Here is a 479,665-nt window from a genome sequence, read left to right as displayed (position 1 = left end):
ACACAGGGCCGTTTCTAGGTGTTTTGCCGCCCTAGGAGAAAATTGAAAAATGCCCCCCCTCCCTTCACTACCATCACTCTCTCCCCCTTTCATCCAGGCTAGAAGAATTAATGCATCAGATATTCCCAAACTCATGTTTTTTGCCGCCCTCCGCCTTTTGTCGCCCTAGGCGGCCGCCTAGTCTTGCCTAATGGTAGAAACGGCCCTGGCCCCACAGGAACTGGCGATACTTTCCCATGGCCCATACCACGGCCAACATCTCTTTCTCGATCACACTGAACTTTTGTTCCGAGGTCGTCCGTGTCCTGGACGCGAAGCTGATCGTCTCCGTCACACCTCCTTGTCTGTCTTGCATGAGCACCGCTCCTACCCCTTTTTCGCTTGCGTCTGTCATCAATATCGATCTACCTAGGGGATCGTACCCATGCAGCGGGATCGCCTGGCTGATTTCCTGTTTCACCGTGTCAAACTCTTCTTGCGCCTCTTCCGTCCATGCAAACGCCGTCTTTTCCCTCGTGAGTTGTCTCATATTGTGTGTTTTCGTGGCGAAGTGGTGGACAAACTTACTATAGTATTCCGCCATCCCTAGAAAGGACCTTACTTCTTCTTTGGAGGTTGGCGGGGGCGCGTCATAGATAGCCTTCACATTCCCTTTCTTCGGTGTTATCCCTTGTTCTCCAATTTCATGCCCCAGGTATGTGACTGATGTCATTCCGAAATGACATTTCTCCCACTCTGCCGTCAGTCCGTTTTCCTCCAAGATCTTTAATACCGCTTCCAGCTTCTCATTGTGGTCTTCAAGCTCCTTCCCCATTACTAGGATATCATCTTGGAAGTATTGTACCCCCTCTATACCCTTGAATATCCGGGCCATTAGCTTTTGGAAAACTGCCGCCGCTGATGCTAGTCCAAAGACATGCGGCAGAACTGATAGCATCCAAACGGAGTTATGAATGACGTCAGTTTCTTGCTCGTGGGGTGCAGAACTACCTGGTGGTATGCCGATTTTAGGTCGATGGTGGAGAACCATTTCACGCCTTTCGTGCGGGCCAGCATTTCCTCTATGCGTGGTAACGGGAATTTTTCTACCACGATGCATTTGTTGAGTTCTCGGAGGTCCACACATAAGCGCACCTTGCCTGACGGTTTCATGGCCACCACCAGTGGCGCCAACCATTCTGCGCTGTCGATCGGTTCAATGATTCCTTCTTCCTCCAGTCTGTGTAGCTCCTGTTGCACTGCCTCTCTCACAGCGATCGGTATTTCTTACTTTGTGTGTAACGGGGCTGACGTTCTCCTTGAGAACGATTCTGTGGGTAAATTTCTCTAGTTTACCGATCTTGCCGCCAAATATTTTTGGGTGTTCGCACCGCCATCTCGCTGCCGTCGACCATTCTCCATCTAACGTCACTAGCACTTGGGTGTCTCCTCCCGGATTCAGTTGTATGCCCAACTCTCCTTGGTCCATCCACCCGAGGACTGATGGTCCCTTCTCCGCGACGTATAGTTTGCACTGGGCGCTGCGTTCTTTGAACTGGAACAGCAGTCTCCTGAATCCTACCATTGGAATGGGTTCCCCCGTGTAGGTGACTGGTCGTATGTCGGGCGGTTCCAGATGTGAGCCAAGTGTGGGTTTGAATCTCGCGTTCCACACGGATCTTTGGACGATCGTGTAGGGAGACCCCGAGTCCGCTACTATGGTGATTTCTACTCCTCCAATGTGCATGTCGCACTGGGGCTTGCGCGCTCTTTTCCCGTCGATGCCCAGTACTTGGTCTTCCACACATAGGACTTCATCGTCTTCCTCCTGACCTTCTTCTTCCTCTCCTATGTCCTGCGCCACGAATTTCACCGCGCGTTGTTTCCCTTTCCTTCGACACACCTTCTCGTAGTGGCCGACCAGGCCGCAGAATGCGCACTTGGCTCTGAAGGCGGGGCACCGTTTGTCGTGCGCCGCGTGGTTCGGGCTTCCGCACCTGTAGCACCTCGACGTTCCTTCCTTTTCTTGCTTCCACGGTTGTCCCGGTTTTCCTTTCCCCTTGTTTGTTCCTTTGTACTCTCCTGGCGCCGTTTTTCCTCTTCCATACTGGTCCGCGTCCTCCACCTTATTTATCGTGAGTCTCGGGACTTGGTCTCTCTTTGCTGCTTCTGCGCAGCGCTTAGTTAGTTCTGCCCTTTTCACGATGGCTATCACGTCTTTTAGCGTCGCATCTACACTCGCCCACAATTTATCTTGCACTGTCTTGCTTGTCGTATGCATTACTATTTGGTCCTTAATGAATTCGTCGTGTAATGCACCAAATTTACATGCGATCGCTAGTTTTCTCAGCGCCGCCACGTAGTCGTCTATCGTTTCCCCCGCTTCTTGCTTCCTCTGCTAGAAATTGTAGCGGTCGATGGACGTGCAAACTGCGGGTCGATAGTGGTTGTCCAAATCTTCAATGGCGTGTTTGAATACATCGGTGTCCGCTGCTGGTCGGGTGACCGATGTTAAGTTTTGGAACACCCGTATGCCTTCTGGTCTCAGATTATGTAAGAGTATCCTCTTCCTCCTGGCGCTGGAGAACGCCTCCTCGTTCTCGTCTTCCAGTGCTTCGAGGTAATTTTTGAAGTACTCCCTCCAGTCTTCCCATTTCATTTGGGGCTCCCCTGGCCTTGGTAGGAACGGGACTGGCGTCGTTAATGCTGATGCCTGTGCATTCATCTTGGCTTCCGCCTGTTTCCTCGGACTGCCTGGCGCTTCCGTCCTCTCCCCCTTTCTTCGGGTCGTCGGGTTCTCGTCGGAGATGCCTGCGCTGTCTCCACCCGCTTCCGCCAGGGTCTCTGCTGCGCCTCGCTACGGTTCACCCGCTTACGCTTCTGTGCCTCTGGTCGGCACACTTACTTCTCACGTGCCTCCCTCTGGCGTCCGTCTGCCACTGCCGCGCTCTCCCGGTGTGCTGGTGTCCGTCCTCTACCTCCCTGGTCTGCTCGCCTTTTGGGACGTCGTCCCCTCCGGCTCTCCTGCTGGTTGGGGGCTCTTCACTCACTGGGGTTCAACAGGGTCCGCTCTGTCCAAGCCTCGTCGCCACTGTAATGTTGCAGGGTACCCCCAATGATATGCTGGAGGCAGGACTAGTGTATAAGTACCTTTATTGCAGTACTAGGTATCACACATCCGACAGAGCGCCGGGCAACAGGCTCCGATCGCTTCTCTCGCTTCGCGCTAACTCGCGCATGCGCAGTAGCGTCCAATATGGCCGCTACGCGCATTTCCACGGTTACGTAGTGCGCGTCAACTAGACCGCGACACTACACATAACAATCAACGGAGAACTCAGGACGTTTGTCAGCCTTATACTGCCATCTACTGGACATATGCATCCTAACAAGGCTTGCAGAATGCACGTTTTTATTAGACTTTAACAAAGTGCACGGGCATCATCTTCACTTGATGTATTCACAAGGAGAAACTAACGAGTTCGTTTTATGATGAGGGCTTCTTCATTAAATATGAACATTAGTCAGAGGATATAATTTTACTCTATACAGCCTCTATAGGTTACAATATAAAATATGTGCGTTTAATAATAATGCTCATAACTTAATTCCCAATTTGTTTTTTAGGTCTCGCCTGACCTAGAGCATGCGCTGGTCTGGCGAGACTTATTGAGAGGGCTCCAAAAAGTGCTACCAGGCCAGCCTAGAGCTACAGTGCATGTGCGCGGGCGCCGCTTTTACCGCGATCATATTCACTTTCGCGGCGGCACGGCCGCTTGGCATAGCCAATAGGTCTCGCTTTTGGGACCTTATAAGTATTTAGTTATGCAACTGTTGCATGGTTAAACACTTATAAGGTCCCAAAGGTGAGACCTATTGGCTATGCCAATGCTTGTTTGCTTTTGCTTCACTGGTTTTCGACTTAGATGTGGCTGTGGGCCTGCTATTCAGACCCACAGCCCAGCTGTTCTCTCTCTAAATTAATACTATGTACTTTAGGTACATAACCCATTTGGTAAGGATCACCTTATTGGCCCCTGTACAGTGTACCTTAGGTACCCAGGGCATAGGTGTACCCTAGGCCTACCAGGGGCTGCAGCATGTATTATGCCACCCCTGGCTGGCCTTCCATTATGACACAACTGGCTGATCACTCAGCTGGGGCAAGGTCGTGTAATCACCCCTTGCTTGGGTATAGTATCCCTATACCTGCCTTATATATAGACACATGGGTAACCTGTAAGCCACTCCTATGGCAGGCCTTAACAATCCTGAAGGCAGAGTGCTTGGTAACATGTGAGATGGTGCTCTAGCATGAGCTGAGCGTGTCTGCAGCTTTCGGACCCATGTCCTTATAGCTGTTCTATGATATCGCCTACCATATACTCTTAAAGTGCCTTATAATCCTCGCGGTTATGGTAACTATGGTTTGGCTTTATCAAAACATGTCGTGTAAGGTGTCTAACACTTTGGAATACTACCCCCATACCATTTCTGGCAATGAGGATAGTATTCCCCCCTTCTAGAGGGAGAAGACATGTTGAACCCTACGTACCCGGTTAAAGTTAACCCGAGCCCCAGCATCACAAAATGGATGCTGCTGCCACAGACACAAGTCTGACCTCCTGCTGCTGGGAGACCTTGCTGCAAGGGAGGCTTGGACAATAGGTTTCCTGCCTTGGGAGGTGCTAGCACCACCCCAGACAGGACTTAGTGTATTGGGGCAGGGAGGGATGAAAGAAACGAGACACTGCCTGGGACACACAAGGTGTCCCATGCATAATCCGGTTCAAACCAGTGCTGGGGCACTCCAGCCCCAGTCCTGGTGCGAAACTGGACAAAGGGAAGGGGGTGTAACCACCCCCCTCCCTGGTCCCAACCATAGGAGGGACCTAGCAGGTAACCCATCCCCCCAGATTAGTATAAGAGTGGCAGCTGAGTCCCTAGGACTTTGGATTATCCTGAAAACTGCAACTTGAACAGAAACTCTGGACCTTCGACTACGGAAGAAGACTGAAGAATGTCCCTTGTGGCCAAGGAGTGACCGCCCTGGGCAACCAGGCACCATCCAGTTACCGCTGCTTGCTTTGCGACTGATCCTATGAGGGACGACTGCAGAGACTGACCAGCGCCGTGACTTCCAGACACCTCTGAACGAGATCCACATCTACAGCAAAGCTGAGACCCGTGGAGGCGACGAGGGACGTGGGACCGGCGACCTGGGAAAAGTGGCTAGTAACTGACTAGCGCGACTTCTTTGGCTTCCTCGAGGCTGTGCTTGGGGAATTGAGAAGCCCCAATACCGAGCACCATCTGCAAAGAAGACCAGCTCCCCACACTTCACGTGTTCCGCGTGGGGCCCTTCTGCACCTGAGCTGCTCGACGCGTTGTCTTGTAACTGGTCCGTTGGCTAGTGACCTCTACGACGACAAACCTTTTGTTTTGCTTTGCTGGTCCAGCTCCTCCAGACTGGCACACGCTCCCCTGTGAAAGGGAAGCACCTCAGGCCTTCCTGGTCTGCAACAGAAGCGAATCCTTCATCCTGCGTGGGTTGCGCTTGCCAAGGCTTGTTGGGTCCTAACTCGACATCGATGCCGCCAACAGCAAGAGCCTTCGTGGGACAGCTCGTATCCTGGTTCTGGTCGTCCTCGACGCCTCCTGGTACCCGTGGCTGCTGCGACAAGCTTCACCTCTTCACCTGCATCTTCACGACATCGCCTGGTTCCTTCCTGGTCCCTTTCCGGCTCCTGGCTGGTGACCTAGACTCTGTCCTCTCTGCTTGCAGGTATCCCTATTCTTGATTCCAACCTTGGAATCCACCGGACACTCTTCACTGACTGCCTGTCAGCACCTTTTCTTCAGGCATCCATAGGAGTCGACAGAGAAACCCGACACAGGTTCACACCTATGCACCCGCAGCCTGTGAGCTAGGTAAACCGAGTACTCCGGTGCTCACAAGGGTATTAACTATCCTAGGGTCTAGTTTCAAAGTCTCTAACTCCTAGCTCATTCCGAAGTGTCCTAAAACTCTTAATTTCTAACTACTACTATTTCTATCGACTTTAACGCATTACGCGTAAGTGTTTCCACACTGCACCTGAATCCCGTGGGCCTCCCACTTCCTAACTCTTGGTAGGGTAGTGTAGCCCCAGCGATTCCCTAGGCCCTGGGCCTACTCCCTATTCGTGACGTGGTACTTATACCACTTTCTTAGTATTGTGTTTGCGTGGCCCCTGGGCCTAACTGTATTTTTCCTGTGTAACTTAATGTATGCTATTTAAGAGATTGTTTGTACTTAGACCTCTGAACTCATAAAGAGTGCTGAGGGTATATGCTAGAATAAATACATTCTACTTTTATATATACCTGTTGTGGTGTCCTTTCATTTGGTATTCAAGGGATTATAATGGTATAACAGCTGGCTTCACATGCCATACAGAGTTTAGCCTAAGACTGCTCTTGTCCATGCTACCACTAGGATAGCTGGTCTATAAGGTTGACTTTACAACCAATCACCATAAGGGTTGTTTGGACTGATACAGGGTGTACACTAGAACTAGTGACATCATATATCAGGCCAACTTCTCACATTGGTGAGCAGCGGTTGGGATCTGAGCTTGCTGTTGTGATACCATTGTGATCTTGTGATATCAAATTGAAAGATCACATTAGGTACTGTAAGGTACATATAAAACAATATCTTAGAATACTTAAGTTCTACTGAACTTAGTTGTTGTAGGTTGAAGGGCCTAGCACACCCTGACTACAACTACTAGAGAGGTTTTAGTAGATACAACTAGTGTAGGTAGGTGCACACACCACACCCTCACTAGAACATGTCTCTGAGAGGAGATCAAGATGATTCTCTCTCAGGAGAGGTAAATCCTAGAAGGATACCCTCTAGATATGATACCCTAACGTTTCGGGAGATGAGACAATTGTGTACCTCTGGAAAGTTAAAACAGGGTTCCAACCCTACCCTCATTTATCTAGTGGAGATTTTAGAAGAGTATGATGCTCAGAAAGCCTCCCAGGATGGTACCTTAGGTACCAGTGAGGGTCTACCCTCTACAGGAGACTCCCCTCACCGCACAGATGAGTCAGGGACTTCAGAAGATGAGGTAGACAGCCAGGTATTAGTTGGGAGACATAGGCAGGCTAACTTAAGCCTACACGGGAGTCAGAATGGGGTCCCCCCATTCAGACCCCCAGGTGGACTTAACCACAGAGAGAGGAGAGGAAGATCCCCTTCAAGGGAATCTATCCACTCCCATATCTCTAATAGCTCCAATGCCTCTTCTCATAGGCGGATGACTTCTCCCCAGAGAAGAGAGCATAAGGCCAGAATGAGGGAAGTTAATCTGGGGATTGAAAGGGAAGAACTTGCCCTTGCCAAAGAGAAACTTGCTCTGGCCAGAGAGCAAAAGTTACGTGGGTTAGAACCCACTGGTGGCAGCATTATCCCTAAGGATAGAGACAGGGCCTATGATAATAGAAACCTGAGCAAGATTGTCCCTCCCTACAAGTGTGGGGATGACATCCACAAATGGATAACTGCTTTGGAGAGGGCCTGCAGAGTACAGCAGGTACCCCAGAGTCAGTGGGCAGCTATCTTGTGGCTCTCCTTCTCTGAGAAAGGTAGAGACAAGCTCCTCCAAGTTAGTGATGAGGATGCTAATAATTACACTGTCCTGAAGAGTGCTCGGATTGATGGGTTTGGCCTAACCACTGAACAATACAGGTTGTTGTTCAGGGATACCCAGAAGACACAGACTCAGGACTGGACTGACTTTGTAGATTGTGCCACTAAGGCTTTGGAAGGCTGGTTATTGGGTAGTGGGGTTAAGGACTATACGGGATTGTATAATTTGATCATGAGAGAGCAAATCCTTAACAACTGTCAAAACCAGCTGCTGCATCAACACTTGATTGACTCTGAGCTGACTTCTCCCCAAGAATTAAGAAAGAAGGCAGATAGATGGGTCAGGACAAGAGTTAAGCAGAAATCCCAGAACCAGGGCGGTGATCAGAAAAAGGCAGACCAGAAGGGTAATGAGCAGAAAACAAAAGACCAGAAGTCTTCACCAGGCCCCCAAAAGGCTCAGGGGGAGGGTGGTCCCAAAAAGGATAAAAAGAAAGATGGCCAAAAGAAACCTTGGTGCAACTATTGTAAGTCAAATTCCCATTGGTTTAGTGAATGCACCAAAAAGGACAAGCCCCCAACCACCATTGCCCCTAAGGCAACTGTACCCCCTAGTCCAGCTGTAAGTGGTGGTTCCCAGCAAAAGGGTGTAATAGGGTTAACCCTGGGAACTGAAGTGGATCCTGGCCTAGTCAGGATACCAACTCAGGCTGTTCTGATCTGTGATGGGGACATAGCTTTGTCCTCTACTGTGGGTCCCAGTAACCTGGGCAAGTACAGACAGACTCCTTTTATCAACCATAGAATGGCTCAGGCCTACAGGGACACAGGGGCTAGTGTCACAATGGTGACACCTGCCTTTGTGGACCCTGGACAGATCATGCTAGGTGAGAATTACCTAGTGACCAACGCTAGAAATGCCACTACCTCCCATAGTGTGGCAATTGTTAACTTCTCCTGGGGAGGGGTAACTGGCCTTAAGAAAGTTGTGGTGAGTTCAGACCTTCCTGTAGAGTGTCTGTTGGGAAATGACCTTGAAACTTCAGTTTGGTCTGAAGTGGAGTATAGGACCCATGCAGAAATGCTGGGAATAGATGCACATGTCCTTGCTGTGACCAGGTCACAGGCCAAAAAGTGCAACACTGAACAAGTGCTGGATCCTGGGACAATGAACCAGACACAACCCAAGAGAAAGAGCAGTAGGGTTAAGGCTGTGCCTTCCCCCCTACCTCAGGTGGAGGATCAGCCCTCACAGGAGGATGATTCTGAGAGCCCTGAAGGAACTGTCCTAGAAGAACTGGAACCTGATCAGGTTGAGTTTCTTGGGACAGGGAGACCTTCAAGGGCAGATCTGAGGCAGGCACAATTGGACTGCCCCTCTCTTGAACCCCTCAGACAGCAGGCTGCTGCTGAGGCTGCAGGGAATGCTCAAGGTACCCATAGAGTGCATTGGGATGAAGGGCTGCTGTACTCAGAGGCTAGAGACCCCAAGCCTGGTGCTTCCAGGAGGTTGGTCATACCATTGAGTTTCAGAGGCTTCCTTCTTACCTTGGCCCATGATATTCCCCTTGCAGGACACTTAGGCCAGAACAAGACTTGGGACAGACTTGTCCCTCACTTTCACTGGCCTCACATGTCAGAGGATACCAAGGAGTTTTGTCGCTCCTGTGTCACCTGCCAAGCCAGTGGCAAATCAGGTGGCACCACAAAGGCCCCCCTTATACCACTACCTGTGGTGGGGGTTCCCTTTGAGAGAGTGGGGATAGACATTGTTGGACCGTTGGACCCCCAAACAGCACCTGGGCACAGATTCATACTGGTGATAGTGGACCATGCCACCAGGTATCCAGAAGCTATACCCCTGAGGACCACAACAGCTCCTGTTGTGGCAAGGGCCCTACTTGGAGTGTTCTCCAGAGTGGGGTTCCCAAAGGAGGTTGTTTTTGACAGAGGTGCCAACTTCATGTCAGGATATTTGACTGCAATGTGGAAGGAGTGTGTTGTCAACTACAAATTCACTACACCCTATCACCCACAATGCAATGGGCTTGTGGAAACAACAAGACCCTAAAAGGGATTATACAAGGTTTACCAGAAAAGCTTAGGCGAAGATGGGACATCCTTTTACCCTGCCTTCTGTTTGCTTACAGAGAGGTCCCACAAAAGGGGGATGGCTACAGCCGTTTGAGCTTTTGTTTGGGCATCCTGTAAGGGGACCCCTGTGTCTAGTAAGGGAAGGATGGGAGAGACCTCTCAGACAACCCAAACTAGATATAGTGGATTATGTACTTGGCCTCCACTCCAGGATGGCAGAGTATATGAAGAAGGCTTCTAAAAACCTTGAGGCAAGCCAAGAACTCCAAAAAGCTTGGCATGACCAAAAGGCTGTGCTGACTGTGTACCAGCCAGGGCAGAAAGTGTGGGTGTTGGAGCCAGTGGCCCCAGCAGCACTCCAAGACAAATGGTCTGGACCCCACACTATTGTTGAACAGAAGGGAGAAGTCACCTACTTGGTGGACCTTGGGACTCCCAGAAGCCCCCACAGGGTGCTTCATATCACCAGGTTAAAGGCATATGTCGACAGGGCAGACATGGGCTTACTCATGGCTACAGATGAGGGGCAGGAGGAAGAGAGTGACCCTATCCCAGACCTGCTGACTCAGAACCCTGATGATGGTTCAGTGGATGGTGTGGTCTTTTCAGGCAGCCTCACTGATCATCAGCAACAGGACTGCAGACAAGTTCTACAGGCCTATAGACATATGTTCTCACTGACCCCAAGTCAGACAAACTGGTGCACCCATGAGGTGGACACTGGTGACAGTCTGCCTGTGAAGAGTAAAATCTACAGGCAACCTGACCATGTCAGGGACTGCATAAAAGTTGAGGTACAAAAGATGTTGGAGCTGGGAGTCATTGAACCTTCAGAGAGCTCTTGGGCTAGTCCTGTAGTTCTTGTGCCAAAACCTCACACCCAGGATGGTAAGAGAGAGATGAGTTTTTGCGTAGACTACAGAGGTCTCAATGCTGTCACTAGGACAGATGCTCACCCAATACCTAGGGCAGATGAGCTCATTGACAGATTGGCAGCTGCCAAGTTTTTGAGTACATTTGACCTAATAGCTGGCTACTGGCAAATCAGGCTTGCTGAGAGTGCAAAAGCCAAAACTGCTTTCTCAACCCCATTATCAATTTGTGGTAATGCCCTTTGGTTTGAAGAATGCACCTGCCACTTTCCAAAGGTTGGTGAATCAAGTCCTTACAGGCCTGGATGACTACTGTCCAGCTTATCTTGATGATATTGCTGTCTTTAGCTCCACCTGGGAGGATCACCTGGTCCACCCGAGGAGTGTTTTAGAGGCCCTGCAAAAGGCAGGCCTCACTATCAAGGCCACCAAGTGCCAGATAGGGCAGAGCAAGGTTGTGTACCTGGGCCACCTAGTAGGTGGGGGTCAGGTTCAACCACTGGAGAGCAAGATCCAGACCATAAAGAACTGGACTCCTCCAATTACCCAGACACAGGTCAGAGCTTTCTTGGGCCTGACTGGGTACTACAGAAAGTTTGTTAAGAACTATGGGTCCATTGTGACACCACTTAATGACTTGACCTCTAAGAAAATGCCAAAGAAAGCTCAGTGGACAGTAAGCTGTCAGAAGGCATTCGATGACCTGAAGCAGGCCATGTGCACTGCACCTATTCTGAAAAGTCCAGACTACTCCAAAGAGTTCATTGTCCAGACAGATGCTTCTGAGTTGGGTGTGGGAGCTGTTCTTTCACAACTGAATATAGACCAGCCCATTGCTTTTATTAGCAGAAGGCTGACCCCTAGAGAGAAACGTTGGTCAGCTATTGAGAGGGAGGCCTTTGCTGTGGTTTGGGCCCTGAAGAAGCTGAGGCCATACCTGTTTGGCACTCACTTCAAGATTCAGACAGGCCATAAGCCCCTCTTGTGGCTAAATCAGATGAAGGGTGAAAATCCCAAACTTCTTAGGTGGTCCATTTCCCTACAGGGGATGGACTTCACAGTGGAACATAGACCTGGGACTGACCATGCCAATGCAGATGGACTCTCCAGATATTTCCACTTAGAACATGAAGACTCAACTGGTCAAGGTTAGTTTAATGTCCCTAAGTTTGGGGGGGGGGGTTGTGTAGGAGAGTAGGGTCTGCTTTCTATGGTCACCCCCATTTTTTGCTTTTGCTTCACTGGTTTTCGACTTAGATGTGGCTGTGGGCCTGCTATTCAGACCCACAGCCCATCTGTTCTCTCTCTAAATTAATACTATGTACTTTAGGTACATAACCCATTTGGTAAGGATCACCTTATTGGCCCCTGTACAGTGTCCCTTAGGTACCCAGGGCATAGGTGTACCCTAGGCCTACCAGGGGCTGCAGCATGTATTATGCCACCCCTGGCTGGCCTTCCATTATGACACAACTGGCTGATCACTCAGCTGGGGAAAGGTCGTGTAATCACCCCTTGCTTGGGTATAGTATCCCTATATCTGCCTTATATATAGACACATGGGTAACCTGTAAGCCACTCCTATGGCAGGCCTTAACAATCCTGAAGGCAGAGTGCTTGGTAACATGTGAGATGGTGCTCTAGCATGTGCTGAGCCTGTCTGCAGCTTTCGGACCCATGTCCTTATAGCTGTTCTATGATATCGCCTACCATATACTCTTAAAGTGCCTTATAATCCTCGCGGTTATGGTAACTATGGTTTGGCTTTATCAAAACATGTCGTGTAAGGTGTCTAACACTTTGGAATACTACCCCCATACCATTTCTGGCGATGAGGATAGTATTCCCCCCTTCTAGAGGGTTAAGAAATGTTGAACCCTACGTACCCGGTTAAAGTTAACCCGAGCCCCAGCATCACAAAATGGATGCTGCTGCCACAGACACAAGTCTGACCTCCTGCTGCTGGGAGACCTTCCAGCAAGGGAGGCTTGGACAATAGGTTTCCTGCCTTGGGAGGCGCTAGCACCACCCCAGACAGGACTTAGTGTATTGGGGCAGGGAGGGATGAAAGAAACGAGACACAGCCTGGGGCACACAAGGTGTCCCATGCATAGTCCGGTTCAAACCGGTGCTGTGGCACTCCAGCCCCAGTCCTGGCGCGAAACTGGACAAAGGGAAGGGGGTGTAACCACCCCCCTCCCTGGTCCCACCCATAGGAGGGACCTAGCAGGTAACCCAGCCCCCCAGATTAGTATAAGAGTGGCAGCTGAGTCCCTAGGACTTTGGATTATCCTGAAAACTGCAACTTGAACAGAAACTCTGGACCTTCGACATTCGACTACGGAAGAAGACTGAAGAATCTCCCTTGTGGCCAAGGAGTGACCGCCCTGGGCAACCAGGCACCATCCAGTAACCGCTGCTTGCTTTGCGACTGATCCTACGAGGGACGACTGCAGAGACTGACCAGCGCCATGACTTCCAGACACCTCTGAACCAGATCCACATCTACAGCAAAGCTGAGACCCGTGGAGGCGACGAGGGACGTGGGACCGGCGACCTGGGAAAAGTGGCTAGTAACTGACTAGCGTAACTTCTGAGGCTTCCTCGAGGCTGTACTTGGGGAAATGAGAAGCCCCAATCCCGAGCACCATCTGCAAAGAAGACCAGCTCCCCACACTTCACGTGTTCCGCGTGGGGCCCTTCTGCACCTGAGCTGCTCGACGCGTTGTCTGGTAACTGGTCCGTTGGCTAGTGACCTCTACGACGACGACGAACCTTTTGTTTTGCTTTGCTGGTCCAGCTCCTCCAGACTGGCACACGCTTCCCTGTGAAAGGGAAGCACCTCAGGCCTTCCTGGTCTGCAACAGAAGCGAATCCTTCATCCTGCGTGGGTTGCGCTTGCCAAGGCTTGTTGGGTCCTAACTCAACATCGACGCCGCCAACAGCAAGAGCCTTCGTGGGACAGCTCGTATCCTGATTTTGGTCATCCTCGACGCCTCCTGGTACCCGTGGCTGCTGCGACAAGCTTCACCTCTTCACCTGCATCTTCACTACATCGCCTGGTTCCTTCCTGGTCCCTTCCCGGCTCCTGGCTGGTGACCTAGACTCTGTCCTCTCTGCTTGCAGGTATCCCTCTTCTTGATTCCAACCTTGGATTTCACCGGACACTCCTCACTGACTGCCTGTCAGCACCTTTTCTTCAGGCATCCATAGGAGTCGACAGAGAAACCCGACACAGGTTCACACCTATGCACCCGCAGCCTGTAGGCTAGGTAAACCGAGTACTCCGGTGCTCACAAGGGTATTGACTATCCTAGGGTCTAGTTTCCAAGTCTCTAACTCCTAGCTCATTCCGAAGTGTCCTAAAACTCTTAATTTCTAACTACTACTATTTCTATCGACTTTAACGCATTACGCGTAAGTGTTTCCACACTGCACCTGAATCCCGTGGGCCTCCCACTTCCTAACTCTTGGTAGGGTAGTGTAGCCCCAGCGATTCCCTAGGCCCTAGGCCTACTCCCTATTCGTGACGTGGTACTTATACCACTTTCTTAATATATGGTTTGCGTGCCCCCTGGGCCTAACTGTATTTTTCCTGTGTAACTTAATGTATGCTATTTAAGAGATTGTTTGTACTTAGACCTCTGAACTCATAAAGAGTGCTGAGGGTATATGCTAGAATAAATACATTCTACTTTTATATATACCTGTTGTGGTGTCCTTTCATTTGGTATTCAAGGGATTCTAATGGTATAACAGCTGGCTTCACATGCCATACAGAGTTTAGCCTAAGACTGCACTTGTCCATGCTACCACTAGGATACCTGGTCTATAAGGTTGACTTTACAACCAATCACCATAAGGGTTGTTTGGACTGATACAGGGTGTACACTAGAACTAGTGACATCATATATCAGGCCAACTTCTCACAGATGCCTAAAAGGGTGAATGGGTGGAAGGGTGAGTAACTGGGTGAATGGATGAGTAAGTGAAAGGATGGCTGGATGGGTGAAAGGGTAAATGGCTGATGTATAAATGGATGGATGGGTGGAAGAGTGGATGGATGAGTGTACGGATGGATAGGGTGAAAGGATGGATGGATGGATGAGTGAGGGTGGATGGAGGGATGGATGAGTGAAATGATGGATTAAGGATACATAATGGATAGGTTTGCAAATCGTTGAATATTTGTGGATATGGATGGGCACACAGAAGGAAGGACATGGTGAAATGAATGAATAGTAAAAGACTGAATGATGGATGAAAGAATAGTTACACCTTGTAGCTCCCATTATCCTAAACACATTGACTTTAACATTTATATGAGTCATTGCCTTTATATAATATGTGTGTGATGTAACGCACTCCGACATCCTGCCGTACGGACTTCAGATGAGTAGCACTAAAAAAAGAAATTAAGTACACATGAGAGAGGGTCTATGTGAAGATGATGGGCACCATTGAAGGGTGGTAGCAAGGCCGGTCTGGCTGGACCTGGGAGGCTGGAAAGTTGGAGGGGCGTTTTTTTTACTCGGGGCTGGCACTGCAGGGTTCCTTGTAGATCCAGCAGTTTTTAGGCAACAATAAAAGCGGTATCACTTTCATTCAGGTGTGGTTCACCAGTGTATGGTGACTAATGTACCTGTTGGAGCAAGATGGGAGTTTTGAATCATCTAAGGTATCACAGAGGGTTGTTGGGAAAAAATCCTTTAAGCAGTGCAAATCATTTAATCACCACATCTGCAACAAAAGGGAGTACAAAAAGGTTTATTGTACATGCCAGGCTAATTCAGCTGGGAGAGTGATGTGCTATGAACGAAGCACAAGTCAGTGTCAACTAACATACACTTCAAGTCTACTTCTTATAATACTAATTTTGACCTAGATCCATATTTAATACAATGTTCACAATAGAAAAAGCTTCCTGCTTTTCCGTTATGTCCCTCCCAGATTACATACATGTATTTAAAGAACAGCTCTTTCATGTTTGTGACTTCTCATGCCAAACTAACAGACTACAATGGAAAACATTCTTGCTGCTCTGAATTTCCTGTTAAATATCCTAGGCAGGACCATCTCAGCTCGAAAACAATAAAGAGGAAAAAACACTTAAACCAAACTGCATTGAGACCTTTTTTGAAAGCAGGCTCTAGGTTATTGCCAGATACAAGTGCACCTTTAACATGCACGTTTAAACAGCATTATACCCTTTTTCGGTCTTTTCATAATATTTCACAGTGTGTGGGCATGTGACAGATAAAACTGAATAATTGGGTCCTAAATCTAAATTAGGGTTTTGATTCCTTTCATTCCCCTCTCTAGTCGATTCTTCGACTACTTCTTCACTACCTCTGTGCATTTCTTCCAATTCTATATTTTGCATCTCTTTATTTCTCCTTATAGGGAACATACCTCCCACTTTAGCTGTAACCCTCTTGCAACATGCTAAGATAACCTGAAATACTAGGCACATCAATAGCAACAGAACTATTATAGGCAACAGGGCCTTAGACAACCCCGACATCCAGGACAGCACCCAATCAAACCAGCCAGTGAACCACTCATCTGGAGCACCCCCCTCTTTCTTCATCTGTGCATGCAAATTATGCAAAGTCAATATGGCCTGAGTTAGATTTCCTTCATCTTCATAATTCGCCGGTATGAAAGTACAGCATACTGAATTAAATTTTTTACATACTCCTCCTTCGATTGCTGTCATTAAGTCCAAAACATATCGGTTTTCCATCACCATAAGTCTGATTGAACGCAGCTCTTCTTTAATTGCATTAAAGCCATCTTCGGTAGCATTTATGGCTTTCATCAGCTCCCAGCGGGTGATCTGAACCCAGCGAGCAGTTGTTTTTGCTTGAAACATAGGTATCAGACTTCCCAAAAATGTTTGGGCGTCATTGAACAACCTATACTCTTTGGGCACATCCTGCCACACTGAAGTTCTAAAGTACTCAGCCATCCTTTTTCTTCTGTGATTATGCAGCAAAGTTGATGCTTTACTCATGGAATGCAAATGCAAATTTTGTATTTCTTTTGCTGGTATTACGATAGATGGAGTATGTAAAGTCACCAGAGAGCAGATTCCGCTCCAGTCGGGGGGTAATTGAGTGTATATTCGAGCTCCACACTGCCAGAAAAAATCCATTAAGCAGGAGGTACCGCCCTGCATATCGGCATAGTAAATAGTTGAACTGCAATTGAGATTCCGTCCCACTTTAACAATCCCATTTCCCTGAAAGCAAAGAGAAAATCTCATTAGTTTCACAGCCAGCTTAGGATGACGTTTAGTTCCAGTCCATGTGTATCTCTGGAAGTTTTCATCCCATACTTGCTGACATGATGCTTTTGTATCATCAAATCTCAAATGATTTTTTGTTTCTGTGCCATTCCATAAAGATATGGCACTACATGAAAACCTAGCTCCATTAAACCATTTATTATTGGCAAATACTGATGCCTCAATACTTAATACTGGCCTGGCTGCGCAATCTGGGGGCAGTGGTTTGGCAGAATAATTATTACAGGTGGATGGTGGATTAGATCTCCCTAGAATACTTCGTTCCAATACGTCTTCCTCCCAATTTGCATAACTATATTTCTGCCCTGCTCGTTTCTTTCTGGATATCTCTTTCATTATCTCTGTTTTACCTGTCAAAATTTGCAAAATTTCAGGGGTTGTATCCAATCTGGTTGTATTAACTCTGACTGTCATAGGACTAACATGCGTTGGCTGTAACTGTGCTTTTATCCTACACAAGAAAAGATGCAATAAACACTTTGTCATATTAACAGGCACTTCTTAGGATACACTAAAGGTGGTGTTTCTATGGCATGGGGAATAAGAGAACATACATAACAACTATCATTTTGTGTATTGGTACCTATATCATGCATGCTTTTGTACCACAAATTTTCAAGTAGAGAATCATGTAGAGGATGTATATCTGTTTCATTGAAAACAGCTCTACCAAAGCATAATACTTCTTCCCTATGGGTGGGATCTTTTGCATCTACATAACACATAATACAATAGCAAATTATCAGATTAATAATCATAACCACTGAACTCATTATTATACTATGAATAATATAATTTAACTGTCTCTCCATTGTATAATTTGTTCTTGGACCATTGCCTCCTCCCCTCTATGTGGGAGTGAGGCCAAAGATGGAATAATGTCCGTTACGTGCACCCAGTTCCGCATCCCCTCCACTTTTACTGCTGTTGGCATGCTCTGTGTTATTTGGTAGGGGCTTAGAAACTTGGGATCCTTCCATGTTCTCACAAAGTTGCGCACGAAGACCCAGGAACCGATGCTGATGGCTGTAGACAAGGGCAGGGGTGGTGCAGTACTGTTGGCCTGTTGCAGCTGAACCTGTTTAGAAAAAACCTGTACAGCTTTTGTTAAGGCAGACATGTATGCATTCATTTCTTGCCAAACACTTTCTGTTGCAGACTTGGTATCAGAACGAATCATTTGATTTTGTTTAAAAGAAAAATTAGAATGCCTACCTGTTATGACTTGGTAAGGGGTCAAATGATGATCTTTTGAAGGGGCATTTCTCAATGCATACAGAGCAAGGGGAAGGCAGTAAAGCCAATTCTTTTTCAGTGTCTCACAAATTTTTGACACTTTGATTTTCAATAAGCCATTCATCCTCTCAACAATCCCATTACTCTCTGGGTGGTAAACTGAGGTAAACTGGTGTTCCACTCCTAATAGTGTAGTAATTTGCTGAAATACTGTGTTAGCAAAGTGTTTTCCATTATCGCTGCGTATCGTCGCCGGGACCCCCCACCTAGGTATGACCTCTCTCACCAGGAATTTGGCTGCTTGGTCAGCATCACACCTAGAGCAAGGTCCTGCTTCAATCCATCACGAAAATGGACACACCACTACTAACAAATGCCTATATCCATTACATTTTTGTATGATATCTACAAAATCTATGTGTAACTCTATGAAAGGACCTATTGGTCTTGGAATGGAGGATGAAGGCATTTTTGGTGACCTCTTATTAGAGTACTGATAACACACATGACATGAAGCTAGAAATACATCAACTAATGGTCCTAGATTAGGGATAAACCAGCTTTTATTCAATTCATCCATCATTACTCTTTTAGAATTGTGTGTTGGTAAATGAAGTTGTCGAAGGGCTGTTATAAGTAGTGACTGAGGCATTATAACTTTACCTGATGTTGCTGATCTATAAAGAAGATCTGGAAATCCAGTCACTCCCTCCCTTGATTTCCAGAGATCTTTCTCATGTTGTGGTGCTGCATTTTGAATGTCTAATAATGCCTCTGTAGAAATATTCTCATAGTGTTGTATCTCAAGCTCATAATCTGCATCTAAAGTGTGCATACTGCATGTTTTCATTGCATATAAACTAGCTTCCTTTGCTGCTTTATCAGCAGCTTCATTTCCCTTAGACACCAAATCTGTTCCTTTTGTGTGTGCTTGGCACTTAACCACTGCTGCTTGACATGGTATTTGCAATGGAGCAATAAGGTCAGCTAAAAGATGTTGGTGCGCTACTGGTGTCCCATCAGATTTAAGAAATCCTCGCCTTTCCCATCTCTTCAGCCCTGAGTGAACTGTGGAAGCTACATATGCTAAATCAGTGTATATTGTTACTGGCTGACCCTGACAAGCCTGTAGGGCCGTTATCAATGCTTTTAATTCACTTGGGCTGAGTCTTGGGATGGCAAGGGTAAGAGGTGCAATGTGTGTAAGGTATAATCAGTAGGTGTAGAAATAGCCTCAACAACAGCTGCACCTGTATGTCTTTTACCTGTCTCCTGGTCTATCCATGAGGAACCATCAATAAACAATTGTCGGCCATCAGACAAGGGGTCCTCATGTGCTAGGTGATCGTTCTCCTCCAATGTTGCACTACAGTCATGATCAGTGGGCTCTAGTGGGTGCACTAAAAAAGTTGCAGGATTGACTGAGTGTACTCGCTCAATGCAGATAGAAGGGTTTGACCGTATTACTTCATAACCTGTTGCTCTTTGAGTGGTCAGTGTACTTTTACTTTTCTGCAGCACAGCAAATGGAGAGTGCTCAACATACAATGTTACAGGGCATCCTGCTGTAATAGTACTACTCGTTTCTACTGCAAAAGCTGCTGATGCAAGGGCTCGCTCACAAGGAAAGTGACCTTTCATTACTGGAACTAATAGTCCACTAAAATAGGCGACGGGTTTATGAGTAAGGACTGATATAATGGAATCCTCTGTGGCAACAGAAAACAGAAACAATCTCTTTGTATAGTCTGGATTTGCTAGCACTGGGGCTGAAGCAATTGCTTCTTTCAATGTCTGAAATGCACTTACACTGTCATCACTCCACTGTATGCCTGTGTTGTCAGTTTTAGCTTGCTTCATTGCATATAATAGGGGTTGTATGATGGTAGCATAATCAAATACCCACTGACGTACAAAATTACAAAGGCCAAGATATTTCTGCATGTCTTTTACTGTCTTGGGCTGAGGCCGATCGTATAGTTTGTATTCTAGAACCTGCTATCTTTTTGCCTTCCGCGGACAACACTTGGCCCAAATACAGCACTTTTGCACAAACTGTAATATTTTCCTGTCCACTTTGTATCCCTTAGTAGCAAGTAGGGTTTGGAGATTGACCGTGTCCAAAACACATTCAGATTCTGTTTTACTGCATATTAATAAATCATCTACATAGTGCAAAACTGTACTGTCTGAAAATTTAACAAATCATCTCACAATACTCTATTAAACACAGATGGAGACTCACAATAGCCTTGTGGGAGTCTAGAGTGCTTGATTTGTTCACCATCAAAACTGAAGGCTGTCAAATAATGACTGTCAGGATGTAGAGGTATGTTAAAAAAAACATTCTTTAAATCCACCACAGAAAACCATTTGCTGTTACTTGGTATATTAGTCAATATCACAGATGGGTCTGGCACTATGGGGTACTCTGCTAATACTATTAAGGGGGCGAAAATCCTGAACCATCCTCCAAGTATTACCTGTAGATTTTTTCACAGGATAAATTGCTGTATTACAAGGCGATGGACAGGACTCCCTGATCCTTCAGTCTTTGTATTGCCCCTCTAATACCGTCTTTTGCTTCTTTAGACAGTGGATACTGTTTTACACGTGACAATTGTGCACCTGGCTTCAACTTTATCTTAAATGGTTCTGCAGATAGTATCAGTCCTACCTCATCTGGAGCTGATGTCCAGAGACAAGGTGGGACTGCTGCAAGTGCTTCAATATCATTGGAGGGGGATGGCACAACTGGTAACATGGTCTGTGCACAGGAAACCCGTACTAACAAGGGTGCAGTGTGTGTATAAACTATTTCAGTCCTGCTGGGATCGTCTGAAAAGATTCTGAATCAGAAATGTCCTGCGGTCTCAGACCAGGCATAAGAAAAATCAGGACCTTCCAAATTCCTCAATCATTATCTGATGCCACCAGAGCGCCCCACCTTCTGGATATTTCCATGTACTCAAGATAAAGGGTATTCACCTGTCCTAGTTCATCACCACCAGCTTGTCTCCTGAAAATTAATCTTGGTGGTAATTCCATCCATCTCCCTAAAAGTATTTCCTCTGTTTTCACAACCGTAAGTACTGCATCTGCTAGCAGTTTATAATGCACGGCTCTGCCCTTCCAACCACATTTTCCTCTGGTATTCTTAGTAAATGTATCCCACTCCTGCCACCCCTATGGGCACATGTGTTGTGTATGTAATGCGCTGTACTTCACCAGAGAAGCCCTGCGTATCCATGCTGGCAGAGGACAATGGAACATTTCCTTCTGAGAGGCAAGATTTTGTTGCCCCTGTATTAACCAAAAAAGCATACCTCCTTCCCATTATAATAATTTCTATCATTGGTTCTTCCTCTGGGTCTATTGTCCTAGCTACCACAGTACTATTGGGATTCCCTGGTGCGTCCCATCAGGCGGTATGATAAAAGGGGTTTCCACCTTGAACAATCACTCCCCCTTGTCCTTGACTCCCTGTGCTCACCAGTGCAGTAGTCTGCACCTGATGCTGGCCTCCTGCCTGCACAACAGGTGCTGGTGCCCTTTGAATAGGTACGTTAGCAAATTGCTGTTGTGGCATATAAACCTGTGGTAGTGGAGTTATTTGCTGTTGAGGATAGGGGGCATACTGATATGGACCATATTGAGGCGCTGGCCCTGACGGGTTCACATGTTGTGTCTTCTCCTTCTTCTCCCTATTCCTATCACTCCCTGTGCTTCATCACTCTTCTTAAAGCGGCATTCAGCAATAAAATGTCCAATATTACCGCAGTAATGGCATTTAAAATGTCTTCTTCCTTGCATCTGTCTCCCCTCTCTTTGACCCCTTCCTTGCTCCCTGTTTGCAACAGGAACCTTCACAGTCATTTCTTTTCCTGTCTTTTCCCTCTCATTTTTCTGTATTTTTTGTGTCACCAGTTTAGCTTGGGCTCTGTCACTTTGGTCTTTACTCCTCCTTTCCTTTTCTTCCTTTTTTCTACAGAAATGTATAATATGTGCTTGTATTTCTGCCCAGGGTTTTACATTTAAAGCCACAACCGGATCTAAATGGTCTTGTATATCTCCTGGTAGACCCTGTTTTAAAACATTGTAGAATAATTTACAACTACCTCCCATGTCTACAGGTCCTACATCTGCTTCCTACTTTTTCTTCATCATTTTTATGTAGTCTGCACAGGATTGTCCTGGAGACATAGTTGTGTCTCAATGCCCCAATATCTGGTCGGTCTGGGTACCTATTCCTTAATTCAGTCCACACTCTAGAGCGCACAACTCCAAAAGCAGACCCATCATGTTTTCCTTTAGTAATAGTTACTCCTTGTATCCCTGCACTTCTGTTATGTTGTTATGTTGTTATGTTATGTTAAGTGTTTTATAAAGCGCTCAAATCACCCTGGGGCATCTCGGCGCTGCCTAGCAGTAGTATTGTGAGGATTAGAAAAACCAAAATAAAGAAAGGATAAGTCAGTTAGAACAAGAACCCTTTCAGCTGTTTCCTGAAAATGCTGTAGTTTGTAATTTTGCGCAAAGCTGGGGGGAGCTCATTCCAATATCTAGGCGCAAGATATAAGAAGGCTCTACACCCAGTGCGGGTGAGACTAATTCGAGGAACCTGCAGGAGATCCAGGGTGCTGGATCTGAGTTTCCTACCGGGAGAATATTTTGAGAGTTTCTTTCGCAAGTAAAGGGGGCCTCTTTCATTCTCCGCATTATATGTGAGACAACAGATTTAAAAAAAGGATCTCTTCTTCACTGATAGCCAGTGCAGTTCCCTGAGCAATGGAATCGAGGTGGAACCTGCAGGATGATTTAGAATCATTCTAGCTGCGGTGTTCTGTACTACTTGGAGTTTGGCCAGTAGGGTCTCTCCCACTTCCGCCAACAAAGCATTACCGTAGTCTAGACGACTAATTACCATTGCCTGGACTAGGGTCCTGCGGTGGGGAGTGGGCATGTAGGGAAGGATTTTTCGAAGTAGCAGTAGGCTATAGTAGCATGAACTGGTGGTGGCCGCGATGTGATTCTTCATGGTCAGAGCCCGGTCCAATTTTAGACCTAAGTTTTTTACTGATTGTTTGGGAGTGGGGGCTGTGCCCAACTGAGCAGGCCACCAATCGTCCGACCAGATGTCCGTGGCTTTACCCATTAACATAACCTCCTGTTTTTTCTGGGTTCAGCTGGAGACAGTTTCATTATACTATCCACCTCATCCCCTACTATGGAGCCCAAAAGGCTCTTTACATCCCCAAGAGCTCAAGGTATCCCAGCTGTTGCATTTTCAAATGCTTTTATCCATTTCCCTGCTCCTTCATGTAATGGAGGCAGGCCCTTTTTTAGATTTTCTTTATCCATGTGTTGCCATGGAACATATTCGAAAGTAACAAGGACCCCCTGATAGTTCCAATTCCTAGGACAGGGTAATATATATTGAAGAGTAACAACCTAGGCAATCAAGGAGTGGTAACATTAATGAAATATGTGTCTCTGAGTTAAAATTGACAAAATCTAGCAATGAATGGAATATAAACAGTAAAGAAACATTTTAGTTTTTTTTTTAAAAATATACATTTATTCATATGTTGAATGTGAATGACATAAATATTAAAACACAATTATTGTTCTTAATACAAATACATAATATGATAATTACAGTCCTGAATTAATTTTTATATAAAAAAAGCAAACAATTATGTTGCAAAGCTGTTTGTTTATCGACGCGCGTTTCGGCGTAGTGAACGTCTTCGTCAGGAAAGAGCCACAATTGCTGTGTTTCAAAGTTGAATGATTGAGGTTCAGTGGATTTAAAATGTCTCCAAGGGGACGGTTACCTTACTAATTATATGTCAATCAAACCAGAATGTATTGGTTATTGATTGGTCAGGTAAAAGGTAGAGCTTCTTTCTCACATTATTTGAGTGGATGATTATAGTTGATGATCCAGTCTCACTTAGATGTAAGGAACTTATCGAGCGAACAATTTTTATCACTGTATTAGAGTGGCGAGCATATCTCATGTGGGTATTGGTTGGCAAGCAGGTTTGATATAACCTCAATGAAGGTCTTGTCTTAGCGGTAAAGTTTTCCCTCACTGGATAGCGGCACGTCCTTCGATAGCAGGCAAAAAGAACATGGAACATAGACAGGCTGTGCTCCCTGTGTCTTATACACCAGTGGTATCTGCATTACAGCGGTATTCATGTCACCATGTCCCTCATAAGGTGTGTCAGACCTTAAAGCATATTTCTTCCACACACACAGACTTTGTTGCATGTAATCATAATCCCACTCTGGAGCCCCATAACCTTGAAAAATACATAAATCAGCCATATTTATCAATGCAGGGTCAAAGAATCCTGCTTTTGGCCACACTTTCATCTGTGGCATCATGCCTGCTGTCCATCCTGCAAGGTTATTAGTAAATGGGACAACATTATACCAACTATTTTCTCCCTTTGGTACTATTTAATTGGGTGTCAAGTCACTGTTTCCTTTCCTTTCTTTTCTCTGTATAAAACGTGTCATTCCCTGCATATTTCGTACATGAAGGGATCTTACTTCAGCTGGAGGGGAACTTTGTCCTAACTCTATCATACTCTCTGCACGAAATGGATGCCCAGACCTTGTTGTACTACTGGGAAACACATGCGCTCCTCTTAATTGTTCTCTAAAAGCACTTTGTTCCTCTTCTTCTATTTATTTCAGCATTTCTGTTCTCAGCCTCTTGGCACAATTCCATGCGTTCCCGGTCAAGAACCCTTCTAGTTTCAATCTCCACTGAGTTTATTTCTTCCTCATCTTTCTCATCCTCTCCTGTCACATTCTTGATTTCTAGATCATATCCTATGTCCCTTACAACTGGCTTTGCATCTAGTTTAAATGATATGGAATTACATATATTTGAACAGTCATCAGCAATAAGGCTTAGTCACTTAATTGTATTCTGTATTCCCTTTACAGTGGTGGTCATGGCACGATAACCCTTGTCCTCTTCCTGATATATTTTTGATTATGCCCCTAAATCAAACTTCACCTGTGGGGTGCTAGTATAATATCCATTTCCCTCACTTGAGTTTTGAGCAATCTTGCTAGCCCATTCTAATATATCTTTTGACTTTATCCATGGTTGTCTTGTCTTAATTTTACTGAAATGTCTCCTGTTAAGGACACTGTTTCCTCATATACTTTTTCAGGTTTAAGAGGGTCTTTATTAATTGTTTGAGCAAAATCAACCTCCCCCATTTTTAATAAGTCATCAACCTTTGGTGTAACTTTGTTTATGTCAGTCAAAGGAAATATTATCGGATCTGTATAGCCTAAAGCTGGAACATCAGTGTCCACTGAGTCTATTGAGGTAGTGGATTCCTTATCTTCCACTGACAATGATGGCTACATACCCTGACGGCATAAGGGCCCTTTAATTATCTCAGAATATGTCGGGGGTGGTGCTGTGGCTTCTACATGGGAATCCTGACTGAATATCTTCCACATGTCCAATGATGCTAATCGTTTTGTTCTCTTATCTCCTTTATATGCCCCTAAGATATATGATATTACTTGGGCTATCACTGTATTATCAAAAGAGCCATCTGGTAGCCATGGAACCAGGGAAGTCTTTGTGCCTTCTGCCCATTCCTGACAATGTCTTTTTATTCTGTCAGAGTCTCCTGGAAATGTGGAAATCATATGGCCTAAAGGAGTCCCTTTGTCTCCCTGCCTCCCCTTGGAAGATTTCTTAAAGGCATGACCTCACAATTTTCCTTTTAATCTACTAAAAAACTTCTGTCCTAATGTAGTTCACACTAAAAAACAGTTGGTACCTCTGATAATGCAAGAGAACTTATAATCTATTACACATGATAGAACAATCACAAATCTACATTATATTTATATATACATATATATGTTTAGAAAAACAACTCACTTAACATATTAATACAAAATGTCAACTTTTCCTCTTTATCTGACGTTTTCCTAATTCAAACTGTCAGGATAAACCTCTTAGATAATTCCTATTTCTCTAATAATTCCCAAAGGGAAAGAAAAACAGTCTGCCAAGTTTAACTAAATAAACCTCTATTTCTCTGACAATTCCTAAACAAAAGGTCTGTCAGGATCAACAAAACACATTTAATTCTCTCTCTCTGACGATTCCTAAACAAAGGTCTGCCAGGATTAACTAAATACACATCTCCGTTTGTAACAGTTGTGGATCAATACACAAGGATTCGACGATTGCCCTTTTTTCCTACCTTATCTGGCCGCTGCAGACATTCCCCAGACCGGTACCCCTGTCATCCAAAAAACAGATCTTTCGTATCAACGGGCGTCTGTCATCCTCCTCAAATTGTGCACGACTAAATTAGTTGTCCGAAGGGTCTCCGAAGGGACCCCGAAGGGGAGCCTCCCCAGCGGCAGGCAGGAGCAAAGAGGATCTCTTGGCTGGCTCTGCCACGATGTCGGTAAAAAATCCTTTAAGCAGTGCAAATCATTTGATCACCACATCTGCAACAAACGAGAGTGCAAAAAGGTTTATTGAAAATGCCAGGCTAATTCAGCTGGGAGAGTGATGTGCTATGAGCGAAGCACAAGTCAGTCTCAACTAACATACACTTCAAGTCTACTTCTTATAATACTAATTTTGGCCTAGATCCATATTTAATACAATGTTCACAATAGAAAAAGCTTCCTGCTTTTCCGTTATGTCCCATCCAGATTACATACATTTATTTAAAGAACAGCTCTTTCCTGTTGTTTGTGACTTCTCATGCCAAACTAACAGACTACAATGGAAAACATTCTTGCTGCTCTGAATTTCCTGTTAAATACCCTAGGCAGGACGTTCTCAGCTCGAATACAATGAAGAGGAAAAAACACTTAAACCAAACTGCATTGAGAACTTTTTTTGAAAGCAGGCTGTAGGTTATTTCCAGATACAATTGTGCAACTTTAACATGCACGTTTAAACAGCATTATACCCTTTTTCTGTCTTTACATAATATTTCACAGTGTGTGGGCACGTGACAGACAAAACTGAATAATTAGGTCCTAAATCTAAATTAGGGTTTTGATTCCTTTCAGGGTTAAAATGCCTGCTGCAAAGAATATGTACCATGCATATCAAAGAATAGTATTTTAAAGATCTCAGTGGGTTACTACTTTTGTCACTGAGATTCTTTTGTTGCATGGTGCAGGTTACAAAGTTATGTTTTCTTCCCAGTCTTTCATTATCCTGATGTTGCTAAAAAAGGTTTGTTAGGGTAGGAATACATTCTTCTCATTAAAGTTAACCCTAATCACGGTGTTATGTTCTGAATCCTGAGTTTGGGCTTCTTCAGATCAAGCACTCTTAAAAATGCCTATCAGTATAGGTGACATGTGCATCCTACATCTTGTAGTGCCCTTTGCCTTATGTAACATGTTCTATACACTGATTTACACACGTGTGATTCATTGTCTCTGTATGTGTGTGTGATAAAAAGAGCTCTGACATCTTATACTGGTATGAGAAGGACTATAAAGCAAATAATATACAGGTGAGAGAGGGGCTGTGGAGAGATAAGAGGCACTGTTGCTGATAGTTAGGGAATCATTGAAGAGCCCCATCATGGGTACAGATTCTGTGACACATAAACACATACTAGTAGTGCGTGTGCGCATACACACAGCTATCACTAGCAGCCTTGAAAATGCTACATAAGTTACAGAGATTCAAAGAATCATATACACATTATGGTACTTAGCATGATTCCACTTTGAAGATTGATTTGGGCTAAAAAAGCATACTTAAACTTCAAATTTATGGCATTTTTAGGCTTCGTTACATAAGAATGCTAACTCTTCATAGCTACCTGGATCTGTGGGACATTGGATGTCTATAAAATCAAAGCGGAGTGGATGTGGGTTTATAGCCAGAGCTGCTGACTTTGTAACTGGGTAGTCGGGTTTCAATCCTGGCCATGGCGTAACACCCAATGATCTTGGACAAAATAATCTAATTTATCCATGTGTAATGTAATAAATCTGGCCCTGTGTAATGTAACTGGTGCTCATTTAAAGTGTTCCAGTGCCCAGAAGCTGAGCTTTCCCAGTGTAAAACTGTGAAAAAATAACATTTTAAAAGTAATTATTGGCACTCATTCTTACCAATGTCAAAGTGGTGTCTCAACCAATAGAGTCTTTGCATTGGCACAGGAAAGATTTATATTTTGAATAAAATTTTTTTTAAAAGGTACAGTGTGGTGGTACGGAGTATCCCAGGAGCCCTCCTTGTTCCTTTAAAGATGCCATTCAGCAGCACACGTATGAACTCTTTTTGATGCAGTAGAATTCGTTATTTTTCCCAGTGCTTTGTCGCCCTGGCCATCAGTCTGCAATAAGGCCTATGAGCAAAGGCCAGGGCTCCATGAAAATTATGCATCCATACTTTAACAGTAAAAAAACCACAATTAAGACCTCTGGAGTTGAGAATCAAAGACAGTGCAAGTTTCTCACAGTGGCTGTCAGTGGGTCCTAAAATTGTTCCATCCAAATATATGTGTTGTAAGTTCTGGGATGGACAAGGGTCTTTTGGGGTGTCACATACAAAGAAGGCTAAGCAACATTGTGCTTATGATAAGGCAGATCACACCTAAAGTTCTTTTATTTAGGCAAATATAAGCGTCCCAGGTTGGAAGAAATTAGCAAAATCAAAAGCAGTTCTGGGGAAGAGGTGTTATACGAGGTGGGAATGGGTGGACTATCAGGGTCTGACTCTCAAGCAGATACACTCCTGGAGACAGAAATCCGACACTATGGTTCAGACACACATACTGTTTCCTAAACCAGAGACATGGTGAGGTAGGGGGTGGGGATGAGGCATTGGGGAGTTATGGTGTACTTAGTCCAACTGTTGACCTGTATTTTTCTGCTTGTGTTGGCACTACTGTTTGGTCTTAGCACAACGAAAATTGCCATGTCATTACTAGAGAGACGATGTATATGTGACTCATTTATGGCTGAAAATGTAATAAAAAGTGTTGTAGGAAACAAATAGCACGGCACCCAACACATAGACACAGGGCTTACTTACAATAAACATGATGAAACTGGAAGAAAAGCCAAAAGAGAGTTGAAAAGAAAAGCAGGCATTAGAGCATATAACATACTCCCTGCCTGCTTTTCTCTGGCTCCGCCTGGCTCTGTGGTGAAATATTGAGGATGGAACAGATGTGTGTGGCGGTATTTCAAATTTTTGTAATTTTACTTGAGTTAGGTCTGCCTTTGATACAGCATAAACTGTCTCACCACTCTATTGCTTTTTGTTTTTTTAATCACACACAACACACATGGATGGAGGGGCTTTTGGTGAACAGGCTTCAGCCTTTGGTCATTGACATTTTGCTTCTGCCCACCACAGCATACAGCATGGGACAATGGGTCAGCCAACTTTACCCATTAACTGCCATTAATTTGAGTGACTGCACAAAGTCTGTGCATATTGTTCACATCTACCTAAAATTAGTTAATTTCTCTTCACTCACAAACCTGGTTGAAGTGGGTGTTTTATTTGTTAGAAATTGTGTTACTGACTGACTGGAGTGTGAGCCCTAGTCAAACAACAACCACAATCCTAGTCAGGTCAAGGCACATGCAAACTCCAAATAAACTTGTGCTCAGCCCCCTGGTAGCTTGGCACAGAAGAGCCAGCCTTACTTCGAGGTAATGTAGAAAGTATTTGTGCAACACTTCAAACAGTAAAACAGTGAAAACACCACAAAAAAAGATCCCACACCAGGTGAGAAACATGGAGCTTAATTAAATAAATAAAACAAGACCAAAACAGAACAGCAAAAATTCAATCAGTAGAATCGAAGTTAGAAATTTTTTAAGAATAAACTACAATATAGCGCCTAAAAGCCAACCGGGGCTATCTGGTTGCGCTGGACGGGGTCAAAGTCAAAACATCAGGCAGACAGCGATACTTCGGGGGTCGGATACAGTCCCAGATTAATTCCGCTGAAGTTTTACCTTCTTAAGTTTTGTGCCAAGAATCCCATTTACGTCAGATAGGGCCACAGGGAGCTAAGAGAGTGTTTCTGGTGGTGGTTGGTGTGGCGCAAGGAGCATGCTGGGCGCACTGGACGGGCCGGATGGAGCCTTGCCTTGGCAGCATTCCGCGGTGATCGATGCTTGCTGTGTGAAGAGACCAGCCGGCGGCAGTTTATGCTGATTTGCGGTGCGAGCTGCGTGGTCCGGTGCAAACGGGCTCAAAAACTCAAGACCTACACCGAGGGTCCCTGAGACTCAAATCAGGGGGCCAGCAGACTAGCCCTATAAGTCACTCTGGGATCCTGGGTTCAACATGAAGTTGCAGGTCCACTTCATCTTCCCCAGGAAACAGGGCAACAGGCAGCAAACCAGCACATCAGGGCAGCAGCTACTTCAGAATGGCAGTCTAGAAGAATTACAGTTTCAGCAGCACAGCAGTCCTTCTTCCTGGTAGAGGTAGAGTATCCACAGGTCCAGAAGTGTACTGAAGTGGTGGTGTCTGAGATCTTTCTTTTATACTCTGGTGCCCTGGGTCTGGACGGTGGGAAAAGCTTCTAGACAGTAGCTTTGAAGTGCATGGAATCTCAAACCTCCCCTACCTTGGCTTCAAGCTGGCTGAAGTGACAATGTAGGGTAGTTAAGCACTTTTGGGCTGAGGCACGGCACAGCCTATTCAAGTGTAAGTGGGACTGTGCTCAGCTACTCCCGCCCATCCTGCTAGTGATGGCCCATTTAGGCATACATAAGCACCCCATTGTGTGTGGCTGTTAAGAAAGAATACACAAAGTCCAACTGCCAACTACAACTACACCCAGTCATGTGATCACAGACAGGCTGCAGGGACCAAATGGCTAAAGCAAGAAAATTCAAAATTTCTAAAAGTGCCATTTTCAGAATTGTAATTTAAAATCCGACTTCACCATGAATTAGGATTTTAAATTGTGATTCTAGAGACACCGAACTTAAAGGTGTTATCTCTTCTCAGTTGGAAATTACACTTATTAAATGTAATGAGGCAACTCCAATATTACCCCATGGGAAGATAGGCCTTGCAGTACTGAAAAACGACTTTAAGTGTTTTTCACTACTAGGACTTATGAAACTTAAATGACATGTCCAACGTTTAAAATACAATGCACCTTGCCCTCTGGGCAGCCCAAGGCCTACCTTAGGGGTGACTTATATGTACTAAAAAGGAAGGTTTGAGCCTGGCAAAGAGTTTTTTGCCAGGTCAACATGGCAGTTTTAACTGCACACACAGGCTCTGCAGTGGCAGGTCTGAGACAGGTTTAAAGGGCTAATTAAGTGGGTGGCACAATCAGTGGTGCGGGCCTACTAGTAGCATTTAGTTTACAAGCCCTGGGCCCATTTAGTGTACAATAATAGGGACTTATAAATAAATTCAATATTTCAATTGGGGACAAGCCAATAATACCATGTTTAAGGAGTGAGCACATGCACTTTAGCACTGGTTAGCAGTGGCAAAGTGCTCAGAGTCCTAAGGCCAACATAAATAGGTCCAGCGAAAATGAAAGAGGAGAGGCAAAAAGCTTAGGGGAAGACCAACCCAATGCTGACAGGTCTAACATTATTTTCTGTATTACTATCAACTTTAATAACTTTAACTGGGCAGAAGCCCAGTGTCCCAGGCCTGAACGTATCCTCAGGATCGAACCAATGCTCTTAGGGGTCCACCTCTCATCAGCCCCAAGTCTGGATATAGATATGCACGCAAACTTTAGGATGGTCAAGCAGGGGAAGGGAAGGATGGGGACAGCGGGGAGGGAGACCTGTGAATACAAGAGAAAAGTTCAGCAGCCTGGACACTTCATATAAAAGAGCTATCCCTACTCCCACTATACTTAGATGGACCCAAACTTCCACTGACCTGTAAAGAAAGAAAATGCTGCTGTGCTGACAGGGGTGCGGAGCAGGTAATCTCAATTCCTTACACATATACTGTAAGACACAAAAAACATATGAGGCTACCACTCTAGCATACCTGTCTAACATCCAGACTTCTATAGCGTGTGGCACTCACTTCCTATATCTCAACACCTACCCTTGATATAAGTGTAAAAAGGCTTCTAGCACTGAAGGATCACCTGCCTTGGACCACCACTGTGGAGGTAAAAGCAGAAGGAGCAAAATACTTTGAGTCACAAAAGTCATGAACATGAGGTGCAAGAAAACACATAAGCACGACCGGCAGACTGTGACCTGTGATGTTACGCAATCCAAATATCGATATCCAGTAAACATAAATGCATCAACAAAAAAACAGTGTTGAGAGTTCGAGATCACTTTCTTAGTATCTGTAGCCCAATCCTTAATGGAGGCTACCAGGTTCTTCCCTGCATGAGCCCCCGTCCTGGACTCACCAAGAGGGAAGACAATGATGAGAACCCCCTCAAAGAGGTGATAGCAAATGAATTACTGTGCCAATGTTAATATAAGCAAAACAACTACCACTTCCCTCGCATGAGTCCTGTCATCAAAATGAAACATTAGCAAAGACTCGCCAACGTAGGGAAATTATGGTAATGAGCACTGACACCAGTCGTGCTCCCAGCAAGTACAGGATACGCCCTCCTTGTACTCCAATTAGGCTAAAGGAAATAAGCGGAGCCCAATGGCACCCTTACCCGACCAGGGAAACTCTTCTATATGCTGTAAAAGGCCAGCGTACAAACTGGACATCAAGGAATAATCGGCAGTGTCTCCTGTCGATTCCTCGCCTCATCCCCGGTCTCAAAACATCATGTGTGGCGGTGCGTTTGACGTCAGACGTCCGCCGAAGCTGCTGGGAAGTGTAGTTCTCCCGCGAGCCGCGATCTTCAGGTGCCCGGAAGTGCCTCGTTCCTGTGTCCCCTGACACCCAGTTAGATGGTGATTTATTTCTCAGCACCTCTTAGCCAAGACCAAGACCTCTAAATTTTAACAATATATGTGTGTATATCTATATATATATCTATACATATATATCTATATATATTTATCTATCTATCTATCTATATATATCTATATATATATATATCTATATATATATATATATATATATATATATCCTTAAAAGCGAAGCTCCTTCTGGACAGCTGGCCCCCATGGAAAGTGGCGTACACGCCAGCGGAGCGTGCTGGCAATTATCAATCCAAAAATCCACAGTAGGTACGCTCTCAGTCAAAGAAAACAGTCCTCACGAGTAAATGCGACTATGCTTTATTCCACACAACGCGTTTCAACTGCATCCGCAGCCTTGCTCACGTGAATATGGTACGCTGGCACAAAACAAACATTAAGTAATCACGGACATCGCGTCATAGTCAGGAGACAAATAAACATTAAGGAAGGACATTGTCTGTGGAAATCTTGGCAGCCATATTGAAGTGGCTAAACTATACATTACAATTGTCCAAAGGTCAAATGACAGTGCGTAAATCGTGTACAGTGTGATGTGTAACCTCACATGATAATGATGCGTGAATATAGTCTCGTGACACAAAGGGTAACATAAATTAACTGCATACAGCGAGAAACTAACCAATCCAAAGTGGAATGATGAGTCATAACTCTCTTCTCAAAATATTGAGCTCAGTCAAGTGCGAGTCAAATTAAAGAAAAAGCAGTAAAGCTTTGGATAGACAAAAAGTGAAGGCACAGTGCTCGACTTCGACTACGTAGCAAAGATCAGAGAGGTGTTAAATGCTCTGCACATCTATCCAACTTAAAGAGAAATTCCTAATGAAAAATAAACAATGGCTAAGCAAATGCTGCATCATAATGTTTGGGTCTTGTACTAATACTCCTTAGTCAACATAGTCTCGAGATAAAGACAGTTCTACAAGGGAAAACAGATTTGCAAGCGAAAATACAACATATCATATTGTGCAAGGTGCACCAAGATAAACTCTCTGTTGATTGAGATAGATCCAATGGTCTTAGTGGTGAAAAATATACAGTTGAATACGATACCAATTTGACACCCAGAGGATCTTCGTACTTAGAGGAGAGAGAGTACAACGTGGGTACCCTCCACAGCTGTGATCAATGCAAACTGTCCGTGAAATCATCCTGAACATCAGATGCGCCAGATGTGATCAAATTAGTGATAACAAAAAAGTGAAGTCGAAGAAAAGGTTCAGCTAGTACTTTCCGCAAAGAATATACTAGTGGTCCCTACCAGAGAGAAATCACTCAACTTTTAACATGCAGCACCACGTTTGTTATATATGCAATAGAATGTCCCTGTGGACTGTATTACATTGGCAGCACCACTCTTATGGCTAAAAAGAGAATCCTTGAACACAAGCGAGCGATCACTAATAAAGATCCGAAGTATCCAGTGGCTCGCCATTTTCAAGAAAGATACTTCTTGAACTCCTCGTTACTTAAATATTTTATTTTTGAACAGATCCGGACAGATCACAGAGGAGGTAATAGAACACTCAGACTCAGGCAAAAAGAGTCTAGGTACATCATAGATTTACAGACTAGAGCCCCAGGTGGCATGAATCAGGATGAAGAACTTTCGATACACCTTAAGAAAGAGTAGACTGCATCTCGCTTCTTGTGACTCTGCTATTTCTCTGTTCCTGCTCCTAGTTTCTCTCCTTCATTTTTCTTGCATTTCATACTGTTTTTCAGGACGTGGGATTTAATGCCTAGCATTGGGTTCATGTGAGAAGTTATGTTTTGTGGAGCCTCCTCCATCCTTGTAACATGTGCATTAGGAACTGTGTTTTTAACAATTTTTGACATTTCAATGTGTAATGTTATTTTATTTTATTTTGTTTCCTTTGCAGGAGGGAAGGAAGGTACCTAACCACTGCACGGGTTGCCTAACCTTTTCTTCGACTTCACTTTTTTGTTATCACTAATTTGATCACATCTGGCGCATCTGATGTTCAGGATGTTTTCACGGACAGTTCGCATTGATCACATCTGTGGAGGGTACCCACGTTGTACTCTCTCTCCTCTAAGTACGAAGATCCTCTGGGTGTCAAATTGGTATCGTATTCAACTGTATATTTTTCACCACTTAGACCATTGGATCTATCTCAATCAACAGAGAGTTTATCTTGGTGCACCTTGCACAATATGATATGTTGTATTTTCGCTTGCAAATCTGTTTTCCCTTGTAGAACTGTCTTTATCTCGAGACTATGTTGATTAAGGAGTATTAGTACAAAACCCAAACATTATGATGCAGCATTTGCTTAGCCATTGTTTATTTTTCATTAGGAATTTCTCTTTAAGTTGGATAGATGTGCAGAGCATTTAACACCTCTCTGATCTTTGCTACGTAGTCGAAGTCGAGCACTGTGCCTTCACCTTTTGTCTATCCAAAGCTTTACTGCTTTTTCTTTAATTTGACTCGCACTTGACTGAGCTCAATATTTTGAGAAGAGAGTTATAACTCAGCATTCCACTTTGGATTGGTTAGTTTCTCGCTGTATGCAGTTAATTTATGTTACCCTTTGTGTCACGAGACTATATTCACTCATCATTATCATGTGAGGTTACACATCACACTGTACACGATTTACGCACTGTCATTTGACCTTTGGACAATTGTAATGTACAGTTTAGCCACTTCAATATGGCTGCCAAGATTTCCACAGACAATGTCCTTCCTTTATGTTTATTTGTCTCCTGACTATGACGCGATGTCCGTGATTACTTAATGTTTGTTTTGTGCCAGCGCACCATATTCACGTGAGCAAGGCTGCGGATGCAGTTGAAACGCGTTGTGTGGAATAAAGCATAGTCGCATTTACTCGTGAGGACTGTTTTCTTTGACTGAGAGCGTACCTACTGTGGATTTTTGGATTGATAATTGCCAGCACGCTCCGCTGGCGTGTACGCCACTTTCCATGGGGGCCAGCTGTCCAGAAGGAGCTTCACTTTTAAGGATTAAATAGAGGACAGCAACGCACCGGCCGTGAAGTTTTCCACCGAGACGGAGATCAGCACTCTTACACATGGTTGTGCACCTGAGACTACGTAGAGGTAAGCCCGTGTGAGAGTTTTCCGTCCCTAGCGTCTATTGAGGTGAATGCGCATTGGAGAATGTACGTGGCAGCTTTATATACCGGGGCAGCGGGGACCCTCACCGGGTGGTTACCATCTATGTAAAACGGCACGAAATCGGGATTTGGACAGGTTTTGAATTGGTTTCTGTGTAGAGTTAAAACAGACAGTATCTGTTGAGGCGCGCGGTGATGGATCTTGTCACCGACACGCTTTCCCGTTTGCATTTCTTTCCTCGGAGGTTCCCACACAGAGCTTTGTTTACACATTCATCCAGGCCTTTTGGGATAGTCCTGCAGAGGTCTCTTAGCATACGGATGCAGATTTTCACTGTGATCTAATACTCTACACTCTTACCAGCCGCATCAGAACCGAACAACGAATTCCTGTGTTTGAGTGCTTTAACATTAGGAAATAGTCATATATTTTACAGAACTTATTTCAAGGCAGAAAGAACCCGATATCTAGGAATCAGGGGGTCAAAGAAGCATACTCTCCTAGTATACCATCTTTGGTGCGACTAGCAGGTGCACGATGGAGGAGGAGGCAGAAAGAAGAGCGGCAGCTCTTACTTTATTTGCAAGAAAGCCGGGGCAAAAAATACAAATGAATAGTGTTAACGCCGAAACCAGATCTACAGAAGAGAAACTTAGGAAGATTGAAAAACTCAAAAGGGTCGAGATATCCAAATGGTGGGAGGCCATCTCATTACAAAATTACGTCGACCAAGAGATGGCACCTAGAGGTCTGAGAATTTTCATCACTCCCTCTTATGAAAAACCCAATCCAAAAATGTTGGAGGAATGGTCTCTTAATTCAGCACTAAGCTCCAGACGCATGTTGGAGATACTGATCAAATATGCCTGGAGTGACCGGGAAAGTTTACTACAGGAAATCAAAGATTTACAGGATGACCTTTTGAAAACCATGGAAACAGACATCTATAATAAGGCCATGGCTAACATCAAGGAACGATTGACAAAGCACGAAGAAGATATTAAGGGACGGAAACAGAGGAAATTAAACAGAGACTATGCAGATTACGAGAGTGGCAGAACACTAACATTTAGCCGCAAATATGACCATCTATATAAAGACAAGGAAAGCGTGACAACTACCAATGTTGAGGTTACAGAAGGGGACATATCTGGGGCCTCTACTGCCAGTGAAATGGAATCTGATGTGTCAAGAGGAGAAACCTCAGGGGAAGAACGCAATACACGAGCGATCACTTTTTTAGACGAATACAGGACAATGCGTCAAACACGACAAACAACGAGAGAGACAGAAACAACAAAACTGAGAGGGCAGAGAGGACGAGGTCGGGGTCGAGGCAGAGGCCGAGGAGACGGAGGAACAGACGCCTGCGAATCCGACAACAGTGGCAGAAGAGGCAGAGGAAGGGGCCGCATGGGAAGCAACAAGATGCGCTCCAAAAAAACATACTAATGGACCAAACTATGGTTAATAAAACTATCATTAATCTATCTAAAAGACACTTAAGTGATGTAGAAAAGTATACATTATGTTTAGGACTATCCTTTTGCCCCTCCACCAGATTCAACTATGTGGAAACTAGAATAGATCTTTTTAAATATGTGAGAAAGCTGAAACTTAGGAAGTGGCACACATTACGACGACAAAGACCCATGGTAGAGTTGAGTACAGATGTACAAGAAAAGGAAAATGATCTTAACATTGGGGATATGGATACACTTACTACCATGTTTGAGCTTCATATTGACAACGTCTCTAACACAGCTGAGACCTATGAGATAGATGTCTTAACCACAATGGGTATAACACATGACTCTGCGGCATCCACAGATTTTAGACCACCTTCTACCTTTCTACCCACCCTATCACATGACGGCATTGACACATTTCATGACAATGTCACCAAGGCCCTTATTGATTTGAGATACAAATCACACGATAGCAAGAAGTACAATAACAACATGACATACAAACAAAGACAGCTGCTCAAATCACTAGCTGATGACAAAGACATAGTGATACGACCTGCGGACAAGGGCGGGAATATAGTCATACAAGATAGGCAGCAATACATCACAGAGGCCCTTAGACAACTTGATGATGGTGCATCTTACATGCAAATCACCAAAGAAGTATACAATGACAGCATCATTACCATATGGGATAAACTGGCCATTTGGAGGGACAAGGGAATCCTGGAGTGGGAGGAGTATTTTTATCTAAAAAGAGATTTCCCCGAGATACCGGTACTTTACCTGTTACCTAAGGTTCACAAGAATCCTGAGATACCACCTGGCCGGCCCATTGTGTCATCCATAGGCAGTGTGGCCGAACACATATCTAAATACGTAGACTTTTTTCTCAGGGAATATGTCATCAAACTCCCAAGTTACGTAAGAGACACTAAGGACTTCCTTAGCAAACTAGAAGCTATTAAGTGGGAGAGTGGTTTTCTTCTCATAACTTTGGATGTACAGTCTCTGTACACGATCATTGACCACCAGCAAGGTCTGGCAGCCTGTGCACATTTTCTTAAACAAAGAAACATGAAATATTGGGAACACAATCTCATGATTATTGAAATGACGGAATTTTGCCTTACTAATAACATCTTTGTATTTGATGGCATTCTCTACAAACAGCTGGTCGGTACTGCAATGGGTCCGTGTCTAGCTCCTAGCTTTGCAAATCTGTTTATGGGCCTCTGGGAAGAAGAACTATTCTCTGGAGTAGACACCATAAAAAATCTGAACAAGATAGAACTTTGGCTCAGGTATATAGATGACTTGTTCATCATATGGAAAGGCAGTTTCACAGAGGCCAAGGAATTCATTGAAGAACTCAATAAGAACAATCGCAGTATACACCTTACAGGTGATATCAGCGACAGTAAGGCTGAGTATCTGGATGTTAAAGTGGAGATCAGTCATAACAAAATACACACTTCCCTTTTCCGTAAAACCACTGCTGGGAACAGCATCCTTCATGCCCTCAGCAGCCACCCAGAAAACCTCAAGTGGAGTATCCCTTATGGGGAGCTACTGAGGGCAAAAAGAAATTGCAGCAGCACAGTTACTTTTGACAAAGAGAGTGCAGAGATGATTGAAAGGTTCAGACTGAGAGGTTATCCCACGTGGGTCCTTAAGAAAGCTATTGAGAGAGTAGCAGACATTGAAAGGAAGGATACTCTGACAGAAAAAACATCCAATCCAGAAGACACCATGGATGTGGACACCAGGATGATCCTTACTTTCAACTCTGAATCAGACAGCATCAAACGGATTTTAGCACAAAATTGGAACACACTAAAAAATGATGGGAGTATTGGCAATACAATCAGGGATAGACCCAATATCACCTATAGAAGGGGTAGGAACCTTAGGGACCAGCTTGTACACAGTGATATCACTCAGATACATGACAGAAATATACAGAATCTTAGAGGTTTCTTCCCGTGTGGACATTGCAAAGCGTGTTCAGCTAGTACTTTCCGCAAAGAATATACTAGTGGTCCCTACCAGAGAGAAATCACTCAATTGTTAACATGCAGCACCACGTTTGTTATATATGCAATAGAATGTCCCTGTGGACTGTGTTACATTGGCAGCACCACTCTTATGGCTAAAAAGAGAATCCTTGAACACAAGCGAGCGATCACTAATAAAGATCCGAAGTATCCAGTGGCTCGCCATTTTCAAGAAAGACACTTCTCGAACTCCTTGTTACTTAAATATTTTATTTATGAACAGATCCGGACGGATCACAGAGGAGGTAATAGAACACTCAGACTCAGGCAAAAAGAGTCTAGGTACATCATAGATTTACAGACTAGAGCCCCAGGTGGCATGAATCAGGATGAAGAACTTTCGATACACCTTAAGAAAGAGTAGACTGCATCTCGCTTCTTGTGACTCTGCTATTTCTCTGTTCCTGCTCCTAGTTTCTCTCCTTCATTTTTCTTGCATTTCATACTGTTTTTCAGGACGTGGGATTTAATGCCTAGCATTGGGTTCATGTGAGAAGTTATGTTTTGTGGAGCCTCCTCCATCCTTGTAACATGTGCATTAGGAACTGTGTTTTTAACAATTTTTGACATTTCAATGTGTAATGTTATTTTATTTTATTTTGTTTCCTTTGCAGGAGGGAAGGAAGGTACCTAACCACTGCACGGGTTGCCTAACCTTTTCTTCGACTTCACTTTTTTGTTATCACTAATTTGATCACATCTGGTGCATCTGATGTTCAGGATGTTTTCACGGACAGTTCGCATTGATCACATCTGTGGAGGGTACCCACGTTGTACTCTCTCTCCTCTAAGTACGAAGATCCTCTGGGTGTCAAATTGGTATCGTATTCAACTGTATATTTTTCACCACTTAGACCATTGGATCTATCTCAATCAACAGAGAGTTTATCTTGGTGCACCTTGCACAATATGATATGTTGTATTTTCGCTTGCAAATCTGTTTTCCCTTGTAGAACTGTCTTTATCTCGAGACTATGTTGATTAAGGAGTATTAGTACAAGACCCAAACATTATGATGCAGCATTTGCTTAGCCATTGTTTATTTTTCATTAGGAATTTCTCTTTAAGTTGGATAGATGTGCAGAGCATTTAACACCTCTCTGATCTTTGCTACGTAGTCGAAGTCGAGCACTGTGCCTTCACCTTTTGTCTATCCAAAGCTTTACTGCTTTTTCTTTAATTTGACTCGCACTTGACTGAGCTCAATATTTTGAGAAGAGAGTTATAACTCAGCATTCCACTTTGGATTGGTTAGTTTCTCGCTGTATGCAGTTAATTTATGTTACCCTTTGTGTCACGAGACTATATTCACTCATCATTATCATGTGAGGTTACACATCACACTGTACACGATTTACGCACTGTCATTTGACCTTTGGACAATTGTAATGTACAGTTTAGCCACTTCAATATGGCTGCCAAGATTTCCACAGACAATGTCCTTCCTTTATGTTTATTTGTCTCCTGACTATGACGCGATGTCCGTGATTACTTAATGTTTGTTTTGTGCCAGCGCACCATATTCACGTGAGCAAGGCTGCGGATGCAGTTGAAACGCGTTGTGTGGAATAAAGCATAGTCGCATTTACTCGTGAGGACTGTTTCCTTTGACTGAGAGCGGACCTACTGTGGATTTTTGCATATATATATATATATATATATATATATATATATATATATATATATATATATTACCTACTGGCGGTCGCCAGTAGGTAGTTATAGTTAGGACCACGTTTCCATAGGAAAACCTCAACATTCTATTTTGAATAACTTTGGCGCCGGTCGACGAATCCTCGCGAATTTCTCAAAATAGGTGGGGCGCTACGCTCCGCTCCTACCCTGAAAGTCTCGGGGGGATTCGTCAAGCGGGGGCTGAGATAAAAGGGGGGTCCCAAAACGCGTTTTTCCCATGCATTTTTCCATAGGACCTTTAGAACGAGCTACAGCCCGAACGGCTGAACAGAATTACTAGAAATTTGGCAGAGAGGTAGTCCCTAGGTCAAGGAAGTGCCTTTTGTAGGTTTGGTGTAAATCTGTTCAGTAGATTCTGAGAAAATAGCCTTTAAATCAATATATATATCTGAGCCCGCTTACGGTACGCTTACCGTACGCTTACCGTACGCTTACCGTAAGCTTACGGTGGCGTGCGCGAGCGCGATTCTGATTGGCTCTTAGATCTTAGTCCGCCATTTTGTCTCTCGCACTGAGTGTTGTTTATCAAACATGATGGCCAAAAACATGTTACGGGGCTGTTTTGACAACTCCCTCCCACATAGTCATGTTGAGGGAGTCCCCAAACATCCCCCAAGAGCAAAACGGTTTTATTTTTTTTTCGGCAATTTCGCGGGGTACGCTTACCGTACGCTTACCGTACGCTTACCGTAAGCTTACCGTACGCTTACGGTAAAAAAATAAAAATAAAAAAAACACTATCCACACTTACCCCACCCCCTGTGCTTTTGGTGGCCGCAGGCCACCAAATGTGCAGGGCTTATTAATAGAGAAAAAAAACGTAATTTTGGCAACATGAAATTATAAAATCGAAATAAAAAAAACACTATCCACATTGACCTCACCCCCTGTGCTTTTGGTGGCCGAAGGCCACCAAATGTACAGGGCTTATTAAAGTTGATAAAAACCGTGCACGGAACGAACTGCGTTAAGTGGGCGCGCACGCCACAAATGGCGTAAAGTAACTTAGCATTTAAAAAACCGTACAAATTCACTGAAAAAACCATAGGTTTCACACACGTTATAGTTAGGAAATAGCATTTAAAAAACCTTGCTAATTCACTGAAAAAACCATAGGTTTCACACATGTTATAGTTAGCTGGACATTTTACTGATAAAAAACCAATGAAATTCCCCCGTTATAGTTACTGTAGGCAACTATAACTCACGCGACCGTAATCCTCTGCTGATGCACCCAGGTGAGGCAAGTCACAGGGCTCCCCTCCTAAGGCTTTTTGAGCCCCAGGGACCACCACCTCCCCATGGCTTTATCTTCATAAATGGAGGAGGGCCACACGGACCCCCCCATGGCATTTGTTGAAGCCTCTGGGACCACCACTTCCCCGGGGAATTATTTTTTTAGAAGGAAGGGGCCGTACAGACCGCCCTCCTGGGCTTTGTAGAATGGCAAAGTAAGCACTGATGATATCTCAATAACCTCAAATGGCACAAAACATGTCTCTGTGTCTGGGGGGTGCTGGCTGGGTGGGGGGCATGGCTTGATAGATTGACAGAAAAGTGAGACTGTTCTTCCTGAGTGTCCCATGTTGTAAGAGTTTTGTTCCTGGTCTGATTCCAGGTGATATACCGGTGGTCTCTCAAATCGTCTGATGTGGGTGGGATTGGGTATTGCTCATCCACGATTCGCTCAATATGTGCCCTGTTTGAAATGGCCGCTCGTGTAAAGTACCTGCATATTGAAGCTGAGTGTGGAATTGGAGACAAAACAGTCTTGCTCTTTTAGGTTTAAATCTTTTATTAAGTTTTATAAACAGACAAACAATGCCACATTGAGGTGTACGCTTTGTCATGGACAACAAATAGCCTTGTGCAATTAGCAATTAGCATATGAACTCAAATCAAATACAAAAAAAAAAGTCTAAGGAAAAACATACCCTACCCTCGTTTACTGTAACGTCTGTAGTTCTGTCTGGTAGGATAATAACCGTAGGTATTATGGGCACGTGAGTTCACGGAATTCTGGTGTAAGTAATGTCAGGAACAGCTGCCAAAAATCCCCAAACGCTGAACCTTTCCCTGACAGTGTAAGGGTTATTTTCTCCATCCCTAGTACGTGCCAGAAACGTTGGGGCCATCCTGTGTGAGTGGGGGATCGGGGATTTCTCCAATGAATCAACATATTCTGAACAGCCGATCCGAAGGCAATCGCAATCTGGCGACCTCTCCTGGACTTAAGGGGCTACGTTAATACGTTTGGTTCCCCTAGAAGTGCGTAGGCAGGGTGACTTTGCAGTTGAGTATCTAGATACTTATCAATCTCATCCAGTATCTGAGACCAATACTGTTGTGTTTGCATTGCCACAAGATTTGAAACAGTGTTCCCTGTTTTCCACACCCTCGCCAGCAATCTACACTTTGTTTGGGGTCTATCTTATGAATTTGCTCTGGAGTGTAATACCAATAGGTGACAACTTTCGTCAGTGTTTCAGTCAGTCCCGTATTGCTCGCTGTTTGTCGTGCCCTATGGTATACCCCCTCCCACTACTTGCCGCTCAGCTCCCATCCCAGAACCCTCTCCCAGCGTGCGTGGCTTGCATTGTATGAGTGTGTATGTCGTGTCATTAACATCTTGTACAGGTCCGAAATTAGCCTCTTGTCCAATGTCCTAGTTATAAGCCATTTTTCGTAGGGTGTAAGATGTCTCTGTGCGCATGGCCTATAATGTGGCTGTGGTGCCCAGTGTCGAAGATGCAAATAGCATAGCCTTTCTGACTCAGGGATCCCGTAATCAGATTTGACCTGCGTAAAAGAAAGTACCCCCTTTATGTCGAAAAGATGTCCTAAGGCCCGGCACTCCGAGGAGCACCAATGCGCAAAAGCCGTCTCGCCCATCCCTGGGCTGAACAGGGTGAGATAGGAGGGGAAGGAGGTCAAATTATTTTTAATGCTGGTCTGGTCCCATGCTGCTAGTGTTCTGTGCATTATGTTGGATGCGTATAGATTGGGAGGCCTATGTAACTTTTTAAGAAAGGGGATCTTCAGCAAAGACGTACCCGCCACTGCCTGATCCTGAAACAACCAATGCTTCTCAGACTCAGTGTGGTTCCACTCCACTAGGTGACGTAGTTGTGCTGCGTAGTAATAGAGCTGGAGGTCAGGGATCCCCCAGCCTGCCCTCGCCAGGTGGCAGGAAACTGATGGTTTTCTTTATACACGGTTTGCGGTCTTGCCAGATGAAATGTGAGATCTCCGTCTGCATCCGATGTAGCGGACCTCAGGGGAGTCGCAAAGTGAGTGTTTGAAATAGATATAATTTTTTTTTGCCAGGACCGTCATTTTAATTGAGGCTAGTCTCCCTAGCAATGAAATAGGATAGTGTTTCCACTGACACAGGTTTGAGCAGACCTGGGTAAGTAGCATGCAATAGTTAATCAAAGCTATTGTTTGTAATGTGGGCGCCAACTGAATTCCCAAGTATGGATCTGTGCCACTCGTCCACTGTGTGGGGTGTTGGCTCTGCAGACTGGTCTGAACTTGGGGTGGCAGGGAGAGATTAAGCGCAACAGACTTCTCAACCTTAACCTTAAATTCAGAGGCCTTTGCAAAGGAGTCCAGCTCCGCAAGGAAGGCTCCCAAAGCAGTAGCTGGATCGGCCAGTGTTACCAGCATATCGTCCGCAAATAGGCTATTAGTGTGTACATCCCCTCCAAACGGGACCCCCGTAATATATGGGTGCGTTCTAACTCTTTGCGCCAAAGGTTCCATATATAATGCACCTCTCTCTTGTGCCTCTACCTATGGGAAAGGGCTCAATGCATGCCCGTTGATTCTGACTGTCGCTGTGGGAAGGCAATAGCAATTTAATATTTGTGTCCTCACTTTCTCGCTGAGGCCGACAAGCGACAACACCTGTTCAAGATATGGCCAATGGACCCTGTCACAGGCCATCTCTGCGTTGATGTTGAGGAGCATGTACTCTCCCTGAGTTCTTGAGGCCTTCTCAATAATATGTAGGACGCGCTTAGTGTTGTCACTGGTCTGCCGCTGGGGAATAAAACCCGCCTGATCGGGGTCAATCAGGCCTGGCATGTATGTGGCAAGCCTGTGCGCCAGAATCCCTGTATATAGTTTCAGATCTATATTCAGGAGAGATATAGGGAGGTATGAACCACAGCTGGTCTTGTCTTTCCCCAGTTTAGGGATGACCATGACTGCCGCCTCCAGAATTGAAGTTGAAATTACCCCTGGAGTTGCAAATGTGTTGAAGAGACTGGTCAGTGGAGGGGCTAACACCGAACAAAGTGTTTCATAAAAGGCTGCCGTATAGCCATCCCGCCCGGGGGATTTGGCCATTTTAAGTAGCGAGATTGCTGCTATCACCTCCTCTGCTTGTATTTCTTTTTCTAGGTGTTCTGCTTGTTCTGAGGTTAGTGTGGTCTGTCCCGAGTATAGGCATAAAATTCCCTGAAGGTCTCAGCTATAGCTGCGTCGTCCGAAACTCTGTTCGATCTTGGTCAATGGCCGCTAGTTGTGCTTGGACTGCGTTTAGTTGACAGTCCTCTGGTGCATTTTCTCCAGCTCTCTTATCCTCTGAGCTAAGTCATCTCTTTTCTTTCTGCGGTCAGCGTTATCCACCGCCGAGATTGCGATTAGTTCACCCCGATCACCGCTTTGAGTGGCTCCCACCATGTTGACATGCGTGTATCTGGATTATCATTGTGTAGGAGGTAGTCGTCGATGGAGCACTGAATTTGTGCAACTATGTCTGGGCGTTGTAGGAGTGTGTCTCGAAGACGCCATTGTCGCACGGTGCGGTGGACAGGTGGAAGTACCAGTGTGGCCACAACTGGAGCGTGGTCTGATAGGGACACCACCAGGATTTCAACTTCTGGAGCATCCTAGAGCCTATTAAGTAGTCGAGCCTACCTTAGGTTTTGTGAGCATTTGAGAAAAAGGAGTATTCTCTGAGGTGGGGTGGTGGCATTTCCACAAATCCACCAAGCCCAGTTCTCTCATCCTGTCTAGCCCTTCTGTTGAGAGCGAGCCTGTCTGGCCAAAGCGCTGTGCTGATCTATCAAGGGTGTTAACGAGTACTATATTGAGGTCTCCCCCCAAGAGTGCGTTCAGTCGTTGCTGTTGCCTCTGTCAGGGCCTCATGAAAAAATCTCTCTTGACCCTCGTTTGGTGCCTAAAGTGACCCAATAATTAATGTTTGACCCCCTATTGTAAACTGATAAGATAACAGCCTCTCTCTGATTTCTGTCACTTTATGGACCAACCTGCCTTGGAAGGACCGGGATACAAATATAGCGACCCCTGCAGTTTTAGTGGGGCCAGGCGAGAATAGCTGTGTGGGAAACATACAAGATTTAAGCCGGTGGCAGTCGCGTGCAAGGAGGTGTGTCTCTTGTAAGAGGCAAATGTCAGCTTTGGAGCTTCCCAAATATGATAGAATCGCACTAAGTTTTATCGGGTTATTGAGACCTCTCACATTTAGTGTGAGTATCTTGAGGTTAGTGAGGGACATCGAAGGGCCTAGTGGCAATATTTATAGCTAAAGGTCTAAGGCTAAGCCGTTGTGTTTGTTTGTTGCCATGATCTCTAGGGAACCCCTGTAACTTGTTGTGAGACCACGTTGTGCAATCATACAGTGAACGAGGGACCCTAGTGAACAAAAACCCCCTTTGAACTAACAAAACATGCATGCAGGTAAGTAGTAAGAGTTCGAGGAATAGTCCATCAGCCATGTGTGACAGGCAGGAAGTCTTTATGGGGTCCATAGTGTGGCCAAGTGCTGGGTCTCCGCCCTGCCCGCTGCCAGCCCTTGCATAATGAAAAAGGGGTTAACATCCGACTGCGTGCTCACGAAGCCTGTGTCTTTGCCAGGGCCACTGGAATGGACTCCAATGCAGCTTGTTGCCCTTTCGTGATCTCTGCTTGGTCAGATCTTTTCGAAGGTCGTCTGTGGCCTTGATGCCACCATCGTAGGGTTTGATCGCCAGTGCCAGATGTAGAGCTCTCCCTTTCTTCATCCTCTTCAGGGAGTTCCACGCACAACAAACGACTTGCCTCCGAAAGTGATCTAAGCTGGTGGAGTTTACCATCCAGTCGGAGGATGAGCCGGAACGGGTGACCCCAAGTGTATGGAATGGCTTGCTGGCGAAGGTGCGCAGTAATTGATTGGAAATCTCTTCGCTTTTGTAGAGTAAGCATGGTGAGATCTTGGTACAGTACTGGTGTCTGATCCCTGAAGGTGATAGGGTGCATGGACCTAGCTTTGCGGACGATCTCTTCTTTTGTTTGAAAGTCCTGCACACAGACTAATATGTCTGCCGGTGAGGCTTTGTTGGGACTAGGCGGGCCCACCGTGTGTGCTCTGTCCAGCCTGATATCTGTGTTGGGAGGGATAATGAGGATGTGATTGAATAAGTCCCTCATGAAGGTGAAGATATTGCTTCCTTCCGCATTAGTTTTCACCCCCCTGATCCGAATGTTGTGTCAACGGGAACGGTTTTCAAGATCCTCTAGATGTGCCTGTAGGTTTATGTGTTGATCGTGGAGGTGAATTACCTCTTGCTGTAAGGCCGCCATTTCAGTTTCTCTGTTGTCTCCTTTATCCACCAGCGTGGCCACACTTTCCACATTTGCGTCAACATTCCTTCTAATGTCTTTAAAATCGGATTTTAGGTCGCACTTGACCGTTTGTAAGTCTTCGCAGGGCACCGTGAACAACGACTCCAGAAAAGCGCGGGTCACTGGTTCCTCCTTCGTGCTCTCCACCTGTGTTTTAGTTGCTTCTCTGCACTGGGATGCTCCATTGCGCTACCTCCTTGGGGGCGCATGAACAAATCTTTCAGTGTTTTGTCTTTCTTTCCTCGAGTGGAGGTCATGGTCCCGTTCCAGTCCAGGCTGTTGTGTCCTTATGATGGTAGATTAAGTGCTGGTTCTGCATGCTGTTCACCCCAGCTAGTCCAGGTAGCTGCTTGTCACGACGCCACTGCGTGCTATGGCCTAGTATTGGCCTTCCTCACAGGCTCTTTCCCGGGGCCTTTTCGGTCCACTGCGTGTCGCGGGACTGCCCAAGTCTAGGGCGTGAGAGTACTGGACGTGCCTTCCAAGCACGCCTTTGCTCCAGCATCTGTGGGGATCCGCTGTTTTCTGCGTTCTTGGTTGTCCGTACCCTCCTCTTCGACTCCCTCCCAAGGAGTAATGCGTCGCAGCCTAAGCTCTCTGAGCTTGGTTGATCCCGCAGCTTTGGAGGTATTGCCCCGGGATCTCTAAGTGCACAACGGTCGCACTCAGTACCCTCAAAGTGGATCCAGAGGGTGACTATCGACTGCCGTGGTGCTGGTGTATCTGGGCTTCTCCAACTTCCGGCTCCCAAGGACCACGCTTATTTGAGCCCTGCTGCGGGTGCCCTGAGACGGCCTCAGCTACGTGGTGGAGGGGGCTCAGACACGGACTGCCTCTGGGGTCGCCCCTGGGTCGCAATGCCAGACTGTCCTCCTCCCTGTGCCCTAAAAGGGCTGTGGCTGCCACGAGGGGATCAGGGCCTATGTCTTGGTGGTCTTCCCATTGCTGTGTAGTCCCGCCTTCCCCCTAGCTCGGGCTTCTGCTGTGTTTGCTTCGTGCTGATCACCTCGCTGGTGTCAGGATGGGCCATTCTCTCCCCGATGTATCCTAGACTGCTCACCGGGCCAGTTGACCACTCACTCTCGCCCCACAGGCTCGGTCAACATCCGCGCCTCTTTCCCCCAGGCGATCATCTTTATTGTCTCCCTTGCCACGGTAGCGCTCAGTGCGCCTCGGGCCTTACCGGAATCAGCGAATCATGCCTTCTTCCTTCTTCTGTGTGGGCCCATTTGTGTAGCGCAGCTAGGTCGGGCACCGGTTCTTCCACATCAGTCCAGGCTGCGGGGTTTCAGGCTACGCAAGCCCGTGGCCACGCCCACTCCAGCTACAGCGTTTGTTCCAGGCTGCTCCACTCCCCAGCGAGCGCTCTGCTTTGCCGTTTCTGCCCCATCAATGTCGCCCAAACTGCTCCGGGCTTGCCTGGGGAGGGAGTTCGGCAGAATTCATCCCTTTGTGCCCAGCATGCACCATGGGAATCGCAATTTTGGCCAGACGGCAGCGGCTAAGGAACCAGCATTCCATCTTGCCGCCATCTTGGCCACGCCCCGTCTGGCTCTTTTAGAAGTTGAATGCCGGTGGGTGGTCCTCGTACAGCTGGGTGTTTGGAGGGGTTCTTTTTTATTCCAATCCTCCTCTTTGTCATTATTGACACCTTCCTCAAGCTGAACAGACTATGCGCCTTGGAAAGTAGCTTGTATTGTTGCTTGAATGGTAGCTTGTACGGAAGTTTCCAGCTAAGTTGGGGGGTGCCTGCTTTTCGTGGACTAGTTGAAGGGTCCCCCTTTTTATGTGCTTCAACCTGCTGAGTTGAGGCAGATATCATTTGTTAAAGTGCGGGCCAGGAGTGTTCCAGAGCTTCATTTCCTCTACTCCCTCCCCTTATGGCCTTTGGTTACCCCCACAAGACCAAAACAAGTGAGCATGATAGAAATGAGCTCTTACAGTTCCCGTCCAGTATCCTCATCCCAGGGAAATGCAAAAGCTGAGCACAGTTTTTCCACAAATTAGTTGGATTTATTTGTGCCTCCTATATGTTTGCAATGTGAGGGAATAACAAACTCCTGGGTCCTTTTGCTGAGTCCTTGCTCGGTCCTTTATTGGAACAAATAAGGAGCTGGAGCTAGGCTGAAGGGATTACAGACAGCAGAGGCAGGGAGCTCACCAGGACCACAAGCCGCACCAAGGCCGAGCTGGGCCACATCCGTGGGCCAGGGCTCTACCCAGGACTCAGCCCGTGCTGCGGGATCTAAACCCACTGCTACCTCACCACAGGTCACCCCCTTCTGCCTCTATTTTCCTGAGTCTGTAACCAGGTCCTTGACCCTGCTGCCTGCACTCTGTGATCGGCTGTCGACAATCAGGGCGGGGTGGTGGTGGTAACAGTGCAATCTTATTGCGGGGGTAAAAGAAAGCCTGGGGCAGAGATGGACAGGGCAAGCAAGCAAGCGCGGGTACAGGAGACACCCAGGCACCCATCACAGCTCATGCTCGCTCAGGCGTAGGCGGTGGAAGCTGGGTGCCAGGGAGCATGAGAGCACCAATGGTGGGGGTACTGCTCTGCCCCCACCAGCAATAGCCGCCAGCGACCAGCTCACAGATTCATGCCCGATTCCTGCAGCTTTGTTCAAATGAGCTGCGGCCCATGCACCACGCTGCTCCACTCACTCGCCGAACTAATCAGCCCAGCCCACTGCAACTGAGGAGAGACAGCTTCACACCTGCAGTACAGTGTCTCATACTTCAGCCCAGTACTGGCACTTCCAGAAGGACTGCTGTGCTGCTCTGCAAGAAGTACTTCTACTCCGCTGCCTGACTAAAAAGGACTGGACTTGCATCTTGAACTCATCACCACCAGAGTAACTCCAAGGGATAGATAGCGGGCCTCCTGATCAGAGGCTCAGGAACAAAAAAGGCTCCTCCCACCTTGAACTCAGCACCTGGACTCTAGCTAGCTCCTGGGAGTCCTACCCCCCAAGTGGTGACACTCTAGTCCTGGACCCTTGCAAGGGTGCCTGAAGGTGCTCTACCAACCCAGCTGTGTTTCTGTGTACCGAACCGACACAGCACAACGCATCTCCTCGTAGCCGCTTCAGAACTGCCACAGTGTAAACCCATCCCTGATGCAGAACCTTGTATTGCAGCTTCCTCGAAACTGCCACTGTACAACATATCTTCAATGCAGGCCTTCGCGTCTCAAGCCCCTCGTCAACAGCATCCTCAATAAACGATGCTGAACTTTGCATCGCAGCCCCGCAGTTTCTTCGGATTCGCCGCTGTGTGACACATCCTGGGTGCCAGACTTCACATTGCAAGCCCTTCATCAATGGCATCCTCGCCGATGAAACAGGACTCTGCATTGCAGCCCAGCAGCTCCTCAAAACCATCACTGCACAATCCATCCTTTACGCAGGATCTCACAACGCCCCGCAAACCAATATTTAAGGTACTTTATTCAGCTGGCCTAACTTGGCCCCTCCATCCAGCCGGTACTCCATCGCAGTCGGCCTAAATTTGTGACTTTGTCCCAGTCCAGCGCAACCAGATACCCACTATTGGGTCTTTGTTTTTCTAGGCACTATTTTCACTTAGATCTTTAAAATTGCATATCTACTGATTGGTTTTTTGTCGTTTGGTTTCAAATAATTTATTAAATTGTACTTTATTTTTCTAAATTGGTGAGGGATTTTTCTTGTGTTGTGTTTCCACTTTACTATTGTTCGGAGTACTAAATAAATACTTTACATACAGCCCAACTGCTTTGTGCCATGCTACCAGAGGGTTAAACACAGGTTAATTTGATGTGTGTTTCTGTTTCACTCTGACAGAAATTGGGCTGCTGCTTGAGTAGGGTTGTACCCCCTTTAACCAGTAACCCAATTTCTTACACTATGGGGTCTATTAGGATGGTGGTCGGAAAAGCACTCCAACCGCCATGGTAGCGAGGAAACACCGCCCGCTAGGACTGCGGCATATCTGCCGGACTAATTAGTATGTTTCGCAGTCGAAATCCGACCACGGTGGTACGATCGCGGCTTTTACCATTGTGGCTGTTGCTGCTGCCAGCAGCACTGCCGCTATCTCCAACAAAGGCATGTTCAGCATATAACTGCACTGCGTGACAGGCACTGCACAGTGCCTGCCACCTGGTTCAGGGACATGTAGGGGGGTACCATGGATGCCTCCCAAGTGCACCCACACCCCCCCAAACACATTGTGGGCACGCAATGGGCCCCCGGAGACATTCTCCGCATGGCTTTCCATGGCAGTTCCACCGCTGCGGAAAGGCTGGTTACCACCGGAATCATAAGCATGCCGGCGGAGCCTGGCCCTGCACCGGCCCCATTTCAGCATTCCAGCTCCACACGCCAGGCAAGTGTGCGGACTGCTACCGGCGGAAAAGTGGCGGGTGGAAAATCTCACCGCTGCGGTCTTCACCGCCATGCTAATGGGACCGGCAGTTTTCTGGGTTGAGATCGCGGGTGGATGATTGCAGCCGGCCTGGCGTGGCCATCCGCCGCCATCCCAATAGACCCCCATGTATCTACTCAGGGGCCTGACTGGAATTGATGTGAAACACACAGCTAGGGAGGCCACACTGGTTCTCCTTGGGTGGTGAAGATAGTGCATGGGGATAGAGGTCTACTGTAGATGCAGTGGCAATGTGCTTACCATGAGGTCTCCCAGTTATATGGGCACAGAGACCACAAGGTGGTGCTGAGGTTGAGGCGAGCACAAAAAGTGCTTCATTTTGAGATAGCAGCTGCGGTCCTCACAGCCTAGACTTTGTGGGACTGGTGGTGGCAAAAGCATAATTTATAGTAAAGGGGCATACCATTTTATCTGTATCTTTAAGTGGGTGACGCTTACTGACTTCTATCTAAAAGGTTCCACCAATCTCCATTAACCAGGGTTTTTCACTTACATCTTTGTGAGTTTGGAGAGAAAGGTCTATGTACACAGTGTGTATGTTGCAGAATGAGTGTTGAGCTTGAGAGAATTGCCTGACAGTGTTGGGAGAATCCATTTTGAATTTCCCATATGCATTTGGTAACACACAGATGAAAAGCTTACTAAAAGTAAGCATGAGTCTTTGCTGACTTTGGAGCCTCTAAATTTGCATTGTGTCTCTCTTCTAAGTGCCATGCTGTAGAGGATACATTATCCTGTGGATGGGGGTTGAAGATTACTTTGTTTGTAGTTGCCTAAAGTTACTGCCAGAGCACTCTTAGCTCTGTTCCTGTTTTTGCATGATGTGAATTCATGAAGGATTTGCCATGTTGTCTAGCCCCTAATACGCATCTTTATTGGAACATGTTGGAACCAGCTTAGTAAGGCCCAGCGGTGTGGGCTTTAGAGGAGTCCCCTAAAATCTGAACTATGCTAGAAGGCTGATTGGTCAGCCCGTGGGCTAAATATTGGCCAGCTTATCCACTACATCATACCAGGATTCCTCACTAAGCAAGGAAGAAGCTATACACCAGTATAGTTGAGGAATTGCTGACTTCTAGGCATAGAATACAATGACTGCTTGCCTCCTACCAGGAAAGGGTATGGGTTTGCTTTAGAATTCCTGCTAGAAGTACTGCTGTGCTGCCTTAAAGGTGCGTCAAGCTAGCTGGATCAGGGGTTGTGCCCTACAGAGTTGAGCTTGCCTGCCCATCTTCCCTGGAAGCTTGAGAGTTGTTGCACCATATGGGGTATCCCAGAACAAGAGGTTGCCATGCCCAGCTGGTGTGCAGAAGGAAGAATTGCTATCAAATATTTACATTGCCTTTAGGAAGGATCTTCACTTGCAGTGTGTTTGGCGTTGCACTCTTTACCAGAACTCCCCACCACAGGGTCAATCTGTTGTCTAGTTGCAGAGATGTCAGTGTCCAACCGGTGTCAGGTTCTATCCCTGGAGGTGTGATCACTGACCCTCATGGGGAAATTCTAACTGCTGGTATCTGAAATATTGGGGTTCTTCCTTAAATTCATCAAATGGTAAGTACTACCATGTATGTGCAGTTGGACCATGTTTAGTTCCCGAACATTGTGCTATAACATCTTAGGCACGGGGCACTGGACTTTGTCCTTACATCACTTCACCCCTTCCTCCTCCTTCTGTCATCTGATTAGCAACGGCAAGTCTGGGTGGGCTCATCTGCCCTTATTAGGAGATGGGCATCTGTTCGAATCTGAGTGGCTTCTGTGAGAAGGCACTGAAACCTAGTAACATCTGACAGTCCCTTTACACTGGACACTACCTCTCCACCTTCCTCTTTGGGTCTAATCAACATTGCCAAGTCTGGGTGGGCTTTTCTGGTCATTTTGGGAGGTGGGCATTGGTTAGTCCAGGAGTGTAAAGGTGCAGGAACCTTGTGCCATCTGCAGTGCTTTGAAGTAGTGTGTTATCAATTGAAATACACTGATACCCTCTTGCGTGAGAATTAGCAACTGGTGTTGCAAGGATTCTGCTAGCAAGCAGAACTGTGCCTTGGGATGTCAGGATGACAGAATGTAGGGATTGTGTCTTTCTACCATGTCAGTGCCTAGCAGCCCAAATCCGGGCTAGCTCACAGTGCCTCACCTGAACTCCTAACCTTTCCAGAGCAGCAGGTGATTTTGGCAAACCTAGAACACAAACCTCTAGTCCCCAAGGGAACCTTGGAAACAGATCATCACCTTTCATATCTCACTCATGCATGCTTACGGTAAACAAAGGAAAGACACAATGAAAGTTCACAATACCTTTATTAAAACTATTGTAGTCTATTATGAAGCAGATGTGCTGCAACTATTAGACAAATACAACTAAGCAAAGTAATCAACATTACTAGCAGACTGTATACAATGAACAACCTAACTATGGAAAATTATCTGTCTGTCTAGGCCTATTCTTACTGTCGAAACAAAGGGATAAATTAGTGATCTCTTGGATTAGCAACAGACCCCATACCTGCCGTGCGTTCGTACCAGAACAGGTCTCTCTGACGGAATTCTCCTCTCTGCCTACAAAGGGATAAAACACAGTTTATATGATAAAACCATTGTGTTCAAAAGCTGCAGCTGTGCCAGCGTATTATGTCAAATATATTAGAAGCCGTTGCTGATTGAGCAGAAAACAGTACAAAATGGTATTATGTATTCTAAACATACTTGTACAAAATGTGCAGACAGAATCCCAAGAAGAGTCACTGCATAACAAAACAGGGTATTTGTAAAAAAATGCCACAAAAATAAAAATGTTATGTTGTGCAAGCAGAAGCAGCCTAAAACATCTAATACATGAAACTAAGGGAGAACCAAAGTGGGCCCAAAGGGGACATCACTACATCCCCTCCTTGGTCGGTAAAGTAACTTAGCGACTACTAAAACAATAAAGTCACAAACTAAGCAAATTCAATGCGATGCTAAAAAGCATAATCAAATATATTAGTTTAATATAAAATAAAACAGAAAATGTTGAAAAGGTGGCCAAATTAGGTAGCGGACGGGCACACAAGATTAATGTTTAGTGAATCCAGAATGGATTCCATCTCCGCAGAAGATGATTCTGCGATTTTGCCCCAAGAACAGATATGATCCCCATTATTACTAGTCGATGCTCAGGAAGTAGTCTGTAGTCCTGCATCAGTGTTATTAAAGTCAATGTTCGGAAGTCCTGGTGCTGAAGGGGGTGCTAAGTGGCGCACGAGCAATATGGCCACACTGGTGTGAGGCTCCTGCAGCTCAGTACAATAATCCGCTAGTTTATCCTGCACCAGTGATCCTACTATGCATCCTACCGCATTGCTGTGGTAACTTTGTCCCAGAGACCTGACGGTGTAAGTTTGAAGAGGGTGGCGCATTGCTGACTGCCTCCATGACACCTCCCTGTGGACACCGCAGGAGGAGACTGCCTTGCCTAGAGCCTCTGACGGGCAGAACTCGGCTCGCGAGGGCTGCGGTGCTCACGTGGCAACTAGGCCCCATTCCTGACTCGGCTGCCTTTTCACAACAGGGGTGAGTGCATCCTGCTTTGCCCCCAGCGTGCGCTCGGAGATTCCTTCCCCTGTCTGCCCAAAGAGGCGAAGGCTGGGACGACCCTCTGATTCGACCCTGGGGCTCCGAATATCGGAACGCGGCGCACCGTAAGCCGCCATTGCAATTTGCCGCAAGATTGTGGGCGCGCTGACCCTGCTGACAGAGTTCAGTCGATCGAAGCAGTGAAGTGAGCCCCTGGCAGACACAACACGTGGCCAACTTCACTGCCACTTACAGATCCTGCAGCCCTTCACTGCTACGCTGCCACATTGCTCCGGGGGGTGCCGGCGACGACACAGAGATGCGCACCACTGTGTAGGCGCTTCTACATCGAACCATACAACTCACCTCTTGGCGGTTACCTTCGGCGACTTGGTCGGCCCAGCTGCGCCGGTTGCTCCTTGCCCAGCCTGCAGTACTGGGGACCCCGAGAAAGTGCGCACGCTTGCACATTCGGCTCCTGAGGAGGCCCCTCTTCCACCATCACCGCTGCGCTGCCACCCGCTCCGGGCACTACTGGCTACCACTGATCTCGGACTTGTCACACCTGTGCCTCAGCGGAATGGTTAGACAGTGGGTACCCGACTGAAGGTGATCCTGCCTTACATCATCCTGCTGCATTGCGTAGCACCAGTGACCGTCAACCGCGGCCTACCGGACACCCTGCACCACTTCACATCGACTGACGGCGGGGCCTGCCTTCGCGACCCTGAACCTGCCCCAACCACACCGTGGATGACTTCGCCGCTAATTTTGATAAATACCTCTCGGATGCTGCCACAGCTTGCATAATTTGTGTCCATCACCACAGTGGGACTGCACCCCGCCGATGCTTGCCTTCCCCGCACTGCTTCTCTGCTGTGGCGCACTCTGACTTGTGGCCGTTGTGAGGCTCTGCACTCCTTCCTGCTGCCACTACCTGGAACTGCCGGGTAGGACGCTTACACTTCCCGCACCGCGCACTAGGTGACCCATTGCCACTCGTGCATCAGCTGGCATCGCTTTAACTGTCACCGTATCCTCAACATGGGGAAAGCAGACATCAAACAAACCTCGCTGACCTTTGAAACAAAGAGGAGCAGCCGCCTACAAGAGGAGGGACTTATTTTGGGTACTAAATCAGGATCACCTCTAGACCCTTGCCCTCCTGCCATCCTCAATCTAATCCCTGAAGCTGTTTCTCCCGCCTTGACAAATATTTGTAATGCTATGTTTACGACGGGCATTTACCCGCAAGTCTGGAAGGAGGCTATTATTAAACCTCTCCTCAACAAACCTACCCTCGATCCCCTCCTTCCTGCCAGTTACCGACCCATTGCATGTCTTCCATTCCCAGCAAAAACTTTTGAAAAAATCATGAATACACAACTTTCAAAATTTATTGATAACAACAACCTACTGGACGACACCCAATTTGGGTTCAGACAGGGTCACGGTACAGAGACCGCATTACTAAAAGCTGCAGATGAAATAAGGATGACACTGGACAAGGGAGGAGCAGCTGTACTAATACTGTTGGATCTTTCTGCAGCCTTCGACACGGTCAATCATACAATTTTGATTGACCGTGTCTCAGCCATAGGAATTCAAAATAAAGCGAAACAACTTCTTGCAGCTTTCCTTGCCGATCGTTCACAAAAAGTAAAAATGGGCCACTTCATCTCCCACACCTTCACCCTTCCATGTGGCGTCCCACAGGGCTCATCGCTAAGTCCGACACTATTTAACATTTATGTTTCGGACTTAGCGAGGGTAATAAAATCTTACGGAATCGCCCTTACTACATACGCGGACGACACACAATTGGTGCTATCGGTACATAGTGACGGTCCATCGGTTGCTGCAAACTTTCAAGAGGGAATGCGGGCTATCAGTTCCTGGATGTCATCAAATTCTCTCAAACTGAATTCTGATAAAACAGAAGTGATGACATTCGGGAAACTGGAGCCTGTTTGGTCCCCTCAATGGTGGCCACCTGAGATGGGAGCTCCTCCTCAACCAGTAACTAAGGTTCGCAACCTTGGAGTTCTTTTTGACGATAAATTGACTTTTGTCCACCACGTCAACTCTGTGGTCTCCTCATCTTTTTTTATTTTGAAAAAGATCAAAAAGTTACTGCCATACCTCCCCCCTTCAGCCGGCAAAACTCTAATCAGTACTCTGGTTTTTTCTAAAACGGATTATTGCAATGCCCTTCTTATGAATGCCCAGGAAAAGGTCTTAAACAGACTACAGCTAGTCCAAAATGCTTCAGCCAGAATTTTACTGGGCATTCCTAAGTTTACATCTATTTCACCATACATTAGGCATCTACACTGGCTCCCAGTCAGAAGCCGGACAAAGTTCAAGGCATTATGTATTGCGTACAAAGCAGTCAACAACGTTGGCCCACAGTTCCTCAGAAGAGCTTTCCGCCCGCTTGAACACTCTAGAACACTCCGCTCCTCCTCCGCTCACTTGCTCAAAGTTGCGCGAACCAGGAAGGTTAACTGGGGTGACAGATGCTTTACGGTCTCCACAGCTAAACTTTGGAACACATTGCCCTTTCATGTCAAAACTGCTCCTACCCTTTTGAGTTTTAGGAAGAATCTAAAAACTTGGCTCTTTTCACCATGATTTACTTGCTGTAGCACGGTTTCCGTTTCTTGAGCGCCGAGACACCCCTGGGTATTTGCGCGCTTTAAAAATTGCACAAACATAAACATAAACATAAACAGGGTTCAGAGGAGGATAGAGATGAAACTGCTCCGGGTAACGATCCCCTCGCAGGAGTCATGACATGAAATCCCTTCTTCTAAAGATGCGGCAAAGTCTAACTGCTATCTCAGAAAAAATGGACGCAATGACCAACTGGATGGATGCCATTGTCCACAAGTTAGATGGTCATGACGAGCGCATCAGAGAAACAAAACGCCGTATTTCAGACGTGGAAGACAACACCTCCAACATCCAGATGCATGTGGCACAAATGGATAAACTGCTTAAAATTATTGCTGTGAAAAACGAAGATCTTGAAGGGTGCAGTAGGAGGAACAATATACATGTTCTTGGCATTCCCGAAAGCACCAACAAAGACAGGATGGAAGAATACATAGAAAGACTTTTACAGGACACAATTGGCGCTGCATCCTTTTCTTCCCAATTTATAGTCGAGAGGGCGCACCGATCGCTCGGGCCCAGACCACCACCAGGAAGCACGCTGCGCCCCATCATTGCTCGGCTCCTAATTTACCGGGACCGAGACGTTGCCCTCAAGGTGGCTTGGGAAAAACGCCAACTCACATTTGAAGGAAACAAGTTCACTCTCTATCCAGATTTCACAGCAGCAGTGCAAGAGGAACGGTGTAAGTTCATCCCTGCTAAGCAAAAGCTCCGTCAAGCCCAAATTGATTACGCTCTTCTATAGTATTTCTTTACTAACCCGCAACAGGTGGAAGACTTCCTGAAATGCCTTAAACGCCACAACAACTCCTCCGCCTCTCCGGATGCATCACCGAGATCGACTTCTCCAGCCACAGAATAACTGGTACCTGCGACATGCCGTTGCAACCCATGTTACACTTGAAGCACCAGACCGTCACAGCACCATATGAACTTGATGCACGGATCCGTTACACTGGGACACCTGTCACTACGAACCAGATAAGTGGAACACTGGGGCTAACTGACACTTGGCACCGAGTGCCCTCGCCCTCGATGAGTGTGGTCTATCCATCGTTCTGATACTCTGAGGGCAGGGAGTGAGCGTGCATGAGCCTAGGAGTTCCCCCCCTGAGGGTGCTCCCCCCTTGCTTCTTGCTGCAGACCTGTATGTAGACTGTTCTTGGGATTGTTGGGTTTGCCGGGGGGGAATGTTTCTTCTGGCATGTTTGGGATGCTTCAGTGGGTGGAGGTGGGAATGGGATTGTTTACAAAGGTTCATTCAGCACATGCAACGCAACATGAAAGACAGACACATTATTGGTTTTCTACCCTCTGTACAGAAGTAGTAAGGCCACGGTGCCATGCATTAGATACCACCATGCCACATGGCTAGTCCATCACCTCAACAGAATCTACATATCCTTACCTGGAATATTAGGGGATTAGGAGATCAGAGAAAGAGATGTCAGGTTTTAACATACTTAGATTGTCACCAAGTACATGTCGCAATGCTCCAAGAGACTCACCTCAGTCTCAAACACAACAACACCTTAGCTCACAAATGGCCGGACCACAGAATACTTACCTCCTACTCCTCATACTCTAGGGGAACGGCTATACTCATTAAAAAAAACCTCCCTTTGCCGTAGCTAGTTCAGTACAAGACCAGCACGGACGATACTGCATTGTGTGGGTTAGACTGGGCACAGACTCGATCACTTTAGCATGCTGTTATGGCCCCAATGTCAACACCCCAGAATTCTTTGCCATGCTTTGGGGGAAAATCATGGAGGTTGATTCCACCCACGTCATATGGGGGGGGTTTCAATGTCGCCCACAATCCCGCTGAGAATAGGTCCAATCCCGGGCCGCCCACTACAATAGATCACAAAAAGTGATTCACGATATAGTGACTGACAAACAATTGTTGGACACATGGTGCCATGTTCATCCTCACGCCACTGAAGGCACACACTTCACTGCACAGTTTGCATCCTGGGTCTGCTTAGATTACTGCCTTCTTTCCCGTGGCCTGGGCCCGTCGATAATAGCTGTCATGCACTCAGCGCGAACATATTCTTACCACTCTCCTGTAAAACTAACGCTCACCCCCCGGGATATGGTATCCCATGCAGCATTTGGAGAATGTCGCCCCTTACGCTGCTTGATGAAGTGTTCCACAATGAACTAGGACAGGAAATTGCCGATTTCTTCCAGAGAAACAGGGGTTCTGTAGATTGCGTCAAAACAATCTGGTAGGCCTTTAAGGTCAGGACCTGGGGGTTTTGTATCTCGAACAGTTTTGAAGTCTTACGAGACATCCAGCGGACATTGCAGAAACTGGAGGCTGAGCTCAAGGGGCTAGAGACTAAGCTCTCTAGAGGCGCTGATGGACAGACCCAACGTGAAAAGCTCTCAGATTACACCAGCACAGCAGACCGGGAGACAAAATTCAGGGGAAAATATTGGGTGACCCGAAGGTATGGTGAGGGCGGGCGCCATGGAAATGCTCTTGCAGAGTCGATATGGAAGCCTCGCTTCTCTAATTATGTCTTGGAGGTTGAGGGTCCTGGGGAAGTGCTATATAGAGACACTGCTGATATACTTAACATATTCGCTATGCGCTACTCTTTATTATATACTTCAAGCAGGCGGGACTCCATCGACCTTGACGGCTACCTTGACAACGTGGCTTTGGGATGGTTGGGCGACACGCAGAGGAAGTTCCTGTGTGCCCCCTTCGAATTGGATAAGATACAAGAAGCCATTATGCATATGAAGTCCGGCAAAGCCCCTGGCCTAGATGGACTCCCCATCGAATTTTACAAAGCATACATAAATCAGTTAGCCCCATTCTAAAAGAGGTATATGAGGATGCTCTGGAGACAGGTACACTGCCGCCCACCATGAGAGAGGCGCTTATCACCTCTCTCCTAAAATCTGGGGATTCAGCGGTTCAATGCGACTCGTATAAACCACTGTCACTCATCAATTGCGAAACCAAAGCAATAGACTGAGCCTGCTAATGGACAAGCTTGTCCTTCCCGCTCAAGCGGGCTTCATTTCTGGGCATGCAACCACACACAATCTGCGTACATTCTTCTCCATATTACACAACGTGGATCCCGACCTGGCGCTGGTGGCGGTCTTTTAGACGCCACAAAGGTGTATGATTCGGTTCAATGGGATTACCTACTAGGGATTCCTCAGTGCATGGACTTCCCTCCACTGTTTCTCTCATGGATAGGTTTGCTATATCGACTCCCTACAGCCAAAGTCTTGATTAATGGCTGATTGTCTTCAGCATTCCCCATTACTAGGCGCACTAGACAGGGGTGCCACCTTTCCCTGTACCTAATACTCTAGCTGTTAAGGATTGCTTTAAGTCACGGTTCATCCTGTCTACATCCGAATTTCCCTTGGTACGGTATAGAGAAGAGTAATGCCCAGGAAAGCCATAGTATCCCTATACACTTTCGAGGTGAAAGCAGGGCCTTGGTCTGAATGGGATGTAGTCTATGCATGTGTTCCGATAAAGACTTGCAAATCTTTTACAACAGTGTGAGCATCAGCCGAATGTTGTGGCCTCACCCAGAGGCACCTTGAGCAGGAATCAACTGCAACTGGGATACATTTACAAAGCTCCATCTGAATTAAAATGACCACAATGGTCCATAAATGCAGGCAAAAGTTTTGTTTGAAATCAACAGACGTGTCTGTGGTGGACGTGCCAAGGTGGAACTTTTAATTTGTTGATAAATGTCACAAAAAAGGACATATTTCTTGGCCTGTTTATATAAGCCATGCCACCAATAACGTTGCTGTAGCAACGAAATTGTGGCTGCCACAAAGGCATGAGCAGAAGCAACACCTTCATGCACAGCTATCATTAAAGCAAGTCTGAGGTCTTGGCTGGAAATCACACGATCACCAACTCCTGAAATAGTAACAATGGGAACCTTTTGTTCACTTAAATGGTATGTATAGTTAGATGGAATGCCTTTAGGCAAAGGGGTGCATCACATGTAGCAGTAACGGCAGCTAATCATCCACCCTCAAATGAGAACGGGTAAGCGCAGGAACTGTTGCAGTCACAACTGAAAATTTGGCCGCTTCATAATCCAAGGAACACACTGCAATGTGTGGTCCCGCATATGTCTGCAGCAACCTATCTTTTAGGTCTGCCATCTTTGCCTAAAGCGTTTAATGCATTATAGTGTTGCCTTTAGAATCTTTGAATCCATTTTGGCGCCAATAATGCAAATTGTCATTAAAAGACTGAAAACAATATTACAAATCACACACTATATTTATGGGGAATTGAGGATCTGTATGTTCTAGTGTTAGAAGTAAAGCTTTCAGTTCAGCCAACTGTGCAGTACAGTCCCCCAAGTACTGTGTGTGATTTTTTTGTGGTTGGAATATTCCATTCAACATCACAACAAGAGCAGTGGTGCATGCAGCCGAATATTGGTTCTTAGTACCTAAAGCAGGTTGTGCTGAACTATCAGTATTAACAATATATTTATACTGCTCAAGAGGCAAAACATTGCTGGGCATTGGATAAACATGCTCATATTGAAGAAATTCTTGTGTCTGTAAAGACGGGTCAAAGTCTACATCAACAGCAGTTAAGAATGTTGCCCATTGTATCCTTCTAGGATGGATGGCTTTAGCATTAGGAACGCTGGCTTTCGTGACAGCCTCCAAGGCTGGAATGGGATTCACAACAATAATGTGTTTCCCCGATGCAACTGGCCTTTCTTTTAGTATAGCCATCTACACCCCAGTCAAAATATTTTCAGTGGATTCAAAGTGCATCTCAGCAATGGAATATAAATGTGATTTATATGCAATCAACACTGTTTTGCCTTATTAAAGGTGATCTATGTAAAACCAATGGTACCAACAACAAAGGGGATAACCAAGTGTGTAGTATTGACATGTGTATGTAAGTGTTGTGTGGCACGTAAGTCAGATTGTGATGATCTGAGTATATCTCTATGTTCTGATGTCCAAAGTGTGCTGGAAAAATCAGGATGAATTAATTCATATAATGCGTTGTGCATAATCAGTTATATATGGTCTGCCAAAATTAAGGAATTCTAAAAAGGATTGTATTTGGGGGTTGAAGTAGAGAACACTTCTCTAGGAAGTATAATGCAAGGCTTTTTCTCTCATGGGTAAGTTTGTATCCTAGAAACAGGACCCTAAAAAATGCTATATTAGATTTCTTAAAATTGAACTTGAAGCCAAATTCAGTACATCCCAATTTTATGAGATCCACTCTGGCTAAATGCGTGTTTAACTCATTGTCCGTCAAGCAGATATCAACTACATAGGTCAATCTGTTTGGGTCAATATCATGTAGAATTGATACAACACTATCTGTAAACAGTTGGACTGTTCTTATACCCCGTGGAGAGTCGAGAAAAGTGCTGTTGAAAGCCTAGCACCAAGAAGGCAGTCTAATCTCTGCTTTCAGGTGCTATATTTGGCAGAAAAATCCATTGGAAATATCCAGGGTTATTTTGTATTTTTTAAGGACCATATTAATGATAAGTGCCATATTGTGTGTTTTTTGTATTGAAAATGTGCATATATGACTATTTAAATGTCTATAGTCTAAGACAATACAATATGAAGGTTCCGGTTTTAAGACAGGAAAAAAAAGGATTATTCATTTAGGAGACACATTGTTCAATTACTCCCTGGTATTCTAGCTGAGAGAGTATTTCTCTAACAGGTTCCTTAGCATCCCATTTTATTGGGTATTGTGGTTGCGCTTGTGGGCTGGACCTTACAGATATTACAAGATAAGGAAAATCCTTGTCCCAGCCGACATGATTGCAATATAAAGCTGGGGCTAGTGCAAGAGCCAATTCTGTGGAATATGGTTGTTTGACCTCATCCGGGACAGGCACAGAAAATTATGGTAGTATTACATCTCACCTTGTGAACATGTTCGTAAAAATTTCCCGGGTCCAATCAACCTTTGCTAAGAAAATGTCGATTGATAAAATTAAATTTTCTCAGAATATTGCACGAATAGTGCGCTGTATATCACCCTAAATTTGTATGTCTAAATCATATAATCTGTCTGGGGTTTTAGCTGTTATGCACTAATAAGTTGTTTTCACTGCCTAAAAACTCCTGGAGATTCCAGCACACTATAGTGACCTCTGCTGCGCTGTTGAGGAGAGTCACCACCCACCTTTAATTCATTCTTTGTGGCAAACTTTGTGGTTAAAGCCGCAAATTTCTATTTTTGAAATTGGGGCCTAAATTGAGGAGGTTTCTCCTTCTCTATCGTCACGTCAAACGAGCTTTATGAGCCCTTTTTTTGTTTCACGTATTCTTCTTGTCTGCGTTCTAGTAGTGTTTCTCAGATGAGTCCTGAAAGGAACGAGAAGGACAAGTATAAGAAAGCTGATACCTATCAGGTGCTTTCAATTGTGTGCGATCATGCAAACTATAGCATCTGTCAGACTGCTTCGGTGGCAGAGATCCTCTCCTAGACTTAGCCTTCTCTACATTTCGGTTTGTCCCATCATTTTAAAAAAAACCTCCAGTTTCTACTTGGCAGTATCCTTGATGGAACTGGGTGTGCCAAACTCTGTTTTAATTGATCTGGTTCTCAAAGTATAGCGATCTATAGAAGTATAACCTTCACCAATAATTATAGGTAGCTCACGTTCCTGATTGACTGATGAAATCTGTGCAAGCCGTTGGTGTATACCCAGAGAAGCTGCTTTGCCTTTAACGTTAAACAGAATCATTGAGACCACGGGAAAGTTTCCATTAATTTCATCCCCAAATTCAGGGCAGCAGCTGCCCCATGTTTGTTCTGTATTTGTTTTAACCCTCCGGCAAAACTGACATGGACGGAGTACCATGCATGATTGTATGGACACCAGCAAAGGCTGTGTCACCTATTTGGGGAACTATCCCATGGGGTAAGCACATACTCACTGTCTTGTGGTCCAGTTAGGGAAAGCCAGGCTTCAATTTGGTCTATTTTTTGGGCTAGCGAAAAAGGAATTTCCTCAAGGTTCGCAGGAATTTTACCCATAATTGAATGTAAAATTACAGGACTTATTGTAGGTTCTGCAAGCAACTGCAGTTGCCCTGCTAGGCCTGCCCTAGCTAGGACAGCCATCAGGGTGTGTGAAACAAATTGAGTTAAGCGTCTATATAGGCAAACTATACCATTATATAACTGCAAAAGCTCATTAGCATTGAGATTTTGTAAATTAGGAGGAAAGTGGGGAAAGAAGATGGCGGGTAGATCCTGTTGCGCAGTCCGACTTCACCCCGTGTCTCTGTGCTTACCGCCATCATCCGAGCGGCGATCCAGAGGCAGAGTGCCAAGCGCTGGATCTTGGACGGTGTCCTGATGCTTGTGCAGATAGTTAGCGCGCGCGGACACTTTTGTTCGTCTGCGCGGATGTTGCAGCTTTGCAGCTGGCAAATATACATCCATTTACACTCTGCTGCTTGATTGCAGCTTTACCTGACTAAAGCTTGGTGTCAGGAGCTTGCCAAGGCTGAACAGAAGGGCAGTGCCCCCCGGGGAGGCCGCAGAGCTGGAGAAGGGCTATGTCCCATCTGGAAATATGAGGAGCACAGATAGAGGGGTTAAAGGAGTGAACTTAGCAGCTAAACCGTTGGATACAGCACACTCACAAGTAGGACAACCTATTTTAAAACTGCAGGAGCAGTGAAAGATCTAATGGAAGCTGCGTCTATAGAACCATTACCAGGACAAAGAGCTGAGCATAGACAAGCCAACTCTGGAATCTGAAGAACCCTCATACCAGCAATTTGGTAAAGCTAATCCACCATTTCTCCCTCCCAGAGTGCCTTCACTGGGGTTCGGCAAAGCACAAACTGTACAGGATGCTCAATCAGAGGCTTTTGGAACTACTGCATGTACACCAAATGTAAGTACTGTTTCTTAGTATTCTGGGGCAAGCCAGTGGGGGGAGATCACTTGAATGACATTGGGCAGCCATACCGTGCTGCCAATGAGGAGATAGAGTATTAATCTCTGGAGATAATGCAGGGACGTCAAAATGCTGCTACATAGATGTACATGTAAAGATAACTGGGGATAACTGCTGCTATCCTAAATAATCCTTAAATTAAAAACATGGAATAAGTTACACTCACTATTGTTGGACGAGTAAATATTAATAAAATTAATATTCTTCCAAAATTTCTATCCTTGTTTAGGGCAATTCCATTGACAGTCCCGGATTCAATTTTTTTAGACAACTGGAGGGCGCTATTGGAAACTTTATCGGGGGCTACAGGCGCACAAGATGAGCCATCTGATTACTAAAACTCCCCTACAAGAAAGGAGGGCTTTCATTCCCAGATTTTAAACTTTATTTCTGGGCTGCTTTTACGGGTGGCCTGCGGAGTTTACTAACCCTAGACAAATCATCACTCTGCTACCGGCTCCCTCTTGAGGTAGAGGTCAGGGTTTTGTTTTATCGGTTAGGGGACCCCAACTATTACAAAAGGGTCCGCTTTAATGTACTTAAAGATGTTATCAGCATTTGGAAGGGGATTTGTAAAAAATACACTATTGGTTTTATTAATAAAGATACCCCGATTGTTTTTTACATTTGCTTTTATTGAATTTTTCACCGCAACAGCAAGCAGTTAATACAGAATTAAAGGTACTCAGTAGTCATCAAATCAACAACCCTCGTTAGTTAGTGGTTACACTGTACATTGTCATCTTTATCAAGTGACGCCTGTTTATACGCTCTCCAGGTTAGCTCCCGCTAGCCATATACGATTATTGCGACTTATGACTCATTAAGGGTTCATCATTGGCTACTAACCAAGGTGTGTCTGTGACACTTAAACCAAGTAATATAACAAAAATTAAGCCAACCTATTCCCCACCTCCCTCCTGGCCCACCCGCGTCCCCCGGTGTGTCCTAACTAAGGTTATTCTATGAAATACAGTGCAACATTTTACTCAGCATTGCTCAACATGAAAATGTGAACACAGTACATGCTAGCCCCTAATTGTTCTGAGTCAGTAATCATTTAGCGTTATTTACAGTGAATCTCATACTGCCCATGTGGCTCAGGGTGACACCGCTTGCACATTCAAAATCGAGCTTGCATCTGAACCTGCCTCTGGCAAGCCTTATCACCATTAGTCTGCTTGGCAGCTTGAAGCCGGACTGTACTTTCGCTCGTTGCCCATTTAGTTAATTCCGCTTTCCACCTCTTGACATTGGGGCCTTGTGCGGCCTTCCAGTGTGCTGTGATATCCCTTTTGGCCAACAACAATCCAAAATCTAAAAACATGCTTGTTACCTTCGTTTTGGTCGTGTGTGGAAACCAGTGAAGTAAACATGTACCCATGTTAGGCTCTATTCATCATTCCGTGACCTCACAGAGCAGCTTGACCACTTCTTCCCAATATGTTCCTAGTTGTGGACAATCCCACATCATGTGGTTAAACTCCGCCCCCTCTAGATTACAGTGTGGGCACTTTGCGGTGTCTATGTTAAAATACTTATTAATCCCGGCAGGAGTGAGGTATGCCCTGTGTAGTATAAAGAAGTAAACCAGTTGGAATCTGGCATTTCTGGTGCTTTTCCACACTCTTCTAACTAGTTGAGCCCATGTCTTCTCAGGAATCTCCTTACCCAGATCCACCTCCCACTTCCGTTGCAGGTTCCGTAGCTGTTGCTGGAGGATAATAGAGGACAATATGTGTCGTGGGATCCAGCGTCCATAAGGGCCGTCTGGACCCCTAAACTCCAGTGCCCGAGTAAGCCACTGCAGCTGGGCCACCGAGTAATATAATTCAAAATCCGGCACAGCTAATCCCCCATCAGCCCTTAGGCGCATCATCGTATCTAATGCAACCCGCCTTCTTCTAGTCGCCCATAGAAACCCCCGACCATTGAGAGGATCTGTCTAAAAATTGATCCTGGGATCCAAATTGGCAATGTCCTAAAGTAATACAACAAACGGGGAAGCGCTACCATTTTCAATAGCGCCACTCGTCCAGCCACCGAGAGCGGCAAGGTGCCTAGAAAATGCTAAGCTACCACAGAGCTCTCGCACAGCTCTGCCTATATTACCATCTAACAAATCAGCAGGTGCATGGTAGATGTTGGTACCCAAGTAAGGCAAACAGCGAGACTCCCACCTTATGCCATTAGTGTGAGAGGGGCCAGCGTCCGACGGGGCTGCCGGGAACAGGCAAGTCTTCGTCCAGTTCACCCCAAGTCCTGAAACCCTTCCAAATTTGCGAAGGAGGGTCGTCGCAGGATCTAGGGCCTCCATTGTATTAGCTAGAAACATAAGTAAATCATCTGCATAGAGTGAGATATACTGCGCAACCCCGCGTAAGTCAAGCCCAGTGTATCGCCGTCCCAGTCTGGCATGTGCCGCTAATGGCTCTATGACCAGTGCAAATAACAAGGGGGAGAGCGGGCACCCCTGTCATGTCCCGCGCCCTACTGAGTAAGAGGAGGAAAGCAGGGCCCCCGTCCATACCCAAGCTGTTGCCGATTTCTATAGAATTTCTGTTCACCCCATGAAGGCATCTCCAAGACCGAATGTGTGCATAACTTGGAACAAATATTCCCAGTCCAGGCTATCAAACGCCTTCTCAATATCTACCGATAGGATGGCGGCGGAGGTAGTAGAACAAGAGTCCTCCCCCATAATACGGAGCAGACGCCGCACACTGATGGCAGTATTCCGAGTTGGGATAAATCCCGCTTGGTCTTGGTGGACCAGTTGTACCATGTGTGGAAGCAGTCGAGTTGCAAGAATTGTACATAGAATTTTATAATCGGATGTAAGCATGGACAAGGGGCGATAGGCTGTTTTATCTGAGGGGCTATTCCCGGGTTTCAGCAACAGAATAATGACAGCCTCTCGGGTAGTTTAGGGGCCAGTAGGTCAACGTAAGTCGAATAAAACTCCATTGGCAACCCATCCATTCCCGGCATTTTGTTACGCGCCATATGTTTAACCGCACTCCGAACTTCACCCAGCGTGATCTCCTATCCTAGTAGATCAGCCTCTGTCCTTTCTAGTTGGGGTAGTACTAGATCTGCCAAGAATTAACCTATGGAGTCCCCATTAACCCGCAACTTGCTCCGATACAACTCTGTGTAGTATTCCAAAAACAGCCTATTAATCCCCTGTTGAGTGTACACCGGATCTCCCGTCGGGGAATCCAGCTCTAGTATGGGCGTACCTCGGGACGGATTGGCCAACCATGCCAGCAGTGTGCTTGCTTTTTCTTGTTCCGAGTATTTCTTATGGTCAAAGCAACGCAGCCTCTCTGCTTGTACTGCCACCTCCTCTTTAGCATCTGAAACGTCCCCCTGTTCATCAGGGCACTCGGGCGGGCTCTTTCTGCGGCTCGCAAGCGCTGTTCTGCTGTGTCTATGTCCTGTAATAACGTCTTCCGTACCCCACCATATTAGTTATACACAGTCCTCTCACTACCACTTTAAAAAGCGTCCCATTCAATTGCCGTTGACGACGACGTTCCTTCATTTTCAGTAAAGTATTGAGTGATTCCTGTCCCGATCTCTTCGTGAAAGACCTGGTCTTTCAGCGCCTCTGGACGCAATCTCCAGGTAGGAACCACAGGCCGCTCCTGAGCCCACTGGAGTCTCAACAATAACGGATTATGATCCGAAAGTGTTCTCGTGAGATATTCACTGTGTCCCACCTTAGCTTGTATGTCTGGAGTGCATAGTATCGCATCCAGCCGCACATGCAATTCATGCAGCGCCGAGAAAAAAGAATAATCTCATTCTCCCGGGTGCTGCGCGCGCCATGTGTCTATCACCCCCCATCTATTCTGCTAGTCTAGTCTAGCTTTGGAGATTCTGTGTGTGGGTGCCTCAGGCAATCGGGGGTGAGATCTATCCATGACTGTATCAGTTATAGAATTAAAATCACCACCCATAATTACCGGGCCAGTCAAATATGGAGCTAACTTACCTGATAGGTGGTTAAAAAAGGCCGCCTGATCCACGTTGGGAGCATATACACTACATAGCATCACATCTTTACCATTACGGTGACCCGCTACTACCACAAATCTCTCCTCTGGGTCCACTAAATGCTGTGTTGGCTGAAAAGGGACCCCTGCCCTAATCCATATCAGCGCACCCCATGCAAATGCAGAGTATGTTGTGCAAAAAATGTGCCCTTTCCATTGGCGCTTCAGTGCCAACCCTTCAGCGCAGCTAATATGTGTTTCTTGGAGAAAAGCAATCTGGGCCCCCTTCGCACCAAATAAGCATGCACCCTATGGCGTCTCAGCATTGTATGTAACCCCCTAAAATTCAAAGATACCCCGATATGGGACAATCCTCCTTTTCCCTCTATTTGCCAGGATCCAACTTGTAGGGTTTGGGCTCATTGCGGGATCGTAACAATGGGCAAACTATTCGACCCAAATGGCCTTCAGTCTTTCTCTGATTTGCCAATTGCCTTCGAGCTCCCTCGCCACTCCTTCTTTAAATACCTGCTAGTTAGGGACTATATGTGGGCGGGCTGCGAATATATGCATGACGGTAAAAGCTCAGAGCTCTCTTCATACTATTTTAAACCCGGTATTAAACCTACGATTAATATGACTTATCAGGTGTTTTCACAGCATGCGACAGAAGGCATTCCGCTATTAGCGGCAAAGTGGAGCAGGCGTCTCTAGTCTGAGGTTTTTGGCCGAAGAGATACAGGCGTCCTTAGATCTGTTAGATCACTCCGTACACTCTGTCAATCTTAAGATACAACAGTTGCGTCTAATATGTTTTTTATATTATACCTCAGACGTAATTTTAAAATGGGGAGCAACTGCTTCCACAGATATAACTAAATGTCTTAAGTGCAATCTTTTTGTTGCAGATGTCTTGCATACGTTCGACTCTGTCCTTGCCTACAAAAATTCTGGGAAGGGGTGATGAAGTTTATGTCCATAAGTTTGGGATACCCAGTACAACTATCAATAAAGAGAGAATGATGGGTGTTACATATGATAATGAGAGAGGCATTCAGAGAGCTGTGCCAATGTGTTATGTCTAAAAAGTTAGGTGCTGTTGCTGATCGAGCAGAAAACAGTAAAACACAGTGGTATGTATTGTAAATGTCCTTGTATGAAGTGTGCATACGGAATCCTAAGAAGAGTCTCTGAATACTAAAACAACATGTACAGTGTATTTCTTAAATATTGTCACAAAAACAAAAATGTTATGTGTGGTTCTGCAAGTAGAAGCAGCCTAAAATATCTAATACCCGAAACTAAGGGAGAACCAAAGTGGGCCCAAAAGGGACATTAGTACACTTGGTGTATATGGCCTCTAAATTGAACTCTTTTTTGGGAATGGCTGAAGGAGTTTGCCGAAAGTGTTTGTGATCCAGACACTATATTTGGGAGCTACTATTGAAAAACATAGTCCATAGTTTAATGTGATGACAAATTGTAGCATAAAGATCTTCAGAGCAATAACATTTAGACTCTGATCTCCAGCAAGGAAGGGCTGGAGAATTCTGGTTCTATTTGTTGATCTTCTTCAGCATGCACTCCTTTACTGGCCACTCAAATAATGCCCTCCTCTGTCAATCCAGGCCTTCCCTCCATAGCTAATATCGCCATTCTCTGGGTCACAAATCACTTGGTTAACTCCACAAATTTTCTTCAGATGATGCTTAAACCAGAGATTTTACATCTCACACAACTCTCTCTATTCAACCCATCAATTTCTGCATTCATCTTTGTCCTGCTTCAATTAGCTACTTTCCTACCCCTCTCAGTGCCCAACTCGTGCAACTCAAGGATACCTCGGCATGTTTCACATTCTCAATGCGTGCTTGAAAAGAGCTGCCACTTTATGTCCCTGGTGCCCTTAACCCGAAGTATCCTCCTGCAAGCAATTTTCTTCTGTGCCTCATATGACCTCTAACTTTTCAATACAGCTAAAACAATTTTCATTTTTGAGTGACCATTTCTGGGGCAAGCAAGAACATAGGTACCCATTCCTTCAAGTTATCCTCCCTTTGTGGCATTTCCTTCTGTGTATCATCAACTGCCCCCTTTCACTACTACCACCCTAAATGCCCTTTATGTTTACCCCTGGGAGGGCAATACAAAAACAAATAGAGCTCCATTTTCTAAGTAAGCCCTCCATGGGCCTCTTTCTTTCATACTGCATAGGGCATCTTTAAATACCCCTGTCACAACTACCCTTTTTGTATGTCCACATAGGAAAATTATAAATATGGAGGTTCCATTTCTCCAAGATTTCCCGTATGTGTGCCTTCCTTCTGTGGATTGCCTTACCTTAAAGACAGAAATCGCCAACCACTTTTTTTTGGTGAATTGGTTTATTTATGTTGTGATCAAGTGGGGAAGAGAGAAGCTGAGATACATTCGGCTTTCGTCCAATAGAGGTATAATCAAAGGTGAATGAATCACTAATCTTGTGTGTCACCAGGGTCTGGGCTTCTAGTTGTCTTAAAAACCCTCATTCACGAACAAACTGTAGGTGCGCTCAAAACCAATCATATTGCAGCGTTGTGATTGGTCAAGGGAGCCTGGCTGTACTTCCTGTGCCTTTCTGATGAGGAGAGCAGAGACGCGGCAAAGGATGTTTTCTTTTTTTATTATAATTTTTTTTTTAAAGGCTTGTTTTTATTTTCTACGAACAAAGTAGGACAGAGGTCCAAAATGACACCGCGTTAAGCCTACAACCCATTTAGGGCCGGCCGCGTTTCACCCAAGACTCCCCGAGAATCTGCAGAGGCATGAAGAGACAATTTTAAACACAGCATGTCGCCTACAACCCTTGGTGGGCCGGCCGCGTGACATTGTATATATAGCAATATTAGGGTGGTGTGCGAAGTCTTAGGAGCTTTTTAGTACAACAATAAGAACAGAGAAAACACAGGCCTGAGACCCATCTAAAGTGGATAGTGATGAAGGAGTAGAAAAAATATCAGAAGAGAGGGAAGTAGGCAACAATAAAAGCAACTAGGCAGGCGGGCGGGTATACGCACACAGCAGTGCATGGTGTTGAGAGCACATATTTTGAGGCCTGTCACAGGGGACGTCCTCCAGTACTGGTATAGTTACGCAAAAAGTCTATTGGGGTCCGATGGAAGTATGGCATCTTCAAACATTCGTAACGCTCTAAGCTTGGAAGGTATATAACGCGCATGCTCTATTTTGCAAAGATATTGGACTAAGGGTCGCCAAACAGCAGTGAAGCGGGTGTCGCGCGATTGCAGCCGCGCTGTAAAAAGTTCCATGGTTATGACATGCCATAAGCGTGTGAACCATGCAGTGATTGGGGGAGGTTCCGTTTTTTAGGTCTCGCCTGACCCAGCGCATGCGCTGGTCTGGCGAGACTTATTGAGAGGGCTCCAAAAAGTGCTACCAGGCCAGCCTAGAGCTACAGTGCATGTGCGCGGGCGCGCGCGCCACACTTTACCGCAATTACTTACACTTTCACGGCTGCTTTGACGTTTGATCGTGATCGCGATCACTTTCACTTTCGCGGCCGCTTTGCATAGCCAATAGGTCTCGCTTTTGGTACCTTATAAGTATTTAGTTATGCAACCTTTGCATGGCTACACTTATAAGGTCCCAAATGCGAGACCTATTGGCTATGCCAATGCTTGTTTTCAGTACAGCGCTATAAGTTGTTTAGCCGCCCCTGGCATATGTAGTGCTATAGTCCAGTCGCTGCGGGTGAGTGCCTTTAAGTTGGTTGGTTTAAGGCCCAAAAGGATCGTGGTTGCAGACTCAGGCCGGGGGAAGCCCAATACCTCCTTAATATGACTAAGGACTTCCTTCCAGAGCAGGGTCAAGAGCGGACAAGTCCACCAAATGTGAATGAAATCCCCAGAAGCATTCAAACATCTCCAGCACAAGAGGGACACGGCAGGGAACATTTTGTGCAGTCGGATAGGCATATAATACCATGGTGTCATAATTTTATAGGCATTCTCCCTTTGCAGAATGCTGCGATAGACTCTAGGGATAGCCCGCCAAAGGCGACTACACTGTGACGGTGTGATGTCCGTGGTTGACGCTGATTGCCATTGACGCTGATACGAATGTGCATTTAGTATTGGAGGGTGCTGTAAGATCTGGTATGTCTGAGAAATAAGGCCTTTCGATTCATCGAAGGATCGGACAAGTCGCTCAAAGGGGGTGAATGGTCGAACAGCAGCCTGTTGTATCTCAGGTGAGATCACTGAAGAAAGTGGGGCGGATTACCCACCCCACACCGGACGCACAGCCTTCAAGTGTATGACAGAAATGCCAAATTATTCAAGTTCATCCCAAATGTTTATTTCTGGATAAATCATTCAATATCTTCTGTTATTCTTAATGCACATGTTGGACACACTATGTACAACTTTAAATATATTAGATAATATTAAGAAACATGACTGTTAGGTAATTTGTAACCTAACAGTCATGTTTCTTAATATTGTAGAGAACCCCTGACGAAGTGCCAGGAAGGCACGAAATGCATTGGGTGATGCAAATTATCTAATCGAGGAGTACCTATGCAATTGTCCATGCTACAGAATAAGGCTCGTTATGGCATGTCTATAGCATTAAGGATTTAAAGTTGTACATAGTGTGTCCAACATGTGCATTAAGAATAACAGAAGATATTGAATGATTTATCCAGAAATAAACATTTGGGATGAACTTGAATAATTTGGCATTTCTGTCATACACTTGAAGGCTGTGCGTCCGGTGTGGGGTGGGTAATCCGCCCCACTTTCTTCAGTGATCTTTCTGCTACGTGGCTGGGCAGTCCACGTTTCCGGGCTAGCACGCTTAAAAATGAAAAAAATGATAAACTTGAATGATTTCGAAACTCGAATGAATTGGTGTGCACTCTGTCACCATCCTTGTATCTCAGGTGAGGACACCCAATGCCGCAACTGGGCATATTGTAGTCTCGCGCTCAGCGGAAGACAAAAGTCCTCCTTGCACTGTGCAAATGCCTTAAGCGTTCCCCCCTATACAGGTCTCCGATCACTCTGCATCCCCCTTGTAGCCAGTTGACCGAACGTGTCCGAATGGAGGGCCGGAGGGAATAGTGGGTTACCAGCAATTGGGGTATGAGGGGAGGGGAAGGTTGTTAACCCCTTACGCACTGCTACTTTGTCCCATATATCCAGAACCATTTTAGTAGGTACCGCAATATAGGCACTGCGTGAGGGTGCCGTACGATGGTGCCACGCAAGGTCCCATATGGAGCGTCCAGTTACCGTCCTGTCCATATGGAAACAGATCTTTTCATTTAACAGCTATCCACTCCGAGACAAAGCGGAGATGCGACGCCCAATAATAATCAAAAAGATTAGGGCACGCTAGCCCCCATCTGTCCCGTGGCGACATGAGGGTCTTCTGAGAGAATCGCGGCCTGCGTCCGCCACAAATAAAGCGAGTGAAGTCCCGCTACAGACCCTGTATTTGGTGTTGCGGGATAGGGGTGGGAAGACATTGAAATAAATACAAGATTTTAGGGAGTATCGACATTTTCACGGCGTTAAGCCTGCCCAACCAGGAGAGAGATAGGGATTTCCAACCCCGTAGATCCTCCAAGACGGTTCTCTTGCATTCACGCCAATTGACCTGGGTCCATGAGCCCAAGGAGTGGGTCAATTGAAGCCCTAAGTACCTGATGGATTCCATGGCCCAAGCGTTTTCAATACTGGTATCTCCTCCTTCGGGATCGTAAGATTCAAAGCCCAAGATTTGCCGTGGTTAATTTTAAGGCCGGAAGCCTGCTCAAAGGACTGTAGCAGATTGTGAAGCGCCGGAAGGGAGGTGTGTGGACGCAAGAGGGTGAGAATAAGATCATCCGCGAAGAGCGCCACCTTGTTCTGCCTGCCTCCAAGAGAAATGCCATGTATGTCCGCATTCTGTCTTATCATTTCTGCTAAGGGCTCTACCACCAGGGCAAAGAACAGGGGTGACAAGGGGCACCCCTGCCATGTACCCCTGTGTATGGAGAAAGGATCTGTGAGTTGTCCATTAACCCGAAACCGAGCTTGCGGGGATAGATATGGGGCCATGATCATGGATATCATGTTCCGGCCCAGTTCGATCTTTTGCAGCACCGCGCAAAGAAAACCCAAGTCTACCCGATCAAACGCCTTCTCCGCGTCAAGCGAGAGAAGGCAGGCTGGTATAGTCCAGTGCTGTGCTTTCCCCACCAGGTGTGCGATTCTACGCACATTGTCCGCTCCCTGCCTATTGCAAATGAAGCCAACTTGATCTGGCTCCACTAGGCCCGGCATATGGAGGTCCAAGCGTCTGGCGAGCATTTTAGTGTAGATTTTGAGGTCCGTATTCAGCAAAGCGATGGGACGATACGAGGCACACATTGCGGGATCTTTACCCGGTTTGGGTATAAGAGCTATTTCAGCCATACCCATGGAGGGCGTCAGCCCTTCCGTGTCCGAGAAGGAATTGTAGAGTCGCAAGAGATGTGGCTGGAGTTCTGGTAGGAACATACGGTAGAATACCAGTGGCAGGCCATCTTGTCCTGGTGTCTTCCCAAGAGGGAGATCTTTCAGCGCTGCCATCAATTCCTCTGCCGTAAGGGGATCTTCCAATTGTTTGGCATGATGTGGGTGATTTGGAGTCCAGGGGCATTGGTTCAAACTATCATCAATATGGTCTGGGTAAGCCGGTTCCGCCGCATAAAGGGCAGCATAATAGTCCCTAAAGGCCTCGCATTTAGCTCGTTCCGTGATGGCCCAGTCTCCATCTGATGCTCGGATATTTGCTATGTGCTGTGCGTGTCCTCAAGTGCTTCACCAACAATCTGCCCACCTTGTCTCCCACTCAAAATATCTTTGTTTTAAGGCTAGCAGGGATCGTTCAGCTTTATTGGTGCGCAGGGCGCGGAGTTGGCCCCGAAGTTTAGCAAGCCGCCTCCTACCCGCGAGCAAGGGGTGGCCTTGGTCTTGCTTCTCCAGCGTCTTAATGTCCTTGGAAAGGCTATCCCCCAGACGGCGGGCTTCCCTCACCTGTGCGATCGACAAAGAAGTGATGTGGCTGTGGATTGTAGCCTTAAAGGCATCCCACACCACAGAAACGGGGGTCTCAGGGAGAGCATTGGTTACGAAATATGAGTCAATAGCGGTCTGTATGCTCTCCACATCAGTCGGGTCACACAAGACATGAAGCGGCAAGCGCCACCGCGGAAGGCGGGCAGAGCAAGCGGCCGAATCCTGTAAGAGAAGCTCCACGTGGGCATGGTCAGATAGCGATATATCAGACATAGACGCCCCCAACGTGTCCCTCATGATGTCGTGCGAAATAAAAAGATAATCAATACGCGAGTACGATCGGTGAACGTGGGAGTAGTACGAGTAATCCCGCACCTCCAGAGAGTAATATCGCCATACGTCTAGCAGGCCCAGGTCTGTTATCTGTTTCCAGAGTGCAGAGGACATGGCCCCCGTCCCGTTGGAGGAAGCTTCGCTACGGTCCATCGCAGGATCCCACACCAGGTTAAAGTCTCCCCCCAAAATTAGAGAGGAATCGCCACATGGCACATGTTCCCGTAAAAGTGTGCAGAGATAGGAGTCCTGCATCTGGTTCGGTGCGTAGACATTGCACAATATAAGTAAGCGTCTCCCCACCCTCACCCCTGCCCTGATGAAGCGTCCATCTGGACTGCGAAAGACTTTGAGGTCCCCTGCCTGATACCAGATCTTTATAAAATAGCCACTCCAGCTGTTTTAGTAGTTGCTGTGGCCCAGAATTGGGGGGGGGGGGTAGCTTGGATGCGCCATGCGGGGGTTATCGACATGCAATAGGTGGGTCTCTTGCAAAAAAATAATGCTTGGGTTATGTTGCCGTATGTAGCGCCACACCTGTTGCCGCTTATTGGGAGAGTTCAGCCCCTTGACATTAAGGGTTAGTACCTTTAAGGGACCGGGAAGAGCCATGGATATAACGGATCTCGAGTGAGTCTATCATGCCACCTCATCAAGGGTATCAGGGAGATGTAAAGGAGATACAGGAGTGTGCAGTCCCTAGCAACAAGCGCGCATCGCAGCTTTGGGGTCGCCCGACCGCCATACCTAGTGAGCAAGAAAGAGGGAGAGAGAAAGCGCAGACTAGTGGGAAAACAGAGAATATAAAGATGTGCAACCGATTCCGGCCAACCGGGCCACATTGTCCTGTTCCAGTCGCGGGCTGGCCTACACCCTAAGATTCGGATAAGCCCAGAGACGTCACTCTCTCAGGAACAGAGGAGGCTGCTCTCTAGGTCTTTCAGGCAGAGTGCTCTGGCATCAGCTACAACATACTAACCTGTTGCTGCAGAACGCTCCGCCGAAGGCACAAGTGTGGTGTTTTATCGATTATTGCTGCCATTTCGTTTTTATCAGCCGAGTGCTGGAGGTTATTTTAAAATTGGCTTTACTGTGTTCTGCCCAGTTACTTGCACCTTAAAAATATAATCACATCGCTATTAGCGATACTTCATTGTTCCAGGGCCATCCACCGGGCGCCATCTTTGTTAGCGCTCTAGTGGCTAATCCTATTTAAAGAGGGGAATGCAAGCGCGCGCGATAACGAGACGATCAACATACTAACCTGTTGCTGCAGAACGCTCCGCCGAAGGCACAAGTGTGGTGTTTTATCTATTATTGCTGCCATTTCGTTTTTATCAGCCGAGTGCTGGAGGTTATTTTAAAATTGGCTTTACTGTGTTCTGCCCACTTACTTGCACCTTAAAAATATAATCACATCGCTATTAGCGATACTTCATTGTTCCAGGGCCATCCACTGGGCGCTATCTTTGTTAGCGCTCTAGTGGCTAATCCTATTTAAAGAGGGGAATGCAAGCGTGCGCGATAACGAGACGATCAACATACTAACCTGTTGCTGCAGAACGCTCCGCCGAAGGCACAAGTGTGGTGTTTTATCTATTATTGCTGCCATTTCGTTTTTATCAGCCGAGTGCTGGAGGTTATTTTAAAATTGGCTTTACTGTGTTCTGCCCACTTACTTGCACCTTAAAAATATAATCACATCGCTATTAGCGATACTTCATTGTTCCAGGGCCATCCACCGGGCGCCATCTTTGTTAGCGCTCTAGTGGCTAATCCTATTTAAAGAGGGGAATGCCAGTGTGCGCGATAACGAGACGATCAACATACTAACCTGTTGCTGCAGAACGCTCCGCCGAAGGCACAAGTGTGGTGTTTTATCTATTATTGCTGCCATTTAGTTTTTATCAGCCGAGTGCTGGAGGTTATTTTAAAATTGGCTTTACTGTGTTCTGCCCACTTACTTGCACCTTAAAAATATAATCACATCGCTATTAGCGATACTTCATTGTTCCAGGGCCATCCACCGGGCGCCATCTTTGTTAGCGCTCTAGTGGCTAATCCTATTTAAAGAGGGGAATGCAAGCGCGTGCGATAACGATACGATCAACATACTAACCTGTTGCTGCAGAACGCTCCGCCGAAGGCACAAGTGTGGTGTTTTATCTATTATTGCTGCCATTTCGTTTTTATCAGCCGAGTGCTGGAGGTTATTTTAAAATTGGCTTTACTGTGTTCTGCCCACTTACTTGCACCTTAAAAATATAATAACATCGCTATTAGCGATACTTCATTGTTCCAGGGCCATCCACCGGGCGCTATCTTTGTTAGCGCTCTAGTGGCTAATCCTATTTAAAGAGGGGAATGCAAGCGCGCGCGATAACGAGACGATCAACATACTAACCTGTTGCTGCAGAACGCTCCGCCGAAGGCACAAGTGTGGTGTTTTATCTATTATTGCTGCCATTTCGATTTTATCAGCCGAGTGCTGGAGGTTATTTTAAAATTGGCTTTACTGTGTTCTGCCCACTTACTTGCACCGTAAAAATATAATCACATCGCTATTAGCGATACTTCATTGTTCCAGGGCCATCCACTGGGCGCCATCTTTGTTAGCGCTCTAGTGGCTAATCCTATTTAAAGAGGGGAATGCCAGCGCGTGCGATAACGAGACGATCAACATACTAACCTGTTGCTGCAGAACGCTCCGCCGAAGGCACAAGTGTGGTGTTTTATCTATTATTGCTGTCATTTCGTTTTTATCAGCCGAGTGCTGGAGGTTATTTTAAAATTGGCTTTACTGTTTTCTGCCCACTTACTTGCACCTTAAAAATATAATCACTTCGCTATTAGCGATACTTCATTGTTCCAGGGCCATCCACCGGGCGCCATCTTTTTTAGCGCTCTAGTGGCTAATCCTATTTAAAGAGGGGAATGGAAGCGCGCGCGATAACGAGACGATCAACATACTAACCTGTTGCTGCAGAACGCTCCGCCGAAGGCACAAGTGTGGTGTTTTATCTATTATTGCTGCCATTTCGTTTTTATCAGCCGAGTGCTGGAGGTTATTTTAAAATTGGCTTTACTGTGGTCTGCCCACTTACTTGCACCTTAAAAATATAATCACATCGCTATTAGCGATACTTCATTGTTCCAGGGCCATCCACCGGGCGCCATCTTTGTTAGCGCTCTAGTGGCTAATCCTATTTAAAGAGGGGAATGCAAGCGCGCCGCGCGCGCCGATGGCGCGCCGGAGGCAAGCACGTCTTTGCCCGTCCGCCCTTCGGCCGCGCTTAGCGCCAGTAATGCTGCCCTAAACTGCACAGGCAGAATTTATTATTCCAGAGATTCACTACTCAACATTGGTAATAGGCAGCGGGGGGAATATCAGCAGGCCTTTACATGTGGTCTGATCAACAGCAGGTCTCTGATAAAGCACTATCAAGAGATCAGTGACCTGCTGGAAGATCTGGACCTTGATTTATTGTTCATAACAGAAACCTGGGTAAACCCAGACTCCTCGGTGGAGCTGGGATTCGCGTGACCTGCTGGCTACAAGATCCTCCAGAAGCCACGCCTGACGGGGAGAGGAGGAGGGGTAGGGATAATCTTTATGGAGAAGTGGGACTGTGCCCCATTACAGATTAAAGATGTAGTAGGATATGAAATCTTGGGCTTCACCTTACAGGAGTTTAAGGGGAGAATGCTGACTGGCCTGGTCTGCTATAGGCCCCGGGCCTGGACTCCAACCATCAGGCCCTACTGGACACTATTGTCGCCTTAGCATCACCGCATTCTAGATTGTTGTTTTTGGGTGACTTTAATCTCTGGGAGACAGGGAGTTTAGGGAATCATTTGCAAGCCCTGAGTCATACCTGTGAGAATTGCGGCCTTCACCAGCTTATAGAAAAACCAACTCACAAGGGAGGGCATATGCTCGACCTAGTTTTTGCTAAACAGTCTGAAACAGAGGTACTCAGCATACTACCGCTAAGCTGGACTGATCATTGTTTAATACAATTTAGTCTGACTATACCAGGAGATAAGCCGGCAGGAAAAAACCAAACCACCTCCCGTTGGGGGAGAGACTGGGCGAAACTCTCCTAAAAGGGCATAGCCCCTCTTTTTTCAAGACAGAACCTGTTCAATCCAGAGGAGGCGCCTGAGGAAAACTATAATAGATATAGTAATTCCATTAATAAAGTGTTGGAGGGATGTATCCCAAGAAAAAAGCTCAGGATGAGGAGAACACCTTCGGCCCCTTGGTTCAGTGAGGAGCTGAAAGTGCTGCGTTCAGCTCGCCGACAGGCTGAAAGAAGCTGGCGTAGGTCGTACCTAGAAACAGATAAAAAAGCTCTAAAATTAATACAAGCTCAATATAAGCTGGCTATCAGGGAGGCCAAATCGAAATTCTACGCTAGCTCCATTTTGCAGGCATCTAATGGAACTAAGGCCCTCTTTAACATCATAAGGGATCTCAGTAATCCCGGGTGTTTGGCCAACAGAGTCCAGCCATCACAAAATCTGTGCAACGAAATTGCCACTTTTTTCATCGATAAAGTCACTAACATTGTGGGTGGGTTTGATCAGAATGTAATCGAAATTCCTCTGATTATTGAAGATATCAGGAGGGACACCTCTTTGAACTATTTTCAACCCCCCACGGAAGACTCCTTTAACAGCATAGCTCAGGAGATATCGTCCGGGTCGCCCCTCGATCCCCTTCCTCACAAGATCTGGAAGGAGTACGGCCCCGACTTATTCCCGGATCTGTGGCAAATTTGCTGCCAATCCCTGAATGAAGGAGTTGTACCAAGTTGTTGGAAGCAGGCGATAGTCACCCCCCTATTGAAAAAACCATCCCTACATCCATCGATGCCAGCTAACTTCCGTCCCATATCCATCTTGCCATTCCCGGTCAAAATCTTGGAAAAAATGGTCAGTAAATCCTTGTCTAACTATCTGGAAGAAAATCTTCTTCTGGACAGGGACCAGTTTGGATTTCGGCCAGGGCTGTCAGGCCCAGCTTCGCAGGATCCGGTTGCAGCAGAATAATGGTCCACCTCCAGATATGACCCACACCCAACCACTATAGGGAACTGGGTGTGCGAAAGATCAGGCGGGGGATAGGAAGGGAAGGGACAGCAGTGGAGTAAAAGGATCTGAAACAACAAAACAGACAGGAATAACGTACATATAAATCACTACTCTCAATATAGTCTCACTAGTACACCAGCCTTGACCAAAGGTCACAATCCCTGTAGCCCGCCGGCTACCAATGCCCTCTGGGGCCTAATAACCCAAAGAAGAAAAACCGAAAACACGCACTTCCAACAACAGTGCTGACTTAATTTTAGCGAGTTTACTCCCTACTCCCCCAGTAGTCCCGCTCCAAAGTCATGAACTGAAGATCCACTGGAGATGATGCTCTCCCTCGCTGTGACCCCTATAGTCTTTCCCTATGCTCTTGCGCCCCGGGTCAGCATTACTGACCAGCCAGTTCCGGAGACCCTGCTCCAGGCAACCTGTTCCCCCGCGAGCTAATGTCTCGTGAATGGTCCTCCTGGTTTACTCACCGAGGAACTATCCACCTACGGCTCTTGCTCCGGTCTATTTCAGAGTAGACGGCGCCCCGCCGAGGTTCCCTCACCTGTCGGCCGACGCCTCTGCTGAAACTCTCAGTCCTCCGATAGTGCGTGCCACGCTATGAAACTCCCGTGACCTGTACGGGCTCGTCTCAGGGGCTGCTCGCACCAACGGCTTGCTCGTCTTGCTCGTCTTCAAGGGCGGTTCGCGTCCTCCGCTCACACCCTCTTCTCTCCGTTCTGCTCAGCGCCGTATCTCCAACGGCGATTCGCGTCCTCTCTCCTCCGCTCGCCGCCAAGGAAGAGTGAATTTCCAGTGTCCCCAGAATTACGCGCAGCTTCCTGTGCGCCCGCGCTTCCTTTATCCGGTGAGTTCCCCGAGGCTCCTGGGTAATGTAGTTCTTGGGTGGCGCGGCTCGGTCGGATCCTGACAAGGGCATGGGACGGAAACCGCCCTGACAACCGTGTTGGATAAACTTCGAATGCGAGCTGACAGTGGAAGCTCCTCAGTATTGGTGCTGTTGGATATGTCGGCTGCATTCGACACGGTTAGTCATGCGGTCCTGCTGGCAAGACTGGAAGGCTTGGGGGTGATGGGCCGTGCCTTGAAATGGTTACAGTCCTATCTGGCTGACCGTCAACAAGCAGTCACCTTGACGCCATTTGTCTCCCCTTGGTCCTCGGTATGCCATGGAGTACCTCAGGGCTCGGCAATCAGTCCAATTCTCTTCAATGTTTACTTAGGGCCCCTGATCCCCATAATAAAATCTTATGGGATTGAAGTGGTCAATTATGCGGACGATATTCAACTGCTGTTCTACACTGAAGGAGAGCATGCAGTCTCTTTGAGCTCTTTCCAGACATGTATGTGGCAGGTCTCTGACTAGCTGAAGGCCAATTCGTTACAGCTGAATGCTGGGAAAACGGAGCTATTGCACTGCTATGCAGCTAAAATGTCCAAACATCTTATGGGCGAGTTCAGGCTTAGGCCAGAGGACGCCCCCATAGCTGCAGCAAAAACAGTTCGCAATCTGGGGGTCATGATGGACGAAGACCGTCAGATGCAATCTCAGGCCAACAAAACAATCAGCACCTGTATCGCCCTGATGAGAGCTCTTCGTCAAATTCTCCCGCTACTTCCAAGCGAGACCAGGTCCTTGGTGGTCCAGAGCGTGATCCTGAGCAGACTAGACTACTGTAACTCCCTGTATCTGGGTGCTCCCCAATACATTGTGCAGGGATTCCAAGGAGTACAGTCTATGGCAGCTAAACTAGCCCTCATGGTCTATAAAGCCCTACACAACATAGGCCCGCTACCTATACGAGAGCGATTTTCCTGGTATGAACCAAAAAGACTTCTCCGGTCCACTAGCCAAAAGCCTGGCATCCGTTGCCAGAGTAAAACTAGCAAGGATGGGAGGAAGGGCTTTTAGCACGGCGGCAGCCCGCCTTTGGAATAAGATTCCCCAAGATCTGAGACAGGCCAAATCTCTGCTGGACTTTAGGAAAGATCTTAAGACCTGGCTATTTCACCAGGAATAGGTAGCATCGCCTCTGACTAGTGGCTGCTCGTTCTATATGCTTCATGTCATCATGGTCTCTAAGCGCCAGGATACCCGTGGGGTGGCAGACGCGCTATACAAAAACTTATACAATACATTACGAAAGAGGAGCTGGGGGATACATGAGCCATTGATCAGGGAGGTGGAGAATCCGGGCCTGACTCTGGTTTGTCCCCATCCAAGGACCGTATGTGCTCTATAATGTCCTGTTTGGCCTGCAAGGACGCTTGTTCAGTGAAGGGCGTTGAGCGTCTGTGCCGGTGCATGGTCGACCAGGTCGGCTTGGCAGGCACCCGTGTAGAAGGAGAATGGCGAGTGGGGCTGGTAGGCCGTGACGAAGAAAGTCGGAGCAGTTGAGCCGCATCACTGTAGGATCGAATCACCCTGCGCTTGGACTCCCACGTAAAAATAAGAGCAAATGGGTGGCCCCACTGATAGGGGATGTTCATGCTCCGCAATTTGTCCGTCACGGGTTTAAAGTCACGGCGATGGCGCAGGGTAGTGGTTGCCAGGTCCTGGAAAATCTGGATTTTGTGCCCCTAGTATGTAAGATCTGGCTTGGCTTTCCCTGACCGAAGTATTGCTTCTTTTTCAGTAAAAAAGTGGACCCTGGTTAAAATATCCGGAAGGAGGCCCGACCTGCCCGCGGGCCCGGAGACGCGATGAGCGTGATCCAAAGCCAGCAGGGAGGCATCATCATCTCCCCACACTTCGTGTAGTAGCCGCGCCGCATAGGTCATAATGTCCTTACCTTCTGCTCCAAGTGGAACCCCCCGAATGCGGAGATTATTCCGGCGGTTTCGATTTTCCAGGTCTTCCTGCTTTAGTTGTAATTCTATGTGTTGGTCTTCCAGAATGGCTAAGCACTGCCAAAGCTGCTCCTGGTCTTCTGTACGGGCATCAACCGTCTTCTCCAGCCCATCTACACGGTCGCCCAAATCCGTGACTTCTCTCCGGAGTTCCTGAACACAGGAGTGCACTTCGGTCCGCAGGGAGCCAATCTCGGTCTTCAATTCTGACATGAAGGAAGCCATAAAAGCCTGTGTCACCGGCGGTGAGTCCCCCCCTGCCTGCGGGGCCCCCTCAGCAGGTGCGGACAAGCCCACCTTGCCCCACATCGCCGCCACCGAATTGTCCTTGGTTGTCGGCCCTGGAGCGTCTTTGCCCCTGTTAGTGCGTGTCATTTTTAGGCTGTAGTCAGTCAATCGGCTTCTAATCCCTGAGGGTATGAAGAGACCACCCACAGTGCCTGCAAATCAGGGGTCCCAATGGGAGCACCACCCCCCACCACAGGGCCCCTCAGAGGCAACCGGCCCCACCGCAGGCCCAGGCGAACCAGGCAGTTCAGAGTACAAGATCCCAACACACAGGTTGTCGCAACAGGTCCACAACTACCATCCGTGCACATGTTCAGCGTCCCCCGTCTACCCTGTAGCACTCCCTCACCGATCACTTCAGCCCCACTGTAAAGAGTGGTCAGGCCCCCCAGACGCAGTACAACGCCCCAGCCGCGTCTCGCGAGAAGCACCCAGGGGGGGCCAAGGGCGCGCAAGGTCTGTCACCTCATCACAGGATTGGCGCTATGTGTGTGGTGTGGCAGCCCCTCTAGTGGCCCACCAGCAGGATGGGAGGGGCCCAAGGTTTTACAAACAGCGCGGGCAAGGTCACAGGGAGCGAGTTAACATCAACATCTATACTGCCTGGTGTCGCATCGTAGAGATAGTCAGTAGGAGGTCAACGGGAAGACTGGCAAGCAGCAGGGCCCATCCCAGCCTAGTCCGCAGCGTGCCAGCTCAACTCCAGGCCAGGTGCAGAATGAGAGGGCTCCACAGGGCTATGAGATGCAGGTTACCAGAAGGGAGGAACACAGGGCGCACCAGCAGGAAGGGACCCCACCATCCGCACCCTCTCTCGCGCCGCAAGGTTGCTCTATCGATGTCTAGCAGCAGATCACTCAGGGAAGGCGCGTCAGCCCACCTCCAGCAGACTCCCGGGCCTTCTTCCCGTCCCTTGTCAGCTCCAGAGGGACCGCGGAGGCTCAAGGCGTTGGGCCGGGTGGTGTAAAGGGCTGTAGTGCTGCACCGGGCAATGCGAGTGCCAGCCCCCGGGGCCCTCACAAGGCCCGCAACATTGCTTCAAGGCCGCATTCCCCACTGTGCTCCAGTTACTCACAGTCTCCACCAGCAAGATGCAGGCAAAATGGTGGCCGCCACCGGAGCCGGCCCCTGAAGGCCCGAGACACACCTGGGCTGTCACAATCGTCGCCGTCGCCCTCCAGCCAGGATCAAGCGCCGCCGCCTCTCCCCAGGCTGCCCGGAGGTCACGCCGGATCTGGTAGAGCAATCGGCCGGGCTTCCAAGCTTGCAGATGCGTCCCCGGCCCAGCAGGCAAAATGGCGGCTCAGGATCCTCCACAGAGGCGCCGACTGTTCACCCGCTCCGGGCCGGCTGGGCTCACCCTCCAGACCAACAAAGGCGTCCCCGCTGCTTCGCCGTCACTGCTCAAGTCGCGTAGCAGCAGGAGGTCCCGGAGCGATCAGATGCAGCTGACATCGCATCCCACGGAACCTCCGCTCTGGACGCAGCAAAATGGCGGGCGCTCCGATCACCGGCCAGGTCGCTGGAGCCTCACCACTGCTGTTGCCGCTCCTGCAGGGTCCTCTGCTCCGCCACGGGTGCCCTCCGCCATCGGCTGCCAAGACACCCCCAGAGTCGGTATTGGTGGGCCCCCAGCTCCGCAGGAATAGCTTTATTGATCCGCGGCCCGCCGGAGCACTCCGAGCGTGCGTCCTACTGCATAGCCAGCAAGACCACGCCCCATTATAGTTTTTTTAAAGTGTGCACCGTCTTTCCCTCCATCTACCACCCTTCACACCTCCCGCATGGCCGCACCAGCCCACCCACCCGCGAACCATGCCGGCCGCCACTGCACCCAACTCTATATGAAAATCCTGTCAGACAAAAACATCCACCACTTAAATAGCACTCCCTCCATGGTTCAATCCTGGCTGACCAACAACCATCTTAAGCTCAACCTCAACGAAATAGAACTCCTTTCCCTGGCTCAACAACCTCACCGCATTAAACTGCAAACTATATGAAATAAAGGAAAGGGCACAGAAGGTGTGAATACAACAGCATTTATTTAGGTTCCAAGGATACACCTCAGCCTCCACACTTGGCTTTACTCAGTGCCTGTTCTAACCGCCTTTCTTTCAATAACCTACATTCCAGCACCATGGAAACCAGTGCATCAGTTCCATGTTCCACAGGCAGAGCATCCCACACTCAGAGACAAGCACAGAGGCAAGTGGGATGCTAACCACACTACACATTACAGCATAGAAACGTTACCACACACCTCCCTCTTCTTAACACAACAGATAAAGAATTACAATATGGAGAAAAACAATAAAATCAAACAAATTCCCTCAGATATTCAGGTCTCCTTAACGAGCAGGAACTTCTCCTCACCTCACTTTCACTAGTAACTACTGTTACTTTTTTTTACTCAACGCACATCTTATCACCAACCGTGTTTTCCTCAGACACTACAGACCCACTCCTGATCTTCACCACTCTTCCCAGGATCCACATCTTATGATCTTCAGTTCTTACAGCATTCCCAAACACCTTAATGACCTTCAGTGGGCCTGCAAACTTTGACTGAGACTTCGAGAAGCCTAAACGGGGATTCCTGATCACATCCCCAACCTGAATCACTGTCTGCTTTACAGCCTTGCGACTATCATACAAAGCTTATCTTTCAGATTCCTTCTTGCTCGCTCTCATTTCTTTTGTTTCTACATTAAAATCCACACTCACTTCCTGTCCCCCTTTGACATTCCCAGGAGGGACAAATCAACATGTTCGCCTTCCTCCTCTTAAACAATTCAAATGGTGAGATCCCTGTAGTGGTGTGTGGCATCATCCTATAATTCTTTCTTACCTAAAATGTCTATCTTCCCGCACATATTACTTGCCACAGCCCTTTGTATGGTTTCCTTTAAAACCTTGCTCAGTCTCTCCACCTTACCATTTGTTTTGGGGTGGTAAAGGGCAGACCTCTTGTATTTAATGCCTCTGTCACCGAGGAAATTTCTCCATCTCACGTGACACCTGCTGAACACCATTGTCTGTTAAAATAGAGGAAGGAAACCCTTCTCTTTCAAAAACCTGTTTCAGAAAACTTATCACATCACCTGTTTCCACTGAGTTGGTTATCTCCACCTCAGGCCACCTTGAATACATGTCAATTAAAACAATAATGTATTTATATGTGCTGGAGCGTCTTATCATACCAACATAGGCTCAACTCTGCATGTAAGAGTTTTCCAGCACTGGCACATTTCACACATTCTCTCACACCTCTCTTGACCTGGATGGCTATCCGCGGCCACCAGTACATTAGCCGGAGTCTCTCCTTGGTTTTTGAGATCCCAAGATGACTCTCATGTGCTAGCGAGATTATTCTTTCCCTCAAGTAAAACGGAGGAACTAATCTGATCCCTTTCAAAAGTATCTCACCATGTAAGGACAGCTCATCTTTAACCTTCCAAAATCCTCACAATATATTGTGATCCTTCTCATGAATACTCCACTTGTTCTGATCCTTCTCATGACCACTCCAATTGTTCTTCATTCTATGTAACACCTTCTGAATCACATCATCCTTCCTCAACTCCTCTAACAATTCTTCTTCCCTCTCTGATCACTCACACTTCGAAATCCTCATCCTCAGCTCCCACATCATCTTGAATAGCACTGTCTACCAACCATGAACAACAATCAGCAATGCTATTTTTGACACCAGGTACATACATCATACCAAATTGAAATTCTTGCAAAGCAACAACCCAACGTCTAATTCGTCTAGAAATGGCATCTAACCTCTTTTTTCCAAATAATTCTTTGAGAGGCTTGTGATCCATTTTTATCATAAACGTGTTGCCTCAAACAAACTTTCTTCATTTTTGCACAGCCCAGAACACCGCCAAAGCCTCCTTCTCGATAACTGAGTAATTCAACTCCCCATTCTTCAGCCCTCATGAAATGAAAAGAATTGTACTCTCCACACAATTATGTTTCTGTAATAATACTGCACCAAGCCCTTACGCAGTGGCATCAGACATGATAATCGTTTCCTAACCAAGCTCAAAACATTGTAAACATTAAGCACTCCTAAGATTCTGTTTCATTTCTTTAAACTCCATTTGACATGCCTCATTCAATTTGAAAGTGGTACCGTTTTTAACTAACAACCTCATATTCTTAGTCTTCTCAGAAGAATTGCTAACAAATTTATTGGAATACTCGGTCTCAACCCAATATTGTGGGCCATATGTATGAAGCCAAATTGTGATCGCAAACGCTGAAATTCACAGAATTTCAGCGTTTGCGATCGCAATTTAGGCAGTGTGCAATGTAGCACACAAAAACCCACTTGCAAAATAAGGAATCACAAAATTTGGGATTCCCTATTTTGCAAATGCATTTAAGGAATCCCAAATTGCGATTCCTTAAATCAAAGGTCTTCAAACTTTTTTAGGTTGAGCCCCCCCCCCAGCTGAATTTGTTTAGATGTTGGGCTCCCCCACCACCTGTCAGCAATTTCTGGAATCTGGTACACTACATAATCGACCCCCATCCGCATATCCCGTACCATATCTGGCAAATAAATGATTGAACCTACTACATCCACAGCCACTTAGAAACATTAGCTCAAAACTTTACTGCTTGAAGCTTAACAATGGGATTGTACATCTCAGTAGAACAAAACAAATTACAATCTCGTTCAGCACATTAATCCTTGCACATAATGTTCATATCGTTAGATTTGTGAAACCATTTCTATATATTTTATTAAAAAGGAGAAAGAAAGAGAGATTATTGGTTCCTTGCTATATAGATCACTATGGAGTACACCGGTTTTACGGTTCAGGAAGTTCTAAACTTTCCCTTCTTGGAGGTTTAGGTGCCTTATTATTGCATGTTGTTTGGTATGCTGCAGCTTTTTCTACATATTGATGCTTTTAACTAGTCTGCTTTCCCTGATTCCTCAATTTTTCCACCCGTGTTCTGCTGCTGGGCCTGGGCTACTAAAAACTCTGCTGCCTCTGCACACCCTAAGCCTGGTCTTTTGATGTTAAATTTGCATTATGCTAGCTTGCTCTCCATGGCCTTTCTGCCCTACATTGCTGTGAAGAGGAACTGGACTACAGTGGACAACATAGTCAACACTGTCTCACTGAGCTTCAATGCTGACTGGGCGTACTTTTCTAAATAACTGAAATGCATGCTCCTAACCCTTCCTGTTACCACTGTCCAGGAGCTCCAGCCTGCCCTATCCTTTTAGGTGGTTAGACCTTGATGCTTGTTAGGAAATCTCAGACTCACACGTCCCTAACATTATTGAAAAGCTATGCCTCCAAATGCACATTCCTCTGGAAGAACAAATAATACAGCAGTGCTACCAGGCATTTTCGTGCTCTCTTCACCTTTACCTAAAAACAGAAGAGCTGTTGAACAAACAGGGATTAGCACCCTTCCCATTGCAAGAAGACTAACCCTGTGAGTGAACCTCAAATTCACCTATTACAAAAAAGGAGATGCCTTATCTCATGGCAAAAAGCAAGATGACACCACTTAAATGTCTTAAATGTATCGCTTGTGGAGTTCCTTACTGACCAGCCTTTCTTAATTACTACCACGGATAATGCACGTTAAAGTAAAGGTTGCACTCCACTCCTGACTGAATCTACATACACCCAAGTGCTCAACGTCTGTGACCAACTAGTAGTTGACCCGCTCTTTCCCCAGAAGGCCTGGCTACTCACCTCTGGCTACTCCATTTCCAGGCCTTACTCCTCTGCTACCTTCATATAGTGGCTTCTGCTGCTTCCCATGGGACCATGAAGGGCAGTGACTACCAGGGCTACAATCAGTTTTTGCCCTGTCAGGCCTCCTGCTGTACTACCTGCATTTGGAGTACAAACATTCAGCAGGCATAGGTGCTTTGGTGATAGAAAGGTTATACACAATTTTCAATATTATTCATCGCCCGGGCTACTTAGCTTTTGGGAAAGTAGCTACAACTAAAGGAAAAAGGCCGACCTAGTGGGGGATTACAAATCTGGGTCAGGCAGCACTCATCTATTCATATTAGGGAAATGCACTTGATGACGGGGACACCATGGCCTTAAAAGTAATGAGGGACGGTGAGCTGGCCTTTATTTTAATTAACATCTATTCGTGAGGGCTAGCGGGGGGCAGACCATCTCCTACCATTCAGCACTTGGACTCTTTCCTTGACGAGTTGGTAGGCCCCAAACCATTGGTGATTATGGTCGATTTTAACTGCACTTTCGAGCCCCTACGGTTCGAAGATGGCAATCTTAGTGCAAAAGAGGACTCTAATTGGGGTGTTCCATGTTTGTCCATGGCTCCCATTAAAAAGTGGACCGAGGCGGCCCTCCAACTTAAAAGTTTTTCGTTGGGGTGGGGCTTGAGAGCTTCAAATGGGAGAACACTATCAGATGGTAATGGCAGTAATACCTTCTCTAATGGGAAGAGTGGCAGCAGGATTGACAACATACTCTGCTGGATATGGTAGTGATCAACAGACCAGAGAGTGAACATGATCCTTTATCTATGAGGTTAGCAATTAAGTCATTAGCAAGTACTAGTCCCCCTCGGGATATGATGGAAGGCGATATTGTGCTAACAAACGACCTACGTCGATTGAAGTGGGCCCTAATATCTGAAAACGAAAGCACTCAAAGTCTATTCCGAAAAACCCTTAACGATACTCTTGTGACCCTCTCAGCCTTTAACCCCCTAGAAGAACCTCCTCAGTGTCTAATGGGAGAACATGAGGCTCTCTTTGTTAAACTGAAATTATTATTTACCTCTAAAAGGAAGGAAAGCAGACCTACCCTATCCCACTCAGCTAAATGGTATGACCAAGATTGTTCAGCAGCTTTTAAAACACTATCCCTAGCGATCAAATCAAATGATATTCAGGCTATTAGAACAGCTAGGGCCATGTATAAAAAGGTGCTTCTTAAGGCAAAGCAGAACTTTGATAAGGATAGATGGGAGGAGTTAACTAAAGCTTCCCATGAGAAGAATTGGTTGAAATTTTGGCACTTAATAAAATGGGGTAGTGGGGTATTTGAGCCTACCCCCATAACAATGTCCCCCCCGATCAATGGGTTTCTTATTATCAAGCCCAGTTCACGTGTCCCTTAACCTCAGTGTCTGGCTACAACGATATAGCAACTACGGAGGTTTTAACTTTTGGCCTGGTGGAGATTGAGGCAGCCATAGAAACAGCACCGGCAGGTCGGGCTCCCGGTCCGGATTGTATTCCTACGGATCTTTTTAAATCAGATAAGAAAAACTGGGCCAATTACATTTTTATTTTGATTAATGCTTTGGCAAGGGGTGCACCGCTGCCTGTTTTCTGGCAAGGTGCGGAAATTATCCCATTTTTTAAAAAGGGAGATCGTTCTTGTCCTTCTAATTATAGACCTATAAGTCTAATTGACTCCTTACAAAAAATTGTGGCTAGGACCATATTATTTAGAGTCTATGAGTGGATTATGAGTCCCAGGTAATATCAATTTATCAAGCTGGTTTTCGGCCATATGTTAGCACAATTGACCAGGTATTTAGGTTTACAATGATTTATTGGAGAACGGTTATTTTATCGGGGGGGACTTTGTTTGCAGCTTTTGTAGACTTAAAATCTGCTTTTGATTTAGTTCCCCGTAGCAAGTTGTGGGATTCCCTCAAGGAGGCAGGCATGCCTTTGGCGCTCCTTTCCCTCATTGTTAAACTTCACACCTCTAACTACGCACAAGTTAGATGGGGACAGCAGGGTGAGTTAACTGACAAATTCCCTGTAAATAGGGGCGTAAGGCAGGGGTGCGTTTTAGCACCCACACTGTTTTCCTTGTTTATAAATAGGGTTATTTCCTACTTTGCAGATTATCCAACCGACGCTTCTTCCTTAGACGGTTCTAAGGTCCCACTTCTTATGTTTGCAGACGATATGCTTATATTGTCTAAGACAAAATCGGGACTGCAGATCGGGACTGCAGCGGGCCTTAGACAGATTTACGGTCTTTTGTAACATTCATGATCTGGTTATCAATGTTAACAAGACCAAGTTCATGGTGCTGCATAAAAATAAGAAAATTAAGAGCAAAGTGTCAATGAATGATATACCCCTAGAACAAACTGACACATTTACATACTTGGGGATCACCATGGGCAGTAGGTTGTCTTGGAAGCCACAAATAGAACTACTTGTACTCAAACACAATCAATTAGCAGGTGCATTATTGAAAGAACATAGAGCTTCGCACACTAAACCAGTGGGGCCTGTTATCGCCCTGTATAAAGGGAAAATAAGAGCATCCATCATTTACGGGGCGGAGATGTGGGGCTTTGATAACTTATCCCCCCTAGTTATAGCCCAAAATAAGTTCTTGCATTCATTGTTCGCCCTCCCCCAGTCAACAATGATTCAGCCCTTATTGTTAGACTTGGGTTGTAGGGCGTTTGATGACGACGCTGGATTTAGACCTCTCTCCTATTGGAGAAGGCTGTGGACTACACCCGAGCTATTATCTTATGCTAATGCTATATGGTACATTAAGGACTTAGACAAGCACAGAAGAATAGTCTGGCTCCAACATATCAAAAATGGCCTGTGTGACATGGGGCTGGGCCAGTTGTGGCTAGATCCTAGGGGTAATAAATTTCCCAATAAATTAGATTATAAAGCCCTATATTGGGAATCTAGGTTTAGGAAATTATGGTCGGTGACAAATAGCAGTTCACTCTCTGGCCTTTTTTTGGAGCACAAGTGTATAAGTAGCTTTGAACCCTATTGGAATTTCATTTCCAGACCAGACGACCGCAAATTATACCATCAATTTAGAGTGGGGACCCTTCCTCTCAATTCTTATAGGCACAAATGGAAGGGTGGTCAGGACAGGTTTTGTCCCATCTGTATAACACAGGAAGAGTCTATCACCCATGTTCTCTTTGTGTGCCCTGCCTTTGCTCATCCGAGACATATATGGCTTAAGCCGATATGCTCTAACTTAGGTACTAGATCGCATGAAATAGCTTTGCGTATCTTGAGAACTAATACCCGAGAGGATATAGTTATCGCAACGGCCACATTTCTTAGTTGGTCATGGGCTATACGCAGGACCATTGAGAAGAGGATTATTCCCCAAGAACTTTCTACTCATGATACTTAATTGTTAATTGGCCCTGTTCTTGATTTCTTCCTATTTCTCTTCATCTTTACTATGTTATGGAAAAATGGAAAAGTGGTTTTGCTGGTTAAATTTGTTTTAGTTGTGCTCTTTTGGGCTGGACCCAGTTAGAGTTATTTATCATTTGCAAGGATTTTAGATTTTGTATCTTTCTTTATTATTAATTGTACTTTTTATTTTTTTATTTGCATTTTGCTGTAGTATATCTTTTATGATGTAATATTCGAATAAAGATTTTTTGATGATGATGATGATGAATTTTCAATACCTCATTGAAAAGATGGGTTGGCAGTCACCATTGTCCTCTGCTAAAATGACTTGGGTGTGCATGTAGCACAGCTGTTGGGCATACCTCTTATATCTGCTTGGAGGGCAAAAGCCAGACCACCAGAACTTTGACCCCAGTGGCAACACAGGAAGAGACATCACATGACCTTTGACAAAGTGACATCATGTCTTTGCTACTCAACTAAACGGCTATCATTTTATCGACCTCAGAAACATGTATGGCTGAGTGGACCTACAGGGAATCGAAAATATGACCATGGGATCAAAGACATTTCTGAGATAAAGAATGGGGCTGGTACAGCAGTCAGAAAAATACACAGAAGTACATTTTCATCATGTAACTGCGCTAGGACACCTGCACCTTTTCAGTTACAATTCTGAAAAACACAGACGGTGGATAATTAGCAAAAGAATACACAAACTTGTTCAATGGCGGCGTTTAAAATTCTAGTGATCACTTGAGTGTTTTCATCCACTGGGCTCTGATCTGTATTTACAGATTTCTATATCTCAGCCATTTGATCGGGAGAGATGAGGCACAGAGTAACTCATTTTACCTTTTACTTAAATAGAAAACCGGCAGGCTCACTGTGGGTATACACGTGTGCTGTTTTTGTGCGGAAGAGGGCACCTTTTCTTACCCTTCGGAATTGCTGTCATGTCTTAACAACACAAGGGCAGCCAATGTGTCCTGGACGCAGAGGCGCTACTAGGGCCAAAGTTTGGGGGGGGGGGGCTAATTATTCCAGCAATAGGCAGAGTAGAGGTGCAGGGGCTCTAAGAAGTAGTGAATAAAGAACAAAGCGTCATTAACAAGCAATTGGTCTTTAAAAGACCTGTGAAGTACTCGGGTGCGGCTGTGTGTGTGCCCGGGAAGCTGTCTCAGCCGGGCTGACACACACATTAGGGGGGAGTGTTGTAGCAATTTGAGCTTAATGGGCGTTGCACGCTTGCCTGCATGTCAGTGTCTGAGAGGCAGGTTTGGACCAGACCCCATCACATTGTCAGTCGCTGAGAGAGCTGAAGACAGTAGGAAAACATTTGGCTTTAAATTACAAAAGAATGGCACGTCGCAAATGTACTTGCAACATGGGACAGTGGGAAGGTAAGATTTTAAGGTGGAGCGCGCCCCCCTCAAGATGATGTCGTGTCACCCCAGGGGGGCGCGCCCCACAGATTGAAGAACTCTGCCTTAAATGCAATGTAGGAAGCACCCAAGTTGTGTGATTTTAGCTTAAGGAATCGCAAATTACCACCAAGTTGAGGTTGGTGGTAATTTGTGATTTCTTTGAAAAATTAACTTTTTTGCATTTTTCAAAGTGCCATGTGGCGCACATACATGCCCTTAGGGCATGAATGTGCGCCACATGTGCACACATGCTTATTTCAGGGGTGCAACCGGGTGTCCTATTGACACCCTTGCAACCTTGAAATTGCATTATCAATTTGCGATTCTCTAATTGGGAATCACAAATTGAGAATGTCTTCCCATTCATTCCTATGGGCCTTCTAGCCCATAGGAATGAATGGGAAGGTATTCCTTATTTGCGAATCTCAATTTGTGATTCGCAAATAAGGAATATGTAGGATTCGCAAAATATTTAGCAAATCCTACATACATTGCATTTTGCGATTCTCTAATAGCGATTCCCTAAAAATCGCAATTTGAGAATCGCAAAATGCATTTTTCATACATATGGCCCATAATCACTTTTTCCTTAGACACCGAACTTGCTAAACTGTCAATGGTGTCTACCAACTCCTTCTTTGGTTCAATGCCCTTTGATGTTATCTTGTGGGCAAGGTAATTGATTTAATCTAAATGAAATAACACTTTACAGTCTTTAAAGTCAAACCCCGCTCTTTCAGCCTGCGAAGAACTTCACACAATCATTCATGCTTTTCCACATTCACACCATACACCAGAACATCATCTTGGTATATCTTGATGCCTCGTACCCCTTTCCATTCATACCACCCTTTTTTTATTTCTTCAACACATGCTAAACTGTGTTCATAAGTTTTCACCGAGTTCACCACCTCAGTAGGTGAGGGATTGTCCTTTTGCCAAAATACTCATTACTTTCACTAGGTGTGAGATAAGTGTTGAAATATTCCCTGCCCTCAAAACCCAAGCAATGTAGTAGTAGAGACATCTTTCGCTCAGCACTTAGAGAAGTGCAGCAAACTCTTGCATAATGAGCAAATATAGACTTCCACTCCCTCAACAATATTGGTAGTTCACCAGGGCTCATCAGAAAGGAGGAGGCGTTACATTCTGCATGATGTCTCACCTTAAAGCTGTACTTAAATGTGCAAAAACCTACTAAAAGCACAAAAACATTTCCTGGTAAAAAACACCGAAAATAGAGTGCAGATAGGAATGCATGACGGTGTGACCATCAACTAGCACAATCTAATTTGTGGTAAGGTGTGCGCATCACCGAGCATAATGTTTACCGTACTACAAGCCAGAGAGAGAAGCCGCAGGTAAGCTTTTGACAGGAGGGCTTGTGTCAAAATATAGCTGTGCGCATCACTGAGCACTGTGCATACGAAATATCGATGAGCGCAGAAGAAATATGGATGTGCACGTGTATTGCTCTGCCTTTCAGATAATACAAAATCTCCCACACTGTGGCTCAAACATGGCGAAGATGGACACATAAAACAAAACAACACCTAGAAAGGGGCTTACTTTACAAAGTGCAAAGACTCTCTTTTTAGAATAAAGCTTGGGATTTTCTTTATGCAATGCTACCTAACAGAAATGCTTTCCCAGATGTCAAATGAACCACATTCAAATGTATATAGATATATTTATATTTATAAGCAAGCAATATTAACACACTTGCTAAATGCAACAGTTAAATGCATGGATAATAATATGAAATACAAGCAGCAAATAATGAGATAAAACTCAAGCAAATATTATGGGAGGTCCTGCAAGAGATCAGAAAGATATTTATACACTAAATGCATCGAATGATTACTTTGGATGTGCACTCTGAGTCGCTCACACATCACAAAGAAAACACCTCAAGTGACCACAGCCACTGGAACCTTGCATCACAATGGCACTAGTCAGAAACAAATCACCTCACCTGATCGTTCACTCGACATCCTTGACAACTCAAGTTGGGGGAGCCCGTTACAGCCAGGTAATGGACTCTCGATCAGGACTCAAATCCAGATTCTTGTGGCAATACGTCTATTCCACAAGTGAACTCTCAAGCTGGCTGTCAACAACCCTCAGCTTTATAGTCTCAAAACACACTAGAAGGTTCAAGGGTCTTCCCCTCTGCGCCAAGGAAACTTACTGGAACTGGCCAGCTTGCAGGCAAGCATTCCATGGCAAGAAGGAGCTCCCACGTCCTCTCTACATTCTCACATGTTCCAGACTTTGTCTTGATGAAGCTTACCAAAGCTTTCCAGGGTACATTAAACGACCTCTCACAAAACAATCCTTGAGTGTGATTAACCCAAGCAACTTGCAAACACTCTGGGGGCCTGTCTCTGCATGCAGAAAAGCTCAAGCAAGGCAAAGTCAGAATTCAGGATGACATGAGGCCATGTCAAAGCCAATAGTAAGAACTTCAGAATACTTGATCTCTCAATGTACAACACAGTACACATTTGTGCACCACTGCCTATAGCATCACATACTTCATCTCTCAATGTACAACACAGTGCAGATTTGTGCACCACTACTCATAACACTACACTTCGAGACCAAAAAGTGCATTCCACACCTCTCTCTCTCTCATGCCTTCAAATGCCCATCCCACACATTCTGTTATTGGCAAGCTGTTCTACTGTGACAGCTCCCACAGTAATACTGTAAGATTACAAGAACAAAACCTTCAAGAGAAACAAGGCATATGCAGGACATCGTACATTCAGGCTAGGATAAAATAACATACCAAAGTCAATTAAAATGATGGTAGTCAAAGGTCATCACGTGGTGCCAGACCACAAGAGTGCCTCTGGCACAACAGCGTGCCACTGGGCCCTGTGCACAGAACAAATGCCCACTGAATGAAACAACAACTAGTGAACCTGTCAATGAGCTCCTCGTACAGCTGGAATCGCTGTGCACCTGAATGAAAAGCTTCCCAACTTCCTAAAATGGCATTAGTAGGCTTGGTAAAGTAAACAATCTGGATGGCTTCCGAAGTGGATTGAGCTTGTTCTTCCATGTCGTAATGCAAAATCCTATTGTTGGTAGACATGGTAACATAAACAGTCCGGCCGGTTTCCGAAGTGGATTGACCTTGTTCTTCCACGTCGTGACGCAAAATCCTGAGCCCAGAGAAGATGAGTAGCCGCAGCGGAGAATTCGAAAAATGAACCGTTGACCGGGCTCATGATAGAAGACAGATGTCACGCAGATACTTGCTCCTGCTGACTCACCACGTGAACGCAGAGGTAAATAATGTTCGCTTGTGCTGTCACATGAATGTACAAAGAACGCAGCTCAACCGAACAGCTTCACTTGTTCCCCCCAAGGAAACGGCAAATGGGCATCCGTTATTCATATAAATCCACCCTATTTGAGGACTCAAAACAGTGCTTGCAACCAGCCGCGGTGCGTCCATTGGGGCGTAGGGGCGTAGCCCCACCAGCCCTGCTGCTTGGACCCGCGGCTGCCCTACAGTTAAATAATTTAAATAAATGTTTTACCAAATTATTTACTGCGCAGCACCAAAATTATTCCGGCGGCGCCGGCAGCACCCGACTTTATCGGGAGTGTGCAGGCGGGGGCGGGCTTGAATGATGATTGACAGCCTGACAGGTCTTTAAAAAAACGGTTTTTTTCCCCCCGCATGTATGCTTCGGGCAGCAACTTGCCCGAGCATGGCGAGCATGCGCACCCAGGCCGGCCCCATTAGCTAGTAGGGGGGGGGGGGGGGTGCAGGACCTGCTGGCGGCAGCGCTGGCAGCAAAAGGGCGACAGGGCGAGCAGTCACTGTGCCCTCCAAGCCAATCCTGGCGCTGCATGCAGCGCCACTGCGCCAGGATTGGCCGGTCACCGCGCAGCACAGCAGGGGCAATCCATATTGGATGCCGAGCGTGACGTAAGGTAAGCGCGTGCTGCGTGCGTCGGATGACTCGGATCCGGTAACGGTCGGGTTCACTTCACTCTCGTGCGCGTCGCCTGAGCCTCGTGGTCGTGACTCGTGGACACGCTGCAGCATCGGGCCTGCTGCTCCATCTCTTCACGCCTGGGGGGACACACACAGGTAGGATCGGTAATTCTTCAACATGTCAGGATGAGTTTAGGCATTTCGTAATTCTGTTTTGTGGTTTTATACATCCAGTGCCTTAATCTTTATGCTGCCGCCGTGCCATTAGTTCAGTGATGATTTTAAGAATCAGTACTTTTAATTGTGTATCCTCCTTTTCTGTCATTTCTTTTTCTCTTTCTGCTCCCCTCCATATTAGCTTTCTCTGTTCGCAGGTTTCACATTATCTCGTTAGTCTAACTCTTCAGGGCATTTTGTATTCAGTGTGTGCACCCCTCATTCTCTGATTTTGTGAGTGTGGAGTTCTGGGAGTTAACCCTGTATATTATTATAAGTCTTTTATTGCCTCATACAGCTCTTTACCTCTTATACCTGTCCCCAGGGGGGGAAGGTGGGTTGCATTCTTCAGAGGTAGGTAGTGGAATTTGACTGTCCAGGGGTAGTTTCTTGCTCTTCCCATGTGCCCCTTTGGTCTTAGACTTTGAATCCCCTACATTTGCCCACTTTCTCACCTCCTGTATCTCTCGGGCCTCACTGTCACGTAATGTATTTGCGTGTTATTATATATAAAAACGTTTACTTATTGTTTTATTGTATGTTCCATGGATGTATCTTGCACTCTTCAAGGCAGCACTCTAAGGTTCCAGAACCATAGCGGTGGTGTGGAATTCTCTGGAGCCAGTTCCTGAAGAAGGGTTGGAGTGTTTACTACTAATAGCTCTAGCCCTGGTAGTACTGTTCCTGAATAAAATATTGGAAAATACTTCTGCTTGGATGAAGCTTACTTTACGCTCGCCCTTCTGGATGTGGGCCTGCTGCCACGCTCCAGACTCGTCTTTCCTTAGGTCCCTTGACCACACAAGCTTCTGCATGCGGCGATGCGAAGGGGTACTTTGCTTTAGTTGTTTATGTGCAGCTCTTGATGGCTTGCAAAACTTCACTGTGCTTTGTTGCAGGCATTTTCATCCCCACTGTGTTTTGTCGCAGGCATTTTCATCCCCACTTTTTGTTGCAGGCATTCTCATGCCCACTGTGTTTTGTTGCAGGCATTTTCATCCCCACTGTGTTTTGTCGCAGGCATTTTCATCCCCACTGTGTTTTGTCGCAGGCATTTTCATCCCCACTGTGTTTTGTCGCAGGCATTTTCATCCCCACTGTGTTTTGTTGCAGGCCTTTTCATCCCACTGTGTTTTGTTGCAGGCCTTTTCATCCATCCCCACTGTGTGTTTTGTTGCAGGCATTTTCACCCCCACTGTGCATTGTTGCAGGCATTTTCATCCCCAATGTGTTTTGTTGCAGCAGGTGTTTTCATCTTCGATCTGTCTTTGAAGGCCCACCCTGCTATGGGCATAGAACGTCAACAAAACGCGTCCATCTTAAGGGGTCTGACCTCACCTTCCCTCACCTTTTAAATGCATTTAACATGAATAATAACCCCGGGACAAGGCATTCCTTGATAGTTTAATTGCACATGGGCTTGCCGTGGCCCTGCGAAATGTTAATTAACTTTCACAAACTGCCCTCCACGTATTTGAAGTTCTTTTCTTTGAGTCGGCCAAACAATTTAAAAATCCACTGGTTTCCACATTTAAAATGAGAGTCCGAGCTATTGTTTACTTGCTGACTGGAATTTCGCTAAAACCTTTGTTTAAGTGGCATTTACACGCACTTAGGCATAGATCGAAGGGCTGGGATCTGTCCTGCTGCAAGTGTCAGCTCCATTTGTTGCAACACTTTGCTGTGTCCCATTAGAAATATTTGACTTGGCCCAGCACAAGAAAAAAGCTTTTGTGGTCGATCTTGGGCGCTGACATCATGCCTCTCTGTGGCATCAATGCCTGTCCTTACATGCTGGGGAAAGTGCTGAAAAGAACAAGTATTTATTGTAATTGAAACTCTCGTGTTCGCTTTAATAGAGAGTTGTATTTTGCTTGTTAAAACGTTTGATAGCCAGCTCCAGGACACTAGAGTGGGAATACTGTGTAGTACCACAGCTCCCACACAGCTCTCATCAGTCACAACAACAGCACCGATCACTCCAGTATCATTAGTCTCATAAGTTATATCACTCAAATTACACACATAGTTCACAACGCTCACTTATTTCACATCACTCACAGTACTCACAACATTCACACCCCTCACATGCATCAATGACATCATCACATCCCGCACTCCATTGACATCGCTCACGGTGCTCATATCAGTCACGGAAGGCACATCCCAGACATCATGCTCACTGTCCACATCACTCACTGCTGTCAGAACACACATCACTCACTTCAACTGCACTACGTTAGATGTCCCAGACTCTACACCCTTCTGTGTTGGAGCCTCCCTGGATCTGCATTCTCTTTCAGTGTCCAATTGCCTGCTTTGTTACTGATTCTGGTGGAACACTTTTGATGTATGGGAAAAAGTGGTGTAAAAAACAAGACACCAATCAAAATGTGCCTATTTCCCATTGACACTGAGAACACAGCTTTTCAGAAGCACAAAGACTAGGGTTGCCCTGTCTGTTTCCTCTGTGTGTTTGTTTGCTCTACTAACTAGATTGGGTCTCTCCCCATTATCCCTAGCCACTTTTCTAGAGTAGTGATGAGGTCACAGAACAGACCGTCCTGCAGAGTTATGACACCCGCTGCAAAGGTTAAATATTTGGTACCTAGGGGTCAGACGCAGACTTGCCTCTTCAGGGACCTTACAATGAGAATGATGTCTGGACCTCAGAGGATGCAGGTTTTTGCACTCAATTCATTCCTTCTAATCTGGTAACTGTTTCTAGGGCAGTGATGGGACCTCTTTCCCTGGCAGTCACTTTCTCCTTATTTTCAAAGCCTCCAATAGATTCATCTGATGTCTAGAACGTTTTATATCATCTCGCCCTTTCTCTGTCTCTTGATTGGTGCAAGTGTATAAATATATAAATATGTGTGCGTGGAATGGGATGTGCCGGTATTTCCCTCACAAGCATTTTTGGTAAAAATGTCTGGCAAAATATAATGTACTTATCAAGTCTCTTCAGTGCACAAATTACATAAAGTTGTGTAATGAGAAATTTCAAGTAATGTCAGGAATGTAGCGTAAATCAACATTTGGCAGTCACACCACTTTTGCCAGCATTATTAAAATTTCTCCCTGGCCTAGTTACGGTTCAGTGAACACAAAACTGAAAACGTCCTGAAATTCACCAGTTATGGTGTGCAACATACAATGCACACCATTACTCATCCCTCCACTATATTTTAAACTCTTTGTTTGTAGGCAGCTTTTTAAAGAAAATATTCCTGGACAGTACTGAACATGGCAGTGGGTATGAGTTATTTTGTAAATTCTGCCATGCACACTGTAATTGGCACATTTCATGGCTTTTTCAGTTTTGTGTTCGCTGGACCAAAACTGATTCTTAACTGTGGTATTTCTTCAGCGAAGTTAATGTGTTTTTATGACGTACTACATGCGCTCCTGAGAGTTTTGCTTAAGACTTGATATAATCGACAGAAAACTAACCTTTCTAAACATGTGACTTGAAGCTCGGGGCAGGGAGAGGCCGAAGCTGCAGGGTATGAGCAGGCTCTGAAAAGGGAAAGGGGCGGTGAGAGGTGTGGGACGGAATAAGGAGACAAGGTAGGTGAGTGAATAAACCAAACTGAAAGCTAAACTTGAAATCAAACTGAAAGGCAGTTAAGAGCAAAAGGCCGCTTGATTGGAACAGGTGTGCAGCAGAAACGTGTCATTTATCGTGCATTATATTAAAGAAACCCCGCCTCACAAATGCAATTTATAACAGTGGGGACTCCCCACTGCTCTTGCCCATGACACTGGAGAGGACACTCTGGGGCTGAAAGTGCCTGCCACTTCGAGCGGGGTCTCACTGCGTGGGCCGCTATCAGGCATTTGTGACATCTTGACAGAAGCGTTCGTTTATATTGCGGAATGTTGTGATCGTCAGCTTCATTAGGAAAGCATTTAACAATCACAGGAGATGATTTTTATAAACCTGCTGTTCTGCTGACTGGGGGATAGCACTATCACAGCACAATTAAGTTTCAAATGGGCTTTGAGCAACGATGGCTAATATAATTCAGCCCCGGCAGTAGACTGTTGCATTATAGAATCATTTATCATTTGAGCGGGAATTCTGACAGTGCTCAAATGTTGAGGCCTCGATTAAACTGTCTGCTCTAACATAGTCTTCTGGAAACAAGTGCACTCTTCTCCAGGTGATGTCTGAGGGAGAAGTTAAGACAAAAACAATTGGGCGCTGCAGTAGTTTAATCAATGTATTAAATGAGCCCTGTGCAGAGAGATCCTTTTGTTAATTGCAGTTTCTAAGTTAAAATCCTAACATACAACAGACAGCTATTAACTGTCATCTAAGAGCTGGATGCAAACTGCAAGGAAAAAATTGGAGCGTTATGTTTTTTCCCCACAGTCTTTGTTTCATTACCCTACTGTTTCAAAAATAAATTGTTATCTTTTCATTTTCAGCACCTGACAACCTGAAACATTACCGCATTTTGGGGCAATTTTCCAGCAAACAACAAGAGGACCCCAACCTCCTTTGCTGCTCTCTCACCCGACCCCGGCTACAACCCAGCAAACACCAGTGTTAAAGGTAAGGCAACTGATGCTATATATTTTTTTACATCGTAGTTAGAGCTATGTATGTCATGTGGTCACTCTCAAGGCCCTCAAGCAGTGTCTTTCAGTGCCTCCAGCAACCACTATGGCACAGAGAGGCAGGAGGCAGTACGGCTCTATTTTTAGCAGTCATTTGAGATGTATTAGGATAATGCACAAGATATATGTATAATGTATTTATACTGAAATTTGATATTATTGCACTGCACCTTATACGTTGTACTTTGATTATTGACAGGTTTCTTTAATATATATATATATATATATATATATATATATATATATTGGTAAGGCCAGCAACACCCGACACCCCATCATGAATACAGTACAAGAGCTGATTACAAAGTCATTCCAGTCACGGCCACTTGAACAAAAACTGAAGTTAAAACAATTGGGACCTCATCAGCCTGAAATAAACCTACAGCAAACTACCCAGGACAGAGGAAAAATGTCAAAACGTACATTCTCAAATGCCTGGTACACAAAAGCTGATTGGCTTACAGGCTGCCCTATACGCAATTCTCTGTTCTGCTTCCCCTGCTTGCTGTTTGGCGGTGACTTTTCTTGGACACGGCAAGGAATGGTCGACCTGAAGCACATCGCTGAAAAAATAAAGAAGCATGCGCTCACAAGAAATCATCTGGAAAACCTGACAAGACTGGGAATGTTGGGGGAAGACGCACCAATTGAGCAGCAGATAAATGATGCGTATCGCAAATCCATTCAAAAACACAATGAAGCTGTTGATAAGAACAGACAAAATCTATCCAAGATCATTGATTGCATTCGTTTCTGTGGTGCTTTCGAACTGGCATTGCGAGGCCATGACGAATCAGAAACTTCCTCAAAACCTGGGATCTTCCGAGGCCTAGTGGATTTAATGTCAACCATAGACCAGGATTTGGAAAGACATTTAGCACATGCTACAGTCTTTAAGGGCACCTCTAATACAATACAAAATGAACTCCTTGACTGTATGCTCGAAATTATAAGAAGCCATATTGTGCAAGAGTTGCGAAACACAGACTTTGTGGCTATTCAGGCTGATGACACCACTGATGTGTCCACTCAAACACAGTCCGTGTTAGTGTTTCGGTACCTTGACAGTGACAGAAACATTGTGGAAAGATTTTATGGCTTCACGCATTTAAGTGACTCTAGTGCAGCAACCATCACTGAAGCAATACTGTGTCAACTGGACTTAATTTTCCCGGACCTGCCTCAAAAACAAAAGCTTACCGCACAAAGCTATGACGGTGCATCCGTAATGAGTGGGAGCCTTAGTGGAGTTCAGAAGAGAATTCGAGATGTGTACCCTAATGCTCATTTTGTGCACTGTTACGCCCACCAACTCAATCTTATTATGCAACAGGCGGTATCAAAGATCAGAGACACACGAGTTTTCTTTCAGGATATCGGAGGCATAGCAGCATTCTTCACACGTTCCCCCAAAAGAACAGAAGCCCTTCATGAGATTGTGGACAAAAGCGTACCAAGGGGATCCTCAACTCGTTGGAACTTTCACATTCGTACAGTCAACTTAATCTTTGAACAGAGGGAGGGCCTTGAGAAATGTTTTGTCGCCATAGCATCCAGAGCAGACTTTGATCACACAAGTCAGAATGAAGCCCATGGCTTTATTAGAACACTACAAGACAAAGAGTTTCAGTTCTTACTGTTTTTATTTCATGACATAATGATTCCTGTTGATGTGTTATACGATCAGTTGCAAAGAAAAGACCTAGATACTGTCTCTGTGAAAGCCAATACATCTGCATTTGTACAACAGATTATGAAAGTGAGAGATGGGGTTGAAGATTTAGAGAGCAAACTGCCGGAGCATTCTGTTTTTGCAAACCGCAGACAAAACATCACCTCTCTGGTTCGAATTGGAAAGGAGATATGTGACATTGTAATTGTGCAGGCGAAAGAACGTTTTTCGTTCACAAAACATTTGGTGAGTGCGACTTTATTGCAAAGTAAAGAGTTTGCACAATATGATGAATCCTTCCCTGAGCGTGCTCTGAATCAGGCTGTGGAAGCATATCCTATGCTCAAAAAAGAGCAGCTGAGAACTGAGTTAACTGTACTCTACGGAATGCCTGTGTACCGGAAGGCCACAAGCGCCTTGACTTTGCTGAGTTTAATTCATAAACTGCATATGGAAAACTCACTTACAGAGACAGTGACTTTACTAAAAATTGTGATTACGACTCCAATGACATCAGTAGAAGCTGAACGATGTTATTCAGCCTTAAAGCGCATAAAGACATTCCTCAGGAACACCATGCTAGAGGAAAGACTAAATGCTTTGGCGATGCTATCTGTAGAGAGCAAGCTAGTCCAAAAGATACCGGACTTCAACATGAAAGTAATTGACAAGTTTGCTACACTGAAAGACAGACGTGCGGATTTCATATACAAAAAGTGAATGCTGCTACTTGTTTGAATACAAAAAATTCTGATTGAGGTAAGAAATGCATTGTTATCTCTGTTTTTAAAAGTTTTGTAGTGTTTGTTCTATTTGGAGACTACACAGATTTGCTCACCTTTGTTCACTGGCCGGACCTGTCTCCCGCAGGGTGAACGATTCGTTGCTTGTGTTGCCTATCAAACCTTTCCCCTTGGCAAATTGCGAAAACCTTTATACCATTTATATTTGGGGTACTTGCGTGGACCTATGTGAAGTGTGTGTACAAAGTTCAGCTCAACCAGAATCACGGTAACAGCGCATTGCGCTGCCTCTTTTATATTCAGTATATTGTAAGACTGTTTTTCTTCCCCCGCCTTTCCTTGTTTTGTTTCCCTGTTTTCCCCTTGCTTGCCATTCGTTACTCTAGAGTCTAATATTCAGTATGTTGTAAGACTGTTTTTCTTCCCCCGCCTTTCCTTGTTTTGTTTCCCTGTTTTCCCCTTGCGTGCCATTCGTTACTCTAGAGTCTAATAGAATCGGAAGGCCGTAGGGGAAGACTGTGGACTTTTCTTCAAGTTCCTGACTCTCCTGCGGAACGAGCCTGGCAACCATTACACTGCTGTGCAACTTCTTCTACTCTTAGAGCTGAGATTTCCATGAGTCTTATAGTCTGAATTCAGCACCTGAGCATAATAGGACAGAATGTATGAAGCTCTGTGGAAATACTGAATAAGCAGCTACCTATGTTATGCCATCTATTAATGTAATAACTGCACTTTCACAATTGCTTTATTAACCTTCCTGCTTTCTCAAATTTGCTTGAAAATGCACGATTTTTCTTATTTTTTTTCAAAATTTTCTTGGGGGGGGGTAACCCCCACAAACCCCCCTTTTGGGGTTCGGGATCGCTCGCTGCGCTCGCTCGCTACGGTGCTGTATGCTAATTCGTTTGCGCCCCACCACTTTAAAATCTCACCCACCGCCCCTGCTTGCAACACAGCAACGGGAATAAAGATCCAATACAAACACTATCTCCCTGCGTCCCAAACAAAGGAGGGTATTTCCAGATTAGTGCACATTAACTCCACCATAAACTCCCAAAACCAGTTACCACATCAAAGCGTCCTTTAAGTAGGGTAGAGGTCTCAGCTAGATACAGGGCCAAACACACACCCAGTAGAGTCTTGAGCAAACCTGAGCACTGATTCTTAGAAGTCCAGGCTTGTAATTCCAACGTCCAAGGCAGAATATGGTTCATTGAAGACTGTGAGTTGAAGTGCTCCTGGCAGGGTTATCCACTCCAAGTCATCGCCAATGAAAAAAAGTCCAGGGCACAGAAGGTGTGAATCCAACAGCATTTATTTAGGTTCCAAAGATACACCTCAGCCACCACACTTGCCTCTGCTCAGCGCCTCTTATAATGTCCTTCCTTTCAAATACCTACATTCCAGCATGATGAAAACAAGTGCATCAGTTTCATGTTCCACAGGTACAACATCCCACACTCAGAGACAAGCATAGAGGCAAGTGGGATGCTAACCTAAGTACGCATTCCGACACTATCCATTTCCAACTCTGTCAAATCTCTGGGGATTACACTTGACAGACAACTGAGAATGAAAGAGCATAGTAATACATCTGCTAAAAGTGCCTTCTACGTGCTGAAACACCTTAAAAAGTCCAAACCCTTCAGCCCTGTCGAAGACCTAAAAACTGTGGTGCAATCTTTAGTCCTCCCCAAGCCAGACTATGGTAATGCAATGATTATGGGTGCCTAAAAGCCCCTTTGAAAGCCATACTCCATGCAGCAACTAGACTAGTGTTGGGTACTAGAGTCACTATGAACACATCACTTCCACTCTAAAGAAACTCAACTGGCTACCAATCGAGGCTAGAGCTATACTCAAAACTGCTTGCTTAACCCACAAAACTCTCTACACAGAAAACCCAGTCGACATGGGAGCAGGGTCAAGACTGATTTGCATATGGCTAGGTTTAAACTGGAATGGCATAGGGAGCAAAAAAACTATTGGTTTACACCCAGATCTCTCTACTGGGGTGAATGTTTGACATTGATCAACGTTTTGTCCATCAATTGTTCTATTTGCATTTGTCACCACGAGTGGGATGGGTATGCCCAGACGTGGGTCCCGTGCTCTCCGTGCCACTGGAGACACGCTAGCCTGACTGATGAGGAGTGAATCCTCGAAACCGGTCCTAGGATGCTTGTTTCTGGTCCAGGGAGGACCTGGCCTAGCAGCCTGGGATGGGCTGTTCGCATTGGAAGCAGGGTCAAGACTGATTTTCATATGGCTGGGTTTAAACTGGAATCACATGGGGAGCTAAAAAAAACATGGATTTAGGCTCAGATCTCTGTACTAGGGTGAATGTTTGACATTGTTCAACATTTTGTCCATCAATTGTTCTTTTTGCATTCCCTTGCAACAAGTGATGTTTTTGAGCAATTTGATTTTTGAGGTATTGCTAATCAAAAGAAATCAAAAGAGATTTCTTTGAAGCTCCAACAATCTACTCTTGATACCGCCAAAATTTAAGAAAGAGAAACCTTGCACCTGCTCCTTCCCCCGGGAACGCTCCCAAAATCTGGAAATCACTGCCTCAGGATTTACAAAACAATCATTCATTTCCTCACTTTAAGAAACTGAAACATCTTCTCTTCAACAAATATCTAAACCCTCCCCCTTAAAAAATCTGACTGGTCTATTTGCTCCAACCCTCCCCCTCTAAATACATTGGAGCATCATTACCTCGGGGAAAACTGTGCCTCTACTCTCCTCACCTTCTCAACACCCTACCTTAGCTACCTCAGAATCTATATCATCCTTCCAGACTAGTATCCACCATAAATTTCCTTTATGTATTGTTGTTTTTCCTTTATCTACTCCGCATGTAACTTGTGCACTTGCTACTGTGCTAAATCTGTAAAGCGCTATATATGTATGCTGTATCTACCTCAAATACCGTCATAAATATTATATATATATATATATATATTGAATAATATACCGTTTCTACTGCAAACACTGTCTAGCTATACTACAGTCTGTCGTAAATTTCCTTTATATATTGTTATTATGTATTTGTATATACTCTGCATGTAATTTATGCACTTGCTGCTGTGCTAACTTTGTGAAGCGCTTTATACATATATACTGTATCTACCTCAAAACTGTATCGCCAACATATCCTGATGTCTTCCATATACTTGGTTTACATACTGTCACTATCTAGTTATATTTACTCCAAATGTAACTCATGGGATTTTTGCTATGCCAACTCTGTGAAGCACACTGATACCTTCAGGTTAAGTTTGCGCTATACAAAACTCAATGAATGAAAAAAAAAATCTAAGCGGTTGCTCACTCCCAACCAGTGGATATTCTAATGTTAAGGTCCTGGTGGGCTTGGTCAGTGGGACCATTACAGACTTGTCCAAATTTATTGTTACTCCTGACCACCTCCCATTGTATTATTTCATCAATGATTGGGTTTAGAGTTTTTGCTGACTCTCTGACTAGTAGTAAGATATTGTTTGCACAGAATGGCGAGGGAACTTAATGCCTCCCTTGCCAGGATATTCTTGTAGAATGTCCACCAAGGATTCCACTGCTAAGGTGAATGATATTGGGGACAGCAGACAATCCTGTCATGTCTTGCGCTCTATAGGTATCACTTCGGATAGTACCCCATTCAATTTTATCTTAGCGGTCGGTAGATTATATAGCCCCGGACCCACCTCACCAGATATCCTCCCATTCCCATCCTCTCCAACCTGGTGAGAAGGAAAGGCCATTCAACAGAGCCGAAACCCTTGGCCGCGTTGAAGAACACCACTGCAGCCCTATTGTCTGGGTTTATTTTGTGCGTGATTGTGAACAGTGCTCTTCAGTTGTCTGCTGTAGACCTACCAGGAATAAACCACGATTGGTGCAGCAGTATTGATCTATGAAGCAGTGGCAGCAGTTGTGTCACCACAATTTTAGTTACTATCTTGTTATCGATATTTATTAAGGATAGTGGGTGGTACAATTTGCATTTTTACGGCAGTTTGCCTGGTTTTAGAGGAGTGGTCACCACCACTTCCACATTGTTGGTGGTAGGGATTCCACCTCCAAAACCTCTTCATATACCGCCAACAGGACCAGGGCCAGTTCCTCAATAATATTCTTTTTAGAATTCTCCTGTAAGGCCATTACTTCCAGGCACTTTGTTATTCTTAAATGTTTTGATAGTGCCTCGTACCTCTGCTAGCATGAGCGGTACGCACAGGGTCTCCAATTAAGTGGTTTTCACCCAAGCCAACTTTGCTCACTATTAATATTGATTAATGTCATCAGCACAATGCGCTCATCTAGATTTGTACAGGTTAGTAGTCAGTAAATTATTGCGTAATTGCAGCAGTCTGTGACTTGAAGGTACCATCTGGTGCCTCTATAGAGACTGCTGTGGACATTGCCCAACTCGGTCTGGTAAGCCTGACGAGCGTATGTTCCGGTCAATCCCCCTTCCCATATGATCTTGCCACTGCTTATTTGGCGAGGAATTGCAGCTTTTTATCTGCCTCAACTCTATATTCCTGTATCTTGGTGTGTAAATAGTGTGGGCTTTTGAGGGATGTCCCGCTTACAGTGAATTGTTTCAAGGATTTAGAACTCATTCTCTAGTTTGGCCAATGTGTGCGTGATCAATTTTAATATGCCATGCACTTTGGCAATGCATTCCTCCCGGATAACAGCCTTTAAGGCCTCCCATAATGTACTAGAAGTATCTACTGACCTGTGTTCTCTTTGTAATAGTCTGTGATTACCTGTCTAATCTCTAGCAGCATGTTAAAGTGTAAGTGCCATGTGCTACGCGTTTGGTCCAGTATTGTCAGTCTTAGCATGATTGGAGAATGGTCAGAGTAGGTGCGGGCCAGGTGTTTCATGTTTGACATCCAATCAGAAAGGATTGTTGATCCCACCAGTAATCTAGCCTAGAGGCCAATCCAGTGGCTGATCTGTAGCATGTGTAACGCCGCTCCCCCGATTACGTAATCTCCAGAGATCAACCAACTCATGGACTGTCTCCCTCGCCCTAGGGTGCACCTCCTTCTGCCTCCGGTACTATCCAGCGTGGGGTATAGTATCACACTGTGATTCCCTCTCCACAGAAAAATTGAGGAGTCTGATTGTTGTACTTTAATAGCAAGTTATGAAAAGAAGTCAGCATCATCATAGTTAGGGCCATATGAATTGATTGCTGTCACTTTATGTGCGTTCAGGCATCCTTGGATAAGTACGTATCTGTCGTCTGGATCCACAATTTCCTGTAAGTAGTGTAAGCCAGTCTCCTACAAATGAATATTGCTACACCTCTAGTGCAGGCTGAGTAAGAGGCGAAGGATGGACTCAAGGGTTTGTGTCAGAATCTCACTTTGTTTTCCGCAGGAGCGATAGGAAGCCATGATTGTAGCTCCCAACTTCACCCTCGGCCAAGGCAGCCCAACAACAGTCAAAGAAAACCCTGATCAACGGAGACGAGGGGAAGGGAAGAGAAAGAACAAGTATCCCATGAAGACTGCTGTGGTGCGACTGTCTACCTTGGGCTTATTCAAGATTCCTCCTAATATGAAACAATAGAAGAGAAAGAGGATGTAAGCGACATCGCTAGAATGAGTGAGTGTCCATATACATATGGTTCTTTGTGTGAAGTTATATACCTGTGTGATTCTCCTCTTCCGAATACCAGTAGAAAGTAAATGGCAGCTAAATTATGCTTTGATATCTAAAGAAAGAGCTAGAGTACATGTATGTATATATAGATATGAAAAGAGCAACAGATGCGATTAGAACATGTACTTTCTATATAAAGGCATACCTTAGATAATACTGTTCAGGTCGTAAGAAGGCTCATAGTACTGACTAGAAATTTACACAAAACAAATAAATGAGAAAAATGCATACATTCCAACATGTATTACTTTTCTAGTCAGAAAACCATTATGTCAAAATATAGAGCTTAAAAAATATTGCACAAGGAACAGTGTTAAACTTATTTCTATACATCATGTCTCTGCTACTAAACTAAACGGCTATCATTTTATCGACCTCAGAAACATGTATGGCTGAGTGGACCTACAGGGAATCGAAAATGTGACCATGGGATCAAAGACATTTCTGAGATGAAGAATGGGGCTGGTACAGCAGTCAGAAAAATACACAGAAGTACATTTTCATCATGTAACTGCGCTAGGACACCTGCACCTTTTCAGTTACAATTCTTACAATTCTGAAAAACACGGACGGTGGATAATTAGCGAATACACAAACTTGTTCAATGGCGGCGTTTAAAATTCTAGTGATCACCTGAGTGTTTTCATCCACTGGGCTCTGATCTGTATTTACAGATTTCTATATCTCAGCCATTTGATCGGGAGAGGTGAGGCACAGAGTAACTCATTTTACCTTTTACTTAAATAGAAAACCGGCAGGCTCACTGTGGGTATACACGTGTGCTGTTTTTGTGCGGAAGAGGGCACCTTTTCTTACCCTTCGGAATTGCTGTCATGTCTTAACAACACAAGGGCAGCCAATGTGTCCTGGACGCAGAGACGCAACTAGGGCCAAAGTTTGGGGGGGGGGCTAATTATTCCAGCAATAGGCAGAGTAGAGGTGCAGGGGCTCCAAGAAGAAGTGAATAAAGAGCAAAGCGTCATTAACAAGTAATTGGTCTTTAAAAGACCTGTGAAGTACTCGGGTGCGGCTGTGTGTGTGCCCGGGAAGCTGTCTCAGCCGGGCTGACACACACATTAGGGGGGAGTGTTGTAGCGATTTGAGCTTAATGGGCGTTGCACGCTTGCCTGCATGTCAGTGTCTGAGAGGCAGGTTTGGACCAGACCCATCACATTGTCAGTCGCTGAGAGAGCTGAAGACAGTAGGAAAAGTTTTGCTTTAAATTACAAAAGAATGGCACGTCGCAAATGTACTTGCGACATGGGACAGTGGGAAGGTGAGATTTTAAGGTGGAGCGCGCCCCCCTCAAGATGATGTTGTGTCCCCCCAGGGGGGCGCGCCCCACAGATTGAAGAACTCTGCCTTAAATGCAATGTAGGAAGCACCCAAGTTGTGTGATTTTAGCTTAAGGAATCACAAATTACCACCAAGTTGAGGTTGGTGGTAATTTGTGATTTCTTTGAAAAATTCACTTTTTTGCATTTTTCAAAGTGCCATGTGGCGCACATACATGCCCTTAGGGCATGAATGTGCGCCACATGTGCACACATGCTTATTTCAGGGGTGCAACCGGGTGTCCTATTGACACCCTTGCAACCTTGAAATTGCATTATCAATTTGCGATTCTCTAATTGGGAATCACAAATTGAGAATGTCTTCCCATTCATTCCTATGGGCCTTCTAGCCCATAGGAATGAATGGGAAGGTATTCCTTATTTGCGAATCTCAATTTGCGATTCGCAAATAAGGAATATGTAGGATTCGCAAAATATTTAGCAAATCCTACATACATTGCATTTTGAGATTCTCTAATAGCGATTCCCTAAAAATCGCAATTTGAGAATCGCAAAATGCATTTTTCATACATATGGCCCATAATCACTTCTTCCTTAGACACCGAACTTGCTAAACTGTCAATTGTGTCTACCAACTCCTTCTTTGGTTCAATGCCCTTTCATGTTATCTTGTGGGCAAGGTAATTGATTTAATCTAAATGAAATAACACTTTACAGTCTTTAAAGTCAAACCCCGCTCTTTCAGCCTGCGAAGAACTTCACACAATCATTCATTGTGCTTTTCCACATTCACACCATACACCAGAACATCATCTTGGTATATCTTGATGCCTCGTACCCCTTTCCATTCATACCACCCTTTTTTTATTTCTTCAACACATGCTAAACTGTGTTCTTAAGTTTTCACCGAGTTCACCACCTCAGTAGGTGAGGGATTGTCCTTTTGCCAAAATACTCATTACTTTCACTAGGTGTGAGATAAGTGTTGAAATATTCCCTGCCCTCAAAACCCAAGCAATGTAGTAGTAGAGACATCTTTCGCTCAGCACTTAGAGAAGTGCAGCAAACTCTTGCATAATGAGCAAATATAGACTTCCACTCCCTCAACAATATTGGTAGTTCACCAGGGCTCATCAGAAAGGAGGAGGCGTTACATTCTGCATGATGTCTCACCTTAAAGCTGTACTTAAATGTGCAAAAACCTACTAAAAGCACAAAAACATTTCCTGGTAAAAAACACCGAAAATAGAGTGCAGATAGGAATGCATGATGGTGTGACCATCAACTAGCACAATCTAATTTGTGGTAAGGTGTGCGCATCACCGAGCACAATGTTTACCGTACTACAAGCCAGAGAGAGAAGCCGCAGGTAAGCTTTTGACAGGAGGGCTTGTGTCAAAATATAGCTGTGCGCATCACTGAGCACTGTGCATACGAAATATCGATGAGCGCAGAAGAAATATGGATGTGCACGTGTATTGCTCTGCCTTTCAGATAATACAAAATCTCCCACACTGTGGCTCAAACATGGCGAAGAAGGACACATAAAACAAAACAACACCTAGAAAGGGGCTTACTTTACAAAGTGCAAAGACTCTCTTTTTAGAATAAAGCTTGGGATTTTCTTTATGCAATGCTACCTAACAGAAATGCTTTCCCAGATGTCAAATGAACCACATTCAAATGCATATAGATATATTTATATTTATAAGCAAGCAATAATAACACACTTGCTAAATTCAACAGTTAAATGCATGGATAATAATATGAAATACATGCAGCAAATAATATGAGATAAAACTCAAGCAAATATTATGGGAGGTCCTGCAAGAGATCAGAAAGATATTTATACACTAAATGCATCGAATGATTACTTTGGATGTGCACTCTGAGTCACTCACACATCACAAAGAAAACACCTCAAGTGACCACAGCCACTGGAAACTCGCATCACAATGGCACTAGTCAGAAACAAATCACCTCATCTGATCGTTCACTCGACATCCTTGACAACTCAAGTTGGGGGAGCCCGTTACAGCCAGGTAATGGACTCTCGATCAGGACTCAAATCCAGATTCTTGTGGCAATACGTCTATTCCACAAGTGAACTCTCAAGCTGGCTGTCAACAACCCTCAGCTTTATAGTCTCAAAACACACTAGAAGGTTCGAGGGTCTTCCCCTCTGCGCCAAGGAAAGTTACTGGAACTGGCCAGCTTGCGGGCAAGCATTCCATGGCAAGAAGGAGCACCCACGTCCTCTCTACATTCTTACATGTTCCAGACTTTTTCTTGATGAAGCTTACCAAAGCCTTCCAGGGTACATTAAACGATCTCTCACAAAACAATCCTTGAGTGTGATTAACCCAAGCAACTTGCAAACACTCAAGCAAGGCAAAGTCAGAATTCAGGATGACATGAGGCCATGTCAAAGCCAATAGTAAGAACTTCAGAATACTTGATCTCTCAATGTACAACACAGTACACATTTGTGCACCACTGCCTATAGCATCACATACTTCATCTCTCAATGTACAACACAGTGCAGATTTGTGCACCACTACTCATAACACTACACTTCGAGACCAAAAAGTACATTCCACACCTCTCTCTCTCTCATGCCTTCAAATGCACATCCCACACATTCTGTTATTGGCAAGCTGTTCTACTGTGACAGCTCCCACAGTAATACTGTAAGATTACAAGAACAAAACCTTCAAGAGAAACAAGGCATATGCAGGACATCGTACATTCAGGCTGTTATAAAATAACACACCAAAGTCAATTAAAATGATGGTAGTCAAAGGTCATCACATGGTGCCAGACCACAAGAGTGCCTCTGGCACAACAGCGTGCCACTGGGCCCTGTGCACAGAACAAATGCCCACTGAATGAAACAACAACTGGTGAACCTGTCAATGAGCTCCTCGTACAGCTGGAATCGCTGTGCACCTGAATGAAAAGCTTCCCAACTTCCTAAAATAGCATTAGTAGGCTTGGTAAAGTAAACAATCTGGATGGCTTCCGAAGTGTATTGAGCTTGTTCTTCCATGTCGTAATGCAAAATCCTATTGTTGGTAGACATGGTAACATAAACAGTCCGGCCGGTTTCCGAAGTGGATTGACCTTGTTCTTCCACGTCGTGACGCAAAATCCTGAGCCCAGAGAAGATGAGTAGCCGCAGCGGAGAATTCGAAAAATGAACCGTTGACCGGGCTCATTATAGAAGACAGATGTCACGCAGATACTTGCTCCTGCTGACTCACCACGTGAACGCAGAGGTAAATAATGTTCGCTTGTGCTGTCACATGAATGTACAAAGAACGCAGCTCTCCCGAACAGCTTCACTTGTTCCCCCCAAGGAAACGGCAAATGGGCATCCGTTATTCATATAAATCCACCCTATTTGAGGACTCAAAACAGTGCTTGCAACACAGCAACGGGAATAAAGATCCAATACAAACACTATCTCCCTGCGTCCCAAACAAAGGAGGGTATTTCCAGATTAGTGCACATTAACTCCACCATAAACTCCCAAAAACCAGTTACCACATCAAAGCGTCCTTTAAGTAGGGTAGAGGTCTCAGCTAGATACAGGGCCAAACACACACCCAGTAGAGTCTTGAGCAAACCTGAGCACTGATTCTTAGAAGTCCAGGCTTGTAATTCCAACGTCCAAGGCAGAATATGGTTCATTGAAGACTGTGAGTTGAAGTGCTCCTGGCAGGGTTATCCACTCCAAGTCATCGCCAATGAAAAAAAGTCCAGGCCACAGAAGGTGTGAATCCAACAGCATTTATTTAGGTTCCAAAGATACACCTCAGCCACCACACATGCCTCTGCTCAGCGCCTCTTATAATGTCCTTCCTTTCAAATACCTACATTCCAGCATGATGAAAACAAGTGCATCAGTTTCATTTTCCACAGGTACAACATCCCACACTCAGAGACAAGCATAGAGGCAAGTGGGATGCTAACCTAAGTACGCATTCCGACACTATCCATTTCCAACTCTGTCAAATCTCTGGGGATTACACTTGACAGACAACTGAGAATGAAAGAGCATAGTAATACATCTGCTAAAAGTGCCTTCTACGTGCTGAAACACCTTTAAAAAGTCCAAACCCTTCAGCCCTGTCGAAGACCTAAAAACTGTGGTGCAATCTTTAGTCCTCCCCAAGCCAGACTATGGTAATGCAATGATTATGGGTGCCTAAAAGCCCCTTTGAAAGCCATACTCCATGCAGCAACTAGACTAGTGTTGGGTACTAGAGTCACTATGAACACATCACTTCCACTCTAAAGAAACTCAACTGGCTACCAATCGAGGCTAGAGCTATACTCAAAACTGCTTGCATAACCCACAAAACTCTCTACACAGAAAACCCAGTCGACATGGGAGCAGGGTCAAGACTGATTTGCATATGGCTAGGTTTAAACTGGAATGGCATAGGGAGCAAAAAAACAATTGGTTTACACCCAGATCTCTCTACTGGGGTGAATGTTTGACATTGATCAACGTTCTGTCCATCAATTGTTCTTTTTGCATTTGTCACCACGAGTGGGATGGGTATGCCCAGACGTGGGTCCCGTGCTCTCCGTGCCACTGGAGACACGCTAGCCTGACTGATGAGGAGTGAATCCTCGAAACCGGTCCTAGGATGCTTTTTTCTGGTCCAGGGAGGACCTGGCCTAGCAGCCTGGGATGGGCTGTTCGCATTGGAAGCAGGGTCAAGACTGATTTGCATATGGCTAGGTTTAAACTGGAATGGCATAGGGAGCAAAAAAACAATTGGTTTACACACAGATCTCTCTACTGGGGTGAATGTTTGACATTGATCAAAGTTCTGTCCATCAACTGTTCTTTTTGCATTTGTCACCACGAGTGGGATGGGTATGCCCAGACGTGGGTCCCGTGCTCTCCGTGCCACTGGAGACATGCTAGCCTGACTGATGAGGAGTGAATCCTCGAAACCGGTCCTAGGATGCTTGTTTCTGGTCCAGGGAGGACCTGGCCTAGCAGCCTGGGATGGGCTGTTCGCATTGGAAGCAGGGTCAAGACTGATTTTCATATGGCTGGGTTTAAACTGGAATCACATGGGGAGCTAAAAAAAAACATGGATTTAGGCTCAGATCTCTGTACTAGGGTGAATGTTTGACATTGTTCAACATTTTGTCCATCAATTGTTCTTTTTGCATTCCCTTGCAACAAGTGATGTTTTTGAGCAATTTGATTTTTGAGGTATTGCTAATCAAAAGAAATCAAAAGAGATTTCTTTGAAGCTCCAACAATCTACTCTTGATACCGCCAAAATTTAAGAAAGAGAAACCTTGCACCTGCTCCTTCCCCCGGGAACGCTCCCAAAATCTGGAAATCACTGCCTCAGGATTTACAAAACAATCATTCATTTCCTCACTTTAAGAAACTGAAACATCTTCTCTTCAACAAATATCTAAACCCTCCCCCTTAAAAAATCTGACTGGTCTATTTGCTCCAACCCTCCCCCTCTAAATACATTGGAGCATCATTACCTCGGGGAAAATTGTGCCTCTACTCTCCTCACCTTCTCAACACCCTACCTTAGCTACCTCAGAATCTATATCATCCTTCCAGACTAGTATCCACCATAAATTTCCTTTATGTATTGTTATTTTTCCTTTATCTACTCCGCATGTAACTTGTGCACTTGCTACTGTGCTAAATCTGTAAAGCGCTATATATGTATGCTGTATCTACCTCAAATACCGTCATAAATATAATATATATATATATATTTAATAATATGCCGTTTCTACTGCAAACACTGTCTAGCTATACTACAGTCTGTCGTAAATTTCCTTTATATATTGTTATTATGTATTTGTATATACTCCGCATGTAATTTATGCACTTGCTGCTGTGCTAACTTTGTGAAGCGCTTTATACATATATACTGTATCTACCTCAAAACTGTATCGCCAACATATCCTGATGTCTTCCATATACTTGGTTTACATACTGTCACTATCTAGTTCTATTTACTCCAAATGTAACTCATGGGATTTCTGCTATGCTAACTCTGTGAAGCACACTGATACCTTCAGGTTAAGTTTGCGCTATACAAAACTCAATTAATGAAAAAAAAAATCTAAGCGGTTGCTCACTCCCAACCAGTGGATATTCTAATGTTACGGTCCTGGTGGGCTTGGTCAGTGGGACCATTACAGACTTGTCCCAATTTATTGTTACTCCTGACCACCTCCCATTGTATTATTTCATCAATGATTGGGTTTAGAGTTTTTGCTGACTCTCTGCCTAGTAGTAAGATATTGTTGGCACAGAATGGCGAGGGAACTTAATGCCTCCCTTGCCAGGATATTCTTGTAGAATGTCCACCAAGGATTCCACTGCTAAGGTGAATGATATTGGGGACAGCAGACAATCCTGTCATGTCTTGCGCTCTATAGGTATCACTTCGGATAGTACCCCTTTCAATTTTATCTTAGCAGTCGGTAGATTATATAGCACCGGGCCCACCTCACCAGATATCGTCCCATTCCCATCCTCTCCAACCTGGTGAGAAGGAAAGGCCATTCAACAGAGCCGAAATCCTTGGCCGCGTTGAAGAACACCACTGCAGCCCTATTGTCTGGGTTTATTTTGTGCGTGATTGTGAACAGTGCTCTTCAGTTGTCTGCTGTAGACCTACCAGGAATAAACCACGATTGGTGCAGCAGTATTGATCTATGAAGCAGTGGCAGCAGCTGTGTCACCACAATTTTAGTTACTATCTTGTTATCGATATTTATTAAGGATAGTGGGTGGTACAATTTGCATTTTTACGGCGGTTTGCCTGGTTTTAGAGGAGTGGTCACCACCACTTCCACATTGTTGGTGGTAGGGATTCCACCTCCAAAACCTCTTCATATACCGCCAACAGGACCAGGGCCAGTTCCTCAATAATATTCTTTTTAGAATTCTCCTGTAAGGCCATTACTTCCAGGCACTTTGTTATTCTTAAATGTTTTGATAGTGCCTCGTACCTCTGCTAGCATGAGCGGTACGCACAGGGTCTCCAATTAAGTGGTTTTCACCCAAGCCAACTTTGCTCACTATTAATATTGATTAATGTCATCAGCACAATGCGCTCATCTAGATTTGTACAGGTTAGTAGTCAGTAAATTATTGCGTAATTGCAGCAGTCTGTGACTTGAAGGTACCATCTGGTGCCTCTATAGAGACTGCTGTGGACATTGCCCAACTCGGTCTGGTAAGCCTGACGAGCGTATGTTCCGGTCAATCCCCCTTCCCATATGATCTTGCCACTGCTTATTTGGCGAGGAATTGCAGCTTTTTATCTGCCTCAACTCTATATTCCTGTATCTTGGTGTGTAAATAGTGTGGGCTTTTGAGGGATGTCCCGCTTACAGTGAATTATTTCAAGGATTTAGAACTCATTCTCTAGTTTGGCCAATGTGTGCGTGATCAATTTTAATATGCCATGCACTTTGGCAATGCATTCCTCCCGGATAACAGCCTTTAAGGCCTCCCATAATGTACTAGAAGTATCTACTGACCTGTGTTCTCTTTGTAATAGTCTGTGATTACCTGTCTAATCTCTAGCAGCATGTTAAAGTGTAAGTGCCATGTGCTACGCGTTTGATCCAGTATTGTCAGTCTTAGCATGATTGGAGAATGGTCAGAGTAGGTGCGGGCCAGGTGTTTCATGTTTGACATCCAATCAGAAAGGATTGTTGATCCCACCAGTAATCTAGCCTAGAGGCCGATCCAGTGGCTGATCTGTAGCATGTGTAACGCCGCTCCCCCGATTACGTAATCTCCAGAGATCAACCAACTCATGGACTGTCTCCCTCGCCCTAGGGTGCACCTCCTTCTGCCTCCGGTACTATCCAGCGTGGGGTATAGTATCACACTGTGATTCCCTCTCCACAGAAAAATTGAGGAGTCTGATTGTTGTACTTTAATAGCAAGTTATGAAAAGAAGTCAGCATCATCATAGTTAGGGCCATATGAATTGATTGCTGTCACTTTATGTGCGTTCAGGCATCCTTGGATAAGTACGTATCTGTCGTCTGGATCCACAATTTCCTGTAAGTAGTGTAAGGCAGTCTCCTACAAATGAATATTGCTACACCTCTAGTGCAGGCTGAGTAAGAGGCGAAGGATGGACTCAAGGGGTTGTGTCAGAATCTCACTTTGTTTTCCGCAGGAGCGATAGGAAGCCATGATTATAGCTCCCAGCTTCACCCTCGGCCAAGGCAGCCCAACAACAGTCAAAGAAAACCCTGATCAACGGGGACGAGGGGAAGGGAAGAGAAAGAACAAGTATCCCATGAAGACTGCTGTGGTGCGACTGTCTACCTTGGGCTTATTCAAGATTCCTCCTAATATGAAACAATAGAAGAGAAAGAGGATGTAAGCGACATCGCTAGAATGAGTGAGTGTCCATATACATATGGTTCTTTGTGTGACGTTATATACCTGTATGATTCTCCTCTTCCGAATACCAGTAGAAAGTAAATGGCAGCTAAATTATGCTTGGATATCTAAAGAAAGAGCTAGAGTACATGTATGTATATATAGATATGAAAAGAGCAACAGATGCGATTAGAACATGTACTTTCTATATAAAGGCATACCTTAGATAATACTGTTCAGATCGTAAGAAGGCTCATAGTACTGACTAGAAATTTAGACAAAACAAATAAATGAGAAAAATGCATACATTCCAACATGTATTACTTTTCTAGTCAGAAAACCATTATGTCAAAATATAGAGCTTAAAAAATATTGCACAAGGAACAGTGTTAAACTTATTTCTATACCTTAGAAACAAGTAAATACATTAATTTAGCTTTTTTGTCCACAAGTTTATCAGAAGCTAGAGTTTATCATATGGAATCCACTTCCAGATAAGTACATAACAATGCCACTTTTAAAATAAGATATTTGCAAAGAGCACGTTACCCCCAGCTGGTTATTTACTGAGCATCAATACGTTAATGGTGTCTCTCTTGTTCTTGTCTTTTACAGGTGTCCAGAGACTGCGGAGATGAGGGCAGCCGTGGAATACTCCAACTAAAAAACATACGAATGAGAAAAATGCTACATACATGAAGAACCGGAGGAACCCGGAAGCAAAGGAGAACGAACCAGATGGCAGAAAGAACAACATAAACGCCAAGCAGCTTCCTGTTCGCCAGAGCCCGTCTGTATTCGGCGTGTGTTGCTCCTGTGACGTGCTCCGCTGCTGTGCCGTGCACGGCTCCTGCCGCTTTCAGTAGGCATGACAGTTTGGCTACATTATGCTTGCGGGCACTAACCAGGTGTGTCTCCTGTGGGCATAGTATATCAATTGTGTGGTGCATAGTGTATGCCAGTATTTGGCAAGTCTTTTGGGGATGGTTTAGACTGGACATTCCAGGTAATCAATTGAACCCTTTGGCCTCTAGTAGTGGCCTCTAGTTCTCTGCATTTTATTCCACTGGTAACACAACACATGAAGTGTGCGGGGTTTCCTCAGGTGTTGCTTTATCTGATAGTTTACTGTATCAGACAATAGGAACAATGACCACGTTACTCTTATCCCTCTGCCACCCACACTGAATCTCAACCGGGGTTTTACTCTCTCTGGTTTCTTTTTTAGCATGTTTCTTCAAGCATTCAATAAAGATTTGGACCTTCCCGACCCACGTAAAAGGCAGTTGTGCGTGGTACATCATGGAGTGGCATATGTCTAAGCCAATTAGTGTTTTCTTGACATTGATAAATTTACGTCGTGCCTCCTCCACCATCATGGTGAAATCTGGAGAGCCATTGTACATCAGATCCCCTTTTTCTCTGGCCAGCTGTAGGTTTCTACCTAAATCTATAGCCGGGCTTTCCAAGGTTCCAGATATGGGTCGTGGGGCGAGCGAACGATGCGCCCACTCCACTATGTACATGCAGGATAGGTTCTCTCAGCCAAATAGTGAGACCAGCTTAAATCTTCCATCGGTCAAGTTTCTGTTGTCTCGGGAATTCCCATGAGTCAGACGTTGCCCCTTCGGGACTGGGCCTTCCAGTACTCATTGCGGAGTTTAAGGTTCTTGATTGCACTTGCTATTTCTTTCTGGGCCTTGGAAAGCTTAGCAGTCATCGTCCATATCCGAGACCTCTGTTCCACAACATCAAGGCGACCCACGCTTGTCAAGACTCTATTTCATCCCTTAAGGCAGCTCGTTAGGGCGTTGCTTTTCCCGTCTATGGACCCCAAGCTGCTGCACATTTCTAGCAGTAGGGATCTAGTATCTAGCTCCTCTGTCTCCATCTCAGCCACCTCTGCGGTACGAGTATCTCCCCCCTCTGGGCCCTTATCTGGCACTCTGGAGCATTCTTTGGCCTCAAAATGAAGCTGCAACTGGTTATGTACTTCCTCTGACAACAGCACTTGGTGGCAAACAGTGCACGCGAGCAGTATGTGTATTATGGTGTCTTACTAAGCGCAGGTCAGACTTTGCTCAAGCGTGTCTCCCATCATGCTTATTTATCGGTCACTTCTCTTTCCACCACTTCTCCTGATCCTATATTTTACTATTTCGTTGCCCAATTTTGAAAACACCCTCCTGCTCTTTCGCCCCCCTCCCTCCCCCGGCCGATCAGAATTGCAACTTGTCTTTGGGACATTTTGGCCCCTCTCTGTACTCTGTCGGTCTGCTGGTCTTTGAGCAATTCAGTCTCCGAATGAATAACCACGTGTTCTTTAGATTTGATAAATTCAGTATTCGGCTCTCAGCCACTCACCAGTTTACTGCTTTTCACTATGGATCGTTTAGTTCTTTCCCTGGACACTCTTGGTAGACAGCATTCAGAATCAGAATAAGCTTTATTCGGAAAGTTAATTTCTATCCATAAAAGCATGTACAATTTAACAGATCGTCTTAAACATTTAAAAACAGATCGTTTTTTAAAAATATATTTACACACCATATGCCAACATAAACTCATTTACAAGGCTCTAATTAATATTAATACAGAATATAGCAGCAAGTAGACACAAAAGGACAACATATCATTTTAATAGTTAAAGAATTAAAATGATGAGTGGGCAATGACGATGATAAAAATACAGAACATTAATCCCATATTTAGCATTCATTTTCCTGGGGCAATGAGATTAGATTACAGCTTTAGAACAAAAGGAAGAAGCAAGCACCCCCTACTGCATTGTTATGATGCTTAGGGGGATAAATCCAAAACAACGTTTGGTTTTGTTTGTCTAACGTTCTACTTTTGTCCTTGTCACAATGGACCTGAATCAATATTATTTCGACATTTGATCAAACTTTTTAAAAAAGCTATAATATTGTAGTTTAAGCAATCATTATCGAGACATTGAAGGGCCAGAAATGCTGGGCGACATTGGCGGATACCCCAAATTTTGAGTATTGGTTTTATCCATTTCCTTCTGAAATCTTCCTAAAATTTACAGAATAAAATTGCATGGATAGTTGATTGCGTGGAGACAGAATCACATGGGCAGTGTGGTAGTTCATTTGACCAATTATTAACAGTTGGGAATGTCACCAGCCTATGAAAAATATTCAATCGAAAGCGAGTGAGAACAAATCGATCATATCTTTTATCAGATTTATATAGGTACGATTGCATGCCAAATGAAGATGATATCATGAGATTTTGGCGAACAGACGGTTTTGTAGCTTCACTCGCAAATCTCAGGCTCTCCATGTGATACCAACAGCGTTTCTTAAAATCTTTCCTTGAGATAGGTAACATGGAAGGAGGATTATTAAAATATTCAGGGTTGCCAATGTCTGTCAAAAAAACCTTCACATATTTGATCCATTTTATGTCGAGACAGTGGTCCAATTTAAGGGCGTCCAGAAGGACTGCCTGATTAAGGCGGTTTGACTCAGACTTCCAAATACGATGCCAGAGAATTGGGGGTTGGATTTTTATAATATCCGTAATATATAAAACTCCCAACTCAGCATGGCAAACGTGAGTGGACGTAGAAGCCGGAACCGCCAATAAGTATCTAAGGAAAGCATTTTCCACTTTTTGCAATTCGGAGACATTCCGATGGCCCCATATCCCTGCCCCATATGTTGCTACACTTGTACATTTTGCCTTATATATTTTTATCAGTTCCAGGGGCGGTCTTCTTCCTAATTTTTGGGCAAAATTAACAAGGGCGGTTGTGGCTCTAACAAAAAGAAGTTTTCTTGTTGTAATTGCTTGGCCCCATAGGCCCTTGTCATCTATGAGGATTCCTAGATATGAGTAAGTGGATGTAGTAGCCAGTTTGCTTCCATTTAAATAAACTTCTTTACTCTTTTTGCTGCCTTTCCCACATTTCATCACGAAGGTTTTTGAGGCATTGATATTTAAATCAATGTCTTGCATATAATTGTTGTACGAGTCCAAAGCCTGTTGAAGGGCTAAAGGGGTCCTGGCTAAAATGACAGCATCGTCCGCATATAGCAATGCTGGTATGCGTCTTGGGGCCTGATCTTGTTGGACCTGGGGAACGTCCTGGCTTCCTTCTAATAAGGCCTTCTCAAGGCCATTAGTGTATAATGTGAAGAGAAATGGAGCCAAGACGCACCCCTGTCTTACCCCTCTAAGAACTTTAAATGAAGAGGTGCATTCACCAGCTCTGCCAAATCGGACTCGCGCTGTGGCGTTACTATATAGGGCCTTCAGAAAATCTATTAGTGAGTCTTCTACTTGCATTTCTTTTAGTGTATGCCATAGTTTCCCATGAGAAACGCAGTCGAAGGCCGAAGAGAGATCGACAAACGCTAAATAAATTTTCCCTCTTTTCGCTCTCGTGTATTTACCCATCAAGATCGCCAGGTTGAGCCCCTGGTCTATTGTCCCCAGACCTTCCTTAAAGCCGAACTGTAGGTCGGACAATACGTTCTTTTCTGTGGCCCAAGATTGTAACCTTGTGAGAAGAATCCTTCCTGCTACTTTACCCAGTGAATCTAGGAGTGAAATTGGTCTGTAGCAAGAAGGATCCTGTCTGTTGCCCTTTTTAAAAATAGGGACCATGATGGATTCTGACCAGCTGTTAATAAGGCCTTGTGAAGAGGTTGCGTTAAGGACGCGAGTCAGAATTGGGGCCCATAGATCTGTATTATATTTATATATATCTACGGGGACCCCGTCAGGTCCTGGGGCCTTAGAACCTTTACTTTCTTTTAATGCATTTAAAACCTCATCAAGTGAGAAGGATATCTCTATGGGGAAGGAGATGTTATGTACGTATGCTGATGGTGGTGGGAGGGCTGTCGTGTCTATTGGCTCTTGAAGGCCAAAAATTTTTGTGTAATGACTCACCCATTGCGCCTCATCTATCGCTATCTCTATAGAGGGAGAATCATCGGAGAGAAGGAATGGGGACCTGATTACTCTCCAAAATGCCTTGCTATCATTCTGGTTGCTAGCCCTATGTAAATCTTCCCACAAGGAATTTTTTATTGACTTTTTCCTAGTCGCGAGAGCTTGGTTATATAATTTCCTTGCCTGTTGCACTCCTAGACCAGCTCCATCCCTATTGTGTATTGCTTTTTTTAATATATGGTGGGCATTCGTACAGTTGCTATCAAACCATCTTGATTTTTGAGGGTCACCATTTTTCCTCTCGACGGACAAGGAACTTTTTATTATTGCTGTGATATGATTAAAACTTTCAAGAATTAGCGAGGGCGCAGAGTTCTCATTCAGAGAGGAGAGGATATGCGGTAGGGCTTTAGCCACTACAGAATGTGTGATAGTGTCTGGATCGACTAATTCCCATTTCAATGAATACCCATTCATCTTATCCATAATAAGATTTGGATGGGTGTAATGTAATTTATTCTTTTTATACTTTTTATTGGGAGTGGAATTCTTCTTCTTAATTGTTAGAGTTTGTGGAAAGTGATCGCTTATGACTATCTTGTGGGTGGTAAAGTGCTTTACCCTGTTCCCAAGGTTATTTGATGCCAGAATATAGTCTATCACCGAACCTGTCCCATTCCCATTATAGGTCGGTGAAAAGGCAATTTGTGGATTTGCTAATTCATTTGCGAAACTCAAGTTCAACATGAGTATGGTCTCATTCAGGGCACTCCCAAGAATATTATGTGGGAAGTGAGTTAAGTTGCAATTTTCCTCATCATTCAAGCCGCATATATAGTTATTGTTGTTAGAGCACAAATTAATATTAAAATCCCCTCCCCAGATGATTTGAGTATTACCTGGATTAGTCATCTGGATCTTGTATACCATTTGTCTGAGTTGATCGATGACTTCAGCTTCGTTCTCTTTAGGGATATTATTATAAAAATTCACAAATGTTAGGGTGTCGTTCCTATCCATAGTAAGAGTGAGGATTTGATAATAGGGGTTAAGTGGCTCAAATATAAATTTTTTCACTATTATTAGATTGGAGACATATATACATAAGCCTCCCTTAGCCCTTCCGTGGATTGAAGGAGAGGCTGGTGTGTGAAATGTTTTAAAGCCATTAATATTAATAGCTTTTTTCGACCAGGTCTCTTGGAGACAGAGTATGTCCGTATTCTTAACAAAATCAAGAAACATATCGTTATGCAATTTGGAGTGTAGACCCCATATATTCCAATATGTAATATTTATGTCTTCTTCCTCTTTTCGGGATAAAGGATTGTTATCCTCCCTAATATAGCGAAAGGCAGGACTAATCGACTGCGTTACACCATTCTGTATTTGACCCTGTGGACAATTAGCTTTAACTGCTGGTTCGATCTCAGACTCAGGTAAGCCCCTATGGGGGGAAATAGATAAGCTGGTGTCAGGATTCCCAGCCTGAATCGTTGTTCTTGTTATTGTTGTTAGGGGTAGTCAATCTAAGTCCTCTAGGGAGGTAAGTGCGCTGAAACGGTTGTGTGTGGAAATGTTAAAAATCTGGCTGGGCATAAGCTGGTGGTAGGTTGGTTTCATTGATTCAGGAGGAGGGTGATAGAAGAAGCCCAAGGGAAGTATCTTGATTCCTGGATCAAGGATGTTTTTGGGCGCTAACCCCAAAATTATTTTAACCAACCAGGGAGAACGAAAGGTCAATACCAAACAATCACCAGTAAGTGTTTTCCTAGAGCTTCCCATCCATCCTATTCTGCGTATCATTTTAAATTCTTCGAATAATATGCGAGTATCGCCCATTCTGTCCCCCAGCCAGTGTAGTGCTTTATTCCTTAATGATTCACAGGTCTCCTGGTCATTAGATCGTAAATGAGGAACGTCACCCAGGATCACTGTGTAAGGAGTACAGGCTGGAGGGAGATCCAGATGTATAGAGGATGGTGTCTTTAAGGATGTTAATTTGATAGCCGGTGTGGTCTGTTTGTTGATAGTAGAATGGGACTCAGGGACTGGTTTTTGTTGTGTATCTTTAATCCTACTTTGATTGCTGCTTACAGTAGTGGAGGTTTCGTCTATGGGATCAGTATGAAGTGGGAATTGTCGTAGTTTCCTAATTATATTCAGGCCGTCTCTAATGGTCTTAGGGCTGGGAGATATAGTACTCTTATCTTCATTACAGGAAAGGAGTTTTGCCACATGTGTCTCAATCCTGTCTAATCTAGATCCGATAGCCTCAACTGCACCTCTCACAAAAGAATCTAAGCTGTTTAAAGATGAGAGGATGCTGGTCAGATCATGCCCCTTAATATGTTCATTAATAGTGTTTACTGCTGTTGGAAGTATCGAAGGAGTTTGCAAAGAACTAGTAACTGAGTCTTGGTGTTTTTTCTTTGTATTAATCTCCTTTCCTTTACGTATCCTTGATTTACCAATCTCCCTAGTGCCCGGTCCACACTTCCCCGGCTGTTTCTCAGCCTTATTTAGGCCCTTTGTCCCCTTTTCTTGTTGTAGCGTGGTTATGTCGCTATGGTTGTGCGCTATAATGTCACTGATGTTATGTTGAACACAGCCATTAATTGCTGTTCCGGACTCAACCGTCGCAAGAGGGATGGAAATTTGAATGGGAGTGGATAGACCGACCTCCTCTCTATCTTCTCTGATTGTCAATGAGCCTGCTGCTAGGGTTTGTTCGACTGTGGTAATTTGTTTTTCAATTGCCCCCATGGCCCCGGTCAGATATGTTAAGAGTGATTGTTTTTAGGTTTCTTAATATCCATGCCCTCCGATGGCTCACAGCTCGGTGCTTTCCTTTTGCCCATACTCTAGGGTGCCCTTTTTTATTTTTTTTTATTTTAAAACTTAACTGCCGGCAGACAATACAGTAATTACTTCATTAAAATCAGTCCAAAACAGTTAAATGAGGGTCAGTCAGTATATGCCGTGTCCAGAGTTATCAATACATAATAGATAATACCTGTGAGTTTACTTTAATCCAGTCGCTGCGGGCACAATGGGCAAGATATTAACTGGGGCCACGATGAAGGGCCCGGTCCGGTCTCACACGGGCACAGACGGGCAAGGACGGGCCCGCCCTTGGCCCGGGCGCCACCCGCGCGCGTCCCGCGCCGCGTTGTGCCTGCTTGATTTATATCTACACTGGGCGCAGGCTGATGAGGTCACAGGCGAGCGCCCAGCGCTAAGGCTGCTGGGTGAGGTAGTTCTCAAGCCGTTTCCCTCACGGCGTTTTGGTGTTTGCTGGCGGGCTCGTGTGTACTCCCACAGAAGCCGTTCCCCTCTTGGCCGCGTTTGGGAAGATAGCAAAGGTTCAGGCAGGGTTCTCTGGTCCTCTGGTTGCGCGTCCATAGACTCCAGCAGATATTATTTCCCAGTACATTCTGTCCACCATCTCCTTTTTTGGTGTCAGTTTTTTCCCAAGTAGTGCTGTTTCTTTTGTGCTTTTCTCCTCTGTTTCTTTCCTATAATTTCATATTCTTCTCCTTAAACCCATCTAGTGATCTGTTCACTCACACCGTCTGGCAGACAGCATTCATTTCCTGGAAGAGTTTGGTGCAAGCATACCAATCTCTTTCTTGTTTCAGCAACTTGCTCACCACAATTATCCTGTAGCAAATGGCTGAAGCAGAATTCTAGACAAAATTATCAGACCTTGGCTGTCAAGGTTTTATTCCAAACTCACAGGATCGGCTTGTTGCTCAAATGGGTCCACCTCTCAATCGTCACACTCTTTGAGCTATAATAGCGCAGAGGGTTGGGATGATTAAGCGAGGAAAGGAAAGGATTGGGACGGCAGGGAGGGAGACCTTTAACACAAGAAACACATATTATAGGAATGTTCTGAATCCAATCACTATTTCACTATTCTACTCAACCATAAAACATAATGCTATAGCTACCGGTAAAGGAAAATAACATGAAGCCTTGCCTGTATTCTTGTTGGAGGACACCTTATCACCTGAAGGCCCTCTAAAAGTAAGAAAACACCAATCAACATATAGTGGACAAAAACATGTGGAAGAACCATACACAAACACTTGCACCAATCGTTACCCACCACAATGCTCAAATGATCTGGCGTCACAGGGGAGGTTGAGTAAATGACTCACACCACTATCCCCTGCTGAGAAGAAAAACAAAAGAACAAACATAAAGCAATTATGATGACATCTCTTCCAAAGTTAATATTCCGTTATAGGTATTAGTAGTTCATGCCAATCGCAATCCTGACTGTTCACTGACAGCCCAATCATCCATGTAGTATTTCCAAATGTAGACTGTCACGTAATCAATAATCCAAAAGTCAACAGAACAAGTCTTACGATAAAATTATATTCTTCAGAGTGTATCAATCAGACATTTGGGCACCCCACCTCTGTTTTGTGGTTCATGGTCTACACATGGACTCCGGTTTTTGTTAAATACATTTAGCAAGTACATTCGTTAAGAATCAGAATGAGGATTACTCAGCACAAGAACAGTGACTATGTCACCCTTACCTCCCTCGAAGGGTATTAACAAGATCAGTCTCTCCTCTCCGATACTCGCTCCTGCTCCTGCGCGGTCCAGAATACGCAGCGAGGGACGAACATAAGAGCCCAGTATTAGAGCTTCCGGGTAACGAGTGTCGTCACCTACGCGCGCCGACAGGAACAGGAAGAATGATGGGAGGTGTAGTTCGCGCAAGAGACGGAGACGCTTCCCACTGCATAACCGTCATCTCACGCAACAAGCCTCACCAAGCTGTCCGGATAAAGGAAGTGTGACAGTATATCCCCCTCCCCGGATATGCTGATGAAGACTCGGTTTACCTGGAAACCTCACATGAAATCTTTGAATCAATCTGGGTGCATGAACACTCCTTGCTGATTTCCACAAATTTTCCTCAGCACTATACCCTTTCCATGAAATCAGATACCACAAGGACGAACCCCTCCTTTTGGAATCCAAGATCTTTGATACTTTGTATTCGGGTTCACCATCTACCCATAGGGGAGGAGGCTTCTTCTTCACTGGTGTGTAGGAGGGATTTAGCAATGAAATGTGGAGCACTGGATGTATTTGCATGGTTTTTGGCAGTGCAAGAAGTACAGAGACAGGATTGATACATTTGTTCACCCTATAGGGTCCAATATAGCGAGGGTTGAAGATGCTGTACCTACGGAACCTAATATTATTTGTGGATAACCAAACCACGTTGCCTGGTTTGTATGGAGGGTTTTCCCTGCGGTGTACATCTGCGTGTTTTTTGTAAAGCACTTTAGATTTCAGTAGATTCTGTTGCGTGTTTTGTATGATGAGTTGTATCTGTCTCACCCGGTCACATACTTCAGGCAGCTTATGATCCATCCCTGGATGTATCAAGGGCAGAAACCGGGGATCGAACCCATAATTACTGTAATATGGGGTGTATTTAGTGGATTGGTGTGTGGCACTATTGTATGCTGTTTCTGCTACCTACAGGAGGTCCAGCCAATCATCAGTATTGTCTTTCACATAACAACGTAGATATTGCTTTAACGTTTGATTCAAACGCTCGGTCTGACCATCGGTCTGTGGGTGGAAACTGATGGACTTTGCAGACTTTATCTGTAAGGCATTACACCACACCTTCCAAAAATTAGCAGTAAACTGTGAATCACGGTCAGATACAATAGTGGATGGCACGCCATGTAATCTTACGAAATGACAAAGAAGTAATTTGGCTAATTGTCCAGAAGTAGGTACAGTCTTGCATGCAATGAAATGTCCCATTTTTGTGAGCCTGTCAACCACAACCAAAATCACAGTGTGCCCTTGATCTTTAGGTAACCCCACTATGAAATCTAAAGATATAGTATTCCATGGAACAGTCGGTGTAGGCAAAGGTTGTAACAGTTCTTGTGTATTACTATGATCTGATTTTGCTTTTGCACATGTTTCACATTTTTTTTTATGTTCTTTACAACATCTGTCCTTACAGAAGGCCACCAGAAGTATCTAAGGACCCTGTCTAAAGTTTTATCCATACCATTATGACCTGCACTAGGAACCACATGACACCAGTGGAACACTCTCTCTTGTAACTCTTTCGTAGAGATCAACATCTGCTTCTGTCTAATGGGCACACCTTGTCTCATTTTCCATTGAGGATGCTCCTTGAACCATTTTTGCCATGTAGGAGTTGTACTTGCACGAGCCACAGACCTTAAGAATTGTTCTGAGTGTATGACGCCTATGACTTGATCCGGCGACAAAATGGAAAGAGGGTGGTTATTTTCCAAACTGCAAGCAGTTTCTTGTCTGGTGAGAGCATCTGCTTTCCCATTCTCCGAGCCAGGTCTGTAAGTGACAATGTATTCAAATTCAGAGAAAAAAAGCATCCAACGCAGTTGTCTAGGAGACAGCATGCGTGCAGACCTCGTAAACTGCAGATTCCTATGGTCTGTATACACTGTTACCGCCTGTTTTGCTCCCATTAAGTGATGCCTCCAAGTACTAAAAGAATCCTTTATTGCTAATAGTTCTTTCTCAGCAATGGTGTACCGTATCTCTGCCTCATTCAATTTACAAGACATGTATGCTATGGGATGGAGTTGACCTGTTATCTCGTTTCTCTGAGACAAGATTGCCCCAACTGCCATATCGGAAGCATCGGCTTCTACTAAAAAAGGATTCTCTGGATTTGGATGGGCTAACACTGGGGCGGACGTAAAGGCTCCTTTCAGTTGAGAAAAAGAGGATTCAGTTTCTTCAGTCCATTCGAATTGAGTATTTTTCCGTAATAACCTAGTTACAGGAGTCACTATCTTCGAGAAGTGCTGTATAAATCTCCTATAAAAGTTAGCGAAGCCCAGGAAACATTGCACATCTCTCACATTGACTAGACGTGGCCAGTCCTTAACTGTTTGTATTTTACGGTCAGACATTTCCAATCCTTTAGGTGAGATTATACCACCTAAGAATTCCACCCCTTGTACATGGAATGCCCACTTACTTAATTTGCAATATAGCCCATTGCTACGTAAGGCTTGTAAGACCAAACAAACATGTTGAAAATGCATTTGTACAGAATCGGAATATATCAAAATATCGTCAATGTACACCACCGTAAACGCATCCAGATACTCCCGCAACACCTCATTAAAAAAAAAAAGAAATGACGCGGGAGCATTGCACAGTCCAAATGGCATCATCATATATTCAAACAACCCAAAACGAGTGCGAAATGCCGTCTTCCACTCATCCCCCTCTCTCATCCGGACCAGGTGACATGCCCCTTTTAAATCCAAACGTGTGTCGATTTGAGCCTTCTTCACCTGGTCTAGTGGAACGGGGATTAAGGGTAACGGATATCTGTTCTTGATGGTAATGTGGTTCAGAGCTCTAAAGTCAATGCAAGCGCGTTTCTCACCATTTGCTTTCGGTATAAAAAATAAAGGGGAAGCTGCAGGAGATTTGGAAGGTCTTATAAAACCATTCGCCAGGTATTGGTCTAAATATGTTTTCAGATGCTCATTTTCTGATTCAGTTAGATCATAGATTCTGCTACATGGTATTACGGCTCCTGGCATTAGATTTATCTGACAGTCATATGATCTGTAAGGGGGCAACACATTGGCTTGTTTCTCATTGAACACATCCTGATATTTTTCATACATTTTAGGCAATTGAGTGTTTTTTTCTGCTGTAGTTGCTATGTGGAGTAAGGAGGCTAGGGCCTGTACCGGAAGATCTCTGCGACCTTGGCAGCAGTTTGCTTTACACCACTGGCTGTCAAAAAGAACGGTCTTGGTAACCCAATCAATAGTAGGATTATGCTTCATCAACCAGGGTAATCCCAAAATAATCCCATACTGTGGTGCACATATTATGTTGAAGATCAATGATTCGAAATGAAGACGAGTACTACAAATTTCCAACGATTCTGTGGAGAGACTAACTGGTCCCGTTGCAAGTTCTCTACCATCGATGGCCAAAACAGTCTCGGGTGTATGTTTCTCAACTAAGGACAACTGCAAGGTGGCAGCTAACTCTTCATCCATAAATCAACTAGCCGCCCCAGAATCTATCATGGCTTCCATATCTCTCCACCCACCCTTTAACTTTATCTGAATGGGGATCCTAAAGTGTTCTGTCTTAAATAAACCTTTTTCCTGTGTTGAAGGGATTACTAACCCGCTCAAAAAGCCCCCTCCTCTGACCTTTGAGCATTCTAATTTTCCGACTTTGGAAGCACAGGAGTAGCCCCATTACCAAAACCTGTTTTATTCTTGGGTTTAACCATGCAATCTCTGACATAATGGCCCTTCCTGCCACAATACATACAAAGCCCATGATTTCGCCTTTGTTTGCGTTCCACTGATGTTAAAAAGGCCCTAACTGTTCCTATTTCCATAGGTTCTGGAACACCTACTGTACTAGGTTTAGGAAACTTGGCTTTCTCATCTAGGAAGAAACATACCATTTCTTCTCCGTTCGTTCCTACGCTCATTCATCCTACTGTCTAGTCTCAGAGCGAGATTAATAAGATCAGTACATGTGGTAGGCTGAGGATCTACTTGTGCTTTCACATCCTTTTATTTATTTATTTTTAATATTTTTATTAACATTTTCAATTTTCAACCATATCTGCAATACCATATGATTTCCTCATTACATATCTTACATCTTCAAAGTTTCAGCCATTTTTCATACATCAAGGATCTGTGCAAAATTATCTGAACATTTCGCAACCGACTCTTTATCCGCATCAAACTGTAGATTCTTACTTTCATCTGTATACACCTTGGCTAGTCGGAGTTGTCTGATGACGTTACTTCGTGTGGGGGATCACAAATATTACCCCGATATTCATTCCACTTCCCCCAAATCCGAGTCCATTTTTTGGGACATCTCCTATGCACGTATACTGCTTTTTTCGTTACCATTAATTCGTCCATACCATTACACCATTTTCGTAGTGTCGGGACTTGCCTGGCCCCCCACAGCTGCGCGATATTTCTTTTTGCTAATGCCATACCAAGCGTTACCCACGTTTGCGCTGCCTGATTGAGGTCTGTGGCCTCGCAGATGTTTAATATGCATCGCTTTGGTTCAGGTGCCACCATTATGTCAGTGACCTGCGAGATTGTGCGCATTATTGCTTTCCAATAGTTATTAATTTCAGCGCATACCCATAGTATGTGCCAGAAGGTGCCCGGTTCCCCACATTGTCTGAGGCAAAGCGGTGTATCTGCTCTGTGTAATTTATATAGGAGTGTCCTGGTGTAGTATGTGCGATGTAGCACCTTCAGTTGTACCAATTTAAATCTAGCTGAAATCGCCACCTCTCTTGGGGACGCTAACGCTGCCTGCCAGTCCGTCTCATCTAGCTCGCCCACGTCCGTCTCCCATCTAGTTTTCAGGGTTTCTGTCGAATCTGGTTGGTTATTTATGATTTTTTTGTAGGTAAGTGAGATGGCTTTTCCGATCATATGATCAGTAAGTAGTCTGTCCTCGAGGGGTGATGATTCTGGTAACTTCGTGCCTTGCGGGATTAGTGCCGTCAGTGCATGCCTGATTTGCAGGTATCTGAATGTCTCTGTGTCTGCCAAACCATAGCTTTGTTGCAGTTGTGTGAATGGGACAACCTTCCCCTTTTTCCATAGGTCCCCCACCTTTGAGATGCCTATAAGGTCCCATTGTCTGAATCCCTTCGTGTTTCTTAGCCTGCCTAGTTTTTTTGTGTCCCAGAGTGGTGTTGCCTGCGTCAGGACTCCCTCCCATCCCATGTCCCTTTGCACTTCGTGCCAGATCTTAATTGTATGCGCTGTAGGACCTGTAAGATTTTTAGTTTTATTCCTGTTGTAGAGCTCTCCCATGATATTATCTGTTCCCAGGAGATTTCTATCCATGCGGGACGCCGGGTCTACCTGGTCAGCGTGAATCCATTGATTTATTACTGCCAGTTGGGAGGCCCAATAGTATACTTTAATGTTTGAGAGCGCTATTCCTCCATCATACCAGCATTTCACCAGTTTGTGCATCGCAATACGTGTCGCCCTACCATCCCATAACAACTTGTTTACTTCGTTATTGACTTCTTTGAAGTATGATGGATGGACCGGAAATGGTGTATTTTGTAGGGCATACAAAAACCTAGGGAGTGCCATCATTTTAAAGAGGGCTGCTCTGCCTAGCAAGGTGAGTGGCAATGTACGCCAGCACTGTACATCTCTACGAAACCGCTCCAGAGGCTTCATAAGATTTTCCGCTATGAAGCGCGTGTCCTGGTACGTTACATAAATGCCTAAATATTTAAACCCTTCGGTCGCTATCCTGACGTCACAGTCATGCGGAAGTCAAGGCTGATCGCCCGAGAGTATGTAGATATGTGATTTCGTCCAATTTATAGTGTATCCAGACACCCGCCCGTAAGCTGCACAAATATCCATCAGGCATTTTAAGGAGCGGGCTGGTGAGGCCAGGTAAAGCAGTATGTCGTCAGCATATAATGATATACGGTCCTCCCACCCCAGCACCCATTTAAGCCCACGGATTACTTGATCTTGTCGTATCCATGCCGCCAAGTGTTCTAAAACTATTGAAAATAAGAGCGGTGACAATGGGAATCCCTGCCGTGTCCCTTTTGCCAGTGGGAAGGTGTGTGAGATTCGCCCATTGGCCACCACTTGTGCCAGTGGCTTTGTGTAGAGCAATTCCACCCATTTTATGAATTTGGGTCCGAATCCTAGATGGTGCAGCACCGCGAACAAAAATGGCCACTCCACCATGTCGAACGCCATTCGCGCGTCCAGCGACAGGATTATAGCGTCTTCTCTAAGTAGGGATTTTCGTGCCATGACACTGTGTAAACGTCTCAAGTTCTGGGCCGTGTTCCGATGTGGCATAAACCCCGATTGGTCCGGGTGAATCACTGTTCCCAAATACGGCTGCAGCCGCATTGCAAGCACCTTAGCTAATATCTTAGCTTCTGCATTAATCAGGGATATGGGCCTGTACGACATGCAACTGTGTGGTGGTTTGCCCGGCTTGTGTATCGCTACTATCGTAGCAAGGCGTTGGTCTCTAGGAAGTTCCCCCTGCTCTAAGCTATCTTTGTACATGTTAAGTAGGTGGGGTGTCAAAACAGCAGTCATATGTCTAAAGAGCTCCAATGGAATTCTGTTAGGTCCCAGGGCCTTACCCGTGAGGAGTGCTAGTATTGCCTGAGTCATTTCCTCTTGCGTGAGGTCCGCTTCCAGTGCTTGCACTGCTGTTTGGGTTAGTGTTGGCATTTTGATATCTTTCAGAAAGGCTCTATTTTCGTTGATTGTGGCCGTGGCTGTCGGAGTATACATGTGTTCATAATGGGTTGCCAGTGCATCTACTATGTCTTGGGGATCTGTGATTGTTGCTCCACTTTGTGTGTCTAGTTGCGCTATCCATCTACTTGCTTTGTCCTTTTTATCTAACCAAGCCAGAAGTTTGCCTGCCTTGTCTCCCTGCTCATATACTGTGTGCTTTGTTGTCTGGAGTCTAGATTTTGCCTCTTCCCATACAAATGTCTTATACTCTTGTTGTGCCAGCTGGAGCCCGTGTGTGGTTGCTGCCGTAATGTCGGAGGCATAGTCTGCCTCTGCCCTCTCCAAGTTCTCTTCTAGCGACTGTAATTGTTGGTGTTGTTGTTTCTTGTGGTGTGACAATGATGATATTGCCTGGCCACGTAGGACCGTTTTATAGGCTTCCCAGAGGGTCGTTGGTGATTCCACCGTGTGTTCGTTATCTATAAAATATCGTTTTGTGGTTGTAATGAGTTGTTTCTTAATCTCCTTGATTGCTAAGTAGTGTGGGTACAGTGGGAAAAGCCTGCGTCTACCTGGGATGCCTGATGCATAGGTCAGCATTACTGGTGAATGGTCCGATATTCCCCTGGGCATGTGTGTCACTTTCGTTATCTGTTCCATCCCTAGCGTCAGAGTAAATATATAGTCTATTCTGGACTCACTGTTGTGTACACCTGAATGGAAGGTATATTGGCCATCTTGTGGGTACCTAGCCCTCCATGCGTCTGTTAGGCCGATTGCATTAATAAAGTCCTTCTGCTTGGCACTTGAGCTGCTGGGTCCTCTAGGGGGTCGCCTGTCTATAGATGCGTCGATGACTGCGTTGAAATCTCCCCCTATAATCGTTGCTCCTTGCGGGAGCGAAAGCAGGAATGTGCCTAGGTCTGGGAGCGCGGAACTATGTAGAGAAGGCGGGATATACACCAATACCAAGTTATATCGCCTCCCTTCCTACTGACATGTAACTGCTGCAAACCTGCCTTGGTTGTCTGACCAGGTCTTTTGCACTATCAGTGGGCATCGTTTCTGGATCAAGACTCCCACCCCCGAGATCCGGAGGTAAAGTCTGAATGGACTGCCATTTTATTGCCCCATCTGTCCAACGCTTTACACGCGGAACCCACCAAGTGCGATTCCTGTATCAGTGTCACCGCTGGTCCTTTCCTTTTAATGTACTGTAGTACTAGCCCCCTCTTTATCTTGTCCCTCAACCCGTTTACATTCCACGACATCACCGTAAGGTGCTTAGTATTACTGGTATCTTCTATGTTGTGTGGGTTGTCGGCTGCCATTAGTGACTGTTATATACTTGGCCCGTGTTGCATGACTGTCTTGCATGTAGGCTTCACGGAGAATGTAATGAGTGAGGTCGATGTAAATGATTACTCGTCGTTTGGTATGCATTTGAACCAAATGAAACAACAACCCCTGTAAACACCCCTTGCCCAACCCACCCACCTCCCTGCGTCCCTGCCCGGCGGATTCTAAACTACCCACCACCCCAACTGAGCAGAGTGCTTAATCCCCGTAACTTTGTACTTGCGTGCCATGGGGGGAGACGCCATTGGCGACCAGTCCTAGTCTTCCCCTCAGAAGTACATTATGTCCACGGCTGTAAATACGTCTCTGTCTTCTGTCTCATGGGTTTCTTTTTACAGCTTCCCTCAGTACGTCACCACCTCCAGACACTGGGGAGTCTTTATCTCAGTTCAGGTGCAGAAGAGGCAGCCCGATTCCAGACCCCAGGGCCACTTCCTCGGGGCAAGTTCTGACCGCCATATCACTGCCTATGTCCGTTATGCTTCACTGGTATCCTCTTGTATGTTGTTGTTTCGTGTACTACAGGCCGCCCCTTTTCCTGATAGGTCTCATTCCGCCGTCCCTTCCATGGATTGTCCGGGTCTCTGTGCCGATCCGCGGTGTCCTTTAGTCTTGCGCCATCCCTCCAGCCATTCTGTTGCCTCCACCGGCGACGTGAAGAACCATGTCTTTCCCTCCGCCTCTACCCTCAGTTTTGCGGGGAAAAGCATTGCGTATTTAAGTTCTCTCTTCCGGAGCTCTTTCTTTACCTCCAGAAAGTCACGTCATTGCTTTGTTACTAGCGCTGTGTAGTCCGGGTATATTTCTACTTTGCTATCCTCAACTTGGAGTGGGGGAGCTACCCGCGCTGTCTGCAGGACCGCGTCTCGATCGCGGAAGTTGAAGATTCGCGCCAGTATGGGTCGCGGTGGGGCTCCCGTGTTGGGCATCCCACCCGGCACTCTGTGCGCACGTTCCACCGAGAAAAAACTGGACAATCCTCGAGGTTGGAGCTTATTTTTAACGAGGTCTTCCACAAAGAAGTCCAGCGCCGGACCGCGTATGGTCTCTGGCACTCCCACTAGGCGTATGTTATTGCGCCGTGAGCGCCCTTCTTGGTCCTCAAGTTTCGCCTCTAATTGTTGCTGCTGTCTTTCCAGAGATCTTACTCTTTTTTGCAGTGTCACTGTCTCCGTGGACAATGCCGCCGTCGTGTCCTCTACCATTTTCAACCTGTCATTGATTTTAGACTCGTCTGCCCGTAGCAGTGTGATGTCCGTGGATATTGTTCCTATCGATGTTTGCATTTGCGTCAGTGTGCGCATTACATCGTTCAAAGTTATTTCTTTAGGTTGGCCTGAGTGCGCTTCATCCTCCCTTTTCCGGTGTGTCTCCGGGGTCCGCGGTCTATCTCCACGGTAGGCATATTTTTCTAATTTTGCTGCTTGTGTCCCACGTTGGCCTCTTCCCCCCATGGTGGCCTGTCCTGTCGGTCAGCGTAGTGGATAGGCGGTAGGGAGTTCGGTAGTCGCCGCTGCCAGACTGCGCAGGGAGTTTCTGCGCTTGGCCTTTCGGTTTTCCCTCCTCCCACCGCCGCCTTCCGTGCAGGGTGTCTTATCTTCGATATGCCCCCACCAGAACCGGCGTCTTATTACCGTATTTAGTAGCACCTTGGCAGCCCGGAGTTACTGCAATGTGGCTCTGTGGTCTGTTTCCCTTTTTGTATGGGCAGGTCTTCTAGGGGGGGCTTAGCGTGTAAACCAACTTGCTTCTGCAACCCCTCTTCCACCGTTCATTATGCGTCACCCTCGTCCGGCTTCTCTGTGCCGCTACGCCACTCTTCTGATGCTTTAATTGGTGGGGTGCTACAGGGCAGTACCAAGTCACCACCGATGTCTCAGTCTGTGCCGGACCGGCCCGAGCTCAGGGGCAAGCAGAGACCATGGCATGGGGAGCAGCATCAGGGTCCGGACCATAGGGCTCACCCCCTCTTTCGAGCACACTTTCTCCGCAGTCCCAGGGGAATTCGAGCTCCTATGTTCCTTCCTCTCCAAATTATCTCTGCAGCCCAATACGCTCAAATCGGCCTCTCCCTGCTTCTTCCCCCTCGTGTACCTCGTTCCGATGTCTGGTATCCTCCTGGGCAGTCACGTCGCTTCCAGGCCCAGATTCAAATCTGTAATCCCTTCAGCGGTGCCCGGAGGGGGGCCGCGCGCCTCACGTCTCTGGGCCGAAGCCCGGCCGTTGTCGACTTTTTTCGCCGCTGCCGCTTTGGTGTTTCCCCCTTCCGGTCTCTTCCTCGCGCGCCGCTCGACTCTACTTTAGTCCCCGGTCGCGGCCCTCGGAAGTAGGCCACGCCCGCAGTCCTGTGAACGCGGTCCTTTCGGCGGTTGCGATGGCCCCCAGACGACTACCGATTACCGCCGAGACCTTCCGATGGCAGGCTCTGTATTTCCCTTTTGCCGTGGTAGCGGATTAGTGCCAGGATTTATGGGGAGAGACGCTGGTTAGCGCGGAGCTCTCCTAGGCTGCGGCCATTGCTGTCGGCTGCAAGCCACGCCCCCGTGCTTTCACATCCTTGAGGTCATCTCGTAACTCTTGATGAAACAATGCTGCTCTTTTCTCCTCAGGCCATCTAGTTTCTGAGATTAAGCACTGAAACGTATTTAGATACACTACTAAATCTTTGTTACCTTGTTCCAACTCTAATAACTCTTTATCTGCTGATAGGCTATGGGCTCGTCTGTCAAAAATGTTCTCAAACTCCTTTCTGAATTCATCCCAATCATACAAAAGCGAATCGTCATTACGTACCAACGGAACAGCCCACAAGGCTGCATCCCCGGCCAAATACGAAATCAAAAAGGCTACTCTAGCTTGATTTGTAGGAAACACCCGGGGTTTACAAGTAAAATGTAACAACACCTGCGTCATAAACACTTGCACCATAGTCTCATCTCCTGTAAACCTTTCCGGGGCCGCCAATGGTATAGGTGTGGGGATTTCTACCGACACAGGTGATGCTGCTTCAGCTAAAGTACCCGAAGGCCAAGAAGCACCACCAAACCCTTTTCCTGTACTTATATCGATAGGATTTTTCTGAAGTTTATCTCCCAGGTCTTGTAAGGTTGTTGCTTCTGCTCTAGAAGCTGTTAACTCCTGCTGAACTAAAACTAAGGTGGCCATTATATCCTCTAAGGTGGCCATCTTTAACTCAATACCGATCAGGAGAGAATAAATTCTTGGGCTGCGTATTCTGTCAAGGTTTTATTCCAAACTCCCAGGATCGGCTTGTTGCTCAAATGGGTCCACCTCTCAATCGCCCCACTCTCTGAAGCTATAATAGCGCAGAGGGTTGGGATGATTAAGCGAGGGAAGGAAAGGATGGGGACTGCAGGGAGGGAGACCTATAACACAAGAAACACATATTATGGGAATGTACTCGCACCAATCGTTAGCCACCACAATACTCAAATGATCTGGCGTCACAGGGGAGGTTGAGTAAATGACACACACCACTATCCCCTGCTAAGTAGAAAAACAAAAGACCAAACATAAAGCAATTATGATGACATCTCTTCCATAGTTAATATTCTGTTATAGCCATTAGTAATTCATGCCAATCGCAATCCTGACTGTTCACTCACAGCCCAATCATCCATGTAGTATTTCCAAATGTAGAGTGTCACGTAAATCAATAATCCAAAAGTCAACAGAACAAGTCTCACGATAAACTTAGATTCTTCAGAGGGTATCAATCAGGTATTTGGGCAACCCCACCTCTGTTTTGCGGTTCATGGTCTGCCCATAAGACTCCGGTCTTTGTTAAATACATTAAGCAAGTACATCCGTTAAGAATCAGAATGAGGATTACTCAGCCCAAGAACGGTGACTATGTCACCCTCACCGCCCTCGCAGCGTATTAACAAGATCAGTCTCTCCTCTCCGATACTCGCTCCTGCTCCTGCTCAGCCCAGAATACGCAGCAAGGGACGAACACAAGAGCCCGGTATTTGAGCTTCCGGGTATAGAGTGTCGTCACCTGCGCGCGCCGACAAGAACAGGGAGAAAGATGGGAGGTGTAGTTTACGTGAGAGATGGAGACGCTTCCCACCGCGTAACCGTCATCTCACGCAACAAGCCTCACCAAGCTGTCCGGATTAGGGAAGTGTGACATTGGCTCAACTCTGCGAGGCCTGATTTTCTTTCGAACTTGCCACCACGAAGAAGCACAGTAAGCAATTAAAGCATATTTTGGACTGGTTGTACATGCCACAAATTATAGCAAATAGTTATTGCATCTTAAACCAATAAAAAATTTTAATTATAGTAACAATGGCTTCAAGTAACTTGTACAGAATCAAACCACTGAGATGTTCTCCATCTTTAACTCACTTTCTGCCTCCACAGTAGCATCGAGCACAATAGTACCTTCTTTGAAGCTTTACTTTGGTTTCTCTAATTTCAAGATTGACTTATCTCTAACAGGACACGTTTCAATCACCCTCTCACACCCCCATCCAGTCACATACAAGGACTTCATCGCCTGCAACTGACCTTTCTCTTCCACATCTCTTGACTACTTTGCCCCTATTTCTAGTGAGATAATTGTAGGCAAGATTATGCCCATCAGTTCTAGCTCCTAAAAACACCCTTGCCTCAGGATAGAGCATTTAGTCAGGTGGTAGCACATAAGATCACTGAGTTATGCAGTCTTTCCCTCTCTGAAGGGTCTGTTTTCTCCACCTGGTAAACAGCTATGACCATTCCTGCTAAAATGAACCTAAGTTCAATCCATCCATGATGGCCAACTTTCATTCTATAGCACTACTGTCCTTTCAGTCTAACCGCATGGAAGCAGTGGCTAATTCCTAATTGGCAGTCTTTTTGGAGGACTGCACATTTCTTGATGCTATCCAGGTTGACTTTCACCCATCACATACCAAAGGCGATCCTAAGCCTTGTTCTCAATAACATCAGGCCGATTCTCGACCAGGGCGGTTCTGCTTCCTTTGTCCTGCCTGACCTTAAGACTGCCTTCAATATGATCTCCTACACCATCTTTCTAGATTGCTGTCTCTGGAAGGATAGATTGCATCTTGGAGTTGCTGTAGTCATTCCTTACTTTTGAGCCATCTCTATTTCTTGAATTGTGTCAGAAATCTGTAGGGGGCACAACACCAATTCCTGTTGTATTTAAAATGGCTTCCTTGACTCATTTAATTCATTCTTTTGGAACTTGCAGTAGTTGCTTGTGCAGATGACAGACAGTTTCGGTAACTGGGGTTATTACCCACCATCCTCTGACGTTTAAACAATGTCTCTGCTCCATTGCAGCATAAAAGGATGCCAATTCCCCACAGCAAAAGTCAAACAGAACATAGATCTTGGTTTTTGGGCGCAACATACTAGTGTGGTCAAATGCGTGCGACCCAACATATCTGCCCCCAAACCATTTATGGGAAGAATTGCTGGCATTTCAGGTCTGTTTTCAACAAGCAGCTTAACTTTACAAGGTCTGGAGGCAAAATTGCTTTGTCTTGCTTTTTACGCCTCAAAGTGTAGAGGATAATTCTTCCTTTGCTTCCTTCCGTTTTCAGAAAGATCATAGTCCGTTTGATGATTACATTGAGGCTGGAATATTGCAGTTATTTTCTTTTGGGTATGCCACCTTATCTGGCTAAAAAGCTCCAACTTACTTAGAACTCAATATGCCTAACCTATTCTAGGCCTGAGTTTCACATTCCGTCTCATCTTGTGGCCCTTCACTGGTCAGAGAGTGGGTCCTATTGAAAAACATGAGTATGGCTCAGAAAGCTTTTAAAAAAAAAATCATGCCCCATTTTCAAGAGCTTCTCCAATTTTATGCACCTGGCATGCCATTAGATCGGCTTCTGCTTTCCTCTGTGCCACCCTTTGTTTTCACAAGATGCATAAAAGCAGATGAGTCTTTTCTTCTCCGGTTTCTAAAATCTGGAATAACCTTCATCTTGACTTGAGAGATTTGGGGTACCATCTACAATTCTGTAAGAAACAAAGGGCTTGATTATGAGTCCGGTGGTGCAGGAGTGGCAGTCCACCGTTTTGCCAATAAGGATGTTCACTGTTCAGATATGCTAAGCACAGTCCCGCCATGAAAAGGCTTACTGAGTAGCAACAAAGGGGGCTCTACAGGGCCCCCGCCGTGGGGAAACATTCAAGAGGGCACAACATGTGCCCCCCCTGTCGGTATCCCCACAACGTTTCAGCAGGGCATTGACGTCCACGTCCATGCCGTGCTGGAACTTTTGTGCCGTTTCCATGGTGGTGCCTGTATTCCAGGCACTTCCATGGGAAAGGCAAAGGATTGCCAAGCGTATCACGAGTTGAACTCTTGTAACACAAGTTCAACTCATGACACGGCCAGCGGTCTTTGCGCGGAGTCGGCGCAGGGAAGCTGGCGTTGAGCCTGCGCAGCTGTGCAAAATTCGTAATGGGGCCCTTAGACTCATTTATTCTTTATATCATACAAATGCCTGTAGGTCGTCAATCTAGTGCATCTCCCCATTCTTCAGTGCCAGGACAAGTGGTACTAGGTAGCAGAGTGGTCTATTAAATGAGTAAGGAGTATGGTGGCGAGGAAGCGAATAAGTTTCAGCAGCTGATGGAATTGTTTTTTGCTTAAATAGTGAGCACTGGAGAAGGAGAGGAAGGTAAGCTAAAGTCATTATCCTACTCAAGCAAGCCCTTTAAAGATTTTACATGGTTTGGGAGTGGTAAGGAAGCAGAAACCAATAAAATGGAGCCAGGCGAGTTAGTGTGAGGCAAGATGAGTGGATTGAGAGAAGGGGGTATAGGCAAATAAGAGTTGAGGGCTGCGAGAAACATGGGGGGCAGAATGAGAGGGTTCAATAGGATGGAAGAACTGAATTAGAGAAAATGAAAGGTGGGAAGCAGAGGGGTGTTTGGGGTTATTGTAAGCACTGATGTGCTGATGAATGGGGTCTCAGTCAATGTGGGAAGGTGATAGATATTATATTACGGGAAAGGAAATTTTGCATTCCAAGATGAAATTAGGGTAAATTACATACAGATTGGAGATGGGGCGAGAGAGGAGACAGCCGCGAGTTAGTGAGAAATGATTTGAAAAGAGTGTAGCAGAACTGGGAGTATGATTAGTGACGTGGGAAAGGGCACTGATGTGGTGGGGGAAGGTTAGTATGAGTGAGATGTGAGGTTGTTACTTTGCTAAAGAAGTGTGCGAGATAACAGCATTGAACGTGTAGGAAGGTATTTGAGTAGGTATGATTTTTATTTATTTTTCTGATTTCCGTGTCCTAGGAGGTCAGCATGCTATATTTTGTAATATTTCTGTCTGGCTGTTGATATACTTTCTGATTTGTTTGCTAGTGATATATGATGTTTATGTCAGGAGTAGCAGACAAAATTAGCTGCGATAGACCAATGTCATTCTTCACCAACTCGCCATAACGATGAAGTAGCTTCTCGCCTCTGTAATTTGGTACCTGCATATTTGCTTCTAAGATGCGTAATAATATACTCTAGTATTTTTTCATCAAATGTTCCTTCTCTTAGCTAGGGATATGTGTGTTTCTGAGAAGCTTTACCCCCATACGTTCTCGTCCTGTTGGCGTCCAATAGCACCGTCGGTGTCCGCTCCCATTGTGCCTCCTATCCTTGTCGCCAATATTTTTGTGTCTCAATGACTACTCTAATCCAGTGACCTTTAAGCGTTTTTTCATGTAGTAATCCACAGTAACTGAAGGCAGGTCCTACACTGCTCATGCCTGGAGTCTTCTCTGGAACAGAACACTCCATGCATCAACAAGACCTCATTCCACAATGACAGTCAGGGCCCGCCTTTAGCATGGTGAGCTGAACCCAGACCCAGGGTCCCAATTTTCTCAGGGGCGCATGGAGCTATGTGCATTAAGGTTATTCCAGGAGCAGCACCCTTCTCATCTTGCCTCAGCCTTGTCCTAGCCCCTGCCTGTTCGTTCCTATATGATTTGCCAGTTTAAAGTGGTGTTAGTCCTTCATTATTATACTGCGGACTATGCTTTTAACGCTCCTTTAGCCCCCTTCTTTGCCCTCCCTTCACTCACTGACCCCTGCTGGTACACATCAACAAAACCATCATTTGCGTGAGGCAGCTAAGCTATCGGTGATGTAGGTGAGCTAGGGGGGATCCGGGATGTTTGTGTTCATGAGCAAGTCTCTGCTCATCCGGGTACTGACCAGTGAACACAAAAGGGGCCCCCTACTACCTCATTTAATTCACGACAATCAGCAAACGCACCAGATTTCTCTCCGCCCTGGTCGCTATCTTAACAAAGGCTGGTTATGACAATAGTAATACAAATAACAGCACATTTCATAACCGAATGTAATACAAATCATAACACACAACAGTGACTAAGGCATTTTGTGCTGTGGTGTGACTACTGGCACTAAAATGTGTTAGTCTAACCCCTGATGCGTGGTACTTGGCAGAGCTGGCAACTGTTTACAGTGAAACTTGTTTTCATTGTAAGGTGCTTCAACAACTTTGGGCAATGTCTACACCAGATAAAAATGCACGCCTAAATAAGTAAATAGATGAAGGCTTTAAAATACTTACGTTACCAAACATTTCTAAAAAACGATTCCTATGAGGCTAACCAAATAGTGTTTCATGAAAGGGCAGATTGGGGAGTGTGGGCCACTTTTTAGGTTGAGCCTAGACAGCGCTTGTGCCGTCTCTTCAAGACATGCTGTATTCAGTTTTTGGGCTTAGACCCCACCCACGGCTTCTCATTGGTTTGTTTTAGTGCCCTTTAAAAATCCTTGCTTTCAAGTGGGTATTTGTTGCCATTTGTCCCAACTTTTCCTTGTTTGTTCCCTCCCATGGAGCATGCCCCCAGGACTTGTAGCCTTCCACTTGTGTGCATGTAGGCTGCTGCTACGCCCTACTTTTTTCTTTTGTTTCTGCAGCCTGAACGGGAACTCTCTATGGTCGCACAGCTGCTTCCCCAGCGCAATTGAAAACAGGCCTGGTCATGTTCCCTGCTCTGCCCCCATACGAACACCGTTTTCTCTAATTATACCACCCTGCTTTTATAATTGGCTGCAGACGGGGAAAGGCGGGGGCAACGGCGGCTAAAATAAAACAACCCCAGGGATGTGGAATTCCAATAGCCCGACACCCAGGACATATTGTTTGGGTTCAAGGGCAACAAGATTTCATGTGTATTTTGTCCTTGGGACAAGTAGGCCCAACCCCGTGCAGTACAAACCCTTTGGCTGCCAGTTTGTAGTACCACATTATGGATCCAGGAAGAGCACTGTCTGCAGTTATTGTAATATTTTTGCCTATATGTTATTGCTGTTCAAACCTTGTATTTATGGTTCATTAATTGAAAGCCTTTAATGTTAGGGGGAGCGCTCTAAGTAAATGTTGTAAGCTCTGACTACTATACGGACAGTGGTTCCAGTATAAAAATGCGTTTCAAAGTTTAGCAATATAAGGCTATCTATAATGATCCCAGAATGCTCTCTTATTTGATGAAAATATTTGCAGAAGCTTGAAAGCAAGATTGATGATTCTTTGCATTCAAAATAAAATGTTCATAAAAAATGAAAACAGGAAAAAAAACCTTTAGCTAAACTACTGTAAAATTTCAGGTACCATTTCTTTGCAGCATCATTTAGTAACATGTGTTTATGAATGCTAGTAGTTCCCAAAAATATTCAAACAAAAATAAACAAGCGTTGGCAAAGCCAATAGATCTGAAATTGGTGGTCAGCTTTTTAGTTTTGTCAATGTGTAAATTGTTTTGGCATGGTTTTTGTAAAATTTTATTATTGCGGGAGCTGCCGGGCCCTCGCCATTATAACAAACATTGGCAAAAGCAAAAATTGTTTTTGGTATCAAAAAGCACACACTGCCACAGTAGTTACCGGCACTGAACAAAACGACTTTGTGTGCCGATATGCTCCATGTGAAAGAGCAGAATGCTGTCACTCACAGTGAAGCCAGCTGATAGAGAGAGACAGAATTTTAATAAACAGAAAAGGTCATGGTCAATGCCAGATCAAATTAGGGGCCCAATTATTAAAAAAAGTCTCAAACGTGCACCAATAGTATATGTTCTTGCACTAAGTGCAGCTATACGGCTTTCATGAATTTACAGAAGTAGGACAAGAAATAGTACTCCTAAAAAATATCTGTGAAAAAACAAGTTACTTACCTGTGCACTGTGGTTCTTCAGTATTGATATCTTTCATAGATTCACATGCTTGCATCTTCCCCGTCGTCATTGTGGGAGTCTCACGGTATTTAAAATATAGCAGTATATAAGAAAATTCATATAAAACTAATGCAAAGGGAACCAAATTTTTGTTAACCCATTGTCCTCTTTATAAGACCCAACTATCAGCCAATGAGACGCCAACCCTGAGACCACAATCCCCTGCAGAGCCACCATAACTCAGATTTCAAGCACAAGTGTGAGTCCAAGCTTCCCATCATGAGGTAAAAGTGGTTCGCCTTAAAACGGGGATGCGGGCGGGCCGCATGGGAATCTATGAAAGATATCAATACTGGAGAACCACAGTGTACAGGTAAGTAACTTGTTTTTTCTCCAGCATTGAATCTTTCATGGATTCCCATGCGGCCCGCCCGCATCCCTGTTTTAAGGCGAACCCCTTTTACCTCATGATGGGAAGCTTGGACTCACATGCTTGAATCAGAATAGTAAGCAATACATAGCTTTCAGAAAAGTGTTTTAAGGGCATGACCCCTTTTCTCCTTATGACCAAATAACCACTTTTTACAACCTACAAGTGGAAGAAAACAGCAGTTTGTCTGTCAAAAAAGTTAAAATATCAAAGACTAATTATACACTTAACTATCTACATAAGCAATCGTAACACATATTTATGTACATACAGTCATACAAGCCTGAAGAAGTACCTTACTGAGATAGTCGACGGAGCACAGCTTGTCCCACCGCCGAATCTCCTTTCCATGCTGTAGCCAAACAGTAGTGCCTGGTAAAGGTATGAAAATTCGACCATGTTGCCGCCCGACAGATGTCCGGGAGCGAACCTTCCGCAAACAATGCAGCAGAAGTAGCCATCTTCCTTGTCGAATGGGCCGACACCTTAGAAATCAGTGAACTTCCTGCCTTCTCGTGGCAAAAGGCAAATGCTGAAGATAATCATCGGGATATACTGTTTCTAGAAAAAGCACACCCCTTCCTGGGAGGGACAAAATCAATGAGTAATTGGTTTAATTTTCAAAATGTCTTTGTTCTTTCAATGTAAATTCTCAAACAACACCTGACATCTAGCGTGTGAAGGGATCTTTCCGCTAGAGACTTTGGCTCCTGAAAGTATGTAGGTAGAACAATTGGTTCATTCAGATGGAATGAACTCTGGACCTTCCGAATGAACGTTGGATTCGTTCTCAGCACCACCTTATCCCTCTTGAATTGCATAAAAGGTAAAATGCCTGTATTTCACTTACTCTCCTGGCCAATGTTAGGGCCAGCAATAGTGCAGTTTTCCAGGACACGAACTTTAACTCAGCCTTATGGATAGGTTTGAACAGTGACTTCATCAGCTGTGCGAGAACCGTGTTGAGTTGCCAGGGCATCGCTGGATGCTTTATTGGTGGGAATACTCTGAAGAGTCCTTTCACAAACTCCTTCATTACTCTGGCAGACTAAAGAAATACCTTCTCCGGTGTTCTCTGGTCCCTCGAGATCGCAGCCAAATGCACCTTAAGAGATGAATGGGCTAAGCCTGTTTTGGCTAGATGCAGAAAATACGGCAGTATTTGATCCAGCGTTGACTGTAAAGGGTGTAAAGAGTGATCCAAACACCACTGGCAGAACCTCTTCTATTTTGCAGCATACGTTTTATTGGTGGAAATTGCTCGAGTGACTGAGAATATCTTGGCAGTCTTGAGGAATATTCAGGGATTGAAATTCCTGGTCATGAGGTTCCAAGCTGACAAATTCAGAGAGCCTATCTGTGGGTGCACCACTTTCCCCTTGCTCATGGCTATCAGATCGTTCACAGGCAGAAATCGAATATGAGGGTATACATACATTCGTCGAAGTTCCGTGAACCAGAACTGTCTCGGCCATGCCGGTGCTAAGAGGATCAGATGACACAGTTCTGATTTCATCTTGCGTAGCACTTTGGAATTAGAGGGCATGGCGGAAATGCATAGGCAAACATGCCCGTCCATCGTAGCTGAAGAGTATTCCTCCATGAACCCTTTTGAGGGAATCTGCTTGCAAACCTTTTGCATTTCTTGTCTTCTCGTGCTGTAAATAGGTCCAAACCTGGAGTTCCCCATAGTTTGAATATTTGCAGAATCCTATTGCGATCTAACTCCCATTCATGGCATATGCTTGTAGACCTGCTTAGGAAGTCTGCCCACATGTTGTGGACTCCTGGAACATGTTATATCTGCAGAGGGATATTGTGTTTTAGAAGCCACTGCCAAATTTCTTGAACTTGAAAGGATAATGTTTGTGACCTTGTTCCTCCCTGTTCGAGCAGGTAAAACATAGTGGTAGAGTTGTCCTTTTTCACTAGAACTGGGGAATCGTGGATTCTGGTGAGAAATGCTTGTAGACCTAAAAACACAGCTTTTAGTTCCAGCAAATTGATGTGCATCAGAGCCTCCTGAGAGTTCCAGTGACCCCGAATTTCCAGGTCTTGTAGATATGCTCCCCACCCCTGCAAAGATGCGTCCGTTGTCATTATGAAACTGGGAGGCTTAGGCTCGAATAGTAGTCCTGTAAAAAGATTCGTTCTTATCCCCCTCCATGACAGAGCTTTCCTTATTTGTGGAGTGAAAGAAACGAGATCCTCGAATGATCCTTGAGCCTGTAAGCATTGTAGGTCGAGTTGTTCCTGAAGAAGCCTCATGTGAAGCCGACAATTTGGAATCAGTGGAATGCAGGATGAGAGCATCCCTAGCATAGATTTGTACATCCTCACTGAAACTGACTCTTTTCTTTGTGTCCGAGACACCAACTTTAAGATTTTTTTAATGCGTTCTTCTAATGGGCATGCCTTTGCCTCTCTTGTGTTCAGTACTGCCCGAGAAACTGTAGAGTTTGTGACGGTACCAGGGAGGATTTTTCCACATTGACTCTTAGACCTAGTGTTTTGAATAGCTGACGACAAGCTCTTAAGGAGTTTTGAGCTGAGTGGTATGTAAGTCCTTTTACTAGCCTGTCGTCGAGATAAGGATAGACTTGGTGTCTTTGCTGCCACTGGCGCCATGCACTTTGTGAACACCCTCGGCACTGACCGGAGACCAAAGGGCAATACTTTGAACTGATAGTGGCACCCCGCCACCTCGAACCTTAGATAGCGTTGATGTTTGACAAGAATAGGGACATGAAAGTACGCATCCAAGAGATCTAATGATGTCATAAAGTCTCCTCTGTTTAGCATTAGGAGAATCTCTTGTAGTGATAGCATTCTGAAGAGTTGCTTTTATATATACTTGTTCAAACCCCTTAGATCCATTACCTGCCTCCATTAGGTACTTTGTTTTTTCTTTATTAGGAAAAAATGCGAGTAGAATCACTTTCCACAATGTTGCTGAGGAACCTCCTCTATCACCCCCCTTCAGTAGAAGATCTGAGATCTCCTTCTTTAGCAAGGTCAGATGCCAAAGTTCTTCTTCTGGCCGCCTGTTGTTGGTAGGGCACATTAGGTGATCTATACTGCTGCTGATTTACATACTGGTAATAACCCTGTTGCTGGTAAGGTTGGTATCTATAGGAGTGAAAAGACAGCCTTTGCTTGTATTTGCCTCTTCCTCCTCTACCTCGAAAGGCCTTAAACCGCTGCTGTTGTAGTGTCCCTAGTGAGCGTGGCATGTCCGTATCAGCCATAATCTCTTGAAGAGCATCATCTATATGTTTTCCAAAGAGATTTACACCATTAAAGGGCCTGTCGACAATCTTAGCTTGAATCTCCAGACGAAAAGAAGTAGCTTTAAGCCAGCCTTGCTTTCGTAAAGTGATTGCTCCTGCCATCTGTCTGAATGCCACTGATGAGATGTCCATGGCTATATCAATCATCTCAGAGGATGCCCTAGCTCCCTCTTGTAGTATCTGCCTCTCCTGTTCTTTCTTATTGTCCGGAAGATAATCTAGGAAAGGTGCCAAATCGGACCACATTTGCCTGTGGTACCAACCCAATATGGCTAACACATTTGATGCCTTAATGGAAGTGGCAGCTATCACTGCAAAACGTGTTCCTGTACCATTCAGCCTTCTACCATCCTTATTGGGAGGAGCAGAACATGTAGTCGCAGGATTCCTAGAGCGCCTCTGGGCTGCCTGCATGACAACAGACTCGGGGCTTGGAGGACCGATTAGACATGCCGGAGACAATTCCGGAGCCTTATATTTCTTCTCCATTCTCCGAACTGCTGCAGGTACTGAAGCCGGACTTTTCATAATTTTTATACTTTCTTCCCAGATGTAGTTCACCATTGGAATGGCCCATATTGATTTCCTAGCGGAATCCTTACGATCATATAGAAAACAGTCCGCCTGTTTCACGGGACGAGGTAAGTCAAACCTCTTTGAGGCCCGCTTCAGCAGTTCGTGAAACCCTTCAATGTCTTCCGGCTGAGAATTCGCTGGGGGAGGTGAGGGAGAAGGAGAGGATGGTGCAACATACTCGTCCCATTCATCGCCCACAAGCACCACATCCTGTGTCAGCTCTCCCTCTTCTGGCTGGTCCTCCACATCACTCTCTATATAGTCATCTCTGATGGCTATTACTCTTGGAGGTATTGCCTTCTGTGCAACCAGTGGCGGCTGTGTAGTCCCGGAAGAAGGTGCACCCTGCTGCTGACTCGGGGTGTTAGGCACAGGAGCATTAGCTTCTGGGAAGCGTTTGTAATAGTCATTAATCATGTGTCTCAGGTACGTGATCAGCGAGATTGGCAATGATATGGTATCTTCCCGGGGTGGCAGAAGATTATCCTCCTCTTCCTCAAAATCCTAACTCTCCTGAAAAGATTTGTACCTATGCGATTTTGGAGGTGGGTGATCTTTATGGTTTAAATCTTTTATTAGCATTTTGAACAGAAGGGCAGACAGATACAGCAGCAAATTGAACACTTCAGGGAGACAGCTCCCCGGTAGCTAGTGACACATAGTTTACTGCAAGTGATGCATTACAAGCCCAAAAGAGGAAAAGTAAACCCTGCCCTAAAGAACCCTCCCCCTCTAGAATCCCCCAACTCCCCCACCCCGTCCACACTCACTCAATGACAAAAATTGCACTAATAGAGATAGTTGGCTGTTGTCCTTATGCCGTGTGTTGGTCCGGCTTAGGGGCCTCAGTGAGGCGCAGGAGCCTGAGATATTTTGGGCAGGTAATTTTGTTGAATTCCTGTGAGAGTAAAGACACATATGGTTCCCATAACGCCTGAAATTCCACCCCCTTCCCTGTAAGAGACATAGATATCCTCTCCATACCTAATATTTGCCAAATTTTATGCAGCCAGTTTGTGTGGGTATTCGTTGTTCCCCAATGGGCGAGAATGGCCTGAGCCGCCGCGCCCAGCGCCATACCAATCTGTCTGCCACGGACAGACTTTAGGGGGTAAGTCAAAGGATTTGAAAGGCCCAGCAGCACATAAGTGGGAAAACGCGGGAGCTGCGTGTCTAGATACTTGTCTATGTCATCGAGGACTCATGTCCAGTAATGCTGGATGCACGGGCACTCCCACAGGAAGAGTGCCAAGGTCCCTTTGACCCTGCAACTCCGCCAACATCTGTTGCTGTGTGAGGGTTTGATTGTGTGTATTCTAACTGGTGTGTAGTACCAATGTGAGGTCATCTTAGTCAGTGTCTTTTATAAACTATTATAACATCCAATGTAATTAACTGCATCTTATTCAACACTAGGTCCATGCCAAAGCATAAACATGAACTAGAGCAGTTAATATCAGAGACTAGTCCTGACCTGGTATTCCTTACTGAAACCTGGGCATCTGCTTCTTCGGCACCAGACTGGAATATTGCTATCCCTCCTGGATATTCACTGGTCCAAGTGGAAAGGAAAGAAACGGTTGGAGGTGGTATCGCGCTCATCTATCGCTCCCACCTTAAAATTAATTTCAGACAAGAACCTACAGTGGAGGCTGAAGCTATGTCATTTAATGTCAAATATAATAACTCAGAACTTCTCTCTGGTCTACTGATTTATAGACCACCAGGAGCAAGAGCTCCTTTTACTAAATCCCTACAAACTTTTCTGGAATCCTGCTTTGATACTCCAACCTTCACTGTTCTAGGTGATTTTAATTTTTATTTAGAGGAAAACAATAACTCAGATTCCTCAATTCTGATAATCTGGCAGGTTACGGGTTGAGGCAAATTATATCTAAACCCACACACCTAGCCGGGCATACCCTAGATGGGATTTTTACAAATAATGACCATATTGAAGTGAAAGACATACAGCGTGTTCCTTGGTCGGATCACGCTGTAATCTATTTTAAAGTTAATTCACTATTATCTGTGAATGGTCGGAGAGATCGCCCTTTGTCAGCAACAGCCCGTCCTTGGAACGATATACAAAGTGATGACCTAGCTAAAATTTTGATAAGTAGACTCCCCACCATGGAAGATAGCAATGGAGGGGCCACCAATTTTGATCTATGGATCAATAAGGCAGTTGATGAGCTGGCCCCAGAGAAAATAATACAATCTAAGAGACGATTAGTTACCTCACCATGGTATACGGCAGAGATAAAGCTTTCCAAAATTAAATGTTGACGACAGGAACGCATCTGGAGATCTGATTACAGTCCTGAACATAGGAAGGAATATAATCGAACATTGGAGGAATATAAATCTTTAATTAAATTGGCCAAAATGACATATTTTACAAATAAAATTCTAGAGGCTAAAAATTCCTCCAAGGAACTATTTTAAAATAGTTTCCTCCCTAACTAAGAGCCCATATGATACAATTTTTCTTCCAGACCAAAATGTCATTGATAAATTGGCTCTTTTCTTTCAGCAAAAGGTTCAACTAGTCTATAACGAACTTCAAAATTTAAAGGTTAACCCTGTAAACGATATAGGAGAACCAACTGAAGCCTCTGAAACTCTGAACTGTTTGTCCCATTTCTCTCCGCTAAGGGAAAAACAGGTCATTGACCTATTAACATCAAATCAAATCAGGCTCACCTCTTGATCCTTGCCCTCCCCGTATATTTCATCTGGCTCCTACGGCGATAACTGCTTCCTTAACTTCTCTGCTAAACGAAGTAATTAGATCTGGAGTTTTTCCTATCAGATAGAAAAAGGCCTGTATAAGGAGGAGTGCATGATCCAATGCCTCAGTTGAAAGTAATGGAAGCGTTCTGCTTCTGGGAACCCAAAGATGTCCCGTACCTGGGAGAATGTTAGCAGGCCCTCCACATCAAAGAAATGACCCATGGAGCGGCATCCTGCCTCTCTCCAGACTGCGAAATTCGAGGCCGTCAATCCAGTCGTAAAATCCGGGTTCTCACAGAGAGGGGATAGTGGAGACGGGTAAGTGGTCAGGCCTAGTTTAGTACTGGTGCTATCTAAGGCAGTTAGTGTTACCCGGGTTACCGAGAATACGTACAAACTCCTGGGTCTGTGTGCCTTGGGGAGGAACGGAATCTTTCAGAGATCGGTGCCCGCCACGCCTTATCCTGGAAGAGCCAGGGCTTCTCCGATTCCAGGCGACTCCACTCTACTAAATATCTCAGTTGTGTCGCTTTAAAGTAGAGTAGTAGGTCCGGGATTCCCAGCCCTCTGGCCTCTGGAAGGAGGTAACTCAGAGACCGCTTCATTCGCGGCTTCCGACCCTGCCAGATGAACTGCGCTAATTCTGACTGAAGTTTAGCAAGCATACCCCGTGGGGGGGGGGGGGGCAAGAGGCATGGTTTGGAAAAGGTATAGTATTTTGGGGAGGGCCGTCATCTTACAAGCCGCTATCCGACCCAGCCAGGAGATGTTAAGGTGTTTCCACCTCCCCAGGTCGCTCCGTAGCTGCCAGGGGAGTGCCCCGTAGTTACTATCTATTGTTGCTGATATTTAATTGGCTAAGGTTATCCCTAAGTACAAGATAGTCTTCGAGGCCCATTCCAATGGATATTGGGCCCCAAGAAGGTCCACTGTGCCCTGAGGGACCAAAAGGTTGAGTTCTTGAGATTTTGTGATGTTGATTTTGAACCCTGAAGCAGTTCCAAAGGTCTGCAGTTCCTCCAGGAAGGCCGGGAGGGAGACGGTTGGGCACTCCAGAGATGCCAGGACATCATCGGCATACAGGCTGATAATGTGTCTATCACCGCCGAAGGGGCACCGCCGAAGGGGACCCCGGCAATGTCTGGGTGATCCCTGACCCTCTGTGACATGGGCTCCATATACAGAGCGTATAATAGGGGAGAGAGTGGGCAGCCCTGATGGGTACCTCTATGGATGGAAAAGGTGTAAGAGGTAAAACCGTTGATCCGAACTGTCGCTGTAGGGGCGCAATAACAATTAAGAATACGAGCCCTGCATCTGTCCTCTATCACTTGGTTGAGGTGTGGCCAGTGGACCAGGTCGAACGCCTTCTCGCTGTCGACCACCAGGAGCATATATTCCCCCTGGAACCTGTTCGCCTTATCAATAATGTGCAAAGCTCTCTTGGTGTTATTGCTTGCTTGCCGATGAGGGACGAAGCCCGCTTGATCCAGGTCCACTAGGAGGGGCATGTAATCATTTAGTCTGTGGGCGATGATGCTCGTAAATAATTTAAAGTCAATGTCTAAGAGGGAAATGGGCCGGTAAGAGCTGCACCGTTGCTTGTCTTTCTCAGGTTTGGGTAGGACAATTATCGAGGCTTTTAACATTTCAGGAGGAACGGACCCAGGATCTGAGAAGGAATTGAATAATTTTGTAAGAATAGGGGCTAATGTGGGGCAGAAAGATTTATAAAGGACTGTTGACAGCCCATCGGGGCCCGGGGACTTGCCCAGCTTGAGGCACGCTATCGCTAATATTACCTCCTCTATGCGAATGTCCTCGTCCAGGATTGTGGCCTGATACGAGGTGAGAGCCGAGGTCTTAGCACCTTTCAGGGAGTAAGAACCAGCTTCTGGATCGAGCTGCTGGCTGTCATACAGGCACTCATAAAAAATTTGAAGGCATTCGCTATGCCTGGGCCCTCTGTGACCAAAGTCCCTGTAGGTGAGAAGATCTCAGAGATGCCTTGCCAAGCGCCTTCCCCATTTGTCTCCACCGACATAATAGGAATGACACAGGCAAAGGGCGGAGTATTCTGCCCTGTCCAGGCCCAGTGCCACAAGTTGAGCACGGGCGCTGGACAATTGGCGCCACACTCTCGGGACGCTCGTCTGCTGATGTATGCGTTTGAGTTCCTATACTCGTCCGGTGAGGTCCTCCCTCTTAGCCTTGCGCATTTGATTAGCTGCAGAGGCTATATCTATAAATTCCCCTCTGATGACGGCTTTGAGTGCGCCCCAAAAAGTGGTTGGCGATGTTTCAGGGGTAGCATTGTGATGGAGGAAATCGTCGAGAGTGTGCTGGCTTTTGCTTTCTAACCTCCGTGCTGTGCAGTAGGGAGTCCCGGAGTCGCCAGGATCTGGGGTGGGTGTGTGGTCAGGGGCATGGAAAGAGATAGCGTCACCGCCCCGTGGTCTGACAGCACAGCTGTGTGTATCTCAACCTCCTTAGTGAGTGAAAGAAGCTCCCTAGTGCCTAAGAAGTGGTCCAGCCTGGCGTACGTTTTGTGCGCATGAGAGTAGTAAGAGAACTAAGAGAATGCTATTGACTGTGGGTGTTTGGCCCTCCATAAATCCACCACCCCTAGTTACTCCAGACGTATCAGACCATCCGCTGACAGCACCCCCGCCTGGCCGTACCTTAGCGCTGATCTGTCCCGTGAGTTATCGAAAACCAGGTTGAGATCTCCCCCTACTAACACTAGTTGATCCCCCGATCCCAGTGCCTTGTCCAGTGCTCTCTGCAGGAACTCTTCCTGTTTCTCATTAGGGGCATATAAAGAGCCGATCCCAAGTGACCTGTTTGCAAAGGTGAACCTGTACAATAGTAGGCGCCCCCTGATTTTGTTTATCTTCTGGTCAATTGCCCTGGAGAAAGAGTTGCTCACCAGAATCGCTACTCCTACCGAATAAGTAGGGCTTGACGAAAAAAGATTCTGCGGGAAGGCCCTGGACTTCAGCCTATGACCGTCTTCGGCAAGGAGATGAGTCCCTTGTAAAAGGCATATGTCTGCCCGTGAAGACTCTAGAAAGCTAAGAATGGCCCGCCGCTTAATTGGATTGTTGTGCCCACTGACATAGAGTGACAAAACTCGGATGTCCCCGCTAGTCATGTATGAGGTAAAGTAATTACGGCCCTACCTGTCCCTGGGTGCCCCCCGTTCCCTCCATGCTCCTCAAACACCAATGTACCTAGAGGAATCCCTACAAAGTGTGCAGATAAAATAGCCCCTGTGTAGGTGAGTGTGGACCCCAATAAAATCCCTCGCCAAAAAACCCAACAACAGTGGAAAAAATTGGAAAGATGGACAGATATCTAGTCCTGTGGTATGACAAAACCACATGGTGAGTCCAATGGGGGTTGGAATGTGGTCAAAGGCACGACTACCCCCTTCCACCGCCCCCCGCTAGGTGTACATATCATAGAAACCGGGACCCAATTTAGGCGGCAACAATTTTAGCCAAAGTGGAAGGGACGGCTTCGAGGGTCGCCTGCCGACCCTTAGCCATCTCTTCAGGGTCCGGTTTAGCCGGGGTCCGGCGGCGCCGACTCTCTACCAGCCACTCTTTTTCATTTTTTGAGACCACGGTGGCGTGCCTTCCGGACTCTGCTCCTCTGGAAGTGCTCTATCTAGCACGAGGCAGGTCTCCGCCACCGGAAAATTGAGCGGAAGGGGTGACCCCCACGAGTAGGAGATGCCAAGACCTCGGAGGTGTGCCATCGGCAGACGGAATGACCGGCGCTTCTGCAGGGTGATAGCTGCAAGGTCTTGAAAGAGAGTTGGGGAATGGTCCTGGAAAACAATGGGGTGAGAACTGCGTGCTTTCTTAAGGATCTCCTCCTTCACCTGAAAGCCATGCACACAGACCAGGATGTCTGGTGGGAAGGAAGAGTTCTGCCTAGGGAGGCCCACCTTGTGTGCTCTCGGGGACTGCGGAGGGCCCCCAGGATGAGCTCATGGGCAAAACCAAAAATTTCATCCCCCTCTGCCCCGGATGTCACTCCCCTAATTTGCACATTGTTCCTCCGGGAGCGATTTTCCAAATCCTCCAGGTGTGCCTGTATGTCTATATGCTGCTCCTGGAGTCGGATGAGTTATTGCTGAAGAGTTTGCACCGCCTCCTCTCTGCTCCCTTCCTTCTCCTCCAGATCCGCGAACCATTCCCCCAGAGCGTCAACGTCTCGCCGTGTCTCCTTAAGTTCCTGCGCAAATTCGCTCTTAAGGGAGTGGAGTTCATCCCTCAGGGAGGTAAACAGTGCCTCCATAAACGACCGAGTCTCTGGTTCCTCCGCATTGTGCTCGAGCGGATGACCCAACCCTCCAGGAGGCATGGCCGCTTCCTCCGTCCCACTCCCCCCGGGTCGGGAGAGAAGATCCTTGATCGTGCGGTCTTTCTTGAGACATCCGGCCGCCATGGTGGGGAGATTGTTTCTAACACCTGCCTGATATCACCCAGTCCGTCATGTCGCAGGTTGTGTGCGCCAGTACCAACAGCACAAACACTCCAGGCCCCCCGGCCATGGAAAGAGATCGCGAGGCGGCCAATCACCCCAGCTCACCACCGTGTAGGCTCCACCTGGGGGGACCACCGACAGCGCCGGAGCGCGGCAAGACCAGGCCGTGTGGGTGTGTCTTTCGGACGGTAGCGCTGCTCCCTCTGCACGGCCCAAAATCGGCCTCTCATCGCGCCAAGGGGGGGCCCACTGCTCCACCGGCCTTCCCACGCCTCCCAGCGGCAGCTCTATCACACCCTGGGCTGAAGTGGCCGTCAAAAACTAGGGGGGGAGGAAGCACGTGCAGAAGGCGCAGCCCACTGGCTGGATTCTCCCAGGATTTGAGGCCTCGTTCTGTCCCCCGCTTCAGGCTATCATAGCCCCGCACCCAGGCCGCGAGCAATGGGGTAGAGCGCCATTCCCCAGGGCGTGAACTCGACTCCTTCTTGCAGGTAAGGGGGCAAGTAGGCGCCTGGACACCACTGCATGCGGCCCACCTCAAACTCCGGCAGCCGTCCCGGCCTTCCCAGTAGCATGCTAGCTCCTAGGGCCCCACTGGGCCGCACTCCACAAACTCCGCGCCACCAGCAGGACCGACCACAGGAGCGCGCTAATCAGGCCGATCTGCCCGCCGGTAGGGACCCCAGCAAAGCTCCTCACTCACCCAAGGGCTCTGCCGGTGGATCCAAAGCCCATCAGGAGTATCCGCAGTCGAGGGTTTCCTCTGCTCCTGCTGGAGCAGGGTTTATATTTTAAAACCAAATACCTGTTTCATTTTCGTATGTCATTATTAAAAGTACTACTGATTAATTAGTAATCACTAAAGGTTTGTCGTGTCTTGTCTAACCAACCTTATTAACAGAAGAATTACACGTGGGAATGCAATTGCATGGCTAAAATAATAAGTGAACTAAGTTAGTATGCAAACTGACAGAATAGATGTTGCTTATGTGATGTTATTGTGTTATGCGCTTAAAATAAATATGCATTAATGGCTTTAGATGTCGCAAATGGCTAGATAAATACACACACATAAGGGTATTAGCAGGGGAATAACACTGTTTAATTATTTCCATGTAGTAATTATGATTTTATGTCTTTTCCGCTTAAGTTGACCATTGTGGCCTGCTATAAAATAGCCACCAACCGCAGCCTACATTCGAGTAGATGAAAATATGAAAAGAGGCTTTGCACTGACTGCGACCCTGTCCTCTGTGCGACCTGAAAAGCCATGTTCATGACGGCAAATCTGGGAGTGGAGCCAGATGCCCCTGAACGTGAAGAAATGTTGCAACTTTGAATCCGACCCAATGAACTTATAATGGTCCCATGGATGAGATACATTTTTTGCCCTGAGAGACATCCGTGTTTGTTGCGAATTAGCTATGGACTTCTAATTTCTATTCAGAATTTGAAACTTATAATACATGAGAAAATTAAAGGATGTTTCCTAATGTACCAAGATGCCATATTTTCCACCAATCGAATGTCTTGAAAGTTATGTTTGCAACATTTGGAATGTAAATTTTGGTATAAATATTAGTAGACTAGAGAGGTCTAGCGCCACTTCTTCTCGAATCAATGATCAGAGGTCCCGACGCTGACGGAGAGGACGGGGACTCTACATGACGGCATAGAAATCTTTAATAATTGCTGAGGACCAGTTCTGACTTAGAAAACGACTATTAGCCAGAATAGGTAAATATGACAAAAATGATCTTGCATTTATTTGGCTTTCCTTACAATTTGATTTAGATAAACAATATTCTGTTTGAATTACTGTGTCGGGTGGTTATTTCATTGATATGTTTATTGAATATTTAGAGTGTTAAGTTTTATTACCAAACCTATGTACAACTAGATGATTCGATTGACCTCAGGGTACATGCAGATTGGTTAGAAACAGAAAGGTTTCCCTTTTATATGGCACGGATAGAGTGGTAGGATGAATGTTGGTGTTATGGGCCCCACCAGCGTATGATGTGTGTGTGTGCGTGTGACTGTGAAATCATTCCGTCCGTGGAAGTAGAGGGGATTCGGAAGCTCCGATCTGCACCACTCCCTCCGGCGCTGGAGAGTCTCTCCACCCTGGCCGGTTAGCTTCTATGGCCACTCAGGGAAACGCTTTAATTATGCTGCCCGCCTGGTGCCCAAAGGGCTGCTGCGGTGCTGTGGTGCGGGGGGCGCAATGCGGCTGGGCCCCATGGACGCGGCCCGCCCCCGGGAATCAGGCCCCTGAGGCCGCGATGCTCGCGCAGATGCGGCCCCGCTCTAGGCACGCGCATCACGACTGCCGCACCTCCAGCACCTCGCTGCGGGCCGCAGGACTCGGCCACAGCTCTCTGGCGGCTCCACTTGCATCCGCCACTGCTCCAAAAGACAGGGAACCCTCCGGTGCTCTGTATGCCCTGTCTCGGGCCGGAGAGCGCTGTGCAGGACGGCGGACTTGCCTCGGCTCCATCGTGGCCATGCCCCCTCGGTGGGCGATCTTTAAAGGAGAATCCTGGCATTTTACCTTGAGCTGCGATGGACTATAAGCAGGCCTAAATGAACCTTCCTCCTCTGATTCCTGCATTTCCAATAAAAGTGAAGGAGGAAGCAGCGAGATTTAACTCCACGATGCCAACTCTGATGACATCTTTCCTGATTCCAGGATCATGGAGCTCTTTTTTCTCTCCGTTGACGAGGCCATCGATGGTGGCATCCTTTGTATTGTTATCGTCGTTGACAAGCCTTGCATCGTTGGCGATTTGAATACCATGGTCGACGAGGTTGTCGTCGGCGAGCATGTTTCATCATCAGCGGTGCCTTAGTTGGTGTCGTTGACGGCACTGTCGTCGACGGCACTGTCGTCGACGATATCGTTGTCGGGCGGCAGTCGATGAGGCAGTCGACATTGTAAGGGTTGTAACTCCTGTCGTCGTCGACGCCGTCATCGATGTTGCCGTCGTTGACACAGTCAGTGAGGGACTGCCTGTCGTCAATTTCGCTGCCCTCGCCGACGAGTCCGTCGACGGGGTCTTTTTTCTTACAGATGCTTTAAAGGTGTATGTGGCACTGAGGAAGATGATTCAGACTTCCTATGAGAAGTGCTCACAGAGGACAGAGAAGCCGGCAATTTGTCCTTGGTCTTACAGACTTTTGGCTTCTTGTTGTCAGTTTTAGTTTTAGCAGACTTCAGCTTTCTTTTACGCTCTGGGGTAGAATGAGCCTCTCCAACGTCCGAACCAGATTCTGGGCTGGATTTCTTCTTCTGTAGCCACAGAAGTAAACGTGCTTCTCTGTCTTTTAATGTCTTAGCAGAGAAAGTCCTGCAGTGTTTACAATCCCTGGGTACATGGTTGGAATGTAAGCAGTATAGGCAGTCTTTGTGGGGGTCCTCAGAAAACAGTCTAGCCTTCACACAAGATCTGCAGGGTCTAAATAATCTCTTTTTAGAGCCCTCAGACATTTTTCACAATATGAAGAAACAATACCTCTTCCTTTCCAGAGAGTTCGGAAGTCGAAACAGTAGGGTCAAAAGTTCACCAACAGAGAGAACTGCTCAGAGCTCAGGGAGACTCCATCTCACACGATGTGCGGTTAGAAATCTGAGGTATGGTGGCTCTGCAGGGGATTGTGGTCTCAGGGCTGGTGTCTCATTGGCTGATAGTTGGGTCTTATAAAGAGGACAATGGGTTAACAAAAATGTGGTTCCCTTTGCATTGGTTTTATGTGAATTTTCTTATATACTGCTATATTTTAAATACCGTGAGACTCACACCATGACAACGGGGAAGATTTAGGCATGTAAAACTATGAAAGATTCAATGCTGGAGAACTGCATTTTGTATGTGTAGATTTGCTCATGCGAAAATCTGAGTATTTGCAAGTTCACTTTCCCTCCAACCACTTTTTTCCCAACTCTGGAAGAAGGTTACGCCATTTTCAGGAGTACATTTCCAATATTTCTCAGTATGGGAAAAGATTAGAGAAGAGTTGTTGAACACCCTTAAAACATGCAAGTTAGTAGGTTTGCCCAGACTCAAAAGGGCATTCTAACCCTGGATCTATTGCTTACCACTACTGTAGGAAGGTGGATATCTGACTATGGTTACCCCCAACTTTTTGCCTAGTGCCTAGCTGGTTTTTCGACTTAGTTGGCCTGAGATCCTGCCATCCAGGGTCTCAGGCTGTCTGCTCTCTCTTTAAAATGGACTCCATGTACCCTAGGTACATAACCAATTGGTAAGGATCACCTTATTGGACCCTGTACAGTGTACCCTAGGTACCCAGGGCATAGGTGTACCCTAGGCCTCCCAGGGGCTGCAGCATGTATTATGCCACCCCTGGTCTGGCCTTCCAATCAGACACAACTGGCTGATCACTCAGCTGGGGCAAGGTCGTGTAATCACCCCTTGCTTAGGTGTAGTATTCCTATACCTACCTTATATATAGACACATGTGTACCTATCAGTCACTCCTATGGCAGGCCTTAACAATCCTGGAGGCAGAGTGCTTGGTAACATGTGAGATGGTGCTCTAGCATGAGCTGAGCCTGTCTGCAGCTTTCGGAACCATGTCCTTATAGCTGTTCTATGATATAGCCTACCATATACTCTTAAAGTGCCTTATAATCTTAAACGGTTATGGTAACTATGGTTGGGCTGTATCAAAACATGTCGTGTAAGGTGTCTAACACTAGGGAATAATACCCCCATGCCATTTCTGGACATGAGAATATTATTCCCCCCTTCTAGAGGGAAAGACATGTTAAAATCATACTTCAACTGTTAGCCTCTGACCAAAGCCTCAGCATCACAAAATGGATGCTGCTGCCACGACACAAGTCTGACCTCCTGCAGCTGGGAGTGATCCCAGCCAGGGAGGCCTGGACAATAGGTTTCCTGCTTGGGGAGGTGCTAGCACCTCCCCAGACAGCCTTTAGTGTATTGGGGCAGGGTGGGCTGAAAGGAATGAGACATGCCTGGGGCACACAAGGTGTTCCTTGCATAGTCCAGTTCAAACCGGCGCTGGGGTACTCCAGCCCCAGCTCTGGCGCGAAACTGGACAAAGGGAAGTGGGTGTAACCACCCCCTCCCAGGTCCCACCCATAAGGCGTGACCTAGCAGGTATCCCAGCCCCCCCAGATTAGTATAAGAGTGGGAGTTGGGCCTCAAGACTTTGGATTATCCTGAACCTGCAAAACTGAACAGAAACTCTGGACCTTCGACATTCGACGAAAGAAGAAGACTGAAGAATCTCCCTTGTAGCCAAGGAGTGGCTACCCTGTGCAAACAGGCACCATCAAGAGACTACCCTTTGCTTTGCGACCGTTCTACGAGGAACCGACTGCAGAGCCCGACCAGAGCCTTGACTTCCAGACTTCTCCGACCCTCATCCACATCTGCAGCAGAGCTGAGATCCGTGGAGGCGACGAGCGACGTGGGACCGGCTACCTGGGAAAAGTGGCTAGTAACTTACAGCGCAGCTTCTGAGGTACCCTCGAAGTTGTGCACTGGGGATTGAGAAGCCCCAACCCCAAGCACCATCTGCACCGAAGATCAGCCCCCCACACTCCACGAGTCCTGCGTGGGGCTCTTCAGCATTTTCCTGCTTGCCGCATCTGTCCGGTTGCTTGCCCGCTGGCTAGTGGCCTTTGTGACGACGCACCCTGAAATCTTCTGCGCTGGTTTGGCTCCTCCAGACTGGCTCCCGCTTCTCTGCAAAGAAGAAGCACCCCAGACCTTCCTGGTCTGCACCAGAAGCAAGTCCTTTGTTCTTCGTGGGTTCCGCTTGCCAAGGCTTGGTGAGTCCTAGTCCAACTTCGACGCCACCGACAGCAAGAGCCTTCGTGGGACAGCTCGCCTCCTGGTCCTGGTCGGCCTCGACGCTTCCTGGTCCTCCTGGCTGCAGCGACAAGCTTCACCTTCACCTGCAATCTTCACGACATCGCCTGGTTCCTTCCTGGTTCCACGTGGTCACTGGCTAGTGACCTTGACTCTGTCCCTTCTGCTTGCAGGTTTCTTCTCTTCTTGATCCCAGCCTTGGGATCCACCGGACACTCTTCACTGACTGCCTGTCAGCATCTTTCTTCAGGCATCCATAGGAGTCGACGACGAAAACGACGCATCTTCACCCCTATGCACCCGCAGCCTGTGGGCTAGGTAACTTGGGTACTCCGGTGCTCATCAGGATAGTGACTATCCTAGTGTCTAGTTTTCAAGTCTCAACTTCCTAGCTACTCCGGAAGTGTCCTAAATCTACCGTTTTCTAAACTGTACTATTGCTATTGACTTTTACGCATTACGCGTGAGTGTTTCCACTCTGCACACGAATCCCGTGGGCCTCCCACTTCCTAACTAACGCTAGTGTAGGGTAGCCCCAGCGATTCCCTAGGCCTAGGCCTATACTATTTCCGTGACAGTGGTTCTTATACCACTTACTTAGTATATGGTTTGCGTGGCCCCTAGGGCCTAACTGTATTACTTACCTGTGTGACTTACTGTATGCATTAATAAGACTGTGTTGTACTTACCTCTAATCTCATAAAGAGTGCTGAGGGTTTGCTTAGAATAAATACACTTTATTTTATATATATATCTGTTGTGGTGTCCTTTCATTTGGTATTCAAGGGATTATATATGGTATCACAGCTGGCTTCACATGCCATTCAGAGTTTAGCCTAAGACTGCTCTTGTCCATGCTACCACTAGGATAGCTGGTCTATAAGGTTGACTTTACAACCAATCACCGTAAGGGTATTTGGACTGATATAAGGTGTACACTAGAACTAGTGACATCATACATCAGGCCAACTTCTCACATTGGTGAGCAGCGGTTGGGATCTGAGCTTGCTGTTGTAATACCATTGTAATCTTGAGATACTAAATTGAAAGATCACACAGATATTGTCTAGGTACATATAACATAGATTATTATACTTAAGTCCTACTGGACTTTGTAGTTGTAGGTGGAAGGGAGTAACACACCCTGACTACAACTACTAGAGAGGTTTAGTAGATACAACTAGTGTAGGTAGGTGCACACACCACACCCTCACTAGATCATGCCTCTGGGAGGAGATCAAGTAGATGCTCTCTCAGGAGGGGCAGGTCTGCAGAAGACCCCCTCTAGGTATGATACCTTAACATTCCAGGAGATGAGACATTTGTGTACCTCCAGAGGAATAAAACAGGGTTCCAACCCTACCCTTAGACAGCTAGTGGAGCTTCTGGAGGCCTATGATGCTGGAAGAGCTGCCAGGGATGGTGCCATAGCTGTAGATAAGGGTCTACCCACCACAGATGAGTCAGATGGGACTTCAGAGGAAGAGGTAGACAGCCAGAGCCAAGTAAGGAGACTTAGCCAGGCTAACCTAAGTTTACATGGGAGTTTGCATGGGGTCCCCCCATACAGACCCCCAAGTAGGCTTTCACAGAGAAGCAGGAGGGACAGATCCCCTTCAAGGGAATCCATCCACTCCCATGTTTCTAGCATCTCTAATGCTTCCTCTCACAGGGGAATGACTTCACCTGAGAGAAAGGAGCATAAAGCCAGAATGAGGGAAGCTAATCTGAGGATTCAGAGGGAAGAAATTGCCCTTGCCAAAGAGAAGCTTGCTCTGGCTAGAGAGCAAAAATTGTGTGGGTCAGAACCCACTGGTGGCAGCAACATTCCTAGAGATAGGGATAGGTCTTATGACCATAGAAACCTAAGCAAGATAGTCCCCCCATATCAGAATGGGGATGACATCCACAAATGGATGACTGCTTTGGAGAGGGCCTGCAAAGTACAGCAGGTACCCCAAAGTCAGTGGGCAGCTATCTTGTGGCTCTCCTTTTCTGACAAAGGTCGAGACAAGCTCCTCACAGTCAGTGATGAGGATGCAAACAATTACAAAGTCCTGAAGAGTGCTCTGATAGATGGGTTTGGCTTAACCACTGAGCAATATAGGTTGTTGTTCAGAGACACCCAGAAGACACAGACACAGGACTGGTCTGATTTTGTGGATTGTGCCACTAAGGCTTTGGAAGGTTGGTTAAATGGCAGCAAGGTGCAGGACTATACAGGATTGTACAACTTGATTATGAGGGAGCAGATCCTTAGTAATTGTCAGAACCAGCTTCTCCATCAACACCTGGTAGACTCAGATTTGACCTCTCCCCAAGAATTGGGAAAGAGGGCAGATAAATGGGTCAGGACCAGGATTAGGCCTAAAAATCAGGGTGGTGACCAAAAGAAAGATACCACCAAGCCTCAAGAGAAGGGTGGGGATAAAGCAAAAGAGAAATCTTCCTCAGAGCCCCAAAACTCCACACAGGGTGGTGGGTCCCAAGCTCCCTCCCCTACCACAGTTAAAAAGCCTTACTGCCATGTGTGTAAAACACCTGGGCATTGGAAAACTGACAGCAGTTGTCCACAGGCTAAAAACAAAACTGTTCCTCCAACTACTCCTGTCACACCACCTATTACTGTCAGCAGTAATCCCCCAGGTGGTGGGAGTGCCCCCAAAAATTTGGTTGGGTTTTCTTGGGGAACACAGGGGGATCCTGGCTTAGCCAATTCCCCTACAGCAGCTACTCTTGTCTGTGATGGTGGCATGGGGTTTGCCAACTTCACTGCCTGTCCCAACACTTTGGGTAGGTACAGACAGGAACCCTACATCAATGGTAGAAAAGCTGAGGCCTACAGAGACACTGGAGCTAGCATCACTATGGTGGCCCATAGGCTAGTTCCCTCTGAACAGCTTTTGCCTGGTTTCTCATACCAGGTAACTAACATTGATGGCAAACAGAACAGTCATCCCATGGCAGAGGTATGTCTCAGCTGGGGAGGTGTCACTGGCCCTAAAAGGGTGGCAGTGTCTCCAACCTTGCCTGTGGACTGCTTGCTGGGGAATGACTTAGAACTCTCAGCTTGGGCTGGAGTTGAACAAGACACCCATTCTAAAATGGTAGGCCTTTCCAAAAAGGGTAGTGGGGTTGTGCCAGTCACAACCCCTGTCCAAGTAGCTTTCCTCCCTGAAAAGGTTGGAAGGGCAGTGGTAGCCACAGCCCAGGCACAGACAGACTTCCCTGTAGAAATTGGCAGAGCTGTGACAGTCACAGCTCAAACACAAACTGAGTGCCTTCCTGAAAAGGTTGGCAAGGCTGTAATGGTCTCAGCCCACACTCAGACTGATATAGGTGTAGTGAAGCCTGAAACTATGGATCACTCCACACAAACAGAGAGTAGTGGGGAGGAAGAAAAGTCTCCCTCTCCCCAGACATTAGGAAAAGGTCAGCCTCCTCAGGTATCTGACCTCACCCCTTGTGAAGGAACTGCCCCAGAGGTAGCCAGGCCTGGCCTGGCAGAGCCTCTGATGTCAGTGGCCCCTTCCAAGGTGGGACCCAGTCTGGTGCAGGTAGCCTGCCTCTCTCTACCCTGCCTCAGTCAGCCCAGGGCTGCAGAGGTCAGGGAGGCCAGTGGACCCCAAGAGGGCCCCTGTCCACAAGAACCCCCCCCCCATCAAAAGAATGAGGATTGCCTGGTTAGTTGCCCTAGCCAGGTGATGGGTAAAAACATTCCTGAGGGATCCCCTTCACAGGTAGTTAGGGACCTCCCCCAGAGGGATTCTGTTGGGCACAGGCAAACATGGGACCTTAGGGCCCCAAACCTGACCTGTCCCTCCAGTAAGCCCACAAAAGGGACCCAGCCTCCAGCTTTAGGTAGCCAGAGGCTGACCCTGAGAGCACAGTGCAACTCAGTTAGAGAAAGAAAGGCATCCATGGTGGAGGATGATTGGAGGAAGCTGAGGCCTCACTTTAAGGACACTCACTTCAGTACTCCATCTCAACACCAGCCTTTTACTTTGCAAAGACACACCAAAGGTAGAGATTCCCTATGGTGGAGACCCTATGATATCCTTAGGATGAGGGATTGCTTAGTGGACCATGAGACAGGGGGTAACCATGCCAGTGCTGGTTCTTCCTTATATGGCCACTCAGGCAATAGAGGCTTACCTTGTCAAGGCCAGCCTTATCTCCTTTCGTTTGGGGGGGGGTTGTGTAGGAAGGTGGATATCTGACTATGGTTACCCCCAACTTTTTGCCTAGTGCCTAGCTGGTTTTTCGACTTAGTTGGCCTGAGATCCTGCCATCCAGGGTCTCAGGCTGTCTGCTCTCTCTTTAAAATGGACTCCATGTACCCTAGGTACATAACCAATTGGTAAGGATCACCTTATTGGACCCTGTACAGTGTACCCTAGGTACCCAGGGCATAGGTGTACCCTAGGCCTCCCAGGGGCTGCAGCATGTATTATGCCACCCCTGGTCTGGCCTTCCAATCAGACACAACTGGCTGATCACTCAGCTGGGGCAAGGTCGTGTAATCACCCCTTGCTTAGGTGTAGTATTCCTATACCTACCTTATATATAGACACATGTGTACCTATCAGTCACTCCTATGGCAGGCCTTAACAATCCTGGAGGCAGAGTGCTTGGTAACATGTGAGATGGTGCTCTAGCATGAGCTGAGCCTGTCTGCAGCTTTCGGAACCATGTCCTTATAGCTGTTCTATGATATAGCCTACCATATACTCTTAAAGTGCCTTATAATCTTAAACGGTTATGGTAACTATGGTTGGGCTGTATCAAAACATGTCGTGTAAGGTGTCTAACACTAGGGAATAATACCCCCATGCCATTTCTGGACATGAGAATATTATTCCCCCCTTCTAGAGGGAAAGACATGTTAAAATCATACTTCAACTGTTAGCCTCTGACCAAAGCCTCAGCATCACAAAATGGATGCTGCTGCCACGACACAAGTCTGACCTCCTGCAGCTGGGAGTGATCCCAGCCAGGGAGGCCTGGACAATAGGTTTCCTGCTTGGGGAGGTGCTAGCACCTCCCCAGACAGCCTTTAGTGTATTGGGGCAGGGTGGGCTGAAAGGAATGAGACATGCCTGGGGCACACAAGGTGTTCCTTGCATAGTCCAGTTCAAACCGGCGCTGGGGCACTCCAGCCCCAGCTCTGGCGCGAAACTGGACAAAGGGAAGTGGGTGTAACCACCCCCTCCCAGGTCCCACCCATAAGGCGTGACCTAGCAGGTATCCCAGCCCCCCCAGATTAGTATAAGAGTGGGAGTTGGGCCTCAAGACTTTGGATTATCCTGAACCTGCAAAACTGAACAGAAACTCTGGACCTTCGACATTCGACGAAAGAAGAAGACTGAAGAATCTCCCTTGTAGCCAAGGAGTGGCTACCCTGTGCAAACAGGCACCATCAAGAGACTACCCTTTGCTTTGCGACCGTTCTACGAGGAACCGACTGCAGAGCCCGACCAGAGCCTTGACTTCCAGACTTCTCCGACCCTCATCCACATCTGCAGCAGAGCTGAGATCCGTGGAGGCGACGAGCGACGTGGGACCGGCTACCTGGGAAAAGTGGCTAGTAACTTACAGCGCAGCTTCTGAGGTACCCTCGAAGTTGTGCACTGGGGATTGAGAAGCCCCAACCCCAAGCACCATCTGCACCGAAGATCAGCCCCCCACACTCCACGAGTCCTGCGTGGGGCCCTTCAGCATTTTCCTGCTTGCCGCGTCTGTCCGGTTGCTTGCCCGCTGGCTAGTGGCCTTTGTGACGACGCACCCTGAAATCTTCTGCGCTGGTTTGGCTCCTCCAGACTGGCTCCCGCTTCTCTGCAAAGAAGAAGCACCCCAGACCTTCCTGGTCTGCACCAGAAGCAAGTCCTTTGTTCTTCGTGGGTTCCGCTTGCCAAGGCTTGGTGAGTCCTAGTCCAACTTCGAGGCCGCCGACAGCAAGAGCCTTCGTGGGACAGCTCGCCTCCTGGTCCTGGTCGGCCTCGACGCTTCCTGGTCCTCCTGGCTGCAGCGACAAGCTTCACCTTCACCTGCAATCTTCACGACATCGCCTGGTTCCTTCCTGGTTCCACGTGGTCACTGGCTAGTGACCTTGACTCTGTCCCTTCTGCTTGCAGGTTTCTTCTCTTCTTGATCCCAGCCTTGGGATCCACCGGACACTCTTCACTGACTGCCTGTCAGCATCTTTCTTCAGGCATCCATAGGAGTCGACGACGAAAACGACGCATCTTCACCCCTATGCACCCGCAGCCTGTGGGCTAGGTAACTTGGGTACTCCGGTGCTCATCAGGATAGTGACTATCCTAGTGTCTAGTTTTCAAGTCTCAACTTCCTAGCTACTCCGGAAGTGTCCTAAATCTACCGTTTTCTAAACTGTACTATTGCTATTGACTTTTACGCATTACGCGTGAGTGTTTCCACTCTGCACACGAATCCCGTGGGCCTCCCACTTCCTAACTAACGCTAGTGTAGGGTAGCCCCAGCGATTCCCTAGGCCTAGGCCTATACTATTTCCGTGACAGTGGTTCTTATACCACTTACTTAGTATATGGTTTGCGTGGCCCCTAGGGCCTAACTGTATTACTTACCTGTGTGACTTACTGTATGCATTAATAAGACTGTGTTGTACTTACCTCTAATCTCATAAAGAGTGCTGAGGGTTTGCTTAGAATAAATACACTTTATTTTATATATATATCTGTTGTGGTGTCCTTTCATTTGGTATTCAAGGGATTATATATGGTATCACAGCTGGCTTCACATGCCATTCAGAGTTTAGCCTAAGACTGCTCTTGTCCATGCTACCACTAGGATAGCTGGTCTATAAGGTTGACTTTACAACCAATCACCATAAGGGTATTTGGACTGATATAAGGTGTACACTAGAACTAGTGACATCATACAACAGGCCAACTTCTCACAACTACCTTTAGCCACAGGATGTAGATCTGTGGAAACGTGGCAACATAAGGGGATTGCAAGTGTACAGACACTACTATGGTATGAGGCCTGGCATAATCAGAGAGGCTATAGCAGAGCTCTTATATACTGAGATTGCTGCCATAATTTGTCACCCCAGTGCATGGCACACAAGGGACAAGTGGATTTTGTTACAGGACAAGTAGATTTATGAAACACCCTGCCACATGGACAAGTAGATATTTTATTAAATTCCACAAATGTACATGGCTGGTACAGTCAGTGAAGTCAAAGCACAGACATAACAGTGCGACAACACAGGGAGACAGCAAGGCAACCCATGTAAAGGCACAAGGATGAAAGGAAGGCCCTGAAGTCAAGCTGTGAACAGCCACACATGTATACAACTACTTCACAGGAGTACACCAGCAGCACAACACACAGGGCCCATTGACACACTCCATGACTGCCAAACACCAGTAGGAATCTACACACATACCCCCCTCACACCAGTAGCACACAACACCAGTGTCAAACACACTGAAGGCTGGCAATACTTGCCAGTCAATATACGCACAAACAATCACACACCCTGGGGGTAGCCACAAACATAACACACGCACAGGGATGCCAGAATAAATGTCTGCACAAAAACAGCAGATAAACACATAACCCAACAGAAACACACACACAGAACCACAACAAGAACAGATATGCCCTGTGCAGCTAAACTGTGGAAAGGCAATGGGAGCACAGAGACAACAGGAGTGCACAACCTCATCATTCAGGGACAATGCACAGACAACATACCAAAACACACAAGAAGTGCACCATCACAGAACAACACAGCCACATCAAACAAACAACAGATACACAGGCAGAAAAATCACATAGCAAACACAGCTGGACATCAGGGGATGCACACCAGGCAATGACAAGGCAACATACACACACAGCACTGCATGCACAACAAGCAGTGTGTGCACACCAAGCATACCAGCCACATACAGACATCAGTCACATAACATCAACCCACACAACACCAATCAGCACAGCACAAAGACAACAGCACAGCCAGGAAGTGATGCAATAACACAGCCAACTGACATACATCCAACACAACACCAACAGATGCACAAGTCTGGGACAGAAAGGTGGAAACAACTTGACCAGAGGACTGGGCAGCACACACAGTTGAACTGCATATGAGCATCCATGACTGCCAAACAGCACAAGAACATCACATACAACCCATTGGAGAAATGCCCTGAGTGACACATTGATCCTGGCCAAAGAACTGCACCCCAAAGCACAGTGTCACAAATGAAGTGATGGGGAGGCACACACACACGCAAACCAAGGGGACAGCTGACATCAAAGTGAAGTGTACTGCATGTCAGTAGGGGACATGGCAGGAGTGTACCATACACAAATAGAGGGAGTGCAGACCCACAATGGGTAGGCATCTGAAGCACAGATAGGGGATGGTATGACAACACACACAACATGCCATACTGGAGGCAAGAAGGCACCATGTGACAGCAATGCATGAGAAAACACAACCACAATGGCTGTGTGGAGCAGCAGGTCTGCACAGTCCCCACAAACAGTAACAAGACACATGGATGATCAACAAAACACAACCCTGACTTGCCAGTAACACACTCTGCATACTCACAAGTGACAAAAACAACAAGTAGGAGTCAGACAGAACTGCAAAGATACACCAACACACTTCACAGTGCACAACATACAACTCACACATGTGCATACAACCACATCCACAGGGCCGAACAATCAAAACAACAGGCATACAACTCCTGGGTGGCACATGTGTGTAGTTGACAATGCAGGGGCATGCACACATCAACACTCCCGACAAACTCACCCCCTTCACACTGCACACTACCTGACCATCCAGGAGCACACATGGAAAGTAAGCGATGGAACTAGGATGACTGGCTATCACAAGATGACCGCACACATACACCACTGGGCACACATAAAGGAAGAATACACATACATGATGACCCTGGCCAGTCTGCTTGCAATACTGTAGCTAGAATCCCACTCTGTGCTGGCAGTGCCCCCAACCTCACATGTGTACAATATAGCCAACATGAACAAATTAAGAAAATGACAACTGCTTTCCATTGAAAACTGACGTCATTGCCCCCACAAGTATCTGGGTCAGGAAGAACTGAAGACCCTATCACCCGTGTAAAAAATGGATTAAGTGAGCCAAAACATTGACTATGTGTGAGAAAGTGCCATCTTTCTTGCATGGTATGCCCCCACTTTTTGCTGAACTGCTGAATGTACTTTGACTGAGTGTGCCCTGGACTCCTGCCAATCAGGTGCCCAGGGCCTATATTCCTTCCCTAAACACACAAAACCCAAATTGGCAAACCCTGGCCACATGTCAGCCCCTGGTAAATGGTACCCTAGGTACCCAGGGCCTTGGGACCAGGGAAGGCCTCTAAGGGCTGCAGCACTCATTGTGCCACCCTTAGAGGCCCTGTACCATTACACACACACACTGCCCTTGCAGGCTGGGTGTCTGGGTGCAAGACAAAACAAAGATTTGACATGGCACACATCCCTGTGTGCCATGCCCATCACCTAAAATAATGCAAAAAACAGTGGTCCTAGACCTTTTTTTGAAAGACATAAATCAACTCCCTGTTAGGGTGTATTTAGTAACAATTTTCATGAGCATACGCAGGCGCAACGCACCTGCTCATAGTTTTAAATACCTTATTCAAAAATGAAAAAGACGTGCAATGACCCATAACTCAATTCACCATGCATTTTATTCGAATGCCATTGGTGTACGGTTCAAGAACATTTTCTGAATAATGTACATTTATCATTAAGTATAGAAGGTTGCTCCAGGTGGAACGTGCATAAAGAGGGGTGCTCAAGTGTAGCGAGATGTGAAAAGAACTTCAGAGTGGTGACATAGGGAAGAGAACATTAGTAATTTTAAACACATGGACCGGTTGTAATTCACCGTCCTATCTAGCCTGGCCACGTTTACAGTAAAATTCAATTCAATTACAATTTTAATTAACTCAATAATACATTCTGTGCGGCACGTTTATGGGAAAGAGTGTGGGGTCCAGGCTGATTAAAGGGGCGTCGACGTTTCGACCCGTCTTGTGGCCACGAGGGTGGTTCGAGCCTCGGCCTTGCGGGTCTTCCTCAGGACAGGGTGGGGCAACCTTGTTAGATATAGGGCTTAGTCACATACCTGCCAAAAGACTTGCAGGGTGCAGGTTCCTAATCAATAGAGGTCCATGGAATTTCTATGGCCCAAGGTGCAATTCCACCAGGTAATTGCGTGTCAAGGCAGTAGCCTTAATCGTACATGAATTCAGGCGTTGGAAGACATACGGTCCCCGTGGGCAGTCGACCGTCAATTGGGCAGTGAATGCAGATTCAATACTTGCGTATGTGTACGAGCGCTTCCATTGTCGGTGCAACTGCCCATCACCTACACTGCCATGGCATATATCAGCCACCCCTCTAGCTGGGTGCCCTATGCCAATGGTGTGGGCACAGGAGCAGGAGCCCTGTGCCCCTACAGTACCCATGTCCATTCCTGGGCACTGTAAGTGCAGTGCTGCCATTTAAGAGTACATGGTGCTGAGAGCTCGTCTAACACGAACTCCACAGCACCATAATGGCAACACTGAAGACTGAGAAGTTTGGTATCAAACTTTTCAGCACATTAAACCCACACTGATGCCAGTGTGGGATTTAATGTACCAAGCACCCCAGGGGGCATCTTAGAGATGCCCCCTAAAACCTAACCTACAATCCACGTCTGTTCTGAGGCTGCCTAGGCTGCCACACAGCAGACATGTTGCTGGACCCCTGGGTAGGAGAGCCCCTGCTCTCCTGGGCCTGCAACAATGCACATCCTGGGTGAGGTGCTAAATCTCCTCCCCCAGGATGGGCAGGGGGAAGCTTCAAAGGCATGCCGCCTCTGTGAGCTTCCCCAGGCCACTGCAACCCCCACTCTGGCGGGAAGCTTGGCCGGAAACCCCAAATAAGGACAGGGGATGTGCCAGCCTGCCAACCCCACCCCTCAGGTGGGGAAGGCGAGGTGAAGCACATCTCCGGGCTCTCGCCATCTTGAAGATGGGAAGCCCTACCCTATCAGGACTATGCTACTGCCTCCCTCCCACAGGAGAGAGGCAGGATAGGGGGAGTACCCACCCCAGGACAGGGAACCATTGGTCCCTGCCCTTCACCTACCTGTAACGCCCCTAAATCTAGTATTTAGGGGCACCCTGAACCTTCCTTCCCCAGATTCCAGATTCCAAAATCCGAAGAAGAGCTAGAAGAAAGATGAACCTGCCCAGCAGCTGCTAAGACGAGGAAGACACAAACTGCTTTGGCCCCAGCCCTACCGGCCTGTTGACCCTCGAACCTGCTCCTGCTCCAACCCAGCATCTCTTGTGGCCAGCAACCTCACAAACCCCGGAGAACCTGGCTACCTTTTGACTCTAAGTCCCTGGGACTCCCATGAGTAGAGGCTCTACTCAAAATCTACTTCCAATTCCTGGCAGCAGCCCGGAACCGCAAACCCAGCACACTCTGCACCAGCCAAGCCTGGCCTGTGCCAGAGTAAACAAAGACGACCAGGACGACCCCATGGCGACTGTGACCCCGAGTCCGGCACCCAAGGACCTCCCTCGACACTCCTAAAGAAGCCTGCAACCTCAGAACAAGGTGCCCCCCCAACCGCGATCAACAGAGGGCAAGATTTCCCGACACCAAAAGGCACCCCTGCACCCGGCGCCCCACGGACCCCTGTGCCCAATCCCGGGGTACCTACCTATCCTCCAACTACCCAACTTACCTCTCGAAGTATTGGTGGCACCTGAAGAATCCTCGTCCCCGAGCTTGCAGCCTTTTCCTAAACCGGAGATTTCCCATTGAAATCAATTGAGCGCCCGAAGGCTCAAAAGCACTCTGCACCCAGCCGCCCGAGTGGCCCTGGCAGTGTAACCTCTACACCTATCTACTTCCCCACTTGCCCTGAGTAAGTGACCAGAAGCCCAGCTCCCACAGCCGCGTGGCCTGCTAGTCAGCAGCCACCAACCAAGGCCCCCCTATCCCTCATAGGATAACATTGGGCCTAACTCTGTCTGCACCCGGCCGCCCTAGTGCCGCTGGGAGTGAACCAACTGTACCTACCTGACCCTTGGGGACCCCTGAGTCTATGCCCAAAACCTCAACTTTGCCAGTCGAGTACTTACCTCTAAACCGATAACTCAATTTTCGTCATAGGGTAACATTGACTGCCTTTTTCCTGAAATTTCTTCTGTGGACTTTTCAAAACTAAAAATATTCACCAAAAATCAGCCGAGTAACGAAAATGAAAATACTCACCTGCTCTTAGGTGAGCTCCGAGTGCTGGATCTTGGTGCCCAGCACTGACTCTGAAAACTACTTACAACTGTACTTACCAGCAACCCAATTTTCTTCCATAGGAAATCATTGACTGTTTTTCTGTGAAATTTCTTCTAAGTGTCAATTTCTGCAATCTTTAAATATTCTTTAAAAATTGTATAATATCTGAAAACGTAATTACTTACCTGTTTTGGATAAAGGTCCCAGTACTGAGTCTAGGCACCCAGTACTGGATTACAAAAGTAACGAGAACATACTATACCCCATAGGGAATCATTGACTGTTTTCTATGAAATATTTTCTGTCAACTTTTAAAATAGCAAAATATTGTCTAAAAATCATCACAGGAATTAAGTCGACTTTTATCAATTGATTCCAAGTACTGACCCAGGACTGAATCTAGGATCCAGTCCTGGAATTCCAAAAGTAATCCTAAAAGTAATCTGTGGCAAATAACGTGAAAATTCCATTGAACTCAATGCATTATTGTGTTTAAAATAGTGTGTTTAAAATAGTGTTGCCTATTGCAACCACTTGTAACTGTTTACAAAAGTCAATTGCATATTGCAAAAGTATTTATATAAAGCATCTCATTCTGAGAAAGTATATTTTAAATCCAATTGTTGGTTCTAAAATAAAACAAGTATATATTTTTTATACATAAACCATTGGCCTAGAGTTCAGGTATTGAGTGTGTGAGACCATTTGCTGACTGAGTGTGTACAACAAATGCTTTACACTGTCCTCTGATACTGCCTTACTGCGCGACCAAGCTACCACTATAGAGAGTAAGGTTATATCTAACTTTAGCCTCTGCCAAGCCTCTGGGGACTGTGGACTCTGTACACCCTGTACCTATTTGGGAACAGTATATACCGAGCCACTTTCTCACATTGGCGGATCAGCGGTGGGATACAAACTTGCATTTGTTGGACTACTTGGTTACCATCTGATCACGCGACAGAACTCTGAAAATTGCCTTTAGAATTCTGATTGGTCTTTTCCAAAATTACTAAAAGTCTTGCTAGGGCCTTGCTTAAGTCCCGTTAGAATTTTAGAAAAATAAAAGTCACTATAGTCGGGGTAGAGGATTAGAGCTGTCAGGTTAGAATGACTCAAACAAACCCAGCTATTAGTGAAAATAATAACATGGACCTGGTGGAGGGGCTCAACCTCACACCTTACTTGCACTTGTCTTTCAAGGAATTGAGGTCCCTATGCAAACTTAAAAATATACCAATGGGCTTGCATCCAACCAAACTAGGGCTCCAGGAGCTCTTGGCTGAGTATGCTAATCTGAACATGGTGATGGCCGGTCAGATGAGGAAGGGGACGCAGAGGAGGTGGATTATAACCCCCCCATGCTATCCCCTAGGGAGGAGAGGGCACCCATACCCTTCAATCCAAGAATTAGCATCTGGGGATCTAGAGATCACACAGGTGACTCTGGTACCAGAGAGATCACTGGGGGACCCACCAGTGAAGAGGACAGCCTTGTAAGGCTGGCCAAAAGATTAGAGCTAGAGTCCAGGCTCCTGGCTCTAGAAAAAGAAAGGAGAGAGATGGGTTTAGCACCCATCAATGGTGGCAGCAATAATAAAAATAAGGATAGGGAGGAAACTTCTGACCTTAAAATCCCCAAAGGGATTGTCCCTAAATTTGAGGAAGGTGATATCATCACCAAATGGTTCACAGCCTTTGAGAGGGCATGTGACACCAGAAAAGTAAAGAAACCTCTCTGGGGGGGCACACCTGTGGGAACTGTTCTCTGGTAACTGCAGAGACAGGCTTCTGGCCCTCTCTGGGCCAGAAGCAGGATCCTATGACCTCATGAAGAAAGCTCTGATTGAGGGATTTGGATTCACTACCGAGGAGTATAGAATTAGATTCAGTGGGGCTCACAAACCCCAGACCCAGTCCTGGATTGATTTTGTAGACTTCTCAGTAAAGACACTGGATGGTTGGTTAGCTGGACATGGTGTGCAGGATTTTACTGGATTGTACAATTTATTCATGAAGGAACATATATTAAGTAACTGCACAAATGAAAAGTTGCATCAGCATTTGGTGGACCTAGGTCTAATTTCTCCCCAAGAATTGGGAAAGAAGGCAGACCACTGGGTCAAGACTAGGGTGACCAGGACAACCACTGGGGGTGACCAAAAGAAAGTGGTCACAAAACCTCCCCAGGGGAAAGGTGGTGTCTTCCAAAGGGCCCCAAAAACCTGTTCAGGTGGGTGGGACCCAAACTACTCCCTATGTGCCTCAACCCTATAGGGGAAAGAACTTTGATCCCTTAAAGGCCTGGTGTAATAACTGTAAGAGGTCAGGAAACCTACTGTAGATAAATCTTGCCCACACAACAAAGCCCCTAAGGCACCCAGTACAGCTACTCCTGGGGCAGCAAGTATACAAATGGGATCAGAGGTGTACCCTGAGCAAATCTGGGAACACACTGAAGCTAGTCTAGTCTCCCTGGGAGAAGTGGAGTTTGCCACTGTAGCTGTGTGGCCACCCAATTGAAAGAAATACTTACAATACCCCTGGGTGAATGGAACCAGGGTAGAAGCTCTAAGGGATACAGGTGCCAGTGTCACTATGGTGAAAGACACACTGGTTTGCCCTGAGCAATATTTGATTGGGAAGTCTTACCCAGTCACCAATGCTGACAGTGTCACCACTAGTCATCCCATGGCCATGGTGACATTAGGCTGGGGGTGGGGTGCTACTGGCCTGAAACAGGTAGTGGTCTCTCCAAAGTTGCCAGCTGCATGTCTGCTTGGAAATGATCTGGAAACCTCAGCCTGGGCTGAGGTTGAGCTAAAGGCCCATGCAGCCATGCTGGGCATCCCTGAATTGGTGTGTGTGCAAACCAGAGCACAGAGCAAGTGGAAGGGTGAAAAAGTAGGTCTGGAGCCTGAAATAATGGCCCAACCAACCAAGAGGAAAGGTAAGAAGACTGGGGAACCAGCTTCTGTACAGCAAAACATTTAGGACCCCTCTCCACAGGGAGAGGGTTTTGATACCCCTGAGGGAACTGAGTCCATGGAGCTTGACCCTTACCAGGTTGAACTCTTGAGCCCAGGGGGACCCTCTAGGGAAGAGCTGTGCCAGGACACTACCACCCTCCTGGAGCCACCAGGAGGGTGGTAGTGCCACAGAAGTACAGGGAGTTCCTCCTAACTTTGGCTCATGACATCCCCCTAGCTGGACATCTGGGGCAATCCAAAACTTGGGAAAGGCTAGTGAGTCACTTTTACTGGCCCCAGATGCACCAAAAGGTGAAGGAGTTTGTCAGCTCCTGTGTTACCTGTCAAGCCAGTGGCAAGACAGGTGGCCACCCACAGGCCCCCCTCATCCCACTACCAGTGGTGGGGGTCCCCTTTGAAAGGGTAGGAGTGGACATTGTGGGTCCACTTGAACCTCCCACAGCCTCAGGGAACAAATTTATTTGAGTAGTAGTGGATCATGCTACTAGGTACCCTGAAGCAATTCCACTTAGGACTACTACAGCTCCTGCAGTAGCCAAGGCCCTCCTGGGTGTCTTCACCAGGGTAGGGTTTCCTAAGGAGGTGGTTTCAGACAGAGGTTCCAACTTCATGTCTGCTTACCTAACACACATGTGGAAGGAGTGTGGACTGCAGTACACGTTTACTACACCCTACCACCCACAAACCAATGGCCTTGTTGAGAGATTCAACAAGACATTGAAAGGTATGATCATGGGTCTCCCGGAAAAACTCAAAAGGAGATGGGATGTCCTGTTACCATGCCTGCTTTTCGCTTACAGGGAAGTACCACAGAAGGGAGTAGGTTTCTCACCCTTTGAACTTCTGTTTGGTCTTCCTGTAAGGGGACCACTTTGTCTTGTAAAAGAGGGCTGGGAGAGGCCTCTTCAAGAGCCCAAACAAGACATAGTGGACTATGTGCTTGGCCTAAGGTCCAGAATGGCTGAGTACATGGAAAAAGCATCCAAGAACCTTGAGGCCAGCCAGGAGCTCCAGAAGCACTGGTTTGACCAAAAAGCTGCACTGGTTCAATTTCAGCCTGGGCAATAGGTGTGGATTTTGGAGCCAGTGGCACCAAGGGCTCTCCAAGATAAATGGAGTGGCCCTTACCCTATCCTAGAAAGAAAGAGTGAGGTCACCTATTTAGTTGACCTGAGTACTAGCAGGACACCCAAAAGGGTCATCCATGTGAACCGCCTTAAGCTCTACAATGACAGGGCTGACATCACCATGCTGATGGTGACTGATGAGGAACAGGAAGCAGAGAGTGAACCTATCCCTGACCTCCTCTCCTACAGCCCACAAGATGGGTCAGTAGATAGTGTGATCTTCTCAGACACCCTCTCTGCCCAACAGCAGACTGACTGCAAGCAAGTCTTGCAACAGTATGCTAGTCTCTTTTCCCTGACCCCTGGTCTGACAAACTGGTGTACCCATGATGTGGACACTGGTGACAGTGCACCTGTCAAAAACAAAATCTATCGACAGTCAGACCAAGTTAAGGAAAGCATCAAAGCTGAGGTCAGCAAAATGCTGGAGTTAGGGGTCATTGAACCCTCTGAGGGCCCCTGGGCTAGCCCAGTGATTCTGGTCCCCAAACCTCATCAACAAGGTGAAAAGAGAGAGATGAGGTTCTGTGTGGACTATAGAGGGCTCAACTCTGTCACCAAGACGATGCTCACCCTATCCCAAGAGCAGATGAGCTGATAGATAAATTAGGGGCTGCCCAATTCCTCAGTACCTTTGACTTAACTGCAGGGTGCTGGCAGATTGGCATGGCCCCAGGAGGAAAAGAAAAGACAGCATTCTCCACCCCTGATGGGCATTATCAGTTTACTGGGATGCCCTTTGGGTTAAAGAATGCCCCTGCCACTTTCCAGAGGTTGGTGAACCATGTCCTGGCTGGGCTGGAGTCCTTTAGTGCAGCTTATCTTGATGATATTGCTGTCTTTAGCTCCACCTGGCAGGATCACCTGATCCACCTTGGGAGAGTTTTAGAGGCTCTGCAAAATGCAGGTCTCACTATCAAGGCATCCAAATGCCAGATAGGGCAGGGCACTGTGGTGTACTTGGGCCACCTTGTAGGTGGAGGCCAGGTACAACCCTTACAACCCAAGATCCAGGCCATCATGGACTGGATAGCTCCAACAACCCATACCCAAGTCAGGGCATTCCTTGGCTTGACTGGGTACTGCAGGAGGTTTGTGAAGGGATATGGGTCCATTATGACCCCCCTCACAGAACTCACCTCCAAGAAGATGCCCAAGAAGGTTAACTGGACAGTTAGTTGCCAAAAGGCTGTTGACACCCTAAAAGAAGCAATGTGCTCAGCACCAATTCTAAAAGCTCCAGATTATGCCAAGCAGTTCATAGTGCAGACTGATGCCTCTGAGCTAGGGATAGGAGCGGTCCTATCCCAGACCAATGATGAAGACCAAGACCAACCTGTTGCTTTTATAAGCAGGAGGCTACTCCCCAGAGAGCAGCATTGGAGTGCCATTGAGAGGGAGGCCTTTGCTGTGGTTTGGTCCCTGAAGAAGTTGAGGCCATACTTGTTTGGTACTCACTTCCTGGTTCAAACTGACCACAGACCTCTCAGATGGCTAATGCAGATGAAAGGGGAAAATCCAAAACTACTAAGGTGGTCCATCTCCCTACAGGGAATGGACTTTGAAGTGGAACACAGACCAGGGACTGCCCATGCCAATGCAGATGGACTTTCCAGGTTCTTCCACTTAGACAATGAAGACTCCATAGGGCAAGGTTAGTCTCATTACCTTTCGTTTGGGGTTGGTTGTGTGAGAAAGTGCCTTCTTTCTTGCATGGTATGCCACCACTTTTTGCTGAATTGCTGAATGTACTTTGACTGAGTGTGCCCTGAACTCCTGCCAATCAGGTGCCCAGGGCCTATGTTCCTTCCCTAAACATACAAAACCCAAATTGGCAAACCCTGGCAACATGTCAGCCCCTGGTAAATGGTACCCTAGGTACCCAGGGCCTTGTGACCAGGGAAGGCCTCTAAGGGCTGCAGCACTCATTGTGCCACCCTTAGAGGCCCTGTACCCTTACACACACACACTGCCCTTGCAGGCTGGGTGTCTGGGTGCAAGACAAAACAAAGAGTCGACATGGCACACATCCCTGTGTACCATGCCCATCACCTACACTGTCATGACATATATCAGCCACCCCTCTAGCTGGGTGCCCTATGCCAATGGTGTGGGCGCAGGAGCAGGAGCCCTGTGCCCCTACAGTACCCATGTCCATTCCTGGGCACTGTAAGTGCAGTGCTGCCATTTAAGAGTACATGGTGCTGAGAGCTCGTCAAACACGAACTCCACAGCACCATAATGGCAACACTGAAGACTGAGAAGTTTGGTATCAAACTTCTCAGCACATTAAACCCACACTGATGCCAGTGTGGGATTTAATGTACCAAGCACCCCAGAGGGCATCTTAGAGATGCCCCCTAAAACCTATCCTACAATCCACGTCTGTTCTGAGGCTGCCTAGGCTGCCACACAGCAGACATGTTGCTGGACCCCTGGGTAGGAGAGCCCCTGCTCTCCTGGGCCTGCAACAATGCACATCCTGGGCGAGGTGCTAAATCTCCTCCCCCAGGATGGGCAGGGGGAAGCTTCAAAGGCATGCCGCCTCTGTGAGCCTCCCCAGGCCACTGCAACCCCCGACTCTGGCGGGAAGCTTGGCCGGAAACCCCAAATAAGGACAGGGGATGTGCCAGCCTGCCAACCCCACCCCTCAGGTGGGGGAGGCGAGGTGAAGCACATCTCCGGGCTCTCGCCATCTTGAAGATGGGAAGCCCTACCCTATCAGGACTATGCTACTGCCTCCCTCCCACAGGAGAGAGGCAGGATAGGGGGAGTACCCACCCCAGGACAGGGACCCATTGGTACCTGCCCTTCACCTACCTGTAACGCCCCTAAATCTAGTATTTAGGGGCCCCCTGAACCTTCCTTCCCCAGATTCCAAAATCCGAAGAAGAGCTAGAAGAAAGAAGACCTGCCCAGCAGCTGCTAAGACGAGGAAGACACAAACTGCTTTGGCCCCAGCCCTACCGGCCTGTCGACCCTCGAACCTGCTCCTGCTCCAACCCGGCATCTCTTGTGGCCAGCAACCTCACAAACCCCGGAGGACCTGGCTACCTTTTGACTCTAAGTCCCTGGGACTCCCATGAGTAGAGGCTCTACTCAAAATTTACTTCCAATCCCTAGCAGCAGCCCGGAACCGAGAACCCAGCACACTCTGCACCAGCTAAGCCTGGCCTGTGCCAGAGTAAACAAAGACGACCAGGACGACCCCATGGCGATTGTGACCCCGAGTCCGGCACCCACTGACCTCCCTCGACACTCCTGAAGAAGCCTGCAGCCTCAGAACAAGGTGCCCCCCCAACCGCGATCAACAGAGGGTAAGATTCCCCGACACCAAAAGGCACCCCTGCCCCCGGCACCCCGTGGCCCCCTGTGCCCAATCCCGGGTTACCTACCTATCCTCTAACTACCCAACTTACCTCTCGAAGTAGTGGTGGCACCTGAAGAATCCTCGTCCCCGAGCTTGCAGTCTTTTTCTAAACCGGAGATTTCCCATTGAAATCAATTGAGCGCCCGAAGGCTAAAAAGCACTCTGCACCCAGCCGCCCGAGTGGCCCTGGCAGTGCAAACTCTACACCTATCTACTTCCCCACTTGCCCTGAGTAAGTGACCAGGAGCCCAGCTCGCACAGCCGCGTGGCCTGCTAGTCAGCAGCCACCAACCAAGGCCCCCCTATCCCTCTTAGAATAACATTGGGCCTAACTCTCCCTGCACCCGGCCGCCCTAGTGCCGCTGGGAGTGAACCAACTGTACCTACCTGACCCTGGGGGACCCCTGAGTCTATGCCCAAAACCTCAACTCTGCCAGTCAAGCACTTACCTCTAAACCGATAACTCAGTTTTCTTCATGGGCTAAGTGTGGACTTTTCAAAACTAAAAATATTCACCAAAAATCAGCCGAGTAACGAAAACGAAAATACTCACCTGCTCTTAGGTGAGCTCCCAGTGCTGGATCTTGGTGCCCAGCACTGACTCTGAAAACTACTTACAACTGTACTTACCAGCAACCCAATTTTCTTCCATAGGAAATCATTGACTGTTTTTCTGTGAAATTTCTTCTAAGTGTCAATTTCTGCAATCTTTAAATATTCTTTAAAAATCGTATAATATCTGAAAACGTAATTACTTACCTGTTTTGGATAAAGGTCCCAGTACTGACTCTAGGCACCCAGTACTGGATTACAAAAGTAACGAGAACATACTATACCTGTAACTTGAATTTTCTGCCATAGGGAATCATTGACTGTTTTCTATGAAATATTTTCTGTCAACATTTAAAATAGCAAAATATTGTCAAAAAATCATCACAGTAATTAAGTCGACTTTTATCACTTGATTCCAAGTACTGAGCTAGGACTGAATCTAGGATCCAGTCCTGGAATTCCAAAAGTAATCCTAAAAGTAATCTGTGGCAAATAACATGAAAATTCCATTGAACTCAATGCATTATTGTGTTTAAAATAGTGTTGCCTATTGCAACCACTTGTAACTGTTTACAAAAGTCAATTGCATATTGCAAAAGTATTTATATAAAGCATCTCATTCTGAGAAAGTATATTTTAAATCCAATTGTTGGTTCTAAAATAAAACAAGTATATTTTTTATATATAAACCATTGGCCTAGAGTTCAGTTATTGAGTGTGTGAGACCATTTGCTGACTGAGTGTGTACCACAAATGCTTTACACTGTCCTCTGATACTGCCTTACTGCTCGACCAAGCTACCACTTTAGAGAGTAAGGTTATATCCAACTTTAGCCTCTGCCAAGCCTCTGGGGACTGTGGACTCTGTACACCCTGTACCTATTTGGGAACAGTATATACAGAGCCACTTTCTCACATTTATGTTGAAGTGGGACACAGACCATGTGGCACAGTAAACCATATACACACAGCAAAATAACTTTATTCAGTAAGGACACTGACAAAATAGACAACAGGAGCAACTGTCTTTATTCACATATTGCACAGATAGGCACCATGAGAAGAGCAAGGCACAAAATGTAGAGCATGTCAATGAGAAGCTGCACAGGGAAGGGCCAAACAGCAGTGAAAAACAAGGCCAGTGGCAAGTGCAGAGTATGTCCATGAGAGGCTACAAGGGCGAAACAGCAAGGCTAGTGGCCAGTCCAGGGTGCAGAGTATGTCCATGAGAAGCTGCACAGGCAAGGGCAAAACAGCAGTGAACAACAAGGCCAGTGGCCAGGGCTAAGTGCATAGTATGTCCATGAGAAGCTGCACAGGGAATACTGGAACACAACAAAGAGAAACAAGGCCAGTGGCAAAAACGAAGTGCAGAGTATGTCCAGGAGAGGCTGCACAGGGAATACTTGAACACAGCAAAGAGAAACAAGGCCAGTGTCAAAAACGAAGTGCAGGGTATGTCCCGGAGAGGCTGCACAGGGAATGTGTGCGACTGTACCTTTCCATGTTTAGCAACACAGTCAGGGGGTAACAATGTGCAGTACAGGCCCACCTGTGTGAGAGACAGGTGTGTGAGGGTGACTACCACTCAGACTTGGCTGTAAGGCAGACTGGGAGCTGGCTGTATCTCAGGGACTGTCGGGGCACTTGAACGGGGAGAGAGGGGACCAGTTGAGGTGGAGATATCAGTGGCTTGGCAAGCCGGAGTGCTGCTTGGACCAGGTGGTGTAGTGGCACATGGAGGCGGAGTCATGCAGATGGGAGACACAGTGTGGCTGGGAGATTGTGGAGGAGTGCCTTTCCACTTCTTGGGGATCCTAAATGGCTTGCCTGACTTTGGATCAATGGGAAGTGGTGTGGACACAACACTCACCACCAAAGCTGCATCAGGTGCAGACGCTGGCATCTCTCTGGTGATGTGCTGGATCCTGCGGAACGCTTTGCCTGGCTTCGCCTCTGCCCCCCCCTTCCCCTGTTTACTAGGTGTCATCCCTACAGTGCCCTCATTCACCTGCTTCACTGGGCTTGGAATGGGAGTCGAGGTGGTGGGTGAATCTGCCTTGGAGTCCTTCCTAGGTGTACCCTTGGCATGCACCACCTCCTCGGTGGGCACAGAAACTGTATGCTTCTCTTTGCGAGATGCTTTATGGACAGGAGAGTCCTTGGATGGGGATGCCTCTGAGGCATGTGTGCCTGAGGTCTGCTGCTTTGCTTTTTGTCCCCTGGTGTCGCCTGACGGGCTTTTCTCACTGCGCTCTGGGGTGGCTTTGGTCTTCTGTGGGGATGGTGTCTGCGCCCGGAACCACTTAAGTTGCTGCTGCTGTGTGCTTCGTGTGCTGTATCGTGACTTTGATGTATGTGGACCGTGGTCACTATCGTCAGACGTGGCCAATGCTATGGGGGTGGACAAAGGGACTGGAGCTGGACTGTGAGTATGTGCCTGTTGAAGGGCTGATGTCACTGTGGTGGACAAAGCCTGGACAGTCCGGTGCAGCCCACCCACGTCTCAATGTATGCCCTCCATGAAAGCAACCACCTGTGCCAATTTAATTTTTTGTCGTGGTCTATGAAGGCATTGAGGAGAGCTGTCTGGCCTACACACAGCTGGCGCAAAAGGTCCACAGACTCAGCACCGATGGCAGCAGGTGCGACAGGGGCAGGGGCAGCGGTGACAGGGGTGAAGGACACTCTTCCCCTCTTACTGAGGCAGACACGGGCAGCACCAGGGGAAGTGGCTGGGAGGGTGGGCACTGGCCGCTGTGTGGTGGAAGATGAATCAGAGTCCCCATTCCCTGTGCCCACCTACATGGATGCATTCCCGCTGGCATCAAATGATGTGGTACTTTGCGTCTCAAGCTGGGGTTCCTCCAGCAGACTCCTGTCCCTCTCTGAGGCGCTGGTGACATCTGTGTCACTGGGCTCCTGTGCAGCTGTTGTGCTTGTTTCACCCCCTCTGGTAGCCGTCTCCTATCCCTCCGTGACCACAGGAGATGCTGCATGATGGAGAGAGATGTAGGGTCAGTTCAGTGGCAGCAACAGAACAAACATATGCAAGCAATGCATAACAAAAGATGAATAAATCTACATGTTGCACAACACCCTGTGCAATCACATTGTGCTAACTCACTATATTGACTCAAACAGTGTGTGGGAACTGGAAATTCAGGCATAAGTGAGCCATGTGATGACCACACAGCACAACACCCTGCTAGTGGCTCCATTCAACTACTCTGAGCACACCTAGGGACATGATGGGGGCACACTACTTGTTGCCACTGGCAGATCTGGATGGAACAGGAGGGGACAACACAGACACAGACTACAACATGACTTTCCACAATGGCCATGAGCCCATGCCACCCACCTTGTTGTACTTTGGGGTCCAAAGACTGGTGCACATTGTTGTGAGATGTCTAGGCCTCCCAAATCTGGGTGCATGCAATGGACGCATTGATGAAGGCACAGTCAGATCGGGCACACTGCCGTTCCCTCCCATGGGATTCCCCAGACTACCCCATTGCAGAAGAAACCTCAAGAGCACGACTCAGAATGCTTCAAATTACCTTTGTAAGTACAGGTATGGCAAATGCGCAACACCGGCACCCAGCCCAGCAGCCACTTACATGCCACTGCATCACACTACCAACATCACATAGGCCAGAGCTGGCACAGGCTCTGTACACATGCAGCCACTCCCAGCCAAAGTCACCCTCCCCAAATGCTCACCCCTGGCTTGCTGCTGATGCTCCTTCAAACATGCATTCAGCTCAGGCTGTGTCACCTCCAAGATGCGGCCCATTAGTGGTGTCATGCTGCACCGAGCCAAACGCCCAGTGCGAGGAAGCAGCCCCAAGGTCATCTCTGCCACGTTCTTTGCCAGTGGGCTGATGTCGTCCCACCTCTTGTGGCAGTGGGTGCGCCGTCGGTTTGAGACCCCCAGAGCTCGCACCTTGGCCGCAATGGCCCTCCACACAGCCTTATGTTGGTGTACCTTGAGCTGCAGGCATGGGAGACAAGAGGGGGAAATGATCAGTGGCACAGTGTTATGTACCGACATCTATCAGTATAGCAGCAAGATACAGACTCATCACAAATCCAACGAAATGTCGATCAGAGACTAGAATACATCTCACATGGTACATCTGTATGGGAAAAGCAGATGTAAATGCATGCAGGTGTGAGGGGGAACACAATACCTGCACATCTCACACACATGCAGGATGCCAGCACTGAAACCCCTATGTAGCCTGCCCACATCTCCAGTCCATTGTTGGGTTGAGCAACACATACATCACATATCAACCTGTGTTTGGGGGTAGACTCACTGTGTACAAGACTGCGCAGCCCTCAATGTCCCTGCCCTGTGAACAGATAACTGTGTCATGGATGTCACATTGAGGGACATGATCTCACAAATCCAAAATCCTCATCCAAAGGCTGGTGTGCAATCTACAGTGCTGAGATGGCCCATAGCTGCAGTACAATGAGAAAAGACTGATGTAATACTCTGTAAGTGAAATGATGTGTCCTTGTCTTTGTGGGCAGGGACTGTGCAGGCCAGCTGGGCTCACACTGAGATGGACAACAGGGGCACACACAGCCATTCAGCCAAGCAATCACTGTCCTGACTCCTGCATGAAAAACATTCTGCGTCACTGTAGGGCTGACAACACAACACAGGTCACTCATACATACATGTGCAGGCAGGGAAACCTGTGGCATTGGGTACACACACCTTCCCCCTGGAGACAGCATGTTAGGCAGTGCATGACACAACCCCACACTCTCAGGCACATACTGCATCAGTCCAACTACATGTTTGCCCCCCCCTGCCCTCCCCCCCCACTGTTGAGGAATTACCACGACATTTGGGGCACCATATAGCCTTGGGTACTGTGTGAGCACCTCGTCCACCAGGACCTCCAGCTCCTCGCTCGTGAAGGGACTGGCACGGATCTTCTCTGTTCTTGCCATCACTGTGAACATGAGACAACAGCAGCAGATAAGGGTGGTGAGGGGTCTCTGGCAGCAGTACCTGGAGGCAGCAGCAGGTGGGGGTCTCTGGCAGCAGTCCCTGGAGGCAGCAGCAGGTGAGGGGTCTCTGGCAGCAGTCCCTGGAGGCAGCAGCAGGTGAGGGGTATCTGGCAGCAGGCTCTAGGAGCAGTGGAAGTGTAAGGCTCCCTCCCACACATATATAGCCCCCTGGGGTCGTTTCAAAGGTGCCAAGCTGAAGCAATTGGTGGTCCAGGTCTGCCTCTTTCAAATGCATCCAATAACCGCCTCCACGGTAGCGGAGCACGCCTACCGCAATTTTCAAAATTGCATCATGCCACCGCAATCAAGCTTCCCATTGGCTGTAAGGGCATGCTCCATGGCGGTGACACACCGCAGGGGCCCAGTGTGCGCTACCATGATGGTGCATCTTTCAAATGCATCCAATGACCGCCTCCGCGGTGGCAGAGCATGTCTACCGCGATTTTCAAAATTGCATCATGCCACCGCAATAAAGGTTCCCATTGGCTGTAAGGGCATGCTCCATGGCAGTGACACACCGCAGGGGCCCGGTGTGCGCTACCGTGATTTTGTCGGCAGAGCATGCCCACCGCCATTTGGGCATGTCTCCATGCCTATCACTACCGCACTTGTGTGAATGGGGGGTGCTGGTGACACACCGCTGGGGCCAGACTGTAGCTACCGCGATATGGGTGCCATACATTGACACGAGGCACCGCGATTTTGGTGGCGGAGCATGCCCACCGCCATTTGGGCATGTCTCCATGCCTATCACTACTGCACTTGTGTGAATGGGGGGTGCTGGTGACACACCGCTGGGGCCAGGCGGTAGCTGCCGCAATTTGGGTGGCAGAGCATACGAACCACCATTTGGGCATGTCTCCATGCCTATCACTACCGAACTTGTGTGAATGGGGGGTGCTGGTGATACACCACTGGGGCCAGGCGGTAGCTACCGCGATATGGGTGCCATACATTGACACGAGGCACTGCGATTTTGGTGGCGGAGCATGCCCACTGCCATTTGGGCATATCTCCATGCCTATCACTACCGCACTTGTGTGAATGGGGGGTGCTGGTGACACACCGTTGATGCCAGGCGGTAGCTACCGCGATATGGGTGCCATACATTGACACGAGGCACCCCGATTTTGGCGGCGGAGCATGCCCACCGCCATTTGGGCATGTCTCCATGCCTATCACTGCCGCACTTGTGTGAATGGGGGGTGCTGGTGACACACCGCTGGGGCCAGGCGGTAGCTACCGCGATATGGGTGCCATACATTGACACGAGGCACCGCGATTTTGGCGGCGGAGCATGTCCACTGCCATTTGGGCATGTCTCCATGCCTATCACTACCGCACTTGTGTGAATGGGGGGTGCTGGTGACACACCGCTGGTGCCAGGCGGTAGCTACCGCGATATGGGTGCCATACATTGACACGAGGCACCGTGATTTTTGGCGGCGGGGCATACCCACCGGCATTTGGGCATGTCTCCATGCCTATCACTACCGCACTTGTGTGAATGGGGGGTGCTGGTGACACACCGCTGGGGCCAGGCGGTAGCTACCGTGATATGGGTGCCATACAATGGCAATGGCCATCTGGCAAACATCAACAGTGCACAGTGCCCACATGGTCAATGGCACATCATTGTGCACACAATGCCAATGTTCCATTTACTCCACCGGTGTCTACACATGCCATGTTTGTGTATGTGATTTTGTTGATTGGCCTGTACTCCCTCACATGTCACTTATGAATTTGATGGTCGTGTAGGCAGGACAGTGTTGTTCTGGACTCTATAATGTGTACACATGTCAATGTGTTGAGGTGTAGTGACAATCACAGCAATGTTCGTCTCAATGAATGATGATCTTTTTTGCATGTACTCTTATGTCTGATCATGCACACAATCGTCATTTCTGCTCCGACTGTGGTCATTGTGTTGTGGATGTGTGCCAGGTTCAAATGACGCAAGAAGGTGTGACAAGTACAGCAGCTAGGTATGAGACAGTGGGGTTGATTTGTTACACATATGCAGGATGCTATACTCCCAGGCGTGCCCATGTGAAATGTGGCCATATCCCTATGTGCATTCACATTGACCAAGGTGGTGTTTGAGGTACTTGTTTTGTGTAAGTTGACAGGTGTGCCATTTGTGTAGCTGAAGGTGTCCCTAAATGTAAGCTAGTCTGTAACTCAATGGCAGTCATTGTAGTTGTTGTGTAATCCAGAACGTGAGATGCAGTGCCCATCTCATGATGTATTGCATTGACATGTGTCCACTTTCAACTCAACTAGGAGGAGGCCAAATCTGATTTGTCACTTGACAGTGCTGGAGGACATGGAGGATGTGGCGATCATCCGGAAATGCCATCTGGATAGAGCCACCCTAAAAACCCTTTGTGATATGTTGGAGCCCCACCTGCAGCCTCGCAGGACATATCCAACAGCTTTCACCCTAACTTATAAGGATGTTTTTGCCGCTGGATCGTTCCAGCAGACAGTGGCCAGCGCTGGTGGGATGTCACAACCGATGTTCATCATGGTGCTGCGTGATGTTCTGTCCGCCATGATGATATACAAGGACAGATGTATCCATTTCCCCAAGGGTGCTGAATTGCCAGCTGTGAAGGGAGACTTCTATCCCCGTGGACACATCCCCCATGTTGTTGGTGCCATTGATTGCACCCATGCCGGGCTTGTGCCACCACAGGCAAGTGAGCACATTTACAGGAATCGCAAACATTACCACTCCATAAATGTGCAAGTGGTGTGCCTGGCAGATATGATCATCTCCCACGTGTGTGCCAAATTCCCAGGCTCAGCCCATGACTCCTACATCCTGCGGAACAGCATTGTGCCCCAGCTGATGGCTCATCTGCTTCCCGAACATGCATGGATTGTGGGTGAGTATGCCTAGTCGTATGGCGTGCTGGGTGTGTGACCTGCTGCCCTCTGCCTCAGCGACATTGCAATGTCTATTTGTGTTTGTCATACCTAGGTGACTCTGCATATCCCAACCGTCCCTGGTTGCTGAGCCCACTGCGGAACACCGTTCTCTCCTCTATCACATACGTCCCGATCGTTACTACGATCGGGACGTATGTGATAGAGGAGAGAACAGTGTCTCTTTTGGTTTGGAAGGTATCAGGGTTCCATTTCTCGTCTCTCCAGAAGGTTCTTTGAGCTCATTCTACATGCTTCTTAAGGCTACTGCCAAGAAATTTCCTTACTATGTGAATGATGTGCTACCGCGACCACTTTGTTACAAATAGGTGTGCTATATTAAAGAAAATTGCGGTTATCCTCAGGACAGTGAAATGAGGATACTTTGCTGCTTGGTGGAAGTTATACTTGGTCAAGAATCAGTTCGTTATTTGCCTTGGCAAAGTCTAAGGGAAGACGAAACACGTGTTGGCAGTTTTTGTTGTGTGGATCTACCACCATAAAGAAATAAAAATTACATCTTTGAAGAAAACCAGTGCGGTGGACTCTGCTTTCTCTATAGAACCGGAAACTTGGACTGTTTATTTTTTGTCCAATAATCATTGTAATGATTGTTAGCTCCATAGATTAGATAAAAGGCTAGCACATAGGCCTGGAATTTGAATGTTTTTATGAATATAAGGGTGTGCAGAATATTTCTTTCTAACTCCTCTAATCATGTTGAAGACTGTACATCCTGTAATAAAGACGGAGCAGACACAACAACATGTGTGTAAGGATTTTTTATTTACAATGGTGAAATGTGAGGGGGGTGTACATTTACATTGAGGTGATGGTGGAGCAGTGAGTTGACAGTTATGGTAAATGAGATAATCGAGTAGTCACCACTTTGATGTGGTGACCCAGTTCAACAGACAAATGCCATTCACAAGGCAGTGTGGGGAAGGACGGTCCAAAAAGTCAATGCAGTGGTGAAGAGGGTTGCCATCAGGGCTGGCTCTGTAACTGGCGTTTGGCAGGTGCTTTGCCTCCAGATACTCCCAGGGTTTTCTTAGGACGGCCCCTTCGTCGCTTGGCGGGGTGGGCCATGCTGCAGGGCTAGTGGGGTCTGAGGACTCACCCCTCTCTGTGGGCGCAGGAGAGGATGGTGAACTGTCATCATGCGGCACACCAGAGGGAGGTGGAGGTGTTGGTTGTGCCGCAAGCCTGTCCTTCAGTACCGCCACTTGCTGGCCCAAGAGGTCCACAATTTGTCCCATGCGGGTGTCAATGGACCTCCTCAGCAGGATGCGCTCGTGTAACAGTTCGTCCGACCGGCCCGTTCGTCCCTGGACCTGTTCATATGCGCCAAGTACTCTGGTGATGTGGTCCAGGGATTGGGTCCCAGGCTCTGGGTGTCTGTGGGTGACCCTGCCCTTCCCACCTACCCTGCTGCCACGGACCTGTTGCCTCACCACTGTGGGCACCTGCTTCCTCTCCCTGCCATCCTCAGTCGGTGGTGTGGGGTGGTCATCCTCTGGAACAGGGAGGGTGTTACAGGCAGCACTGGTGGTGGCAGTGGACGCACAGGCCATAACAGCAGGGGTCTGCAGTGAAGTTGTTATTGCAGCAGATGTGGTGGGGGGACGATGGGGTCCTGGGACCTGTTGTTCCCTGGTACACCAGATGGGCCGGCTTCGAGCTCATCGTCCAGAGAAACCTGGGAGTCAACATCCGAGAGTCCATGATCCGGGGGGGGGGAGGGGGAGAGGGGACTGGCTCTGCAGGTTGCTGCTGTTGTCCTCTGCAGTGAGTTCTTCGTCACCTATGGGTCAGATGGGAAATTGTCATTGTAGTGCACCCCGCAAGTTTTGTGTTAGCTGTGTGTCGTTCACTGTTTATACACTGCACAATTGACTGATCATCACATTGTTTTCTATGTGCACTACTGTGCCTCCTGACATGATGCAGTAGTACATGCATTGCTTGTCCATGGTGTGAGGTGTCAATGCATACCATGCGCCACATGCATAATTTATGATTACAGGGACCTGTTGCCATCTAGGGACTGGCACAACATGTTATTTCATTGAGGACTCTCTGTTGATTTGTCTGACCTGGCAGACGTCACATCTAGCCATGGACTGGCCATTGTCATCTCCTGCATACCTTTGTCCTGTCATGTGCATATCTTGATTTGTACCACCAGACATGCTTTCTTAGTTTTCGAATGGTCCTTGTTGCTCTGGCCCCATGGCACTGCACATGTCAATAGGTGCTGTGCTTGATTGTGCCCAGACTTTCTTCTACATGTGCATTAGTGTGTCACACTTTGGTAGCTGTGACAGTTTCCTTTGCTTACCTGTGTGCACACTGTGCGTGGCAATGGGGTTGGTGTGCATATTTGTGCAATGAGAGGGCTGGTGTCATATGGCACCATTTCTTTTGTGACCAATGTGTGGGTGCATGTACTGGCTACTTACCTGTTATGTGCTCACATTTGGCTTTGTAATGTGACACATCTGTGTGTGTGTGGTGGAGGCTTACATCCTGCTCAGTGGTGTCATAAGACAGAATAATATGTCTACCTACCTTGTTTGAGGTGAGCCGTTATATGCCACATGCATCTGGGTGGTATGTAGAGATCCATCTTGCTGTACTGGGGGACAAGGGAGCATGGTGGGAGTTGTGGTAGAGGCCTCCCACCCACAAACTGCCTCCCAGGGAAGATGGCTACCTACCTGTTAGGTGAAGGTGAACAATGCAATGGATGCCACATGCTTCTGGGTGGGAGTGAGTGCTCCATCCTGCTAAGGTGTGGGACAGGGTACATGGTGGGAGTAGTGGTATAGGCCTCCCACCCACAAACACCCTGTTAGTCTGATGAGGGTAATGTAATGGCTGACATATGCTTCTGGGTGGGGTGGGGGAGGGCTCCATCTTGCTGATGCTGTGGGACAGGGGGCATGGTGGGAGTAGTGGTGCAGGCCTCCCACCCACAAACACCCTCACTGTGAAGATGGCTACCTACCTGTAAGTTTATTTGGTTTACTGCAATGGCTTCCAACTGCTTCTGGGTGGGGGAGTGCCCCATCCTGACGAGGTGCGGGCCAGGTGGCATGGTGAGAGTTGTAGTGCTGGCCTCCCACCCCCAAACACCCTCCCAGGGAAGATGGCTACCTACCTGTTAGGTGGAGGTGAACAATGCAATCGATGCCACATGCTTCTGGGTAGGAGTGAGTGCTCCATCTTGCTGAGGTGTGGGCCAGGGGGCATGGTGGGAGTAGTGGTGCAGACCTCCCACCCACAAACACCCTCACTGTGAAGATGGCTACCTACCTGTAAGTTTGTTTGGTGTACTGCAATGGCTTCCAACTGCTTCTGGGTGGGTGAGTGGTCCATCCTGCTGAGCTGTGGGCCAGGGGGGCATGGTGGGAGTTGTAGTGCTGGTCTCCCACCCCCAAACACCCTCCCAGGGAAGATGGCTACCTATCTGTTAGGTGGAGGTGAACAATGCAATGGATGCCACATGCTTCTGGGTGGGAGTGAGAGCTCCATCCTGCTGAGGTGTGGGCCAGGGGGCATGGTGGGAGTAGTGGTACAGGCCTCCCACCCACAAACACCCTCCCAGGGAAGATGGCTACCTACCTGTTAGTTTGATGAGGGTAATGTAATGGCTGACACATGGTTCTGGGTGGGATGGGGGGAGGGTTCCATTTTGCTAGGCTGTGGGACAGAGGGCATGGTGGGAGTAGTGGTACAGGCCTCCCACCCACAAACACCCTCATTGTGAAGATGGCTACCTATCTGTTAGTTTGTTGAGGGTAATGTAATGGCTGACACATGCTTCTGGGGTGTGGGGGGAGGTCTCCATCTTGCTGGTACTTTGGGCCAGGGTGCATGTTGGGAGTAGTGGTACAGGCCTCCCACCCACAAACACCCTCACTGTGAAGATGGCTACCTACCTGTAAGTTTGTTTGCTGTACTGCAATGGCTTCCAACTGCTTCTGGGTGGGGGAGTGCTCCGTCCTGCTGAGGTGTGGGCCAGGGGGCTTGGTGAGAGTAGTGGTGCAGGCCTCCCACCCACAAACACCCTGCCAGGGAAGATGGCTACCTACCTGTAAGTTTGATGTGGGTTGTGTAATGGCTGACACATGCTTCTGGGTGGGGGGAAGGATCCATCTTGCTGATGCTGTGGGACAGGGGGCATGGTGGGAGTGTTAGTGCAGGCCTCCCACCCACAGACAACCTCCCTGGGAAGATGGCTACCTACCTGTGAGTTTGATGTGGGTTGTGTAATGGCGGACACATGCTGCTGGGTGGGGTGGGGGGAGGGCTCCATCTTGCTGATGCTGTGGGACAAAGGGGCCTGGTGGGAGTTGTAGTGCTGGCTGCCTGTACACATGCCCCCATGGTAATGTTGGTAGCTACGTTTGGGGTGAATGGGAGTGGGTGAATGTTGGATCTGTGAGACATGTTTTTGTGAGTGTGTGGTGCAGATGAATGGAATTTGTCCTAGGTGGTGTAGCTTTGTAGTTGTGCAAGACAGTACATATCAGTGTGGTGGTAGTCATTTGTTTTTACTTACCAGCCTCCACTCCCCCGGCTACTCCTGTGAGACTCTCTGGATGCAGTATGGTAAGCACCTTCTCCTCCCATGGTGTAAATGGTTTTGGTGGAATAGGAGGGCCACCGCCAGTCCTCTAAGCCGGCTCACGGTTCTTGCTTCTCCTCTCTTTGACAACCCTCTTCAGATCATGCCACCACTTCATGATCTCCTTTTTGGATCGCGGGGTGGTCCCTATTGCATTGACCCTTTGGACTATCCTTGCCCACATTTGTGTCCTTGTGACTAATGGGGTCTGTTGGACCAGGCTACCAAACAGTTGTGGTTCCACTCTGACTATCTCATTTACCATGACAGTCAACTCACTCTCTGTGAATTTGGGCATTTTATGTGTTGACATGGTGTGTGGTGTGCAAAGTGGTTGTGGGTGCAGGGGTGTGAGTGGTGGGTGTGGTTGTGATGTGTATGGTGTGTGATTTGAAGGTGGGTTAGTGGTGCAGGTGTGGAAGTGGTGGTGGTGCTGTGTGTGGTGTGGCTAGTGATGTTGTGATCTTTGCCTCTCCTTTAAGCTGGGGTGTATGTCCCTTCTCTCTTGGAGTATTGCAAAGGATTGTGGTCAGGGAAGGGGCTGGTTTTATACTCAGCTATGTGGGTGTGTCCAAATGGGGTATTGCTGTCAGGTGTGGTGTGTGTGTTGTCCTGGGATTTGTATCTTTGCCATATGGTTGTGTCATTGGGGTGTGTTTTGTGGTTTTGGGGGGCATTGCTAGTTTGCTGTGTGCACTTTTTGGCCTTATTGTGGGTTTTTTGCTTCATCCGCCATATTTTTCACGGATCGTCCGCAGTGGTGGCTATGCTGCAGCTCTTCCACTGGCTCTCCCATTCATCCCAGTGTGCGACTGCGGTGGTCGGAAACAGCGGAACGTACCGCGGGACCATCGGGGATATCCTAATTTCCCGTGCGGTGTCTCCGCTATGCTTGTGGCGGGTTGGTGTTTTTCCGCTGTGTATCTGACCGCTGCGGGCGGATTTTGGACATCCCTGCCCGCTACGGGCTTTTTTTCTTGGCCCCGTTCCGCCATGGTCGGTGTTTTTGGGCGGATGATCCTAATTTGGCCGCCGGTTTTTCCACGGTACCGGCGGGCGGTTGTTTTCTGCTTCCATGGCGGTCGGGGTGGTTTTCTGCCCGTCATCCTAATCGGCCCCTCTGTTACTATGTGGGTTTGGATTTCCTTACTGTTGCCCAAAGGTTACAGTATAGGTGTATTTCCCTTCTGTGGGCATTTTTTTAATGTTAATGTCGCTATTGTGGTGCTGTGGTGACATAGCTTTTTCTGGTCTGGGAAATTTCTTTATGGTTTTGTCATGCTGAATGTTAACATTTTCACATGTTACGCTATATTTGTTTGTGGGTTAGCTATATTTGTAGGGCTACATTTTCACATCTTACGCTATGTTGTTATGCTGACATTTTACTTTACATCGTACGCTACATTGTAGGTTACATATACCTCACATTGAATTGTTCTATGGGTGTGAATTGACTATTTCTTTTGTTTGCCTACGTGCCCATACATGAGGATGGCTAAATGGGTGCAAGTCCCATTTCTACAGTTTACATTATAGACCTTTACATGAGGGATGTCTAAATGGGTGCAAGTCTCATTTCTACGGTTTACATTATAGACCCTTACATGAGGGATGTCTAAATGGGTTTAAGTCCCATTACTACAGGTTACTTGAGGGATGTATATGGGTAGTAGTCACCCATTTTCTACACATTTTGTTACATGCCCTTTCTAGAGAGATGTCTGGATGGGCTGCTACTCAATGCTATACTGTGGTTCTTCATTGTATATTTATCTATTCATCTTCTTTATTTTTTAATGTTTTTTGTGGTTCTTCAGGTTATGCTTTATTTCTGCTTGTATTTGTCTACTTTGGTGTAATTTCTCTTTTCATGCTTCTTCTTATCAATACTTTATTACATTTTTATTTTTTGTGTTATATAAAGGGGGAGGATATGTAGTATCTTATAGTATCTTGTATTGAGCTCCTCCCCTATGGCTATGCCCCTAGCTGCTCAGCCAGTGAGAATTTACTGCGTGGAATGTTGGAGTGATGATGATGAATAGAATGTCTGGGTATATGTGAGATGAAGTCTAACAGTTGGAGTATGGGCTGAGCAGCAGGCAGACTGCTCCTGGTGAGGCTGCTGTACATGGATATACTAACCTACAACTAAGGTTAAATAAATCATCTTAAACTACACTTCAGCTACCTGAACTTCATTACTACACCCTCTCAACAGAACATTCACAACTACTACTGCCCTCTGGGACCCCACCTCCACTTCAAATAGACAAGGGTGTCCCCCTCCTGTGAATATGCTGTATTAACAGGTGTTGTGTTTGTGAGCACGGTGTTAGGAGGGAGACAGGACTGCTGCCTTGGCATTATTCTCACCTGCATTATTGTATTACACATCCCTTTAAGCCCCAGTATAAACAACGGTTGTCCGCCTCCTGCGAACAGGCACCATTAACAGAGGGAGGGAAGAGCTGTGGAATTGCTATCCCCAGCATCTCATCTCACCCCTGAATGCCTCCCTGCCCCTGGGGAGCACAAGCCTGTAGGAAGGAGAGGTTCCCACACCTCACAATGAAAGGCATCTGCTCATGTTTTCCACCTGCAGTTTTCGGGGGTGTTCGACGCCTTTCAGCTAACCCACCTCTTTATTTCAAGATGTGGCACATCAGGGACCATGACAGTGCACTAGTGTGTGCACCAGGTAACACCAGAACAAGTGCTGTGGAAAGAGCAGGTCTGCAAGATTCGTATGCGCAGGGCTGTCTATGGCTAATACACCAGTACTTGACACTGTATGTCCCTTGTTCAGCGTGGTGTTTTTTTTGTGTACTGAGCAGATTAAATAAATAAGTAAACTATACAACACAAACACCTTTCTTTTCGCAAGATTCTTTCTGGCTGGAAGGTGCGCTTAAACAGGATGAAAGACATATAAAACTGCAGTCGACATACAAAGCAACTAGGTGTGAAATACACTAGTCGCCGTGCACTATCACGCGTATCTCATCGCTTAGATGCATGTGTTTCACAAGGTGACATAAATTCAACATTATCTTACGGAGTGAGAATGGCATTGTGCACTGAGGTCGTAGTGCCTTTCTGGCTACATGGCTTACAAAATAGGAAAGACTCATGCTAGTGGCATATTATTAATGCATTCACACCCCACGCCCGCATTCACACCCCACGCCCACATTCATCGCAATCAGTCACCACCTAACCCATGCCACCCACAGAATTATCTAGTCCAGTCTTACAAGTATCTGTTCACCAAGCCTCCCATGGAAGCCCCTATCGATAAGCACACGCTTGTGAGCGAGTGGAAATAAACATGCACATGATTACTTGCACAAAATCATAAAAGGTGTATTTATAGGTCGCATGCCTCACCTCCCCCCATGGGCATTGTGGAGCTAATGACAGATAACTGGTGCTTCTTACACAAACACACACGCTTACCCTAGCACTCTGTCCACTGACGCTCATGTGAACGCACAAACACAAACTGATGCTATGCACACACCAACCCGTCTGACAGACAGATGCACACACAAGGAGACACACAGCTGTTCTGACACATACAAAACGCACGCCCTTTCACCAGCACTCTCTCCCCAACACACAGCTGAATGCACACACACAAACTGATGCAGTACACTAATTCACATGCTGTCGCTCTCACAGACAGATGCACACACAAGGAGACACACAGTTGTACTCACACATCAAAAACACACACACTTTCACCAGCACTCTCTCTCCCCGACACTGGTGAACGCACACACACAAACTGATGCTATTCACACACCATCCCTCTTACAGATAGATGCACACACAATGACACACACAGAGTTGTACTCACATATACAAAATACAAACACTTTCACCAGCACATTTTCCCTCGACACACAGGTGATTGCACACACACAAACTGATGCAATGCACACATTCACACACCATCCCTCTGACAGACAGATGCACACACAAGAAGACACAGACCTGTACTCAAACATTCAAAACACAGGCACTGTTACTAGTGCACACTCCCCTTACACACAGTTGATCACACACACACAAACTGATGCTATGCACACATGCATACACCATCCCTGACAGATGCACACACAAGGAGACACAAAGCTGTACTGACTCATACAAAACACAACCACTTTCACCAGCACCTTGTCCCCTGAAACACTGGTGAACACACACACACAAACTGATGCAACACACTAATTCACACGCTGTCCATCTCACAGACAGATGCACACACAAGGAGACACACAGAGCTGTAGTCACACATACAAAATACACACTTTCACCAGCACTCTCTCCCAGACGCATAGGTGAACGCACACACAAACTGGTGCTATGCACACTCACACCATCCCTCTGACAGATGCACACACAAGGAGAGAGGCAGAGCTGTACACACACACATATACAAAACATGCACACTTTCACCAGCGCATTCTCCCTCCAAATACAGGTGAACGGGGGCGGACATGCAGAGATTGTGAACATGCACTTTGTAGAATGTGTTCCTTACATTGTAATAGTTTCACCATAGAGGCGATTTAACCCTAGACTTGTGTGTTTATGTTTGTACATCTGTGTATATATTTCTGTGTGTATTTGTGCACATGCTTGTATCTGTGTGTGTATGTGTCTGTGTATATGTTTGTATTTGTTTGAGCTTCAGGTGTGTGTTTGTATGCATGTTTCTGTGTGTGTACACGCGCTTGTGTGAATGTGTGTGCATGTGTCTGTGTATGCTTGTGTGCATTTTTGTCTGTATATGTTTGAGCTTGTGTGTATATGTTTCTGTGTGTTTGTGCACCCATCTGTGTATACATGTGCAAGCGTCTAAGTATATGTAGGTGTTTGATTTTGTCTGTATATCCATGTGTTTCTGGTGTTTGAGTGTCTGTTTCTGCATGAATGCACATTTTGTGTGCTTGTGCACACCCCCGTATCCTTGTGTGTATGTATGTATGCTTGTTTGTGTGTCTGTATGTGACTCAGAGGCTGCAGATCATCCGCACTCAGAGGGACATCATCCTTTGGCATGAGAAACAAGCAGCTAAGTATATGCCGTGCTTGTCGTTTCACTCTTTCATGAGAGGTTGCAGTGGGCAAGAGAAACTGGGTCTTTGGCAGCTGTCCATCTCCGGTTGCACTCAAAAGCACAAGGTCACCAGCTTCAACCCTGCTGCCCTTGTGTAAACTCATTTACAGAGTGTGCCTCCACCATGTCTGCTGGGAGAGTGACCCACACACTCAGTATCTTTTGGGTGAATACATATTTCCCATCACCCCAAACGGCCCCTCCTGTCTCTGACATTTGTTTGTAAGGAGGTCTACTTTACTGGAAGATGCAGCCTTGTGCACTCCTTCTGGTCTGTTCAAGATGTTCCAAGTCTGTCAAAAATTGCTCCACATAGAGAAGCACCTTGAAGCCTGATGCGCGGGCTCTGCTTTGCTCTAATGAGTTTGACTTTGAGGCCTTACATGTTCACATATGTAGTGGGATGACAGCCTAGTCTCTCAGCCTGATGCAACAACATTGCTCACTCGGGCCCCAGCCCTGTCTTTGATTTTGTGCTATAAATTGCACTCCTGCACTTAAGGCACTTCTCGGCCGAGAAGAAAGTTAAACACACATATCCTTCCTGTGTGACTTGCTTGTGCCAACACCATCCCCGCAGGGCCCTCTCTCTCCCTCCACAATTTAACACCCAAATTCAGCAATAAGCAACTTAAATATGACCAGTTAACCTTTGTGGACTCTGCTTCAGTGAGCAGGAACTCAAGTCGCCATATTTTTGTAACTTTTGATCCGTTTGAGCTATAACTTTTTTTTTATCTGCTGATCATGCAGCAGATGATGGACTGCATGGCGAATTCACAATTATGCAAAAATTGCAGCCGCTACAGAATCTCATAATTTAAGTGACCCTGATCTTGAGCAGTAGATTTTAATATTGTGAACCATTTTTCAACTCTTATCAGAAAATACGGGGGAAATAATTATTCTGCCATCGTTGATGCAGTTGCTCCGTTGTTGCTTGCTCCCCTATAGTTTGTGCTTTCTCTGTGTCCCCTTTCATGCCCTTGCTTGCCGTTGTCCCTCCTTGCACCTCCTTCCTTGCCCGTTCTTTGTGGTTGCCCTATACCCCCTCTCTACTGTTGTGTCATGACTCGAACCCCTCCTGTTGTTTCTTGCCTCTAGTATCCTTTACTATTCATCCTTTCTATTGTGCATGCTTGTGCTATACCATGTTATTTCGTATGGTCTTTTTCCCTGTTATGTAATGGTGTTCCATTCTAGAACCTATCTCCGGTTGCCAGGAGAAAGGTCAGAACTCTCTGAGCTTTCTCCTGAGCAACTGGTCTGATAGCTGTGGGTCCTCTACTTGGAGCTTATCTCAGGAATAAACTACTTGTTACTCAACAACACTGCAGCTGCTTCGTTTGTTATCGACCCTAATACTACATTGCCTCTCTCCTATCCCCCCACCCCTCATAATTCCACTCCACACTATACTTCCACTCCACTCCACACCACATACATCCACTCCAAACCAAAACACAAGAGTAAATGCAATTGTCATTTACAAGGGCAGCCCTGCCAAGTGTCACACATCAGGCATGACGCTAACGCATTTCAGTGTGATGATCCACATCACTGCACTGAAATGCAAAGTCACGCATATGTGGCATAGCCTGCCTCAGCTGTCATGGAGACGTAGCGCTGCTAAATAATTCAGTAATGCTGCGTGATTAAAACAAAAAACTAGATTGCCAGCTGTGCTCTGGAAGGCACACAGCTCCCAGCATGCTTGGGGGTTGACTTTACTGAGCTAAAGTGCTATAAAGTAACTATAGGCTATTTCCGACATGACGGCACGGCATTCCCTCCGTCTGATGTCAGGCTAGACAGTGCCCAATGGCTACCGCGACGTCAGCACTCGTGAGGCAGACTTAAAAGTGGCGTGAGCACTACGGGTGGCTTAGGCTGGAGTTCCTCAATATAATGTTCTGGAGGCTGCGGTAAAATATTAAAATCAGTGAAGATCCTCCGCACTGCTGCGATCGGACCCAACTTCAGGGACAGCGGTGGCCGCTGGAGCCAGGCCAGATCACACCACTGAGCTGCTCTGCTGAGCCGAGTGTGAACGCCCAGGTGGCAGGGCCGTTTGCCCCAGGAGTCAGTCGTTGCGGCCACTTGGCAGTCTGTTAAAGCGAAATGCCACGGCTCCCAAGGTGAGTCAGACTTTTAATAAAAATGTCCTTAGTGCAATTCACACTTCTAATTCTATGTGACTCCACACTGTAGTTTTTCGCGACACCACGTAATCCACCCCCAGCACACTCTCAGGCTGCCGGCTGGCCAATTGTATCCCAGCATGAGGCTGATCCCTAAAATAATATCCCATGTTGACGCGGTGGCTGTCCTAGAGTTGCGTGTGTCATGTGCTGCTAACTGGGCCAGACCACTTGGCTTTGGGGTAATTTTTACAGGCGGCTGGCATCTCTGCACTTCTGGCCGCCTCCGCCCTAGATTACACTGCATATTTGCGGGGCAGGTGAAAATGCCACCTCTTCCCTCCTGGTAAATCGGGACAGCATTGATAGCGGCACCACAGGATTGGGACTGTAATACCGTCCCCTCCCCCTTGCAGGGCGAGAGCAGCGTGTTGATTTTCCCCATACCACCGAGCATACAAGACTTCCCAATACTTGTACTCGATGCGCCACGAGACCCAGTTGGCTGCAAGGGCAGGAACAGCGGCTTTAAGCTAAGCAGGGAAATCGGGCCCCTCTACCTGGGCAGGCTAAGCATTGATAATACTGCACTCATATAGCAGGGGCCCGCTGTCAAAGTGGTAGGACAATTGACCGTCATGAGACAATGTCACTCATAGTCGTTGAAATATCACTCAAAATGATAATGAAATTATGAAAATGTCACACAAAGCAACCTGAAACCTTGGCAGCTATGCAAGGGCAATAGCTCTAAGTAACTCTCGCAAATGCGGGACCTATTTGCATTGCCAATGCTTGTTTTGAGAGTGACCGGGCCTAATTGCCATCCCAATCCAACCCTGATAACATTAGAGACCTTGAGATGTTATTTCTTATCTTCTTCTATGTCATCTATTTCCTCCCACTGTATTCTTTGGAAATCGGTGGCTGTTGTCGCTGTAGTCCTTCTTCTGTGTCCTTAGCCTCTGGCAACGAGCAGTGTTAAGGTTTATAATCGTAATTTTATGGTAAGACCGGAGGCTCATATTATGCTTTTCCAATCTTGCTTTATATATATAGCAGCCGAGATAACGAATACAAACTACAGTTCCCAACAGGCCAAGCGAGTAGCTGGCCAATGGGAAACAAAAGAATCAACACAGTCAACCAATGAACGGGCAGTCTAGGATATAATGAAGGGTCAGACTGCGAACAGCCCTCTTTTCTTGCTGCTCGCAGTCAAGATAAGTACCCTTCATTATATTGTATTATCGTTAAATTGATATTGCTTTCTTATTAGTGCAGGTGTTATTACGGTTTTATTACTGATATGTGTTTGAGCGCTGCGCTTTTTCTGCTACCCTTGTAGCTTTATCGAGCGTTTCGCTTCTCGCCTTGCCGCTCCCGTTTGCTTTCTCGCGCATTAGCTGTGCCTCGCGGCTGCCATTTCCTGCGCTTCATCGCAGTGCGCTGTTCCCGCTGGCCGCTCCGCTTCTGCTCTCCTCTCCACAGCTTCTCAAACTTGGTTCCCGCCCCTGGGAGGGGTTTGCTTGGCTCCCGGTCAGGTTTTTCCTGCTGTTTGCATACGCCCACAGGGAAGGGCTTCTCTTTCTGCTTTTAACCCCTTGTTTTCTGGTTTTCACAGTGAACAGAACATGGAGCTTGATAGCTCTCAGAGCTCCAACTTTAATAATGAGGAAGGGGAGGCATTCAAGAGAGATTTGAATTCTTTCATTAATAATTCAGTGGAGCATGCAGTTGAGGCTTCTATGAAGCGCTTTTCTAAAGATGTGGAGAACTCCTTACTGTCACTAATGTCCAAACCTTTGGCCCAGTTTGCGGGGAATAGCAGAAAAAGAAAACTGGTACCTTCCAGCAATAAAAATGTTACTGTTTCTGTGTCACGTGGTTTTGTAAGAGATTAACTCCCGTAAGGTTGAGGGCTTGGCGCCTCCCAGGCCTCCTGTCAAGGAGGGGTTAGCTGTCTCTTTTACCAAACGTAAAGAAAAATCTAAACATGCTGAGGTACCTGAGAAATTGGTTATTTGTCATATTTTGGACACTGACGACGATTTGGGTGACGCTGATGATAATTTTGATGAATTTGATGATCTTGATGCCAATGACCCTAGTCCTCCTCCTAAAAAATCAAAGTCTGATCCTTTTTCCTTTGACCCTATTCTAGATGCAGAGGGTACACCTATGTTTGACCCCGTTTCTATTCGCCATCCTAATTCCACCGAATGGTTTCCTCTTTCCCATGTTGGCTAATATATTTCCGCCAGGATGCGCCTGCCTTTAGATAAATCTGTTCGTTCTAAACTAAAATCAGAGTGTCCCAAACCTTCTATCCCTTCTGATGTTTCCTCTACTCCTACCATTGACCAGCCTCTACTGACTTTTTCAAGTTCGGAAAAGATCCACGCAAGGGTGTGGATAAGGCTTGGTCTACTTGCCAAGACAAATTGTTGGATGTGGTTGGTCCTCTGGCCCGTATTTTTGACCTAGCTGAGTCCGCCCGTTTAGACGGCACAGACCTTGACCCACAGGACGTTTCTCTATGGGTACAGCGGTCCTTTTGTCTTTTAGGCAATGCCAATTCGTCCATCACACATGCACGTCGTAAAGGACTTTTGATCAAATTGGACCCCAAATTAGCCAATCTGGCCTCATTGGATCCCGGTATCAAAGCTGATGGTCTCCTGTTCGGAGATTCTCTCGTCAAGCATCTAAGTAAATTTATTTCTACGTTTGCATCCATCGACAAGGCCCAGCAGTGGATCAAAAAGGTATTTTCTCCACGTGTTTTTGGAAGGGCCAGCAGAGGCAGGAGTCGCTTTGCCGGCCGTTCCTCCCACAATCAAGGCTCCAGGGGTTCCTTCAATTCCAACAACAACTACCAAGAATTCAAGCCACAGTTCTACCCTCAAAGGGGCAGAGGTTTCCGTGGCCGTGGCCAGAAAAACTTCAGAAACAACTACCAACAAGGTAAGCCTTTCAGTTGCTCCTGTGGGGGGTCGACTAAAGTTTTTTCTTGAAAAATGGCGGTCTCTGACTGCAGACCTTTGTGTCCTCAATTCCATCCAAGGCTATCTTATAGAGTTCTACGCTCCTCCTTTCCAGACAGTTTTTCCTCCTCCTCTCGCTTTCTCAAACAAAATGTCCACTCTCATCTCTCTAGAGGTTCAGTCTTTGCTCCAAAAGCACGCCATTCAAGGGGCGTCTCTGGATCCTTCAGGTTTCCTAAGCTCCATCTTTCCAGTTCAAAAGAAAAACAAAAAGATGCGTCTGGTCATAAACCTCAAATGTTTCAATCAGTTTGTGGTCTATCGCCACTTCAAAATGGAGACCATCATTCATCTCAGAGATTCTCTTCGATTGAACGACTGGATGGTCAGAATAGATCTACAGAACGCCTATCTCACGGTTACTATCCACCATTCCCACAGAGCATTTCTTCAATTTCAATGGTTGGGAGTCTCGTACCATTTTTGTTCTCTCCCCTTCGAGCTGTCTTCAGCCCCATGGTGTTTCACCAAGATCATGAAACCAGTAGTGACTTACTTTATGTTTGATCATTTATCTCGACGACATCCTATTGATGCATCCGGACAGATTAACTCTTCTATCACACTTAAGGATTACACAGTCTCTTCTTTCCCATTTGGGTTTCCTCCTAAACCCCGAGAAGTCTATGCTGGTTCCTTCCCAAAAAATCGACTTCCTAGGTTTTCTGGTGGACTCCTCCATCGCTTCCCTTCATCTTCCCCAACCCAAAGGTTTCCGCCATCAAATCAGAGATTTCCCAAGTTCTCAGAAATGACTCAGTTTCTCTCAGATCTCTTGCAAGAGTCGTGGGCCTGCTCTCCACTTCCATCCAGGCTATCTTTCCCTGTCCTCTCCACTATCGGGCTCTTCAGCGCTTAAAAATTCTACATTTGCGTAGAGGCCTGGCATATTCCGACCTCATTTCTTTAGATCAAGAATCTCGTTCGAAACTTCAATGGTGGATAGACCATTTAGACGCCTGGAACGGCAGAACAATTTTTGCTTCATTCCCAGATCTTGTGTTAGAGTCCGATGCAAGCTTGATAGGTTGGGGAGCCCGGTGTGGCACGATTTCGACTGGAGGTACATGGTCTCTAGAGGAGTCGAGATTGCACATAAATTGTTTAGAGATGCGTGCAGGCTCCTTTGCGATCAGAAGCCTCGCCAAAAACAGAATGTGTTGTTCTATCCTTCTCCGCATGGACAATGTTTCTGCGGTGCGCTACATCAACCATCTAGGTGGCACCAAGTCCAAACCCCTGGCGGAGTTAGCAAAATGTCTTTGGAAGTTCTGCCCCTCAACAAGATCTCTGTCAAAGCAGAATACCTTCCAGGCAACCTCAATTCCATAGCAGACTGGCGCTCGCGTTACCTACGCGACTCCAGCGACTGCAAGCTTCTTCCATCCGTTTTTCACTCTCTCTTTCAAAAGTGGGGCCCTTTGCATATCGACCTCTTCGCCTCTTGTCTCAATTCTCAACTTCCACAGTTTTTCAGTTGGCGACCGGATCCTTCGGCCCTTGCGACAGATGCCTTTCATCAGGACTGGTCTTCTCACCTCCATTATGCATTTCCTCCTTTTCTCATGATCAGCGGGGTGCTAGCTCAAGCATCTCGGCAACAAGCGTCCCTGATTCTAGTAGTCCCTTTCTGGAAATCCCAGGTCTGGTTCCCATCTCTTCTGGAAATGGCAATGGATTTCCCGGTACTCCTTCCCTCTTTCAACAACCTTCTCTTGAACCCCTCAGGACTTCCTCATCCTCTGATTCTAGACAATTCTCTCACTCTGTCCGCTTGGAAAATCACAGGTCGATCCCATCTGACGACGTCATTTCGCAAGAGGCTTCTCTCTTCATCAGTAGGGCCTGGGCCCCAGGAACGACTAAAGCTTACAAGTCAGCTTGGTCTTTATGGGCAAGCTGGTGTCTGGGAAAAAGTGTCGGTCCCTTTTCAGCGTCTTTAACTTACATTGTCAATTTCTTGGCTTCTGAGGCCAGCTCAGGAAAATCTTATAGGACTGTCAATCTCTACCTATCTGTAATTTCTCTCAATCATTCTCCTATTGATGGTAAACCAGTTGGTGAACACACCCTTATTTGTCGCCTTCTCAAGGGTGTTAAGTTTTCCAAACCATCTTTATCTAAATACTCTAGATTATGGGATGTGAACTTGGTTCTTAAGCTTTTTGTCGATTGGCCAGACAATGCCGATCTTTCCTTAAAGATGCTTTCCGGTAAGCTTACCATGCTCCTATGCCTGGTCTCCATTAAACGTGTTTCCGACGTCAAAGCCATGGATGTGTCCTCTCGTCAATTTCCTCCTTCTGGTGTATTGTTTCATATTAATAGACGTACAAAAACTAATTTGAATTCTGTTTTTTACCCTTACTTTCCAGACCAACCTAAACTGTGTGTAGGATTATGCCTCAAAGTTTACGAACAACGTACCTTTGATCTCAGAATGTCCTCCCATTCCCAGCTCCTCATTTCCTTTCGTAAACCTCACAACTCTGTCTCTTCTGCTACTCTTGCCGGCTGGGTCCGTTGGGTTATGTCACTTGCTGGCATTGACGTTTCTGTCTTTGGGTGCCCATTCTGCCAGGGTAGCCATGGCTTCCAAGGACTTTTGGGCTGGCTCCCGGTTGGAGGACATTCTGAGATCAGCGGATTGGTCTAATGATAAAGTTTTTCGTATATTTTATTGTAAACCTGTAATTTCAGCTATTTCTTCTGTTATTAATATGCTTTGAACAAGCATAATATGAGCCTCCGGTCTTGCCATAAAATGTGATTTTTCTAATAAGTTATGACGGAAAGTCTTAATTTTATTAAAGACACGGAGGCGAGTATTATCCCACCTCAACACTTCTAACTTGTGTTTGTTTCCCTCCCTGCAGGGACTCCAGCCTTGCCAAGGCTTCCTCATGATATTCCTCGATGTCTTCGTCGAAATGATACTCCTCTGCTTGATGTTTCCCCCGGTTCGACTGACCCTGTTGTTGCTGACGTCGCCAGGACCTTACTGTTGGACTTTGGTCAAGATTTGTTTACTTGGACTTTGGCTTTATGTATTGTTTTTGCTATTGTTCCCCTCATTATGAACTCTTCTTAACTTGCTCGCCGAAGAAAAGAGGGCTGTTTGCAGTCTGACCCTTCATTATATCATAGACTGCCCGTTCATTGGTTGACTGTGTTGAATCTTTTGTTTCCCATTGGCCAGCTTCCCGCTTGGCCTGTTGGGAACTGTAGTTTGTATTCGTTATCTTGGCTGCTACACATATATAAAGCAAGATTGGAAAAGCATCATACTCGCCTCCGTGTCTTTAATAAAATTAAGACTTTCCGTCATAACTTATTAGGAAAATCTACATTGCACGCGCGTACTGTGACCCGTCTTTTTCTTTATTTTAGGGACGGTTTATATATCACGAACTCCACCCGAAGGTACTGGAGCCCTTTACATGAGTACCAGCTACATTACATAAGGACGCAGTCATTGTTTTAAGGGACGAGGTGATTTAGTGATTTGCCCAGAATCACAGGATGTTGAGCCTACGACGTCTCCGTTACTTACTCGCTATGTAAATTCGGATTATATTCCTTTAACATCTAGTGACCCCCGGCATTCAAAGGAGGGCGCTCTTCCCGACAAGTCTATAATCAGCAAGCATGTCCCTCACGTTCCTCCAATGAGCATCCACGTCGAGACCACCACCACGACTTTCCAAAATAGTCTAAGCTCCTGCAGCTCGGTACTGGTTGAGAACTGCGCAAGGACGTGCGTAATTACGTCTTTGTCACGTGATCTAGGTGGCGCTGTGGTGTTTATATCGGTTGTTTCCTGAGATGGGAACTGAAGACGAATATGTTTATTAAGCAGCTTCTTGCTGTCTTCGAGAGAGGTACATGTGTTGGGTGAATAGGGGTAGGCTTCAAGTTGTTAAAGTAACCGTCCTCAAACACAAGCACGTACATTGTCGTTCTAGTTATTGGTTATGTGCGTCTCCTGTTAAAATGATCCAAAATCGGTGTACGATATGGGGACGCAGGTAGGAGGGCGTTTGCAGTGATTTTGGAGGCGTTTTCCAGGTGGTGTTTGCAGCAACACAATTGTTATAGTCGCAGTATTTGTATATTGCAATGCTGCTGTTTGCATAGCTCTGTAGCGCTTTCCTCGTCTGGTCAGTCTTAACAGTTGTGGGTCTTTTATCGATTTCTATTGTTCGATTGGCTAATGTTGATATTGTATTTGAGAAAGTTCCAGACCAGTTTATTGGTGAAAACATTCTCGATTTTGAAGCCAGTTGGCTCCTGTGTTCCCCCGGCTCATATACTATATACCACCTCGCTCTCGGGACGATTGCAAGCTTTCCCTCTCATGCGCTCTAATTTAAGATGGCTCACATTTTCGCAGCTGATCAATCGTTTGGTCTAATGAATGTAAACATTTGTGTTGGCTATCGTGAAGGAAAGGTATGATTCTCTCAAAGACCCACAGACGAGAATTATGCGCCATCTTTCTTCTTTTTGATTATTAAGCAGCTGTTCGCTTGTTAACTTCTCAAATCAACAAATATTACATTTCCTACAAACAAAACGGGGACAAAAGTGTGGCATCTACAGCGCTCTGCTATTGAGTTACTTCAGAACCCTGTGGCAGGAAGGATCTGATGGTAGCGGTTGCAGCAGGTAGTTTTGGTGGCTGAAGTTGTAATAAATCACACATACTTATCCACTTGAATTTGCTTAGTGCAGAGTATTAAAGGATGCTCTCAAAGGCAGAAGTAACCAAACGTGGTTTATTTCCATATAATACGACGACCCACTGATGAGGAGTAGCACTAACACAAGCAGCCTCTATGCTTCAGCTCTGCTCCCAACTGCCACCACACCACCCTTAACATTTAACATATTACATCTCCGAACACAGTGACCCAACACAATGACATGCGTGCATTCTGCATGCTCATTGCAAATGGTCACTGTACAACATGGCTTTTTTTATATAAAAAATGCACTTAAAATAAAAGGGGGGGGGACCCTAGAGTGAACTGACAGAAGTGAAATCCTAACTCTTCTCACTTCAAAATGTAATTATCCAATATTTTAGGTAACCTAACGATTCTTTTAGACTGTTAAGATTTTTTTTACTTCAACAGTATCGGGGAGAGAAGTGTCATAAGAAGATACTTTGCTGTTAACAGCACTGTCTTTTTTTTTTTTTGTTACATTTTTATTTAAATTGTACATATCATCATAATCACATTGTTGCACATTTGTGTCACATCGAAATATAATCATTGAGAGTTATGGTGCCTGCACATACCTAATGTACATTTTGTATTGGCAATTCGAACAAGAACTAAACATAGACAACTACAGTCTGACATTCACATTAATCATACTGTATATTTACTTGTTTGCACATTTTTAATTTATGACTGTCCCCCACAATATCACACACCTCGGCACTATTTATTCATTTTGACCTGCATGACCGCCTCTGTCCGCCCATCCACTTGTGTATCCCTACATCCCTGTTGCTTTGGCGGCTGTTACTCATCCCACTCTACACTTCCTCTTGCGCCCAACCAGGCTATAAATGGTTCCCATATGTCCTTTGGACGGGACCTGCTAGGCATTAGCTCCCAATAATGGGGCAGTTGATCTTTGCAGTAGGTAGCGCTGGATACCCATTCTAACACTGTTGGAGGCTTCTGGTTTTTCCAGTGCATCGCCACTTGCCTCTTAGCCAAGAGCAGCAAAATGACTATTAGTTTTCTCTTTCCTTTAGGCGGGTCTAGGCAATAGCCCAGCAGTGCAATCAACGGAGAACCCACTATGGAATAATTCGTCATTTGGCCAATATGCTTAAAAACTGCTGACCAAAACGACGCTATATGTCTACAGTCCCATGCCAGGTGGAGAAAAGTGGCTCTCTGATAACCGCATCTCCAACAGCTTGTGTCCGGGTGTACCCCCATGCGGTGTAACTGTGATGGTGTACGATATAAACGGTGTAAATGAATCAACCGAAGTCGGTAATTTGGTGATAAATGTTTTAGTTGGGTACAACAGAAGGTCCATTGTTTGTCTGTTATGGTAATGTCTGCATCCTCCTCCGATTCTGCTTTTGAGTGGACTACAGTGATAGGGGACTCTCGTTGGGTAATGCTGTAAAGACGCGTGATTAGTTTACGCGCTGAGGTCACAGAGATAATGTTTTCCAGTGCCGGAAGCACAGGGGGTATTTGCGGGAATTCCTCATATCTGACCCTGCAAGCTGCTCTAATCTGATAGTAGAACAGCGTGTCCAGTGCTGTAGGTGGTGTCTCCTTGCACATTTGTTGTAGTGTTATAAAATTGTCCTCTGGGAATAGATCTTTGCCTGTCAGGAGCATGTGGGATGCCGCCCTTTGTTTGGTGGCGGCGTCCAGCAGAGGTGCAATCAGTGGGTTCCCGCCTATCGGCATGGATGGCGCAAATAAAACATTTTGGTGTGCTCTCTTTGCTAACCCCGCCATGCCCATCTGAGTGTTTCAACGGCTTCTTATCTCCTGATGAGGGCGCTTATATTGGTGATAGAATGCTGTATTTAGTGGGAGGGGAACCACTTTGTCAAGTTCTATCGCCGCGTGTGGCTGGTATGGCATGGGATGCTGCCAGTAATGGAGGAATTGCGCCTGGGCGCAGTATGCATATAGTTCAAAGTCTGGCCCCTAGGCCTCCTTGTGTAAAGGGCAAAGTTAGGATATTCCAGGATATGGGGGTTGCTTACCAGCCCACAGCAGGTCTAATACGCTCAAGCGTAATCTTTAAAAAAAAAAAATGGGTATTGAGGGGCATTGGTATATTTACAAATAGGTACAACAGCTTTGGGAGTATTACCATCTTTGTGATGGCTATACGGCCTGCTAAAGACAACGGCAAACTTCTCCATCTTTGCACCTTACCCTCCAGCCTGTCTATTGCTCTCCCATAGTTGGCCGTCCACACTTCCTGTAAATCCCTACTTATCCATATTCCTAGATATCTGATCGGGCCATCGGCCCATTGTATTGGGAATTCTGTCTCAAAAGGAGTGGTGTTTTCTGTCAGGGGCAATATCATTGATTTAGTCCAGTTTATCTGTATACCCGTAAGGCCTCCATAGCGAATCAGTTCCCTCATCACTGGCGCAAAGTTTGTTTTCTGGATTCACTAGATATACTGTCATGTCATCAGCATACATAGAGATAAGTATGCCTCTGGATGTAAACCTGCTGCTTCGCTGTGTATGATGTTGCCGAAGGCGGGCTGCCATGGGTTCATAGCAATCGCGAAAAGAAGTGGCGAGAGCGGGCAGCCTTGTCTCGTACCTATTGTTATGCTAATGGATTCTGAAATTTGGCCATTCATCCTAACTCTCGCTATGGGAGCACTGTATAGCAGTCGGATTTGGTTCAGAAAATTGGGACTCAGTCCCATTCGCGCCAGTATTGTGAAAAGATATTTCCTCTCAAGGGAATCAAACGTCCTTTGTGGCGTCAAGAAGGGCAGCTATGGCCTGCAAGTGTGGAGCCAGGTAGTGTAAAAGAGCAAATAGGGTTCGCAGGTTGTGCGCCGTCGATCGCCCTGGTATGAAGCCCGACTGGTCCGGAAGTGCTATGATCGGAAGAAGGGGCTGTAACCTATTTGCACTAATTTTGCATAAGTTTTAGCATCCAAATTTATCATGGATAAAGGGTGGTACGAGTCTGGCTGGGTTGGATCTTTGTCTAGTTTAAGCCGGGTAATTATTATGGCCTCTCGCATGGTCCGCGGTAACAGTCCAGTATCTTGGGCCTCCTGATAAACCTGCAAAAGTCTTGGAGCAAGAATATCGACATACTCCCGCCATCAGCGCCTGGGGCTTTGTCTGCTGGCATGCTGTTGATTACTTGTCTTATATCCTCCACTGAAAATGCCAAGTCCATATATTCGCGGTGCCATCGATTGAACCAAACTAATGCTATTGTGTCTAAGTATTCTGTAATGTCAGTCTCCGATGGATCTGTCTGAGAAGTATATAGATTCTTGTAAAATTGTGTCATGGTATGCAGTATTTCAGGCGGTGTACGTGAGGGCGGCGCATTTTGATTTTGGAGATCAGTAATGTAGGCCGATCCCCTTGGCATACGCAGGAGACCTGCTAATGTTTTCCCCGGACGATCTCCCTCCCCAAATATCCATGCTTGAGCATATTTATGCAAATAGTTAACTTCCCTTGCTGCCTCTTCCTGAAAGGCTGTTAGTTTGCTTCTAATGTGAGCTAATGTCTCAGACGAAGGTGTGGTGTAATATTTACCTCTAATTCTCTAATCTCCCTTTCTAGTCCTGTAATAGTATTGCGTATGTCGCGCAGCACTCCTGTTTTCAATGCTATGCATTCGCCTTGGGTTACCACCTTAAAAGCCTCCCAGAGGGTTCCCGGTGAATCTACCGTTCCTTCATTTATGTCAAAATAGTCCGAAAGTTTAAGCCTGAGTTCTTCTCGGAATACCTGGTCTAGTAAGGCACCCGATGGGAATCTCCAGCTAAAGGGCTGTATATAAGGCTTGAGTATGTTTAGCGCTAGTTGCACGGGTGCATGATCCGAAAATGTACGTGGGTGATGTACTGCGCTATCAACCCAAGCATGTAAATCTTTGGAGGTGAGCCAATAATCTATTAGTGACCATGCGTTTCTATGGTGGGTTATGCAAGTCCCTTCCCTGCTGTTTGGGTGTAATGCCCTCCAGGAGTCTACAATCTGGAATTCGTCTATAATATCTTTTAGCATAGAAGCGGCCTGTGGATTGTGCGTTCTAGAAGCTCCAATTCTGTCAGCGACCATTGATAGGACCACATTAAAGTCCCCTCCCAATAATATCACTACGACCCCCAGTGTTTTGATTACCCTCCAAAAATTCAGGGCAGTCCGTATTGGGACCATAGGTGTTAACTATTACTATCCGGCTGCCATACAGTACTCCCTTCACCAGGATATATCTTCGCCACTGTAAGCCTTTACGAATTAACACCGCCACCCCACGGGAGTAGTTAGAGCTGAATACCCCCCCCCCCCCCCCCCCCCCCCATCTATTGTTTTTCAGTGTTATCGCTGACGTGCTCGTCAGGTGCGTTTCTTGTAATAAACAAATATCCACTGTGTGCCTGGCTAAGTAGGAGTGTACTAATCTAGTTTCCCTATGGTCATTCAGCCCCCGTATATTCCAAGTAAGGCATTTAAGGGATGTCACTTCTTTACTGTACATCGTGAATGACCATGAATGATACTGCCGGCCAGGCGCCTGGTCTGTGACGTGTGTATCTGTGGTGTATCTAGTACCATGTATTGTGGGCCACTATTTCCAACAACAGTGCGGTAATGCGGAAACAAAAAACATGTAACTCCCCTCCCTCCTCCCACACCAACCCCCCAATCAGGTTGTGTTTCCCTTGCGACATGTCCAACAACCTTAACTGTTCTCCCGAACGACGGGAGTAGTTGGGAGTCATCCCACGGGGATGCGTGGGGCCGCCGGCAAACACCCCTGCCATGGTCCGCAGGGTGGCCGATCACTCGGTGTACGATTTGGAGTCTGTGCTTACAATTGGCTACATTGGACAGCAACGATAGAACATCCTAACTCACTACCCCTTCATGCTACCCTACAGCCCATCTGGTGTCTTTACCTTGTCTGTCCCTTATACAATTAGCTGGTGTGATATGTAATAGTAAGCTACTGGGCACTTATCTGCGTGATCATGTTCTCGTGCCAAAGGTTCTGAAACCAGTCATTATCACTAAGGTTGTTCCCTGTGCGATCGTCTGGTTCCGAGGTCCGCTGTTTCTGGTCTCTCGCCATCTGTTTAGCATAGTTCAAAGCTGCTTTCGCGTCCATGAAGCAAGTGGGACGACCCCGACCCTGGATTTTGAGTTTGGCGGGATAGATCAGGGCATATTTGGTACATAGCTGTTGAAGAATTTTCTTGGCCGGATGGAATTCCCGGCCGCCGCCTGCACTTGCAGTGTAAGGGATAGAACGACACTCCATTGCCTTGATAATTGAGGGAGCCTCGTTCTCTGGCTAGTTGCAATATTGTGTCACGATCACGATAATTTAGTACTCTGGCCAAGATAGGTCTTGCTGGCGCTCCTGGAGGTGGCTTGGGGCCCAGAGTGCGATGTGCACGTTCGATTAAAAACATTTGGGATAGCTCAGTTCCAAACAGCTCGTTCAGCATAGTTTCAATACACTTCTCCATGTTAGGTATGTCTGTTGATTCAGGAATTCCTGTAATGCGTACATTGTTTCTGCGCAATCTGGCTTCCAAATCTTCATTCTTGTTTTTTATGACGTTCAGTATCGCGTCCATTTTCAACAGTTTGTCACGAGTCTCCGTTTGACAGTCTTCTGCTTCCGAGACTCTCCTTTCAAGGATGTCTAGACGGTTGTCGTGTTTGTCTACCCTCTGCGTTATTCTATCCATGCGCACGGCTAAAGTGTCTATTTTAGAACCTATCTCTTGGAGACTCGTTTTGAGATCTTTGAACATGGTGCGGATATCCTCATCCGGTACTGGTCCAGCAGCTGCGTCTTCGGCATTATCTGTTGCGGTGTTGTCTCCTTCAGTTTGTTTTTTCAATTTTTTATCAAAATTGATCCGAGGTTGTCGGGCATCTGGTTTCCCCATCGTGTCTCTGGGGTGGGGCGGTCTTTCTCTGGAGATCTTCCACCAGCCTTCCCACTTTCCGTCTACTTCTTGCGCCGGTAGTATCCACGATGGGCGTTGTTGCCGGTCTGGCTCCTGTGCTTCCCGCACTTGCAACGATCTGTCCAGGGGCCCCGGACCTGTCTCCTGACCAACAGGTATGTGGGTTCACCACTGCACGAATACCTCCAATACTTTCTGCACGGGCTTGATGTGGTGAATGCTATTTGCTCGCCCATGTGCACTTTCACATACCCTTCCTTTCTGCAGTACACCTCTTCTGTTGTGCTATGCTCTGCAGTTTATCTCCGTATTCTTGGTGCTGTGGCGTAGGGATCACATTCGCTATGCCGCCCGGTTATGCCAGCTCTCCAGACCAGCCTCACCTCCCAGCAGAAATGTACGCAATATTAGTACCCGTGGGGGACAGCTTGTAAGTGCGCGGGGTGCCCACTGTCTTTTATCTAATATACGCCACTGCCAGCGTTTCGCGTCTACAAAATTGCGGCGCAGCGACCACCGGGCCCCTCCCAAACATCTACCGTCTTTTGGGTCTAGAGGGCAGCCCGGCCGCAACCTGTCCGGTCCCTTTCTGCTCCGTATTTCTGTTCTTCCCTAGTTGCGCTGGTATGTGCTTCGGAAGCGTCGCTGCCGGTGTTGCTTCGCCACTATCGCGCGGTCCAGCTTTTTGTCATGCAATATAACTCTTCTCCCCAGCCAGCCTTGACAGTTCGCCCGGGATGGGGCTCTAATTTGTATTCCAGCGGTTATATGGTCTTAACGATGTCAGGCAGCTCCCTCCCAGACCCCAGGTCATCCCGGCAGGTCAGTGGATCAGGCCGTTCGGCCACCCCCGTGCCAACACACTCACCACCGTTGCGTATAGTGGCGGGTCACTTTGAGTGTGTCTCAAGGCCGCGCGCCTCTTCAGCGATCTTTGGTTGCAGCTGCCAGCGCCTCACGCCTCCTCTGGGGCCGTGTGTCTACGCGAGGTCCCGGTGTCTATTACACAGCCTCGTGACTAGGCCGCCTCCAGACCCAGATCGCAACTCAGCTGGCAGCGTCACTTCAGACAGACATGGGGTCCAATTTCACCATCGTTTGTGTCCTGTGCTGTTCCGCCGTACTTCTCCAGTGGCTATGGCCAGTTTCCTCCAATTCACGAGCGGATAAATTATGGATTGTAGTCTCGGCCGGCGGAGCCGCTTCACAGTGCGGCCATCTCGCTGCACAGCGTAGCCACACCCCCAACAGCACTGTCTTTAGATGGTACTCATGCTTTCTGAAGACCTCTCTCCTTGCTCCGTATTTACTTCATGGTCACCACCGCACATACCTTCCGTGGTGCTTACCTTACCCTCACAGACATTGGGGACTCCAACACATCACCAAAATCCGTATCATTCATGCTTAAGTCTTTGAAAAGTTTTTCCTGTCCAGGTTTAAGGACTACTACAGAACTCTTATTTCACCACCCTCTTCTATGCAATAATACTGCACTGCTTGACACTTTTTCCACCCTCACAGGATTAGAAAATTTCCACAAACCTTTAATATTGACATCTGGTTTGGATAATAGTCCAGGCCACTATTCTTTCGAGACTAGACTATGCCAATTCTTTGCTGCTAGGGGCCAATAAGGCGGAATTGAATCGTCTTCAGCGTACCCAAAACTCTGCAGCTCGCGCCATCCTTGGTCTCTCGAGATCATGTTCAGGAGCAGGGGCTATCCAACGCCTTCATTGGTTGCCGATCTCCTAAAGAATTGAATACAAATCCCTCTGTCTTGCCTTCAAAATTCTTAAATTCTCCACCCCCGAGATCCTGTCTGACTTGATCACCCCGTACATCCCTAGTTGTACGCTGCGCTCTTCTGAATTGATGCTAGCTTCTGTCCCCAGAGTTAAGAGATCGAGAGCTGGGGGCAAATCTTTCCGTCTTATGGCACCCAAGCTTTGGAACTCCCTGCCGCTGAAGATCCACAGCCTGGACTGTCTGACCTCATTCCGTAAAGCTATTAAGACCTTTCTCTTCCCTATGGCCTAAACATTTTTTTCTCTGGATACTGCTACTAGCGCCGGGACGCCCCTTCGTTGGGGCAGCTGTGCGCTTTATAAATGATTTTAACATAACATATACGTACCTAATCTCCTTCCTGAATAAGTTTAGACTTAACTTGATGTACCATGTCATGTTACTTTTGTTCTTTACTTCTACTTCACTCAATCTTTCTTTCACTCCTTCCAGCACCACTTCCAACGTATCCATAGTGACATTATGTTTTTGAAAGTTAGGAGTCAAAACAGTGCGACCTTCTCTGCATCTCATAAGAAAATACAGGGTAACCCCTGTTGTTGAATGAGGTCTATTGTGATAAGACCATCATTTTTAGGTCTCGCCTGAGCCAGCGCATGCGCTACTCTGCAAGACATTTAGTAGTGGGCTTTAAAAAGTGCTACCCCACGCTTTTGGTGGCCTAGCCCTTGTGGTTACGCGCGTGCACACGCGCAGCCGCCAGCGCCCGATCAGGCGCCATCTGTCTTTCCTCTCGCTTGCTCTCTGAACGCTCCTCTGCCCCTCCTCGCGTTAATTCGCGCTGCTTTCACTTTCGCCGCACACCAAACAGAGCCTTGATGACTGCAGTGACTCGCTCAGGACTTCGACCGGCTTCAACTTTTCAGGTACTTTCTCGGCATACACTTGTTTTTTTTAACTTTTAGCGCGCGCTCACAACTCCCGCACTTGTATTCGCACACGCACGCACCACTCGCGTGCTTGTTTCCCCGATGCTCTGCTCCGCCCTTTTCAAGAGGTAAACAAAAAGCATTTATGTGGCCCGAGATTTAATTGTTTACAGAGTGAAAGCTCTTTCTCTCCTTACCTTGTCTCTCCCTACAATAGCTTTGTAATTGGGAGCCTGCGTGCGACAGTGGCCTCGCTGCCGGCCCTCCCGCTCCCACCCCCGCAGGCCTTCTCCTCGGCCCTGCGTTGAATGAGCTGGCTCGCTGGACCGGCTCCGTTGCGCCTCCCCTGGCACCAGGCACTATAATGAAGGCTTGTATGGATGTGCATAAGCGCGGACAAGGAGCCCAGCTCTGCAGACGAGTCCTTTCTCTTTATCTTGCATAGCTCTCTTTCTCTCCTAATCTTGTCTCTCCCTAGCTTCGCAACTCCTCCCCTTATTTGTCTCCCTTTTTCTCCGTCCCTCCCTATCTTTCCTCACTATCATTCTACCTCTTACTCCATATCTTATTATCTTACCCTCCTCCTCCCGCCTTTCTTCTTTCTCCTGCTCAGTTTTCTCCCTCCTCTCTCCGGTTCCCTAGTTGACATGGCTCCAACCAGTGTTGTGATAGCTTTACAGATTCTCAGCTATGAAAACAGTTTAGTATCATGAGTTTTATCTCCTGTCTGTTTTCTGTTCCCTTTCCTCCTTTGTGTGCCTCACTTGTTCCAGTCTTTTCTCTTCACGCTCCCACACTCTTCCCCACCATCAGCTGTGCCCTCTCACCCACTTTCTCTCCCCTCACCCACTTTCTCTCCCCACTCCCACTTTCTCTCCCCACTCCCCCGAGACGCCACCTCATCCCTGCAGATCGCTGTGCAGTTTCCATTCATCCACCGCCATGTTGGCATTAATTGCCAGCATGTGCCAAATATCTTTGTAATTGGGAGTCTGCGTGCGACAGTGGCCTCGCTGCCGGCCCTCCTGCCCCCACTCCCGCAGGCAGCCTCCTCGGCCCTGCGCTGAATGAGCCGGCTCGCTGGACCCGCTCCAAAGCACCTCCCCTTGCGCTATAATGTAGGCTTGTATGGAAGCGCTTAAGCATGGACAAGGAGCCCAGCTCTACAGACAAGTCTGCGGTGTGGGACAGAGAGCTGCCCAGCCCGGTGACCCGCCATCTTGCAGGGCTCGAAAAATCCAAAACATTGTACTAGTCCTGCAGGTCTAGTACCTTGAAAAACCTCCTCAACCTAACTGCAACCTACTTGACCTATCTGAAAGCATAGCAAATTTGACAAGATAACAAGATTTAAAGGCATCTTTATTGCACATTAACTTTGTGAGCAATAAAAATGCCTTTAAATCTTGTTATCTTGTCACATCTGCAAAGTTAGTTTGTCTTCCTACTCACTGGAAAGGGCGAGTAGGACCTAAAAACAGCTCGCCCTTGTTAAATTTAGCACCCATATGCGAGCGGTCGAGTGGATTTTTCGAGCCCTGTCTTGGTAGTCCTGTTCAGGAAATTACTGGTGGGGCCTCGTCAAGGGAGTAGCCAAAATATTAAAATCCCCACCATGCAAACTAAACAAGTCATTACGACAATCCTCAGAAGAGCTCTCTTGTCTATTCCATCCCTGCATCTACCCATTCATCCTTCCCTCCACCTGCTGATATCCACAATGTCACCTTTATATTCTGTTGTGCATTCAATCTTTCATCCATCATTCAGTCTTTCACCATTCTGTCCGTCCCCCCCATCTATATCCAAACCTATGCATCCATCTCCAAGCCCATCCATCCATCACTCCTTTCACTCATCCATCCTTCCATACGTATACCCTTTCACTACATTCATCCTTGCACTCTAGCCATCTTCCCTTTCACTCATCCACCTACCCTTTCCCTCAGCAATCCAATCATCCATCCTTTCTCTCATCCTTCCACCCAACCACTCATCCATCCATTTACCCTTTCATTCACCCATCCACTCACTCATCTGTGCTGTCACTCATCCATTCACCCTCCCTTTCACTCATCCATTTACCCTTTAATTCATCCATCCTTTCACTCATTCAGCCATACTTTCATTCATCCATCCTTTTGCTCATCCATCCACCCTTTCACTTATCCCATCCATCAATCCATCGACCCTCTTTTACTCGGCCGGCCATCCATCCTTTCACTCAGCCATCCACCCTTTCACTCATCCATTCCCACCCACCCTCCCTTTCACTCATCCATTCCCACCCACCCTCTCACTCATCCATTACCACCCACCCTCCCTTTCACTCATCCATCCTTTCATCCATTTGTTTACTTACCCATCCACCCTTTCATCCAGCCATTCATCCACACGTTCACCCTTTCATCCACCTACCTTCCCTTTCATTCATCCATTCTTTCGCTCATCCGTCCATCCACAATTGTATCCATCATCCTTCTAATCCCCCTTTCACTCACACACCTACACATCAGGCATTTCACTCACTCAACCAACCAACTACCCTTTCACATTAAGTAGAGCCCAAATCACGAACTCCACCCACGCCCCTGGGCCTAGTGCTGAAATTAAAACAATGAGTTCAGGGGCCCAAAGTTTTTGGAATGCTGAAGTGAAGTATACCAAAGCTGCCTGGTCTTGATTTCACCTCCTACATACATGCCAGTCGACCCGCTTCAGGCGGGAGACTCCTGATTCTTAAAGCAAAATGTGATTTCATTTTATCGGCCTCCTGCCTGAAATTGCCTCTGCTTCAATAGAAGTCAATGGGTAAAATGCGTTCCCCCGATTTTGTTTTTCTAAATCTCCACTTTCCTTTACTTCAATGGTGGCAAATACGCTCATACCTCTTTATACCGCCACCTTACACTTCTGTCTTTGTATCTCACGCTTACAAATTATTTTTCATCCCTCCTTTCTCCCTTGTCATTGTATTCCAGCCGTTAGGGCGGGGCCATCCTGCTGAGCGTCACTGTCAGGGAGGAGTGTTTATAAGTATTTAACCATGCAACAGTTGGTGTTGTTGCACCAAGGATATTCTGCTGCATAACTAATTACTTATAAGGTCCCAAAAGCGAGAACTATTGGCTATGCCAATGCTTGTTCTTTGAGAAATGTACTCGCATCCTTATTATTGGCCAGCGCTGCCTGAATACCTTCTTTTAAAAATTTGTTGGCTATTTCCACTTGACCATTGACATTACGCCAATATAATGCCCCCCTCCCGCTTTGATGCTACACTCTTGGAGAAAGTTCACCATTTTAGATGATACAAACTGCCCATCGTTATCTGACATTAAGATTTTAGGATAACCATCAACCTGAAACACATTCTTCAAAAATGTAATAACTTCATCAGTATTAGGATCTCACAAAAGTGTGATAAAACCACTTTGTAACGTTGTTGATTAACACTATAAAAAATGTCTTGTCACACCCCAAGACATTATATGGGCCAGAAAAATCAATGGAGAATTTTTCACCTAGGTCTTTGCAGAATAACCTGTCAACTGACAGCTCACAAGGTTGTTTCCAATACGTGTCCGAATTAACACAAACAGGGCAGGCATAGATGAAACCATCAATACTGGCATCCATTCCTGGCCACCATTAATGTTGTTTAAGCAACCTTTTTGTACCTGACATTCCAGGATGTCCTCTGAGCAGTTTCAATGAGCTTACACCGAAGTCCCCTTGCCGGGACAAAAAGATCATGCCTCAATAATATGTCATTTTCGAAACACAACTCACTAGAAACCTGGGAAAAACTCCGGATACCAGAATCAAGATTCCTACTAGGTGGCAGGGGCGTAGCTTGGTCAGTAAGACTGGAGGGGGCGTGAGCTTCAGATTTTCTGACAATCACACTGGCATATCATGTTAACTGTTATATGAGCAGCAGGGCATGAGAGTGGCTTAAGTGCCAATGGAAAGGAGTGCAAATTATAAGGGGTACTTATAACATGGGTACTTTACAAAATACTGAGTTTTAAGACTTCAAAACAGAAGTATGTGTGTGTTCTTTTTGTCTGAGTGAGTTTTTCAAATCCCAAGTGAAATCTAACAGACACCATCATAACCAACTGAACGCTCCTGTACCCAACCATTTACTAAATAATACATTTATAAAGGGGGTGTAACCCCCCAAACACACCCCTTGAAGCTATGCTGCTGCTAGTTGGCCACCCTTTAACTAAATATTTTTTCACTTTCATCAGTTGTTTATCTTAAGGGATTTTCAACCACTCTGACTCCCAAATAATGCCCTTACATCTGTCCAGAACATCCACCATAGCAACCACACACTCATGGTGATCCACAACAGCCTCACTCTCGTTGAATTTCTGTGGCAACCTGGATAAACAATCCGCTTTTACATGTTTACTTCCAGAAATATACTGTATCTGAAAATTATATTCCAGCAATCTATCACTAAGTCTCACCAACCTAGAAGAAGCTTTTCCTGCTCTCGCTCCATCCATCATATACATCAAAGGCTTATGGGCGGTGACTAAGACAAATTACCTTCCCCGTAAGAAGCTTTCATATTTTTCTACAGCCCACACACAGGCCAAAGCCTCTCTTTCTATGGTGCTTTAGTGTAGTTCTGCACCATGCAAAGCCCTGGAAATAAATGAAATCGCCCTTTCTTTGTCACCAACCACTTGACTGAACATGGCATCCACAGTTGCATAGGACTTACCCTGTGTATCAGATGTGCTGAGAGCAGGAACTTGTGCAATCAAAAGCTTAAATCTTTTATAATGATTCATCATGCATCTCTGTCCAGATGAGACACCCCTTTCCTCAATAATTGCCGTAAGGGTTCTGCAAACATGGCATACCCCTTTATAAAACTTTCATAGTACTCCTCTAATCCTAGGAAAGACCTTAAGGAATCCTTGTCATAGCATTGGTAGGAGCACTGACAAAATCAGCTTTAGGATTAATGTCTTCACACGTTATTCTACGTCCCAAGTAATCAATCTCTCCAACCATAAACATACATTTTTCTATGCTTACAGTCATCCCCTTACTTTCTAAAGTGCAAAGCACACAATCTAACCTTTTCTCATATTCATCATTGTCCTTACAAAAATCAGTATGTCTTCTTGGAAAGCTTGCACCACCCTTAAGGAACATAGTGTCTGAGTTTTTGGAAAACATCGGCTGCAAAGGTCAACCTAAGCGATAACCTATAAATCTGTAAAGCCCAAAAGGAGTCACAAAAGCTGTGAAATCTTTAGATTCCTCCTCCAAAGTCAGTTGATGATACGCTGACCTAAGATCAATCACCAAGAAATATTTTGCTTCATTCACTGCCTCAAGCAGTTCTTGTATCCTGGGCAATGGGTGGATGTGGGAAGTTGATGTGAAAGGTTGTAGGTAAGTCACACTTTGACTCTGAGGTAAGAAAGAATGCATTTTGGAGTTTTTTTTCATGTATTTCGACTTTGTAGTAGTGTGTGGTGGTGGACAGTGTCGCATGCAGCTCATAAATCCAGAAGCAATCAGGCGGCCACTCCATTTTTTCCCACTGTGAGTTTTAGGTCATCCCAAATAAATACTATGGCTAGCTATTTGCCTCTGCCTGGTTTGCAGCTTGATTATTGCTCTGACATCAATTTTCAGTTCATAAATAAGTTTATTTGAGACAAAGTTCCTTAAACCATAAATATCAGTTCAATAAAGCATGGTATTGCAATATGCATTAAAAGTGAATAATAAGGGGGGGCGTAGCTTGGTCGGCCAACATAGCGGACGCAGCTTTAATAAGCTCCGCGCGTCAGCCTCTATAATCCGTCACATATCCTACATAAACTGACTCGGTGTAGCCCATCCGAGGACCAGAGAACTGTCTCTTCACTGGATGCGCCCGGTGTAGTGCTGAGATTGATCGCCGGTGGTCGATTGGATGAGATTGCCGGAGCTTCCTGGGGCGCAGCGTGAAGTTGGCCTAGTGCCGCTGGCCTGCTGCTAGCCCTCCGGGGGGGACACTGCCGAGGCCGAATTGTGGTCTGGGCCTTAAGGTGAGGAGTTTGGTGGCGTGGGGGGGATGGGGTGAGTGGGGCATGTGTACCTGCTTTCCATCCTCCGGCGAGGTCGGTTGTGGTGCGGCGTCCTTCCCTCTGGCCACGGTCCTGGTTGCGGTGGAGCCCCATAGCCCCAGTTTGATTGTCGCTGGGGCTGCTGGGTTCGCTTGTACTTGGTGTGGCTGGTGGGTGTGCGGCCCCTCCGTTGTTTGAGGTGGGGGGCGTGGTGCGCCACGCTGCCTTTCCGGCAGCCTAGCTGAGCTCTTCCCTTGGCGGGACGCACCGGTCACCGGCATTGGAACACCACCGCCCCGGCCACAGAGGAGCGGCGCTGCGTGCGCCCGGTGCATGGAGACATAGCGCACCATCCCTGGCTGAACTAGACGTGGCAGGCAAGGGTCCCACGCTTCGACCCCAGAGGCACAGATAACATCTTCCTGGTGCCCCTACAGATCATTATGTTTGGGCCTGGTACCTGCTGGGCCCCGCAAGCATCTGCAGACACGAGGCCAAACTATTGGGGCTGAAGGGCGGTGGTATAACTTGGAGCCTCTCAGCTAGTGAATGGAGCAAGTGTCCACAGGGTGCCCTGCAGGCAAGGGGGACTCTCAGTGTGCCTGACTCATGCGCAGCACTAGAAGATCGCCTTGCAGAGTAGAGGTCGTCGGGGCGTGAGTGGCGGGCTGGTGGTCTGGAGAGATAGGTCCCGATAGAGGGGCCTACTTGGCTGTCTGCTGCAGAGGCGGCTGGCCTAGGCCTGGTGCGGCTTGTGGCCTGGCAGCAGGGGGTTTCCGTGAGGATTGGCCCGTGGCACTCTCCCTGGTGCCCCCAGAGTGGTGAATTGGCACTGTCGTGATCCCAAACGCTTAACCAATCCTGAACATGGTTCCCCTGAAGTGACTGAAGTGACTCCTCGCGATGGGGGAAGGGTAAGCCTGGCGCCGTGGGCTCGAAGCAAAGCACCTTGGACCAGTATGCCCCGACGGCGAGTGGTGGTTCCGCGCCTGGTCCTTTACCGGATAATGCAGCTCTGTTAGCGGCCATCACAGAGGCGAGAGACACACTGAAGGCTAAGATTGGCTCAGTAGGCACTGAAGTCTCTTTCCTCCGTCAAGACTTGAAGAAAGCTGTGGACCGTACACAGAAGCAGAGACACGGGTGTCCTCAGTAGAAGATAATGTGACAACCCTCCAGCAGCGCGTCAGTAAATTGACGGCCATTTTTCAAGAGTTAGCCACCCGGATTGAGGATGCCGAAAGCCGCGCAAGACGCAATAACCTACGCTTTGTTCGGTTCCTGGTAGGATGTGAGGGTAACTTCATGAACTGCTTCCTTACCTCGTGGCTCAGAGATCTCTTGCCTGCGGAAATGCTCTCCACATGCTTTGTGTTCGCGAGGGCCCACCAGGCACTCACAAGGAAACCACCCACCCCCCCCGGGGAAACTCCACGGCCAGTTATCGCCAAGCTGCTCAACTACTCGGATAGTGATGCAGTGTTGCAGTTGGCTCGGTCGCACAGAGACAAACTCATTTTTGAGTCCAGGCCCATAATGATCTTCCCGGATTACACCTGTTTAGTGCAGCAGCAGTGTCAGTCCTTCACTGCAGCATAAAAGAGACTACGAGATCTTAAAATCTTATATGCTGCTCAATCCTGCCAGGCTACGTGTTGTATATAACTCTAAGACTCACTTCTTTGACTTGCCTGAAGCGGTCTTTGTCTGGTCTGACGAACGGGCGCATCTGAAACCTCACTCCCCGCCGCCATTAGAATCTGACACTTCTAGGGGCTCGCAAACGAATAGACCGTGTAGGACAAAATCCAATCCTCAACATCATTCTGGTTCTACACGACGATCCTCCAGCCCTGAGCCTGCGTCTTGATTAATCTACACTCTGCCTGGCTACCACTTGACTGTGTTTGACTTATTGCAGTTTGGAACTAACCCGTCTATCCTGCACCGAGTAGAGGTGGACACCGTACACTGTGCCTGACCTGACCCGGACACGTATACCCCACTGTTAATGTTATATGGGAATGTTGGGATCTATTGGAAAGGGAGTCCTGGGATCTGCGGTTTGGGTCCTGGGCTATTCCTTACCGCGACAGATGCTCTGTTTTTTTGGTAGTATCTGGGGGGTGGGGGGCGGGAGGCCAGATGGGAGTCGGGGGGATTTTCCGGGTTTATAGTTCTATTGTTTTCAGTTTTGTTCATGCACATAGACGTATATCCCACTCTCTATTAGGCAGGCCAGCTTATTTGTCCCAAATCCCGCATATGGCCACCCAACCGGCTGTTTCCCACGTGGGTGATCTAACAGTAATAACGTGGAATGTCAGAGGGCTGCTTAACAAAATAAAGCGAGGGGCTATTCTGCGAAAGGCCAAATGCTATGGTGCAGACATTCTTTTCCTACAGGAGACCCACTTATTGGGTAATAAGGCTCCATGCCTGGCCAGGTTTGGTTATCAGCAAGTGTATCATGCGGGATTCACTAGGGGTTTTCGAGGAACCGCCATTCTCATTCATCGCTGTGTTCCATACCTCCATATTAAACACTGGGTAGATCCCGGGGGAAGATATGTCCTTTTGACGGGTACACTCTATGGGGAACACACTTAATCTGTGCAGCATCTATGCACCTCCACCTATGGGTAACACGTTTGTAGAAAGCATTACTCGTCTGTGGGGCGAATTCACAGAGGGCCTATCTCTTCTGAGAAGTGACTGGAATGACACTATGACACCGCTCGATAGGAGACAGGGAGCAGGTATAAGTTCTTCCGCCGCGACCTCTAAATTGTCGTTACTTGCCGGGGCACTGGGATGGGCAGATATATGGCGAGAATACTATCCCACGAGACAGTATACATACATGCCCACGGTTGATGGGTCCATGTCCCGCCTAGATTACATATTCACACCACAAAAATACATCCATAGGTTTTCCCAGGTCTCCCTTCTTCCTAGAGGGTTGTCTGACCATTCCCTGGTCAAGGTGACACTTCATTTGCACTTTCAGAAGATCCCCTTCAGGTGGGGAATGTCCCTATGGCACCTCCAAGACCCTGACTATCAAGAGTGCCTAAGCACTGCGCCTCAAGAATATCTCACTCTGAACATCGATTCAGCTCCATCCAAAGAGGCCTTATGGGAAGCATGTAAGACTACACTTCGAGGGGTGGATATTAGCTATAGGGAAAATTACAAACGTAAACGCTCCGCTCTGAGGGCAGAGCTGGAAACCCAATGTACATCCCTGGAAGCGCAATACACGTTGGATCCCAGTTCCACCCTTCATCGTAACCTATCCCTTGCACAACAACAGCTGCACCAACACCTTGTAGACGAGGCAAAATATAACTGGCTGGCGCCTCAACACCGAATATACCAGTGGGGGGACAAATTGAGTAAAATTCTACACAGACTCTGTTAGACAGGGAGTGCCCCAGCCACAGTCCCAACCATTAGAGGTAGTGATGGTGTTCTGCGTACGTCCCCCGCAGAAGTGGTTACAGAATTTGCACTACATTTGTCCATGCTATACACACGGCGGGAACAGCTGTCGGATGACCTCATAGCAGATTTCCTTCGAGATATTCGTACCCGGAGACTGACAGATCAGATGCGTGATCACTTGGATTCCCCCATTGCTGTGGATGATTTAACAGGCATCCCAGCTCAAACACACCACAGACGGTTTCCAATATTTGGGTGTATATATGTCTCCCTGCCCCAAGACGTCCTGGATACGAAATATTAACCCTCTCCTTGTCCGGCTCCGTGATGAGACTACCATATGGTCTTCCCTACCTCTCTCTCTGTATGGGCGTTCGGTGATTTCTAAAATGGTTTCTCTCCCCAGAGTGCTCTATCAACTCCAAAATTTCCCATATCATATACCGCCGTCATGGTTCGCACAAATAAATGCTATACTTAATACATTTCTATGGAGCGGGGGAGCTGTTAGAGTTGCACTGCATACATGTGTACAATCTACATTTTGCGGCAGTATCGCCGCTGCCGATGTATACTCATATTACGTGGCCTCTCACCTCTTGGTCATTGATGATTGGTGGTATAACACAGCTACAGACCCGGCGTTTGCCCTAGAACACGCAGCAATGGAAGGTATTCTCCTCCTACGGCTGTTGTACAGCGGGCACAAACTTGATTCTCTATCCCACAACAGTAGAACGTCACTTTGGCTGTGGAGATATATGGTCCGACGAATAGGTTGGCAAGGGCGCTTGACTCTGACGACACCAGGTAACAACATTGAAGGGGTTATGCCAGTTGGATCAGATCGGCATCTCCACACTAAGGGATACCATGCAGGATACCACGTTAAAATCCTTTCGGCAACTACAGGAAGAGTTTCATCTTCCTAAAACCCAGTTCTATAAATATCTCCAACTACACCATGCTCCAGCAATTAGATGACCTACCTGAATTCCACCTGCTAGAAGGCCACCTCCTTATGGGCGACTTGGGTGCTCACAAAATTAGGCAGATTTATCAAACACTGACCTCCCATTCCACCACTACTCTCCATAAGGCTAGGAAAGCATGGCAAGATGACATCCCAGAATTGACTGTCGACGATTGAGCAGAGGCTATAGCTGGTCCTAGGGGCGAAGCGGTGTCTTCTAGATACCGTCTTATTCAATTTAAATATATCCATAGGGTATATTATACACGCCTTCGTCTCTGGAGAATGGGAGTCATTGCATCCCCTCAATGCCTAAGCTGTGATAGGGAGGGCGGTCATTTTTCCATACGGTGTGGAGCTGCTCTGCAATACAACCCTTCTGGCACAGCGTTTTGACTTGCCTCAAGGAGGTATTGTCCTGGGACTTCCCACTTGACCCTCGACTATTCCTCCTCCATAGTACAGATGATATAGATGGGAATCGTTACAAACAACACTTACTCTTCCCTGCGCTCACAATTGCCAAACGCGATATCACTCAGCTATGGAAAGAAACTTCCGCACCGACAATGGGAAAATGGCGAAAGGTGCCCGACACCTGCATGGGTGCAGAAATAGCTGTCTTCCAAGCACGGGGTTGCCCACAAAAGCATAGGAAAATTTGGTCACGACGGGCTACCTACAGGGGCATAGATCTTCCCCCCTCTTCCTCGCAAACCCCATAAGCAACAGTTTCCACAGGATGTTAATGGCCATATTATATGATATTGTGTCTTCCCTTTTTCAACATGTATATGTCTCTAAAAATGTTTGCCAATGTGGGTGGGGTGGGACAGTCTGCGTAAAGTTTTGATTTATACGTTTGTTGTATATACAAAATGTACCCAATGATTATTCCATTTTTGGTAATATGTCATCATCCTGTATGGAAATGGTTTATGTCGGGCTATTGCCTGTGAGGTACTTTAAAAATCCAATAAAATCTGTTTTAAAAAAGAAAAGTGAATGATAAAATCTCCAATAATTATGCATCACATATCATGGGCGTATAATCTTTTAAAACCAATAAAAATCTAGCCAGTGTACAGGTTACATCCATATATTGCATACAAAACAATCTTTTGCTGCTGATCCTGATCCCATATTATATATCTTTTAAACTGGTTTTAGAATTTTCCGACAAACATTTTAAAAGTAAAGACAATCCAATACAACATGCAAGGTTGTTAGATGCATAATTAACCCACGCTACATAAACCTTTTTTGATTTTTAAAAACTGCTATCTCAGCTGGGGGAGATTGTAGCGTATGCAAGCCAGTTCTGAACCTTAAGCTTGCAATAGGTATTGCAGGGTCGGGTAACTTATGCAGAGAGGGAAAGGTGGTATTAGCTTCCCATACTTTGCAAAAATCTCCAGAGGCCTTTTTTTTGTCTTAAATAGTTAAGATCTGTCTTTCCCAAACACATTTCCCCGCTTCTTTAATTCATTCTTTGAAAGGGAGGTAAGGTGAGTAATGCTATAATTGCTTATTTGCTATACATTTGCAATCTGAGTCAACTGCTTTTTAACCCCTCCTGTCCAACTTAACTCACTTTTTATTATTACATCTCTTCCTAAGGATGCGACCTTTGTCTGTTCAGATTGGAATAATTTGTCCCAGAATCTCAAGGAGCAAATAATAGCAATCGTGGTCCATGATTCCAACCCAGATTCCATCCTTATTGAGCGGGCCATAGCACATTTTAGTAGGGAGAGCAAATTCTTTACAGACAGACCCTCTATCTTATCCCATCCTTGATACCCACTCTGACCTAGATTCTCCACTCTGTAGACAAATTGTGGGACAACCATAGCTTTAAATGCAGCTAAAACTGGGTGAAGTGATGGACCCCTGTTAGACCTGTCAGCCCTTTGGGTGGTCCCTCCTCATCATTATTTATTTTGTCCCACTTTTGCCTCAAACCCTGTTTGAATTTTTCCTTTTTGGGAACCACCAGACTTTTTAGTGTTGCTGCAGATTCAGGGAGCCATTTTAGCTACCCCTGAAACTTCTGTCTGAGGGCCTGGAGCACAAAATGGTGGCCACCTGTGACATCACCAGCATCCACTGGAACCTACCAGCACCTTCCAGAACATTCCAGGAGATTCCAGAACTCTGTGACAGTTGGAAACCGTTTAGAATGTTGGGAGGATAAGAGAGGCAGTTGGCAGTTGGAGCTGGCAGTTGGCACCTGACTGGTGAAGGGAGAGGAGCACAACCGTGAAGGAGGAAGGAGTGAAGCAGCAGGGGTGGAAACTTGTGCCTGGAGTGGGGTCCATAAACCCACCCTTGATACTTGTCCCTACTGATGGATCCCAGCCTATAGCCCTGTGTGGGAAGAAGACAGAAGAAACTTATCCTAAGGACCTGGACAGCAGGAACAGGCCTTAGAACCAAGAAAACAGCAAGATTCTGACCTGAGAACTGGTTTCCCTGGAGTCCGGCGTCGAGTAGCCTGAAGACCTGGAGCCCGAGGTGGAGAAGCGGCGCTGACTGAAGTAGCAGACGTCGTACCCGGAGCCGCCTGAGGTCGTGAGAGGGCGCCGACGGAGGTCGTGAGGAATACCAGAGGTCGAGGAGGAAGTGAACCGAGGTCGAGCGAGCGGCGTCATCGGAGGAGTGAAGTCCGCCCTCCGGAGTCGTTGGAGACCGAGGTAGAGGAGCACCGGAGGTCGGGAGTGAGGATCGCACTCCGGAGTCGCCCGGAGCCTGTGAGGAGGAGCACCGGAGGTCGGGGGTGAGGATCGCACCCCGGAGTCGCCGGAAGTCGACATCGAGGCCAGGCCGGCCGACGTCATCGGAGCCGAGAACGCCATCGGACCGGAGCCGCCCGAAGTCGACATCGTGAAGAGACTGCCCGACGCCGTCGAATCGGAGGTCGAGATCGAACCGAGGCCACCGACATCGGACCGGAACCGCCTACCGGCGTCGTCAAAGAACTGACATTGTGCCGAGGCCGCCGAGACCGAACCGGAACCGCCTCACGGCGTCGACACGACTCCAGCGGCGTCGGAACATCAGAAAAAGGGCAGTAAGTGGAGTAGAGGGCGCCTAAGGCCCTGTGGAGACCTGAGAGACTGCTCTAAGGGGCTAGGGAGGTGCTGAAACCCACCTGACTGTGCCTGGGGTGAACTGGGACTAACCTAGAGAGGTTGTGTGGAGAGAGAAAGCCAGGGCACTGGTATTCCCCCCTTTGATCTACCTCAGTTTAGGCCTCAGCCTTGTCTCAGCCAGGGAGTAGCCCCCCCTCAAGCCTTCCACAACCCTACAAGCTGTGCCTGGGCCAAATCAGCCCTTAAGAATTGAAGTGTCATCTGATTACATGAGTGTGGCTGTATACTTTTAATTATTTATTGGGGATACTGTATTTATTGGATTTTTATCTATTTATTGCTGCACTATATTTATAGGTCCACAGGACTTGTTGGTGTACAATATTTATTGGTACAGTATTTATTGCCTCAAAGTATTTAATTGTCTGTATATATTGCACTTGTATTTATGCCCTGTTATTTATGATCACCCCTATTTATTTCATCAAACAGCCAATATTTATTTGACCTGCACTAATTGAAACTTGTATATTGTGATTGACCTATTTATTTTTCCAATCAGCAACTAAGATAAAAAGATAAAGAAGAATATTTTCATAATTTTTACGGTGTAGAGTCGTTTTTGGAACGGATGCACGCATGGTTATTGTATGGGTATATTGTATGCTTAGCACTGCGCCTGTTTCCTGACCACTCGAGCCAAGCTACCACAGTGTGTTCGGGGAGTCCACCACCACCCTGCGGAGTGGGAGTGGGCTGTTTCCAACAACCCCCATAGTCACTTTAAAGATTTTTCAATCCAGCAATGGTTGAGACTTTATCTCAGCATATCGGTGTGCCAACTCCAGGAGAGGGATTTAGTGAAAATAATACCCATATACTTGTATTCTGATACTTCCTCGACTGGAGTACTAACGAATGTCCATCCCTTTCCCAATTTCTTTTTGCCAAATTCCATAGTTTTAGTCTTATCAAAATCAATTACTAGATCTTTAATTCCGTAATGCCTCATACACTCCTCCAATTTCCTTTTAAGGTCAATTGGAGTGGTATCTAAAATGATAAAATCATTGGCATAAAGGAGACAAAAAATATGAGAACCTCCCATTTTTGATGAAAACAACCGTGTAGACTGTAGGATTTTGGGTAGATCGGCTAAATATAGTGTAAAGAGTGCTGGAACCATTACGCATCACTGGTACAAACAATTCTCCATATTTAGTTTTCTTCAGAGGCCCCTTTGTCCACTATTACCCTGGCCCAGTTATTAATGTGGAGTTCTCTCAGGATTCTCAGTAGACCTTCTGGGACTTTCAGATTTTTAACATTTTGCTCACAAGGTTTCATGGGTAATTAGGCCGAACACTATCTGAAGCCAACAAAACAAGCATACAAGAATCTCCCACTTCAGCTGACATCAATGATGGTCTGACATCGTCATTTTCTTATGTACATCTTTAAAATTGAGTATACACTGTTCTTTCACATAAATTTCCTACTGATGGGCCATTTGATAAAGGCCTGTAGTTTTGCAGGGTCGAGGTTTTTATTTTTGAGGAATGGTGTAATGTAGTTGGTTTTCGGCACAGGTGAGAATGAACCTAGTTCTGGGTATTTGTTTAGTAAGCTTCTAGCTACCGCAAAGAATATCTTTAAATATATTTTAAGGTGCTGGAACTGAAGATTATCCTGATGTTCTGCTTGTGATGATAATGTTGAGCAAGTGGTGTTTAAAGAGGTAATTCAAAGTATGGAGTGGTAGCTTTCGTCTTTCTATGGTGGTTGCATCATGTGTTGGGGGTCGTATTGTTTCTGTTCCACGTGTGATAATTGTCTATCTTTCTAATATTTAAGATCAATCCCATGGAGATTTTGTCTTACAAAGCATTGTGATTGTGGTAGTTTTGTGTTTTGTCATTCTGGATTGTAAAATCACACTAGAATTTTATGGAGTTCCTTAGAAGGGCAATCTGCTTCAGTTATGCATATGGAGTAGTGTTGCTTTTCCATGGTTCTGATGGCTCTTATGTAGGCTCTGTTATAGTGGCGTAGCGTGATGTTTGTTTCTTCATCTTCTTCACTTGCGTTGTAGTATGTTGAGTTGGGTTTTTATTCTTTTGATGTCATTAGCTAATGTGGTGTCCATTTTGAGGTTAACCCTGAATGTGACAGTCTAGTTTTTTTAGCTCTTGCCTAGCGTTGCAGCGCATGCGCTGCTCGCTTGCGAGATCTATTGTCGTCTGTTTTCTGTCGGGTTTCTTTGGAAGTGGGGTGGAAGCTCCACCCATACTTTTGATTGGCGCGCGTCAAAAACGCTCGCTTATTATTGCAAGTGAGTCTTGTTTGTTCCCTCCCTGTCTCCCTTTTGCCTCGCCTACCCGGACTGGATATTTGGCTCGCGCACGGCGTCTCGCGTCTCTTCCCATTCAACGCAGTTACGTGTATTTGTCCAGCTGATTCCCACCATTGGTTGCCCCCCAAGCGCTTTCAGAATCGTGTGCCCGATTCCAGTCGGCGATGTGCTGATATTGTGTCGGTGTACTTCCTGTATGTGAATCTATAGAAGCGGTTGTGCGTGCACCGAAGCGTTGGCAGCACTTCGTTTAATCATGCCAACGACTGTTATTGAGGGTTCTGTCTCTGCCGAAACTGTTGCTACGTGTGTTACTTACTGGCCAGGGTGCTAAGAACTCGTTCTGAGACCAAGATGGCCGTCCGAGCTTCTCACCTGTCGGGCCAAGCTTGGACAAGCAGTCGAGGCCGGGTTGCGACTCGATGCAGAGTTTGCAGTTATTACAATGCCTGTAAACTAGACTGTCCACTTCTGTGGCAAGGAAGCTGGCATTGCTTCTGCCAGCACCCCATTTGTGTTGTGCAGATGCCAGTCACGCACCTAAGGGAAACCTTCCCTGCTCTGCGTCGCCTGTTGTGTGGTTTATTCAGGAAGTCCCCGCTAGTCGTATACCCAATCCTGTGTGTATATTTGTGTGTCTTTCTCTACTGCTGCCCTTGACGTACCTGTCTATTCCAGTGGAAAGTTGTGCTGTGTTTGCCCGGGCTGTAGCACTTTGCGTGAGGAAAACTTGCACCACTACTGCCTGCGCTTCGTGCATTCTGAACAAACCCTCCCTGCTAATGCCACCGTTTTCTGTGTATTACTGACACTTCAGAAACCCCAAACCTTTTTTATTATATAAAACTCCGAAGCATTGTCTGCTCGGTTGTATTGTGCCTTCCCTTTTGTATTGGGAATGGTTGTGGTGGGTGGGGGCTGTGGGTAGTTTTGTGTAAGCACCTTCCGCATGGCCTCCATGTTTAATGAGGCTATATCTCTCGGAGTGTGAAAGGGCGCCAAGCCCCTTTCAGCGTTAAGGTGGGGTCTGACAATAGTGGCAGCGGGTGGTGCCCGTCTCTGCACACGGAGGGACTGGGGCTCTGGCCTTGCATTTGAGCCTCTTCCCCTGCAGTCACAGCACACCCTATCGATGTGATGGCTAATCTCACAGGTGCTAAACCCAGAAGTTGGCCTGGCATATGGTGCCCACTAGTTTTAGTGGGCACCTTGTACCAGTCCAAACAACCCTTATTGATGAATAGGTTTAAGACAACCTTTATTGAAAGCCATCGTAGTGGTAGCTATGGAGAGCAGCCTTGTGGCTCCAGTCTCTCCGGAGGCATGCGTTTGAATCCCACCGCTGCCACCAATGTGAGAAGTTGGCCTGGTATATGCTGTCCACTAGTTATAGTGCGCACCTTGTACCAGTCCAAACAACCCTTATTGATGAATAGGTTTAAGACAACCTTTATTGAGTGCTATCCTAGTGGTAGCAGTGGAGAGCAGCCTTCAGGCTAAGTCTTGAAGGAGTGTAACGCAGCTTGGTTTACCAGATTATAACCTCCTGAATAACTAAATAAAAGGAGAACCACACAAGGTATATATGTAAAAAATATGTATTTATTTCTAAACACTCTCTACTAACCTCTTTATGAAGTTAGAGAGCAAGGCACACAATAACACAGTTATTAAATGACAGTAAATAGCACAACATACAATGGGCCCCAGGGGGAGACCAAACTATATATTAAGAAAGTGGTAGAAGAACCATGGCTTGACTAGACACAGTGCCTAGCGCATGTAGAATCGCTGGGACCCCAAGGAACCACCCAAGGCAGTGACACAGGAGACCCACGGGGGACATGTGCAGTGTGAGAACACAGCCGTGAGCCCCGTACAATTCAATAGGAAAGTCGAGGTTGGAATTTTAAAGAATAAGAACACGCAGGAGAGGACTTTGAGCAAACTCCCTTAGACTTAGAGGGTTCTAGGGCCAGCACCCACGGGAGCACCGGAGTACTCGTGTTACCTCACCCAGGGAAGCCGGGTGCATAGGTGTTGTTAGACCTGTCAGCCCTTTGGGTGGTCCCTCCTCATCATTATTTATTTTGTCCCACTTTTGCCTCAAACCCTGTTGGTATTTTTCCTTTTTGGGAACCACCAGATTTTTTAGTGTTGCTGCAGATTCAGGGAGCCATTTTAGCTACCCCTGGAACTTCTGTCTGAGGGCCTGGAGCACAAAATGGTGGCCACCTGTGACATCACCAGCACCCACTGGAACCTACTAGCACCTTCCAGAACATTCCAGAACCCTGTGACAGTTGGAGGCGGTTTAGAATGTTGGGAAGCTAAGACAGAGTTGGCAGTTGGAGCTGGCAGTTGGCACCTGACTGGTGAAGAGTGAGCAGCAGAAACCTGAAGGAGGAAGGAGTGAGGCAGCAGGGGTGGAAACTTGTGCCTGGAGTGGGGTCCATAAACCCACCCTTGATACTAGTCCCTACTGACTGAGCCCAGCCTGGAGCCCTGTGTGGGAAGAAGCAAGAAAAACCATCTTAAGGACCTGGACAGCAGGAACAGGCCTTAGAATCCAAGAACAGCAAGATCCTGACCTGGATACTGGTTTCCCTGGAGTCCGACGTCGAGTAGCCTGGAGACCTGGAGCCCGAGGTGGTGAAGCGGCGCTGACTGGAAAAGCAGACGTCGTACCCGGAGCCGCCAGAGGTCGAGAGAGGGCGCCGACGGAGGTCGGAGAAGTACCAGAGGTCGAGGAGGAAGTCACCCGAGGTCGAGTGAGCGGCGTCGACGGGGGAGTGAAGTCCGCCCTCCGGAGTCGCCGGAGACCGAGGTGAAGCGTGCCGGAGGTCGGGAGTGGAGGTCGCACTCCGGAGTCGCCGGAACCTGAGGAGAGGAGCACCGGAGGTCGGGAGTGAGGTCGCACTCCGGAGTCGCCGGAACCTGAGGAGAGGAGCACCGGAGGTCGGGAGTGAGGATCGCACTCCGGAGCCGCCGGAAGTCGACATCGAGCCAAGGCCGGCCGACGTCATCGAAACTGAGGTCGCCATCGGACCGGAGCTGCCCGAAGTCGACATCGAGCCAAGACTGCCCGACGCCATCGAATCGGAGGTCGAGATCGAGCCGATGCCGCCGACATCGAACCGGAACCGCCTACCGGCATCGTCAAGAACTGACATTGTGCCGAGGCCGCCGACATCGAACCGGAACCGCCTCACGGCGTCGACACGACTCCAGCGGCGTCGGAGCTTCAGAAAAAGGGCAGTAAGTGGAATAGAGGGCGCCAAAGGCCCTGTGGAATCCTAAGAGACTACTCTAGGGGTTAGAGAGGTGCTGGAACCAGCTTGACTGTGCCAGGGGTGAGCTGAGACTAATTCAGAGGGGTTGTGTAGAGTGAGAGAGCCAGGTCTCTAGTATCCCCCCCATTGATCTACCTCAGTTTAGGCCTCAGCCTTGTCCAAGCCAGGGAGTAGACACCCTCAAGCCATCCACCCAACCACAAGCTGTGCCTGGGCCAAATCAGCCCATAATCATCTAAATGTGATCTGATTCTATAAGTGTCACTGTCAGTTTTTAATTATTTATTAAGGGCACTGTATTTATTGTATTTAACCTATTTATTGCTTCACTGTATTTATTGTTCCACAGTATTTATTGTCGCACAATATTTATTGGTTTGCAGTATTTATTGCCTCAGAATATTTAATTGCCTGTATGTATTGCACTTATATTTATGCCTTCCTTATTTATGATCACCCCTATTTATTGAATCATTAAGACAGTATTTATTTGACCTGCACTATTTAAAAAGCCTTGTATATTGTGATTGTGTTATTATTTATCTAATCAGCAACTAAGAGAAAAAGAAGATAAAGAGAAATATTTTCATAATTTTTACGGTGTAGAGTCGTTTTTGGAACGGATGCACGCATGGTTATTGTATGGGTATGACGTATGCTTAGCACGGTGCCTGATTCCTGACCACTCGAGCCAAGCTACCACTGGATGTCCTGGAAAGACCCCGTTACCACCAACCCTTTCCGGTGTGGGAGTAGGGTATTTCCAACATTAATTGGTGTTCAGTGGTGGGATAGAGCTGTGCCTACGTATACTCAACAATAACTGTGGGTAGTCCATAGGCCTACACCGGGAGTTTTCTCAAAGCGGCCTTCCTAATTGTGGGTTTTTGTTTTTTTCCAAATTTACTCTGGTGGTGGGAGGAGGTATTATATAAGGTACCCCCCTGCATAGTTACTGCAAGTAACTGTCCTCTGACCTGAGTGGGCAAGATGGAGTTTGTACTGGAGAATTTAGAAACGTACACTGTGGCCCAACTCAGGGAGTTTTGTCAGCGGGAGGGGGTGTATTGTCCCCCAGGAGCAAAGAAGGGTGCACTCCAAACCAGCTTAAGGGCTTGGGGGGAGGCACGACGAGAAAGCAAGGCTGAGGAGGAGGACAGGGATAGAGAGCCCGACAGTGAGGGAGCTGGTTTGTACCAACCTGCGGTGGGGAACCTGTTAGCGGGGCCCAGGACACTTTCCAGGAAGGGCAGCAGTGCCTCTAGCGGTGGCTTGTCTGAAGTGGAGTTAACAGACCGGAGGGAGAAAAGACAGCTCACATGGGACTTAGCAAGGCTGGAGAAAGAGAAGGAGGAACAGAGGATGGCTCATGAGATAAGGCTGAAAGAGATAGATCTTCAGATCCTGAGAATCGGGGCACACCCTGTACCTAACGGTGGCAGCGAAGAACGAGAGTACACCAGGGAACCCAAACCCTACCTGCCAAAGGACATAGTAGCTAGCTATGGGGCGGGTGACGATATCGCCAAGTGGCTAGCGGCCTATGAGGTCTCGTTAAGGGCCCATGGGGTTCCAGAGAAGTACTGGGGAGCGGGATTGTACAAGTACATGCCTCCAGCTGGTAGGGATGCATTATTGGCCCTCGAGGAGGATGAGCAGACCCACTACCCCACCATGAAACTGGCGCTCATAAGAAAGTTTGGACTAACACCCGAAAAGTACAGACAGAAGTTCCGGGGTAGTCACAAACTGGGCACACAGAATTGGGTGGACTTCCTGGACTATGCAAAGAAGGCACTAGAGGGTTGGATTCAGGGCAGTGAAGTGAGGAACTACGAGGGGTTGTTTGATTTAGTACTGAAGGAACACCTGCTCGAAAAATGTTTCCCTGAACTGCGTCAACACCTGGTGGATAGCAAGCTGACCAATCCCCGGAAGCTTGCTGAGGAGGCGGACATTTGGGCTAGTACCCGGGTGTCCACAAGGGGGACTGGAGGGGATACTCAAAAGGCCGGACAGGGCGCCCCCCAGAAGAAAGAGGGAGGGGAAAAGAAAAAGGAGTTCTCCAAAGGCCCCCAAAACAATTTCCAAGGAAAGGGAACAGGATTCACCCCTAGGGCTACCCCACCCAGAAACCCTAATCCTGGCCAGAGTCAGCAGCCAAGGGTTGTCCATTGCTACGAGTGCGGTGGCGTTGGACACTATAAAGGAGATCCGAAGTGCCTGAAACGACCACCCCCTCCCATTGGAGGAAAGACCCCCGGAGTAGCTAGTGTAGTGCTCGGGGAGGAGATGCCCTTAACTAAGAGAAGGGAGTGGGCGGGTGTCACTTTAGTGTCCCTGGGAGAACGGGAGATGGTTCCTAAGATCCAGGTGCCCGCAAATACCGTAAAGTATGGGCAGTGGGTCACCATCAACGGCCAAAGAGGGGAGGCTCTGAGAGACACAGGAGCCAGTATGACTATGGTACGTAGTCAACTGGTGTCTCCAGAGCAGGTAATTCCCGATGTACTCCACCCAGCCGCGATGGCTGACGGCAGAACAGGCCACTATCCAGTGGCCGAGGTTCCCTTTGAATGGGGGGGGGGTTGCAGGTTCACTTCGAGTTGCCGTAAGCCCTGCCGTGCCAGTTGATTGTCTGCTGGGGAATGACATGGAGCACAACGCTTGGAAGGAGGTGGAATACCGGACTCATACTGAGATGCTGGGTACACCTGACTGGGCCTGTGTGAGCACAAGGTCCGCGACTACCCGGAGAGGGAGTTCGTTTCGGCTGGAGCCTGGAACAAAGGCCCAGCCAGCTGCCAGTCAAGGGAAGAACCGAGGACAGGAGGAGCCTGCCTCGGCGTCCACACCCCGTAGGACGGATAGGCCACCGGAGGTGGTGGACCAGGAGTCTGCGGAGGGGGACGTTGCCAAACTGGAGGACCTACCCATCCCGGCCGAGTGGCACGTGGAGGGAGGCCCGTCCAGGGAGGAATTCTGCCAGGGCCAGAGGGAGTGCCCTACCCTTGAGGGGCTGAGGCGACAGGCCGAAGCCCAGGCAGCAGGGAACGTTGAAGGGAACTACAGTGTTTACTGGGAGGATGGCCTCCTCTACAGTGAACCCAAGGCACCCCTACACGGATCGTCACGAGCCTTGATAGTCTCTCAACGTTATCGAGCCTTCCTTCTGGAGTTGGCTCACGAGATCCCCTTGGCAGGACACTTGGGGCAAGACAAGACCTTCGCCCGTCTTGTCCCACACTTTTATTGGCCTCAAATGAAAGTGTCGTCCGATACCTGCTGCCGGACATGTGTGTCTTGCCAAGCCAGTGGGAAAACAGGGGTGAAGCTGAAAGCTCCCCTGGAACCACTTCCTGTCGTTAGCACCCCCTTTGAAAGGGTGGGCATCGACATTGTGGGTCCGTTAGATCCGCCAACGTCAGCTGGTCACAGGTTTATCCTGGTCCTGGTGGATCATGCCACACGGTACCCAGAGGCAATACCTCTGAGGACCATAACAGCACCTGTTGTGGCTAGGGCCCTGATGGGAATCTTTACCCGAGTGGGTTTTCCCAAGGAAGTTGTGTCCGACAGGGGGACCAACTTCATGTCAGCGTACATGCGGGCGATGTGGAAGGAGTGTGGAGTGACCTACCGGTTCACAACTCCTTACCACCCCCAGACCAATGGTCTGGTGGAGAGGTTTAACAAAACCTTGAAAGGCATGATCAGAAGTCTGCCTGAAAGCCTGCGGAGGAAATGGGACGTCCTCCTACCCTGTTTACTCTTTTCTTACAGGGAAGTGCCACAGAAGGGAGTGGGCTTCAGCCCCTTCGAGCTTCTGTATGGGCACCCTGTACGTGGACCTCTCAACCTGGTGAGAGACGGATGGGAAAGAACTCCCAGAAAGCTTCCCCAGGATGTGGTGAGCTACATGCTGGCCTTCCGGAGCCAAATGGCTAAGTTGTGGAAGCAAGCTTCTGACAACTTGGAAGCCAGCCAAGCAGTGATGAAGGCGTGGTATGACCACAATGCTCACCCGGTGGAGTTGGAGCCTGGCCAGAAGGTGTGGGTTATCGAACCAGGAGAACTTAGCGCCCTCCAGGATCGCTGGTCAGGACCCTTTGAGGTGTTGGAGAAGAAGGGTAAGGCTACCTACTTGGTGGACCTGAAGACCCCTCGTCAGCCCCTACGGGTGCTGCACGCCAACCGCCTCAAACCCCACCACGAGAGGCCCGAAGTCATCTTGATGATGGTGACTGACGGAGGAGAGGACGTGGAAAGCGAGCCTCTCCCCGATTTGTTTGCGTCTCAAGAGAAGGATGGGTCGGTGGAGGGAGTGATTCTCTCCCCATCTCTAACTCCTGAACAGCGGGAGGACTGCCGCCAGGTCCTGGGACAGTACTCTTCGTTGTTCTCCCTTGTCCCGGGTAGGACTCACCTGTGCGTCCATGACGTGGACACAGGAGACAGCCCACCTGTGAAGTCCAAGATCTACCGGATGTCAGACAAGGTGAAGGCCAGCATTAACGGTGAAGTCACTAAGATGCTGGAGCTAGGAGTGATCGAACCTTCTAGCAGCCCCTGGTCCAGTCCGGTGGTGTTAGTACCAAAAGCTGCACCACCGGGTGCCCAACCGGAACTGAGGTTCTGTGTGGACTACCGGGGACTGAATTCAGTGACCAAAACTGATGCTCATCCGATCCCTAGGGCGGATGAATTGATTGACCGGCTGGGAGCTGCCCAATATCTAAGTACCTTTGACCTTACTTCTGGGTACTGGCAGATCTCTTTGACTGATGGAGCAAGGGAAAGGTCAGCCTTCTCCACGCCCAATGGCCACTACCAGTTCTGTGTGATGCCCTTTGGGCTCAAGAACGCACCTGCCACGTTTCAGCGCCTGGTAAACCAGATCCTCACCGGAATGGAGAGTTTCTCTGCTGCTTATCTGGATGACATAGCCGTCTTCAGTAACAGCTGGGAGGATCACTTGCGTCACCTGCAAGCTGTTCTCCAGGCCCTGAGACAAGCTGGATTGACGATCAAGGCCAGCAAGTGCCAGATCGGGCAGGGGTCGGTAGTGTACCTTGGACACTTGGTGGGTAGGGGAGCGGTGCAACCCCTCCAGGCGAAGATCGAGGCCATCATGGCCTGGGAACCCCCCAAGACACAGACTGAGGTCCGAGCTTTTCTGGGCCTCACGGGATACTACCGCCGCTTCGTGAAGGGGTACGGTACCATCGTAGCCCCCCTCACGGAGCTTACGTCCAAGAAACAACCTCGACGGGTAGTCTGGACGGAGGCTTGTCAGCAGGCCTTCGTGAAGCTGAAGAAAGCCATGTGCGAGGCCCCGGTCTTAAGGGCCCCAGACTTTTCCAAGGAGTTCATTGTCCAGACAGATGCATCAGAACATGGCATTGGGGCAGTGTTATCGCAACTCAACGAAGAGGGTCTGGATCAACCCGTGGTCTTCCTATCCCGGAGACTACTTCCCAGGGAACAGAAGTGGAGTGCAATAGAGCGTGAAGCCTTTGCAGTGGTATGGGCTCTGAAGAAGTTGCGGCCATACCTGTTTGGCTCGCACTTCCTGGTTCAGACCGACCACAGACCCCTTCGTTGGCTGATGCAAATGAAGGGGGAGAATCCCAAGTTGTTGAGGTGGTCTATTTCCCTACAGGGAATGGACTTTCAGGTGGAACATCGGCCTGGAGTGGACCACGCCAATGCAGACGGTCTCTCAAGGTATTTCCGCCTTAGTGATGAGAACTCCCAAGGGGTTGGGTAGCTCTCCCCACTTTCAGCTGGGGGGGGACGCGTGTTAGACCTGTCAGCCCTTTGGGTGGTCCCTCCTCATCATTATTTATTTTGTCCCACTTTTGCCTCAAACCCTGTTGGTATTTTTCCTTTTTGGGAACCACCAGATTTTTTAGTGTTGCTGCAGATTCAGGGAGCCATTTTAGCTACCCCTGGAACTTCTGTCTGAGGGCCTGGAGCACAAAATGGTGGCCACCTGTGACATCACCAGCACCCACTGGAACCTACTAGCACCTTCCAGAACATTCCAGAACCCTGTGACAGTTGGAGGCGGTTTAGAGTGTTGGGAAGCTAAGACAGAGAGTTGGCAGTTGGAGCTGGCAGTTGGCACCTGACTGGTGAAGAGTGAGCAGCAGAAACCTGAAGGAGGAAGGAGTGAGGCAGCAGGGGTGGAAACTTGTGCCTGGAGTGGGGTCCATAAACCCACCCTTGATACTAGTCCCTACTGACTGAGCCCAGCCTGGAGCCCTGTGTGGGAAGAAGCAAGAAAAACCATCTTAAGGACCTGGACAGCAGGAACAGGCCTTAGAATCCAAGAACAGCAAGATCCTGACCTGGATACTGGTTTCCCTGGAGTCCGACGTCGAGTAGCCTGGAGACCTGGAGCCCGAGGTGGTGAAGCGGCGCTGACTGGAAAAGCAGACGTCGTACCCGGAGCCACCAGAGGTCGAGAGAGGGCGCCGACGGAGGTCGGAGAAGTACCAGAGGTCGAGGAGGAAGTCACCCGAGGTCGAGTGAGCGGCGTCGACGGGGGAGTGAAGTCCGCCCTCCGGAGTCGCCGGAGACCGAGGTGAAGCGTGCCGGAGGTCGGGAGTGGAGGTCGCACTCCGGAGTCGCCGGAACCTGAGGAGAGGAGCACCGGAGGTCGGGAGTGAGGTCGCACTCCGGAGTCGCCGGAACCTGAGGAGAGGAGCACCGGAGGTCGGGAGTGAGGATCGCACTCCGGAGCCGCCGGAAGTCGACATCGAGCCAAGGCCGGCCGACGTCATCGAAACTGAGGTCGCCATCGGACCGGAGCTGCCCGAAGTCGACATCGAGCCAAGACTGCCCGACGCCATCGAATCGGAGGTCGAGATCGAGCCGAGGCCGCCGACATCGAACCGGAACCGCCTACCGGCGTCGTCAAGAACTGACATTGTGCCGAGGCCGCCGACATCGAACCGGAACCGCCTCACGGCGTCGACACGACTCCAGCGGCGTCGGAGCTTCAGAAAAAGGGCAGTAAGTGGAATAGAGGGCGCCAAAGGCCCTGTGGAATCCTAAGAGACTACTCTAGGGGTTAGAGAGGTGCTGGAACCAGCTTGACTGTGCCAGGGGTGAGCTGAGACTAATTCAGAGGGGTTGTGTAGAGTGAGAGAGCCAGGTCTCTAGTATCCCCCCCCATTGATCTACCTCAGTTTAGGCCTCAGCCTTGTCCAAGCCAGGGAGTAGACACCCTCAAGCCATCCACCCAACCACAAGCTGTGCCTGGGCCAAATCAGCCCATAATCATCTAAATGTGATCTGATTCTATAAGTGTCACTGTCAGCTTTTAATTATTTATTAAGGGCACTGTATTTATTGTATTTAACCTATTTATTGCTTCACTGTATTTATTGTTCCACAGTATTTATTGTCGCACAATATTTATTGGTTTGCAGTATTTATTGCCTCAGAATATTTAATTGCCTGTATGTATTGCACTTATATTTATGCCTTCCTTATTTATGATCACCCCTATTTATTGAATCATTAAGACAGTATTTATTTGACCTGCACTATTTAAAAAGCCTTGTATATTGTGATTGTGTTATTATTTATCTAATCAGCAACTAAGAGAAAAAGAAGATAAAGAGAAATATTTTCATAATTTTTACGGTGTAGAGTCGTTTTTGGAACGGATGCACGCATGGTTATTGTATGGGTATGACGTATGCTTAGCACGGTGCCTGATTCCTGACCACTCGAGCCTCCTACCACTGGATGTCCTGGAAAGACCCCGTTACCACCAACCCTTTCCGGTGTGGGAGTGGGGTATTTCCAACAGGTGTCAAATGGTGTCGGCAATCGTCGTTGATTTCAATGGCGATGTGCTGCAAAGTGCTGCTGCCGTGAAAAGGAGAAGTGTCCGGGGTGATCCAAGCCTGGTAAGAAGATGTGAAGAACCTGAAAGCAGAGGGGTCAGAGTCTGGGTCACTTGCCAGTGTCACGATAGACGAATGCCCACCGATGTCGGGTGTTTCAGGTGCGAAGAGGTGAAGCTTGACTCCACTGCCATGTGGACCAGTAGGCTTCGAAGACGACCGCAGGCGAGCTGTCCCACGAAGGATGTCGAGTGCTGGGGGATCAGTGTCTGGATTGGAGACCAACAAGCCTTGGCAACAGCAACCCACGCGGTAAGAGAAAAATGGCTTTGGTGTGGACCAGCAAGGTCCTGTGGATTCCCCAAGCGATGGAGAGTCAGGGCACGTCTGGAGCAACCAGGAAAGCCGGTTGAAAGTTAAAGTACCCTTCTCAGGGACCCACAAGTTGACGGACAAGGGATCCCGAAGGGACCTCGAGAGGAATCACTAGATACCAGCCCCAGGGTCACTCGAGGAGTGTAGGCCGGCAATCTTCAGTGGAATCACTGCTCAGGGTCTGAAATACAAGTAGCCCAAAGCACAGCCTCAGGGATCGCCAAGAAGCATATGCTGCTGCAAATGGTTGCGGTGTCCAGGGGTTCGGGTTGCACGGTCCCCACGAGGGCTTTGGATCTCAGAGTTGCTGAGAGCACGGATCGGCCTCAGGGAAGCTTGGAAACCCACCTCCTGTGTTGCAAAATCATCTGTGTCCTTCGGGAGCAGCGTCAATGCAAACTGGACAGATGCATCTTTGATGCCTGCCTTGCAGGGGAGTAACTCCTTTACTCCAAGGGAGATTCTTCAGTCATCCAACGTCGTGTAGATTGTAGAAGTTCAGGGATTCTGTAGCAGAGTTTCGTCCAGGTAAATCTAAAGTCCTGTAGTCAGGGGTTCCTACTTTATACCCAAGGAAGGGGTGGGACAAACTCAGGGGACCCATCTATGGGAGGGTCAGGACAGAGGGGTGGCTACACCCATGTCCTTTGTCCAGTTTCGCGCCTGAGCAGGGGCTGAGTGCCCCTGCAACCGGTTTGAGCTGGACTATGCACAGGGACACCAAATCTGCCCCCAGTGCAGACATCAAAGCACTCTTGCACCCACCCACCCAACCCTAATACACTAAAGCCTATCTGGTAAGTGGTTACACCTTCCTCTGACAGGAAACCTATTGTCCAGGCCCCCCTGCCAGAGTTTCGTCCAGCAGCAGGAGGGAAGACTCCTGTCTGTGGCTGGCAGCATCCATTTTGTGATGCCAGGGTCTGTTAAGCTGGTACATGGGTGTACCGGCGGTGCCATGTTTCTCCCTCTAGTAGGGTGGAATCATACCTCCCACACCAGTTATTGGTGTGGAGGTATAATTCCAAGGTGTTTGACACCAAACACATCCTGTTTCCATTCCAAAGTTAGCATTTACCACAATGTTATAATGCACTTAAGAGTATATGGTTTGGCTGCATCACAAACAAACCGGAATAAAGGTTCCGAAAGCTGCAGAGGGGCTCTGCTCATGAATGGGCACCCTCTCACATGAAACCCAGCACCCTGCCTTCAGGATTGTTAAGGCTTGCCATAGGGATGACCGATAGGTTTACATGTGCAGTGATATGGAGAGATATAGGAAACCTATATCTCAGTAAGGGGTGCATACACAACCTTACAGAGGCTGCAGTAGCAGACCTGTTGTGTCATTTTGAATTGTTTCCCAGGGGTGGCATGATACATGCTGCAGCCCCTGGTAGGCCTCTGGGGTACCTATGCTCTGGGTACATAGTATACCATTTACTAGGGACTTATAAGGGTACCCCAGAATCCAATCTGAAGTGTACCTAAAGTACATGCAATCAATTTAGAGAGGAAGCAGCTAGGCTGGGGCCCTGAATAGCAGGGTCCCAGCCAGACTAAAGTCGAAAACCAGTGAAACATCTGCAACAAGCATTGGTATAGCCAATAGGTCTCGCTTTTGGGACCTTATAAGTATTTAGTCATGCAACTGTTGCATGGCTAAACACTTATAAGGTCCCAAAGGCGAGACCTATTGGCTATGCCAATGCTTGTTTTTTTAAATATAATTAATAGCAGGCTTACCTTTTGAGACTCATAACCTGAAAGAGGATGTGCTATCAGTACAGAGCTCCTTAAATTTCTAGTGGACGCCAAGTGCTAAGAAAGAACACTTACCTATGGCGAGGAGTGAAGTTGGCAAGAAAGGTTAACTTGGGGTTAAGCATTGGCTCACGGAGAACATTAAAGCAGCCTTGCGGCCGTGAAAGTGATCGCGATCAAGCATGGCGCGCGCTCGCGCACATGCACTGTAGCTCTAGGCTGGCCATGGTAGCACTTTTTTGAGCCCTCACAAAAAGTCTCGCCAGACCAGCGCATGCGCTGGGTCAGGCGAGAAATAAAAAGTGGGGGTAACCATAAGAAGCAGATCCTACTCTCCTACAGCCCCCACTCCTTGTGTGATTGCTGGGGGGTTGCAAGATTGTGCTAAATTCCGCCTGCTGTGTGTAACGTTTGTACTCCAGAGAGGTGTCGGAGGGACTCCTCCCTCCCACCCACCCCTGATGATGCCCTTCCTCTTGAGGGGAAGGTGGCAACTCAGCCTTGCTTATTGTGCCCCAAACGGGATTTAATATCACTCGTTCTTGTGATGGTAGTTGCCCACTGCTGATGGCTGAGAGGATTAGCTTGGGTGGGGGATATACGCTGCTCCGAATTTCATCCCTTTAGTTAACTACGCTGTTTTGTCTAACGCGGACAAATGCCTCTTGGGCGTCGGGGCGCTGTAAAGTAGTTTGGGGCTTACATGTTTTCAAAGTAGCAACAAATCCAAAGGTGAGCACTTTTAGGGTGTAAAGAGGAACTGGGCATATAGCATTTTAATGGCGTTGCTCCCGAATTTGCTTCCGCCCTCCCGCCACCCTCTGACAAAAAAACAGCGTTTTCTTTAAAGAGAGGTCATGCCCATCGCTGCTTTTGCCCTCCAACACAAATGCGAGTGCAAACATTAAGGTAGTACTAGATTTAGTCTAAAGCATAATGCAAATTGCGTCGCATTACGCAATTGCTTTTCCTTGTATGCATACTCCATTGTATTTTTACCATTATTTTTAATTGTATTTGTTTCTGTGTGTGGCCGCGCTGCTTGTTCTGCTATTATGTTGAGCACCAGATTTAGAGCAGTAACACAAAAATATATATCAATGTTCAGCTGCTGAATAAACTATAAGGTTTGCTTATTTATGTCACAATTGATTCAACAGCCTGCCCCTCTATGCCATCATTATATAAAACACACGAATCGTTAAGCCCTGGCCTACATAAATCTATTTTTACACATGTATGGAGGTACGCACATAACGCCTCTTGTGTTTCACTTACTCTCTGTAGTTTAAAACGTGTTTAGTCCCTGTCTCAATATCTAATTTGGCTTCTCTCGTCTTTAATCTCTAACATAATAACCCCCCGCCTCGCTTACACTTCTTCAATGTTTAGTGTCTCATTTGCAGGCTCGCCTTTCATGTGTTTTTCTTTCTCTCATCCAGCCAACCTCCCCATCAATTTGTCCTTCTTCTTGTGGCCTACGCTACCCCTCATGGCCCCTTGCCATCCTCTCCCGCTCTCTCTTCAAATCCCTCCAGCTCCTGCAGCTTCTTTCCCCCCAGGCTGCTACATGGCCCCTTGCTGTCTTCTTAAATCCCCCCTGCCTACCGTTCCACAGCCCCATGTTTCCTGCAGCCTCTCTACCCCAGCTGTTACATCTCCCCTATGCACACACTTCTACCCCCTGTGAATGCACTCAGCACAACTGCCTCTTATTTCCCTGCTCCCTCTTCTTGCTCCTGCCTGTTACCCCTCCCCCACCTCTTAAGTCTGCGCTCTTCTTTTCTCCCTCCCCGGTCTCAGCATCCCAGACCCCTCTCTACCTGCTGTATGTGACCAGGCCCCAGCCCTGGCCCAGCGGCATATAAACGGAGGGTGTTTGTCTTAAAGTATGACCGGTTTCTTAACCTCAGCACATATAACTCCTCATTAACAAATACAATATAATCACTGGGCCTGCTTCTCTGTTCCCGTAGTCCAGCCATGACACCACCAGGGTCTGAACCACAGTTCTGCGAGTATGTTCTGGGATGATAGGATCTTCCGGAGCATGCGCAGAATTCCAAAGCATGCTCCTGATAATTTGCTGGCTTGAGTCTCCATGGAAAGACTGTCGTCTAGCCATATTCCCAGATTTTTTACCACATTTTTTGGGACAGGGGGTTCTCCCAGTTCTGGAGGTCAGCAGATAATGTTTTTTGGGATGGCTTTAGTACCCAGGAACATAAGCTCAGTTGTTTCCTCCATTCAGCTTTAGGCTGCATTTGTTCATCCAGTTTGCTACTTTTACCATGCAGGGTGCCAGATTGGTGTGCATGGACTGGGGCCCCTTCTGTCACTGATAGTATCAACTGGGTATCATCTGCATAAGACACAATGGATATCCCAAATTCTTGTGCTATCTTTGCCAATGGTTGCATGTACAGATTAAATAGTGTAGGGGGTCAATGTAGATCCTTGTAGGACTCCGTACGAGATTTGGAGGGTGTCTGAGAGGTGCTCACCTTCCAATATTTGGAAGGATCTATCTTCTAGGGAAGAGGATATTCAGTTTAGCGCAGAGTCTGTGATCCCCTGCTTCCTTTAGCCTGAGGATCATAGTGCTGTGATCCACTGTCTCAAAAGTGGCACTAAGATCGAGAAGCAGGATGGCTGCTGTGCTCCCCTGCTCTAGGATTACCTTCAGTTCCTCTGTGACCACCAACAAGGCTGACTCTGTACTGTGCTGGGCTTGGAAGCCCATTTGTGTGGGACGCAGCACCCCATTCTCCTCTAAATATTGTGACAGGGTCTGATTGACGTGTTTTTCAGCTATTTTCCCTAACGGTGGTATAAGCGAGATCGGTCGATAGTTCCCAGGCTCTGACGGGTCTAGATGGGGCTTTTTCAGCAGCAGTCGGACTATGGCATGTTTGCAGGTTTTGGGGATGATCCCTTGTGTGAGAAAGTGAGATCAGTGCGGCAGTAGTAGTCCTAGGCTTTTTACCTCCCTGTAGTATGATATGGGACGGGAACGGGTCTTGAGAAGAGCCGGATTTAATCTTCTGCAGAATCGAAATCATAGCTTCCTCACTTAGGTCTGTAAAGTGATCTAGTCTTACCCCTTGATTAAGTCCCAAGTCATCACTGATACTTGGGTGAACATCCACGTTATTTGGACTAATGTGGGTGGTTCCATACCAGTTGTGGTCACCTTGTGACTGTATAGGAGAGGTGTGTATTTAGGATGAGGAATCTATGGGGGTACTAGTAGATATAGATTGTGTAAAGGAGTGGTTGCTTAGTTTCTGGTCGTGGGCATATTTCCAGAACCAGACAGGCAGCACCATTAACCCGATGCCCTTTTACCTTTTATACCCTAAATCTTCTGTTTAAATACCTCTTATGATCAGATGACCTGGGCCAATGGTGACCCCAGTAGAAGTCCATGCTCTAAACCCTACCCACTAAACACCTGAGAACCATTAGTAGCCCAACCCCTATAGGCAGTAGAAATCCGCACTCTGGAAACCAATGGGAGCCAAATCCCTATAGCCAGTAGAAACCCTAGCTCTTTAGATTAAGTCACCTTAAACGTAAACTGTGCACAGAGGAAGGGGGGGTGTTTCAGCCACGTAGCATACAACTGGTGTGAAGAGGGAGCTGCTGCTCTGCTCAGAATCTGCTTGGGTAGAGGGTGGCCTAATAGACTCCTTTTAGATCGTTCAACCCTGTAGGTAACACTCAATCTAACTACCTTGAAATGCTATCACACACTTGAAAATCCTTGTCTACACACCCAAAAACTAATGCTAAGCAGATTCAAAATCTCAATTTAACTCTAGCAAAATAGATTAAACAACCTTTAGACACTCAAACTAGGTTTTTGATTACATTATTATTATTTATTTATTTACAGTTTTCGAAAGAAAGCCCTTGTTGGGCGTGCACGCTCAAATGAGAATCTCACAGAAAAAAGCCACCTGCTCTTGAAGTTGGATGAGGTGTTACTTCAAGTGGTGTATTTTCAACTCTTTCTACTACAGGAGAAGGAAATTGGCCATCTGGATTTGAACGAGCATTAAGTTCATGTTCTGGATTTGTTGCAGGGGAAGGTGTGGCATCTGGTATTTTCCTTTTGCAGGTCCACGTTTCCTGACTTTTTACTTATTAGCATGAGGCTGTGTGTTTGCCATGTTCCTCCTGTTTCCTGTAAAGCCCAGGGCCAACAGGTTAATATGTTTGAGTGAGTGTGCTCCACCATTTCGCATGTGGATATAATTGCCCAGTGCCAGATTTGCGTATATCGAAATCACATATAGATTTATTGATTTCGATTCTACAGTTCTCAGTCTCTCTTGCCCTTCGGTATACAGCTGTAACAGAGCCTGCAGCCCTTTTCTACAGGCATTCTAGCTATTACCTAAAAGAGATTGTGTGAAATAAGGATTCCCAAACACTGGCATGAGTTATATGGGAAAGGTTTATCCCAATATTGCATTATATGTTGTACTGAGAGGAAAGAGCTACTTAAATTCTGTAACATTTTCAAAGCCTTTTACATAGTCCAGTCTGATGGCAAATGACTGCCTGTCAGTGCGAGTCAATTAAAATTGGCAATAGTTTTATTTTTTTTAAATGATATTTTATTGGCATTTGGAGCAAAAGTACAAGTGAAAACAGGGATACAGAGATACTGCAAATAATAATATTGTATACGTTTGTGCCTCCTCCCATTTAAAGAGGAAAAGGGGGTAAGTAGAATAAAGGAAACAACATAGCATTAGAGGACAAGGGTGAAAGAAGGGAAAAGAAAGGGAAGGGAGAGTAAATAGAAAGAGAAGGGCGGGGAGCAGATCTAGTGAAAATATCACATTTGGGCACCCCATATTACACAGATGGTAAAACTGAATAGCATAATTGAACAGCTAATACAAAAAGATGAAAAAATGGACATTCATCGCCCTTAGACGGGCAGCGTTGCATTAGAAGAGGAAATAGTTAGGGCAGTGGCATGTCCATGGATAGACCAGTGACACATCTAGGCGGGGTCATATAGGATGTATTAATTCGGCCTAGGGATCTGACTACCTGTAGGGGAGCGTGCTGTGTTTATTTGTCTAGGAGCAGGGTCTTGTGTGCGAATATATGTTAAGAAAGGTTCCCAAATATCCTTGGGCCGGGATGGTGGGGCATTTGCTCCCAGTAAGAGGCCAGCTGTTCCTGACCGTACATCGCTTCCTGCATCCAGGACTCAGTTTATGGCGCTGGTTTCTGCCCTCAGTGCATATTGATAAGGTGTTTTTCCAGTAGAAGTAGCATGGCCGTCAATCGGCGGGTTTCTGTGGAAGGTCTTGCACTTAGCCTAAGAGGCATAATAGCGGTGTGTGGGATACTGTGTGGCTCAGAATCTGTTCAAGAGCGTGAAGTACGGCCTGCCAGTATTTCCCAATTGGAGGACAAGTCCATGCCAGGTGCATGAAAGTGGTGTGCAGGGCCATGCATCTTTTACAGTGTGCATCTGGTGCCAGCCCATTCGTTGTAGTTGCGCTGGTGTGCGGTGTCTGGCGTAGGAATTTTAAAATGAATGAGCCGCAATCTATAGTTAGGGGAGAGAGCAGTCGTTTGTGCGCAACATTTTTTCCATTGTCCCTCTGTTATTGGGGCTCCCAGGTCGCCTTCCCAGATTGTGCGAGCTTTAGGGGTGCGAATAGGAGTTTTGCATAATATTGTAAAGTCTGGTGATTAGTTTGCGGGAGGAGGGTGTACTTAGGCGGCGTTCCATATTGGCTAATGAAGTAGGGGTGAGCGTGCTAGTAAACTCCACAAACTCCGCCGGCAGAGCGAAATTTGCCACCCATCCCTATGTTATACCTCTGTGCCTAACAGCGAATTGAGTTGGAGTCAGGGCTTCAGTTAACCCTACTATGCTTACCCATCAGGAATCAGTCGCTTTACCATTCCAACCAGGACACCACCAGCACACCCCCAGTCTTTGGGGTTTTGGCATTAGATTTTTGAGATTTTTAGTGCCTTCCTCACCATTTTAATTTGAACATCTTGACTAGTTTTTAGACGTGACATATTTTTATTAGACAACATATTTGGCATATTTGGATACCGAGTTAGGTACTTTGGCATAAGACTTTGGTAACAGTATCCCTGCCTGTCTCCCATCAATAACTCTCAATATTTTTGCAAGGGATCAGAGATGATCCTCAGATTCCCTTTAAAATAACATTAACCACAGTGCATTTCTAGTACCTTGATCAGGGAGCTATAGCAACATTTTGGGTTGGGTTTCTAGCCCAGAAAATGCTAAAACGTTCTAGTGTGCTTTATTGACAGGACGTAAACCAGTTCACCTAAAAGTTTGATCTACAAAGATGTTTTCTTTTTCTAATAGAAAGTGCTAACTTTACATTCCAGTTGTTAATTGTTGTCTATTATTGCACTGCATTCTGAGTTTCAAGGCCACTCCACCTTCTGGATTAAGCCTTGGTTTTTGGTACTGACTACCCCAAGAGAGCCAAGGAAGTGTGTTGCAGTTTCAATTAGAGTTTAATAGTGTTGTTGCCCAGGGACACCAGTGTGAAATAAACTTCTGACCTGTTCTTATGCACCAGGTAGAGGTGGTGTTGTTTTCCCAGACATAAACAATCAATCAGGATTTATAAAGCGCTGCTAATCACCCGTATCCAGGTGCTTGCCTGTCCCAGAAGGCTCATTCGAACAGCCAGGTCTTGAAAGCCCTTCAAAATTCTGGGAGTGAGGTGGTGGACCAGAGCTGTGTGGGCAGGCTGTTCCAGGCCTTTTCTGCAATGTAGGAGAAGGAGCATCCTCCGCTTCTGCTTTAGTAGATGCACGGAGTGTGGGCAAGTGATAGGAATTCGAAGCGTAGTCTTCTCGGCAGTTGGTGGAAGTTTAAGCGGTGGTTAATGTAGGCGGGTCTTTGGTTGTGTAGAGCCATGTGTGGGGGTCAGTAGATTGCATTGTACATCTCTTCTGACCGGGGAGCCAGTGGAGTTGCCTGAATTGGGATGTGATGTGAATTAGACGGAAAGGTCGAGGATGAGTCTGGCTGCTGCGTTATCTATGGTTTGAAGTCTCTTTAGTAGGTGTGTGGCCATTCCTATGTAGAGAGCGTTGCCGTAGTCCAGTTGGTTTGTGATGAGGGCCTGTGTCGCTGTGTCTCGCATGCAGGGGTTGTCACTTGATCTTACATAGCCTGCACAGAGTGAGGAAGCTGGCGGAGGAGACGGCATTGATCTGTGCTTTCATGGTGTGCTTGTTATCCGTGATGACTGAGGTTTCAGACGTGGTCGGTGGGTGCCGGTCATAGGTCTGATTGCCACCAGGAGTCGTTCAGTGGGTTGCTGCTGTTGCTGAAGCTCAGTACTTCCATGTTCATTTTCAGGCAGTTGTTCTTCATCCAGTCAGCGATGCTTGTCATACATCTGTGGAAGTTGGTCCTGGTGGTGGTAGGGTCATCAGTGAATGAAAGCATGAGTTGGGTGAAGTCTGCGCAGGATATCATGTTGAGACAGTGAGATCTGATGATCTCTGCCAGCAGGGTCATATATACGTTGAAGAGCATGGGGCTTCGAGATGAACCCTGGGGGACACCATAGATGATATTCTTGGGTTCGGAGGTGAAAGGTGGTAGGTGTATTCTTCCAATGAGGAAGGAGGTGATTCATCTGAGTGCGTCCGCTTGGATGTCACAGTGGTGTAGTCTTTCGATCAGCATGTGGTGGGATATGGTGTCGAAGGCTGCTGAGAGGTCGAGGAGGATCAAAGCTACTGTTTCTCCTCGATCGAGGAGGGTTTGAACGTCATCGGTGGCTGCGATCAGGGCGGTCTCGGTGCTCTGGTTACTGCGTGAGCCGGCTTGTGAGGCGTTGAATAGCTGGTTCTGCTCCAGGTGTATCGTGAGTTGCTTGTTAGTCTTTTCCAGTTCCTTGGCTAGGAATGGGGGTAAGGAGATTTGCAGCTAGTTTTTGAGTTCCGTGCGGTCTGCGGAGGTTGTTTTTTTTTTAAGTAGTGATCTGACTTCGGCGTCTTTCCAGGCGTCTGGAAATGTTGCGGTGATGATTGAGATGTCGAGTAGGGTGTTGAGTTCTGGCCGATCCTTTGGTTTTGTGAGGTTGAGGATGCGGTGCAGGCATGGGTCTGTGGGAGCTCCCAAGTGGATGGATTTCATGATGAGGTGGTGTCTTGGGTGGAGAGGTGGTTTCAGGTGGTCAGTCTGGGGTTCGTGTTGGTTGCTGTGGAAGTGTATCTGTTCAGGAAGTCCGTAGGTGTAGATTGGGGTTTGAAGTTTCTGTATATGGTTGCGATTTAGTCATGGAATAAGTCGGCGAGATTGTCACAAAGTTCTGGTGAGGGTGTGATGTTATCACTGGTAGCCAGGTTGGAGAATTCCTTAACCATGTTGAAAAGTGCCTTGCTTTTCTTGGTGCTGGTTTTGATGCGTGCGGCTAGGGTTGTCTTCTTTGTTGGCCTCAGCAGGCGGTTGTAAAGGTTGAGGGAGGTCTTGGAGGGTGCCCTGTTGGAGGTGTACTTGATGGTGCGCCATCTTCTCTCTTGCTGTTTGCTGTCACAGTTCTCTGTTCTGAGTTCTTGAGTGTACCAGCTGGCCATTTTGGAGGATCTTCCCTGATTGTTGCTCATGATGGGGTGATGCTGTCAGTGCAGTTGGTGATCCAGGCATTCAAGTTCTTAATTCCCTGATCCATGTTGGTGACGAAAGCTAGGTTGGAGGTGTGGAGGGTGTCCGTCAAACTGGTCTCTGAAATTTTGCTCCAGATGCAGTGGGGGGGCACTAAGCATCTTGTGGGTATAGGAGATGCAGAAGTGGGCGATCTGTCCATGTGAGTTCTGTTATGTGGCTGTATTTGAAGCGGTTGCTGGAGGTGTAGAAGGGGGTCCAGTCTGTGTCCTGTGGTGTGTGAGGGGTCGCGGACGATCTGAGTCAGTCCGAGGCTGCTCATTCTGTGGTGGAGTCATTGTCGTTGAAGTCGACGATGTGGACGTTGAGGTGGCTGAGGAAGATGTAGTCCTTGGAGTCCAGGGCAAGCGACGAAATGAAGTCTGCAATAGTGTTACAGAAGCAGGAGCACGGGCCCTGGGGTCGGTATGCGAGGGTGCTTCTGATTGTCTTGTCAGTTTGGAGCTTGAAGTTGAGGTGTTCCATGGGGGTGGTGGTATTGTTGGTGGTGTTGCTGCACTGAATGGTCTCTTTGTGGATGATGGCTGTTCCTGGTCTCTGCTTGTTGGTGCGGTCCTGGTGAGTGATGTTATATCCGTCGAGGATCGCTGTGGAAAAGTCGGGTCGGACCCAGGGTTGAGCAAAGTCTCTGAGGAAGACAATGTGGGGGGAGGGGCGATAGTGGCGATGAGGTCCCATAACTCAGTGGAGTGCTTGCACATAAAGCGCGTGTTCAGTAGTAAGCAGTTGAGTCGGTGGGTCACTTCTGGTGTAGTGTGAAGAGAGGTCTGCGTGGTGCGGCGAGAAGTTGATGTGGTCCTTTGTGGCGTGACAGTGGTCGTGCTGGTGCAGGAGAAGGTGCCTCTGGTTCAGGAGAACGGTTCTAATGTAGAATGCGGTGTGGCGTGGTAGCAGTGTTCGCTGGGTCATCTGGTATTCAAGGCACGGAGGTTGGCAGTGTCATAACTGCTGGCGGACTAGCACCCAGAGGTCCTGGCGCAGGGCGCGGTACAGGCACGGACAGGTGCAGATAGGCTTGGCTTTGGTGCGCTGAGCAGTCGTGCTGCGGCTGCCATTAAAGAGGTCCTGGTGGGGGCAGGAGATGGGGTCATAAAAGCGCCGGGAAGCTGCTGTGGCGTGCAGGCAGGACCCAACGCCAAATGTCAAAGTAAGGAAGAAAGGAAGTTACAAAATAAGAGTTATAGTTATTTAGTATAGTTAGTTTTTTTGTATTTGGCAATGATTGCCAGCAGTGAGAGAAGACTTGTGGGTTAATGCACCTGCTGCTGCTTACATTTGTGTTTGTCTGCAGGGCAGACTCCTTTGAGTCCTCTGACTGACATTGGGTCCTGTAACATATGCTCCACTGGTTTCAATGTGACTACTGTTCGGTTGAGCCTCCTTAGACAGTGGATAGTTGTTGGTTATTTATTCCTTGTTTTCCTCACTATCGGTTTCATTCATAAATTTTTGATGTGGTTGGTTTGTCATGTCTGTGAGCCCTGTCAGTGTAACAGAGTCCTAGCGAGGTGCCTGTTGTTCTTCTTTTTCAGTTTAAACACTGTGAACTCTGTCAATGTATCAGTGAGTCCCAGTGAGCATCGAAGACACACGGTTTCGGTGCATGTATCTGTGAGTCCCAGTGAGCAGTCTATGAGCCCTGTATTAGTGTCTGTGAGTCCTAGTGCGTTTTCTGGGGGCTCTGTCAGGGTATCTGTGAGCCCTGTCGTGGTTTCTCCGATTTAGGATAGTGAGCCTTCTGGTTTGTGCACCGAGCTGTGATTAGATAGGAGTCCTGTTTTATCTGTGAGCCCTTTGTGGTGTTTGCAAGCCCGTCTGTGCTCTTTGGAAACCCTGGGCCAGTGGAGCCGGGGAATGGGTTGGGGATACCTGTATTGTGGAGCCTGGATGGGGAGGGGGACCACCTTGTGCACAGGCCTGATTGATTCGATTCTTCAGCCGATATTCACTCGTCCCTTCACCCTTCCAGGGCAATAAAATAAGTATCATTTTCATTGGGTAATAGTTATCATGCGTACCCCACAGTATGGTATGAAGCGCAGTGTAGGTAAAAGGTGATTTCGATACCCACCTACTGCCAGTGTGCACGAATTAGTCATTGTCATGAAGCGTGCGCTGGCAGCTTTTTACACCAGAAGGCAGGCAGGTAGTGCAGAGCAGTGGGGGCTGGGTACAGGGGGCGAGAGTAGAGGCTGTTTCATTACCTGGGTTAAGGGCCACTGCATTGTGGACTCCCTGCTTGAAGATGTTGCACGCACGATGCACTGATCTGTAAGATAAACGTGGTCTTTCTGGTTCTTGACTCCACCCACTCTTGCAATCCGTCACCACGTACAGAGCAATAATCACTTGGAGCCGCTCCCCTCGGTATTGTTTTGTTTTACAAACAGAACATTCCCACCGCTGCTGCCCCGCTTATCTGCTCAACTTCAAACCGTTCAAGTTTGTATTAAAAAAAAAAAAAAAAAAAAAAAAAAAAGGTGCATCCCAAACAGCACTTGTGCTGCGTGCAGCACGCACACCAGGCAAACATTCTGGGCCCTGTTCTGCAGTGCGGTAGAGTGCTCGGGCCCTCACAGCGGTGCTGCTAGTTTGGCCCCCGAACTCAGCCCCTCTCGGCGGTGCTGCTAGTTCAGCCCCCGATCAGAGGAGGCTGGGCGCCGGGCGCAGGAGCAGCTGCAGCTGCCCTGCCCATTGAAATGCCCCCAGTTGTGCACCAGAGGGACTCTTATGGGGCGTAAGGAGGATCCAACCAGACACATTTACAGTAAACCCAGCGAGATAGCTCAGTGGATTGCGCACATGCTGCGAAGATCTGCTACCGGTTCAGATCCTGGCAAGGCAGAGCCAGCTCGCTGTTTAATCCATGTGGGGTAGATGTTACTCATCCTCGTGTATCTGCAGGTGTCCCGCAATGGCTGCAGGTGGAAGCAAGAGAGAACTATTGTAGCATACCACGGGAGTGGTCCGTCTCTATTTGATTGTGAAGTGGGCTGTGTCTTGCATACGGAGTTCTGAATTAGGAGTGAATGTGCTTGTTATTTGGGTCACAGCTAGCCAAGTCACTAGTTATAATCAGTTCTGGACCGGTACAAGGATTTTGGGAGCCGCAGGCAAAATGTTAATTTGCAACTTTGGTACTCTTCCGGGCCTAACAACGAGGCCCTTCATGAAGCCATTTTCAGTCTCATGTCCTCTTATAGAAGGGCTGTTATCACTAAACCAGCCTTTATGTAGACAGCGCTGGTTCTCACATTGCCACTCCTGGTACCACTTGCAAGCAACAGAAAGGACTGGTGCAAAGATCTTTAACATTGTATGTAAAATGGAAATTTGCCAACCTCCCCCTCCTTGTCACTAAGGTCATATTTTCTTATTGTCAGGGCACAAAAAATAATATATATACAGTGAGGCTCAGCTTTACTAAGATATTGCATCGGGTTTGCCTCATTTGTTGGTACAGCCCCAACACATAATCTATATTGGGATTTACAAAGCTTTGTGAAAAAATAAGTAACGCGAGGCAGCACATAGCATTGCCTTGCGTTACCATGGGTCAGGTAGGCGTTACATGGGTGGTGCATCCACCCATGTATTCTGACTCAAACCTATATTTACAAAGACTTGCAAGCATAGGTTTGTGCCAAATAGTATTTTTGCCTGCATCAGGTAAGGCAATATTTTTGCCTTACCTGAGGCAGGCAAAAATATTCGTAATATCTTTTTTCCCTACATTTTCGCTTTTCATATGTGGGTCGTAATGCCGCTTCCTGTAATGCCACGTGCGACATCATGCTTCGTAATTTCACGCACTGTGGTGTCACTTGCATTCTGCCTATCCTGGTTGGTCCACCCACTTATTTCATTAGGACTTGTGCCCTGCTAATTGTAGAAGCAACTGGGCGTCACAAGCTTATGGTGCGGTAAGCAGCTGATCTATGAATAACCTTACAAACAAGCATTGGAAATGCAATTAGTCTCGCCTTTGATTACATTAACGCCATTTACTTTGCTAATGGTATTGTATAGCAAAGCAAATGGCTTTAACTTAATAAAAGGCGAGACCTATTGTATTTTTAATGCTTGTTCTGAAAGGAGCTGTTGTTTAGTCCTGTTGCACTGCCATTTGGTAGAGGGTGTGGGTGAAGGCTGGGTTTGCAGTCTCTGTTCAGGGCAAGAGGGACCCTTTAGGTAAAGCCAGCCTTCTGCATCTCCCTAGATATTTGTTCATCGCTGCTGATGTTAGCCAGGTGCAGAAAACTCACACTTCTTGTGATTCTGTTGTAGGTACTCCAGGTTGGTAAGACACTGCTATGAAGAGCATTACTCTGCACAAAGAGATACCTGGAAAGGATACTGGAAAGAACCACCCCAAACTGACTCTGAAAGTACAGACAGGAGATCCACATCTTACATCCTCTTTATACCCCCTAGTTCCAGTAACAAGTTCTGTTTGACCAAGGAAGGGAGTGCTCTGTTGAGGACTCTTGTTCAACCAGAGCTGGTGTCTGCCTGACAGCTGACACCAACGTTCCCATAGGTCTAGTCTTGTCATCTGACCTGAATCTCCCAGAAGCCAGCACGCCCGCTGAAGGAGGGAAGGAGCCTACCAACTGTGCAAAGCATGTAATTTACCAGAAAGATCTATCAGCAGCTAGCCCCCGGCGCGGTTGGTGTCTGCCAAAAGAAGTAGTCGAGAGGAGATCTGCAATCTCCATGAGTGGTGGGCCCCTGTCTCTCTGGTATTGATGTTCTGGGTTGGAATTGAGGAGCTGCAGCTGATCTCGCTGCTGTGCCAAGAACTGCAATCATGGCCGACTTTGGCCCTGAACAGGGTGTAACACAAGTTATCCTCATTATTTTAGGTTGTGGTATTGAGATTAGTCATGAAATGTTAGTGTTGCTGGAGGCTTGATTGCTGAAGGAAGTTCAGGTTTTAAGTGTTTTTAGACTACCCTTTGGAAACTCTGCAGGGTTTTCAGCTGCTGAATTAGCATTATGAAAGCTGTATATATTTAATATACTGTAAAATTCCATAACAATAACGATTAAGGTTAGGTTGACGGTGCTCAGTACAGTCTAAAGCATACAACCTGAAGTCATTAGTTTAAGTTACTAACATCACCTAATCTACCACTCCATCACAAACATCAAACAATTTATCACGTGAAAAATAACCCAGTAAGTACACATTATACAGTATTATGATATGTATTTTTTATGATTACACAATGATTGAACCTGAATAAATTTTTTAAAACATAACAGTTTAAGACACCTTAGCACAATTTACAAAGTATGGTCAAACAGTGGCATACATGATGTTCAAAGGCTGTTGATGAACTCTGTTCCCTGGGGGAGAATACAAATAATACCGACTTTGACCTGCTAGAGTGGGGCTGTCATTAGAAGAGGAAATGGTTACACCTGAAATTGTTACAGAGAAAAACTAATACAATATGTTAAATAATGGACTGACATTCAGGGAGTATGTTAAAACATCCAACAACTCCTACTCCAGCCGTACACCATTGACAATGCTCAACGTGTTAGCGCGCAAAATAGAGCCTAACAAATTACCTATCCTGACTACAAATGGATAGAAATACATACTTTTGGCATTTCCATCATACAATACACAAAATACTACCATACACCGAATTACAAGGGTCATGACCTACAAAAACACCCTACGACCATAGTAAATGCAATGACTTCAATGTCAGAAGCTTTAACAAGATACCAGTACAGTAACCCTCACAAAAAACAATTCTACAATTACTTTTTCAATTCATTTTCATGCCAGCTACGTAGTCACACAATCATGCAAACATTTATGCACTCATAAACATACTCAGTCTGTCATTCGCACCTTTCCAACCTTCACATATGATGGCATTGGTGGCGCTTCTGGCTAAGTTAGTATGCTAGGGAGGGACAATAGTAAGGCACTACAGTAACAAGTGAATATCTAGTCTTATTTTAGATTTTGTGCTATAGCCACTAATGACCCGCCATTAACTTTAACTTCCCTTTAAATTTAATTTGTATGCATTATTTACATTTTAGGGACTATCTATGTAACATAATACATTTGCTACTCTACTCACATGCTGTATCATCACACAGGTACTGCGTCGTGCAGAACTGCAGTTTTCCGTCAGAATCTCTTTAATACTATTTGTGCAACCAAACATGTCGTACCAAGTAAATCATGCCCAAAAGAAACATCAAATGCAACTTAAAAGCAGCTAGTAAAATATTTAAATAGATTCAGTAACAAATAGCCAGATTATGAATAATGTGCTGAAGAGAAAGGACACCACAGGAGTTGTCACAACGTAATTATGTTGAAGTTTCTGAATCGCTTTCCACTGCATTAAAATCTGGTCTTGGTCTGTGACTGTTGGTGTGGTTGTTATCTTAGAGGCACTATGCTAGAGAAAAGGAAGGTATCTGAGGGGCCACAAAGTGTGAAATAGATGAGCTGCAATAATAATGCTGGGTTTTTGTTAATTTCAGGTGCTGCTACACTGGATGAATTAATTTTCCAAAATGTCTGTACCGCCTGAACGAAATAAACTGACTGGATCTGTTTTCAAAAAGAAAAGGCTGCTTAGTGAAATAGACAGCACAAGAATGGCTGGAACGTTGAGCAAACGCTTAATGCTTAATTTCAGTGAATCAGATTCCGAAGGCGATGACACGGATATACACACAGATGATGATGACCACCATTTTGCATCCACAGTAGCATGTGTGCAGGCTTCTGCATTAACAGCAGACTGTGAACAAGCTTCTACATCGACAATTCTGCACGACCAAATATCTGCATACGAACAATCAGGCAGTGATCCCACAGACCTTGATAATGGAGTGTACTCCCCTAAGTCGCCTCTCCCATCAACCCCAGAGAGTGAGCCAACAGCAACCATCATGGACGTCTCAGAACCAGCTGACTGGCCACCTGTTATATGTAGCTCACTGCGGAAAATCATTGTCTTAAACGGCCCTGCAAAACCTAGAACTAACTTTCTGTTCCCAAAAGATGCATCTAATCGACGATTCACCTCTGTTCATTACAGACGACGCTTTAAAAATGGTGAAGAGGCCCAAAGAAATTGGCTAGTTTACTCTTCAAAGCTTAACAGAATTTTTTGCTTTTGTTGCAAATTATTCACAAAGTTAGATATGAGTCTGACAGCTGGTGGTTATAATGACTGGAAAAATGCATCGCAGAATCTAAGCCTACATGAAATGTCCAAGTCTCATATTGCTGCAATGCTGGCCTGGAATGAATCGTTGGTAGGTCTTGGAGCTGGGAAATCTATAGGTCCACTATACCAGAGACTGTTGGTAACAGAAACTAAACACTGGCAAAACGTTCTTATGCGCCTTGCTGCTATAGTCCTCTATCTTGGACAACAGTGTCTTACTTTCGGAGACAGCCATTATGCTTCCTACAGTGACAATGATAATTATTTGCATCTTGTGGAGATGCTGTCGAAATTTGATTCCAACATGCAGGAGCACTTGAGAAAAATACAAAATAAAGAAATGCACAATTATTACATAGGAAAGGGGATTCAAGATGAACTGGTTGGTCTGATTGCAAAGGAAATTTCAAGGCGGCTTCAGCAATTGTTGAAGGATGCCAAATACTATTCTGTTATTTTCGACTGCACTAGGAATAGTGCTCTTGTTGAACAGATGACTGTCACTATTAGATTTGTAGCTATCAAGCATGGCGATTCACTGTATGAAGATCCAGAGGTCACAATCGAAGAACGATTTCTCGGGTTCGTCCCTCTTCGTCATTCAACTGGCGCAGGTATGGCAGAGGCAGTTTTGGCAGAGCTTAAGAGGCAGGAGATCCCACTCAGTGATATGAGAGGCCAGTGCTATGACTTCCGGTCTGAAATAAAGGCTAAGCATTCTGGAGTCCAGAAAACGATCCTAGATGTAAACTCGCGGGCTCTTTGTGTTCCATGTAGTGCTCATTCTCTAAATGTTGTAGTCAGTGATGCAGCAATGATTTGTTGGGACGCAGCAATATATTTTGGTGTCATGCAAAAAATATATGCGTTTATATCCGGGTCCACAAACCGGTGGGATGTTTTAAAGAATCACGTCAGCAAACTGACAGCAAAGCCTTCGCCTGACACCAGATGGCCAAGCAGAATAGACGCTGTTCGAATTTTTAGGTTTCATATAGGAGAAATAAATGAAACTTTACTTGAAATTGCTGATGACTTCACCTTTACAGCTGCTGCAAGAAGTGAGGCTGCTTCTTTGGCAGAAGAGATTTACAGCTTTAAATTTCTTTGTTTCATTGTACTTTGGTTCAACATCCTACAGTGCATTAATGCTGCCAGCGAACTTCTCCAAAGTCAAACCAGGTGCCTGCCAGAAGTCACTGACCTTTTAAAAGAAAGAAAACAATTTTTGGTAGCATGTAGATCCGATGAGGGTTTTGAGAAGGTTCTGGACGAAGCACGACAGCTGGCGTCAGAAATAGAAATTGACCCAGTCTTTCCTGAAGCCATGGTAGGGAACCAAAAGAAAAGAAAGGCACAGTTTTTCAATAATAGACACGCTGCTCTTACTGAAGACCCTGAAGAGCAGTTTAAGTTGGGGGTTTTCTACATGGTCTTGGATGTTGCTATTAAGACTGTTGGTGAGAGATTCAGGCAGATTCAGCTTCACAGTAGCTACTTTCAGTTTTTGTATGACATTGAAAAACTGAATGGTGTGCCAAACCAGGATCTACGAAAGTGGTGTATGGATCTACAGCATCTTTTGACTGATGTGAATTCAAAGGTTTACGATCTGGATGGAATGCAACTCTGTGAAGAACTCACAATATTGGCACCCATTGTGAAACCTAAAATGATGCCCATTGAAGTTTTGACATATGTGGTCAGGATTGGTTTTGCGCCCAACGTTGCTATTGCACTTCGTATTTTATTGACACTGCCAATCACTGTTGCCTCTGGAGGGAAAAGTCTTTCAAAGTTGAAAAGCATAACAAATTTCCTGCATTCTTCATTGGCACAAGAACAGGTTTTGGGTTTGGCCATGATTGCTATTGAGAATCGTATTGCGCAGGAGATTGACATTCGAACACTATTGCAGGATTTTGCTCACGCTATTGCAAAAACAGTGCCAATTGGTGCATCATAATCTCTTTACAAGGTCCCACTAGTGTGCAATAGTATGGACTTGGCGAAGATCTTGAGAATTTTTTATTTTTGTAGTACCCCGTCTTTTGCAATGTATTTTTTATTTCTGTCTACTGATTTATTTATTTGTTTCATTACATGTCGCGTAGTGTTTTAAACATATAAAAATGTGTTCTTCCCGGTATGCTTTTGAATGCATGGATCAGCTCGAATTGCTTTTATTTACCACAAAATATGTATTAGTTATACTAAATTACCTAAATGAAGACTGATGTTTGTAATTGGCTGTCCTAGGAGAAACATCTCTGAATCTGTGTGAGAAGGTAATTCTATCATGTTGTCAGTGTCTTGACACTTTTCATTGTCTCCTGTGTATGTACTTGTATTGCATTAAACTAAAGTAATACAAAACATGTAATATCCAAAGTTTAGTTGCAGACACAATAGGAGCGTAGCAAAGTGGTAATGCATGTTTTTGAATCAACCAACTAAGGAAACTCTAAGCATTTCAGGTTTCTTTAAATTCTGAAATATTGGGTGAAAGCACACAGCAGCAGCTATTGGTAATCTCCCAGTAATGATGATGGCTCTCTGTAGAACCTTTAAAAAGGATGATTTGTCCCCTGAGTCTACATAAATGTGGTTGCTTTTCCATTTATTTGATTTTTGTCATTTAGCCTCCCAATTTTCTACTCATTCCATTTCAACATGGCGTTACCTCCCGTGTGTATTACTTTTCTGTAAGGTCACCAGAGGAATATCACAGTAAGTCATTCCAAATCCAAGTCACCTGCTGCAAAGAACGTCGTTCCATGTACAGGCACACAAGGCCTGAGGCACTCATAAAATGTATTTAAAACAAGCTTTTTGGTCAGTGGGTTTCATCTATTGATCTGTTAGACTGTCATTTACACTTTACTTCTGTCCACCTCAGCATAGTCAGCCTACATCATTCATTGGCTTCCATCAGTGTGTGACGGCATTTTACTCTTGCACAATGTGTATAACCTCTATATAAATAGGTCTAGGGAAGGAGGGATTAAGTGTGCTGTGCAATCCTTTTAAACAACTGCCTGTGATTGCTTAGCTCAGTGAACGAGACCATAATTAGCCAATTAATGTGTCACAAAGTCTGTGCGTGCCTCATGACTGGCAGCTGGTCCCACAAGGCACATAAACAGTTCACTTACATGTAATTACAAAGAAAATATCATATGCGCATTTTAACAGTTTTGACTTTCAGTGCCCCATCTCTGTCTTTTAAGCAAAAGAAGAATTAAATACTGAGGATTTCCAACTTTGCTCCGAAGCTTAATGTGCGGCTCTGCTTCATATTTCACTTGTTTCAAAGAGAAAAAGGCTTTCCTTAGAATTTGCATATTTAGTCTGTCAGCTAATAACAGCACATGCTGGAGTGATTTTAGAATATATTGTAATAATTCAAGGTGGTGCAGAAAGAGCAAGCATGAAACAATATAATACGAATTGATAAAATTGCACGGCTCTTTGGCTGCACAGGGCTTTTCTTGTTACCCTCCCTGTCCACCACTCCTGGGGTCGATTGGAGTGGGGTCGATTGGAGTGGGGTAGTTTGGAGTAGGGTGAGTCAAATGGATTAGGGTAGGGTGGGTTAGATTTGAGGCGTGTGATAGATTGGAGTGGGGTACATTGGAGTAGAATGGGGTGCAGTGGAGAGGGATAGTTTGGTAGGGTAGATTATGGTGGAGTGGGGTAGAGTGGGTGGAGTATAGTAGGATGGAATGGAGTGGAGGTAGACTGGGGTACTTTGGAATGGGGTAAATTGGAGTAGGATGGTTTGGGGTGGGATGGAGTGGATTTGATTGGACTGGAGTAAGGTAGATTGGGGTAGAGTGGAGTGACGTGTATTTGAACGGGTGGAGTGAAGTTTGGTAGATTGGAGTGGAGTCGAGATTGGAGTGCAGTGAGATAGATTGGAGAAGAGAGGGTGGGGTAGATTGGAGCGTGTCAAACTGTAAAGCACTTCCTGGTGAAAAGGCTGTCAAACACTTTGTGGTCTTGCCGCCAGCCGCCGCATCAACAAAGCAGTTCACATTCCAGCTTCCCAGCTGTGACATCACTATATTGTGCGCATGTGTGTACCTCACATGCGTTTGGCAATACGTTCAGCACTTATCCCCACAGATTTCTCGGGAGCCGCGCACAGCAGCCTCGTGGTTAATCTCAAACACCACACTCAACTGTCATATTTGGAATTCCTGGCAGCAACAGTTCCTAACGGCATGCACAGTGGGGTAAGACCTTGATGGTCCTGGCAGCGCAATGTACACACGCACTTCCATTGACAACGCGTCATGTGGGCCCCATGCGCTCTCTTGAGGCTCGGTAAATGCCTTTGATAAGTGCTTTGTTGGGACCACGTGTGCCGTTCAAATCATAACACTGCGGCTCACCTGACTCACGCTGCATAACGCCTGCATTCTATTATTGCTGCAAAATTAGGGTGCCTCACCCTGCATCCCCAGACGTACTCGTCCGACACACTTCATCGCAGGCAAAAGTTAAATCAGGCCAAAATTGCTGACAATGCCTGAATTTCACGCACTCCCGATATGTCTCTTCTCACTGCCGGTTCACCACTGCAAATGCTGAGCTCAAACAACCTCCACTCAATATTGCCACTGGTTAGCCGAGTGTTCAAGTCAGTACGTATGGAGTTCAGCAGTTCACACCCAAACTTTTAGTTTTTGGGTTTGTTGCCCACAGGCTGTCTGTTGGAAAAGACACTGGTGGGATACAGGACATCTCTTTTCTTAAGAATTCAAGCTATCTTTTCTTCTTGGTTTTTATCAGTTGCAGTCTCATGTAGGTTTGCTTTGTCTTCGATCTATTTACTCTTCTTTATTTCATCAGTGTCACGGTCACACGTAGGTTCGCTTTCTGGCCGTTGACAGTGTTGTAATAAATATTTACTTCTTGGTAAGTAGGATTCGGGTAACCAGTTGATGTAGAATAACAGGTTGTAAGTTTGAGTAGGTTACATTGTAAAGCACCCCACTAGGAGCAGCATCCTCTCTGCTCAGCCCACTCTATCTAACTCCCAACCAACCTCCACTCGTGCATCAACATCCCATGAAATCACACACCGGCTGAGCAGAGAACAGTGTGGGTGTTCAAAAAAATGTATCACAAACATAGCCAATTGTGGTTGTTTGAAGTGGGCTAGATTGGAATAGGGTAGTTTGGAATGGAGTGGGGTAGATTGTGGTGGAGTGAGTTAGGTTGGACTGGAGTGGGTTAGATTTGAGTGGCATGTGGTAGATTAAAGTGGAGTGGAATGGAGTGGGTGGAGTGGAGTTGGATAGATTGGAGTGTAGTGTAGTACGGTTGATTAGGTTGTAGTGAAATGGGGTGGATTGGAGTTGGGTAGGGTGGATTGGAGTGGGGTAGTGTGGGATGCAGTAGATTACAGTGAGTGGAGTGGGGTAGATTGGGAAAGGGTAGATGGGGTGGATTGGGGAGGGGTAGATTGGAGTGGGGTGAAGTGGGTTGGATTGAAGGAGTGTGGTGGGGTAGATTGTGGTAGAGTGGGGTATGTTGGAGTGGATAGAGTGCAGTGTGGAGTCGGGTGAATGGGATAGAGTGGAGTCTGGGAGATTGGAGTGGGTTGTATTGGGGTACTCTGGAGTGGGTTAGATTGGGTTGTAGTGGATTGGGCTAGATTGGATTGAAGTGGATTGGGCTAGATTGGATCGTAGTGGAGTGGATTGGGCTAGATTGGATCATAGTGGAGTGGATTGGGATAGATTGAAGTGGGGGAGATTAGATTTCGGTGGGGTAGGAGTAGATTGGGGCAGACTGTAGCGAAGTGAGGTACATTGGAGTGGACTGGGGTAAATAATGTGAAGTGGAGGGGTGTGGAGTGGTGTACTGTCAGCGAGTAAGTGGAATAGATTGGCGTATATTGAAGTGGCGTGCCATGTCAGAGTGAGTGGCGTAGATTGGAGTGACACAGCATGTCGTAGAGTGTCTCAGAGTGGAGGAGCGTAGAGTAGAGTGGCATGTCGTGGAGTGGTGTGGCATAGAGTGGGGTGGCTTAGTGTGGAGTATACATGGTGTGGTAGCGCACTGCCATTACACAACACGTTGCCAATTGAAATGACCATTACGTTTGCACCGAAATACCATTTTACTGGGCACAAGCAATAATGTGTGCAAACGTAATCACATAGTGTACTGATGTGTTTTGATCGTATTCAAATATTTGTTTCCACCCCAGTTTAGAATTACAAACAAAAGTGCTTCATTTGTACTAATTCTGAAACATCAACACAGCCTTTTTTTGTGTGTGTCCACTAGAAAAAAAAACATCCTACACCCTCTTTTCTTACATGGGTATTTTTTAGGATTGTCACTAATTCTCTCACTTTGAAGACAGACAAAGAAAAGTAAGCACCAAGCTCCCTCGAAAGACAGCTTGACCTCTGTCTTTGAATGCACAAGTGTGACAAGATAAGAACAATATTTAAAGGCCTGTTTACTGAAAGCAATTTTGTGGAAGAATACAGTAAACAATGTTTGGGCAATGGGAGGGACAAAATCTAGCTGGGCCGCCTAAAACAAATAATCCAGCAAAAAGAAAGCCAGGAAAAGTTAGTTGCAAACCACAAAGCCAAAGGTCAGCAATGGACGGAAGGCATTCCTAGGTCAGCTTTCTGAATGTCCCCAAAATGTTAGAAAACCAGGCAGCTGGACTGCCTGGTGGGCTCGGACCTAAAAATGGTTCTGAAAACCATCTGTAGACTAGCACTTTCCTTTATCTACATCTGCATTCAGAACGAGATAAACAAAATCCGGCTTCTCAATGTATAAGCAATGTCTGTGGTAAAATTAGAAAACCCTGCCATACCTAGTGCTGTCTAAGCTGGAAAGAGTAAGGAAAAACATTAGTAGATACAAATGTCAAGCTCTATAAAAGTTGTGTACATCTTTCTAGACACTATCACTGCTCCATAGTAGTAAGATAGTATAACATCATGTGCGCTCTGGTGTTATTTTATTTTATTTTTGGGGGGGCAGGAGCTGTATACACCGAGGCAGGGTAAATTGCACACCAGCCTCCTATTATCATGACTGCCATACTTCCTTCAGGAGATGTCATGCCCGAGTGGTATAGCTACAAATAATGCAGCCGGTATAGTGGCAACAGGGCTCAGGGGTCTTCATGCTGTAATTTCTTTTTCCAGGTTTCCCTTCTCTATATATTGTTTATTTTGAGCCATTATGTCCATGTTTTCTTCTTCCTCTGGTCATCCTTCATTTTACTAGGCTCTCTTTTAGCAATTTCCTCATCCTCATTCCTCTACATTTGCCCTCTTTTGTCCCCTCTGTTCTGAACTCTCATGCTTCGTTCTCCTCTACTCATAATCTTCCCCATCTCTCGGCTGTTGTTTTCTGATTTGCTCTTCCCCTCTTCTCTATTCTCTCCACTCATTTTTACTTTTCTCGGAGCATTCTCCTTTCCCTATAATTCTGCCCCTGCTGTCTTCTGTTTCCCCAATACTTGCTATCCTTTTCCCCTTGTCTCATCCTCTGTGTTCACTCACCTGTCCCCAACATCTTTCCCAATTTTCCTGTTCTACTGTAATTTCCACATTTTCTTCATTCCCCTGATTCTCTTTCGACCGCTCCTTGTCATATTTGCCCCTTTTCTCACCAGCCACTTTAATGCACCCATTCAAATCCATCAGTTTTTTCTGTCTCCTTGAATTCTATTGTCAAATTCTTTCCCCCTTCATTACTTCTTTCCTTCTGAACTCTTCCTTTTTCATCACTGTGCATCCTATCTTTATTACATTTTTCTTCGTTGTCATTATTTTCTTCTCACTTGCGCCTCTCTCCCCATTTCCTTCTCCAATGTTGTTTCTTATGTTTCTCCCACCACGACTCCTTTTGTCTCTTCCTATGTATTCCTCATTCCTACTTTTTGTCTTTTTCATTAGTTATATCCTCTCTCCCTGGTCTATTCTCGCTCACTGTTCTGTCTCCATTCTGTCTTCTCTCTCTCTTTTGAGCCCTTTATTTCAATTTTACAATGCACCTATTCCTGCACTCTCCTTTTTTCTCTTCCAATTTCTTCTCTCTTCCCTCTTTTCCCTTACTTCTCTTTCTGTAATACTGTCTTCCCTTCCCCACATCTATCCTCATTCTCCCTACTATCCGCTTTCACCACCTGGCCTGTTTTTAAAAGCATCCCATCCCCTCCACTTTATTTTCCTGTGAGCCCCACTTGCCCATCTCTCCCTTTTGTCTTTTTTCTTCTCTGTCCAATTATCCCTTCTGTTAGTCGCTCACTCTTCTGTCTTTTCCTTTTTTGTTCTTTCCTTCTACCCCTACCAATAATTTCACATCTCCAGCCTCCATTGTCTCACCGGAGCAAGACTACTGACTCTTTGTCAGTGAAATTGCTCTCCCACCCTCGCAGCTCCACCATTGAGTGAGGCCTCCCCAAGCCTCTGCACTCTCTAGTGTGAGTATTCGAGGCCCTCCTCCACCTGCAGGTTCACCTGCGCCTCATCCCTGGTGGTCCAGTGGACCTCTGTCTCCTGCTTTCTGCTCCGTTTTTTCACTCGTTTTCTACTCATTTTCATCCTCTTCTTAAATCTATTTTTCTGCACTTTCCTGCGTTCTGCTTGTTCTCCGCTCTGTTTTTTCACTCGTTTTTTACCCATTTTCACTATCCTCTTAAATCTATTATTCAGTACTTTCCTGCGTTCTGCTTGTTTTTCTCTATTTCCCCTTTCGTCTTACTTCCTCCTTTCCTGCCCGTTTTCCCCCGCCGCTGCTGCCCCCACGGCCCCTCCCCCCAGCACAACCAGTGCAACCAATGCAGCTCCCCTCCCTGCCTCCCAGCTGTCCATCATCCCAGACCCCTAGTTAATGGTGGCCGCACGCAGCGGGCACGCACAGGGGGGCGCGCCAAAGGCAAACCCATCTCTGCCCGTCCTTGACCCGACCGCGACCAGCTCCAGGAACCCTGGACCTCCACCCGCCAACGCTACGACCCAGCAGCATTCCACGCACTCAACCCAGGCCGCAACAACAACTGCAAGCTAGCATCACCAGCCGACACCCACCAACCCTTCAGCTGTCACCGCTGCCGGCACATCTGCAGCACCACCAAGAACATGGATCCAGCAGAACCCGTCCACAAGAACACAACCGAACCGAAGACCCTGCAATGCATCCTCCTCAATGTCCGATCCCTCCACAAACACGCTACCGAAATCTGGGACTTCCTCACCAGCACCACCCCAGACGTAGCGTTCCTCACCGAAACCTGGACCAACACCACCTCTGGACCGGACATCGCCATCCCCCAAGGATAAAAGATCTCCAGGAAGGACCGCCCCCCTTCCTCCCCGGGAGGAGTCGTCGTCATCGTCCACAAATCCACCCTCCGCTTGAGCACACTCCCCGACGAGCCCACAGACCTGATGGAATACCCTCACTTCAAGATACTGGCCAGCCCCACCGCCACCCTCCTAGGAACCCTCATCTACCGACCCCTGCGGACCCTTTGCTATATCCATCACGGACATATCTCCCGCAGGCCATCGCATCCACTAACTACACCCTGCAAGGAGACCTCAACTTCCACCTCGACAGCCAACTGGACCCCAACACCACATTCCTCCTGGACAACCTCCACATCCCTCCTGGACAACCTCCACAACATTGGACTTCGCCAAATCATGACCGAGCCCACGCACTCAGCAGGACACATGCTCAACCCCCTCTTCACTACAGGAAACTCCCATCACCTTCAGCCACACCACTGAACTCCCATGGACTGACCATAGTTGCGTCCACTTCACCTTCAGAACACCCACCATCCATAGACACCAGCACCTGCTCCCACAAAGAAACTGGACCTAAATTACCAACGACCAACTCCCCTTCTTACTCAACAATTCCACCCCAACCATCGCGGAAAACGACGACCCCAACACCACAGCCTGAACCCTGCATAGATGGATCTCGGTCAGCGCCAACACCATAGCCTCCCTCAAGAAAAACAATACCCGCGCCAAGAAAGCCAGATGGTTTACCACCGAACTTCGAGAGTCCAGACGCACTTGCCGCCACCTTGGAAAGGCCTGGAGTTCCAAATCCACAGAAGCCCACAACAACTTCAGAGCCGCCACCAACGCCCGCCACCAGCGCCCACCACCAACTCATCAGAGAAACAAGGAAAAAAGTGATTGAAGACAGAATCTCCACCCACGCGCACAACAGCAAGGAACTCTTCAACATCATCAAGGAGTTCGCCCAACCCACCAGCGAGTCTACTGACATTCCTCCCTCACAAGACCTCTGCGACAAACACAGCACCTTTTTCCACCACAAAATCAAGAGAATCTACGACAACTTCGACAAAGACAACCAACACACTGAACCTTCACCAACCACCCCGACATCCGAAAACCAGCGATTGACAACTGGACAGCCCTAACCACCGAAGACACACTGAAGACAATAAAGTCAATCCACTTGGGGGCCTCCACGGGCCCCTGCACCCACCACATCTTCAACAGAGCCGCCGACACAATCGCACCCATGCTCCGCCACTCCATCAACCACTCCTGGCGACCTCCTCGTTCCTCGATGACTGGAAACACGCCGAGGTCAACCCCCTCCTGAAGAAACTCTCGGTGGACCCCACCAACTTCAAAAACTACAGACCCATCTCCCTGCTCCCGTTCCCAGCAAAAGGAATTGAGAAAGCCATCAACAGCCAACTCACCACATTCATCGAAGAGCATAACATCCTCGACCCCTCCCAATCTGGTTTTTAGAAAAAAACACTGTACGGAAACCACCCTCAGAAAAAAACACTGTACGGAAACTGCCCTCCTCGCTGCAACAGACGACATCCGCACCCTACTGGACAAAGGAGAAACAGTAGCCCTCATCCTCCTCGACCTCTCAGCGGCTTTCGACACAGTCTCTCACCGCACCCTAATACGCCGACTCCACGACGCAGGAATCCAGGACAAGGCCCTCGACTGGATCCGCTCCTTCCTCTCTGGCAGAACGCAGCGGGGCAGACTCCCTCCCTTTCCTCGGACCCTACACCGACCACCTGCGGAGTCCCCCAGGGCTCCCCCCTCAGCCCGACGCTCTTTAACGTCTACATGGCTCCACTCTCCCCCATCGTCAGAACCAACAGACTCAACATTGTGTCATTCGCAGACGACACCCAAATCATTCTCTCCCTATCCAACGTACCCAACACTGCCAGACACAACTTTCGAGAAGGCATGGAAGCCGCCACCAAATGGATGAAAAACAGCTGCCTACAACTAAACACCAACAAAACAGAAGTACACATCATGGGCCCAAACCCCGACGCCTTAAGCAACACCTGGTGGCCCCCCGCCCTCAGAAACCCGCCAACCCCCACGGACACAACCTGGGAATCATCCTGGACTCTGAGCTCAAAATGGACCACCAGATCAACTCCGTCTAGTCTTCCTGCTTCCACACCCTCCGCCTCCTTCGTAAGACCTTCAAATGGATCCCCCTTTAACACTGAAAGACAGTCACTCACGCCCTGGTCACCAGTAGACTCGACTACGGCAATGCACTCTATGCTGGAATTAACAAAAACCTGACCTGCAAGCTACACAACATGCAGAACGCCACTGCAAGACTGGTCCTCAACCAGCCAAAACACAGCCACATCTCCCAGCACCTGCGCACACTCCACTGGCTCCCCGTCGAGGCGAGAATCACCTTCAAGATACTCACCCACGCACGCACACAAGGCCCTCCATGGCACCGGACCAGCATACCTGAACAGCCGACTCAAATTCCTCACACCCCAAAGGACCCTACGATCAGCCCAGCTATCCTACGCCGTGGTCCCCCGCACCAGTAAGACCAGATCAGGAGGCTGCTCCTTCTTCCTCGCGACCAAAGCCTGGAACGGCCTTCCGCTCCACCTCAGAAAGACAACATCGCTCTCCATCTTCGCAAGAAACCTCAAAACATGGCTCTTCGACAGACCCCTTCCTTAATGGAATAGAACCTGTCCCCCCCCCACCCCTAGCTCCTTGAGACCCTCACGGGTAAGTAGTCGCGCTTTACAAACTCCTGATTGATTGATTGACCGGACAATCGCTTCCACTGCCTCTGTTAATTTTCTGTGGCAAAAGATTAAAACTTATTATGCGATTCAACAGATGAAAAGTATTTGCCTCGTTTGCCTTGTCCCACACTGATCCACATAAAAAAGGTGCTTTTATGTTCCATGATAGAAGATGCTGATGTCGTATATCAGACCATCGAAAATTCCTGACCTATTCTGTCCATTTTACATCAGCATCCCAAAAGACTGACTATGTAAAGTTTTACAGTATTAACATAAAGTAATAATATATCCACTACATAAACCTAACCACTAGATTGCAGAGTAAGTATGTATTTACTATTCGTGTCTCAACCGCTACCAACCTATACTTACCCTGCAATGTACTTGCTAGGTCGATTTAGTGGATGCAATATTGTTTTGCGGTGTAACCCTTGCTGCTAGGTGCACCGCCATCATATGGCGTCTTCCATTCTTTCTTATACTCTCATTCACCCTTCCACAGAACCATACAGAATTATAAAATGATTGTAGAAACAGAGCAATAGGCATATTTGCTTTGCCAATGCTTGTAGCTTTTCTCCCGCTTTATTCTTCGGTGGCATTCGGCAATAAACCAGCCAATGTGACCTCACCTGACCTCGCTTGTAGCAATAAGGTGCAGCACACTAGGGGTTACCTGAAGTCTTCCAAAGTTTGAAAGGGTGCAATGTAAAGGATAGATAACTTCGTATCTTCTGAAATCCCAACCTGAGACACATAATATGTTGCCTAGCGGGTCTCCGCACTATTGCATTTTTTTTTGTGTGCATATTTATATAGCGCAAACTCGACCCGAAGGTATTGGAGCGCTTTACAAGAGCACCGTATTTACATTACACATTCAGGCACGGGGAGATTAAGTGATTTGCCCAAAATCACAAGATGTGGACGCGACCTCGAGGCTCGAACCCTGGTTTCCGGCACCAAAGTCGGCAGTTTAGCCTAGCTGGGATTTTAAAGCACAAACTATTTTTCCGGCTTTCCTTTCGATGTGGGGATCGGTAAAAAAAAAATGACATAAAGAGCTGAAGAACATAAGCAATGTTTCTTTACGGCAGAGTGGTGTTCCAAAATCAAGACTGTTCGCACAACACACCTTGGTTCCTCTCCAGATGCCTGTTTTTGACACAGCTTCATGCGTATCAGTGCTTCTTATCCTGCTTGTCTCCCATTACACTTCAATATTAAACTACTAATAAATCTCACTACAACTATTATGGTGCCTAGAAGGTCGTGGCTTCAGTTGCATAGTCCATAACTCTGCTGGACCAGAATCCACGGTTTCCTCTGAAATCAGTCCAAGATCAGTACAGACAGTGGTGGACTGATGTACGTCCTACATCAGGCGTCCCAGACAGACCACTGCCTATAAAATGGCAAATCATGAGAACTTGACACTGGGGTCAAGAACCCTTTTAAGCAGTGGCTGTCGAGAAATACCTGCCCAGTGCAAGCTGCGTTGTGCATGCACGCATTTGCTAGTGTGCACAATGCACTCGCCCGTTATGATGCCCCATCCCTCTCAGGTAGTTCCCTTAAACAATGGCAGCAAGCAGCTACGCTTAATGCTGGGTGGTTTGTAATGTCCAAGGTCCGTGTTGTGCGCTTAGGTTCTGCTACCGACTTCCACGGACAGTAAAAATCTGCATAAACTATCCACAAACGTAAATCGAAGCGGTTTACAGCCTTACACTCTGATTAATGTATAGCAAGCAGCGTTGGTTTGTATTTGATGGATTGTGGCCTCATTTGTCCATAGTATGTCTTTATGAAAATCGTCCACCTGAGGTAAGTGCATGACCTTAATAGTTGTACCGGTCTGTACTGGTTAGATTGGCCTGGCAGACATCTCCCGAGTCCAAACGTGGCAATGGTTTGTATTCAAGTGGTTAGAGGGCATAATTACATTTTACATGTATTTCATTAAGGGTGGTTGTGCAAACATATGTAACGGCAAGACTGTTTTATAGACGCAACAAATAACACGGGGCATTGTTGTGTGGACAGGTACTTTTAGGTTTCGCCTGCACAACGCAAAGCACAGTGTGTGCACTGTGCTTGAGAAATCTATTGTTTTTAATATAAACTTAAAAGGGACTTGCATCCTGCCTCCTCTCTTTCCTGGCTTCTCATTGGTTCCTTTGCATGCACTTTCCTCCATTTCTATTGGCTGTAGTATATTTTCCTGCATTTACCAATGCTTGTTCCTCTTCTGATTCTCTTATCAGTTTCCCACCACCGAAATACTGTTAACATCTGCTTTGGTGGAACTATATTTTCATAAAGTTGTGCCTTTTACTATTGCAGCATATTTATATAACAATTTATCACCCGGAAAGATTTAAGTGATTTGCATAGAATCATAGTATGTTGCAGGGCGCTGCCGAGACTCGAACTAGGATCCCCAGCTCTCAGTCAGCAGTTCTGGCCCCTGACATCCACTGCACTCCTGTGTTAGCTGTTGGGGAGCTCTTTCCTTCTTCCGGAGGATGGTTGATGAAAACATCTCTTTATTTATTACATAGGCGAAACCGATGCATTACCAGTGCTTGTTTATTGTGTCAGGGATCTGATCTATGGTCCCAACCTCTAATGTATAAATTAGTGATTTATGGGCTTTACTTGTGCATAATATACTAGTTATGTTAGGGGTTTGTTAGCGCATGTCTTATGATGGTGTGTCTAAGTTTTAGTTAAAGATGGTCGTTCTGGTGCACCAAGCCCATCACTTCAATACTCCCAGTACATGGTGCAAAAACTGGGGCTCTCTTGTGGTGTAAGGGCCTCAAGAAGCGCCAAGACTTTCCTCTTGAAACCACTCATCTTTAGGAAAAAGAGAACTTGTCACAGAGCCTTTTCCGGCGCTGCCCCAAAGCTATGGAACTCTCTTCCACTGGAAGTACGCTGAATCTCATCAACAACGGCATTCAAATTGGAAGCCCAAAAATTATTTATGAATAAATTCTTACCCTACTTGGGCTAGGTGCACCTGCTCGAAGACAATCGCTCTTACTTCCTTTGGACAATCATTTGTTATGGGGTTTTTTTTGCAACTGTCCCTGAATATGCAATCATTCCTGTTTTTTTTTCTCCTACTTGTTGTCGATTTTGCATTTATGTCCTTTCTCCCATCCTATTGTAAAGCGCTTTGATATCCCTCGGGATCTTGTTCCCGCTATATAAAACTTTATAAATAAATATGTTCCATGTAAGTGCCACATATTTGTACATTTGTGATGCACTTTATTGCTCTCTTTACTATAAGGTATATTACACAATTGTAATAAGCTTAGTAAGATCTACAGGTGACCACATTGCTACTACAAATTCTTACACTACTGCTCTCACTACATGTAGAATAACAGCACCATCTCCTGGACTTTCTGTGCATGTGAAAATCAATACAACGGCAAACCCTACTTTGTCTAATGGTCAGAAGACTGGTATGCACAGAGAGTAACATATTCAAGAGCATTTGGCATGTTCCTCAGAGGTAGCCTCATGTACTTCAGGGCCTGTTAAGCTCGGACTTCATTCAACCTTCGTTCATGTATGGCGCATCTGTATCTCTTCTCTCCAAATAGCAGATTTCTTTCCAAGCTGGTAAGGCTAAGTTATGTAGGGAATACATTCAAACGAAGTGTTTCTTGGTTTCATGATTCTGCATACTTTTATATTTACGTTATTGCCAATGTAATAGTGATTTTTGATACCATTTTGCTACATATGTCCTGTGCAGATTGGTGTATAATAAATTCCTTTGGTACATGAGTCTATAGCTTGTGCTAAATGCGTTTCCTGTTAGCAGATGATTTGTGGTTTGAGTATTCAATTCTTCCTGTACCAACTTCCGCTTATATGGCCACCAACCTCACCTTATGGGTACTATCTGCTCAGGTGTTCATCCGAGAGTTGGCTACTGATCTGACCCCTCCAGCAACTACTTAAATACAATACTTGGCAGAAAAGTAGCCTCCTGTGAGACCCAAAAGCAAAAAGAAACAGTCTAAAGACCCAACAGATAACCCAGAAAAAGAAGGGGGGGATTCTCTTTTACCCTCCTCAGTTCCGTCGCCTCATGACCCCACGCTAGCGCCTCCATTCCATCCGATGAGAGGGTAGGATTAATTGTTCCTTTGGCAGCTGTCACCGAAATAGAGGCCTCATCTAGAGTCAAAAAAGGCAATGCGGATGCAGCACCGTCCAAAATCAGGTCAGGTAAATTGGGATGATCAGTACCCCTTGTGCGATCTCTTGTTATCTGTTGCGTCCACCACTAGATCCTCTGTCTCCTCATCACTGACGGACCAATCTGATAGGAACAAGGTGGCCTCCTAACTGTAACAAAGCAGCCCAGCCAGGTCTTCCCCCCACCGCTCTAGTCATATGAGAGTAAGTAGGCTACGGTGTTATAGACTGAGCATCAGATTACACCCCAGAATCCTGACATACTTCAGCTGATAGCTGGCGGACCGGCCTTTCTGCATTGTCCATCCTAGCTGGATCCTCCTGGGCTCAGGGGTTCCCCCTCGAGAAAATAGGCTCCTTAGCACCAGTAATGTCGAGGCGATTAGGACATCAGTCCCCAATATAATGACTGTAGACAAGGAAAAAAGTGTCTCTTTATTTCAATAGCACTTGTGTTTTCAGCTGATCCTCGTAATTGCTTGCAAACTAACTAACTAGGATCGGCTAAGAACACAAGTGCGTTCAGCTTGTGTTTTCAGCCAATCCTTGCCCCTGTCCTCTAGCCCCTCTCTCCTGGTTTACTTTATTTTCAGCAACCAAGCCAAGCATAGTCCCTAATTCACTCCTGCCGTTACTGTTCTGTTGCTTGTGGTGGTTCCCTTCCTCTCCTACCCCGCCTCCTCCCAGCTGTTTCTGCTTGCTTTCCAACTCCCCCTGCTACACCATACAACCCTCTGTCATGCTTTAATTGCCACCAACAGTCCTCTCTCGTGTTGCTTGTTGTATACATGTATTTTCTACTCGTGTATGATTTTTCTTTTATCTACATGAGGATAGAAAGCGGTATCTAGGGCTGGCCAGACCTTAAAAACAGTGTCATTCGTTCTGCTTGTCATGTACCTGGCTTATGGGCAACAGTATATCGGATTCAAGATAACCTCTTCCACTAAGTAACTTTTGTGTAAATTACAGCCACAAACTGTGGCTAGGCATTATAATATGTATCCGAGACTGCAAGTTTCATGACAGAGGCAGTGAAATCAATTGAAATCAATGGAGAGAAAAGGCACACTCTAGCAGGCTCAAAAGACACACTTGGGATTATTTCTGGTAATGCTTGCATTTCTCATTGATTTGACTATTAATTACTTCATCTATATACTACCTCGCAATGCAGAATATAAACTTCAATTAACAGAAAACTAAGTGATTTGCTATAGAAGACAGTTATACTGATCGCTTAAAAACCCTAAATTTAAATGTTTTAAGGTAAAGCATTTAGTGATAGGAAATATAGCAATTAACATGTCATGTCTTGAAGTATTTTAGTTTTGTTTTTGCCTTTTTCCACGGGATTAGTTTTTTTTATATAAGCGAAACATGCATACTATTTGACTAATATAAATATACATATTTCATAATATTACAATGTTTAAAAGTTAAGATTAGGGCAGGATTTAACGAAGCGTTAAACTGATAAACGCCAAAATCAAGAAATCGTGTATGTAAAACACATAGGAATAACTTGCGTATGTGGTGTAAACATACTTATGTTTGTTCATAAAGAATATTTGTCAGCATACTCAGGAATCAGTCAAGAGGAGCAGCCATTGAAATTCCATCCAGCACCAAATAATGCAGTAATTTAATGAGTACTGACAAACATTTATAAATAAATTTTCAAGACGTCTCCACAGGCTTAAATTACACCTGGAAGGTCCAGATGTAAGTGTTTGCACTGGTTGTTACAGGAACGATTGAACAGAGTGAAAAACAGATTTGTAAAATTAATTACCAAATGTGATTTGAAATGCTTTATTGCTTGATTAACAAAAATCATTGCAATTAAAACATTAATATCATGTATAAAAACCAGTTCCTTAGTCATTTTAAAAAAGAAAAAAAATCGATATATTAACTACATCCATTTTTGTTTACCTAATTCGCCAATTGATGAACAACTGTACCCAAAAAGAAGAATGTTTTCATGGCTTACATGCCATCCTGGAATATTGATACCTCATATACACATCTTTTATCATAGAAAAAGTAACATATACTGATCAAGTAGTTCCCAAGGATATATGATAAAAAACTGTAAACATTATGTGCCAATATACTGTTGAACTATAAAGTGCCTAAATGCTTACACATGGTTTATATAATCTATTCACACAAATAGCTAAAAGAACTGTCCATCACAGACCGTAATATAGGCCATAAAACAATCCTAAAAGCTATAAACACTATATACCATAGTGCAAATGAATAATAAAGTCTCTCTGTGCTTTCACATAATCTTTAGAGCTTGATTATAGAAGTTACCAAAGCAGTCATTGGGTCAGATTTGCATAAACATAGAAAGTGCAGGTGCCAAAAACAATAACCTAGTATTATCTGATCCTTTAAAATATCTCATTACAATAGTTATAAACCAGTAAATACAAGCTATATAACCAGCATTTTTTGGCAATTGTTAAATTTTTTATCATTTGACAGATCAATGGAATCAACACACCCGACATACATAAATTTAGGGCCTGACGTGCAGATCTAACCCCAGCCATAACAAATAAAGGTTTTAGTAGTGCACGAGGTGTTTTAAGCAATTTAGGACACACGCACACAATGTATAATTAGGTTTCACAGGGCCACCCACACAATCTACAATGAGAATTTGGCCATTGTTGTATCCAGGTCGGCATGCCCTCCTTAGATGAGTATATGCCAGGTCTTCATTTTAAAAACATGTCCTTCATATGGGCCGAGTAATAGGCAGTCAGATAGGGCTGAATTAGCATGGACTGATGGGAAATTAATCAATGACCAAGCATATGTTTTTGCCACTAATGCTGCCTTATCTGCAGTAAGGGAATTAATTTTAATCTTTTTATTTATTTCTGGAAACACTGACTGCAAATCAAAGCTTTGGGAGTATGTTAAAATATGGGATCTCCAAGCATCTGTGCAGACAGAACAAATTATTTCACACCAGCAATTATTTGCTAGGGAATCAGGATCTGATAAAATCAAAGAATACATACATTTCAAAAATGCCCTATGTACCACCATGGATTGTCTTTGGAAACCAAACTTCAAACTCATTTCAGGTTGGCCAATTGGCCTGGGGATTCTAAAGCCTGATTTACAGGCCTTGATTACTACTAAATTCAATAATTTGGCATATTTCGCCCTTGTAATAGACTAGCCATATGCAATTGTTGGCTGGAGCTTGGCTTTCATAACTTTAAGATGTTCATATGATTGACACCGCAACGATTTACGTGAAGCTTTAAATGCATAAATTGGAGATAATGTTTTTGCCCTCAGAACTTTTTTTTTTTTTTAATAAACCTTTATTCAGTAAATCCGGAACACAGCTATTCAGCCGACAACCCGGAGGTTCGGCAGCTTAAGTTGAGCAACACAGAAAAGCGTTCGCACTGCACCGAAAGGAGAATCAGAAAGGTTCAGTTTTAAATAAACACAAACACAAACCAAACACTAGCAAGGCGATAAGCTTCGAATGCACATGAGGGGTGCCCATCAGGGGGAGCTAGTCCCATTTCGTCCACCAGAAACAACGCTATAATGAGAGGAGGGAGGGGGAAAGCAGAGACTCATAAAAGGCAATCAGTCATCAACAATAAATACATAGCCGGAAAGAATGTCAAGGGGAAAGTTGCTCCTCAGGCGGATCCGGATCAGGGGGCAGACATATGTCCCCCCTGTAGTGGTTCCATCGCCCCCATACTGCATGCCATTTCCGCGGGCGCCCTCTAGCACAATACACTGTCTTTTCCCTGAGCATGCTCCAATCCATATTTTCCTTCCACGCTGCCAGCGTAGGAGGCCCAGCAGAGCCCCACAGGCGCGCGATGTCCCGCTTAGCCACCATGTTCCCCAGGGTCACCCACTGAGTCTGTGCGTCATCAAGATCGGTAGGACCCCAGACGTTCAAGAGACAACACCGCACCTCCGGCTGCATGACAATGCCCGTCACCTCCCCCATCACTGCATGAACTCGCCTCCAAAACTCCACGATCACGCCGCATTCCCAGATGATATGTAAGAAGGTACCCACCATGCCGCAGCCTCGCTTACATAAACCCTCCTCAGAGAAACCCATACGGACCAACCTAGGACCTGTCACGTAGACTCGATGGAGTATTTTGAGCTGCACCAGCCGCAGACGCGACGGAATCGCCACCTCCCTAGGAGAAGAAACTGCATATTGCCAGTCTTCGTCATCCAGTTCGAGGCCATCCCTAGTCCATTGATCCCGCAACCCCCGAAGAAGGTCAGCCCGGACATTAATCAGCTTCTTATAGATGAGAGAGATCGCGCTCTCCGGCATATGGCCATCCAGAATTCGGTCCTCCAACGGAGAGGACGCAGGCACCTTCTACGAGGACCGACCGCAAGGCGTGACGCACCTGGGCATAGCGGAAAAACTCAGTGATCCCCAGCTCATACTCCTTCTGCAGCTCCTCAAAGGACTTCACCCTGCCCTGAGCCAGCAAGTCTCCGACCCTGGAGATACCGATCAAATCCCATTTCTCGAACCCTTTGGTATGCCAAAGCTTCCCCAGGATATCAGAATCAAACAACGGGGTAGCGAGGGTAAGCCTGCCCCCCCAACTCAGGGAGTCCGTCGCCAACTTCCACACCCGCACCGCCACCCCAGTGGGCCCCGTAAGGGACGAGTCCAACGACTTCGAGTACAAAGCTCTGTGGTAATTACCGCCACGCAGTAACCACCGATCCATGGCATAGCCGGGGCTCAACGCCGAGCCATAGACGCCATGATTAATCGCGCACAACTGGATGGCCCAGTAGTATCTTCGGATGTCCGGAAGCGCAATACCACCATCGTACCGCGGGAGCGTCAACTTAGCGATCGCTATGCGCAGCCGCCCGTCCCACAATAGCGAACGCTGGAGGCTCTCGACCTCTCGAAAGTAACTAGTCGGGACCCATTCAAGGGTATTCTGCAAGGCATAGAGGAAACGGGGAAGAGACATCATTTTAAACAACACGGCGCGCCCGAGGAGGGAGAACGGCAACCGCCGCCAGCCCGCCGCATCCCGCCGCAGACGCGCCAGGGGGGGAGCAGATTCTTCTCATATCGCAGGATAGAGTCAGTGGAGATGTAAATCCCAAGATACCGGAAGCCCTGCTGGGCGATCTGGATTGAACAGTTTCGGGGGACAGGCGGAACATCGCCACACAAAACATACAGATATGACTTTCCCCAATTGATAACAAGGCCCGAGTTCCTACCAAAAGAAGTCAAGACGTCGCAAACCACTATGAGAGACTTCTGGGGCGAGGCGAGGTATAATAGGATATCGTCAGCGTAAAGTGAGATACGGTCCTCGTGGTCGGGCGACCATCGAAGGCCACGTGTACTCGGATGCCATCGTATCCACGCTGCCAGCGGTTCAAGAGCAAGGGCGAACAATAAAGGCGACAGGGGGCAACCCTGCCGGGTGCCCCTCCCAAGCTTGAACGGCTTGGACGCCCTCCCGTTTACCACAACACTAGCAAGGGGACCCTCGTAGAGCAACCTCACCCAGTCCACAAAACCAGGCCCAAAGCCGAACTTGGCTAGCACCGCCCACAGGTATGCCCACTCCACCGTATCAAACGCCATTGTGGCGTCAAGAGACTCCACAATAGCCGGCTCCCGCAGCGTGCCCGCCCTAGCAATCACCCCATGGAGACGTCTAAGGTTTAATGCAGTGTTACGATGCGGAATGAAGCCCGATTGGTCCGGGTGGATCAAATCCTCAAGCACCCGGACCAAGCGGTTCGCCAGGATCTTAGCGAGGATTTTCGGCTCAGCATTAAGAAGCGATATCGGCCGATAGGAACTACACTTGTCCTGAGGCTTACCGTCCTTATGTATCACCACTATGGTTGCCAGTCGTTGATCAAGCGGCAGAGACCCATTCACCCGCGCCTCCACGAACATGGCGCGCAGGTGAGGAGCGACCTTATCCGGACAAAGCTTGTACAATTCGATAGGCAAACCATTCGGACCGGAGGCCTTACCCGAGTTCAACGCCCGAATAGCACCCGCTACTTCATCAACCGTTATATCACCATCTAGGTCGTCCCTATCTACGTCAGAAAGGCAGGGCAGAGCAATATCACGCAAAAGGTCACACGAGTCCGCAGTCGGCCTGTCCGAAACCGAGGTGTACACTACGCGGAAATAATCCGAGAAACACTGGACTATACCTTCGGGGTCAGTAACAACCTCACCCTCCTCCATCGTTAACTCCGGCACCACTCTATTGACCCGCTCTTTTTTGTCCAACCAAGCTAGCAGTTTCCCGGCCTTATCCCCAACATCATACAGACGGCCCTGCTACTCCCTGCTAAGGGTCTTGGCAGCATTCTCCGCCAGATCCCTGTACTCCGATTGCTTCAAACTCAGATTATGCAGAGTGTCCGCTGTAACCTCCTCCTCCAGGGTTACCTCTAGAGCCGCGATCTCATCCTCAATCTGTATCACCTCGGCGTCTTTCCGTCGCTTGGCGGCCACCACCAATGAGAGGGCCTCCCCTCTCAATACGGTCTTAAACGCCTCCCACAGAGACACCGCTGAAGCAACCGAATCCTGATTGTCCTGGAAATAGTGATCAACTGCCTTCAGCAATGCCCTGCGCGTCTTGGGGTCACGGAAGTACCAGGGGTTAATAGGAGCCACCCTACCCCCTCCTACCCGGCCAATGTCGAAACGGACCCACACCGGCGAGTGGTCAGATATGCCACGTGCCATATGCCTAGCCTCAGAAACTAGCGAGGCATGCGCAGCCAGGGTGAGCAAGTAATCAATCCGGGAGAGACTACCATGCGCCCCGGAGTGAAAGGTATACTGACTCTGGGTGGGGTGCCGGAGTCTCCAGCAGTCCACCAAACCAAAAGTGTCTATGAAGTCAGGAAGCCACTTCTGAGCCCCCCCGGTATCCCTGGGCGGGTGCCTATCGAGCAGCCCAGAGCCAACAGCATTGAAATCTCCCCCCACCACTAGCAGCCCCTCAGGGAGTTCCAACAAGGCCCTGCCCAGATCCGCAAACGTGAAGGCCTGCAGGGCCGGAGGAACGTACACAGAAACCAATACCAACGTTCTACCCTCCCATCTCCCCGCCACAGCTACGAACCGCCCCTATCGTCAATAATGGTGGAATCAACCTCGAGTGGCAGTGAGGCTCGAACAAGTATGCCCGCCCCCCTGGAACCCGATGAAAAGCCAGAGTGGGCAATGAATTTGTAACCCTTTCAATTAAGTGCATAACACATATTCCCTATAAGATGTGTCTCCTGCAATAGGGCAACATCAGGCGAGGTCCGCTTCAGGAATTGTAAGACGATCCCCCGCTTAATACGATCACCCAAGCCATTAACATTCCAGCTAATAATATTTAGGCCCCTACCCCCCATCCCCAAACACCAAGAGACCTCCAACCCCCCCGAAAAGCCACCACCAAACCATCCTGACAACCATTGCTACGCCTTGCAAGAAAACCCCCCCCCCAACAACCACCCCAACATCCCAAATCCTCCCCCCTCCCTGAACCCCTGCGTCATCTTACAAAGCCCCCCCAACTTGCAGTGTGCCTGTCGCCCTATCAAAAACAAATCTACAAAAAGAACCCCGAGGGAGGAAAGAGCTCCAAACGGCCCTCCGCCACCCCCCCATTACTGCAGTTAGCCACAAGTCATTGTCCGGGGCAAAATAAAAATAACCTGACACCCGGGGCATCACTCCTGCTCAGCCCGGCCACTGTCCACTCCCGTGACACAGTCCCCGCCGGTCCGTCTCCGTGGCAGAGCGTCCAACCAATCTCCGGCCATTTCAGGCGAGTCGAAGAAGAAAGTCCGATCCTCATACACCACACGTAGTCTGGCAGGGAAAAGCATAGCGTACTTCAAATCCATCTCCCTAAGGCGTCTCTTAACCCCCAGGAAACACTGTCTTTGCTTCTGCACCATCTGGGTGAAGTCAGGATAGAGGCTCACAGAGGCGTTCTGAAAAGGAACCGGGCCAGTCACCCGCAACGCTTGCAGGATAGCATCCCGATCTCGAAAATGGAAGATCCGGGCGACAATCGGTCTCGGGGGAGCTCCCGCCTTAGGCCTCCCGCCAGGCACCCTGTGAGCCCGTTCTACTGCAAAAAACTTTCCAAGGCCCTTAGGCCCAAGATGGTTCACCACCAAGTCTTCAACGAGTAGGTCCACTGAGCGCTCTTCCGAGGATTCCGGGACTCCAGTAATGCGCACATTGTTGCGCCTGGCCCGACCTTCAAATTCCTCCAGCCGACGGGCGGAGAGGTCATCAGCAGTCCGCAGCTTCTCGACCTCCGCCTGCAGTCCCAAAACATCATCCGCAAGGCCAGTAGTCTTGAGGTCCAGGGACTTGACCCGCTCATTGGTTTTGGCCAAATCCGCGCGTATCAAGTTAACATCGACCAAAATCGTGTCCACTTTTTGTGCCAAGGCATCAAACTGTCGCCCGATCGATGTTTGCATCCCCTCAATAGCCCCCATGACCTCCTGCAACGACAGCTCCGAGGCCGGGGACGAGTCAGCTTTCTGTACTTCCAGCGACTGTCCCGATCCACCAGGCGACCCCTTCTGCTGGGCATATCGATCCATATTGTTGGATTGGGTATAGCTTCCCCGCCTGGTAGCCTTGAATTTCGGCTTGTCAGCCTCTGCTTTGGCCGACATTGCAGACTCGATGTAGGCAATTACGGAGAAACGTCCCTCACCCAGCTAAATGAGACAGGCCGGACCGTCACTCAACGACCAGGGTCGGGCGCAAGTCCTCCAGATGTCCGTGGATCCTCAGGAAGCACTCTCAGGCCGGAGCCAACATAGGGCGAGAAAGTGAAAGTGCAGCGATCTCCATCCGCCCGTTCACACCCCACAGGCCCGCTGTTGTTCAATTAGAGGCCGGGCATCTTGCCAACGCGAGCTCCTGGCATCCCTCGGAGGTAGGCTGCAATCTGCCGTCGTCCACAACTCCGTTCCCCGGCGGGCGATTTTAGCCCGGGCAGCGTCAATCGCCCCCGCGATGACTCATCTGCAGGATACCGTGCATAAGAAACAGGATGAAGAACAGGATAGTTGACGGAGGGCGCGAGGGTCCCGGGAGCTCAAAGCTCACGCAGCCATCTTGGTCACGCGCTAGGCTCCTCCCCCTGCCCTCAGAACTTTTAAACAAGACTTTATTATCAAATAAAATGCCCATGTATTTATATTTCTTCACCACTGCAATTGGCCCACCTCTAGCTATCTATGGTCTTGTTTTAAATTTAATCGGGCCAATTTTCATGATTTTAGTATTTTTTAACATTCAACTCCAGACCATTAACTAAAATATTCTTTGGGAGTTTGACTTAACAAGATCTTATCATCAGCATATTGTAAATAGCTACGGTAAACATCAGCAAGTTTCAGAGGATGGGCATTGACAGACTCAAAATGCTGTGGCAGATCTGAAATAAATGGTTAAAAAGACGGGGCAAGTACGCTGCCTTATTTAAGGCCATTACAAGTTTTAAACCATCAGCTAATTTAACCTGAACCCAAGTATTAGTATATAAGAGTATTATAGCATCCAGTAACTTTTGGGGAATACCCTATTCTGCAAGTTTTTGCCATAATAATGCTCATGGTACTGAATCGAAGGCTGCTTCTAAATCTATAAAATAAATGTATAGATTTTTTTTTAAAACAGCCCAGTCGGCTAATAAAGTAAGGGCCAACAAACTGGTAATTATAGATTTGCCTTACGAAACCCTGTGTGGTTAGCTGGGATTATTTCCTGCAATGCTGCCCAATTGTCCAAATCAAATCAGTCAATAATCGAGAAGCAAAAACCTTAACTTCTACATCAGTTAGAGCAATTAACTGATAATTGGCAGGATTTTCCACTGGGTTGCTTTTAAAAATTGGATGTACAATGCTTCCTTGCCAGGAATCCGGGGTGATATTCAGTGCCAATACCTCAGTAAAAACTAGAGTCAGCACTTCGGCCCACATGTCATTACTGGCACAGCTTTAGGGAGCCCGTTTGGTCCAGGAGCCCTATTTGATTTGAGCCCATGCAAAAGGGTAGCTGATGCAGTACTGCTTATAAAACCCAGGTCTTGAATCCAGATTGGAACTACCCACTTGCTCTTTAAATGATTTACTAATCTTCACTTTATAGTGGCTCAAGTCTGGCCAATTTCTGTCAGAGGCACCAGCACCATGCAGTTTGGTGATAAACCTCACCCAATCCTCCGCCCTAATATTAACCCCACTTTTGAGTTCATTAATGACATCCCAAAAAGATTTTTCATTATTTAATTTGGAGACGTTAAATAATCTGTGCCATAGCCATGTTTGATAACGTGATTTCGCCAGTCACACTTCTCGTCTATATGACCTTCTTCATGGCCTCAGTTTATCCTTTAAAATACAGTAAGCTTGTCAATATCCATTGATAAAAGCTTCCCTTGAGACCCAACTAAGTCATTGTTTTAATTTAATCAACTTGTGTGAATACCATTTATTAGGGGTGGGTTGTAATGGATACACTTTTGCTGGTTTTCGTGCTGTATATTTCCCAACCAATGAGGAAGTGATGTTGTTCCACTTTTTTATCATTGATCCCACTCCCACCGAACAATGAACACTATCTTTAATTAGAGCTTCGGCATACTTCATTATTTTGACTTGTTTTTCTGAATGCCACACTGACCGTTTCAAATTATATGAAGGATGGACAATATTTTGGAGCACATTTGTTTTGGCATTGCAGTTTATTTGCAGATGCAGAGTTAATAACTGTGGATGATGATCACTTTTGAGTTGAGGAGTTACCTTCTATTCAACAATTTCTTTTAGCCCAGTTTATCTGAAACAAACGTGTAATCAATAATTGAACCATACTTGGACTGTTTTAAAGATGGAAGTACCCTTGATTTGCACAAGGATGATTCATTTAACAAAATGAGCCCAAGCTGCTGCAGATTTGCGCTGCACATTTTAGTAATCCCATCACTCGGCACATCTAAAGAATTGAATGCGGCCAGATGAATATTAAAGTCACCAGAGATGATCTAGCCGGCCGTTGGATACCGAAATGCAAATGTTCTTATGATAGCCCACAAAGTAAACAGCTGGATGATCTTATTTTTCCTTGTATTCAAATAAACATCCAATATTATCATCATATAACAGTTATACTGTAACACACCTTGTATCCATGCCAACTGCAAACCAATTGCTTCTACTTTTAATCTTAACTCAGCTGCAATATAAAATGAAAGACCACACTTTGCTCGGCCTTGTTTATTAATGCATGTGGCCGGAAGGCTAAGTTCATTAAAGCAAAGCAATGGAGTGTCTTGCTTCCTCCATGTTTCTTGAAACATCAGTGTTAGACCCGGGATCCCTGGTTGGCTGAGGTAGGTACCTTAGGCCAAATAGGGACCCGCGTTCCAACGTCAGGGAAAGGAAGGTCACCTTCTGAGATAGCCCCCGCTCACCCCCTCGGTAGCTTGGCACGAGCAGCTAGGCTTATCTTCAAGGCAAATGTGTAAAGTATTCGCAACCACGCTCACAGCAACCCAATGATGACACCAAAAATAGACTCCACACGAGTTTTATAAAACGAGTATAAACTTTATATAAAAAGATATACAATAAGACCACACAATATAAATCCAACATATGCGTATTTGTAATATTCCTCCTGGCCGGTTAGGCCAGCCAGCCCTTGTAAGTTCTGGCGATATTAATGAGCACTTCTAAACATTCTACTGTAATCCTAACACCATGTTATGCAGATCGTAATGCTAGAATCAGGCACTTTTGCAATGTAAAATAATGCAATGCGTACGCAACAATCAGGCACTTTGCGATGTAAAAATAATGCAATGCATAACACAACAATCCGGTACTTTGCAATGTAAAAATAATGCAATGTATAATACAACCACCAAGTATGTCCTTATACAGCTGTAAGGCAATGCGTAATACACTAATCAGGAGTTCGTTATGCAGGAATAATGCAATGCGTAATACGCTAATCCGGTAGTTCGTTATGCAGAAACAATGCAATGCGTCATACACTAATCAGGTAGTTCGTTATGCAGGAAAGATGCAATGCGTAATACACTAATCAGGTACTCCGTTATGCAGAAATGATGCAATGTGTAATATGACATTCAGGTACTCCGTTATGCAGAAATGGAGTAATCCGTAATACACTCTGGCACCGATCACGGTGCCGTGGGCGGTCTCTCCGCCACTCGTGCTGATTCGCAGGTAGCCTCTGACAACAGTTGCCCCCAACACGGGTAGTGTATAACACAAAAAGTGTAGCTCCGCACTCCGGCCCCGGTACTGCCACTCCCTTGGCAATACGGGCCGCGATAGGAGCCGAAACAGAGGCTCGCACTGCTGAAATGAGAGAGAGGCCAACAGCGTCTTCATCCGAGCCCGTGCCCCACCCCAGGAGCCAACACACGTTACCTGGGGGGCACGAACCCACTCTCCTCTCCTCGTCCACCAGTTTGGGCCTCCAATGCAATCTTTGGGACTTGGCAACGGCAGGCTAAGGCCAGCGGCTCAGCTCCTCCGGGGCTGCCGGTCCGGGCCGCTACTGCTACGAAGGTCTCAGGCTGCCACAGGGCACATGCACACAGTGTCGCTGAGACTCCCTTGTGCTTCGGGTGCACGATCACTGGGCACTCCGCACGAAGGTCTCCGGCTGTACGAAGATCACGTGCACAGCGTCGCTGAGTCTCACTTCAACGCCGGGTGCATGTTAACAAGGCAATCCTCAAGAAGGTCTCACGCTGCACAAAGCACACCCACACAGCGTCGTGAGACTCACTTGGATTCCGGTGCACACAATAACTGGACAATCCTCACAAAAGGTTGTGGCTGCTTGAAGCACACGCACACAGCGTCGCTGATACTCGCTTGGACTCCAGGTGCCCACGATCACAGGGCACACTTTACGAGGGTCTCAGGCTGCAACAAGCATGCGCACACAGCGCCACTGAGACTCTCCTGGAAACTTTTGTGTTTGTGAGTTTCCGCAACAGGGAGCCAGCTCACCTCGGGCCCTTGGGGATAAGTAACTTCAGGACACAGCACAGCAGAGTCCTTTCAAGCAGGGGGACACAGCAAAGTCCCTTTAGCCTTTCCTTGGTTAAAACAGCAAACTGCAGGCCAGCCCCAGATCACACAGCAAGGGTCAGTCCTATCTTTCAGTCTATTCAGTTGTTTCTTCCTTGTCAAAGGTACTCTTGACTACAAAGTAGCTTCAGTCTTGTTCCCAGTTGATCAAGCCATCATTCCAAAGTTCAGGGGCTTCAGCTGTCATTGCTATACCCCTCAATGGCTTTGAAGTCTTTGTGTTCAGGGGGCACTGAGCTTCGTTCAAACCAGTTCTGGGTGCCTCGCTGCCAATGATACCTTCTTCCTTTGATTAGTGGGGGTCTGGATTCTCAATTACTCAGCAGGAGATGGGACAATTGTTTTATGGCAGCAACCCAGGCCTCTTCACCTCTATGGGCTACTCCTCCCCTACACTCCAGAAGCAGGCCAGCCTGTTGCTGTCTCACCTCCTCCCCTGGGTCAAGACATTCCCCAGATCCTATTGCTTTCAAATCCAGACAGTCAATCCACAGCCAGGCAGAGACACACAGAAATGTTAGAGCACAAAAACTCAGCCACTTCTAAAAGATTGGCTTCTAAACACACAATGCAAAAACCACCTTCATAAAAAGATGTGTTATTACATTGTGAGTTCAGGCATACTAAACTTAACCTTTACATCTTAAGCCTTTGGGAAGCTAGACTGGGAACCATATTACACAGCCTTCCCATTCTATCCCATGGGCAAGATGGCCTTTCAACAGGGAAAAACGAAATGGAGATTATTTCATTGTCAGGACATGGCCCACACCTTAGTACATGTCATACCTTTCACATGCACTGCACCCTGCCCAGGGGGTACCCTGAACCTACCATAGGGGTGTCTGATGTGCAGAGAAAGGGAAGGGTAAGGTCTGGCAAGTGAGTGCACTTGTCAGACAACATGGCAGTTTAACAAACTGCGTGCAGGCACAGCAATGGCAGGCCTGAGTTCCTTGTAAAGGCTACTTGTGTGGGTGGCACAAGTAGTGCTGCAGGCCCACTAGTAGCATTTGCATTACCAGCCCTGGCACACATAGTGCACTTTACTAGGGACTTCACTAGTAAGGCAAACATACCAATCATGGACAACCAATTACCATTATACTTTATACAGGGAGCACTTGCACTTTGACACTGTTTAGCAGTGGCAAAGTGTCCAAAGCATCGAAGTTGGCAACGTACAATCTATCACAGCACCAAAAATAGAGGAGGTAGAGGCAAAAAGTCAGGGGTAATTACGCCAAGAAATGCCAGGTCTAACAATCATAATTTCAAAGGCATTTAAGAAGGAAAGTGTATCAGGGTTGGCCAGCAAATGAGCTACCTTGTGGGCATTGTAAGAACATATTTCCAGTGTTTTAGCATTTTCACTAACTACAGGCAAATTCAGACTATCATGTATGCCCCTAAATTCATATAAAGGATAGAATTCTAGTTTCAGGGCATTATGTTTGATTTTCAGGCATGGCCCATGTTTAGCTTAGCCTGTTTCAATGCCGCTGGCTAGATGGCTATTCCGATGTCCTTTAGAAGATGCTATTCTCTGGGTAACTCCAGACCTATTTCCATTAACCAAAGGACCAAGCATGGTCTGGGTGACATGAACCTGTGATACCGACATAGCGTCATTATTTATAGTTGGTGCAATCAACATTTGTGACTGACCAGCTGTTTTTTCTCGACTGTTACCGTTATCCAGCTTGCCAGTTGGAATACGCTGAGTAGCTCTGTCATGTTGCAAAATGAGTAGGAAGTATGCAGGAGAAGAAGCCAATAGGTTTCAGTAGTTGATGGAAGTGTTTGGTGCTTAGGTAGTGAGCTATGGAGAAGGAAATTAAGGTAAGCTAAAGCCATTATCCTACTCAAGCAAGCCCATTAAATATTTTATATGATTTGGGAGTGGTGGGAAACAGAAACGAATAGAATGGAGTCAGTTGAGTTAGTATGAATCAAGATGAGTGGAGCAAGAAAAAGGGTTGAGGGCTGCGTGGAACATGGACGCAGTATAACAGCGTTCAAATGGATGGAAAATGTGAACTTAGAGAAAATTATGGGTGGGAGGCAGGGGGTGTTTATGGTTATTGTAGGAACTGATGTGATAAATGGGGTCTCAGTCAGTGTGGGAAGAAGATAAATATTAGATTATGGAAATGAGATTTTGCAGTTCAAGATGGAATTATAGTACGTTACATACAGACTGAAGATATGAGTGGAGGGAGGAGACAGCTGGGGGTGGGGGTAGCGAGACATTATTTGAACAGGGTGTAGTAGAACTGAGAGCATGATTAGACATGGGAAAGGGTATTGATGTGGTGGGTGAGGGTTAGGATAAGTGAGATGGGATGGTGTTACATGTTTGAGGAAGTGAGGGAGATAATAGCACTGAACATGTAGGAAGGTACTTGAGTAAATTAGATTTCTTTCTTATTTGCATGTCTTAGGAGGTAAGCATGCCAATTTGTGTGATATTTCTAAATGGATGTGGACATGCTTTCTGATTTGTTTGTTGGGGCCAGATGTATGAAGCATTTTACCGGTCGCAAACGGCCCAAGATTGTAAAATGCTGACTCTCATCAGTTAGAGGGAGTATCACTGGAGCTGCTGTCTCTGCATACCTACATAGTTTAGAAAATGTCATACATTTAAATTTGAAAAATGCGTCTGATGAATAAGCACATTACATAAAATTGTTGTGCTTGCACAGTTTTCTTCAAGTCCTTTCTTTTGGAGTATCGAGGTGGTGAAGGGAATTGATTTGAAGAGCGAACTGCTGCACTGACTCATCCTCATTCACATAGTACAGCACTTTTCCAGGACAGATATATTTGTTGTAGTTCAGCTCTCTTGTTTTGCGTAATGACGTTTCAAGAACACACAAATAAGGCAGGTATGCGTTTATGGGATTATTCCCTAGTTCAAGGCAAGCCACCAAGATGCTGACTCAGGCAGAATCTTCACCCAACTGATAAGAGTCTCTCCCAACAGGCAATCTGGTGACATAACTTACACTGTCACAGTACAAGATTACATAGGCAGGTTGAAAACCTACAACATCTTCAAGTACCATTTTCCTAAAAACAAAATAGTGCGCACAGTGATTCAAATACATACACACATTTGGGGTAGCAAAACAGTTAACTACCCAGAAGAGTATTAAAGCATTCTTCATCGGCCTAAGCAGTATCTTGCTGCTTAGAATACAGCGATGTAACTCCACTGTTCAGCTTCCAAATAATTCTCAATTTAACCAGTCTTTGCATTTTGGAACTTGTAATTCCATAATAAAAGCAGGATTGCAGGTCTCAGGACGCAGATGGAAAATGGACTCAATAACCTACTTGTATTTTACATGGATGTCATTGGGATGTCTTATCTAATCCTTGAGCTAGTCATAACTTCATTTATGTCAAGCTGTCAAATGTGAAACTCCTGCCATGCTGTGTTTTCTTTGCATACTGGTACTGCCTTAATAATGAGTGAAAGCCACAAGTATTGGAGTGTAAAGGAATCAAGTATATCTGAATCCTGGGTTATGTGAGGGACTTGATTTCTTTTAAAGAACTGTTGTTATTTGAGCTTTTCCAGTTGAAAATGTATTGCATTCCAATACAATTTAAAGTGGAGATAAATGTCTTTTGATTTTCTCGTCTGAATCGTCCTCTTATGTGTCTAAATATTGGCTTCTATAAACAGAGCAGCATTTGTTACTCGCGCATAACATTCGAGAACTTGATGTCTCTTCCTCTGCGTAAACTTTCTTCTCTATGTCTATGCGCTGCAGGTTTTGTGAGCCGGTAGGTCACTGTAGTCCTTTTTCTGTGTCCTTAGCCTTTAGCAACGTTGAGAGTCTGTAATCCTTTGACGACGAGTGACCTCGGAATTCAAAGAGGGCTCTTATCCCAACCCTTCTACGATACGCCTGTCCCTCACAGTACCCCTCACGCTCTTTCAGTGGAGATTCACTGCCAGAGCACCGCCATAAACTTCGTATTTCAATGTATCCTACGATAGTGTGGATCGGTGCTGCTGGTAGGAAACTGCTCAAGGGCGTGCGTAATTACGTACTTGTCACGTGATCTAGGTGGCGTCCATCCGGCTTTTCCACAGATGGGAACTGATCGTAAACAATTATGATTGTTAAGCAGCTTCTTGCTGTCTTCGAGAGAGGTACATGTGTTGGGTGAATAGAGGGAGGCTTCAAGTTGTTACAGCTATGGTCCTCATATACACGCATGCACGGTGTCGTGCTAATCATTCGTGCTGCATGTTTCCTGTTAAAATTATCCAAAATTGTCGTACAATATGAGAGCGCCGGTAGGAGAGCGTTTGCAGTGGTTTTGGAGGTGTTTGCAGCAGCACTATAATGTCTTCGCATCGCTTTCTGGGTCAGGTCCGTTTTTGCAGTTGTGGGTCTTTTATCGACTGTTATTGTTCGATTGCCGAGTGCTGATATTGTGTTTATTGAAAAAGTTCCAGACCAGTTAATTGTTGAAAACGGAAGACATTCCCTATTTTAGAGCCAATTGGTTTCCTGGGTTCGAAGTCTAAACTCCTATTTGAAAGTGCTTTCATACTCCAATGAAGAAAAAAGAGTTTTAGTGAAATAAATAATTTGCTAGATAACTGTTGTGATGTATACTTATGTAGTTTGGTATACTTACCTTTGTTAGAGCTCTTCGGATACTCTTACCTTGTTTCGAGCGTTCATGCTCTTTGTGTTCTCTGTGCTCGTGCCTAGAATGTGAGGCTGACAGCACTCCCCGGCTGACAGTTGCAGCTGGGTTGTGGAGGTAGTCGGATGCCAGGTTGTGCTACGAGTAAACTTCGGTGCCGTACTTGATGTTTCCTGGTCTTTCTTTGGAGCAAACATCATAACAATTTTGGCGCCGATCCTGGTCTTCGTTCAGCACAACTTGGTGCCGTTTTGACGTGCGTCTGAAGATTTTGCCTCGTTTTCACTTCTTCAGTCTTCCCAGGATTTCAGCAGCTTTTCCTTTCTTGCTTCTAAAATTTCGGTTGGTGACTGGGTCAAGTTGAAATCTGGAAGGATTAAAGGTGGCCTTACCAAGTTTAAAGGACCTTGTCATGTTGTCAGTGTAGGAAGGTATTTTGTTGTCATTGAAGGAGGAGAGCGTTGGAATCTGCGTAGAGTGGCCTTATATCAGAAAGGTGGTTCTGTTGACAAAACTGGCAGTGATAATGAAAGCTGTTCTGGTGTGATGTTTTTGCCTGACAGTGTTGTCAAGAATGATTCATGTTCTAAACATACTAAAGATGTTTCACATTCCAATTAGCTGGATCTTCTCCTCAGGGATTCAGGGGTGAGGATCAGGGTGAGTTGTCTAACTCTCCTGTTGTTGAGTTGGGTGTTAGAAACCGCAGACCACCTGGATATCTTCAGGATTATGTTAGATCATGAATATTTACTTTTGTGCATCTTATTTCTTTGGTCTCTCTCTTTCTTTGTCAATTTGTTTTCTCTTATTCCTTCCTCTTCTTTTCTCTTTCTCTTTCCTGTTCTTATTTATCATTAAAGGGAGAGGATGTGTTGTGATGTATACTTATGTAGTTTGGTATACTTACCTTTGTTAGAGCTCTTCGGATACTCTTACCTTGTTTCGAGCGTTCATGCTCTTTGTGTTCTCTGTGCTCGTGCCTAGAATGTGAGGCTGACGGCACTCCACGGCTGACAGTTACAGCTGGGTCGTGGCGGTAGTCGGATGCCAGGTTGTGCTACAAGTAAACTTCGGTGCCTTATTTGATGTTTCCTGGTCTTTCTTTGGAGCACCCTCATAACAATAACCCAGTGTAAGCGGGTAAGCCGTGATGCATCCAGGTTTTCTGGTCTCACTTTGTACAAATCAACCAATAAATGGATAGCTATTTGTTTTTACTTATGCTATGGCTTTGTTTTTACCTCAGTGCACTTTCAAAAAACAAAAAAAAAGAATTGTGCGAACTCGACCCACAGATTTTTGGAGTGCTTTACACGAGCACCAGTTAAATTATGCAAGGTCACACTCGTTGTTTATAAGCATGAGTAGATTATGTGATTTGCCCAGAACCTGCAGGATGTTGAGCTGCCATCGAGACTCGAACCCGAGTTCCCCAGGTCCTCAGTCAGTAGATCTAACCAAAAGGTCACATCCTGTGTCACACAATTTCAGTTCCCTTCGCACTGTCACCCGGTGAAGAGCCAAAATCAGACAGTGGTAGGAAAACAAGTTGAAAACCACTGTAAACAGTGGATTTCCAACTCAATTTCGGAGGCTGTAAGCAGACGATGTCGATTAAAAGGTGTGAAAATATCCCAGGACATTGACAACAGCCTCAATGACTCTTTATTTAGGTCTCGCCTGACCCAGCGCATGCGCTGGTCTGGCAAGACATTTTGTGAGGGCTCCAAAAAGTGCTACCAGGCCAGCCTAGAGCTACCGTGCATGTGCGCGGGCGCGCGCGTCGCGCTTTACCGCGATTACTTTCACCTTCGCGGCCGCTTTGAAGTTTGATCGCGATCACTTTCGCGGCCGCACAGCCGCTTTGATGTTCTCCGTGAGGCTTCAATAGATTGCAGCAGTTAAAACAAGCATTGGCATAGCCAATAGGTCTCACTTTTGGGACCTTATAAGTGTTTAGTTATGCAACTGTTGCATGGCTAAACACTTATAAGGTCCCAAAAGCGAGACCTATTGGCTATGCCAATGCTTGTTTTATTTGGGGAAGGGGGGTGGAGCTTGGTGAGGACAGAGTGCCTCTTAGATAGCTCTGCATCAGACGCCCCCTCCTCCAACACACCTCCCCCTCCTCATACGGTGAACTTATTTTGTAAGTTGGCAGGTATGTGCCTGTGTGTTTTTCTCACGCCATGCTTTAAGCCACAGGAAGGTAGCAGATGTGGATCGCATAGGCGGTGTTTTCCAAAGGAGGTTTTGTCAGATGTCCATGCAGGAAGGTGTAGGGGTAATCACGTACGCTGCACTGGAATGCAAACAGAAGAAGAGATCTGTGTTCCAGGTGTGCGTTTGCATCCTAATATCAGTTTGAATGGCTGTGCATGCATTCACAAGCACAAACTGGCAACGCTAAGGTAAAGAGATCAGCATTACAGGCATGCCTCTAAGTGTACTGTGCGACGCAATGAGTACACGTCATTGGAAAACGAGCGGAATCAGACCTCTGTTGTAATTTCACCCAGAGAGCATTGATCCATCATTTTTGTTATAAACATTGTCCTCCGCTTTGAAGCATTGTGTGTAATTGACATATAGTATCCAGCTGTGTTACAGACTTGAAGTTAGGAGTCGAGATGCTTATAAACTTCAACATAATTGGTTTGGTAATAAAGGGGTTAAAAAAAAGTATAAAACGTGTTCAAACTCGGACATACTGGAGTTCTTTATGATTATAGGAGAGAACTTGAAGCCTGCTTGACTTGGTGATGCCATAATTCAAGAAGTTCAGATTGTGTGTTGTTTTGGCTAGAGGTTTTAACCATAACAGGTTTTTATTTGTACTGGTCTTTTCATTCTACTACCATTGCCATACAGACTGGAAGACAAACACAAAATATAAGTCCTCCATAGTTTTACATTGTAGTAAATAGAAAAAGTATTTTAGAATTATACACATGCATGTGGCTCATTTATGAGCAGAAAGAAAGCTTGCACGGTTGACACAGTGTTTTGGTGCAGAGAGGCAAGAAATACTGGAAGATTTGCCTGAATTGAGTCAAGAGGATGCCCATGGTCTAAATAATACAGCATTTTTTTTTTTCTAGAGCGCGAACAGCTACCTCACAAGGAGGTGTCCCGGCGCTGGAGTGGCATGAATACAGAGACCAATTTTATGCAACTAGCGCTGTTGGGAGAAGAGCCAAGTCTTCAGCAGCTGCTTAAAACAGGCTTCAGAGGGGGCCTGCTGAAGCGCAGGAGGTAGAGAATTCCATAGCGCCGCCACCTTGGCCGAGAAGGTTCTTCCTCCTAGCCGGGCCCTTTTTATTCGTGGAACTGCAAGCTGAACACGGCAGTTGGAACGAAGGGAGCGGGACTGAGTATATCTCGGCAGCCGAGCTCTCAAGTAATTTGGGCAAGTGCCATACAGTGATCTAAAAGCCAGCGTGAGTGCTTTAAATTTGATCCTACTGGCTAGAGGTAGCCAGTGAAGAGAACGAAGGTGCGGAGAGACTGAATGCTTAAATGGAATATGCATTGGCAGTCTCGCAGCCGCATTCTGGACCAATTGTAGTCTCTGGATTAGGTACTTTGGCAAGCCCAGATAGAGGCCGTTAGCGTAATCTAGTCTTGACGTTACTGTGGCATGGATTACTGTGTTTCGGCAGCTCTCAGGAAGAAGTTGCAGAATCTTCCGTAGGTTCCTCAGCCTGCCTAGACAGCATCCAGCTACCTGTTGGATATGCGAGGCAAAAGACAGATTATTGTCCCAACGCACCCCCAGATTTTTTGCCGTTTGACTAGGCGAAGGGGCCGGTCCCATCACTGCTGGCCACCAAAGCTCAGAAGGGGGAGGGGAACCTTTTCCAAAGAAAATCACTTCCGTCTTGTCCGCATTAAGTTTTAATTTATTGGTGTTCATCCAACATGCGACGTCTTGAAGACAGCCCTTAAAGCTTGAAAAGGCCGTCTCCGACACCACCGAATATGGAAACACCAGTTGGGTGTCATCAGCATATGAGATTGCCTTGACTCCCCAATTGGCAATCAATGTAAAATGCGGAGCAAGGTAGATATTAAATTATAATGGGCTAAGTGCCGAACCCTGAGGGACACCACACCCAAGAACCTTAGGTGTGGAGGAAACGGTCCCCAGTGCTACCTTTTGGGTTCTCTGAGTCCGATACGACTGTATCCAACCCAGCGCCTGGCCCTGGAGGCCTACCTCTACCAGTCGCTTCAACAGCCTTGCGTGGTCAACCATTTCAAAAGCTGCCGATAGATCCAGGAGCACCAGCATGGCTGAGTCTCCCGAATCCATCGACCACCTCACTGATTCTGCCACCTCAATCAGAGCAGTCTCTGTGCTGAAACCGGGTCTAAAACCTGACTGCGTTTCATGCAGTATCCCATTTTCCTCCGTAAATTTACTTAGCTGCCGCTGAATTACTTTCTCAAGCATTTTGCCTGGTGCAGCCAGCAGAGAAATAGGACGAAGGTTACTGAGGTCCGTGGGGTCCCCATTTGTTTTTTTCTTTAATGGGAGGAGGGTGGCATGTTTCCAAATCTCCGGGAACACCCCGGAGGAAATGGACGAATTCCAGATATGCTGTATAGTGGGAGCTACAAAGTCAGCCATTTTGCTCCAAAGCTTAGGTGGACAGGGATCGTCAGGTGACCCTGACTTACAACGTCTTAATTCCTGCATGACCAAAGTCAGAGCTATAGGCTGAAATTGAGCCAGAGAGACACCAGTCACCTCTTTGACAGCCAGATCTGACTTCACCGTCCTCCTCTCAGGGCCGAAGGACTCCTAAACTTGCTTAATTTTTTGGTTAAAGAAATCAGAAATGCTATCGCACAATGTGACCGACTGAGGTACCTCCCTCTCAATACATCTAGGTTTAAAAAAGGACTGAACCACTTTGAAAATGTCCTTGCTAGAGTGTTCTGCCTGCTGAATCGATGCCGCAAAAAACAGTTTTTTAGCCTTTCTAACAGCCTTCTGCAATTTTTTGGAGGCTTCCTTGTAACGGGCTTTTTCCAGGGTCCCGTAATTTACCCTCCAGAGCCTCTCTAGCCTCTTGCAGGCTGCCTTCTCTACTCTAAGGTCCTGCGAAAACCAGGGAGCGGACGGGGATTCCCTCTTGGACATTGTACGTTTTGCTGGCGCAATAGACGACACCATGTTTTCAATCCAGTCATTAAACTGCTGAGCATCAGTGTTAGCATCCAAAGTTAGCGTTGGTTTATTCTGAGCAAGCACTGGGCCCATATAGGCAGGAATTAGCTTCTTCCATTGTCTCCTCATAAAGGAACACTTGCTTGTCGCAGGTTTATCCACCGCTAGATTTATTTTAAATGGAATGAGTGAATGGTCTGACCAAACCAACGGCAGTGCCGCCTCCACCGTCACATTTTTAATGTTGGAAAGAATTAGATCAAGCGTATGACCCGCTCTGTGTGGGGCCATCATTGATTAGTCTCAAATTCGCTGCATTCAATGTGGGCCTCAATGTCTCTGCCGGGGCGCAACCCTCCTTATCCACATGGATGTTAAAATCCCCTACTATGAGGAAGTGAGGGTGAAGGAGGGAACTCTGCACAATCATATCCAACAAAGCTATCAGGTTTGAGTTTGTAATAGCTAAAAATAATTTTGGTCTACATTATTTACCAAGACTCAGTATTATCCTGCAGAGGTTTTATTTTGGTAGAATAGTAAAATGGGAGGATAAATCTGTTGTAGTATATAACAGGGTTGGGAAGATTGTCAGCTCCATGTCAATTTGGAGCACTGAATGGAGAGCGTATAGGAGACCAATTAGTTTTGCACCCTAAATCACATAGGAAAAGGAGGAGTTATGCTCAAATATAAGTCACCATTAGCAGATGTTATCACAGCTGTAAAGTGGGTGGAACATACGATTAGTTATGTTAAGGATTTAAACATTTTAAAAGAAGAAGTGAATATTGTAGGTGGGAATTCCAGTGTCAAGAGTAAAGCCACCATTCAATGGTAACTGTTTTCGATATGGTTTATTAGGTAACATTTTAAACTGCAGGAAATGCCCAGCGTTAAAGGCTGGCTGTATCAAGTGTGGAAAAGGGGACATTTTGTGAAATGTTGCACAAGTGGAGGAAGATTAAGAGAGAGTGTGAAAGATGTGCAATGAAGTGGTTTTATAGGTTAGTAGCATGTATCATAGTAATCCTTAATATGTGGTTACAACTTAGAACAAAGAAGTTGAATGAAGTGTACACCTGATGAAAATGGGTGTTAAACTGGGATGATATGGTGTGCATTTAATAAAAATGGTAGATTATTTCAATTGTCTATAGCATTCAAGATCAAATTTACAGAAGGAAAAGTATATGCAACTGTCAAAGGTGACACTATTTTGGGATGGCCTTGCCAGAACGACTTCAGGTCTACCTGGATCCCAATTCAGTCACAATTGTGTGTTTGAGAGGTGATAGAGGCTAGTGTGGATGGTCAGAAAGATAAATGTATGGACTTTTTAAAGAAATATTCTGTGTTTAATTCGAGTTTAGATTGTTTTCGAGAGTATTCTCTCAAAATTAAATCGAAAGAGGAGGCAATGCCATCTATCTCGAGACTAAGGAGAATGACTCTTAACATACAGGGAGACGTAAAAAGGAAGATTGAACCACTCAGTGAAGAAGGCATCATTGTTTCTGTTGAAACAACTTAATTATTAGCAACTGTGTTTGTAGCTCATAAAGCTAATGTGGACATAGGAGTTTGTGTGTATTTAGGAGGATTGAATAGGGAGGTAGTGGTGGACAAATTTCATCTGCTGAATTTGGTGGAAAGGTTTCCTACATTCACAGATGCCAACCTTTTCACCATATTAACTGTGGCATCTGCATATCATCATATTTAATTGCATGAAAGTTTGCAGAGCCTGACAGCCTTTATTACACCGATGGGTCATAACAAAATTTCAGTATGACTTTCGGACCAGCATCTACAGCCGCCGTCTCTCACGTAATGCACAGTTTGGTTAAAAGGAGTAAAATGCTTTCAAGAAAATGTGTTTATTTGTGGTAGGACACGAGAAGAACATAATTAAAAATCCTGTCCAGTTTTGGAAACATTCTAAAGTGTGGAATGACCCTGAAAGGGGACATTCTTCTTTGGTAAACCAGAAATAACATATTTAGGTCATTCTATTTCACAAGAAGGGGTGAACAAAGACCGATTTACTGGAGGTGATATGTAACCTTGAAACTACGACAAGTAAAGAGGAGATGGTCTTATTTTTGGCACGGTGGAGTTTTATAGTTGATTCACACACAGCCTATGAAACAAGACTTTAGCCATGAGGGATGTGTGCAAGAAATGTGAGAATATGCACGTGAAGCCGTGCTGCTGTAATAGGAACAGCTATTCCATTATACTGTTGTTATGATGACGTTACATGCGGATATATACTGTATTCTTCACATTTTGCTTTGCCATGTATTGTAAGAGAATGGAATAACATGAAAAAGACCAACAAAGATATTTTTTAAAAAAAGGAGGGATGTGTACAAGAAAGGTAAATACATTGATTGGAATAGTTGTTTTAAAAAGAGTTGGAACATCTCAAAGGAGAGCTACAACTGACTCTGGAGTTAAAGCCGTTTGTTCCAGTTAGGGAGACAATTCTGGTGACGGATTGAGTCACAAATGACTGGGAGTAGTCCTTCTGCAAACGAAGGGTGATTGTGAGAGGGTAATTTCTTTTGCTTCCAGAATAATTAAAGGTGCAGAGCTCAACGATTCAGTAATAGAAAAAGAGACTCTAGCATTGAGTTGACTGTCAAGAATTTTAGAAGTTTTCAATGAGGTGGTACGTTTATGATTAGGTCAGATCATAAACCTCTGAAATACATTTTCATGAAAAAGCTATTGACACTATATCAGCGCGCATCAGACAATGAGTTGTAGAATTAAGGGTATACACCTTTATTGTTTAAATCATTCTTGGTAGAATCAATTGTGTATTCTAGATTGGTGCAAGCTGACTTTTTTCAAAGGAGGAGGCTATGTGGATAGATGAAAATGTTTGTGCTATAACGCGAGTTATACTGGAGATTGAATTGAAGAATGAGTTAGAAAAATATTTTTTACCAGAGAAGTATATTATTGTTATTTAAATAAAGTTTGACCAGGCAATAGGATAATAAAGGTATAATTAGGTAAAAGAGGAGTTAGCTGAGAGGGAGAAGTTACTGTTCCGTGGGACTAGGCTGGTGGTTCTTGTTAATCTCAGGAATAACGTAATTTAACAGATGAAGGGCACTTCGGTGATTGTGAAGATCAAGGAGCAACTTTGGGTAGATTTTTACTGGCCAGGCCTAGATCTTGAAGTAGAGTAATCAGGAATTGTGAAGAATAAATACCTCGTGTTCTACCTATTGTGGACAGTGGGAGGCGATATCAGTGGTCATTGTGGTGCCTCTGAAAGGAGGTGAAAAGTTAACTCTCTATTTAATTGTGGCCATGGTTATGTTCTCAAGGTGGCCAGAGGTACCTTGCAAGAGAGCTATTACACCAGAAACAGTTATCAGATTGTTGGAGTAGTTATTTCGTCAAGAGGGTTTCCTTTGAGTATTAATTACAGAAAACGGAGTACACTTATGTTCTAGGTAAGTAAAGGGGTTTCTGGACTGTTGCAGTAAAAAGAGTTAGAGTCAGAAACCACTGAGTAGGCTAGAGATGCCAAAAAACATGCCTTATGTTTTGTGGCATATTAGACTGCAGCAGCGGTGTTCCAAAGGGGTGTTAGAGCAGTTATATGAAAACAAGCGCAGCTTCAAGTGATATCTTACTGTTGGTAGCAAAGCTTACTTAAGTACAGAGACCGGTGCTCACCCAGACTCGAGAGCAACTCCACTCTCAAGTAGAAAGCGATTGCATGATAACCGTACTGCACAGATGAGTACAGTAAATTCATCTTCTTAGCAGAATGACCACACCTTTAAAAATTAGAAAATTTGAGAATCGACCAAATGAGTTTGAAAAGATGTCCTTAAAAATGCAAGTGTAAAGATGATGGCACTCCTGTATGCTCTTCAAAACACCCATTTCCTGGTCCCCCACTCCTACTTTCAAGCAATAGAAGCGGAAGTAACAAAACTTCTGTGGAATAACAAACCAGTGCGCATAGCTATGACAAAACTATTCCGAACATGGTACGATGGCGGTATCGCGCTCCCAAGTATCCTATTGGGCGTCCCAGCTCACTGTTATTAATTATTGGCTCCATGTCCCGCACACCGATCCCAATTATGGCCTTGATAGACTAGAACTGGGCGATGAGGTGCTATACCATGCCCTCTACAACAAAACACAAGCTCGACTAGGCCCAACGAATCATGTACTTCAAGTGTGGACGATGGTGCAAAAAAGGATGGGATGGCTTGATAAAATCATACGAGCAATTCCCCTCTGGCTCACAAATAAACTAGGTAGGCTGGGTAAGAGTAAAGGCTTCAATCACTGGGACAGCATAGGTATTTCTAAGGTTGGAGATCTATGGACACAGGGAAAGATCTTCCCCTATGAACAACTTCAGAAGCAATACGAGATGAAACCTACGGAACGGTTCCGCTATCACCAGATCAAACATGCACTAGAGACAGTGATTTCCCCTGGTACTACCCCGCCCGAGACCTCCCCACCAGAGGATAGAGTACTAACGGAACACATGACCACAAGAGCAATCTCCATGACATATCGCAAAATAATCAACAACATGCCTGACCCCCTACTAAAGCTCCACCAGAAATGGGAGGAGGAGGTTGGGGAACTCGATGACACTGACTGGCAGGAAGCGCTTGCCTCACCTAGAGAGGTAGCGATTCCCTCCAAGCTCCGCCTAGTGCAACTTAAAATACTTCACAGGATATATTATACCAGAACTACGCTCTATAAAATAGGAAGAGCTCCCACCCAGCTTTTTCTACGGCAGTGTGGGGTGGTTGGTACCTTCTACCATACACTCTGGGAATGCCCTGTAATACAGCCGTATTGGAACTCTGTCATGAACACCATTGCAAGAGTTAGCAGGAAACCAGTCCCTCCTGAACCCAAGCGCTGCCTCTTGAATATCTGGGAGGCTACAGATCTTTCCTCTATGGCGTAAACATGGGCAACACTGGGAATGATGCTGGTCAAGAGAAACATCGCCCAACATTGGGGGGGAGCACTTGTACCCACGCATGCAAACTGGTGTAACGATATGGATAGAGCCATGGTGGCAGAAAAAACTGTATATGTGAGATGGAGTTGTCCAAAAAAATGGATTAATTTGTGGGGTGCCTGGAACACCTACAGTGGGGGGATATGTGAATTACCAACGATGCCTCGTGACCGGAACTGTCTGACGTGTAAAGGACATTATAATCTATGTAAATATGCTTACACCGAAGCAACTGTATGAGCTATGATAATTCTAACATGCGTAGTAAGTCAGTGTATGATACTAAAGTACTATTTGATGTGACAAATCGCACTAATACGGTGCCATATATGTTTAATAAAAAGATTAAAAAAAATAAAAGAAAAAAATGCAAGTGTACTTTTTAGTATAGTTTTAAAAGCAATTAACAATCCGGAGCCTATTTTCTAAAAGCTGTAAAATGTTAAAGGGAGCTACCCAGTTGGCAAAACAATGAGTAATGTTGGGCATTGAATACTTGTCAAACAGCCCAACATATGTCACTTTTCTTCCTGCTAAGAACCTCCTGAGACCACCACAATGCTCGGACAGTTTTTATCGGACAGCTGTTGTGCTCTATCCTTACCTAGGCTGAGCAGGATCGCGATCCTGAGAGCTGACCACATCACAAAAGGCAAAAATAATGCATCATCCCTCACCCTACATCTCTTCCCCCCCCCCCCCTCCCAGCCCAAGACAAAGCAAATAAACTACAAATTAGGTCTGCTTTGCTGGGCAGAAGTAAAAGGGAAGACAACCTCTGCTAGGGCTTGCTGTCCGCTACAGACAAAAAAATAGTTGAAACCAAAAAAGGAATGGTCTTTTCCATATTTGTTTACAGACAGGCGAAATACTGCCTTGCTTCTATGTGAACCACTTATCTGTAAATCTTCATGTAGGAAGTGGTACTGCAGCATTCAAACTAATAGCAGTGTTAGTTTCTTTGTGTGAGCGAGTGATTGCTGCAGCCGTTACTCTGCCTATGGAGATGGCATTGGAAATGACATCATGGATGACCTCTCTGGTGACATGACCTATCCCATCACCATTGATTGACTTCACTAATTTCATTATTGACACCAGAATGTCTTTTTAAATTTCTTAAACAACTGTCATTCAAGCAAAGTAATTGATGCAATACAAAACCTAAAACATATACATAAGTTGACCTCACTCACGATACCTGATCGTAATGCAAATTAAATTGGTACCATCACTTATGACAACATCAAGACATCACTGATGTAGAATTACAACTAAGGTTCCACGAAGATAAAAAGCTGCTGCACCATTGACAGCTAGCCAGTTGCACAGATATTCCAAAGGCAGTATTGCCTACAGTTTCATTGACAGCCAACACATTTCTTTAGGGAAATTTCATAGACTAGAAAGCCCACAGCCCCATTGACACATGAAGAACAAAGGCTGCAGTTCCACTGGCAGTTAATAGATTTCCTCTCAATTTCTTACAAAAGCGGTTTGTCAGAGATTACAAGGAAACGCAAGGCTGAATTTACTTTGCCCACAAATAGGTAACCTCCGAGATAGTGCACATAGACTACAGGCTCCAGTACCACATTGAGAAACTAGATGTACTCACAGAGATTATATAAGGAAAATGGCCACAATTGCTCAAAATATGTTATAGAGAGACTGCAAAAGTCTGCAGTGCCACTTTCAGCAAGTTGATGTCTTAAAGATTTTATGGAAAGGAAAGGCTATTGCATTTATATTTTGTTACCAGGATTGGTAAAACCAATCAGCCTGGCACTAGCTGCTGACATTTGGCTTTGCTAATATTTGTGAATGTAAAACTGTGCAGGAGAACTAATTTTTGTGTGTAAGCGCACATTCTACTAGAGCTGAATGCTCTCAAGCACAGAAAGTTCAGCCAGTGGCTGAAGTGGGCTGGCCCTGTTCCCCATACTGCAAAATGTGGTGGGCAGAACAAAAATATGAATGACACACACAAGAGACCAATGGAAGAAGAGAGATGGCTGAAATCCTTTGAAAGTATGATATCATTTTATTAAAATTAAAAAGATCTTGGTATAACACCAGACCTAATATTAGACACCATCTCAGAGTTTAATTCAGATGTAGGCCTGAACCACCAGGAATACCTCACAAAGATTATGAGAAGAAGAAAGCCTGATGCAGTTAAACTAACTAACCTAAAACATTAAATGCAGTTGCAAGACTCTAGTACCGCTGCTGGCAACTATATGTGCGTATAGCGATAACATTGAGACAGAAGTCTGTATTCGCACCAGTAGCAAACCGGTGTGAAAAAGTGAAATTGTGCGTTCAGTGATATAATTGAGGACATTATTGGTGATGCAATCTGTATTTTTGGCCGTTAGGCCGGGAACTGTTCATAGTAGACATTATGGTTGTTTAGGTAAACAAAATTGGAGAATTAGTGTATATCGGAGCTTGTATTGTAACCATGATGTCCCTTCAGTTGAAATTTTGTTTGAATGGATTTTTCATAATCTTTGTTAATTTGTGATCTTATTAGCAAGCAATAGTCCCTGAACCGTGTTTAAGTGAATATGTTTTAAAATTTGTTTGCAGTACCTAGGGTATTAAGGAAAAAGCCTTCTGCAACACCCAAAGACTCGTAGGCTGTAAGAAGGATTGAAACCTGTGATCTCCAGCATATGCACACCTCAATAGCAGGTTCTCTACCCACGGGCCTAATGAACTAGCTATCGTATCATGTATAATTGCCTGTTAATTTGTCTTTTTTGTATCTGCTTCTAGGAAGGCGCCTCTACTTCCAATGCCCGTTGGTTCCACGTCCACTGATGAAATTCAGGACCCTGTACTGCTCAAGCTGCTTAAGAAAAACCATAGCATCCACAGAGGGGCATTTTGTTAACGTCTTGGCAGAAGAACAGGACTCAAAAGAGCCTGAGCCAAAAGTAGATCTGTTCTACTCCGATGAAGAGCGATCTGCCATTCTTGAACTGCTGAACACTGCTTCAGAGAGTGAGCTTGCTTCGGTAAAACTGCTGCGGGGCAAGAAGTCTGTGAGCATTGTGGAGTACCGGCACAAGCATGGGCCATTTCACAATTTGCAAACCTTGACAAAAATACCCAACTTTAAATATAAATCTGCAGTGAAAGTATGTGAGAGTATTATCAGCCGACCTGAACGGGAAGACCAAAAAGAAAAAAGAATGACAGAGCACAGATCTGTAAGCAAATTCATCAAACCTGAAATAAGAAGGGACAGACTGGAGGTTTGTTTTCCTTCTTGTATGCTTGTCTTCTAAATTAGGTTTTTAGTGATGCATTTCTATTAACCAGAATTTCTGCCATACATTATACTGAGGGGAATTATTCACACTGAGTAATGCCAAATAACATGTTTAGGAGGAACACATTTCACAGTTTTCCAAAATAGTATTTGTTTCGTCTTTACATTCATATATTCTTACCGTCCTTTTTCATCAGCTTTTACATTAAAGTATTTATTTAAATACACCTGCTAACTTTGTACAAATATAGCTAGCAAAATGTGTCCCATTGAAATTTGCACATTCGGGGGACGTGCCTAATGACTATTAACTTGGCAGGTCACAATCTGTGACCCCCTCCCCTCTTCTCTAAGTGATTGATTGTCTGCGAAGGAAAGAGTGAGCTGACCTCTGTTTCTGTATTTGCTTTTCCAAATGGAAAACTTTTTTTTTTTAAACCGGACAGTGGCTGCTTAAAAATATCCTGTTTGGGAAGACATCGGGAAAACGGGCAATAGTCATCAGAACTTACTGAGGCACTGATACAACTCCAAAGGTGGAAGATGTCTCACCCCCCCCCCCCCCTCCAATATCTTCTTTTTTTGCAAATCAGTCACCACCCCAATTCGAGGGCAGTCGGTGAGTGATCAGAGATTTACAACCGAAATTGCTGTCACATACCATTGAAGCATCCCCTTTCTGAAATGCAAATAGGAGTGGGACGCCTCGTCATGGTCTTCCGGTTTGTAATTGGGAAAGGGTCGCAAAAGACCTTTATGACATAAAACTGCTTTTGTAAATTTAAAAAAGCCATTTTGCCTTTGCAATCTCAGCAGTTTTGTGAATTGCAGGATTTGTGACAGTAAAGGGCATGTGTGTACCTCCGGCACTCTGTGTTTGCTGCTGGTATTTAACTGTGAAATCTGTAGGTCACTAGCTTGAATCCTATCAAAGCAAAGTTCAGCCTTTCATCCTTGAAAGGTAGATAAATGGCCTTCCATTAAATTCCCTAATACACCTGTCTTCAGTGCTCCAACAATTTCATAATTGAATCCCTAATCCTTTGTCCTCTCACTTAGCGTCTTTATACTCTTGCAGAGATTTTGTTGGATGGTGTTCTTTTTAAAATCACATTGGATAGCATGTATGTTCATAATACCACCTTGGCTTTTTCGATGATCTCACTGTTTGTTACTCCACGGGGACTGACAAATACCAGGTTTTAAACGTAAGAATTTTATTAGGACTGACAGCCCTTAGGGCGGTCTCCCCCTAAACCTTTTGCCAACTCCCCTCCTGTTGCTGAAATTCATATTTGTTGGCTTTAGGACTTTGTGCACTTTACCACTGCTAAAGTGCTTGTGCTCAATCCTTAAAACATGGTAACACTGACCTACACTTCATTGGCACACTAATTGGCTAACTATAGACCTATTTCTTTACTGTCGGCACCAGCCAAGATGCTGGAAAAGGTTGTCCAGCGTCAATTGGCTAACTTTTCTGAGATAAATAATATTTTACGCGATAATCAATCTGGCTTTCGTGCCGGCTTTAGTACAGAGACGGCCCTGGTAGAGGTGGCGGAATCAGTGAGGGAGGCGGTAGATTCAGGGGCATCGGCCATGCTGATATTCCTGTATCTATCTGCCGCATTTGATACGGTAGATCATGTTATTTTGGTTCGACGCCTTCATGACTTCGGCATTAGGGGAAGCGCCCTGGAGTGGGTGAGGTCATTCCTCCACAAGCGGACTCAAAGCGTGGCTCCACAACCGTATCAGTCTGAGCAGAAGCGCTTGTGGTGTGGGGTGACACAAGGATCAGCTTTAAGCCCACTGCTGTTCAACATCTATTTGGCCCCCCCTGTTTTCACTTATTGCCAACTGGGGGGGTCAAGGCAATATCTTATGCCGACGACACCCAGCTGGTGTTCCCTTTTAAAGACCAGTTGGCTGTTTCCTTTAAAAGCTTCAAGAATTGCCTTAAAAGGTGGCAGCTTGGATGAATAATAATAAATTAAAGTTAAATGCTGAAAAGACAGAAGTGATGTTTTTTGGGACCAACAAGCCTCCAGACCCGGACCTGTGGTGGCCACAGGAAATGGGGATGACACCTACCCCAACACGCACTGTTAAAAATCTAGGAGTACAATGGGAGGCTGATCTGTCCTGTTCCTCTCATATTCAGCAAGTAACCTCTTCCTGCTTTGGAAAATTGAGGTATATGAGGAAATGTTTACACCTGCTACCAGAAAACTGCAGTCGAACCGTAGTTCATGCAACTCTGACGTCCAGGCTGGACTACGCGAATGACCTTTATTTGGGCCTACATGGCTAATAGACTACAATTGGTTCAAAACGCAGCGGCGCGACGGATTAGTCGCGTACCCATGCGTCGGCACATCTCACCGCATATTAAGGAACTGCATTGGCTACCGGTGGCCAATAGAATTAAATTTAAGGCCCTAACTTTGGCTTTTCGATCGTTGCATGGGCTCTGTCCCAAATATTTGAAACAACGTCTATCTGCCTACAAACAGACTCGCCTGTTACGGTCCAACAATGAGAATCTGCTTGTCACCCCACGAGTTAGGAAGGAGCGCTGGGGTGGCAGATCCTTTGTGGCAAGAGTGGCTAAGCTCTGGAATTCTTTGCCACTGGCTTTCCGGCAAATTGAATCAGAATGCCAATTCAGGAAGGCAGTTAAGACTTGGCTTTTTAACTTGGATTATTGCAATTGGAGGGCTGGTGTCTGACCTTTTTATTTCGCTGTCACTCGTCGTTATAGCGCCGGGACACCTCCTTTGGGAGGTAGCTGTTTGCACTCTATAAATAGCCTTATTATTATCATTATTATTAGTATTATATGTCCCTTGTTAAGTGGTACAACATGTATCCAGGGCCTGTAAATGAAATGCTACTAGTGGGCCTGTGAATGCAACTAGTGGGCAGTTTGGGCTGGACTGTTCCCACGAGGAGCAGGGTCAAGATGGATTTACGTATGACTGGGTCCAAACTGGGGTGGCATGGTGAGCAAAAAATGATGGATTACACCAAGATCTTTGACTAGGAGTGAATGTTGCATTGTTAAGCATTCCGTCAATCATCTGTTCTTTTTACTTTTGTCCCCCTAAGTGGGAAAGTTATACCCATATGTGGGTCCTGTGCTTACTGTGCCACTTGATTCAAGCTAGCATGGCTGATGAGGGGATGATACCCAGAAACCAGTCCCAGGATGCCTGTTTCTAGGCCAGGGAGGACCTGGCCTGGGAGTTTGGGCTGGACTCTTCCCACGAAGAGCAGCATCAAGACTGATTTGCATATGGCTGGGTCAAAACTGGGTTGGTGTGGTGAGCAAAAAAACAATTAAACCCAGATCTGTGACAGAGGGTGACAGTTTGCATTGTTCAACATTCCACCCATCATCTTTTCTTTTTACTAGTGGTCCAGCACTTATTCTGTCAATTACTTAAGTAGCCTTATAAAACATGTCTCTTGCTGCCATTGCGGCCTATGTGCAGTTTTATATTGCTAATTCAACCTGGCAAAATAAACCTTTTGCCAGACAGAAAACTCCCTTTTTAGTACATATTTCACCCCTAAGGTAGATGCTAAACAGCCCATATGGCAGGATGAAGTATATTTAAAACAATTTGGACAAGTACTGTTACGTTTTTCTTGTTCTTAAATTAGTTTTTTACTACTGTGAGACCTACCTCTCCCATTGGATTACATTGGGTTACCTTATTACATTTAATAAGTGATAACCTTTTATTGGGAGCAAGTAGGAATATCTTGTTTACACTCAAATTGTAATTTAAAATCATCTTTTTTTAAACAATTTGTTTATTGGCATTTTCAAACAAGAAAAGCAACAAGTCGCATTTCGAATCCTACTACAATCAATATGATCAATTATATCTGCAGTTCGAATGCGTTAACGCAAAAACAGAACAGTCAGGAAGCAATATGTCCTCGTTCAATGTCAGATAGCAACCTTTGATAAAAACTGGTTCGCAGGTTCAGTGCAACAATACGGCAAATATTATATTCGGTACAGAATCCCATTGACGAACAGGTCAAAGACATCAAGCGAACACGACCCTATAATGCATCTGCCCACCACTGCATCTGCTCCCGCACAGTCCCAGCTAGTGTAGCACTTAAACGTCTGCAAGGATCGGGGAGGAGGCGCTGTCCTCTTGTCGTGCTTTCAGTCAGTCCAAAAAGGGATCCCATATATTTTTGGTCGAGAGGCCATAGGCATTAGCTCCCAATAAGTAGTCAGTTAAATGTGTGGCTAAAAGTGACATCTTGTATCCATGCCTTGCTTGTGGGAGCACGTTTATCACCCCAATGCATAGCTACTCCTTGTTTGGCAAACAAGAGCAACATGGCGTGTAATTTACGAGTCTCCGGCTTAGTGTTTTGAACATATCCCAATAATCCTATGAGCGGCTGAGGCTTACTCGGAGTCCCAAAAATCTCCTGTGTTTCGTTAAATATGTCTGTCCAGAAGGCTGCTATAGGTAGTCAGGTCTGATCCCCATATGATGCCATTGAGAGGGAGTTCTATAGTACCTATCTAGATATTTAAAATGTATTAGCCTCAGCTTGTAGTTTGTTGAGAGCATTAAGAGTTGACTGAAGCAAAAAGTCCAAATATCATCCGTTATCTGGTTGTCTAAATCTAGATTCCAACTGTGCTGGGCCCTAGGCACAGTAAATGGTGCTGTGGCTTGCATAGAGTTATATAATCGTGTGATCAATCTACAAGAAGATGCGTTTGTAATCATCTGCTCTATCGTGGGTAGTGGAGTGGGGGGATTCGGGAAGGTGGTGTGAAGTTGTCTACATGTCGCTCTCACCTTGTAATATAGGAACAGCTCAGAGAAGCTCCTAGTGCCCTCAGCCGTGGGACATGGTTGAGCACAGAAATCATCGCCAGGGTAGAGGTCAGCAAAGGTTTCAAATCCCACGGATTTTGCCATTGCAACATTTTCTCCGTCTGCCAACGCCGGGTTCAAAGGATTCCGTGCAAGTGGGATAGACTGGGCATATAAGATCTTCAAACCGGCTCTAGGGCGCAGTCTATCCCAAGCCCATCTAAGGGTCTTGACAGTATCTATTCCGTCCCGCGGTATGGCTGACAGATAGCCACTGGAAGGGGAACTGGTGCTGCGACATCTGTTTCCACAGCGACATGGGGCTGGAATGGGGTGGGATGCAACCAGTGATGTAAAAATTGAGCTTGCGTACAGAATGCATAAAGGGGAATATCCGGGGCTCCTAGTCCTCCCTGCGTGAGGGGGAGTGTGAGCAGCTCCCAGGAAATGCATGCTTGTCTCTCCCGCCCAAACCAGTGAGTTCAATAGCGAGCGTATAGTGTGAAAAAAGTCCCGGGTGAGCGGAATGGGGATGCTGACATAAAAATTTAGGCAAGACGACCATTTTAGCTATGGCTATCCTACCAGCAAGGGATAACAGTAGCCTGGGCCATACCTTTGTCTTCTCCTCCAGCCAGGAAACCGCACACCCAAAATTTAAGTTCCAAATTTCTTGTTCATCTCGGCTTAGCCAAATGCCCAGATATTTTACCGGGCCACCCGCCCATTTCAGCAGGTTGTCCAGGTCGAAAGGCCTGGTGTTCTCTGTAAGTGGGAATAGAGTAGATTTAGTCCAATTTATAAATATACCTGATAGCCCGCCGAACTTGGTAAGCTCCCTAAGCAGCGGGCTGAGATTAACTTCCGGGTCCGTAATGTACAATGTCATATCGTCCCCGTATAAAGAAATAAGAAGCCCTCTAGTGCTAAATCACAAGCCCCTTGCCGCATGATGTTGGCGTAACCTAGCAGCTATTGGCTCCATCGCAATGGCAAAGAGGAGAGGGGAAAGGGGTAGCCCTGACGAGTCCCGCGGGATATATAAAAAGGTTCAGATAAAAGTCCATTCATGCACAGTATGGTAGAGGGAGCCACGTAGAGCAGCTTTATTAATGCTATAAAGGTCAGACTGAAGCCCATCCTCCCTAGAATAGCAAAAAGGTATGGCCACTCCAGCGCATCAAACGCCTTAGTTGTGTCTAGAGATGCCACAAGTGCCTTAACCCTGGGATTTAAATAATGCAGCACCGTAAATAATGTGAGGAGGTTGTGGGAAGTGGATATGCCCGGGATGAAGCTATACTTATCGGGTCTCGCGATCAGGGGGAGCTGAGGTTGCAGTCGGTACGCGTGCAATTTGGCATAAATCTTAGCGTCAATATTAATCAGGGAGAGCGGCCTGTAAGAGTCTATCTCGTAATTTGGTTTACCTGGTTTCGGTATAGTCTAAATTATCGCCTCTCGCATAGACAGGGGAAGCATTCCAGAAGTCTGAGCCTCCTGGAAGACTGCAAGGGGCTGGGGTGCTAGTAAGTCAGCATATGCCTTATAAAAGGCGGTCGTCAAACCATCTGATCCCGGCGCCTTGTCCACTGGCAGACTGCTAATTACCTGCAGGCTGTCTTTAGATGTAAAGGGTTCTTTGAGGTATTCTCCATGTGCCCTCCCGAGCCATAATAACTCAATAGACTCAAGGAATGACTGGAACCCCTCCGGTACCGTCTGATGAGTGGCTGTGTATAATTTAGTATAGAACTCTGTGAAGCGGTCCATGACCCCCTGATGCCCTCTGATGACAGTGGAATCATCACCTGGTATCTCAGATATTTAAGTGACTGTGTGCGATTTGTTAACATATTCACCAGGGTTTTGCCTGGCCTGTCTCCCTCCCCGTAGCGCCTAGCATTGGTGTATTTGCCCAGAAACTGTACATCCCTGCGGGCCTCTTCCTCAAATTCAATGATTAACTCCTCAATAGACAGTAAAAGTGCAGGTTCCTCTGTGGCATAATATGTGGTTTCCAGCTCCTTGATACGGGTCTCCAGAGCAGTCACCGAGCCTCTGATAGCCTTGAGTACCCCTGCTTGGCGTGAGATGCATTTCCCCCTTTTAACCACTTTAAATGCCTCCCAAAGCATTGCATGTGATGAGACAGACCCGGCATTGATGGCAAAGTATTCCTCGATGTCATTATGTATCTCCTACCTAAAGGAAGAGTCTAGTAGTGCGTTAGGGGGAATCTTCCAGCTAAACATCTTTTGGGGTGTATTTGGGACGGTTAGCTGTAGCAGACATGGGGCGTGGTCAGATAGCGTTCTGGGGAAATGTATGGTGTCTGTGGTACATGTCGCAATGTCTCGGGAGACCAGCCACTAATCCAGCCTGGACCAAGCTCCATAATGAGATGATATGCATGTGCCCGCTGCCACGCCCGGATTCCTCTGCCTCCAAATATCCACCAAGCTGCCATCTTCTACTACAGTGTTTAGGGCATCCCTAGAGTTAGGGTGTAGTATGTGAGAGCTGCCCTTTCTATCGAAGGTATCGATTAACTACGTCAAAATGCCCCCCCCGCCCATATTATAATGTCACACCTGACTTGTATTTTGGCCCATACTGCTCAAAATAATTCGGGGCAATCGGTATTCGGTCCATATACTGCCGCAATTGTCATCTTCACCCCTCCCAATACCCCACTAAGAATCACATAGCGGCCCTCAGGATCTATCTGCTAATCTACAGTTTTCCAGTCAAGGCCTTGCTGAAGCACTATCGCCACCCCTCTCACATAATTAGAGAAGATGGAGGAGAAAGTATAACCCCAATATTTGCTGTGTAATTTAAGGGGGTGTGTGCTGTTAAAGTGTGTCTCTTGGAGCAAAACAATGTCAATTTGATGCCTCCTCAAGTAAGAATGAACTAATCTAAATTTCCTGTGGTCATTCAATCCCCGGATGGTCCAGGTTAGGAATCTGTATTTAATCATCCTGGTTTGGGGCATGTGCGCCCAGCGCCCGTTTTTAGGACGGTCCGTGCATAGGAAGCCCAGCTCACCCCATGTGCCAGTGTCTGTGAAACCGCTAATTCCGGTGAATTCCACACTAAATTATTCTGAAGATTGCGAGTAGTTACATCATTTAGTTCTTCATGAAATGCTATCCTGACAAACTTACGCAACATATCAACACCACCCCTCCCCCCCACCCACACCAACCCCCCAATCAGGTTGTGCAAGACATCCCCCCTTAAGAAAGGACAAAACAGTACATGCCAGAGCAACGCCTGGAAGCAAAACTTGGGAGCTCTCCCCGGATGCGTGGGTTTACCGGTGAACAGCCCTGCCAAAAGCCGGGGTGGCCGAGAATAATAATGAGAACCAACGTCATGCGAGCTAAAATTCCCAGAAATTAGCAAAACTGTACCACCAGGCTGGCCACAGATCAACTCTAGCGTCCTACAACAAACTCCAATCACAATACACTCAGAGGTCACACACTACTCAACAAGTAGTGTTCAGCAGCCAAACACAGTGTTCAGTCATTATCACTGAGGTGTTCGCGTGAGTTCAAAGTTTTTGCAGGTTTTGCTGCTCGTTTCGGCCTACAGATATTTTAGCAAACTTCATGGCCTATTTCACGCCTGGGAAAAAATGGGTTGTAACATTGTGAGATACCTTCAGCTTGGCAGGGTAGAATAGAGTATGGAATCTCCGCCTGCAGGAGCATACGCTTGACCGGCACAAATTCACGGCATGCTGCTTGCACCGTGGGGGTGAAATCGGGGAAACAATGAGATAGTTGTTAAGAAGGAAACGTTGATTTAGTAAAATAAGGTATTTATTGAAAGAAGTAAGCAGGTACAAGTTATGGTCCGGTCAGCATCACGTCCAAGTAGTAACCGACCCAACATCCACATGCCCGCTCCACGTTCCATATTCTATGGAACGTGAAGTCAGCACGAGGTAACCGAACAGTAATGAAGCATTAACATGAATCATAACATACACATCCCCTTTTCTTCAAAACAAAATAATAACATTTTTTAAAAAACGTAGAAGGAAAGGAGAGTGTGGGTGAGCGAAAGAGAACAAGAAAGAACAAGAATTACACATTACATTAAGGATTAAGCTTATTACAAAGGAACGTTTTCAGAAATGTAATCCTTTAACTAAACGGAGGGCTTCTTTCCCGCTTAAGTTGTCTGGCATCTGGTGTAGAAGTAGCACCATCGCAATCCAGATCAGAACTACTAGAGGATTGTACCAAGGTACTGGGAGCATCATTGTTAACATTTGTGGGAGAATTCATTTTAGTAATATCATCAGAATTTTCATTGATGTTGTCACCAACCCAACCTTTGTCAATAGAATCCTCTAAATCAAACAATGAAGGAACGACATTTGTGCAAGGAGAAGGAGCAGCACATTTAGCAATTCTTTTGAGGTTCCAAACCTTCCCATCTGACAGACGAACAGCATTATTCATGATTTCAATAACTTGCAATGGTTCAAAAAATGTACTAACTTCTTTAGAGCAATTTTGCCAGGTTTTTTTAATCTGACCCACTGCCCAATCGTTATATCAGATTCTTTAGTATTGTGTTTGGAATCATACCAATCCTTCCTTTTGGTTTGAAGAGCCACAGCCTTTTCTCTGACAGCATCTTCTGACCAATGCACAATGTTGTGCTTGAATAGCCAACCTGGTGCAAATTTTGTTGTGGGATTCCTGCCACGCATTAAGACAAAAGGTGGATAACCCGTGGCTTCACAAATTGACACTCTATAAGCCCAAACCATTTTTAGGACCTGCGTTTCCCAATCACCATGTTTGGCAGCCATTTGAATTGTGTTTTTATTAACTCTGTTCAAACGCTCTACCATTCCATTGCTGTTTGGGTTGTAAAGCGCCGTGGTTTTGTACTTTATGCTTAGTTTGTTAAAGTATTCCTTAGCCCTATTTGACGTAAATTGAACGCCGTTATCACTCAACAGGACAGAAGGAATACCTTCTAATTGCAATGACTTATCAAGAAATTTAAGAACAGAGTCAGTATCTGCTCTTGAAACTATTTTGACAATGGGCCATCTTGAAAACAAATCCATCAAGACCAGAATTAATTTTTGTTCACAGCCAACCGGACCCATGATGTCAATTGCGGTATGTTCCCAGGGAGAACTGGATCTGGACAGAACACCTAAAGGAGGATTGCACATAACTAAGGACTTCTCAGCAATCTTACATAAATCACAGTTGCGTACAAATACTTAAATTTCAGCATCCATACTTGGCCACCAAAATGAAGCTTTGACAGTTTGTTTAGAACGAGCAATGCCAAAATGGCCTTCATGACATAAGGCAATTCTAGGGGAACGTAAACTTTTTGGCGGAATAACTCTTTCACCTCTCCAGACATTATCATCACGGATACTTAACTCAAATCTGACTTCCCAATATGGTTTCAAAGGGTCGTTGGTACTTAATTTCTTAGGCCATGATTGAGTGAGTTGAGATTTGACTTGACACAATTCGGCATCTTTCACATATTCTTCGTCCCATTTCTTTTTTGCTATACCACAGTTGCCATAATCATGAACATAAGCAATCTGGAAGGAGTTTCAGATTTCATCTTCACATTCATTGAGATGTTTAGGCATTCTAGATAGAAAATCAGCCATGCATTTTCTCTTACCAGGAATATATTCTATTTTGTAACAATAGTCCTGTAGCCTGATGGCTTACCTGGCAACTCTAGCAGACGTATTTATCGTGCCTTCAGTAGTAAGAACCTTAAGCAGGGGTTTATGATCGCAACGCAAGGTGAAATGTTTTCCCCAAACAAATCTCTAAAATGATCGACGGCCCAAACACAGGCTAGAGTTTATTTTTCAATTACAGAGTATTTTTCCTCAGTAGGTGATAAAGATCTCGAGGCATATGCAATTATATGTTCCTCACCCTTGGCATCAATCTGTGAAAGAACAGCGCCTAACCCTTTAATGCTAGCATCGGTGGTTATTATGCTGTTGGCTTCAGGGTTGAAACTTTTCTTAAAGAGGCAGCCTTGGATATACAATCTTTAATATCCTCAAAATCATGTTGACATTCTAAGGGCCATTCAAATTTTTTCTGTTCTTTAACAATTGTCTGATATTATATGTTCTTGATGAGAAATTTTGGATGTATTAAGAACAGAATTCAGCAAGACCGATAAATGATCTCACGTAGTCTTTGCAGTTTGGAGCAGGGGCAGACCTAATAGAGTCGACAAGGTTTGGTTTGGGTCTAATTCCATTGCAATCAATAACATGACCTAAATAGGTGACACTATCGCTTGCAAAAGTACATTTGGAATATTCGATAGTCAAACCCTTAGAATCCAAAATGGACAATACTTCTTGTAAAGTTTTATCATGGTCTGCTTTGTCTTTTCCAAAAATTAAGATGTCATCCTGAAAAAATTTGGTGTTTTTAATATTGGAAAATAAGTGATGCATTAATCGCTGAAAAACAGCAGCGGCAGACGCTAGTCCGAAAGGCATCCTTTTAAATTGAAAACACCCCTGTGGTGTGACAAAAGTGGTGAGCTTTTTGCTGTCTCCATGTAGTGGAATTTGGTGATAGGCAGCAGGTAAATCGACTGTGGAAAACCACTTTGCACCATCCAATAAGGCTAACATTTCATTTATTTTGGGCAAAGGAAATTGATCAATAACTATGTTCTCATTTAGATGGCGTAAATCAACACATAGTCTCAATTTCCCATTGCTGGGTTTAACAACGACTAAGGGAGAAACCCATTCAGAAGCCTCTACGGGTTCAATTATGTCTGCAGAAACAAGTCTGTCTAGTTCTTTAGCTACATCATCCCTTAAGGATATAGGAACACTCCTGACTTTGTGAATTTTTGGAAGTGTGTTTTCTTTAAGTATTCTTTTATGTTCAAAGCCCTTTAATTTGCCAATGTTTTTTTTAAAATGTGGATGTTGGGTCAGTTACTACTTGGACGTGATGCTGACCGGACCATAACTTGTACCTGCTTACTTCTTTCAATAAATACCTTATTTCACTAAATCAAAGTTTCCTTCGTAACAATAGTGTTACCCTTGTGGTGGATTGTCCCACGTTCTCTGGCCAGGCACAACACGGCATCTCGATCTCGTTAATTCAAGAGCCGAGCCAGGATCAGATGGGGGGGGTGGACCCCACAGGTGGCTTTGGTCCCAACATACGATGTGCCTTCGCCACAATGAAAACAGTCTAAGTCCGATCCGAACAGCTCACGTAGAAGTTCCTCCACAAACATCTCCATTTTGATGATGGCCATTGTCTCAGGCACACCCGTGATGTGGATGTTGTTACGTCTAGATCAAGCTTCCAGGTCATCGTTCTTAGCCCTGATCAGAGTCAATATATTGTCCATTTGCAGCAGCTGCTCCTTGGCTTAAACCTGGAAGTTGTGTGCATCAGAGGTGCGCTTCTCAAGCTGGTCCAGTCTGTTTTCGTGCATGTCCACGCGTTTCCGGACTTGATCTAGTTGGGATGTGACATCAAGCTGGGTATCTATGGTCTATAAGCTGGACCTCATCTCCAGCAAGAGTGCACGCTAATCTTCTCCCTGGTCATCTGCGTTGGTTACGGCAGGGTTGTCTCCCTCTCCCTCTGTACCAGAATCAGTTTGTCTTGTCTGTCTTTTATTTTTAAAGGACAGTTTAGATTGTTTGGTATCCTGCTTGCCCATGGCTGTTAGGTGGCGGTGTCCTGAGTGCGATTGGGAATGCAGGCCGTCCTCTCGGCTTCACGGATCCCCACCACTCTCCAGTAAGGCAACAGGAGCACCCAACGCTCCCAGCAACTGTCCGGAGGGTTAAAGAGCACCAGTACCGGTATCAATAGTAAGGCGGGGGGCCTAGTTCTGAAGGATCACTCGCAGTGACTTTAGGCAGCAAGAGGAAAAATCCTCCCCCATCCCCCATGTCCCCCACAGCGCGTCTGCGGCTTTCTCACCTCAGTCTCAACAGCAGCTGGACAGTTTCAGCAAGTGTCACAGGGGAGGTCTACGATCTACGGTGGAGCCGCGATGTATTCACCATAGGGCAACCAGTCCATAATAATAACCTTGAATTTGTAAAGCGCACAGCTACCTCCTAAGTGGTTTCCCGGCGCTGGGGGCCCTCGGGAAGATTAAGCGAGCTATTGCCCAGAGTCACATGGTGCTGGGCTGACCTGCCGCCGGCACCGGGGATCGAACCGTGAACCCCGTGGTCTGGAGTCAGGCACCCTGGACGCTGCGCCACACCTCTTCCACTAAAGTCCATGGAAGCAGAGATTCCTCTGCGCACTTTTATCTCTCAACACTCCCGCTGAGGTCTGCAGATATTTTCGACTGTCCCAGGGCCGATTCAGCACACCAGTCACGATTGGCCCCTGCACCTCTCCCGGTAATATCCCTGGGCCACTAGATAAAAGTTCTGTGAGCTCTCTGTATTTTGTCTGAAGCCGCCGCATCACAGTGCCAGAAACAGGCCCAGACACAGTCAATGAACAGGCGCGTGATATATTTGCTCACCTCCAGAGGCAGCTGAGGGGGCAGCTCGCAGGCACTCTGATGTCTCGAGCGAAGGCTTTCAGCCACCCGCCGCTCATGCTTGGCTTCTCACCTCAGCTCAGCTTGCGTCCCGGATTACATCTCTGACTCCCGCGAACTGTTGCGCCGCCCATTCCTTCCTGGGCCGAATCCGGCAATCCTCCACGCCAACATGGGAGCCGCAGTGCAGACACCGACGGGTGTCCGTTACGCCGTCCTCCCTCTACAAGATGGCGGACCCAGAGGTAGGTGTGCGATCCGGTGCTCCTCTCCCAGATGAATCAGCCTGAGCCGCCGATCAGTTCCGGCCTCAGGCCTGCGCTTCATTCCAGAATCGTCAGGGCCACCAGCGTCCCAGGCCAGCGCACGCACGAACAGGCCGCGCAGTCCAGCCAGTATCGTGGCAGGCCTGAACCTCGCCACTGGCGCTGGGAGTATTCGGAGCTGTCTCTTCCCCCTAAAATGGTGCCGCTGTGCGCCCCGTGCCTCTGGGTACACAGAGCTCAGGATATCGTGCACTGTTGGTCCCACTGAAGGGAAGATTTTACCTCAGACGGCAGAGCGCACTGAGAGTGGCCATCTTGCTACTCGGCGAGACCACGCCCCTCATTTAAAATCATCTTTAATGGTAAAGTCGGATTTTAAGTCTCAATTCTGATAATGGCACTTTTAGAAAGGTATTGTGCCTTTTACTCGAGCTTTGTGCTTTACGTAAACAAAAATCTCTTTGAAACGCTAAGGCTGATAAGGAGCTCAATTCTTATACTTTAGAAAGACGCGCGCTATAATTGAAAAACACCGCATGAAGAAGAAGCACTCGTGCCCGGAACAAACAAAAGGTATGCCCTGTTAGAAACTAAAAAATAACAATCGATTTTGCAAGATAACACAGTTCGTATTAAATCAAGCGCTCATGCTTTGTCTGTTTCCAGCCCGAATACAAGCTCTGCGCGAGTGAATCCAATACGAAGATTTCATCGCGTATAGCAACACAGGTACGCTATCAGCCTTTCAACTTCATTCAGTAGGGAAAGCTTATAAATACATCGAACGCTTTATTAATTTTAAGGGCTTCGTTTTACTTTCAGCTTGTTCTAAAAAAAAAAGTCACAGCAAGCTGCCAACATGAAGGTTTTAACGGTTTAAATTGAAGTTTCCAGGTATGCGAAAAGCTTTCTTTAGTTGATTCCATTAGCGAAAAACCGTAGGCTCTATTTTGCCTAACGCCTTGTCATTATTTACACAGAGCTGATTCATGGAACATTCTAAAGGCAGGAAAGCCCTGAGCTAAGGCTTTTCGCAGCTGAAAGAAAAGGTAGGCGCCTGTAATGGACATGTTGAACTCCAAGATCATACTTTATGAATAAGCACATGACATTAAAAACATCCTAAAACTGGGCTTCTTTTCACATACAGATAAAGAAAATTAAACGAACAAAAAAAACACACTAGTGCCCAGGTATATTAACTAGTGTATACACTTGAAGGGAAAGATGTAACAACTTAAAATAGAGGGAGCTCTTATGAATTTAGTTCTTTTTTACTAAATGTGCTTTTATTTATCCTAATTTCAGAAACCCTCATTGCTGCAAAAAATCAAGAGCCCTGATGAGAGTCCGTATATTGAGTATTAGTGACTTGAAACGCGTCGGCTTTACTATGATTTATGATAAAAACATGGAGGAATTTTGAATTGATTTTTTCTGTCAGGACATAAGAAAAATTCTATGTACTTGATATAAATATTTTCCCCGTGTTTTCCTTTTTGCTATGTTTCTTCTAAATGAAATGTTGATACATATAGCATTATTTGAAAATTGATGAAATAATATCGATATTTGAAATATGACTGATATAATATTTTCAAGATATTAGGATATTTGAATTTGAACCTTTTACATCACTGTTTATTTAGATTGTGCATTTAAAACTTAAAATTGTTGTTTAATTTGTTGCAAATTACATGTACACAAGCATTCTCTGTATAAAGACAGCACTGTCTTTTTCTGCTTTTAATATGAAACAAAGAATTAAAAAAAAGTCTAAAACAAAGGTATAAATAAAGTACCAGATCAAATAAGAGTAATACGTTTGGTCTAGCATTAATTTAATACGCAGAAACAAAACAGGCTCTGGCCCACCCCCTTGTTACATATAAACGGCCCAGCCAGAACCTGGCCCGGTGGGCCAAACTCCCCCCTTTTCTCACTCTTTTAGAAAGTTGGTATTTTCTTGTCCTAACCATTTGGTTCCTTTGTGTTTTTCTCCCAGACAGACAAAGGGGGACTAGGTGTTGGCAGGATAGGGCATTTTGCTAGGATGAGAGGGATGGAGCTGTTCCCTGCCTCAATTACATTTCAAAGGGGCTGCTTCTGCACATTCTCAAAGAACTTGACACCAGCCGTTTGTCACCCCAGACATCTTGGGGCCTGGGCAGGGGATGGAAGACCATTCCAGAACCAGATGGGGGGGGGAATCTAGAAGTCTCTCCCAATTCAAAGCTGGCAACTGGTGTAAATATTGGACCCTCATACCAACTCTTCAGTATACTCCTGTACCTGTGGACTCTACAGAAGGACTACAATGCTGTCAGAGGACTGCCCTGATCTTTGAAAAGGAAGACTGGATATGCTCACTTCTTCTCAGGCAGTGACTCCAAGGGTCAGGTGACTGACCTCCTGTTCTGAGCTACAGGGACACAACAATGTCCAGAGACCTCACTGCATCTGCCCAGTTGACCTGTTGCACTGGACCTGCCTGAGCCCTGCTGGCCTTTGCTGGAGTGAGTTCCTGATCCCCCAAGAGGTGCCTCCCTGGTCCTGGGCCCTTGGCTGTCATCATGTTTGAGCTTCTCCTGAGAAGTAAAGGAAAATTCCTGAGATTTGGGCTGTTCACAACCCTTAACGGGCCCATTCACGCTGAGATCTTGCCGCCTGCGACGACTGCTTTGGTGGACCTGACTGGCAACATCAGATCTGCACTTCACATTACAGCATCTACAGCCTTCGGTGACACCAAATTGAAGCTCCAGCAACCATCTACAACGCTCACCGGGATTTTTGCGCCACAGCTATGACTGTCGGCAACGGCTGGCCTGCTCTTCGCCCTATAGTGATGACCATTCGCAAAACTTCCCCTGCTCCTCGTGGCGTATCTCCATCGCGTACTAGACACTTCTAACCAGACTCTGAGTAACTTTTTCAGTGGGTCTCACCTGGTCCCTGTATCTGACCTTCACACCACTACAGTAATTCTGTACTTGTGACTATCCTCTTGTCTAGCACGACCAGATACCTGCAAGTGGCGCTTTGTGCTTTTAGGTGCTACACTTATCTAAAGCTTTGAAATTGCATATTTCCTGTTCTATTTTAGGAAATAATGTTTTGGTATCAAAATGTTTATTAAAATGAACTCTGTTTCTAAATTGGTGTGGGTTTTTTCAAAATTGTTGTGCTGCATAAATACATAACACATTGCCTCAGATAAAGCCTAACTTCTTTTGGGCCTCTAAGTTTAGCCTGAATGATCTAGGGTTCAGCAAAGCTTAATTTAGCGACTTTTGCAGTCAAGGATTATGGTTGTTGCTTGAGAATGGTATTCACCCCCTCAACCAAAAACCACATTTCCCACAATTTGTTTTCTGATAACAGAACTTGGTGCGTACTGTAGGTCATTATCGAGAAAGGGTCAATCTGTCTTAAACTAAGAGTCAATTTGGGGTCTGGAATTGAAGTTGAACCGTAGGTTCCGGGAATCTCTATTGCCCACTTCCAATTAGTGAATGGTTTTAACACAACACATTGTTGACACAAACCATTTTATAACCCCGTAGTAAAATATAGCACCAATTCATCGTTCTCTATACTGTTTTAAAGATTACAAGATTCCTTATTCACAGTTCTCACAAGGGAATGTTATTATAAACAGACACTCTCGTATGTGCAACTTCTTTTCCTGGATGTACATGATATACATGGTTGGTAGAACTTAGGTACTTCACTTGACCATAATAATAGTTAGTTACAAATGGTAGGTGCTTTGAATTCAGTAAATGTCAAACAAACATGCATAATCCAAGTCTGTGATCTTACTGGAGACCACGAAGGTAAATTGACATATAAACACTTTGTCACAGTTAAACCAGAGTGCAAATGCCCCATACTGTTTTAGTTTTTTTTGTTTGGTTTAAAAAAAAAAAAGGAATGTTGGAAAATGGGCACCATCTTCTTCATAAAATAAATGTATAGACTACAAAATAGACTTGCATTGTAATCTTCGGATTGTATGTTCATTTATATTTGTATTTCTGAGAAATAATGTCCATTTGCTGGAAGATAAAGCTGCATTCAAATGATCTATATCTTGTTCCTAATCATGAGTGGTATAAATTAGCCTGGATTAGGTGCTGTTGCGCAAACTACGACTTTTGCGTAGTTCTACAAGATTTACTATCACACCCACAGTGGACACCTGTGAACTCAGTTCAATGTGATGCACCAGTGCTGAATGTGATAGGTTATTGTAGCCCTGCAGAACCCTACCCAATGGATTGCTGAAAGAGTTATTGCTTTTAGGTTACTAACAATCCGTATGAAGGGATCAGGGGCACCGTGGTAACAGAAACAAGCCTCTTTTGCTATTCACAACATCACACACACACTGCACTAAGAAACAATGAATCAATCAGGGATTTATAGAGAGCACTACTCACCTGTGAGAGTCTGAAGGCGCTTGCGGGAGGTGGGGGGTTTACAGGCAGCTCTGTGGTCATTCAAAGAGGCAGGTCTTGAGATCTTTTCTTGATAGGTGCAGTGTCGGGCTTTGTCTGATGCGTAGGGGGAGTCCGTTCCAGGTCTTGGACGCGATGTATGAGATGGATCTGCCTCCCATTCTGGCCCTGTGGATGTGGGGGACCGTGGCTAGGGTTAGGTTGGCGGACCAGAGTTTTCTCTTGGAGGCGTGGAAGGAGATTCTTTCTTTGAGGTATTGGGGTCCGGTGTTATGGAGGGTTTTGTAAGCGTGTGTGAGCAGTTTGAAGGTTATTCTTTTTTTGACTGGGAGGCATTGGAGGTCGAGGAGGTGATGGGTGACGTGGTCATGACGTGGGATGCTGAAGAATAGACACTTTAAGTAACATTGTTTATCATGACAAGAATTACCTGTTTCTCAGTACATCTAAAACAATTACACATGATCTCATACAAAGCAAGAAAGCTCATCGCGAGCAACACGATTAAAATGAACATTTTGAACATGATTAAAATGTTATCTAAATCCTAATGCCCTAAAACCTACTTCTATGCGCTACACTGGGAGAGCACGGAAAGTAGGGCAACTTACAGTCAAGAGTTCCTCAGGTAGACGTGACGCACTGCATACCTGGTTTACCGTACAAGCTGTAGTTACCAGTGGAGGCAAGAAGACCGTGTCCCTTTTGAAGGGCGCACACAAGCTGCGGTAGCAGTGTTCCTCCGGGACTTGGCTTTATCAGCACTGATCAAGATGTAACATCTTCAAAGTGTGCCGGCAGTAGGTGAGACCACCTTCTGGCAGAATCTCAGGCGATAATCTGGGTAAAGGACCTCTCAATTAAGTGATCAAATGGTGGTCCTTCTATACTAAATCTTGCCAGAGATTGGAATTCCTGACCTTAGAGGGTGTCAATTCAGATTACACTATTTTGACTATGTCTAGACTTGTTCATTTTTAATCAAGACATGGTGATAACTAGACACTTGACCCAGACTTATGTAGCATCAGGTGTTATGTCTGTGTCATCAATTGGGCGACCTGACACTTTAACAGTTCTTGGAAAGATAAGGTCAGACAACATCTGCATCAAATGAGAGATATGACAATGATTCTTCATCAGAGGAGAAAGATAATCTAAGATGGGGACCTCCATGATCTAAAATGGCGACGGGCCTACTTCAAAGTCAGATGAGTCGGACCTTAGGGGCTTCACATCATCCCTGACTTGTACGTCTGAATGTGACATCATAGGCGCATACCTAACATGGAGGGACATAGATAATGTATAGAGGCATTTATGCTCTCAACTTACTAGGATGAAAAAAAATCCTAAAACTTGATAGAATATGTAACCAAAATATATATATAAAACGTTTATACTATGAAACCTAGTCAAACAGTATATCATAAACATATGTAGCGGCTAAGCAAAGCATGAATACGTTTCAAACCTTGCTCTGTTTCAAGAAATTCATAAAGGTTTGGTCAGTTTAAAGTATTTCTAAAGATGCGTCGTGGCAATCAAACATACCAGTGAGGATATTAAATAGGCCAGATTGAAATATGAGGTATAAAAATAAGTTGAAAAAGTAAAGAGTTTGATTAAAAAAAGAAAGCCCTCTTTTAGTCCATTTTCCATGCAGACTTTGTGGCATAAATGGTGTGTTATATTCTCTGCCAAGGAAATGTCGACATCATTGGGTGATATGCAGAGGTTCTGATTTAGTTCTCAGTAGATAACTTTGGAGGCTGCGTATGTCGATCTCTTATGTATAAGATGCTATCTCAGTGTACTAATTGCAAAATTATATACACTTAAAAAAAACATTGGGTGCATATGCAACATACAAATGATCTTTAAAGGAATCTTTAAAATTATATGACATGTTCATTATCAATAATCCACACTGGATTAGCAAGTGGCTGTGCAGCTGAGGCACTCTGTGGTGATTGTGGCTCTGCTCCAAGAGACTCGAAAGATAACAGCAAATCAAGTCACTCATCAAGAGCTGCCTCAAAGTGCCACTGGTGACATTGCTCCGTCATAGGTAGCATTCTGTAGAGAAACAGATGCATTGCTTGCATTGTCTCTGGTGCTCGTGTAAAGGTTGAATTATTTCTTCTATAGCAAAATAAGGCACTGGGAGCTCATCCAGCTGTAAGTCTAGGGTGATTTCAGGCGGATAGTTTACGCACCAGGACACAGATTTCACTTTTGTAGCATCCATTTTGCAAAAGGTGAGCATCCAGTGCTTGCTGAGTTCAGGTAGCCAAGCATATACCAAATAACATGCTAGAGTCTTTGCAGAACTTTCGTTCAGCTGGACACATGTACTCCATGTTGTTGATTTCCTTGACCGAACAGGAGAAAAAGGATGATACCAAAGCATATTAGCAGTATGATAATGGGAAATCCTTCAGAAAGGCTGGAGAATAAAAAGTGAAAGAACTATGGAATCAGTCCAAATACTGGTTTGAATCCAGTCACCTTACGAGACCCAATGTTTTAAAAAGATGTTCAGCACCAGTCGTCAGAGGGGAATTAAATAGTGTTTGTACCATATCAGAAAAATTTGTCAGGTACTGCGTACCAGCCTCTAAATTTCTAAAGCAATTCTGGCTATCTGCAGGTTAAAGGTCTCAATGTCTGAAGTCAAAAAGACTTATTTTTGTAATAAAACAGAAAATAGATTGTTTAGATCGTCAAAGTACATGGATTTCATATTTAAACTAGGCCAAAGCATGTCCTTGATTATGTTTTGAGGTGGCAGATCCAAGGTCCTTCCACAACACTGTATCGTTTCCGAAATTGTTATCCAGTTCAAAAACCTTTATTTCGGCCATTAAGACCATAAAAGTATGTATACAATACAATGAAAATCTTGACAATATAAAACACATCCATCGATCATATAAAAGTCAGTGTGCATCATCTTTGCGTGCCAAGGAAATTAGCTGCACTGGCCTATAGGCAGGGCCAGTAGGCTCAGGAAAGTGCAAGTGCATTAATGACGAGAAAAGAAAAGCACAACTTGGGTCCAATAAAGAACAGATCGATTGCAGGGACCAAACAGTACACAACGAGGAACATGAAATCTATAGAGCCGGTGAAATCAGTGCAGATAAAAGTATAGATAGAAAGGATTACACATATTGTGTCAGAGTTAAAAATAATCATCTTCATGAATAAAAATGTAAAACAATAAAAAGATTAGAACAAGTTTTTCTCTCTCTTTTGATTAAGGAGTAAAAATAGTCTATGCATTAGCATCTGGTGTAGTTCTTTTTTTTTTTTTTTTTGTTTAGGGGAGCCCAGCGCCTACGCCACATTGAATTTAAAAATCGAGAGACAGCAAAAACAATGGGCTTAGAGGTATCAAACTTCAAAATTCTAAGTACCTCCTGGCAGTGCACAAACCCCAAGTTCCTACACAACTGTATGAGCTAGCGCTGTCTTGTAGATTTGTAGCCTGGACAAAAAAATAAAACATGGAGCTCTGACTCCTCCGGATGGTTACAGGCCGGGCACCCACATTGGGCAGTTCCAGACCATTTGCAAATGAAGGCTCGCAGTGGAAGGGTACTAAATCGAAACTGAAGATATCGTTTTCTTGCTGGGAAAGGTAGAATGTCATCCAGGAAGGGTTCAAATCTTTATACTCATCTTTTACAGTAAGGAATTCAGCTGTCAGATGGCCTGGATCCGGATTCCCATGAATGACTGCCAATTTATATGTTCGATAAATTCTCACCAGTTCAGCATGTGAGACTGCAGAACACGCTTCCTCAGAGCTACTCCAGAGGTTTGGTTTGCCTATCCTACTGCACTCTTCTCTTATGTGTGCAAACGAAGCAATTTTTTCTACCCCTGGGAGAACCAGTAACTCTTTTGTTTCTGTCCCGATATTCTGCCAGTTCCGGTGTCACCCACAATATACGCCAGAAAGTTAAGGGTCTTAGGCCAATCTCATCTCCAATCGGCCTTATACCTAAATCTAGCAGCAGGGGGGTTAACGGGGTGCTGGAAGGGAGACCCAAAATCTGTCTTAAGAAGCTGTTCTCAACTTTGATTACATAACTGCAAGAACAATGTCCCCAGAGTTCAGCCCCATACATTGTAGCACCCCTAGCTCGTGCCTTGTAAATTTCAATGATAGGCCCAGTGGGTTTATAGGAGGAATCCTTCAGTAATTTAGCAATTCCTCCAGTAGTCTGTGCTAACTTGAGCTTGGCTTTGGCAATTTGTGGCCCCCACTCCATATTTTCTGTGAGGGTGACACCAAAATAGTCAAATACAGAGACCCTTTCCAGGGCAGTGTCATCTAAATGGGGATTAGGGCGTGTTTTCTTGGCTGGGTTGAAGACCATAAACTTGGTCTTCAAGGTATTTATCTCCAGCCCCCTATTATTGCAAAAGATGACAAAGCTGTCCAGCACCGTCTGTATTCCCATCGGCGACTTGGACATTAAAAGGGTGTCATCCGCAAACATCAACGCTGGGACCTTTGAGTTTGCTAAATTTGGGGCATCATTATCCTTAAATTGTTGTTAACTATTGTTGGGTCCAGCCCACAACAAGTGACATTTGTTAGAAATAAATGAGACCCTTTGTTCAGGAGTTCATGATGTTTGGGAATGGATGTTGTGGGGGAAATTGATTGAATACAACTTAACCCTGGCATCAAAGAACTGCATATTTCGTGTATTGATGCAGTATCACACAGAAGGGATTGTCCAAGGCTATTTTTGAAATTTGCTGTGCTAATATATACAGGGTCATCTTCAATATTCAACGTAGCATATGCCTGTAAATCCGACATAACAATATATATATTTTTAATAGTCTGAATGTCCCAACCATCTGAAATAAAACATCATTCATTGAAACCTTTATCACATATGGCAATTGCAATGTCTCAGTAGATCCCATAACCTTTTATGGAACCTTTTACGTTGTTATACCCTCAGGCACAGGATAAGCTGTAAGATTTGCAGCATAGAGATGTCTTCAGACTCTGTGGAATGTACAGTGTGGTTGTAGTTCATGAGCCACAGGTGATGCAATTGTTCTTGTAGAGATGAAATGTCCATTTAGTAGTAGTAGAACAATGAGTATTGTTGACACCACATAATGAAAAGAAGAGTTATCAATGTGATCCATGGGTAGTACCATGGGGGAATTGGGTACCTAACACAATACAATTGATAAGCATGAAGCTGTCTTTGGTGGTGAGTGACTGTAGAAGGGGTTGAAAAGTCCTCTGTAAAATATCCAGAATCATTCTCAATATTGTTAGTCTCTTGAGGCTCTTGAGAGGGGATCAGTTCAAATGAGACCGCATGAAGTGGAATTTCATATTACACCATGGAATTACATTGGACAGTAGCCACTGTCAGACTGTTTTCATCAGGTGTGTTTGTAGAACTCTGTGTTCTGCATAGGGTGTTTGCGCTCAATTATCCCCAACTGGTGACATGAGTTAATAATGTTACTACTTTGTTCATGGGGTATGGTATTCAGAATAGGCAGCGGTTGAGACACTACTCTGAATCCTTCTTGGTTTCTGCAGGGGCCTGCTGTAGCGGACTGGCCACTTAGTGGTTCTTTTCCTGATCAATGGACATCTGTCTATTTCCCCTTGAGCCAGGCAAAGGAAGCCGAATAATAGTTCTATTACCCTTTACCCCTAGAACAGTGGCAGGTGGTCTGTAGGATGACTGCAAAGGTTGCTTGTGGATTGTTTTCATGAACTACCCTCCAGCAGTAGTAATAACCTTCTCTTCACAGATGGTGGCGTCGGAGTGATCCACGTTAGACAGCTTGTCTCTGACTTCTTGGATACTCTGAAAAATATTTAAACATTTATTCAAGTCAAATATTTCTTAATGTGCCACCTTCCCAGGATTATCTAAGCGAGACATATACATATGAACTTGGAAGAGAACCTCGTATGGAGTGTGTCTTCCCAGTACTAGTCTAGACAAGTTGTTCAATGCTCTCTGACCTCCATACAGATTATGGTACCAAGTAAGACCTGAACTTGTTTAATCATGCCGTTAGCACATTCGACAATGCCGTTCGATTCAGCGTTGAATGATTTGCTGAATTGCAGACAAATTCCCAGAGTAGACATTGAATCCCTGTAAGCCTTGGAGGCAGACACGGGTCCATCATCTTAGTGAAATGAATAAACTGCTCAATCGCTACCACACACTGCAACTCCTTTACTACTGCTGAAGAACTGGCATTTCTCTGTGGCCACACCTATAGGAATCGAGAGCGCGAATCAATTTCCACAAATTTGTACTTCTATGGGTTGGTTGAGTGAAGGGGACCGATTTGATCCAAATGAATCACCCGAAAGGGGATATTTGAGATTGTGAGAGGAGTTGGTAAGGGTCTTTTGACAGTGGTGAGTTTAATCTGCTGACAAATGTCAACATAATCCCTAATCTGTTTATGTAATCCAAGCCAGCATTGGCGTTGCTGTAGCACTACCACGGTTGCATTGACCTCGGCTTGTGCAGATGCCAATCTCTCTTTGGCTTCTTTGATTAAATCTCATCTGGATGGATTATTAGGTATTATGTTTTCTCCTACTCCTGGTTGTGTGACTACAGAAGTGTGGTCTGAATTAAGGGTGTCCCATTATTTAGGAGGAAAGCCTACAGTAGGTTTCCGACCCTGCTTGGTTGCACTTATGGCTGTTAAGATATCTGTATTGATTTTCGTATTATATCTGGTTAGCACTGCTACTCTAACAGTCTGAATTGCAGCCTTTGCTGCTAGTTCGGCTGTACAGTTCTCTTTGGCGTGAATGCCTTCGCGCTGATGGCCCAAAGTGTTGGCTGACATGGACCACCGGAAGCTTATCTTATAAAACATCTACCTTTCCCCAAATCTGTTTATTTTATATAGGTTTTCTCTCTTGAATCCTAGAATCCATTCAAACGTCAATGCTGCAAATCAACATTGTAACCCTACACACAGAAGGATGAGTCGAGCACAGTAACTCTGCTATGCAAGCTGCAGAATACTTGGATTTTATTCCTACCACTAGTTGGGCAGAACAATCTGTATAGAATACGTGCTGGTAAGACTCAATGGGCAAGGTAGTTGGAGTAATAGGTTCTTCATAGATCAATGATCTAAAATGGCGATGGGGTCTACCTGACTTAAAGTCAGATGAGTCGGACCTTAGGGGTTTTACGTCAGTGCCAGCATTTATAGTTTTGCAGCGTAAATCTTTTCTGGATTCACATGCTGTGCATTATTCTGCTGTCTAGTGGTTGGTTCCGGAGTTCTCCTTATAAACCTTTTTCCTTCAATTATTTTTGTTTTTTGTTGGTGGGCATCGATGAACCTCCATTTGGTTTCCCCCCCTGTGATGTCGCACTTCCTCCGGAGGCTCCCACCTTTGGTCGCAATCTTCAGATTCTTTTTTTCCGTTGTTTGGTCCGGATGCATGCTGAATTCTCTCCAACAACTGAAATAGAAACTTTACTGAAAAATCAAACGAAGTCCATGAAAGTCGAACAGAGGAAGAAAGCATCTGGAGAAGGTACTGGAGAAGTTTTGTGAGAAGTTTAAGGTTTCTCTGCCATAGGTCCGGAGAATGCACATGCAGGGGGCTCCTTGTGATTGGTGATGGAGAAGACTCAGTATGTTTTGCTAGAACTTTCATCATAAGTTTTCCTAGAAGGACCAACACCTGGTCAGCAACCTCTGACTTCCAGTAGACCACCAAAGTGAAGACTGCAACACCTACTCAGCATTTACCCCAAAGACTCTGAGGGTAAAAGAGCAGCAGAGAAAGGTCTACCCCAACATACAGGCCCATCATCCACCGACGAGAACGTCGCCGAAGAACCAGAAGGAAATATGGAGACCGACATCCAGAACGTAGACGTTGACACACAAGGGAGCAAGAAGAATTTTGAACCGAAGTAAGAGAAGAATCTTCCTTGAAAAACGTACCTGAGTCGAGAAAATCTGATTCTAAAATCTCAAAGGTAGCCTCGACATCTAATCACTCGATAACCGCTGTCACGGCTAGAGAGACCCAGTCCACTGGCCACATTGTCTTCAAAAGACTCCTCGTCAAAGAGAAAGCCTGAATAACTGGACCCTGAACAACAAGCAGGCGTGAGAGAGAGGAAGAAGATGCGGCTTGAGGCCGAAATGGTGATTCTTCTACGAAAGAAGAAAGACAAAAGTCAAAAAGAATTTTTAATCCCTACAAAGACTCCAATATCAAAGGATCCAAGGGTCAAAAACGTTGAAGAAATAGAGCCAACGTTAACTCCTGAACCTCAAGAAGATCTGGAAGAAGAAACCTTTTATGGAGAGGAGGAGGAACAAAATTATGAGGGTTATGAGGCTTCTGAATACCAGGAGACACAATGACAGGACCTCTAAACCAATTAGCCTGAACAAGGTGTGGATACTTATCCTTCGAGGCCATCACCACCTGACTATAAGAAACTGTCCTGCCTACACCTTCAAGAAACCAATTTCTTCTTATGCTGTCAAGTGTGTTGGATCAAGGAAAGGAGGCTTTTAAAGAACCTGCATCATGCAGGACAGTTACTCCTATAGCAGAGAAGAAGTACAAACACTCTTCCAAAGAACCAATCTACGTAAAGGGTACAGTCCCAGCAGATTTGATAATATCAACTGCTAAGAAAGGAGCTAATATCGCAAGCACAACAAGGCGTCCTCCAGACAAGGAGAGTGAGAGGATGGACCTCGTGGGTCGAAAGATGAAGAGAAGTGCAGCAAATCAATGGTGCATTGTAAATTCCAAAGCATTGCTCAACGCCTATCAACATTGGGAAGAAATAGGGGAGTTGATACATCTCCCTGAAAAATACCAAAAGAGGGCAGCACACCTTGTAGAGGATGGCAAAAACATCACCCACACATGCTTAAAATCTGCACTGGATGCAGCTGACAATCAAGCAGACAGATGATGATAGGCATCACAGAAAGAAGACATACCTGGCTACGAATTTAAAGTTTCAAACCCGAAGTACAAACTAATATTCTAAATGCACCATTTAATGGAGAACAAGTAGATGAGTCTTTTGATCAGTTAAAGAAGGACAACGAAACAGCAAAGCCAACGGGGGCTTTGCAATTCAGAAGTAATGTGCGTTGAGGATCACTACCTTCACAAAACCCTCCGGAAAGGGGCACCTTCCATCTAGGAACCTCCCAACAAACATATCAGGGAGGAAGTAAGTCGAACCAACAACAACAAGGTTGGCAGTACCAGCAGGGAAGAAGTTCTTTTCTCTAACCCCAAGCAAAAGAGGACCACTACAAACGGGAGGAGCTCCCCCTGCAGATAAGTGACTCAACAAACATCACAAGAGACACTCTAAAGAGATCTAGGAGTGCAGTAACATAACAAAAGACAATCCAAGCTGCAAAAATAGAACATCAAGCGCTCCTACATTCATAACCAGGAGGAGGCAGAATCAAAAACGTCTTTCGGGATTGGAGGAAGATCACTTCAGACAAATGGGTTTAAAACATAATACAATACGGATATTCCATGGAATTAGTCAAGATACCTCTTGACAAGCGTCCAAGGAGAAAGTTACTTTCAAAGGAGGAAACAACACTTCCACTCAAGGAAGTAGAGAAAATGTTGGCCAAAGATGGCAATAAACAAGGGAAAGTATTCAACATATTTCCTAATCCCAAAAGCTGATGGAACATTACGCCCAATACTAGACCTGAGGTTTTGAACAGGTTTATAAAAATGAAAAAATTCAAAATGACAACCCTGCAAGGGGTAATATCGCAACTACAAGTTGGGGATCACATGGCAATAATAGATTTAAAGGACGCATATTTGCACAATCCCATGAACACTGGCCACAAGAGACTCCTCAGATTTTGTGGTAGACAAAAGACACTATCAGTTCATGGTGCTCGCATTTGGAATAACATCAGCACCACAAGTACTCACAAAGTGTTTAGCAGCAGTAGCAGTACCCCTGCAAAAACAAGGTATACTCATTTATCCATAACTAGACGACTGGCTGATAAGGGCAAACTCACACAAGAAATGCAAAAGTCACATTCTGCAAGTATTGAAGACCCCATACCAGTTGGGTTCTCAAACATGAAGCAGTCCTCTCCAGAACAAGAACATTTACTGATGGCCAGGATACATTCAATTCAAGGGAAAGTATTCCCCAGCAAGACGACAACACTGGCAATATTGAAGGCAACACAGCTGTACCAGAAGGGGCAAGCTCTGACAGTGAGTACGGTGGGGAAGCTCCTGGGAGATGGCTTCCTGCATCACTTTAATACCAAACACAAGACTTCACATGAGACATTTTCAGGAATGGCTACAAAACCAATGGTCACAGGCAACAGGGAGTTGGGAAGATCTAATTGTTATCATGCAGAAAATAGAAGAAGAGACAGTGTTGTGGAACAGATCATATTTAATCCAGGTAAGAACATATAAATAACCAACTCTAACAGTGACCATAGCAACAAACGCCTCGCAGATAGGATGGGGTGCGCACATGAGCAATCTCAAAGTAAGGGGAGTTTGGAAGGCGGCGGATTCAGGACAACAACATTACCATTCTGGAGGTAAAGAGATTGTTCCTAGCCATAAAAGCCTTTCAGAGAGAGCTTTGGGGGGCATACAGTATTGATCCAAACGGACAACACCACCACCATGTTTACCATAAACAAGCAGGTTGGAACACAGTCTCTACCACTGTCAAAGTTAGCACGGGAGCTCTGGAACTGGGCAATTCAAAGGAAGATGGAGATCTTAGCAGTCCACCTACCAGGAAAGGACAATGCAAAGGCAGACAGACTGAGCAGACAGTCTTCATATTCTCATGAATGGGAACTGAACCAAACAGTACTCAAGAGGGTCTTTTAAAAATGAGGAACACCGGAAATCAATCTGTTTGCAATTACACAGAACGCTAAAATGGCAAAGCTTTGCCTCCAGACAACATTGCCAACAGTCCCTGGAGAATGCACTGTTGATAGATTGGTCAGCGAAATTTGCATATGCTTTTCTCCTGCTACCACTAATTCCCAGAGTGATCAGCAAATGCAGGATCAGCAGCATGAACCTGATACTAATTATGCCACAGTGGGCGAGGATGACCTGGTTCTCAGAACTAATAGAACTATCCCAGGGGAATATTCACAAATTGCCAAACAGACAAGATCTGCTGTCGATGCAAGAAGAAAGGGTGCTTCACCCAGAACCAGAGTCTTTAAGCCTGGCAGCATGGGTCCTGAAGACTTAGAATTTAGAAATTTACCAGAGAATACAGTGGCTGTCATAAGAGAAGCAAGGAAACCAGCGACTAGAGTGTTATATAGCTAAATAGAATATATTCACTTTGGTGTCTTAAAGAAGGTTATTTAATAGGAACACACAAGATAAGGCGATGTTAAAGTATTCAATACATCTTCTGGAATGTAAACTGACTTATGCATGCTTAAAGGTCCTTTTAGCAGGAATAGGGGCTTACACAAGAGGCCGCATTGGTAGAAGTTTCTTTACCAGTTATTAACCGTTTTTTAGAAGGAGCAAAGAGAATTGCACCTCCAAAAAAGGTACCGGCACCACATGGAACTTAAATATAGTGCTCACACAACCGATGAAGGCACCATTTGAATCTTTACACAAGGCTACGTTTCAGATGCTCACTCTAAAAACTGCCTTTTTAGCGGCCATTTCCTCACTATGTAGAGTTTTTGAATTACAAGCACTCACCTTACAAGATTTTAATTAACAGAATTGTCTTGAGAACTGACCCACAGTTTATGCTAAAGGTCATATCATGGTTCCACATGAATCAAAGTATACAGATACCCAGTTTATTCCAGAAGCGAAGGAGACGCATAAAGAACATTACATACTCTAGTTTGAAGACATGTGGTAATGTGTTGCATCGAAAGAACAAAGGCAAACAGAAAGATGAAACAGCTCTTTGTGTAATTTGCTAATATTTTTCTAGGAACAAAGAACACAGTTGCAAGATGGATAGCTCAAACCATTCATCTGTGCCATAAAAACGCAGGAGAAACTTTACAAAAGACTCCTGATGCACATTCAACAAGAAAGAAAGGAGCAACCATTGTTTTACTAGCAAATACTCTCATTACAAGACATTTGTATGGCAGCTACTTGATCATCAGTGCACACGTTTACAAGACATTACTGTTTAGATTTCAGATGAACAAGGAATGACAAGTAGGACAAAGGGTCTTACAACATCTGTTTTCAAATCAATGCTCATCTTCAACCCTACCACCACTGTAGGAACAAACCACTACAAAGTTGATGCACAGCATGCGAATCGAGAAAAGATTCACGCTGCAAAAGTATAGTTTCTAACATGTCTTTAAGTTTTGCAGCTTGAAGAATTTTCTGGATTCACAAGCGAACCCACCCACCACTCCAAAAAAATGAAAAGAGGGGACAACAAAAAAAAATGAATCTGAAGATGGTGACTAAAGGTGGGAGCTTTCGGAAGAAGGGCAACAATGTCACAAGGGGACGTAGAGGTGTAGAGTATCTACCAACTTACATTTCTTTTAGTACACCAAATTATGGAAGGTAAAGATTAAAGTAATGCTTTGGGTGCAGAGCCTTTGAAGCATGTTTATTTTCAGCAAAACAACCAAACTGCTGCTTGCCTAATCAAACCTTAAGTTGTAGATTGCCCACATGGTCAAAACATGTATGCTTCTAGTCTTGACAACCACTGCTTCATTGTTCTGTACCCACCTGTAATGAAAGGATCTTAGTCTTGAAACAAGAAAAGTGATCCACCATCCGGAATGAGAGGAGGAGGCAGCTTGTGTGTACTTTATTTAGTATTTTAGTAGTATAAACCTGGCCAGTGGCATCTGAACGCTATATAAATTAACATACAAAATAATAATGCTACAGCAATGGATACAGCATATTCCATTTTAAACTAATACAGAACAAAAGAATACACATGATATGCTGTATAGCAAAGAAATAGTAACATGAATAGATATAAAAAAGGGAATATTTCAACTTTTAAAAAAAGTAAATAGGTAGGACTCCAACTTGTTGGGGGATAGAATTAGAAAAGGTAGGGGAAAACCATAATGAAAATTCAGAACCTGGTTTTCTCTTAGGAACACCTGGGAATTGACTTCAGGAAAATGTTACCCCTCCCAAGAAAATTGGCTTTTTCTGTTAGATGTGTGTGTTTTTTTAGGTCTCGTCTAGGCAGCGCATGCGCACTGTCTTTTCAAGACATACTGTATCTACAATATGGGCTACAAGTACCGCCCATCTTTTCCATTGGTTCCTCTTACTGTCCTCTGTAAATGCCAGCTTTTGTTTGGTGAATACGCTTAGTAGTCCCTACGTTTGGACTTTTGTTTCCTCCTATGAGGACTGCCCCTCCTACATGTGCTCTTGCTCTTCAGATTATTTAGGATACTTTGAGAGCACTCTTTTGTTTGTTGGCCTGCCTCTGTCACGTTAAGTGTTCTGTTTACTTCATGCACAGGCATGTTGAAACATTCGTAGGAACTTCATTTACCATGCTGTTTGACCATCTTCTGTGTTTCAGCTTTGCCGTCACTTAATCTCCCTTGTCGTCCCCCCACCCCTCCCACAACACTGCTTGCCAGCTCCCACAACCCCTCTGAGGTCACTGCTTGTTTAACAGTTCCGTTCTCATGTGGAATTACCTTCTGCGCTAATTAGAGACACAGTCAAATTGCCAACATATCATTTGGAACAATTTCATAGTCATTCCACCTACATTAGCTTTCAGATGCACTGTTCGCAACAGAGGTGTTCAACCAGCATGGTGCTGGTGTTTATAGCTGTTTCTTTGATACGGCCAGTCTTCTTTCTATGGCCCATATACATAGGGCACTTAGCAACAATATGGCAAGCGATGTGAACGACGTCAGTGCCATACGATGCGCCTAAAGTTTTTCGGTAAGTTATACAGTGGGGATCCCCCAGTCCACGCAAGCTTAAGTTTTGTTTTCATAGTTCTTTGCTTGTTTGGTGAACTGAGATATGAGCATGGTGTCAATTTATTTTGTTTAGAGAATGGTAAGGACACATATGTAGACGGCTTAGCCCACCGGTTGTTCCATTTGTTTTATATATTGTTCGACTTTTTGTAATGGGTTACTTTCTTCATGTTCAACTAACAATCCGGCAATGTTTACAATGTTCTCATAGTAGCGAACTTGCATGTCCCGCACTAGTACACAGCGCCGTCCTTAAAATCGTTTGAGGTTTAGGGAATGCGAAATACAAGCATGCCATCGCTGTAGATCTTTTATAAAAGGCACAGCCAGCCGGTTATTCCTGTATTATTTTTTGGTTCGCACTACTGGTGTTTTTTTTTTTCTCTCTCTTTTTTTTTTTTAAAAACAATTTTTATTGAAACAACGAACAAAGTACACCTTTCGTCATTACATGGTAGAACTGTGCGGTACAATGTGATGTCATATCATTCAATTTCTGACATGGATTGCTATTGTCATACAGGTACATCCAAGCCCAGTTTTCCGCCACCCGCCCCCTCCCTCCTCCTCCCTGACCCTCCCTCCGGTCGAGTCCCACGTGACAATACTGCCCTGAATTTAGTCGCTTAGCTCGGACTCCGAGTTCGGTACAGGGGGTTCGCATAAGTTGCCTCTGTATGTGTTCCATTTTCCCCATATTCTCTGCCATCTCCGGGGGCACCCTCTGTTGACACACACCACCCTCTCCGCCATCATGGCGCTATCTAGGTCACGGCACCATCTCATATGGGAGGGGGCGGACTGCGCCCCCCAGTATTGCGCAAGTGTCCTCTTTGCTAACGCTAGTCCGAGGGCCACCCAGGTTTGGTCAGCTGTGTTAAGGTCAGTGTCGTCCCAGACATTCAGTAAACACATCCGGGGTTCCGGCGGGACATCCTGACCGGTAACCCGTGAGATCGTGGCCATGACCTCCCCCCAGTACAAGGTAATGTCGGGGCATTCCCATAACGTGTGAAAAAAGGTGCCTAGTTGTCCACATCCCCGCAGACAGATCGGGGTAGGTGCCCTCCCATGGAGCATGTCTCTAGTGTAGTATATCCGGTGCAGTATTTTAAGCTGCACCAGCTTTACTTTGGAGGGGATAGCCACCTCCCGGGGAGACGCCAACGCTTCAAACCATTCGAGTTCGTCCATGGGCCCCACTGCCGCCTCCCATTTCTTTTTAAGGATCTCCGTGGGGTCTTTTTGATGATTCACTAGTTTACGGTAGGTCAATGTAATGGCTTTCTTGGTGAGGTGGTCTGCGAGCAGCCTATCCTCTAGCGGGGAGGACTCGGGTAGGATGGTCCCCTTGGGTATAGCTAGCTGTAGGGCATGCCGTATTTGTAAAAATTTAAAGTGCTCAGTCTGGTTCAACTGATACTCCAATTGGAGCTTCGCAAACGGCACCACCCCCCCTTTTTTCCAGAGGTCACCGACCTTGGAGATGACTATCAGGTCCCACCTCTCAAATTTTCTCTCTTTTTTACATACAGAACGTACTCTGGACCACTGAATCACTTCAACCAGTGTTCATCATTTCAGATGGTGTTCCTTCCATATTCACTTGGCTCACATGCATAGTTTTCAGAATAGCAGACTTGCATGTATCAGCCCTATAATGCTTCGAGGTTTGGTGAACGCAAAATACAAGTGTGGCCTCACAGTGGTTCGTTTATAGAACACACAGCCTGCCGGTTGTTCCTTTTGCTTTAACTTTTGAATACTCACTACGGGTGATTCTTTATCACTTTTGGAACGTGCATGGGACCACAGGATCTCTTTAGCTATTCACATAATTTTTACATAGCGGCTAACATGACCCATACACCAGATCCGATGATCAACATGCTTCCATTTAGATTTATTGTAAAACACACAATTGCCATCATGTATATCCTCTTCCAAACATTTTACTAGGGTCGATCAGTTGTACTTAATGTCTTCTTGGTTATAAATATAAGGTAACACTTTATTACAACTTTTCAACATGCAGCACAGCAGTTATGCTGCTCTACAACATAGCTTAAAGACATTGCCAAAGCCTATAGCTCTGGCTAAACGCTTATAAGTTTCCAAAGGTGAAACCTGTTGGCTATACCATGGCTTGTTTTTTAAGTGGCTGGCTCTTTATCGTTAATATCCAGTCTTCTGTATAGATCCTATAGGCAACCAGTGGAGAGTGCTAAATGTTGGAGTTATGTTTTCATTTTTAGGCACTCAACACCATTTGTCGAGAAACATGCAGTAAAATTGTTTAAAAAGGTCACTGAGGCCTTAAGTCCTGTGTTTCATCCTACTAACTAATATAGTACTAAATGCATGCACAACCATTCCGAATATTTCAGCGGAAATACATATGTTTAACTCCTTAAATGAAACATTTAGAATGTGCTTGACATGGTTATCCATGTTAATCCTGGAATTTGATACAGATTTAAGGGGATAAACCTACAGCACCTACTGAAACGAGATCCCAACTACAGCAAGCAGAAAGGAGGGCTGAAGGAAAAACACCAAAAACTCCGTTTTTTTAATGGTCCAGTTTAAGGCAATGTTTGCCAATTCATTTATCAATGACCCTTAGATGTACTTCTCAATTGTACTTTTAGAAGTAGAGAGATGAAAATCTATTTGTTTTTACAATTCAAAAGTAGAAGCATATGGTCCGTGGCATTCTGTAGGTCAGAGGGATGGGACACAAAGACAGGCAAGAGAAAATAAAATGGCATTCGCTTTGAGCTGGTCAAAAGACTGTTGTTCTTCTAGTTCTCTCTCTGAAGCACACTTGAGTAGTAGATGGATACAGAAATTAAAAGAGGACAACCACAGATTTGGGGCTTCCATGGTTATGTAGGATGGGATCGGAACTCCCTTGTTAAAGAATACACATCTCATTCACTCCAAAAACCATCTCCAGAATTGATCTTTTTTTTCTCTTCTTCTCCTAGTCACAAATGTGATCCGCAGCATGCAGCCGCCAATGGCAAATATTTGACGACTTTCTCATTGTGATTCAAATCGGGACACCCTCCCCTCCCCCAGAAGGTGAGCCGTTCCCCACCCCCCCTGGATTGACGATCTTCCCTTTCTGTCACTGAGCGCCCATGATAGGGAGATGCTGGACTAGCCCATCACTGTAGAAGAAATTGTGAGGCTATTAGCAACTTGTCCTCAGGCAAAACACCTGGCAGATTTCTGCTCTAATTCTATATTGAATTGAAATCGCTCCCTGCATATATTTCAGGAGGCAATAAAGGAAGGATAGTTGTTGCCCAAGCTAGGCTTGGACTGTAGCTCTTGTGAATGTATTGTATACCTGGGCAGGGACAGATGAGACGAAGCACCACATCATGCTTTATGCCGATGATGTGCTCCTATTAGCGGGTTTGCCCCCAGGTCATTGGACCCCGACGGATCCGGGGTCCAATGACTAGCTTTGTTAACTTTGTATAGAAAAGCATATAAGTAGAGGCTTAGTCTGCTCAGGATGAATTGAGGCAGTCCCACATTTGTATTCACAAACTTAATTTCAAGTACCTCGACATACATACAATGTTGGATCCAGGGCTTACCTGGAGCCTAAATGTTACCCTGTTGATTGCCAGAACATGTAATGACTTGGAAGAATTGTCAAATCGTCCACTCAATATCTTGGGGATGATAGTCCTACCTAGATTCCTAGACATCCTGCAAACCTTTCCCTTGGTTATCTGAGCTGTGGCCTACGTTACACTCATTTTTATGGGGAAATTGTGTCCTGCATATTGCATACAACAAATGTACTCAATCTACATATGATGGAGGTTTAGGTATGGCTGACTCAGGGTCTATTACTAGGCCTCACCAATCCTAGGCTTGAATGACTAGCTTCATGGTGGGTATGATGACCCATCCTTCCGAACAGAAATCTACCTAGTTGACCGAAATAACATAATGGACTTAAGGTATGTAAACAACATCCCACACTCTCTCTCAGAAGTCACCAGAGAGACCATTCTTTGCTGCTGATCTGTCCTATGTTAGGTAAGGTGGATAACTGACTCGCTCTTGCAGCGCCGTGGCATTGGACATGGCTCCTTCATAGTACTCCATTGCTTGTTTGTGAGCAATGGTAACTTATATAGGATTTCCAAGCTGGAAGACTTTTGGCAAGGCCAGTAGATTGTCATTCCAAACGGAATTTGACCTGCACAAAACCCAATACTTTACAGATTTGCCGTTTTAATACTGAAAGATAGATACTTAAAGATTGTATGAGGACAGCAACAATAAAAAGTACCCAGAGATGTGTACAGATTTAAAGATGTTTCTGCTATAGAAGTGGATTATTTTTCTACTCTATAAAAAACATTTTGCACCTAAGTAAATATGCAGTAAAATAAATGTATACAGAGTCCTGAAAGCTGAAGACGTATTAAATGGCTATTTTAAAATAGTATGCGTTCAAAGCAATGCGTGCTTGAACCTTCACCGCCATATACTAAAATTGAAAGCGTAAAGCAGGACTTCACCTGACTTATATTTATTGCCATCAGGCGCCTCCAGTGAGTAAGTTTTGAGCTACCAGTAGCTCTTCACCTACCTGTAAGTAGCTTGTCTGTGTGCATTTCAGACTACCAACATGAAATCCTTTGCTTGGTTATATTATTATTTGTGCGCCAAAATTAACAAGCATTGGCATAGCCAATAAGTCTCGCTTTTGGGACCTTATAAGTGTTTAGCCAGTTGCATAACTAAATACTTATAAGGTCCCAAAAGCGAGACCTATTGGCTATGCCAATGCTTGTTTCTGTTTATTACTGCTCTGTAGTAATGGTGGCGCACGGGTGCCACCATTACTACATAGAAGTAATAAACAGGAAAAAAAAAGCGAAGAGAACATCAAAGCGGCCGTGCGGCCGCGAAAGTGAGGCGCGCGCGCCCGTGCACATGCACTGTAGCTCTCACAAAAAGTCTCGCCAGACCAGCGCATGCGCTGGGTCAGGCGAGACCTAAAAAGCATGTGTGTATTTTCAGTACTCCTAAGCTGATGTTTGGAGAAAAATGGTTCAATTTCCAAAATAAATGTGAAGCTATTATTTGAGTTGGAGATATTTATTGCTCATATTATTACCTTGGTGACCGGCTATAGCAGCTATGGTTGGATGTGTACTACCCCTGTAGATGCATTCCACATTGATTGTGTTTTTTCACTTTACTGCTGCCAACCCTGCCTCGGCACTGATTATTGCTGACAGTCTTGAATGGACCATCGCATCACTTAGAGTAGCTCGTGATATTTTTCACTGAACATAAGTAGTTCTTATTACAGAAAAAGGTTGGAGACCCCTGCCATACATAGTGCAAAATGAGTTGTACGAACCTTCTGCAAGGTATTTACTTTTGTACGTCTTAACCTTAGTATGAGCGCCATAAAATAGCTTGACATGCTTGTTTTTGTTTTCTTAGGCGACGGAGAGCATTGTATCCATTGTTTTTGGTACCCACAAAATTGCATGGGCACATGTTGATCGCAGGCTAACAGTTCTAGATTGGCAGCAACAAGAATGCTTTCGTTTCATGAAAGGGCCCTACTTAGCATCAGTTTATTTAGAAGACGTAAGTAGAACTCTGTTTAAGTTATATGTATTATGTAAAATCTATCGTGCTTGCTTATTGGCTAGTTGTATAAATGAATGAAAAGTGTTAATTGTACTCATGTGACCCATAATATTCTTATATTGCAGCCTTTTCAGTTCTGCGCATGGCCGGTGAGAATGTTTGGGTAGTATTGGAGCAAATATTTTAGCACTTCAGACCGCTATCAGAGGTTCATTAGAAAACACTTCAAATCACTTATCTTGCAGTCAGATAAAAAGGTTCACCTAGTGCTAATTGCTGCTTGTCCTGTTGAGTACAAAAAAAACACTTTCCTCTGTAACTGCTGTTGCCTAAGGTTTTTACACTTGCAGCACCTAATATTAGTTCGCTTGCAAGCTCTTTTCTGTTTTGGACCTGTAGTGGTAATGGGATTCTTTCTTCTGGACGTTTTCACACTGTGGGCTACTTTGATTTCCTACTAAATATGAAAAATCTTTTTTCGGGACGTGTACTGTAGATACACATGCTGTGCATAAGTCTGCCATCTAGTTTTGGGTTTGGATGAGAACAAGTTGTTTTTGTTCCAAGAAATTTTCCTCGAGTCGCAAGGCTGTGTAATACTGCGCATGGTCATCGACTTCATTGCCAGATAGTTTTTTCCGCCAAGAGAATGTAATCTCTCGCGCCCCGGTTCAAGACTCTTTCTGCCTCCTTTCGGTTCGCTTGTAGATTTTCAATCGGCGGTATTGTCTCAATCGCGTAGTTATATTTGCGTTCCGAGCAATTGCCTTTTCTTCGACTCGCCTCCTCGGCCAAAGGGCCACACCTGGCTGAGCCTCTTTCACTTCAATGATTTTATGGGAAAATGTCTTGCTAATGGAACGCACGGCGTTCCGTTTCTGTCCAAAGTGTGACTCTAAATATCCCCTACTGACCAACACTGATCATCAAGAGGAGAGCTGTGAAGCTTGCACATCATTTACATCAAAGAAAATCATCGGGATCGACGTGCCTGACTCCAAGAGATGCAGCGTTAAAAAAGCGAACGATGTACTGGAAATTTCGGTCAACAACAAGAACTACTACAGGAAGAAGAAGAGGAAGCATCAGCAGCACAAGAGCAATCACATGTTTCTGATTCTGACTCCGGCTTTGAACATGACTTAGCCTCCTCCACCCAGCACAGAAGCATTAGACAGTGCGTACACTTACCTCAGATCCAAAGGCCAAAACATCGGCTCTGTCTGAAAAAATTGCTTGCGGTCTGCCAATGCAAAAAAAGCCATGGTGTGCACCAAAAAACTGACTTGGAAGCCCCAACCTCGGGCTCGGCTCTGAAAGTTTGACCTACATCAGGGGCCACCACCTCCTCCAAGTCTTGGTCCATAACCCCTCGATCATCTGTTTCGGTACCAAAAGGTAAACATGGTTCTTTGGAACCAAGCACAATGGCACCAAAATGTTTTACTTTCAGATCGAGATCTCCACCAGAACCGATCCTCTATGTGATGCAGGAACGCTCGATTCGATGCAGAAAACTCTGCAAGTTCAGCCCGGAACAAAGAAAAAAGTTCTTCAACCTGCAAAGCCTCATTCTTCTAAAAAACGATGAATGTTTCAAGAGGCTTTAGACGTTCCTGTACAGCCTCCAAAGAAGAAAAATAGTGATGTTGCCACTAGCCCTGTACACATTTCTATTCCACTTTCACCTAACCTAACAACACCAACTTCAGCATCCACTCTACCGCCACAACTGTCTGAGGCAGGTAACATATCCCCTTACTCGCCCATCATAGATGATGAACATGATGATGACATGCCACAAGACTTACACCCTGTGATGCTTGGGATGATTATGATATTGAACCGCAGTGGGATAAAGACCCTGATCTCTATCAGACACGGCCATCACCACCTGATGATGCTTCTGCCTATCAAGATTTAATAGAAAGGGCAGCAGCTTTCCATCAAGTACATTAATTTAAGGACACAATAGAGGAAGATTTCCTTTTCGAAACTCTATCTAATTCTCAAAGTGGGGCACAATATCTACCACTCCTTAAGGGTATTTTTAAGGACCCTGTCAAAGCTAGATTAATAACACCACACATTGACAAAAAATATAAAAGCTGCTCCCTCTGATCCCATATACATTAGAGGTCAGTTAACTCCTTACTCCCTAGTGGTATCTAATGCAAGAAAGAGGGCAAACAACCGGGGATGCACTGCCTCCAGATGAGGAGTCCAAATTGATTGTGCAACCACACGTTTCCCATAGGCATCAATCAGCTAATCATCGGCTTATAGCCAACAGCCAGGCTCTATTCGCTCGCTATGATAGAGGTCACTGGGACGAGATGTAGGGGCTCCTCCAACATCTCCCAGAGGAACACAGAAAAAGGGGGCAGGAAATTGTTATTGAGGGAAAGCTAATTACAAAAAATTCAATAAAATGTGCACTAGATGCAGCAGACACTGCTGCTAGAGGTATAAATACCAGTCTACTATTACATAGACATGCATGGCTCAGTTTAAACCTGAAGTGCAACAGGCGATTCATAATCTCCCATTTGATAAAGAAAATCCTTCGGCCCTCAAGTGAACACGGCCCTTAAGAAAATGAAAAAAGACACCAAGGTTGAAAAATCTTGGGAGCTTTGCAAACAAGTACATACCATGGTTCATTTCATAGACCCAACTATAAACAAGGTGCAAGATCTGCCTTCTCAGACAACACAGGTTCAGTATATAAAAATCAGGGACAAACCTCTACTGCTAAAACCTTTTATAGGAGCGCATACAGAGAAACAATTTTAAAGGAAGAGTTCCCGGAAATCATACACATAACTCAAACACAAATACCAAACAATGACTTGCTCACCATTTCCCCGACCATTTAACACCTGTAGGGGTTGTCCTCAAAACTTTTAACATGGAAATTAATTACAACAGATCCATGGGTGTTGGATATTATCCAACATGGTTACTGTCTGGAGCTCATTAGAACTCCTCCAAATATTCTACCTCACAAACACAAATTGTCAATACAACATGAAAATTACCTGTAACAGGAAATATCAGCTCTATTACTAAAAGGAGAAATAGAACAAGTCCAAAAACAGTATCAAGAAACAGGTGTATATTCACTATACTAACCCATTCCCCAAAAAGATGGAACACTAAGACCCATTCTCGACCTCAAACAAATCAATCCATATATCCTCTTGGAACACTTCCATATGGTCACTCTTCAGGAAGTCATTCCATTATTACAAAAGGGCAACTTCATGGCTGCCTTAGACTTAAAGGACGCCTACTTCTGTATATCCATCCATCCTGCATATGGAAAATATCTAAGATTTCTATTCCAGCTAAACCATTATCAATTCGAAGTTCTCCCCTTTGGAATTACCACTGTTCGAGGCATGTGGGCTGCTGAATTCATATCTGTGCATAGATCGCCGCCTAGTGTTGGGTCCGGATGTTTGCACGTTGTTGTCCTGGAAGAGTCTTCGAAGTATCCTGAGATAGGTGACTCCTCCCCTGGACCACAGTGCGCATGGGCATCCTCTCCATCCTCAGATTGTTTTTTTCCGCCATTGGGTTCGGATGTGCTTATCTTGACTCAAGTTAGGAAAATTTAGTTTTCAGGCCAAAAGGCCTTTAGTTTTCGTCTGTACTGTTCCCGATCGGTATCGACAGTTTACTGGTTAGTTTAGCGACTTTAACAACTTTTTCGGATCCATTATATCCGACCATCGACCCTACATCGACGATGGAATCGAGGACCCCATTCAAGCGGTGTCCTGTTTGCCACGCAAAATATCCACATATCGACGTCCACCCGGTGTGCAACAAATGCCTCTCACCGGATCACGACGAAGCGAAATGTATGGCCTGTGCCCGATTCAGATCCAAGAAGACTCTACGGAATCGACGAGCCGCAAGACTTGAAGCGCAGCAAGCGGCACCGGCCCCGACCAATATCTTCAGCACCGAGGACGAAGATGTTGAAAGCGTGGAAAACATACCCTCCAGCCCCGCTTCCGAACACGGTTCCAGACATAGATGAAGAGCTTTTTCACAAGGAAGAAGCCGACTATGAGGTAGGAGAATACGATGAGGCCTTAGGGGCCGAAGAAGGTAGCTCTGGTGACGTGCAGGGCCTACCCGTCCAAACAGAAGATATCCCAGTGCGTCAGTCTACGGCTCCGGTCGAGGGATCGCCTTCGGGCCTTACCCAAGACCAATCCCGCAGTTCCTCGGCCCCGCCTTGGACATACAGCGAGAGCCATTATTACCCAAAAAGACTGGTTTCCCTTCCACGAAACCGAAACCAATCGTCGCACCGGTTCAACAGAAACCGAAAGTGAAAATAACACTGGTCGGCTCGAGGACCACCACACCTTCGACGCCAGCCAAACCCGTCGGCTCCGACCGCACCAAAAGGGACTTCGGGGCCGAACTCGCTGCAGCCGATGTCGGCGCCGACCCAAAGAGAAAGGCCATCGGTACCGCCAAAGCGCCTCGGCCCCCGGCACCAAAACAATCGGCACCGACCACCAAGGTTAAAATGGCCGCTGCATCGCAATCCACCTCGAAAGCAGCAACTACGGTCCAATCATCGACGCCGTCGACAGCTACTACCTCTCCTCGACTCGATGACCCTGTGGCTCCAAAGAAGTCCACACCTACCTCTCGGCGCCAAAGAACCGTCGGCGTTCCAGGTGCGACAAGTTCAAGCGTCCTTGCAACGCATCAGAGAAAAGGCAGCCCTCCAGGCCACGTCGGGCTCCGAGCCGAAAAAGGCTCAAAAGGCACCTTCGGCACCAACCAACATCACCTTTGGTTTGCCGCCATCCACGGCGCCGAAACTATTCGAGATCAGAACACGTGTCACCCAGACAAGGCCCCCATCTACTGAACACTCTCCTACTGGGACATCACCGTCCCACTTCATCGACGCCGGCAGGCTCATGCTCCGAAAGCGGAAGATCACTTCCGAGCAGGCTTTGGACTCTTACAGGATCCCGCTAAAGCAAAAACTGCCGGCGGACTCGGAACCCGTTCTTTATGAACGCCTCCACACCTCTTACCCAGATCCACAGTCCTTCTCTCCGACGCACTCCGACACGGATGCAGTAGAGGACTACATGGGTGACGACACCACCTACCCCAGGGATATGGACCCTGAAGGCCAGCAGGACCCTGATCAAATTTGGGATGACCCTGTAGACCCAGGTGCCGCTCTGGATACACATGACACGCAGCTTTATGGCGCAAAAACGTCTCCCACAGAGGACACTGCTGCATTCAACGCCCTCATTGAACGTGCCGCAGCCAATCATGGAGTGCAACTCCACTCGGACACAATCGAGGACGATTTCTTGGTGGACACTTTCGCATCCTCAGAGAGGACTGTAAAGACTCTGCCCATGTTGAAAGGTGTCCTCAAGCCAGCAAAGGACATTTTCAAAGAAACCACCAGGGCATGGGTAATAAACCCCAGGATCGAGAAAAAATACAAGCCTGCACCTGGGGACCCTACGTACATTAGAGGCCAGTTACCTCTGGACTCCATCGTAGTTGCTAATGCTCGCAAACGGGCACACTCGCAGCCAACTGGTGATGCTCCTCCCCCGGACAAAGAGTCCAAGGTTCTAGAGACCTCCGGCAAAAGGATTGCAGCCCAGGCGGCAAACATATGGCGCATTGCCAATACACAGGCGCTCCTAGCTCGCTACGATCGCTCACACTATGACACGTTAGAGACCCTACTCCAACACCTACCAGACGAGTACAAAGAGGCAGCGGAGCTCCTCATCAGGGAGGGACAACTTCTCACAAACGCATCCATTAAGTGTGCACTGGATGCCGCCGACACAGCTGCGAGAGCCATAAACACCAGCGTCATGCTACGACGACACGCCTGGTTACGGATCTCCGGATTCAAACCTGAGGTTCAAAATAACATCCTCAATCAGCCTGTCAACCCCGACTACTTATTCGGACCAGAGGTTGACACCACCCTAGAAAAGATAAAAAAGGACACAGACACTGCGAAATCAATGGGGACTCTGCAAACGCAGACATTTCGTAGTGGCTCCTTTCGTCGCCCCGGAAATAGAGGAGCGGGTAGAGGACAAGGGTCACAGCAAACCTACAATAAAGGGGGCACACAAAGTACCTATGATAAGAACACACGAGGTGGATATCGTGGCTCCAGCACAAAGGGCAGAGGACGCGGTTACGGCAATACCAGGTCCTCCCCCAAAAACAAACAGTGACGCCCTATCCCTTCCCCCCGACCATATAACACCTGTCGGGGGAAGGCTCCAGCGGTTCCTGTCCACGTGGAATACCATCACCACGGACAGGTGGGTCAAAGATGTTATCCAACACGGTTACTGCCTCGAATTAACCTCCACTCCACCCACAATACCGCCAAAGCACCGTCCTATGTCCTCAGAGCACTTAGCATTATTACAGCAGGAAGTGCTAAGTATGCTGCAAAAAGGCGCAATAGAGGGTGTGCCCGTCCACCAGCAGGGGACAGGGGTGTACTCTCTGTACTTCTTAATACCAAAAAAGGACGGGTCACTCAGACCTATACTAGACCTGAGACCCCTCAACCACTACATTCTCTCAGAGCATTTTCACATGCTCACCCTACAGCAGGTTCTCCCGCTGCTCAGACAGGGAGACTTCCTAGCCACGCTAGACCTCAAAGATGCGTATTTCCACATACCCATACACCCGTCACACAGAAAATATCTCAGGTTCACTATTCAGGGGCAGCACTACCAATTCAAAGTCCTTCCCTTCGGCGTGACAACAGCACCCAGGGTTTTCACAAAGTGCCTAGCTACCGTGGCTGCACATCTACGGAGGCAACACATTCACGTCTACCCTTACCTGGACGACTGGCTTGTTCAGGCACAGTCAGCCCAGCAATGTGCCAGCCACATGTCCCGCACCATTCACCTTCTTCACAGTCTGGGATTCTCACTAAATTAACCAAAATCACATCTCCAACCCGCACACGTCCAACAGTACCTAGGTGCGACCATAGACACACTGGCAGCCACAGCTCAGCCAAATTTAGTGAGGATCAACGGCATGCAAATGCTGATCTCAAAGTTCAAACCCCAACACTCCCTTCCTGCGCGAGTGTTCATGCAGTTGATAGGCATGATGGCCTCCTGCATTTTCATAGTCCCGCACGCGAGACTACATATGCGCCCGCTTCAGGAGTGCTTGGCACGTCAATGGAATCAGGCTCACGGGCAATTAAAAGACCTAGTGTTGGTGAGCGGTCGGGCATACAACTCTCTGCATTGGTGGAATCCACAAAACCTTTGCAAGGGCCGACCGTTCCACGAGCCTGTTCCACAAATAATACTGACAGCGGACGCGTCTCTCCAGGGATGGGGAGCTCATGTACTCAATTACACAGTGCAGGGACTATGGACAATACAACAAAAGAAGATGCACATCAACGTTCTGGAACTGATGGCAATCTTCCTAGCCATGAAGGCATTCAAAGTACACTTGTGCAACAAAGTCGTGTTGATCCGGACGGACAACATGACTGCCATGTACTACATACAGAAGCAGGGAGGAACGCACTCTCCACAGTTGTCTCATCTGGCTCAGAGCTTGTGGAAGTGGGCCATTCAGAGGAACATATTCCTCATGGCGGAACACCTCCCAGGCAAGGACAACCAGATGGCGGATCTGCTCAGCAGACACAGCCACCAGATGCACGAGTGGGAGCTACACCCGTCAGTACTCCAACCGTACTTCCAACAGTGGGGTCATCCAGAGATAGACCTATTCGCCACAAGCGAAAACGCAAAATGCCAAAACTTTGCCGCCAGGTTCCCACATCCACAGTCGCAGGGCAATGCGATATGGATGAACTGGTCCGGCAGATTTGCGTACGCTTTTCCCCCAGCGCCGTTGATACCGCTGGTGGCACGCAAACTGCGACAACACTCACTGACACTCATCCTGGTCGCTCCAACATGGGCACGCCAGCCATGGTACACCCCCTTTCTGGAACTTTCCGTGGTGCCGCATCAAAGGCTACGGATCAAACCCGCGCATTTGACGCAGAACCATGGAGAAATTCAGCACCCAGATCCGCAACAGCTGAACCTGGCGATCTGGCTCCTGAAGTCAGAGTTTGGCTACCTAAACCTGCCACCTGACTGTATGGAGATCATTAGGGAAGCTAGGAGACCCACTACCAGAGCTTGCTATGCAGCCAAATGGAAGAGGTTTGTCATTTATTGCAATAACAATGACATTAACCCGCTAGATGCATCCATCCAAAACATAATCTGTTACCTCTTACACCTATACCGATGCAATCTGGCATACACCTCAATACGTATCCATTTAACCGCAATAGCAGCCTATCTCCAAAACAGGCAGCACCTCTCTTTATTTAGAGTGCCTGCCATCAAAGCCTTCTTGGAGGGACTTAAACGAGTAATTCCCCCAAGACACCCACCAGCCCCAGTGTGGAACCTCAACTTGGTCCTCACCCGACTGATGGGTCCACCCTTCGAACCTCTCCACTCATGTGAGATTCAATTCCTCACCTGGAAAGTGGCTTTTCTAGTAGCAATCACTTCATTGAGAAGAGTTAGTGAACTCCAGGCACTAACCATTCAAGAGCCATTCATACAGGTTCACGCAAACAGGGTCGTACTACGTACCAACCCCAAATTCATGCCTAAAGTAATATCGCAGTTCCACATGAATCAAACGATTGAACTGCCCGTTTTCTTTCAGAATCCACAAAATGTCGCTGAAAGAATGCTCCATACACTAGACGTCAAAAGAGCCCTCATGTACTATATAGACAGAACCAAAAGCTTTAGGAAGACAAAACAACTTTTCGTTGCCTTTTCCCCACAACACAAAGGCAACGCCATCTCCAAAGCATGTATAGCCAGATGGATCGTTAAATGTATTCAAATTTGCTATCAAAAGGCTAAACGCACATTAACGATCCCCCCACGAGCCCACTCAACACGTAAGTTAGGGGCCTCCATGGCTTTCCTGGGAAACATTCCTTTACATGATATATGTAGAGCAGCCACATGGTCCACTATACACACATTTACCAAACACTATTGTGTAGATGTACACTCAAAACAGCAGGCAGCTGTAGGACAGGCTGTTCTCAAAACTCTTTTTCAGACCGCTGCAGCTGGCACTGGTAGCCGCCGCTAATGGGAGGTACTGCTATGTATTCTATGCACAGATATGAATTCAGCAGCCCACATGCCTCGAACTGAATATGCTACTTACCAGTATGCATCTGTTCTTGGCATGTAGGGCTGCTGACATTCATATCGCCCACCCTCCTCCCCGGCGCCTGTAGCAGCTGCAGCTCTCAGAATTACTGTATAGCATGGTCATCACTTTCTGTATCTACTCCATCACTGCCACAATGGCGAAAAACAATCTGAGGATGGAGAGGATGCCCATGCGCACTGTGGTCCAGGGGAGGAGTCACCTATCTCAGGATACTTCGAAGACTCTTCCAGGACAACAACGTGCAAACATCCGGACCCAACACTAGGCGGCGATCTATGCACAGATATGAATGTCAGCAGCCCTACATGCCAAGAACAGATGCATACTGGTAAGTAGCATATTCACTACCATGGGTATTCACAAAATATCTAGCAGTAGTTGCAGCACATCTCCTCAGACAAAACATCCATGTCTTTCCGTATCTAGACGATTGGCCGATAAAAGCAAGCAGCCTCAACCTTTGCAGACAGCATATACAACAAACACTACTTTTACTGCATCAATTGGGGTTGACCATAAACCTACAAAAGTCACATCTACCGCCAGCTACAAAACAACCATATCTTGGAGCCATGCTCAACACACAGTTGGCATTGGCATATACAAATGCAGACATAATAACCATTATAACATTGATCCAACAATTTCAAACTGGGACTCAAATCTCAGTCAAAATAGTCATGCAACTTCCAGGCATGATGGCATCTTGTATTTCAATAGTTCCACATGCCAGACTACAGATGAGACCTCTCTAAGAATGTCTCTCATATCAATGGACACAGTCACTGGGTCAGCTTCAAGATCTAGTGATGGTAGACAGCCACACACATCACTCTCTGCAGTGGTGTAATCTACAGAACTTATTCAAAGGGCGGTCGATTCAAGACCCAGTTCCCCAAATAATTCTGACAGCAGACGCTTTCCTTATTGCTTCGGGAGCTCAGGTCCAAAAACTGACATTTCATGGAGTATGGGACTCCAAACACCAGGGCCTCCATATGAGTTACCTAGTGCTGCAAGCTGTTCACCTGGCGGTGAGAACGTTTTTACCTCACCTACAACACAAAGTTGTAATTCAAACAGACAACATGACATCTATTTATTAGATACAAAACAGGGGGACGCACACACTCTCCAATTATCACGTCTAGTACAGAAAATATGGAGTTTAGCAATACATCACAACATTCATCTCCTAGCAGAACATGTTCCAAGAATAAGCAATTAGGTTAAAGACCTTCTAAACAGGATGCAGCAAAAAGGCCACGAATGGTAGCTCCACCCAGAGCTCTCCTACCATACTTTCAAATGTGGGTTTCCAAAAATAGTCAGGGATATTTGCCTACACTTTTCCTCCTCTCCCACTACTTCCATTAGTGGTCAGAATGTTCAGACAAAACATCCCTTATAATGATACTCCTAGCTCCAACATGGCTCTCAATACTATTGGAGCTTTCTCTAGTCCCACACGAGAAGCTTCACCTCAACACGGACCTTCTCACATAGGACCAAGGAACACTAAGACAACCCATTCCCAAGGAAATGAACTTTGCAATATGGCTCCTGAAGTCTTAGCATTTGGGTACTTAAACTTACCACAGCAATGTATGGATGTTCTTAATCCAGCTTGAAAACCTACCACAAGTTATGCAGCAAAGCGGAAAAGACTTGTTATATACTGCCACAAACATAAAGTCAACCCCCTGAATGCACAAGTACAGACATACTTATTTCATTTGCAAACCAAAGGTTAGCTTATATGTCAATACAATTACACCTGGCGGCTATTGCAGCCTCTTTCTTTAAAATACCTGTTATTAAATCTTTCATGGAGGGGCTTAAAAGAATCCTTCCTCCAAAGCTTCCACCTGCACCAGCATGGAACTTAAACATTGTTCTAACCAGACTTATGGGGCTCCCATTTGAGCCATTGCCAATTGGAATACTTGTCTTGGAAATTTTCCTTTTTAATCACGATCACTTCACTTTAAAGGGTCAGTGAGATTCAGGCATTAACCTTGGTAGAACCATTCTTCTGCTTTCATAGAGACAAAGTAGCGCTTAGAACAAACCCATCATTCCTTCCAAAGGTTGTCTTAAATTTTCATATTAATCGATCAATAGAATTACCTGTCATTTTTCCACAACCTGATTTAGTTGCAGATAGCGCTTTACATACTTTAGATGTTAAAAGAGCTTTAATGTATTATATCAACAGGAATAAACAATTATTTCTTGCTTTCACACTTCCCCACACGGGAAATGCAATTTCCAAATCTGGCATTTCAAGATGGATAATTAAATGCATCCAGACCTGTTATGCTAAAGCTAAAAGGCCTCTACCGGTTCCCCCTAGAGCTCACTCTACTCATATAATGAGCTTCTATAGCATTTTTAGGGAACATTCCTGTTGCTGATATTTGAGAAGCAGCAATATGGTCCAATTCACACACATTCACGAAACATTATTGTGTGGATGTATTTGCACGTCAATAAGCCAATGTTGGACAAGCTGTACTCAAAACTCCTTTTCTTTTTTTTTTTTTTTTTTTTTTTTTTTTTTTTTTGAAAACCTTTATTGATATTTCAATCAATTACACGTATGGGCATACAACCCCCGGGGCCGGCCGCTAAACAGTCAGGATAACAGAAAGCAAATCTATCACAGTCAGCACCTCGGGGTGCAAAATCTCGACGTTAGCATACTCTCAGTCTCTGAACGGCCCAAGTAGGAGACAAGGATAATAAAGGTTTACATTTTATAATAGAAGAGGATGGAAGGATCAGGCGCCAAACAGTTTCCCAGCAGCGAAAAATGGCAGGCAGAATGATGAACGTAAACAATAAACAGCAGTCTATCTAGGCAATGGCGCTGAAACAGGAAGTTCAGGATGTGAAGGATTGACACGGCCATTTGCGCCTGCGACCCCCCTGCCCCAAGACCCAGGAAACTCCACGGAAATTATGGCACTCCGGAAACAGCAGTGATTAACAACAAAGGAGTTCTACCATGCTGATCCCAGAAAAAGACAGAGAAGAATAAGAGAAGAAAAGGAGGCCATAGAAAAAAGGGATTAAAGACTAAAGAATCCCCCCCCAACCCCCCACCCTGCACCTCTGCAGATGAGTACGGCCCCCCCCCCAGCAGTGTGCCTGTCGCCCCTGAACCAGACCCGAAATATAGAAGAAACAGAGAAAAAGAGTAGGAAAAGAACCCCCACCAGACGGGGGGGTAGAGAGAGTATTAATAAACTGGAGGAGGGCCTGTAAAACACGCCCCCGGCTTCTCCCTCCCGCACCATACGTTTTCCCGCAAAGCATACAATACAGAACACGAAAACGACCCTGTCAAAATGAAGTAAGGAGCATTACGCACTTGGTACACTAACAGTTATGCCGTGAGAGCACACAACGCCCGAGCCCGCCCGCCTAGTAGATGACCATCTCTGAAGGGTCAGCCTCATCCTTGGCCACTCTTTGAAAACCCACCCATGCATACCCCTCGTCCCAGTGCCATGTCCAGTGTTACCAGGATGAAAAGCGTCCAATAAAGATCAGGAAGCGACACACACAAGTAGGGTAGAGGGCTCTGAAGGTCGACACAATCAGCTCTATGGAGGGTCGTCTTTCCCAGTGCTGAGCCAGGATTTACACTGCACACCAGGCCCAGGAAGGCGGAATCAGGCAGAGTAGGCGACCGTTGCTTGGATGGTGCCTGAGTCGTCGGAGGCCGCGCACGGGACAAGGCCACCACCCCCCACTCAGGTCCGAAACCTCCGGAACAGACCAGATCCACAGCCAGCTGATCGCACCTTAATATACTGTCCGGAGAGTCCAGGCGTGCACTATTCACAGGGGCGGCCACTACACTGTCCCCTCGTGCGCGGTGTAAGAAGTCCCAGTGTACCTGGGGATAGGCAGGCGGCAACTGTTCCAACGCTGATGTCACTCCATCGAGCTTGCTCCCCAACACCCAGGCGCCGTGAACCAAGGTGGAATGAAGGGCACCGAGGGCCTCGAGAAGGTCACCGTACCCCAGTACAGCTCCCGGCGCTTGCTCTGCTACGCTCCTCAGAGGCGCACCCTCCCAATCCTGCTGCAACTCAGTGTACAGGATAGTGGACACTGTCCTACTAAAATGGCCGCTGGGTAGATCCAACCCAGATCGGGACCGGGACTCAGGCCCAAGCGCCTCGGGTTCCATGTCGCTGGAAACCGGGTTCTGGGGGCAGGCAAATGATGTGTCCGGTGTGTGGTCACGGGCCACAGTCGTCCCCACCACGGACCAGCGCCCGCGAAAATCCGGGAGCAGCCCGCGAGAATCGGGGCGAGTTACGGGCGGCGTCCGGGCAGCTCACCGGCGAAGGCTGAGGCAATCACTGGAGAGTCTTGGAGTGGCCACCTCGGGCACGCACCCGTTCCGCTACGCGTAGTGGTAGGAACGACCACGGCGAAACGCAGGCCGACATTCGCACCACTCCGGCAGTCCGACTCCACCCAGTCACCGAAGGCCGCTGTTGTTACACTGCCGCCCGGCCACGGCGTCCACTCGAGGTCCCGGCTCCAGGGCTGCACAGGCCGCAAACTTCAGACGGACATTTCTCCGGCGGTATCGCTGCCAGAAACTTCGGGGTCACACGGTCGGTTGCCGCTCGCGTTTACCAACACGGGCAGATAGCGCAGGCTAAGGATCTCGTGCAGGATATCTGTGCGGGGTGCGGAGGTTCACAGAGCCGGGAGCCTACGCTGCCATCCCGGTCGCCATCTTGGCTCCTCCCCCTCAAAACTCCTTTTCAAATGACTGCAACCCCCATGAGTTAACCACTGCCTAAGGTGAGGAACTACTTTACAGTCTATGCACAGCATGTGTAGCTACAGCACACATGCCTTGAACGGAATATGTTACTTACCCTGTAAGCATCTGTTCTGTAGTAGGGGATCTCTGTGTATAGTCATAATCTATGAATAATCCCCGCCCATGTGCGGGGACCCCGGAGCAATCAAAAATATCTCTTAAGCTGTCCCGCATTTGCAAACCTGCAAAGACACTTAAGAGACAGACAAAATAATACAGCCTAATCACCACAAGGCTGCACTGGCCAGCACTTCCTCTGAAGTGAACACAAAAGCCAAAATAAAGTTGAAATGTCATTTTTATTCACATTTGACATGTTCCTTTATTATCACACACTCCCTTCACCAAAATCCCTTTAAACAATAGAGAGGAAGGGGTGGACAGACAAGCCCTATAGGCTGTCATTATGTGTCTGCTAAAGGGATACCGTGCCTTTAAGAAACTCTCCAGAGACCCCCGGTATCCCAGGATGCACAGCCAACACAAGTTACTTTCAGTTCTTTTTTCCGGCTCCTGCTAGCAGGACCCTGGAGCTTGAGCTCTACCCTTTTGGGTGGTTTAATTGATTAAAATCGGATTTTTTGGATTAAAAGTGGTTTCATTCGACGTCTAAAGCCTTTGTCTACTACTGCCTGCAATCTGGAGCAGTTTTGGCCCACTCTCAGCATGGCTTTATTCGATAAATGCCCTGAGTGTGGGAGGAAGAAGGCTAAGACGGACCCACATGAGGTGTGTAGCCTCTGCTTGTCGCCCTCACATGTCCCAGCTGCCTGTGACATCTGCAGCAGACATCTGCAGCACCTTTTCTAAAAGGACCCTGATGGACAGGGAGAAGACTCGCCTTCAGGGACAGGAGAAGCAGAGGACCGGTGAGACTTCAGGGCATGGAGGGTCCCATTCCCCCTCCTCCGCCCATGCTTCAGCCCCTGGAGGGACCTCCGGGCAGAAAAAGGAGCAGAAACGACACCTACCGGCTGGTAGGTCGCGTTCGACGTCGAAGGCGACGACGTCGACGGCGAGAGAGAAGGCACCGGTATGTTCGCCGTCGATCCAGGGCTCTGGGTCGCGGCAGCCTCGGCGTTCGACGTCGAGGGAGGGGCCGGCGAGTCCCGGGACTGGGTCGCCGTCGCAGGTGTCACGGTCGACGTCAACAACACATCGACGTCATACCGAGCCCCATGGACTGCACTCGCCGCCGTCTACCCACGGCTCGACGCTGACGGAGTCGACGCCGAGATCCCGGCGCCCGCCGTCGAGGCGGAGGCGGTCGACGCCGAGACGCAGGTCGACGTCGAGACATCAACGATCGACGTCGAGACATCAACGATCGACGTCGAGATACCAACGATCGACGTCGAGACATCAACGATCGACGTCGAGATACCAACGATCGACGTCAAGATCGCAGCGGTCGACGCCGAGGCACCGGCGGTCGACGTCGAGACGCCAGAAGTCGACGTCGAGGAGACAGTCGACGTCGAGGCAGACACCCCGGCGACGGCGATCACGGCGGGGCTCGACGCCGAGGAGGCATGGGTCGACGTCGAGGAGACTTGGTTCGACGTCGAGAGGACGATCGACTGCGGGGCGGCACTCGTCGTCGAGGGCGAAGAGACGCCGTTCGAGGTCGACGTACAGTTCGACGTCCCAGACATCGGGGAATACGTCCTCGGTGATTACGATCTCCAGTCGGGGATCGGGGAGGCGCGGACGTTCGCCTTCGGTGGCTTCCCCGCGGGACAGGCCCGCCAAGAAGAGGAGAGTGGCCGCGAGCCCGGACAAGGATGATGGGGGCTCTCCGGCTAGAAGTGATGGGGCTTCAGACCATCTGACCCCGCTGCGTACCCAGCGGCCGCCTTTGCCTCCGGTGCCCGACCTTCCACCGGCGCCTCCACCGGTGCCTGCACTGCCTCCTCCTCCTCAGCCTCCTCCTCTTCCTCCTCCACCTCTTCCTCCTCCTCCACCTCCTCCGCTGCCTCTGCCCGTGCCTCAGCTGCCTGCCTCACCACCGCAGCCACCGCCTCCTCCCCCGAGGGTCCCTCACCGGCAGAGATCTCGCTCTCGCCCTCGCAGGCGATCACGGAGTAGGCGCAGATCCTCCACTCGCTCTGGACATGGTCGACGGAGGTATCGGTCCCGTTCCAGAGGGTCGAGGGGCACGTACTCTTCGGGGGCTGGCAAGTATTCGCCCTCACTGTCGGAGACGCCTCCTACCCGCGTCTCTCCTGTGGATGACATTGCCACGTTCCAAGAGGTGTTGCTGAGAGGGGCTGCGAAGTTGGGGATATCAGTGACTACCCCTATTCCCACTACTTCTGTGATTTTTGAGACTTTGCATAAAGTACATCTGTCGCGCCCCCTCCTCCCGCTGGTCCCAGGACTGGAGGAACCTGCGATGGAGGTGTTCTTAACGCCGGCCGTGGTGAAGCCGGCGCCCTCGAGACTGTCAAAGAAGTACAGGGCCCCTGACTCGGATCCGGCGTTCCTCAGAGTGGACCCTCCACCGGATTCTGTTATAGTGGCGGCGGCTCGTAAGCAACACTCTACGACGCCTTCCTCCACGGCTCCCCCGGATAAGGAGAGTCGCAAAATGGACTCCTTGGGGAGGAGGATGTGCTCCACGTCGGCTACTACAATGAAGGCCGCTAGCGCCTCCGCTCTGTTGGGGCGCTATGACAGGTCTCTTTGGGACTCCCTGCAACAGTTCGCGGCCTCCCTGCCCAGAGACAAGAGGGAGGATTTTCAAGAGGTGCTGAACGAGGGCATGATGGTCTCTAATTAGATCATCAGTGCGGCGGGGGACGTGTCGTTGCTGGCGGCCCATGGGTACTGCCACGGCATACATATGAGGAGGCATTCCTGGCTGCGGCTGACTCCGCTCAAGCCGGAAGCGCAGCAGAAGATCGCCAATCTACCATTCTCTGGCACGACGTTATTCGGGTCGCATGCGGATGACGAGATGGCCCGCATGAAGGCTGAGGCGGAGACTCTGAAGGCGGTGGGGCTGGAGCGGCCTAAGGAGCAGAGGAGGTCCTTCCGTTCCTCGGGCAGGCGCTACACCAAGCAGAGGGGCCAAGGGCGTCAGTCGGGCAACAGCAGCAGTACCAGAGGCAGCCCTTTCAGAAGCGCCAGAGGGGCAGAGGCCAGCATCAGTCCTCGGCGGGGAACAAAGGCCCGTCCGGGTCGAAGCCCTGAAAAGTTACTTCCCCCTCATCCGTTACCCGCTCCGGTGGGGGGAAGTATTCAACACTACCTGGCAGAGTGGAGGACAATAACACAGGACAAGTGGGTGCTGAATATTGTTTGCAATGGCTACTGTCTTCGTTTCACCAGTTCGCCTCCACAGATTCCACCAGTGCGCTCCCTTTACATGGTGCGGGAGCTCCAGCGGGAGGCGGACGTTCTATTAAAAAAGAAGGCGATAGAAGCTGTTCCTTTGAGGCAAAAAGGAAAAGGTCTCTACTCACGGTTCTTTCTCGTAAGAAAAAAAGACAAGAACGAGTTCAGGCCTATTCTGGATCTGCGTCAAGCAAACAGGTGGATCCGCCGAGAAAAGTTCCGTATGTTGTCCCTGCATCAGATTTACCCTCAGTTGCATCGAGGAGACTGGCTGTGCGCCATAGATCTGCAGGACGCTTACTTTCATGTGCCGATCGCACCGAAGCATCGCAAGTTCCTGAGGTTTCTGGTAGGCAACAACCATTACCAGTATTCCGTACTCCCGTTTGGCCTGAAGTCTGCGCCACGGACGTTCTCCAAGTGCATGGCAGTGGTCGCGGCACACCTGCGGAAGACCAAGGTGTTTGTGTACCCTTACCTGGACGACTGGTTGATCAAAGCGTCCACTCATCAGGAAGCCCAGTGCCATTTCAACAGGACGGCGGCTTTGCTTCACCGTCTGGGGCTGCACATCAACATGACGAAGTCAGTGCCGATCCCTGTGCAGTGTCTCCAGTACTTGGGGGCTTCAGTCAATACCTTGACCGCAAGCGTGTGTCCTTCGGAGGAGAGACGCTTATCGATCCGTGGGAAGGCTCCTACGGTGAGGACGGTGTCTTCATTACTGGGGTCGATGGCTTCTTGCATCTTCCTCACCCCCAATGCACGTCTGCATATGAGGCCCCTGCAGGAATGTCTGGAGGATCAATGGGACCAGAGGAGGGGGCGTTGGGAGGACAAGATCCAGTTGTCTCAGCACGCTCGGCAGTCTCTGAAATGGTGGTGTTCCCCAGAGAATGTCTGCAAGGGGACCCCTTTTCACAAGGACATTCCGGCCCAGACCATAGTGACCGATGCGTCTCTCCAGGGCTGGGGAGCGCATTCGGGCCCTCTTCAGATTCAGGGGATATGGTCGCAGATGGAGACGACCTACCATATCAACTTTTTGGAACTCAGAGCAGTACACTTGGCCTTGAAGGCGTTCCATCCCTCCTTCAGGACGTCCTCCCTGCTGGTTCAGACGGACAATACTACGACCATGTATTACCTCAACAAGCAGGGGGGCTCCCGGTCACGCACCCTGTCTCGGGAGGCACAGGCGATCTGGAACTGGCTGGTGGCCAGGAATCTGACGATCACGGCGACCCACCTGCCGGGAGTGCAGAATGCCCAAGCAGACGCGCTCAGCAGACTCGTTCAAGAGAACCACGAGTGGGTGCTAAACGACGACGTGCTAAGAGACGTCTTCGCAGAATGGGGCACTCCGGATATAGATCTGTTCGCTACGGCAGAAAACAGCAAATGCCGCGACTTCGCGTCCAGGTACTACCAGCCAGGGACGCTGGGGAATGCACTATGGATCAGCTGGTCCAACAGCTTTCTCTACGCCTTTCCACCCATTCCCCTGATTCCGGCGGTGCTGATCAAGCTGTCGCAATCCAGAGCCAGAATGATCCTGATTGCTCCGGAGTGGCCGAGACAATGGTGGTTCACCGACCTTCTTCACCGGTCTGTTCTGCCACACCGGCGCCTGCCGTGCCGGCCGGACCTCCTCACGAAGTTCGGAGGGCAGATGGTTCACCCCAATCTCTCGTCCTTGAGTTTGGCAGCATGGCTCCTGAGCTAGTGCAGTATGGACACTTGAACCTGCCTCAGGACTGTATGGAGATCTTAAAAGAGGCTAAGAGACCGTTTACGAGGACCTCCTACGCCTATAAGTGGAAGAGATTCTGCTTATGGTGCAAGGCGAAGGACTTTGACCCTACATCCTGTAAAGAAGACGTTATTTTGCCTTATCTGCTGCAGTTAGCTCAGTCTGGGCTTAATTTTCAATCTATTAAGGTTCATCTCGCAGCTCTGACTTCGTATAGGAAGGGCCCTTCTCAAACCTCATTTTTTCAAATCCCTGTGATTAAGGATTTTTTGGAGGGTTTGCGTAAGGTGTTTCCCCCTGTTAGAAGGCCTTCTCCACCTTGGGAATTGAATGTGGTGTTAGCTAGATTGATGAGGGAGCCTTTTGAACCTATCCATAAGGCTTCGCTGCAGCATTTGTCTTGGAAGGCGGCCTTCCTTGTAGCCATTACATCGGCCAGGAGGGTGAGTGAGATTCAGGCTCTGTGTTGCCAAGAGCCGTATACTGTTTTCCATGCTTCTAAAGTAGTGATGCGTACCCATCCTAAATTTTTGCCTAAGGTGATATCAGATTTCCATGTGAATCAGATGATAACTTTGCCTACGTTTTTTCAGCATCCTTCCTCTCCGGCGGAGAGGTCTCTGCATTCACTTGATGTGCGTAGGGTGTTGAAATTCTACCTGGATAAGACAAAAGATATCCGCAGGTCGGATCAACTGTTTGTTAATTATGGTTCGGTAAGAACTGGTTTAGCTACCTCAAAGCAGTCCATTTCCAGATGGATTGTTTCCTGTATTCAGCTTTGTTACCAAAAAGCTAATAAAACATTAGGGGGTAAGCCTACAGCACATTCGACTAGAGGAAAGGCGGCTACCACCGCTTTGCTTAGGAATGTTCCCATTGCTGACATTTGTAAGGCTGCCACCTGGAAGTCAGTCCATACGTTTACAAAGCATTACTGCCTGGACTCTGATGCTAGGGCAGATGCGCAGGTTGGACAGGCTTCGCTAAGGAATTTGTTTGCACAGTGATTTGTTGGTGGTTGGTCTTACTCCACCGCTTCTTGTTGGTTGGGATGGGATTGCCATTCTATTCATAGATTATGACTATACACAGAGATCCCCTACTACAGAAGGAGTAGTTTCTTACCTGTAACTCCAGTTCTGTAGTAGGGGTATCTCTGTTATAGTCATAAGCGACCCTCCCTCCTCCCCGGTGGAGTAACCTGACGGTATCAGGCCTGTTGTTATACACCTTCAAAAAGAACTGAAAGTAACTTGTGTTGGCTGTGCATCCTGGGATACCGGGGGTCTCTGGAGAGTTTCTTAAAGGCACGGTATCCCTTTAGCAGACACATAATGACAGCCTATAGGGCTTGTCTGTCCACCCCTTCCTCTCTATTGTTTAAAGGGATTTTGGTGAAGGGAGTGTGTGATAATAAAGGAACATGTCAAATGTGAATAAAAATGACATTTCAACTTTATTTTGGCTTTTGTGTTCACTTCAGAGGAAGTGCTGGCCAGTGCAGCCTTGTGGTGATTAGGCTGTATTATTTTGTCTGTCTCTTAAGTGTCTTTGCAGGTTTGCAAATGCGGGACAGCTTAAGAGATATTTTTGATTGCTCCGGGGTCCCCGCACATGGGCGGGGATTATTCATAGATTATGACTATAACAGAGATACCCCTACTACAGAACTGGAGTTACAGGTAAGAAACTACTCCTTCTTGGCATGTAGTGCTGTAGATTCACATGCGCCCTCTCTCTTCCCCAAAAAACCCTATGTAGGCTGCAGTTCACTTACGTTTTATCACATTACTCGCATGGACGTCACATTACTGATGCATACTAATACTACATTCTCGCCTATCTGCGGCAAAACAATCTGGCAATGGAGTTGATTACCCTGCGCAGTTTTACCAAGAGGGGCAGTCACACACCCTTGTGACTCTAAGAAAATGTCTTGTAACAAAAACAACTTGTAATCATCCGAGCCCAACACTATATGGCTGACCTATGCACAGCATGTGAATCTACAGCACTACATGCCAAGAACAGATGCTTACAGGGTAAGTAACAATCCTTTTATTTTTATTGTTGTCCTTTTATACTAGCTGATCAGGTACATAATACACTGACAACAAACACTGCTCACATATTGAACTCTTTACTAGCAAACTATAATACACAACTTTTAATACAGTCTACTCTTTTTCTAGTGGTCCACCATTAATTTTGATGAACCAACTCCATATTTATCTTCCAGGTCAAGAAATTTTGCTGGCACACAAGACCGAATTCAACATGCTGGTCCACCAGTAAAGTCTCTTGAAATTGATTTTAATGGACGAGAGGACAATTTGCACTTCTAGTAGTTCTTAAATTGCCTCAAAGTTTGCATGTCACGAACTACAAGACCACTGTGTTGCCTTTGGATTGGATGTTTATGGTTAAACTGATGGTATTTCCTGAAATTGTAACAATGCACCAGGTCATAGAGGCCCCTGCAGCTTCTCCATGGCTAGTTGCATCAAGGCTTTTGCTAATCTTGTCTTGCAGCAACTTTCCTTGAGACTCTTGAATCGGTGTGAGCAGGTCCTCGTGCCTGCTCCCCCTGCGAAAGTTCTCCTGTCCAGCTTGCCCACAGTCTGCTACCCTCTGCTGCCTACCTGCTGCCATCTTTTTGTGCCTTTTCTGCTCGTTTCTCTGCACTTTGTTGTACCTTTTTTCTGCTTGTTTTTCTCTCCTCCGTTTTGCCTTTTCTGCAAATTTTTCTGCCCTCTGTTTTGCCTTCTATTGCAATGTTTTGCCTTTCTGCTCGTTTTTCTGACCTGTTTTGGCTTTTTCTGCTCGTTTTCCTGCCCTCTGTTTTACATCTTCTGCTAATTTTTCTGCCCTCTGTTTTCCTCTTTTATGCTCGTTTCTTCCCTCTTCCCCTGTTTCCTCATGGCCTGGCTTCTCGACGAAGACTTCGCACCCCAGCGCCCAGATACCCCTAGGGTATCTGGGCAGTGCTGTGTTCTACAAATGCTGATTGATTGAGTGTATTTTTACCTGCAGAATGGACTACCATAAGGTCCAGTAGCACTTGGTCTCTGATGTCTATCAGGTCACATGATTTGACAGAGATTGCCTTGACTGGGTTTTTAAAATTCAGACGTAGATGAAGGTGTTTGTGTCACTGTCTCCATAAGGAACTCATCTTCTTCTCTACCCAAAGACAGAGATTATTCCACTGAATAGCTGCATGAGATTTAGTTTAGCAAGTGATTCATTGATGGAATACGCTTCCAATCTCTATTCCTCCATGTTTGCAATACGATTTTTATTCCAACTATAATATCCATCTTCTCACCCAGCTGCTCCCCATATTCACCTTTCTCCTTCTGAATCTGACTGACATGAAGCGTATTGACCCAAATTTAACCATCATTACTTAGAAACTATCTAATTCCAAAATTCAAGGAAATGTCTTCCTCAAAGGTGAGCTGGCCCTTTCTGTTTCAAGTCTGGGGAACACGTGTTTTAGTTTGGTGATGTGTATGGTTCTCTGAATAACATTTGTTCTAGGCACATCTGTAGTGTTCGAAGATCTTTTAACATCTGCAGCATTGGTGAGTCGAGACCAGATTACGGATGCACAGTTATAATCTTTTTTTACTCCTATTTTGATTTTTTTATGTATAATTTTCTGTTGGAAGTAAGCTCTCCATTCAAGGTCATTCTTTATCTGCAGTCAGACATCTTTTAGAGGCCTACAGTCTTTTTGATGTCTAGATTGAACTTCTATTCAATATTGGTCTTCTGTAAAGAGTCGAGGTACCTTTCAAGGATTAGCCTCACATTAAGGTTGGTCCTCTATGAGCCCTAGTTCTTTGGTTCTATTTCTGAGATGTTGATGTTGATGTCAAAGCAAAAAACATCTAGATGGTTTTCAAAATGTACTGTAGAAAATGTTGTTGTCTTGTGTAACTCAGATTGCAGAACTTGTGATGATCCTTCGAGGGATAATGGGTGTTATAGACTAGGCAAAATTCAAAAGGTATATTTTTCATACCTGACCACCGAGCCCCTTCATTCCCTTAAGACATGTCTTTGTTGACTGCAAATGGTTTGCAAAACATTAAATATGTTCACTCTTAGTGTTTGCAGGAATCCACTTGGCATCGTCTTCCTTTTGTTTTGCAACTTTTGGTCTCTCTGTATGTTACCCAGTTCTTCAGGGGAGCAATCTGAAAAAACTCAAAGCCCCTATAGTGGAAAAAATATAATCTAAGGTAGTTGGTCTGTATTCCAAGCCCACGCTGTGCTAGTTAAAGAAGCACAGGAGTTTTCACAGGTGTTTGCCGTAAGTAAAGTCCCATAGTGTTGTGGCTGATGGAGTCGTTCATTTTAATTTCTTTTTTTCTATCTTCATTTAATCAGTAAAATACTGATAATGTTCTCCTTTCATTTAAACTGTTAGTGCATTTCCACTTCCATAGAGATACTCTCCTGATTTCATGATGTTTGGCTTTCATTATAGTTCTTTAGAGAAGTGTCTGCATTGTGGGTTTCAGGAAATGTGATGATTCATTCAGCATAAGCCTGAAACCAAAACGAACGATGTCTGCCTGTAAACCAATAAACAATGTGAAAATAATATGGACTCTACACTAGATTGCAGTAAAAACATCCAGTATATTAATCTGCAACACCACAAGTAAGTTGCAGGTAAGTAACTTCTTCCTTCCCTCTGTCCCTTGTCAAGAGCTCGAAATTTGAAATGCTGCCACACATGCTTACTTTCTTTGGTGCAGCAGAACTTTTCTAACCCCCTGAAGATCTCTGCTGTGTTGACTGCATTTGAGGACCTATGTTATCAGTAGTTCTCCAGTCTTCAGTCTCCAGTCAGCTTGAATCATTCCTCGCCGTCAAAGTGGGAGTCCCACGATACAATAATAAAGCAGAATGTAGTATTATCATAAGCTATAATGGCAATGAACAATCACTTTAATAGCATATCCTTCCATGTCCTTTAAAAAAAAAAAAAAAGCCAAACGTGAACTATAACCAATCAGGTGATAGCACCCTGTAGAGCACTCCCAAGAGAGGCTGAGTCCCTCAGATTTTCTACCACACGTCTTGTGAAAGTAGTCTCTCTGAACTCTGCTCAGTTTCTTCAGCTAGTACTTCTTTTTGGATCATGTAAAATTATATTTCCCATTTCATTTCTCTGACCCTGGCACTAATATGTCAGAGCAGCAGAAAAAAGGAGAGATTACACCCTGAAGACATTAGGAGTGTATCTACTATCTTCAACATGCCCATAAGGTAAAGGACTCCAAAACATGTCTTACCTTTCCCTCTAAAACTCTCACATATAGAGAGATGAGGCTATTCTTGTGGCTACAGTAAATTATTTCACCTCACAGGTGTGGTTGCGTCAAGGGTCTCCAGAGGCGCACAGAAAAGCCATAAAAAAGACACTCCCCATGAGTCTTCATAAGGGACTTCTCAAAGAGAAAAGGGAAAAAACTTCCTCACCGGCTATATCGGACCTTACAACTCCCTCTTCGGCCCTAACACTACATCAGGGTAATACTCTTCAGAAGCCAGTCATGGTGAATCATAACCTGACAATGAGGCATCTAAAACAAAACCGGCAAAATGCTCTCCCCTACTTAATGCCTGCGTGTCGGAGGGTGAGAGCAGAGTTTAAAATTCTGTAATGAGTGCTGTTTTCCTAAATTCAGCAATCTTGTCCTTGCTAGCTAGGACCATCTGCTTCTCTCAGACACGCTTCAAGTTACTTTCCTCTGTAGTCACCTTACCAGGCCAATGCACAAGCTGCTTTTGCCCTCCTTTCTTTTTATTTCTTTTTATTTTGCTTTTAATGCAACAACCTACATCACTTACTTCAGTCTGCCTTTTCCATCTCAAATTGCTAAAGAAAATCTTTCCCTTTTTAGTTGAGAATGGAAGGAGATGGGCCACCGGTGCAATAATTGGATCTAGACAAGATGATGCTAACTTCCTCTATTTAAAAGTACCTTTATATAATACAGAAAATTCAGGGGATCCAGATGCCACTGTCAAGATATGCTCATCCCCGTCCTCTTCATCAATAATTGCACTAGTTTTCTATAAAAGAGCAAGTTCTATTTAGCTTTGTACACAAAGCTTTAAATGGGCACTCCCCCTAGTGTATTCAAGAAAAGTGTCCAACCATACTACCCCCATACGCACTGTTCCTTTCGTGCCAAAATTTATAAAAGGTTTCTGTTTCATAGACTGCATTCAAACTATGGTTTGCACTACTGCATAATGTTCTGTTATACGGTTCCTACAAATCTAGTAGGACTGTATATTTATAACAAAACTTCATAATACAGAGTCTTCTTATATAATCAGTAAATGTTGGTTTGCAAGGCTAGCTCACAGTACCACACTTAAACTCCTAACCTCACAGAGTTACAGATGTTGGTGGTAACCTCAAACGTAACTCTAAAATTCCCAAGGAATTTATGAAAACAGATGTAACCCTTTTATTTGACACTTGTACATGCCCACAGTGTCACAAAAAAAGATACAATAATGCATTTTGAAATGTGTATTGAAAAGCTCTAATCTTTGTAAATAAATCATGAACTGTGATTATCAGAAAGATGAGAAAAATCATTGTTTTAAGGATTTTTAGAATGGTGAAAAATACAAGTAATTAAAACATGTTAATTTTTCATAATGTTACTAAGATTACTGCTATCTATCGCCAATTTTTCTATGGTAAATGGAGCATGTCAGGAGTTCTCATCTGCCAGGCCTGTTGGAATTATCCAACCCCATACCTTGGTACTGTATGTCAGGAAGCCGACCTTAGTGCATTAGCCAATGCACCCGTCTTGAGTGTGCAACACTTCTTCTTGCGCAACTATCTTCCCTCTTAGGATTAAGGTCAGGGACAGCTGAGCTGCATCTGTCACCACTCATAGCAGTGTTTCATGATCACTTTGGCAGGAAGTAAAGCTCTCACAGACTTGAGCAAGGGCGCTGTTTAAATAATAAAACTGCAAGCTTATCACACAGTGCCAAAGGTGCAGAATAACGTCTGTAATTAGTCTGAAGCAGAAGAGTTGTCTCCTATGAGCATAAAATAAAATAAAATGAGGCATTGTGTTCTCAGTTGTGCAACCCTGAAACTAAATGTTCAGCCTAGGACGACAATGTCAGTCAGAAATAAATGAGTGCATGACACATTCTCTTATTAGGGAAAAAATGTGCAAACCACTATTAGAAAACGACACTAAGTTAAAATGAAAATCAAAAATAGAGACTTAATGTAAGTGACACATCAGTTCACTCCATTACCTGCCTTACTAAGTTTAGGCACACCCCAAAAACTTGGCTACTTGCTAAAGCCTATTAACATCTCACCAAATGAGCCATTGCTACCTCATTTCATGACTAAAAATCATCCAAACACATTGATCACCTTTGAATCCATCTTCTAGGTTTACTGGCACCAAAACGTCATTAGTGAATGAACACTCTATAAATTATATTAACATAAATCGACTGTGTAGAGTATCAGCAGATCATTTCCTTACATATTTCACTATGAATTACATGTTGTCTAAACATCAATTTAGCTACTCAGTTGGGTGCTAGTGGGATTGGTTATCCAGTATTGAATCTTTCATAGATTCACATGCTTGTATCTTCCCCGTCATCATGGTGGGAGTCTCGCGGTAGTTAGAAAAGAAGGGATGTATGACGATACATCGCGGACATTGACATCGTGTGCGGTAACCACGCCGCCAATACATCGCGGCAACCATCACATCGGCATTTTTAACTCCGTGCGCCGTTGCAACGAGAGTGCGTTGCGGCCTATAGGCAAGTATGATACATCGCCAACGTTAACATAGGACGTCATAACATCGTGTCCCCCCCCCCCCCCCCCCTCCGCCCCCTCCCCGTAACCCTGACGGCAATTCTTTTATTTGAATTCCCCTTTTTTACATTTTTTTTGTCTGTGTATTTATTTCCACAAAATACATACATTTCAAACCATACGTAATGTACTAATTTACCGTCACCCATGTAAAAACGTATGGGTGGGATATAAAAGGTGTCAGCCAGCGTGCCTCCTGCCATTTCCCCCTCACTTTTGCAGCTGACTAGACGTGAGCCCTACATATTTGTCGGTGTGTTTATGCAGTTCTGGGATGAAAGTTAATAGCTCACTATTCTATAGTAGGACTTTAAGTTATAAATTGCAAGTCACCAACGGATGTCTCTTTTGAAAGCAGTAATCTGCAGATCTGTTTCCATCCTATGCACTCTGTAATCGACTTGCTACATGTTCTTTGCAGCAGGCATATTAACCCTCTGCACTAACTTCACAGAGGTCACAACCTCAACTATACAAAACACGGATCTCTTTCCAGGATGGTAATTCATCACACGAGTTTTCTAGACATTTCTGTGAGGCCTGGTAATTGCCGGCGGAAAGAAACGCTGCAGCAGGTGCTTCGAAAGCTTTTTGTGTTGGCTGCGCCCTGTGCGACAATGTTTTTTGGCCCATAAGCCAAAGGAGTGAAAGTGTAGGAGTCACATGTCACCCATACTGGTAGGCAGTAGTTCAAGAGTGCTTGGTGTGGAGAAGCACAAACTCAGAGTCGAAAAATAAACAGCAAAGTTGGGAGCTTCCTTTAATAATAAGAATCGATTTTTCGCCAAATGTACCCTCTTTGCAACATTAATCAATTTCCTAATGTATATTTGTCGGTATGTTTATGCAGTTCTGGGATGAAAGTTAATAGCTCACTATTCTATAGTAGGACTTTAAGTTATAAATTGCAAGTCACCAATGGATGTCTCTTTTGAAAGCAGTAATCTGCAGATTACTTGCTACATGTTCTTTGCAGCAGGCATATTAACACTCTGCACTAACTTCACAGAGGTCACAACCTCAACTATACAAAACACGGATCTCTTTCCAGGATGGTAATTCATCACACGAGTTTTCTAGACATTTCTGTGAGGCCTGGTAATTGCCGGCGGAAAGTAACGCTGCCGCAGGTGCTTCGATGTAAAACCCTGCGTTCTTAAGGCTCCCGCGATGTTAAACCCGCGTTGCAAACGTAACCGAAGTAACCGAAGTAAATGTGCCCGCGATGTAAAACCCTGCTATGTTATGCCTCCCGCGATGTTAAACCCGCGTTGCGATGGCAGCGTGTGAATATGGAGTCGTTGTAATGGGTGTTTCCCGAAAAGATGTACCATAGAAGTACATTAGAAACCACCAAAGTCAAAGGAAAAATTGACATTCGTCAGCATCTTTATGTAGGTCCAAACTTTGACCAATCAGAGACGAGCCCTAGACCTCAACTCCCCAGCTTAGCCACCAGACCTCAGATTTCTAACTGCACGTCGTGTGTAAGGCAGTCTCCCTGAGCTCTGTTCAGTTTGTCAGTGAGTGAATTTTTGACCCTGCTAGAATTCACCGCAAGGTATTGGCTTTCTACCGGAGTCTCCTCGAGCCAAGCCCGAAAATGGCCGTCATTTGAGTGAGCTCCGCAGGTCACGATACCATCCTTAATCTATCCTGTATCCCAGTGTGCCCACAGACGCCCAAAACCCCAAAAAACATCGGACTGCCGTACCTGCCACCAGATCCTGGTCCTGCGAAAAAAATCGCCCTGGAAGGGCTGGAGCGACAACGCGGCCCGTGAGGCGGAGAAGAGGCCCAAACACACGCAGAAGGGAGGAGCCGTCGATGGATAGCGTGGAGGCTGGCTGAGACACTGTGCACGCGAGCTGCAAGAACCGACCCACAGGCCTGACGGTGGTGCCACCGGCTGCGGAACACGAGCGGAGCTGGAGTGGTGCGCGGCCGCCGTCAGACTGCTAGACTGCTACTGAAGGCGGGCGCTGGTCTCGGGAGTGGAGCTCCGGGAGCTGCTCGGGACCGCTACGGAGGTGAGATCAGCGCTGACTGAGAGGCAGCGAGCACGAGCCGTGGGGTTATCGGTGGGACGCACAGACAAACCCTGCGGTACAGCCTGGCCGCCCACCGCCACGCACTGGAGTGGCCCTTGTGAGAGGCACAGATAGTGAGCTGAGGCCGGTGGCGGAGAGGTGGGCCCGCTGCCCAAGCGGATGCGGTCAAGACACAGCCCCACCTACGAAGGAGCCTGCACCCTAACTCCACGGCCACCAGTGTGCACATACGCATAGTGGCAACCTCTGCATGAGGCTGGGTTGAGGCCTGATTCTGCGGGGCGTGCCCCCCCTCCACTTGGAGAGGTGAGAAAAGACCCCCAGGCGGCAAGAGGACCCTAGCAATTATTATAGAGTGCCTGGTGGGGCCCATACTGAGAGATAAGCGCACAAAAGACCGGCGGATTGCCTGGGAACAAACTGGTGAGGCCCCAGGGGCTGCTCACTAGTTGAGAACTGTGTAGGAGGCCGACCACACTGACACTGAAATAGAATCGGGAGTACTACAGTTGCTGCAGCACTGTGAAGGTGCGACATACTGACAGACCTCGCGGGCACGCTCGAGACAGGTGCAAAGTGCATAAATCAAAAACACGGCCCAGACGCAGGATATCCCCACAAAAATCGCGACCCATTACCTGTCCTGTGCGCTACGTCCGGGAACAGCAGGCCCCTTCCGAAAGGGTATCCTTTGCTAAGTATAAAGACAGACGGAAGTAAGAGAATAGTCTACACTATATGTGACACTGACTACGGAAGGGCCAGAGCTCGAAACACTTCCACGTGCCTCTGAGGGTAAATCATGGGGAAACCGGACAGAAACCAACCGAAGCTGCAATTTGGGGAAACCGGACAGAAACCAACCGAAGCTGCAATTTGAGCAACCCAAAAAAGTGGTGGAGAGCGGCCAAGATGATCGGCAAACCACGCAGAGCGCTGCAACACCTGCCGGCGTGGAAACTACAGGAGATTTGCACTCCATGTTTACAGCAATACAGACCACCCTCTCAAACATTGATGGGAAAATAGACGCCCTCACCTACAGGGTTGATCGGATGTCGGAGAGACTAGACAGACACACGGAGCGCATCGATATAGCTGAACGCAGTATCTCCGGCGCTGAAGATGTGCAACAACAAATGGACCAACGACCGGGTAAGATGGACAAAACACTAGCAGTCCTAATGCCGAGAGCTGAAGACTCAGAAGCTCGGTCCTGACAAAACAACCTCCGTTTCCTGGGCATTGCGAAGACGACAAACACAGGCCAGATGGAAAAATACATCGAGGGGCTGCTAACGACTCTGATGGGTAGAGACACTTTCTCTGATGTTTTCATCGTCGAAAGGGCGCATAGATCACTGGCCCCACCACCGCCACCAGGAGCCCGGCCAAGACCAATCATAGCTAGGCTTTTATCGGGACCGAGACGCAGCGCTTCGCAAATCCAGACAAAATTGGCAGCCTTTTGCTTGACGGCATGGACATTTCTATCTATCCGGACATTACGCAACAGGTCCAGGAAGTCCTGAAGAAATTTCTACTGGTAAAAAAGAAACTTTGCGAGCAGAACCTTTCATATGCCATGATTAACCCAGCGAGATTGCGGATAACATATGGGGGCAAGGCCACAGTGTTTAATGAACCCAAGAACGCACTCAAGTTCCTCCAACACAGAAGGGCCCAGGCCCCACGAAGGAGATCGCCATGGGGCGGTCCGGACGAACAACAGGACACCTCCGACGTTGAGTAATTGGACTGACTCTCCAAGAGATCTAACTATGAGTGTGTCTCAGGACGCGAAACACACAAACACGTCATTGTAAATGCCCGCAAGGCTACATGCAAAATGTGCTATCAGTTGAATGATGCCGTTGAAAATTGTGTTCTCTGTAAGTCCGTACTGGTTAGGGCCAGCGCACCGGGAAAACTGAGGGGAGGTGAGACAGGGCAACACGCAGGCACTGACTGTCCACTACAGACCACTGGATGCATATAAGTATGTTAGTTAACTAAAGTGACCAACCGTGCGATTACCAAATCGCCGGAAAGCTCGGCTGGCTGCTCCCGCCAACGTGTGTGCACCACACCAAGTTCAAGGTTCGAATTAATGAAGGGGAGGAGGGAGGTACCTGGACAGAAGGATATTGTCTTTGCAGCAGTTCGGGGGCTGGCGAAGTGGGAGGGTGGTGGGGAGGGGGGCAGGGCGTTCTTTAAGGGGGAAAAAACTGGTCAGAGATCACATAGCGGCTAAAAGTATGCAATCACAGGGTACATACCAGGAAACTCTGACAGGACCCCCTGCAGAGGACTGACACACATGGCTGGCAAACTGACACACACTAGACCCCTGGTGTTCCTGACCTGGAACGTGAGGGGCCTCCAAACCCCACAGAAAATTTGGAGGGTCCTAGCATACCTAGATCGCCACAAGATAGATGTGGCCTGCCTGCAAGAAACACATCTTACCGCCTTCACAGAGGGAAGGATAGGCGCTAGATGGACAGTATACCGCATGGCGTCCTCCTACTCAACCTATGCTAGAGGGGTTATGCTACTGATCAGACGCGGCACCCCCTTCAAACTTATCGATGCCATCAAAGATGACCAGGGGCGCTATATCATAGTACAAGGAAACTTCGGAGGCACAGCATTGACAGCAGTCACTACATACGGCCCAAACACTGATGACCCGCTTTTCTATGCACACATCTGGGCTAAACTGCGTGAACTACCACCCACTGCCATTGTTTGGGGGGTGACATTAACACATGTCTCGACCCGGCACTAGATAGATCCACGGGCAATGACAGATGCGGGAGGCACTCGGCTAAAGCACTTAAAGACAGTATGGCAGAATTTGCAATGATTGACCTATGGGGCCTAAGACACTCCGACCGTAAGGAGGGCACTTGCATGTCCTTGGCACACAACACGTGGTCGAGAATGAACTTCTGGCTGGCCACACACGACATTAGCACATGGACATCCCAGATAGCGCACATGCCCAGGGCACTATCGGACCATACATCCGTCCACCTCGCACTTGACATCGCTACACAAACCCCACACCAGTTTACCTGGCGAATGCAGCAGAGCGCCCTGCTTGATCAGGTTTTTCGAGTCGAGCTGCTCCGCGCCGTCGAGGAATTCTTTGGACTGAACGAGGCCTTTGTGAGTAGCGCAAAAACACTCTGGGAGGCCTTCAAGGTCAAAATTAGAGGCCATTGCATAGGCAAACACGTGGGCATCTTGACGGTTATCCGGCAGCAACTGTCAATGGCAGAACGGGATATCCAACAACTAGAAGCAGCGTTTGTAGCCACGCAAAATCCGCACTGCTAGCGGACATCAGGAGTAAGATTAACACATATAATGAACGTGCCGCTTACGAGGTCAAACGCATCTCGTGCAGGCATACTGCACGCAATTACGGAGAGGTCGGACGACCAGGCAGGGCGCTATCATATAAACTTCACCCCACACACCAGACAGCCTACATCACGCAGATCACAGACGCACATGGCCAACTAGTATACGACACACCGACGATCTTCGACTGCTTCAATGGCTATTATGCCCGCCTTCATTCCACACAATCGGCAATGTCACCACCCGAAATTAACCAATAACTCGATGACGTTGCACTAGCGTGGCTATCCGACAACCACCGCAAATTCCTTTGCCACCACATTACACGGGACGAGATCATTGAGGCAATCAATTCCCTCCCAAATAACAAAGCACCTGGCACGGGCGGACTCCTCGGCGAGTTCTACAAAGAATTCAGAAACATTCTAAACCCGCACCTGGCCGAGATGTACGAAGAGTCTTATGAGGATGGGGTCCTCCTGGCCTCATTGAGAGAGGCATTGTTAATAGCTCTCCCTAAACCGGATAAAGACCTGGTCCACTGTGAGTCATACCGCCCACTCTCCTTAATAAACATCGAGACACACATACAGGTACTGATTTGCAAACTGGTACTGCCAGACCAGGCAGGTTTTATACCGACCAGATCCACAACACAAAACCTATGCACCATTTTCACTATGTTTCACCATTTACACCCCGACCTGCCAGCTGCTGCAGCCCTACTTGGCGCGGCAAGGGCCTTCGACTCTGTGGACTGGGTATTCATGTTCACAGTTTTCCGCCGGATGGGCTTCCCAGAACCATTCATACGGTGGATAGCACTCCTCTATAATGAGCCCAGTGCCCGTATCCGAATCAATGGGAACACTTTCACCCCGATCACCATTAGCCGCAGGACAAGGCAGGGGTGCCCACTTTCACCACTTCTCTTTACATTAGTGCCAGAACCACTTGCCTGCAAGATTCGCCAGCGACACCCAGAATCTGCCCTGCAATTCCACCTCCGCCCCATCGGCATATCTCTTTACGCCTATGATAGGTCCTTTATACGCGCCACCCGGATTTACGCTTAAAACTCGCTAATCAGGGAATACATCCGGTTCGAGCACTACTCAGGACTTGGCATTAACTTGGGCAAATCATTGGTCATACCACTCACGCCTGCCACCACTCAACCTGACCTGGACTTTCCGCTACAATATCATACTGACCCAGTAAAATACCTAGGCATCTGGGTACACCGCAACCCAGAAATAGTGATCAGGGAAAATTATGGGAGGGCTTTGACGAAATTAGAGGAACAGGTGGACCGATGGATACGACTGCCATTGTCCCTGGCGGACAGGATAGCTATACAAAAGATGATACTATTACTAAAATTTCTATCCCTATTTATGAACATTCCGATATGGCTCACACATGCCTTCTCTTCCAAATTACGATCAGCCATGCAGCAGCTCACATGGCCTGGGAAACAGGTAAGAGTGGCTTGGAAAACCTTAACCAAACCATACCACCATGGGGGCTTCGGGGGCAGCCGACCTGCAGCTGCTACGGGGCCGGGGCGCGGCAAGCGCTTGGCGGGGAAACTGCCAGGTACGGATTGTTGTTAGTCCCCAGATCCTACCACTTGGCATCCGTGGGCCTCTGTCCGACGCGATAGTTTCTGGAGAGTTGTGGGGAGCAAGCGGTGATAACGAGCAAACTTTGCGCCTGACTTGGGAGATGGGATGATGGATTTCAACATGGGTGTAAAAGCCCCTGCTCGATAGATACTTGTCCAGTAGCAGTTTTGCGCCTCCATAATATAGCACACAGTGTTAGCATGCATGCTGCAAAAATCGATTGCTTTGCACCTGTTTCAAGATCTTCTTCTTAGAGTTTCCCCATAATCAAATGGGTGTATTTTCTGGTATTTATATGTTTCCTTCGTCTTTAATGTGTGATTTTGCTCACGAGAAAGTGTCACTCCTGGACATTGAAATGTCACTCATAATAGGACTGAAATTATGAAAGCGTCACACATAGCAATCTGAAACCTTGCCAGCTATGCTCGGGTGTTATATTTCTGATTTGATCGAGAGATGTCCAGCTTTTGAATGACACCAGGGGCCCTTGCTGGAGTTTTCTGGGGCACCTCAGAGCCGAGCGCCTGTTTTATGCGCCTGCAGGATGTAAGGTGAATTCAACCCACTCTCAGCGTTAGTACTTTATTTTCAGACAGCACATCTCGGGAAGAGGCAATTATTGTTCACTGCTTTCCGAGTTGAACTGTCTGAAAATAAAGCACTGACAGAGAGAAATTTGGTGCGATGAATCCCTTAACACCCTGTAGGCGCATAAAACGTGCTGGGCTCTGTGCTGATTCAGCAAAACCCACCCTGATAGTAGCCTAGGAGTCTGGGACAGCTGTGAGCTGCCCCCTCTTCCTCCACAAACCGCATGGGAAGGATGGGTCAGACCCAGGGTGACGTTGCAGGGATGTAAATAAAAAAAGTATACACATGTTGTGTCAACAAGCACTATGCATCATTGAGGACTTGGAAGATATTTCAAGTTCGCGTGCATCATGCAGGGTTTTACATATTTGTATTTTATACAATTAAACCAAAAAAAAAATTGGAGCGCTGCCAAGATGTCTGTGCAGCTAAAGGAGTTTAGGACTTGTTCATTCTAGCGCAGGAGTAATGTAATGGCCTGCACATGGGTTCTGCTTTGATTTTTAAGCGTGCCGTGATATTTTGAAGGCATGACGTAAATACGCTATAATTGCTGATCTGTTGGCAATTAGCGCACAGAGTTTCCTGATTGCACCGATTACATATAAATCCAATTTCTTTACCTGCAACAGACGCGCTGTAAACAAAGCACACGTGATATATTACGTTAAGCTGTTTTTTAGGTCTCAGCTAACAGCTCAGATTGGCCTGATGTCTTACATACAAAGAACAATTACCGCAAAGCTGTCATTAACGCGCGCAGCAAACCAAACAATGGGGACTAGCTTATCCTAGTGACGCCAGCACAAGCGACGTTACACTCACAAGCCGGCTGAGGGAGCGCAGATGGCTGTGTGTGTGTGTGTGGCTCTGTGTGCGTGTGGGAGGCTCTGTGTGTGTGGCTCTGTGTGGGTGGCTTTATTTGTAGGTGGCTCTATGCGTTGTGGCTTTGTCTGTGTGTTGGTAACTGTGTGTGTGTGTAGGTGGCTATGTGAGTAGCTCTGTGGGTGTGGGTGGCTTTGTGTGTGTGGCTCTGTGTGTGGGTGCAAATGCAATATGTCTCGCATTTAAGAGTGATTAAGCTATTGACATTGTAAATAACAATGCAGTTTCTTTAAATGTTTTAAAAACAAAAACAATGTCAGGAGCAATGCCAATAGCTCTAACTTTAACAATGCCGAGACCATTGCATTGTAAATGCTTGTTACTATTCAGTCGGCAACCCGTCTGCACTTTTGAAGGGGATTAGAGATTCCCTCACTTGCATGGGGCACGCACCCATGCAAATGAGGGCACATCTCCAGCAAATATCACTGGTGCGTTACGTGCGCCAGTGCTATCGGTATTACAGAGGGGACGCACAAGCGTCTGCGGCCCATTCTGTGATACCAGAGTGTCCTGGGGGCATGCAAAGCGGGCGCAAATGCCCGATGCGCCCCCTGGGGCACTCTCTATAATACGGCCCCAGGCTTATAATTGTGGGCCTACGGAACCAGTCTGGTTATATTAGTCCATTTGACAAATGTAGTATTTCAGAAAGCATAAACTAAATTAGTTCACCTATGAGGGAAAGTAGAAAAATAGCATACAAACGAAGGAGCTAAAATTAATCTTTCCATTTTCAGAACAGCATAGTCCTAATGATTATATTCTTGAAGATTAAGAAGAGTAGTGAAAGAAAATAGGTAAGGGGTTATGACTGTGATAGGAAATAGGCATATAGACGAAGTACCAAATAAATAATAAGGCAAAATGCATACGTTTTCAGGCGCGCAACACCCATTGGGCTCACCGGGCTTCAGCACCCCCCCCCCCCCCCCCCTTCATGTGTGACAGCCGCGCAGGCTGGCGTCCGTCTAATTGCAGCTGGACCGAGTACTTCGCAGGTCTTTAAAAGACCATTTACTCGTTAATGAGGCTTTTGTTGCGTTTTCGCCCCTTCATTCAGCCACTCTGCCTATGGCTGGAAGACTTAGCCCCCCCCCCCCCCTCCCCCCCGAAATCTTTTTCAGCCCCCCCCCCCCCCCCCCCCCCCCGAAATTTGGCTCTAGTTGCCCGCCTGTACAGACGAATAACACATTTTGTACCCGGCAGAATGGAATAAATCTTCACACCCAGACCTTGTTTCACATAGAGGTCTGAACAGGCACACTGTTCAGAAATGTAGACTGTGCTCCACAGACATTCTTAAAATGCATCAGTACACTGACAATTATGCCGATCTTTTCAGTAACCTGCTTATTGATAGATGCTTTTCAGAAGGTAACACCTCAGTGTGGCAGTGTCGACACTGGCTGAAGCTAATTATAGTTTGTCTGTGGCAAATGGATGTGCTACAGAGACCACACTCCCATATGCATTCATGAAAAGAACATTTACCTCTGAGGCAATTCATCTTGCGTGTCGTTACTGCCTTGGCTGCTATATAGATAGCAAACTACAACATGGTACACTTCTTTCAGAGATGAGGATCTCACACCGCAAGGAAACCCACTGAGACAGTAGAGCCATTTATTTAGAGTGCATACATTTTCATTCCTCATTTCTAACCTTCTGTTTTTCGCTATGTTTTATTTTTGTATATTGATCATTCACTACTGTTGCATTTTAAAGGAACTTTTGAGGTAAAGGTTATCTTTTGGAAGTTATAATATATCATAAACTCAAATCACATAGAAGCTCAATTGTCATGGAGGAGTAGATGTATAATTTACAGAATAGATCAAAGTGGTTCTAAAATGCACCATTGTAAAAATGAAGTTTCATAGAAAAAAGTGAGGAAAACAAACTTTAATTTATGTAAATGCTCAAGACTGCTATCCTCTTCCGACCGAAATGTTATAGCTAAATATTCTTGCTGCGTTATATATTTTCACTAGGAAGTGCTGATTATTTTACAAACTCTAATAAAAAAATATTTTCCCACCTTTCAGATTTCTGCTATTGCTTCTAAGATCCCTGAAGCAGATTATTACATTCTGGAGAAAACCTCACTCTCTGCTCAAAACGTCAGCCTTTTTCCGGTTACGTTGCACCTTCGCACTGTGGAAGCAATGCTTTTTGCTCTGCTGGATAAAGACTTCTTGAACGGCGGTGAGCACCGGGTGTTAAACATGGCCAGAAGCACTGTGGGAAAGCACTTTCAACTGATAATCGGGGATTCGAGGACCAGCGGTGTGGACCTTATTAAACAGTTTCTCCTGGACTCTGTTACCAACACGGAGCCACGAGTCGTCTTCCCACGGGATTCAGTGGTGCGATACAGAAATAGGTTCCAGAGAAGTGGAGCAAACCGAGAAGAAGAGATGTGTGATGCACTGCTTCAAGCAATAGCCTTCTATGAACTGGTCCTCTTCAATGGCCGCTCATAACACTATATTCGTTTCCTGTATTTTTGTGATGCATAAACCATAATTTTGACTACATTAAATGCTTGTGTGCTTTTACAGCATCTTTGTCAGAGCTTGGTCCAGATGTGGCTGGTGAAATTTAAAACAGTAAGAGCAACAATAGTTAATCCAGAATTAAGTGAGGCGTGCAAACCCGACTTATCAAATACATTGGGCAAAAATCCACTGGACACTTTTGAAATATTTCCATATCTCTGCGGTTGTTGGATCACAGAGCTATGGGAAACCTAAACACATGTTGGTAAAACAATATATTTTCAGCACTGTTTACCTGAAAATAATTTGATTTTCTTTTTCTATTGTGCTAGTATTCCCAACAGTATTACGAAGAATGTAATAATATTTTTTTTTATCATACATAAATTTGACACCAGTCTAATCTGTAGGCTGGTGATGGTAGGTATGAGACTTGTGTAACCATTACATTTACCACGCTGTCCCTTCAAATATCTTCCTGAAAGGTACAGGACGGATGAGTAAGGGGAAAAGAAAGATGCTATATGCACCTAGAAAATGAGAGGGCATATTCTTTTGCATACACCCAGATAATTTGAACAGCCTGTAAAACCTTTTCTTTTTTAGCTAATGTTTATTATAACTGTTTCCATGGTTCAGTTTGGCAACGCTATTGTTGTGAGCCTACCTGCTAGCATCAATCAAAACGATACTTCATTCTATCGCCGAATGTTTTCACAGGAAAATAAATCAACCTCATCTACTGTATATTTGAGCAGCTGCACTGGCTTCCCTTGTAGGTATGGATAACTTTTTTAATCTGCTGTCCCACCTTCAATGATATTCATCTACGTAGACAAAGCTACCTTGTGGATTCATTGATGATGTGGAGGTTCAAAAGCATCTATGAAGAAGCACACGCTTCACCTGGAAACACTGAACTTCTGAACGAAGAAAGCACTAGGACAATCATTCTCCAGGGATGTAGATGAACATTTGGAATCCCCTATCAGTACACCTAGGAACTTTACCTGACATTCAGAAAATGTCTGAAGATCCACCTTTCCAAGTTATGCTTGGAATGATGGTATCTAGTGGTTTAGAGTCAAAGAAGAAAGACTAAGTTAGACGATCTCACCATGTCTCATCATAAGACGTAACTACAGCCACTGTCGCTTTGGCTATCCCTCACTGTTCTGCTCTCGCACCATATATTTTTTAAAGATCCCAACTACATGCAGAATAGGGGACTGTTGTATCTTTCACTATTCTATAATGAAGTAAGCGAACTAGCGCTAGTGCTCAGGTTACAAAGGCCTTTCATGTTCAGAGAGCAGATGTAACCCTAACAAGGCATGTGAGCTGTAGATCACATGCTTTGCATACTCCTGCTATCTAGTTTTGGGTCCGTATGTTTGCAAGTTGTTTTTCTTCGAAGAAGTCTTTTCAGTCACAAGGTAGGTGACTCCTCCTTACGGTGATAGTGCGCATGGGCATAGACTCCATTGTTAGATTGGTTTTTTTCGCCATCGCGTTCGGACATGAATTGCTGTGCTCCGGTTCAATACCGTTTCTCGGGTTCCTCTCGGTGCGCAATCCACTTACCCTCTACGGTATTGTTTTTACCGCATATTTCCATTTTCGGCTTTTTGTATTTAATACAAAACGTTATTTTCTATCAGTAGAAGGCCGTTGGTCCTACCCGCGTCGGTCCGCCTCGCAGTCGATGAAACGGACTCCATTCAAATTCTGCCCTTGGTGCCACGCAAAGTTCCCACGCACCAACTCACATCAAGCGTGCAACCTGTGCTTATCTCTGGAGCACAACGAACAAGACTGCGACGCGTGTAAATCTTTCCGCTCAAAGAAAACACTCCGCGTCCATCGGGCTCGACGTCACGACATGCAGAGCCAACACACAGGATCCATTCCGAACCTCTTCGGAGAAGATTTCGAACAAGAAACCGGCTATGCCATAGGGGCCCAGGAAGAACAAGAGAACCCTGTCGCCATCTCCGGCTCCGATGTGGACTAAGATATTCCGCAAGGTCAGTGTATCGTGAGTACCGATCCTCCCTTGCCCCAAAATCCAACTCCACCAACAAAAAAGGCTCCGGTTCCACCTCTGCCTTCGGCCTTTGGTTGGCACCAAAAACATGTTTCCGACACCCTGCCTTCGGGCTTGGCACCGAAACATACGTCAAAGCCTTCCGGCTCTGGGTCGAGTCGTCCACACTCAGGCACTGAGCCGAAACCTTCGGGGTGAAGCCAAAACCCGTCTCTGGCCCACCTCCTTCGATGCTGAAATAATCTTCTGAACCGAAATCCTCGGCCCCCAAGACACCGGCACTGAAAACTTCGGCGCCGAAACATAAAGATGCTTCGATACCATCGAAGAAGCCCCGTTTCGCTGTTCCACCTCCAAAACTTGACCCGAAACAAAAAATAACTGTACATCAATCCAAAAGCTGGACATATTGCGACCAAATTGCCACTCAAACGCAAATCTGACTCAGAGGAAGCCTATCACATTCCTTTAAAGAAGAAACATGTGGGTACTAACCCTTCTCCTCCTTCTCCATCACCTCCTTCCCCGGAAACACAACACTTGTTATTTACCCCTACTAATTCACCACCACCATACACACCTGATGATCAGGACGAGGACAATGATCCTGCACCTGCAGACCCCTAGAAGGATTACAACACAGATTCTCCCACAGCTAACGATCCTGATCATTACCCTACTAAACCTTCTCCACCAGTTGACAATGTAGGCTATATAGAACTATTAAGCAGAGCTGCTGATTATCACAGGGTTCAATCACACAAAGAATCTCTAGAAGATGATTTCTTTTTTGAAACACTAAGACATGTGGATGACATATTTAAGGATCCTGTTCAGGCATGTATTCTCACCCCCAGGACAACAAAAAGTATAGATCTGCACCATCAGATCCAGTTTACATCAAGGGCCAGTTACCCTTAGATTCCTTAGTAGTTTCTAATTCCCGTAAATGGCCAATTCTCAAATGTCAGGAGATGCTCCACCTCCGGACAAAGAGTCTAAGTTGATAGATGCATTTGGGAAAAGAATAGCCTCCCGAACTGCTAATTTCTTGTGCATTTCTAACACCCAAGCCCTTTTAGCCAGGTACGAAGGGGCGCATTGGGACAAAATGGAGCAATTGTTCCAATTCCTGCCTGATGAGCACAAGTACAAAGCTCAAGAACCTAGTGCAAGAGGGAAAGCTCATCTCTAACAATTCCATTAGGTGCGCTATAGATGCGGCTGAGACTGTGGCTAGAGCCATCAACACCAGCGTGCTACTAAGAAGGCATGCATGGTAAAGAATAAAAGCTTCTATTCTTAACACGCCGTTTAACAAACACCTCTTTGGTCCTGTTGTAGACACATCCTTAGAAAAGATGAACAAGCATTGGCATAGCCAATAGGTCTCGCCTTTGGGACCTTATAAGTGTTTTGCCATGCAACAGTTGATGTTGTTGCACCAATGATATTGTGCTGCATAACTAAATACTTATAAGGTCCCAAAGGCGAGACCTATTGGCTATGCCAATGCTTGTTGAATTAAAGCACTTGAGGGGTTCAGTCTTATTTCAGGGGGCAGGGAGTTCCAGGGTCTCGGCGCAGTACCTGTCAGGGTCCGTTTGTATGTTTTCTATTTATAACATTTCTGTGGGTTCAACAATATGGTGCTGGTGCTTCTAGAGGATCTGCAGCCACCCGATAGCTCCAATTTCTTTGCAATTTAGCGCGTGAATGCAATTGTACAAGGTGAATGATGTAATGTGCCACGAAGTCTATTTAGGCGCATCACTGATTAAAGAAAGCCATGTGTCTTTCTCCACCTCTGCGTAGGGGCAGCTCATAGGTGGACATGAAGTGACGGTCACAGGCTCCCTCACTCCACTGACTGGGTGGTACTCACTCATGCGTCTATTGAGATTGGTAGAGGAGGGGGAGGGAAGAACAACATGAAGAGGGGGGTGAGGGAACTGAAAGATGGCAGAGTGAGAAAGGGAGAAGTGTCTGAGGGTGAGAGTAAAGGGAGTGACGAGAACGATACAGAAAAGGAGGCATAATGAGAGGGAGTGAGAAGAGAGAGGGAGTGACAGATGACGGAAAGGAGAGAGAAGAGAGTGAGGGATGCTGAGAGAGAGATGAAGGAACGAGTAGAAGAAAAGGGAGAAACAATGGAAATAGAGCGAGAAGGGCAAAGATGGTGAACATGAGGGAGAGATGACTGAGAGAGGGAGTGCTGTGACCTCTGACCCGCTTGTGATGCAGCAGGCTTGGCCCTTCTCACCCACTGCAGAGGACCTTCTACGCCTCTTGTCTGTGCCATTGTGACACAGTTGATGTCTCGCTCCGGCCGCGCCATCCACGGCTCGTGTCTCTCCCTTCACTCCTTCTTTTCAAATCTCTCGCATTTGTCCATGTTTGTCCTTTCACGCCTCTTGCCCGGGCACTCCCCCTTTATTTTCACTGTTTAGAATCCTGCTGAATGACGTCAGACACCACTTCACGTCTGGGGGAGACATTCTTCTTCTTTTACCAAAACTTGAGTCTCTCAGAGGCCCGGAAACCAGACTGACTCTTTCCCAGAGTGACTGAGGTTTCATGGCATAGACTGACAACTTGAGACCTTCGACCCATAACAGATTGAGCCTGTCTTCTGGTGATATCCATCCCTGCAGGTCCTCTCAGAAGACAGCAGTCTGTGTGACAGACTCTTTTCCAGCCCTTCCGATCTGCCACGGTAGAATGAATCTGTCATAGACTGTCAACCTGAGCCCTTCGACCCTTAAGAGATTGAGCCTGTCGTCTGGTAATATCCATCCGTCCATGTCCCTTTCCAAAGCGAGTGTGCCACATGACGCACTTGCCCCCAATGCCACCTTCATTTCAGTGTGCTGCATGGGGTTGGCAGCCCCTGACTCTAGGAGATAGCGCCGGATAGGACGGTTTTAGCCCGGCTGGTTTACCCACAGAGCCTGTGAGTGACTGAGCCCACCCCAGCCGCACTGGCCTACCTTTTCACAGACGAGCTTCCCTGGACCAGCCGCCAGCCCCTGAAGCAGCAGCCAGCTGTCATCAAATGGGCCTGCTGCCTGTGGCCAGCTGTGGACAGGACATCAGGCCAGCTCCCATCACTGGCCCCTGGCCAGGTCATCCATCTGTCTTAAGTACCCTGGGCCCCGACATGCAGGGGCCCACGGCGGACGGCGGTCACTCCACAGTCACAGAACACAGATCAGTGGGAGCCGGGTCAGAGATCCGCCAATCTGCACACAAGCGCTTCCGGAGCCATAAATCAGAAGAAAACACTGTCTCCGCGGGAGGTGAGCCGGGATCCGAGGCAAGGAAAGACGCGCCCAGGCCTCAGCCCCTTGTATGCCTGACTACGTTGAATGAATGTATGAATGACTTGCGTAGCACAACTCTTTCAACGGCTTCACATCGAGGCACTACCTGCCTGCCACTCAATTATGCCGAAAATGGGGATTGGTAAAGTACTAAAATGTATCTCTTCCAATGGAGTAAAACTGTGGTCTCGTAGGCAAAATCCTACGAAATATCACACGAAAAATGACATTACACAATACAAATAGTTTTCCCCAAATCCAACCGGAAGTCTAATGCCTGCCAAGATAAACAGGAATAGCAAAGCAAGCACTGGCAACATCTTTTCTGTGACAATCCTCTGGTGTTTTTTTCGTTTTTGCAAGCATATGCAATCAACAATAAAGGTGTAAAAGTAATGAAAAGTAAAAATGCCAACATCCAAAACTGTCGTGGATATGGTTGCAAAAAAAGTTAAGAAAATAACTTCTCATAATAATAAACAAGCGCGGCCCCGCGGCCGCGGAAGTTAAAGCGACGCTGAGGGCACCACTCAAAAGGGTTTCAGTGGCGCGTTTCCCTTGTGGGAGTGAGCAGGGGCACCATCTGTTTGCAAGTTAATTAAAAACAGATGGTTTCAAAGCTCGCTCCCGCAAGGGAATCGCCAAAGGTGCCTGCGTTGCCATTGAAAGTAATGCAAAGCGTGCACGTTTTTGGCCGAAAAAGTGAATCGATTCCTAAAGGTCTCCTCCTATGCAAAGCATGCGCGCTGCGTAGGTGAGACCTAAAAAGGACATAGACGTGGCAAAATCTATGGGAGCCCTACAGCCCCCTTCTGGCCGAGGTTCCTTTCTGTGCTCCTTCTATCGTAGGGGGTCCAGGAATACCTCCTCAGACACTGCCTCTACACTGTGCAAGGGAAACAATCAGCCCTCTGCTTCCAAGGAGTTCTTCAGAGGGGGCTACAGAGGCAATAATGGCACAGGTAAGGTAATCATTTAACACCAGTCGGGAGCGTCTTTCACAATTCCTACTTGTCTGGAAATCAATAACTACAGACAAATGGGTGCTAGGAATTATCCGTTCTGGTTTTTGCCTGGAGCTTACCAACAATCCTCCAAACATTCCTCCACGTTCACACAAAATGTCACCAGACCATTTACACCTCCTCAAACAAGCGATTCAATCTCTCCTTTTGAAGGGAGCCATTGAACCCGTACCCGTACAATATTAGGGGTCACGCGTATACTCCCTGTTCTTTCTCATATCCAAAAAGGAACGTTCTCTCAGACCTATTTTAGACCTCAGATAATTAAACCTTTACATACAATCAGACCACTTTTACATGGTGACGCTTCAACAAGTGCTCCCACTGTTGCAACAGGGCAACTTAATGTCTACTCTAGACTTAAAGGACGCGTATTTCCACAATCCAATACATCCCGCTCATCGCACATTTCTCAGATTTGTGATAGCGAGGCAGCATAACCAGTTCAAGGTACTCCCATTCGGAGCCACCACTGCTCCCAGAGTCTTTGCGAAATGTCTGGTGGTAGTCGCTGCTTACTTACGAAGACAACACATTCATGTCTTCCCATACTTGGCGACTGGCTCATCAAATCCAGTACGTACCCAAAGTGTCTCCAGCACAGTCACATAACACTGCAGTTACTGCATCAACTGGGGTTTACAGTCAATGTGTTGAAATCGCATCTTCAACCTTCCAACACTCAAAACTATCTAGGAGCCACTTTAGATACTCAAAAGCTCTGGCTTTCCCCAATGCAGTCAGAATTTGCAATATTCAGGCTCTGATTCTTCAGTTTCAGCCCACTCACTCACTACCAGCTCGTGTGTATATGCTGCTGCTGGGAATGATGGCCTCTTGCCTCAAGATTGTTCCCCATGCTAGGCTTCACATGCATCCCCTTTGGAATTCTTAGCAAGTCAGTGGAACCAGTTGCAGGGTCTCTTAACCGATCTAGTGTTGGTAAACGGCCGTACTCATCGCTCTCTACAGTGGTGGAACCCACAAAATTCGTCAAAAGGACGGCCCTTCATAGACCCTGTTCCACAGACAATACTGACAGCAGATGCGTCGCTCACTGGTTGAGGAGCTTCTCTCCAGAAACGCACAATTCAAGGCTTGTGGAGTCAAAAGCAAAAAGCTCTCCATATAAATCATCTAGAGCTGCTAGCAGTGTTTCTAGCACTCAAAGCCTTTGGAATTCACCTTGTAGGCAAAGCTGTCCTAGTTCGCAGCGACAACATGACAGTTATGTATTGTATACAAAAACAGGGGGGGGGGGGACACACTCTCTCCAACTGTCACACCTAGCTCAAGACATTTGGAAATGGGCCACACACCACAAAATCTATCTCCAATCAGAACACCTCCCAGGAGTAAACAATCAGATTGCCGACCTTCTCAGCAGACAGAGGGAGCAAATCCACGAGTGGGAACGTCACCCTCAAGTTCTCCTCCCATACTTTCAAAGTTGGGGTTTTCCTCAAATAGATCTTTTCGCCACACACAAACGCAAAGTGCCAAAACTTCGCCTTCAGGTATCCACACCCGCTCTCCCAAGGCAATGCACTATGGTTGACCTGGTCAGGGATATTTGCCTACGCTTTTCTGCCTCCAACTCATTCCATTAATGGTTCGGAAACTCAGGCAAACATCCCTAACACTGATATTAGTAACTCCCACATGGGCCCCTCAACCTTGGTTCACGAACCTGCTAGAGCTATCAGTAGTTGCACATCAAAAGCTGCATCTCACATCCAATCTCCTCACACAGAGCAATGGAGAAATCAAACACCCAGATCCCAAAGAACTAAACCTACCGATCTGGCTCCTGAAGTCATAGAGTTTGGTTATCTGAATCTCCCATCAGACTGTATGAACATTGTCAGAGAATCCAGAAAACCTACTACAAGAGCTTGTTATGTAGCTAAATAAAAACGTTTTGTTATTTATTGTAATAATATCAATCCTGTTGATGCTTCCATGCCAAATATCATATGTTATTTGTTACACTTGCAGCGGTCAGAATTAGCTTACACTTCTATCCGTTTACATCTCGCTGCGATAGCTGCATATCTGCAAAACAGGCAACACTTATCTCTCTTTTGAGTACCAGTTATCAAAGCTTTTATGGAAGAACCTGCCCCAGTGAGGAATCTTAACATAGTCCTCAAACGATTAATGGACCCAGCTTTTGAACCCATGCATAAATGTTAGCTGCAGTTTCTCTCGTGGAAAATCACTTTCCTCATTGCAATCACTTCACTGAGGAGAGTGGGTGACCTACAGGCACTAACCATCGAAGAACCTTTTTTCCAGCTTCACAAAGACAAAGTGGTTCTTCGTACCAACCCTAAATTTCTACCTAAAGTAGTTTCTGACTTTCACATCAATCAAGCAGTTGAGTGTCCGGTGTTCTTTCCTCAACCAGATTCAGTGGCAGAACGAGCTCTACTCACTTTAGATGTCAGAAGAGCCCTCTTATACTACATGGAAAGAACAAAGTCATTCTGTAAGACTAAACAACTATTTGTTGCTTTTGCTCCACCTCACAAGGGCAATCCTATTTCCAAATCAGGTATTGCCAGGTGGATTGTTAAATGTATTCAAACTTGTTATGCAAAAGCAAAAAGAACTTTAACAGTTCCCCCTAGAGCGCATTCCACTTTCAAAATAGGTGCTACTATGGCTTTCTTAGGAAACCTTGCCATAGTTGAAATTTGTAAGGCTGCAACATGGTCTACACCTCACACGTTCACCAAGCACCTTTGTGTAGATGTGTTAGCAAGACAACAAGCTAATGTAGGCCAGGCAGTACTTGGAACACTCTTTCAAACAACTGCAACAGCTACAGGTTAGCCACCACTTTAGGAGAATACTGTTGTATAGTCTATGCAAAGCATGTGATTTACAGCTCACATGGCTTGAACGGATAATGTTACTTACCCAGTGTAACGTCCTGGCTTTCTCGGGGTTGGGACAAACAGACGACGGACCAGAGAAATGGAAGTTTAAGGATGATTTAATAAACAGATAAACAACTACAGACAACAAAGAATACCGGTACTGGAATCACCAGTTAAAGTACGATACCCATTCACAGCTCTTCTAACCGTCCTCCGCATGCACACCGGGCCCGGTATGCTCCAACGGAGGGCACAGTGCTAAGCAGTGGCCGACAATGCCACTCGACCGCTGTGAAGGGTAGTTTCAAGGTTGTGGAATCTATGGGGGGCATGTGGGAGTCACCCAGCCGGGCTCTCTACCACCTGGGAACAGCCGCTCTACCAGTATCCCCCAGAGTCCTGCCACAACACAAAGACGCTGGGAACACCTCCTAGTGTGCGTCTCTTGTATCCGGGTTTAAGTGATGATACCCAAGGTGGCGCAGAGAATGGATGGGAGCAGCCGCTCTACCTATCCCAGTTCTCCTACGAGTGTCGATGGCTAAGACGCGGAAACACCTCCTGGATAGCGTCTTGGCTCTAAGCGTGTGTTTACCCAAGGAACGAGGGTTGGGAGCTTCGGCTCGCACCAACCTCGTTTTCTCCAAATAGTCAGGCCGTTGGGAGCTTCGGCTCTACCAACGGGACTTGTGCCCAATGACGTTGAATACAGCTCTAAGAATGGGACAGGACACGGGCAGGAAGCACACGCCAGCACCTCTCCTCCGCTCCTTAGAATGTTCCTTCCGCCGCTCAACTCACCAACGGGTCCGTGTACCTCAACCAGGTACTCCTGCAAAGATCAGAATATCCGACGCCGAGTCCCAGTGATCTTCTCCTTAAGTAGTACTCTCGGCGTTGTATAACCATGACTCTTGAGTTGCATAACATGAAAACTAGGCGTTACCCTTGGTGTTATGCAACCAGAACTCTTGAGTTGCATAACATGAAAACTAGGTGTTACCCTTGGTGTTATGTAACCAGAACTCTTGAGTTGCATAAGGCAATTGTTGCCGGAGGGCATTCTGGGAGTTGTAGTCCGCTCTCCTCCAAGCGCACCAGGTTCACGGAAGTGGCATCGTGGGAGGGAATCCATGTGCGGGAGGGGATTCCTGACAGTACATCCCCCTCCCATCAGCGCCCCCCATCAGGACCAGCACAGGAAGGATATCGACGATGGAACGACGATACCAGACGAGGAGCGTGAACCCCCGCCGCAGGTTCCTATGACTGCTCCTCGGGTCCGTACCCCTTCCATGCCACCAGATACCATAGTTTGCCCCTGCGCCACTTGGAATCCAAGATACCGGCCACCTCGTACTCCACCTCCGAATCCACAGTCACCGACACCGGCGTACGAGGCCTCACCGCGTTCGCGGGTTTCAAGAGGGAAACGTGGAACACGGGATGGATCCACAGGGACTGGGGCAGGCACACTTTCACGTTCACCGGGCTGATGCATCGAAGGATCCTATATGGGCCCATGAAGCGGGGATGGAACACGCTACTTTTCTTGAATCTCATGTGCCGTGTAGAGACCCAGACGTAATCTCCAGGTTTGTAGACCGGTCCAGGCCTTCTCCTCCTATCAGAAAAGGCTTTATACGTGGCTTTAGCCCCCTCCAGGGCAACTCGAGAACTCATCAAGGCCTCCTTGATGCGGGCCACCCTCTTGGCTGTTGTTGGCAATCTGTCTTCCCTGACCGGGTGCAGAAACGGCAAGAACCGGGGATGATGGCCGTAGTTACTATAAAAAGGGGAGGCCTTGGTGGAACAATGTGTGGCGTTGTTGTACGCGATTTCCGCGATCCAAAGTAGGTCCACCCACTCATCCTTCCCTTGCTCTACAAAACAACGTAGATATTGTTTGAGCGACTGGTTCAGGCGCTCCGTCTGGCCGTCCGTCTGCGGGTGATAACTCGTGGACATGGCAGACTTGACGTGTAACGCCGAACACCAAGTTTTCCAGAAGTGCGACGTGAACGGAGACCCCCTGTCCAACACGATCACGTTGGGTAGGCCATGTAGTCTCACTACATTCTTCAATAACAACGACGCCAGCTCTCCTGCCGAAGGTACCTGTTTGCAAGCGAGGAAGTGCCCCATCTTCGTGAGATAGTCCACCACCACCAGTATGGCCGTCTTTCCTTGATCCTTTGGTAGCCAGACAATGAAGTCTAAGGATATGTTTTCCCAGGGTTTGGTCGGTGTAGGAAGGGGTTGGAGGAGTCCTTGCGATCTTCTGTGGTCCGATTTCATGGATGCGCAAACGGTACATGATGAACACCAATTCCGAACGTCTGTTCTCATGGCAGGCCACCAGAACTGCCATCCTAGGCTCGCTACCGTCTTTTCGACACCCAGATGGCCGGCACAGGGAGACACGTGGCACCAGGTGAAGGCCTGTTTTCGAAGCCTAGGCGTGGGTAACAACATACATCATCCTTTCACCGGAATCCCGTCCTTCATTTGCCACTCCTTGTGACTGTGAAGCCACCTCCGCCACATGAAGGTATGGGTCCCCTTCTGGACTCCCCTGAGGAACGTCTGTGGTTGAATCACCCCTATCACAACTCCTGGAGGGATGATGGAATGTTCGGCAACCGGCTGCGGATCCCTGGCGTTCTATTGCCTCGAAAGCACGTCCGCTTTCCTGTTCTCCGTACCGGGTCGGTATGTGATGTGGAAATTGAAACCGGAGAAAAAGATCATCCACCTCATTTGACGGGGAGACAAATGCCGCGCCGCCGTCAGAAACTGGAGGTTTCTGTGGTCCGTATACACTGTAACCACGTGTCTGGCCCCCATTAACAAATGCCTCCACTCAGCAAATGCGTCCTTTTCTGCTGCCGTGGCGACCGTGTGACCTTCGCCTACCTCACCTTCGTGGGGGTCCTGCCGCATGCCGCACCATTGTTCACAAAACGGGGAAGTCATCTCAATGTGATGCGTACGCCAATCCACCGTTGGGTTATGTTTTTGGAGCCAGGGTAGACCCAATATGACCCCGTACTGCGGGGCTCTGATTATGCTAAAATCGATACGTTCGTTATGCAGTTTTCCGAACCTCACTGGTATTTCTCCTGTGTGCTGTCCGATAGGTCCGGTCACCAGACTTCTCCCATCCACTGCATACACCTCCTCTGGTATCTGTTTGGGAAGGAGAGTGAGACCCAGTCTCCGTGCTTCATTGTAGTCCATGAACATGCCCGTGGCTCCTGAATCAATCATGGCTACCACAGGTATCCACTGGTCCTGCACTCCTACGTGTAAGGTAATAAACAAATGTCTTCGCCCTTCTTGATTCGGGCTCAACATGGAAGGGATGTGGGTGTGACTCCAAGATGCCCCTTCCCTAGACCCGGAGTCCCTCAGTTTTCCGCCGGTGCGTCCACCACTGCTGTCACAGTTTTGTTCGCTCGGTATCGTGAGGTTTTTGGCTTGGCTGGACACTCGCGTACATAGTGCCCCTTTTTTCCGCAGTAAAGGCAAAGGCCTTGCTTGCGGCGTGATTCTTTTTCAGTGGCTGTAAGGCTCGCCCTTATAGCTCCTATGTCCATGGGTTCCGTCCTGGTGGAGGAGTTGGTCTCAGGGCCACCCATCGAAACATACGATGGCAGCGCTTTCCCTTTCCTCTTGTGATCGCCCTTTCTTTCGTTCAATCTATGGTCCAGCCGTAGCACCAGGTTGATCAAGCCCTCACATGTCTTGGGTTGGGGGTCGATTTGTGCTACCACATCTTTGAGCTCTTCGCACAAGCCCTGGTGAAACAGTGCGGTTTGTTTGGCTATGGGCCACTTGGTTTCGGCCACTAGCCTTCGAAAAGCATTAAGGTACTGCACCAGATCATTGTTGCCTTGCCTCAGCTCCAACATCTCTCGATCGGCAGTATACGAGTCTGCCCTTCGATCAAACACCTTCAAGAATTCCTCGCGGAAGGCTCCCCAATCACATAGGATAGGGTCGTCCCTGCTCACCAGTGGGACTGCCCAGTGCACCACGTTCCCAGCAAGATACGAGATCAGAAAGGCCACTCTGGCTTGGCTGGTAGGAAAGGCCTTTGGTTTGCAGGACAGATGCAGTGCTACTTGAGTGAGGGATACCTGCACTGTGTTGGGGTCTCCGCTGTACCTCTCTGGTGTTGCCAAAGGAATGGCTACGGGCATCTCTACCACAACCGCAGGAGCCGTGGCCGTGTGAGAGGCACCCGCCTGTAGCGGATCGTTCTGCAGAGCGTCCATTCTAGCCTTAACGTCTGCTGTTTCCTGTCTGGAAGCGGTGAGCTCGATTCGCATCGCGGCTAAGACGGCCATCACATCCTCAATCGTGGCCATGTCGTTCGCCCAACCAGGAGATGGTTATGGAAGAGGTCGGATATTATGTAACGTCCTGGCTTTCTCGGGGTTGGGACAGACGACGGACCAGAGAAATGGAAGTTTAAGGATGATTTAATAAACAGATAAACAACTACAGACAACAAAGAATACCGGTACTGGAATCACCAGTTAAAGTACGATACCCATTCACAGCTCTTCTAACCGTCCTCCGCATGCACACCGGGCCCGGTATGCTCCAACGGAGGGCACAGTGCTAAGCAGTAGCCGACAATGCCACTCAACCGCTGTGAAGGGTAGTTCCAAGGTTGTGGAATCTACGGGGGGCATGTGGGAGTCACCCGGCCAGGCTCTCTACCACCTGGGAACAGCCGCTCTACCAGTATCCCCCAGAGTCCTGCCACAACACAAAGACGCTGGGAACACCTCCTAGTGTGCGTCTCTTGTATCCGGGTTTAAGTGATGATACCCAAGGTGGCGCAGAGAATGGATGGGAGCAGCCGCTCTACCTATCCCTGTTCTCCTACGAGTGTCGATGGCTAAGACGCGGAAACACCTCCTGGATAGCGTCTTAGCTCTAAGCGTGTGTTTACCCAAGGAACGAGGGTTGGGAGCTTCGGCTCGCACCAACCTCGTTTTCTCCAAATAGTCAGGCCGTTGGGAGCTTCGGCTCTACCAACGGGACTTGTGCCCAATGACGTTGAATACGGCTCTCAGAACGGGACAGGACACGGGCAGGAAGCACATGCCAGCACCTCTCCTCCGCTCCTTAGAATGTTCCTTCCGCCGCTCAACTCACCAACGGGTCCGTGTACCTCAACCAGGTACTCCTGCAAAGATCAGAATATCCGACGCCGAGTCCCAGTGATCTTCTCCTTAAGTAGTACTCTCGGCGTTGTATAACCATGACTCTTGAGTTGCATAACATGAAAACTAGGCGTTACCCTTGGTGTTATGTAACCAGAACTCTTGAGTTGCATAACATGAAAACTAGGCGTTACCCTTGGTGTTATGCAACCAGAACTCTTGAGTTGCATAACATGAAAACTAGGCGTTACCCTTGGTGTTATGTAACCAGAACTCTTGAGTTGCATAAGGCAATTGTTGCCGGAGGGCATTCTGGGAGTTGTAGTCCGCTCTCCTCCAAGCGCACCAGGTTCACGGAAGTGGCATCGTGGGAGGGAATCCATGTGCGGGTGGGGATTCCTGACACCCAGTAAGCATCTGTTCTTGGCATGTAGAGCTGTAGATTCACATGCGCCCACCCACCTCCCCGGGTCCCTATACCTGTTGCAGTTCTCTCTTACTTTAAACCCACTGCGGGTTGCACCACTACTTATAGTCCGTAACCGTGATAATTGAGAGAATGTCCATTCAATATTATATATGATTCCAAAATTTCTCTTAATTCTTTCTTGAATTTTCACAATTCTTTGGCAGCCAACGCATTTCGTTCTTACACTAGATCAGCAGTTTGGTTTGAACATAATGACATGTTACTTGAAATGACGGAATTGATACTTTCAAAAAATTTCTTTTTACATGATAAGCAATGGTATCATCAACTACAAGGTACCGCGATGGGAGCTAAATTTGCTCCTTCGTATGCGGGACTTTTTATGGGACTTTGGGAACAGGAACATGCTTGGGGCAGACATGCCTCTCCCTGGATAGATAACATCATTTTCTGGGGAAGATACATTGATGATATCATTGTCATTTGAAATGGCACAGTGGCCCAATTGGAAAACTACTTTGCCTTCCTTAATGACAATGTGTGTAATGTGACTTTAACCATGTCACACTCTACCGATAAAATTGACTTTTTGGATATAACATTTATGGCATGTGGTAATAAAATTCAAAGTACTTTATACCGTAAACCAACGGAAAGTAATAGTACTCTCCATGCCACCAGTGCGCATCCCAAGGCTACCATTAATAGTATCCCATATGGTGAAATGATTAGGATACGCAGGAATTGTAGCGACCAAACTTTATTTTTGGATATTCTTGAGCAGACCAAAACAAGATTCAAACAGAGGGGATACCAACAAAAAATCTTGGATGATGCAGAAAGACGGACTTTAGTACAAGCACGGGGAAATACCCTGTTAACTAAGAACCACACTGGTGGTGACAAAAAGAAGGCTAGATTTACTTCCATCAGTTTCGTTACTAAGTTCAATAAGCAGAGCCAAGAAGTATATAAAATTTTCATAGACATTGGTCTTTGCTGCATGAGGTACCAGGCGTCAAAGAGGTGATTTCCCCTAAACCCAAAATTATTTATCGACGTGGAAGAACTTTGAGGGATATGTTATGTCCTAGTTATGTATCCCTTAAGGGTAAAGCAGTGACAACCTGGTTACCCAGACCATTAAATGTTTTTTTCACATGTACTGATTGTAATATCTGTCAATTTGGAAAGAATAAACTTAAGGAATTTAGTTACAACACACAACGGACCTATATTATAAAGCACACTATCTCTTGTAGAACAACATATGTGACATATATAATAGGCTGTAGTTGTGACATTATTTATGTAGGGAGTACCATCAGGCCCCTTAAAAGCAGGTTTCAGGAGCATGTACGGGCCATTCGCAATAGGGATACACGATACCCCATGACAACACATATGAATGAGCAACATGGAGGGAAACCTGAAATCTGGTTTCACGGTATAGACCATGTCCCAATGAGATCTAGAGGAGGGGACAGAGAATTGGCCCTTAGACGCAATGAGGCGGGATGGATTTGTAGACTACAGAGTACTAGCAAGGGACATAATAGCGATGATGAACTACACTATTTTCTCTGAGTAATAACCCTTTTCCTATTTGCTGAAAATAATTGGTAAGTCCATCTAGAAAAAGTGAATGGACAAATGTAAAAGTTCCGGATTGGGGTCGAGGTAACTCCCCCTTTCCTGAGGTTATATTTGGGGAACTTTTGGATGAGGTATACTAGGACACCTAGAACTAAGAACTCCTTCTCTTTGGTTAGAAATGATGCACTAGTCGAATTGGTAACGTGATTCTATGAAAGAAGGGGTTAGGAATGGGTTAATGAATCTAGGGGTTTAATAATAAAATGAGAAGTTATGCCATCAAAATTTCTTAACATCAAAGACACGGTGAATGCTATAAGTTGGTATCTCGATGTAGAATATTCTTCTTTGATTGCAGTTACATGGTGATTTGGATTTTAACTTTGGTCTTTACCTATGGTTTTTGATTTGTATCACGAGGACAAAACGCTACTATTAAAAATGTATATAATATACGGTTTTCTTATTGTAAGGCATATTGGTAATTTAGTGTCTAAATTTGGGCTATAATATAACAAATGGTTAGGGTTTTTGTTCTATGTACGGGGACTTACTTAATATTGAAAGATAGGTTTTCTGCAATTGCATGCGGTATCTAGTAATGCAAGTCGTTGTAGTAAACAATTGTTTCTAAGCATAGGAAATAGTGGTGTTAATAATTACACCGTGTTCATCAAGCGATTTGATTGCCAAACTTATGTATAAAGTACAATGATTCAAAATGAGGTACGAATGCTCACTAACGTAACCAGCAATTTGGAGATTGTCCCTAGCAAATTCTATGGATACGTAAGGTGATGTGATTGACGTGACCTTGGGTATTAAAGACGCAAGAACGCCCGCGCGACTCTTTCCGAGTCATATGGGAGTGAATCTTACCGGCCATCGTAACATACCAGATTGAAGGTAAGCGAGGCTATGGTTATGCAGGGAAACCAAGCTAGCATATTGGTGATAAGGCTTAAGTGAGGTTATGGATATGCGGGGAGGCTTAAGTGAGGTTATGGATATGCGGGGAGGTGGAACTAACACATTTAGGCAACGCTATAACATGGAAGCCGTACGTTGCACAATGAGGTCCCCTTTTATAACCGTGATAAGGTTTAGCGAGGTCATGGTTATGTGGGCAGGTGGAGCGAGTACATTTGGGAAACGTTATAACATGGAAGCCGTATGGTGTATAATGAGGTCCCTTACGTAATCGAGATAAGGCTTTTGTTTTGCTTTGTTGAGAAAATGAGGTGTCCTTTCAGATGTTTAAAACAGACTTTTTAAGCCTGACGTTTTTTGCAGATTGATTTTAGAGTTAAAACAGTCTGATGTGCAATGGAATTAGGTGTGCCGAGTATTAGGTGAACAAGCAATATGTACGTAGGCAGTTATTAGTGGGCATCAATAAATTGCAATCTTATTGGGGGTTGATGGAATAGGACTTGGTAACATCACTGGCTTTAGAAATATTTTGATCGCAATAACAAAATGTAGTGAGTGATATACATGGTGCTACTTTATTACAGGCACACTAGCCTATAATTGGACTATGGCGAGAGTATAATGGGGCCAGCACTGATCTGACCTAGGTAAGGATAATGCCCTGCATGAAGAGTTCAGCATATTATAACAGTTTTTAAATGTGTTGCAAGCCTTTGCAAGATAGTATTATAATTATTTTCTTGTTAGATAATGCAATGAGCAGCGGCCTTACAGCGTAGGTGGAGGGGGCAGGTCTTTTGCACTTCATACTCTGCGTATGCCAGAGGGGCGCTGATCTGGGTTAGGGCTGGGGTTCCCTTCCAGGTCACGAACACAGTGATAGATCCAGAGGGGCGTTATGTGGCTATTTCGGGGACTTTGGGAGGGAGAGACCTAAACGTTTGCTGTGTGTACGCTCCTAATGTAGACCAGACTGCCTTCCTCTCCAGGTTATCGGGCTCGTTGGCCCATTGCCTCTCCGGACCCCTCCTGCTCGGTGGAGATTTCAACTCAGTAGTGGATGTAGATATGGACCGCTCGCATCCACCCCTCCCCGATTCTCCGGTTCGTCGCTTGGCTAGGGATCGTCGGGACTGGCAGACTCACTGGGGTCTAACGGATATTTGGAGGGCGCAACACCCCACAACCAGGGATTACTCCTACTTCTCGAGCCTCCATGAATTGCACGTTCGACTGGACGGATTTCTTGGCTCGCCCGAACTGGTTTCAGCAGCGGTCCGGTCTGAATATTTGACCAGGACCATTTCTGACCATAACCCCCTCCTGTTGGACCTTGGCTGGTTTCCCGGGGTGCCGGTGGTGCCCACCTGGAAATTACGGCCCGAGATCCTTGAGGACAGTGTCTTCAAGGCGGACCTAGGTGATACGATTTCAGAGTACTTTGCGTCCAACCGTGGCACCGCGAGCTCGAGAGCGCTAGAGTGGGACGCTTTTAAGGTGGTGGTGAGGGGGTACTGCATTTCTAAACAGGTCGGCGTGAGGCGAAGTATCCTCGCCGACCTAGAGGCAGCGGATCGAAAACTCCGCGAGTTGGAGTTACGCCGCCCCGGGCGCCCCGAATTGCAGGCGCGCACGGCGGAGGCGAAGGAGGCGGTGGCGGCGGAGGTCGAACGGCTCCGCTGTTTTGACTATAAGGCCTATACGGTTCGGTCCATCGCAGAGGGGGATAGGTCGAGCGCGCTGTTGGCATGGCTGGCCAACCCTACGCGGCAGTCCGCACTGACGACGTCCATGCGCAGGGCAGACGGAACCCAGGTGTACACCCAGCCTGCGATTCTGAGCTGCTACCGGCAATATTACGAGCGCTTATACCGCAGTCGCTCGGTCCGAGACCCTGACCTGCTCGATAACTATTTGCGGCCTTTAGAGATCCGAACAATGGAGCGGGACGTGGCGAAAGCCTTGGGGTCCCACATAGAATTGGGAGAGATCCGTAGCGCCATCAAAAAGATGGCGAGAAATAAGACCCCGGGCCTGGACGGTCTTCCTGTGGAGTTCTATGCGGCCTATGCCGATCTCCTAGCCCCTAGATTGTTGGTAGTATACAGGGAGGCGAAGAGGCTTGGGCGTCTCCCAGGCTCGATGTGTGAGGCATTGGTGGTCCCGCTCCTCAAGCCTGGAAGGGATTCCTCCGATCCGGGGTCGTACCGTCCCTTATCGATGCTGACGGTGGATTATAAAATACTGAGCAGCATCCTGGCCTCGAGGCTGCTCGGCCACATGAGCTCCTTGGTACATGAGGACCAGGCTGGCTTTATCCCCAGGCGTAACACGACCATGAACATTCGCCGGTTGTTCCGCTTGCTAGGGGAACCGCTTGTGGACGCCCCGTGCCCGGTTGTCCTCTCAGTGGATTTAGAGAAGGCTTTTGATAGCCTGGAATGGGACTACCTTTGTACTGTGTTGCGGAGGTTCGGCCTCGGGGAGGGCTTCATCAGGTGGACCAGGGTTCTGTACGCCTCGGCGTCGGCCAGGGTTCGGGCGGGACCGTTGATTTCCTCACAATATCCGGTGGAACGAGGCACGAGGCAGGGATGCTCGTTATCCCCACTGCTCTTTGCGCTGGCGGTGGAACCTCTTGCGCTGCATCTCCGGTCGGGAGCCCATTACACGGGCCTGTGGACTCCTTCGGGCCCGCATTACATCTCACTGTATGCAGACGACCTGTTGCTCTTCCTAGAAGACCCGCTAGATGCCCTACATGGGGCTGCGACGGCGCTCACGGAGTTTGGGGAGGTCTCGGGCCTCCGAGTGAATTGGACTAAGACCTGTCTTTTCCCGGTCCGCAGGGGCACCCCTACCCCTACTCTGAGTAGGGAGATTAGATGGGAACCCGACTGCTTTAAGTATCTAGGGGTGTATGTCTATCATGAACCTTCTGGCCTCCTGGATGGGAACATTGCCCGGGGCATTCGAGCACTTCGAGGCAGTATGGGCTTTTGGGCCACGCTACCGCTCTCGGTGGCTGGGAGGATTGCTTTGCTTAAAATGGTGGCGCTCCCCCGGTTGCTATATTATTTCCGGACACTACCGATTTGGGTCCCACCGACCACGTTTCGACTTTTACGATCCATGATTGTCGGATTCCTTTGGGGTTCGGGCCGCCGGCGGGTGGCCCTCAAGACCCTACTGAGGCCGAAGGAGGAGGGTGGGCTTGCGGTGCCGGACTTCGAAAAGTATTATTTAGCGGCGCAGCTCCAGGCCTTCACCCAGGAGATCGCCCGGGAGTTCCGGGGCCCCGAAGAAAAGAGGGGAACGGGCATGGCCAGGCATGTTCTCTCCTTCATAGCGATGAGACAACGGTTGGCCTTGCAGGACTTGTCAATGGAGGAGCGGACTATCCGCCTGTGCTGGAACCGAGCTCACGCCCGGGGCCACCTGCGAACACCGTACGCGCCCGAAATACCGCTGTGGATGCTAACGGCTCTGCCCCATGGGGGTGATTGGTCGCGGCTGGCGACCTGGGAGGACGCCGGTTTGCAGCTAATCGGGGATCTATACGAGGACGGGTCGCTCTTGCCCTTCCAGGAGCTCATCGAGCGCTTCGGGATTCCCCGCGGCGACTTTTTGCTGCACTCGGCCCTTGTTCGAGCGATCCAGGCGCACTGGAGACGCGGGCAGGAGGAACCTCCTTTATCCCCAGTATGTCAATACGTGATGATGTCTGCGGGCACAGTGAAGGCGGTCACTTGCCTTTACGGCAGACTGATCAATGAGGGGATGGCTCCCCTCACCACTTTGAGAAACCGCTGGGAGGAGGACATTGGCAGGGAGATCCCGGAGACGACCTGGGCCCAGCTAGTGCGGAGGGCCTGGAAGGGCACACGCCACGCCCGCTTTCAATTGGTCCACTACTACGTGCTCCATAGAGCCTATTTGACCCCGGTGAAAATCAGGCGATATTTTGGTACGACTTCGGCGGAATGCCCCAGGTGCCCGGCCCAGGAGGCGGACCTCCTCCATATGCTGTGGGCCTGCCCGGGATTGTCATCCTATTGGGAGGAAGTGGGGAAGACCCTGGAGGAGACGACGGGGAGATCTTTATCGCTTGACGCGGCGGTGGGTCTCCTGCACTGGTTCCCTCATACCCCCAAAAATAAAATTTCTAGCAAGTTCATTGATCTGGGGCTGCTCCTTGCTAAACGGGAGGTGACCAGGAACTGGAAGGCACGAGCTGGTCCGACGGGAAGCCGGTGGCGCAGCGAATTTTTGAAGTGGGCGGCGGGGGAGAGTACGCTCAGATACCAGCTAGCTCGGAGGCAGCGTAATGAGAAGGCACAGGAGGCAGCGCTGGAATGGGAGATGTTGGTGCAGGCCCTTAGGGATTATGGCGCCCCCAGCGACTCTGAGCTTGAGGAAGAGGCTCGCCCTGAGTCCCGATAGACGATTGCACTTTTCAGATCTATTGCTTTCCCCGTGGGTCCTTTTGGAGATCCTGTGGCGGTTGGTGCCGCGCACTGATGACGGGGGGGGGGGGGGAGGGTTTACCTGGGTTTGGGGTGTTTTAAGAGTGGGGTGTTATTTTGGGTTTATGGGTTTGTTTGGGAAAGCAGATGACGGACAGCGGGTTCTCCGAGCCCGCTTCGACATCCTCCTGAGCCCCCATTGAATTTCGCCGCCCGACCCTAGGGTTGTGGGCTGAATGGCTGTGTAAGTAACTTACGGTGGGGGAACGGAGGGTTGCATCTCATTGATCGGGCGGGATATATAATGTTGGCCGATTATGTAACGATTTACTGATTCCTGCAATAAAAATATTTTAAACAAAAAAAAAAAATAATGCAATGAGCAGGACAGTGAAATAACGGACAATCTGCCATCCTAACAAATCGGAGAGATAAATATCATCAAACATTATCATAAGACTTCAAAATAAATGCTGCCAATAAATATTGGTAGGTATATTTAACATTCTGGTTACAATGGTATGCATCGGAGGGGTTCCTTCAGAAGCCTAAAAACCTATTAACAGAGGACCACTGGATTTAATAAAATAGGGTTTTTTTCTGAAAGGGTTTGGTCTATGATCGTTGCGGGTTTTGTGCTCGTGATTAAAGATGCTATTGTTTGCTGTTAAAATAAGTACCAAAATTGGGAAGCGTTTCAGATTCTTGAGGTCTATATGGCCATTGTGGGAATTTTAGATGACTTGCCTCAAAATGTATACTAAAATATGACTAGGATCATTAATTTGATGTTAGCAATTTGGGTGCAATGTACAACCTTTGGACATTTGATGTTAATATTATGTCAACAATCAGTGCTTTTTTAGGCATCTTCTGTCTCTGGTTGATTACATTTATAAGTACAATGTATTAATGGATTGGTTACAATTTGTATTATATTTGTATTTTATATGTTTTTACAGCCCTGACGAAGTTCTTACTGTCAGAACGAAACGCGTTGGCCGCTAAAGAATTGTGAAAATTCAAGAAAGAATAAAGAGAAATTTTGGAATCGTATATAATATTGAATGGACATTCTCTCAATTATCACGGTTACGGACTATAAGTAGTGGTGCAACCCGCAGTGGGTTTAATGTTTTGGGTCTAGTTTGATCACCCCCGGAAAACGGCGGGGGTAGTGGAGTTGCACACCATATCAGCCAAACAGCTTTTCCATTTGATCTACAACATAGGAGGGTCGGCAAGGGAATTGTCGAGAGAGGTGCAACCTGAATCCTTTGGGTACAGTAATTGAGCCGTTTTGTTTTGGTGTGTATTCTCTCTTACTTTATATGCTTATGCATGGACATCTCTATTTTACTCTTACTAACTCCATTCTCACCCTCTGCAGGATAACAATCGAACAATGGAGTCGATGCCCATGCGCACTATCACCGAAAGGAGGAGTCACCAACCTCATGACTGGAAAGACTTCTTTGAAGAAAAAAAACTTGCAAACACCGGACCCAACACTAGATGGCAGGAGTATGCAAAGCATGTGAATCTACAGCTCTACATGCCAACAACAGATGCTTACTGGGTAAGTAACATTATCCTTACGCCAGTTTTGTAGGCTGAGACCTGGTACAGCAGTAGTGACAATGTCATACACAGCTTTATCAACACAGATGATGATTTGCTTTCTTGTGATTTACTAAAAATATCTATAGAAGCAAATTCCCCTAATGTCAAGGAAATCACTTCATCCATACCCAACCCAGTGTGCATTATTACCAAAACTTTAAAAGTATGAGAACATACAGTACTTTTGATCCCCCAGGCATCAGCTTGCACTTTTTTGTTTAGCTTTTTCTTAAAAACACCAATTTAAATACTAGTTTTGTTTTATTTCTACAGCGTAATTTTCTCCCCAAAGCGTCATATCCACACATTGCTGCCAAATTCTAGTTTCTCATGTTTTTGGTAAACTAAGTCCCTTTCAGCAATCAAAATGGTCTAAACTTGCATGGTGGACTTTCAGGTGTTTGGGAGAGGAAGAAGATTAGCCTGAGACCTCGGGCTGGTGGAGAAGGCTACCCTCATTTTATCACTCCAAAAGGGAGGTAGAAGTTGTGAGTATATCTGATGCCAACGTTTTAATCTGACTCTGTTAGAAAGGAGAAGGACTGGGACAGTAGAAAACATGCATGCCTTTTAGATTTCTTCAAGAAATATTCTGGGTCTCTTCACCCATTCTGAAATAGAATAAAGAGGTCTGGACAGTCACATTCTCAAATCCACCCAGCTCTCAGCAGCTGCTCTCCACCCTGCTTCACTTATCTGGAAAACAAACAAGCAATCAGGGGTAATCACATCATCAAATGACCCTGCAAGCGCCAGTGACATAGTTCCTTTGACCCCCCCCCCTCGCCTTTTCCTACATAAAACACGGTATGATAAGCGAGCCGCACTCTACACACCCTGACCTATTGCAAGCTGGGAAGAGTAGTGTCCAAGGAAGGCTTATTCAATAGGCCTCTTCTTGGGCTTTATAGTTTTGAGCCAGAGGAGTGACTTTCAGTGTCATCATGCTGTGTTTCATTTTATAATTTGTTGTGTAGGGACTTGGCAGCTGGACACCCAACCTGTGCACTTGCATAGTGGTCCACCCACACTCCCCCAATTATAAGCCTGCACCTCTGAAGATGATCAATACTTATGATCATGATTGTGAATAAGCAAACACAGCTGCTGTATCATGAATCTCAGTCATCACAGTTGGCAAAGCAGGGCCCCAAAGGCCCATGGAGCAGCCAACACTCAGACTAACCGCTCGAATCATCACTAAGTTTGGACTAATGATGTATGGTAGATAAAGGACACAGTGGTTTCGTTGTTCGTTCCAGTGGCAGCTGGTCCTTTAAAGATTCTAAGGTGTCATCTGTGCCTGTTAGAAAGTGCATACAAGCAGTAAAAGCACTAGCAGAATTCAGATAGTGGCTCTCGATCATTAATGCGCCTCCATTGAACCACTGCAAATGACTCTAGTAGTTGAACTGTTTGGATAGGGATAGGTAGAGATACTGGGGCTAGCAAGAGCAACCTCAATCTGCCTTTCACATCCAATTATTTATGACAAAGATGGATAGGGACCTAGCACAACAACCAGGCCACTAAAGAACCCAATGTTGAAGATGTCCTTGTGTTGATGCAGAAGACCAGGTCATACTTGGATGTGAGGACATTGTTGCTAGAAATTATTTTGACATAAGATATCTGAAAGTGTGACAGAAATAGAAAATGCAATAATATATTGCTCTGGAGGAGTGGCCAAGATGACATTTGCAATTAAAATGCTACATGAAATGAGCAAGACCTGAACAAACAGAAAGGGGGGTAGAAGGCAAGTCTCTGAGTAATAATGTAAAATTGTAGAAATGCCACAAATGTTTGAGTGGCACAACATGGAATATCTAATTGTCACCCCGATTTCCCAAAAACAAGTGTAATATTTTAAGACCAATTGTTAGTCCGTGATAAGGATAACCAGTCAGATGCTTTGTTTTGGGTTATGTGGTTGTGAGGCTGTTTAGACTTGAGTGATGTGGGAAGTGACTTCTTACTGTATACACAGTCCAATAAGAAGAGAGGATCTGAGGGAGCACAGCTGACAAAGGAAAGAAGACGACTGCATAGCAGATGGTACGATTCACTCCCTGAACTGGGACTTTGAATGCCTGAATAGCTGTTAGAGAGATGAAGGGTGGATGCTAATGGTGGCACAATGGCATCCAAATTGTGTTTCTGTCTGCACACTTGATGTAAATTGAAAGCAAGTGACTAAGAAATAGAAGAGAATGATTACTTTCCTACATAATCTTTGTATGCTGTGTGTTATGGCTCACTCCTGGGTTGTGTCTGTCAATCACTCACACTACCGGACGTAAAGAATATGTTTTGCTATGCATATGCCTGGCTAGTGAATGTATTTGCACTCAACACTGAAGACTTGTTTCTGACACTGCTTAAACTGTGCGGTCCTCTTGGGGGTAATATGGTACTAATAACCAGTAATTTATTTTGTGTACTGAATGAGAATATAGACAAAGAGCCATCTGATGAGTTACCAAGAAAAAGAAATGTGGTTGATCCTGAATAGGGCTTTGTATACCTTGAACATGCTTGACATATGAAGGGAGCACCATGGTGATAAGAAAACATATTCCTTCTATTCTAACAAACATTAGACTTTGTGTTGACGCTTGAGCGTTACCTGGCTGTCAGAAACTAGATTTTTACATGACGGCCACAGGACTGATGTAAGCTGTGCTCCCATAAAGTCAAAACAATCAAGTTCCTATTATGTAAACTGTTTCTGCAAGAAATACCTGTTTGCTTGAGTCTAGTAGCTTGCCTCATCCACCCAGACTACTGCATGTGGTACAAATACAGCAGCACCAAAACATCATTATTGCTGAAAAATCAACTAGTTAAACATCCCTAGCCAAGTGTGTATATATGTAGGGATCATGAGTTATAAAAAAAAAGCCCAAATAAAATAACAGAAACTCAAAAAACAATATCATTCACAAGGGATGCGGTTGACTGGGATCTAGGAACCCTGCCAGGCTGATGTGGAATGGAGCAAGGTCCGATACTCGCTGCCCAAACGCTGCGAGGATTGGGATCTAGGCACCTTTAATAGCTGTCCAATGGTGAAGCAAGGTCAGGGAATGCTGATTGAACGGCCTAGTCAAATTATTTACCTTCAAACACAAAAACCTTTCAAGAGGCTGGCTCCGCAAATCCTGATGCATCTTTTTCAGTGTCCCACAGTAGCACTGAAGTTCAGGGTCTAAAGTTCTGAGCAGGACATACTACTAAAATATAACCTATGAGGTTGCATGTTTTTCAGCAGCCTTGACCTAGTTCTCCGGATGAAAGGTTTTACAGTCCCAGCTTTCAGAAAACATTCTGCTGGGGCTTCCCTGGTGTTCCAGAAGCTTCCAAACTTCAAGAAAGTCTTCTTGCACAACAAGCTACAGGTTTCAGTTTGTGGAAAATCTCCACGCAACTCCCAGTTAGGTCCACTGCCAAATATCTAGTTGCAACTGGTTTGTGAATGTCCTTCTAGGCAGATGCAGCTAGCTCCGTCTCTTTGCTACGCAAGGCAAACCGCTTGACAAGACTAGGACCCCTTTTTTGCTCGTATGGTCCAGCGAGAGTTCAGCTTGTTAATCCTTTGGAGTAGTCTTCTTTATCAGGATTCAGGATAGAGCTGGAAACTGGCCTCTTAACAGACAGAATGCTTTTATTAGCCGGCAGGCTGCCTTCTCTTCTGTCCTTGGAAGGCTCATGACAGACGTTTTAAGGTGGTGAACGCCGCAGTCTTTGATTAGCAGTGCCCTCTGAATGACTCAACCAACATCCTCAAGCTCTCCCAGTCCGACCTTTATTAAAGCATGAACCAGTTCCAGTCTCATAAATGTGCCTTAGAGAAACCGCTATCCCACTATACTTGGTGCAAGAGCTAACAAAAATAGCAGGTGCAAGAAGGAGAAACTTTGCGCGTGTACTGCATCGTACAGCACGTATACAAAGTGGGAAAAGCCTTTAACTATAGGTTTTGTGCTGCAATACAATACTACCAATACAAAACCTATGCTTCAGACGACACCCTACCACCATGGTACAAGGGTGACAGTGTTGGCAGCCTAAAGTGTACCAGCGCAAAATAGCTGCACATCCTAGTAGATATGGTGCTGTTCTGCTCGCTCTTTTTCACGCCTTGCAGCACAGTAACTTTACCTGCTTCCCTGCGTGATTTTTTTTTTGTGTAAGTCCTTGCCATAGTGCCACTAGATGTGGACTATATGCTAGTTTGTTAATGAGATCAGAAGTAAACGGTGCCTAAATTACAGGAAGAGTTAAAAAAGCATTTGCAATGCAATAGGTCTCGCATTTGAGAGAGTTTAAGCTATTGCCATTGTAAAAGACAATGCCTTTTATTTATCTGTTTTGCTAATTAACACATAAATAAAAGGCACTGTCATTTACAATGCCAATAGCTGAAACTTTTGTAAATGCGAGACCTATTCAAAGAAGCAGTCTCCATTGTCCTGGGCTGCTCGGAAAGTGAAAGCACGCATGGCGTGCTGAATGTTGCAGGAAAGCATGTCGTGCCTGCAGTAGGAGAAACTAATTAAAGAAAATAGTGCTACAGACTCACCGTGTAACAACCGAAGTAAAAGGGCCAGTCCTCATGGGAGGTTACGAATTAAGACAAGAAGGGACTAACAAGCCTATTAATGAATCGGAAGCCAGCATTTACGAAGGGCAATGACACAAGCCAATCACAAATATGGGCGGAGAGTGGGCGGGACTTTATTTCCATACTCCAATACAGCATGCTGCAGAGCAGCGCATGCACTGCCCAGGCTCGACCTAAAAATGCTGGAGTCATGTCTGGATTGCAAAGAAATGTGAGCACATCAAGTGTTTTCCCTCTAGACCCTCACATTTCTGCCACTGCTTTGGAAACGGTGGCATTGCATTCCCCCATCCTGCTTCTTTACGACATTTATTAACAGCTTGAGGATTTTACATTACATTTCAGACTTCTGAATCCCCTGGTTTGTAATTTCGTTTAGATTTAGAGTACTCACACTCTGCCCCTTCCCTCTAAGAAAGGGTTCCATAAAGGGGAGTGGCACAAGGGTGTACATCCTGCTCTTCTGACATCAAGCAGGAGTGCAGAGGTAAATCACTGACAGAACATGCAAGATGCTCTCGAGTGTTTATCTGATTTGTTTTGTAGGGGGGCGGAGAGGGGGGGGATAACCATATTTCTGACTGTTGATTCTCGATATGCTGACGGATTGCCAGAAATCAACCCAAGGGAGAGGGAATAAAGAGCAGGGGAGGCAGGGCCCACTCCTACTGCAGGCCTCTGCTGTCCCTCAGGATACATTTAGAGCGTTAACCAATGCTGCTGTAGCCGCAACAGTGGCCAGGAGAGCGAGAGAGAGAGAGAGACCTTCCTTTGCTTCAGTTTCTGTGATTGAGAAGGGAGAAGATTCTCAGTCTCCCTTCATGTATAAGGAGAGCTCTAAGCTGGCACTGGAAATTGTTAGGAACAACTCCTGGTTTCCAACACTACAACCTCCTGTTGGGGAGAGTGCCTTAGTTGACAAGCATGATCAACCCTGCTACCAAATTTCAGTTCGGTGTGCCATGAAATCAGCACACAGTGGGAACGGAAAGACCCAGAAAGGCCTTCCTTACCGACATTTACGGAAAATCTATCCCCAGAAGCGATTAATAATTGGGTCAATTTACCTGCAACTGTGTAGTAGTTGTGTTGCCGGGGAGGTCAGCTACTGGAGTCTAGGATTCACCGCCTAAAGACTTGGTGGCATCTCCCCCCCCCAAAAAATAGGTAACGCTCGTCCTGCTCTTTCTGTGGTGTATCTGGTATGCATACCATACAGTCAACTCCCTTAGGTTTCTGGGTATACATAGCCTAAATGTGCAAATCTCTTATGAAAGCGAGTACTACTTTGTACGATCTCATGCAGGATGAAGCCGACTGTTTAGACGTTCTGTCTGCAATGAAAGAAGTAGTTGAATATTTAGCTGATATTTCATTGGATTCCATTAGGGCGGTAGTATTCTCTTGTAGAGCCTTCTTTGCAGCAGGAATATTTGGATCAAAGACAGATGCCATCCAAGAAAAGTGCTGCTGCACATGCCATAAGTTGGAAAGTATCTTTTTGGCATAGAATTGGATGAGTTAGTGAAAAGGCTTTTTTTAAAAAAAAAAACAAGCATTGAAAATGCAATAGGTCTCGCCTTTGATGAAGTTAAAGCCATTTGCTTTGCTAATGGTATTGTATAGCAAAGTAAATGGCTTTAACTTAATAAAAGGCGAGACCTAATGCATTTTTAATGCTTGTTATTAGAGGACAGGGTCCCACAAAGAACATTACAGCTCCTGTGAAGCATGGCAAAGAATCTTTCCTAGAGACACCCTCACCCCGTGATGTTCCAGAGCCATTTATTAGACAACCGTTAGCTAGGATTCGAAGTCGCGAAAAGCAAACTACTGGCTTTTGAGAGACTTGACGCTACAGCGCGGCTTTTTGTCACAGTTCAGCGCTATACAAATCAGAGAAACAAATGCATGCTTAATTAAATAAACTGGGAACGTTTTCACACCGTGGTAACCTCTGATTTCCTACTTCAAATATACTTCAATTGCATATATATTTGCTACGTCCGACTGCAGACTCTGCCAGCCTTAAACACATCTCTCCTCACTTCTCCCAGCACAATATCACAACAGACTTATTCCCTAGCAGATCACGTGCTCGACGCGCACTTCAGGGAAGCCCTTCTCTGATTGGCTCCAAATTCCTGCCTGTACTGCGCTTTCATACCCAATTAAATGTACCTGTCATATTTTAATCACCCTACCACAATAGATATCTCAATTACACATTATGTCATCTACATTACAATTATGTCATTTTCGCACCTCGTTGATGGGTAAAACGTTGCGACATTTGTGTGTTATGCCCATTCCGAAGTGCAGACCTCTGAAATGTGTGCCAACCATGCACACGAAAGTGACAGACCTCAGCATGGGTGGTAATTAAGCAATGCGCTATTTGACCCCGAGATCTGCCCGGATTCACATCCTATTTGACAGCTTAAATAGCTAAACCACCACACACATCAAAGTATGAGGCGCGTTTATCGGTTAAATAAATATGGAAGTGTACAGTTTTACAACTTCATTTATGATCAAAACACAAAATAAATATGGATAAATATGCATAAAATGGCCCCAAAACAATTATGGATAAATACAGACGGAAATGTTAAGAAAATAAATATCATAGTTGAAGGCGCACCGGGTGACTCCAAGTTGGAGGCTTAAGAGAAAAGAAATCACTTGTGTTTACCAAAGATAAATGGTGCTGTGCTGACAAGACATGAGCTGCTTGGATGCTTCAGTTTTCCAACCTGAAAACAACATCATGGAAATTATGTTCCCTCGCACTCTGCGGAACATTTTAGAAAACATATCCGCATTCAGCCTTAGATCCTGAGAATTTTTAAATTGTCAGGATCACTCTGTTTCGTTATCGCATATTAAAGATGTCAACCAATGTCACGTTTTTCACAACAGCACAGCTAATTTTCAAGTAAATCTTAAATCAGCAAAATGTATTTATTATATAGACTTTAGTTTAAGGGAAAATCCGCTTCCAAAACTGGAGAATGACGCATCAGCTGAAACACATAGTTTTCCTGAACTTGGAGCTGTTTGAATTGGAAGTCAATGCACAACTTATCTGCAAGGTCTACTACGCGCTGGCAAAAAAAGCAGTTCCACTCGCACATAAGAAAACAAACAATGTTTGTACTTACTTTTACTTCTGTGCTCGCCAATCGCCGCAATCTAAAGTAAACGAGCTGGCGGCCCTGGAAACGCCTCCCCTGCCTGCTATTTGTGTTATAGTGTTATATTTGTAGACGGAGCGGTGGGGAAAGGGAGGGAGTCCTGCGATGGGTGGAAAGAGTGAGAGATAAATACGGGCGGGCACCAAGATAAAAACAGGCTTCTTAGACAAAGCATCAGTAAAGCCTTGGTAAGGGAATCCTACCGCCAGTGGGAGTAGGTCTGGTGTTGCGCGGCGATGCCATTTTCTTAGTGCGTTGGTACGGATTACAAGGGGGATACAAGCCGTGAATTAGGTGCCATGCTTACCAGGAAAGGCCTGGCTCTAAGGGAGCCTGTTTTTGGTAAAAATGTTAACAGGCACCAAAGGCACACAGCTGCCGAAGATAAAGTGCGGCGGCAGATGTGCCAATTTTAATTTTAAAAATGAAAGCATGGTCACCATAATTGCATGCAGCTGAAGCCCCTGAACATAACATAAAACGTGGGGTGCAACTCGCTGGCAAAAAAAAGCAATTCCACTCGCACATAAGAAAACAAAGGTGCTGTCACCATTATTAAAGGTGAATCCCAAAAACATAAGATAAAGCGCGGCATGCATCTTTCCGGATAATATAACAAAGGGCCACGCGGTCACCCTGGCTCTGCACACCCCCAGGTCTCCTGTGAGAACGAGGCGCAAGAACCCTGCAGCACTAGAAGGCAGCGCAAGGCTGGACAATCGGGGGGATGGAGGGGGAGTCACGAGCTACGGGAAGACAACAACATCACAAGGGGGGCGGGGGTTGTAACAGTGCAGGAGACTGCCGAGCTTAATTATGTTTCAAGATAGTCATTAATATGATGTGATGATTCGTTAGTTAATATTTGCTGATCAGCACGAGTCGCGCCGGTGCGAGACAGAACTAATACTGAACAAGACAAAAATAAACGGCCGCATTGTCCCGCTGCGCTTTGAAAGTGAAAGAGGGCATGCGTGCCGAATGTAAGAGCATTGGCTCATGAGCTTCACAGTGATCACAAAAACACTGAATAGAATCAAACACGCCCAGAAAGATAAAAAAAAGCTTTACGTCAAACGGAAAGCAGGCGAGCCAGTCCAAGTGAGACGGCACAAAAAGCCAAAAGGAGGCAACATACATAGCTCATTTCCAATGGCTGGCCACTGTTTAGCATAAACGGTGACGCCAGCCAATGGAAATGAGGGGCGGGGCTTAATGCCTTTTTGTAAAAGAACTCATCTGCATTAAATCTCGCCGAGCGAGCTACGCATGTGTGCAGCAACGCTAGGCGAGACCTTAAAAAAAAAGGATGTGTTAAAAATAGAAAATGTTGGGAAACCTAAAATCCAAATAATGTTTCATGCAGAATTGCAGGCAGCAAAGAAAAAGGTCAAAAACCAGTTGCCATTTCAACTGACTAGGGGTCTCGCTAGAAAACGGTGAGTTGGAGCTGAGAGCTTAAAAAAAAATAAGTAAAATCGACGTGGTATGTATACACAATTACTCACAATGCAAGTCAGCGTAACATGACCAAGTGACAGAAACTTGTTAATCTCAGCAAATTCGTATCTACTGTGCAGGTGTAAGGATCTTCCCCTCAAGGAAGCCCATGACATCCTTGAAGGGGAGATATCAATCATACTCACTATTAACTCCATTATTTTCACAAAATCCAGCTTCCATTTCCAAGTTGAAAAATAAGGTTATACAACTGGAAAATGTGAAACCCTGAGCTGTATGGATTCTGGGCCTGCTAAAGCCATGAAAAGTTTGTGAATAACAAGTTACTTACCTTCACTATCTGTCTTTTGGGTGGATACTCTTAACTGCAAATTCTTCTCCTTGTGAAAAGATACCAAAGCCTCCCAAGGTGGTGGGTCTGAAATAGCTAAGACCAAAAAGTCATGCAGAACATGTGCAGTGGCGCTCACGTCTCCTCCTCTGTCAAGGAGGGAGTTGGAACAAAGAATGCTGAAACAGTGGTTGTAGGAAAATGCACCTTTTTGAATGGCCACCCCCTAACTTTTTGCCTGAAATTTGATTCACTTTGACTGAGTGTTCCCTGGGTCCCTGCCAATCTGGTTCCCAGGGCCTATGTTCTTTTCCAAAACTTTCTCCCACAATTAGCACACCTCTGGTCCACTGATAAGTCCCATGTAATAGGTACCAATAGGTACCAGTGGTATTTTTTATTTTTTTTTTATTTTAATGAGTTTTATAAAGCGTAGGTATCAGAGCGCTTTACATAAGGTTCCACAAAATTACACAGTACATTAGATTCGGGCAATATCAGTTGCTAGAAAAAAAAATCAAGAGCATGGAAGCGAAGAAGGGTAAGGGGGTAAGGGGAGGTAGGGGAAGATAGGACAGGGAGACGAAGGAATAGCTGCCCGAAGACCAGCTGGGTAGGTGACGGCAACCTCTTCCGTGTCTGCGTGCATGCTCCTGCTGATGTTCACGTTCCAAAAATAGCAAATACCATAAATCCAGTCCTCATATTTGCAGGCGATGCAGTCTTAGTCTGAACTTGTCGGAGTCTAGGTCGGGGTCGGCCTGGCACAGGCGGTACAGGAAGGACTTGGGATCCCTGCACAGTGTCGGTCAGGTGGTGAGGAAGTAGGTGCCACCAACGTTGAGGTGCACCCACTTGGAGACGCTGCCGGGGAGCGGCCCCCTGTCCCCCGGTGGAGTGCCAGCGCAGCTCCGGCACACTGACGCCACTGGACCGTTCATCTCGCAGCTCTTCTCCGCCATTGCCCCGGCCACCCTCCTTCTCCAGCCTACCTGGGCTGGTACCAAGGGCCTTGTGACCAGAGAGGGTCCCTTAGGGCTACAGCATGTATTGTGCCACCCTAAAGGACCCCACACCTAACACATACACACTGTCATTGCAGGCTATGTGTTGTGGTGTGGCTAAACTAAAAGAGTCGACATGGCACACATCCCTGGGTACCATGCGTACACACCTCTGCCTGTGGCATAGGTAAGTCACCTCTCTGGCAGGCCTTACAGCCCTAAGGCAGGGTGCACTATGCCACAGGTGAGGGCATAGCTGCATGAGCAATATGCCCCTGTAGTGTCTTAGTCCATTCGTGGACACCGTAAGTCCAGTGAAGCCATTTTGAGTACATGGGCTGGGAGTTTGTCAACACGAACTCCACAGCACCATGATGGCTTTAGTGAAGACTGAGAAGTTTGTTATCAAACATCTCGGCATAATAAACCCACACTAATGCCAGTGATGGATTTATTATTAAATGCACTCAGAGGGCATCTTAGAGATGCTCCCTGAAAAACGACCAACTACTAGTGTATTGGCTGAGCGGTCCCTGCCAGCCAGCCACCACCAGACAGGTTTCTGACCTCATTGGGTGAGAGCCTTTGTGCTCTTGAAGGTCAGAAATAGAACTGGCCCTGGGTAGAAGTACTTCTCACCTCCCCCTAGCAGGAAGAGCAACACTTGCCGGTAAGCCTCAAAGTCTCTCACCTTGTGTTATGCTGATTTGGGCAGCTCCAACTAGTGGAGATGCCTGCACCCCTGTCCTAGCCCCACCTTTTGGGGGCAGGACAGGCAGGAAAATTAGTAAGCAGAGTAGGAGTGTCCACCTTGGCCCATAGGGTCGGCAGGAGCTGAGGTGAACTATTCTCTGGAAAATTCTCCATCTTGGGTTGGATAATTAGGCCTAAAAGGAATAGGGATGTGCCCCTCTCTACATAGGTTGGGGGGGGACCCAAAAGGTGTAGTCACCCTAGGGGACAGTAGCCATTGGCTTGGGTGGAAACAAATGAACCAGACCTTTAAGAAAATGCATCACAACATGTGATTTAAATAATGGTGGTTGGTCATTTAAATAATGGTGGTTGATCTGGTGAATGCAAAAAGGGCAGACTAGTAACCTTTAACAGTGCCCATGGCTAGTCCTTGCTGGGCTAAACACAGCACAAAAGCAAAATATCTGACAATTTTGCCGTAGTGGATCTGTATGGCGGGATTTACAGCAGGCCACAAACGCATTCCAGTGTCCAGCATAACCAGTATTCATGCCTGACTACTGGAAGGATATTCACTGCTTTGAGAGGGAGATCAAAATAGGTCAACTGTTGCCGCTCAATATCTACACACGAGCGTGTAGCTTGCGCAGGCCCGGGTGCAGTACTCTGCCCTGCTGCTGCAAGAGAAGATCCTCCCGAAGCCGTAAACTGGTCAGAGGACAAATGTTCAGGCCCAGAAGTTCTGTGTACCACTCTCACCTAGTCCAAACCAGAGCCATTAGGATGACTTTGGCCTGGTCGTTCTTCATCTCTTTCAGAACTCTGAACAGGAGAGGCAGAGGCAGGAAGGCATACAGGCGTCCTGAGCTCCACTCTAGGTAGAATGCACTTCTGGGAGAGCGGACTTTCGGGAACTCCAGCGCAAGGATCATGGGAAAAATATTATAGGTGTGAAAGTAAAGAACACCTGTGCATTGTGTGTGTTCTCAGCGGTGGCGAATACATCGCTCTTGAATATCAAGTGATACTTGTGTGTTTTTTTTCCATTATCTTTATTCGACTATCAACCGATAGCCATAAAAGCACAATCGTTAAAAGGACCATTACATCATGCTAAAACATTAAAACACATACATATATGTTAACCATAACAATTTTAAAACAATCATTAATAAGACCGGACATTCAAATTCATTACTTTTATAGTCTTATTATTTTCCTCTCATCAATTGCTTTCAGAATGTACAGTGCAACACTATAGCTAGTCAAGGGGTATCCTAATCTCATCATAAAAATCATAGCCTCCTAACATGACCTAATATTATGGGTAATAAATAATGGCTTTAAATAAAACCGCCTTAGATTCTTATAAAATGTACACAGCAACATAAAGTGCAACGTGCTCTGCTTACTTAGACTGTCTCAAGGACATACATAATCTGCAGGCGGGTGTAACTGCATAGTAGGAAAGGCTACAAGAAAATGTACGATTCCACATATAAACCTCGTTAGAACATATCGATGTTGTCCAAAGGCAACCTGCGAAAGGTAATTACTGGTAAGCTTATCAGTGCTATATGACATATATTGGGAGACAGTTGATTTGTTCTTTTCAGTCAATACCCTTGAATGCATCCTATTTTCTAAAACTGTGTCTCTTATTTCTCTCTTAGTGTGTGCCAAGGTTTTGGACATTTCTGACCACACTGATGTTTTATACGCCTTTTCTAAAACCGTATTAAGATATAGCAGCCACGGAATGTTAAGTGCCTTTTGCAGTTTGAGACAGTCTAAAATAATTGATTTAGTAAAACCTGTTTCCTCTCTTTTCCAAATTGAGTCCCACAATAATATAGGTCGAGCCAGTAGGGAATCTTCTAGAAACCTAAGGCCCACCTCATGGTGAGCAATAAAATTAGATGCAGATGGTGGTAGGTATAATAAGCGTTTCAGGAACATATTTTCTTGAAGTTCAAATCTTTGCTATTAGACAAACCCCATAGCCCTGCCCCATACATGGCTATACTTCTACTTTTTGCTTTAAATAAGTCTACCATTCCCATAATTGGCCGGCTCCCCAACTTAGAGGAAAATTACTCATTTTTGCTTTCATGTATGCAATATGTTGGGACCATGAACCATTATCTGTGAAAATAATACCTAGATAACAAAAGGAATACATGGGCTTGATAATGGTATTTTCAATATAAAAGGTTTTAGAGGATTTAGGTTTAAGCCCACATTGTATGGTGTAAGTTTCAGATTTATTTATAATCATTAATGGTGTTATATTTGCTAACCTTGCAACAGTATTTCATACTTTACTGCTAAGTTTCCCGTATCACTGTTAGCTGCAGTGCTGAAGTGTTCATATAGCTTAACCCTTCTCAAACCGCATGCAAATAGTGTGTGACAGAAACACGGGGTTTGTTTGCCCTTATGGCCTTTGAACAGCTCTGCTGGCTCCAGACTACATATAGCCTGCTTCTTGCAGGTTGGTAGCGAAGATTGGACCTCAATAGGAAATCTGGCCCCAGATCTTTGTTAACCCTGGGGAGAACAGTAGTCTATTCCTGTTGTCAGTTTCAATTTGAGCAGGTGGTAATTTACCACTGGTGCAAGGTTAGGGAGTTGGGACAGTTTAAATGGCAGGGCCATTGGAATTATGTAGCAGTTGATTAAATAATGCAGCAAAAAAGGCAAATTATATGGCAGAATGTGGCACATTTTGTGATAGTATTACTTCATTGTTTTGTCATTTTTACACATGGTAACACTGTCTGGGTAAACAAACAGAAACCGGCGGTGGCAAAATGCAGACCAGTGAACACCTTCAGAGGATGTGAAAATGTCCACCTAGGGCATGTCCCACTGAGCGAAGATTTCTTGAACCATCCCTGGGCATAGCTGTCATTCATGGTCCCAAGATGACCCCTGCTTTGCTCATTTGCTCTGATGTTGAAGAAACCCACTAAATGACTCACCATTAGTGAGATCTTATTAAGTTTTAACCAGCCTACAAACTCAATGCCTTCACGTAGACAGCGTTCCAGTCCACGCCACCATGCTTGTTGCAGTTCCTAGCCAAGCGTTTTGTTGATGAGCACCTAAATAGATCTGCCCATGACCCACAGCAGAAACGTCATCAGGGCCAACCATGGAGCACATTGCTCCAACAGGGACCAGAGAGCCATGATTTCTGCTTTGTCCATGTAGCCTCCCCAGCTGACGGATGACGTATTGGTTCCCAAGGTGGCTGATAGTGAAGGAAGGCAGGCAGGCCTGCCTCAAGTCAGATGATGTCTGTCATGCACCACTGCAGTTCCCAAGAGGTTTCCCTGGAACTGCTGAACGTAGTCAAAAGGTACCCCTAATGTTAGGCCAAAACAATTCCACAGAACGCATGTCTGCAGATTAACACACTGGTTCCAATAGCACAAGCAATTGAATCTCTGGAATCCAGATCAGGATCGTGACCATCCTGCACAGTGTGAAAAGGGCACTCATAGGTGTTCTGGCAAAAACGTTATGGGTAGGACTTACTGCATGTATTCCAAAGGGTAGGGAAGTATCAAGAAAGATGCAGTCAAGAAGTGCAGAGCCAAACTCTCAGGTGCTGGATGCAGCATTAGACATTTAGAATCCCCAGAGTCCAGTCTATATTGCCATGCAATGTGGCCATTAACCTGCAGAGCAGAAAAGGGCTTGAACCACATCACCAGAATAGGACCTAGTAGCAACTCATTAAAAGGTAGAAGAGGCTCAGAAGTAGATGGACCAGGCTTAAAAAATGTTGTAAGTAAATTGGCTTTCGGTTCCTCTGATGAAAGAGAAAGTTCCAATATTACTGCAGCTCTGTGGATTACCACTGTACATGATGCACTCTCCTCAGTGGGAGGGCCATGGGGAGATTCCCGGCGAGGTGTACAAACCACCGGTGTCTTTTATGTCTAAGTCAAGGCAAGCATCCTTGTAATGAGGTAGTAGCAAATGATCTGCCTCTCACAGCCATCCTCATCATGTGGAACGATTTGAGTCATAGTCTTGGAACCAAAGATGGACTCCATCCTGGCAAACCTCTTGACCCATGGAAACGGAAGAGGCTCATCTTTAAAGCAAGACTGCACTTTTGTAATAGTACACCAGAAGATAGGGCAGGCTCTTGCAGAAGAGGAATACGACTGCAGGCAGAGGATTCTGAGCCATTTGACATTACTTATCCACTGGAGGAGATTCATAAGGCAAGGAATATGCAGTAATACCAGAAAGATTGCTACTGAAGCCAAGTAACTTGTTTTTCTGATGGATACTACTATCTGTGGATTACTCACCTCTTGAATCAATACACAAGCAGTACCTCCAAGGTAGTGGTCTGAGGATATGTAGAAACCAAGAAGTCCTGCAACACAGATCTGGCAAAATAGCCATCCCTGTGGAGTTCAGAGTCTAGGTAGTAATGCATGGTAAAGGTGTGGACGGAAGCATGGCATTTATTCAGGATAGGAACATTTTGGATAGTGCTGAAGCCTTCTCCCTGGTGAAATCCGCACCAATGACCTCAGGAGGCTCCTCCTTGTCAAGAGCATAGCAAATCTTAATGTAGTGCACCATCCTGTGGGAGATGCTCTGCTACTTAATTGCCTTGCCTTACTTGTAACCAGCATAGCCAAATAAAACCTTAACAGCCCAGTACTCACGGGTCTGGTCAGTGTAAAAACGGAGGGGATGTAGTTTCTCTTCCTTGGTGGAATGAGGCACCTGATAGAATGTATGTAAAGTGACACAATGTCATACATGAAAAGGGGTAACAGCATTCGGCCAATAGGAAGTTTTGATCCTCAAAACCAGTTTGGAATAACATTAGGTAAAAAGAGGAAGAACAGACAAAACATGCAGCTCTATAACATACCGAGCTGAGTTAAAGGTGATCTAGAACAGTCTTCTAAGTGAGCAGCCTCAATAGATAAATGTGCATTAGCTCAAAGACCAAACCTACTAAAAACGTGACACCAAGTTAAGGTCCCACTTAGGGATAACAACGGATAAGGTGGGAACCCTGTCAAAAAACACATAAGTATACAAGACAAACAAGGACAGCTGGTATGGTAAAAAAAAATAGGATGGACAAAAAACCCACAACGGTGCCTGCAGGCATGGCCTGGTCAGCCAAGATGGTGGGCGTCTGACACTGAATTCCTAACGACCCTAGCTGTGAATCAACAAGAATGCTGGATGCTGGCGAGCTCTGTCAGGTGATTTGGCCTTTTCCTTTGGCATGATGATCCTCTGGGCCCAAATTTGTCATAATTATAGCTGGCTCATCTGTTAACGGCAAAATTGGTGAGGTACTGCATATATTTTGAAAGTGGAACAAGATGGCGGCTGATCTAACGTGCTCGGTCCAACCGGGGTAGGGGTGGTGGGGTCCCAGCTGTAGACTAGGAAAATCCTGCCGGAGATGTCTGGGAGGCCCATGGGTGCAGGGCCTCGTGCATTGCTACCGGCAGATGTGGGAGACCCACCCCCATCCTCAAGAGGCCAAAAGGGTATTGGAACTGGAATTGTGCAGAGACCTGGGGTTCTGTGGAGCCTGCAACGTGGAGGCAGTGGGTTCTGGGTAAATATACAGCCCCCACCCCTTTCTTCTCTGGCTGTGACTGGGGACTTCCTTTTTCTGTTGTGGTGGCAACCACTGAACTCACGGTGTGAAGGGGATGCAACATTTGGCATGATACCTTGGGAAGCTTCTGGAGGTAGCCCTGTAGGATAGGAGAGTGCTGCAACTAGAAGGACCCAAACCAGGAGACGAGGGTTTGTGTTGAGGTCCCGGTTGATCCTGACACAAGGTGCTGATCTGGATCTTTGGGGATGATCTGTGCTCGTCTGAAACCTCGTACCAACCTGGTGGGCCCACTTTCTGAAACAGTCACCTGGCACCCGTTTCTGTTAGGTGGCTGGGCCTGGCTGCTTGTGCTGCCTGCAGATTCTTGGAGAGCCTGCAGTGCAAGTAGGCTGGGACCCATCTGACACTGAATCTTCTTGATGACACACTTGCAGGGGTTTTACATCTCTCCTTGACACATGGCTCACTGCTCCACAGATTCTTCCAGCTCCATGGGACCTTCTATCATGCAGTGACCCCCACATCCTCCAGTGAGGTGCACAGTCAGGTGAAATTGTGGAACAAGTCGGGTTGCTGCCTCAGGAGGGACCAACACCATGAGGCACAATACACCTACCTCTTTCCAGGCAAAGATGGACACATTTACAGCCCATTGGCAGAAACACAAAAGAAGTCTGGTGATGGAGGTTTGCCTCAATGCCCTCCGGAAGCTGTCAACATTGGTGCCAGCCTACAGGCGATCCAAGCATTAAGATGGGCTCTCGAAGCTAAGATTGGGGAAGTGGCTGTTGATGTTGCACTTCTCCGTAATGTTGTCAATGGAGTTTCGTGGGCTGAAGGGTGTATCTTTGATCTTGAAGACACAGTTCAGGAGCTGGAGGACTCTCTACTCAGAAAATAGACGGAACACAGTGAGAAGGAAAAACCTCTGATTTGTATGCTTTCTGGAGGAGGCAGAATGGCTGGCCTTACTGAGAAGTGTTTAGAGACATGGATATCCTTGTAAATGCCTGCAGAGAAGCTCTCCATGTGTTTCATGAACGAAAGATCCCAAAGATCGCTGATGCAGAGGACACCCCCTGAACCTCCTTCGCCTCTGAGCGTTAAGGTAGTAAACTACAGAGAAAGACAAATGATCATTGAAACAAGAGCTACCATGTAACCCTATCTCACCGGGGAACTCAACGTTAAGGCCTTTATGTGTAAAATGACAGCTGACTTCAATTGATGGTCTAAACTTAACGTCTTGGGCAGAGTGGCTCTTTTCAAGATGATGGTCTTACTGCGGGTGTTATTTGTGTTCTGGAATTTCTCACTTACAATCCCTTACTGGTAGTTCAGTGTACTGCTTGCCAAGGTCTGCTCCGTCATGTGGGCCAAGCAGCCCCCCCTCATAGCTTTTGTTGAGTATACACAGTTGACCTACGATGGCGGGATGGGCATGGCAGATCTCTGTCTTTATTACTGGGCATCGCAGCTGCCGGCATTGAATGACTGGTTGTGTGAGGGATAGCACGATCCCACCTACCTTGCAGAATTAGCCCTTGCTGGTCAGGAAAGGGTTCTGGATATGCTATATCGGTCCCCTATCTCCCGGGCCCTCCCCCAGGCAACTAGGGTGGTATTGTTGCCTTTGATTGTTCAGGTGGAGTGGAGGGAACACTGGCTGAAACACTGTTCACAGATTTAGGGATTCAGCAAATGGGGATCTAATTGTCATATTGAAGATGGGGGTTGGCATGTGAAAAAGCTCCCTGTGCCCAAATGCTTGGGATGCCCGGGTGAAATAGGGGGCTGGCAGCCGGGGGATCTTTACTACCCTATTGTTAATTCTGGAGAGTGAGTGGATCCCACACGCAAGGCTGCACTCTGGGGCATTCTGGAGGATGTGGGGAAGGAAATTGGTGAGAATTTACCTTAATGGCAATTGTTACTGTAATTTAGCAAAAAGAAATAGCGAGGTCCTGCAACTCTGCGACTCCCCTCCCTTACAGAATGCAGATCGGGAATGGACTGGTGGTGAAGCACAAAGTGCCCATACACAGGGCAAGAGGAACTCCCGTAAACACTGAGGAAAATGGTGTGACTATTTTGGTCTAACAGGATGAGCACAAGAACTATGATGTATGTAAACTATCTATATATTATCAATGCACCGTGTTTGTTATGTTACGTAAGAAAACAATAAAATTTGATTATAAAAACAGTGCCTGCAGCAAAGCCTTGCCAAGCCAGCAGAAGCACCACATATATCAATTGTAATGGTTCAGCAAAAAAAAAAAAAAAAAAAAAAAAAAAGTAATGGTTCAGCACCCTTATTCAATAAACCATGTTACTTATTATTCATAATGGTTCAACACAGAGCTCATGATATTCCACACACAATTTATGTAATTCACAATTTCCAATGAATATATTTTGAGGAAAATTATTTATGCATATTCTTCTCCTTTTATTATTCTCCATAAAATTAGTGGCCACACTAGCCGAACATATCAGATAAATGTGCTTCAAGAGTCAAGTTCCGCCACAGCACACCACGAGAAGAAACAGGACCAATGCCCAGAATACAATAATTTGAGAGAGAGGCAGCAGGCAGACAAAATCACGTCCACCACCTCAGCAGGTAGATCAAATTGGACTGCCCAATCTCCAAGCAAGAAGGTGGAGATTTATATGCAGGACTTGCCCCTCCAACTGCCAGAGATGTGCCCTGAGCTGAAGGAGGACACAGGGACAGACAGAGAAGATCTGAATAGCACAGCCTCCAATGGAAGGCTGCCACAATTAGGATTGTGTGTGCATGGTCCTGATGCAGCTTCCTCAGAACTCCCATGTCAACTTACTCGCCTCGACCAGAGGGGTGACTCAAAGGGAGATGACGGACAACCATTTTTTGGAGAAGCCACCACCTGTGGTCGGCATGGTGGGCCCAACGAGTTCGGGCCGCACGTCAGGCAATCCACCATATGATTCAGGAGCACAAAGACACCTGAGATTGATCCCAACACCACAGCCTCAGTACTTCTAGAGAAAGGGGAAGCAAACCCATGCCACCATGTTTGTTGGCATACCACATTGAGGTCCTGTTGTCAGTGAGGTCATGCAATAGAGTGCAGTTGTAGGGCATTTTGAGGAGCAGGCAGATCCTATGATGCTTGAGTAGGTTGATGTGAAACTTCTGCTCTGAAAGAGACCACAGGACTCTGCTCTCCAGCACATCGAGATGACCCCAGCACCCACCAACCAAGGGAGGAGGTACCTGTCACCACCATTACCACTGCAGACAGAGGAGAAAAGGGACTCTTGCACATGGGGTGGCCTCTCATCAGTCAGCACCGCAAGTCTCGAGCTGTGTTAAATGGTGTCCATGAAGACTCCCCAGTACTGGGCCAACTGGAAACCGAGGTACCATTGAAGTGCATGTATGTGCCAGTGAGCCTAGGGCAACAGCAGGATGAAAGAGGCTAGCAGACTCAAAAGGTGGAGGATTATCAGTGCCATAAGCAGTGCTCCCTCCTGAGACATCAGTTTTCAAAGCCTGGATGTCCCAAACTCACTGGGAAGGAAATGAGGAAAGAAATATCCAGCTCCGATCAAAGGAATGGCTGGGAGAGCAGGAGATGGCAGTTCGGGAGGGTTAAGTCAAACAGCAGGGAGATGGTTGCCTGCAGGTGAGCCAACACTAGTTGCAACAATTTATCCTGAAGCGACCAATCATCGAGGTATGAAAAAGGATCCCTGACCTTGGAAGGTATGTTACGACCACAAACATCACCTTGGTGAATACTCAAGGTGTCATTGTGAGCCCAACAGCAGGTCGGCAAACTGATATTGAATGGCACCCATCATAAAATGCAGGCACTATCTGTGCGATGGCACCCATCATAAAATGCAGGCAGTATCTGTGTGATGGCACCCATCATAAAATGCAGGTACTATCTGTGCGATGGCACCCATCATAAAATGCAGGCACTATCTGTGCGATGGCACCCATCATAAAATGCAGGCACTATCTGTGCGATGGCACCCATCATAAAATGCAGGCACTATCTGTGCGATGGCACCCACCATAAAATGCAGGCAGTATCTGTGTGATGGCACCCATCATAAAATGCAGGCACTATCTGTGCGATGGCACCCATCATAAAATGCAGGCACTATCTGTGCGATGGCACCCACCATAAAATGCAGGCAGTATCTGTGTGATAGCACCCATCATAAAATGCAGGTACTATCTGTGCGATGGCACCCATCATAAAATGCAGGCACCATCTGTGCGATGGCACCCACCATAAAATGCAGGCACTATCTGTGCGATGGCACCCACCATAAAATGCAGGCAGTATCTGTGCGATGGCACCCATCATAAAATGCAGGTACTATCTGTGCGATGGCACCCATCATAAAATGCAGGTACTATCTGTGCGATGGCACCCATCATAAAATGCAGGTACTATCTGTGCGATGGCACCCACCATAAAATGCAGGCAGTATCTGTGCGATGGCACCCATCATAAAATGCAGGTACTATCTGTGCGATGGCACCCATCATAAAATGCAGGTACTATCTGTGCGATGGCACCCATCATAAAATGCAGGCACTATCTGTGCGATGGCGCCCATCATAAAATGCAGGCAGTATCTGTGCGATGGCACCCATCATAACATGCAGGTAGTATCTGTGCGATGGCACCCATCATAAAATGCAGGTAGTATCTGTGCGATGGCAGAATCAGTGAGAGAAAATATATGTTCTTCAAGTCGAGGGACATATTCGAGTCTTCCAGCTCCAGAGCGAAGAGGATCTATACAAGGAGGACATCGTTAAATGCATTCAAAATGCAAAGCTCCAGAACGGAACTATTCTTGGGGTAGCAGAAGGAGCATCACTGCCTGATCTGTTTCTTTGGCACCAATTCCACAGCCTCTTTGCTCCACAGAGATAGAACCTCCTGCTGCAAGATGTGGACGTGGGCAACCTGGAGTGACTGTGAGGTCAAGGGGACAGGCGCAGCACAGTTAAAAGCCTGTAATCTTCGGTAGAGACTTCCCCAGCTAAATTGTCAAACACATTTTTGCTCTCAAAGGGCTCATGTATGTTCCTCAATACCGGTCGGTAACGGCCAAAAATCGGTAAATATCCCGTTACCGACCGGTATTGAGGCACTTGAGATGTAGGTGGCTGATTTCGGGATTCGGTATTTACTGAATCGGAATTTTAAGAAATCGGTAAAATACCGATTCGGTAAATACCGAATCCAGAAATGCAATGTAGGGGGCACTCAAGTGAGTGCATTATTGGTGTCTGGATTCGTTATTTACCACCAACTACAAGTTGATGGTAAATGACGAATACCTTACAAAAAGCATTTTTGTGCTATTTGTAAAGTGCCATGTGGCAGACATACATGCCCTTAGGGCATGTATGTGCGCCACATGTGCACACATGCACGAATCAGGGGTGCAACAGGGTGTCAATGTGACACCCTGTCACCGATGATAATGCCTCCCCTATTACCGATTCGGTATTTACCGAATCGGTAATAGTAACTGGCTTCCCATTCATTCCTATGGGCCTCCAGGCCCATAGGAATGAATGGGAAGGGATGCATTATTACCGATTCGGTAAATACCGAATCATAATTACCGATATTTACCGAATCGGTAATAATTACCAATTATTTACCTACATACTATTTACCGATTCATAAATACCGAATCGGTAAAATTCGGTATTTATGAATCAGTAAATAGTATGTTACCTACATGAGGCCCAAAATGTTGTTCGAAGTCACATGAAAAATTGGAGGAGTGGCTCTCTGGCTCTGTGTCGAAAGGCGCAGAAAATAGGGCACTGACAGCAGTGGCACTTATGTAATGCTCAGTTTTGCAATGTTTGGGGTCTGATGGAATTGCAGTGAGTGCAGATAGCACCACCTTATGGCAGGTAGGAGCTATGGAAGCTTTTCCAGATGTAGTCTGGGGCCCGCGAGGATTCAAAAGGCGAGGAATCCATGGGTAAAGGTATCCACGAGAAAGAGCTTATACCATGCTCCAGCGATTCAGAAGCGTATTTGACTTGCATCACATTCCTCAAAAAGGATGCCAAAACCTTCCTAATCTGCGCCTCTACTTCACACAGAGGCCTTGCTCTAATTCTGCACTAATGCATCCACGGGAGTACACAGACACTATCCTCCCGGCACCTCCGGGCACCCCTACAAGGACCTGGGGACCTTCGTTTTCTCGTTAATGTAAATGTAACTTGTATTTTGTCCCTTTTATCCCTTTGTATCCAGCCCCCCCTCCAAGTCTTTTGTATACTACTGCTTGATTCCTGTAAAGCGCTCTAATACCCTAACGGGTCAAGCCAGCGCTCTAGTAAACTCAAAATAAATATATAAATCAAAAATCCTCACCTCCAAGCTGATCCTGATCATAGTCACTGGACCTTCATTGTCACTGGACCTAACTGCAGCAGCCTTCACACCTGCCTTAAAAAGGCATCCGGAGTCAACAGCATCACCATACTATGCAAGCGGGCCTAATGTTCTGTCTCAAAGTGCCCCTTTCACCTTAATTAACATTTAAGGCAGAAAGGACCTGTCCAAAATTACACAAGATATTAGCACCTACTACCCCCAAACAGAATCGCAGCTCCCAATTTGACTAAAAGTATCATAATTCCGTCAAAAAGGTCTCTTTGGCATGTAACTTCTTTCTACCACCATCACCTTACATTTGGCAGAATTATCTGCCAATCGATTAGTTTTACAATAATTTTTGAACGTCATAACCAACTTCAGGAATATTCTGTGCAGACTAGAAGGCTTGTATTCTCCACATGACACTGACATCCCATTTTCTATCAGACCTTCCTGTAGCACTTCCTCAGGTATGCAGGTCACTGATAAAAATGTTAAGTACCAAGAGTTCCAAAAGAGAGTGGAATTCCCAATTGGACACAAATGTATTTTATTATTAAAGTGAAGCAGAAATATAATGTATAATAATGCTGTTAGTGTTGGGGTGTGGATCACCAATTGCATTAGTAATACACAATCTTGGGTTAGCAAATATGGCCCTGAGGGCCAGGACAGCCAAAGCTAGCTTTCCTTTTCTCAGTGAACCCTATCTTGTAACACAATAATTAAAGACCTTCTTCTACTGCCCCCAAAGAAAGGCCAAAACCAGCCCGGCAGTCACTGGTTTGGGACTTCGATGATTTACAATCTCTTTGCCAAGATGATCCCAAAAAGTTTACCCACTCTTCCAGGCAGGGAAACACACTTACTATTTTGAGATATTCAGTCAAATTCTTTTTTAAAGATTAGAACAATAATTGTCAATTGCAACGATCAAAGAGGCAACCTCAGTTTTACAATTTTACTAAAATGCATGGTCAAAGTGCCTATCTAGCAGCATGATCAGAACAGTACCTACCAGTCCTTTATCACTAAGTTAATTACGTCTGGTAACTATCTTTCTGGTGGTTACTCTGGACCTGTAGATTACTCACCTTTTGAAAGCCCTCCAGGATCCAGGCTAGAAACAGACACATTTACAATAGCTTCACATAACCGGCATGTTGTGCTGCTCAGCTCAGACCAGCCTGCACCCTGATGTTGATTCTCATCCTTTTTCCACACCATCAGATGCAGAGACTTGACCGATGTACCATTGACAGTGTACATAGTAGCAGAATTAGAATGAAAGGAAAGGATTGTTACCTGTAATTCTAGTTCATCGTTGGGGAAATCGCCATTGAAATCATAAGCACTGAATAGTCCCTTCCAAGTGCGAAACCCAGAGTATTTCTTTTAAATATATATTCCTTTGTGTTCCATTTTTACCTTACCCCAAGAAGCCCACATCTTTCAATAAATATTTTTGCATCCTACAAAATAGGCTACATTGGCCAATTCCTTTAATTTTCTTTCAAAAAGGACACCCTAATATTGAAGAATAGAAAAGTTACTAGAAATGTGTTACTTTTCCTAAAACCCTCATTCATGAAATTTAAAAAAAAGATTTGAAGCAATCAGGGCAATGTAAACATATAGGCTATGCTAACATTAACACTGCGCCTTTAAGGGCTCAATGTCCTCCAGTATCATATCCCACTCACTGTTCTCCAGTATCATATCCCATCATGCCCAGCAGGTGACAGTTACTGCAGTTCTTTTTTGAAGTGAGTCAAAGGATACCAATATAGAAAGAAAATGAACAATCTTTGACACTTTCACTGCTAAGGAAGGGAAAGTGCTTATGATTACAATGGAGATTTCTCTGAAGGAGAACTGAATAGAATAGCAAGCCTGTAAGAAATTGGGTTTTGGTTGGAGGGTACATGAACCCTTGTCAAGTAACAACCATAATCCTTGTCAGGGTGAACTATAAAAGTCACTAAATTAACCTGATAGCTTGACACAAAAGCAGCCAGGCTTAACTTAGAGGAAATGTGTAAAGTATTCATGCAGCACAAAAACAGTTATAAAGTGAAAACACAAGACAAATCCAACCCTAATATATAAAAAGAGCAAAGTGTAATAAACAATCTGAGACCAACATAACTTAAATCCGATCAGTAGAACAAGAGTTATGAATTATTAAGGTTTCTTTTAAAAACTAGCATCTATTAGACCAAAAGGATAACCGCAGGCATCTAGTCGAGTGAGACCTGTGCAAACTCAAAAGTTATGGCCGACAGCAATGGAGCGCGGATCGGATACACAAGGTGGATTGGACCGGGTCTCCTCTTACCTTTGAACTTAGAAGAAATTCGAAGGAAAAGTTGCTGAGAAGATAAAGTTCAGCGGGGCAAGGAAGTCCGCAGTGTCCGAGGAGGAGGCATTGTCAGGGAGTCGCTGGATGAAGTCTTGATGAAGATTTCTATGTTCCGACTTGGTCATTTTTTTTTCGGTCGAAAATCCCCTGCAGAAATGTGATGTAGCTGAAGAGTGCTCAACGAGGCAAACTCAGGCTGACCGGCAATGCAGCTTGTACAAGTCTGTGACCAGGTAGGTTCCAATCTCCTGGTGGTTCTCAGGCCACTTTTTGGTGGAAAAGTTTCTAAGTCCCAAGTTTCAGTTTTTGGCTGTTTGGGTACCATTAGCATCACTTCCAAGGGTCCAGGACTGGTGGTGCACCACTTGGAGGGCAGGACTCACTTCAGGCAGGGTCCAGGTGCAGGTTCAAGATTGTTGTCCCTGTTGTTCAGAACAGGAGGCCAGCCATCTACCCTTGGAGTCACTCTGGTAGTCCTTGGTTCAAGCAGAAGGCAGGCTTCAAGCATTAGGGGAAATCTTCTGAAGTACAAAGCAGGCCTCAAGCAGCAAGGCAGTCCTGAGTGTCCTCCGCAGGTCCAGGAATGAACTGAAGAGTTGGTCTGAGGGTCCAATATTTATACCTAGTGCCAGAATTTGAAGTGGGAGAAACTTCTAAGCTCCCCCCCCCCCCCCCCCCCAGTCTGGTTCTGGAGATGTCGTTCCTTACCCTACCCGAATTTACCATTACAGAAGATTTAAAATTACAATACTTTTGAGAAAAAACATGATCTTTCTACCTGTTTCCAATCAAAGGTTAGCACTTGTTAAATGTAATAAGGTAACCCAATATTATCCTCTGGTAGAGGTAGGACTTGCAGCAGTGAAAACTGAATTTAAGAGTTGTTCACTACCAGGACTTAAAAGTACATGTACAACTTTTTAACTACATTGTACCCTGCCTGGTTAGGGCCTATCTTAGGGGTGACAAATATGTATAAAAAGTACAGTTCATGCTTGGTAAAAGGCTTCTTTTGTCAATTTGAATAAGCAGTTTAAAACTACACAGGCTGCAATGGCAGGCCTGAGACATGCTTCAAAGGGCTACTTAGGTGGGTAGCACAACAAATGCTGCAGTCCCACTAGTAGCAATTAATTTACTCGCCCTGGGTACATAAAATACCTCTTTACTAGGGATTTACAAGTAAATTAAATGTGCCAATTGGATGTAAGCCAATGTTTCCATGTTTAAAGGTGTGAACACAAGCACTTTAGCAGTGGTAAACTGCACAGAGTCCTAATGCCAAGAAAAATGAATTTAGAAAAACAGGATGGGTGAGGGAGAAATGTTTGGGGTTGACCTTGCAGAGAGGGACAAATCCAACAAAGCCCATTTTCTAACAAATGGGCTGGAAAGGAAAAAAAATCATAGAAACATGTAAGCAAAGAGATTTCTTGAGGAGGCTTGCTCTTCGTGGGCGTCTGTCCTGGAATGTGAATTCAGAAAACTGTGTCTTGTAAACGTGTGAACAAACCTCCAGCTGACTGCTTTGTAAATTTCAGCAATGGAAACGTTTCTCATTAACACAGTAGTAGCGGATTTATCTCTGGTAGAGTGGGCTGTCAGTCTATCAGTTAAGTATTTATTTGTTTTCTGACATCAAAAAAGAATGCAGGAAACTATCCGTCTGGACAAAGATTGTTTGGGAGTGACTAACCCTATGCGTAAAGGATAAAAATTTACAAACAATTGTTTGAACTCACAAATTACTTTAGTTATTTCAAGGTAGCATTTAAGAACTCTTCTCACATCTAACGTGTAGAGAGATTTCTCTGCCTTCATAGGGTTCTGAAAGAAGGTTGATAAGGTAATGGCTTGGTTTATAGGAAAATCAGAAACTACCATAGATAGAAATTTCAGATTAGTCCTTATGACTACCCTGTTGCTATTAAACACTCTATAAAGTTCATCAGCAAGTGCATTAGTACTATCCAATCTGGGGTTAACAAACCTGTCCCTGAGGGCCAGGAAAGCCAAAGCTAGCTTTCCTTTTCTTAGTGAAACCTATCTCATAACACAGTAATTGAAGGCCTTTTTCTACTGTCCCCAAAGAAAAGCCAAAACCAGCCCGGCAGTCACTGGTTTGGGACTCTCGATGGATTTGCAATCTCTTGGCCAAGATGATCCCAAAAAGTTTACCCAATTCTCCAAGCAGGGAAACGCACTTATTATTTTCAACCATTAAGTCACACATTTTCTTAAAGAATATTAGAACAATAATGGTCAATTGCAATGATCGAAGAATAAAGCCTTATCTTGCTATCTTTGCATGTCAATGTAATAGCTACAATGAAAGCGACTTTTCTAGAAAGATGGTGTAAGGAAGCTTTATTGATTGGTTTGAATAGTGAGCCCATAAGACGTGAGAGTACAATGTTAGACTCCTAGGGAGAGAGATGGTCTACATACTGGGAGAAAAAAACTTTTTTAATGCCCTCTAGGAAGTCCTTACAGATCATTTAGGTCCTTTAGATCTTGAAGGTTTGTGAATGATAATTTCTATAGGCAGTAATAACTGCCCAATTAACTTTAATTGAAGACAATTGTAAACCAGATTTTGCCAAATGTGTTACTAAAGCTTCTTCTTGGCAGGTAGTCAGATCAAAATTGTTGTTGGAACATCAAATACAGAATCTCTTCCATTTGAAGGAGTAGGAAGCTCTTATAGAGGGATGTTAAGCTTCTTTTAGAATAATCATTCAATGCGGAAGGCTCAAGTGGTCATATTGGAGTTCCAGAGCCAGACTGCAAACTCAAGGATGGTAGGTTGGGATATAGCGTCTGGCCTCTAAACTTGAGGAGAAGGTCAGGTCTGCATGGCTGTTTCCTGTAGGGTTGTTCTGACATGTAAAGATGCTATGTGAACAACCACTGGTGTGGTCACTCCGGATCCATTGGAATCATTTGGTCTCTCGAGTAAGACACTTTGATTATTACTGCTGGAATTAGCATTAGTGGCGGGTAAAGCGTAGAGAATTTTGCCAGACCAGTCGATCCATAAGGCATTCTTCTTTGTCCCTGGTTGGTAGAACCTGGAGGTGAAGTCTGGGCAATTCGTTGTTCTCTGTAGTGGTGAATCGATCCAATTGAGGGAAATCCCTGTCGCAAAAGATGTTTAGATCAACTGAGTCCTTGAGGACCCACATGGGTTTTTTGTGAATTGATATGCTTATGGAGTCAGTCTGAATATTGTAGACCCCTTGGAAAAGGGGTACAGTGATCCTCAAGTCTGTGGCTATTAACCAATTTCAGATGGTTTGGGTTTCTAACAGACAGGATCTGGCCCTTGTTCCTCCCTGCTTGTTCAGACGGTTCATAGTTGTGTTGTTGTTTGTCTGAACAAGGTAGGAGGGTATGAAAAACTTCAGAGCCATGTGTACAGCCCTCAGCTCCAGCAGATTGATTTAGTATTTATTTTTGAGGACTACTGAATTTGAAGGCGATCCATGTGTGCACCCCAATCTGCCTGTGAGGGAGGCACCGGTCACTAATGCCTGGATTTACAATCTCCTGATGAAAAACTGCTCCAGTGAGGAGGTTTTTTAAATGACACCACCACTTGAGAGAATGTGCTGCATTTAGGGAAAGAGTGATCTTGTCCTCCCACGTGTACGAGAACTGGCTGCATTTGTCTTCAAGACATTCCTATAATGGTCTTATATGGAAGTGGATGTTCAGGATCAAAAAGATGCAGGACACCATGTAGCCCAGCAGAGACAGAACCTGCTTCACTACTGAATGGGTGGCTTTCAATAGATTGCCACATTTCAGTTGTACACATAACAGTCTCGCCTCCAAAGAAAACACTATTGCTTTTAAAGTATCTAGAACCGCTCCTAGATAGTGAAGAGACTACACTGGGGATGATGTCAAATGTTCACATTTGATGTGCAGCCTATGTGATTGAGAGTAGAGACAGTCATCTGGAAATGTTGATGAGCTTGCTGAGATGTGGATGTCTTGATCAATCAGTTATATAGATATGAACAGATGAAGATCTGGGGTCTCCTGAGATACACTGAGACAACATCCACGCACTTTGAGAATGTCCTTTGAGCAGATTTGAGGTCAAAGGGAAGTACTTTGTGCTGGTAGTGGTTGCTTCTGACCCAAAGCCTGAGTAACTTGCAGTGCTTTTTGGCTATTGGTATACAGAAGTACACAGTTTGACCACAGTTACTTCTTTTGGTGGATCTGCAGGTAAAGTTGATTTAATGCTAGCCTCCTGAACCTTTCCTTCCATATCAATTTGTTTTCCAGTTTCAGATCAAGAATGGTATGAATTAGTTCTTTGGACCTTTCTGTGTGCCAAAAAGTAACTGGGATAAATTTCCATTATTTTCTGGAAAAAGTGGTACAACTTGCAAGAGCACATTTACTTCTTGTTGCAACCTTTCAATATGTTGCATGGACAACTGCTTTGGTGGTATAGTTTGTGGAGAATCGGATAATATTAGACAGCAGCCATTGTGAACAATATCAGAACCCAATGCATCTTTTGTGATGGAACTCCATTCTTCCAGGTAGTTGGAAATGCTTCCCTCCCACCAGAGTGGGTAAAGAGGGGTGTGGGGGTTAGAGTGGACATTTCTTGTTTTGTTCATGCAGGAAGTTCACCTGCTGCAGCCAATTGGTGACCTCCACTACCCTTTGGGTGTACCTCTCTATAGGTGGTATTGGCAATCAAACCGTCTGTAGGAGTGTCTCTTTTGCTCTATCCTTTTCTACAGACCAGCTTTCATGCACACCACGTCATCATCTGTATGACTTCCAAATACAGTTGTGCCAAAGAAAGGTAAATTGATAATCCATTGAGATTCTGGCTGCAGAGCCATTAGTCTTAGCCAAGACTGTCTCCTTAAGGCCAATCTATGACAGTATCAATGTGCAACCCACAGAAATGAGTTCACAACCACACTAATAACTTGAATGGACACCATGCCCTCATTCAAAATTTCAATGAAGTGTTCTCTACGATCTCTCAGTGGATGGTCCAAAAATGATTGAAAGGAGTCCCATAAAGATCAGTCACACCTGCCCAGAAGGACGGTAGCACTTGCTGACCTCATATTAGTGGCCACCATACACACAACTATCGTCCCAGCAAATCAAGTTTTCTGTTTTCCTCGTGTGGTTAACTGTAGATGAGGGGGCAGTGCCATGAACCTTCTTTGCTGCTAAGACCATTACAGAATCAGGAGGAGGATCTGAACAAACGAATAAATGATCCTGACCAGGATTCCCGTATTGTAGGTGGATGGGGCAGCCTTTGCTGAAGCAGGCTTAAGAAATAATTCCATCACTGGTTCTAACAGCCTGGAATAATGGAAGCAGCAGGAAAGAGAAGATGCTTGTGAAGTGTCTGAAAAGTCAGACGTGGTCGCTGTACAAGCTGGCAGAGGAATGGCCACTTTGTTAGCTCCTCCTGAAACATGTTAATATCAACTGGGGTGATTCTTGCTGTAGGAGAGTCAGTCAAGGGAGATGAAAACTTACTTGTGTCAGAGGACACCAATGATGTGGAGTAGGAATGTGTTTGAGATTGATGTCTGCGCTTAGAAGAAGGTCTACAAGAAGAGTTGTATCAAGGTTGACTAGAGCAGGGTCTTGATGTTGGTCTCAATGTTGATCTGTGATGAGATCTAGATCTAGGCAGAGAAGACTTTGATATCATTGGTGTTACAGGTGGTCTTGGTGGTCTTAATAGAGGTTGAGACCCCAAAGCCACTAACTGATGAAGAGGGGAGGAGTAGTAAATGGAAGCGGCAGAGGAGTCTCTGGAGAAGCTGGATGTTGTGACGGTGAAGGCTGTGGAGAAGGCAGAGTGTCAAGAACTGGGGAATCCAGAATGGTGACTGGGAATGATAGTCTAGAAAGTGAGCAAATGTAATTTTTACAGAGTTTTATATAGCGAGAACTTGACCCAAATCGGGTATCAGAGCACTTTACATAGCACCAGTTGCATTACATGAGGACACATTCATATTTTTTTGTTAGGCACAGGGAGATTAAGTGATTTGCCCAGAATCACAGGATGTTCAGCGTCATTACCGAGACTCGAACCCAGTTCCCCAGATTCGAGGTCGACCGCCCTAGCCGTTAGGCCAACTCCTCTCTCACATTCTAGAGTAGTCAGAGTCCGATGAAGCCAGAAACCTTCTCGCCTTCATTTTTCTGACCCAATCAGCCTATTTGAGAACGGAAAAAAAGAGTAGTATGTCTCGACATCAAGGTGTCTCACAACATCGAACGTCTTGTATGTCTCGGCCTCGAATGCCTTCTCTGCCTTCATGTTCACGAGGCCAAACACATTGGCACTGTCCCTCGCCTCAGCTTTGAACTGGAGAGCCTTTCAATGTGATAACTCTTTTTGGATCTCTCTATCATGGAGTCCGCAGAGTGGTGGTAGAACACTGGTGGAGGACTGACCCTACTTTTACTCACTCCTAGGACATCCCAGCTCCTTCAGATGACGCCACTTGCTGTCTTGCACAGCTCCTCCTTTCCATGCATGTGAAACTTCCCCCTATCCTTCAGGGTTCTGCAGTGACGACATCTTCTGGGATGTGACTATCAGGGAGGAAATGTACACACAGACAATGGGGACCGATTCTGCCTTTTTTCTGCCACAAGCAGGACACTTCGCAAATAAAGATATCAAAAGTAAGGGGCATATTATCAACGGCCAGCTTAGCGTTAAATTTCTTATCGTAGGCTATCTCTGGAATTTATCGCTCTGGTAGCGCGTTATTAACAACGTGTTTCTCCAGGGCGATAAAAATTCCAGAGATAGCGAGGTTATTGCCGTTTTGCAGGGAATATCGCTGGATTACCAGCGATGTACCCTGCGAAAACAGTGATAACCTTGCTGATACGACCCTGTGGTCGTATCAACATAATCCACCCCCTATGTCAAGCATAGGTAAGTCAGGATTTTAGCAGAGGTTAGATATTGGCGAAAACTGCAGTTTTCGCCAAAATCTAACGTCTGCTAAAATCCTGTGGGCTGCCTTGTAAATATCGCGATGTGAACATCAGCGATATTTGCAAGGTCGTCCATCCGGGGTACGCCCAGTGACGCCCACTTTGCATCTCATTAGAGATGCAAAGGGAGGCGCTTGGAAAAAGGGTGCCAACATGTGATTATGCATGTTTGCACCCTCTTGTAAATAGAGTGATAGTTTTATCTCCGCTTGGCTTTTAAGAGATAAAGCCCTTGTAAATATGCCCCTAAATCTTTTCTGTCAAAAATTATAGTGAAGCTGGTCTGAATAAATTTTGATGAGATTCATGTGGAAAAAACCCTCCAAAAAAGCAGAGTTCAGTGCTCCAAAATCCTGTCACCAAGAGCCGGAAAACAGAACGGAGGTACTGTTCTCAAAGATACACAATTCTCGTCAATACATTTCAGAATCTAAGAACCCCACAAGAAATGTATACTAATCATTAACATTTACAGAGGACGAAAAGTGAAATCCCTTAATTTGGTTTAATTATTTCAAAATTTATATTTATAGTCAATACTTCACACAACCGTTTACATGTATTTTGTAGAACAATTTATTCATCGTTACTTTGTATGTGTTATCAAATGCGAATTCAGATATTGCTCATATTTTAACATTCCGAGCAGTGGTGCCTGGCTATATGATGTCCATTTAGTACTGGATTGATTGTCCTATTTCTCAGCATTTCCTCTTCCTTTCAAAGCAGTGTTTGGGCGCCATTTTTGACCTCGCGGTCTAGCCCTGTTTTGTGCCGTTTTACCAGACTGGAGTGTCCATTTGCAAACACTTCTCACATAATGTACGTGGAGTGTTACACAGTGTCCAGCTGAGGAGGGCTTCCATTCTCACGTGTCATGTTATCACGGTTGTGGCCATCACAATGTTCAACATCGATCTGTTTACTGAAATGTTTTAAAACTTTATCTACTCCATCTATGTCATTGAATGTTTGCTCCTATGGTAACAGATTGCACCACGTGAAAACTACTTGGGTAGAAAAGAGGTCCCCGTCTGAAGCACCAACTTGTCTGGGGGCAGGGGAGGTGAATGAAGGGCAACCAGAAAAGGCCTGGGGGTTTCCCACCCACTTAGCTGATTTGACCACAATGAAGAAGGGTTGAGGGTGCTATCCTTGCTGCTTTTTGGTCTTTTCATGATGGTCGAGCGCCTCCACAAGATCACGGTGTTGCCCCTTGCTCAGGTTCTACCTCCCCATGAGCACTAGGCGACTACCTTGAGTTTAAACTAGCGTTTTCGTCTTTTTATTTTTAACATACGAGTGATGTACACCTTGAGATTTCTTGGGTCACATCCAGTCAATTTCAAGAGCACCAAAAGTAAATTCTGGCCAATGTAAAGGAGAGGAAACTGGCAGGTGTCTTGCACCGCTCCTACAACGTCATGTACTAAATCTGTATGAGAATCTCTTACATTTTCAGGTAATATTGCTGGGCCCTACCTCAACAGCAGTATTAGTACACACAGAAATAATGGTATTTTATAATGCATTAAAAACATTTCGATGCTATTCTTGTGTAAATTATGTGAACATGAATTATCATAATTTCTTATGTTTACAATTGTTAATTCAGTAATATCAGAAAGAAAACAAGGATAAAAGCAAGATGCACCTTTGTGTATCTTGTGATGATGATGTTCACCACACTCGCAGGCAGTTGTGAGTAGTATTCCTGCCCAGACCTTTTTCTTATTAGTTGGCTCATAGGTTGAAGTATTAGTTGTACTAAAGCCCCAATTTTCAACATCTCTTCAGAGCAGGTGGTCAGTCTGCTTACCCCACCCAGACTGCTGGGATCTTTTATACACCTTACAATCATTAAGGTATCTGGAACAAATGGGGGCCTTTTTGCACTCTGCCTCTTGCCACACTGGACAAAAGGCAATGTTTGTTATTCTATGAGGAAGGTAGTGTCTCGTATCTTTTAATTTCGCCAGCAAGGGACTTCCACAAGTTAAATCTGCGAGCAGATTTCTGTCTGCCAGGCAGAAAATGGAAAAAACATTCTCTGGCTTTCCTAATGCGAGCAGCATGGTACGTGCAGGAAATATATGATAATTTAGGGGCAGATTTACAAGAAGGTGCCGCAGCGTGGCAACGCAAGCCCTTTGGCTGCGCCACGCTGAGGCACCTTCCAAGCACAGGAATGCAACATATTTACAATGATATGTTGCATTCCTGTGCTCTCCCCTGCGCTGGCCTGGCGCATAAACAGCTGCCATGCGCTGGCGCAGGCACCCATCACCATGGTGCAAGGATGCCTGCGTGATGGGGAGATTGTTATTGTGAAGGAAGGTGTACCTTCTTGGACAAAAACAATTACTACCGGCATTTTCCTCTTTAAATGCGTGCTGTAGAATGCAGCACGCATTGAAAGAGGAAAAAAAACAGGAGAAATGGAAAAATGTATCATCGTTGCACATCGCTATGCCACCCCTAGGGTGGCGCAGCATACCGACGCATTTCCAGGTTTACGAATCCTCGTAAATCTGGAAATATGTCTTGTTCCATGGGTGTTACGGGAACACCCACAGCAAAACCCCTGGAACGCCCCTTTCACGCAAAGTGTTGCGTGTAAAGGGGCCGAATTTACAAGGACAGGAAAAGTAAGGTAGGGTGGATTTTCCTGTCCTTGTAAATATGGGGCAGTGAACTGCGCTGCCAGTGCGTCACAAAAAGTGACGTACTGGCAGCGCCAGGGGCTTGTAAATCTGCCCCACAGTAGCAAACTGTTAGTCTGCGCCGGAAATGAATGTAAGAAGCCCATTTTCATAAAGGCCTGCATGAGGCCTAGAAGATCTACATTTACTGAATCACACACACTACCCTCTCAGTGCACAAACCATGACTCTTAACATGCATCAAGGACTAGCACACATTTAACTCTGTTAAACATAGATACATAAACACAATCTCATGCAACATGAGATCCAGAACGGTTCAATCATGTCGCCAACCAAGCCACTGTTCTTGTACCCGGAGGCGCGTATTTGTTTTGCGCGGGACGTTTGCCTGGGCAAAGATCGGGCCAAGAGCGTCTTTAACCATCAGAATCCGGAAGAGGCTGGGCTGGGTAACCCCCCTAAGAACTGCCCCTTGCACATTAAGGTACTGTGCGCGCCAGGTGGCTATTTAGCGAATTTATATATTTTTTTTTACAGATTCATCCAGTGGGCCGAGGGCATTTGTCCATTACAGAGATTACAGAGCGTGGAATAGAAATGGGGAACAGGAAATCTGTTGATGGTGGGGTTGGGGGTGGGGAGGCACAGGCGAAATCCAACAAAGCCCAACAGGCCCGTAAGCATGCTGGGAGCGATTGTGTACTTGATTGTATTGATGTCCTACTGGCCGAATGCGTGGAAATGTTATACTCGTCTGCGACTGCTCCCATACTATGGGGCAGATTTACAATAACTGGCGCATCCCTGCATATCAGCAGGGATGCGCCAGTTATTGTGTGTCACGGCTCCGCCACCATGGATGTGCCGCATTTACAATGTGGCGCACCATGAGGCACGAACGGGCAGATGCGTGATGCATCTGTGCCGTAAAGGCGGCGCATTGCTGGAGTTGCGTCGCAAGCGCGACGCAGCCCAAGCAAGGCTCTGGGGTGCCCTATCGTTACAATGCTGCGTCTATCCTTACGCCTGCTTCAAGCAGGCGCAGGGTTTTGACGCAGCATGGGCTCAAAAGTGACTGAGTGAAATCTTGTAGATTTCACTCAGCCACTTTTAGGAGGCGTTCCTGCGACGGAACACCCCCCCTGCGCAGGAACGCCTACTTCTGGCGCAGGGCTTTACAACGTGACGCATCTCCCAGATGCGTCACGTTGTAAATACCCGCAGCCTGGCGCTGGTTTTGCGCCGCCGCTGCATCACAAAAGTGACGCAACGGCGGCGTAAAAGAGGCACAAGGCACTTGTAAATCTGCCCCATAGTCCGGATGTACCCCTAACCCGCCCAAATTCGAGACCACAAAAGTATATTCCCCATATGTTTAGGAAACCCAATGCACGAAGCAGTAGGCCTAACCGACCTGTGCCGATTGTTACGGAGACATAGCTACCCATGCAGTTCATACAGCCCAAGGCACACTGGATATGGATTTTACTCATAGTAACAGGTTTACACCCCTTCAAAATTTGACTGACGACCATGATGGCAGAGAGGGAGACAAGAAGGGAGGGGAAGCGGTGGCAGGAAGGGGAATGAAGGGAGAGATTCTTCAAACGAGGGGTAACATCTGCTTGATCCTAGTGTTCCTAGACTCATATTTGACCTGAGGGCCGAATTTAATACATTGAGATCTGTAATTGAAGAACTTACAGGGTAGGTAAAGCTTATCATAGCTAGAGGAGATAGTAATACTCGACACCCTATCCAGACTACCACCCAGTCTGATAATGTAGCTCGCCCGCGCACGCAGAGCCCCGTTACCCTCCCTCACGAGCCACCCCTGCAGACACCAAGCGTAGCTATTCTGAAGTAGTCTCAAACAGGGACCCCGGGGGGACAAGAACAGTGCTGCCGCAAGCAGCTAGGGGTCCATCTGTACAGCAGGGCCTTTCCTTTGTTAACGACCTTCTGCCTAGGAACATTCAAGGCCCCAACTCACCATCCTGGGGAAACAAGGTATCATCGGCCCCTAAATGTATTTATATGATTAACGTGCCCAAAGTTGCCATGCACTTGAGGCACGAAGAAGAAGATTCCCTTATTAACAAAACCATACACTGGATTCGCTACAAGAGAGGTTGCCGTTCAGTGATAAAGTATGGCATTTTGCGAGCTAGAAGGCTTACCCTCCCCAACAGTCCTACAGACTGTATTAAACTATGCCTGACTGAGGGGAAGTTGGCCCACAATTTGATTGCCCTGGAAGCCAGATTCTGTCCCCCAACATCCATTTCAAATATAGGTTGCCCCAAAGCCCCCAGCCACCAACTGCCCATCCCCCATCTCCCATTTAGGTTTAGAGTCCAACCTTGCAGATGATTGCCTACAGAAACTAGGCACCTGTTTACGTCCAAAGTCTTGCTTGATGGGGCCACATCATGCCTCTTGATTGTAGCTGGAGATTTTAACGTTACTTTTGAACCATTGGAGAGGGAGGATGTCTGTGGAATGAGGAAAAAGGATGATCTGTGACAAGTTCCCCATCTTGACCTACCTCCAATTAAAAATGGTCCGAAGTAGCACTTCAACTTAATGCCTTTTCCCTGGAGTTTAGACTAAGGGCTGCTAATGGCCGGACTAGCTCGGATAAATTGGGAGCAGATACATTCAATAGGACCAATAGCAGAAGCCGTATAGACTATTTTCTGGTAGACCCAAGGCTATGGCCCAGAGGGATTGATATGGCTGTCGACTCTACTACGACAGCGATCATAATCCCCAGGGTCTTACTTTGGTGTTACCTTGGAGGGACCCGCCTAGTTGCCCTAGATCTGATCTAATGTCAAGGAAGCTACTTACATCAAATGATAACCGGCTCCTTAAGTGGCCACAGATGATTGTGGATGAAGACAAACTAGAATTAATTAAACAAGATTTACTGGTTTGTACAGCAGATATCTCATGCTTAATCAATCATCCGGGAGGCCAGGAAGAGATCCCGGCTTGCCACACTCGTCTTTTCGAGCAGTTGGCTGCACACTTTATTGACCCTTCGTGCGCCTCCATATCTGAGCCAAAGCCAGGATCTCAGTTTACATGGTTGTAGGTGCCTTAGACGGCAACTATCCTTGGTGATTAGATCCAAGAACTTGGTCTTAGTGAGAGACCTAAGAAGGTCTTATAAGTCAGCTCAGGCGAGAGCTAAAAGGGAGTGGGGTGACAATAGGTGGAGGTTAATTGGAGAGGCATTCCAGTAAAGACTTGCAGAAGTTCTGGCTCTTAGTTACCAGGAGGGATGTCAATAGGCCACCACCATCGGCCAAGAACATTTCTATTTCCGCATGGTATGACCACTTATATTCAGGGTGATGTGTATTAGTTACACAAGTAACTCCCCCAGATTTTGCTTTTGTAACTGTTAAGGATTTTTTTTTATAAAAGTGAAATCAGGACCCGCATCGATTCAATTGCTAAGGCAAAAGCCCTTGGACCTGACGGCATCCTTGGAGATGTATTCCTATATGATAGAGAGAACTGAACAAGTTATATTTTGTCTTTAGCCAATGCGATAGCGGAGGGGGCTGAATACCTAATTCTTGGAAGGGAGCAGAGGTGATCACTATATATAAGAAAGGTAATAGGTCTTTACCCTGCAATTATAGACCCATCAGTCGTATAGACTGTGTCCAAGCACTCCTTGTGAAGACTCAGGACTGGATTAGTGAACATAACATCTTGACCCCCTTCCAAGCCTGCTTCAGACAAAAGACGGGCACCATTGATCAGGTGTTTTGTTTCCTTCTTCTGTCTTGGAAGACCGTGCTTATTGACCAGGGGAGCCTTTATGAAGCTTTTATTGACTTAAAGGCTGCTTTCGACCTTGTGCCAAGGAATAAGCTATGGCAAGTCTTAAAAGACATGGGCTTCCCCTCAAGACTTTATCTCTTGTCATCCGCCTTCATGAGGCAATCTTGCCAGGGTACGCTTGGATGGCCAAGGCCAGCTTACTGAACCGATTAATGTTAGCAGGGGACTATGTCAGGGCTGTGTACTGGCACCCACACTCTCTTCTGTTTTTGGGAAGGGTGTTGTCCAGTGTCTTTCTCAAACCCCAGCAGATGCAAGGCGGGGTGGTCAGGGGGGAGTTGTGACATTATTGTTTGCAGATGACACGTTGCTAGATTCTAAAACACCAGGACGGCTCCAGCTGCTCTTAAATTGTTTTAAAGACTTCAGTGAATCCCACGGATTAAGAGGTCAATATTTCAAAAACAAAGCTTTTATTGCTTAATCTTCACAAATTCTTTAGAGGAAAATTATTATTGGGAGGCGTTCTATTGGAAAGAGTTAGCACCTTTGACTATCTAGGTATCACACTTACAGAAGATATGTCTTGGAAGCCCCATGTGACTAAGATGTCCTTGAAGCATAAGCAACTAGTAGGTGCCCTGATCAAAGAACAGAGCACCTCATTCAGTAAACCAGTGGCAGCCCCCCTCCCGATCTAGGATTCCAAAGCAGTAAGCTCTGCTCTTTATGGAGCTGAACTGTGAGGCCTTGGGGGGATAAATGACCTTATTAAATTAGAGAACAAGTTCCTGAGGTACCTGGTCTTGCTACCCCAGACCACGCCTCTCCACACATTAAGGTTGGATTTAGGTAGAGTCCCAATCACCGATATGGCTAAGCTATACCCTCTACTGTTTTGGCTGCTCATAAGTTCTACCCCTGAGTTGCTCCCGTATACCAATGCCCTTCTGGAAGTTAGTGCACTTGATTATTTTAATAAGATAGGCTGGATACGGAGTATGAAATTCTTACTAGCTGCAATTGGACTAGAGGGCCATTGGGATGTTAAGGACCTGGCACTGCTTCCTAGTAAAGATTAGGTCAAAAAACAGTTTTGGGACTGGGTAGCACACGCTTCATTTATTAATCCATCTTGGGGACGTTGAACTATGGAGTTCAGGGATTTTAAATTGACTAGTTTGTTAGAACAATATCTAGACATTATTGAGTCACCTCTAGATAGGAAACTCTATATGCAGTTTACGTTTGTCTCTCTTCCCCTGCACTTCCTCCCAGGCTCTTGGCACCATCCTTCCACTACTTTTCAGTTTTTCCACAGCTGCACTTCTACAGCAGATACAACTGTTCATGCATTTTTTGCTTATCTGGTGTATTTTCTCCCGAGAGCCAAATGGCTCAAACCAATTTGCAGGCAGCTGGGAACACGTATCCATGGCAAAGCTCTCCGTATCCTTAGATCGGATCCTAGACCAGTGATTGCTTGCTCAGTAGAAAAATGTCTGGGTTATATGTGGGCAATTAGGAGGAAATAGCTAAAAACGTGAGATTGCTCCTCATCCTCCTAAGTGTTTTACCAGTTTTAATGTTAGTGTTAGCTCATATTCTATTGATGCCACCTTAAGGTCTTCAGTTCAGTGCACTCTTAGAACACAGGCAGCATAGTGGACCATGCTCTCATAGTGTAGCGCATTAAAGTAGCGTTTAAGGTGTTCGATTCTAGATGGACAAGTTGCGTACCTTCAGCAATGTCCTGTCACAGTCTTACCTTCCCTCGGGTTGCTCAGAGACAACAGAGAGCAGAGGGAGACATCTCTCACCCAGCAAATCCCTTTTTGTTACTCCAGCCTGAAGAATGCAGCAAGTACGGTAACATCCCGCAGGAGATAGATATGGAGAGCGGCCCCTTTAACCGGAGCGGAGGGTTGGGAGACCCGCAACGTCACAATGACGTGTACTGCAGCTGGTCATTAGAGGGAGCCCGGGAAACTGATGAGGAGAGAACCGGAAGAGGGAAAAGCCATTGGAGAAGCGAGGAATCAGAGGAACCAAAGGACAGAAGCCTGCTGTTGCCTAAGCCAGCGAAGGTGGTACCGACCAGGGAGCCCGGAGGCCTCCGAGATGGTGCTACGCCCAGCCACGCTCCTGGAGGAGCGTGGCTTTACAAGGTACGGGACCGAGTCACGGGGTAGGTGGGACGGAAGTCTGCACCTTAAAGCAGCTCCCATCATCCCTCATGGGTCTCGCATCCCCTTCACATTACACTCTCTAGCTGTTTGATTGTGCACCGGTGGTCCCTCACTCCTTTTCCCTTCACTCTTAACACTTTATAAACCACACAGTCTCAATATCTCTTCTCTCCCCCATAACATACCCCGGAACCATTGAGAGAACGACCCAGGCGAAACAAGGACGCGATAGACCGACGGCGCTGGCCCCAAGAAGACGTGATTAGAAGGATTATCCGGACTTTAGTACTGAAAACCCGCACACTTAAAGGGACAAAAGGGATAAGAAGCATTACCCTACCATTACAGACTGGCGTACTACATGAAAGGAGCATACAGAAAAGTAAAACCCGCTCTACACCATTCTCCTGTGTCCGCCCATCCTTGCCCATCCTTACACGCCCTTATCTGGTAGAGACATAATCTAGCTGCAGATTCCGAACCTTTGAACTTCCAGGCGTCAGGCTGGATCCGGAAGATTTTTGATAACAGTGGCGTCAGTCGACTACACATGACATTGTAGGTGTCTGGTTTGTCATCGTCATGACGTCTGCATCTTCTATATAGGCGCCACTTCGGTGGGCTGACGTCAGTTCTTTTCACAACTTTCCACGCCAGAAGCGTGGAGCCATTAAGTGACTGACCATGGTGTGTTAAAAAACTAGGGCCCTGAAGGGAATCAGCCCGGACACTAAAACTAATCCGCAGTGCGGGGAGGATGGGTGGGTCGGTAAGGAATCTGCGGCTAGATCGTATCTTTACCAGATAAGACGTTACCAAAGGTAAGTAATTTGTCCATCTGATAGAGACATCTAGACGCAGATTCCTTACCTATGAACAGATATCCTAGCAATACCATCCCCGGAGGCGGGACTGCGGAGAAGCTTCATACCAAGAAGTCATTCAGAACAGAATGACCAAAAAGGCTCTCTGCAAACCGGGTCATCCAGGCAATAATGCTTAGCGAACGTGTGCAGAGATGCCCACGTGGCTGCCTGGCAAATGTCATGAATCAGAACACCACGCTGAAGAGCCTTGGTGGCTGCCTTTGCCCTGGTGGAATGGGCTCTAAAGCCTTCAGGAGGCTGTTTCTTCGCCAAGGTGTAACATATTTTAATGTATAGGATGACCCAACGTGTTATGGTCCTCCTCTGAACGGCACGTCCATTCTTTGCTCCAACTTACCACATGAAAAGCTGATCATCCAACTGGAATGTTTTAGTGTGGTCAAGGTAGAACGACAACGCTCTTTTTGGGTCCAGACGGTGGAGACCCTCTTTTTCTTTAGAAGGATGCGGAGGAGCATAGAAGGTGGGCAAGGTGACAGATTATGCATTGTGAAAAGGTGTTACTATCTGCAGAAAGGAAACCCTACTGGGGAGCACTGCTTTATCCGGAAAGACGGTCGGGTAAAGAGGTCACCAAAAAGGCTGTTTTAATAATGAGCAGCCGGAGGGGGCCGTTATGCAATGGTTCAAATGGTGCACCCATTAAGAAAGTGAGAACCAAATTAAGGTCCCACTGGGGTATAATAAAAGGTGAAGGAGGAAACAAGTGAGTGAGCCCCTTATACAATCTCTGTACAAGAGTTGATTTGAAAAGTAATGGTTGGTCTTGCAACCTCAGAAAAGCAGACAGGGCTGAACGATAGCCCTTCAGGGTGCCCAGAGCAGAGCCCTGCTGAACCAGAAACAGAATAAATAGGAGAATGTCTGATAGGGAAACAGATAAGAGGCCAACAGACCATTCTGTACAATATTTATTAAATGTTTGCCATCAGCAGGTGTATACAGACTTTGTGGAGGGACGCCTGGCTGCCAGGATAACTTTGCAGACTACGGCAGAAAGGTCAAAAGCTTTCAACTGTCCCCGCTCAATCTCCACGCAAGGAGGCGAAGAGTGGACAGGTTTGGGTGGATAACCCTCCCCTGATGCTGCGACAGAAGATCCTCCTGAAGGGGCAGCCTGATCAGAGGGTCAATGCTTATTTGCAGAAGCTCGGGATACCAGACTCTCCGTGCCCAGTCTGGAGCCACAAGGATGACTTGGGCCCGGTCTCTCCAGATCTTCTTGAGCACTCTGGGCAGGAGTGTTATGGGCGGAAAGGTGTGCAGAAGGCCTGTGCTCAACTCGCGATGAGAAGCTTCGCCGAGCAAGAGCCGCCTTAGAAACTCCATTGTGCAAAACTGCTGACATCACGCGTTCTCTTCAGAGGCGAACAGATCTAACCAAGGCTCTCACCACCATTGAAAGAGACCTTGCACCATCTCTTGATGGAGACGTCACTTGTGATCCACAAGCACCAACGGCTGAGTTTGTCCGCTCTGGAATTCAGAGGACCCGCCAGATGTTGAACCATCAGGGAAATGCCCTGTTCCAGCCAAGTCCAGAGACGCAGGGCCTCTAGACAGAGGGACCACTACCCCAATCCGCCCTGTTTGTTGCAGTACCACATGGCAGTACTGTTGTCTGTTAACACTTGAACTAGCCTTCCCTTTAGGGATGGTAAGAAGGCTTTCAGTGCCAATCGGATCGCACAATGCTCCAGAAGGTTTATATGAAGTCTGGCTTCCGTCGGAGACCAGAGTCTTCTGTTCTCCACCTCTCCCAGATGGCCACCCCATCCCCAAAGTGACACATCCATCACTACTGTGAGATCTCGTTGGGGAATGGAGAGGTGTCTGCCTCTAACCCAATTGCTGTTTGTCAGCCACCACCGCTGCAGGTTGGGACCTGGCCAGCCGTACCCGATAACTAATACAGAAACAAAACAGTGTTGTGGAAAGAACTTGAATCCTCTGCTTTAAAAAGCTATTAGAAACATCCCTTGGCCTAGTATAAATATGAAATCTATGCACTTTGGCGACTTTAGCAAACTACTGCCTCTTCTCTTACAAAGAGAAGTCCATTTGACTTCAGCGGTATACGTTTATAATCTGCAGACAGCCAGTACCGCTTCAGCGATTCAGCGGTTGTTACATATACAATACCAGACACATTTTGCAGATATTGTGCAAACGATATTTCAGTCACTTGTAATAACTGGTGTTGTGCATCTTTTTAAGAACATTGTATCTTGTCTAGTGACTTGATTTAAAGCCATATTTGGACTGATTTTGTAATTCTTTTCATTCTCTGTTCTCCAGACGTTATGGAGGATTTCCAATTATACTTTTAATTAGCTGTGGTATCATCATCTTTCTCTTATACCACTAATGAAATCAACCAACTGAACGAAGTAGCAGAGGGACTATAGCATGCTACGTAGGACATGCTTGGCTATTTGAACTCAGCAAGCACTGGATGCTCACCTTTCGTAAAGTGAATGCTACACAAGTAAAACCTGTGTTCTGGTGCATAAACTGTCCAACTGACATAATTCTAGACTTGCATCTGGAGCAGCCCTCCCACGGCTTATCCTGATATGTAACTGATCTCACAACCTCTACATGAGCACCGTATCACCAGTAGGATGTTGACGCAGCTCTTGACGAAAGGCGTGCCTCACTATTACCCATCGTGCCTCCTGGAGAGGAGCCGTAATCAACATAGAGTGCCTCAGACGAACAACCAGCTGCTGGTGCATCTAGCACATCAACTACAAACATGCTCTGTATGGATTTCACAAAGACCACACGTATGCTGCGTGTGCATCCGATGATGTCAACATGTCCTCTGATGAGGAATGAACTCAACAAGTAAGTTGATAAACCTGTACTCATCATATGGGTTTGGTGGCTTAGTGGACTAATGCATCCACTGAGGGGACCTGTGTTCGACCTCATGGTCACAGGTTCAAATCCCTTTGGGTCGACTCAGCCTTTCATCCTTTCTGAGGTCGATAAAATGAGTACCATTGAGTTGGGAGTGAACGTGTGCTTTATAAATACACGTTATGTTATGAACCACGCAGTTTACAAAAAAGTCAAAAAAATATTTCCCCCTCTCTTTTCTAGACTTTTAATGTTTGCATTTTATAGCACTTATTTTTAATTTGGCCTATCAATATTATCACTGGTATGTTTTGTAGTGTAGTCCTAATAGTACCCTGTCATGCAGGACCGACGCTGTTTACGGATAACATATACTGTGGGTCTGGTGGCAGACTGACTCCGTGCACCCCCGCCGCATGTTAGCCTATGGTTTGCATTAGCTAGCTCGCAGTGCCACTAGACTCTCCTGCTATCAGAGAGCTTAGTTTTTGGCAACCTAAGAACACAATAACCTCAGACTCGTGGAAACAATATACTACTTTTCACCCAGTCACTTGTGCGTGTTTGTTTTGTTCTCAGAGAGATACAGAGAAGAAACAGTTGAGCGTTTTTACAATAAGAATTTATTGTACCGTTGCTCTTCTCATGTAAAATAAGTGCGCTGTTACGACTGTAACACACTAGCAGAGACATGGAACCAGCAGTAAGTACAGTGAATAAAAAGAAATAGTATTGTTCTACCATTTTTCAATTAGTCATGAACATATACAGGAATAGGAAATGCATTTATAAAATAAAGTGCGTACTCCTAAGATGCCTGACTAGATGTACCTAAGTGTACCAAGCATGTAAGTAGGTGCTATAGAGCCTAAACCTAAGAGCCAAGAAACCCACTAGGCTTTAGTCGTAACCCTATTCCTGAATAGTGAGTGTGTGGGACTTTCGTCCTGGACTTGAATTGGACACCCAGTAATTGATAGTCAGACCACTGTCAGCTGGAGCGATGGTAAGCCGGAGCCGCAGCGTCTGTGGTCAGTGTGTCGGCCTCGAAGTCTCGGTTCCCTCCTTCTTTCCGATAGCAAGAGGTGCTGTATTTATACAGTCTATGTACGTGTGTTACCCATTGTTCAGTATGAGGATGACGTTGGGGATTAAACCTGGTGCGTCGATGGGAGAGGTGAAGTGTACCCCCTGGAGAGTGTACTCATCAATTTTTCATGTGCGCTAAGGATGACGTCTTAGCAATATCGATTGGGAAAAACCCTCCCTCGGCATGGAACTAGATGAAAGGTTTAGTTCATAAAAGGCTGCAGCCCTTATAAGGCGTGATGTCCAAATAAGGCATTCTGTCCTTATTTGGAGTTATGTCCTTATAAGGCTCGTTCATATGAAATAACGGGAGCGGATGTAGGGAAAGTGTACAATGTTCCCTGGACCTATATTATGTACCAATATGAAATATAACACCCACTCCATCTTATACATAACAATAATAATACACATCATGAGATACTTATTTTCATAACAGTGTCAGTGTATAAAATGATCAAGCAGTCATTAAAAATGTTTCTAAATACGTTTAAAATCATTTAAAAATAGTTTAAAAACGAGAATTTTTTTTCTTTTTGTAGAGAAAAATGTTCTTTGATAATGTTTGATACTGTCGTAAAGTTCCGCAAATCACAGTTCCAAATGAGTTCGATCACACAGGTTGAACTACTGTAGGCATACTTAGAATACCATGCTTTCTGATAGTGTCAATTTGAAAAGTTATGAAAAAGAGAGTGAAGGAATAAGTTCCATATTCGCTCCCAGCACATGGTGAGCCAGATTCAGATTAAATGTCCTGGCTGGGAGACATAACATTATCGCTGCCTGCTACAGTAGGGGACAAACATTGGAATACCTTGCATAGCACGTCAAGTGTGCATAGATGTAACTCCTCATTGCCAGTAGCTGTTGTGTAGGCTTCCGGTACCGGATTCGAAACCTCAGTGTCAATACTGGAGCTAAAATTTAATTCAGTCATGAAAGGAACCTGCAGCTCCTCAAGGAAGGCTTGCGTCAAAATGGGAATACGCTGGGGACAGAGCCGTGCATGGGACCACAAAGGTCTAGCCTGGAGTCTACGTCCGCTGGCGTCTCTACCAGAGGTGCCAGACAGATGTCCAACTTGCATTTGCCTCCGCAGAACAGGTATCGGAAGACAGGTACGATGCAGTCCTCAAAGACTGATCTGAAGGATATGAACCAAGAAGCACTTCGTTCTCGTAGGCGAGGTACGCCGAGATGCTGTGCCATGCGCTCACGGTAATTTCTTTCCAGGAGACCTTTCACAATCTCGCTCGCAGATGGTCCGCCCATTGCGCAGCAGGTAGACGATAATCAGGATTCCCACTACAGTGAGCAGTATCAGAGGTAGACCCCCAAAAATGCTTCCAAACACAGAGTGTATTAAGTCAGGAATAACTTCGAGGATAGTCTGGAAAGTGCTAAGGAACCAGGACCCTATGGTCTTAAATAGGTGACTAATGCTACTCGTATCAGACATGTTAAATATACGTTCCACCATTTCTACGAAATGTCGGGGGCAATTTGTTCGAATTAGTGCCTGAATCTCTGTCGAGGTCCTTGCAACTTGAAGTTCAAAGGTTTCTCGAGCGAAGGTCACTGGCACGGTTTGCTGTAAAAGCATGGCTTTCATTCTGCTCAAAGCATCAAACTGTATCAACAAAACATTCAGTGAAGGCCACACTAGCGCCTCCCTGACTGTATCTGTCGGAGGAAACAATACTTGCATACAACAAGTAACCCTGGTGTTCACAGTGACCAGATATGCAATGCCTGGAAGCATGCCACTGCAACCTTGATCATTCAGCATCAAGTAACTCCCATTTGAAAGTAACTCGAACACTGGCGATATTACGGCAGCTGGTGTTTCTTTCATGTGGCAAGACAGATTTGAAACCGAACCATTACAGGCTCTGTACAAAACGATAACTTGGCACATGAGAGAACCGCTTAAAGCGCTCTTGCAGTTAGTACCACCAAGAAACACTTCTCGATCCCCACTCCGCATCGAAATTTATATGGTAAATCCCAGGATTTCTTGATGTGTTCTTTACCCAATTTTTCATATGTGCCTGCCTGCCTTTGCTCAAGGCAATACTGAAACTGGAATGTAGTGACCGGGAGAATGATTTGGCCGTGGATTAGCCACTCAGTTGATGGTAATTCAGCCACTGTAAAGGGTAGCCTATCCAGTTTTTCCATGTATAGCACTGTATATTTAGCTCCCCTTTGTGCCATTTTTAACTGTGTATCAGTTAGATTGTATTCTGAAAACAGAGACGTAATGTTTATAAAACGCCAAAGCACAAGACCTGCACGCAGAGATTGCAGCGTCCAGCTCAATAACTTAATAGAACGTAACTGTGATTGGCCGTGTTGTAATATGGCTAAATCCTGTTCCAATATGTCAATAACAGAAGATACAATGTTGCCCAATGAATATACTCTGGAGGTCAAAGTTGTTAACCCATTATCCACCACAGCAAAAGCTTTTCCTAAGTTAATACAGTCTATTTTCTGTATTCTCTCTGCGGCTTCTTGTTGGGAAATCTTCCAAATTTCATTATACGCAGCATAAATGCCTGCATATATGAAATGTTTTTGACGTTGTTTTTTAGGTCCTAGTAAAAACTCCCTGAGATCCATGTCTTGTGAGAATAAAAATAAGTGTTTTTTTTACTTCTGTAAGTGTTGAGGTTTCTAGCCATTGTAGGCACAACTTCCCAACACTATACGATGTCACTACCCCTGGATGTTCTCTCTGTAAATAACGTGGGTCAGGCTATGCATGTTAAGCCCCTCGGTGATGTGTAGGAACCTTTTATGACATGTGTTTGTGTTCAAGGGCCAAACCGCCCACTCCTTCCAATTTGGGTCTGTTCTATTGTACTTTAGTATGTCATCAACAGTTGCCCCTTCCTTTATAGAAGAATTCTGCCAACCATGGGTTGGTGTTGGAAACTTTGGAGAGTTCAGTTCCTTCATCTTGGCTATTCCAAGACAGGATGTCTGTTGCACAGTATCATTTAAAAAGATAATCTGCTGTTGAATGAGGAATGCTCTAAATAGTGCCTCTGTATCCTCGACGTGCCAGTCTCTCGAACCCCAGATTGATTTCTTGTCAATTTAGTCTTTCCATAGGTTGAAACCCTGTTCAGACACTTGGGCCAAAAAGGAAGCAGGGTAAATCTGTTTGGTGTTTGTCAACATAATTTTCAGAGCTGTTCTTGGTACAACCTTATAGTAAAATGAAGCTGGTGTCAGGATTGGCCTCACTGATTCTATTACAAGACACACAGTCCCCACCTTCAAAATTAGGCAGGGTTACACCTTTTGGTATTCACCCCTTAATTGGAGTCACAGGGTTGCTAAGGGGTTTGCTGCTTACGCTCAGGCGTGAGCTTGCCTGTTTTCCCCCAGGAAGATACTTCTAACATGGTGAACGCTGATTTCAGGTCAGCGTTCTAGTGTTTCTCCCAGTTTTCTGTAGTGTGGTGTTCTGGAGTATCACGCGCACGCGCACTCTGTGCTTCGCGCACTTCAACTGTCATTTTCCTGTGAAGAGTCGACTTTCTCCTCAGCGCTTCAAGTAACTCCAGCGTTTTGGTTAACGCGTGTCCTCTCACTCGCTATCTTCAGGTTTAAGTTGCGTAAGACTATTTCTCGCTATTGCTGCCATTCAGGTACTGTCTTTGCTTATTTTTGATTCCAGTTAGTTTCAGCAGCAAGAGGCAGAATTAACTCTCGCATTGTCGCATAGTTATTTACATGTCCTGTATCCAGTCAGCAGTGTTTTTTAAAGCGCTTGACTATGAACTTCAATTTTGAAGCGCACAAACTCTAACTCCTTCTTCAGAAGCGCTTGACTTGGAACTTATAACTAGACGCTTCTGACCCAATCTATCTGGTTCTTCAATCAACAATTACCTGCAATTATTCCTTCAAGTAAATACTAATATATATATATATATATATCTATTTCTACTTACCATCTTTACCAGCAGCATCCTCATTTCCGTTGGGGGTGTCAGAATCAAGTTGGTACTCCTAACAGTCGAGCTTTTTCCTTCCTGCAACAAAAGAAAAGAAAGGAAAGAATTATAAACCCTACAAGGTCAGCTAGAGAGAGGCAAATTCCACACACATGAAGGTAATTAGAGTAATCCAGGGAGAGTACATTTACACTTGGAAGGTTTCAGAACTGTTATAACCATTTGCCTATTATTACAGGTGCAGGCCTTCCAGTGGTGACATCAGTGTGGCAGTCTCTCTATTATTCCCATTCCCCTTTCCCCCGTGATTCTGGAGTCAGAGAGTCTTCTGGTTCTAGGATTGCAGGGGAGTTGGGAACTATTCTGCGAGAGTAGACTTCAGCCGTTCGGCTCCTGTGGAGGCGCAGGTTCAGGTACTTGTCTCTTGTATAGTATACCACGCACAACCAAGTTAAACAATGTAAAACTGGAAGTTGCTGCACTTTTTGATCACAGTCACGGGTATTTTATCTGTCGTTATATAATCATAGTGGCTTCACAAAGTAGTATTGGTATTTACACACACGGGTATTCAACTAGTTTTTCGTCTAATTTTTGGTCTACTGGGGATCTGGTCACATTCCTTTGTTCCGCTGTTCCTTCCCGCTTTTTCCTTTTTTAATAATACACGTTCTTTTTTAACTAGGAGTCACTTTTTGACTAAACAACATTCTCATTCTATGGGTCGTGTTACTCACTCCTACCTTTACGTTTATAGGATTCCTCCTGACGAAGGGTATCTCATACCCCAAATGCATCGGGGATTGTCCTTCAGTTGCCTTAAAACAACAATTTGAATTGCTGAAATATTTACATCATTGAAATATTCATGACTACAATGGATATTATCTCCTAATAAACTTTAAGTTCTACTTTCTTCAAATTCCTTGATTATTTGCGACATCGTCGCCCCATTTACGGCTGTGCTATACGAGGGACACCACCCATTGTTGAGAGGTGCAACTGCCTTCAGGTACTTGTCTGACAGCTGGAACTGTTCTGTTAAATCCTGAAAAGTATGCAACGTTTTGTGCAAACGCTTGTGAACTCGTTTTTTGGTGGTGTCGGGCAATGTTCCCTCTGATTGTATTCAGAGGTGCAACTAGAGCTAAATTTCGGGGGGGGGGGCTAAGAATTTTTTTGGGGGGGGCTGAATCTTTAAGCAATAGGCAGAGTGGAGCTGCAGGGGTTCTTAGAAGGGGTGAAACAACAGCAAGGCCTCATTAACATGCAAATGGTCTTTTAAAGACCTGTGAAGTGCTCGGGTGCGGCTGTGTGTGTGCCTGGGAAGCGGTCTCATCCCGGGCTGCCACACACGACGGGGGGGCTGAAGCCCTTTGAGTCCAATGGGTGTTGTGCACCTGATTGTATTCAAATACATTCCTGGGTGAAATGGATTTGTGCAGCAAATGATGACCAAAATGTTGATAACAGTACAGTTTGGCATAATCTGATGAACCATCTAACATTTCATTATTAGAAAATGCAGCAGTTTTCTCTAAATCAGATAACATGTTATTAACTGTTTTAGTGTCCCAAGCATCAGAAAATGTATTGGAAGTAATGAAATCACTTAATGAGATTTTAAATACATGATTAATTTTTAAAAGTTTGGTCGGTCTGAATATGTTGAAATCAACCTTGTCCCATACTATACCATGGGGTATAGGAACAGCTGTGATGTTCACTGATGACAAGTCTCTTTGTTCACGATGTGACAATGTGTGTGGCTTCAGGAGGATGTTGACCTTCCGGGCTGTGGAATCTTATTGCAGATAATGTCCATTAATAAGCATACTAAAAGCCATAAAAGAAAAAACATTACCCCTGAAATTACACAGAGTTCAATCCAAGGTGATACCAAGGAAGAAAGTTCTTTAATTCTTGCTTGAACGGTGTCTTGGCTGGCGTCGTTTCTGGCTCACTTGGATCCATAGAAAACGTATCAAAGTTAATGAAATAGCCAGAAGCAGTTCAATAAATTTTTTGAATTGCATCGGGATTAGTTGAAATTTCTTTATACTCTCGACGAGGCATGTTGATATAGACATCTGTATTAGGTCTAAGTGCGACTTTTGAATTTGAATGTTTGGTTCAAGTGGAACAAGTTCCATAGCATTGTCCTTCATTCCTTACAGGTGGCTCTTCAAACGTGAGGAGTCGTTCTATTTGAACTTCTTGGATTGTAGCTAGAGGAGGGCGTCTGCTACATCGGAGTCCACTAGGCCTACTGTTTAGTATCGGCCACATAGTGTGGTTTGATTAAGTCAATTGAGACAAATCTTTTCTCCTTTTTTCCGGCAAGAGGCAGGAGAAACAGTTCTTGTTCCGTGTACTGCAAGGACCGATACAGGTTTTCTGTAAGAAGGTCCAAATTCCTTTTTCTCCGCCATTTTCTCTCTGACCAGATCCCCGACTTTTGGGATCCAGACAGGTCTTGCCGTGACTACCTTGACTTCTTCAGTGGTGGTCTGCTTTAGATGGACATTGCTTTGTTTTGTCCTGGATTCTTTTAGATCATGTAAAACAGCCAAACAATCATGGATATCAAATGGTTTTTCATCCGCCACTGCGCCTTCACAATCAGGATCAGGTACCCACATTTGTGTCCCAAAGAGGACCTAATATGGAGTGACACCCCCTAGAGAGCTTCTTAGCTGGTTATTTAATGCCCGCTGAACCCCATACAGGTGTGACACCCAACTACCGCCCTTGCCTAATACTCTAGCTGTCTCAGTTTTTTCTCTCCACAACAGAATTTACCTCAGGATGATATGGAGATGAGAACCGCAATGCTACGCCCATTCCTTCCATGGCCTCTTTGTAAGCCAGAGAGCTAAACGCAGGGCCGCGGTCAGAGTGTAACGTGCTAACTGCGTATGTACCGATAAAGACTCGCAAATCAGTTAGAGTGTCAGCAGAACGCTGAGGCCATAGGAATCTCGAGCATGAATCCACTGCCACCATGATATTATTGTAAGCCCCGTCCGTTTGTAAGGGGCTGCATTGGTCCAAGTACACACATGCGAGAGGTTTGTCTGACTTGCTGGGCGTGTAACGGTGGAGCCTTTCATCTGCTGGCAGATGTCCCATTTCAAGACATAGTCTTTAGTTTGCTAGGATAACCCCGGCCACCAGTAGCGCTGTTTCAGTAAAGAAATAGCCGCCGTAACATCTGTGTGCACAGAGCCCAAACCCTCGTGTGCAGCTAGTATTAACCCTTGCCTACAATCCATATTTGGTATTACTCTATCCCCCACTTCGCGAATCTGAGCATATGGAACGTTTTGTGCATCTAACTTGTAGGAGTATTTGAGTGGAAATTTTATAGGTACTGCTGTGCTGCCTTTGCGTGATGCATTGACAGCCACCATTATATTTATTTATTTATAATTTTATATAGCGCTGAATCACCCCGAGGAGTATCTCTGCGCTTGCAACAGCAGATCGTCTCGACACTAGAAAAGATACGTTTTCATCAGCTTTCTGAATTGAAGAAGGGGCATTTCCGTACGGAGATATTGGGGAAGACTGTTCCAAAACATAGGAGCCAGATAAGAGAAAGCCCTGCCACCAGTACGAGCTTTATTTATTCTAGGAACAGAAATACGTTTTTTTGATCCTGACCTAAGTGAGGATATAGGAGTATATGCTTTCAATTTCCTAGCAAGGTACAAAGGGCTACACTCATTTAGAGCCTTGAAAATCATGCAACCAGTTTTAAATTGCACTCTTTTTTTGATTGGCAACCAATGCAATTCATGCAGCAAAGGCAATGAGGGAGTCCTGGCAGGTGAATCAGTTACCAAACGGGCAGCCGTATTTTGGATAACCTGCAATTTATCCACTGATGCTGCATGAGCAGAGAGAAGAAGAGCATTACAATAGTCAATCTTGCTCATGAGCAGCGCCTGAATTAAAGTCTTCCTGGTGGAAAGAGGAAGCATCGGAAAAACTCTTCTAAGTAAACTTAAAATATGATAACAGGACCCAGCAATAGTATTAACATGGGTCTGAAGAGTAAGTTTCTTGTCGAGCTTAATGCCCAGATTTTTAACTACTTCTTTAGGAGCAGGGGCTCTACCCAACTCCTCCGGCCACCAACTGGGTGACCAACAGATGTCAGCACCTCCAAACAGCAAAATCTCAGATTTCTCAGAGTTTAACTGGAGATAGTTGGTTTTCATCCAGGAGGCAATTGCCAGCATGCCCTGAGAAAAGGTGGTTTGTATGTCTGTTCGCGTTTTGTCGAAGGTGAGGAGGAGTTGGGTATCGTCTGCATACGAGATAGGATTAAACCCCAAATCCCTCATCAGTTTAGCCAGGGGTGTCACATAGATGTTAAACAAAGTTGGGCTCAGACATGAGCTCTGGGGGACACCCCTGGTAACCTGTGAGGGAGCAGAAGAAAATATCTCCGTCTATTCTCGTTTTCGAATGAGTCAGCGCAGATACGGAAGCTGTGCGAACAGCCCCCTTTGCGGCTTCATCAGCCAATGAATTCCCTTCAACGTGTACGCCATCACGTTCATGACTCAGTGTAGGGATCACGTGAGTCCTTGGTAGCTTGGATTACAGTTCCGCTACCTGTTCCCATTGCATTTTGTGCTCAATTGTGCCACCTTTTGCGTCCTTAAACCAGTTTTGTTCCCAATGTTGTAAGTACTCATTGTACGATTGTACACAGTAAAAAGAATCACATACGATTAGTGTGGGGAATTCGTGATCTGTATTTACAAGTGCCAGTATTAGTGTTTTTAATTCTGCCAACTGAGCCGTGCAGTCTCCTAGAGATTGCATTTTTTGTGCAACTAGGATGGAACTTGCCATCACACATGCAACATTTAACGATAGTACATGATGAAAAATATTGTTGCTTACTCCCTATGGCAGGTTGCGCAGATCAGTCAGTGTATTTAATATATTCATTATGTTCAGGAGGCAAGACTTCATTAGGTAGAGGATATTCTTGTTCATATTGCAGGAATGCCTGAGTTTTTAAGCTGGGATCAACGTCTGTTGCAGTAACAGAATTCGCCCATTGTATCCACCTAGGATGTAATGCTTTCGCATTTGGGATGCTGGCCTTTGTAACAGCTTCTAAAGCTGGTACTGGAGTTACAACAACGATGCGTTTCCCCTGAGCCAGTGGTCTTTCTCTTGCCACAACAGTCTGAACTGCTGTCAGGATCTTTTCTGTTGAAGTGAAACGCATTTCTGCATTTGTGTACAGGTGTGATTTGTAAGCAATTGGTACAGTTTCTCCTTCATTAAAGGCCAAATAAGTGTACCCGCATTGACCCGCTATTATTCGGATCACTAAGTGGCGTACGTTTAAGCGAGTTTGTAAGTGTTTTGAAGCGATCATGTTTTCCTGGAGTAAACGAAGAATGTTAGTATGCTCTTGTATCCAATCTCTGGCTGAAAAGTGAGGTTTTATTAATTCATAGAAAGGTTTTACCATTGGTGCGTTATCTAAAATGTATGTCCTGCCAAAATTTAGGAATCCTAATATTGATTGTACATTTTTCAATGATTTTGGAGGCTGGAGCAGCGCACACTTTTCCAAAAAGTTAGCGGTCAGGCTTTTGCCTTCACTTGACAACTCTTATCCCAAAAATAGGACATTGAGGTGGGCTATTTTCGACTTCTTAAAGTTGAACTTGTAGCCTTCTGCGGCAAATTCTATAATAATGGTGCTTACCCTAGTCAAGTGCCTCATCAAGTCATCGTCAGTCAGATAAATATCATCCACATAGGACAACGCTTCTTCATCAAAATGTTGAAGTAACTCTGTTACTCCTGCTGAAAATACACCTAGTCTGTTTTTATACCCATGTGCCAACCGACAGAATTGTCGCTGTGACCCTAACGCACTGAAGGCTGTTAGATACCTGCTTTCAGGTGCTATATTTTGGCAGAAAAATCCATTTGAGATATCAAGTGTGGTTTTGTATTTTTTGCGCACAATGTTATTCATTAGTGCAGCACTATGTGCATTTTGGACTGCAAATGTCTTTGTGCATGAGTTTAAATGTCTGTAATCTAAAACTAAACTAAACGATATGTATTATCGGGTTTAGAAACGGGAAAGAAAGGATTGTTCATTGTGAGGTACATTTTTCAATGACCCCCTGGTATTCAAGTTGATCTAAGATCTCCCTGACCTGTTTTTTTAGCTTCTTGTTTTATTGGGTATTGCCTCTGAGCATTAGGTGAAACTTTTAACAGGATTACGTGTTGGTTGAGTTCTCATCCCACCCTGCATGATTTTTGTACAATGCTGGAGCTTGGGCTACTGCCCACTCCTGTGCATATGCATGTTTTAGGTGAACGGGAACGTAGTTTGAAAATGCAGGAAAAATTATACTTTCTCCCCTGGGGCACTCAATTACGAAGGCAGGCGGCCAATCTTGATTTGCTAACAGGATGTCATAACCAGATGATCAGTTCTTCCAAAAAAGAGCTTTTACTTTACTGAGCTTGTCTACCTCCAGCCGGAGTGTTACTTCATATAACATATGTGGGACTCTCACCCTGGTGTCTGGTGTTTCCACCATGATGTAATCATTCAACTCCGCTGCCACCAGAAATTCCTTCAAGTTCAGGCGAGCTATTGTTACTTCTGCCGCGCTGTCTAACATCGTCAGAGCCCATTCCCCGTTCAGGAGTTGTGTCCTCAGAATTCTGGGCATGTCTGATTTTCAGACCAGCAACTTTCTTTTTCTTAAATTGAGGTTTTGGATTTTGCTTATCTTCTTTCTTAGGAGTAAAGTCTTAAGTGCGCTGCTTGTCTCTGGACTGTGTGCGTTCCGCTCTGTGTTCTGACCGTCCGTCTCAGCCTTTCTTCGAGCCCTAAAAGGAACGAGAGGAACGTGTATCAGTATCCTGATACCTGGCAGGTTTTCTAATATTGTCCCTATTCCTAAGGTTGTACCTCTTTTCAGAGTGCTCCTGTTGAGGAGACCTACCTCGGGACTGAGATTTCTGGTCTTTAGAGTTATCTTTTTTATCCCACTTCTTTTTAGAAGAAGTAGGTGTCTGTTTAAAAGTGTCCTTTTCAGGACTGCCCTGTAGTTGAGGTTTCAATGCTTTCCCCCCTAAACTATCCCTGCCTAATTCCGCATACGCAGTTCAAATTTTTTTGGGCAGTTCATTCTCCTGTTCTAATGGAGTGAATTCTCTTAGGTGCTGGCGGATTGCCACTGATGCTGCCTCCCCTTTAATGTTAGCTAATATTATGGCTGATACCTGTTCATAGTGGTTTAACAACTTCATCCCTAAGTTAAGGGCAGGTTCTGCTCCATAGTCTTTTTGTATTTGTCTTAATACATCTGGTACTACCGCTAATGAAGGAATACCATGTGTTCTGGTATATATGGCAGCAAAGACTGTACCCCAAGAGGTGCAATCCTCTAACTGTGGTGTAATCCCCATGGGCAAGCAGATTGTTAACATTGTGTTTTTCAAATGGTGTTGTATTTGGGAATACTGCTCCTAACTGGGTTATTTTCTGAGCTATCCAGAAAGGAATTTGTTTGCGTTTAGTGGGCACTTTGCCCATTACTGCGTGTAATGTTTGTGGAGTGATTTTAGTACCCGAGCTCTGTGTAGGAGCTGCAGGGGGTGTAATTACTGTTGGTTGGACCGCTATTGTCCTCAAGACAAAATGTGTCATGTTTCTGTAGAGTTTTATCAACTCTTTGTGTTGAACAAGTAGTTTATCCTGTGCCATTCTGTCAATGTCTGGATGTGGTGCATAGGTTGCTAATATCGGCCATGTTGTTCCTGGAATCCCTAAAGGACCAAGCCTTGCTCTTGTTTTTATGTGGCGTAGGGTGCCATTAAACCAGAAAATATGTTCCTGGAAAGTAAGCGGAATCTCAGTGTCCTCAAAAGGAGTGTAGACTGCTGGAATGTCATTATGTATGTAATAATGAAAAGTTTTTGTTACAGCATCAACTGCTGGGAATATAACCCATGAGTAGAATACCTCTGTTTTGAAGTCTTTGTGTGCCTCTATCACGAATATTACTACACCTCCTCTGGGTTGTGACCCATGTTTGAGCAGTTTAATTGTTAAAGTTTGTCTTACTTTGGGTGCAATTTGTATTGCATCTGGGCCGACCTCACCAGTTTGATTAGGTCCCTGGTTCAAAACTCCTTCCTCTTCTGCCTACGTGTTCAAGACACAGAATTATTGACCAAGGAAAAGATAAAAAGGTTTATGCACAATTTTGGGAAATTTTCCTTTCAAGCTTGAATAACCAACAACCAAGACATAGGATGTCTCACCTACTCAGCTGTGGCGGAGTTTTTCCCACTTACTCCAGACGTCTCTGGGTTTTGTAAGTAGGGTTTCTGAGAAATAAGCACGACTGGGCTACTCAGATTCTACTGTTGAGTAAGTGCGCCTTCAATATGCAACGTTGGGCACCATGTAGCGTAGTCCTAATAGTACCCTGTAATGCAGGACCTATGCTGTTTACGGATAACATGTACTGTGGATCTGTAAGAAACATTAGTAGTGATAAAATTCCTAACCTTAGAAATACCCCCAGGCGTCAGACTGGATCCGGAAAGTTTTCATCAGCAGTACCCCTGCGCGTCATGCGGCTCCGCATGCTTCGTTGGCGTCGTCGGCGCCGAGATGACATCGCTGGAGCTACTTAGACACGCCCACGAGCGCCGACGTCAGTTCTGTACTTTCCACGGCAGGAACGCAGAGCCATGCACGAAAACTGACCACTGGTGCCATGAAAATAGGGCCCTGAAAGGGATGACCTTAACCCTAGAAATCAGTTCGCAGAATGGGGAGGATGGTAGGGGCAGTAAGGAATCTATCACTACTAATGTTTCTTACAGCTATATCGTTACCGAAGGTAAGTAACTTGTGCATCTGAAAGAAACACGTAGTGATAGATTCCTTACCTTAGAATAGATACCCCAACAATACCAATCCCAGTGGTGGGTCTGCGGACCAAGATCACACCAGAATGTCCTGGAGAACAGAACGGCCAAAGAAGCCATCTCTCCGGACTTGGCTGTCCAGGCAATAATTCTTGGTAAACGTGTGCAGCGAGGCCCACATAGCTGCCTGACAGATGTCATGCAAGGGAACTCCCCGTCCCAAAGCTGTAGTCGCCCTGGTGGAATGGGCGCAGAAAGAGTAACAAGCCTTTATGCACAGAACGACCCACCGAGAGATGGTCCGCTTGTGCACAGCCCGACCTTTCTTGGCGCCCACGCAGCCAACAAACAGCTGGTCATCCACCCGGAACTGTTGTGTGCGGTTCAGTTAGATTGAGAGCACACGTTTTGGGTCCAGACGGTGGAGCCTCTTTTCCTCTTTAGAGGGATGCTGAGGCGGAAAGAAGGTGGGCAAAGTGATAGGCTGCCCGATATGAAAGGCGGTGACAACCTTCGGCAGAAAAGATGGACGAGTCCTTAGAACCACTTTGTCCGGATAGACAGAGAGAAAAGGAGGTTTAGAAGAAAGAGCCTGGAGCTCACTCACTCTTCTGGCAGAGGTGATGGCCACCAGGAAAGCTGTCTTTAAAGTGAGAAGACGAAGAGGACAGTTTTGAAGTGGCTCAAAGTGAGCACACATCAGATATGTCAGAACCAGGTTCAAGTCCCACTGAGGCATTATGAAAGGTACAGGAGGGAAAAGATGAGTAATGCCTTTTAAGAATCTATTTAAAATCGGGGACTTAAAAAGGGAAGGCTGATCTGGAAGCCGTAAAAAGGCTGAAATGATTGAGAGATAGCCCTTGATAGTGCCCAGAGCAGAATCCTGCTGGGCCAAAGAAAGGAGGAATAAAAGGACCTCTGAAAGAGGGGCAGAAAGGGGATCCACAGCCTTTGCTGTGCACCATGCCACAAACTTGTTTCACCGGCAGGCGTATACCGTCTTAGTGGAGGGATGCCTGGATGCCAAGATTACATCACAAACTTCGGGAGGCAGGTCAAAAGACGTCAACTGCCACCGCTCAATCTCCACGCAAGGAGGTGGAGACTGGACACGTTCAGGTGGAGGACCGTCCCCTGTTGCTGCGACAGAAGATCCTCCCGAATAGGCAGTCGGATCGGGGGATCGATAGCCATACTGAGTAGCTCGGGATACCGTACTCTTCGAGCCCAGTCTGGAGCCACAGAATGACTTGGGCCCGGTCGCGCTTGATCTTCTTCAGCACCCTGGGTAGAAGTTGTATAGGCAGAAAGGAGTATAGTAGACCGCAACTCCACTTGCGTCGAAAAGCGTCGCCAAGCGAGTGCCGCCTTGGAAATTCCAACGCACAGAACTGATGACATTGCGCGTTCTCTTCTGTGGCGAATAGATCTAACCAAGGCTCTCCCCACTGCTGAAAGAGACCTTGCGCCACGTCCGAGTGCGGATGCCATTCGTGATCCATCATGCACCGGCGGCTGAGTTTGTCCGCCCTGGCGTTCAGAGAACCTGCCAGGTGTTGAACCACCAGGAGAATGCCCTGATGTTCCAGCCATGTCCAGAGATGCAGAGCCTCCTGACATAGGGTCCATGACCCCACCCTGCCCTGTTTGTTGTAGTACCACATGGCGGTGGTGTCGTCCGTGAACACCTGCACTACTTTCCCCTTGACAGAGAGAAGGAGTGCTTTCAGTGCAAGTCGGATCGCCTTAAGTTCCAGAAGGTTGATAGGGAGCTGGGACTCCGCCGGAGACCAGAATCCTCTGATCTCCACCTCTCCCATGTGGCCGCCCCATCCCAGAAAGGACGCGTCCATCACCACTGTGTGTTCCGGTTGGGGAAGGGAGAGGGATCTGCCATTGACCCAATCGCGATTCGTGAGCCACCACTGCAATTGTAGTGCAATGTCCTCTGAGATCTGGACGTGATCGGACAGGTTGCCCTGATGCTGTGCCCACTGGAACTTCCAGTCCCACAGCAGAGCCCGCATATGCCATCTGGCATGATCCACCAACAGTATGCAGGAGGCCATCAGGCCCAGTAACCGGAGGGTCATCCTGACCGAAACCCGGGATAAGGGCTGAAAGATCGGAATCATAGCCCGAATATCCCAGACACGCTGCTCGGGAGGATAAACCCAAAACTGCACCGAATCCAGAACCGTTCCGATGAAGAGGAGCTTCTGAGACGGAATCAGGTGCGACTTCGGCACGTTGATGGAGAACCCCAGCAAATGCAGGAGGTCGGCTATAGTCTGGAGGTGGGAGACGACTGCCAGGGGCGAGCCCGCCTTCAACAACCAGTCGTCGTGATAGGGGAAGACTGAGACCCCTGATCTGCGCAGATGAGCTGCGACCAGTGCCATCACTTTCGTGAACACCCGAGGGGTGCGGTTAAGGCCAAAAGGGAGCACGGTGAACTGAAAGTGCTCGTGGCCTACCGTGAACTGCAGGTAATGCCGGTAGGACGGCAGGACGGGAATATGAAAATAGGCATCCT

The 479,665-nt window shown here is 46.2% G+C and overlaps 2 protein-coding genes across 11 annotated transcripts; both read left to right on the top strand.

Annotated features, from left to right (window-relative positions):
• The first annotated feature begins 35,370 nt into the window (after positions 1 to 35,370).
• Positions 35,371 to 394,508, top strand: TEFM (transcription elongation factor, mitochondrial). 10 transcript variants are annotated; one of them, XM_085617197.1, is made up of 4 exons: positions 35,371 to 36,178; positions 40,337 to 40,541; positions 105,550 to 105,676; positions 269,962 to 273,032. In XM_085617197.1, exon 4 carries the CDS (start codon positions 269,995 to 269,997, stop codon positions 272,620 to 272,622), a length of 2,628 nt encoding a protein of 875 aa, XP_085473323.1. In that variant the 5' UTR covers positions 35,371 to 36,178; positions 40,337 to 40,541; positions 105,550 to 105,676; positions 269,962 to 269,994; the 3' UTR covers positions 272,623 to 273,032. The 10 variants fall into 10 exon arrangements, with proteins under 10 accessions (XP_085473323.1, XP_085473332.1, XP_085473324.1 ...); XM_085617201.1 differs by lacking the exons at positions 35,371 to 36,178; positions 40,337 to 40,541; positions 105,550 to 105,676; positions 269,962 to 273,032 and adding exons at positions 215,812 to 215,977; positions 317,868 to 318,349; positions 356,095 to 356,244; positions 393,994 to 394,508; XM_085617200.1 differs by lacking the exons at positions 35,371 to 36,178; positions 40,337 to 40,541; positions 105,550 to 105,676; positions 269,962 to 273,032 and adding exons at positions 304,041 to 304,366; positions 317,868 to 318,349; positions 356,095 to 356,244; positions 393,994 to 394,508.
• LOC146810225 (zinc finger MYM-type protein 1-like) lies at positions 106,019 to 164,725 on the top strand. Its single transcript, XM_085620367.1, has 5 exons — positions 106,019 to 108,424; positions 113,566 to 113,793; positions 123,353 to 123,580; positions 124,177 to 124,469; positions 164,061 to 164,725. The coding sequence occupies exon 1, from the start codon at positions 106,019 to 106,021 to the stop codon at positions 108,131 to 108,133; it is 2,115 nt and encodes a 704-aa protein (XP_085476493.1). The 3' UTR covers positions 108,134 to 108,424; positions 113,566 to 113,793; positions 123,353 to 123,580; positions 124,177 to 124,469; positions 164,061 to 164,725.
• Positions 394,509 to 479,665: the final 85,157 nt, after the last annotated feature.

Source organism: Triturus cristatus, chromosome 7, assembly GCF_964204655.1.
Source record: "Triturus cristatus chromosome 7, aTriCri1.1, whole genome shotgun sequence".
Lineage (NCBI taxonomy): Eukaryota > Metazoa > Chordata > Amphibia > Caudata > Salamandridae > Triturus > Triturus cristatus.
This window is presented reverse-complemented; position numbering and strand designations above follow the sequence as displayed.

Excerpts from the sequence above, each read along its gene's own strand:
- LOC146810225 (XM_085620367.1), top strand. The coding sequence starts at position 106,019 with ATGAATACAGTACAAGAGCTGATTACAAAGTCATTCCAGTCACGGCCA.
- TEFM (XM_085617197.1), top strand. The coding sequence starts at position 269,995 with ATGTCTGTACCGCCTGAACGAAATAAACTGACTGGATCTGTTTTCAAA.